The sequence below is a fragment of the Pongo abelii genome, chromosome 10, assembly GCF_028885655.2.
Source record: "Pongo abelii isolate AG06213 chromosome 10, NHGRI_mPonAbe1-v2.0_pri, whole genome shotgun sequence".
Taxonomy (NCBI): Eukaryota; Metazoa; Chordata; class Mammalia; order Primates; family Hominidae; genus Pongo; species Pongo abelii.
Genome location: NC_071995.2, coordinates 116,979,220 through 117,555,935, shown reverse-complemented (window position 1 = coordinate 117,555,935; position 576,716 = coordinate 116,979,220). Strand labels below are relative to the sequence as shown.

At 41.9% G+C, this 576,716-nt stretch overlaps 3 protein-coding genes and 4 long non-coding RNA genes across 9 annotated transcripts; 3 read left to right on the top strand and 4 right to left on the bottom strand.

Moving 5' to 3' along the window:
* The first annotated feature begins 58,093 nt into the window (after window positions 1-58,093).
* Window positions 58,094-64,098, top strand: LOC134759473 (uncharacterized). Its single transcript, XR_010135696.1, has 4 exons — window positions 58,094-60,297; window positions 60,827-60,906; window positions 62,777-62,881; window positions 63,242-64,098. It is a non-coding gene; the product is annotated as an uncharacterized LOC134759473 (long non-coding RNA).
* A 102,696-nt stretch (window positions 64,099-166,794) lies between these two features.
* On the bottom strand, window positions 166,795-173,208 carry LOC129049249 (uncharacterized). The gene is made up of 3 exons (XR_008512185.1): window positions 172,876-173,208; window positions 171,067-171,118; window positions 166,795-166,999 (listed from the first exon to the last, which is right to left on the bottom strand). It is a non-coding gene; the product is annotated as an uncharacterized LOC129049249 (long non-coding RNA).
* A 3,345-nt stretch (window positions 173,209-176,553) lies between these two features.
* LOC112135739 (uncharacterized) lies at window positions 176,554-178,911 on the top strand. Its single transcript, XR_002916969.3, has 4 exons — window positions 176,554-176,646; window positions 176,959-177,031; window positions 177,141-177,250; window positions 177,985-178,911. It is a non-coding gene; the product is annotated as an uncharacterized LOC112135739 (long non-coding RNA).
* A 115,687-nt stretch (window positions 178,912-294,598) lies between these two features.
* Window positions 294,599-335,838, bottom strand: SUDS3 (SDS3 homolog, SIN3A corepressor complex component). The gene is given in 12 exon segments (NM_001132069.1): window positions 294,599-297,983; window positions 301,152-301,236; window positions 308,753-308,858; window positions 310,259-310,280; window positions 310,444-310,505; window positions 311,511-311,606; window positions 321,054-321,210; window positions 322,406-322,425; window positions 326,196-326,267; window positions 328,328-328,383; window positions 332,152-332,221; window positions 335,562-335,838. Coding segments are annotated over 12 exon segments (987 nt in total). The 5' UTR covers window positions 335,704-335,838; the 3' UTR covers window positions 294,599-297,884.
* A 3,649-nt stretch (window positions 335,839-339,487) lies between these two features.
* On the top strand, window positions 339,488-562,688 carry TAOK3 (TAO kinase 3). 2 transcript variants are annotated; one of them, NM_001133509.2, is given in 21 exon segments: window positions 339,488-339,732; window positions 446,830-446,934; window positions 457,976-458,189; window positions 467,713-467,784; window positions 469,157-469,258; window positions 473,431-473,476; window positions 474,534-474,630; window positions 477,013-477,126; window positions 478,922-479,013; window positions 499,013-499,106; window positions 500,132-500,213; window positions 511,669-511,836; window positions 513,879-514,085; window positions 523,132-523,266; window positions 531,525-531,761; window positions 535,487-535,615; window positions 540,102-540,305; window positions 550,610-550,849; window positions 552,272-552,484; window positions 560,226-560,408; window positions 561,455-561,651. In NM_001133509.2, coding segments are annotated over 19 exon segments (2,697 nt in total). In that variant the 5' UTR covers window positions 339,488-339,732; window positions 446,830-446,934; window positions 457,976-458,069; the 3' UTR covers window positions 561,617-561,651.
* LOC129049248 (uncharacterized) lies at window positions 408,858-429,030 on the bottom strand. Of its 2 annotated transcripts, none has more exons than XR_008512183.2 (3): window positions 428,452-429,029; window positions 427,302-427,421; window positions 408,858-409,002 (listed from the first exon to the last, which is right to left on the bottom strand). It is a non-coding gene; the product is annotated as an uncharacterized LOC129049248 (long non-coding RNA). The 2 variants fall into 2 exon arrangements; XR_008512184.2 differs by lacking the exon at window positions 408,858-409,002 and adding an exon at window positions 412,707-413,941 and having other exon boundaries at window positions 428,452-429,030.
* Window positions 562,689-566,986: 4,298 nt separating the features above from the next.
* Window positions 566,987-576,485, bottom strand: PEBP1 (phosphatidylethanolamine binding protein 1). Its single transcript, NM_001133443.1, is given in 4 exon segments — window positions 566,987-567,980; window positions 572,999-573,099; window positions 574,398-574,507; window positions 576,195-576,485. Coding segments are annotated over 4 exon segments (564 nt in total). The 5' UTR covers window positions 576,330-576,485; the 3' UTR covers window positions 566,987-567,762.
* Window positions 576,486-576,716: the final 231 nt, after the last annotated feature.

The following is a 576,716-nucleotide window of genomic DNA, read 5'->3' as shown; positions in this document are numbered from 1 at the left end:
CAAAACCCTGGTCTAGGTTCTGATGGTCCCTGCCCTTGGGTAATTCACAGCTAGTGAGGAAGACAGACAGTGCACCAGACTGAGTACGGCAATAGGGACCATGTCTTTGTCAACTCTGCACCCTCTACAAGAGCAAGTAGATCTTTAGATCTTTTGATCTACAGGCAAGTATAGCAAGTAGATCTTCTCCACCTTTATTGTGCAGATCCCTGGGCCCTAGTCTCAGACAATCTAACTTGATAGTGCACGTGTGGGGACTGGGACTGCATTCTAACAAGGGCTCCTATTGATTCTGAAGCAGAAAGTTCTCCAAAAACACTCTTAAGAAACATTGTTTTTGGCTGGGCGCAGTGACTCAAGCCTGTAATCCCAGCACTTTGGGAGGTCGAGGCAGGTGGCTCACCTGAGGTCAGGAATTCAAGGCCAGCCTGGCCAACATGGTGAAACCCCTTCTCTACTAAAAATACAAAAATTAGCTGGGCGTGGTGGTGCACACCTGTAATTCCAGCTACTTGGGAGGCTGAGGCAGGAGAATCGCTTGACCCGGGAAGCGGAGGTTGCAGTGAGCTTAGATTGCATCACTGTACTCCAGCCTAGGCGACAGAGTAAGACTCCATCTCATTTAAAAAAAAAAAAAAAAAAAAAAGGGAAGAAAGAAAATAAAAGAAACACTTTTCTAGAATACTGCTCAGTACACAAGAGCTTTGTATAAAGTTGATGAGTGACTAGAATGGACTGAGTCATTGACAGGAAACAACCTATAATGTAATGAGATTAAATGCCATCCTAACAAGGCACATGGAAAGAACTACAGAAGTGCATGTAAAAATGTGATTGCAGACCTGGGAAGGCTCCCAGGAGGAAGTGACTTTCAAGTTGAGTCTTGTAGGCTGCAATGACATTTTTCAGGTGGACAGGTGAAAGAGAAGCCTCCAGGCAAAATACACAGCGCTGAACGATAAACAGCCAAAGGCCAAGACACACCTAGGGGAGCAGCTGTAAATGAAGCAGCAAGGCAGGCTCCCTTGGTCCAGAAGATGTGATCCATAGCAGACAGCCCCAGGGGGTTCATTTGGGCTTCATCAGTTCCTTGGTGATCCCTTACTCCAGGTGACCCCCATCCCTTGAATATGCACTAGAGCCCACTATAAGGAGCACCAAGCTCCTTCTTGCCTGCCCTACACTGGACTCACTGAGAAGGGAAGTGCCATGCTCAGTTGTCTTCCATTTAAACAGGTACTAAATGACAACTGCATAGCAGAACATCAGCAAAACAAAACAAAGTATCTGGGGGAAGACGGGAGAAGTTTCAGCTGTAGACACATGTAGAGCTAAAACTGTCACCTGCCCAAGGTTTGGGCCCCGGATGAATGGGGCTGTACACATGGTGAGGAGACACAGGGCGAACCTGAGATATGAAAAAAGGAGCAAAGGAAGGTGAGTCCTATCTCCTGCTGCAATGCCTACCACTATCACCATCACCATCACCACCACCATCACCATCACCACCACCACCATCACCATCACCACCACCACCACCATCACCATCACCATCACCACCACCACCACCACCACCACCACCACCATCACCATCACCACCACCACCACACCACCACCACCACCACCACCACCATCACCATCACCACCAGCATCGCCACCACCATCACCACCACCACCACCACCATCGCCACCACCATCACCACCACCACCACCATCACCACCACCACCATCACCATCACCATCACCACCACCATCACCATCACCGCTGCCATCACCATCACCATCACCATCACCACCACCATCACCATCATCATCACCATCACCACCATCACCATCACCATCACCACCACCACCATCGCCATCACCACCGTCATCGCCATCGCCATTGCCATCACCATCGCCGCCACCACCACCAACACCATCACCATCACCACTATCACCACCACCATCACCATCACCATCACTGCCACCATCACTATCACCATCACCATCACCACCATCACCACCACCATCACCATCACCACTGCCATCACCATCACCATCACTATCACCATCACTGCCACCATCACCATCACCACCACCACTACCATCACCATCACCATCACTGCCACCATCACCATCACCACCACCACCATCACCATCACCACCACCACCATGGCCATCGCCACCGCCATCGCCATCACCATCGCCACCACCACCACCATCACCACCATCAACACCATCACCATCACCACCATCACCATCACCATCAACATCACCATCCCCAAACTCTGCATTAGCCCTCAGAGGAGGTTGCATTTGAGCTAAGCTTTACATGACAAGGAAAGAGCCTTCCAACCAGAAGGAACAGCAAGTTTAAAGGTCCTGTGGCAGAAAGTCTGGGCAGGTCCTAGGCAGTGACAGAAGGCCAGAGGGACTGGTGCATAGCAAGGGAGAGAGGCAGGGGCCAGGTCATGCAGCGCTGGACAGGGTAGGTAAGGAGGCCAGGTTTGTTCTAAGGTTGATGGGAAGATAATGAAGGGTTTTAAGCATGGGAGAAACATGATCTGATTTATATAAAAGATGACTCTGGCTGGCATGTAAAGGATGATGTATAGACAAGGGAGGAAGCAGGGAGACCAGCTAGCAGGCTACTGCAATAATCCAAGCAAAAAATGCTCACAGCTTAGATTAGGGTGGTAGAATGAAGATGGAGAGAAGGGGACAGATTTAAGAGACATACTCTGAAGATAAAACAGTCAAGATTTTACCTTGTATTTGATGTTGAGCTGAGAGAAAGAAAGGATTTATTTCATGTGACTGCTGGATTTATGACCTTACTGCATTAGTCTTTTTGTTTTGCTTTATTTTTACAAGTGTGGAAGGATACCTAGAGAGATCATATAAGTCATGCAGAGTAAATTATCACACAGCTAGGACCAGTCTGACCCAGCCTTTGAATTCTAGTGGTTTGACCTGAGTGCTTGTGCTCTTAACCACCACCCCCAATGCTGCCACAATTAAACAAAGAGGACGTGGGAGTCAAGAAACCAGGTTGAAACTCTGCTCAGTCACTGTGTGACTCGGCCAAACCCATTTATGTCTGAGCCTCAGTTTGCTCAAGTGTATGATGGGAATAATAATAGTGTCCAGGAGAAGAATATAAGAACTATATGAAATTTATTTATTCATGCAATAAATATTTATGGAGCATCCACCATGTGCTAGGCACTGTTCTAGGCATGTGGGATATATCAATGAGCAAAAGAGTTCAAGATTCCTCCTCCTGAGTTGCTTACACACTAGGAAGGAGACAAACTACAATCCTAATAAATGAGTAGATTATCTAGGATTTACAAAGTGATAAATGTTACCAAAAACCAAAAACACAGATCAGGTTCTAGAGGGCCATGGGTGCCAGGGCAGAGCAGGGGAGGGGTGTGGGCTGAGGTTGCAGCAGGTTGGGTGATGAAGGTGGTTGGGATGGTCTTTCTTGCAATGGTGAGCTCTGAGCAAAGGCTTGAAGGAGGTGAGGGAATGTTCCAAGCAGATAGGTAGGGAAGGAACATTCTAGAAAACTGAAGCAAAGCCCTGGGCAGGAGTTGACCTGCAGTGTCCAAGGAACAGCAAGGAAGCCAGGGTGGCTGGAATGGAGTGATCCAACCAGAGAGTTGCAGGGAAGGAGATTAGAGGAACTCTAGTGGTTTGACCTGAGTGCTTGTGCTCTCACAGACCATGCGTGGCTGTGTGGGCTGCAGTAAGGACTGGTGTTTTCCTGAGTAAGCTGTTGCTTTTGAGCCATGGTGTGATACTACCAGGCTTATGTTTTAAAAACTAGGGTGTGGCAAGTGAGACACTTGCTTTGAGCTAAAAATCCCCCCAGTAATCAAGATAAATAATATTTTAATACAATCTTTTTTAAAATCTCAAAATTTATGCAAAAAAATCCATCAAGAACAAAATATCAACATTTTAAAATAAAATATAAGATTAGCATTCTGATTTTTCCTTTTGCCTCAGACTCCCATATAGCTTGGCATAGAACTGGGCAACTGTAATGAGAGGAGAGGGAAGACAAGGAAGGGTAGAAGCAGTTAGGAAACGGGTGGAATAATCAGGGTTCATAGTAACAGGGGGCAGGATCAAGCTGCTGGCAGCAAGGGTATGAGGATGCCATCCAGCTCTGGAAATGTTCTGCAGGTAGCACCAACAGAACCAACCACAGATTAGATGCAGAGGTCTGAAAAAGGAGAAACATCAAGGGTAGCTCCAAGGTTTTTGACTTGAGCAATTTAAAGGGAGATAAAATATAAAATACCTGAGAGCCAGCACATAGTAGGTGCTCAATAAATGTTGCATTGTCACTCCCTGTGTGGCTATATCCAAGGATCACATCTGTGTGTGAGAGAGAAACAGAGAGGGGGGAGGGAGGGAGGGAGAGAGGGGGTGGAGAGAGAGAGACAGAGAGACTAATCTTGATCTTGATAGCTTGTATCTGATTTAAATAAAAGTGCGTCTTGATTTTAAATAAGAATGCCCTTAGAAAGCACTCAGCATGGTTTCTCGTAGGTGCTCAGTAAAGACAGCCATTGCCGTTATCATAATTATTACATTTTGAGTAAATAATTGCTCTTTTTGACAGATCTCATATTTTTATGGCTTTCCTGGCTTGGGATAATAAATCTGTGCTTCCTTGGATGACTCAATAATGACAATAAGAGATTCTTCTCACCCACAGAAATGGCTTTCACTATGAAAAACAAAAGCAAAAGCAAAACAAAAACAATCTCCTGCTGCAAGCACTTGATAAGTGGAAATATGAGATGTGGCTAAATCGTTTCCACAATCAAGTTCCATAAAAGCCCTTGAGCCCTACAGTGTCCACAAGTTTCTTGTCCTAAAGCAAAAGCTCTCAATGGGGATGGTGTTGCCCCCTGAGGGAGACCTGGAACATCGTGGAGCTTGTCACCAGGACTGGGGATGTGCGATGCCTTCACATAAATATCCTCCCAAACATGTACATCTGTAAAAAACAAATGCATCATAATCGTCTGAGCCTAACTCTAACTCCCTTGTACATATAAACCCTCTTAAAAATTTCTGCATGGTTTAAGTAGACATTGAGTTGTAAAGGGATACAACTACTAGGTCAATTGATCAAGGGTTAATCTTTGTTTTAAGAGCTTTAATAAAAGTTGTGTGCTGTTTCAGAAAATCAGGTCATGGATAGCAGCCCTGTGCATGATAGGTGACACAACACATCTGTACAAGTTTGTGTTTATAGTTGTGGCTGTCTCAGAGATTATATATAGAAGTAATTATCTGGCTTTATCATTATGTTTTATGGTAGAGTCCTATGCAACACTGACATATTGAAATACTGTATATAGGTACTATCTTATTGTAAGTGTTTTCACTTTATTCTCTATTATAATACTGTTAGGACATAATACTGATTTTTTGAAGTTATATATATATAGATTATATTATCTGTGAAATTCATTTCCGGAGAGTAAAGAGGGTACTATAAAATTTTTCTATTATAAAAAGGGGCATTGAGTGTGACTAAGGCCTGACATCATCTAAATGCTACTATTGAGCTCTAGAAAGTAAAGCATGACCCGTGAACTTGGGAACAGCTGCCAAAACTCTTCATATTTCAAGAGAAACTGAGCATCCATATATGTATACACAAGCTTTTGATTTTTAAAGAAATGGAGAGTAGTTTCAAAATATATACTAACATGATTCAGACCAAATAATTACATATTTTGGATAGATGTAGCCAGACTGTGATGTCAGCTCTAAAACTAGGTGTGTTTGACAGAGCAACTAGGGGAGGTGTGCGACCTCTCTTTAATGTGTGTGTAATCATTCAAGTTGCCATTTATTAAGTGTATACAGTAAATTGTGGAGTTTATACCCATTATCCTGCTTTCATAAGAAGCCTTTAAGGTAAGTAGTGTCAATGTCACAGATGGGAAAACTGAGGCTTGAAGAGGTGAAGCCACTTAGCTTAGCAAGTGAAGCCAAGGTTGTCAACCAACTCTAGAGTATTATTATTAATCATAGTAATTACTGCCCCCCAAAACACATTTTAGTGCCCACTGTTTGCCTGACCCAATGCACAGTACATTACAAAAATTCTCTGTCCAATCATTACAATCACCATGTTTTGAGGCACATATTTTTATCCCCACTTCCTAGATATGAAGGTGAAGCTCAGAGAGAAGCACTTCCTCAGGTCTTACAGCCAGAAAGTGCCAGAGTGACCTCAGTCATCCCTGCCAGGTCTGGCTGATCCCAACACTCATATGATCAACCACAATTGCTATATTGCCCTCCAGGAGAAAAAAAAGCAATAATAATAGTGAGCAAACCCCTTCTATAACAAGTGCTTTTTTTCACTGTGTCTGCACCAGAGATCGTCAACTTTGATTACTCATCAGGATCACTTGGGTGATTAGACAATCTTGATGCCTGGGTTCACTCCCAGAAAGTCTCATTTCCTTGGTCTGAGATATGACCTGGGTACCAGGATTTGTAAAAGTTCCTCCTGGTGATTCTAATCATTGGCCTAACATCCCTCTCTCCCCACACCTCCAACTACCTGGGCCAGGTCAATGGTTCTCAACTCCAACAATGTGCTGGAAGCACCTGGGGGCATTTTTTTTTTTTCTGGTTACAGATGCCCAGGCCCCACCCAAAAGATTTATTTTCAGCTGGTATAGGAAGGGGCCTATTCATTGATGCAGATTAAAAAGCCTCCCCAGCGATTCTAGTATGCAGCCAAGTTTGCAAACCACTGAGCCAGGTATAAGCAATGTCCTATTTTGCTTATGAGGTAACTGAGGCTCATAGAGGTGAAGTGACTTTATCAAGGTCACATAGCTAGTAAACTGTGTCTTTAACTGCTATTTTAAGATATGTTGAAAACTGGAAAATGGCTTTCTCTTCCACTAAATGCAGGTTGCTGCTAGATCCTCCAAGTTCTTTACCTGATGGAAGTTCTGTTGCTGCTGTAACAAACAATCACAAACTTAGTGGCTTAAAAACACACATTTATTATCTTACTGTTGTGAAGTTTGTTTGTGCTAAATGGTCTCAGTGGGCTAAAATCAAGGTGTCTTGCAGAGCTGAATTCCATTCTGGAGACTTTACAGGAGAATCCATTTTCTTGCCTTTTCCTGCTTCCAGAGGCTGTTTTCCTTGGCTCATGGCCCCGTCCTCTGTCTTCCAAGCCGGCAATGGGGGTCAAGTATTTCTCATGCTGCATCACTCTGACACTGGCCCTTCTTCCTCTTTCTTCCACGTCCAAGGACCCTGTGATTATATTGGGCCCACCTGGCAATTCCAGTCTTAATGTCAGCTAATTAGCAAACGTAATTCTAACTGCTACCTTAATTCCTATTTGCCTTGTAAAATTACATATTCACGGGTTCTGGAAATTAGGATGTGGAAATCTTTGGGAGGCCATTATTCTGCCTGCCACACCTGCTTTCTCATCATGGAGGCTGTTTCACTCACAGCCAAGGAATCAGGCAACCCCAGGCCACAGGAGCAGTGTGTCTTGCTTTGACTGCGAGCATTCAAGGGAACAGCCCATTAAGTAGGGTGACAGTTTACAAAATTGTTTGGCATCACATGGATCTAATTTTCTTTCTCTCGCTCTTCTTGCTCTTTTTTTTTTTTTTTTTTTTTTTTTTTTTTTGAGACAGAGTCTGGCTGTTGCCCAGGCTGAAGTGCAGTGGTGCAATTTCGGTCACTGCAACCTCCACCTTCCGAGTTCAAGCAGTTCTCCTCCTTCAGCCTCCAGAGTAGCTGCGATTACAGGCATGTGCCACCATGCCCAGCTAATTTTTGTATTTTTAGTAGAGACAGGATTTCACCATGTTGGCCAGGCTGGTCTCAAACTCCTGACCTCAGGTGATCTACCCACTTTGGCCTCCCAAAGTGCTAGGATTACAGGCGTGAGCCACCGTGCTCAGCCATGGACCTAATTTTCCATATTTAGTCATCCATGTGGCATTATTGGCCAAGTCATGATGTTTAACACAGCTTAGTCAATCACCATCAGGTAGTCAAGCAACCGTATTCCAAGGAGAAGAAAACTAGATAACTTCCTGTCAAGCCAGAGAATGATAGGATCCCAGGGTAAGTATGGTCCTTCAAGGCTACCATAGTCCAGCCTATCATCTGATGCTAACCTTCCTCTCCAAATTGTTATCTTCCTTCTACTTGGTTCCTCCAGGGACAAGGAAAACATTAGCTCTTAAGCAGCCCATGACATCTTTGAACTGCCCTGACTCTTTAAAAGGGTTTTCTTCCTTACTACATGGCTGTTGAAAATTTTGAGATAGATCTGTTTGAACTGAAACAGAAAAATCTCCAAGATGCATTCTTAAGGGCGAAAAGCAAGTTGATGGACTATATGCCTAGTATGATCTAATTAGTATGCAAACCTTCTAAGTGCATAGGTAATTGCATAGGAAAAGAATCTGCAATCACAAATCAATAGCAATGGTCAACTTTACCAGGAAGAGGGAAATTCAGAGGGATTAAGTGCATATTTTTCTGAATTGTAATGATACATACCTCATAAGTTGTTGCAAGAGTGAGATGAAATAAAGCAAGTAAAATATTTAACATGGACGTCTTATGTTACACTAAATGCTCAATAAATGTTAACTAATTTTTTTAATTGTAGAAAAGTTTCAAAAAGATGTCAATGGTGATTATGGATTTTTTACTTGCTCATTTAAATTTTTTTCTAAAATGAGCATTAACTTTCAAGCAGAAAGAATAAGAAATCACTTCTATATTAGCTTGGATTGCATTTGGCTGCAAATAACAGAAAAACCTAACTAGCAGTGGCCTAGACAAAAACAAAAAAAAGGAAAGTTGAGGGGGTTGTTTTTATCTCTTAGAAAGATGTCCAGAAGTAGGTGGCTGTGGTCATTAGTTCAGTCATCAGGAACCCAGGGACATTTGTCATTCTTAGCACACTGATGTTCTTCCTCATCCTTGTCACTTCATGGCTTCAAGATGATCACTTCATCTGCAGACAAACTTTTTGAGCAGAAAAAGAGAGGAAAGATAGTGTCAGCTATCTTTTCCCCTTTCTTGGGAAACACCATTTTCCCAGAAGCACTCACACCATTTTCCCAGAAGCACTCACAACAGACTTCATTTAGTTCCCATTGGCCTGATTTGTGTCATTTCTAGCTGCAAGAGAGGCTGGCAATGTGAGGAACAGGTTTGTCATCATTGACTTTGACTAGTCAGGACTCATAGCCTAGGAATGGGTAAACCACTGCCTGTAACCAAAAACGGGGTTCTGCCATCAAGCAACAAGGGGGTTTAGATACTGAGTACACACATGTCTATCACAGCTTCCAATTATGGAGCCTAAATCTCCACCCCAAGCATCCACCATTTATCCTAGTTATTATCTACAACAATTTAGGCCTTATTAATAACTCCACTTATAAAGCTGCTTTCAGTCTGAAAATATCACTTATTTGAAATCTCACGGGGAACCCAGCAGGATCAGAACTGGGATTGACAGACTTCCACCTGTGGAGATGAGTAATGGTTCTTCCTCCAAGTATTTATATACATCCCAGTGAAACATAAGACAGAGGAAAAACCTTGAATCCTATCCACAGTTGCGATATATACATGTCTGAACATCTTCTAAGAGTTGATGGAGCAGGCAGTGGAAGCCCAGTTGCATGGAGGGATGGCTCAGGTCCTAAGGGAAATTTCATCATAAAATGAAAAGGAGACTGGCACTGAGGAGATCCAACTACAGAATCTGCAGGGAAGAGGGAAGTGGGAGGTCTAGGTTAAGATGCAACAGCTGGATCTTGACATAAGCCAAATGATGGGCTATGTGTGTGTGAGTATTTGTGTCCTGGGGAGAAAAGGGGTTCTAATAAATATTGAGGTGAGACCTCTTCAAATTAAATGTAGCAAGGACAGATAATGTATTTTCACACTTCACAACACAATACTGACCTACCATGGCACTGTGAGTATTGAAAGCCCGGAAAGCTGCTTAGAAAAGAGGTTGAGAGCACGGGTTCTAGAATCAATGTAGAATCTAGAATGGCAAATGTCCCTGGGTCCCTCATGACTGAACTAATGACAGCAGCCATGCACTTCTAGACATCTTGCTAAGAGATAAAAACAACCCCCATTTCCATTTTCTGTCTAAGCCACTGTTACATTTTCTCTTATTTGCAGCCAAAAGCAATCCAAGCCAATATAGAAGTGATTTCTTATTCTTTCTTCTTGACAATAAATGCTCATTTTAAAAATTTTTAGTGGGCAAGTAAAAAAGTCCATAAATAAGCGCCATTGACATCCTTTTGAACCTTTTCTATGATTTAAAATATATGAGCGCACATCCCACCTCTCTACCAGCTGCTAGCTGTACGACCTTGGGCAAATTGTTTGACTTCTCTTTCATGAGTTTCTTCCTCTGTAAAATGGAAATAATAATAATATATACCTTAAAATATTGTCATGAACATTAAATAGGATAACATCTAAAGAGCTTAGCACAGTGCCTGGTGCCTAGTAAGTTCTTGCTGTTTGCTAGCTATGAGTATTATTGTGCAAAAGCATCAAGACCACCACCAATTACAGTGTGATCTCAGAACAGTCAAGAACAGGAGTTACTAAAGCCAGAACTGATTCAAAAGTACACACATAACGTGAATCAAATTCAGGCTCCCATGTGGCCCAGTCTGGAACACTGTAGAATTTAAAGAAACTCAGCCCAGCAACCAAAAGTATGCTAGTCCAGTCTTTTGCATCTCTTGGTCAGCATTAAAGGGGGATCAAATTCACAATCTACAGAAACACTTCTTTAAAGGACCCCTTTCTTTCACCAACTCCCCCTACACCTCTTCAGCACATTCCTCACTCCCAACTCTCCCTCCAAACCTCCAAATCCCCCTACTCATGAATGTCTCATACAATCTCTCCCTCTCATATAATTCTGTTCTCTTTTTCTCCCTGACAAGTCAGTCCATGTGGTTTCAGAAGAAAATCCCACCTTCCCTCCCCTGGTTCTTCATCCACTGATGAGCATTTTCTGCTTTTGAGCCTGGGGTAAGTGAGAATGGAAATAATACTAAATGGACAACGCCAGAAATCATCACAAGAGAATGAGAAGTAGGCAAAATGTCACAGATAGGAATATACATTCATAAATTCTGACTGCTTTTTATGTAAGGCGCCTTTCTTTTGCTAACTTGATCACTCCACAAGTATTTATTTGTGCCGGGCACAATTCTCGGCACAGGGATATGGGGATGGTGATACATGGTCTCTGCTTTTAGGAGCTTGCCCTCATCTCCTTCGGCTTTATCCACCTCCTAGGATGCAGGATGCTCCAGATTATCCAGGACCCAGGCCAAGTGCAGATGCTCAATCCCCCCAAGAAAGTTCTCCTGAAGACCCCTGCTGGAGGGTGGGATTCCAATCTGGATGACTATTTCCAACCTCTCCTTAACGGTCTAGGGAAATGAAGACACTGAGTTGACAGTGGCCTTGGAAGATCCAGTGAGAGATTCCAACACATTTATCACCAGCCTGGGAGCCACTGTTCAGCCTCACTGACTTGTAAAATCCACACTAAACTCAGTGCTGACTCTTCAGCTTCTGCATTTGATTTAGACCCCAGTTAAGGCCCCCAAGGCCTGGTACTGACAAATCACCACTTCCCAGGACTGTTCTACTTAACATGGGGGTTTAAAGAGTGCCAGAAACCAGTGAAAGGAATCAGACTTGCTTCACCTACTAGGCACAGTCAAAAAGCCACAGGGGTCCCCAACCCCCAAATGCCTCCTCATCTTGGCACGTCTCCCTCCATAGTACTAATCACATTTAGGATTATTATACTAAAATCTGTCTTCTCTGATGGAATATTAGCTCTTGGAGGACAGGGGTCATATCTGACATATTCACGGCTCTATCCCCAGCATCAAACCCAGTATATGGCACATAGTAATTACTCAATAAATATATGTTAATTTCATCATACATGATATTGCTTGAGGAACAAAACAAAAAGTATGGTAATAATAATATTTAGTCAACCAATAGAGTGCTAAACGGCTTACATCCATTATCTTAAACAAAAAAAGTCAGAGAGGCAAGATTTATATCCTGACTTAGCCATTTCCCAAATTCCTACCTTTGGGCAAATGATTTAAGCTCTCTAAGCCTCAGTTTCCTAATTTGTAAGAGGTTAGCAATAATAATACCAAACTCATATCCATGTAAAGAGTGTAGCATAGGAGCAATGTTTTTAAAGAACCCAGTCCCCAGTACTTATCAAAATTTTAACTGCTCATGTCTACTAATCCAGCAATTTAATTTTTAGGAGCTTCTCCAATAGAAAAGTTTGTGCAGCCGTGAAAAGACAATGTGCAAGAATGTTCATTGCAACATGATTTGAAATGAAAAACTGACAGCAACCTAAGTGTCCAATAGGGGATGGCCACGTAAATTACGATATAGTGTATTAGCTCCTACAGCTGCTGTTACAAATTACCACCAACTGGGTGGTATCTGCAAACAGCAGATATTTATTCTCTCACAGTTCTAGAGAAGTCTGAAATCAATGTGTCAGCAGCGCCATGATGCCTCCAAGGGCTCTAGGGGAGAATCCATTCCTCTTCTCTTCCAGCTTCTGGAAGCTGTTGTCATCCTTGGCTTATGGCCACATCCCTCTGCTTTGTCTTCCTATGCACCTTCTCCTATGTGTGCTGTTGTCTGTGAGTAAAATCTCCCTCTGCATCCCTCCCGTAAGGATACATGTGATGACATTTAGGGCCCATGGAGTAATCCAGGATGATCTTTTCATCTCAAGATCTTTAATCACATCTGCAAGATCCTTTTTTAAATTAAAGTAACTTGTACAGGTTTGTTATGAACTGAATGTGTCCCCCAAAAACTCCTAAGTTGAAACCCTAAACCCCCAGTGTGATTGTATTTAGAAGTGAGGCCTTTGGGAGGTAATTAGGATTAGATGAGGTTATAAGGGTAGGGTTCTTATGACGGGATCACTGCCCTGATAGAAAGAGACACCATAGAGCTTGCTCTCTCTTTCACCCCCTCATGCACACAAAAGTCATGTAAGCACATAGTAAGACTGTAGCCACCTACAAGCCAAGAGAAGATTCCTCAGAATGAAACCTATCTTGTTAGCACCTTGATCTTGGACTTCTTAGCCTCTAGAACTGTGAGAAATAAGTTCCTGTTGTTTAAGCCAGCCTATCTATGACATTTTATTATGGCAGTCTGAGGAGGCTGAGACAGTGTTCCAGGGATTAGAACATGGACATATCTTTGGGGCAACCATTCAGCTCACTACATACTGTATGGGATGGAACACTATGCAGTCATCAAAAAGAATAAGGCTATTTCAGTGTCCAGGTGACCAATGGTAATAACTTGCACTAGGGTAGAGAAGGGAAGATGGAGATAGCGAGCAAATTCTAGATGTTTCTGACAGTGGAGCTGAGAAGACTTACTTATATTTTGAATGTGGAGGATGAAGGAAGGAGAAGAATCCTTCTCCCATTGCTGCAGCAGGGGAAAGAGAGCTAGATGATCATACAGGATGATTTCAGGGCTAGGCTTAGAATCTGGATATATACATATTTTATTTCTTATCGAAGAACAAAATACAGACAGGAAAATACACAAACCTTCAGTGTACAGCCCAATGAATTTTTAAAATAATTTTTACTGATACAAAATAGATGTACATATTTTGGGGGTACATGTGAAAATTTAATACATTCATATAATTTGTAAAGATTGTATCAGTGTAATTGAGATATCCATCATCTTAAATATTTGTCTTTTCTTTATGCTAGAAACATTTGAATTATTCTCTTCTAGCTATTTTGAAATATATTATAGATTATTGTAAATTACAGTCACCCTACTGATCTATCAAACACTAGGTCTTATTTCTTCTATCGAACTGCATATTTGTACCCATGAATCAACTTCTTTTAGTCAATAAATCTTTTCATTTGTATTTACCCATGTAACAACCACACAGAGCATCATTTATGTAACATTTTTAGCAGCCCACAAAATTCCTTTGGACTCCTTCTAAATCAAAACCACCCACCCATGCAGAGGTAACCAGTATTCTGACTTCTCTAAGTGTTAGATGTTCTTAAACTTCATATAAAAGTTCTTTTTTTTTTTTTTTTTTTTTTTTTTGAGGCAGAGTCTTGCTCCATTACCCAGGCTAGAGTGCAGTGGCATGATCTCAGCTCACTGCAAATTTTGCCTCCCAGGTTCAAGCAATTCTCCCATCTAAGCCTCCCAGGTAACTGAAATTACAGGTGTGCACCACCACGCCCAGCTAATTTTTGCATTTTTAGTAGAGACAGGGTCTCACCATGTTGGCCAGGCTGGTCTCGAACTTCTGGCCTCAGGTGATCTGCCCGCCTCGGCCTCCCAAAGTGCTGGGATTACAGGCGTGAGCCACTGCTCCTGGCTGATATAAAAGTTCTTTTGTACCTGATTTCTTTCACTCATCACTATGACTCTGAGATTCATTTATGTTGTTGCATGCATTTGTAGCCTATTCTTTTTTATTGCTGTCTCATGTTCTACTGTCTCCAGATGGAATCTACAGGATTTGCTAATTGGGTGTGAGGGAAAGAGAGGAATCAGGGTCTCTGTTTCAAGCCTCTGGAAGGATGGAGTTGCCATTAGCTGAGATGGTAGCATTGTGGGAGGAGTAGCTATGAGGTGGGTGGACAATAATGATCAGGAGCTCACTTTGGGATATGGTTAAGTTTGACTTGCTCTTTAGACATCCAAGTGTTGATGGTGAGTAGGCCGTTAAGTCATCAGGCAATAAGGGAGAGTAACAATGAGAGGGAGAGGTGACTGCAACAAGGTAGGGTAGTGGATGAGGGAGGGATAACAGGAAATTCAGAGCTGGGAGAGAGGAAGGATTGGGAAGTGGCTAGCAGGAGCAAGGAGAACACTGACCTCACTTCTGGGGCCAAGAGTATGAGGCATGTGCAAGAAAAAACATCCCCCAAGAGGGCTCTGGGGGAAGCCACATTACAGCAACAGGGAAAGAGGATATCCACAGAAGGGGCTGTAACGTGCCAAACTCACCAATTTTCCAGGAGCCTCTCACCCACTCACAAGCAGACATCCCAACACCCACCCACAGAGACGCATTGGCAGCCCCAATTTTGAAGTTTAAGGCTACTGCCGGCATTAGCCATCTGATCCGCTTTCACTGCTGTTTATCCTCTTGTTATTCTTAACATCTGCAAAGTATTCAATGGAATTATGACAGCATGCACCATGACCATTCCCCCTTGCTTGCCAAGCTAATTCACTCCTCAGTCTCCAGCACAACTTACAGCACAGCCTTGGCTGAACTCGGGAGACCTGAGTCCCAAACCCACCTCTGCCGCTGATGTAATATGTGACTTTCAGGATGACCCTGCCCTTCTCTGATCTCAGCACCTGGCTCTATAAAAGTGATGAGAAGAGTGCAGATGAAGAAAGTGTGGGCTTTGGAATCAAGCACACTTTATATAGAAAATGAACATATGTGGTTTGACGTGCCCAGAATCCATACACTCTTCTGATAAAAGTTCTCTGATTTTCTTTAAGAGACATCCCCCACTACACCACACACTTTCAGCCCTTAAGGTTCAGATGGAGTTGATGACTCACCCCCTAGACTGTCCAATCAGAATCACAGTAATTTGTTCTGGGATGTGCAGTGACCTAATTCATGTCCATGGGCAGCAACCATGGAACTTTTGTTCAAACCACTGGGAAAAGATTTTCCTTTTCACTGGTTGGATCAGCTAGTAGGCTTTAGGCTGTGGCTGCTTGGGGACATCTTGCTTCAGAAGATTTGGGTCAAATTGTAAAGAAGCGTTTATGTTATGCTAAGAAGTATGAAGGCTTTGCCCTGAAGTTGAGGGCAGGGAATGTCCAATATTTTTTTTTTTTTTGGCAGAGTATCTATAAACAGAAGAGAAGAACAAATTATGCAACTGTTCATTCTGAAGTGCTGAACTCATGACTCCAACTGCAAAATATCACCAACAACTCTTGTTGTCTCAGCTTCTATACACGCATGCATACTTTGATTACTTGTTTTAGGCTGGGCACAGTGGCTCACGCCTGTAATCCCAACACTTTGGGAGGCCAAGGCAGCTGGATCATCTAAGGTCAGGAGTTCAAGACCAGCCTGGTCAACATGGTGAAACCTCATCTCTACTGAAAAAATACAAAAATTAGCTGGGCATGGTGGCACGCATCTATAGTCCCAGCTACTTGGGAGGCTGAGGCAGAAGAATCGCTTGAACCTGGGAGGTGGAGGTTGCAGTAAGCCAAGATCACGCCACTGCACTCCAGACTGGGTGACAGACTGAGACTCCATCTCAAAAAAAAAAAAATGTTTTAATATTTAAAATATTCTGCCCTTTAAAAAAACTTAAAGTTATTAGTCCCAGGAAGTTCTCCCTGTTTCACCTGTGGCTTTCTGACTCTCCTAGTTTATTGTCATGTATCTTCAGGGCTATAGGTGCTCCACTTTGAGATATATGGCTTTAAATAAGAGGCAGACGTGGAAATTTGGGGCGGCGGGGAGCGTAAGGTAGCCTAATCTTAACTGTACATTGGAAGATAACTCTGGGCCTTGATATCTCATGTCCATAATTTCCAGGGTCAGGGTTGCAGCAGATGTTCCTACAATCCCACGTGAACCTTGACAAGAGGTCAAGCCTGTTACCTTGTTCTGGAATTTTCCAGTTGCTCCAGTCATTCATATCGAAAGGATCCTTCACACACAAAGTTGACTTTTCCCAAGGACACAAGAGTCCTTGCTGCTTGCATCAAATTTTATTTCCCCATGGGGCCACGTGCTGCTGGGAGATAGATTCCTGCTAAATTGCTTTGATAAAGTTGATTATGGGCCTTGGATCCCTGAGCTTTCCTGGAAGTTACGATAAAGCTTTTAACTGAAATCTGTCTTAGCACTGACCTAATCTCAGGAGGGTGAGTTTATACTTCTTCAAGGTCACCCTGAAATATTGTGGAATCCTTATAGTACAGAAAAGGGATCCATAACTGGTTGGGACAAGGGTCACAGACTCTTTTAGGAATCTGATGAAAGCTCTGGGCTCCTCTACGCACCCCCCCCCCAAAAAAAAAAAATGCCTCTTGCACAAAATGTTAGACACAATTTCAGGAGCATGGTAGACACTCCCAAAATTCTGAGATTAGGTTAAAATCCAGGGATAAGAATGTCAGAACTGGAGGAAATTGAAATTATCTGGCCTAGTTGGTCCACTGAATAATAATGATAATAATCATCATTATTAAAAACAATCACATATTATGTGTTTATTATGTACTAACCACTCTGCTGAGACTTTACATTCATCATGTCACTAAAATTTTACAATAACCCAGCCTATTACATACCATGTCATCCTCACTCTACAGATGAGACAACCGAGAATCCCAGAGTTTAAGTTCCTTACTTGTGGACAGCAAGCAACTGAGTGGCAGAAGGCAGCTGCCTCCTAGATCCATGCTCACATCCACTGTGCATTCATGCCTGGTTATTCATAGTTGCTGTTGTCACCCTTCCTACCAAGTAACAGGAACCCACTGATGCTACCTTCAGTACAAAAGGGGTTTATCATAAGGAAGGAGATTAGGGTGTACTACAGAATCTATAAGCAAGGAATTAGCTGAATTGGAGGAATCACCTGGGACTTAGACATTGGTTTGCCATAGGAACCAAAAACAAAAAGCAATTTCTCTGTTATGAACTAAATGTTTGTGTCTCCCCAAAATTCAAACATTGAAGGCCTAACCCCCACTGTGACTGTATTTGGAGATAGGGCCTGTGAAGAGGTGATAAAGGATAAATGAGGCCATAACTGTGAGGTTCTAATCTTACTACAGAGTTGCTACCTTTATAAAAAGTGGAAAAGACACAGACTTCTCTCTCCACCATGTGAAGACATAATGAGAAGGCAGCCATCTGCAAGCAAGGAAGAGTCCTCACCAGAAACTAAATCCTGCCAGCAACTTGACCTTAGATTTTCCAGCCTCCAGAGCTGTGAGAAAATAAATTTCTGTTGTTTACGCCAACAGTCTATGGTGTTTTGTTATGGCAGCTTAAGCAGGCTAAGACACCCTCTTTCTTTCCCTCCAGATGAAGAAAGAAAATCAACAAAGGGAAAACTTAGAAACTGTGTTTCCTTAGCATGAAGATTAGGTCCCCAGATGAAGATGACCTCTCAGAACCTCATATACCCCAAATGAATGAAACACTGAAATTGTAAAGTCGATGCCTCAAATGCCTAGAAGAGCCAGACAGGGAACAAAAGTGAGTGAAGTGTACTGGATGTGCACAAAAGGGGAGAGGTAGGGATTGCAAATATGCAAGCCACCACTCAGCAGCAGCCAGCCTTGCCATGTAGACTTTCACGTCAAGTGTTGGCAGATTGTGCCCTTTCATTTTTTTTTTTAAAAAGAAACTCATAATCTGCATTTTCATATGAAATTCCCAGATTTTTAAACATTGCAAACTTGTGTGGTCCAAACTAAACACATGTATGAGCTCCTTTCTAAACTGAGGGCAGCTAGTTTGTGAGCTATGTGTACAAAGTCCATTTAGAATCCAGATGTGGAGGACGCAGGGAGGGGAGAAGAAAGAGGATATGCAATGGAGTCATAGACCCAGATTCAAATCTTGGTCTTCCACTTCCTTACCGTGCTACCCTAAAGGTCACCTAACCTCTCTGATCACCCCGAGATAATCATTCTATTGTTTCCAATATTTTTCCAGTACAAATAATGCCACTGTAAAGATTGTTGCACAGATGTCACATGTATTGTATGCTTCTCTGCAGGATAAATTCCTAAAGAGGAAACTGCCAAGTGTCACGGATTGGATTCTCTAGAACAGATGCTGAGATGGAGTTTGGGTTGCAAAATGTTTATTAGGAACATATGTCATGCATGAACTTGTATATAAATGTTCATAGCAGCATTATTCATAATAATCAAAAAGAGTGGAAACAATCCAAATGTCCATCACTTATGAATGGGTGAATGAAATGTGATATTTTCATACAATTGAATACTATTCAACAATAAAAAGAAATTAACCACTGATACATGCAATAACATGGATGAACATGGAAAACACTAAGAAAAATAAGCCAGATGCAAAGGACCACATATTATATGATTCCATTTGTATGAAATGTCCAGAACAGGCAAATCTTTAGAGATGAAGGTAGATTAGTGGTTGCCTAGGACTGGGCATTTGAGGGAAATGAAAAGTGAATGCTAATGGGTATGGTGTTTCTTTAGGGGGTGATAAAAATGTTCTAAAATTGATTGTGATGACAGTTGCACAATTCTGTGAATACACTAAAAACTTAGTTAATTTTACACTATAAATGGATGACTTACATGGTGTATGCATTATGTTTCAATAAAAAGGAAGGGAGAGAAAGCAGAATTGGTCAGAGAAAAAAGTCAAAATGACAATGCAGGCCCAACGAAGCCAGCCAACCAGGCAGAACTGAAACAGTCAAGCCTTTATACCCCGTCTCATTCAGTTACTGCATGTCAACTGCCCCGGAAGGGCATGACCTTGGGGGAGGGAGCTCCCTGCAGCTGTCAAAGGGGCTGACAGCTGGAGGCCATCTGCTGACCACACTCCCCATGGCTGGGCAGCAAATCCTCCCTTAAAGGGGGATCTGAGAAGTGCATCTCCATGTCTACCTCACCAATTCTAAAAGGAAATTTAATTAATTTTGATAGATATGACCACACTACACTATTGTCCCTGTTATCATTGTCATTCAAGAATTCCTCACCCACCAATAACATTTTTATATCTGGCAGATGCGATCCCATTGAACAACAATAAGAGATAAATTTTAGAAGACCACACTGAGGAATACCTAAAACGCCATGGGAAAGACTTTTCGTTTTCTCTTGTAAGGATCAGGGGACCCCAGCATGGTTTTGTTGTTTTGCACAGAAAACTGACACAATGTAAAGCTACATACTAGAATACTTAACTCTAGGGACAGTATGCAAGATGGACCAGAAAGGGAAGACCCAGAAGACAGGCAGACTAATCAGTAGGTTATGGAAGCCACCTAGGCATGGGGTGGGGATAGTAGGTGCTTGCTACAGAACGGAAGGGAAGGCAAGGGAAGGGAAGGGAAGGCAAGGGAAGGGAAGGGAAGGGAAGGCAAGGGGAAGGGAAGGGAAGGGAAGGGAAGGGAAGGGAAGGGAAGGGAAGGGAAGGGAAGGGAAGGGAAGGGAAGGGAAGTTTTAGTGCATCTGGAGGTGAATTAGACCTGCATAAAAGGAGAAGGTGACTCATTTTGGGTCGAACACAAGGGTACATGCTCGGGCCCTATCCCACCATGATACTGACCTCCTAAAAATCCTCCACATTTATCCATATCCCTCCATTTCCACTAACACCAATGCCGTATTTTGCTCAGAAACTCCACCAGCCTTCACACTGATTTCAGAACATCCATTCTACCTTGCTATACTCTATTCTCCTTAGAGCAGGTGAAGGGATGTTTTTAAAACTTAAATCAGGTCCTGTCACTCTAAGGCTCGAATTCCTTCAATTACTTTTTATTGTCCTCAGTATAAAGTACTATGTCTACAAGGCTCTCCATTATCCACCACCTGGCCACTTCCCCAGCCTCACTTCTCACCACTCCTCCATCGTTTCCTTGCTGCTCTTCCTTCAATTCTCTGAAAGTTCCATGTTCCCTTTTGACTCTGGGACTTCACATATCCTGTTTCTCTGTGCTCAACAGTCCATGGTCTCTTGCCTATTCATATGTAAACTGCAGGTGTTGAGTTAGATGTTGCCTATTCCAGGAAGCCTTCCTTGGATGAGATGCCTGTGTTGGATTGTCTACAAAGATGGCACCAACAATTCTCCATCTCTGTATGCACCCATGCTGCTCTTCCCAACCAGAGATGGAGTGTGTTTCTTCATCCCTTGAATTGGGCTTACCATGTGACTTGCTTTGAGCAATAGAATGAGGCAGCAGTGATGTTCTGGGGCTTCAGAGTCCAGACCTTAACAGACTACAAAGCCTCTTCTGCTTTCATTCAGAGAGGAACACAGCCACTGTGTAAAGCAGCCTGGGCTGTCCATCACCATTTGTGATGTGCAAAATTGGAGGTGACATTGGAGAGCTCTCAACACAACTAAGCTTGGCTGAAACACCTGGAAGACCAGGTCCCCATTCATATGCCCGTAAACCACGCACATGTGGCAGAAGAAATCAGAATCCTTCTGTCCCCAGGGGCCTTGGAGACCCCATTTTTCTCCCAGGTCTGCCACTTAGTCATGAGATAAAGCAAGGACAGATTTTCACTAGCATGGGAGAAATGTGACTGCAATGAGTGCAAGCCAACCTCTGCCTCTAGGACAGGCTACACCTCTACTGTCTCTTGAGGAATCTACACCCTCAGAAGCCCACCCCCACCCAGCCCTCAAAGAATGTGGGATCCCTCTGGGTGAGTATTATATACAGTATCCTTTCATTTATGTACCTCAGAACCTAGCACTTCCTTAGCTCACATTAAATACCCAAGTAATGTGTTTATGATATAGAAAGAAAGGAATAAGAATGGGTTGGATAGAAAGGGAGGAAAGGAATGGCCATTTGGTATCAACTGTGTAGCCTTGGCAAGTTACCTACCTTCTCAAACCATCATTTACCTTCCTCGTCTGTAAGATGGACATAATGATAGTACTGTTATCTAACGTTTATTGCAGATGTAATTACTATATGCCAAGCACAGGTTCAAACCTAATATCTCATTTAATCCTCATAGCCTACAAAACCCCTACCATTACCACTCACATTTTATTCACTGATTTTTATTGTATATTTTTATGCTCCAAATCACTTTCACTTTGTTTTGTGTTGATCTCTGCAGTTTTTTGTTTGTTTGTTTGTTTTCTGAAACCACATTTCACAGATGAGGAAACCAAAGCACAAAGTAATTGAGTAACTTGCCCGAGATTACACAGTTTGTAAATGGTGGAGTCAGGATTCAACCCCGGTCATCTCAGGTACACAGGGTAATTCTAAGAGAACTAAGTGGAATTATGACTGTCAAGTGCTTGGCACGGGGCTCAGTATGTGTGGACTGTTCTTAGGAGTAAGGAAGGGAAGGAAGAAAAAGAGAGGCAACAGCAGACCTCACCTGTCTAGTTTCTTTCTTGTGACTGTTCCCTCTCCCCAGATACATAGAATTGGATCTATCATTACCTAATGATTGGCCCTTTTATTTTATTTATTGTACTTTTCAAATAATATAATGAACACCATGGATAGAACTGGAAGGCCATGATCTTAAGCGAAACAAGTCAGACACAGAAAGACAAATACTACATGTTCTCACTTATAAGTGGGAGCCAAATAATGTGTACACATGGATATAGAGTATAGAGTAATGAATAATAGACACTGATTGGGAGGGGTGATGGGGTGGGAGGAGGGTGGATGATGAGAAATTACTTAATGGGTATAATGTATGTTATTCAGTTGATGGATACCCTAATAAGTCTTGACTTTACCACTACGCAATCTATGCATGTAACAAAATTATTCTTGTACCCCATAAACGTATACAAATAAAAATAAAATAAATAGTATGATGAATACCATGAATACACTGTCCAAACCAAGAACCTAAATATTAACAATAATTTCATCTACCTATATGCTCCTCTCCTCCTGCTTCTTGCCTTTCTCTTCCTGATAGCCACAGTCCTAGATGTTGGATTGACCATTCCATTGACTTTTTTTTTTTTTTTAACATATGTATGCCTAACAAGAAATTGTTTCACCTTTCTTGTTTTTGACTTTATAATTTCTAAGTCTTTCCATTATAGGCTGTCACTTCTTTTGTTGGAGTTAAATTTTACAAGTTCACCCAGGCCATCACATTTTTGCTCTGTGGGTTCTTCAGTGCAAGAGGCTCCCCAACTGAGGGTGGCAGGGGTACTGAAATCCAGCCTGCAGCTCCTCTTGCCTTAAAGATGCCATTCTCCCATGAAGCAATTCACCTTGGAGGCTGCATCCACCTGGAGAGGAGGCCATTTGCTAATTTGCACAAAGGCACAGGAGAGGTTAATGGGGGCCTGAAAGCACCACCCCCGGACCATCAGCTAACCTTCTTGGCCCCATCATGTTCAAGAGCAAGGTTGAGCCCACTCGGGATGATAGGTAGGAAGTGGCCCACAGTGACAGCCCAAGAGACAGCTGCATCATGTGAATCATGGTTCCTGCTAGAAGCTCAATGGCCTCACTCCAGCAGTCTATCCCTAACCTATCAGGAGGGATTTCCTAATCAAGTTCCGGGAGCCTTAAGATTTATGTCAAGGGGCCTCAATTTATTGAATTAATACTGCTGAGCAGAACTGTAGCTGTTAAACAGTGTGGAGATCTGGATTTTACAGCAATGTAACTAACAAGGTTATTAACACAAACTGGGCCTGCCACTGACATTTATAACACCATAAATCTCTGTTCCCGCTGGAAGTATTTATGGTGCGGCAGGCACTCAGAGTCCACTGCCTTTTGCTGTGCTCTGCTTTTGAGACTCAGCGGGGAAGAAGTGTTGACCAATAAAGGGATACAGTCAGGAGGAAGGAGAAAGAGAATGGAGCCTAGGCTGATTCTCAGCTCCCACCCCCTCTATCAACTTGAAACACAGGCCATTGCCAAGGGTGGCTTTCGATTTTTCTGTTTTTATTATATAGTATGTATTTATTTCCCATTTAGGGAGCACTTACCATAGGCTAAACCCTTTGCCAATGTAGTAATTATTAATTTCCCAGCATCTTCTCAAGGGTGAAAACATATTAGCTTTGTGTGTGCATGTGTGTGTGTGTGTGTGCGTGTTCCCACTGAATTAAATTTCTGTCTTGAGTCTACCAAACTCTCTGAATCATAACAATTTAATCTTGTCACTTCCAGGTAAACTCAATTGCTTTAGTGATTTTTATTCTTCTCATTGACTTCAGGTTAAACCAAGTCAGATTTTAGATTTTTCTCACTCCTTTACTCTCCACAGGGAAGATACCAAGGAGTGTTCGGATCTCGCCATGCCATTAGTGGGGAGGGATGGCCAGGTCTGTGTTTTTACCCATTGATATGGTATGGCTGTGTCCCCATCCAAATCTCATCTTGAATTGTAGTTCCCATAATCCCCATGTGTTGTGAGAGGGACCCAGTGGAGATAATTGAATCATGGGGGTTGTGTCCCCCATCCTGTTATTGTGATAGTGAGTGAGTTCTCATGAGATCTGATGGTTTAAAGATGTGGCACTTCCCCCCTCACCCTCTCTCTCTTCTGCCACCATGTAAGACATGCCTTGCTTCCCCTTTGCCATGATTGCAAGCTTCCTGAGGCCTCCCTAGCCATGCAGAATGGTGAGTCAATTAAACCTCTTATCTTTAAAAATTGTCAAGTCTCAGGTAGTTCTTTATAGCAGTGTGAAAATGGACTAATACACCCATCCATGTCCTCTATTGGCATCCATGAAGATGTAGCCTGTACCATGATGCCCTCCCCAATATCAGCTGCCCTCTGGCATGGAACCCACCTTCTCTAATCCTCACATCCTTTGCTGCAGTCCCTACGTCTGGGCCACAAGAAAGCTTGTAGAACTCCTAGCCCACTCTCTCCCTTCCCCCTAATCTTCAAGTCCTATTTAGGGGCCAGGGACCATGACACTCCAGGGACACTGGAAAGGCACACATTCTCTCTCTCTCTCTCTCTCTCTACCTCTCTGGATTTCACATACCCGACCATACCACCCACCATGCCCATGCTCCCTCTACCTAGTGCACCACGTTGACATTAGTGTCCGCCCCAACAGGCCTGCAATCTCCCTTGGCCTTTTTTCACCCAACATACTGAGTCTTTTTTAGTCACCATTCTTAGCACTTTACAAGATGTGCTTCATTTATTTTCACCAACAACTCTCTACAGTAAGATCCATTATTATCCCCTATCACAGCTGGGAAAACTGAGGTTCAAAAACTTAAGTCCCCGGCCTAAGGTCACACAGTGTGATCATTGATTTTTATATGCCAACTTGACTGGGCTAAGGGATGCCCAGATAGCTGGTCAAATATTATTTCTGAGCATGTCTGTGAACATGTTTCTGAAAAAGATTAGCATTTGAATTGGTGAACTGAGTAAAGAAGAGCAGCCCTCACCAATGTAAGTGGCCATCATCCAATCTGTGAGGCCCTCAATAGAACAAGAGGGTGGAGGAAGGGCAAATTTGCTGTCTCTGCTTGAGCTGGGACATTCATCTTTTCCTACCCTCAGACATCAGAAGTCCAGGTTCTCAGGCCTTTGGACTTGGATGAATTAAACCACCTACTTTCCTGGTTCTCCAGCTTGTAGATAGCATTTTGTGGGACTTGTCCACTTTCATAATTGTGTGTCCCAATTCCCCTAATAAATCCCTTCTTCTATATCTATATTCTATTGGTTCTGTTTCTCTGGAGAACTCTGAATAATGCACACAGCCATTAACAGATGGAGCTGGAATTTGAACCCAGATAGCCAGGCCTCACCAGAGCAGTCAGACGCCCACAGAATCCAAAACTTAAAGTGGCCCTGCTCCCTAACACCTCTCCAGAGCTTTGCCCCAGAGAGGCACTGTTCAGAGTTCCACTTGAATCTAAGTGTTTAACTTTGAACTCTTCCTCCAGCCTGGAATTTAGGGAGTTTAGGGTAATAAATAATTCTTCAGAAAACCTTTCTAAGCTCTTGTTCCTGTCAAGAAGACCTCAGCCTTGTGGACTTCCACAGCTACAGATGTCATTGGAATCCTTTTTCCCTTAGGGTAGTAAAGGCCAAGTCTTGGGTTTGAATGGAGTCTAGGGTGACAAGCAAACCCGGATATTTCAGGATTCAAAAAACCCCACAGAGGTTGAAGCTTCACTCTTCATTCACAACCACATTATCACATTCAACCTCACAGCAACCCAGCTGAGAAAGACATAGGTAGTCTTTCCCTTTGTGCAAGAGAACCCAGCCTCCAAAACATTGAATGGCTTTTCCAGAGAAGGAAGGCTGAGAATTTTGGGAACCAGAATTTGGACTCAGGTCTGGGTTTCTGGAGGAATCACTAAACTTCATTTTCAAGGCTCTAACAAAATCCATTATATGTGTACACTACAGTTTACTTACCTAGACTCTAATTGTTAAATACTTAACTGGCTCAGTATTATAAAGAATGCTGCCATGAACATCTTAGCTGTCTCTTTGGACACATTTGTGATAATTTCCTTAGGATAAATTCCTAGATGTGAAATTATGGGATTAGGGGCTGTGCATATGTATAAGGCTTTTTGATTTATTTTACCAAATTCCTGTCTATAAAGTGTGTCTGAATTTGCCTTCCCATGCCACTGTATCAGAGTGTCTACTTCTTCCTGTTGGTACCCTCACTGGGTGCTCTCATTTTCTACATATCTTTCCATTTTAGAGGTGAGAAATGATGTCTCAAGGATAGTTTGATTTGCAATTTTTATTACAAGTGAGGTTAAATCAATCATCTATTGAGTAACTGCTCCAAGTTCAGCAAAGAGAAGAGGAGTTGGGAGGAGTAGTAACACAAAGCAAGTTATTTATCAACACAAGGACCACACAGCAGAAGAAGACAGCAGCCCAGGGACAGCATGACCTGATTCAGAACTAAGTGCCAGAGGAAGTCAAAACAGAGTTTAGCAGGAAAGATCTCAGTGCCTGTTTGTCCTGGAGCTGAAAGGGAGACTTCGAGGAGGAGAAGGCAGGACTGGAGCCCTGAACCACTGGAAAGTGCCACCCACACACTGTTTCTTTCAGTTCCCCAAGGGCTCCACCATTTTCTTACCTCCCAGCCTTTGCTGTTTCCTCTGTCTCTCTCCCCTTTGCTTTGCTAAGTTCTCCTCCTCACCTTTTTTAAATCTTAAGATCTTAAATCTTAAATCTCTCTTCCTCAAGAGAAGCCTCTCAGACCCCAGACCAGTTCACGTCCCTCTGTTACATGCTCTCACTGTGCCCTGTACTTCTGCTTTAAAATACATATCATAATAACAATTAATTGTGTTTGTAATTATTCATGTCATGTTCCAGGCTGGAATCTCTAAATAGACTGTGAGCTCTGAGAGCCTAGACTGTATCTATTTTGCTCACCTCTGGGTTCCAAAGACCTAATTTAGTACATAATAGGAAAAGATAATCTAGATTAAACCCAATACATAAACAGGTTTACTACTTTTTAATTCTTGTCTCTCAGCTCTAAATTCACCTTTTATTATTCTGCTTTGTGCTAGTGGTGCTACGTCTGCAAACTGCATTTCTGTTTTGCCAGCTGGATTTCTTTGTTGGTTTTGTCACTAGGGGGAGATGTGAAACCTGGAGGAGGGGGAAGGGATTTGCTCTTTCTACCTGTTTGCATCCTGTCCCTTTAAGCACCTCCCCAGCAAAGCAATTTTCCCAATCCTCTATTCCCTTCTACCCCAACCCTAATTTCTCCCTCCTCCCACCACCTCACTTAGGTAGGTATTTCCCATCTCCAGTTGCTTCCAGCACTCCTAGAATCAGCCTGTTTACGCCCTTTGATGGATACCGCTACAAACCAGGGGTGTCCCTTTATCAGAGGTTTAAGTCCAAGCTCCATGATCCCTCCTCCCAGTTTCTAGGTTTTGAGAAACACATGTCCTTCTCTTTGTTCCCCCACCTACAGGGGCAGTAGCTGCTTCCCTTGATTATTATATCTGGGCTATCTCATTGATCTGCCTTCACTTTTCCATCCTCCATAACCTGTCCTTCCAAATCCTGAAATTAAATTCTCTCTGTTGAAATACCTAATGTGGTTTCTGTCTTCTTCACTAGATTCTGATTATATAATTGACATTCAACTAAAATTTCATTAAAGCCATGGATGGGTTAGAAAATGGCATGAACAACTCACATCAACACTGGATGATTGAGCATCTACAATGTGACTGGCATCTACAGGCACATCAAGGGCATGAACAACTCACATTAACACTGGATAACTGAGCATCTGTGATGTGCTCAGTCCTGGAGACTGAGAGGTAAAACAGAAACAGAATGTCCCAGAAGTGCCCCAAATATTTTACTCTCAAAGACAGAGCAGAACCCCTTTTCTCCTACCTCCCTGACTAGATAAGAAGAAGAACCCCTTTTCTTCCACATCCGTGCCTTTTAAAAGGCAGCAGTTATCCCCCTGCTTTCTGTACTTTGCAATGGTATTCAATGGATCTCCAATGGCATAGGAGAACAACAATCCTTTGTTGTGCAGGACAGACTTTGCAAGAAGCTTGTCGTTTCTGGCCTTCTCAACTAAATAATAACAACCCTCCTCCAGTCATTTTGTCAGCCAAAAGTGCCCCCACAAATTGACAAATGCCCCTTTGGTGCGGTCCACCCTCCCTGATCACTATGAGGTCACCCACTGAGGAGATACCCTAGGGGAGGAGGAACTCGCTAATTATTTCTAGCATTATCAGCCCCAGCAGAGAAACCTTTAATAAATGTAGAAGATGGTGTAGTTCTGCATGAGATCTTCAAATTAACCAAGACAGCCAGCAGAATGCAATCCAACAGAGGGCGTGACAGGGCGGCAGGCCGGCAGGGGGTGGGTAGAGGAAGAAGGAAGCCGGAAACCTAATTAGCCAGGGCTGCTCATATCTGAGCCGCTCCACTCCCAGCTGCTTCCTGACTCATGACATGTTGAAAATGAAATCATTAGGAAGCACTCACACACAGCTCCTTGTTAGAGATGGGTCCCAAGTAGGCTTAATTGGAAGAGGAGAAATGGGGAGGAGGTGGAGCATGAAAGGAGAGGAAGAGAAATGGTGTGTGGCAGTTGACCGTGGGTCCCACACACACAAGATGGGGTACTTTTGAAAAAATGGAGGTTTTCTCCACTTCTTCCCCACCCCCTTCCGTCCACCCCACCCCACCCCTCACTGGTGACTTGTAGCACACCAGTTCTCAACAAGCTAGGTTGGCACTCTCTTATGTATGGAAATTGGTTATGAGAAGTGGGAAAAGTAACTACCCTGTGTTAAAAAGTAATCAAAACAGATTGAAAAATAACAAAGTCTGACAGTTTTCTCCCTTCCTTCTATACCTTTCTTCCATCCTTTAAAAAATATATAAATTAAAATAGATTCGGCCAGGCACAGTGGCTCATGCCTGCAATCCTAGCACTTTGGGAGGCCAAGGCAGAAGGATCACCTGAGGCGAGGAGTTCAACACCAGCCTGGCCAACATAGTGAAACCTCATCTCTACTAAAAATACAAGAATTAACCAGGCATGGTGGCATGTGCCTGTAATCCCAGCTACCCAGGAGGCTGAGGCAGGATAATCACTTGAACCGGGAGGGAGGCTGCAGTGAGCCAAGATCGCGCCACTGCTCTCCAGCCTGGGCGACAGAACAAGACTCCGTCTCAAAAATAAATAAATTAATTAATTAATTAACTAATTTAAAAAACAGATTCAAGGTGTCTTTAGTAATATCATTCTCTGGTACTTATATTCCAATATTCTGTCCTACATAGAGAAAAAATACAGGATTCCAGGTATGGTTTACAACCCCAACCAAACTCACCTTCCCAACTCAGTTATGATAAATGTTTGTTGTTTGTTCTTTATTTCTCATACCCATCCACCATGCCAACAGAAAAAAAGTTTTGACTTTTTAGATCAGCATAGCATAGCATGATAATGGAATTTGAAGTCAGATAGAACTGAGCTCCTGGCCAGGCGCAGTGGCTCATGCCTGTAATCCCAGCACTTTGGGAGGCCAAGGCGGGTGGATCACTTGAGGCCAGGAGTCCAAGACCAGACTGGCCAACATGGTAAACCCTCGTCTGTACTAAAAATACAAAAAATTAGCTGGGCATGGTGGCAGGTGCCTGTAATCCCAGCTACTTGGGAGGCTGAGGCATGAGAATTGCTTGAACCCAGGAGGCGGAGGTTGCCATGAGCCGAGATCATGCCATTGCACTCCAGCCTTGGCAACAGAGTGAGACTCTCTCAAAAAAAAAAAAAAAAAAAAAGCTGAATTCTAATCCTTCCTTAGATATTTAGTAGCTCTGAAACCAGTAGCAAGTGACTGAACCACTCAGAGCTCCCCACGTTTCCCCCCACTGGATACAGCCATTGGTATCTCAGTCTCCAAATCCTAGCTGCTGCTGAGAATCAGGGACCCTAATACCTATACTGCTAATCTCGCAGAGTTGTTGTGGGGATCTATACAGATAAAAGATACAAAGATCTTTTTAACATTAAATTATTATATATGCAGATATTGTTAGACCTTGGTTATTTGCAAACACATCTATACATTCCATTGATTATCTATAACTGTCTTCCAACTCTGCCTCTTTACAGATCTCAGATGGGAGATCTGGCCAAAGTGATTGGGTAGTGGGGTGGGCCTTCTCGGATGTATACCCAACATCCATTCACCCACCCCTTCCTTCTCTTCAACAGAACCTTAATTTTATTCACTCTCCCAACAGCTAAATGTTTGAAGTGAGCCTGTACCCCTTTCAACCCAAAGGGGAGGAGTGAGCCTTGACTGGTCAAAACCAATTCACAGTAATTCCATTGCTCTTGTCAGTAATGATTGAAGCATGGATGTGTGACATGATTCTAGCCAATGAATGTGATGGGAAATCTTCTGGAAGCTTCTGGGACATGCATTCCTTCCTCTTACAAAGTCAATGCCTTTGGATAAGACTGATGTCTTGATGCTTGGAGCTGTTGTAACCATCTCTGAGCTTGAAGCAAAAAGTATAAGGACAAAGGCTAGCCACTGGGACTTTGAGAGTCCCAGTGGCTTTGAGCCCCAGAACTAACCCTGGAGCTGCCCTGCCAAGAAGTGTCTTGATATGTAGGATAATTATGATAATTATACATTCTGGATTTCCTGGAACTCCCTCAGTTTACATTTGTGCCAGCATATGGTCTGATACAGTATTTGTCCTAAAAAAAAAATGTGCTGGTTTGGATAAGTTATACGGTCTCCCTACTGATAATAAATGTCCTTATTATTTAAGTCACTTTGAGTTCAGTTTATTCTATGTAGCTAAAATAGTGTAATTAATACAGAGCTAGAGAGTGGTACAAAGCACATATGTGTGTACATGTGTGTGCATATTTATACATGCACGTAAGCACATGCATGACTATGCCAAAGTTTAGGGTGAGTGCTCTAACCTCTACTTAAAATTGTCTATGCTTTCTCTTCTTTCCTCTTTAGTAAACATTATCTTTGGGCCCTTCAGGGACTTTTCATTCTGCTTATTCTCTTCCTGGGGTGCAGAAGGTGTACTCAGCAGGACCATTAAATTTTAAAGAGTTGTTGGCACATATACACCATGGAATACTATGCAGCCATAAAAAACGATGAGTTCATGTCCTTTGTAGGGACATGGATGAAGCTGGAAACCAACATTCTCAGCAAACTATCGCAAGGACAAAAAACCAAACACCGCATGTTCTCACTCGTAGGTGGGAATTGAACAATGAGAACACATGGACACAGGAAGGGGAACATCACACACCGGGGCCTGTTCTGGGGTGGGGGGAGGGGGAGGGATAGCATTAGGAGATATACCTAATGTTAAATGAAGAGTTAATGGATGCAGCACACCAACATGGCACATGTATACATATGTAAAAAACCTGCACATTGTGCACATGTACCCGAAAACTTAAAGTACTAAAAAAAAAAAAAAAAAGAGTTATTGCCAAAAGGGGCATCCTGAGACCTCAAGGCAAATTCTCATCTGGATGGTGAAGCATGCCACTCTCCACTCCGCCCTTGTCATTTCATTTCATTATTGTGGAAACGCAACGAACACGAAAGAGAAACAAATAGGGGCATCCTAATCTGAGAATTCATCCTCTCCCAAGTGTCTATGAATCTTTGAAGCAGTGTCCCCCTTTAAGGTGAGCCTCCCTTATCCCCATATACTGAATTTGCATTATTGTCTTAAGCAGCAAAACTCTGGTCCCTCTCAATGTATGTAGCTCTTTAACTCTCCCCAAAGTTATAAATCCACTGTCAGCAAATGCATCCACAAGTCCTTGTTCTCATTCTCTCCTTTATCTGTCCTTTCCCCAGTCATTCCATTAATGGCTTCAATCTGCCAGTTGCCCTCTCTGCTTACACTGTAATCAGGAGGGTGGGGCCGACCTGGCCATTGTCAGAGAGAAAACTGAGCAGTCTGCTGATGTAGTGTGTCGAACAAGTGCCCCATTAGTTTTTCTATCATCTAGCAAGCCTCATCTATTAACTTGGCTGATTTAAGACAAAGTTTCAAGATAAACCTAACAGGCAGACACATTCTAAGTGAAGACAAAAGCAACTTAGAGCACTCAGTGCCTGCCCAGCCTGGACATAGCCCTTGCAGAAAAACTCTCTGTTTTATTCCTCACCTGATACAAATCCATGTTTCTGAACTCAAGCGCTGACTACCCAAGGTCAGGATCACCCAGGGCTGGAGATTGGAATCAAGGAATTTAGAAGATGCTCACAGCCATTACTATCACTCTTCCAAACCAATGAAACAGGCACTCTTCTATTCTGACCACAGGAGTATAAAAATTTTTGAGAGGGTAGCGTTGATAGTGTGTATCAAAAGCCTTAGGAGTATTCATATAATTTTATTCAGCAATGCGCTCTCTATGAATTTATCCTAAAGAAACAAGAGGACAAATATATGTGTGTCCAATAATATTCACCACATCACCGTAATAGAAGAAAATAGAGATGCTCATTGGCAGGGGACTGATTAAATAATTTATGGTACATCTATGCAATGGAGGATGATGTCATTATTAAAACAAGTACTGGACAGTTTAATGGGTAAGAGTATAAACTGGCACAACCATTCTGGGACATAATCTGGCAATATGTATTAGAAGCCTTTAAAATGTTCACACCCTTTGAAATAGTCATGAATACTGTTCACCAAATAGCTCCAGCTTTCCATCTGCCAGGCATGTGGTAGAATTGAACTTCACAACCCCTAGATGTCCATGTCACTTGTTCTGTCCCATGAGTTGTAAGAGGGAATGATGAGTACTACTTCCAAGCCTGGGCATTGAATTGCCTATGTAACATCTATAGAACTCTTTGCTTCTTCTGTAGTGACTAGCCATGTTTGAAATGGTGGCAGTCCCACCAGCCTTGGTCCCAGAGTGAAAAGATTTAAATATAACCCGGATAGATGTGTGGGATGGGTGAGAAATAAGCCTTTGTTGTTTTGTTGTTTTAAGGGTTTTTTGTTTGTTTTTTGTTTTTGAGATGAAGTTTCACTCTTATCGCCCAGGCTGGAGGGCAATGGCACCATCTCAGCTCACTGCAAACTCTCAGCCTCCCAAAGTGCTGGGGTTACAGGCATGAACCACTGTGCCTGGCCTGTTTTAAGGATTTTAGAGTTGTTTGTTACTGCATCATATCCTACCTATTCTGCCTAATACATAAATAGATACAAGTTGAAGGATATTCATCACAAAATTGATAACATACACAAACAAAATACACAACAGTAAGACATACAGCACACCCATGGTGCCAAGATAGTCAGGTCAGAAGGCATTTCAGCATTGTCCATACACCATAACATTTCCTAAGGAGATCCAGGCCTTGATGTTGAGCCCAAGCCATCATCACAGCTTCTTCCATCCTTCTTTCATGACGAATTTGCCCTCAGAGTTCCCCGACATTAGTCAAGGTTTCATTTAATATTAAATTTTAAAAGGCAGGGGTTAAGACCTTGATCTCTTTTCTCCCGAGAATCTCTGAGATTCCTTAACAAATGTTTCCGGCTCCTCCCCATAAGTCATCAAGGTCCATAGAATAAGGAATTTAGGGAGAAAAAAATCTTTATCTATCCAAAAATATACATGCTGTATTTCTCCCCTGGAACAATGAGTACTAACTTGCTTTGCACCTTCATAATCCACACTCAAGCAAAGTCTCCACCTCTAGAAATAAAAGAGTTGGCACGTCTGTAAGCCCAGCACTTTGGGAGGCCGAGGTGGCTGGATCACCTGAGGTCAGGAGTTCAAGACCAGCCTGACCAACATAGTGAAATCCTGTCTCTACTAAAAATACAAAATTAGCTGGGCGTGGTGGCATATGCCTGTAATCTCAGCTACTTGGGAGGCTGAGGCAGAAGAACTGCTTGAACCCAGGAGGCGGAGGTTGTGATGAGCCAAGATCATGCCATTGCACTCCAGCCTCGGCAACAGAGTGAGATGCCATCTCAAAAAATAAACATAGTTGATCCAAGATGGCCAACTAGGAACAGCTCTGGTCTGCAGCTCCCAGCGTGATCGACGCAGAAGACGAGTGATTTCTGCATTTCCAACTGAGGTACCTGGTTCATCTCACTGAGATTGGTTAGACAGTGCAGCCCACAGAAGGCAAGCTGAAGCAGGGTGGGGCATCACCTCACCCGGGAAGCATGAGGGGTTGGGGGATTTCCCTTTCCTAGCCAAGGGAAACCATGACAGACTGTACCTGGAAAAACAGGACACTCCCACCTAAATACTGCACTTTTCCAATGGTCTTAGCAAATGGCACACCAGGAGATTATATCCCACACCTGGCTGGGCGGGTCCCATGCCCACGGAACCTTGCTCACTGCTAGCACAGCAGTGTGAGATTGACCTGTGAGGCAGCAGCCTGGCAGGGGGAGGGGCATCTGCCATTTCTGAGGCTTGAGTAGGTAAACAAAGCAGCCAGGGAAGCTCGAACTGGGCGGAGCCCACCACAGCTCAGCAAGGCCTGCTGCCTCTGTTGACTCCACCTCTGGGGGCAGGGCATAGCTGAACAAAAGGCAGCAGAAACTTCTGCAGACTTAAATGTCCCTGACAGCTCTGAAGAGAGCAGTGGTTCTCCCAGCATGGCATTTGAGCTCTGAGAATGGACAGACTGCCTCCTCAAGTAGGTCCCTGACCCCCATGTAGCCTAACTGGGAGACACCTCCCAGTAGGGGCCAACTAACACCTCATACAGGTGGACGCCCCTCTGGGACGAAGCTTCCAGAGGAAGTATCAGGCATCAATATTTGCTGTTCTGCAGCCTCCGCTGGTGACACCCAGGCAAACAGGGTCTGGAGTGGACCTTCAGCAAACTCCAACAGACCTGCAGCTGAGGGACCTGACTCTTAGAAGGAAAACTAACTAACAGAAAGGAATAGCATCAACATCAACAAAAAGGACATCCACAGCAAAACCCCATCTGTAGGTCATGAACATCAAAGACTAAAGTTAGATAAAACCACAAAGATGGCGAGAAACCAGAGCAGAAAAGCTGAAAATTCTAAAAACCAGAGTACCTCTTCTCCTCCAAAGGAACACAGCTCCTCACCAGCAATGGAACAAACCTGGACGGAGAATGACTTTGACGAGTTGACAGAAGTAGGCTTCAGAAGGTGGGTAATAACAAACTTCTCCGAGCTAAAGGAGGATGTTTGAACCCATTGCAAGGAAGCTAAAAACCTTGAAAAAAGATTAGATGAATGGCTAACTACAATAAACAGCGTAGAGAAGACCTTAAATGACCTGATGGAGCTGAAAACCATGGCACGAGAACTACGTTACGCATGCACAAGCTTCAGTAGCCGATTTGATCAAGTGTAAGAAAGGCTATCAGTGATTGAAGACCAAATTAATGAAATAAAGTGAGAAGAGAAGTTTAGAGAAAAAAGAATAAAAAGAAATGAACAAAGCCTCCAAGAAATATAGGACTATGTGAAAAGACCAAATCTACATTTTATTGGTGTACCTGAAAGTGATGGAGAGAATCAAACCAAGTTGGAAAACACTCTTTAGGATATTATCCAGGAGAACTTCCCCAACCTAGCAAGACAGGGCAACTTCGAATTCAGGAAATACAGAGAATGCCACAAAGATACTCCTCAAGAAGAACAACCCAAAGACACATAACTGTCAGATTCACCAAGGTTGAAATGAAGGAAAAAATGTTAAGGACAGCCAGAGAGAAAGGTTGGGTTACCCGCAAAGGGAAGCCCATCAGACAAACAGCTGATCTCTCGGCAGAAACTCCACAAGCCAGAAGAGAGTGGGGGCCAATATTCAACATTCTTAAAGAAAAGAATTTTCAACCCAGAATTTCATATCCAGCCAAACTAAGCTTCATAAGTGAAGGAGAAATAAAATACTTTACAGACAAGCAAATGCTGAGAGATTTTTGTCACCACCAGGTCTGCCTTACAAGAGCTCCTGAAGGAAGCGCTAAACATGGAAAGGAACAACTGATACTAGCCACTGCAAAAACATGCCAAATTGTAAAGACCATCAAGGCTAGGAAGAAACTGCATCAACTAACGAGCAAAATAGCCAGCTAACATCATGACAGGATCAAATTCACACATAACAATGTTAACCATAAATGTAAATGGGCTAAATGCCCCAATTAAAAGACACAGATGGGCAAATTGGATAAAAAGTCAAGACCCATCAGTGTGCTATATTCAGGAGACCCATCTCACATGCAGAGACACACATAGGCTCAAAATAAAGGGATGGAGGAAGATCTGCCAAGCAAATGGAAAGCAAAAAAAAAAAAAGCAGGGGTTGCAATCCTAGTCTCTGATAAAACAGATTTTAAACCAAACAAAGATCAAAAGAGACAAAGAAGGCCATTAAATAATGGTAAAGGGATCAACTCAACAAGAAGAGCTAACTAACCTAAATATATATGCACCCAATACAGGAGGACCCAGATTCATAAAGCAAGTCCTTAGAGACCTACAAAGAGACTTAGGCTTCCAAACAATAATAATGGGAGACTTTAGCACTGCACTGTCAATATTAGACAGATCAACGAGACAGAAGGTTAACAAGGATATCTAGGACTTGAAGTCAGCTCTGCACCAAGTGGACCTAACAGACATCTACAGAACTCTCCACCCCAAATCAACAGAATATACATTCTTCTCAGCACCACATCACTCTTATTCCAAAATTGACCACATAGTTGGAAGGAAAGCACTCCTCAGCAAATGTAAAAGAACAGAAATCACAACAAACTATCTCTCAGACCACAGTGCAGCCAAATTGGAACTCAGGATTAAGAGACACATTCAAAACTGCACAACTACATGGAAACTGAACAACCTGCTCCTGAATGACTATTGGGTAAATAAAGAACAACCTGCTGCTGAATGACTACTGGGTAAATAAAGAAATGAAGGCAGAAAAAGAGATGTTCTTTGAAACTCATGAGAACAAAGATACAACATACCAGAATCTCTGGGAAACATTTAAAGCAGTATGTAGAGGGAAATGTATAGGACTAAACGCCCACAAGAGAAAGCAGGAAAGATCTAAAATTGACACCCTAACATCACAATTAAAAGAACTAGAGAAGCAAGAGCAAACAAATTCAAAAGCTAGCAGAAGGCAAGAAATAACTAAGATCAGAGCAGAACTGAAGGAGATAGACACACAAAAACCCCTTCAAAAAATCAATGAATCCAGGAGCTGGTTTTTTGAAAAGATCAACAAAATTGATAGATCACTAGCAAGACTAATAAAGAAGAAAAGAGGGAAGAATCAAATAGACACAATAAAAAATGATAAAGGGGCTGTCACCACCGATCCCACAGAAATACAAATTACCATCAGAGAATACTATAAACATCTCTATGCAAATAAACTAGAAAATCTAGAAGAAATGGATAAATTCCTTGACACATACACTTCCCAAGACTAAACCAGGAAGAAGTTGAATCTCTGACTAGACCAATAACAGGCTCTCAAATTGAGGCAATAATTAATAGCCTACGAACCAAAAAAAAGTCCAGGACCAGACAGATTCACAGCCGAATTCTACCAGAGGTACAAAGAGGAGCTGATACCATTCCTTCTGAAACTATTCCAATCAATAGAAAAAGAGGGAATCCTCCCTAACTCATTTTATGAGGCCAACATCATCCTGATACCAAAGCCTGGCAGAGACACAACAAAAAAAGAAAATTTTAGATCATCCCTGATGATCATCAATGCGAAAATCCTTAATAAAATACTGGCAAACCAACTCCAGCAGCACATCAAAAAGCTTATCCACCACAATTAAGTCAGCTTCATCTCTGAAATGCAAGGCTGGCTCAACATATGCAAATCAATAAACGTAATCCACCACAAACAGAACCAATGACAAAAACCACATGATTATCTCAATAGTTGCAGAAAAGGCCTCCAACAATATTCAACAGCCCTTCGTGCTAAAAACTCTCAAAAAACTAGGTATTGATGAAATGCATCTCAAAACAATAAGAGCCATTTATGACAAACCCACAGCCAATATCATACTGAATGGGCAGAAACTGGAAGCATTCCCTTTGAAAACTGGCATAAGACAGGGATGCCCTCTCTCACCACTCCTATTCAACATAGTGTTGGAAGTTCTGGTCAGGGCAATCAGGCAAGAGAGAGAAATAAAGCGTATTCAAATAGGAAAAGAGGAAGTCAAATTGTGCCTGTTTGCAGATGATATGATTGTATATTTAGAAAACCCCATCATCTCAGCCCAAAATTTCCTTAAGCTGATAAGCAAGTTCAGCCAAGTCTCAGGATACAAAATCAAAGTGCAAAAATCACAAGCATTCCTATACACCAATAACAAACAAACAGAGAGCCAAATAATGAGTGATCTCCCATTCACAATTGCTTCAAAGAGAATAAAATACCTAGGAATACAACTTACAAGGGATGTGAAGGACCTCTTCAAGGAGAACTACAAACCACTGCTCAGCAAAATAAAGGAGGACACAAACAAATGGAAGAACATTCCATGCTCGTGGATGGGAAGAATCAATTCGTGAAAATGGCCATACTGCCCAAGGTAATTTATAGATTCAATGCCATCCCCATCAAGCTACCAATGACTTTCTTCACAGAAGTGGAAAAAATTAAAGTTCATATGGAACCAAAAAAGAGCCTGCATCGCCAAGTCAATCCTAAGCCAAAAGAACAAAGCTGGAGGCATCATGCTACCTGACTTCAAACTATACTACAAGGCTACAGTAAGGAAAACAGCATGGTACTTGTACCAAAACAGAGATATAGACCAATGGAACAGAACAGAGCCCTCAGAAATAACACCACACATCTACAACCATCTGATCTTTGACAAACCTGACAAAAACAAGAAATAGGGAAAGGATTCCCTATGTAATAAATGGTGCTGGGAAAACTGGCTAGCCATATGTAGAAAGCTGAAACTGGATTCCTTCTTTACACCTTATACAAAAATTAATTCAAGATGGATTAAAGACTTAAATGTTAAACCTAAAACCATAAAAACCCTTGAAGAAAACCTAGGCAATACCATTCAGGACGTAGGCATGGGCAAGGACTTCATGACTAAGACACCAAAAGCAATGGCAACAAAAGTCAAAATAGACAAATGGGATCTAATTAAACTAAAGAGCTTCTGCACAGCAAAAGAAACTACCATCAGAGTGAACAGGCAACCTACAGAATGGAAGAAAATTTTTGCAATCTACCCATCTGACAAAGGGCTAATATCTAGAATCTACAAAGAACTCAAACAAATTTACAAGAAAAAAACAACCCCACCAAAAAATGGGTAAAGTATATGAACAGGCACTTCTCAAAAGAAGACATTTATGCAGCTGACAGACACATGAAAAAATGCTCATCATTACTGGTCATCACAGAAATGCAAATCAAAACCACCAGATACCATCTCACATCAGTTAGAATGGCAATCATTAAAAAGTCAGGGAACAACAGGTGCTGGAGAGGATGTGGAGAAATAGGAATGCTTTTCCACTGTTGGTGGGAGTATAAACTAGTTCAACCATTGTGGAAGACAGTGTGGTGATTCCTCAAGGATCTAGAACTAGAAATACCATTTGACCCAGTGATCCCATTACTGGGTATATACCCAAAGGATTATAAATCATGCCACTATAAAGACACATGCACACGTATGTTTATTGTGGCACTATTCACAATAGCAAAGACTTGGAACCAACCCAATGTCCATCAATGATAGACTGGATTAAGAAAATGTGGCACATATATACTATGCAGCCATAAAAAAGGATGAGTTCATGTCCTTTGCAGGGGCATGGATGAAGTTGGAAACCATCATTCTGATCAAACTATCACAAGGATAGGAAACCAAACACCATATGTTCTCACTCATAGGTGAGAATTGAACAATGAGAACCCTTGGACACAGGGCAGGGAATATCACACACTGGGACCTGTCATGGAGTGGGGACCTGGGGGAGGGATAGCATTAGGATAAATACCTAATGTAAATGACAAGTTAATGGGTGCAGCAAACCAACATGGTACATGTATACCTATGTAACAAACCTTCATTTTGTGCACAGGTACCCTGGAACTTAAAGTACAATAAAAATAAATAAATAAAAATAAAAATAAAAGAGCTGGAAATGTAGCAACTTCTCTCAACATTAAGAGAAACAGTTTTTAAGTTTACGAATTTATTACACTACTATTAATAGGAATTATACTGACCATATGATAGTGATGAGATGTGAAATCTTAAGGGTAGAGTAGAGAGTAGCATGTTTCACCATCCAGATTAGAATTTGCCTTGGAGGTCTCAGGATGCCCCTTTCAGCAACAGCTCTTTAAAATTTAATGTTCCTCCTGAGTATACCTTCTGCACCTTAGGAAGTAGATCGTGAAAAGAATAAGCAGAATGAAAAGTCCCTGAAGGGTCCAAAGGGATGGCTTTTCATGAAGTAGCTAGTGGTGGCAGTTGTGATGGTGGTGGTAGGAGGGGTGATGGCATTGGTGGTAGTAAGTAAGCCTGGTAGTCCCACTCATTAGCCCAATCCTGACCCCTCAATTCACAAGCCTAAATTAATGTGACAGTGATAGTGATATTAATATTTACTAGCATCTAAAATTGTATGGCCAGTTGCTCACTGTAGCAATGGATTGGAAACAGAGAGGCCAGCTGTCATCAGAGAAAGCAAGAAACTCAAAGTAACAGGACAAGAAAAGGGAAGGAGCAGGAACAAGTCAGAGGGATGAGTGGAGCGGGGAGAAGAGCCAGTCCCTCAAGGAGAGCTGAGGATCTTGGGACATCTGCCCTAATAGGCTCTAAGCCTGTGGGACGCAGGTATCACCAGACCATCTGGTCAACTACCACCCCACCTCACCCCATCCCCACCCATTGCACTTCCTCCTAGAACATTCTGCCTCTGTTAGCACATCTCTCTTTCCTTCTGTGTGGGACAGGAAGGGAAGAGAACGTGCCTTTTTATACCTGGAAAGCCAATAGTAAGACTTCAGGTTGTGTCCAGGCCACCATTCAATGCCAGTACTAGGGTCTATTCACTGGCTGCCCTTGGAATACCTCCTTTCTGGCACTGGTTGAACAAGCTTAGAATCACAATTTTCCCCAAAGTGTAATTGAAGAAGTGGTCTGTAAGATGGACAGGTGGCTCTGTGAGGGCAGGGACAAGGTCTGTCTTGATCACCAGGGTTTCCCAAGAGCAGGAAAAATGCCTGCAACATGGTTAGGGTTCAACTTTATTTGTTAAATGTAAAATAAATAGATAGTACTATGGAATGTTGTATGTTTTTTAAGGCAGGGTCTCAATCTGTCATCCAAACTGGAGTGCAGTGGCACAATATAGCTCACTGCAGCTTCAAACTCCTGGGCTCAAGTGACCCTCCCACCTCAGTTTCCCAGGAAACTGGGGCTACAGACATGCACCACCACACCCAGCTAAATATTTTTTAGTAGATACAAGGTCATGCTATGTTGCCTAGCTGGTCTCCAACTCCTGGGCTCAAGCAATTCTCCCTCCTTGGCCTCCCAAAGTGCTGGACAGGCATGAGCCACCACACCCACCTAGATGTTATATTTTTCTTAAAGTTTCCATAGTCAAGAAATCTGGAGTCAGATAAACCAGGATTCATATATCAACTTCACCAACTTCCAGCTGGGTTACCTTAGGCAAGTAACTTAATCCCACCAAGCTTCAGTTTCCTCATCTATGAAGAATCTGGCATCATTGTCATTAGCTTCATGAAATCTCTCATGGTAGGCAAGATCTACAGTTACAGATCTCATATTAAACAAATTTAAGTTATAAAAGTTGCTATGATTCCATGCTCTAATTCTGAATTGTAACAATGTCTCCTTTATGTACCTCATGGGGGTGATTACAAGAATCTAACAAGATACTACACATGGAAAGTAGACCACTTGCCCATTGCAGTTGTTTGTTGCTGTTGCTAAAAGCCAGAAGCACACACACACACACACACACACACACACAAAAGCCAGACACGTGTCAAGTCAACATTGCCCAAAGCAATTTCTATTTCAGTTTCAGGTTCTGTTAAAGATGTGCCAAGGTCCAATCTTTGGGAGCTTCTTGGGCCTTAAAAATGAATTTCCAGATACGAATGAGCTTTATCGTAGAAAATTAATACCCAAATTAGTTTAAAGGCCACTTGAAACATTGTGGTAGACCTTGGTTATTCACAATTCCTTTATTTATCCCTTGCCACTTTCCAGTTTGAAGGCTAGAAAGTCAAACACTCAATTTCCAGACTCTCTTGCAGCTAGGGTGAATGATGGCCTATGGAATAAGGCCTTTGCAGACAGCTGCAAAGGAGACTTTGGGAAAATACTTTGATTTTCCAATTGAAAACAAGAGTCAGACTTTGTACATCATGGTGGCTGTAATTAATAATAATATGGTGTATATTTGAAACTTGCTAATGGAGTAGATTTTAAGTATTCTCACCACAAAAAGGAGTATATGAAGTAATCCATATGTTAAATAGTTTGATTTAGTAATTTCACAAGGTATACATCTATTGAGACATCATGTTGTACATCATAAATACATACAACTTTAACTTGTCAATTAAAATTTAAAAATTGGTTTAAAAATTTAAAAATAAAAAAGGCAGACAAGACTGGCACAACCTTCTCTCCATCATCTTCTTGAATTTGATTCAACTGTGAAGGCTGGAACAGCCACATCCATCTTGCAGTTTTAAGGCAAGATAGAAGAGAATTTTAGAGGTATTATTCTGGAATTACTGAGCCAATGCACCAGAGCCAGAAACCACCTTCCCTCAATTTCATGTTTTGTTTTATTTTTTGAATTTAAGCCACTGTACTTTGGCTTATGCTACTTGTACCTAAATAAAATCCTACATGATTAAAATAGTAAAAAGAAAGGTCTGATTACGACTTTATCTTGAAAAGCAATTTTTATACTTATGAAAATGTGTTTAGATCTCATATTAAAAAAATTTAAGTTATAATGAAGTTGCTATGATTCCATGCTCTAATTCTGAAGACCAAGAATGTATCATTGATTTATTTGGGACAGAATTTTTTTTTTTTTTTTTTTTTTTTTTGAGACAGAGTTTCACTCTTCTTGCCCAGGCTGGAGAGCAGTGGTGTGATTTCAGCTTACTGCAACCTCCACCTTCTGATTTTCAAGCAATTCTCCTGCCTCAGCCTCCCAAGTAGCTGGGATTACAGGCACCCACCATCACACCTGGCTAATTTTTGTATTTTTAGTAGAAACAAGGTTTCACCATGTTGGCCATGCTAGTCTTAAACTCCTGACCTCGTGATCTGCCCACCTCGGCCTCCCAAAGTGCTGGGATTACAGGCGTGAGCCACTGTGCCCAGCCAGACATAATGTTTCTAAGCAAATTCTATTTCAACATATTGTAGAGCTGCATCACCTCCTATTGACTTTTATAACAAGTTCATTAAGAAGGCGCTTCATCAATTTTCCCAAGAGTCTCTTTTCATCCTTTGTTATTCTCTTTGCTCCCCTTTGCAGCACCCATTGTAGGGTCAGCTTTGTGGATTTTTCTACTCTTTAATTGCCTGACTCTGCCAGCTGTTCAGTTGTTAATGGCTTTGCATGAGATTTGAGCAGTTCTCTGGCATCATTGTCATTAGTTTCATGAAATCTTGCATCATAGGCAAGATGTGCAGTTTCACGTTGCAGTCAATATGCACTATACCTCCTTAAGACTGCTGGATGTTCATGACATCTGATAATTGAAAGGGAGGCCGGCTGAGACGCTGACCAGATGGGTGAGGATAGACTAGTGTTCAGTGAAAAGACGTATTTGCATGGGGATTAATTTTTAAAGTAGATAATTCACTCATTAATATTTTCATGCATTGATGGCATCCAAGCTCTACAGTGGATGCTCATCTTGATGTAGCCAACAGATTAGGAGTCAGAAGACCTCTGTTCCAGCTCCACCTCTGTTCCTGATTTGCTGTTTAACATTGAGCAAGTCATTTCCTCTCACTAGAACTCAGCTTCCTCAACTGCAAACTGATGATACTGTACACATTCTAAGATCGTTCAACTTCTAAAAAGTCCACTATCCTGCAAACTATTGATAATAGGGGAGAGGGGTTGTCACTTGAGTCCCTCTTCACTAAGAACCTCTGAAGGGGATGACAGAAAACTCTAGACATGGTCCTTTGCTAAATCTGACTCTGGCTACACATTTTCATTTTGAGGATGCCCTCAATCTCTTAGCAGCCAAGAAACTAACTAGATTTAATAAGAGACAAGGCTGCTAAATGAAAGCACGTGAGAAATATCACAGTGCTAAAGATTAACACATGTTCTCGTCTGTCCTCATAATACAACCAGGGCCCTCATTTATCCCAGGATTTGTGACCTAGACAAAGAAAGAGGAATAAGGAGCTCATTCATCTAGAATGAGTAAGAATTTCATCCCAAAGGAAGAACAAGGAATATTGGCCCCATTTAGAAACAGACAATATATAAGTGTTAAAAAGTCAGTCTTACCCCATCACTACTCTAATTCTTAATGCCCATAAAGCTCCTAATGTTTGAAATGTGTCAATGGCTCCCTGCTACATTCAAGATATCCATCTATCAAGCATGGTGTTCAAAACCTTTCATGGGGGGTGGAGCCAAGATGGCCGAATAGGAACAGCTCCAGTCTACAGCTCCCAGCGTGAGCGACGCAGAAGACAGGTGATTTCTGCATTTCCAACTGAGGTACCGGGTTCATCTCACTGGATAGTGCCAGACAGTGGGTGCAGGACAGTGGGTGCAGCACACCGTGCGTGAGCCAAAGCAGGGCGAGGCATCACCTCACCCAGGAAGTGGAAGGGGTCAGGGAATTCCCTTTCCTAGTTGAAGAAAGGGGTGACAGACGGCACCTGGAAAATTCGGTCACTCCCACCCTAATACTGCATTTTTCCAACGGGCTAAACAAACGGCACACCAGGAGATTATATCCCGCACCTGGCTCAGAGGGTCCTACATCCACGGAGCCTCACTCATTGCTAGCACAGCAGTCTGAGATCAAACTGCAAGGTGGCAGTGAGGCTGGGGGAGGGGCGCCCACCATTGCAGATGCTTCAGTAGGTAAACAAAGCGGCTGAGAAGGTCGAACTGGGTGGAGCCCACCACAGCTCAAGGAGGCCTGCCTGCCTCTGTAGGCTCCACCTCTGGGGGCAGAGCACAGACAAACAAAAGGCAGCAGTAACTTCTGCAGACTTAAATGTCCCTGTCTGAAAGCTTTGAAGAGAGTAATGGTTCTCCCAGCACGCAACTTGAGATCTGAGAGCAGGCAGACTGCCTCCTCAAGTGGGTCCCTGACCACCAAGTAGCCTAACTGGGAGGCACCCCCAAGTAGGGGCAGACTGACACCTCCCATGGCCGGGTACTCCTCTGAGACAAAACTTCCAGAGGAATGATCAGGCAGCAGCATTTGTGGTTCACCAATATCTGCTGTTCTGCAGCCACCACTGCTGATACCCAGGCAAACAGGGTCTGGAGTGGACCTCCAGAAAACTCCAACAGAACTGCAGCTGGGGGTCCTGACTGTTAGAAGGAAAACTAACAAACAGAAAGGACATCCACACCAAAAACCCATCTCTTCGTCACCATCATCAAAGACCAAAGGTAGCTAAAACCACAAAGATGGGGAAAAAACCGAGCAGAAAAACTGGAAACTCTAAAAATCAGAGTGCCTATCCTCCTCCAAGGGAACGCAGCTCCTCACCAGCAACAGAACAAAGCTGGAAGGAGAATGACTTTGACAGGTTGAGAGAAGAAGGCTTCAGAAGATCAAACTACTCCGAGCTAAAGGAGGAAGTTCGAACCAATGGCAAAGAAGTTAAAAACCTTGAAAAAAAAATTAGATGAATGGCTAACTGGAATAACCAATGCAGAGAAGTCCCTAAAGGACCTGATGGAGCTGAAAACCACAACACGAGAACTATGTGACAAATGCACAAGCCTCAGTAGCTGATGCGATCAACTGGAAGTAAGGGTATCAGCGATGGAAGACAAAATGAATGAAATGAAGCGAGGAGAGAAGTTTAGAGAAAAAAGAATAAAAAGAAATGAACAAAGCCTCCAAGAAATATGGGACTGTGTGAAAAAACCAAATCTATGTCTGATTGGTGTACCTGAAAATGATGGGGAGAATGGAACCAGGTTGGAAAACACTCTGCAGGATATTATCCAGGAGAACTTCCCCAATCTAGCAAGGCAGGCCAACATTCAGATTCAGGAAATACAGAGAATGCCACAAAGATACTCCTCGAGAAGAGCAACTCCAAGACACATAATTGTCAGATTCACCAAAGTTGAAATGAAGGAAAAAATGTTAAGGACAGCCAGAGAGAAAGGTTGGGTTACCCACAAAGGGAAGCCCATCAGACTAACAGCTGATCTCTTGGCAGAAACTCTACAAGCCAGAAGAGAGTGGGGGCCAATATTCAACATTCTTAAAGAAAAGAATTTTCAACCCAGAATTTCATATCCAGCCAAACTAAGCTTCATAAGTGAAGGAGAAATAAAATCCTTTACAGACAAGCAAATGCTGAGGATTTTGTCACCACCAGGCCTGCCCTAAAAGAGCTCCTGAAGGAAGCACTAAACATGGAAAGGAACAACTGGTACCAGCCACTGCAAAAATGTGCCAAATTGTAAACACCATCAAGGCTAGGAAGAAACTGCATCAACTAATGAGCAAAATAACCAGCTAATATCATAATGACAGGATCAAATTCACACATAACAATATTAAACTTAAATGTAAATGGCCTCAATGCTCCAATTAAAAGACACAGACTGGCAAATTGGATAAACAGTCAAGACCCATCAGTGTGCTGTATTCAGGAAACCCATCTCATGTGCAGAGACACACATAGGCTCAAAATAAAAGGATGGAGGAAGATCTACCAAACAAATGGAAAGCAAAAAAAGGCAGTGGTTGCAATCCTAGTCTCGGATAAAACAGACTCTAAACCAACAAAGATCAAAAGAGACAAAGAAGGCCATTGCATAATGGTAACGGGATCAATTCAACAAGAAGAGCTAACTATCCTAAATATATATGCACCCAATACAGGAGCACCCAGATTCATAAAGCAAGTCCTTAGTGACCTACAAAAAGACTTAGACTCCCACACAATAATAATGGGAGACTTTAACACCCCACTGTCAACATTAGACAGATCAGTGAGACAGAAAGTTAAAAAGGATATCCAGGAATTGAACTCAGCTCTGCACCAAGTGGACCTAATAGACATCTACAGAACACTCCACCCTAAATCAACAGAATATACACTCTTTTCAGCACCACAGCACACCTATTCCAAAATTGACCACATAGTTGGAAGGAAAGCACTCCTCAGCAAATGGAAAACAACAGAAATTATAACAAACTGTCTCTCAGACCACAGTGCAATCAAACTAGAACTCAGGATTAAGAAACTCACTCAAAACTGCTCAACTACATGGAAACTGAACAACCTGCTCCTGAATGACTACTGGGTACATAACGAAATGAAGGCAGAAATAAAGATGTTCTTTGAAAACAATGAGAACAAAGACACAACATACCAGAATCTCTGGGACACATTCAAAGTGTAGAGGGAAATTTATAGCACTAAATGCCCACAAGAGAAAGCAGGAAAGATCTAAAATTGACACCCTAACATCACAATTAAAAGAACTAGAGAAGCAAGAGCAAACACATTCAAAAGCTAGCAGAAGGCAAGAAATAACTAAGATCAGAGCAGAACTGAAGGAAATAGAGACACAAAAAACCCTTCAAAAAATCAACAAATCCAGGAGCTGGTTTTTTGAAAGGATCAACAAAATTGATAGACTGCTAGCAAGCCTAATAAAGAAGAAAATAGAGAAGAATCAAACAGACGCAATAAAAAATGACGAAGGGGATATCACCACTGATCCCACAGAAATACAAACTACCATCAGAGAATACTATAAACACCTCTATGCAAATAAACTAGAAAATCTAGAAGAAATGGATAAATTCCTTGACACATACACTTCCCAAGACTAAACCAGGAAGAAGTTGAATCTCTGAATAGACCAATAACAGGCTCTGAAATTGAGGCAATAATTAATAGCTTACCAACCAAAAAAAGTCCAGGACCAGATGGATTCACAGCCGAATTCTACTAGAGGTACAAGGAGGAGCTGGTACCATTCCTTCTGAAACTATTCCAATCAACAGAAAAAGAGGGAATCCTCCCTAACTCATTTTATGAGGCCAGCATCATCCTGATACCAAAGCCTGGCAGAGACACAACAAAAAAAGAGAATTTTAGACCAATATCCTTGGAGAACATTGATGCAAAAATCCTCAATAAAATACTGGCAAACTGAATCCAGCAGCACATCAAAAAGCTTATCCACCATGATCAAGTGGGCTTCATCCCTGGGATGCAAAGCTGGTTCAACATAAGAAAATCAATAAACATAATCCAGCATATAAACAGAACCAAAGACAAAAACCACATGATTATCTCAATAGATGCAGAAAAGGCTTTAACAAAATTCAACAACCCTTCATGCTAAAAACTCTCAATAAATTAGGTATTGATGGGACGTATCTCAAAATAATAAGACCTATCTATGACAAACCCACAGCCAATATCATACTGAATGGACAAAAACTGGAAGCATTCCCTTTGAAAACGGGCACAAGACAGGGATGCCCTCTCTCACCACTCCTATTCAACATAGTGTTGGAAGTTCTGGCCAGGGCAATCAGGCAGGAGGAGGAAATAAAGGGCATTCAATTAGGAAAAGAGGAAGTCAAATTGTCCCTGTCTGCAGATGATATGACTGTATATCTAGAAAACCCCATCGTCTCAGCCCAAAATCTCCTTAAGCTGAAAAGCAACTTCAGCAAAGTCTCAGGATATAAAATCAATGTGCAAAAATCACAAGCATTCTTACACAACAATAACAGACAAACAGAGAGCCAAATCATGAGTGAACTCCCGTTCACAATTGCTTCAAAGAGAATAAAATACCTAGGAATACAACTTACAAGGGATGTGAAGGACCTCTTCAAGGAGAACTACAAACCACTGCTCAATGAAATAAAAAAGAATACAAACAAATGGAAGAACATTCCATGCTCATGGGTAGGAAGAATCAATATCATGAAAATGGCCATACTGCCCAAGGTAATTTATAGATTCAATGCCATCCCCATCAAGCTACCAATGACTTTCCTCACAGAATTGGAAAAAACTACTTTAAAGTTCATATGGAACCAAAAAAGAGCCCACATTGCCAAGTCAATCCTAAACCAAAAGAACAAAGCTGGAGGCATCATGCTACCTGACTTCAAACTATACTACAAGGCTACAGTAAGGAAAACAGCATGGTACTCGTACCAAAACAGAGATGTAGACCAATGGAACAGAACAGAGCCCTCAGAAATAATGCCACATATCTACAACTACCTGATCTTTGACAAACTTGACAAAAACAAGCAATGGGGAAAGGATTCCGTATGTAATAAATGGTGCTGGGAAAACTGGCTAGCCATATGTAGAAAGCTGAAACTGGATCCCTTCTTACACCTTATACAAAAATTAATTCAAGATGGATTAAAGACTTACATGTTAGACCTAAAACCATAAAAACCCTAGAAGAAAACCTAGGCAATACCATTCAGGACATAGGCATGGGCAAGGACTTCATGTCTAAAACACCAAAAGCAATGGCAACAAAAGCCAAAATTGACAAATGGGATCTAATTAAACTAAAGAGCTTCCACACAGCAAAAGAAACTACCATCAGAGTGAACAGGCAACATACAGAATGGGAGAAAATTTTTGCAACCTACTCATCTGACAAAGGGCTCATATCCAGAATCTACAATGAACTCAAACAAATTTACAAGAAAAAATCAACCCCATCAAAAAGTGGACAAAGGATATGAACAGACACTTCTCAAAAGAAGACATTTATGCAGCCAAAAAAACACATGAAAAAATGCTCATCATCACTGGCCATCAGAGAAATGCAAATCAAAACCACAATGAGATACCATCTCACACCAGTTAGAATGGCCATCATTAAAAAGTCAGGAAACAACAGGTGCTGGAGAGGATGTGGAGAAATAGGAACACTTTTACACTGTTGGTGGGACTGGAACCATTGTGGAAGTCAGTGTGGCGATTCCTCAGGGATCTAGAACTAGAAACACCATTTGACCCAGCCATCCCATTACTGGGTATATACCCCAAGGACTATAAATCATGCTGCTATAAAGACACATGCACACGTATGTTTACTGTGGCACTATTCACAATAGCAAAGACTTGGAACCAACCCAAATGTCCAACAATGATAGACTGGATTAAGAAAATGTGGTACATATACACCATGGAATACTATGCAGCCATAAAAAATGATGAGTTCATGTCCTTTGTAGGGACATGGGTGAAGCTGGAAACCATCATTCTCAGCAAACTATCACAAGGACAAAAAACCAAACACCGCATGTTCTCACTCATAGGTGGGAATTGAACAATGAGAACACATGGACACAGGAAGGGGAACATCACATACCGGGGACTGTTGGTGGGGGGAGGGGGGAGGGATAGCATAGGAGATATACCTAATGCTAAATGGCGAGTTAATGGGTGCAGCACACCAACATGGCACATGTATACATATGTAACAAACCTGCATGTTGTGCACATGTACCCTAAAACTTAAAGTATAATAATAATAAAATTTTTAAAAAAACTTTCATGATCTATTTCCTTTCAGTATCTTGTGCCTTGTCACTATTTCCTGCTTCTTACTTTGGCATCGAGGGATTTTTGAAGCATTGCTAAAGCTAATTGTTTGGGTCAATAAAGGAGAGGGCTTTGCCCAATGCAGTACTAAAACTATCCTCTAAATAAATGACATTTACATTGAGTGATTTCCCACTTCCATGGTTGGGTTTCTGCTGAACTTCTCAGAATTCTCCTTCCTACCTTCCACCCAATTCTGCAGCCCAACGATTTACAGTTCCTTGAGCATGCTTACTTGCTCCGGCTTCCTTGCTTTTGCAACTTCTGAGCCCTCCTCCAATAACACTTTATCAATTACAATGCATTTGACTGTAATTAACAGAATACCCAACTAAAAAATAGCTTAAATTATAAGGAACTTAAACTAGTTTGTTCAGCAGCTCAACAATGACATAAAGGACATTTCCACCTTTTCAATCCACTTGCTTCCCGTTGGCTTTTATCTTCAGGTGTTTCCACCCTTAGGGTGGCAAAATACTTGCCACAGCTCCAGGCATCACAACTCACACAACAGCATCCAAAGGCATTCAGAAGAGGACTTTCCCAGAAGCTCCTGCCCTCACCAGAATTTCTCTCAAATTTTTACTGACCAAAAAGTTCTCAAACTTCCCAGGAGTAAAATTTATCAAGCCTTGACCCTCTCTCTGCTCCATTCCTAAATGTCTCCAGACCTTCCCCTAGCCTTTACTCTGATTTTGTTTATTACTTTACCAACATTTCCTGAGTATGAATAAGCGCCAGGTACTCTGCTAAGCACTCTACAAACATTATCTTATTTAGCCCTTACAACAATTCTGTGAGATAAGCACTGTTATCCCCATTCTAGGGTTGAGAAAACCAAGCCTGGAAAGGTTAAGGGATACACACCTAGCAAGAGGCAGAGCCAAGATTCAAATCCAAGTCTGTCCAACTCGAAAACCCAAGCTTTCAAATGTTCTTGGTCCTCCTACTCCTGTCCCCTCTTGACACTTTTTGCCCCTCAATTTCTCCTCCTCTTTTATGCAGAATTATCCCTATCTGACAGATCCTTCCCCTCTGCTTAGCAACATGTTCAGATCTTCCTATGATTAAAGAAAAAAATGAGAGCCATTTCCCTTCACCCTGTTCTCTCCTCAATCTATCAAACCTCTCAAAAGTACCGTCTTCACACTTACAGATTCCACATCCTCGGCACACATGTACTTCCCTTAATCTAGCATCCTCCCCATCTCCCCACTGAAACTGCTCTGCCCAAAGCTATCAGCAACCTCATGATAGCCACTCAAATGGCTTCTCCCCATGCTCCTTCCTTCTGGACCTGATTAATTAGCAGGGCAGTCAGGCAGGTACCCAGGGCTCCAGTCTACATAGGACTCTAAAATATCACTGTAATACCACAAAAGGAAGAAAAATGTGTTTACCAGAACTCCTTCCAGGGATAGTACAGTGTGCTGTTGGAAAACAAATTTTGAAAAGCTACTTGGGGAAGGGCTGAGAGATCTCCCCAAAAGCACGCTTGAGTGCTGGCAAATGATTTCTAACTGCCCCCTTTGAGGGTTGGTCACTTTAACTGCAGGGCTTTGGTTTTGCTGAATATGGAATGCAATCTGGGAGCCACAGCTCATCGTCTGGGTCAAGAGGGGAGAGGCCTTTGCCCCATGCAGTGCTCAGGCTGTCCTCTAAATCAATGCCAAGTGAATATTTAAAGAACATCAGTATGAAGTGTGCAAAAGTATTAGCCTGCTCTGGGTCCCATATTTCTCAATTTCTCAGTCTGAATCTCTCTGCCGTATATAATTTAGCCAACATACTCTGTGGCCTGGTCTACTTCCTTCTGGGTTCTGGTACCCCACTGGTTATCCCTCTCTTTTCTTCTTCTTTCTCTCTCTAACTCTCTCATCTCTTCTGTGTTACTGGTTCCTCTGACTCTTCCTATCCCCACAATAAGGACATTTTCCCAAGCTCTAACTTCAGACTCCTCTCTCTACACTTTTTCTCTCCTGATCTCAGCCATTTCCATGTGTATTATTAGTTATCTACTGCTGCATAACAAAGTACCCCCAAAACTTGGTGGCTAAATAGAACAAACTTTTCTTAACTCACACTTTCTTTGGGTCAGGAATCCAGGAGTGGCTTCTCCAGGTGATTCTGGCTCAAGGTCCCTCATGAGGCAGCAATCAGGTGTCAACCAGGGCTGCAGTCATCTCAAGGCTTGACTGGGGGAGGACCCACTCCCAAGCTCGCTCATATTGCTGTTCGCAGGCCTCAGGTCCTTACCACATGTGGCTCTGCACAGGACTGCATTACAACATTGCAGTGGGCTTCCACAGAGTGAGCAATCGAAGAGAACACAAGATGGAAACCACAGTCTTTTTACAACCTAATATCAGCCTGACATCCTATCACTTCTGCTGTATTCTATACAATTAAAGTGAGTCAATAAGTCCAGCCCACACTCAAGGTTGGGGGGATTATACGAAGGCATGAAAACCAGGAGATGAGGACCACTGGGGCCTTGTTAAGGTCTGTGTACCACCCCACGGCTCTCCCATTTAAGAGGAGTCCCCACCTCTGTCATGACTTTTTTATCTCTCCCTTCTATGCATCCCAACCACCTGCTAAATGATTCCATGTGGACATGGGAAATTGCTGCCACCTCATATTCTTCCTACTTCAAACCAACTTTTTTGTGATCCCTTAAAGCAGCCCAAGTTGCCTTTTCTCTTTCACTGATGGCAATGCTGTTTTGTTCCTGAAGTGTTAGGCCTCTGAGTCATCCTTTATTCTTTAACAAATATCATCATTGTCACTGTTTATTGAGCCGAGCCCTGCTATGTGCCAAGCACTTTCATAAAAATTACACTATTTAATTTTGGCAGCACTATGAGATGGATATTACCACCCCCATTTTGCAGGTGAATGAACCCATTTTTCTTTCAAAGAGAAGTAGATCTGGAGTCAGGCCCTGTTCTGTGCGCTGAGACACAGCAATGAACAAAACAGGCACAGTCCCTCAGGGAGCTGATACCCAAACAGGAGAATTCTAGTGTACAAAGTAGTTCACAACTGAGATCACGTGTTGTATATAGTTGACAACAGGGCTTAGACCCAAACAGACTTGGGTTCAAGCCCCAGCTTACCCACTTATCAGATGTGTGACTTGGGATGAGTTATCAAATCTTTCCAGTCCTCCATTAAGATAATAGTACCCACCTCATGCAGCCATTTTCAGTAGTAAATAAGATACCACAAGTAATCCACTTAGCACAGAGTCTAGCACACCAAGGTTCCATAAAAGGAAGTTTGTAATGATGACAAATGATGATGGTAGTGATATTGCCCAACTCACAGCAACGACTATAATTGCTAACACTTATGGACAACTGCCATGTGCCAGACACTTTTCTAAGCCCATACATGCAAGAATTCACTTGATTCTCATATCATCTCTATTATCATCTCTGTTTTACAGATGAAGAAACCGAGGCACAGAGATGTTAAGTAACTATCCAAGGACACAAAGCCAGCAAGTAGAAGAAACAGAATTTGAACCCAGGCAGACTAGCTTCGGAGCCAGGAACTTGATAGAATTTTTGAAGACTCCCAAAAAACCCAGGGAATCCCAGTGGTATGTGTGTCTATGTGCATAATTGTGTATATATCTATTTGTGTGTGTAAGTGACTATGTAGGTGGGATTATGTGACTACACAAATGTATTAGACTGTGTATATGTACATGAAACCATGTGTGGGTCTATGTATGAGCACAATTATGTATGTGTGATTATGTGTATGTATTTGTACATATGACTACATATGTTCTATGTGTATGTGTCTTTGTATGTGACTATATGTCTATATGGATCTAGGTGTGTGACCGTGTATGTGGCTGTGTATGTGGCTCTGTGTGTTCTACAGGTGTGTCTGTGTGTGTGAGTGAGTATATGCATGTGTTAGACTGTATGTATTTTTGTGTATGTATATGTACTCACACTGTATTGGGAAGAGAGAAAGAAACTTACATTCTGGTAACATTATGCATTCTCTTTGCACTTGGGCATGTAGCTTTTGGTTATGAGAATTCTTGCTTATTTTTCTTAAGCCCTCTCCTTATTCTAAAGTATGATCCCCACTTGTGGTTCAGGAAATTTTGAAAAAGTCCCTACTGGCAACATAGAACCTGTCTCTTAAGGGCTTATAAAAAGAATTCAAAAATTCACTTAAACTGATAAATTATAGGGAGATTTTCTCAGTAAAGAAGACAAATAAATTATACAGTATTTCACTCCAATGTACTCTCCTCTTTCACTCTATATGTTTCTACAATATTACAGGAAGAACAGCTCTATGGAATGCAGGTTCTGCAGTCAGCCTGTTGGTGTCCTTCTGTCTCCAGCCCCAAACTTGATGTCTTCATCACAATGGCTTGACAATTTGCAAACTCCTTCCCCACTGAGGATGTCCCCACTTGGAAATGACCAGTTCAGGCATTAACAAAACCCACCTTCCACATTCCTCCGTCTTTTCTTCCTTTATATCTTACCTTAGGTTTTTCCCCTTCCCGATTTCCAACTCTCCCTCCCACCGCTGTTCCTTCCTTTTATTTCCCATCTTTGCCCATAAAATTAGCAAGCAGTAGTGGTTAACAGCTAGGGATTTGGTGTCTGACTCATCTCTACCATTTACTACCTGTGTGACCTTGAGTATTTTAATCTCTCAGAGCCTCAGGTCCTTCCTCTGAAAAATGAGGCTTATTGTGAGGATGAAATGAAATATGTAAGTATGGTGCTTAGAATTGTGCCTGGCACATGGTAAGCACTAAATTTCTATTAGAAGTGATTATTAAATTCACAATGAATCACCATGTGGACTCAATTTTCCTGAGTAAATGGTTTTACATCTGTTAAGAACAGGCCTCTAGTCAAGGGTGAATTTGGTCTGGCTTCATGCCATGGTTGAGAAGACAGACCCAGGTTGAAACATGACCTCCACAACATACTGACTTTGTGACCTTGAGTGACAGACTTAAACTCTCCAGGCATCAGTTTCTTCAGCTGTCAGATGGAAACAATAACAGTCCCCACCTGCAGATCATGAGGTCAAGAGATCAAGACCATCCTGGCCAACATGGTGAAACCCCATCTCTACTAAAAACACTAAAATTAGCTGGGCATGGTGGTGTACACCTGTAGTCCCAGCTACTCGGGAGGCTGAGGCAGGAGAATCACTTGAACCTGGGAGGCAGAGGTTGCAGTGAGCCGAGATCACGCCACTGCACTCAGAGTGAGACTCTGTCTCAAAAAAAAAAAAAAGTAGTCCCCACCTCTCAGGAATGTTCAGAATCTGGTGCATAGCAAGTTCTCAATCAGCAGTTATTATTAGAATTGGAGTAGACCCTTCTCTTTACAGCCCATAAACTCCCCTTGTACATTTTTAGCCCTTCTCCCTCTCTCTACTTAGTCTTGAACCCTCCTCACTTCCCATTGACAGACAGAACTAGGAAAGTTCACATGAGTGTTTATTCAATGCTGTATCTGCTATCTATTGCTGTCTCAAAAACCACTCCCCAAAATTCAGTGGCCTAAAACAACAACAATCATTTATTTTGATCATGAATCTGCAATTTGATCAGGACTTGGCAGGGATGACAATTCTCTGCTCCATGCAGCATTGAATGAGGCAGGTCAACTGGGAGCTGGATGTTCCACTTTCAAGATGGCTCAATAACATGGCTGGCCAGTTGGTGCAGACTTTAGGCTGGGAATTCAGCCAAAGCTGTAGTCTGGGGAGCTTGGTCCCTCTCCACATGGGCCTCTCCACAGGCTGCTTGGGCTTTTGCACAGCATGGGTGGCTGTGTCCCAAAAGTGAATATCCCAAGAGAACAAGGAGGAATTGCATAGCATTCTTATGAAATAGCCTGGGATGACATATAGCACCACTTCCATGGTATTCTATTGCTGAAGGTCATCTCAAAGGTCCACCCAGGTTCAAAGGGAAGGGACACAGACTCTTGATTGGGGAGTGCTAAGACTCCAGAAAAGCATGTGAGATTGGATATATTGTTATGGTCATCTTTAGAAAATACAGTCTGTCATACTTAGCTAATTACTCTCTCTCTCCCCTACCTCCCACCCTCCAAATAAAGCATTCTACATTAAGTAGCTACCTTCTCCAAACAGCCTTGATTAGGTTAGAGCTAAAGAAAGTCAAGCTAGCAGCCTCACAAGCCACTAAACTGACTCCATGTTCCTAGTTGGTTTAGATTTTCTGTGTGAATCCATTGGTTTGGGCAGCTTTGCCTCCATTTATCTGGTCATTTGCTAGAGATGATTCTGAGAAGGGTGGGTGGAGACAAGAAAATAATATCACAAATACTGTGGTCAAGCTCAACCCCTCAGTGAGGAATGTAAAAGTGGAGACCCAGGAAAGTGAACTGAAGTGAACCCAATCAGATGGGTTGGTGCCAGGACCTATAACCATCTCCTGATCCCAAAGTCAGTGCTCCTTGCCACTACTGCACTGCCTTGGGGCCTACGGAATTTTCATAACATGTTTATTTGCTGATAAGAACTAGCTAAAGTTTCAATGCAGGTGGCCATGCCCTGGCCAAGTCCCTTCTGACTGGGCAGCCTCAAGCAATCAGGTTTTATCCCATGCATGTGATGATGTGAGTTCACCCTGCCATGGGACAGCTGATTGGCTTAAGTTTAATCACCTGACCTAAAGGCAGCCAATCCAGAGGCTGAGTACATAAGATGGAGCTGAACCAATCAGATTCTCTCTCTCAGGAGTGTGGCTTAAATGAAAGAAGGCATCTGTCATGGAAGCTGAAGGAACAGAACAGAGCCAGCATGGTCGCCATGCCTGTAATCCCAGCACTTTGGGAGGCTGAAGCGGGCCGACCATGAGGTCAGAGTTTGAGACCAGCCTGGCCAACATGGTGAAATCCCGTCTCTACTAAAGATACAAAAAATTAGCTGGCACGAGCCTGTAATCCCAGCTACTCGGGAGGCTGAGGCAGGAGAATTGCTTGAACCCGGAAAGCAGAGGTTGCAGTGAGCCGAGATCGCGTCACTGCACGCCAGCCTGGGTGACAGGGCGAGAATCCGTCTCAAAAAAATAAAAAGAACAGAACAGAAACTGAACAGGAACAGAAGCTGAAAAGTCACGAGGCAGAGTGTGACGATTGGAGCCACCTCAAAAGTCTTATGCAAGCTGCTATTTAGATGAGCAGAAACGATGAGTTAGAGATGAAGCTGGTAGTTTGCAGAGAAGGGAGTGAAACAGTCCCAAAATAGACACAAGGTGTGACAAAAAAGAAGAGGGAGAAGACTGTCACTAGAGCTATGTCATATTCTGAGAACTTCCCATTCCAGTTCCAGAGACTTTACCATTAAACCCCTTTAATTTACACTGGCCTATGTCCTTTGCTGTCACTTCACTGCCTTACCTCTCTAAAACATGTAGATAGGATTCGCCCATTTCACAGATAGAGAAACTGAAACCCGGAAACATTAACTGGCTTACCCAAGATCACACAGCCATTGAGTGGCACAGCCGAGCCTGGTGTGCAGAGCATATAGGATGCCTGAGCCCTTTCTTTCATATCTTCTTTGAAAGGTTGTCCCTCTTTGATATGTCCCACTAATTAGCATCCTCACCACCATCCCTTCCAGGGACTTGTTTCTTGGAGGCTGCCACGAAGTTTGTTTTAGCGACAAACCTGTCCTTGACAGATGACTTTGCCTTGGGATGCCATCTCCCCGATGGAATTCTTTGATTCCACCCCTTCCCCAAGCTGAGTTAATTGCCAAGACTGTGGGGGAAATTACACCACCTCCTCGGTTCACCCAGCAGGACACCAATCCTTAACAAAGCAACTTTCTGACAAAGTATGTTAGATGCCCTCAGACAAAACTTTCCTAGCAGGGGATTGGAGAGGGAGAAAAATTAAAGGCAGAATAGAAAGTGGGGGGAGAGAGAGAGCGATTTCTTTCCATTGATTTCTTTGCCAATGAGAAGTCTTTAAAAATCACTTTTTAGCTGTAGCCCTCAGATGCATGAGCTGCTATGCTGACAGAAGAGGGGAAAAAATCAAACTCTGAATCAGATCAAACTGTGATCTTTCATTCTTCTGAACAGGCAGCCGTCTTGGCAAATGGAAAATTAGAAATTCAAACAAAAGGAAGAGGGAATATCTGAGGTAGAGTTGGCCTTGGGCAAAAATTGTGAGGTTGGTAAGTCTGACTTCAGAACTCCACAGTGCCCCATCCTCTCCCTGCTTCCCGCCCTGGGCAGATTCTACCTTGAGTTAGGTGAGGAAAAGAGAAACATAGCTTTGCCTCCCTCCCAGCTTCTCCTTCTAATTCCTGGTGGACCTTTTTTGACTTGTCTTATTCAGTCTTGGTGTTATATGTCCTATTACTGTTTTGTGCTGATAGCAACTGCCCAGAAGGGGCTAACTGATAGTTAAAGCAGTTAATTAAATAATAAATGAAATCTAAGCTGTAGATATACCCTCCTCACCAATCCATGGATATTTGAGATTTGAAAGAGAGAGCTCCAGAAGTGCCCAAATTCTTCAAGGCATAAAGACTGTATAAGGGAGGAATAGCAGATAGTGCAGTGATTGAGGGGTGTGGTGGATGCCACCTCACATGCTGCCAAGACCCCCCCTTAGAGATGAGAGACTTATTATCCTAACTTCTGGAGTACTTTTGGAAAAGTGTCCTCTGCAATCAGCCCCTTCTTGCTTCAGCTGAAGAGAGCTATCTCATCCAAGCTACCTCATCCAAGGTCATGCCCCCATCTCTGGGCAGCCTGCATCCAACTACTAATTAACAGAGGGTATACAGGCCCAGCCTGTTTGCTGAGACAACTTCAGTGACAAGTATGAAGCATCACCGCATCTTCAGAACTCCCCATAACTTTGGCTGAGGTTTCTGTTGAGACTATATTGCGGCTGATTTTCTTTTTTCAATCCTGCTTCCTTCCCTTCCCCCAGTAAGTACTGATCCCAAAAGCTCTCCTTAATAAACCTCTGGCCTGGCAATCCCCAACTCACAGTCTGCCTCCCAGGGGAATCCAACCTACAGCAGGGTAGTAGAAAAGCCTAATTGGCAGAGCCAACATTCTACTGTTTGGAAATGGTATTTCCTGGAGTTGGGCAATCCTGAAGCCCTGCTTCCTGTCAGTGCCTTAAATCATACCATTCATCCCATAAGCATAAATGAGTACCTGGCTATTTACTCTATGGACCTCTAAGATTAGGCTTTCCGGGTTCCTGATTCCTTCACTGTGGCCCATTATTTCCACTCCGGGTTTCCAATATGCTTTCTCTGCATCCCTATATGGCTTGCCAAGCTACTGCCCCACATCCTGATACTTCTCCCAATCTAGTCTTTAAAATGTGCATGTTCTATGTTTGCCACCATTGGGCAAGCCTTTACTTGGCCTCCATTTCCTCATCTATCATGTGACAGAGGCTGATGATCATTTACAAACATCTATTATCCTCTCCTTCCTTTCCCAGAGTATATGGTCAACCACCCAGATATTTCTCAACCTGCCTCCCAGTGGGGTGCCATGTAACTACATTCTGGCCAATGACATGTAAGTAGAAGAAACTACCTGGTGTATGTAACTTCTATATTGTGTACCTAAAAGCAAGCTGTTTTCCTTCCATATTTCTTTTCTTCTTTCTGCTGAATAAGAAATTGCAAGTGGAACAGCTGCTTTAGATCCATAAATGGAAGCCAGCTTCAGACCACCAAACTCTGCCAGTTAACAAGAGAGAAATAAGCTTCTATCCTGTTTAAGCCATTGTATTTGGAAGCCTCTTAGTGGTAGTATTTTTGCATGCTATTATGAACAATATGTGTAAAAAGGAGTTAATAACCCTTACAAGCTTCCTAACATCTAATTACCTTCAATGAGCATTTCTTTATCCTATTCCTAGTGAACTTCATCTCTAGAAATAGGGGTTTGAAAAGAAGGGATCTCAGGAGATACAGAATGACACAAGGAAAGATCCTGAGTTCGGTGCCCAGATAAACCTGAGTTCACCCTACACAAGCTCTGTAATCCAGGGCCAAGTAACTTAACCTTTCTTTGCCTTTGTTTTTTTATCTGTAAAATGTTGATAAGAATTGGAGGTACTTCATAGGATGGTTGTGAAAATCAGAAGAAAAAATGTATGTAATATGCTTATATAAATGCCTGTTATGTGACAGTTTCTAATTTTGTATAAACAGACTCTCATTCAAGCCTGGCTGTTATTATTAGACGGGCTGCTTTGCCTAAGTGACATGATTATGTGCTCTGGAACCAGGCAGTCTGGATTGGAATCCAAGATCCTCCACATGCAATACATATGAACTTAGGTAGGTTATTAAAGCGTTCTAGGTCTTAATTTCCACCAGAAATTATAATAGTATCTACTGCATAAGTTTTTCATAAGGATTGAAGGAGTTTGTCATTTTAAAGCCCTAGTAGAGTGACTAGTAGATGGTAAGATTTCAATGCATTCTATCTTTTGACTACGTTTATCAAAGACTCCCTACAGGGCTGACATACTAGGACTCTCCTCACAAAATTAAAAGGCAACAAAAGTCCTAACCAAAGGATACTGCACAGTACGATGCTCTATGAAAAGTTAGATTTGCCCTCCATAATGTGTCATTGGTTGAAATTCTCATTATTGGAGTCATACCTTTAAATTAAGGGTGTGTTTTCATTTAAAAAATTCTAGCCCCAAGCCAAAATACATTAAGAAAAAAAGAGGCTTCCTGACCTATTTGACAACTCAGCAGAAATCTTCTCAGCCATTTATTCATTTAAATACTTTCTAAGCAGCTATAAGCATAGCTCAAGCTTCTCAAGATTAAAAAAAGAAGAAAAACTTAAAAAAGGAGTTTCCCAAGACTATAAGCTCAGATTGTAAATAAAAAGGGCAATGGCAGACACTATTAATCAACTCATCAATACTTATTCTCCTTCTTTGTTGATAACAAAATCAAATTTTGTTTGGAAGAGTGAAGTGCCAACTCAAGGCGGTGGGTTGTGATTGGTCTTAGTTGATCATGACAATCTTGTTTATGATTCCCAGCTTCTCTTGCAGTTAGAGATGGTCATGTGACCCGGGTATAGCCAACAAACATAAGCAAAAGCCTACTAAGGGTGCAGTCCTCAGAAAACATCTGCATTTCTGAAAAGAGGAGACAGAAGCAGCTGGTGTGATGTCTCTGCCTTTTCCCTGTTCCTCTTCTTTCCATCTTGAACATATATGAGACATCTGACACTGAAGCAGCTATTGCATGACCTTGAGATAACAAGCATCAGAGAAAGGCTGAGGAAAAAAACAGCCTGACATTTCCAAGCCATTCACTGAACCAATAATAGCAACAATGCACCTCCTGAATTCTTGTTAGAAGCTACTATAGATGTGTTTTACTTGCAGCTCAATGTATTCCCAACTTTACAGATCCTTCCACAGAATTTGGAGCTGTAGCAGGCAGATCCAGATAGTAGGTTCCAAGGTCATATAGGAGGATCTTCTTGTATCCAAGTTGTGAGGATGATATGGAAGGTAAGATGAAGAGGGTGCTAAAGCAAAACCACTTCTATTTCATTATTATACTTGTTACCATCATTTAACTCAACCCAGTCTTGGGTGAATTTCCCTATTGTGGATCTAAGCGGCTTATTGATGATCCTATGGGGCACAATTCACCTAATAGCAGAGAGACTATGTGGTTTCTGCCCTCAAATAATAGCTCTGCTCTATTTGGACAGCCACTCCCCCAGCCCACAGCTTTTTCTTTCCTATCATTTCTGTTCTAGCACATAGCAATTCTGTCCCAAAGGCTTCCTGTGCATTTTCAACTCTGCAATCACCCAGCAGTTGGTAAGACCTATTAATATTTCAACTTGTTTTTTTCAATTGGAGGGCCATGACACTCATGGAACACAAACCATCTATTTGTCTACCACAAAATGCACCCAAGTGTCTCAAAATGCTCTTCTGGTTACAAAATGAGACACTGCTTCAGGACCTTGGAGAGCGCCCCTCCAGGTTAATACAGTCAGTATCTCCAGGACCTCCCTGAGATCCACGGGATGGCATTTTCTCTTCTTGACATTAGCCAGAAAAACAAAAACAAAAACAAAAATTAAGCAAACAACATGGGCTGGCATGAGAAAATAATTTATTTCACTTGAAATATGGCAATCTTCCTCAGAGGGAGTTTGGAGGAAAATGTTTATATTTAGCAAGATTAAGACAATAATAATTCACTAAGTACCTGCTATATGCCAGAAATGTAAGACGTTGTTGTCATTTTATGTATGCAAAAGCAGAGGATTAATAAGCTACTATATCATACACTTCCTAAATGCCAGACACTCTGCTAAGATACATATACAAATATATTCCATATCTACAAATGGAGTGCTACAATATATCTCTTCACCACAATCCTCTGATGTTACACTGACATACTTTGCTATGTGGATCTATTCAGTTCCTGATTTTAAATAAAAATGATTTAGATAGTGAAAGATACTTATATTATTGGCCCCATTTTGTGTAAATAAATTGAGGCAGGTAGTACATAGCTCTGAATAGCAGTAACAGAATTCACTTGAGGCAATCTGGTCATAACTAAGGTGACTATTTAATTTACTGTGCAAAAATGCCATTCTTCTAGACAACCCACAGATTAGGAGAAAATGTTCGCAAACTATCCATCTGACAAGGGATTAATAACCAGAATATATAAAGAGCTCAAATAATAGCAAAAAAAATCTGATTTTAAAATGGGTAAAAGATCTGCACAGACATTTCTCAAAAGAAGACATAGAAATGGCCAACAGGTATATGAAAAAAATGCTCAGTATCACTAATCATCAGGGAAATGTAAGTCGAAACTGCAATGAGACACCATCTCATCTCAATTAAAATCGCTTGTATCAAAAAGACAGGCAATAACAGATGCTGGCAAGGATGTGGAGAAAGGTGAACCCTCATACACTATTGGTGGGAATGTAAATTCATACAGCCGCTGTGGAAAACAGTATGGAAGTTTCTCAAAAAACTACAAATAGAACTACCATGTGTTCCAGTAATGTTACTACTGGGTATATATCCAAAAGAGAGGACATCAGTATATCAAAGAGATATCTGCACTCCTACATCTATTGCAGCACTATTCACAATAGCCAAGATGTGGAATCAAGCTAAGTGCCCATCAATGGATAAATGGGTAAAGAAAATACAGTGTCTATGCATAATGGGATATTATTCAGCCATAAAAAATGAAATTCTGTCACTTGCAGCAACATGGATGGAACTGGAGGTTATTATGTTAAGGGAAATTAGCAAAGCACAGAAAGACAAATTACCACGTGCTCTCACCCATATGTGGGAGCCATAAAAGTGGATTTCATTAAGAAGGAGAGTAAATTGGTGGTTACCAGGGGCTGAGAAAGAGAAGGGTAAGGGGAGGGGATGAAGGGGAAAAAACGAATATAAATATATTTATTACCACCGAACTGTACACTTAAAATGGTAAAGATGGTAAATGATATGTACATATTTTACTTCAATAAAAAGAAATTAAAATCAAAACAAAAGAAATAGCATTCTTCTGAATATGAAATGGGTGCTGTTAACGATAAGGCCAAAACAGCGATGTGAATTAGGACTGCCCCAGGTAAACCAGAAATATATAGGTCACTCTAGTTGTATATAATGAAATGAAATAATGTATTTAAGGCATTTGCCCTCAACCTTGAAACAGTATGTGCTCAACTTGTTTTTGCTGTTTTTATTACCCACCTCTCAGAGTCAGTGTGAGGCCCTCATGAGATTAAAGGTACAAACTGATCAAGGGATACATAGCATCACCAATGTTTTCTTAACATTGCTTCCTCCATTCTGTCCTCTTGCTTTCAAAGGAAGCATCAGCTCTGGCACATGACACCTGCCCCATCTGAGCTATGCAGAGCCAGAAGACCATAAGATGACTCAACGTCTGCCTGCCTCAGGTTGACTGATGGCAAACTAGTGAAGTGCCGAATTTGGCTCAAATGCCCATCTGCCACATGCCAGGAAAGAAGCATGGGTTTCTGGAGCAGCCATTGATGTCTGTCTGGCTGTCTGATATCAGCTAAATTCAGATTGGCAATCAATGAAGACTCCTCCAGAGACCTCATTTTTACAGGCTCTCTTAGCTCACCAGCATGTCATTTTGCAGTGGTGGGACCTTCATTCAGAGCTTCGGCTCCCGTTTACGAGCAACTGTCTGAAGTTTCCCCAGTTCTACTTCCACTCTCCTTCATGTCTTAAATCACTTCATCTTATAGACAAGGTAAACATGTTATCAATGACCACTTTTCTCAAGGTGGAACTAACAGATGTGAACTTGCGAAATTGTGGGAAATCTAGACAGAGCATGATAGCTTCAAAAGTCTCCAATCTGACACCCTGAATTTACAGATTAAGAAACCAAGACTCAGGAAGAGACTTGCCTAATGTCATGTGCAAATTATTTTTGTATTAGAATAGGGGTTGACAGTAGGACTCTGGAGTTAGGTTGTTTAGATTCAAATTCTATCTCCATTACATTCAAGTGACTTTATCTTTCTATGCCTCAGTTTTCTTAGCTAAAAAATGATATTAATAGCAGCACCTACCTCCGTATATTATGATGAGGATTAAATGAGAGAGTGAACATAAACTCCTTAGCACAGTTCCTGGGGTTCACAATAAGCATCGTATTAACAGTTGCTTTTTTCTTATTTTTTATTTTATTATTTCTTAAACTATGGTGACGGGATCTCACTCTATTGCCCAGGCTGGAATGCGCTGGTGTGATTATTGCTCACTGTGGCCTCAAACTCTGGGGATCAAGCAATCCTCCTCCCTCAGCCTCCTGAGTAGCTGGGATAATAGGTGTATACTACCATGCCTGGCTTGCTTTAAATTATTTTTAATATTAATGGAGCTGATACAAGATTTCAGGTCTCTTAGTAAGAAAAAAAATGTGAACTTTTCCAGGTCTCATTTCCTCATGTATTCTTAAGAAAGAGGGCATTAAAAAAAAAAAAAGAGGGAATTTTTTTAGGGCTTTAGATTTCAAAATGTTTTTCCTTTACAGCGTTTAATGCTCTCAATGTAATTAACTTGACCAGGATTTCTTAAACTGTATTTCTCAAAATAGTGGTTTCCTTCAAAGCTAAAAATTCCTTGAAATTCCTAGTTTGGTGGTCATACAAGTTTGAGAAATACTGGACCTTCTATCTCCCTTTCCTTTGGTGATCCATAATGCACATAAACATATTAAAGGTCTGAGAAGTCCCATAAGAAAGAAGTTTGCATGATGTTATTTAAACTAGCATTTCCCAAATATATTTGACCTTAAAATTATTTTGAGTACTCCTACTGACACTGGTATCCCAGGAACATGGTTTGAGAAGCTCTGAATTAAAGTTTCTTGAAGTCTTCCCCTAAAAGCAGAAGCCAAGTCATGTCATCTGACATTCCACAGCTTCTCAACTTGACAAAAAATTCGTTCCAGCCAATAACCCATATTTGACATCTTCTGCCCAACTTCAACCCCAGGCAGCACTGAGTCTTAACAACCACATTTGTCCAACTTTATTCTGTCCTGGCCCCTCAACCATGTACCCACAGCTTATTAGACCAGAGGTTTAGACCAGAGGTGTACAACTAACTGAGGATGAACCAATCAGTTTCTACCCCAAGAAAGTCTAGCTTAGGGAGGTATCTCTCCTCTAAAGTTAAAGTTCTTACTGCTGGAGACCCAGAAACTATTCTGCTTCTAACTTCTCAAACTCTCCCCATGTGTTGGTAAAGATAATTAACAACATCTCCAGGCCTACATTTGAGTCCTCACTTGCCAGGATTCCAAGAAAAGTCTGAGAATTGAGTCTTGGCCCTGATTGGCCCCACCTGGGTGACTTACTCATCCTGAACCAATCACAGAGGACAATAAATATGTGGCTCTGATTGGCTGGGCGTGAGTCACATGACCCTTCCTGGAGCCAGGATTGACCAAAAACACATCTGAATCTCACAGGATTGTAAGTATGGGAAGAGTTGTTCCTCCAAAGGACGATTGAGGTCCTGTGACCACAAGAAGGCAGAATACATTGTAGGTGGAAAAAATACAGCTATCTAGCACTCCCAAGTCCATATTATGATTGTTTTGGGTCTTGGGCACTTTTGCCTCCCTGGGTCCCTTCCTCCATTAAGAAAATTCTGGCATACAACTGTGTTGGTATGAAAATAAATATAATCCGGCTGGATTATATTCATATTTTACTTCCGATTTTAAAAGAAATTAAAACGTTTTTAAGGGCCCCTAAAAGTGTCATGGGCTCTAAGCAATGCACTTACTATCCCAATGGATAAATCAGCCCTGACCAAACCTGCTGTCAGAAGGAAACAATTGAAGCAGCTACCTATGTTAAGTGGTCAGCAAGTATTCTTCCTGTACCTGCCTTGTAGGTCATCGTCCAGCCTGTCCTGAGAGCTCATGAGGAGGGGCAGCCAATTCTCCTGCAGAATTGACTTAGAGAAAAGGGAGAGAGAGAGCAAGTAATTTAAGAGAGAAACCAAGTAAATTATGGGCTCCTTAATAAGCATAATCTTCCTGCTAAGGGGTTTATCTGCCATCTGCTTCCAAAGTTCATATGCATTAACTGCCCAGTCTCTTAAGGGTACAGACAGCCCCTTTCACAGATCTCTCACATGCTGTAAACCAACTTATATTCGTGGTTGTTACTTTTAGGATTACATGAAGTCAGTAACCTTTTTTTTTTTTTTTTTTTGAGACGGAGTTTTGCTCTTGTTGCCCAGGCTGGAGTGCAAATGACGTGATCTCAGCTCACTGCAACCTCCACCTCCCGGGTTCAAGCGATTCTCCTGCCTCAGCCTCCCGAGTAGCTAGTATTCCAGGCATGCACCACCACATCCGGCTAATTTTGTATTTTTAGTAGAGATGGAGTTTCATTCACCATGTTGGCCAGGCTGGTCTCGAACTCCTGACCTCAGTGATACACCCGCCTTGGCCTCCCAAGGTGCTGAGATTACAAGTGTGAGCCACCATGCCCAGCTACCTTTTACTTTCTTTTTCGAGAGTTTAAAGGGCAATGAACAAAGGTGATGTTTTTATGGAGAGCAAAACCAGAGAGTGAGACAAGCTGAAAAGGATTCTGACTGCTTTGGAGCCAGAAGCCTTAAAGGGACTTTCCAAAGTTAGCTGGGAAATCTATTGCCCCTAGCAATTTGCCCCAAACTGCTCTGGGCAGAGGGTCACCATTCAGTATGGTGTTGTGCACACATTTCCCATTTGCTTAACATGTTGATTATTTTTGCCATGTGTATGTAATCAACTGAACCATTATTTACTAAGCTTTTGTTTAATTTAAACCAACTCACGTTTATGCACCTAGCCTCATTCTGAGCAATATGATTTGAGATCAAAAGTTTAATGAACCAGTTGCATTTTTTCTGACACATTTAATTAAAAATTAACTAGTCAAATAGAAAACATTTGTAGGTGCACAGCTTAAAGCCTTCATAAGAACCCCCAATCATATGCACATTCCTGGTAGGATATCTGCTACTAATTCGCTGCATGATCTTAGCCAAGTCACTTAACCTTTCTGAGTTTCAGTTTCCTGGTCCACTTCCTGGTTAATAGGCTATGATTCTGAAATTCCAGAGATATGTTTAGGTAGTTGAACTTGGCAGGACTGTGTTCCATTTTTCCCCACTTTTCTACTTTTTAACTGAGTATTAATTTTAAAATGAGGGGGTACTGGGCATGGTGGCTCACACCTGTAATCTTAGCACTTTGGGAGGCCAAGATAGGTGCATCACTTGAAGTCAGGAATTCAAGACCAGTCTGGCTAACATGGCAAAAATCCATCTCTACTAAAAATAGAAAAAATTAGCCAGCCGTGGTGGCAGGCACCTGTAATCCCAGCTACTTGGGAGGCTGAGGCAGGAGAACCACTTGAACCCAGGAGGCAGAGGTTGCAGTGAGCTGAGATCACGCCACTGCACTCTAGCCTGGGCGATACAGCAAGACTCTATCTCAAAAATAAATAAATAAATAAATAAAATAAATAAGGGGAAACCTATATAAGCTTTGAAAATAGATATATCTTGAACCACTCTTTTTACCCGTATTCTCTGTACTCCAAATCTACTGATTTTCCCCAAGATTCCTGTCTACCCAAGTTCCTTGAAAAGCTCAGAGGCTTTGCACATGCTGTGCTTTCTGGATGCAACACTCTTCCTGTGATACTTAACACTTACTCATTCTCCACATCTCAGCTCAAATGTTCCTTGCTCAGGGAAGTCTTTCCAACCTCTTACCACTGTTTCTACATAGGCCAGGTCTTCCTACTAAATGCTTCCACATCATTCTGTATTCCAGCAGGTAAATTTTTTTTGTAAATTTCAGGTTTTCACTTCATGAATGCCTGGCCTCCTCAAGACTTTCAGGGCAGGGATATCATTTGCTTTCCTTGCCATTGTGTTACCTGGAATTTCTATAGTGTCTGGAACACAGTAGACACCCAATTTATTGAATAAATGAAATTTCCAGGAGAGAGTAATTGTAAAATTTAATATAAATACTTTTTTATCGGGGGTGGAGGGCAGTAACCTGTTCTAGAGTGTCTCAACCTTTCAGTCACAAGATTGATTTTAATGTTTTGCCTAAATTCTTTCTTACTCTTGGCAAAGAAAACACTTCACAAATAGAGTTATACCTGAATTCTGTAGTCTTTGAGAGCCAAGGAGAAGTTACAAGCGGCTTCTCTGATGGAGCTCTGGAATTTCCTCCCACTCCTTACACAAGGCAAACCCAAATGTTCTTGATGCCTGTTAATTGCAAATGAAGCCTACTGTTACCTGGTTCAAACCAATTATCTATAAAGCTGGCCAAAAACGTTCAGATGGTGGTGGTTTAAGAACAAAGAGGAAGAGAGAACATTATTTGAGCAGCAAGTAGCCAAGCAAAATCCATCATGGTTAATTATTTGCTCTTAATTGTCAGGAAATGAAGGATAGATGGAAGAGGGTTTAAACGGAATAATACTGAAAGTGTTCTACCCAAATGCTGTAGCCAAATTTGCAAGTGAGACTTTTCATAATCCACGGGTTGTTAATTATCTAAACACGGGTCCCTCAGAGCTGCCTGAGTGAAGATTAATTAGTTTTTTAAATAATAGCTAAATTGATGCAGGGAGGGAGTTCAGACTCCAAAATAATGGCTGAAAATTTGCCATCCTATTTCTTCATTTTTCTGTGCTGGGCTCCTAGAGGACATTTATCTCCGTTGCTTTTGCAGAAAAGGCTCATTAATCACACAGGCAGATGGCCCTTCCTAAATTTGTGACATGGAGTGAAAAAGTGGGGCCCTGAAAAGTACACAGGGGAAAAAAACGCTGGTGACTTGCTGCACAGACTTTCTTCCAAACTCAGTTACAGCCAGACGCTTTCTTCCCAACACATGCATGGCAAGGCACAAACCTCGAAACTCTATTCTTTTCTCCTGGACTGGAAAATGGGCCTGTGGATGGAAAGAGATTCTTATGAATCCATAATTCAGCCCAAAGACTGGACTTTTGACTCAGAGAATTTATACTAGTTTTGTAGGTAGAGTCCTCTGACATCATGGGAAACACACCTCAAAATGGTCTCACCGGAGACTGGGGCATTTGGGATAAATCCCCATTAGGGATTGGAATAAAACAATCATTTACCCAATAATTTCCCTTTCCTGAGTGGCTGAGTGTTGCCCACCTGGGCATTAACTCTGGGAACCCTTCTCCCTGGTGCCAGAGGAAGCTCTTGGGCAGAGAATACAAATGCAGGTGGAAATTGTCCATAGATGCAGGCAGTTTCAGACAGGCTGAGGAGGATACAGGATGACACACCAACAACATCTGCCACAGCAGCCATCCCCCAGAGCAGGTGAAATGGGTGTACAAGAAGTTTGGTATGACTGTCCAGACACACCATGATACATTATTAAATTGTAGACACAGGAAACACATAGCAGTTTCCACAGTGAGCCCCTAAATTGTAGTGAGAAGGATAGACCCTTCAGAATATATCACTAACTTGAAATTAAGCTGATTCCTATGAGCAACTCTGTGCAGTGTGCTTTAAAGAGGACACAGATGGGATTTATTTATGGAGTAATGATTAGAGATTCCAACAATGAAGTCTGGAGCATGGGGGCAGTTGGTACCTAATATGTGACCATATCCAAAGAAATATCCCCTGTCCTAATTATAGCCACTGGGCTCTGTCTTTTCCCTCCTACCCTAGAACTTGAGCTGAGCCTGCTTTGTTTTCCTACCTTATTCACAAGCTCTAGTATTAGCTTGGATTTGGTTTTCCCAGAAAAAGCCAGAGAGGGAGGATTCAAGTAGTTTATGTGATAGGTGATCCCAGGAAAGTGGATGTCATTGGTTGGGCTTTCTGGGAAGCAGACTAAAAAAGTTAGCATATGGGATATTTCTTAAAGAATGCACTTGGAATCAACACTCGTGGAAAAGAGCAGAAGGTAGTAGGGATGGGCAGAGACAGAAGGTGAGCCACAGTGCAGGCTGTGCAACCCTACAGGGAGCTCTGGAGCTAGAACAGACCTTCAGAGTTGTCCCAGATTTGACTGGGATGGCTAGGCCTTTATAGCCCTACCTCGACTAGTCAGTGGATGTGGGCTTCCCCAGAACACAATGGGTCCTTGAACAAAGCAGCTGTCTGTAGATGAGGCAATTCCAAAAGGGACAAACAGCTGAAGTTAATCCACTAGCAACACTCCCAGCAGCTGGGCAACAAGTTCATCAGTGATGGGGCATCTGGATGGTGCATCACAGTACCCAGCACATTAGGGATTGGGATAAAACAATGATAGGAAATAAGCCAATAAACAGTGTATTATTGAGCAGATTACCGCTGTGGGCAATCAGTTATCCCATCTGCGCTAGCAAGGGAGCTTGTGTATTTATCCACCAACTCTCATCAGGTATTGGTTGAGAACTAATTCGGAGGAGCATTAACTCTCTGGCATTTCCTGAGCACAGGGCCATTAGGTTCCTCCAGTCACTGGCAAAAGCCATCAGGCAGAAACACAGGCACTGGCCGTTGGAAGCCTTAGGCCAAGAGTGCACAGAATGGTGAAAGCCAAGGGCATATGGTTGGGCCATCAGGAATATCAACTAAAGCACAAGACTGTTAACCAAGAACAACCCTAAGAGAATTGTTTTTCTACCACACAAAGCAGCTCTGACTACTCTCTGCGCTGCCAAATTTATTACAGCACTCAGGGAACCATTCTTTGGTCAAACTGCAATTAGGAATGATCTACCTAAAGTACAAAACAGAACATGTCACTCCTGCTACTTAAAACCCCATCCTGCCTCCAACTGTAATACAAGAAGTGCAAGTTTCTGACTCTGGCTGAAAAGGCTTACCTGGTCCCTTCCCACCTCTAAACCATGATCTCTTCTCACCCTACCCAGTCTGACCCACCCAGTTATACTGAATTCATTTATGTCTTTCAGAGTCACCATGTTCTCTTTCTTCTTGGCCTTTGCATAGGCTGTTCCCCTTGCTTGTATTACTTTTTCCCCACTCTCCCACACTCCTATAGCTCTCTCAGGTCTCAGCTTAGTGGCTCTTCTTCCAGGAAGCCTTCTTTGTCCCATAAGTTGGGTGGATACCCCTTCTTTACAATCCCATAGCACCATGGACTTTCCCACTGGTAGTATTTATATAAGACATTGTATTTTCTTGTTGCTGACACATCTGTCTCCCCCAGCAGACTCTGGGCTTTGCAAGGGCAGAGACCATGACTTGCTCACCAATATGTTGTTAGTACCCAGCACAAACACCCAGCACATGGTAGTTAATAAATTGCAGTTGAATAAATGTGGGATAAAGGTTAGTGAACTTTGCCCCATACCCACATTATGTGATGCCCTAAACCCCTCCCAATTTGATCCAGTTCCAGTTCTGCCAATCACTTTGGTGTAATACAGACAATTTCACCGTGGACCATGGAGGAAGTCTTTGCTGTGTGGTGTAGCAATGGGATCATACTTTTCATACCTGTGTATCATGAGAGATCTGATATTTGGGATCTCAAGAGGAAAGACACAATGATTCAAGGAAAAAAAGGCTTTTAAAACAAAATCATGGAAGTGAAGTGTGTGGAGGGATAGATGTGCCAAAAAAAGAGAAGGTTTGATTAATCAAGAAGGAAGAATGTGAATTTAATGAGGTCTTTGTGGTGGCTGAGGTGCAGAACTCATCTTTTACAGCTGCCATCCCTAGAGAAATGGAAATGATAAATCAGAAATCTGGACTCATTACCAATCTGCAAAGATTCAGTCCACATACTGATTGACCTCCAGGAATGACAATGGAATTTTGGAATCCAAATGCATCCAGATGTCCAAGCAATCAATAATCCCCAAGGAATCCAGTCAAATTAGCTAGGGCCCAGCAGACTGTGGCATGGAAGAAATTGGACAAGGCCTAAAGGAAATCAATCCACAGGCCAGAATTGGAATGGAAATCAGAAAGCAAGGGTTGATACTGGTACAACAATTCTTCTTTCAATTAATGCTTCCTTTTCCATAAAGTATAAACTACATGAGGACAGGAATTCTGTCTATCCTTCTACAGATGTATCCTCAGGGCCTATCACAGTCCCAAATATGTAGCAAATCTCCATTAAGTGTTGGTCCAAAATGAAAAAATGAATCATTAAATGTTATAGTACTCTCAAAATCTTGCAATATCTTGTTGCTGTCAATTTCTCCAGTTTTGTCTCTCCCTTTTCTCCACCATGCTGTTGAGCCTGTAGGTGAGGTGAAGATATAGAGGAACTGGAGCTTTCATACATTGATGGTGGAAATGTAAATTTGTACAAGTACTTTGAAAAACTATCTGGAAGCTTGCTAAACTTTATAACTAAAGTTGAACATAAGCGTGGTGTATGTCTGCCATCCCAGCATTTTGGAGGCCTAGGTGGGAGGATTGTTTGAGCCCAGGAGTTTGAGACCAGCCTAAGCAACATGGCAAAACCCCATATCTACAAAAAATTAAAATATTAACCAGGTGTCGTGGTGTGCATCTGTAGTCCCAGCTACTCAGTAGGTTAAGGTGGGAGGATCACATGAGCCCGGAGTCAACTCTGCAGTGAGCCATAATTGCACCACTGCACTCCAGCCTTGGTGACAGAGACCCTGTCTCAAAAAGATAAATAAAGTTAAACATAGGCATACCTGATGACTCATTCCTAGGTATTTCCTTAATAGAAATACCTAATGTATGTCTAATATGCAAATACCTAATATTCATTTATGTTCACTATAAGACATGTGTAAGAATGTTCATAGCATCACTATTTACGATGACCCCAAATTGAAAATGACCAAGATGCCTAAGGTAGAATGGATAACATAGATAAATATATTGTGGCATTGTCTTATAATGGAATATGGTAATGAAAATAAACAAATAACTACAGGCAATCAAATGGATGAATACAACAAATATAATGTTGGGTGAAAGAAGCCAGACACAAGAGTACTCGTGTGTTATTCAATTTATATAAACCTCAAAACCAGGCAAAATATTCTGTTAGAAGACAGGGAGTGGATGCCCTTGGCGATGGTAGTGACCAAAAGGGGATATGGAGGATGTGGAGATGTTCTAGCAATGCTCCACTTCTGGATCTGAGTGTTGGTTACATGGATATGTTGTTCAGATTTCAAATATCTGCTGCACCACATGCACTTATGATCTGTGATTTTTGCTCTACCTTGGTTATACTTCATTTTAAATGTTTCAGAATTTAAAAATTATTCTGGGCAATGAGCTGTAAACCCAATGCCTTCAGAGGCCACTACATCTACTCGATGTAGGTGAGAGAAATGGGACACTGTGCCAGGTGTAAGAAAAAAAAAAAGTGGTAGGGGTCATGGTGAACTGAGAAGACAGGCCCTCTAAAAACATTTAAATTCAGATTCAGATCCTATAAGACTATCTACCCCACAAAGTATAAGCTCCAAGAGGACAGAAATTTCTGGGGTTTTAATTGGCTGAATCTTCAGCCCCAGGGACAGCGCTTTGCGCATAATGGATGCTTGACGTATGTGTTGAAAAATATTAACTATAGCTCTATGACCCCAGAACTATGCCCTTTATCCAAAAGGGTGTGGTTATAAAGCCCATAAACGAATATGCATGGACAATCGGTCCCCCATACTGAACCCAGAAGACTATACCGACAGATCTTTACTTGAGATTTGGGTGGTATATTCTAATCTTTACAGACTCCAAAGAGGATACAGGTCTTGGAATTGTTTTTTGTTCTATTATAACTCTATACCAATGCCTACAAGCCACTCCAGCGGATACAAGATTTTCTTCTTGATTCTCGGAAATGATATCCGTGACACACTATCCAACTTGGAAGCCTCTTCCACATGGACCCCCATTCTTAACTTTACCTCCCCTCCAGATCCTCTACTTATTCCAGTCATTGTTCATTCCTCATGTGTTCAGTTTCCAGGATGGCTTTTCAGCCATTTGGATCCTCCTTGTATTCTAGTGTTGGGTGAGAGATTGGAGAGTGGAAGGGAACCCAGATCCCTTGAGGGGAGAAGAAGAGATACTCACCCTGGCTCCCTTACGGTGGATTATCAAAAAAGCAATCAGCAAAATCACACTCCCAAGATTAACCTCCAGCTAGCTCATACATTACACATGATTATACTAAAAGAATATCTATCTCCTACTGCTACATAAGCCTTAATATATGCCACAAGAAGGAGTGGAAGAGGAAAAATATGTCCCTCCATTCCCCTATCACAATTATCATCACACTGTATTTTGATTAGCTTTATACAATCTGCTTCTCCTAGGAGACTGTGAGCTCCCTGAGAGCATAAACTATGTTTTATTTTTCTATATATCTAACTGCCCTCAAGACACTCACAGAGGGATGGAGGTGGGTGCCATATGTTGAAGTGCTCTTCTAGGTAGTAGTTGAAAGGAAAGCTGCTGCCACTGCCAAAAAAACGGGAGCATTTTAAATCAAATTCATGTTTGCCTCCAACAGATCACATCTGTACAAACTTCTGCACAGTCAATACTTAACACAAGACAAAAGACACCAGAAAAGAGTTAAGACAACTGAAAGCTTGAACCATTCCGAATGATGAGTTTGCATATAGTTCTCTCAACTGGAAACTCTGGGTGCCTGCCCTGCCTTTGGTGTTAGGAATACTACATTCAGAGTGGAGAATTTAAGATAATATAAATACATCCTCTGGACTGTAAGAACATCCACAGGGACCACTAGGCACCAGCATCATAAACAACCTAATTCCAGCCTATATTTTAAAATTAGATATATTAATACTTTTTGAGGTGAGGATGTGGAGAAATTGGAACCCTCATACACTGATGGTGAGAATGTGAAAATGTTTTTCCACAGCCACTGGGGAAAACAATTCGGAGGTTCTCCAAAATGTTAAACATAAGCTGGGTGCAGTGGCTCATGCCTGTAATGCTAGCACTTTGGGAGGCCAAGGCAGGGGCATTGCTTGAGCTCAGGAGCTCGAAATCAGGCTGGGCAACATAACAATACCCAGGCTCTATTTTAAAAAGTTTTAAAACATTAGCCAGCCATGGTGGTGTTTGCCTGTAGTCCCAGCTATTCAGAAGGCCTTTGAGGAGGGAAGATCATTTGAGCTCAGTTTAAACTCGCAGTGAGCTATGATCATGCTACTGCACTCCAGCCTGGGCAAGATCGTGAGACCTTGTCTCAAAAAAGAAAAAAATTTAAATGTAGAGTTACCATATGACCCAGCAATTCTACTCCTAAGTATATATCCAACAGGATTGAAAATAGGTACTCAAATTCTTGAGACTCAACAAGTTACAAATGCTCGTAGAAGCACTATTTACAATTGCCAAAAGGTGGAAACAATCCAAATGCCTATCAACAGAAGAATGGATAAACAAATTGTGCTATATCCATACAATAGAATATTATTCCACCAAAGAAAAGAATGAAGTACTGTTACATGCTTCAAAGTGGATCAGCCTGGAACACATTATGCTAAGTGAAAGAGGACAGACACAAAAAGTAGCATACTGTATGATTCTATTTATGTGAAATATCCAGAATAAAGTCACTGAAACAGAAAAAAAATAGCTTTTTTAAATTAATGCAAACATAATATATGCTAATTGTAGAAGACTTAGAAAATACAAGGAAGCAAAAATGATTTTTTAAAAAACATATGATACTAGTACCTAGAAATAAACACCATAACTCCTTCTAGGCTCTTTTTTTTTTTTTTTTTTGAGACAGAGTCTTGCTTTGTTGCCCAGGCTGGAATGCAGTGGCTCGATCTTGGTTCACTGCAACCTCTGCCTCCCAGGTTCGTGCAATTCTCCTGCCTCAGCCTCCCAAGCAGCTGGGATTACAGGTGCATGCCATGCCTTGCTAATTTTTGTATTTTTGGTAGAGATGGGGTTTCACCATGTGGGTCAGGCTGGTCTCAAACTCCTGGCCTCAAGTGATCCACCTGCCTCGGCCTCCCAAAGTGCTGGGATTACAGGCGTGAGCCACTGCTCCCGGCTCCTTCTAGACTCTTACATACCAGTCTTAGCACTGGCCTCAGAGAGTGCTTGGCTGTATCTTCATGGTAATTCTACTGTGCTCTGCCTGGTTTCTGCCACGCGTGGTCTTCTTCTTCTCAGTGCCTCTTTATACCCACAACTGTCTCCACTCCCTCCAGCCCTAGTGACTCTTACTTTAAGTAGACAATAAGCATTGTCTGCTGCTCCCTCTCTGTTCTCTTATATTTGCAGTTATGGCATAAACTCTGTGTCCTGTTCCTCTCAGCCCCTTCCTTTTGAATTGGCAAGAGCCTATTTTATAAGCCAAAAATTATAGTGTGTGGGGGTGTATTAATAGCTATATCTGTCATATATATGTTATATATTTTATTATAGATTTATAATATATATAGTTATTATAAATGTATCTGTTATACTGACAGTCCTTGATTACAATGGATTGACTTAAATTTTCAATTTTATGATGGTGTGAAAGTGACACACATTCAGTAGAAACCTACTTAAAATTTTGAGTTTTGGCTGGGCGCAGTGGCTCACGTCTGTAATCCCAGTAATTTGGGAGGCTGAGGTGGGCAGATCACTTGAGCTCAAGAGTTCGATATCAGCCTGGGCAATATGGTGAAATCCCATCTCTACAAAAAAAAAAAAAAATACAAAATATTAGCCAGGTGTGGTGGCATGCACCTGTAGTTCCAGCTACTTGGGAGGCTGAGATGGGAGGATCACCTGTGCCTGGGAGGTCGAGGCTGCAGTGATCCATGATCATGCCACTGCACTCCAGCCTGGGGAACAGAGTAAAATTTAGAAATTTCAACAGAGTAGAAAGTAGACATTTTCTACATTCAGAGTAGAAAATTTAAGATGATATAAATATGTTATCTGGACTGTAAGAGCATCCATAGAGACCACTAGGCACCAGCACCATAAACAACATAATCGCAGCCTATTTTTAAATTAGATAAAGCTTTTGAGGTGAGGATGTGGAGATACTGGAACCCTCAAACACTGATGATGGGAATGTGGAAATGTTTTTCCACAGCCACTGTGGAAAACAGTTTGGATGTTCTTCAAAATGTTAAACATAGGCTGGGCATGGGAAAAAAAAATTGAATTTCGATCTCTTCCTTCCTGGACTAGTAACATGTAGGTACCATACCCTTGTGCCACTGGGCAGCCGCAGCAGACCACAGCCCCCAGTCAGCCACATGATCACGAGGGTAAACAATGAATACTCTACAGTGTACTGTGTTGCCAGATGGTTTTTCTTAACGGTAGCCTAAGGTAGGTGTTCTGAACACATTTAAGGTGAGTGAGGCTAAGCTACGATGTTCGGTAGGTTAGGTATGTTAAATCCATTTTTTATTTACAATATTTTCAACTTACAATGAGTTTATCAGGAGGTAATTCCGCAGTAAGTTGAGGAGCATCTGTATATGCAGCTGTTATATGTGCATATATTTGTTATAACTGTACACATATTTATACTTATATCCCTGCTACATAGTCAAATTCTCAAAGCAAGATGACCAACTAGGGGAACATACATACAAGGAAATAGAGAAAAGCAAAGCTCCCGTTCAGCACACCCACACCCACATACACACACGTAAACATCTCTGCATTTCATCAAATCTAAGATGATAGCAATGGCAAGACACACCATTTAAAAAATTTTATTGAGGCATAACACATGTATAGACAAATGTATAAAACATAAGTGCACAACTCAATGAAAAGCAACACCTTAGTGAAAAGCAACACAAAGCAAACACCTGTGTGATCGTCCCCCAGGTCAAGAAATAGAACGGTGCCAGTCTCTCCAAAGCCCCGCCATGTTCCCTCCATCCCCTCAAAAGATAGCAACTGCCTTGACGTTTAAAACAATCCATCTTAGTTTTACTTGCTTTTTTGAACTTTATGAAAGCAGCATCATACATCCTATAATATTTTGTTTATGACTTCTATCAGTCAACATTATGTTTGAGAGATTCATCGTCAATTCCTTCCTATTTTATGTAGCCCTAAGAAAGAAAAAATCACTACCAATTAAACTATGGCACGAGGCTTTCTTGTCACTTATATTTTTTCTTTTATACCTAAAGAGCTCTTTTAGACTTATTCATTCACATTTTTATAACATTATTCTTACACACTCATTAAAAAAGGGGAAATAGAAACAAAACAAATTGGTATCATGTTCCTAAAACCCCTTTGTGTTCAGAATCTAATTCTAAATCACTTTTGACTCACATCTAAGGAGTTCCATGTTTGCTTTGGCTTTTTCTTTTTTTTTTTTTTTTGAGACAGAGTCTTGCTCTGTTGCCCAGGCCGGAGTGCAGTGGCGCGATCTCGGTTCACTGCAAGCTCCGCCTCCTGGGTTCACGCCATTCTCCGGCCTCAGCCTCCCGAGTAGCTGGGACTACAGGCGCCCGCCACCACGCCCGGCTAATGTTTTGTATTTTTAGTAGAGACGGGGTTTCATCGTGTTAGCCAGAATGGTCTCGATCTCCTGATCTCGTGATCCGCCCACCTCAGCCTCCCAAAGTGCTGGGATTACAGGCGTGAGCCACGGCGCCGGGCCTGGTTTTTTCACACCATGTCATCCATTGTACCATGGAATTGGTGATATCGCTTTTTCTTTATAGAGGGTCCCACTATCGTCAGCAGAGTTTTCCTCCATGCTTCTCGCCCCAGTCTGCAAGTTTTAATGCTGGCACTTTCTTAAACTTACCAGAAGTGTCAATGGGAGTTTTTCAGACAACAAGTGGAATTCATATTTCTTCCTCAAATGGTCCTTAACAGTTTGTTGACTGACACATTGTGGAGCTGAGTTGTCTGGTCAGACCACCTAGAATAAGAACAAAATTTGCAACTGGTCAGACAATGACAACCACATAAAAATGGCTGTGTAGCTGGTAGTGATTATAAGAGGCCATCAATAACATCACAACTATTAGATGACACAATGTTTAAATATGTATTTTAGAATAAATACAGTAACCTTTTTTATTTATTTATTTATTTTTTAGAGAGAGAGTCTCACTTTGTCACCCAGACTGGAGTGCAGTGGTATGATCCTAGCTTACCATAACCTCAAACTCCTGGGTTGAAGTGAACCTCCTTTTTCAGTCTCCCAAGTAGCTGGGACTTCAGGCATGCACCACCACCACCCCCCGCCCCACCCCCGTTCCTCTGGCTAAATTTTTTTATTGTTTGCAGAGACTGGGGTCTTGCTATGTTGCCCAGTCTTACATGGAACTCCTGGCCTCAAAGGATGCTCCTGCCTCAGGCTCCCAAAGTGCTGGGATTACAGGCACAAGCCACTGTGCATGGTCCTCAATCTAGTAATAATTTAATATACTTATTTTTGCTTTAGTATACAATAAGAAATGCAGAAATGGTCGTGAGGTGGGACTTTACTTCCCTAAGAAAGGAAGTGAGAAAATAAACCACCAGAGGGGAACAATTCAGTATATCAAGAACATATTTGCACCAAAGAAATCAAGAAGTTTATTTGAGTTTGATTATAAAATGACATATGAGATGGATTTGGCCTACTATATTTGGATTTTAGCCTTAAAAATTCTTTGATGCTTTGTTTTGTTTCTCTAATGATTTTACAGTATCTATGCTCACCATCACAGGGAACACTGCCACCACCCATCCACCCACCTGGCCACACCAGAAACTTGACCACCATATCTAATCCATGTCTAAACAAGGTATCTCCTCCCACCTAAAGATCTCACCCCTCTCTGCCCACACCTCTTTCTCTTCATCACAAACACCCTAGTTCAATCCACCATCATTGCTCACTTTGATGACTACAAAGGCATCTTTGTGGGTCTACCCTCTTCTCTTCTAGGCCCACTACATCCATGTTCTACCTAAAAAAAAAAAAAAAAAAAAAAAAAAGTTCTCTCTAAAATGTAAATCTAGTCATGCCACCTCTGTGGCTCTAACAAACAACATCCCAAACTTCTTACCATGGCTTATAAGTTTCTGCACTTTCTGGTTGAGAAATGCTACACATGGCCATGCTGGTGTATCTTGAAGAACTCTAGGGCACACCATTCTCTAGATTATGATGTGACTATCAAGCCATGGAGGTGTGCCGTGTACAATCTGCCTACCATACACAGCCATCCCACTCTGCTGACCTCTCCAGCCTCATCTGTACCACTTCCCCCCTTTGCTCCTCACATTGGACCTACATGGACCTTCTTCTAGGCCCCCAAACACACCAAACTCCCTCCCAATTTTGCCTATGCCATCCTGTCTTTTCAGATGCACTCGCCCTCAGTTCTCCTTCACCTAATTAACTCCTACCAATCCCCCACATCTCAGTCCGAATGACACTTCCTCAAGAAAGCATTCCCTGATTGTCTGAGGTTTCTGTGCGATCATTCATAAACCCAGCTACAGTTGTAATGGGTAGTTTCTCATGTGCTTTGTAGCTTAATATCTGCATTCTTGTCTTGCATGTAAGCTGCCTGAGGGAATATACTGTCTCTTCAGTAAGATACTCCCAATGCCCAGTATACTACCAGCACACAGCAGATGTTCAATAAGTAGGAAATAAATGAATAAATGAATGAACCCATAGAGGAAGGGAGGAAAAGAGGGAGGGAGGATGGAGGAATGAATAGATGGGTGGATGTAGGATGGATGGATAGGTAAACAACTGAATAAATGAATGAAACCCTATAAGACAAACTGAGGCAGCATTAATCCGTTTGTCAGACCTCATGAGAACTGCATGGTATCTTCATTCTTCTCTCCTTCCTCTTCCTAACCTGTCATCTACCTAATTTGGCCTGAGAATTGGGACCCTCCAATGGTTCCAATATTGCCTTTAACCTAAAGTTGCCAAATTTAATACATAAAAGCACAGGACACCCAGCAAAATGAGAATTTCAGATAAACAATGAATGAAATAAAATTTTTACATACTTACACTAAATTTTGTTTTGCTATCAGAAATTCTAATTTTACGTGGAAACCTGTATTTTACCTGGCAACTCTACTTCAACCCCTGTACCAAACCTGGACGGTGTTGCCCCTCAGCTCTATGCCCCGTCTTCCTCTCCTCAACTCTGTATAATGGAATACAGATGACCTCTGCATAATAGGATTAGGTGACCTCAGCAAACTGCATTTCCCAGAAGCCTTTGCTAACTGACTTTGGCTGGGTTTTGCTAATGGAAAGCCCAGGTGGGAGAAACAGTAAGAGAGAAGTCAATGTCATTTTCTCCCTTCTTCTTTGCCTCAGGCATTATCTCTAGTAGCAGCTGTGTCTCCTCTATAACTCTAGCTCCTGCCAGAAAGCTCTCTGTGGTTCCAGCTTCCAAAGGGTGACCTCAGCTCCTAGGCTCTGGTCACACCATCCCCTCTCTGTTCCTCTGGCCTAGAAGAGATAACAGCTTCCTGCCGTTACCCATCTCTGAGTTTTGCCTCATCACATTAGTTTGGCTTCTCCATTGTTTGCTCATCTGTGTAACCTATCCCCTGTATTAACTTCCTTTTGTATTAAAACCTCAGAAGGTTTCTGTTTTCAGCCCTGATTCTACACCCCAAGCCTCTGACTCCTTGTACAGCCTCCTGCCTTGTTGCTAGGAATAACTTTTCCAAGACCGTGGGCCAAGGATAGCATTCTCAGTACTGTGTCTGTTTTCAAGCCCTTTCTCCCATATTGTAGTAACAGCTTGCTTTACCTGGTCTGATGTTTGGGGAAATGGCCTAATTATTATTTTATGAGTAACAGTAATAGAGCTAATATTTATTGAGCAGCTACTACATGCAAAGTACTGCACATGCTTTATCTCAGTCACCTTTCAATGTAAACTTATGACTTGGTACTATTATCCCCATTCACCAAGTAACAACCTTAAGGCTTAGAGACTCAGGTGATGTACTTAGGAAGAGCAAACCCAGACACATCTGATTCCATGCTCTTAATCATCCTATTCTACTGCCTGGGAATCCAATCTCATCTTTCTCTCACACCATCCCTAGGCTTTGTTCTTAGAGCCAATGCTAATTCTCTCAGAAGATTTGGGTGTCTTTAGAAGCTAGTGTGCAGGGTTTTTCTTGAGGGGTCTTGGAGTTTTCAGCCAGTAGCCTGAACCTCAAGACTGCTTCAAGTGAACCAGTCTCAGTGGTATATGTGTGTATGTGGGGGAAGGGTAACAAAGAGGAGGTGACCTTGAAATTTGCAATAAAGTCGCTCTGTCCGCTATCACATGGTGAGAAGCCAGCCAGGCAGCTCTGCAGGAGACCCAGGGAGACATGAAAGGCATACAGAGCCAGGTTGAAGGTGTCATTAATCAGGCAGAGGTACCAAGGTAGTATCTGCTCAACAAAATACGGAGTGTCACCAAGCAGCACTGCGAGAAGGCCCCCAATGTATGTTACCTTAGAAAGACCCATTTTATAACCAAAGTAAATAATGAGATGAGGTTAACACCCATTCCTCCATCACTCTTTCCCATTCTTTGGAAAATTTCTGTTAATAGAGTCCTGTGTGACCCACAGAGTTGCCCCCAGAGGAATGCAGCTCCCATGGGGAAGCTCAAATGCGGAAGAGCTCAGCCCTGTTAGCCCTCAGCTGCCAGCCTTGCTCATATCCAGCTTTTTAACCTCTGCAAACCAATATCTATTGTACCCATGGCATAGGTGGCAGGGAGTGGGCAGAACACCAGGTAGGGATGAAGCTAGCACGATTTAATTTGGTCAAGTTCCCTGTTCTGGACAGTGGTGGAATAGAAAAGGCAGAATAAGGTCTGGTCAGACTGGGAAGCCAATGGGGCTTATATCTGGCAGTTTCCTTCCAGACACTCCCACATCAAGCACCCAATGCTCACAGATCATTGCTGTGCTGCCCCAGAAAGGCCACCTCCAAAGTCCCATTGATTCATTCAACATTTAACAAGTATTTACTGAGCACCTACTATATTCTACGCGTTGTGCTGAAGGTAATCCTAGACTCCCTACGTGAAGAAAGACTTTCCCCATCTTCCATCCCATTCCTTCTAGATCTTGCTTTCTGGTCATTTGTTTTATTGTGTTCAAGAAATGCTAATTAAGCAACAAGTCCATGCCAGGCACTGCAGTTGGATATACAATAGTGAACAAGACAGACCCAGTGAGTGGGACAAGTTGGAAAGAGTACCGGATATGGGGGTGAAACATGGACTTTGAGCAAGTTGGTTTAACCCCTCAAAATATGTGTTTTCCCACTGGCAAAATGAGAGTGATCTTGCCCAATTCACAAAGATTATAAATCTCAGATATGAAGGATGTGAGAATGCTGTGGAAAGTGCTTATCACTCATGGCCCTGGTTGGCATACTCAAAGAGTTAATTGAAGAATATTTAATGAAAGGACTATTTATAGAGGTAGGGGAATGATTGATAGAGAGCCACTCAGAGACTAACAGTAGCAGAGAAAGCTGTTACCACCAGGAAAGCACTAAGGGTTGAGGGGGAAGAGTGTGAGACCAGAACCTCACAAGAGCATACAACAGAAGCTGCGGCCACAGGTGGAAGAACATGGCTATTATCAAACCCCAGCCCAGCAGGGTGTTTTAAAATGCAGGTTTTATTATATTCAGGGATGGTGAAGACCAACTGCCATTAGAAAGATCGTTTGTTGGCCGGGTGCGGTGGCTCACGCCTGTAATCCCAGCACTTTGGGAGGCCAAGGCAGGCAGATCATGAGGTGAGGAGATCAAGACCATTCTGCCCAACATGGTGAAACCCCGTCTGTACTAAAAATACAAAAATTAGCTGGGCGTGGTGGCACACACCTGTAGTCCCAGCTACTCGGGAGGCTGAGGCAGGAGAATTGGTTGAACCCAGGAGGCGGAGGTTGCAGTGAGCCGAGATGCACCACTGCACTCCAGCCTTGGCAACAGAGCGAGATTCCGTCTCAAAAAAAAAAAAAAGAAAGATCTTTGTTACCCACAGATCCCAAGTGGAGGGAGCTTCCCACGCCATGCAGGGCCACATGGGGGCAGCACCATGGTCACCATGGTCGGTCAAGAGGCAGAGGGAGCAGGAAGAAAAAGTTAGAGCCTTTATTGTGATTTCTGAGGGAAGAAATGGGCGAGGCAGGGTAAGCAGGTGTAATATTAGCTCATTTGAGTAATTTCAGTAGGCTCTAGGGCATATAGGCTGTCTCTAGTTCTCTGGTACCAGGCCTGGGGTGATTAGGGCAGGTGGGTAGTGGCCCAGAGTATGGGAGGCTGATATGGGAAATGTGTAAGGGGATGGGTTTCTATCAGTTGATTTGCATATGGAAAGGTGTAGGGGGATGGGCTTCTATCAGTTGATTTGCATATGGAAAGATGTAGGGGGATGGGCTTCTAGCAGTTGATTTGCATATGGAAATATGTAGGGGCGGGGCTTCTATCAGTTGATTTGCATATGGAAGTTGCACTCCTGGAGTGAGCTGTTTGCTCTCTATAGGAATTGCCCAGCCCTGGGACGGGCATTTTGTTCAGGGTCAGCAAGGCCCCAAGATGTTGAAGTATCAGAATAAAAAGACATGCTTAATACACAAGAATGAAGTTGGCAACAGGTAGAGAGAATGCCTGATCCTTCTCTCCTCCTTTCCTTGAATCCCCTGCCACTCACCTCCTTATTGGCTGAATTCAGCAAGAAGCCAGAGGGCAAGGGAGCTTGGTTGATGCTGTCTGTACAGTTTAGCCTTCCAAGGAACAGAGTGGGAAGGAGAAAGAGAAAGTGAATATAGAGGGGCAAGTGGAGACTCCAGCATAAATGCTGTGGAGATGTGAAGTATTATTAAGTGGCATGCTTTATGGTATATTTGTTTCTAATGGGGCCTGTCATCCATACATCCTTTCAAAATAATAATAATATCCCATATATTGAGCATGTATTAATTGCCAGCACTGTATTAAATACTGTACATACCTTATTTAATCCTCATTACAAACAGGCATGATATTACTGTTCCCATTTTACAGATGAGGAAAAGAAGGTTTAAAGATATTCACTGACTTGCCTAAGATCATACAGCTGGATTGGTGTCCAGACCTGTCTGACCCCAACACTTATACTCGTGACTGCAATGTAGTCTTGGGGGCTGATTCGTTCTTTTTCTCCTTGCTACTGGTTTTTGAAGACTCTGTTCAGATCTCACCCCTTCCACGAAGAGTTGAAACATAACTTCAACCACCTCTTTTTTTTTCGAGACAGAGTTTCGCTCTTGTTGCCCAGGCTGGAGTGCAATGGCGCAATCTCAGCTCGCTGCAAACTCACCTCCCGGGTTCAAGCGATTCTCCTGCCTCAGTCTCCCGAGTAGCTGGGATTACAGGCGTGCACCACCACGCCTGGCTAATTTTGTATTTTTAGTAGAGATGGGGTTTCTCCATGTTGGTCAGGCTGGTCTCAAACTCCTGTTTATATAACCTCAGTTTATCTGCCCACTTCGGCCTCCCAAAGTGCTGAGATTATAGACATGAGACACCAGGCCCAGCCCCTCTTTTTAAATATCTAATCTTATATATGTAAATAACATTTTCTTATATTTTTATATTATCGGTGTATTAATTTCCTAGAACTGCTATAACCAATTAACACAAACTTGGTGGCTTAAAGCAACTAAAATTTGTTCTGTCATAATTCTGGAGGGGAGAATTTTGAAATCAAGGTGTTCACAGGGCCATGATCCCTCTGAATATTTTAGAGAAGAAGACTTCCATGACTCTTCTAGCTTCTGCTGTCCCCAAGTGTTCCTTGGTTTGTGGAAGCATCACTCCAATCTCTGCCTCCACCTTCAGATGACCCTCTTCTCTGTGTGTCTCTGTCTGTTCTCTACTCATCTTATAAGGACACCACTCATTGGATTTACGGCCCACCCTAATCCAGTATGAACTCATCTTAACTAATTATATCTGCAAAGACCCTGTTTCCAAATAAGGTCACGTTCTGAGGATCGGGTGGATGTAAATTTGGGGAGGACACTATTTAACCCACTACAATTGAACTTTGTTATCAACTGATTACTTTTTTTAAGATTTGACTATATGTGTATGTCTCTTATTACTCAACCACCCTATAAACTCCTTGAGATTAGGAGGCATGTGTAATGTTTTTCGGATCCCTCATTTTCATCAACACCTAAGTATCTGTTGAATGAATGAATGATTGAATGGGTGAACTAAGAGATAATAGAGAGGGTTGCAAACTCAAGAACCAGGCTGGTAACATAAATGTGGGCTGGAGTAGACTTGACAGGGCTTCAGGGGGAACTGGAGGGCATGTCCTAAGTGAGGGAACTGCTAGTCAACTCCAGACAACTCTTGCCATGTCAGAATCGAGTCCAGAGTTGACAAGAGAACTGATTTTTCAATAGAAGCATGGCTCTATTACATGAAGTGTCCTAAGTTTTAAATGTTGGCAATAAATTCAAACTTGTAAAACACAATACAGAACAGACAAAATGTACTGATGAGCTGGATTTGGGGTACAGGCTACCCCCTTGTAACCTCTACTTAAAACCCAAAAAGTGACTCTCAAGGCATAATTTCAGGCAGGCCAGTGATGAAGACATTTTTGACCCAGCTGGCCTTGTGGTGTCTCTCCTAGGATTATGTGTGGGGTCATTGTTTATGGAGCCCTGCAAAGATTTACAGGTAGAGGATTCATGTCCTGGTCAATTCATGCATTCAGTATTTATTGACGCTCCACTTTGTGTGATGCTGTGTGCTAGGCTGCGCATACCCATCAGACCAAAATAGACATAATTCCTGACCTCATGGAGCCTGTCTGGAAAGGGAGGAGACATTCAGCTGATGGTTATTTAAATAACTTTAATTACAATGACAGTGAACTGAAAAGAAGATAGCAATTTCTTCCTCTCTCAGTTTTTTGTGATGTTTGTTTAGTTTATCTGAGGATGAAATTTGTGGAGGGAACAACTATTATAACCTGGAGAATCAAAGTAGGAAGATAACATTCTTTTTAAAGTGATTGGAAAAGTCAATAACAACAGCTACCTATTTATTGAGCACCTACACTATAACCATCAATGCACCAGATATGTTTAAAATGCATTTTCTTTAACTTTCAAAGCAAGCCTACGGGGTAAATATTATTTTCTGGGTTTTTTTTGTTTTTTTTTGAGACAGAGTCAGCCAGGCTGGAGTGCAGTGGCATGATCTCGGCTCACTGCAATCTCCGTCTCCCAGGCTCAGTCAATTCTCCTGCCTCAGCCTCCTGAGTAGCTGGAATTACAGGTGTGTGCCACCACACCCGGCTAATTTTTGTATTTTTAGTAGAGACGGGGTTTCACCATGTTGGCCAGGATGATCTCGAACTCCTGACCTCAGGTAATCCACCCGCCTCGGCCTCCCAAAGTGATGGGATTACAGGCGTGAGCCACCGTGCCCAGACACTATTTTCATTTTCTAAAAGAAAAATGCTAAGGCTGAGGGATATTAAGGAACCTGCCCAAGACCAGGGAGTCAGGCGAATGACAGAGTCAAGCTTTTAACCCCTATCTGTCCAACTCTGCAGCCCATGATCTTTCTACTACATAACACTCTTTCTCAGGAAGTGCTACAACCAACCATTACCAAGTACAAACTCCCTGTCCAGGCTTCCAGCCACAGTAACAAACAGTCCCCAAAGGGTGCAATAGCACAAAAGCAATAGAAATTTACTTCTCACTCACATATTCCAAAGCAGGTGTTCTTGAATGGTGAGCAACATTCTCCAAACAATAACTCACAACCCCAGAAACTTTTCATCTCCTGGCTTCACCATCTTCAAAAATAAAAGGGCTTCCAAGGTTAACAGTGTGGGAATAGGACAGGAAGGATTTTGGATGGAGGTTATTATGGGCCAGGTGGTCCATATTATTAGTTTACATTTCACTGGTTAGAATTCAGTCACATGGGACACCTATTGCAAGGGAGGCTGGGAAATGTAGTCTGTCCGTGTTTCAAAGGGAACTAGTTCCATGATCAGCTAATACTCCTGCCACACCACTTTTCCATAATCCATTTATATGGGTTGTATCTTTTGAGTGCTTGCAAACATTCCCCTAAGCTTCCTTTCCCTTCTGGAGTGTCCAAGGAGCTTTTTTATTTATGTGCCTTACAGTTTTATATTTACATTGATAGCTATTTAAAGTGTGTATAACTGCTTGACACTATCATTATCCTGCATGATTTGCAGAAGTTAGAGTCTCAGGGAGAGAGATGCTTTCTTTTCCATGGATTAGAAATGAATACAGCCCCCTAAGCAATCTTGCCAAGGACTAAGAAAATGATATAAAGAATGAAAAGCTTTCAAAAGGAAGATATTATTCACATAGTCATCCAGGACTGGGTCTGCAAAGGAGATATGAAAATACCATAAGCCAATTTCAAGCAAATGTCATCCAAGACTCTTAAGAGGTTCCTTCTTGTCAAGTTTCCCTTTATCACACATTGAAAATTTTAGGGTATATCAATAAATCATGATTTGCCATTTCCTGCCAAAGCCCTCCCTGTTGTGAAATTCCACATAGCTAATCCCTAGAACAATATCTTCCAGGGGATTTTTACAGGGTAGGTCCTGGTTTATTTTATGTTGCCCTTCATGTAAAGAAAGAACTCTTGCCCTATTCACTACCAGCAGAGGATGCATGATAAAATGGATTTCCCGCCCTCTCCCCCACCCATTTGTGGAATACATTACACACAGCCTTCAATGCCTCCCCTACAAAAAAGAATTACTCGAACTGTGTTTCATGGAATACTCTTCCTGTGGATGCTAATAACTGTTTTGAAAGAAAATATGAGGCAAGGAAGGGACTCTGGAGGAAAAGTAAGCTGCATTAAAGAAAGGTAAAGAGGTTTCTTTTTTAAAAATATATATTTACTACACAGATGTAAAGAGATTTCTTTACTGTGGAACTTTTCAGAACCTTTGGTATGCTAATTATTGATTAAATATGAAAGAGAGGGCACATATTGACTTTGGAGACAGAAACAGCTGCCATCCTTTCAAATAGACATAAGGGGCTGTATTAGGGTTCTTGAGAGGGACAGGACTAATAGGATAGATGTATATATGAAAGGGAGTTTATTAAGGAGTATTGACTTACAGGATCACAAGGTGAAGTCCCACAATAGGCCATCTGCAAGATGAGGAGCAACAAAGCCAGTCCGAGTCCCAAAACCTCAAAAGTAGGGAAGCTGACAGTGCAGCTTCAGTCTGTGGCTGAAGGCCCCAGAGCCCCTGGCAAACCACTGGTGTAAGTCCAAGAGTCCAAAAGCTGAAGAACTTGGAGTCCAATGTCCAAGGGCAGGAAGCATCCAGCATGGGAGAAAGATGAAGGTCGGAAGACTCAGCCAGTCTAGTCTTTCCACATTCCTCTGCCTGCTTTTATCCTAGCCGTGCTGGCAGCTGATTAGATGGTGCCCACCCAGACTGAGGGTGGGTCTGGCTCTCCCAGTCCACTGACTCAAATGTTAATCTCCTTTGGCAACACCCTCACAGACACACCCAGGAACAATACTTTGCATCCTTCAATCCAATCAATTGACACTCAATATGAACCATCACAGATGCCAACAGGGAAAGAACATGCTTTCCATTTACCTCAATATCATTCTTCCAAGTTTGAAAATGAAGACCTATACTCAGCTCAAAATATTACTAGGTGGGATATTGGATACATTCCCTGGTCATCTCAATGTAAAGCAAGGATTTAAAAATAAAAACTTAGTTCAACTTAAAAGCAGAAACTTTGGGGTCAAAAACTGGATTCAAATTCTTGTTCCTTTGCTCACTGGCTGTGCAACCTTGGTTACGTTAACTAATCTCTCTGAGCATCATTTCTTTTTTTTTTTGAGACAGAGTCTCTCACTGTTACACAGGCTGGAGTGCAATGGTGCAATGGCATGATCTTAGCTACTACAACCTCCACCTCCCAGGTTCAAGTGATTCTCCTGCCTCAGCCTCCCCAGTAGCTGGGATTAGAGGCACCCACCACCACACTCAGCTAATTTTTGTATTTTCAGTAGAGACAGGGTTTGACCATGTTGGTCAGACCAGTCTCAAACTCCTTACCTCAGGTAATCCCCCTGCCTCGACCTCCCAAAGTGCTGGGATTACAGGCGTGAGCCACCACACCTGGCCTTATATCTTGATGTTCCATTTCTTCATATGTGAAGTAGGGATATTAACATTATCTGCCTCATTGGGATATTGAGAGAATTAAAAGAGACAAGCTCTGAAAAATACTTGATAGGCTTTCTGCACACAATGGCCACCTCTCCTCCAAAAATATTAGCCATAATCATTGTTATTATAGTATGTTATATAGCCTAAATGTATATGACATGGGAACTTTTTAACAAAACATTCATTATCATCTTAAGAAACACTGCAGAACTAAGTTTAGGAAATGCTAAGTAGGAAGACATGCTATAAGGCCAGACCACAGGCAAATTGCAGGACCCAGAAGGCGTGTACACCGGAGTTCAACATCATGTGGGTCATCTCTTTATCCATATCTCAAAATCCAGAATAATGTATCTGGAGATTGTGCCAGCAGCACCATTTCCCAGGTCCACCTGCAAATGTTTGGTGTCTGGGCCTCTGATCACCAATCTCAATTCCAGGCAGGACTGCAGAGTTTGGGGCTGACCTTTCCTAGTTCACAATCACGTTCTGTTGGCTGAACATGGGACCCCACCAATGACCATTACATCTACCACTTAAGGTCAATGCTTCCCTGTCTCCTCCTAGTGTTAATTTTGTTCCTGTTGGTAAAATGCCCCCTTGTCCTTTGAGTCTACTCCAATCTGTCTGCTCCAGGCTTTAGAAGAGAAGACCTGCCACCAAAATATGGTTGTAGCAATTCAAGTTTCAATGCATGTTGATAGTGAAATAATTATAGTTGCCTCACTCCTTAGCACTTACAATATTCCAGGCAGTGTACTAAGCACCTAATATGCACCACCTCGTCTAATCCTTGTAAGAACTCTATCAGGTAAGTCCTATGATGTGCCCATGATACAGATAAAGAGAGCAAGGTTCTAAGAGGTAAAATGACTCGCCCAAACTCTCATAGTAAGTTACCATCTGAACTTGGGCTAGGTTTCCTTAATTTCGCTTATCAACTTCACACTGTCTCCTCTTTTTCATAGATTCCCTCCCTCTCCTGCCTCTTCTCTGCTGTGAGCTCCAAGAAATAAAAAAACACTGAATAGATTTAGGCTTTAGGCAAGGAGGGACAATGTCAGTTTGACATATTGATTTTCAGAAAAAAATCGCTTTCAGTCTATTGATATTCAGCAAATTGGCTTGCTTCCAATATCAGAACTAGCAGTGGGTGGCTTATTCAAGAAGGCAAAGTGAAGAATCATAAAACATAATGCATTCATTTCTTAAATGTTTTCATTTAACCTAAAACAAAGCAATGTCATTTGTCCACCAATCTTTTGATGTAGGGAGAAGGTCTTATCCGGGAGCATAAGAGCCCTAATGGAATTCCCTTTCTCATTTTTGCATAAACCAAAATCATAATACATTACTTTTTATATCCAATTCCAATTTCTTTACAAGTAATTTCTTTACAATTACTTTAAAGGCACATGTAAAGTAACCTGAGTGTAGCACTCTTCCAGATTTGTAATTTTTTTTTTTTTTGGTTTTTTTGAGACGGAATCTTGCTCTTTCGCCCAGGCTGGACTGCAGTGGCGCTATCTCTGCTCACTGCAAGCTCCACCTCCTGGGTTCACGCCATTCTCCTGCCTCAGCCTCCCGATTAGCTGGGACTACGGGTGCCCACCCCCACGCCTGGCTAATTTGTTGTATTTTTAGTAGAGACGGGGTTTTACCTTATTAGCCAAGATGGTCTCGATCTCCTGACCTCGTGATCCTCCCGCCTTGACCTCCCAAAGTGCTGGGATTACAGGCGTGAGCCACCGTGCCCGGCCTGTAATTTTTTTTTTTACCTATTTCTCAGTTTTTGTCCCTTTATCTGATAGCATTTCTTTGCAACTCATCTTTTCAAATTTAAAGCATTTACCTTAGTGTTCACAGAAACAACTCCTCTAACTCTTGCATTTTTTATCTGTGATTTGTAATATTTGATTAATCTATGTACTTATAATAGAACAAAATATAAGAGCCGTACTCTACCTCCCAACATTGGCCTGGCTCACTCTCTTACCTCCTTCAGATTTTTGCTCAACTCCTACCTTCTCAGTAAGGTGATCTCTGCTTACTTTATTTAAAATTGCAACACTCCCTCTTCCCCTTCCCTGCTCACTTTTCTCTATAGCACTTATAACCATCTGACATAACGAACATTTTATTTCTTTTGTTTGTTGTTGTCTTACTCCATCATAATATGTCATGAAGACAAATTTAAAATCTGATATATTCCTAGTGCCCAGCACATTTGTAGGTTGTCAACAGATATACGTCAACTGAATGAACCAATGCCCCAGAATTGTGACTAGGGCCCAAAGCTGACACCAAAGATATCTTGAGTACCTCTGTGTTTTAAAAAGAGCCCACCCAACTTTGAGCTCAGACACCTATCTCAGAGGCTCACCAAGAGAAGTAAACCTGACCCTCCCACCCCCAGTTCTCATTCCGTGCTTCTGCCTTTTCCTAGACTATAAAAGAGGGCAGCCATAGCATAGTGAGTAAAGTTTCGTGGCGTCAGATGATTCCTAATCCTCCACGTAGGGTGAGTTGGTAGGGAGATAGTTTTCCCACTGTGAGGCCAAATAAGGAGAGCTTTTTCTCTTTGGTTTGCTTTTTTACAATTTTTCTAGAATGTGCCCAGGTATTGATTTCTTTCTTTTTTTCATTTTTGAGACAGAGACTTGCTCTGTCACCCAGGCTGGAGTGCAGTGGCATGATCTCAGCTCACTACAACCTCCACCTCCCAAGTTCAAGCAATTCTCCCTGCCTCAGCCTCCTGAGAAGCTAGGACTACAGAAGCGCACCACCACGCCCAACTAATTTTTGGGTTTTTTAGTAGAGACAGGGTTTCACCATGTTGGCCAGGTTGGTCTTGAACTCCTGACCTCAAGTGATCTTCCCACCTTGGCCTCCCAAAGTGCTGGGATTACAGGTGTGAGCCACTGCATCTGCCCTAATTTCCTTATATTTATCCTGTTTGGGGTTTGTGGACATCTTAAATCTATGGCTTGGTGTCTTTCATCAGCTTCAGAACATTTTTAGCTACTGTCTCTACAAATATCCCCTCTGCCACATTTCCTTCCTCTTCTAATGGGACTCCAGTTAGACCTCATTACATGCCCCAAGTCTCTTACTTCTCCTTTGAGTTTACCAACCTTTTGTGTCTTCATTCTGGATTTTACTATTTTCTTCTGACCCATCTTCCAATTCACCAAGTTCTCTTTGGACTCTGTCTAATCTGCTTTTAAGCCCATCTGCCAACTTCTTAAGTTGGTTTTTGTTTTTGGTTTGTTTTTTTTTTCATTTCTAGAACTTCCAGTTGCTTCATTTTATTATTTCTAGTTGTCTGCTGAAATTCTCAATTTTGTCTTTTATGTCCTTGAACATGGTAAGCAGAGTTATTTTAAAGTCTTTGTTTGATACCTCCAATATTTGGAGGCCTTAGGAGGTAGTCTCTGCCAGAGCTTGTCTACTTCCATTTCACCCTTACCTCTAGGGTACCACCCTTCAGGGTTCCAACTAAGAGTAAGGAGGTTTCACCAAGGCCTCTTTTCCTTGGCAAACCATGAGTTCCAACCCCTGTGCCTCTGGCCCTATGAGAGTGACAAAATTATCGCTCAACCTCTTAGCCTCTCATCACAACCAGATTTACCAGATACTAGTCTCATCTCCCTGGGCCTCTAGATTCTGGTGAATTTTTACTACTTGTTAGCTCTCTGATGTCTTGAAGTAGTGTGTGTGTGTATGTGTGTCTGTGCATCTGTGTGCATATATGTCTGTGTGTATGCGTGTATATACATACATATACTTGTATATGTATATATTTATACAAGTATGTGTGTGAATACACATACATATTTTTGTTTCTTTTTTTTCTTTTTTTGAGAACAGAGTCTCACCCTGTTGCCCAGGCTGGAGTGCAGTGGCATGATCTCAGCTCACTGCAACCTCCACCTCTGGGTTCAAGCGATTCTCATGCCTCAGCCTCCTGAGTAGCTGGGATTACAGGCACCCACCACCACAGGCAGCTAATTTTTGTATTTTTAATAAAGATGGGGTTTCACCATGTTGGCCAGGGTGGTCTCAAACTCCTGGCCTCAGGTGATCCCCCCGCCTTGGCCTCCCAAAGTGCTGGGATTACAAGCGTGAGCCACCGCACCCAGCTCTATATATATATATATATATATATATGTTATTATTATTATTATTCACTCTGTCTAGTGGGAGAATTGGTTCAAACTGCCTTGTCTGCTGTTATCAGAAGCAGAGGTCTCCGTCCTATCTGTGTCAGGGTTGGTCTAGGGTGAGATGAGTGAGGTATCTGGGACACAAAACTGAAGGCGCTGCTCCCTGCAGGTCTATAAAATGCAGGGCTGGCACCTGAGAATGAGCACATCCTTACATTTTTTGCCCTGGGCACTTCATTTGCCTCCCCTTTATGCCAGTCCTGACCCGTATATGTTTGCAGAAGCTTAAACACCTGGGCAGACACACAGCTGAGAGAACTCACATGTTAGAAAATGGAAAATGGGCTGGGAAATATAGACTTTCTTTCTTCATTTACTTCTAAATTGGTTCACTGTTCTTATCAAATCAGATATTATTGTTGACTATATGCTAAATGCCTGACACGCATTGTCTCATGTAATCCTCATAGCAGCCTTACTGAGTAGATTCCGTCCTTATCTCCACTTTGCACATGAGGAAATGAAAGCACACAGAGATTAAGTAACTTGTCCATGTTCCCAGAACTGATAGGGGATGGAGCCAGATTTCGAACCCAGGTAGCTGGGTTCCTAGGTCTTTGTGTCTAACCACACATGGCCATCCGTGATGGCTCGTGTTAAAAGCACTTTTGCAATTTAAAAAATGGTGCAAAATAACATCTAAAATAATATTTAATTAATAATACATATATGTATATTACATGTGGAAAACAAATATCAAATTTTCATACCCCAAAACAAAGGGCACTACTACTGTTGGTCAAAGCTGTTTCCACCCTGCAGCAAGGAGAAGCAAGTTTCCACCAGGCCCCTCCCTCCTTCCCCTTCCCAGCCCTTTCACGCTTCCAAGCACAAAGGAGAAATGACCTGGGGCCTATTCTCTGACATGTCCAGAGGCCAGACTACTGCCTGGGCCACATCCGTCTGCCTGTTGTTACCATGTCAACTCAGGCCTTTGTCCACGACATGGTGCCTGACTCCCATTACTCACTCTGTCCTTTCCTGTCCAGCTGTGCCACTAAAATGATTTTCAGCAGGAGCTTGGGACGAGCTGCCAGGTTTGGGGCAGAAAAAGGAGGCATGGGAACGATTTTACTAAATAAAGGCCCAGTCTCTAAAAAACACACTTTATAATCTCAAACACCCATCCTGGGAGCTCTGGATGTTGCATTCATTTATTCATTCATTCATTCAACAAGTATTTCCTGAGGACCTAGAGCTGGATTTGGCCTGTGGGAAATGGTGGTAAACAAAAGACAGAAAGCCTCTTCCCTCTTGGGGATTCCACACCTGAAGGAGAGGTAGACACATTACATGTTACTTACAGGCACTTCCAAGTAAGTAAGAGATGTAAGGCTAGAAGCAGGGCCCTCAACTAGTCCAGAGGGTGGAGAAGGACTCTCTGAGGAGGGGATTCTTGAGCTGTGATCTGAAGGCAGAAGAGTTAACTCCACCAAGATGGAAAGGGAAAGCATGCCAGGCAGAGGGTAGCTCACAGGCAAAGACCCTGGGGAGGGAAGAAAATTGGTGTCTGCAAGGAGCTGTAATAGGAAGTGTGACCAGGAAGCAGAGAGGGGCCAGGGAAAGAGAAAAGGGAAGAGGTTGCAGAGGTGAGCAGGTGAAGCTGTCCTCACAGGGCTAACAAGAATTCTGGACAGAAATGTAGTTATAATTAAGCATTAATCAGGCTGCACTCTGACCCACCTCCTCGTAACCAAAAGCCATATGTAGCACTACATACCGACCAATGCATCCCCATTGTTCCTATAGACAGAATCTCTGACATTAGGATCATCAGGCTTTTGTTTAAGGATCCCTTAAGATGTGATCCCTAATTCCAGCAACCAGTTTGAAGATTCTCAAGGGGGAACAGGATCAGCATGAGAATACAGCTGCTTCCTCTCCCTGACCCATGATTTTACCCGGCACTCTTCCACCAGCCCACAATCTACACACCAGCCCACACCAATACCCTTAAAAATGCCAGCCCCAAACTCCTCCTTGGATGCAGATTTGAGGTTTCCTCCCGTATCCTCATTTGGCAGCCCTATGATTAAACCTCTTTTTCTGCTGCCATTCAGTGTCTTGGTGTATTGATTTGCCACGCATGTCGGGTGAGGAACCTATTACGGTTACGCAGGGACCAGGTGATGCAGAGTGAGGCAGGCCAGTGTAAAGACATTGGTCCTTATCCAAAAGGACATGAGAAAAGTCACTGCAGGGTTGTCAATGGAGGCATCTCAGGATCCTGTGTGCATTTTAGAAAGACCGCTCAGAAAAGCAGATTAGAAAGAAACCTGTGTGGAATGAGAGAATTCACTTGGCAACCCAGTGCGGTGCATCTCAGACTATCTGTCAAGAAGGACTATTTTCCCCCCAATTCATCACATGCCTTACCTGTTACCTTACCTTTATCACATACCTATTACATTTTACTTTTGTAAAATAGAGCAAAATTCACTGGGATGTCGCAGCAATGTCAAATCACTACGAAAGTTTCCAAACACTCCCAATTACTTAGTCATTGTGGACCAGTAACAGTTTGCTGACTGTCACCATTTCGTCAATGACAGCTTGAGTAGCACAACCATAGCATATTCATGGCCCCAAGAGAGACTCGAGCATCCAAAAATAAAGCCAGCTTATTTTCTAGAACCTAGTTGAATTTCTGACACCTAGCCTGTGTTCATCCTGAAGGAGATAAATCTGCTGGTTACTACTCTGTCACATCTGGTGTAATTATTCTCCTTCACCTTCTTCATCCCCCTCTTTCTCCCTGCCCCACTCCAGGGAACTCATGCACACCCCAGCCCAATGTTCTGTGTTGGGAAGGGCTTCTCCTTTCACTCTTTATCTGCCTCTGCCTTGCCCTGCCCTGGATGCAGCATGTTCCTTCTGGTCTTCTGCAATACACTGATCTCCACGAGACAGAGTGGCATCTTCCTTTGGTCCTCATCTGTTTGGCTCATCTACACATCCTCTGCTACACAAGTGCCTTCGTCCTAGGACCAGCCTTCTCTCCCTCTCCCTCTCTCTCCATCCCTCTTTCCCTCCTTCCCCTCAACTGGTTCCTTTCCCATCCCCTCTGGGGCCACCTTCATTCTGCCCAACACTCCTCACAGCCATCTTGATCCGTAGCTCTGTCCCCATTGAAGAGAGCAAGGCTGCTGATGATCAGAGTATCAGAGGGGACCCAATAGACACAAGTGCCCCTAACCTTGGATCTCTATACTTCAAGTGGTGCTCCCAGTATTCAACTCAAGGAGGCGCAACAAGCACACTTAGGTAAAATGTTCTGTCTCCCTCTTCCTTCCTTCCTCTCTTTCTTTTTTTTTCTCCCTGCTCTTCCTTGTCTCCTTCTCTCCCCCTACCTCCTTTCTCTCCCTGCTACACCTTCCTTCATCTCTCCCTCTTTTCTTCTTTTTCTCCCTCTTTTTCCTTCTCATGCTCCTTTTTTTCCTTCCTTTCTGTCTTTCCTTCTTTCTTTCTTCTTCTCCCTCTGTCCTTCTCTCTCTTTTCCTTTCTCTCCTCTCTCTTTCCCTCTCTCCCCTCCTTTCCTCTTCCAGCTCTCTCCCTACCTTGCCTCTAGTTACTAGAGCTGGAGGAAGGGAAATTTGGTCTGGCTGATGTTGAGTTCTTGAATCTTTGTCTCATAGCTGGATCACTATTTTGAATTTAAAAGCTGATAAATCATCACCCATATTTTCAGCTTCTCTTCTGCCACCCACTCCCTGGGGGATGTAATTAGATATGAGTGCTGCTTGTTAATATTTTCTTTCCTGCTCTTTTGAATTAGACATGATCATATGACTTGCCATGGCCAATAAAATGTGAGCAGAAGAGACAGGTGTCACTTCCAGATTCTTTTCTCTCTTTTCTTGCCCTGCAGCAATTGGGAAAGCATGTATTTTTTTTTAAGACAGGGTCTTGCTCTGTTGCCCAGTTTGAAGTGTAGCAGCATGATCATAGCTCACTGCAGCCTCAAACTCATGAGCTCAAGCCATCCTTCCACCTTAGTCTCCTGAGTGGCTGGGACTACAGGTGCACCCCACCATGCCTGGCGAATTTTTAAATTTTTTGTAGAGACAGGGTCTTGTTATGTTACCCAGGATGGTCTCGAACTCCTGGACTCAAGTGATCCTCTCACCTCAGCCTCCCAAAATGCTGGGATTACGCACATGAGCCACTGCACCTGATGAAAGCATATATTCACATGGAGGAAGCCTAAGTTCAGAACAGCCTGGAACGCTGAGCTAATCACGGATGTCTACCCTAGGGCATCACTGAGACCTGTAGCTGACTTTGCATGAGTGTGCAATAAACTTGTTTTGAACCCACTGGTTGTCTGTTACAGCAGCATAGCATTGCCTATCCTGACTAGTACAGCACATTTCTGGCCCAAACAAAGGATGGTGAAAAGTGAAAAGAACAGTGCCTCCTAGCTAATATCTCAGCAGGTCATTCATCCAAGGGAGGCTGCGGCCGTTCTCTAGGCTTCAGATAATGGTGACCTTGTTTGTGAAAGTGGTGGTGGCAAAAATGACAAAAGTGCATAGATTGGATGCATGGCAAAAAGAAACGAGTCTTGGTGATGGATTAGACGAAAGGGATGAGGGGAGAGATGTGTCAGCTGATGCCTTGGTTTCTGCTTTAGGAAACTGGGAAAATGGTGGATCCATTAAAGAAGATATAGGAACACTGAGGAACCAGGTGACCACATGTTCCTGACCCAAGAGTTCTGAACATAGCAGGTCAAACAGTAAGGACAAATAGCGTATATTTGGGGTGCTCTCCTGATCTCAAATTAGATTGCAAGTTAGAGGAAGAGCTGTCTTAGTGACGTGGCAGGTGCTCAGTGAAACAGCCAACAGGACTTTCCTGTAATCGCTCCCATTTATAATCATCAAGAAAACACCAAACTACAAGAAAGAATGCTATACTCCAGAAACCACTGGTATTTGAGCACCCGATGGAGCTGCCAAGGCTGAGGGTTTGATCAATGGAGAAGGCTGAGGGGATTGTCTGATTTAATTGTTCATCGTATTAACTAATTACATGGCATTCATTCATCAACACAGGACGAGGAAAGGGAGACGTCAGCACAGGATGAGGAAAGGGAGACGTCAACCCAGGACGAGGAAAGGGAGACGTCAACCCAGGACGAGGAAAGGGAGACGTCAACCCAGGACGAGGAAAGGGAGACGTCAACCCAGGACGAGGAAAGGGAGACGTCAACCCAGGACGAGGAAAGGGAGACGTCAACCCAGGACGAGGAAAGGGAGACGTCAACCCAGGACGAGGAAAGGGAGACGTCAACCCAGGACGAGGAAAGGGAGACGTCAACCCAGGACGAGGAAAGGGAGACGTCAACCCAGGACGAGGAAAGGGAGACGTCAACCCAGGACGAGGAAAGGGAGACGTCAACCCAGGACGAGGAAAGGGAGACGTCAACCCAGGACGAGGAAAGGGAGACGTCAACCCAGGACGAGGAAAGGGAGACGTCAACCCAGGACGAGGAAAGGGAGACGTCAACCCAGGACGAGGAAAGGGAGACGTCAACCCAGGACGAGGAAAGGGAGACGTCAACCCAGGACGAGGAAAGGGAGACGTCAACCCAGGACGAGGAAAGGGAGACGTCAACACAGGACGAGGAAAGGGAGACGTCAACACAGGACGAGGAAAGGGAGACGTCAACCCAGGAAGAGGAAAGGGAGAAAGTTCTGAACTTGAGATCCAGAGACCTGGGTTCTCGGTTCCAATTCTGTCATCCATGACCCTAGGCAAGTCATTTTCCCTTTCTGGGTTTCCCTAGCCCTGCACCCTCAAATAATATGACACTACAGTGGTTCTTAACCTGGGTCCTGTGTACTCCTTGGAGATCCATAAACAGGCCTTAGGGATCCCCAGAAATTAAATCCAGAACATTGTTTGAATGTGCAGGTGACTACATATTGGAGAAGGTCTGCAGCTTTTATCAACTCCTCAAAGAAATCTGTGTCTTGGAAAAGATTAAAAACCACTGAGAGTGGTGTTGGCCACATCAGAGGGCTTTGGGGAATGAGACAGGAGAAGTTGGCAGGAGCCACATCGCAAAGGACTTTACAAGCCACGCTAAGGAGCTTGGCATCTACCCGAAATGATTGCAGGAATCCCTTCTGGTTCTCTTTTCCAACTGCATCTAGGCAAGCCAAGAGAACAAGTACCAGAATATTCAGGGACAGGGCAAAGAGAGAATAATTGAACCACTAATGCACTTATTCATCCAACAGACACTTGTTGAACACCTACTATGTGCCAGTACCTGAAACTGAAGGCTGCAGATATTGTGATTAAACAGACAGTAAATGAAACAAATGGGCAGAGGGGTGTGTGTCTGTAGGTTTCTGTGTGACTGTTTGTGTGTGTCTGTGTGTCTCTGTATCTGTGTATGTCTGTATGCATGTGTCTATGAGTCCTTCTGTGTGTATCTGTGTGTCTCTGTATGTTTCTGCCTGTGTTTGTCTCTGTGTGTGTCTCTGTGTGTCTGTGTATGTGTATGTGTCTGCATATGTATATGTGTGTCTGTGTATGTATGTTTGTAAGTTGTATATGTATGTGTATGTGTGTATCTGTGTGTGTGGCTGTATGTAGATACATGTGTGTCTGTGCATCTGTGTGTGTCTCTGTTTCTGTGTATGTTTTTATGTCTGTATGTGTATCTTTCTGTGTGTATCTGTGTCTATGTGTCTACGTATGCCTATGTGTGTGTCCTTCTCTATGTGTCTGTGTTTCTGTCTGTAGATGTATCTGTGTGTCTGTATGTCTGTGTATGTATATGTATCTTTGTATGCCTGTGTCTATGTGTATACATGTCTGTGTGTGTCTCTGTATGTCTGTCTGTATCTGTGCATGTTTATGTATGTATGTATGTATATACATGTGGGTCTGTGTCTGTGTGTGTGTCTGTATGTGTGCATGTGCATTTGTGCATGTGTTGGCCCCCAGGGCAGCTGTGGGTCTGGGAGCTCCACCACAGCCTGATTGTGATCCTGAGATCTTCACGGGATCACACACTTCACAATTAGGAAGAGCTGACAGTAAAGCTGCAAGGCAGAGAAGGAAGATCCCAGGGAGTAAAGGTCTGAGAACCAAGAAGGCGTGTTCCTACAACAGCAGAACTGGCTTCACAGGGACTGACTGTCCCAGGTATTCTCCAGGGACTCCTGTATCCACTATTGTTGCGCTGGTGCCAATGTTGCACTGCCAAGACAGAAAACCTTACTGAAAATGAATTTCTGGGATTTCTCCATTCCTGGCTAGAAAACCTACATCATCACCCAAAATCCACACTGCAGAAATTCAGAGTTCTTGGTACATCTACTTACTGCAAGCAGAAAGGGCTTTGGCTATTAGGTGTCTTTCCCCAGTAAAAAGCCACAAGACACTTTGCCTCTATTTGAAAGCTGCAAATTTGAAGCTGCACGGCATCGAAAGATGGCAGAAGGGAGTGGTTAGCAGCCAAGGGCTTTGGAGTCAGAATGTATGAGTGGGAACCAGTGGACAATGTGTGCCTAGGTTTCCTTATCTGTCAAATGGGAATCATGACAGCACCTACCTCCTAGAGTTATGGTTTGAATTAAATGACTGACTGTGTAGAAGGGCTTGCAATCGTGACTGGCACATAGTAAGCACTAAATAAATGTCTTCTGTTATTATCATTCATGAAAAATGGTTTCCTCATGCTCACTTGAATCTATACATTGCTAGAAGAGAGAGAGGAAAAAAAAAGAGGCAAGAAAATAAGATGTTACATATCTACCCATTAATGACACCAGGCAAGAGAAGAGCAAATCCATTTTCATGACACGGTAATACAAATATTTTATCATATTAGAACTAGCTTGAGTTATATCTTTTTCTCCAGTATAAGGCATTTCTTTTTCCTTTCTAAATTAATTATGCCATGTTTCACTTACAAGAAAAGAAGGCAGGGAAGAAGGAAAGGAGAAGCTTCGCAGAAATACATAATCACAAATGTGCCCTTGTATGTTCTGTGCAATGTCTTCCAGATTCCTGAGCATTTGCTTTTTCTGGCTGCATGCAAATAGCCCTGTGAAACAGATATTCTCAGCTCCATTTCACAAACAAGGGGACTGAGGCTGGTGAGGTTAAACAACCTGCCCCCAGTTCCTAGATCACGCCCCACCTCCTCTGATTCCCCATTGAGAAGCACTCCTCTCACTGTCTCTCAAAATTCTTCACTTATTCATCAACAAGTAGTACTCAGAGTCCTGCCTGATGTCCAGCCCTGCGGTGGGTGCTACAGATACAGAAATGAATAAGCTACTATGGTTTCATTGAGGCAAATCACTGTCTACTTAGAGGAGGTTTTGTTTTGGTTTGGGTTTTTTCCAAGACAAGGTCTCACTCTATCACCCAGGCTGGAGTGCAGTGGTGTGATCTCCGCTCACTGCAACCTCCAGCTCCCAGGTTCAAGTGATTCTCCCACCTCAGCCTCCTGAGTAGCTGGGACTACAGGCGTGCACCACCACGCCTGGCTAATTTTTGTATTTTCAGTAGAGATGGGGTTTCGCCATGCTCGTCAGGCTGGTTTCAAACTCCTGACCTCAAGTGATCCACCTGTCTTGGCCTCCCAAAGTGCTGGGATTACAGCTGTGAGCCACCACACCCAACCTAGAGGAGGTATTTTAAAAGGGCTTTCTCCTAGAGTGATCTTCTGGGACATAAGGAATCCAAAGGTTATAGGGTCACACAGTCCTGGGATCAAGTCTCAACTCCTCCACATATTGGTGTGTGATATTAAGCACCCAAATGACCTCCCCGAGGTCCAACTCTGCAGGTGTCAAATGATGATGATAATAACACCTACTTCATAGGGTTGCTGTGAGTCTTACATAAAAACAATTCCTGCAAAACAGCCTGTTCTGGGAGAGACTCCTTCTGAGAGGCCAACTTGATAGATTTTTCTCCCTGATGGATCTGAATATCTTGAAAGGAGATTTAGACAATTGGCAAAGATTTGAGGGTTGAGTGAGTAGAAAGTACATAGAAAATGAAGCCAAGGGAAAAACAAGGCAATTATTAACTTCAGAGAGAACAAAAGGTTTTGTAGGACGGAAAAGTCATCTGAGTTGACTGCAACATTCATAGCAAACATCATTTACAGTTAGAGTAATGTAAACACTGAATATTGATCCAACAGAAATTACAACAGATCTGTAGCTGTGGCTGGGGCAGGGGAGGTCTTATCTATAGGCAGGAACAGCTGGGGGCAGAGAAGGGAGAGCTAATTTCGCACTTTTCATAGTGAGAAGCCAATAGATCATGTCCAGGATGGAGTAATCAGGAAATCTCAAAAAAAAAAGCAGGCTATCTAGAGAAGTGTAGGTAAATAAAATAACCCACCAAGAAGGCAAAAGTGGTTGCTTTTAAGGAGAGGAAAGGGAGATAGAGGCTGAGAAATTGCTATTTTATGCAACATGCTTTGTAGAACTATTTGAATCTAAACTACGATTTCTCAACTTCGGCACCATTGAGATTCGGGACCAGATAATTTTGGGTTGTGTGATGCTGTCCTGGACCCTGTAGGATGCTGGCCTCCACCCACCAGATGCTGATAGCAACTCTCCCGACTCCTCAGCTGTGACAAGCAAAAATATCCCCACGCATTGTCCTCCTCCAACTCAGTTGAGAACCACTGGTCTAAATTGTCTGTATAATTTTAATTTTAAAAATACTTTTATAGAGTACTTAGTGCAGTGACTGGTGTATGGTTAGCGCTTAATAAATGGTAGCAAGGATTATTATTTCCCTGACCTTTCTGGGGATGCCTTCTCAATCCATCAATAGATATTTCCTGCATCACCACAGGAGACATGACAAGCCCCAGTGATCTCCTAATCCTTCATATTTGAAGACAACTCCACTACTATTATTACTATTAATAAAGATAACCATAACAGCCTACCACTTCTGGGCCTGACACAGTGGGGTTCACCCAGGAGGGTGAGAGCATTAACATTTGGCAATATCTTGTTGCCAGGCTCTTTTTCATAACCGGTGTTAATTTTGTCTTCATAACAGCCCTGAGGTTATCCTGCCTATTTCTTTTTTTTTTTTTTAGACGGAGTCTCACTCTGTCACCCAGGCTGCAGTGCAGTGGTGCGATCTTGGCTCACTGCAACCTCTGCCTCCCAGGTTCAAGCAATTGTCTCTACCTCAGCCTCCCAAGTAGCTGGGATTACAGGCCCCTGCCACCACACTCGGCTAATTTTTGTATTTTTTAGTAGATAGGGGGTTTCACCATGTTGGCCAGGCTGGTCTTGAACTCCTGACCTCAGGTGATCAACCTGCCTCGGCCTCCCAAAGTGCTGGGAATACAGTCATGAGCCACCGTGCCCGGCCCCGCCTGTCTTATTTCAAGGCTATTCTCCACCTATGCTGTGCAACCTTAGGCAGGTCACTTGACCTCTCTGAGCTTCATATTTCCCAAGTGAGATAGATCAACCCTGGATACTTCACATGAGAGGAAGATATTTTGAGGCCAAATAAGACAACATCTTTGAATGGGGCACTCATTCTTCAAAGAAACAGCATGTTACCAATGCCCATTCTCTAAGCAGGGAGTCCTGTTTTGTTTTTCACCCTGAATAGATGGTGGGATTCTAGCCCCTGGGGAAACCAACTGAATGAGGGGCTGGGAGGCAGGTAGGAACATCTGTAAAAGGAGATAAGGTTATCACCATCTCCAGTGACTGGAAGCTTATTAAGGAGGATAGTGGGAGAGATGCTGTCTCCACCCTGAAATATCAGCAAGTTTATCTCTGGCAGTGGCTCAGGCTGGTCAGGGGAGCAAAGGCAACAGAGGGATCAATTGCAACTCGTCCTCCTGTCCAAGGATGCTGGGAAATGCCACCAGTCCACACGTGTGAGGCTAAGCACCAGGTCAGATGTGGATGGGCAGTCCAGCTCCATGGGGAAATTAGGTCAGTTGTAAGTTTCAACTCTTTCAGGGTAGAATTTGTATCCAATTTAGAAAATGACAGAGGCAGGAGACGGAATCAGAGGGCCCAATTCTAGCACCTTCTGGCTACGTGAGCCTGGGAAAATCACTGCACTTCTCAGAACCTGTTTCTTGCTCAGTAAAAATAAAGGGTATTCCCACCTGATCCACCTTCTTGGGGCTGCTTGAAGGTTTTCCAAAGGGCACTATGTATTTTACATAATCCTGGTGGTATAAGACAAATCCAGATGGTACCTGAAAGGACATTTTTATTCTGACAGGTATGCATTGATTTCATGTGCATCCGAAAATTTATGTATATAGTTATTGTATTACCCTGTTGCCTTCATCTGCTCTATTTTACCTCACATCACATATCACCAACTGATACTGTATACATTTATTAATTCATTCATTGTGTGTCTCTCCTTACTCTATGATCAGAGGTTTTCTCTTCTGGTGCACTGAAGTACTCCCAGTACCTAAAACAGTGTCAGGTACATACTACGTGCTCAATAAATATTGGTTGAAAGAATATCAAACTATGAGTTCACTGATAATATTGCTTAGGATTGGCTCACATTTTTTGGTTTTCAGTTTTGGCTTTTAAGAGAGCAGATTTTTTAAAAGACATTAAAGGTGACATGCAAAAGCCTAAAATTCAGGGAGCTACAAGACAATAGGTGTGGAAATGCTGAAACCACTGTATAGCATGGCCAGAGTGTTGGCAGTTATTGGCAGCAGAAACAGCAGTGGGTTTCAGGGCCAAAGAGTGATGCAGGGCAAGTCTTGAATCCCCAGATCTCTCATCTGTAAAATAAAGGAGTCCCAGCCAGGCACAGTGGCCCACGCCTATAATCCCAGCACTTTGGGAGGCCAAGGCGGGCAGATCACTTGAGGTCAGGAGTTCAAGACCAGCCTGGCCAACATGGTGAAACTCCATCTCTACTAAAAATACAAAAATTAGCCAGGCATGGTGGCAGGTGCCTGTAATCCCAGCTACATGGGAGACTGAGGCAGGAGAATTGCTTGAACCTGGAAGGCAGAGGTTGCAGTGAGCCAAGATCATACCACTGGACTCCATCCTGGGTGAGAGAGACTCCATCTCATAAATAAATAAATATTAAAAATAAATAAAAGAGTCTGCATTGGCCCTCCCCGTTTTCCAGGTCTCCTGGGAGAGCCAAGTGAGTTAACCAAGTAGAACTGTTGTATAAACCTTTAAGAGCTACGGACATGGTAGTGGAATTCTATTATACAAACACTCAACAGGCCACCCAACCTGATCCGAGCAAGAATCTCAATTCATTCTCATATTGAGGCTTCCCACTGGCGTCTGCATGGGCTCTGGGGTCAGCCAGACCTGGGTTCAAGTCCTGGTGCTGCCACTGTTACCTGCGTGATATAAGCAGTCTCTGAACCTTCATTCAACCAATGTTTTCTTCCTCTATGTCTGTAAAATAGGGATAGTACAGCTGCCCTGAAAAATGGCTATTCTATAAACAACAAGAGTAGGTCTCAGATGCCTGCAATAATCTATGATCCCCATTGTACGAATGGGGAAAGTTAGGCATGAGGAGGTGGGATTATGATCAGACAGCTAGTAAGAGATGGGGAGTTACCTCACACTCAGACTGATTACTGAGCTCCAGGGTCATCTACACTAGGCCACACTATTTCCTTTAAAAAAAAATAAAAGGATCTGGATACCTATGTGATATGGTTGGCTCTGTGTCCCTAGCCAAATCTCATCTTGAATTGTAATCCCCATGTGTCAAGGGAGATAAGTAATTAGATCACAGGGGCAGTTTCCCCCATGCTGTTCTCATGATACTGAAGGAATTCTCATGAGAGATGACGGTTATATAAGCATCTGGCATTTCCCCTGGGCTCACTCACTCTCCTGCCACCTTGGTGCCTGCTTCCCCTTCTGCCATGATTCTAAGTTTCCTGAGGCCTCCCCAGCCATGTGGAATTTTGAGTCAATTAAGCCTCCTTTCTTTATAAAGTACCCAGTCTCAGGTATTTCTTTATAGCAGTGTGAAAATGGATGAATACAGTATGACTAATGTCTTCATTCAGCCATTGAACAAACAAACATTCACAAGCCAGACCCCAGACTAGTCACTGGGGTCACAGATGTAAGTTAAACAAGTGCGCTGCTCATAGTGAGGGAAGACAAGAGTATTCAAGGGTAGAAATGCTACCAAGAATGAATGACTTTGGGGGTTCTTTCTGATAGGCTGGTCAGGGAAGACCTTGCTAAAGATAAGACATAAGTGACCAGAAGGGATTAATCTTGGGGAAAGTTTAAGGAAGGGAATTCCAGGAAGATGGAGCAGCTAGTGCCAAGATGCATGCAGCGAACAGGCATAGCATATCCAAAGGACAGAAAGAGAGCCAGGGTGTCTGAGGCATGGTGAAGGGGAGAGAGCTTCAAGAAAAAACAAGAATGGCAGGCAGAGGCCAGAGTGTGCAGGGTTATTTTAGGCAGAGTAAAGAGTTTGGGGCTTGTCCTAAGGGCAACAGGAAGACTTTAGAGGCTTATGCAACTAACTCACACAATTTTATTTAAGATCACTCTGGGCCAGGTACAATGGCTCACACGTGTAATCTCAGCTACTCAGGAGGCTGATGTGGGAGGATCACTTGAGCCCAGGAGTTCAAGGTTACAGTGCGCTATGATTGCACCACTGCACTTTAGCCTGGATGAAAGAGCAAGACCCTGTCTTTAAAAAAAAATCACTCTGAAAGCTATGCACAAAGTAGATTAAAGGGGGAAAATATATTCGGGAAAAGACTATTGCAATTGCCCATGCAAGAAATGATAGTAGAAATAAAGGCTTATGTCCATCAACAGAAATGTCTACAGCAGCCTTATTCATAACAGCCACAAAGTAGAAACGATCCCTATGCCCATCAACATAAAATACATTTAAAAATTGCTGTCTATTCATACAGTGGAATGCTACACAGCAATGATAAAGGAAAAGCTACTGCTATCCCCAAGAATATGAATCAATCTCCCAGACATAATGTGGAGAAGCCAGACACAAAACAGTACATTCTATTTGATTCCATTTATAGAAAGTTCTAAATGGGCAGAATGAATCCATGGTGATGGATGCCAGGGAGTGGTTACCCTTGGGGTAATACCGACTGAGAGAGGACACAAGACAGCCTGCTGCGGTCTGAGAAATGCTCTATCTCTTGATCTGTGTGGTGGTCCTATGAGTGTGTTCATATGTGAAACTCATCCAGCTTGGCTTTATGGTAGTGTTACACCTAATTTTAAAAGGAGAAAAACATACAAAAAGAAAAAAAAATGGTGATAGAATGGGCCAGGCTAGCAGCAGTGGAAACAGAGAAAAGGGAATGAACTCAACAGGTCTGAGCCCTGGTTCCTCTCCGAGCAGCCTGGAAGAGAAATTGGCCTCCTGGTGCCACTGACAGCTCTGTCCCATAACTTATGAGCAGTGTGCTCCCTCTCACAGCCAAGGCTGTCACCACAAACCAGGGCTGACCCTGAGGCAGACACAGCTCCAAGAGACAGGAGTTTCCGAGAGTACAGGAAATCACTGGCAAGAGTTCCAGATGGTGAGGTCCAGACAGTGAGGTCCAGCTCCCCCACCCCAGCCACTCTAGCCAGCTGCACCAGGAGGGCCTGGATCTCAGCTGTGGGCAGGGTGTGAGTGGAAACGGTAGGAAGTGGAACTCTACTCCTTCCACTTCATCCCAGGAGCTGCCGGGAGCACTGCTTGGTTTAAAACTTCTTTTTTTTTTTTTTTTTTTTTTGAGACGGAGTCTTGCTCTGTCACCCAGGCTGGAGTGCAGTGGCACGATCTTGGCTCACTGCAACCTCCACCTCCTGAGTTCAAGCGATTCTCATGCGTCAGCCTCCCAGGTAGCTGGGATTACAGGCGCCCACCATCATGCCCAGCAAATTTTTTTTTTTTTTTTTTTTTTTAACCGCAACCTCTGCCTCCCAGTTTCAAGCAATTCTTCTGCCTCAGCCTCCCGAGTAGCTGGAATTACAGGCATTGCCACCATGCCTGGCTAATTTTTTTATTTTTAGTAGAGATGAGGTTTCTCCACATTGGCCAGGCTGGTCTCAAACTCCTGACCTCAGGTAATCCACCCGCCTCAGCCTCCCAAAGTGCCGGGATTACAGGCGTGAGCCACGGTGCCCAGCCTAATTTTTGTATTTTTAGTAGAGACGGGGTTTCACCACATTTGCCAGGCTGGTCTCAAGCTCCTGGCCTCAGGTGATCCACCCACCTCGACCTTCCAAAGTGCTGGTGAGAGGTGACAGCGTGCTGGCAGTCCTCACAGCCCTCGCCCGCTCTCGGCGCCTCCTCTGCCTGGGCTCCTACTTTGGTGGCACTTGAAGAGCCCTTCAGCCCACCGCTGCACTATGGGAGCCCCTTTCTGGGCTGGCCAAGGCCAGAGCCGGCTCCCTCAGCTGGCAGGAAGGTGTGGAGGGAGAGGCGCGAGCGGGAACCCGGGCTGCGTGCAGCGCTTGCGGGCCAGCTAGAGTTCCAGGTGGGCGTGGGCTTGGCGGGCCCCGCACTCGGAGCAGCCGGCCGGCCCTGCTGGCCCCGGGCAGTGAGGGACTTGGCACCCGGGCCAGCGGCTGCGGAGGGTGTACTGGGTCCCCCAGCAGTGCCGGCCCACCAGCGCTGTGCTGGATTTCTCGCCGGGCCTTAGCTGCCTTCCCGCGGGGCAGGCCTCAGGACTGCAGCCCGCCATGCCTGAGCCTTCCCCCGCCTCTGTGGGCTCCTGTGCAGCCCGAGCCTCCCCGACGAGCGCCGCCCCCTGCTCCACGGCGCCCAGTCCCATCGACCACCCAAGGGCTGAGGACTGCGAGCGCATGGCGCAGGACTGGCAGGCAGCTCCACCTGCAGCCCCGTGCAGGACCCACTGGGTGAAGCCAGCTGGGCTCCTGAGTCTGGTGGGGCCTTGGGGAATCTTTATGGCTAGCTCAGGGATTGTAAACACACCAATCAGCACCGTGTGTTTAGCTCAAGGTTTGTGAGTGCACCAATCGACACTCTGTATCTAGCTGCTCTGGTGGGGCCTTGGAGAACCTTTACCTCTAGCTCAGGGATTGTAAATACACCAATCGGCACTCTGTATCTAGCTCAAGGTTTGTAAACACACCAATCAGCACCCTGTGTTTGGCTCAGGGTTTGTGAGTGCACCAATGGACACTCTGTATCTAGCTGCTCTGGTGGGGCCTTGGAGAACCTTTATGTCTAGCTCAGAGATTGTAAATACACCAATTAGCACTGTATCTAGCTCAAGGTTTGTAAACACACCAATCAGCACCCTGTGTTTAGCTCAGGGTTTGTGAGTGCACCAGTCCACACTGTATCTAGCTGCTCTGGTAGGGCCTTGGAGAACCTTTGTGTGGATACTCTGTATCTAACTAATCTAGTAGGGACGTGGAGAACTTTTGTATCTAGCTCAAGGCTTGTAAACGCACCAATCAGCGCCCTGTCAAAACAGACCACTTGGCTCTACCAATCAGCAGGATGTAGATGAGGCCAGATAAGAGAATAAAAGCAGGCTGCCCCAGCCAGCAGCGGCAACTGGCTCAGGTCCCCTTCCACAGTGTGGAAGCTTTGTTCTTTTGCTCTAAATCTTGCTACTGCTCACTCTTTGGGTCCACACTGCTTTTATGAGCTGTAACACTCACCACAAAGATCTACAGCTTCACTCCGGAAGCCAGCGAGCCCACGAGCCCACCAGGAAGAACGAACAACTCCAGACGTGCTGCCTTAACAGCTGTAACACTCACCGTGAAAGTCTGCAGCTTCACTCCTGAGCCAGTGAGACCACGAACCCACCAGAAGGAACTCCGAACACATCCGAACATCAGAAGGAACAAACTCCAGACGCGCCACCTTAAGAGCTGTAACACTCCCCGCGAGGGTCCGCGGCTTCATTGTTGAAGTCAGTGAGACCAAGAACCCACCAATTCCGGACACACTGGGATTACAGGCGTGAGCCACCGCGTCCTGTCTGGTTTAAAACTTCTGATCTCTATTAACCGAAGTGCCTTGTCAGAACTGGAAAAACTGGGGCAGCCACTGACTGGAGTCTTTCTGCCTATTTTTAGATCACACACCCTGCACTGAGTTCCAACTCACATCAAAACTGCAGGTTGTAGCCCTCCTGCTCAGGGAAGCCTCAGAAAGGATCTCCTTGGCCAATGGAAAATGGAGCTTGGAGATGCTTTGTGCTCTTGCAGTGAGATGTATGTCTTCAAAGTATCTCTTTAGAAAAACAAAACATAAAGTACCCCCACCCTGATCACGCAATGCATTCTTGTTCCCTTCGAAATTTTAGGAAATTTTTTAAAATCACTAAGAAGAAAAATAAATTATATCTATATCTCCACCCATGAAAATGGGGTCCCTTCTCAACCTCCTTTTTTCACTTCATGATAAGTCTTGACTATCTTTCACTATCATTTAATAACCTCCAAGCACATCCATTTCATTAGCTCCATAAGAAATAATAATCAATAAAGCTACTATTCATGCACTACACATTGTTCTAAGTGCTTCTTGTATTTTTGTTTATTTCATCCCTACCTCAGCCCTGTAAGTTTCATTATGGTCATCTCCATCTTACACATGGGGAAACTGAGGCTTGCACGGGGTTTGCCTAAAGTCAGGTTTGCCTGACATCCAGGTCTGCCCTCACCCAACACACTTGACCGTTTGGTGATGGTGCTGTGGTGTCTAGAATCCACAGGCCCCTTGTCATGTATTCAGACTGATTCCATGATTTTCCGTTTGTTGTACAGGCGTATTGAAGAACATCCTTGTGAATAGACAGCTGGGAATCACCGTAAGTATTTCCTTAGGACAAAAGCATGGTTGTGGAATGGCTGGGTGAAAAGGTCAGCCCTTTGCCAAATTAATTGCCCTCTAGAGAGGCTCTGCTGTTTATTCCCCCACTAGCAGTGCAGAAATTGTCACGACCCTCCTGCTTTTTAAAACCTCATCCAGGAGTGACTCCCCATCCTCCCTCTCTCATTCCTCCCTTTGAACATACCTGATGTGTTATTTGAAGATGCCAACCTAAGAGAATAGGCACAGATTATTTATCCTCGCTGCTAGACCTCAACCTCACTTATCTTTACTTCCCTCAAAGTCCCAGGGGTAAGGCCAGGTGTCTCTATTGGGAAGAAGCCATCTCCTTAAAAAACAGATTCTCACCTCCCAGCCTTTGCTGGATCACTTGTGTTTCACTCTCACTCTTTCTTATCCCCACAGCTTCAGCTTTGACATCGTCCTACCACCACCACCCCCATGAAGCCTTCCCTGCTTCCCCAGACAGGCCTGGATGCCTCCCCAGCACCTCCACAGCCCCATCTTTACTCCAACATAACACTGACCACGTTACATTATACTGTATTTCGTCAAATCTAAGCCACCAACATTATTGTGTGTAACCCTAAAAAAGACTGACACATGCTTTTCTTTTTTAAAAATAGCATTATTGATGTGTAACCCACATACCATACAATTCACCCACTTAAAAGGTACAATTCAATGTGTTTTAGTATATTCACAGAGCTGAGAAACCATCACCGCAGTCAATGTTAGAACATTTTCATCAACTCTAAAACAAATCTTGTACCTACTGCTATCACCTATCACCTCCCACCCCTCCTGTACCCCTGACACCCAGCCGTAAGCAACCATTAATCTATATTCTGTCTCTACAGATTTTCCTATACTGGGTCCTCACATTAATGAAGTTATATAATATGTGGACTAATATTGCTGACTTCTTTCTCTTGGTTTTGGGCCATAAGATATAATCCCAAACACCATAATCCCAACACCATGTTGAAATCTGGAGAAATCAAAATCCTTAAGTCTAAAATCCCAAAAATCATAATCCCAAAGTATCAAAATCTTAAAAATATAGTTCTGAAAAAAAAAATTTTTAATTTCTCTAAAAGACATTTGTTGACATTTGTAAAGGGGATTTATCTGAGAAACACATAAAAACATGGCAGAACACTTGATAGGCCACACAACACAATAAAATAAGCCATAAGAACATATGTATTTTTGCAAGCATAAACACTCAAGTATACTAACGACAGTCACACCCGTATAAATGTTATGAGCAGCTATTTCTATATGTAACTTGCGACCATCTGAAATACCATGACGGGCAACCTAAGTCTATTGATGAGACCGATCAAAAACAGCGAAGCAAAGTCTGTCCCAGCTCTCAGAAGAGAGAGATCAATTCACCTTTTGTGTTTGTTCTCGCCAGATCCTCAGCCAATTGGATGGTGTCAACCATCATTGAGGGCAGATCATCCCCCCAGTCCACTCAGACTCACACATTAATCTCTTCTGGAAACACCCTCATGACACACCCAAAATAACACTTGGCCAGGTTAAGCTTGACCAAAGTAAGTCCACAAGTCCACCCTTGTCAACTTGGTACCCATACATATCACCTTAAAACATACTGAATTTCAAAAAAAAAAAAAAAAAGACAACAACTAGGTAACAGTTCCGCCTAACATGATGCAACTGACATGATACAGCTATCCTGCATGCAACCAAAAATGCAATAATTGTGATTTGGGGGGTTTTAGACTTTAGGGATTTTGATCTTTAGAAATTTTGATCTTTAAGGATTTCAACTTTCGAGATTACGGTGTTTGGGATTGTGTTTTTCAGGGTTATGATCAGCACTTTCACTTAGCATAACACTTTCAAGGCTTATCCATGTTGTAGCATGTATGCATACTTCATGACCTTTTATGGTCAAATAATATTCTGCCGTATGGATAAATCACATTTTGTTTATCCATTCATCAGTTGATGGATATTTGGGTTGTTTTCACATTTTTTGCTATTGTTATGAACATTCGTGCACATGTGTTTTATGCAGACATATGTCTTCAAGTCTCTTGGGTATACCTAGGAGTCACAATGCTTTCTTATCACTTAGAATTTTTGTTTGTATTATTTAAAAAGCACTTTTAGAGTTATTTAGACATCAATTTTAATCACATATCATATCACTCTGCACATACTTTTTTTTTGAAAAAAGAAAAGACAAGTAAAATACATTAATTAAGATATTCCAAAAATGTCTTCAGTACAAAGTCTGTATCTTCTAAATGATTTTTAAAATCATGGTTGCCAAAGTCCACGTTTTCCTACAAGACATTCTCCACTGTGCCATTAAGAACACTAAAGAGGCTGGGTGTGTTGGCTCATGCCTATAATCTCTTTGGGAGGCCAAGGAAATAGTATCACTTGAGGCCAGGAGTTCCAGACCAGCCAGGGCAACACAGGGAGACTGTCTCTACAAAAAAAAAAAAAAAAAAATTAAAATTAGCCAGGCATTGTAGCATGTGCACATAGTCCTAGCCACTCAGGAGGCTGAGATGGGAGGATCACATAAGCCCAGAAGATTGGGGCTACAGTGAGCTATGATTGCACCACTGCATTCCAGTCTGGGCAACCAAGCAAGACTATCTCAAAAAAACATACAAAAACAAAAAAAAAACGCTTGAAGATACAAGAATTCTTTTTTTTATTTTTTTTTTTTTTGAGATAGAGACACTCTGTCGCCCAGGCTAGAGTGCAGTGGTGTGATCTCGGCTCACTGCAACCTCTACCTCCCAGATTCAAGTGATACTCCTGCCTTAGCCTCCCGAGTAGCCAGGATTATAGGCGCCCGCCACCACGCCAGGCTAATTTTTGTATTCTTGGTAGAGTTGGGTTTTCACCATGTTGGCTGGTCTCAAACTCCTCACCTCAAGTGATCTGCTCACCTCGGCCTCCCAAAGTGCTGGGATTACAAGCGGAGCCACCATGTCTGGCCACAAGAATTCTTAAAAGACAGCTTCACTGTTCTCTCCCAGAAAGACCAACCTCATCCTGACCACTACTAGCCTACAGTGGTCTTACAACCCCTTCAATTGCAAAATGCATCCCAATTTCAAAGAAGTTAATAAGTGAAAAAAAAAGTACATTGTAGAATTCATGAAGTGTGGTCATTTCCTGTCTACTTGTTCATATCCCATGCAAGAAATCATAAGTGCTTTGAGAACTGGGACAAGCCTTGTCCCCCATTGTGTTCATTCATGCATTTAATCAACAAAAAAGAGTGAAGCACCTATACCACTTATAATATATTCTTAATAAAAGTATATCAAATGAATGAATGAATAAATGTATGAATGAATGTTCATCTACTTTGGAAAATGGAACGAACTCACCTCCTAATCAGGGGAACACCCTCAATTTATTTCATTTCTAGGAGGTGTTTCCTCATTTATGAGATGAAGGCAGTAGTGAGAATAAAAATGAGCTCATGTGCAATACTCCTAAGAAAGTACCTGACACATAGTAGGCTACCTAAAAATACCTATGGAATAAAAGAAAGAATAAGTGAATGATAATATAATTATTATTGCAGCTAAAATCTATTGTATACTTTTCTGGGGCCAGACACTGGTTCTATGCACTTCACTTGTGTTAATTCATTTTTTAATCCCTCATTTAATCCTCACAACAATCCTACAAGGTAGGTACTAACATTATCACCAGTTGACAAAGGAGAAAACTGAGGCATGGAGAGGTTGAATGAATGAATGAATGAATGAATGAATGAATACAGGAATGAATGAATGACTGTTGACCTGCCTCAGTTAAAATCCCAGGCATTCCATTTCTAGAGGGGTGAACCTGAGCAGCCCCTTCACCTCTCTGATCTTCATTTCCTTGTCTAGAAAATGAGAAATAAATCATCTGTACTTCCCTGGGTGGTACCAAAGAGGAAGTGAGTTCATGTGTGTTAAGCACCTGGCTCAGGAGCAAATGGGCAAATGGAGGCCAATCCATCTGATATGAAAATCCCATTACCTGCTTGGCTGGCTGGGTGACCTTGGGCAAGTCACTAACTTCTCTGATTCTCATTTCCTCATCAGTAAAATGGGGGTGCAAGTATCCAAGCTGGCAAGGAGGAAGCTTCAAATTACACTTGCAAAGCCCCTCACTCAGCTAGTGACTGCCTTAGAGAAAGCCTTGTACTGACAAGTGGCCCCTACCCAGCCAGGACTGTGTTCCAGGAAAGCTAAAGAGCCCAGACTGGCTCCTCCTTCTCAGGGCTAATCCAACATATGCCTGCAACACCAATCTTGTGAGCTGTCAGACAGGCTGGGCAGAACCCAGTGGGTGCACTCTGCTTCCCCTCTGCCAATGAATAAATCATTACAGGAGTATTATGCATCCCACCCGCATCCATAAGGATCTGAATTATATATAACAAGTCAGCAAAAGCAATTTATTCCAGGCATGTGCAAGTCATAAAATGGGAGTTCTTAGGTTCCTGAGACAATTTTCAGATATTGCAGTTTTTATCAAAGCAATAAGGCCCACCAATAGAGCCACCCTGCCCCACGGGTGTGGGGACACCTTAATTGGGTTTATTTATCATCAGAGGAGAAAAATCTAACTTTCCCTCCCAGCTCTGTCACCTCCCCCACTCACCACCCTGATGCAGCTCTCAGCTTAGGGGCTCCAGGATGTGGGGCTGAGCTGCCAAGAGCATCCACCTTTCTAGTGGGAACCATCTGCTGAGAGTCTGGGGGTGGGATCAGGTGTGCTCCAAATCTCTGCAGGGAGAGAGAAGACAGTTTGCAAGGAGAGAAAATAATATAGCAGCAAGAGCTCTAAATCAGAGCTCAGGAGTCCCACCTCTGCTGCTGACTACAGGTGGAGAAACTGAGGCACTGAAAGGTTAAGTAACCACCTGTCCAAGGTCACACAGAGAAGAAAGGAGCTGGAATGAGAACGCAGTTAGGTTCGGCAGACATTTATTGAGCACCTACCATATGCACTAGGGATACAAGGTGGAGATGCCCGTGTGTGTGACCTTCTGGCTGCCTTTTCATCCACATTCTAACAGTCAGCCCCCATCCCTGCACTTCAGCCCACCAGGCTGCCTTGCTGATGATGCTCAAATGTGCCAAGTACATTCCTATCTCAGGGCTTTGGGACTTGCTGTACCTTGTGCCTGGAACACAGTTCCTCCAGACCTTAGTACAGCTGACTCCCTCATCTCATGGTCTCTGCTCAAACATCACCTTCTCAAAGTGGCCTTCCCTGGCCATCTTATCCAAGATGCCAACCCTCCCCACAGGTCCCATGTAATCATGCTCCATTGCCTTCTAATAGATCAGGTTCTCCTGAAGCAAACAGAGATGGGGTGTGGGGTCTAAGAGGTTCTCTAGAAATCAGACCCTGTGAAAGCAAAAGGGGAAGAAGCAGGATTGGGCAGAGGGGGAGATACACCACTTTAGGCTCCACAAAGCAAGGAGCTCTGCAGAGAATGCTGTCCATCAATGTCCTGAGTCAGGCTAAAATGACTGTGCTTTTATATCCCCACCTCACTTAAGTCACAGGATATAGATTGCCCTGGGACAGACATAAGCTTGAGCAAGGTGGCTCTCCGCAGCCAAGGCAGACCCTGAAGGAGAAAACAGGTGGAGGCAGCTTGCTGACCACACTCCCTACAGCTGGACAGCAAGGCCTCCCTTGGAGAGGCTGTGGGTAACGCATCTCCGTGTCTACAACATTCCTTACCCTGCTTTATGTTTCTTCCTAGGACTTAGCACCACCTGACATTGTGTATATGTATATATCTATGTATTTCCCTGTTTACCATCTTTCTGCATCCTTGTGTGATTTTTCCAAGGATATAGGCTATGACTGTGTTGTTCTCATTGCCTACAACAGCATTTGGCATGCAGCAGGTGCCCAATAAATATTTGCTCAATGAGTGAATAAACAAATGAGTGCCTGCCTGCCATTGCTGCCAATTTAATAGAGGAGACTCACCAGTAAACAGGGAGTTGCATTTAAGCATGGTGAGCACTGCCAAAGGGAATACCCAGGGGCAATAGATGGTCTCTAACCCAGCCTGGGGTGTGGAGCGTCCAGGGAAGGCTGTCTGACTTCAAGTCCACTGCTAGTTCCACTGCAAGAGGACAGAACAATGGTGCTGAAGCAGGCTTCATTGTACTCCTGGGTACTCTGTCATCTTGATCTGCTGCGCTCGGTTACTTAACCATTTCATGTTTTTATATATTGACTGTCCAACCAAGTTATACCTTCCCTGAGCCCAGGGGGCATGTCTTACATTTCTTTTCTTTTATCCCCTTCAATGAAGAGTATAGTGTTTTGTGCATCATTGACATTCACTGAATAATTACAGAATGTATGAATAGGGCCTTTAAGGATGAAGACAGTGAGACTCTGGGTGACCAAGTTTTCTGATCTACAGTTTGAGACACAAGGTCTGCAAAAATATTTATTCATTTATTTATTTATTTATTTGTTATTGAGATGGAGTCTCGCTCTGTCACCCAGGCTGGAATGCAGTGGCATGATCTCGGCTCACTGCAACCTCCACCTCCTGGGTTCAAGTGATTCTCCTCCCTCAGCTTCCCAGTGGCTGGGACTACAGGCGTGCACCACCACGCCCAGCTAATTTTTTGTATTTTTAGTACAGATGGGGTTTCACCATGTTTCCCAGGCTGGTCTCGAACTCCTGAGCTCAGGTGATCCACCTGCCTTGGCCTCCCAAAGTGCTGGGATTACAGGGATGAGCCACTGCGCCCAGCCAAGGTCTGTAAAAATAAAAATAGCTTTCCCTTAGTGAGCACTAGCTCCAGCCAGATACTCTGCCAAGCACATTGCATACATCACAGCTATCAATCCTGACAGCAGCTTTGTAAGGTAGAGGTCTGAATATTGTCTCCATTTTTCAGATGAGGAAACTGAGGCTCAGAGAGGGGAAAACATTTGCCCAAGGTCACACAGTCAACATGGGGTAGAGCTGGGAGACAAGCCCAAGCTGATGTTCTTAGCCATGACACTGACCTCCTGAGGTTAATGGGCAGATTGTTCAAAATCAGAATAGAATTATAAGATCTGGGACATGAGGTCAAACATCTCCAAGATCCTAAAGTCATCAGAGTTTCTGTGTATTCAAGAGGGCAGGGAGCAGGACAAATGACTATTCAGCTCAATTAATTCTCATCTCTAGCAAATGCAGTGTTTTCTCTCGGCTGTCAGTTGTCTCCACCAAAAGAAAGAACCAGTAAGCTGTCTCCCAAAAAGATTCATATGACAGCATGAAGATTAGATGACTTTAACCAGATCATTACAAATATTAAGACTTGACTTTTTCAACACACTGAGAGTGGTATTAACTCAGAATTAGACTCACATTAGCCATACCTTAATACTGAAGTATAAACCAGATGGCAATCTATTCATTTATAAAGAGAAATGGCTAGGTGCAGCAGCTTATGCCTATAATCCCAACATTTTGGGAGGCTGAGGTGGGAGGATCTCTTTAGGCCAGGAGTTCAAGACTAGCCTAGGCAATACTCCCAGCCTAGCAAGACCCACATCTCTACAAAAAAAATTTAAAATTAGCTGGGCATTGTGGTGCATACCTATATCCCAGCTACTTGGGAGGCTGATGCAGGAGGATTGCTTGAGCCCAGGAGGTTGCAGTGAGCTGTAATTGTGCCCCTGCACTCCAGCTTGGGCAACAGAATGAGACTTTATCTCTTAAAAGGAGAGAGAGAGAGAAGGGAGGGGAGAGAGAGAAATGACTGTTGTAGAGATAGACTGGTTCAGAAAGTTCACACAACCAGCACTTTTTCTCCTAGTAAGAAGACCAACCTGGAGAAATAAATAATATGTGGATTTCTGATTAATAAAATTGGGATAAAGAGTGATGGATGCATTCATTGAATGTTTAGTGGCACTAGATTGAAATGGCTAGGAGCAAGCATCTGATGGAAAGGATAGTTCAAATGGGATAATAACTATCACAAGTCAGCCTGCATTTATCTTATGGCAGAGATTTTTGGTTGCTACCAAAACTAGAGACTTTTGGTTGCTACCAAAATGCCATTGCCAATCCCATTTCCCATGGCTGCTTCACACTATAGAGATTAGAAAAACTGACTCGCTTTCCCTGCTAAGAAGGATGGTCGCATCTGGCCAATGAGATATAATGTCAAATTATCCTAGGGGCTTCTGTAAAGATGTTCAGCTTTCTGATGAAGTGAACAGAGGCAAGAGAAGACCTCACTGGCACTACCCCTTTCCCTGTTTTCCGCTTTAAATATGGATGTGATGCCTGGAGATGCAGCAGCCTTTTTGCCACCATGACATGATATCATGAGGAGGATAAAAAGTCAGTGTGCTAACAATTGCAGAATGGAAAAGAAGAAAGAGTACTGACAATAAATGACATTTTTGATCTACTGCACCAAACCTGAATCTTCCAGCATCCAGGCTTCCAATTAAAGAAGACCATTAAATGTCTTTGTTGTTTAAGCCACTCTTATCTTAGTTATCTGTCACACTATTAAAGTCACCCGAAAACCCAGTGGTTTAAGCCATTTATTATCTCTCATTATTCTGTGAGTTGACTGGGCTCAGCTGGGTGGTTATTCTGTTCCACAGGGTGTTGACTGGGAGTCAACTGGAGGCTCAATGGAGCCAGAATGTCCAGAATATCCAAAATAGCTCACTCACATGTTTGGCAATTGGTGCTGACAGTTAGCTGAGAGCTCACTCTATACGGCTTAGGCTTCTCACAGCACAGCAGTTGGATTCCAAAAGAGAGTTTTCAAAGTGTGCAAAAGTGGAAGTTGCAAATCTTTTGCAGCTCAGCCTTGGAAATGATACAGCATTGCTTCTGCTTCTTTCTATTTTTAAAAGTAAGCCAGAGAGTAAGCCCAGATTCAAGGGGAAAGGAAGGAGACCACCTCACAATGGGAGGTGTGGCAAAGAAGTTTCAGCCACCTTTAATTGACTGCTGTTACCAATCCACTTTTATATGACTTGTAGCTGAAAGCATGTCTCTAGATCTAGTCTTGCCACTGGAACAAGAAATATTCAAAGACTGAGACTCCTCTATTGGACAAGCTGCCTTTGCAACTCTCTGTCCTCGAGGCTTCCATGGTGGACACAGTATCTCTTTAAATATGTTAGTACATTTGACTGCACGACAGCCAAGTCTTGCAAGCCTGGGAGCCATCTTGTCTCTTTAAGGTGACTGCATTACTCTGCTCTGATCTATATTAACTTCATGGTTTAACCCTCAGGTGGCAATCTTTACTCCTTGTGTTTTCCAAGTGCTTGAGAAAGCATCACTGTAGCTCCCTACATCTGGCAGTAATCTTCATCAAGATGATAACCCTTGCCCTGTCTGCATCACAATGTTGTGAAGAGAATCAGAGGGAAATATGGCTAAAAACATATCTTGGAATGGTTAAAAAGGATTATTATTATCATAATCAAATAAGCGTGTGGTGTTGGTTGTGACTCTTTTCATAACAAGCAACATAAAGCCCAATTCAAACCAGCTTAGGCAAAGAGAGAAATGTTGGCTGGAAGTCTGTGGCAGTAGCTGGTTTCAGGCATAGTTGGATCCAATAGGATTTATTTTCTACCTACCTCTTGGTCCTGATGTCCTCCAAGTTGCTTTATTTCTTAACAAATGACTGCTAGTAGTTTCAGATGTACATCTTTCTGGGTTCTCTTTCCCCAACAAATTTAAACAAAAGTCCTTCATCTGACTGTTACTGGCTTAAGTTAGGCAACGTGCTCGTTTCATAACTAATCATTATGGCTAAGGGCACATAATGAGCTGATTGTCCAGGACTAGGTCACATGATGATCCTAATCTAAGGATAAGATCGGTTCTACCATATTACATGGATGGAGAAAATTTGCAGTATTGTCACCAGGAGAAGAGTATCCAATGCATATGACACAGGAGAAGAGCATTGGGTGAGAACTCTAGGGCCAGATTAACATCTTGGTTCTGCTGGGTTACTCAGTTTTGCTCCTGAAGCTTGCTCTTGACCCAAAATGACAAGAGCATCGTTGTGTCATTTTACTAGCAGGGTCATCGTGGTATCTAGCTAACTTTGACCATGTTCTTTAGAGAGTCCTAAGAATTAGTCTGATTGGTTCAGTCTCATGTCCTTTTTATCAAGTCTAGTCCTTGGCCAGCCTATGGAATAGATGCTCTTGGGTCATGGCCCACCCCCAATCCAATAACCTATGGTTAGGGAGGGGCCAGCCATCATTATGGCTCATGAGTGAGCAGAGAGCATGGATGTAAAGAGGGAGGCAGAGAAATGGAGCCACCAAGGCAAAAAGCAGAAGGGGAAGACTTTGCAGCCCCTGGTGGAAGAAAGACATTTAAAGTGGCTCTTTAAAATGGAACACATGATCCATGGAAGAAAAAAAAGTTTTTAATTAAAAAAAAAGTTTTTAAATAAAATGACTCAATACTGAGCCCGAATTTTCATAGCAAACTGTAGAAGAGAGAAGGGACTTGATTGGAAAAGTGATCTTAAAAAAATAAAACTATATCCTATCAAAATAACAAAATCTAGGTGACCATTTCACCTATGCATGAATTCTTTAAAGAACAGAAAATGAATTAAGCAGTGATTTTTTTTTTTGTTGTAATTTTTCTGTCAAAATCCTTCACTTCAGGTTTGGCTTCCATAGCATATAACAAAAAGGTCATTTAAAAAAATATTCAAGGGCTTTACCAATTTTTCCTAAGGCTGTCTTGAATCTTTTGATATGTAAATATTTATCTTTTGAAGTGTTCACTGAGTTGTTTTCCTTGTCATTTTTTTTTCTTCAGCTGTTAACTTTTCTTGGGATGGTATTCAAAATATTGAATAACCAGTATGATATAGGCACTGAACAATTCTCAGAAGTCACCACGACAACCCACGTGACTGAACCTGCAGATTCAGGCTGAGTATCAGCACTGATTCTTCCAACGCTGCTGGATTCTCAGGGGTCATCTGTGATTGTGTCTGTTTTTTAAGCATGTTTTAGCATCACTTTCATCAGCTTTATGGAATCCTACATCTTCGACAGGATTTTCAATTACACATTTGCAGTTGGCTTATATTGTACATGCACCACAGGGTCAGACAGTTAGTGAGAGACTGATTCTCTTTGACAGGACTCATTGGTTGTAAGAAACAGCAATCCATGCAAGGACATGTGATGGGCATTCAAAATTTGGGGGGGCCTTTGAGAGATGAAGTCACGAGGAAATTGATTTGGTAGAAAAGGCTTCATGCTAGCAAAGTAACACAGGAACAGAAAACCGAACACCGCATGTTCTCACTCATAAGTGGGAGTTGAACAATGCAAAGACATGGACACAGGGAGGGGAGCAACACACACGGGGGCCTGTCAGCGGGTGGGGGGTGAGGGGAGGGAACAGGTCAATAGGTACAGCAAACCACCATGGCACATGTATACCTATGTAACAAACCTGCACGTTCTGTACATGTAACTCAGAACTTAAGGTAAAATTTAAAAAAAAAGAAAAGGAAAAGACTTCATGCTAATGTTAAGTAGGGAGGGTCATTTAATTATTAAAATTTTTCATAGTTCAAATTGTGTAATTATTGAAAAACATTTTATAACAACTTTTACCTTTTTTTTAATTTTATTTATTTTTTGAGATGAAGTCTCGCTTTTGTCGCCCAGGCTGGAGTACAGTGGCACGATCTCGGCTCACTGCAACCTCTGCTTCCCAAGTTAAAGTGATTCTCATGCCTTAGCCTCCCGAGTAGCTGGGATTACAAGCACCTGCCACCATGCCCGGCTAATTTTTGAATTTTTAGTAAAGACGGGGTTTCACCATGTTGGCCAGGCTGGTCTTGAACTCCTAAGCTCAGGTGATCTGCCCGCCTTGGCCTCCCAAAGTGCTGGGATTACAGGTGTGAGCCACTGTGCCCGGCCTTATTTTTTTTTAAGAAAGGGTCTCGCTCCATCATTCAGGCTGGAGTGGAGTGGCATGATCAGAGTTCACTGTAGCCTCGAACTCCTGGGCTCAAATAATCCTCTTCCCTCAGCCTCCCAAGTAGCAGGAACTACAGGCACATGCCAGCATGCCTGGCTGATGTTTCTTTCTTTCTTTTTTTTTTTTTGAGACAGAGTCCGCTGTCTCCCAGGCTGGAGTGCAGTGGCACGATCTCGGCTCACTGCAAGCTCCGCCTCCCGGGTTCACGACATTCTCCTGCCTCAGCCTCCGGAGTAGCTGGGACTACAGGCACCCACCACCATGCCCAGCTAATTTTTTGTATTTTTAGTAGAGATGGGGTTTCATCGTGTTAGCCAGGATGGTCTCGATCTCCTGACCTCGTGATCTGCCCACCTCGGCCTCCCAAAGTGCTGGGATCACAGGCGTGAGCCACCGCGCCCAGCCGATGTTTCTTTTTCATTTTTAAAGATGGGGTCATTCTATGTTGCCCAGGCTTATCTGGAACTCCTGGCCTCAAGCAATCCTCCCTCCTCGGCCTCTCAAAGTACTGGGATTGTCAGAGGCATTGGAACTAAATGAGGCTGAAGGCCTGCTGGGCTGCATTCCCAGGAGGTTAGGCATTCTTAGTTACAGGATGAGATAGGTGGTCAGCAGGAATGGTATCACAAGGTACAGGTCACAAAGACCCTGGTGATAAAACACGATGCAGTAAAGAACTAACCTGGTCAAAACCAAGACGCTAACAAAAATGACCTCTGGTCGTCTTCACTACTCATTATATACTAATTATAATACATTAGCATGCCAAAAGACACACCTACCAGCACCGTGATAGTTTACAAATGCCATCAAAGGCATTACCTCTAGAAGTTACAAAGGCAACAGCTAGAAGTTACCCTATATAGTCTAAAAGGAATAGGTGGATCACAAGGTCAGGAGTTGGAGACCAGCCTGACCAACATAGTGAAATCCCATCTCTACTGAAAATACAAAAATTAGCTAGGCGTGGTGGCGCGTGCCTGTAATCTCAACTACTCAGGATGCTGAGGCAGGAGAACTGCTTGAACCTGGGAGGCGGAGGTTGCGGTGAGCCAAGATAGCACCACTGAACTCCAGCCTGGGTGACCAAGCAAGACTCCATCTCAAAAAAAAAAAAAAAAAAGGAATAGGAACCCTCAATTCCAGGAAATCCCTGCCCCTTTCCTGGAAAACTCATGAATAATCCACTCCTTGTTTAGCATATGACCATAAAAATAACCAACCAGCAGCCCTCGGGTCTGCTCGGCCTAGGAAGAAGCCATTCTTTTATTTCTTTATTGCTTAATAAACTTGTTTTTATGTTTCTCTGTGGACTCCCCCGCAATTCTTTCTTGCATGAGAGCCAAGAACCCTCTGTTAGGGTCTGGATCTAGAACCATCTCTGGTAGCAGGATTCCAGGCATGAGCCACCACTCCTAGTCAACAACTTTTGCTTCTCTACACAACTTCACAGCTACAAGGACTCAGATGATAAGTACTCAATAACAAGAGCCCCTTAAATTTTGTTTTTGAACGAGCTTGCATAGATTGTCCTTTCTTGCAACCAACAAATCCTGCCAAAAACAATCAGGATTTACAAATAGGGTCACAAGATGGTTTCAAAAGAAATATCAGACCCACTTGGAAAAGTTCTGATGACCATGTATGGGTCTGATATTTTCTGAATTTGTTTCCCAAGCTTACATGCTTCCAGCTGGAAATCCTGTTTATAAAATTCAGGACAGGTCCTCTACTCAGTTGTAGACTTTAGCCCACTGATTCAGGAAGGTAGGAGGTTTGCCTTGGTAATCGTGTGACAGAAAACATAGTAAACACACAAGAGACAAAGTAATTGATGAATTTCTCCATCTTGTCTCCTAGCAGAGGATTTGAAGTTCTGAGCCTTAGACTTAGGAATCAGGGCTGGCGTGGTTACAAGTCACTGAGTATCTCCCCACCCCCGATTTTGAGGAACAACAGCTATTACTTCATGTTCTGCAATGCTAATTAACTCAAATCGGTCAAAGGCTTGCTTAGATCAGACACAGCTCCAAAACAAACTTGTGAATTCTGCAGACTGTGAATTTTCCTTAATTAACATGAAACACATCCTTCCCATGCCTCATGCCAGAGCTTTTTCAATCTTGGGGAAAAAAGAGCTATAGGATCCAAAGCTAACCATCATTGGCTCTCAAGAGTATAGCAATAAAAAGAGGAGGTTCTAGAGCCAGACAGGTGTGGATGTCAATTTGGCTCTGCTACTTACTGACCGCCTGACCTTTGGTAAGTCGCTTAACCTGTGTGTGCCTCAGTTTTCACACCTATTAAGTGAGGAAAATAATAGTATCGCCCTCATGGGGTTGTTGTATTAAGTATAAGGTGCTTTCAAGCCCAACAGATAATGGGTGTTCAATAATTATTATGACTCTAACCCAGCGGTGGACCCTGTCTTTTTTTTTCTACCAGCACCCATTATTCTTCCTTATGATAAGAGTCTCTTGGTTTTCCTTTAGGGAACCACTCCTCTTCTACTCATAGACTAGTTCAAGTGGGACCTAAATAAATCCACCCTCAGTTCCAGAGCTGGACCTGTGTATTAGATTGCTACGGTGGCCATAACAAGGTAACACAGATTGGGTGGTTTAAACAGCTGAAATGTAATTTTTTTTTTTTTTTAAGACAGTGTCTTGCTCTGTCGCCCAGGCTGAAGTGCAGTGGCACAATCTCTGCTCACTACAACCTCCATCTCTCAGGTTCAAGTGATTCTTGTGCCTCAGCCTCCTAAGTAGCTGGGATTACAGGGGTGCCTCACCACACCCGACTAATTTTTGTATCTTTAGTAGAGACAGGGTTTCACCATGTTGACCAGGCTGGTCTAGAACTCCTGGCCTCAAGTGATCCACCCACCTCAGCCTCCCAAAGTAAAGAAATTTATTTTCTCATAGTGCTGGAGCCTGGAAGTTGGAGATCAAGGTGTCAGCAGGGTTGGTTTCCTCTGAGGCTGAGGCCTCTCTCTTTGGCTTGTAGATGGCCGCCTTCTTCTTGTGTTTTCACTTGGTTTTTCCTCTATACTTGTCTATGTTCTAATCACCTCTTCTAATAATGACAGTCATAATGGATTAGGGCCCACTCTAATGACTTTGTTTTAACCTTAATCCCTCTTTAAAGACCCCATCTCCAAATACAGTCACATTCTGAAGTATTAGGGGTTAAGACTTCAACATATAAATTTTGAGGGGACACAATTCAGCCCTTGACAATCTGTGACCCAATATTTTCCTCCCCTTAGTCAAGGTGATTGATTCAATCTAAACTTTAAAAAGCAAAAACCACATATTTCAGTACAGAGAACTTCTTCATCTGTACAATTGGGTGCTGTGAAGACAATGTAAAATAAAGCTGCATGGGGTTACCATGTTGAAAAAGCTGAAACAGGAAAAAAAAAAAACAAAACATAAAAGAGAAATGAAAAGACAGAGATTGAGTCCTGATGTCATTATCTGAGCCCCTGGATCCAGTTGAGCCTGAAACAAGCCCTTCCCCCTTTGACAGTTTACTTGTGTAAGCCACTAAATATCCCTTTTTGTGGCTTGAGCCAGGTTGAGATGGGTTTCTGTCACTTGCAACTAAAAAAAGCTTTAACTAACATAGCCCCTATTTGATTATTAAGGAACTTGTAGATCCCAAGGAAATAGGAAGGAAAGGAGAAGATCAAAAACCAGAGCTGGAACATGGAAGGAATATTTACAAAACAAATTAGATAGGTAAATATGAGCATATAATACAGGAATCGGGATAGATTTAAGAACCAATGTGTCTCCCTTTAACCTATTCTAATATAAGGACTTTTTTACTCTACACTGTAATTAAAGCAAGGAATTCTTCACTAAACCGTGGGCTTCTTGGAGGTAGTAACAGTGTCTTTGTTCAGATGCAATGGATTTCCAGTGCCTAGCACAAATTAGGCATTCAAAAAATATTTGTGAACTTAAATGGGCTTATTAAAACTCTTTTGCATTTATGATTCAACATAGACATCCCTTAAATAATGAATTTGCCATAGTATTATATTTGCAAATTCCCAGTATGCTCATTGTTGAAGAGTTACATTGATAATCATATAGTAGCTGAGTATGAATTTTAATGAGGTCTAATAACTCAGAGAGGAAACTTTCAAGTGTATGCCCTCACCATTAGCTAACCCATAACTGGTCCTTTCTTTACCCATAAATTGCATTATAATTCTCTGTTGCACACACTGGGGCCTGTCATGGGGTGGGGTGGGGTGGGGTGGGGTGGGGGGAGATAGAGCATTAGGAAAAATAGTTAATGCATGCTGGGCTTAATACCTATGTGTTGGGTTGATAGGTGCAGCAAAACACCATGGCACACGTTTACCTATGTAACAAAACTGCACATCCTGCACATGTACCTCAGAACTTAAAATTTAAAAAAAAAAATATCTCTTGCAATCTGGAATTGCAGCCCCTTGTAAAAGGGGAAGGATGTATGTTCATGACGTTGGATAACAGCATGAAGTGAGAAGAAGCTGGCCTTGCCCTACTTGGATTATCAAAGGAAATAACAACTCTGGACAAGGAGAGATTGCTCTGCCTGGTGATAGCAGAGGAGTCTCAGAACCAGAGAAGGAGGTGGCACATGGCTTTATCCTGTGCACCTCTCCCTCACTTAACAACTTTCATTCTTCCTGAAAATGAAAGCCTGCCATATGCTTGCTGAGCTGTGGACTTTTCACGAGCCCAAGTGAAAAGCTGTTAAATGAAAACCTATCTTTTTTAAACATTTTTAGGGAATAAATTATGATGCTCTCTCTCCCAACTCAAGACACTCAAACAATCCTCACAGATAGAAAAATGTATCCATTGAACAATGAGAATGAGTTTATGTAAGTAATAACAATCGGAGAGTAAATAAATGCAGTTTGCTCATCAAGTGTAATGCAATGAGAGTTTATGTGGTCATCAAAGGAGGAAGAGAAGACTTGATGGCGGGTGGATGCTGATGGGAAAGACTGCAAGGGAGCCATTCTTTACAAGATGCATTCTTATTTCTGCATTATTTTCTTTACAAACGTTCCAATATTTTGGGGGTCGATGCTTATCCTATGCTCAAGCCGCATATAAAAATTAAAAGTTTTGGAATAGAGGTTGGCAAACTAAAGCTCCTGGGCCAAATATGACCTGCCCAGACATTTATGTATTGTCCATGGCTGCCTTTGCGCTACAACAGCAGAGCTGAATAATTGCAAAGAAATAGTATGGCCTGCAAAACCTGTAACATTTACTATCTGGCTCTTTACAGAAGAGAGCCAATCCCTGGCCTAAATAAATAAATATAAACAAATAAAAAAACACCTTCAGGGGTAAGTAAAGGAGAGCACTCCACTCCACAGCACATAGGAATAGCACATGCACCCAATCGTCTAAATGAGTTGCAGAAAATGTGACCTCTTTCTGTCTCTCATTTGTCCCATGTATGCAAACCAAAACGTTTTGGATTCATCTAAACATGCATACATTTCAAATTTGTTCCATGTATAATAATATTCTCTGACTAGAAACTGTTCCCGTGTACATCAGTGAGCATGTCTTTGCCTAAAATTGTATTGTCAAAATATTACTTCTTGTGCCATATTTATTTGGTGTTTGGGGATGAAGGTGTCATTCTTTTGACTCAAAGAAAGAAAAGTCATTCTCCAGAAAGGAGCATTACTTTCCATGAGCTATTATGATGAAAAATCATTTATGAACAGTCCTTAGGTGAGTTAAATCTGTGTTTCTTGACCACATTTCTTGACCTCAGTGCTATTGATATTTTGGGGGATAGATAATTCTTTGTGGTGGCAACTGCCCTGTTCATTGTAGGATTTTAGCAGCACCCCTGGTCTCTATCCACTAAACGCCAGTAGCACCCTCATTCCCAGCTGTGGCAACCAAAAATGCCCCCAGACACTGCCAAATGTCCTCACCCCCAGTTGACAAATACTGGTCTAAAGAGCATCCCCTGCCCTTCACCTCACCACATCCAACTGCCTATTCTCCCTCCCACCAATCCCATTTCCCCATATCCTCACCCTAGGCATATAATGTGCTATGTCAGAAAGGGGTAAAACTGGGCAAAGATCGCATAAGCTGGTGTCTAACATTTACATGGCACTTACCTACCAGAGGTAATACAGTGTCAGAAAACCGGAGCCAATCCTGAGTTCTAATCCTTTCTCTGCCACTTCTGAGCTGCCTGAGCAAGTCACTTGATCTCTCCAGACACTTCTTCCTCTATAAAATGGAGATAAGAATTTGTAAGAACAATCCTCGCCGGGCACAGTGGTTCACACCTGTAATCCCAGCACTTTGGGAGGCTGAGGCGGGCGGATCACTGAGGTCAGGAGTTTGAGATCAGCCTGGCCAACATGGTGAAACCCTGTCTCTACTAAAAATACAAAAAATTAGCCAGGTGTGGTGGCGTGCGTCTGTAATCCCAGGTACTCGGGAGACTGAGACACCAGAATTGCTTGAACCTGGGAGGCGGAGGTTGCAGTGAGCTGAGATCGCGCCACTGCACTCCAGCCTGGGAGACAGAGTGAGACCCTGTCTCAAAACAAAACAAAACAAAACAATCCTCACTGGGTTATTGTGAGGACTGAGTTCACACAAGCAAACCACTTATAAGGCTTTTGTTCATTAATTTACAGTGGAAAGGTAAACAACACACAACTGTGAGTTTTTCTTCTTACTATTATCAACCAGATTTGTGTTACCTTGACTTAAGTTGCTCCTCTATCACAAAGGGGCACAGTTACTAAAAAAGACATGAGGAGGTTAGGGGATGTGGTGGGGATGATTGGTACAGATACTCACATGCCCCTCTGTATTTCCCAGCCTCCCTTGCAGGTGGGGGCCATGTGACTAGGTTCTGGCAAATGGAAATGTTTGGCTGTAAGGATGCATCACCTCTAATCCAGGGTTCCTGAGGATCAGAGAGTCTCTCCCACCCTTTTTTCCTCTGCCATGCCAACCTGGAAGCTGTTGTTATGTCTGAAACTGTGAAGGGCCTGAGATTTTACCCTACTGCAAGCTACCAAATTAGCCTGCTAAAGTTTACACACACACACATACACCACACACCAAATACACATACACAAATATCACATACAAACACATCATACACACCACAAACACCACACACACACCACATACTAACCATACACAAACATACACACCACATACTAAGCATACACAAACATCACACACACAAAAAACAAACACCCATATCACACACACCACACACACACCACATACATATACACATACGTACCACACACTAAACACACACAAACATCACACATACACAAACCACACACACACAAACCAAACACACACACAACACACACACAATCATACCAAACATACATAAACATCACATGTACACATAAACCAAACACACATCCATATCATACACACTACATACACATCACATACATACACACACACCACACACTAAACACACACAAACATCACACATACACAAATCAAACACATACCACACACACATACAACCATACCAGACATATACAAACATCACCTGTGCACACAAACCACACACACTCATCCACAACACACACCATACACACATACACATCACACAGACCACACACACCATACTGAACACACACACACACAAACCAAACACACACATATCACACACACACAAACCAAACACACACATCACACACACCACATACATACACACCACACATACCAAACATACATAAACATCACACATACACACAAGCCAAACACACATATGTCTCATCTACCACACACACCATATACACATACACACCACACACACACATACATATCACACACTGAACATACACAAATATCACACACACAAACCAAACACATACATACTACACACACCCCAAACATACACAAACACCACACACACACCAAATACATACACACCACATACAACACACACATACACAAATATACCACACACTGCACATATGTATACCACATACACACACCCCTATACCACACACACACACCCACACACACTGACTAAAGATGACAACCGATCCCTAGGTTAGGGACACAGGCCATTTATTAATCACAACAAAAAAAGCAGTGAGAGCACCAACTTTCCATGCCCCAATCTTCTTGGGCAACATGATGTTCACCTGCACCACAGGATGCTAAACTTAGGAGCCTGTGAGCTTCAGTCAAGCTGGAGGTGACCTGCCTATCCTCCCTTATGGAGACATATGACTTCCTACCCTGTAAAATAAGCAAATATCTCTGGGGCATGGGGGAAGAAGTCTCTAGGCTTATTACCCTAGAATGTAAGCAAATATTCTCCCGGAAGAGGAGGGGACTTTATTATCTGGAATATCTCCAAGGAAGAAGAGGTCCCTATCTTCTGTTTGTTGTTCATTCATCCCTGAACAAAACTTGTCAATACCCTTAGCTGGAAAAGCCTGGACCAAACAAGAACACAAGAAATCCAGAGAGAATTATCTCCCAAGGTGGAACAGGATGGAAGGAATCTGGATCCCTGAGTCACCAGATGGAGGAGAGCCCTTGCTGACCTCCATCAGACTTTATTGAGCAAAAAATAAACTTTTGTGCTGTTCCACCACTGAGATTTCAGGTCTTTTTTGTGGCAGCTAGCATTAATTATCCTGACTAATAAAGATGACTTTAATGTGCATCAAATAAATTATACTTGCATGAGAATCAGAGAGCTAGACAATATGTAGTAAGCTCTAAATTATAATGATGGGGATGAGATTTGGGAGATGATAGAAGATTCTGAAGAAGTAATCACCTTAGTGGTGATAGAGCAAAATTAAATAGTATTTCAGAGACACACGACTGCCATCCTGGAACATAGCCCCCTGTTTCAGCACATCCGGATGTTATCAGGCCACCTGGTTCATGAACATCCACACTGGAGCCAAAGCTGTGAATGACTTTCACACCAGTTTAGACATTTCCAGATCATCTTAAGCTCAATTACAGCTAAACCAATAATATACCCCTAACATCATTATTGGAAAATCACCAACCAAGCTCGCTAACTGCATTTACCACTTCTTTATCCTATTAGCACAGCCATAAGTACAGCATACTCTTCCCAGGGGATAACCATTCACAAGGCCAATTTCCTTAGGATGAGACTTTCATATCACAGCAGTTTGGAACTAGTGTGTCTCGGGAAATAAACTGTCAGATCAATAACATTTGCAACCAGAAAATATTTGGAGCAAATAACAGAGTAGAGCCTGCAATTGAGACTGACACGACCCCTACCTGACACTTGGAAGCTATAGCAACTCAGAACTTGAGGTTTTCCAAGGGGCCGATTTGGAGATGCTATTCACATTCCCTGGCAAGACACAAAGAAGCCTCATTATATTACTTTGCAACTCTTTCCCAGAAGCTCACTATATTATTGCTAATCTGGAAAAAGCAAACAGCATTTATTAAATTCCTTCTGTGTTCCAGATTTCATAACTTAAGCAATGTATGTAGAAAAAAAATCTTTATGGCAGTTCCTAAGGTGGTTCAAATTCTGGATTTGAAACTTCTTAAGGCAAGTAACTTTATTTCTCTGAGGCTCAGTTTCCAAATTTGTACAAGGAAAATAATAATATCTACTCCCCAGAGGTGTTCAGCTGATTGAAGATAAGGTATATAACGTGCATGCTATAGATGAGGTATAGCTAAGCATACGGCACATGGGAGGTACTCAATACATCATAGTTATTGCTATGATTGTAAGTACCTCTTCATGATTGAAGTTAAGTCAATGTTGATTGAAGAAATTAATGTCCCTCCCCCCCACACTGGGCCATTTGAGGGAAACATGTTTAGATGCTAATCTAGTTTGATCCATACAATTCTTTCACTTCAAAATAAAAAGCGTGTCATTTTGTTTTTGAGACAATAGGAATGAGTGGTCAGCTTCTCTTCTTTATTATTTCTTTCAGGTAAATTACTTCATCTAACTGCTTTGAATATTTGTGCTTCCCAAAAATTCCTGTGTTGAAACCTAATCCTCAGTGTGATGGCACTAGTTGGTGGGGCCTTTGGGAAGTGATTAGGTCATGAGAGTGGGGTCCTCATAATGGAATTAGTGCCCTTATAGGGGCTGCAGATACCAGGGTTCTTCCCGTCCACCATGTGAGGACACATCTAGAAGGTGACATTTATGAAAGAGAGAGTGGGTCCTCACCAGACAACCAGACACCAAATCTGCCAGCAGTTTGACCTTGGACATCTCGGCCTCCAGAATGGTAAGAAATAAATTTCTGTTGTTTATAAGCCACACAGTTTGTGGTGTTTTGTTATAGCAGCTCGAATGGGCTAAGATACTAATTCAGCATTCTATGAGTATCACATAATGATTGAAAAGTCAATAAAGAAAGAAGGAAGGTATAAAAATCTCGGAAGAGAGAGAAGTGTTTAACAATTCATATAGTCAGGGTTACTTCTGAACCAAGTAGGCATGGGTTTAAATTCCAGACTTGACACTTACCAACTGTGTGATTTTGGGAAAATACTATAATTTCTCTGAGACATGGTTTACTCTATACAAATACCTCCCACCTCAAAGAGTTAAGATGAAAATTAAGATGATAAATAGTAAAATGTTAATGAATGTTTGTTCTCATTCCCTCCTTTTCAACTTCTATCATTATAAGGTTCAAATTAACTCAAAGGACTAGATTTCACAAAGGACTAAAAATAGAACTACCATTCAACCCAGCAATCCCATTTCTGGGTATATACCCAAGAGAAAATAAATTGTTTTACCAAAAAGACACACACATTCATACATTCATCACAGCACTATTCACAATAGCAGAGATATGGAACCAACCCAGATGCCCATCAATCGTCGATTGGATAAAGAAAATGAGGTACATATGTACCATGGAATGCTACACAGCCATAAAAAAGAATGAAAGTATGTCCTTTACAGCAACATGGATGCAGCTGGAAGCCATTATCCTAAGCAAATCAATGAAGGAAAAGAAAACTAGATACTCCATGTTCTCACTTATAACTGAGGAGCTAACATTGGGTACACATGGAGACAAGGATGGGAACGATGGTAACTGGGGTCTACGAGAGAAGGGAGGGAGGAAGGAGGAAAGAGTTGAAAAATTACCTATTGGGTACTGTGCTCAGTACATGGGTGACGGGTTCAATCATACCCCAAACCTCAGCATCACATAATATACCTATGTAACAAACCTGCACATATACCCTCTAAATCTAATATAAAAGTTGAATTTTTTAAATAAAAGGATAGTTTATGAAATAAAATGTTCTTAACAATAAAAAAAATTTAAGTCAATACATGTGTAGGAGAAACTGGTGGGCACTGGTGATGTAGTGGTAAAAAAGATTGACAAGGTCACTATCTTCACAGTCCAGCCCACCTTCTGAAGAGGAATAGATCAATTACCCAGCCGCTTTCACAAATCAAGAGGAAAGTTCACTTGCAGGAAAATCCACGGAGAAATAATGTGGAGGGTTCATGAGAGTTTACAAAGAGGACTTGGCTGAGGTGCAAAGAAAGACCTCCCTGAAGAATATCTCTGTGGCTCATTCTGAATTGTGAACATATTTCCCTAAGTGGCACCAAGACAGTTAGCAAGTGGCCAGATCATGCTGGGCCTTCCAGGGTGAGCCGCAGAAGTGCCACATTGTACAACCGTGGCGGACTCCAGCGACACTGTACACACAACCTGTGTCATGAAACCAGCAGCGCTGGTAGACGATGTGCAGAAAATAGAAACTGCAAGGAACCAGAAGTATAAACAAAATATGAAGCATGTAAGAGAAGGTATTCACAAGAAAGAATAAATTATAAAACTTTCAAGTGCAGGTACAATAGAGTAGTTCCAGGCAGACTGATGTTCCTACCAAGTATAACTAGAAAAGCAGGATAGAACACAAACACACAAAAAGTCTGAAAGGATCAGGGAACAATCAAGACCTGAGTCCTAGAAAGCAAGGGAGTTCAATGTGGTATGATAGACATTTTGTGCACCACATTCTCCCTTGGGGCACTGATGATTCTTAAATGCCATGGAATGAAAGGCTGAGAAGTGGAAGAGAGGGATACTGCTAAGAGGCAGAGAAGTCATCAGAATGAGAGGAAACCCCATGAGAATAGAGATGTGCTGAGACCAGCTCATTTGGGGAGACCCTAACCCAGCGGCACTAGAGGAATTAAAGACACACACAGAGAGAAATATAGAGTGTGCAGTGGGAAATCAGGGGTCTCACAGCCTTCAGAGCTGAGAGCCTCCAACAGAGATTTATCCACATATTTATTGACAGCAAGGCAGTGATAAGCATTGTTTCTATAGATTACAGATTAACCAAAAGTATTCCTTATGGGAAATAAAGGAATGGGCCAAAGTAGAGGGATGGGCTCTGGTTAGCTATCTGCAGCAGGAACATGTCCTTAAGGCACAGATCGCTCATGCTATCATCTGTGGTTCAAGAACACCTTTAAGCGGTTTTCCACCCTGGGTGGGCCAGGTGTTCCTTGTCCTCATTCTGGTAAATCCACAACCTTCCAGTGTGGGCATCATGGCCATCAAAAACATATCACAGTGCTGCAGAGACTTTTTTTTTTATGGCCAGACTTTGGGCCAGTTTATGGCCAGATTTGGGGGCCTATTCCCAACAGAGATGGAAATTAGCATTTTAGGGTGTCAAAACATCTAGGAGTTGAGAGTCCAAATATCTCCCACAAAAAGAAGGTAATGAGAAGTGATTCACAAACACTGCATCAATTTTTCCTGTATTAATGCAGTATAAGGCGAGTATTTTAGAATCAAAGCAAAAAGCAGTTGAAAAGATGAGTGGAGTTTTTAGGTGTTCTCCTAATACTGTGGCACAAAATTGGAGTCCAGGACCACCAATTAGGAGATGCCTTAGTAAGCACAGCTCTGGTTCTCATCTGGGAGCCCTAGTTCCAGAGAGGTGGGCGTGAATTGGAGGCAGGCTGAGCATTATGAAGATCACAACCTACCCCTTAGTCAGCTTACTCCCTAAGTAAATAGAGGTGATATGGCCCTCTATGTGGCTAGCTGCCAGCCAGAGGACAGGGAAGATACTCCCTGAAAAAGGTATCATCTAGAACCTGTACAAGTCTTATACCCAATGTCTATTATTCCACCAAAATTTACCGGGTATACTACAAGCCCAAGCCAAGAAAAAAAAAAAAAAACTAGCTAACAAGTGGGAAAAAACCTCTGATCCAGCTGATCCAGATATTGTAGTTATCTAAAATAACTATGGTTAACATAATCAAGAAAATAGATGACAAGATGGATATTTTGACCAGGGAGTTTAAATCTATAAAAACAGAACCAAGTAGAAATCCTAAAACCTGAAAATACAAATTTGAAATTAAGAATTTACTAGAATGTTCAGCAGTAGATTATAGACTAATTTAAAAACAAAGAAAAGAAAAAAGATTAGTGAAACAGGAGATAAGTCAGTAGAAAATATCCAGACTAAAGCTTAAGAAAAAAAAATGAGATGGAAAATCCAAAAAGAAAATCAGAAGCAAAAGAGACACAGTAAAAAGTTCTAACATATGTATAAATGGAGCCCCAGAATTAAAGAATACAGAGAATGTAGAAGCAATATTTGCAAAAAATCATAGCCAAGAAATTTCCAAAACTGAGTAAAAACATCAAGACATAGATTCAAGATGTTCAGAGAACTCCAAGCAGGATACATACAAAGAAAACCACAGCTAGACACATCACAATACAATGAAACCTAAAAACAAATGAAACTTAAAAACTTAAAATCACAAAGGAAAAAAAGACATTGATATCAAAGAGGCAACTACATGAGACCTGACTTCTCAGCAGAGATGATGGAGGCAAAAAGACAATCAGAGAAAGTATCATTCAGGATAGGATTCTATACATACTGAACGTATCATTAAACAGGAAGGTAAAGATATTTTGAATAAAATAAAACAGGGAATTTGTCACCGGCAGAGCCAACTAAAAACAAACACTTAAGGAGATTCTGCAGGTAAAGGAAAATGATCACAGACAGAAATACAGGAGGGATTGAAGAGCAACAGAAAGGGTATTAAATAGATCTGAATGAATACTGAAAACAACAGCAATAATTTCTTATGAGTTTCTAAATATACACAGGTTTAAATAAATAAAATTAAAAACACAAAAGGCAGGAGAAAGATAAATTAATTTATAGTGTTCATAGTCCTTAGTATTTACAAGTAATAAAGATACTTACAAGTAATAAAGATACGGATTTATATCAGACTCAAAAAAACAAAGAAGGTATGTCTTTATTTCTAGGGTAATTACTAAAAGAAGGTATAACTAACAGGTTAATAGAAGAAATACCCATTTAATTTTTTAATGGATTGGTCCGAATGAAAGAAAAAAGGAAAAAAACTCAAGTGGAAACAATAGAAAAAGTAATAGTAATATGGTAGATATAAAATCAAAAATATCAGTAATTACATTAAATGTAAATAGACTAAATATTCCAATTAAAAGATCTAGCTTGGCAGACTACATTAGAATAAAACAGTTAAATACTGTTTACATGAGATATGCTCTAAAAATAAGGGCACAGAAAGTTGAAAGTAAAAAGAGGGGAAAAGCAACAGTCAAAAGAAAACTGGTGTAGCTATACTACTATCAGGGCAAATAAACTTGAAGGCAAGATGCGTAAGTAGATACAAAGAGGACAAGTTCAATGGAAGGTTTAATCTGCCAGGAAAATAAAACAATTTTATACTTGCATGCACATAATAGCATACTTTCAAAATATATAAACCAAAAAAATTGATTAAAAAAGTAGATAAATCTATAACTTATTAAATATTTTAACAACCTCACTAAGTAAATAATAAAACAAGCAGACAAAAAAGTGGGAGCAGTAAAGAAGATCTAAACAGCACAATTAATGAATTTGACTTGTTTGACATTTATAGAATGTTACTAGGTAACTGAAATCTATAGAAAAGAACCAAATGTAAATCCTAGAACCTAAAAATACAATAACTGAAATTAAGAATTTAGTAGCATATTTAACAGTAGATTAGACACAGCTAAAAAAGGGGTTGGGTATTAGTAAAACAGAAGATAAATATCCACTGTACCCAACTGTAGCAAAATACATATTATTCCAGGTACACATTGAACATTTACCTAATTAATCAAACACTGAGTCATAAAGCAAATTTAAACAAATTTCAAAGGGTTAATATTATTCAGAATATATATTCTAAGCTGGTCATGGTGGTGCATGCCCATAGTCCCAGCTACTTGGGAGATGAGGCCAGAGGATTACTTGAGCTCAGAAGTTCAAGGTTGCAGTAAGCCACGATTGCACCACTGCACTTCAGCCTGGGTGACAGAGTGAGACCTTGTCTCGAAAAAATAAAATAAATATATACATACATACATACATATATACATACATACATAAGAATATATATTCTGACCACAATGCAATTATGATAGAAATCAATAATGATAAATAACTAAACACATTTTTTATTTTTAAATCTGCTTGGAAATTAATAAGAAATCACAAAGGAAATTAGGGAATATTTTGAACTGAATGATACTTTGGTTAGACAAAAACTTACAGCTTTAAATGGATAAATTAGGAAAGAAAAGAGGATGGAAATCAATGATATAAATAGCCATCTCAAGAAGTTAGAGAAAGTACAACAAATCAAACTCAAAGAAAGAAGAAAGAAAATAATAAAGATAAAAGCAGAAATCAATAAAATAGAAAGCAAACTTACAATAGAGAAAATCAACGAAGCCTAAAATTTGTTCTTTGAAAAGGCTAGTAAAATTGATAAATGCCAAGCAAGATTTTATGTGTGTTGAAAAGATAATAACAGAATGTTATAAACAACTTTATGCCAATAGAATTTGACAACTGAGATGAAGCATACAAACTAGGAAAACACACCTTGCGAAAACTGACACAAGAAAAAAACATCTGAATACTTCCATATCTTTTAAAGAAATTGAATCTGTAATTAACTTTCCCACTATCTCCAGGCCCAGATATCTTCACTGGTGAATTCTTTGAAGCTTTTATAAAAGAAATAGTGATGACCTTCCCCAACATCTAATAGGAAATAGAAAAAAATTAAACACTTCTCTATTTTTTTTTTTTTTTAAGTCAGCATAGCCTTGATACCTACACCCAGATATCAAAACCTGACAAGGAAATTGCATGGAAAAGAAAATCATAGGCCAATCTCGTTCATGGACCCAAATGCAAAAATCCTAAACAAAATATCATTGAATCAAATGCAGCAATACATAACAAGGATTCTGTATTATGACCAAGTTTGGTTTCTCCTAAGAGTACAAAATTGGTTTCACATTTGAAAAGAAATTAATATAATTCTCACATTAATTAAATAAAGGACAAAAAAGCATAGAATTATCTCAACAGATGAGAAAAAGCATGTGAAACATTCAATACTCATTTATGGATTAATCTTAGCAAACTAGAAGTAGTTTTTTGTTTTTGTTTTTGTTTTTTTGTTTTGAGATGGAGTCTCGCTCTGTCGCCCAGGCTGGAGTGCAGTGGCGTGATCTCAGCTCACTGCAAGCTCGGCCTCCCGGTTTCACGTTATTCTCCTGCCTCAGCCTCCCGAGTAGCTGGGACTACAGGCGCCCGCCACCACGCCCAGCTAATTTTTTTGTATTTTTTTAGTAGAGACGGGGTTTCACCATGTTAGCCAGGATGGTCTCGATCTCCTGATCTCGTGATCTGCCCGCCTCGGCCTCCCAAAGCGCTGGGATTACAGGCGTGAGCCACTGCGCCCGGCCAACTAGGAGTGGTTTTGATAAAGGCTAGCTACAAAAAAAAAAAAACACTAGAGCCAACAAAAACATTCACATAGTGGTGAAATATTGAAAGTTTCTCTCTGTGGTGGGGAATGAGTAAGGATGCGCATTATCACCTCTTTTACTCACTACATCAGAAATCCTACAGACCAGCATTTTGGCTCAGTTCCTTGGGCAACCTTCTCCATCATTCAATGGTAGGCCACTCCTATGGGTCAGCTGTGACCCACATCCTCCTATTTCTTCATCGCTGGTGATGGTAGCCGCACCTTCTCCAAAGAACTCACAGCCTTAGCAGTGAGAAGGGGGCCCTTTTAAGTTCTAAGTATCTTCACTTATTTACTATCCATGTGCCTTGGTGGCTGCTTTCTGCAGTTGCTCTTTTTGTGCCTCTTTGGGTCCTCCTCTCTCTTTTTAAGTACTTATCCACCTTTTTACTGGTTAGACTAGTTAACACATTTTTATATTAAATTTTCCCCGTTCAAATTACTAATCTGGTTTCTGTCTCCTCATTGGACCCTAACTGATATAAGACCTAATTAAACGCAGGAGTAAATAAGGAGTAGAAGCCTCAATATTGCAAAGAAGTCGTTCTCCCTAAATTGATCTGTGGATTTAATGAAACTCCAAGCAAAATATCAGCGGGTTTCTTTTTTGTCATAATTGATAAGCTGACTCTATAATGGAAACAAAGGGGTCCAAGAATATTCAAGACAATTTTGATAATTGTTTAAGCTACAAGATTTACCCTTCCAGATGTTAAGATTTATGATAAATCTATAGTAATTAAGATAGTGGTGGGTACTATTACAAGGATAGACAGAGAGTTCAGTAAAAGAATACAGAGTCCAGAAATAGGCCCACGATTATGGTTACTTAATTTATGACAAAGACACCATTGCACTGCAATAGGGAAAGACGGTGTTTTTAAAACCCAGTGGCTGGTCATTGGAAGTCCATATGGATATTAAAAAAGAGTCTTGCTTCATACTTTATACAAAAATAAATTCCAGGTGGATGGTATAATTAAATGCAAAGGTACAATAATCAAGCTTGTGAAACATAAACCTGGAATAGGCAAAGTTTTTTTCATCAGGACATAAAAAGCACAGACCAAGTAAAATGATTGATAAATTTGACTTCATTAAAATTAAGAACTTCTAGTCATCAAACAAATCAATGAAATATTGAGGAACTACCACACCGTTTTCTACAGTGGCTGTACCATTGTATATCCCTACCATCAGTGCATGCAAGTTCCAATATCTCTGTTTCTCCACATCCTCACCAACACTTGTTATTTTTCTTTTTATTATTGTTATGGCCTTCCTAGTGTGTGTGATGTAATATCTTGTGGTTTTCATTCGCAGTTCTCTACTGCAGTTCTTCCATAAAAGGGATGAAGTAGATACATGCTACGACATAGATAAACCTTAAAAACGTCATGCTAAGTGAAAGAAGACAGGCGCAAAAGCCATCTATTGTGTTATTCCATTTATATAAAATATCTAGAATAGGCAAATCTATACAAACAGAAGGCAGATTAGCGTTTGCCAGGGCCTGAATGGAGAAAGGAATGGGGAATAACTGCTTAACGGGTATGTTGTTTCCTCTTGGGGTGATTTAGAAGTTCTGGAACCATTTTTAGCAGAGACGGGGTTTCGCCTGTAGTCCCAGGTACTCGGGAGGCTGAGGCCGGAGAATGGCGTGAACCCGGGAGGCGGAGCTTGCAGTGAGCCGAGATTGCTCCACTGCACTCCAGCCTAGGGCGACAGAGCGAGACTCCTTCTCAAAAAAATAGTGGTGATGCTTGTACAACATCGTGAATATACTTAAAGCCACTGAATTGTACACTTTCAAATGGTTAAAATAATAAATTTATGTTTTTATTTCACCACAATTAAAAATTTATCAATAAGAGAGTGAAAGGGCAACCCCCAAAAGAAGAGATTTGTAATACACATTACTAACAAATGTCTCATATTTAGAATACACACATTCAAATATACAAATCAATAACAAAATACAGACAATCTATTTTTTAAATGGGTAAAAGGCTCAAGCAGACACTTCACACGGGATATGTAAATAATCAGGAAACATAAGGAAAGGTGTTCAATATCATTAGTCATTAGGAAGATGTAAACAAAAATTTCAGTAAGATACCACTGTACACCTGCCAAAGTAGCTCGATTCATTCACTCATTCATTCATTCACTCATTTATTGAGACAGGGTCTCACTCTGTCACCCAGGCTAGAGTGTAGTGGCACCATCATGGCTCACTGCAGCCTCAACCTCCTATGCTCAAGCAATCCTCCTGCCTCAGCCTCCCAAGTAGCTGGAACTACAGGCACACACAACCACACCTGGCTAATTATTTTTTTTTTTCTTGTAGAAACGAGGTCTTGTTATGTTGCCAGGTCTGGTCTCAAACTCCTGGCTTCAGCTAATGCTCGCATGTCAGCATCCCAAAGTGCTGGGACTACAGGCATAAGCAATTGCACCCAGCAATTAGCTTGATTCTTCTAAAATGACAACATCAAGTATTGTTAGCAATGTGGAGCAACTGAAATTCTCATATACTGTTGGTGCAGTGAAAATTGATACATTCACTTTAGAAAAATATTTGGCAGTATCTACTATAGCCAAACATACACACACCCTATCATCCGGCAATTCCGCTTCTCAAAATAGCCCAAAACTAGACACAATACAAATGTCCACTATTAGTAGCATAAATAAATACATTGTGACATATTTTTAAAAGATGAAATATAATTGAGCAATGAGACAGAATAAACTACTGCTACATGAAAAAAAAATCACAAATATACTGGCCAAAAGAAGTCAGGTTAAAATAATATGTTTTATATTATTTCATTTCTATAAAGTTCAAAAACAGGCCAAATTATCCTATGGTGATAGAAATAAGAATAAGAAGTAAGGTTACCTGTATGAGAGCACCCTGGCTGGACCATCTAGGGCACTGGCAGTGTTCAAGTTCTGAATCTGGGGGGTGATTACACAGGTTTGCTCACTTCGTGAAAATACGTCAATCTGTACACATACAATTTGAAGACATTCCAGTTGGCTGTTGCACCTCAATTAAAATTTTACTTTTAAAAAACTGGATGATGGCTGGGTGCAGTGGCTCACACTTGTAATCCCAGCACTTTGGGAGGCTGAGGCAGGCGGATCACCTGAGGTCGGAGTTCAAGACCAGCCCGACCAACATGGAGAAACCCCATCTCTACTAAAAATACAAAATTAGCTGGGCGTGGTGGCGCATGCCTGTAATTCCAGCTACTAGGGAGGCTGAGGCAGGAGAATCACTTGAACCTGAGAGGTGGAGGTTGCGGTGAGCCAAGATCACACCATTGCACTCCAGCCTGGGTAACAAGAAAAAAACTCCATCTCAAAAAAAAAAAAAAAAAAAAAAACTGGATGATGAGCAAATTGGCACATCCATGCAATTGGATACTACTCAGCAATAAAAAGGAAAAAACTATCATTGCATGCAGCAACTTGGATGAATGTCAATGGGTTCCATCTCTGAGTGAGATGTCAGTTTTAAAAGTTACGTATTGCATAATTCCACCTATATGATATTCTCAGGAAAAAAACTATACAATGAAGAATAATCAGTGGTTGCCAAAGGTTAGGGATGGGGAGGGCATGGCTATAAAGGAAGAACAGAGGAGAGTATTTGGGGGTTATGGAACAGTTCTTTATGTGATTTTGGTGGTGATTACACAAGTGTATATATGTGTGAAGATTCATAGAGCTGTATATTCTCCCCCGGCCCAGCAAAACTCAGTTTTATTATATGATAAATTTTTAATGAAAAATAAAGTGCAGGCTCTGAAACCAGACTTTCTGGGTTTGAATTGCTTACTAGCTATGTGTCCTGAGATAGGTTAATTAAGGTCCCTATTTCCCGATTTCCTCACAAGAACAAAGTGGGTAACAGGAGCCCTTCTCTCATAGGGTTGTTTGAGAACTAAATGAACTAAACATACAAAACATTGAGAACACCTAGTACATAATAAGTGCTCAACAAATATTAATGATTATTAGTAGCACACATACCTACCATATGGGATTTATGTTATAAGCTGCGTAGTTTTAAAAGACTAATACTTTTCAACAACCCAAATGTTCATCTGTTGATTAGTGGACCAACAAAATGTGGTCTATTGTGGAATATTACTCAGCCATAGAAATATGAAGTACTGATCCATGCCACAACATGAATGAACTTTGAAAGCATTGTGCTGAGTGACAGAAGCCAGACACAAAAGGCTACATATTGTAGAATTCCATTTATATGAAATGCCCGGAATAGGCAAATTTATGGAGACAGAAAGTAGATTCATGGTTGTCAGGGCCTGAGGAGAGGAGGAATTGGGACTTACTGCTAATAGGTATGGGATTCCGTCTTGAAGCAATGGAAATGATCTGGAACTAGATAATGATGATGGTTACACAACTGTAAATATACTAAAAATCACTGAATTGTATACTTTAAAAGGGTGAATTTTATGGTATGTGAATTATATCTCAATAAAGCTGTTATTAAGAAATATAGTAACGCTTAAATGTGAGCTCACTGTTCAGTCAACTTTTTCTACTTGCTCATCACCTTGTATTAATTGTCTATAGAACCCTTAAGTGTATTTTGCTTTTTAGCAAATTCTGTTTATTCTTCCATAATAAATCAGTTTGCAAATGACTAAGGAGTTTTTTTTTTAAGGCAAATTATCTTAACTTTAAAGGACTTATTTTAAGTGTCAGTGGGTGTAAAATGAGGCTTTAAATAATTGAAAATATTTTTAAACAATATTAACCAAAACGAGGTGTGATAAAACCATTTAATGGCTATTAATCTGGATAAATAGGTTTTAAATCATAAAGTGGCATTTAATTGACCTATAATAACTGGCTTGTTAAATCTAAATTAAATCATTATCTGAGAAACTTATAAAAAAAAAAAAGGAGAGTTCCTAAAGATTTGCAGAAAAAAATTAGTAAAACCCAAGAAATAGCAGAGATATTATAGTTGGATACTAAACCAATCATTGAAGTTCATGAACTATAAACTTTGCATTACTTACATGTCCAGCCTTATTTAATAAAAACTCACCGAGCACTTGCTATATGTCAGGTGTTGTGTTAGAGACTGAAGGTTCAGGGATAAAGCACGGAGCCAAGGTCTCTGCCCTCCTGGGCCTCACAGTCTAGCTATTGGCATTGTCCAATAGAAATTGAATGTGAGATACATCTTTTACCTTAAATTTTCTATTGGCCACATTAAAGAAGTAAAAATAAACTATTGCAATTCATTTTTTGATGTTTTTTTAGAGACGCAGTTTCATTGTGTTGCTCAGGCTGATCTCAAACTCCTAGACTCAAGGTATCCTCCCCACTCAGCCTCCCAAAGTGCTGGGATTACAGTCATGAGCCACCATGCCTGGCTCCAAAATTAATTTTAATAATACATTTTATGTAACCCAATATGTCCTAAATATAACATCAACCTGTGACATTATGAAGAATTATAAATGAGATAATTTACATCCTTTCATTCATACGAAGTCTTTGAAACCCAGTGTGTATTTTATACCTTGCGGCACATTTCAACTGAGATTAGACACATTCCAAATGCTCAGCAGCCACGTGGGACTAGTGGCCTCCATACTGGACAGCACGGCTCTAGCTGTATCACCATCTAGTGCTGGGGAATATCACTTGTCACTTGCACTGCCAGGGAACAGTGTATTCTAAACAGGCATAACTGCCATGACTCAATCTCTCTCTCTTTCATGAATCTCTATGAACTGACATGGAAAAATCTCTGAGACACTATTGTTAACTGAAAAGGGCTTGTTGTAAATCAATATGCATAGTAAGATCCCACTGAGGTTAAATACACACCAAGAAAACAAAACTATCTATGTATACTTAGTGTATGCAAGTTCAGAGAAAAATGAAAGGTCTGGAATGACAGGTGCACTGCTAAAGGTGTTCATTTCTGCAGCGGGGAAGAGAATTGAAATCGTGCTGAAGGAAGTCCTTCCCTCTAGACTCTGTATATATATGATTGTCTGACCACAAACACTTTATTTGGACTAAACAAATTGTTTTTTATCTGAGCTGGTTGTCGACATTTGGAAATCACAAGACTTTGCGTGAAAAATCTCTAGTTCTGGATTTTATTGTTTTTAAGAATTGCGAGGTCTGACAATGCTAGGTCCCTTCCCTTGTGGCAACATTGGGCCAGAGCTCAGGACAAAGCTCAGGTGCTCCAGGTCTTTGTCAGTGGCCAAAACTGGCTGCCTATTCTAGTAACCTCCTGCCTCTTGCTAACAGATTTTGTTCATCTATTGAGCAGCCACGTGCACTGGGTGTCCCTCCCCAACCCTGGGTGTCGGTGTGAATCTTGATTAGCCTAAGTCAATCATGGTGGGCACACATCCCTCTCTAGAGGCTCGCTTAGGCTTAGGCACGTGATAAAATCCTAACCAACGGGACTTGGGGGGTAAGAGGGCTGGTGGGTCCTCTGGGATATATCTCCCTCACTGAATAAAACTAGAAAAATCAACAGAGGAGAACACAGACTCAAATTCCTTCACTGGAATGCCAGTGTGGAAATACGGAAAAACTTTGAGTTCTTAGTGACCTAGCTGAGCTACTGAATTAGCCACTCTGGAATCATCTCCCTCCAGACTTCTTGTGATGCAAAATATTTCTTTCCTAATATTTGAACCCTTTCTGACAGAGCTTTCTTTTACTCATAGGCAAAAGCATCCTAACTAATACACACTTAGTCTCAATCATGCCTGGATCCCGTAGGCATATGACTCATTGGTCCCCAAATATGCCACCAACCCTCACATCTCCATGTCCTTCCTTTACCCTGAGCATCCTCCTTTCACACTCCCATCCTGAGATTCCTAGCTGGAAAATTCCTAGCCACCTCTAAAAGTCAAGGTTAAGTATTATTTTTTCTCCTAGAGCTTCTCCAATCCCTTGGCTGGCTCAGAGCTGTGTTAATTGTTCCCTCTTCTATACTCCCACAAAATGCTCCAAAAATCTCCATTTCAGCATTTTCTTTCCTGAACTTTATTTGTGAGTCTATTTCCCTGTCTGCATGCTCCCCAAGACATGAACTATGTCTTATTTATCTTGAACTCCCAGCACAGGCTTGCTAAATTGAATCAGTGTCTTGGTCAATGTCCCATGACCTCCAGACTCCCCATCTGTAAAAGGAGACCATCAAATCATGGATGACCTCTGAGCAGTATTAAGCCTAAAGACAGAGGGAAGGATTCAATGACCTTCTGAGCCTCCTAACTCTGTGACAATTTTAAGACTCCCAGATCAGGATGCTGACATCCAGTGCTAAGGAGCAGAAGAATAGGGAACTGTCAGTAGCTTGGATTTGATAAGGATCCAGGGAGCTACACTCACTCAGTGAATAAAATAAATTAAAATCTACTCTGTGCCAGGCATTGTGCTAGGCACTTGGGGTTTTCATGGGAAACAAGACAATCAGCCATGCTGTCATCGAGCTCAATTGTTGGCAGGAAAGAGACAAACGAAAATGTCATGTGATAAATTCTATAAAAGCTAGGGAGACCATGAGAACAAGGAATGCCCGCCTCAATCATGAGAAAACAGGAGATTCCTCCAAGAAAGGTGCTATGCAAGATAATACCTAAAGATTGAGTAAAAGGAGTTTGGACAGTATTCCAGGAAGAAGGAAGAGCATGTACTAAAACTCAGGAGTGGGAGAGCACACAAAAGCTTTAAAAAGTTCAGTTTAGCTGGAACACAGAGCAAAAGGGTATCTGGGAAAACAAGCAGAAGCCATATTATCAAGCGTATGGCAAAGCCATAGTAAAGCATTTGGTATTCATCCAGAAGGCAGTGGGGAGCCATTGAAGGTTTTACACAGGGGAGTGGCACAGTCAGATTCTTCCTATTAGCTCTCTCTGATTTGGTGTGGAGATATGCTTGCATTAGGCTAGAGGCAGGAATACAAGTTAGATGAAAGAAGATGGTGGCTTAATTTGGGGAAGTATTTGGAGGTGCAAAGAGCAAAAGCACATCTATCAGAATACAGAACACTGCACAACTGCAAGTCACTTCCCCAATGTAGGCCGACAAAGTCAGACACACACACACAAGATTTTAACATGCTAATACTGATGTTATTCAAGGAAAGTCTGCAGAATCTTACCGCATGTTCTGTGTGGCAAAGACAGACAATTGCTTGATCAAATAACTTTGGGAAGCACTAGGTTAGCCAATGTTAAGCAGATCTCCTCAATGCAGGACATCTCAGAACTTTAATATGCTACTGTGAATTTACTAAAAAGAAAATACAATAGGTGATGTTTTTCAGATTTACTTGTTTATGAACTGCGTCTCATTCAGTCTTTTCCATTATAGGAGATAATACTTCAGTCTATTCTGGCCGAAAAGGCAGGAGTCAACCTTGATTCCTCTCTTTTTCTCAATCAACACAGTAAATGAATCAGCAAGTTCTGCAAGCTCCCCATGCCAAGTACATCCACGTCTAGCCATTTCCATTGCTACCCCCTGGTTCAAACGGCCACCATCTCTCACCTGGACTGTTTCAGCACTTCCTAACTCAGCTCCAGGCTTCTACTCCTGTCCCCTCTATTCTCCCAACAGCAGCCAGAATGATCCTTCAAAAATAAGTTGGATTATGTCGCTTCCCTGCTTAAAATCATCCAATGGCTTCCTATGTCCTTCAGAGTAACATTCAAATGCCTTATGGTGACAGGGCATGGTGTGATCTGCCTCCTACCCACTTCTCTGACCCTCTCCCCACTTCAGCCTCTGTGAGCCACATTATGTCCTGCTGTTCCTTAACTCCCCCTACCCCCAAGCTCATTCCCATCTCAAGCTCTACACTGGCTGTTCCCTCTGCCTGGAACATTATTCCTCCAGATCTATACACGACTTGCTGCTTCTCATCATTCAGGTCACCCTAGATAAAGGGGCTTTGCCTCATTTTTTAATGTGTCCCCATCATCTACAATAGTGCCAGGCACCTGGCAGGAGCTCAAAAAATATTAAATGAATGAATTTATTTATTTTTATTTTAATTTTTATTTTTGAGATGGAGTCTTCTTCTGTCACCCAGGCTGGAGTGCAGTGGTGCGATCTCGGCTCATTGCAACCTCCGCCTCCCAGGTTCAAACAATTCTCCTGCCTCAGCCTCGAGAGTAGCGGGATTACAGGCGCCCACCACCACACCCGGCTAATTTTTGTAGTTTTAGTAGAGATGGGGTTTCACCATGTTAGCCAGGCTGGTCTCGAACTCCTGACCTCAAGTAATCTGCCTGCCTCAGTGTCCCAAAGTGCTGGGATTACAGGCGTGAGCCACCACACCCAGCTGAATGAATAAATTTATATTTGAATGGCATGGCACCAAACCACTCCACTTGGGAGCACATTTGGCTGGATGAACATGATAAAATTCCCTTCCTCTTGCCACCTCCCACATAAGAAGGGGAGAAAAGCCCTCCAAATAAATAAATAGCAGGCCAGGTGCGGTGGCTCACACCTGTAATCCCAGCACTTTAGGAGGCCGAGGCATGCAGATCACGAGGTCAAGAGATCAAGACCATCCTGGCCAACATGGTGAAACCCCGTCTCTATTAAAAATACAAAAATTAGCTGGGCATGGTGGCAGGCATCTGTAGTCCCAGCTACTCGGGAGACTGAGGCAGGAGAATTGCTTGAACCCGGGAGGCGGAGGTTGCAGTGAGCCGAGATCACGCCATTGCACCCCATCCTGGGCGACAGAGCGCGATGCCGTCTCAAAAAAAAAAAAAAAATTAAATAAATAAATAAATAAACAGTCACCATCCTTCCCTTCAGTGTGCAGAAACTGACTATTCCCTCACATCACCTTCAGTTCATTTTACAGGGAAAAAACAGCAGTGCCCGACTTCTGCAGGCTAACTCAAAACTCCAATCCAATATTGGCTGCCAAATGATGTATGCTACGTAATAGCCCTTGTCTGTCCTGTGTCTCTGGAACAGAGCTCGATAAATATTAGAAGGTGGGAGAGAACAGGCCCACCAAGTGAAAAAGTCTTACTCCTTATTGCCTGGAGCATCCACTCTTTGGCCCTAATTACTCCATGCCACCCATTAGTATTTTCTAGGTGCTTGCCAAGAACCCAGCTCTATGCTAAGCATGGAGAAACAAAACCTAGGATCCTCAAGAGATATCCAAGCTGGATCCTGCATAAGGTTTAAACAAAAATTCAAATCCCAACACAGTGTCATCCTCCTCCATGCAGTCTTTTCTCCCCTGTAGGTGGTCTCTTGCCAATTGGGAGAACTTGGGCAGATTATCTGCTTTTTGTGCCTCCATTTGGTCGTCTTTAAAAGCAATCTATTAATCTCTGACTGAAAGAGTCATTGTAAGAATTAAACACACAATGTGCTTAACACAGAATTTGGCGCATAAGAATGATCAGCTATGAACATTAATAATAATGAATTACTTTCTCCTAATTCTCTAAATCTCAGTTTCTACACCTTGAACATGGGTTGGAGAGCACTACTTCCTGGGTTTGTTATGAGGATGAAATAAGTAGTTCTCAGTTCTTTGCTGCACCTTGGAATCACCTGGAGAAGTTGTGAAGCTCCTGATGCTAAGGCTGCCCACACCCCCACAACAATCACACCATAATCTCTGAGCATGGGGCACAGGCATCAGTATTTTTTAGTTCCCTGGGTGATTCCAGAGTACAGCAAACTTGAGAACCAGTGGATTAACCAGTTTGCAATCACGTAGAAAGTTCTAATAAATGTCCTTTCCCCTATCCCTAAAATGGTTCTGGAGGAATGAGTACCTAGTATGAGCTGAGATCTTTGCCACTTCCATGATGATATAAACAGAAATGACAAAGCTTCTGGAAATCAAGTAATGTATAACCTCGCAGACCAAGACAGGGCACTCAAATAATATGCAAATTGCATGCAAATCTACAGTTAATTATGCTGATGCTCTTGTGGCCCTTCTAACAATTTCATAGGCCCAGATGAGGCCCCAGGAAGATTTTAAGCTAAAATGCCTGCCTTAAATGATAGATACAAAGAAAATCTCAGCTTACCTGAATACAAGGAAAACACAGCAGCCAAGCAAAGAGGAAAAAGGGCTTGTTTTTGCTCTACTCGAGAAGTAGATGATCTTTATCTAGGGTTTAATTATCTCAAAACTAGGTGCTACTTTTTCAAGAAGTACAAGAAACACATCTAAAAGACCCAGCACAGGGGTACAGTAAATTATTAATACCAATAGCGCAAGGCCTTTTTACCTTGCTTTTCATCTGTGGCTTTGAAGGCACTTTATATATATTAGTTAATTAAGCCACCCAACAGCCTTGCAAGGAATATATTATTATCTCCATCCTTCAGATGGATGAAATCACCCTTAATGGAAGACAGTGCTAATCCATTATCCCAGGACCAGCCCCTGGCAATTCTCACAGCTGAATCCACACCTCTGTTGGGAAGGCAGAACCCATTTGTTCTCTGGGTTCTTTTATTCATTCATTCAGCAGGTATTTCTTGTGGGCCTACTACAGGCTCCAGGCCTGGTGGGGAAATGCTAAACTCTAATGATAGCAATTGTGTCTTAGTTGTAACTGCATGCTTAGGGTCTAGAACTGTGCCTGGGATATAGTAAGTGCTCATTGTACCTTAGTTTAAAAATGAAGTGAAAAAGATGAATGAGATACTGTCCCCGATAAACACACATATCCTGTGAGGAGGGTAGGAGGGACGACAGCTTCAGGCCTCTCTCCTCCTCCCTTAATAATAATAAGTGCCAGTAACTCTGTGCTAGGCCCTATGATTTAGACTCACTCATTTAGTCCTAAGAACAACTATAAGAGGGGGGCCAGGTGCAGTAGCTCACGCCTGTAATCCCAGCACTTTGGGAGGCTGAGGCTGGTGGATCACCTGAGGTCAGGAATTCAAGAAGAGCCTGGCCAACATGGTGAAACCCCATCTCTACTAAAAATTCAAAAATTAGCCAAGCATGTTGGCGCACACCTGTAGTCCCAGGTACTAAGGAGGCTGAGGCAGGAGAATTGCTTGAATCCAGGAGGTGGAGGTTGCAGTGTGCTGAGATCGCACCACTGCACTCCGGACTGGGTGATAGAGCAAGACTCCATCTTAAAAAAAACAAAAAACTGTAAGAGCGAATGTAAGAGGGAAGGAGTGTTACTTCTATTGGAGAGAGAAGGAAACTGAGACTTAAGAGGTGTTGAGGGAAGACAAAGGAGAACAGTGATTTCAAAACATGGACTCTGGAATCCCACAGTCCCTGGTGGGAGCTCTAGCTCTGCCCCTCACTAGCTCATGATATGTGTGAAGCAGTTTCACTGTGTGCTAATTACCAGTTGCCTAAGTCTGGTGAGATACAACACTCACACCAACAAGTTGCATGAAGCAGGTTAATTACTTACAGATAGGCAGCAAGGGACAACAGAAGCTGAGGATTCATGGTGAGCCAGGCCCCTAAGGTTCAGGAACGCCACCCAGGGCCGATGGAATCTTGTCTGTGTATGCCCCATTTGCACCACAGTTGAAGGACCCCAGGAAGCAGCCTGCCCTGGGCTTTATACCCCGCAGGGAAAAGAATGCACTGCGCTAGAACATTGAAGGATATACTATTTCTAGAAGTCTGGAGCAGAGACTAAACTGTTGAGGCCAGTCCTGCCCTCTCTCAAGATGTTGCATTCCCAGTGCATTCTACAATTATTCTTTTTTTTTTTTTACTTTTATTTTAGGTTCGGGGTACATGTGAAGGTTTGTTACATAGTTAAACACATGTCACGGGGGTTTGTTGTACCTATTATTTCATCACCCAGGTATTAAGTGCAGTACCCAATAGTTATCTTTTCTGCTTCTCTTCCTCCTCCCGCCCTCAAGTAGACCCCAGAGTCTGCTGTTTCCTTCTTTTGTTCATAAGTTCTTATCATTTAGTTTCCACTTATAAGTGAGAACATGCAGTATTTGGTTTTCTTTTCCTGCATTAGTTTGCTAAAGATAATAGCCTCCATCTCCATCCACGTTCCCACAAAAGACATGATCTCATTCTTTTTTATGGCTGCACAGTATTCCATGGTGTATCTCCCAGTGAGAAATGGGTTGGTCTAAGACCACCTGGAGAATGGTCCTGCAATATGGGGCACATTTCTTAACCTCTCTTAAACCTTGGCATCCTCATTTGTAAAATGACTTACCCTAAGGGCATCCTCTGAGGATTAAATGAGATAATGTAGGGCTGGCACTTAAAGCAGGACTGGCACACATGAAGTGCACAAATGTCAAATACTGTTGTCTCTACAACATCTACCCAAGGCCATGCTGAGTGGTGAAACCAACATTCCAATGCAGGTCTGCCAAACACTGGGCCTTCCCATCATAGCTCACAACTCAGTGGATTCCCCTCTTGGTGAAAGGTCTCACAACCCAGGATCACCCATAATATCCCATCTTCAACAAGCAGCTCCTCCTAGACCCTCCCACCTTCTCTTCTAGCCCTCCCCCTTTTGCAGTTCTCATTCTTTCTAATCTAGTACCTCTCACTATGATGGTCTAGACATCAGCACCATTTTCCCCCAAGCACACGATGCGTTCACAGCTTGCCAAGCAGTCATCCCCCTATCCCTACCCAACTTGAAAACACTGATTTGGGTTCAAAACTTAACCCTTCTACTTATTTGCTGGAGATAATTATACCACCTATTTCTCAGAGCTTTTGCAAAAGGTAAATGCAGTAAGTCATGGACAGAACTTAGCATAGTTGTGGACACAGAGTAAGCAATTCAGGAATATGAATTTGTAATGATGGTTCTTAGCCAGTGATTCTAAACCAGGGGTAAATTTGCCCCCTAGCCAGGTTTGTCAGATTCAACGCAACAACAGGCTACCCAGTAAAAACAATGAATAATTTTTAATATAAGTATGTCCCATGCAATATTTGCAATATACTAAAAATTTTTTCATTGTTTATCTGAAATTCACATTTAACTGAGGATACTGTATTTTATCTTGGCCCTACCCCTGGGAGACATACGGTAATGTGTGGAGACATTTTTGGTTGCTACAACTGGTGGGCATGGGGGTGCAACTAGTATCTAATGGGTAGAGGTCACGGATGCTACTAAACATCCTTCAGGCACAGGAAAGCCCCCCATAACCAAGAATTATTCAACCCATAATGTCAACAGTGCCAAGGTTGAGAAATCCTGCATGAGCAAAAAATTCATAATAATATTGAGAGAAAAGAGTTGAAAGGACAGAGTTTTATACCCCTATAGTGGGTGGAATTTTGACCCCTGAAAACATATGTCTAACACCTAACCTGTAGTACCTGTGAATGTGAACATATTTGGAAATGGAGTCTTTGCAGATATAATTAAGTTAAGGATCTCCAGATGAGATCATACTGGATTTAGGGTGGAGCCTAAATCCAATGCTTGTTGTCCTTATAAGAGGAAGGAGAGGGAGATTGGAGACTCAGAGAGAAGGACATGTCAACATGGTGGCAGAGACTGGAGTTATGAATCTCCTCTCCAAGGAATGTTGAGCATTGCCAGTCACCAGAAGCTACAAGAGAAGCTTGCAATCAATTCTTCCTTGGCGCCTCCAGAGCCTCCAACCCTACCAATACACCTTGATTTCACACTTTTGGACATCAGAATGGTGAAATAACAAATTTCCAGTGTTTTAAGCCACTAAGTTTTTAGTAACGTATGCTAACTCTAGGAAACGAATACAATCCCCTACAGATTTAAACCCAAGAACTCCCGTTCTTTCGCTTTCTTTTTAAAATTGTAATTATTATGAAATGACTCATGCCTGCAAAAAAAAGGATAGGGGCTAATATAATGAGCACCATGAACTCATCAACCATCTTGGGAAATGTAGCTTTACAAATACTAATGAAGCCCCACGGCACCCCAATCCCGTTCCGCTCTCCCCACAAGAGGCAAACACTGTCCTGAATTTGGTGTTAATAATTCCCTTACGAGCTTTTATACCTTTACTACATATGTATGACTTCCTAAGTAACAAATAGAATTCTCTTACCTCTGTCTAAACTGTATATACGTGATGTCCTGTAACACATATGCTTTGCCAAAGGATCCTTTGAATTTTTACTTTACATCGTTTTCAAGATACACGCTGATTTGTGTGGTTCGAATTCATTCATTTTCACTATTCTACTGTGTGCATAGATCACAGATGTATTGATATACTCTCCTATGGATAGACATTTTGGGTTTTTGTTTTGTTTTTTTCCAATTCTTTTATTATTACAAACAATGCATCAGTGAAACTTCATGTCTCCTGGTCTGTACTTTATGAGAATTTCTCTAGGTTCTGTTTCTCAAATTGTGGCTTGAGACCCACTAGCGAATAATAAAATCATTCTGGTGGCTTTATGGTCAGCACTGCTTTGTTGTTTTTTGTTGAGGTTTTATTTTCAAAAGAGAAGATTAATATTAGAGCACATCATATACCAAGGGTTAGTATTGCTTCATAAAACTTCTGTTTCAATTATAGATAAGAATGTACTGGATTGCAATGTAGAATATATTTCTTACTGGCAGTCACAGCCAAAAGAAAAAGTTTAGAAAACAGTTCTCTAGGGCCTCACTATTTAAAGTGTGGTCAGAGAACTAGGGGCATCAGCCTCACCTGGGAGCTGGTTAGAAATACGGACTCTGTGGCCCCATCCCAGACCTCCTGAATCAGAATCTATATTTTAATAAGATCTCCAGTTTCTTCATCTCCGCATTGAAGTTTGAGAAGCAGTTCTCTAGGGATATACCAATGAGTGGAATTGCTAGGACATACGAAGTGCCCATGTTTCTTTAGCTTTATTAGGTGTTGCAAAAATGCTGTCCAAAATGATTGTGCCAGAGTTCCTTTAAAGATCTGCTTTTTGGCTGGGTGCTGTGGCTCACGCCTGTAATCCCAGCACTTTAGGAGGCCGAGGTGGGCAGATAACAAGGTCAGGAGTTCGAGACCAGCCTGCCCAACATGGTGAAACTACGTCTCTACTAAAAATACAAAAATTAGCTGGGCATGGTAGTGCGTGCCTATAATCCCAGCTGCTGGGGAGGCTGAGGCAGGAGAATGGCTTGAACCCAGGAGATGGAGGTTGCAGTTGAGCCAAGACCATGCTATTGCATTCCAGTTTGGGTCACAGAGCAAGACTCCATCTCAACAACAGCAAAAAAAGATCTGCTTTCTGTGTTAGAGTTTGTAATGAGATTTCATCTGATCAAAACATCCTGCAGCTACAATTTTTTTTTTTTTTTTTTTTTTTTTTTTTTGTTAGACAGGGTCTTGCTCTATCACCCAGCTGGAATGCAGTGGCTCCAACATAGCTCACTGCAGCCTCCAATTCCTGGGCTCAAGCAAACCTCCTGCCTTGACCTCCCAAAGTGTTGGCGTTACAGGCGTGAGCCACTGCACCTCGCCTTTATAAAATGTTAATCACAGTCCTTCTTTGCTGCTTTCATGCAACTCTCTTGACTTTCTCTGAGGAATGAAGAAGTCTGGAATAAACAAGACCTCTTCTCTAGGAGAAGAAAAGGGCTCCACCCAGAGACAGAAAAAGGGACGGCTGTTACCACATAGAACCACATGAGATGTTTAAACATCAAGTCTGAGACAGAGAACAGCCCTAGGAGAGCACAGCAGGCCTCCCTGGCAGCTCCTGGCTTTGCTGGGGCTGAGGGAGCACAGCAGACTTTCCCAGTCAGGCTGATGTTGTTTCCTGGCCTGGAGCAGCCCCACTCCTGAATGCAAAGTTTAATTTGATTTTTTCACTCGAGTAAACAAGGCATTTCTGACACATTGCTTTTCATGAGGTCCTGGCATTGCATTAGCTGAGCCATTTCCTCGGGCCTCGTCTCTCTGCTCTGGCTTTCTCTTCCTTTCCCTGGGGTCTCTACGCCTGGCATCTGACTCACTACCTTGCACCCACCTCCTTCTGCAGAGTCGATGTAATAATACACCTCTGTGCTGGCAGCCCCTGCTTACTGGTAGTCTATCTTGGGCCTCGGCTGTGTTGGAGACTCCCTCCATACCACAGATAGACACCATTATTCCAACTTTATGGCTGAGATCATCATCCCAAGTTGCAATCTGTTACATTTATTATATTGGTGTGGGTCTTGGAATCAATGACATCCCATCATCATGTAAATCAGATGGCGGTTGGGATGTAATAGATACCACCTGCGGAGAAGCAAACTTGATTGGTTTTCCTTATGGCCTGAGCAGACAACAGCACCATTTCAACACTGCAGTCAATCATGTCAGGACCACACGGGCAAGGACCATGAGTCCCAACTGTTGTTCAGAGAACCTTCTTTTGACACTTTCTGGTAAGATGAAGGAAGCACTGGCATTGAAACTTGCAGGCTGGGTGTCAGAGGCTAGAATGCAAGCCCTGTAGTCAATAGTAGGGACCATCTCTCAAGAAATGCTACATCACCAATGCTCTTGGTAACATGATCTGGTATATATTGCTGCATAACAAACCTCCCCCAAACAGTGGCTTAAAACAATAGCAATCACTTATTTCTCTCCTGACTCTGTGGGTTGACTAGGCCTAGATGGGCAGCTTTTGCTTGGGGTCTCGCTTGCAGTGACAATCATTGTAACTGAGACCTGGGTCATCTCAAAGGCCTCTTCATTCATATATCTGGTACCTGGGCTGGGATGATTCAGACAACTGAGTGCTGGAACAGACATGTCCAAAGAGCTGGGCCTCTTTGGACATCTCTTCTTTATCTGGCCTCTCTACATGGTCCCTTCAGGGTAGCATACTTTTTTTTTTTTTTAATACAGAGCCTCACTGTTGCCCAGGCTGGAGTGCAGTGGCATGATCTTGGCTCACTGCAAGCTCCACCTCCAGGGTTCAAGTAATTCTCCTGCCTCAGCCTCCTGAGTAGCTGAGATTACAGGCATGCACCACCACACCCAGCTAATTTTTGTATTTTTAGCAGAGCTGGGGTTTCACCATTTGGCCAGGCTGGTCTTGAACTCCTGGCCTCAAGTGATCCATCTGTCTCAACCTCCCACAGTGCTGAGATTACACGCGAGAGCTATCGTGCCCAGCCAAGGTAGCATACTTCTTACGTGGTGACTGAAGTTTCCCAGAGTAAGTGTCCCCAGGGAAGCTGGCAGATGCCGCCTTGGCTTTCTGTCCTAACCTAGTCTTGGAAATCACACAGTGTCACCTCCACTGCATTCTATTCATCAACATGGTCACAAGGGCCCACCCAGATGGAAGGACAGGAAATATAGACTTCATCTCTTGATCACAAGAGTGTGAAAGAATGTGTGGACATGTTTAAAACCACTGAGATTGCATGACTGCACTCCAGCCTGGGCAACGGAGTGAGACTCCATCTCTAAATAAATAAAGAGAGAAAGAATAAAACCACTTTAGTTTGCACTCATGGCACAAATCCTATATATTCAACCCACATGCAACAAACACTCACCTCCACCCCACAAGGACCCCTGTAAATATCATTTAGAATGGCATCAGGCTGTTCCAGGATCCCTTTGTCTAAATCAAGTTCAAGTATAGGTCAGGCTCTTCAACTGAAATTCCACAAGTACAGCTCCTTGAGTGCGCTTCTCTTGATCCAGAGACCTGTGAACTCAAGAAGCAAGGTATCCACCAGCCATTTAAACTTTGGAAAAATTAAATTAAAAAGAGGCAATATATCCCCCCCACCAACATACCCAACCTACAATGGTGAGGCAGGCATACTGTTAGACATTTTAAAAGGAGAGAAGTGGGAGGCACACAATGGTTCACAGCATTTCTGGAGCCCAGCTGGGCATATGTTGCCGGTGTCTCAATTAGAGCTCCATCCAACTGCCTGGGAATGATTCTTCGCGTCTCTTGGCTCTATACCCTTGGCTCTTGGCTCTGCCTTCTGAGCCATCCTCTTTTTTCCATAAGAAATGTCTAGTGTTTGCAACTGAGTAGTTTCTTTAGCCTGCTTCCTGCCTATAGTAGTCTAGGGATTCAAACACTTCTTTTTGCTTTATATGGTCTCTGACCCATTTAGTCTAAACTGATGGTGTTTCCATCAGTACAATTATCTTTAAAGTGTTGTGAGTTTCCTATTAGTCTTATTGGGGTTCACTCCATTAAACAAAATAACAACTACAAATATCTCCACGATAAATCTTTTATTTTCTGGCTCCCTGTGGGATCTCCGAGTAGCGATAACTTTAAGATTTTTAGACACACTGTTGTTTAAAAGAGAGGACTTACAAGTCATACTCTTTTTTTTTAAATACTTTAAGTTCTGGGGTACATGTGAATAACGTGCAGGTTTGTTACATAGGTATACATGTGCCATGGTGGTTTGCTGCACCCATCAACCCATTATCTACATTAGGTATTCTTCTAATGCTATCCGTCCCACAGCCCCCCACCTCCCAACAGGTCCCGGTGTGTGATGTTCCCCTCCCTGTGTCCATGTGTTCTCATCGTTTGACTCCCACTTAGGAGTAAGAACATGCAGTGTTTGGTTTTCTGTTCTTGTGTTAGTTTGCTGAGAATGATGGTTTCCAGCTTCATATATGTCCCTGCAAAGGACATGAACTCATCCTTTTTTATGGCTGCATAATATTCTATGGTGTATATGTGCCACATTTTCTTTATCCAGTCTATCATTGATGGATATTTGGGTTGGTTCCAAGTCTTTGCTATTGCAAACAGTGCCGCAATAAACATATGTGTGCATGTGTCTTTATAGTAGAATGATTTATAATCCTTTGGGTGTATACCCAGTAATGGGATTGCTGGGTCAAATGGTATTTCTAGTTCCAGTTCCTTGAGGAATCCCCACACTGTCTTTCACAACTTTTTAGACACCAGAGGGCCATCTGACTGTTCAGAAGGTACTCCAATCTTTCTAAGGTCTCAACAAAGGATCTTATAAGCCCACCTTGGGTTTGATCTTTGGCCTGAGGCTATTTTTAATTTGCGCGATCTTTGCCATCTGTAAACCCAGCAAGCCCTGGTTTCTTTGTATTTCCTCCAAATTTTTCTTGAAAATTAAACTATTCTTTTTAAAATCATGTATCTTATCTTTGTTCTTACCATATGTAGTTATAAGCCACCAGTTGACACTTTCAACATTCTCCTTAGCTAAATCCACTAGGCCATTAGGTTTATTTTCTGCTTTCCACATCACCATAGGCAATACTGGTGTTAAACTTTCCACCATTGCAGAACATGGGTCCCCTTTCCTCCAGCTTTTAATACCATTTCCTCGTTCTTCTCTAAGCCCTCACCAACAACCTCCTCCAAAGCCATCAGGCTTCTACTAACAGACTCTTCAAGACCTATCTTTTGTTTGTCATTCAGTCTCAAAACTATTGCCACATATTTTAGGCTTTGTTATGGCAGCACCCCACCTGGCACCAAAATATGTGTTGGTCTGTATTCAATCAGAAGAGCAGAACCACGAGGAGGGATGCAGAATAAGGGATTATTAAAGGGATTTTATCTCACGCAATTTCAGGAACTGGTTAAAGAGTTTACAGACAGCTTCGCTTCTGAATCTGGTGCTAGACTCTGGGACGGCAGAGCAGGTCATCCCTAAACAAAGATGGACATAAAACGGGAAAGAGCAAGGACAAACTGGGACCCATGGAGAGGCATAGGAACCCCTATCTGTCCCTCTCCACCTGCAAGCTTCCAACTTCAGTGACACAAGTGACCTCCAGAAGACTACGGGCACAGAGGATAATATTGTGTGGGGGGAAAAGGCATGGACATCCATGATACTAAGTCACAAATTATTCAAAAGAGCTGGGTCTAAATAAATGCACAATGGATTCGAGAATATCTTAACCAATTTGTTTTTTCTTATATTCTCCTTTTTTATGTATGTGCAGGAATAATACATAATAGCTATCTATAAGTCTAAATGAGCTCTTTCAATAAGTATAAAAAATAAATGTTACACATTTTAAGACAACACTGTTTCATAGTTTAATTGGCTACATACATTCTTTCCCTGAATGACTCAATATAATTGTACATCTTACAATTATCAACCGCATCTTAGATTCAATGAAACATGGAAAGATTAAGAGAAGTTAAACAATGTGTCCAAGGTAAATGCCTCACTTCCTTCAGCCCTTTGTTGAAATGTCCCCTTCACAGAGAGGCCTTCTCTGTCTACCCTATTTAAAAGGCAACCCACCCTCCACCACCGCCACCATCCATGCCTTCCCAGCACTCCCTGGTCCTTACATTGCTTTAATTTTCTCTTTAGGATCTATGATTATCCTGGCATAACTATACATTTTATTTATTTGTTTAGTTTATGTCCCCATAAGGAAGGGAGGAGATTTTATCCATTTCATTCACAACGGTATTCTCCAGTGGCTGTACTTCCATTGCACCCACCTCCTTCTGCAGAGTCGATGTAATAAATCCACTCTATAGTAGACATTCAATAAATATTAGTTGAATGAATGTATGAATAATAATTTATGCAGTTAAAGCTGGGACTAGAAATAAGAAGATTCACTGGCCATCCAAAGCCCAGGCACTTAACCACTTGACCGTACTACCTTTTAGCTTAGCAGAAGAATCCCTACCAAAACTGGCACATTCAGCCGGGCGTGGTGGCTCACGCCTGTAATCCCAGCAATTTGGGAGGCTGAGGCAGGCAGATCACCTGAGGTCAGGAGTTCGAGACCAGCCTGGCCAATATGGCAAAACCCTGGCTCTACTAAAAATATAAAAGATCAGCCAGGCGTGGGGGCAGGCACCTGTAATCCCAGCTACTTGGGAGGCTGAGGCAGGAGAATTGCTTGAACCCGGGAGGCAGAGGTTGCAGTGAGCTCAGATTGCGCCATTGTACTCCAGACTGGGCAACAAAGCAAGACTCTGTCAAAAAAAATAAAAAAAAATTGGGAGTGAGGGGAGGGCGGAGGGATAGCATTAGGAGATATACCTAATGTTAAATGACAAGTTAATGGGTGCAGCACACCAACATGGCACATGTATACATATGTAACAAACCTGCACATTGTGCACATGTACCCTAAAACTTAAAGTATTAAAAAAAAAAAAACCTGGTACATTCACCTCAATCAGTGATTCTCAATTAGGGGGAGGGGTGTGAAAGAAAGTATATATCCATGGGTAGGACAAAAGTCCCCACCTCATGGCAGAAGCCCACACTCCTCACCGTTAACTACAAGACCCTACATGATTTGACGCCAAACACAAGACCTGGGTCTCCTTCCTTTGCCGAGAGTACTCCTTCCCCATCTTTATTGAAACTGACAGAAAATCCAGCTCAAAGCAACTTAAACAAAAAAGACAATTTATTGGCACATAGAACAGAAAATACCATCATAGTACTAACTTCTGATATAATTGGACCCAGGAACTCAACCTATTTTACCAGGATTCTGTCCATCTTCACATCTCAGGCCTGTGATCCTTAGTAGGGAGTTCACTCTTGACAGGCTTCTCTAGTATGGTGACAAGATGGCCCCAGCAAGCCAGAGTTTACATTCCATAAGCTCAGAACTCTCCAGTGCAAAAGGAGCTTCTCTTTCCTAATAGCTTTAGATGAGTTGGCCAGGCTTAGATCACATATTCACTTCTGGAGCAATTACTGTAGAGCCCAAAGGAGGGAGGAGTGCTCCGATTAGTCAGACCTGAGTCACCATCCATCTGCTAGATCTGAATGGAGGGAGGATCAGCCCATTCAGAATGCCAAAGACTGAGAATGGGGACAGGTGGTTCACCCACAGAAACTAGAGGTTGTGCAGCCAGAGAAAGGGGGTATGGAAGTTGGGCAGGAATAATGTCAGATGTGCTTTACAACTTGTATGTTTTAGAATTTTTTAAATATTTACTAAAGAGAACACGCATCAAACCCAACTAAAAGATTGTCATTGATAAAGCAACCCACTCCCTTTTCCAGTGGGGAAGAGGTGAGTGGAGGAGGTTTAACACTCAAGTTCCCTCTTTGGTCCAGGCAGTAATTAAGAGCTTAGGTGCATAACTTTGGATGGTTATGTAATGTGTGCTGTGCCTCAGTTGTCTCATCTGTAATATGGGGCTGGTAACAGTGCATAGTTCACAGAAGTTGCTACAGGCAAAGAGCCCAGCACAGTGTCTTGCTTATAGTAAACACTCAATTCAATAAATGTTAGTCGTGATTATTTTACAGACGTAGAACATCTGAGCCTCAGTCATGTGCCTTCATCTGGAGCTGAAGGTGGAGTTAGCGTCACCTGAAACACATGGACTGGGGTTGGAGGAGTGGTGCTTCCCCAAAGGAAAAGAAATCTACATATTCTTTTCAGAAGAGGAGGATTGAATCATGAGAAGGAGGCCTAAAAGTCAAGAGGTCCACTAGGAGTTTGTGCTATTTACAGAAATACAGTAATACAAAACAAAATAAATGTAAATTTATTTACATTTACAGATGCAGATTGAGTCCCACTGAGGGGAAAACACTTGCGGAATGGTTACGCAATGAAGTGGCAGTGCCAGACTGGAATACACGATCCCTGACCCCCAAGTCGGTGTTCTTCCTGCTGTCCCCAACAGCCACAGTGGTACAGGTGATATCAAGTCCTGGACCTGGGCTGGCTGGATTCAAGAAAGCACTGATGTAAGAACATGCAATGTTTCAGGACAACTTTGCAAAATAGCCCTAGATCCTGGTTGAGGGATATGCCCAGCCAGGGACATGAGGCCCACTGAAGCTCCCAGCAACTCCATCCCCCAGAGCTGCTCAAGCCAGCAAGTCCCACCGGAAGCTTATCAGAGAGATCACCTTCCTGCCCAGTCTTGTCTGTTTGTTTGGTTTTTGCTTTTCAGGACCTGATTGATTGGCCTGAACATGCCCAGTCTTTTATTGATAACTTTGATTCTCTCCTGTCTCATTCCTGAAGTTTTAAATATATTTTTCCAAAACCCACATTATGATTTTTTTTCAGGTGTACCAGGAAGGTGGTTTGGTTAAAAGTAGTAAGAAGCAGAAGGCATGAGATCATGGAGAGCACCACCCACATTGAATTGGGTAGAGAATAGGAAGGTTCAGTTTAATAAAAATTTACCTGGTACATACTATGACCAGGCATCAGATGAATTAGCCAGGACATAGCACAATGACTACCACATAGCAGGTATTCAAAATCTTTATTGAAATAATGAATGAAGTCTCTCCATGGCCTCAAGAGAAAATAGACTCATAAATATATCATCGCAACAGCACAGAGGAGGGAGCATCTAACTCAACCTGGAGGAAATGTCATGCCAAACAAAAGGGACAGCAGACGCAGAGGCGTTTTCACATCCAATTAGCTACCCTGTGAGGTAGAGGGGATGCCATTCTATATACAGATGACGAAACTGAGCTTCAGAGTTCCATTTCTTGCCCAAGGTCACATATCTAACAGCTGGCAGCACGGAAGTAGAACCCATGACTCCAACTCCTGATCCAAGGTTCATTTCCAATAAATGGATCATTACTTATTGATACAGGCAATGCCACAGTACTTTGGAGACCCCAAGAATAGAACCACATCCTGTCTCATCAAAGCAGCACCTTGGAGGGGTGGCCAAGAGCTCAGACTCTGAAATCTGACTGAACTGCTATCCATTCACAACCTTGTCACTTATTAGATGTGTGATTTTTTTTTTCTTTTGAGACAGAGTCTTGCTCTGTCGCCCAGGCTGGAGTGCAGTGGCATGATCTCGGCTCACTGCAACCTCCGCCTCCTGAGTTCAAGCGATTATCCTACCTCAGCCTCTAGAGTAGCTGGAACCACAGGCGTGCACCATCACACCTGGCTAATTTTTGTATTTTTAATAGAGATGAGGTCTCACCGTGTTGGCCAGGCTGATCTTGAACTCCTGACCTGAAGTGATCCGCCTACCTTGGCCTCCCAAAGTGCTGGGATTAATGACGTAAGCCACCACACCAGGCCTAGATGTGTGATCTTAAGAAAAATATTTTATCTGTCTGAATCTCTGCTTTATACATCTTTTTAAAATGGAGAATAATAATAACACAAACGCCTAGTGAACCTCTCATCTTTTATGCCCCCTTCTCATCACTCAGTCCCCCTCTTCTGGTAAGACTATGTAGATTTTTTCCTTTGGGGAAGCACCACTCCTCCATCCCCAGTCCTTCTGTTTCAGATGATGCTAACTCCACCCCCAGTCCCAGATGTAGGCACATGACTGAGGCTTGGCCAGTCAGAATATTCTGTGTCCAAACACAGTGATTGGTTCAGAGATTAACAATGATGCAAGTTGGAGACCTAGTTATAGTATGAGCCTCTGGGAAGGAGAACCTGCCTTCCCAATGGGTTTGTTGAGCATGTCACTGGTACCCCATAACTGCTAGAGGCTAACTAGCTGTCACTGAAAAAAGGGGGACAGAGAAGCTGCTTGAGAGTGAAGTCAACCCAGAAGAAAACAGAATAGAAAGATGGAAAAAGACTGGCGACATTATTTTTTTTTTAATTGAGACAGTCTCATTCTATTATGCAGGTTGGAGTGCAGTTGCGTGATCTCGGCTCACTGCAACCTCCACCTCCTGGGTTCAAGCGATTCTCCTGCCTCAGCCTCCTGAGTAGCTGGGATTACAGGTGCATGCCACCACGCCTGGTTAATTTTTGTATTTTTAGTAGAGACAGCGTTTCTCCAAGTTGGCCAGGCTAGTCTCAAATTCCTGATCTCAAGTGATCCACTCACCTCGGCCTCCCAAAGTTCTGGGATTACAGGCGTGAGCCACCACGACTGGCCGGGCGACATAAACTCCTGGATCGAGTTGTGCCTCGTTCCCCTGGACTTGCGATTTCACGGACTAAAACATCTTTTCCCCCTGGAGCCATTTTGACATGGGATTCTATTATTTTTAACCAAAAGAGCCCTAGTATGCTGGTTCCTATGAAGGCTGGATAGGATAGCGTGAGTAACGCTTGTGGAGCACTTCGCACTGAGCAAGGGCTCAAAAAAAATGACTCTTGTTATTTTGTCTTCCCTGGCCTGAATCACCTCGTCACCCTCAAAATTATTAGCAGAGCAAGTGGCCATGACACTGAGGACAGAGCTGCTGACTTGGTCTGATGCATTCACTGACTTCCTTCTCACTTCCACTCAGCTCTCTCTGCAGAAACCTTCAATGCCAGATGGCTTGGGTAAAATGGGGACAGATGAAAGCTGGTGCAAGAAGGTGATAGCTGCTCCTGATAGATAGAGAAGCCACTGGAAGGGTGAGAGGTGGGTAGGGAGGAGGCAATTAGGGGCTAAATGAGCCCGAGGGACTGCTGAGCCTCCAGACCTCCAGCTGCTGGAGGGTCAGCCTTGGCATGGGCGGGTACCCGGAGCTCCCAGGGCCCTGCGACCTCATGCCAACCTCATCCATCTCACAGGGGGCTAAGCAGCCCCTTGCTTCCCTGATGCTTGTGCCGTTTGTTGAATCACCTCCTCACTTGTTTCTGCACAGTGAGGCCTCAACATGTTGCTGAGGACTGTAAGGGACACTGTGATGACGGGTATTGTTAGCAGTGGTGTGGTGGAGGGACAGGGAGGTAGGGGGCTGTGCTACACCTCTTGCTTTCTCCTCCTCAACCTGATAAGGATGAGAGACCATCTCATCTGCCCCATCTCCTCACTGGTTCCTCCACTCCTCCTTCATCTCCTTCCATTCCAGAGGGCTGTGATTTTCCCCATTGCAGAGACATTGCTAGAGCCCCATCCAGATCCTCTGGGATTCCTTTTACCACTTCTGTACACTCCAGAGCTTCTGTGTGCTTTGCTGCTAAAACTTCATACCTGTGACTTTCTTCAGAGCACTGTCCTTGACCAGTGAGCTGTATCCCCTATTCAGAGACCCAGAAGTCCCTGGGAATGTGTATATATAACCAGGGAAACCCATTGCCAATGACCAGTTCTTGGATACAAACAGCCAGTTTCCTTGCCTGGAGGTGGGACACACTCTGATGTGTGATTTACACATACTGCAAAGCTAAGGCTGGGACTTCACCTGAAATCATACCCTTACTTGGCTTCCTCCCCCTTATCCTTATCCTGCCTCCGCACTCCCAGTAGTTTCTTCCATATGCATATTTCTTCTTGTTTGCTTGCTTTTTTTTTTTTTTTTTTTCGTGAGACAAGGTCTCACTCTGTCACCCAGGTTGGATTGCAGTGGCATGATCATGGCTCACTGCAACCTCAAACTCCTGAACTCAAGTGAAGCAATCGTCCCACCTCAGCCTCCCAAAGTGCTGGAATTACAGGCATGAGCCACTATGCCTGGCCTGTATTTCTTAATAAATAAATTACTTGGACCAAAATCCTCATCTCTAGTCTGCCTCTGGAAGGACCCAGCCTAACACACCTGTCCAGCACCATTCCCTTTCTTCTAGTAACAGAACCTAGAAGAAGATTTTGTCTTTCCTTTGGAGAAACTGCCCTCTCCCACTCCTAGTCCCTATGGTTTGTTTAAAGCTGATAGTCCCATCCTTCAGCTTGAGGGATGGACACACCCCAGACCTGGTCAGTTTGTTTTGTTTACCCTTGACCTCAGTGATTTGTTCAAGGATGGGCACAAGACCCAAGTTGGTCCAATGGGACTCAAGTCTTTGAATTTCTCTATAACTAGAGGGAAAAATATCTTGTTCCACTGGGTTAGTGGGTAGTACCTGAGTCTTGAGCTGCTGAGGACAATCTTGCCACCAGGAGAAGAAGATCGTCCTGGGAATGAAGCCAATATGAATGAAAGCAGAGCTGAGAGGTATATAGAGACGACGTTATGACATCATATGAGCAGCTGCATCCAGCTATACCTGAAGACCTAACCCGTCCATTTCAAGGCTTTTTAATGCTTCAGAATCTCAGTCAGCACCGCATACAGCATAGCAATAATATCCATTGACTGGGCACCAGCAGGTGCCAGGCACTGTCCTAAGTGCTTTCTATATATCACTTCTAATCCTCACAAGAACCTGCAGACGTTTTTATTTCCCATTTACAGAAGCAAAAACTGAGGTCCAGAGAGGTGCAACAGCTGTTCCATCACACAGTTGTCATAGAGCTAGGACTGAAATCCAGGTATATCTGTCTCCATAGCCTCTCTACACCAAGTAAGTGCTCAACCAATGCTTTTTGATTTGAACCAACTCAACTCTCCAACCTCCCCAAGATAGTCAGTCTGTGAGACATGGATATTGTCCACCAGTTGGTCAGCTTAACAGTGGAGAGCATCACCTTCCTAAGCCTATGCCAAAACATTGAACTAGGCATATCCTGCCCAAAAACATCTCCCCATCTCTGCTCTCACTGCCTTCACCTCTGCTCTGGAAGTTGATCTATTCCCTCACTCTCAAATATTTTTGCTGCCCACACATCCTTAGCTCACAATGACCCTATGAAACAGGAACCATTATTATCCCCATTCTACAGATAAGGACACTGGGGATCAAAGAGGTGAAGGCACTTGTTTCAGGGGCTTTAGCAGCGCCCTGGACAAAATAAACTCTGAGTGGGACATTGTCTTCATCCCAGGCATGCCCACAGTACCTAGCACAAAAGGAAGCAGTAAATACTTGCCAAATGAATGAATGAATGAATGAATGAATAATAGGGATGGAAGGGAAAGCAAACAAGTAGTTTCTTACTTTCAATATTTTTTAAAAGGTGAGAGATGACTGATGATTGACAGATGATAAATAATCCTTTCAGTCTGTAATTTTCTCATGTAAAGATCTTTTTTTTTTTTTTTTTTTTGATGGATTCTCACTCTGTCACCAAGGCTGGAGTGCAATGGCACAATCTCGGCTCACTGCAACCTCTGCCTTCCGAGTTCAAGCGATTCTCCTGCCACAGCCTCCCAAGTAGCTGGGATTACAGGCACCTGCCATCATGCCTGGCTAATTTTTGTATTTTTGTAGAGATGGGGTTTCACCATGTTGGCCAGGCTGGTCTAGAACTCCTGACCTCAGGTGTTCCACCCGCCTTGGCCTCCCAAAGTATTGGGATTACAGGCGTGAGCCACCGCACCTGGCCTTGTAATTTTCTCATGTAAATTTCTCATGTCAAGATCTAAGGAAAGGAACAAGGGCTGGCTTGGCCTAGGAACCAAGAGAATGAAGGTCTGACTCTGCATCTATTTCTAGAACATCTCATGTAATGATACAAAAGAAAAACCAAAGACCTTGGCAGTGAATCCAAGGTCAAATCCACAGTTCATCACTTATGAGCTATGTGACTGTGAATAAGTCAGTCTCTCTGGACTTTCTTTCTCAGCCATAAAAATAAATAAATAAATAAATAAATAAATAAACAAACAAATATTTTTTTAAAAAAAAAGACAATTCACAGCTGCATGCCCCAGGGTGGGTAAGATAAGATGCACATAGTAGGCATTCCTGAAACACCAGCTCTCTTTAATACATCTCTCCACTCTGTCATGACTCCTCTCTTCTCATGTTTAAGACAGAGGTGACTCTAACCTTTTCCATTTGAAGAGAACTGAATAGTCCCGGAAACCCTTCTACATAATAGCCACCAGCTGCCTCCCTGGGGAACTGGAAGCTTAAATGGGACGTTGCATATGAAACGCTTTGAGGGCCTTGGAAGAAAAGAGGCAAGAGAATCCAGAGGGTTATTATTAGACATGGAAACGAGAGAGCAGGAGCCCACACACGCCTCTCGTATAATCAAACTGACATGGAGGTTTACAGTGCATTGAACATTGCGTTCCAGTCCAGAGAGCTAAAAATGGAAACCTGTGAAAACAGCTTCTGGGTTAAATCAGGCTCCTGCGGGCTCCTGTGGGCTGGAGAGCAGAAGGGACGCCAGGCCTTTGCCACCCAAGCTGAGGCAGCAGTGGGCTTTGGGCAGGCCGCGACATACACTCTACCTGCCCCAGCCCCCCATATGAGCCTTAGACCCTACAGCCTTGCAGGACTGAGAAACAGCCAAGTCAGGGGTACAGCCTGTCCTTGAGCAAGGTACTTCACCACTCTGGGCTTCAGTTTCCCCATCTGTAAAGGGAAGATGTAACAAGGGTTAATATGAGGCTTTAATTAGTTAATACGTGAAAGTGCTTAGCAGTGTGGTAGTAGGGCACTAGGATCAGCTCGCAGTAGATGTTAGCTGATACCACATGGGCCTCGTTTATCCTACCTCTTAGCCTTTGCGTAGGCTGCATTCCCCACCTGGATCTTCTCTCCACTACCCTCTAATCTCACTTATTTCTTCCTGAATTAATCCTGTTCATCCTTACAAATCTCAGCTCAAATTCCATCATCTGATAAAACCACACACGTGCTGTGAGATTCATTCATTTATTTGTTGGGCACCTACTATGTGCCAAGTGCTGTCCTAGCATAAGGTTTATAGTAGTGAACAAAATAGATAAAAGAAATCCCTACCCTCATGGAACTTCTATTTCAGTGCATAGTTATAATGTTGTTTTCCTCGTTGTATTCATATAACTAAAGAATGATTCACATTTTTAAAGTGTGTCCTTGTACCTCCTAAAGTCAGCTCCTGTGCAATGAGAGTCCCTGCACTGATGTTTCAAATATGCAAATCTTTCAGCACAGCAGGCCGTAGAACTGCTCCAGGGCAAAGAGGGCCCCTCCCTTCTCTCTGGAGCACCCAGCTGGTCACTTTAGTGGAGTTAAAAAAAAAAAAAAAATTGAAATCCAGCTGCCTTGAGTTGAGAAACCAGGCCACCTATTTCTCTCCCCACACCTATCCCCAAAACACCAGATTATGCTAAAAGAATCCTTTGTGCACGCCTACCCACATGTCCCCTGTGACTCTGCACCTCAGATGATATTTCAGCAGCCTGATCAGCCCTGTCCAGATCGCTCCCCCGAGGGCAAGAAGCTGTTTATGGAATCTGACAATGCCTTAGTATATGTCTTCGATGGAGCTGGCCTTGGGGACCCAAGGGCAGATGTTCTAAATGAACAGCACCTGACTGCTAATAATCATCTTGGCCTTTTCTAACACACAACCCCCACATCCCCGAGGAGAAAAGGGTTGCAGTAAGGCTCTCAGCTCTTGAAGGAGGGAAAGCCGAGAGGCCCAAGTTGTGCCGACGGATGCAGAGCGTGTCAAAGCCCGTGATCCTCAAGCCTCTGCAAGGGGACAATTTTTTGTCCTCCCAAGCAGCCTAACAGAAGTCATGCCATGAGCTGGGAGTCAGAAGATCAGATTTCCCATCTAGTACAGTGGCCACTGACCATGGGAAGTCATTAACCTCCCTGAACCTCACTCTCCCTGTAAAATGGGGACCAAAAAAACCCTCCTCATCTTGCAGATTGCCCTGATAGGAAATGAAATCCTGGTTATGGAAGTCTCTTGTAACTACCCTTTACTAACTGTGCGACCAATACTCTGTGTGCCTCAGTTCTTCATCTGCAACATGGGTTTGGGGTTTTTGTTGGTTTTTGTTTGGTTTTGCTTTGAGACAGGGTCTCACACTGTCACCCAGGCTGGAGTGCAGTGGCGCGATCATAGCTCCCTGCAGCCTCAAATTCCTGGCCTCAAGCGATCCTCCCCCTTCAGCCTCCCAGAGCACTAGGATTACAGGCACAAGCCACCGAGCCCAGCCAACAACACAGGTTTAACAGTAGAACTTTTCTCAGAGATATGTCATGAAATAAGCAAGTGAGGTCAAGATGAAATGTAAGTTTAGGGAGGGATTCAGTAGGGTAACCAACCATCCAGGTGTACCCACACCTGAGCTAAAGTCTTTAGGCAGAAAACCCCTAGCAAACCAGAATGATTTGGTCAGTCCAGGATTCAATGAGTTAATGTACTGCCTGGCACCTAGTAAGGTCCAACAGGCACTAATTAGCTCAGTGAGTAATACCGATACTCAACTCCCCTCTCAAACCAATGAGCTCAGAATCTCCAAGTTCCCAGATGATTCTGACATGCAGCCTGCAGCCAAGATTGAGAATCACACCTGGAGGGGTATAAAACCTCTCTAAGCCAAGGTTCTCAACTCTGCCTGCAAAACCTCGAATCATCCAGGGTGCTTTTAAAAACTCCCCATGCAGGGCTTCCATCCCAGAGTAATAGAATCAGAAACTGGTGTGGGGCCTGGCATCGTTACTTTTGTCAAGTTCCCTGTGTGAACCTAACAGGCAGGCAGGTGTGAGGACCCCCCTGCTCTAAAACAAAGGAGGCCCCCACCCGAGGGAAGAGAGTCCTTGCACACCTACAGGGTGACTTTCCAGGGGCCAGGCATTGAATCAGAGTTGTTGTACAGATTAACAGAGAGAAGCAACACCAAATAAGTAGCTCAAAAAATCATAGGCTTATTATTATTTATTTAGTCAGCCTAAAAGCTCATTAGGATCCCAACTCTGGACCTGATGCGGTGGCTCATGCCTGTAATCCCAGCACTTTGGGAGGCAGAGGCGGGCGGATTACTTGAGGTCAGGAGTTTGACACCAGCCTGGCCAATATGGTGAAACCCTGTCTCTACTAAAATACAAAAATCAGCTGGGCGTGGTGGTGTATGCCTGGAATTCCAGCTAGTCAGGAGGCTGAGGCACAAGAATCACTTGAACCCGGGAGGCAGAGGTTGCAGAGGTTGCAGTGAGCCAAGATCACGCCACTGCACTCCAGCCTGAATGACAGAGTGAGACTCCATCTCAAAAAAAAAAAAAAAAATCCCAACTCTGGGGCTCACTTACATTCCAATCCTAGCCCTGCACTTTTTTAGTGCGTGGATTTGAGAAGATGACCCACCCTTCTGTGCCTCAATGTTCTCATCTGTAGAATGGGGATGTTCACATCTGCCTCATAGAGTTGTTATGAGTGAAGTGGCATCATTGTCTGGGGTAAATACCCAAGGTTTGTTGTCTCATGCCAGGAAAACCAAAGATGCAGACACACACGAGAAGTGAGTTTTAGAGCAGAGGCTTAATAGGCGAAAGAAAGAGAAAAAGAGAATAGCTCTCTCTCCTGCAGAGAGAGAGAGGTGCCTGAGTGGGTCTTCCAGTTCCATGGTGAAGTGCATGGGGTTTTACAGACTGGCTTGAGGAGGTGGTACCTGATTTACATAGGGCCCAAAGATTGGTTGGACCAGATGTGTCATTTACATAGCATGCGAAGAAGCTGGCTGCCCCACTCTAATCTTCTATTATGTAGATGGGGTCTCTCCCTGGCTGGCACCATGTTGTCTGTTCCTTACTCTCCACGTGGTTGACAAAAGAGAAGATGGAGCCACCATGCTGAACATGCCTGGTCCCCAGGTAGCCTTTTCCTATTGGCACAGCTACCAGCATTCACCCGTGCAAGCTTTCAGCTTCCTTATCTGTGTCTGCAGCTTGATTTTACAGACTGCTTTTTGTTAGAAAAGAAATGATTTGGGGGCTGCTTTTTATTAAAAGGAAACCTTACTGAGGACTCTGTTACCCTCACTATTTGCCTAAATAATTTCTGTTTAACTCCTGTATCATGAGGATGAAAAGAAAGGGAGGTAGCTGGTCACCAAGTGAGAGCTGAATAATTGTAAGGCAAAGGCATATTATTCCTCATCACCCGTTATTGAACCCATTCTGCAGGTGAGAAAATGAGGCTTAAACAGCTTGTCCAACTTCACCCAGCTGCTTAAGGCTTGGGACCAGCAGCCATCAGGTCAGAAATCACTTGATTCTGTCACCCTGTCTCCACATTCCCCAACCCTGGCTGCCTCTTCTCACCCTGTCTGTCCCCCGTGTTCTTCCCATGACCTTCACAATTTCAGTTTTGGGGGCCTCTGGCCACAGGCAGACATGCAACAGGAATCACTGAAATGAGTTCTAAACCGAAGACAGAAACAAATACAGGGTCCCTGCAACCAGGTGAATTTTCCAGGTGAGAATCTCAGAGCCTGACAACCTCTCCACCTTCCCTTCTCCATAAAGAATCCAGACCCTTTGGATACCTGATGGCAGCAAATACCAGGCCTGGTCTAAGGGCTTCACATGTATTACTTCTTTGTGTTTGTTTTTGTTTGTTTTTGAGACGGAGTCTTGCTCTGTCACCCAGGCTGGAGTGAAGTGGCACGATCTCAGCTCACTGCAACCTCCACTTCCTAGGTTCAAGCGATTCTCCTGCCTCAGTCTCCCAAGTAGCTGGGATTACAGGCATGTGCCACCACACCCAGCTAATTTTTGTATTTTTAGTAGAGATGGGGTTTCACCATGTTGGCCAGGCTGGTCTTGAACTCCTAACCTCAGGTGATCTGCCCACCTTGGCCTCCCAAAGTGCTGGGATTATAGGTGTGAGCCACCTCACCTGGCCGTATTACTTGTTTAATCCCCACAGTAACACTGTGGGTAGGTACTATTGTTATTCCCATTTCACAGATGAGGAAACTGAGGCTCAGAGAAGATTAAGAAATTTGTCCAAGGAACCCAGGGGGTCTGGCTGCACAGCCATGGTCTTAACCTGATTTCTCCCTCTGAAGGCAGCCAAAGATCAGTTCTCAGTTGGGGGAGAAAGGGAGGACATGTCAAATTAGACAAAGAGTTGTCTGTATGGATTTTTGTTTGTTTTTGTTTTGCCTTGCTTGTTTGTTTTATGGGTTTGGTTTTGTTTTTCACTAGTTCCATAAAGAAAGTCTAGAGCCAAGAGTAAAGGACAAGAAGCAGTTTCAACACGACATAAAGAAGAGCTTTCCAACCATCAGAACTGCCCTTAAAAAGATTGCCTTTGCCATAATTCCAAAGCATGTTGGAATTAAGAGTGGTGAGCCCCAGGGAGGTGGTGATGGAGGGGGACGGAATAGCCCCAAACAGCCAGCTTGAAACCTCTAGATGCTTCGAGCTCTGAAAAGATTATATAATTCCATTTTAAAAAGTCAACCCAGAAAATAAGCATAAAGAATGCCAACAAATGCTTTCTTTGAAATACCGAATTCTTTCCCCCTACAAGAAAAACGTGAGTAGGGGAGGGAGAAGGAGGAGTTCCCTGCTTCTCCTCGTTTGACTTTTGTATGATGAGCATGTACTACTTTCCTAGACAAAATTATTTTTAAAATAAAAACTATTTGAAATGATTTGGAAGAGTATGATGGGGGAATATTCACGATGTCACGTTCAGTGAAGAATGACATTAAAAACATGTCACGATTTAACCTGTTTCTCTTTTACGTCTATTTTTATTCCAAAACATTAATAATAGCTGGCAGAGGATGGTACTGTGGGTGGTTTTTATTTTCTGCTTTATGCTTTTCTATATTTTTAAGCTTTTTTTCTATCATTCACATGAACCAGCTGTGCAATAAGAAAAACAAAAAAAGGTGTTCTTTAAAAAAAAGAGGATCTTTGCCAAGGACTGAGCTTCGTGGCTACAAAGATCCAAACAGAGGCAGAGAGTGAGTATGAGGGGATTCCAGCTTTGGAGAAAAGGTCAGAGATGTGAACTCAAAGAATCCTTGATGCTGGGATTCTGAGGTTTCTTTTTTTTTTCTTTTTTTAATATTATTATTATACTTTAAGTTTTAGGGTACATGTGCACAACTTGCAGGTTTGTTACATATGTATACATGTGCCATGTTGGTGTGCTACACCGATTAACTCATCATTTAGCATTAGGTATATCTCCTAATGCTATCCCTCCCCCCTCCCCCCACCCCACAACAGTCCCGGGTGTGTGATGTTCCCCTTCCTGTGTCCATGTGTTCTCATTGTTCAATTCCCACCTATGAGTGAGAACATGCGGTGTTTGGTTTTTTGTCCTTGCGATAGTTTGCTGAGAATGATGGTTTCCAGCTTCATCCATGTCCCTGCAAAGGACATGAACTCATCATTTTTTATGGCTGCATAGTATTCCATGGTGTATATGTGCCACCTTTTCTTAATCCAGTCTGTCATTGTTGGACATTTGGGTTGGTTCCAAGTCTTTGCTATTGTGAATAGTGCCGCAATAAACATACGTGTGCATGTGTCTTTATAGCAGCATGATTTATAATCTTTTGGGTATATACCCAGTAATGGGATCGCTGGGTCAAATGGTATTTCTGGTTCTAGATCTCTGAGGAATCGCCACACTGTCTTCCAGAAAGTTTGAACTAGTTTACACTCCCACCAACAGTGTAAAAGTATTCCTATTTCTCCACATCCTCTCCAGCACCTGTTGTTTCCTGACTTTTTAATGATCGCCATTCTAACTGGTGTGAGATGGTATCTCATTGTGGTTTTGATTTGCATTTCTCTGATGGCCAGTGATGATGAGTATTTTTTCATGTGTTTTTTGGCTGCATAAATGTCTTCTTTTGAGAAGTGTCGAGGTTTCTAAAACCCAAATAGCCAAGCTGATAAAGGATGTGCTGAGCAGAAATAGGGATGACTTGAAAAGGAATTTGGGGAAATAAAAAGATGGTGAGTTTGATATGATCTCTGACATATCCATAAAAGCGGAGGTTGTAAACCTGAGAACTCTGAAAAAAGGCAGAGTTGGAAAGTTAAATTTGGGGGTTTCCTGCTTAAAAACGATCAGCGAAGCTTAAAAGAGAGCAAAGATACTCAGGGAGAAAGCGTTGCCCAGCATTTCCCAACCCTAGTTGCCCCTCAAAATCCACCACAGGGCTTTTTAAAAGCCACTGATGCCCTGGCTTCACCCTGAGCAACTAAGTCACAATCTCTGGGGACAGCTTGGGCATCAGCAGTTTTTAATTAATAGTCTTTTTCTTCCTTCCTTTCTTTCCTTTTCCTTCCCTTCCTTCCCTTCTTTCTTTCCTTCCTCCCCCTCTCTCTTTCCTTCCTTCTTTTCTTTCTTTCCCTATTTCTTACTTTCTTTTCTTTCCTTCTTTCTTTTCTTTCTGATGAAGTCTTGCTATGTTGTCCAGGCTGGTCTCAAACTCCTGGGCTCAAGCAATCTTCCTTCCACCTCAGCCTCCCGAGTAGCTGGGACTACAAACACACACCACCACGCCCAGCTTCTTAGACTTTTTTTAAGAGCTATTTCAGGTTCACAGCAAAATTGAGCAAAAGTGTAGAGAGTTTCTATACATCCCCTATCCCCTGCAACACACAGCCTCCCACCAGGGTGGTACATTGGTACAGTCAATGAATCAACATTGACACATCATTATTTTTTTTTTTTTTTTTTTTTGAGACGGAGTCTCGCTCTGTCGCCCAGGCTGGAGTGCACTGGCACGATCTCGGCTCACTGCAAGCTCCACCTCCGGGGTGCAGGCCATTCTCCTGCCTCAGCCTCCCGAGTAGCTGGGACTACAGGCGCCTGCAACCACTCCTGGCTAATTTTTTGTATTTTTAGTAGAGACGGGGTTTCACTGTGTTAGCCAGGATGGTCTCGATCTCCTGACCTCGTGATCCACCCGCCTCGGCCTCCTCAAGTGCTGGGATTACAGGTGTGAGCCACCGCGCCCAGCCGACACATCATTATCACCCAAAGTCTCCTGGTTATGTTGTACCTTCTGTAACTTCAACAAGGGTATAATAACCTGTATCTACCATTATAGTGTCATAACAGAATAGTTTCCCTGTCCTCAAAATTCTCCGTGAGCTTCAGTAGTTTTTGAATACTCCAAGTGACCCTCAGGTACAGCCAAGCTTGAGAACCACCACTCTACCCAGCAAGAAGAGAGTTACAAGCATTAGACCTTGAAGAGCACTTGCTCTTGGAAGAAAGATGAAGTTTGGAAAAAATAACAAAGAAAGGTTGTAGAGGGAGAAGGACAGTGTCGTGAAAACTAGGGAAAGGAAGAATTTTGAAAAAGAGAAGATGGAACACACTGCAGAAGTGAAGAAAACTGAGAAATGAGGATGAGAAGAATGGAGAATTGTGAATGCCAGATCGTCAATGGCCTTTGAAAATTTAGATTCAACAGAACATGGGCATGGGAAGGGTAGGGAAGCAAACTTGTCTGGGTTAAGCTTGCCTAGGCAGTGAGATCGAGGCGGCAAATATTTGCTGAAGAAGAAAAAGAAGGGCCGGGCATGGTAGCTCATGACTGTAATCCCAGCACCTTGGGAGGCCAAGGCGGGTGGTTCACCTGAAGTCAGGAATTTGAGACCAGCCTGACCAACATGGTGAAACCCTGTCTTTACTAAAAATAAAAATAAAAAAATTAGGCCGGGCATAGTGGCTCAGGCCTGTAATCCCAGCACTTTGGGAGGCCGAGGTGGACGGATCACAAGGTCAGGAGATCAAGACCATCCTGGCTAACATGGTGAAACCCCATCTCTACTAAAAATACAAAAAATTAGCCGGGCATGGTGGCACATGCCTGTAGTCACAGCTGCTCGGGAGGCTGCGCAGGAGAATCGCTTGAACTCGGGAGGCAGACGTTGCAGTGAGCCGAGATGGCACCACTGCTCTCCAGCCTGGGCAACAGAGCAAGACTCCATCTCAAAAAAAATAAAATAATAACTAGCTGGGCATGGTGGCACATGCTTATAGTCCCAGCTACTCGGGAGGCTGAGGCAGGAGAATCACTTGAACCTGGGAGGCAGAGCTTGCAGTGAGCTGAGATTGCACCACTGCGCCCCAGCCTGGGTGACAAAGTGAGACTCTGTCTCAAAAAAAAAAAAAAAATAGGAACAAGGTAGCCAAAAAGGGGAGGAAGTTCAAGGAAAGAGTCTTCCTTTTCTACTTTTTCAGGGTATGTATAGATGAACAAGATTGTAGGCAAAGAAAGAACCTGTGAAGAGACAGAGATCAAAGATGGTTAGTTGGTTAGCTAGCCAGTTAGTTCGTTTTAGAACACTGTCTGGAACTTAATGTAACACACATTAGTTAGTTGACTGATTATTAGTTGGTTGATTGGTTAGTTAGCTAGTTAGTTTTAGTAAAATGCCTGATAGCATAATACATATTAGTTAACTGGTTGGTTAGTCAGTTTAAGAACAATGTCTGGAACTTAGTATAATACACATTAGTTAGTTGATTGGTTATTAGTTGGTTGGTTGGTTGGTTGATTAGTCAGTTTTAGTACAATGCCTGAAAGTATAATACATATTAGTTAATTGGTTGGTTAGTCAGTTTAAGAACAATGTCTGGAACTTAGTATAATACACATTAGTTAGTTGATTGGTTATTAGTTGGTTGGTTGGTTGGTTGATTAGTCAGTTTTAGTACAATGCCTGAAAGTATAATACATATTAGTTAATTGGTTGGTTAGTCAGTTTGAGAACAATGTCTGAAACTTAGCATAATACACATTAGTTAGTTTGTTGGTTAGTTTATTGGTTTTAGTCAGTCAGTCAGTTAGTTTTAAGAGGAGAGGATGTAATTTTTAAAAGTAATAGTCTTCATTAAAGCATTACTCAGCTGGGTGCTATGGCTCACACCTGTAATCCCAGCACTTTGGGAGGCCAAGATTGGAGGATCACTTGAGCTTAGGAGTTCAAGACCAGCCTGGGCAACATAGTGAGATTCTCTCTTTAAAAAAAAAAAAAAAAGGATGATTACCAAGGGATGGGGTCGGAAGAGATACCCACTTAAAGGTCTTACAAGATTAATTTCCTCATTCGTTCTGCTGCAGATTTTATCTTTACTAAAGAATTGAGGACCTGTGCCACATGACCTGCCTCTAATTTCAGCCTCATCTATGGGGAGAGTGTCCATGTCTGCTGGCAACTTCCTACATCAGATGTCCCCTAACTCTCTGGTTTTCTGCCTCAAAGCTTCCCCAAAGCTACAGGAACATCCTTCACAGGTCCATTCTATAAATGCAAAGGGGCTCAGACCCCAGGGGGTAACCCTCAAACAATGGGGCATAGAAGACAGTGGATACACAACTCACCTCCTGTCCTTCAGGGGGATCATTCTGAATGCATTCTTCTCAGTCCCACAGGGTGGACTTGCTCAACAATGCACTGTCTATTATCTCTTTGTCCTTCCCTGCCTTGTTCTCCCATTCTCTCGTTCTTCCTCTCTGGGCTCACCTCCTGAATTCACTACCTATATCCAAGTCCCTGCCTCAGGCCCTGCTTCGGAGTGAACTCAAACCAAGACACTCACTACACTGTGAGTTCCATGAGGGCTGTGTCGGACTCAGTGACACACCACCCAGGTCCTCCTTCGGGACCAAAGGACTCATTCCCCCAACTGTTGAGCGTGCTGCCCTCAGCCCCCAATCCCCTACAGGGATTGCCTCCGCTGAAGAGAGCTGTTTCACCCAAGGTTACTTCCCAGGGATCCCCACATTGAGTGACTGGTTGGTATGGTCTGTCCTAAAGGATGACTCAGTTTCAGAACTCCCTGGAGGGGTTAGCTGAGGCCCCCACTTAGATGACATCACAGCTCAACATTCCCCTCTGCCCAATTGTGATTCAGTCCCTCCCACCCACAGATGTCCAAGAGCGGTCCCTCATAAACCCACTGTGTGTGTCTCTGCCTCAGAGTCTGCTTCCCAGGGGAATACATAGTCCACCACTGCATTCTTTTGTTTGTTTGTTTGTTTGTTTGTTTGTTTGAGACAGAGTCTCACTCTGTCATCCAGGCTGGAGTGCAGTGGTGCAATCTCGGCTCACCACAGCCAATCTCGGCTCACCACAGCCTTCATCTCCTGGGTACAAGCAATTCTCCTGCCTCAGCCTCCCAAGTAGCTGGGACTACAGGCGCATGCCACCACACTCAGCTAATTTTTGTACTTTTAGTAGAGACGGGGTTTCACCATGTTGGCCAGGCTGGTGTCCAACTCCTGACCTCAAGTGATCCACCCTCCTTGGCCTCCCAAAGTGCTGGGATTACAGCCATGAGCCACTGCGCCTGGCCCAACCACTACATTCTCAATGCTTAGACAGCGCCTGGCTTGTAAACATTCAATTGATACTTGTTGAGTTAATCGATTATTTATTTAGGGAGTGGGGGAGCTTTCTATGGAAACTCTACCAGTCTCACGTGTGATCTCAAGCCAGGGGAAGTCCTCCTTCCAGGTGTTATCAGCATCTTTCTGCTATTTGGAGGTCTGAGCACATTGCCGCTAAAGGCTTACTGCTTGACAGGAATTTCCAGTGGCCTGGGTGTGGGTTGGTAAAACATTTCACAGTTCACCTCTCATGGGCTTTTCACCTTCCTCCCAGCCATAAAGTCAAGGCCACAAAAGCAAAAGCCAACCTAGTCCATGAACTTCTCAAGCCAGGAGAAATCCAGTGTGTTGCATTTGACCTCCTGCTCATGATTCAGATGGTGTTTAGAAGAGAGTCCAGGTGTGAGAACGGAAGATGAAACACAATTGCAAAATGTACCTGGGGCTGAAAGAAGTATTGAGCTGTAAATAAACCATTTTCCCCAGACCTAGGTTTCTCTGTATATGATTAATTGTTCAAGGTTGGAAACTAACTGTGTTTTGGTTCCTGTCTGTTAAGAAAGATTTGGCTCCAGCCGCCCCTTGGCCCAGCACCAGGAACCTGGCAGGGTAATGATGGGATTCAGTAGGCTGACCTTCGTAGCAACATCTGCTTGGGATAAGGCCACAGCCGGTCAGCATGGTGGGAACAGCAGCCAACAGCTATGTCTGAACCCTGAAAATTTTTCTGGCTCTGGGTAATACAATTACAATATTTTGTGTCTTCTTTTAGAAAGTATGCCTGGGGGTGAGCATCAAGACCTTCTAAATGGGCAGACCCTTTGACTAGCAAGGCCTCTTCTAAAAATGTATCTCAATGATTAATTAGCTGCAAGGATGTTCATCAAAGCACTTTAGAAAATAATGGTGAGGCCAGGTGCAGTGGCTCATGCCTGTAATCCCAGCACTTTGGGAGGCTGAGGCAGGCAGATCATGAGGTCAAGAGATCGAGACTACCCTGGCCAATGTAGTGAAACCCCATCTCTACTAAAAATACAAAAAATTAGCAGGGCATGGTGGTACAACCCTGTAGTCCCAGCTACTCCAGAGGTGGAGGCAGGAGAATCACTTGAATTCAGGAGGGAGAAGTTGCAGTGAGCCGAGATCACACCACTGTACTCCAGCCTGGTGACAGAGTGAGACTCCATCTCAAAAAAATAAATAAATAAAAATAAATGGTCAAAGACTGGAGGCAACCTAAATGTCCACCAGAAAGGGGATTATATATGTTATATAAATCCTGGTGTAACATGCCAGGACATACAGTCATTAAAAATAATGTAATGGGGTGCAGTGGCTCACACCTATAATCCCAAAGCTTTGGGAGGCCAAGGCAGGCAGATTGCTTGAGGCCAGGAGTTTGAAACCAGACTGGACAACCTAGCAAGACCATGTCACCACAACAAAATTTAAAAATTAACCAGGTGCAGTGGTGTATGTCTGTAGTCCCAGCTACTTGGAAAGCTGAGGTAGGAGGGTCGCTTGAGCCTAGGAATTCAAAACTGCAGTGAGCTGTGATTGCACCACTGCACTCCAGTCTGGAGTGACAGACGAAGAGACCCTGTCTCAAAAAAAAAAAATGATGTCATAATATACAATTACATTTGTTGGCATGCAATGACATGCCCCTAGTGTATTGTTAAATTTAAAAGGCACTATGTACAGTATACTTCCATTAGAAGGAAGGGAAGGAAGAGGAAGAGAAAAAAAGAAGGGGAAAGAGAAAGATGACAAGGAAAGAAGCAATGTGGTTCAGACCTGGAATCTCAAATTTCCCTGATGGAAAATAGCTGGAGACCTCCTGGAGCCCCAAAAGACAGAAGTTGATCTCAGGGAAATTTCTTCAAGAGATTATTTTTTTAAGGGTTCCAGAAGAGCAGCAAGAAGAAAGGAAGAGATGTGGCAAATTAAAGACCAGAGATTCCTGCTTTCTACTCTGAGATTTGACACCAAACGGCTTCTTAACCTGGGCCTGTTTCCCCCAGCAGGGAAGGAGTCAGCCTAAGTGATCGTGAAGGTTCCTTCCACAGGGCAAAAATGTTGACCATGATTGGTCTGGTTGGCAGGATTTAAGGTGATTGTCCTTCTTGATTCTTTTCTGTATTTTCCAGCATTTCCAAAATGAGTATCTATGATTTGGTAATTAGAAACAACCAACAAATGTTAAGAATTATATTAAATCCTGCTTACCAAAAGAAACAACAGAAGCACATTTGAAAAGGGCATAGTGACTTTTGTTTTTAGTATGTTTTAATTATATCTGTTTGCTCAATCGCTGATCTTCCAAACTCCATGAATATTCACACAGCAAGACCCCACACTCATAAGAGCCAGATCCGTTTGCTCTATTGCCTAATAAGCCTGGTTTTGTGCTCCACCTAGGTGCAGTCATTCTGTTCTCCCTGTCTCCTCCTTTCATATAGAGAATGCTGCATGTTGAACAGACAAGGATTCAGTAATTATTCCTGAAGAAATTTCAAGAGCAGTGGGGAGGTTTGTTCCTCTTCATTTTTAGGGCAGAAAATTGAGCTTCCTGAGGAAGCTCAGATGAAATTAAACATGGTGCAAAACTGCACCCTCCTTCCACACACATCAGTGTCCTATACCAGCCAGGATGGGTTCAGAGTCTGACTTTGCAGGAAGCACTGTTTGCAAGCTCGGGGTCTAAATGCCTTCCCAGCACCCTCTGGAAATAATGTCTTCTGAAGGCAGAAGAGCTAAGTGATGGTTTTAGAGCCATATACACTTGGATTTGCTTCAAGTCCTGCACCCACACACACATGCTTTCTACCTGTGTGACCTTGAGCCAGTGATACAGCCTCTCAGAGCCCCGGTCCCCTCATTTTTACTAAATGGACAGGACAGGCTCTACTCACAGGGCTGTTTAGAAAGTCCAATGAAATCAGAGAAGTAAAATGCTAAGCATAGTGGCTGGATATGGCGGCCCTCAATGAGGTGTAGCAACAACTGGTGATCTGGTCATTAGTAGGGACACAAGTGACTTGTGGTATAGGGTAGATTCTTGTCTCAAGGGCACATGAGTTTCCATTGCTCTTGTAACAAAGTCCCACAACTTGGTGGCTTTTAAAAACTCAAATTTAGCCAGGCATGGTGGTGTGCCCCTGTAGTCTCAGCTACGCTGGAGGCTGAGGTGGGAGGATTGCTTGACCCCAGAAGTTCAAGGCTGCAGTGAGCTGTGATCTCACCCCTGCACTCCAGCCTGGGCAACAGAGCAACACCCTGTCTCTAGAAATAATAATAATATAATTAAAAATTTTAAAAACTCAAATTTATGATCTTATAGTTCTAGAGGTCAGAAGTCCAAAATGAGTCTTACAGGACAAAATCAGGGTATCAGCAGAGCTCCGTTCCTTCTGGAGGTGCTAAGGAAAAATCCATTTTCTTGTCTTTTCCAGCTTCTGGAGGCAGTCCGCATTTTTTGTCTGGTAGGTTCCTTTCTCCATCTTCAAATCTAGCCTAACCTCCTCACATCTCTCTCTCTCAGCTCTGCCTCCATCATCATATCTCCTTCTCTGACTCACTTGTCCCACTTCTAAGGACCCTTAAAATTGCCTGGGGCCCACCAGATAATCCAGTATAATCCCCATAACTCAAGATCCTTAACTTTATCTTATCTTCAAAATCCTTTTTGTTGGCTGGGCGCAATGGCTCACACCTGTAATCCCAGCATTTCGGGAGGCCAAGGCAGGCAGATCACTTGAGGCCAGGAGTTTGAGAACAGCCTGGCCAACATGGTAAAACCCCATCTCTACTAAAAATACAAAATTTAGCCGGGCATGGTGGGGCACGCCTGTAATCCCAGCTACTTGGGAGGCTGAGGCACAAGAATCACTTGACACCAGGAGGCAGAGATTGCAGTGAACTGAGATTGTACCATTGCACTCCAGCCTGGGAAACTGAGCAAGACTCTGTCTCAAAAAAAAAAAAACAATTCCTTTTGCCATGAAAGGCAACATATTCACAGGTTTAAGGGATTAAAATGTGGACATGGCATCAGAGAAATGTAAATCAAAACCAGAATGAGATACCATCTCACACCAGTTGGAATGGTGATCATTAAAAAGTCAGGAAACAACAGATGCTGGAGAGGATGTGGAGAAATAGGAACGCTTTTACACTGTTGGTGGGAGTGTAAACTAGTTCAACCATTGTGGAAGACAGTGTGGCGATTCCTCAAGGATCTAGAATTAGAAATACCATTTGACCCAGCGATCCCATTACTGGGTATATACCCAAAGGATTATAAATCATGCCACTATAAAGATACATGCACACATATGTTTATTGTGGCACTATTCACAATAGCAAAGACTTGGAACCAACCCAAATGTCCATCAATGATAGATTGGATTAAGAAAATGTGGCACATATACACCATGGAATACTATGCAGCCATAAAAAAGGATGAGTTCATGTACTTTGCAGGGACATGGATGCAGCTGGAAACCATCATTCTAAGCAAACTATCGCAAGGACAGAAAACCAAACACCATATGTTCTCACTCATAGGTGGGAATTGAACAATGAGAACACTCGGACACAGGGCGGGGAACATCACACACCAGGGCCTGTTGTGGGTGGGGAGATGGGGGAGGGATAGCATTAGGAGAAATACCTAATGTAAATGACGAGGTGATGGGTGCAGCAAACCAACATGGCACATGTATACCTATGTATCAAACCTGTATGTTGTGCACATGTACCCTAGAACTTAAAGTATAATAAAAACAAATGTGGACATGGGGTGGGAACACTTTTCTACCTGCTGCAAAGGATATGAAAGGAGTCCAACGTTATCCTTAAATAGCCACAGCTAATCATAATACTGGTAACACAGCCTCCTTGGGGGATGAAAGTAACCTTAGCTGCTCCAGTGGTTTATTAAGCATTTAGGATATGCCAGGCTCCCCAGAGGGGCCCCAATACTGCTAAAGGCAGTGGTGAGGTTTGGTCCCCCTCGCCAGAGTACTAACCACTCCTTTCTGCTTTATATATTGCATTACATTTTTAAAACTATTCCACTACATTAAAACATTTTGAAAAGCTCTGATCTGCCAAATGCTCTCATTTTAATGATGAACTGAGGTCCAGGGAGATTCAGTTACTCACTAGCAAGGCAGAGAAAGATCAGCCTTAAAGCAAATGATCTTTCCCTTATACTCTGGTAGTCACTGAGCCCCTGAGCTAAGCCGTCCAGTCACTGAGCAACCACTCCAGAGGCAGTAGCACACAGCTGTAAAAAGCATGAACTTCAGGTGCTCACACAAGTTCCAGTCCTGCCCAGACACTTGCTGAGCAGTGGTTTCTAAGCCTGTTGTGAAATTGGATTAAATGAGATAGTGCACAGAAGGCACTGGCCACAGCACATGCTCAACCATATAAGCTGTCATTGTTGACTAACTGGCATTATTTCTATTTCTATACATTTCTTGTTTCTCAAACTCCACTGTAAGTTCTTTGAAAGTAGAACCTGCGACCAGGCACGGTGGCTCACGCCTGTAATCCCAGCACTTTAGGAGGCTGAGGCGGGGGGTTCACAAGGTCAAGAGATTGAGACCATCCTGGCCAATATGGTGAAACCCTGTCTCTACTAACAGGGCATGGTGGCGCACACCTGTAGTCCCAACTACTTGGGAGGCTGAGGAAGGAGAATCGCTTGAACTCGGGAGGCAGAGGTTACAGTGAGCCGAGATCGCGCGACTGCACTCCAGCCTGGTGACAGAGTGAGACTCCATCTCAAAAAAATAAAAAATAAAAATAAAAATAAAGAAAGTAGAACCCGCTGTGATCTGTCTTTGTGAGACAGCCGGGTGCCTTGTTCCCTCTGTTTACCTGACTGGCCCCTATGCATCCCTTCAGGTCTCTTCTGAAATAACCCTTCCCTAAGGAGGCCATCCCAGACCATGCAGAAGGCATTGTGTCTCCTGGTTTACACTCTCATAAGACCCTGAATTCTCTTTTGTAGACTTTGCTCCAATTATTATTTAATAATTACTTATGTAATAATTTATTTGATCCCCGCCTTCTACAGTGCAAGCTACAATGCAAGCTCTCCAAGGACAGCAGTTAATTGGGGCCATGTGATTAATTCATGGGCTGATACGTGTCACTTTGGGGCTGAAGCACAGAAAAGTTGGCATGGTAACTCACCAATTATCAGTTCCCCTGCTGCAGTGACAGACGTTTTATCAGCCTGGGTCCCTGAGTGACCCTGAGCTCTGTTGTTCTACACTGGATGCATAGCATAAATGAGAAAACAACAACAGCAACAAAAAACAAGCAAACAAACAAAACCTTTGTTGTACTAAATGTCTAGGATTTTTAAAGTTAACTTGTTCCTGTATCCCTATCCCAGCCAATCCTGACCAACACATCACTATATTCCCAGTACCCAGCACAGTGTTGGGTACACAGAAAGTGCTCCATAGAAATTTGCTGAATGAATGAATTGGCTTCTGAAACCACAGGTAAAAGTCAGAATACATAATATTTCCTAATTCAGTAGGGGACAAATTTCCACTACCAAAAAAATATTTTAAAAAGACTGGGCCATGAGTTAGTTTCAAAAGTGAAATGTCAGGGTCCCTATTTCCCTCTACAGAAGCTAGAAATGTAGGCTCTTTGACCTTGAAGCTGCTAGACTCTGAGTCACCGTCATGTTGCTGGAGGTCACAGAAACACTCAGTGAGGCTGAGGACAATTAGCTACTTAACAAAGTGATAAAATCCATTACAATCAGAGCCATTAGTCACAGGGCATTATTTAGAAATTGTTGCAATTTATAATATTTATGAATTGATCTGTAGGAACCCATAAACATCGTGTGTCAATATAACTAATTGGCTTTATGAGTTTGTTTGGTTGGCTGATACATTCAAGCTGATGTCGTCGTGATGTCATTTAAAAAAAAAAGGAACCCATGCGTGCTGGGCCTTTGGCTAGGCTGTTAGTGTTCTGACAATTCCACTGCACTGGACAAGGAATTGGGTGAAAGTGGTATATTTAAAAAGTGAAGGCTGGGCACGGTGGCTCACGCCTGTAATCCCAGCACTTTGGGAGGCCGAGCCAGGCAGATCACCTGAGGTCAGGAGTTTGAGACCAGCCTGGCCAACATGGTGAAACCGTGTCTCTACTAAAAATACAAAAGTTAGCTGGGTGTGGTGGCACGTGCCTGTAATCCCAGCTACTTGAGAGGCTGAGGCAGGAGAATTGCTTGAACCTGGCAGACAGAGGTGGCAGCAAGCCAAGATTGTGCCACTGCACTCCAGCCTGGGCAACAGAGTGAGACTGTCTCAAAAAAAAAAAAAAATGTGGAGAAAACACCAGCAGAGAGGTAGATAACACATAGCAAATAAAGGGCATACTACCAAGCAAGCTACCACAGACATTAATCCCTTGAGGAAACTCTGGGGAAAAGGAAAAGACATACATGTTCCCTCCTCCTAATCCCTCAGGTCTCAGCTGAAATAACCCATCTAATAATCTAGTGAGGGAGCTGGGGTATTTATACACCAACTTCCAAAAGTCACTGGTGAAGGGGGGCTTCTGAAGCAGAGGGTGTTAATTCTTTGACACTCTGGCCTGCTACTCATGAGCTGATTGATTTTTGGAAGTTCTGGCACAGACACCGATACTAGTAACTGGAAGTCAGCCGGAGCCCACTGAAAGTTAAGAAGGCTTGGGTATGGCACTACAGTGTCAGCTGCGCCCACTTTACCTCCTTCAATCTAAGCAAAGAAACTCACCTAAGCCCATGGTTGGGGGCAGCACCTTCCATGTGCCAGGCACTGGGCAGGGGGATGGGGATACAGCCTTGAGCATGACAAGCATGATCCCTGTCACTGTAGATGCGTGGAACCTGTAATCTAGAGGAGACTCAGTCAATCCCAGTAGAGTGATGTAGCTATCACAGGGGCTTTGGGAACACAGTGGAGAGGCTTCTTACTGAGTCTGGCTGGAAGGGCATGGCAGGAAAGACTTCCCAGAGGACTCGAAGTCCACCTCCATCATGAAAATGAGTCCAAGTTGATCATTTCTAGAAGGTGGTTATAAGAAGAGTGCTTAGACAGGGGGAACAGTATGGGTAAAGGTACAGAGGTTTGAGGGTACATCCAGTGATCAAGGAACTGCAAGTCATTCAGGGAGGCTGCAGGATAGGATATGTTTGGAAACCATGGGAGAGGTAGCTGGAGAGGTGAGGAAAATGTGAGAGATGCCCAATCTGAAAGGTTTGATCTTATTGGTTTATCAGGAAGATAATTTTCCAAGGCAACGTGACTAAATTAGCACATAAACTACCAGGCAGCCAAATGTCTGGGGGTGGGGGATTTTAAAAAACAAACACAGGTTCTAGAACCAGGAGATTTAAGCAACTACTCACGTGCACTTGAGCAGACCCTTCCCCTCCCTGGGCCTCAGTTTCTCATCCGTCATGTAAAGAGATTTATGTAGATGACCTACGAGGTCCAGTGTTTTCATTCATTCATTTATTCAACAGATATTTGCTGAGCTCCTAATACGTACCAAGCATCATGCCAAGCACAAAGGATACAGCAGTGGAAAAGTCCCAACTATCATCGAGTTTACCTCCTAGGAGGAAAAACCAAAAGACAAACACATAAGTGAAACGGCATCACTGATACAATTTGGATCTGTGTCCCCACCCAAATCTAATGTTCAGTCAGATTAATGTTAATCCCCAGTGTTGGAGGTGGGAGCCTGGTAGGAGGTGATTGGATTATAGGGGTAGAGTTCTCATGAATGGTTTAGCACCATCCCCCCTTGGTTCTGTGTAGTGAGTGAGTTCTCACAAGATCTGGTTGTTTAGAAGTATGTAGCAAACCCCGCCCCCAACCTGCAACCCCCTTCTTCCTGCTTGGGCCATGTAAGGCACGCCTGCTTCCCCTTCACCTTCCACCATGATTTTAAGTCTCCTAAGGCCTCTCCAGAACAGAAGCCACTATGCTTCCTGTACAGCCTGCAGAACTGTGAGCCAATTACATCTCTTTGCTTTATAAATTACCCAGTCTCAGGTATTTCTTTAGAGCAATGTGAGACTAATACAGTCACTTATGGAAAACTCAATGAAGAATAAGATAGCAAGATCAGGAATGAGCAAGGAGGGGACCCCTTTGAGGAGGTGATATTTGATTAGAGATGTTAGAGAAGTGAGGAAGAGAATTCTGGGAATATCTGGAAATGAGCACTCCAAGGTAGAACAAAGAGGCCTCTGTAGCTTGAGAAGAGGGAGCCAGAGATAAAGAGTGAGTGGGAAGGGGACTGGTCATAGAGGGAGGCAGGAGCCAGGTCAGGTGAGGCCTCCCAGACCATGGTAAGAGCTTGTGATTTTCTTCTAAGCTTAGAAAATATGGGAGCATTTGAGCACAGGAGTGACATACTTTGACCTGCTATCTAAAATGTTCACAGTGGCCCTATTCGTAATAGCCAAAAAGTGGAAACAATGCAGATGTTTATCAACTGATGAATAGATCAACAAAATGTGATCTGTCCACTATTTATACAGTGGAATATTACTCAGTCATAAAAAAAGAATGAAGTATTGATACGTGCTGCAATATGTATGAACCTTGAGAACATGATACTCAGTGAAAGAAACCAGAAAAAAATTTCACAAAATGTCACATGATATATGATTCCATTTATATTAAATAATCAGAATAGGCAAATCTGCAAACACAGAAAGTAGATTGGTGGTTGCCAGGGGCTGGGGTGGGGGTGCTGCAGTAGGGAGAGGAGAGTGACTGCTACTGTGCCCAGGCTTGATTTTAGGGTAATAAAAATGTCCTAAAATTAGATAATGTTTGCATAACTCTTCTGAACATATTTAAAACTATTAAGTTGTACACTCTAAATGGGTGAACTGCATGGTAAATTATATCTCAATAAAGTTGCTTAAAAAAATTAAAGGAGGCTGAAGGTGGTAGCTCACTCCTGTAATCCCGGCACTTTGTGAGGCCAAGGTGGATAGATTGCTTGAGCCCAGGAATTTGAGACCAGCCTGGGCAACAAAGCAAGACCCCGTTTCTACAAAAAATTAAAAAAATTAGTTGGGTATGGTGGCACATATCTGTAGTCCCAGCTATCCAGGAGGCTGAGGTGGAAGGATTGCTTGAGCTGGGGAGGTCGAGGCTGCAGTGAGCCGTGATCAAGCCACCGCACTCCTGCCTGGGTGATAGAGCAAGACCTTGCCTCAACTTAAAAAAAAAGGACATTCAAATCACATATACACACACAGAGACAAGTAACTCTCTGGCTGCTTCGTGGGAATAGATTGTAGGGAGGCCAGGGCAGAGGCAAGGCGACTAGTCAGGAGGCTGCTGTGGAAGTCCAGGCAAGAGGCAGCAGTGACATGGACTAGGGTGGGAACAGTAAGGATAGTGATAACTGGTGGGATGTGAGATCTCTCGAAGCCAGAGCAGAGAGGATTTGCTAATAAACTGGATGTGTGTCATGAGTCAAGGCGAGAAGTCAAGAACCGGCATGAGCAATTGTGTGAGGAGTGGTGCCATTTACAGAGATGACGAGCACTTGAGGAAGTGCAAGTGAAGGGTAGATTAAGAATTTGGTTCAGGTCATGCAACGTGTGAGATGCCCATTAGACATCCAAGAAGAGATGCTGAATAGGTCACCGGGTGCATAAGCCCTGAGACTAGGGGAGAAGTTCTGGCTAGATTTATCAGTGGGGTGTCAGTCATCAGCCTAGGGATGGAATTAGAGCTGCAGGGATAGATGGGACCCACTAGGGAGTAAATGTAGGTAGAGAAGAGGAGGAAACCCACAACTGGCCCTGGCCACTTAGATGATAGGAAGAGAAACAGAAACATCACGCTTCCGAAAATGTAGACACTTTGGGGGTTCTAAGAGTTCTCTGAATGTTTAAGATTAGCCCATTAATTTAATCGAGCTTCTTCCAGCCCCCCCCCACTTTTTTTTTTTTTTTGAGACAGAGTCTCACTCTGTTGCCCAGGCTGGAGTGCAGTGGTACCATCTCAGCTCACTGCAATCTCGACCTCACGGGTTCAAGTGATTCTCCTGTCTCAGCCTCCCGAGTAGCTGAGATTACAGGTGCTCACCACCATCAGCTAATTTTTGTATGTTTAATAGAGATGGGGTTTCACTATGTTGGCCAGGCTTGTCTCAAACTCCTGACCTCCAGTAATCCACCTGCCTTGGCCTCCCAAAGTGCTGGGATTACAGGCATGAGCTACTGCACCTAGCCTTCCAGCCTTCATTTTAAAAATTATCATTGACCACTGGGTCTACACTTCCCAGGGGGTACCCGCTGCAGGGAGAATCCGTAAACACCAAAAGAATTTCTAAGATCAGGAATTGAGACAAACTTTCTCTTTAGCCCTTCAAAGAATTCTAAAGTGTTGGCCGTCTGTGAAAAGAGACCTTTCTTTTTGTCCTTCATCCATATAAAAGACACTCATCTTGACCAAGCATAAGCAAGAAGGGCAGATTTATTCTAAGAATACTGAAGTGTTTCAGCCAGGCTCATGCCTGTAACCCCAGCACTTTGGGAGGCCGAGACGGGCGGATCATGAGGTCAGGAGTTTGAGACCAGGCTGGCCAATGTAGTGAAATCCCATCTCTAATAAAAATACAAAAATTAGACAGGTGTGGTGGCACGTGCCTGTAGTCCCAGCTACTGGGGAGGCTGAGGCGGGAGAATCACTTGAACCTAGGAGGCGGAGGTTGCAGTGAGCCAAGACCATGCCATTGCACTCCAGCCTGGGTGACAGAGTGAGACTCCTTCTCAAAAAAAAAGAATATTGAAGTGTTTCATGGAATTGAAAGAATAAAAAATAGTATATTTAAAAATCACCAGAAGATTTAAAATGTTCCCAACATACAGAAATGATAAATGTTTGAGGTCATGGATATCCCCCAATTACTCAGATTTGACTGTTACACGTTGTGTGCTTATATTAAAATATCACATGTACCTCATAAACATATACAACAATTATGTATCAATAAAAAGAGTAGAAAACAGCTGAGCCTTAGGAAAAATCTCTATGTCTTTCCTGTTCCTCCTTCTCCTTTTTTTATTTCTCTCTCTCTCTCTCTCTCCTTCTCTCTCTCTTTCCTCAGTCTTAATGGGAGAAAAACAGCTACTCACCATTGTCTATATGTTACAATTTCAGACACTAGAAACTACTGAAGTTTTCTCTCAGCTCTAAGTCCAGACTCCCAGGGAAGCATTCTAATTGGTCCATCTTGGGTCTGCAAGTGCATTTCTGGACCAATCATCTAAGGCCAAAGGTGGCATCTCTTGGAGGTAACAACAGCTCTCTTGGCATCCCTGGGATCAGAGTACCATTTGGGGGTGGGCTTTACTCAGAAAAGGAATTTTCCAATTTGCCAGAGATAATTATTTGTTGGATAATCCTTCAATTATTTATTTATTTATTTATTTGTTTATTTTGGAGAGAGAGAGAGTCTCCCTGTGCTGCCCAGGCTGTAGTGCAGTGGTGCAATCTCAGCTCACTGCAAGCTCCGCTTCCCTGGCTCAAGCCATTCTCCTGCCTCAGCCTCCAGAGTAGCTGGGACTACAGGTGCATGCCACAGCAATGGCTGTATTTTTGGTAGAGATGGGGTTTCACCAGGTTGGCCAGGCTGGTCTCAAACTCCTGACATCAAGTGATCCACCCACCTTGGCCTCCCAAAGTGCTGGGATTACAGGCATGAGCCACTGCGCCTGGCCTAATCCCTTCAGATTCTGACAATCTTAAGATCTAAATGCCAGATAAAATGTTTATGCTTGAAAATGGCTAATAGCATGACTTTCAACAACAATGATATGCTTAGCAAGGGCTAGCACCATTCTGCAGGTACAAAGCCCCACATGGTAGCATTCTGTGCCCATCAAGGCTTAGCAGAGGAATAGATTTGAGGATAAAGCAGACCTCCACACCCCTCACCACCAGCCTCTCATCTCCAGACTTGCCCTCCCAGCCCCACTGTCGAAGAACACAGTGACCCTGTGGGACATACATATGAGACTACAGATGACTTTTCCATTGCCAGCTCAGCTGAAGCGCATTTCTCTGCATCACACAGAGATGGCCCTGGCTCTATCAGCACAGCTCTCACTTGAGCCACAGATGGCAAATGGAATGCTCATCCCCGCCCCTTGCTCCCTGGCCCGGCTGCTTGCACATTCCTTGACAATAATGCTGGTTCAGAAGCTGGCACTTGGAGCCAACCCTTGCTAGGCACAGCAGGGTGGGCAAGGCAGAAGGAAAGCTGGCAAGGAGGGAAGTAGGGGCTATTTATTTTATGCTGGCCCCAGCAGCCTGGAAGGTACCATGAAGAGTGGGCAGCGAGATTGCAGCAGATGACGGAGCTTTATCAGGTAAGGGGTGGCAGCGGGGCGCACAGGAAAATTACAGCACCACTTGCCAAGTCTCAGGGACACCTGCATCTAATTTAACATAAGGAAGACATTATGGAAAAGGGTTGCTACCTCCCCCAGATGCAGACTCCTACTAAATCTAGTCTATTCCATCTCCTAAACCTCTCTCCAACTTATTCCCTTCCCTCCATCCCCACCCTACCTGCTCTAAGCCACCACCATCTCTTGCCTGGAGAGCTGCAATTGCTTCCCAAATGCTCCATCAGTATTCACTCTGGCCAGAACTGTTCATCCTCTATCCGGTGACCAGAGTGATCTTTCTAAGTTGCAGGTCTGATGACACCTCACTTCTGCTTTGGCTCCCCAAGGGATAGAGTTCAAAATCTTTCACACCAGCTCATAACAGCCTTCACAAACCGATCTTGGCCCACTCCAACAGCTTTAAGCATCAAAGATGGTAGGGGTGTGTAGCAGATGCATTGGTGCCCCGCTTGATCCCCTTGCCTTTATCACACTGGCCCAACTTCCAATGGCCGGCACCTGCTTTCATTTGTCTGATGGCTTTCAGTGGCAATTGGAGCCCACTTTGTTACGCATGGCAGGATGGAAGTGCCAGGGAATCAACACCCCCTGGGAGCAGGCCTCAAACAATGATTGATGGAAGAGGGAGTATAAACACCCCAGCTCCCTCGCCCTTTGGGTGGGATAACAGGTGCATGTTGACACTGGCTCCCAGAATTACCCAGTTGCCCGCAGTCATTGATAAACTCACCCTTTCCTGGCTCCTTCTTGTCTCTGTCTCATTCTCTTATTCCTCAACTGCTATTCAGGATCACTTCTTAGATAAAACTCTTGATGGCCAGGTGTGGTGGCTCACCACTGTAATCTTAGCACTTTGAGAGGCCAAGGCAGGCACATTGCTTGAGCCTAGGAGCTCAAGACCAGCCTGGACAACATGGCAAAACCCCAGCCATACAAAAATTTTAAAAATTAACCGGGCATGGTGGTGCACACCTGTAGTCCCAGCTACTTGGGAGGATGAGGTGGGAGGATTGCTTGAGCCCAGGAGATTGAGGCTGCAGTGAGCTGTGATTCCACCACTGCACTCCAGCCTGGGTGACAGAAAGAGACCCTATCTCAAAACAGACAAACTCTTGCATTCAAATCCTTACCTCAGGGTCTTCTTTGGAAAGATCCCTGAAAAAGCAAGTATTTTCCAAAACCAGGTTATCCAGCTATGTATGTACTTATACATATTAGTGATAAATATGCCATGATATCTGCCATGATATCATGATCACACATCATGATATGTATGTATTTATACATATTAGCAATAAATATGCCATGATATCTGCAGCCTCTGGACTTGTATACAAGTTTCCTCTATGTAGCATGACCTCCCCCTGCCATCCCATCTTCTGGATGGATCTTACTCTACCTTTAGCTCTATCTGTAGCTTAGATTTACACTCTTCGGTAGAACTTCTCTCACCTTACCCACACCTCTCCAGCATGACCCCACCACACACACAAGTTCTGTTTCCCTTGGAATTTGCTCCCTTCACACTCCAGTTTTCTTTTTCTTTTTTTTTTTTTTTTTTTTTTTTTTTTGAGATGGAGTCTCACTCTGTCACCCAGGCTGGAGTGCAGTGGCACAATCTCGGCTCACTGCAACCTCAGCCTCCCAGGTTCAAGCGATTCTCCTGCCTCAGCCTCCCGAGTAGGTGGAATTACAGGCATGCGCTACCACGCCTGGCTAAGTTTTGTATTTTTAGTAGAGACAGGGTTTTGACATGTTGGCCAGGCTAGTCTTGAACTCCTGACCTCAGATGATTCGCCCATCTTGGCCTCCCAAAGTGCTGGGATTACAGGCGTGAGACACTGCACCCAGCCTAGTTCTCTTTCATTGTGCTTATTGCACCTGTAATTATGTGTTCAGAGCCTGTGTTCCCCATCAAAATGTAAGCCCTATGACAATAGGGATTGTGTTTGTGGGCTCATTTCTGTATCCCCAGAGTGGAGTACAATACAGATGTTCAACAGAGAGTTGAATAAATGGTGCTTTAACTTCAAAAAAAGTAGAAGAAAAGAAAAGGTGTAATATCACGCAGACATGGAAATGTTCAACACATGCTAATTGAATAATCACAGCCACCATCACTCAGCACACCCAGTGGGCCAGGCATCCTGCCAAGGGTTTCACAAGCATCACCTCAATTAACCCTCATAGGCTGATACTGATGTTAACCCTGTTTGACAAAGGAGGAATCAGAGTGAAAGAGAGGTTAAATCCCTTACTAAAGGGCACACAGTAGCAACGGGCAGAGCTGGGATTTGAACCCAGAGAGTCTGGCACACAGTGCACATATTTACCTGCAAGTTTCTCCTACCTCTTTCCCCACTGGAATGATGCTCCAGTTGTAGAGCTCTTCACAGCACCTGGATGAAGCCTTCTCCCCCTCCAAGGGCATGAAGTGAAGAATCACTGGGGATTTCACGAACCTGACGGCATTCATTCATTCAACCAGTTATTTCTAAAGCACCTACTATGTGCAAGGCACAAGGAAAGAGGGGTAAATAAGCCAGACACTGTTCCTGCCCTCCCCAAGCTTACAATCTAGTGAAAGAGACAGACACTGAATGAACAAACATGCAAATAGGCATATAACGGGCAGTTGTAAACACTATGAAGACAATGGGGATGGGAGGTACCTGACTTAAATAGGTCAGAGACAATTTTAAGTGAAGACCTGAAAAATGAGAATTCGACCACTTTGGAGGGAGCGGGGCAGAACATTTCCCATCAGACAGTAGCAAATGTTGGATGGTATTCTAGATCCAGTGGGAAGCCACTGGCGGCGGTGGGGGTGATATGTTTTAGCTGTGTCCCCACCCAAATTTCATCTTGAATTGTAGCTTCCATAATCCCCACATGTCATGGGAAGTACCCAGTGGGAGGAAATTGAATCGTGGCAGCAGGTTTTCCCATGCCACTCTCATGATAGTGAATAAGTCTCATGAGATCTGATGGTTATAATGGGCAGTTCCCCTGCACACGCTCTCTTACCTGCTGCCATGTAAGACGTGACTTTGCTCCTCCTTGGCCTTCTGCCATGATTGTGAGGCCTCCCCAGCCATGTGGAATTGTGAGTCCATTAAACTGCCAGCAGTTGCCCATGAGACAGGAAAGCGCCTACAGGAGTCCCTGACCACCTGGCTCTGAGACTGCTGCCTAGAGCCATATGTCTTCACCAATATCCAGCAAATGCTGCCGTTCTGTACATCCAGTTCATCTGGTTCATCTCAGCCTGGACTAAGGAAACCTCAACCACAACCAAAAAACATCCAGCATAGAAAAGGAATTAGGATGTCATCAGGCACCACCAAAAGTGACAGGGAGAAGAATGCAGGCCTGAAATATCCACTGAGAACAACCTTGTTCTGTTTAAGCGGCTCTCCTCTCATTCTCTGCCTCATTTAACTCTTTCACATACGTTATCTCATTCTGTCTTCAAGAGGATGCAGGTAGGTGCATATCATTCTACCCATTCCCACAGATGGGTAAACTGAGGCTTAGCAAAGTGAAGTGAACTGCCAGCTCAGAGCCAGGTTCTGAAGACAGGGTCCTCTCAGCCCAAGTCCAACAGCACTTCTATCACCACTCAATGGCTTGCTGTGAAAACCTTCTTAGAAGCTTGTTTTTGTTGGTTTTGTTCTATGTGCATTTTTACCATCTCAGTATCAGCCAAGAGCTGGTGGGGGAGGAAGGTGAAGGAGAGTGGGAAGAGCAAGAAGGCTTAAATGCATCAAGGGCATGATCCTAAGAAACTGATTTGAATTGAATAGAAATTGGTTTCCCGTTATCCTTGCAGCTACAACATTTGCAGTTTAGGTCCTGACACCAAACACTGCCACTGTTTTTCTGGTCAAATCTCCTTCCTAGGAAGATAACCATTTAAAAAATTCTCTGTAACCTATCAGGCAGACTAAGTTCCTCTAAAAGACACACACTGCTGCCCAAGTCCACACAAAATTCCAACCCCAGTATGCAAAGCACCACCACATTTACATGGGGCCAGGAAGTAAGATAAATTCACAAAGCCTTGTATGGAGACAAAAAGAAACAGAAAGGTACTGAGACCCGAATCCGTGCCTCCCTACTCATACCCTTGCTGAGGGACTCTGCCCCTAATCACAGCCCCTGCTGTCCTGTTTGCCTTAAGAATGATATTCAGCCATTACAAATACAACCATTCTTCAGGCTCAAATACTGAAATCCTTCTTTGAACATATTGATATATTCCCTCCCTGAGTGTCCTTAAGAAGCTCCATCAAAAACAATAAAATGTGTCATCTCACCCACCAAAGCCCGTATGCAAAGAGAGTTTCAGATCCAGTTGATTCGGCTGCTCCAAAGGACCCAGGTTGTTTGTTTGTTTGTTTGTTTGCTTGCTTGCTTGCTTGTTTTGAGAGAGTCTTACTCTGTCACCCAGGCTGGAGTATGGTAGCATGATCTTGGCTCACTGCAACCTCCATCTCCTGAGTTCAAATGATTCTCATGCCTCAGCCTCCAGAGTAGATGGGATTTTACAGGCACGTGCCCCGACGCCCAGCTAATTTTTGTATTTTGATTAGAGATGGGGGTTTTGCCATGTTGGCCAGGCTGGTCTCAAACTCCTGACCTCAGGTGATCCACCTGCCTCAGCCTCCAAAAGTGCTGGGATTACAGGCATGAGCCACCGCGCCCAGTCAGAACCCAGGTTCTTGCTGTTCCTCTGCTCTGCCATCCACGGTGCAGACTTCACTCTGAGTCTGATTTTCCACATGGTCGTATGGATGTCAGAGGCACTTGCTGCTAATGCTTTCCTATTTCAATCTAAGTCTAAGAGAACCTCTCCCGAAATAACAGACACTAAGTCCTTTCCATTAGTCTATTTAAACCAGCTAGAGTCTTGTCACTATGTCTGAATCATTAACAGTCACCAGGGAGATGCCCTACCTGGGACAGTTAGCAATGCCTGGAGACATTTTTGGTTGTAGCAACTTGGAGAGAAGGGAGTGGGCGCTACTGGCATCGAGTGCGGAGAGGCCAGGGGTGCTGTTAAATATCCTGCAATGCACAGGACAGCCCCACCATGAAGAATTATCCTGTCCAAAATGTAATACTGAGCTTGAGAAACCTTGGCTTAGATTAACCTACATTGGGGTTAGCAAACTACAATCCACAGACCAGATGTACCCCACTGGCCTGTTTTTGTAAATAAAGTGTCACCAGAACGCAGCCACACACTCATTTGCAAGTTGTCTATGACTGCTTTCATTGTGATACAGACCATTTGCCTTCACTCCTAAAGCTTAAAATATTTACTCTCTGGCCTTTTTCTGAAAAAGTTTGCTGACCCCTGGCCTAGGTCTACCCTTGAAGCTGAGGTTGGAGAGAATATGTGAACAAAATTAGGGTTCTGTTAGGAAAGAGGGAAAAAATTGGTGTTGGGAAGTAACAAACAGTAAACACGACCAAGAGAAAGTCTATTTCTAAAGACCTCACTGTATCCCATAGCTCTCAGCAGGGACCTTATCAATGAAACTTTACTTCTACTTAAAGGACTTGTACAAAAATTAGGCAGCTAGATAGGAAAAATAAGTTCTAGTATTCTTTATCACCGTAGGATGACTATAGTTGACAATAAAATATTAATAGTTTCAAAATAGCTAGAAGAAGGATATTGACTGTTCCCACACAAAGAAATAATAAATGTTTGAGATGATGGATATGCTAATTACCCTAATCTTATCACTATGTGTTATATGTATCAAAACATCACTAGGTACCCTATGAATATGTACAATTATCATTTGTCCATTTAAAAATTAAAATAAAGTTTAATTAAAAGATGGGAAAAATAAACTAGGAATTTAGGCCTTACACAACTTTTAAGTTGCTAGGAGGTGTGAAGCCCCCAAACTCTCACCCAATAATTAAGATTTTTGATTCTTACTACAAAGAGACAGAAATGATTATCAGAGCAGTGGGTCCTGAGCCCATAAAAGTCAGGCCCAGTGTTGGCTCTACTGAAGGCCAAAGCCACACTGAAATCAAGGGAGAGAAAAAAGAAAGAGTAGCAAGGAAGTTACTTAGCAGAGAAAATCACAGGATGGAAGGAGAGAGGCACAAAAACCAAGCATCCCAGAGGGATGAAGAAACATGGCTGCTTGCAATGATTAATCCCATGATGTTTTGCAGTTCCATGAGATTTCACAACACCTTTTCAGTAAGTTCTTTTCCTGAACAAGTCCAAATGGGTTTCTGTTCCTTGGAATCAAAAGATCCCCGAGGAAGATGAGACCCACTGAATCATTGAACACCCTCTGTGTTAGTCCATTCTCATACATTCTCATATTGCTGTAAAGAAGTGCTTGAGAATGGGTAATTTATAAAGAAAAGAGGTTTACTTGGCTCATGGTTCCACAGGATGTACAGGAAGCATGGCTGAGGAGGTCTCAGGGAACTTACAATCATGGCAGAAGGCGAAGGGGAAGCAGGCACATCTTCACATGGCCAGAGCAGAAGGGAGAGAGAGGGAGAGGTGCTGCACACATTTAAACAACCAGATCTCATGAGAATTCTACTGTGAGAACAGCATGAAGGGGAAATTTGCCCCCATGATCTAATCATCTCTCACCAAGCCCCACCTCCAACATTGCAGATTACAATTTGACGTGAGATTTGGGCAGGGACACACATGCAAACCGTATCACTCTCTCTCAGGGGCAAGGCAAATATTTGCCCAAAAGGTTGACTGGCTTCTTCTCTCTCCTTTGATCCTAGTCACCCAGGGATTCCCAGTCCACTTGGCAGGAGGTTGGGCAGACCCAAAGACCTGACAAAACATTTAAGACTTAAAAACTAAAAAAACCTAAGTGGGAAAATAGTACCTGGTTTTTGTAGATGCTTTAAAGGTTCCTTTTAATAGTAAATATAAATGGTTACCAGACTTGTCAAATATAAGTCAAAATCAACTCTCAAAAAGGACTAAGAAGGGAAAAAAATTTAAGTGGAAAAAAAATTCATGGCCATTTCTTTTCAATTTGTGATGTTACTTTGATCTTCTGTTCACTCAGCCTGGTTTAAGTTATCAGAAGCCCACCACTAAATGCCCTGTTGCTATTATTTCTTTATTTGATATTATAATTGAATGAGAACTGTTATATCCTGGCCAATGTTCCCCATCTGCTGCTTCTCTGGGTTGGGAGGGGGTTGTTTTGTTTTGTTTTTTTCCTGGGAGCACCTGAGGCAACATTTAGGAACAAAATCTTCTTCTGACTTCCTCTGGAATAGATTCTCTTTGTTAAAGCCAGAACCATTCTCCTCCTGGAGACAAATCTGTCCTGTAGGTATTTCTCTGGAGGCCACCATCCAGATTTCCAAGTTGCCCATAAAGGATGGAGGATGGTAGTGCTGAGCTTCTGCCTCTGCTATTGGCAATCCACCTTCCTCATCCTGCAGCCTTTGGAAAAGGGGCCACCTCTATTTATACCACAGCTAAGAAGACAGGATCAATCAAATGATGATTCTGAGCTAAACAAACTGATTTCTTCCCAGCCTCATTGTGCAGAGAGAAAACTGCTAGATGAAGCAAGATCACAGTAAAGCCAAACACTTCATGTGAACATATTCAGGGAACACGCTGCAACTTTGTGCTGGGGCCTACAGACAGAGACAGAGAAGGTACAGTCCACACCCTTAAGGAAGGCACAGTCTTGAGCAAGCCTGTCCAATAGAAATATAACACAAGCCACATTTGTAATTTGAAAGGTTTTAGTAACAACATTAAAATAAGTAAAAAGAAACAGGTCAAGATAATTTAATAATGCTTTATTTAACCCAAAATGTCATCATTTCCACATGTAATCAATACCAAAAAATTATTAATGAGGCATTTTACATTATTTTTCCTATTAAGCCTTTGAAATCCAGGATGTACTTTATGCTTACAGCCATCTTCATTCAGACCAGTCACATTTCAAGTGTTCATTAGTCATATGTAGCTAGTGGCTACTGTACTGGGCAGCACAGCTTTAGAAGTGGAACAGATGTATACACAATTATAAAACAACATGAAGATACCCCTACTATGTACTCACAAAAAATAAGTTAGAAAAAAATAAAACAGAGCCAGCCATGGTGGCTCACATCTATAATCCCAGCACTTTGGGAGGCCAAGGCAGGCCGATCACTTGAGTACAGGAGTTCAAGACCAGCCTAGGCAATATGGCAAAACCCTATCTCTACAAAAACAAAAAAATAGCCAAGTGTGGTGGCATGCGCCTGTAGTCCCAGCTGCTTGGGATGCTGAGGTAGGAGGATAGTTTGAACCTGGAAGGCTGAAGTTGCAGTGAGCCATGATTATGCCACTGCACTCCAGCCTGGGTGACACAGTGAGACCCTGTCCCCCCAAAAAAATAAAAATTAAACAACATGAAGGAAGAAGACAGCAATAAATGGAAAGATGTCCCATGTTCATGGATTGGAAGACTTAACATTGTTAAGAAATAAATATCACTTAAAGTGATCTACAGATTCACTACAACCCCTATCAAAATTCCAAGAGTGTTTTTTGCAGATATAGAAATATTCATAATAAAAAATCATATGAAATCTTAAGGAACCCTGAAAAGTCAAAACAATCTTATAAAAGAACAGAGTTTAAGGTCTCACATTTCCTAATTTCAAAACTTAGTCCAAAGCTACAGCAATCAAGACAGCATGGCACTGTCATAAAACAATGAAATTGAATGGAAAGCCAAGAAATCCACCCTTGTATACATGGCCAAGTGACTTTTGAGAAGGGTTCCACGACTCTTCAATGGGGAAAAGATAGTCTGGACCCTTACTTTGTATAGGATCTTTTCCTTAAATCATATAAAAAATTAATTCAAAATGAATCAACAACCTAAACATAAGAGTTAAAACTACAAAACTCTTAGAAGAAAACACAGGGGGAAGCTTCATGACATTGGATTTAGCAATGATTTCTTGGATATGGCAACAAAAGAAAAAATAGACAAATTGAACTATATCAAATTTAAAACTATGCATCAAAGGACACAACAGAATGAAAAGGCAACTCACAGAAGGGAAGAAACTATTTGCAAATTATATAGCTGAGAAGGGGTTAATATCCAGAGTATAGGCCAGGCATGGTGGCTCACGCCTGTAATCCCAGTACTTTGGGAGGCCGAGGCGGATGGATCACAAGGTCAGAAGTTCAAGACCAGCCTGACCAACACGGTGAAACCCCGTCTCTACTAAAAATACAAAAATTAGCTGGGTGTGGTGGCGTGCACCTGTAATCCCAGCACTTTTAGAGGCCAAGGCAGATGGATCACAAGGTCAGAAGTTCAAGACCAGCCCAACTGACATGGTGAAAACTCGTCTCTACTAAAAATACAAAAATTAGCTGGGTGTGGTGGCACGCACCTGTAATCCCAGCTACTCAGGAGGCTGAGGCATGAGAATCACTTGAACCCGGGAGGCAGAGGTTGCAGTGAGCCGGGATCATGACACTGCACTCCAGCCTGGGTGACAGAGCGAGACTCCATCTCAAAAAAAAAAAAAAAAAAAAAAAAATCAAGAGTATATAAAGAACTCCTACAACTCAATAACAACAACAAAACCAGTTTTAAAAGGGGCAGAAGACTTGAAAACACATTTCTCCAAAGAAGATAAACAAATGGCCAAAAAGCACATGAAAAGATGCTGAACATCACTAATCATTAGGGAAATGCAAATTAAAAGCACAATGAAATACCACTTCGTTACACAATGAGATGCCATATGAGATACTACCTCATACACATACACGTAATAGTCATTATCCAAAAGGGGGAAAACAGATAATAACAAGTGCTGAGAAGGATGTAGAAAATTGGAGTCCTCAGGCACTGTTGTTGGGAATGTAAAATTGTGCAGCAAGCACTTTAGAAAACAATATGGGAGTTCCCCAAAAAGATTCAAAGTATAATTATCATCTCCAGCAATTCTTCTGGGTATATGTCTAAAAGAATTAAAAGTATAGACTCAAATAGATATTTGTACACATATATTCATAGCAGCATTATTCACAACAGATAAAAAGTGGAAGCAACCCGAGGGTCCACCAACAGATGAATGGATAGGCCGGGTGTGGTGGCTCATGCCTGTAATCCCAGCACTTTGGGAGGCTGAGGCGGGTGGATCACGAGGTCAGGATATCGAGACCATCCTGGCTAACATGGTGAAACCCCATCTCTACTAAAAAATACAAAAAAAAATTAGCTGGGAGGCCAGGCATGGTGGCTCAAGCCTGTAACCCCAGCACTTTGGGAGGCCGAGGCGGGCGGATCACCTGAGGTCAGGAGTTCGAGACCAGCCCGGCCAACATGGTGAAACCCCATTTCTACTAAAAATACAAAAAATTAGCCTGGCGTGGTGGGAGGCGCCTGTAGTCCCAGCTACTTGGGAAGATGAGGCAGGAGAATGGCATGAACCTGGGAGGCGGAGCTTGCAGTGAGCCAAGATCATGCCACCGCGCTCCAGCCTGGGTGACAGAGCGAGACTCCTCCGTCTCAAAAAAAACAAAAAACAAAAAACAAAAAAAAACAGATGAATGGATAAACAAAATGTAGCATGTCCATACAATGGAATATTATTCATCCCTAAAAAGGAAGGAAATTCTGATATATACTACAACATGGAATAACCTTATGGGCATTAAGCTAAGCGAAATAAGCCAGACACAAATGGATAAATCCTGTCTGTTTCCACTTATGTGAGGTACCTGGAGTAGTGAAGACCATAGAGACACAGAGAAGGCTGAATGAGTCGGGCACGGTGGCTCACGCCTGTAATCCCAGCACTTTGGGAAGCCGAGGCAGGCAGATCATCTGAGGTCAGGAGTTCGAGACCACCTGACCAACATGGAGAAACCCCGTCTCTACTAAAAATACAAAAAAAAATTAGCCAGGTGTTGTGGCGCATGCCTGTAATCCCAGCTACTCATGAGGCTGACGCAGGAGAATCACTTGAACCCGGGAGGCGGAGGTTGCAGTGAGCCGAGATAGTGCCATTGCACTCCAGCCTGGGCAACAAGAGTGAAACCCTGTCTCAGAAAAAAAAAAAAAAAGAATGGTGGTTGCCAGGGGGTGGAGGGAGGAGGAAATGGAGAGTCAGTGCTTAATGGATATAGAGTTTCAGTTTTGCAAGATGAAAAGTGTTCTGGAGATAAATGGTAGAGATGATTGCACAAGATGAATATACTTAATGCCAATGAGCTGTACACTTAAAAATTGTTAAGATGGTAAATTTTATGTGTACATTACCACAATAAAAAAAGAATAATTATAAAGCAATAGAAAAAATAACACCAAGAAGGGCCATAACCCAGAGAGGAAGTTGTAGAGACACCAAACATCTGTGGAAGACTTAGAGTGTCATAATTAAGAGTTTAAGTTTCAGCGACAAAGAGGCTTTCATCCTATACAGCCACTTGGAAAAAACATTCTCTCTCCAAGCTTTGCTCTCCTCATCTGCGAAATGCAAGTATTTAAAGGGCCACCCTCCTAGCTTCCTGGTAAAGAATGAGTATGTGATAAAGTCAGCACAGTGCCTGGCACAAAGAAACCTCTTCTGAAATGTCAGCTGGTATCGTTATTGTTATTAATATAACAAGCAAGAGGAAAGGGGCACATGTCAAAGAAGGCTTCTTAGATAAGGGGACACCTGAGAGGAGTCTTTTATTTTTTGAGACCGGGTCTTGCTCTGTTGCCCAGGCCAAAACACAGTGGCATGATCACAGATTACGCAGCCTCGACCTCCCAGGCTCCAGTGATCCTCCCTCCTCAGCCTCCTGAGTAGCTGAGACTGGTCACATACCACCATACCCAGCTACATTTTTTTTGTAGAGACAGGGTCTCACTATGTTGCCCAGGCTGGTCTTGAATTCCTGGGCTCAAGCAATCCTCCAACACTGGCCTTCCAAAGTGCTGGGACTATAGGCATGAGCCACCATACTCAGCCTCTGAGATGGGTCTTAAAGATGAATGAGAATTAACTCCACAAATAGGGAGGGTGGGAAGAAATTTCCAAGCAGAGGGACAACTGGTGAAGACAAACAATGTAGGAAAGAGGTATATTATGTGCTTTTTCAAACATATACATCTATATATTCTTTCACACACACACACAAACGGGAACATGCTATTCTGTGCCTTGCTTTTTTTTCACTTATTAATAGATCAGTTCTTATGGTGACAAAAAAATGTTCTACAGTAGTGATGATGGTTGTGCAATTTTGTGAATATTCTAAAAACCACTTTAAAAGGGTGACTTTTGGTCGGGTGCAGTGGCTCACACCTGTAATCCCAGCACTTTGGGCAGCCAAGGCGGGTGGATCATCTGAGGTCAGGAGTTCAAGACCAGCCTGACTAACATGGTGAAACCCTGTCTCTACTAAAAATACAAAAATTAGCTGAGTGCAGTGGTGGGCATCTGTAGTCCCAGCTACTCTGGAGGCTGAGGTAGGAGAACTGCTTGAACCCGGGAGGCGGAGGTTGCAGTGAGCTGAGATCGCACCATTGCACTCCAGCCTGGGCAACAAAGTGAGACTCTGTCTCAAAATAAAAAAATTTTAAAAGGGTGACTTTTATGATATGTGAATTATATCTCAATTTTAAAAGAAAAGGAAATAGTGTTTATAGGGAAATCTGGTTGTCCCCCAAAACTCAAACTCTGGTAGTGATATTGCAGATATAAAAAGTGAATATAATGTATATAATACTATAGTATGTGACCCCAATCACATACAATTCCACTTCTGGGTATATGTCTAAAAGAACTGAAAGCATACACTCCAGTAGAAATTTGATCTATTGGATCCCGATTACACACTATAGTACTATATACATTATATTCACATCCAATATCTGCAATATCACTAACTAGAGTTATTTGAGTTTTGGGGGAAAACCCAATTTCTGTATAAACACACTATAGTATGTGATCCCCCGGTCCCCACCAGAATATATTATATTCTCAGTGTGGCTGAGACCACACTGTGCAGGCAGCCATCCAGCTTACGTCTGCCAAAGACTGCGTCCGTTAGAAGTGATGGTGCCCCGCCTCCCACAGCATAGCAGCAGCTTGTGTGTTGATGACAGACTTAAGAGATACACAGAAATGCATTGTTGTTGGGACCTACTGATATCAGAGGGTTTTGGGCCTGAAGGCTGAGTACCAGAGGAACTCAAGACACTGACAGCTTTTTACTAGCTCTCTGTCCTCGGACTGAATTTTTTCATGCAAATATCCTCCTAATTCATCAGCAAAGACTCACTGCTTATGTGCCTAGCACTCTGCAAACAACAGGGTAGAACAGGGTTTCAGGTCACCTGGTTCAGCTCAGATAGAACTTTTGTTTGAGAACCTGAATTGGAATGTGTATGTTCTACTCATTCTTTGTGTGTGTGTGTGAATTCTATTACTGATCACATGAAAGGTGCCACGCACTGACCCAGGTGTTGGGTATCCCTCTGCAATCAAGGATCTCTGCCCTCAGGGTGCTTATAGAACTAGAGGGATAGCAGAAAATAAGACAAGTGCCAATGATAAAGTATGGTGGGAATCGTGGTGCAGGACGGGCGGTGAGAGCCTGGCCCAGAGAGACTGACACCTCTCTGGCATTGATCTTGAAGGCTGAGTGTGAGCCAGAAAAGTGGAGAACAAGAGGGAGAAAAGGAGGGTATTTCAGGCATAGGGAGCAACGTGGACACAGACAGGGAGGCAGGAAGGGCAGGACTTAGCAACTTAGAAATGAAAAAATTCAGCTGGGCGCGGTGGCTCACGCCTGTAATCCCAGCACTTTGGGAGGCCTAGGTGGGCAGATCACCTGAGGTCGGGAGTTTGAGACCAGCCTGGCCAACATGGCAAAACCCCTCTCTACTAAAAATACAAAAATTAGCCGGGCATGATGGCACGCACCTGTAATCCCAGCTACCCAAGAGGCTGAGGCAGGAGAACTGATTGAACCTGGGAGGTGGAGGAGGCAGTGAGCTGAGATCACGCCATTGCACTCCAGCCTGGGCAACAGAGCAAGATTCCATCAAGAAAAGAAGGAGAGGAAGGAAGGAGAGGGAAGAGAAGGGAAGGAGAGAGGAGGGGAGGGGAGGGCAGGGCAGGGCAGGGCAGGAGAGGGGAGGGGAGAGGAAGGGAGGGGAGGGGAGAGATGAGGTTGTTCTTTAAGACTGTAGACCATCCCATTCCATAAGCACTTAAGGAATGTTCCATGTATGCCAGGGTCTGGGCTAAGCACTGAGGACTTCACAGCAATCAAGACACCCCTGACAATTGCCGGGCCCCAAAGATAAAGAGTACTGTTATCGACTGAATTGTATCTCTCCAAAATTCATATTGCCCAATGCAACTGCATTTTGAGATAGAGTCTCTTTTTTTTTTCCTTTTTTTTTTTTTTTTGAGATGGAGTCTTGCTCTCTTGCCCAGGCTGGGGTGCATTGGCATGATCTCAGCTCACTGCAACCTCTGCCTCCCAGGTTCAAGAGATTATCCTGCCTCAGCCTCCTGAGTAGCTGGGACTATTGGGACTATAGGCATGTGCCACCACACCTGGCTAATTTTTTTTTTTTTTTTGTATTTTTAGTAGAGACGGGGTTTCACTGTGTTGGCCAGGCTGGTCTTGATCTTCTGACCTCAGGTAATCCGCCTGCCTCAGCCTCCTATACTGCTGGGATTACAGGTGTGAGCCACGGTGCCCGGCCTGAGATAGAGTCTTGAAGGAGGTAATTGAGATTAAATGAGATCCTGGGCATGGGAGGGCTAATTCAACAGGACAGGTGTCCTTACAAGAGGAAGAAGAGACCCCGGGGATGTGCACACACGGAGAAAAGCCATGTGAGGATGGAGTGAGAAGGCAGCCACCTACCAGCCAAGGAGAGAAGCCTCAGGAGAATCCAGCTCTGCCAGCACCTGCATCTTAGCCTCCAGAACTGTGTGAAAGTTCATTTCTGTTTAAGCTTCCCAGTCTGTGGTATTTTGCTATGGCAACCCTATCTGACAAATACCAGTATGAACAGAAGTTCCAGCTCTCTGCCTCCCCTTCCTGCCCATGAGAGGCCCTGCATATATGTGTAGATCCCAGCCCATGCATCCAAGTTCTCTGCTCATATGCCAGCAACAACCATCTCTTGGCCCCCAGAAGGCCTGGCAGGTACACACACAAGTGGTGTCACCCACCCTTGGGAAGACAGGCACAGGGAGCAGGTTTGGGCAGTCCTTGGAAATGGGCTCAGAGCTGTTTGCGCAGGGAATTTGGAGGTCCAGGGTACCTTAAGTGTGATCTGGAAGGGGAGCACCTATTCCAGATGGGATATAGGACCCAATCCATTGGACCCGTGGATTCCTGTCCCTGTGAGGAAGAGTGTGGCCAGAGGGGAGCCAGAGTGGGGCCATCTGAAGCTCAAAGATCAAACAGGGGCCCTGGTTGTCTGGGTCAAGGGCATTGCTGGAGGCAGGAGCAATGCAAGAGGGAGGCTGTTCCAGGAGAAAATCAGCACATACAAAGGATAGAATGGCTGAGCGCAGTGGCTCGTGCCTGTAATTACAGCACTTTGGGAGGCCAAGACAGGCAGATCACTTGAGGTCAGGAGTTCAAGACCAGCCTGGGCAACATGGTGAAACTCTGTCTCTACTAAAAAAAAAAAAAAATTGCTGGGTGTGGTGGCAGGTGCCTGTAATCCCAGCTATTCAGGAGGCTGAGGCAGAAGGATCGGTTGAACCCAGGAGGTGAAGGCTGCAGTGAGCTGAGATCGTACCACTACACTCCAGCTTCAGTGACAGAGTGAGATTCCATCTCAAAAAATAAATAAATAAAAGGCTAGAGGGAGGAAACCTGGGAAATACAAGTTTCCCAGGGGTCCTCCTGGCTGGAAGTTGAAGTAAGGAGAAGTAAGAGATGAGACTAAGGACTCAACAGAGGCTGGACCAAGCGGGGCTTGTATGTCTCACCAAGGGAGCACGTTCTTGTGGGTGCAGTGGGAGCCACCTGCTCAGCTGGCTGCAGTGTGGGGAGATGGATTGGAGGCCTATCAAGTTTTAAATTCAGTTTAGGGCCGTTCTAGGATCCTTAGCCTGGCTTAGAGATAGACATCTACCAACCCTGAGAAGCACATCTCCTTTCAAATTAAACTTCTCCCCAGCCAACTAGCTTATCACTTTTCACCAAGATCAAACCCATGACAAATTTGCTTTTGGAAAGAGAACAACGGGACCCAGCTTGCCTTACTACTTGACTCTTCCCACCTAGCGCTCCATGTTAGCTAACCAGATATATAATTATTTTTATCATGTTTCCCTTTTCACCTGGGCCACCAGGATTCTCTCTCTTTTTTTTTTTTTTTTTTTTTTGAGACAGAGTCTTGCTCTGTTGCCCAGGCTGGAGTGTAGTGGCATGATCTTGGCTCACTGCAACCCCCACCTCTGGGGCTCAAGCAATTCTCCTGCCTCAGCCTCCCATTTAGCTGGGACTACAGGCACGTGCCACTACACCTGGCTAATTTTTGTATTTTTAGTAAAGATGGGGTTTCACCATGTCGGTCAGGCTGGTCTCCAACTCCTGACTTCAGGTGACCTACCTGCCCTGGCCTCCCAAAGGGTTGGAATTACAGGTGTGAGCCACCGCACCTGGCCTTTTTTTTTTTTTTTTTTTCCTTTTATTTAGCTTCTGATTCTCTGGTTGAATGGATGTTCTCTCTTGATGGTCTCAAAAGGTGAATATAAAGCAAAATTTGTTAACAATTAAAATCATTTTTCACCGGGCACAGTGGCTCACGCCTGTAATCCCAGCACTTTGGGAAGCTGAGGCAGGCGGATCACATGAGGTCAGGACTTCAAGACCAGCCTGGCCAACATGGTTGAAACCCCATTTCTACTAAAAATACAAAAATTTGCCAGGTGTGGTGGCAGGCGCCTGTAATCTCAGCTACTTGGGAGGCTGAGGTGGGAGAATCACTTGAACCTGGGAAGTGGAAGTCGCAGTGAGCCAAGATCGCGCCACTACACTCCAGGCTGGGCAACAGAATGAGACTCCGTCTCAAAAAAAAAAAAAAAAAAAAAAAAAAATGGAAGAAAGAAAGAAAAAGAAAAAAGAAAAGAAAAATGGAGTTTAAGTCCCCATGTAGTGGCTTATGCGTGTAATCCCAGCACTTTGGGAGACTGAGGTGGGCAGATCATTTGAGGTCAGGAGTTCAAGACCAGCCTGACCAATATGGTGAAACTAAAAAAACAAAAAATTAGCCAGGCATGGTGGCACACCCATGTAATCCCAGCTACATGGGAGGCCGAGGCAGGAGAATTTCTTGAACCCACAAGGCAGAGGTTGCAGTGAGCCGAGATCATGCCACTGCTCTCCAGCCTAGGCGTCAGGGCAAGACCCAATCTAAAAAAAAAAAAAAAAAAGAAAGAAAGAAAAAGAAAAACAGGGGTAAAAAGGCAACAGACAGAGAGGTCAGCAAGACATGAGGCCAGAGAGACACGCAGAACCAAATCACGAAAAGCCTGAGTAAGGAGTTTGGACATTTCCTGGAAGACAATGAGGGATTATGCCTCAGCATCCACAGCTAAAGTGGGGGAAAATGATCATACCCACCTCATAGGGTTGTTGTGAGATTAAACTGCTTAGCATAATGATTGGTTCATATTAAGTGTTCAATAAATGCTCAATATTTATAATTATCATTGAAAGATTTTAGGGAGACTAATAACATGGTAATATAAATCACTGTTAATATGACAACTACCATTAGTTAAACATCTGTATGTGCCAGGCACAGTGCTAAGCACTTCACGTACATCACTGTTTTTCTCCTAAGCATTATTACTGCTTGAAATTGCATCACATATTTGATTATGCAGTTACTGCCTGTCTCTCTCACTAGAATGAAAGTTCCATAAGAGAGACGGAGACCTGTCTGTCTTGTTTGCGGCTGTCTACCCAGTGCCTAAAATGGAGACTGACTCCTGCAGTAGGAGCTCAATAAGTAATTTCTGGATGAAGAGAAAAATGACCCCATTTACAATAATCCAGAGAAATAAATTGTATTGCCTTGATTATTTTAAATGAAGAAACTGAAGTGTAGAAAGATCATTCATTCAGGCTCCATTGCGGACAAAAAAAAAAAAATGTGAGATGGGAAAGGCCGGGGGCAAGAAGGCAAGTGAGGAAACCATTGTAGACATGCAATAAAGAAAACTGGATGGGCCTGGCACAGTGGCTCAAGCCTGTTATCCCAGCACTTTGGGAGGCCGAGGCGGGCGGATCAGTTGAGTCCAGGAATTCGAGACCAGCCTCGGCAACATGGCAAAACTCTGTCTCTAAAAAAAATACCAAAAAAAAAGCAAAAAAATGAGTGAGGCATGGTGGCACATGAGTGTGGTCCCAACTACTCAAGAGGCTGAGATGGGAGGATCACTTGAATCCAGGAGGCAGAGGTTGCAGTGAGATGAGATCAGAGCATTGCACTCCAGCCTGGACAACAGAGTGAGTCATTGTCTCCAAAAAAAAAAAAAAAAAGTAAAGAAAAGAAAAAGAAAACTGGATGGAGAGAAGTTACCATATTGGAGAGATTTTAAGAAGGTGGGTGGGGTAGGTGGGAGATGGATGAGTGGATGAATTGATGGATGAATGAATGAATATGTGGGTTGATGGGTGGGTTAGCAGAGGGGTGGATGTGTAGATGTGTGGCTATGTGAGTAGATGAATGATTCCTACCCAGTGGGGTTCAAACAGACACCCAATCATAATGGATGGGAGGACAGATGAGTGGATGAATAGGTGAGTGGATGGATGAATGGATATGTGGGTGGATGGGTAGATGATGAGCGAATATGTGGGTGGATAGATGGATGGATGAATAGATCTTCAGAGACACCTAGTGCCCTTGCATGGTGCATTTTATGCAGAGAATAAAATTTTTCAGACATAGTAACCAGAATAGATATAAAAATATTGTCCAGGTATAAAGGACAGAGTCTGTAACATCATGAGATTCAGGGAATATAACAATCCTCTCCAAGATGCCTTCATACTGATTTTTTCCAAGACCCATGTGCTCAATTATTCTTCCCTTTACCCCTCCAAGTCAAATAAAGCATAAATCAGCCTTTAACCTGTCATTCCTCCAGCTATTTTCCAAATCCAGGGTGCTGAGGCTTTAAATTATTCTGTACTTAACTTGGTTAAGCAGTACCTGAGCCTAGCTAGGATGATCTTATTGTCAGGGAAAAAGAGTTGGCCTGACCTGCGAAACCTCCTGCCAATGCTGTTGCTATTCTGGAGAGAGTGTTAAAGGCTTTGAAAGATGATCCCTGTCCAGTGGAGTTCAAACGGATACCCAGTCATAAAAAAATCCCAGGTGGGTTATTCTTCCTAATTAAAGACACCACATAGGTGTGATCTGTTCTTTCTCTTTCATCAGCCCCTTCTCCCTGCCTTTTCCCTGTGTCTTGAAAACACACATGCACACAAATACTCACTGCCATGTTCAGGGCTAGAGTAGGTAAAATATATTAATATTTCAAAAAAAGCCTCATCTCAAAGCAGTATCTTCCCAATCGTTTCTTGAAATCCCCCTTTATCAATACATTCCTTTGTGTTAACCACTGCCCTTTTGTGCCTGATGGTCTCTTTTTAAATAATATTTACAAACTCCAGCTGGGCATGGTGGCTCATGCCCATAATCTCAGGGCTTAAGGGTGTCAAAGCAGGAGGATCACTTGAGGCCAGGAGTTCAAGACCAGCCTGGGCAACATAGCAAAACCCCACCTCTCCAAATATACTTTAAAAAATTAGTCGGGCATGCTGATGCACATCTGTAGCCCTAGCTACTCAGGAAGCTGAGGCGGGAGGATCGCTTGGGCCCAAGAGTTCGAGGATGCAGTGAGTCATGATTGTGCCACTGCACTTCAGCCTGGGTGACACAACAAGACCCTGTCTCAAAAAAAAAAAAAAAAAAAAAAAAAAAAAGAATTTCATTCCTTAAGGCTGAATAATATTCCTTGTATAAATATACCAAATTTGTTTATCCCTTCATCTGTTGATGAACATTTGGGTTGTATCTACCATTTGACTTTTGTGAATAATGCTGCTGTAAACATTGGTATACAAGTATCTGAGTCTCTGCTTTTAATTCCAGAGGAAATTTTAACAGCTTCATGTAGAGCCTGTGTCATCAAACTCCACTCCCCTTTTCTTCAGCTTGACTTTATTGCATGGTTTTTAAAGCTGTTCCCTGTGCCACTGGGTTTTGGTCAGTAACCCCACAAATCCCTCCCACTGGATATCTCTAACTATCAATTTGGGAGATCAGAGGTTTGTGTATTAGTTTCTACTCTCCCAGGAAGCCCCAGAACCCTTATCCAAACTGATCCCTCCTTTTGCCTCTAATGGGCTTTGCACACCAAGCAACTGAGGAGGCAATCCTGATAAATCCCAAAAAATTTCCTAAAACACTAATCGCAGGGCAAAGGCCAGATTGCACCCTACATTTGCCCAACAAAGAACTAAGATTAGTCACTCTCAGTTAAAAACAAAAACAGGCGCGGCGGCTCACGCCTGTAATCCCAGCACATTGGGAGGCCGAGGTGGAGCAGATCATCTGAGGTCAGGAGTTTGAGACAAGCCTGGCCAACATGGTGTAACTCCGTCTCTACTAAAAACACAAAAATTAGCTGGGCATAGTGGTGCATGTCTGTAATCCCAGCTACTTGGGAGGCTGATCCAGGAGAATGGCTTGAACCTGGGAGGCAGAGGTTGCAGTGAGCTGAGATTGCTTGCCTGCACTCCAGCCAGGGCGACGGAGCAAGATTCCATCTCAAAAAATAAATGAATAAATAAATACAAAAACAATGCTAATCCTGTACAAGTTAGCCACCAAACAAATATTTATTGAACGGCTAAAGAACAGGATATTGAAATAATTTCCTTTCTTGAAGTTGGGCCAACACCCTCACATCCTAAACTAAGGTACTACGCCACCTGTACAGGACATGCCAAGGTTTTGTTAAACTGGATTGGCAAGGCATTAGCCAATCTCACATCTCTGGGCTACAAAAATGAGACTGGGGTTAGAGGTGGGTAGAGTGAGAATTTTGTGATGAGTATTTGTTGCGGGGCTGTGCTCCCTGTACTTCATCACAGTGGGGAAGGAAGTACGTCCTCTCGCATCAAGCCAAGCTGAAGAGGTACACACATCCTGGAGTCTGATGAACTCAAAGTGGTGTTGGAACCTCAACAGAAGTGGTGTGTTGTCCAGCAGGACAAGAGGCTGTGTGCATCTGGAGTTTTCCGTGCTTGGGAACAGAGTGAAGAGAGGACTAGGACTGCTTTGGGAACAAGTTGCCCCTCTATCAGAGGCATGTGAGCCAGAGCAACTCCATCTTGAATAGGATCTAGGTAAACTAAGACTGAGACCTACTGGGCTGCATTCCTAGATGTTAAGGCATTTTAAGTCACAGGATGAGACAGGAGGTCGGCACAAGATACAGGTCATAAAGACCTTGCTGATAAAACAGGTTGCAGTAAAGAAGCCGGTTAAAACCCACCAAAACCAAGATGATGACGAGAGTGACCTGTGGTCGTCCTCACTGCTACACTCCCACCAGCACCATGAGAGTTTACAAATGCCATGGCAACATCAGGAAGTTACCCTATATGGTCTAAAAAGAGGAGGTATGAATAATCCACCCCCTTGTTTAGCATATCATCAAGAAATAACCATAAAATGGGCAACCAGCAGCCCTCGGGGCTGCTCTGTCTATGGAGTAGCCATTGTTTTATTCCCTTACTTTCTTAATAAACTTGCTTTCACTTTACTCTATGGACTCACCCTGAATTCTTTCTCGAGTGAGATACGAGAACCCTCATGGGGTCTGGATCGGGGCCTCTTTCATGTAACAGCTCCACTAATGAGGGTTGGGGGGATGAAGGAATGAGTCTCCTGGACTCTCATATGGTTCCTATAGAAGGGAGCTGGCTGGTATCATCTTAAAGGCATCCTGTCCAAGAGTATCACTTGGAGATGTGAAGGGATCATGGTGCAGCAAGGGGTCAGGGCTGAAAGTGGAAAGAGCTCTGTAGTCACATACCCGAGTGGGAGGCTCTCCTGAAAACCCACACCAGTATCCCCTGGGAGAGAGTCAGCTTTGACTTCCACCCCGCCCAGAGGATAGAAATCTCACATGGCTACTGCACCTGCTGCAGAACAGCTTCACCACCACTACCTCCCATCCCTACCCCAGTCTCTCCCTTCCACCCACCCTCATCCAACCCTGAGGTGTCAAACACTGCAGCCTGCAATGAAGAAAGAAAGAGTGAAAAAATCTGCCCATGCTCCCTCCTCCAGCTCCTTCCAAGAGAGGAGGAGGAGATTTAAAAGAGATAACAGACCCAGCTTTGTGGTTGCTAAAAGGAGCCAATCTTTGTAACTTGAATGGTTCTCAGAAGCTATGGGACCTGTCAGAGATTTCTTCCAAGAACAGGACACAAAAAGTCCACAAACAGTAGACTTCTGTCCTCACTGTACCCCATCAAGGAAAACCTATCCAATAAACTATTAATAGTTATACCTATCACATGCCCTCTGCAAGGCACTGGGGCTCAAAACTAAAGAGACATAAAGTCTTGCCTCAAGGAAATTGCTATTTAATTCTTAACTTATTACAGGCAAGTATCCCTCATTCCAAAATCCAAAATCCAAAATCCAAATTACCCCAATTAGCATTTTTTGGGGGCAGGCATCATGTCAGTACTTAAAAGGTTTTGCATTTTGGACCATTTCAGATTTCAGATTTTCAGATTAGGGATGATCAACCAGTAAGTATAATGCACATATTCCAAAACCTGAAAATACCCAATATCTGAAACACTTCTGGCCCCAAGCATTTTGGATGAAAGATACTCCACCTGTATTGTAGAATTCTGTTTCTCTCAGAACTAAACTCTGTGAAAAAGAAAGGATTGGGTACCTACTAGAGAAAGAAAGACCACACATAAAGGAAAACTCAGCTTCTGGAAAGGTGATGAAGGCAGTTCTAGGCTTGCCCCAATTCTCCCCATAAAAACAGAGAGAATAACTAAGAGAGCATCATAGATGGTATTGGATGCTATTGATGCCCCCAGATGCTCTGTAGTAACCAAGCAATCAACCCCCACACTAATGGCTCACACCTGCCCCATCTCCAGAGACTTGCTCTCAGTTAAATGGGAGTCCTGTAACCACCCAATGGGTTCACCTTGTCTGCTACCTAGACAGAGCCAATTTCTTTTTCTTTTCTTTTCTTTTTTTTTTTTTTTTGAGACGGAGTCTCACTCTGTCACCCAGGCTGGAGTACAATGGCACGATCTTGGCTCACTGCAACCTCTGCCTCCTGGGTTCAAGCAATTCTCCTGCCTCAGCCTCCAGAGCAGCTAGGATTATAGGCATCCACCACCACACCCGGCTAATATTTTTGTTTTGTATTTTTAGTAGAGATGGGGTTTTACCATGTTGGCCAGGCTGGTCTTGAACTCCTGACCTCAAGTGATCTGCCCACCTTGGCCTCCCAAAGTGCTGGGATTACAGGCATGAGCCACTGTGCCTGGCCCAGAGCCGATTTCTTAAAGCAGGAGAATTGCAATAGAGAAAGGGTAATTCATGCAGAGCTGGCTGTGTGGGAGACCAGAGTTTTATTATTACTCAAATCAGTCTCCCCATCACCCTAGCATTCAGGGAGCAGAGTTTTTAAGGATAATTTGGTGGGCAGGGGAAGGCCAGTGAGCCAGGAGTGGTGATTGGTTGAGTCAGAGATGAAATCATGGGAAGTTGAAGCTGTCCTCTTGTGCTGAGTCAGTTCGTGGGTTGGGGGTAGGGGGGCTACAAGATCAAATGAGCCAGTTTACCATTCTGTGTGGTGCCAGTTGATCTATCAAGTGCAGGGTCTGCAAAATATCTCAAGCACTGAGCTTAGGAGTGACAGAGCAGGAGCATCACCATCTTGGACAAACACAACCATTTTAAGTTCCCCTTGATTAAAAGCCACCTAAATCCAGCCCAAAAACATCAGCCTAATGGCTAATGTCAGCATGACCACAAACCACAAGTGACACCTCTGACCAGAAACATTCCAACCCTGAGATAAACCCCCTCTTTGACCAGAAACATGCCAACCCCAAGATAACCTCCCCTCTGACCAGAAATATGCCAGCCCCAAGATAACCTCCCCTCGGACCAGAAGACATTTCAACCCCACTATAAAACTCTCCTCCACACAGAAACATTCTGAGCCTGTGATAAGCTCTCCCTCCCTGAACTCTTAATTACCCTTAGTCTGTAAAAGAGAATGCTCCTGACCAAAATTGGCCAGAAGCCCATCTCAGGTTTATTCTCCAAAATAAACTTGTCTTTGACTGTTGAGCTGCTTTCTGTGTTTCTTTCTTCTCTCTTTAACTCTTACATTTGGTGCCAAAACCTGGGCCAGGTGTTGGGGGCAGAAGTTCTCTTGCAACCCAGAAAGCAGTGGGCAGTAGCAGCTCGTCCTGGGCTAACTCCTGGATCCTGAGGGTCTCTGGCCACCCACCATTTCACTCTTCTCTCATTTCACTTTTTGAGCCATTTGCATGAAGAGGACAACTAATCTGAAGGGAACTGCAAGGCTTGGGCTGGGGCTACTCCCCAGTGGGCTCTCAAAACCCTCAGATCTCAGGAATCCACCTCTGACTGCCTGCAATGGGTATTTCGCTCTCTGACCCTTGTCCTCTCTCTCCTCTCTCCCCTCTCTCTCTTTCTCTCTTCCTCAAACAGCTCCAGTCCAGGAGGCCCTTTGCCAATTCCAACCAGAACAACCAACATTGGACACTAATCCAGCCACGTGGTAAGATGCCTTCCCCTGGCTTTCTTGTGGTACCCGGGAAAGTCAGGTCTCCCATCCCAGTCTTCGAAGGACCAGTGGGACTAAGCTAGAAGAAATCTTGGGGATGCCCAGTTTCTTCTCAGCTTAACCGTTCTTTTTAGAAAGAGGATGCTGGATCTCTGTCTTTTGTCTGGGGATGCCTAGAACAAAAACAGACACCCTTGGCCTCCTCTTACCAGTCTGCATGGGTGCCAAACAATCCCACATTCCTACATCCTGCCCACTGGGCTGTCTCCTTTGCAACCTCTCCAAACTTGGCTTATGAGGGAGCCTAAAGCCAAGCATTTAGTTTTTTATTGCAACATGGCCTGGCCCCAATACAAATTACAAAATGATAGCTGATGGCCCAAAAATGGCACCTTAGACTTTGAAATTCTCAGGGACTTTGACAACTTTATAACCAGGAATGGCAAATGGCAAGAGATTCCCTATATTCAGGCTTTCTTCTACCTTAAATCCCAACCATCCCTATGTCAAGCTTGCATCCCTCATGAAATCCTTCTTCTTAATGAAAATCCTCTCCGGGTCTTTCCTTCCTCTGAAACCCCTTTTGACCCTGCAGATGACCCCCTCTGTATTCGCAACCCCCTGCATCTGCTCCTTGCCCATCTGAACCCTCCTCCCTGTTGGCCCCTCTTGCCCTCAAGCCTCAGGCCCCAACCCCCACCTCCTTCTCCACCTGTTACCCATTCAGAAACTATTCCAGCTGGTCAAACCACCTCTGTCATTCCCCCTCTCCAGGAAGTGGCTGAGGTTGAAGGCATTGCTTGCATTCATGGCCCTTTCTCCATGTCTGATTTGTTGCAGATTGAACAATGCCTCAGATCTTTCTCTGAAAATCCCTCTCATTATCACAGGGAATTTCTACACATAACCCAATCCTTTAACTTAACTTGGTATGACATTTATATAATTCTAACCTCTACCTTCACTCCTGATGAAAAAGAGTGCATCTGGCATTCAGCTGAAACACATGCAGATGAACTCCATAATCAAGCCCCTATACAAAATCCAGTGTCCAATGATGCTGTCCCCTGTAGAGACCCAAATTGGACTTACCAACAGGGAGACAATGGCATCAGCCAAAGAGACCACATGGTTACCTGTCTGCTCGCGGTCATGGACAAAAGTGCTCATAAGGCAGTTACCTATGAAAAACTTAGAGAAATTACACAAGAGCCCCAGGAAAATCTCGCCCTTTTCTTATCATGCCTCACTGACGCTATGTTAAAATATACCAATTTGTACCCAGAATCTAAAGAAGATCAAACTTTTCTCCACCTTCAATTTATTTCAATCTGCCCCAGAAATCTGGAAAAAAATTACAAAACTTAGGCCAGGTGCAGTGGTTCATGCCTGTAATGCCAGCACTTTGGGAGGCTGAGGTGGGCGGATTGACTGAGTTCAGGAGTTCGCAACTAGCCTGGGCAACACAGTGAAACCCTGTCACTACTAAAATACAAAAATTAGCCAGGCATGGTGGTGTGTGCCTGTAGTCCCAGCTACTTGAGAGTCTGAGGCAAGAGAATTTCTTGAACCCAGGAGGCGGAGGTTGCAGTGAGCCAAGATCACACCACTGCACCGCAGCCTGGGTGACAGAGAAAGACTCCATCTCAAAAAAAAAAAATTACCAAAATTAGAGGAGGGTCCCAAGACATCTCAGTGGGCCTTCTAAACACAGCCTTCCATGTCTTTAATAACAGAGATGAGGAACAAAAAATTCAAAAAGACAAACATCTCCATTTAAAATACCAGATGCTTGCCTCTGCTGTCTGAAAGTCAGTTACACAAAAGCCCCCCAGTAACCCAAAAGGAAGCTCCCCCACCTCTCCGGAAATGTTTCTGATGTGACAACCCTGGACGCTGGGCAAAGTCTTGTACTAACCCCTGGTCCCCCACCAAACCATGCCCAACTTGCCTTTGGGGACAATGGAAAATGGACTGCCCCCAACAGTGACACCTTCCCCATTCAGATGTGTCTCATAATGAAGCCCCCTGACCATCACAGGAGGAAATCTCTTCACTGTTGGTGTTGACAATGGAAGACTGAGGGTGCCCGGGATTCTTCACTCCTACATCTAGTGAGTCCATGGAACCCAGGGTAATTGGGATGGTATCCAGTCAGATTATTTCCTTTCTTTTGGATACTGGGGTGAGCCTATCAGTATTAACTGAATATCAAGGCCCATTAGAACATTCTTCCATTTCTGTTCTTGACGTGAAGGGCATACAAGAAACCCCATACAAAACACCACCTCTATACTGCCCATTTCAGGGAGTCACCTTCACTCACTCTTTCTTGGTAATTCCTCATTGCCCTACTCCTTTACTAGGAAGGGACATCCTACACAAACTGGGAGAAATCATTCATTTATCGGTCCTATACCAAAGGCACCGTTATTTATTATTATGTCAAGAACAGGACCCTTCCTCAAACACTTAACATCAAACAAACTTAAGTCCCAAATTCCTCAGCCAAGTAAATCCCATAGTATGGAACACCGACTGCTCTATGGTAGCTACCAACCATTCTCCAATTCAAATTTCACTGAAAGATCCTAAACGCTATATAGAGGTCCCACAATATCCCCTCAACCGTAATGGATTACGGGGATCCAAGCCCATCATCTCCCAACTTTTGGCTGCCAGTATTTTAATCCCCACGCATTCTCCCCACAATACTCCTATTTTCCCAATTAAAAAACCAGATGGCTCCTATAGACTGGTTCAGGATTTGTGACAAATCAGCTCCGCTATTGTTCTTGTTTGTCCTGTTGTCCCAAACCCTTACACCCTCCTATCGTGAATTCCTCCCAACCCCAGCCATTTCTCTGTATTAAACCTCAAAGATGCCTTTTTTTCTTTTCCTTTAAAGATGTCTTTTTTACTACCCCGTACATCCCTCTTCTCAAAACCTTTTTGCTTTCACTTGGACTGACCCTGACACAGGCTACTCCCAACATCTCACCTGGACTGCCCTCTCCCAGGGGTTTAGGAACAGCCCTCACTATTTTGGTCAGGCACTTCTATTGGACATTTCCCAACTACCTCTACAACCTAACATTGTGCTTCGATATGTGGATGATTTACTCCTTTGTAGCCCCTCTCCAGAACATTGTATTCAACATATCACCAAGCTTTTAAATTTTTTGGCTGAATGTGGGTACTGGGTATCCAAAAGGAAGGCCCAATTAACCTCTCCAAAAGTCTCATACTTAGGATTAATCATAACTCCAAATACTCAAGAAATTCCACTGGCAAGAAAGCAAGGCATTCAACAAATCCCATTTCCCAAGAGAAAAAGAGACTGACTTTCTTTCCTCGGATTAGTGGGATATTTCCAATTATGGATAGCAAATTTTGCCATTATCACTAAACCCCTTTATGAACACACAAAAGGAACCCTTGACCAACCACTCACTCCCACCCCAGACCTTTATCATGCTTTCTCTCACCTAAAATGTGCCTTATTACAGGCCCCTGCTTTAGGCCTTCCAAACCCCCTAAGACCTTTTCATCTATATTCACATAGTTCTCATAATCCGGCCCTTGAACTATTAGCCCAACCCGTGGGAGATTCCCTCCAACCAGTGGCATATTTTTCAAAACTACTAGACCCCATTTACAAAAGCTGGCCCCTTTGCTTAAAAATTTTGGCCACAGCCTCTCTAATTATCCCTGAGACACAAAAACTCATGTTCTATGAACCCCTTCAGGTATTTTCTTCTCACAGTCTACAAAATATGCTCATCCATAAGGCGCTAACCTCCATCTCATCCTCTCACATGCAAGCCCTACATTCAACTCTCCTTCAGCCCTCTATCTCTCTTCACAGATGCCCCCCTGCCAATCCTGCCACTCTTTTACCTTCAACACCAATTTTGGACCCTGATCAACACTCATGCTCTGATCTAATTGAAAGTTCTCTCACCATGTTTCACCACCTTAGTTCCACTCACATAAACGGAGCCCCAGATTGATTTATAGACAGCAATGCAGCAAAACACCCTCCCCTCCAAGCAGGATATGCCATTATTGAGGGATATCATGATGATACCCACTCTCTCCCACCTAGAAGAGTTGTAGAAACTGCACCCTTGCCTTTAGGCACATCTTCCCAACAACCAGAATGAATTGCCCTAATAAGAGCACTAATACTAGAAAAAAAAAAAAACACACAAGTTAATATATACACCAATTCTAAATATGCCTATAACATCATCCATTCCAATGCCCAAATTTGGAGTGAGTGGGGCTATCTCACAGCTAAGGGAACTGCTATCATTAATGGAAAACCAATCCATCATCTACTAAAGGCAGCTTTACTTCCAGAAAAGGTTGCAGTTATCCATTGCAAAGGACATCAATCAGATAAAAGCCACGTTTCTTTAGGAAACCGTGAGGCTGACTATTGGGCAAAACATGCCTCAACCAATCAATCACCCAATTCCCCAGTACCTATTTCCCCTCATACAACATATGCCCTCCTTTTATCCAGAACACCAAATACAACAACTAATCACGGTGGGGGCACAATTCAAACCCTCATACTGGTTTATACAAAACAAATTATTCCTACCTGACCCTAAAAAATATATATATTTTAGGAGACATTCACAACCTCTTCCACGCTAGCCATTCCCCTCTACAACATTTCTTAAGTTCCCATATACACATAACCCCAGATATAAAAAAATAGTTGAAAGCCATTTCCCATCAATGCTCTATTTGCCAGAAAGCTTCACCCCACTCCAACACAAGACCCTCTTCTTTCCCAACCCACCAAACTAGGGGATATCTTCCAGGACAGGATTGGCAGATTGATTTTACCCATATGCCCCCAGTAAAACACGTTCAATTTCTTTTAGTTCTGGTTGATACCTTTTCAGGATGGTTCAAGGCTTTTCCCACAACCAACAAATGAGCTTCCGCTGTCACCACCAAATTAATAACAGAAATCATCCCCACGCTTGGGGTACCTCTTTCTTTTCAATCTGATAATAGTCCCAAATTCATTTCTCAAATTACTCAAACACTTGCATAAGCCCTACAAATCACCTAGAAGCTACACATCCTCTCTCGACCTCAATCTTCAGGAAAGGTTGAGAAAATGAATGGCATTCTAAAAAACACCCTCACCAGGTCTCACGCCAAATACATAAAGACTGGGTTACACTTTTACCTTTGGCCCTTCTAAAAATTCGGGTGCTCCCATGTAAACCTTTAATGCTCGGCCCCCCATTTTTTTTTTTGAGATGGAGTCTCGCTCTGTCGCCCAAGCTGAAGTGCAGTGGCACGATCTTGGCTCACTGCAACCTCCACCTCCTGGGTTCAAGCTATTCTCCTATCTCAGCCTCTCAAGTAGCTGAGACTACAGGTGCATGCCACCACGCTCAGCTAATTTTTTGTATTTTTAGTAGGGGCAGGGTTTCATGGTGTTAGCCAGGCTGGTCTCAATCTCCTGAACTCGTGATCTGCCCGCTGTGGCCTCCCAAAGTTCTGGGATCACGGGCATGGGCCACTGTGTCCGGCCAATGCTCAGTCCCTTTGAACTCATGTATGGGAGACCACTTGCCCCTTTTGTTCCACCTCAGGGTCAAGTCCCACCTCTACCAACCCTTCTTATTTCCCCTCTTCTACATACCATCCACCATTTCACTTGGGAATGTGCTGACAAATACCTGCCACAACCTGTCACTGACTCCTCTAATCCCTTCCTACAGCCAGGAGACTGGGTTCTGGTAAGAGATCCCAGTCCTAGCCCAAATTCCCCCCTCACACCTAAATGGAAGGGACCTTACCAAATCATCCTTACCACACCCATGGCAGCAGAACTCCAGGGGACCTCCCAACCAGTTTCATTACACTTCTCACAAGAAAACAAACTTGCATTCACCACATACCCAAACAACCAAATATAAGACCCCTTCAGCCTTCGCCTGTGTCTCCACTTCCCTTCGCTTCACCTGAATCCTGGAGGAAAAGGAAGACAAATTCACATAAGCCACTTATGTCTCTTTCTCTCCCAAACCTTCATCGCTTCCTAACCAACCTTGTTACAGACCTCCAGTGGTACCCTTATGAAACTCCCATTACACATCCTGATCAGCTCCTTACTGTTCTACGGGACCTATGGCTTCAAGGAATTTTCCAGGACTTGAAGTTACCCAAGTAACTTTTTTCTCTTTTTGCTTGTTTCTTTCAACATAAATTTCCTAATTATGTTAACCTCATCAATACAACCACCCCTCACTGCACTCCAACGAGAATGCTCTATAAACCTTACACGATCCCTCTTGCTGCAAACTAACTCTTCCTTTGCTCCAAAATGCTGGATGTGCTTATTGTTGTCTTCCTCAGCTTACACAGTTCTTCCTACACCCCTTCATGTCCTTTTAATCAGAAACATAACCCTAATTTATAAACTCCGAAAAGGAGTTTCCTTTTGTAAAAGAGTTGACACCCTAGTTGGTGATTATCCCACTTCCAGGGCCAATCAGGCCAACAAATTATTTCAGACCTATTAAAACTCCCTACAACACCTCGAGCCCCAAGGCCCTCCCACAGAAGGGACCATAACTAAACATAGCCCCCTTTTACAACAAGCCTCACTTTCCTTTTCAGCCTCTGAGGGAAATCTCCCTGTAAGGTCCTTAGCACCTAGCCAATGCAACCGCACTACACCCCTCTGACCATCAGACTAACCGGGTTGACCACCAAGTATCACCTGAAGCAAACAGAGCGTTTCTGCAACTGGCTCGTTTTATGGCCTCTCCCTCAACCAATGCCTCCAGCCTAACTTGTGCTGTCCCTGGTGCCCACGTTTATCCATGGCTCAATATCAATGGTGCAATATCCTGATCGCATTCGATGTGTAAAAAATAACTCTTCCTGTATCTCTACTATAGTGGGTGTCTCCCTGGCCTCCTCCTTGTCCACCTGGAGTAATGGCCACAGGAAAGAAAAAACACCTCATCTTTAATTCACTTGTTTTCTTTCCGTATCTCTGTCTGTATTTATGAAAAAGGCTTGTTCTTTTTGTGTGGCACCAACACATATCTTTGTCTCCCCACCAACTGGACCATAACTTATACCCTAGTTTATCTTTCTCCCTCCATTGGACTAGTTCCTCCTAATCAACCTTTGCCTATTCCATCCATCCAATATGTTAGAAAAATGAGGGCCATCCATGTCATTCCTTTGATGGCCGCCTTAGGTATAACCTCCGGACTTGGATTAGCCACCTCTTTAACATACTTTAAAGTGCTTTCAGCAGAACTATAGGGTTCTTTAGAAGATATAGCCTAAAGCCTTATAAGAGTCCAAGACCAACTAGACTCCTTCGCTAGAATAGTCCTCCAAAATAGATTGGGACTAGATCTTATAACGGCTGAAAAACGAGGACTGTTGCTTCTATCTCAACCAATTGGGCCTAGTAACAGACACTGCTTAAAAACTTAAAGAAAGGGCTAAAAAGCTAAGGGAATACCAAAACGACCAAATAGATTCTTGTTTGGAAACAAAATCATAACACGGGTCATCGTATTTCTGGGCCCTCTCCTAATAATATGCCTAGGACTAATGTTCTCACCCTGACTAACCTTTTTCAAAGATTTTTAACCAACAGGATCATGGCCATCTCACAAACAACTACCCAGAAACATCTACAGGTGGCGTTACTCCTACAGTCAATTCAAAGCCAAAAACTCTCTGCCCTTCCCCTCAGCAGGAAGTAGCCTGAAAGAACACACCACCCCTCATCCTTTTATGACTATAGGGTCTGGAGTGACAGAGCAGGAGCATCACCATCTTGGACAAACACCATCATTTTAAGTTCCCCTTGATTAAAAACCACCTAAATCCAGCCCCAAAACATCAGCCTAATGGCTAATGTCAGCATGACCATAAAGCACAAGTGACACCTCTGACCAGAACATTCCAACGCTGAGACAAACCCCCAGCACAAACAGAAATATGCCAAACCCAAGATAACCTCCCCTCCAAACAGAAGACATTCCAATCCCAGAATAAAACTCCCCTCCACACAGAAACATTCTGAGCCTGTGATAAGCCCTCCCTCCCTGAACCCTTAAATACCCTTAGTCCATAAAAGAGAATGCTCCTGACCAAAATCATCCGGAAGCCCCTCACAGGTTTATTCTCCAAAATAAACCCGTCTTTGACTGTTGAGCCACTTTTTGTGTTTCTTTCTTCTTTCTTTACCCCTTACAAGGAGCAGTTTACGGGAGGTCAGAATCTTGTAGCCTCCAGCTGCATGACTCCTAAATCATAATTTCTAATCTTGTGGCTAATTTCTCAGTCCTACAAAGGCAGTCTAGTCTCCAGGCAAGAAGGTTTGTTTTGGGAAAGGGCTGTTATCGTCTTTGTTTTAAACTATAAACTAAGTTCCTCTCAAAGTTAGTTCAGCCTATGCCCAGGAAGGAACAAGGACAGCTTAAAGGTTAGAAGCAAGATGGAGTTGGTTATGTTAAATCTCTTTCACTGTCTCAGTCATAATTTTGCAAAGACTGTTTCAGTCTCTTGTCCAGGACATTACACCTCTCAGGAGCAGCCAATAGTCAATGACTGAGGGACATGGGATAAAAAGTCCACCCCTCTTATCTAAGGTAGGACAAGTCTGCAGTGCAGCTCACATACCAGAGCCCTTCCTGAAGCCACGCCGATGCTCTTCTCCAGCTGAGACCACTTCTCTGCTTAGCTCTTTCCTCTGCTCTCTCCTGCATCCCTCCTTCTTCTCCTAAGAACACTCCTCCAGTTAACCACACACAAGGGGCTGGGTGTGGTGGCTCACACCTGTAATCCCAGCACTTTGGGAGGCCAAGGTGGGTGGATCACCTGGGGTCAGGAGTGCAAGACCAACCTGGGCAACATGGTGAAATCCCATCGCTACTAAAAATACAAAAATTAGCCGGGAGTGGTGATGTGCGCCTGTGGTCCCAGCTACTTGGGAGGCTGAGGCAAGAGAATCACTTGAACCTGGGAGGCAGAGGTTGCAGTGAGCCAAAATCACAACACTGCACTCCAGCCTGGGTGACATTACAAGACTCTGCTCAAAAAAAAAAAAAAAAATCACACACAAGTCCTCATCTCAGACTCCTCTTCCAGGGAACTTGACCAAAAACAGAGTGCAAAACCAGAACTTCACAGACACCATCTACAACAAAACTGGGTGACGAAGTGTCCGCATAAATCCCAAAATATGTGTATGGGGACAAATCATCTGCAGCTATTGGACCCACATGGTATTGTCAGAGGTATTTGAACCAGAGCAACTCCATCTTGAATAGGGGCTGGGTAAAATAAGGCTAAGACCTGCTGGGCTGCATTCCCAGTAAGTTAAGGCGTTCTTAATCACAGAATGAGATAGGAGGTTGGCACAAGATAAAGATCATAAAGACCCCGCTGATAAAACAGGTTGCAGTAAAGAAGCCGGACAAAACCCAACAAAGCCAAGATGGTGACGAGAGTGACCTCTGGTCATCCTCACTGCTACACTCCCACCAGCTCCATGACAGTTTACAAATGCCATGGCAACGTCAGGAAGTTACCCTATATGGTCTACAAAGGGGAAGCATGAATAACCCACCCCTTATTTAGCATATCATCAAGAAATAACCATAAACATGGGCAACTGTAGCCCTCAGGGCTGCTCTGTCTATGGAGTAGTCATTGTTTTTTTCCTCTACTTTCTTAATGAACTTGCTTTCACTTTCTAGACTTGCCCTGAATTCTTTATTGTGCGAGATCCAGGAACCCTCTCTTGGGGTCTGGATTAGGACACCTTTCTAATAACAGTATCAGCATCTTTGCAAGACGAAATGGGGAGTAGAAAAAAGGGCTCCCCTGAGATCACCAAACCACCAGCTGATGCTCATAAGAAAACAAGGCAGGCCAACCTGAGAGTATCAGCTGAAACGGGGAGAGGGGGTCTGCAGATTGCAGCTCACAGGTGAGTGCAAGTGGTCCACCGGGAGATAAGGTCTGAGTGCCTGATGGTCTCACCTTTCATTTTCTCCAGTCTAGCAAATCAAAGCTCCCTTCTAGGGAAAAGGCCTGCACTGAGGAGAAACTGTGAAGAGAAGAATTCAAACAGGACAAGGACAGTGGGGCAGAGGAAAGAGAAGGTCCGGACACAAGCAGAAGAGGGGAGTAGAGAAAGAACACATCTGAAAGTATTAGGCCATATTTTTGATTACTTAGTGAAAACAACTGAAGATGAATCTCTAGAGACAGGAAGTTTGAAAAGTTATCCTAGTATGATTTCTCCACAGAAAAGTATAGGAAATCTCACTTCACTACAAAACAAGTCAAAAAGTGTCACTGTCAAATCTCACCCAAAATTCTAAGAAATCAGAGAATTTACAGACGATAAAAGCATGAAAGAAATACATGCCCATGAAAGAGGGAAGAAAGGAGAAAGACAACTATAACCTAACATTTCAAAACAGCCTAAAAGAAATCAAGAAAATGATAGGTATAGGATATTTATACAAGTCCCTAAAGAAGAAATTCAGAACAATGAAACAGAACAAAGACTAAGGACTATAATTCAAAAAAAAAAAAAAAAAAAAAAGAAAAGAAAATGAACCCAGAATGGCTAACACTGAAACATTCTTTTAGAAAAAATCTTTAAATAATAATACTTTGAGCACCGAACCAAAAAGACTAAGTCACTTATAAGGAAAATGAAATCAGATTGTTGTTAGACTTTGTTAAAGCAGCACTGCTAAAGGCAATGAAGTGTCTTATTTAAGATCCTCAAAGCATAAATACTCCACTGCAATCTTCCAGTTGCCCAAATCAGAAGCTAAACAATATATTTCCAAAGCTCACAGTTATTTCCAACCATCATCCATTCATTCATCTATTACTTTGGTTACTTTTTTTTTTTTTGAGATGGAGTCTTATTCTGTCGCCCAGGCTGGAGTGTAGTGGTACAATCTTGGCTCATTGCAACCTCTGCCTCCCAGGTTCAAGTGATTCTCTTGCCTCAGCCTCCCGAGAAGCTGGGATTACAAGCGCCCACGACCATGCCTGGCTAATTTTTGTAGTTTTAGTAGAGACGGGGTTTCACCATGTTGGACAGACTGGTCTTGAACTCCTGACCTCAAGTGATCCTCCCACCTTGGTCTCCCAAAGTGCTAGGATTACAGGCATGAGCCACTGCGCCTGGCCCGTTATTAGCTCTTTCTACTGAAAATTCCTAAAAACAATCACCAATCCAATGTCCTGGCATGGTGTCTAGCACAAGACTGGCAGTCTGGAAATATCTGTGGAAGGAAGGAATGTAGAAAGGGGGAGAAGGGGGAAGGAAAAAGAAAGGAAGAAAGGAAGGGAGGGAAGGAGAGAAGGAGGGAGAAGAGGAAGGGAGAGGAGAAAGAAAGGGAGGAAGGCAGGAGAGGAGGAAGGGAGGTTTGTGTGTATACACAGATGTATGCACACATAGAAAAGAGTCCGGGCTGGGGGTGGTGGCTCACGTCTGTAATCCCAACACTTTGGGAGGCACAGGCAGCCAGATCACTTGAGGCCGGGAGTTTGAGACCAGCCCAGACAATATGATGAAACCCTGTCTCTACTAAAATACAAAAAATAGCCAGGCGTGGTAGAGCATGCCTGTAATCCCAGCTACTTGGGAGGCTGAGGTGGGAGGATCGCTTGAACCTGGTTGGCAGAGGTTGCAGTGAGCTGACATTGCGCTACTGCACTCCAGCCTGGGTGACAGCGAGACTCCATCTCAAAAAAAAAAAAAAAAAAAAGGGTCTGACAGAACATACTAGTAATTAGCAGGAATGACTAGGCTCTTTCACTATTTATATAATACTCCCTTGTAACTTTAGAATATTTTAAACAATATATAAGGACGTTTTAATAAAAATACACTTTAAAGTTTTCATACAAACTGGGGATATGTATTACACACTTTAAAAATATGCTGCAGAGAAATTAATAGAGCTGTGTTTGTGCATATGGATGTTTGTCTCAATATTATTTAAAATATGGGAAATTTTCAGACATCCAATAATAGGGCATTGGTTAAGTGAATTATGCTACATACATACATCGGAACACTATAAAGTCATTAAAACTCCTATTTTTCCAAAACCATTTAATGAATAGGAAAATACCTATGATATACTAAGCAGACAAATAAAAACAAATGTAAAGAGCATTGTCAGGCATAGTAGCTCATGCCTGTAATCTTAACTACTCTGGAGGCTAAGGCAGGATAATCACTTGAGCCCAGGAGTTCAAGGCTGCGGTGAACTATGCTCATGCCACTGCTCTTAAGCCAGGGCAGCAGAGAAACACCTAATCTCATTAAAAAAAAATAGAAATGTTTTTAAAAATAATTTATATACAAGATCCAAAACTTTGCTTTAAAATATATGTGTATGCATGTGCATTATATACAACTAATACATTTACATGGATAGAAAAATGTCAGAATGACCATAAAACAAAATATTAAAGGGTTCCCTCTGAGGTATAAAATTATAGGTCATTTTAATGTTTATTCCTCAAATAACCTCATAATTATTGTGCACCTACCAAGCATTTTCTGCATTTCCCTTTTTATGAACATGTTTTATTTTTGTAAGTATAAAAGAGCAGTAAGTGTTTATTTTAAAGGAATAAAAAAGGATCTCTGTGAATGAAATGGAATACCAGCTTCCCTCCACTTCCCCTAAGTCTGAACTGTTGTTTGCACTTGACCTGAGCACCTGAACGTGGGATCTGATCACTACAGGAGCCTCAAAGGAAAGAGAGGGTAAGTGGGGAGCCAAGTATTGTTTCTGCCCAGAACCATAACCCCCATCACCCAAAGTGGCTATACACCATCATCCACGTGGCCATCCCCCAGATGTACAAAGCCCACTCACTTCTCCCCTTTCCTACCTAGTTCTCCTCTTTCCTGCACAAGTCTTTGAATTTTCCTCACCACTGCTCAGGGTCATGTTCCTAGAAGGACCAAGGTGTTGGATGTCTTGTTTATTTGTTTGTTTGTTTTCTTTGGGTATTGGACATCTGTAGTGTTTGCCAACCTGCATCCATTCACCCTCTTCCTGGCAAATGTCCTGAATTAGATGGTATTCCTACCACCTATCGGTGGGCCTCCATCCCTAGCCCAGGATAAAATCCTGTGATTGGCTCAAGCCAATCAACACTCAATTTTTCTGATCAAAACCACTGGTTCAGGAATAATTATTAGAGTCCATGAGATGCAATGAGACTTTTACTGAGAATGTTGGGACAGACTATCTTACTCCTTCCTTTTGGATGTAGATCTAAAAGGATGTATTCTTGGGAATTGATAGAAGCCATTGTAAGACTATAAAGAGAAAATTTTTCTGTCAATGGAGTTAACTCATAAAAGGCAGAACAAAGAGGTGAAGATGAAGAGGCAGAGACAATGCATCTTGACAATGTCACTTAGGCCATTGGATCCAGCCATGCCTGAAAACTGTCCTAACTCTGACTTTTCAGCTACCGGAGCCAAAAAAAGTCCCTCTTTTGCTTAAGCTAATTTGAGTTGTGTTCCTTCTGACTTCCAACCAAACACTACCAATTGACATACCTGTTTTGTTTTCTTTTCTTTCCTTTTCTTTTCTTTTCTTTTTGTGAGATGGAGTTTTGCTCTTGTTGCCCAGGCTGGAGTGCAATGGCATGATCCTGGCTTACCGCAACCTCCGCCTCCCAGGTTCAAGCAATTCTCCTGCCTCAGCCTCCTGAGTAGCTGGGATTATAGGCATGTGCCACCACACCGGGCTAATTTTGTATTTTAAGTAGAGATGGGGTTTCTCCATGTTGGTCAGGCTGGTCTCGAACTCCTGACCTCAGGTGATCTGCCCACCTCAGCCCCCCAAAGTGCTGGAATAACAGGCATGAGCCACCATGCCCAGCCCGACATACCTGTTTTCTTATAATTGCCCAGGAAAAGGACATCTTGCAGTTACATGCACTGAGGGGTGGCTTTAGGAGATGGCATAGGTATAATAAACAGAAACCTAGAATCACAAGACCTGGGTTTGAATTCTTCTACTACCTATTAGCGGTGTGACCTTGAGCCTGTCACCCTTTGTGAACTTCAGTTTCTTCATCTGTAAAATAAAGATATGAATACCTACCTCACAGCCTTGTTGTTAGAATCAAATATTAAGAGTCTTGATTTTTAGCTCAAGAAAAATGGGAAGCCCTTGACAGACGTGAATGAGAAGAGTTATTCAACTTATGTTTTGAAAATATCACTTTGGCTGCTGTGTGGAGAGTGGGTTGGAGGAGGGCAGGAATCAAAGCAGAAAGACCTCGTAGGAGGAGGCTTTAGAAGTCCAGGCAGATGATGATGGCTTGAACCAGGACAACATTTACCCAGTGTCAATTACCAAATGACAGGTGCAAAATGGTAATCATCAGATTCACCAAATGTCAAACTCCCATCCCATCTCTGACTTGTTGCTGCACTATTCTTACATAAGTGATTTTTGTGCTTAAATAAATTCTACCTCACCCTAAGCAATAATATCCATGACATCTCAGGTTTGAGTTACAAGATATATATATAGAGATAGATAGATAGATAGATAGATAGATATAGATACAGATATAGATATTTCTAATGCATATAAGTACATAACTATTAATTTTTTAATAGTTATGTACAGATCATTTAAACCCATCTTTGCTCTCCTACTACCAATAGGAGTCAATACACCAGGATCATGGGTGGCAGAGGGGACAGAAAAATGTGTTTCTTGTTATTCAGAGAAAAAGTGCACCTGGCATCAAGTAAGGTGGTTTAAGAAGGATAATAGGGGCCAGGCATGGTGGCTCATGCCTGTAATCCCAGCATTCTGGGAGGCCAAGGTAAGAGGACCCTTGAGCCCAAGAGTTTGAGACCAGCCTTGGAAATACAGCAAGACCCCATCTCTACAAAAAATTTAAAAATTAGCTGGGCATGGTGGCACACACCTGTGATCCCAGTTACTTAAGAGGATGAGATAGGAGGATCACTTGAGCCTGGGAGGTTGAGGCTACAGTGAGCTGTGGTCATGCCACTGCACTCTAGCTTGGGCAACACAGCAAGACCTTGTCTCAAAAAAAAAGGCTAATAGGGAAGGGAATGTTTTACCTGTAGACGGACCTTACTTTAAGAAAGAATTCAGTTTCCATGGGGAAAAAAACTCAGCCAAGCAGAGAAATTAGAGGGTGATTATTTGAATGACATTCTTCCCTTTTACAAAATGGCTCACCATGGAGACCCTTTACACTGAGAGCTCCCCTACTGAATAAGTGCCTGGTACAATCATTAACTACTTGACAGAGAGCTTGGGGGCAGCTGGAGGAGGAACAAGGAGGTGGAGAGGAATCTTAAAGCCAAGCCCTGGCCCATTTAAGACCAATTTGAAATAAAGATTTCAGAAAGTCTGAAAGTAAAATTTAAGTGAATGGGCTAAGTAGGCTTCTACGAATAACCCTTCCACTTAGGCGATATTCTCAGAAACACCCTACTCTGCAGCCATTAACAAGTATGTGTTAGGGGAATATTTAATGACATTGGAAACATCTTAAAAGCAGGTGGCAAATCAGCATGTACAGCATGATTTCAATTTCAGGTTTTAAAAGGAAATTCTATACATGGGTTAAAAAAACGACTAAGAATCTACATAAAAATGTTAACGGGGTTATATTTACATGATGGGATTAGATGGGCAATTTTTATTTTTCTCTTTATTCTCGTCTCTATTTACCCAAGTTTCTGATTATTTTTTAAGTAGGAAAGGACAATTAAATGGTGTTTTAAAAAATAAGAATTCATTGATGGTCAATAGCAAATTGTAGCTATTACTTATTGACTGAAAACATAAAGTAGGAAATCTCTTACTAAACAGGTCAAATGTCTTATTTCAAATATGATGATATAATGATAGTTAACATTTTGTAACCACTCATTATGTGCCAGACACTTTGCTCAGTACCATACATATAATCATGCCATTGACTCCTCACAACCACTCTGAGATGAGTAGTTTTACTACTCCCTCCCCCAAACGATTTTCCAAATGAAGAAACTGGGGCTCAAAGCAGTGATGTAACCTGTTCAAGGTTACTAGCTGGCAGGTGGCAGAGAATTCAGGTGTCCTGATTTCTAATTTGGGTCTCTCTCTCCCCCATAGCATTGGGCTTCTACAGATGCCCCTAGTTTATGGGCTGAAAATATCCCATAATTACCCCATAAATAAGCCACTGAACTTATTTATTCCTTGCATTTAACTTATTATTTATCACTTAAAGGACACATTACATTGAGGGAGAATCATCAATCTTTCATGTTAACGCGCCAGTTAATAATTTGGTAATCATCATCCACAGTCACAAAGCTGAATGCACTTGTCATTTCCATGGGGCCAGATCCCCTTTTAAGGAAGATAACTCGTCAATTATCTCTGACCTGCCTGCTCTGTGAATTTACAACCTCCCAAACCACCAAAACTCACCCTGGTGGTCGGAGGGTTCAATGGTAATTGCAGAGCCCCTAAACCTAAGGATTTGAAAGCCACGTATCTATAATCTACTTTAACACAGTATCAGGATATCATTTAGCCATTCCATATGCTAACCAAAGAAATTATTTATAAAGCATTATAAAGCACTCACTCAGAGTGTGCCAAGACTTAAGCGCTTTGCTTACAGAAGGAATAGCAAAACATAGTGCTTATCAAGTCTATCAGATCCAATAAGCCTTCGTATCAGTCAGTTTCTGGTGTGTAACAATCTCAATACTTCAATGACTTACAAGAATGAATATTTATTTTCTTACTCATGAGTCTGTGGTTGGCTATGGTTTTGCTGAGCTCATCTGGGATCCCATGGGCTTGACACCAGGTTTCAGGGTGGGTTTTGGTCTGTTCCAAGGGTCTTCCCGTTCTCCTCAGACCAACAGCCTTCCAAAGCAATTTTTTCTCATAGCAAATAGCAGGAATGCAAGAGGACTGATGGAAAGACATGATGCCTCTTAAGGGCCGGGCTCAAGCCTGTCACATTTCCACTTAGCCCTCATTCCACTGGCTAAAGCCAAGTCTCATGGCCAAGCCCAAAATCAATGAGGCAGAGAAATAGTCTCCACCAACTCTAGTGGGAGGTACTACGAAGTCACACAGCAAAGGGTGTTGATGTGTATTAATAATTCCATTAAGGGAGAGAATGAAGAATTGGAAGCAATGATCCATTTTACCTGCCCTTTTATAACATATATTGTAATGTGCCTTTTAGTATGCTGAAATGAAATTCAGGGATAATATAACCTGCAAATATATATACATATAACATTTTCTTTTTTTTTTTTTTTTTTTTTTTTTTTTTAGATGGAGTCTTGCTCTGTCACCCAGGCTGGAGTAGAATGGCACAATCTCAGCTCACTACAACCTTCGCCTCCCGGGTTCAAGCGATTCTCCTGCCTCAGCCTCCTGAGTAGCTGGGATTGCAGGTGCACGCCACCATGCCTGGCTAATTTTTGTATTTTTAGTAGAGACGGGGTTTCACCCTGTTGGCCAGGCTGATCTCGAACTCCTGACCTCATGATCCGCCCACCCCACCTCCCAAAGTGCTGGGATTACAGGCGTGAGCCACCGTGCCCAGCCAACATTTTCAAAAATCAATTTTATATGTAAATGCTAAAAGACACTGGGATTATCTTATGTTAGCACCTGTATTAGTTTGTTCTCACACTGATATAAGAAGTACCTGAGACTGGGTAATTTGCAGAGAAAAGAGATTTAATTGGCTCATGGTTCTGCAGGCTGTATAGGAAGCATGATGACATCTGCTTCTGGGGAAGCCTCAGGGAGTTTTTACTCATGGCAGAAGGCAGAGTGGGAACAGGCACTTCACATGTCGAAAGCAAACACAAGAGAGTGTGGGGGAGGTGCTACACACTTTTAAACAACCACATCTCGAGGACTCAGTCATTATCGTGAGGACAGCAACAAGGGGATGGTGCTAAACCATTCATAAGAAACCCAGCCCCGTGATCCAATCACCTCCCACCAGGCCCCACCTTAAACATCGGGGATTCCAACTCAACATGAGATTTGGGTGGGACACAGACCCAAACCATATCAGCACCTAAACAAACACCACTGTGTGCATAACAGTTACAAAATGCAAGCCAATTCAGGGGTGTGGTATAGGCTTCTCAACTAGCTTGAACAGCATTTGCTATTGATAATGTCACTCTTCTGAAATGGTGTCTAACTGTGGATAAAGTGTGCAACAAAGTAAACTACAATCATTCTCCATGTACATTGAAAGTTGCATTCTAATAAAAGCAGAGTATGCTAAAACTATGCAAATATACCCTATGTTTATATGCAGAATGGCTCAGATGATTATAAACAGATTTCTCACCTATGTGAATGTCTGATAGGACACTGGGAAGGCAAGCAGGACACAGGACAGATCTTCCCTGGACATTGCTATATGTCAAGCTCTCTTGGTCCCCTAAAGCAAATCATGCCAATATCACACCTTCCCCATCATTGTAACTACCAAAATAGTCCCCAAACATCTCTGAAAGGAGTCCTTGGGGGCAGCCTTACTTCTATAAGAACCACTGGTGTTGGCCGGGCATGGTGGCTCAGGCCTGTAATCCCAGCGCTTTGAGAGGCCGAGGTGGTGGATCACCTGAGGTTGGGAGTTCAAGACCAGCCTGACCACCATGGAGACACAGCGTCTCTACTAAAGATACAAAAAATTAGCCAGATGTGGTAGCGCACGCCTGTAATCCCAGCTACTCGGGAGGCTGAGGCAGGAGAATTGCTTGAATCCGGGAGGCGGAGGTTGTGGCGAGCTGAGATCGTGCCACTGCACTCCAGCGTGGGCGACAGAACGAGGCTCCATCTCAAAAAAAAAAAAGAAAAGAAAAAGAAAAAAGGTTGTGGGATTGATCAAGTCCATGGGGAAAGTGGGGGATCTGGATTCAGATTTCAGGCTGGGATACACAGCGGCATTATTATGAAGAAAGCACCCTCCATTCACATGTCTATCGGTGTCACCACCCAGCACACTCAAGAGTGGCAGCGCAAACTCACCCCACAGTGCTCCACAGGAGGGTGTCGCCTTCAACAGTGATGCCAGGAGAGGTTCAGGAGAGGATTTTTCCATGGAAGACAAATTCTGGATCCAGCTGCCAGGATTCCAGTCTCAGCTCTATCACCTAATATTCATGCATTCCTGTGATCTCCTTGTGCCTCGGTTTCCTCATGTGTAAAAGGGGGTAATAACGCTACATACCTCATAGGGTTTTTGTGAAGACTAAATGAATTAATACGTGTAAAGCATTTAGAACAGTATCGGCATCTAATAACAGTATCGGCATCTAATAAGCTTTATGTAATTGTGTGCCATTATCATGATTGATGAGGCAGAATGATTGGTGTCCACCCATGGGTTTAGTGTAGTCATACAGAGCCTGACCCATAGGGAAGAATAAAAAGTAACCAACAGGGCCGAGCATGGTGGCTCATGCCTGTAATCCCAGCACTTCAGGAGGCTGAGGTGGGCAGATCACCTGAGGTCAGGAGTTCAAGACCAGCCTAGCCAACATGGTGAAAACCCGTCTCTACTAAAAATACAAAAATTAGCCAGGTGTGGTGGTGCACGCCTGTAATCCCAGCTACACAGGAGGCTGAGGCAAGAGAATCACTTGAACCTGGGAGGCAGAGGTTGCAGTGAACCAAGATTGTACCACTACACTCCAGCCTGGGCGACAGAACAAGACTCCATCTCAAAAAAAAAAAAAAAATTTACCAAAGGAATAGACGAATGAATGGAATGATGGTTGGAAATAACTGTGAGCTTTGGAAATATATTGTTTAGCTTCTGATTTGGGCAACTGAAAAATTGCAGTGGAGTATTTATGCTTATATACTCAGCCCCCATGATGGGACTGGTGGCTTTATGAGAAGAGGAGGAGAGGGCTGAGATAACCCGCATACTCCTGCCCTCTCACCATGTGATGCCCTCTGCCATGTTATGAGGCAACAAGAAGGTTCTCACCAGATAACAACCCCTCAACCTTGGACTTCCCAGCCTTCAGAACTGTAAGAAATAGATTTCTTTTCTTTATAAATTAACCAGTCTGTGGTATTGTTATAATACTGCCAAATGGACTCAGACACCATGTTTCCCACGTTAGGCAAATTATTAATATCTCAAACTCTGGTGAAAGCTCTGCCACTTACTACCTATGTGGCCTGGAGCAAGTCATTTTGTTTCCTTGAGCCTTGTTTTCTCATACGTGGTCCCTAAGAATCTGCACAGAGCCAACATTTAATACTATTAATGGTTTATGTGGATGAGTGTAGGCTCAGATTTATACATTATAGCCTGTGCCCAATTTGTTAGCTTGGTTCATTCTAACCCCCTTATCATTATTGCTACATAGCGTGTTATTGTATATTGGTGACTCATTATTGCTACAGAGTACTCAAGAATTTGTGAAATATTGTAATACCATGGCCATAATTCATTTAACACTTACTAAAAGTGCTGTGACCTTTCTTATAGGTCCTCACAACTCAGTAAGTATTGCTAATCCTGTATTAGTCATATATTGCCCCCAATAATGCTGCAAAACAACCACAAAATCATCAGGGTACAGCACAATATACATTTACATGGGTTTCAGCTGATCTGGGCTGGGCTTATCTGATCTTGCTGCCTTGTTCACATATCTGTGGTTAACTGCAGGCTCTCTAGGCAGCTCTGCTGATCTTGATTGAATCACTCACGTGTCTGGTGGTTGTCTAGCTGTTGGCTGATCTAGGATGGCCCTAGCTTGGATCATGACTGGGACAACTTGGCTCCACAAGACTGGCCTCTCATCCTCTGACATGCTAGCCTGGTAATTTTCCCATGGCAATTGCAGAGGAACTAGAGTGAAAGTAGAAATTTACAAGCACTTTTTCAGGCTTCTGTTTGCACCACCTCTGCTGATATCCCATTGGCCAAGGCAAGTCACAAGTCCAACACAAATTCAAAGGATGGGGAAATCGACTCCACCTCTTTTATGAAAGGAACTGCAAAGGATCTGGAGATAGGAGAGGTGTTATGGGTTGAACTGTGTCCCTCCCAAAATTCATAGGTTGAAGTCCTAACCCCCGGAATCTCAGAATGTGAAAGTATTTGGAGATAAGGTTTTTACAAAAGTAACCAAGTTAAGATAAGGTCATTAGAGTGGGCCCCTAATCCAGTGTGACTGGTGTCCTTATAAGAAAAAGAAATTTGGGGCCGGATGCAGTGACTCACGCCTGTAATCCCAGAACTTTGGGAGGCCAAGGTGGGTGGATCACCTGAGGTCAGGAGTTCCAGACCATCCTGGCCAACATGGTGAATCCCCGTCTCTACTAAAAATACAAAATTTGCCAGGTGTGGAGACACACACCATAATCCCAGCTACTCGGCAGGCTGAGACAGGAGAATAGCTTAAATCCAGGAGGTGGAGGCTGGAGTAAGCCGAGATTTCACCACTGCACTCCAGCCTGGGCAAGACAGAGAGACTCCATCTCAAAAAAAAAAAAAATTTGGACACAGACATACATAGAAGGAAAATGATATGAAAACACAGGAGAAAACAACCATCTACAAGCCCAAGGAGAAAGGCCTGGAACAGATCCTTCCTGTAGGGCCTCCAGAAGGAACCAACCCTGCTGATATCTTGATCTCCTATTTCCAGCCTCCAGAACACTAATATAATAAGTTTCTGTTGTTTAAGCCACCAGGCCTATGGTACTTTGTTATGTCAGCCTAGCAAACTAATACAAAGGGTAAATAATTAAGGCATTGCAATCAGTTTTTTGTTTGTTTTTTTTTTTTATATCAAATCTCACTCTGTTGTCCAGGGTGGAGTGCAGTGGTGCAATCTCGGCTCACTGCAACCTCCGCCTCCCAGGTTCAAACGATTCTCATGCCTCATGAGCAGCTGGGACTACAGGTGTGGGCCTCCATGCCTGGCTAATTTTGTTAGTTTGTTTTTTGAGACGGAGTCTCGCTCTGTCGCCTAGGCTGGTACAGTGGCGCAATCTCAGCTCACTGCAACCTCCGCCTCCCGGGTTCAAGCAATTCTGCTGCCTCAGCCTCCCGAGTAGCTGGGATTACAGGCGCCTGCCACCACGCCTGGCTAAGTTTTGTATTTGTTTGGTAAAGACAGGGTTTTACCATGTTGGCCAGGCTGGTCTCAAACTCCTGACCTTGTGATCCGCCTGCCTCGGCCTCCCAAAGTGCTGGGATTACAGGTGTGAGCCACTGCGCCTGGCCAATTTTGGTATTTTTAGTAGAGACGGGGTTTCACCATGTTGGCCAGGCTGGTCTCGAACTCCTGACTTCAGGTGATCCACCCACCTCAGCCTCCCAAAGTGCTGGGATTACAGGCATGAGCCACCTCGCCCAGCCAGCAATCAGTTCTCAATACCCTATTTTACAGGTGAGGAAATTGAGGCCCAGAGAGTACAGATTAACATATCGCCCAAGGGGGCAACAGGTAAAGGGTGTTAGAATTGTGAATAGAACCTAGCATTATCAGATTTCCTCGTTCCTGCCACAGTCCTTTGTCTTTTCCCAGGTGGCTTCCAGCAGGGAGGTGCTGCCATGTGTAGGACACTGTTCATGCCTAACTAAGCAATTCCACACATGTTGCTTCAAAGCCTCTGTTTTACAGTCCTTAATGAGCTAGTAATTGTGTTTATGTGCTTTCCAATGAAGTGTGCAGGGCTCTGATAGCTGTCACTGGTTTCTTGAGGGCCTTTATTTGATCTGAGACTCTGCAGAGCTTCCAATAAGATAAAAGGGTATGTGAGGCAAAGCGGAGAAAATTTGGGTCAAATCTTACTTTTCAAAATGGTTTTCAGCTAACTTCTCTACACGTCTAAGCCTCTGCCACTAACTACATTTGCACTGAATATACCCAATTATTTGACTCTAAAGCCACTGGAATGATTTCTTGAACAGAATTAAATGAATGGAAAAGAATTAGGTCATTAACCCACATATTAGAGTTCTCCAGAGAAACAGAATGAATAGAATACATACACACACTTTTATGTTTCTGTATATCTATGTATAATCTATATACAGATCCATATATGTATGTAGATATGTAAATATACATATTTATATAGACATAGACATAGGTAGATGTCGACACAGATACAGATGCAGATATATAGGAAGAGATTTATTTATTTTTTTATTTTTTATTTTTTTGAGATGGAGTCTCCCTCTGTTGCCCAGGCTGGAGTGCAGTGGCACTATCTCAGCTCACAGCAACCTCCGCTTCCCGGGTTCAAGCAATTCTCCTGCCTCAGCCTCCTAAGTAGCTGAGATTACAGGTGCATATCCACCATGCTCAGCTAATTTTTGTATTTTTAGTAGAGATGGGGTTTCACCATGTTAGTCAGGCTGGTCTCGAACTCCTGACCTCATGATCCACCCGCCTCCGCCTCCCAAAGTGCTGGGATTACAGGCATGAGCCACCGCACCCGGCCCAAAAGAGATTTATTATAGGGTATTGACTCCTGCAATCATAGAGGCTGAGAAATCCCATGGGCTGCCATCTGCAAACTAGAGACCCCGGAAAGCTGATGGTGTAGTTGAGAGCTAGAGAGCTAGTGATACCCATTTCAGTAGATCTGAAGGTCTAAGAACCAGGAGCATGGATGTTACAAGATTAATGTCCCAACTCAAGCCATCAGGCAGACTTAATTCAACCTTCCTGTGTCTCCTTGTTCTATTCAGGCCCTCATGGATTAGAGGATGCCTATCCACTTTGAGGAAGGCCATCTGCTTTACTCAGTCGACCAATTCAGCCCAAATGCCCACCAGTCAACAAGTAGATAAAGATAATGTTGTATATACATACAATGGAATACTACTCAGCCATAAAAAGAAATGAAATAATGGCATTTGTAGCAACCTGCATGGAATTGGAGACCATTATTCTAAGTGAAGCAATGCAGGAATGGAAAAATAAACATCATATGTTCTCACTTATAAGTGGGAGCTAAGCTATGAGGACACAAAGGCATAAGAATGATACAATGGACTCTGGGGATGCAGGGGGAAGGGTCGGATGAGGGGATAAGGGATAAAAGACTACACATGGGGTACAATGTACACCACTTGGGTGATGAGTACACCAACATCTCAGAAATCACCACTGAAGAACTTACCCATGTAACTAAACACCACCTGTTTCCCAAGAACCTATTGAAATAAAAAGTAATTAAAAACTGCCATAATTTCATAACTAAAAACAAATGCTAATCTCTTCCAGAAACAACCTCACAGACATACCCAGAAGTAATGTTTAACCAGCTATATGGGCATCTTGTGGTCCAGTCAAGTTGATCCATAAAATTACCCATCACAACCCATTGTGCAAATATTTATTCAGCACCTACTATATGCCGAGCACTGTGATAGTCCCTCGAGTACAGACATAAATGGGCACAATAAGTGAACACAAGAAGCTCACTGTCTTGTGTTCATTCGATATTCCCTCATCAAATTCTAATTTTGAGCATCAACCTGGTGTTCATTGCTGTGTGAGTCACTGAGAATACTGAAATGAAAAAGATGGACACACTCCCTCCTCTACTGGAGTTTACACGTGAGCTGATGAGACAGGTGTTAGATGACTCATTGCACAATTAAGCAATGACAATTGTGATGAGTGCTGCAAAGAAGCAGCAGAAGTTGTTAAGGGCTGTATAACAAGAAGACTTGGCCTATTTATTTGGGTTGGGAGGAGGGTGGATCAGGAAAGACTGTCCTTAGGAAATGAGGCTAAAGCTGAAGTATGATGGATCAGTAGGGACTAGCCAGTTAAAGATAGTGGAAACTACCCTGAAAGAGATAAGCCACCTTGACATCCAGGAACTGACCTGGTTCTGTCAGCTTGTCTTTGGTGTTGCTATGAGCTGATCTACTGACAGTCCTAGCCTGGGTTTGGTGCTCTTCTGTTGAACATAAACAATTTCATGGAACATCAGCATTTGGGCTGGGCATGGTGGCTTACACCTATAATCCCAGCACTTTGGGAGGCTGAGGAGGGAGAATTGCTTGAGCCTAGGAGTTTAAAACCAGCCTGGACGACATAGCGAGACCCTATCTCTACAAAAAAAAAAAAAAAGAAAAAAAGAAATTAGCCTGAAATGGTGGCACATAACTGTATTCTCAGCTACTTGGGAGGATGAGGTGAGAGGATCACCTGAGCCCAGGTGGTTGAGGCTGCAGCAAGGTAATTATGCCACGGTAGTCTAGCCTGGGCAATAGAATGAGACCCTGTCTCAAAAAGGCATAAACTTTTTTAAAAATTAGACAAGGCCACTCTGAGACCATGATGGAGCAAGACATAAAGAAGCACATCTGGACACAGACAAAACATGAATGCCGTCCAAATCACAAAAATGACCAAATATTGCCTATCCTGCCTAATATGTGTGGCTGCTGCTTCTTTACTGATTACACACTGAGGCTTGCTCTAATCTTTTCTCCCTTTAGATAAGATTTATTAAGAAGCCCAATCATAGAATTCCTCCCACTTCCTATCGGTATCCAATTCTGAGGAAAGCCCCAGTTCTTTTTTTTTTTTTTTTTTTGAGATGGAGTTTCACTCTTGTCACCCAGGCTAGAGCGCAATGGCACGATCTTAGCTCACTGCAATCTCCGCCTCCCAGGTTCAAGCAATTCTCCTGCCTCAGCCTCCTGAGTAGCTGGGATTACAGGCACACACCACCATGCCCAGCTAATTTTTGTATTTTTAGCAGAAATGGGGTTTCACCATGTTGGCCAGGCTGGTCTCGAACTCCTGACCTCAGGTGATCCACCCACGTCAGCCTCCCAAAGTGCTGGGATTACAGGCATGAGCCACTGTGCCCGGCCAAAGCCCTAGTTCTTTAACTCCTCACCCAGATTCCCCAATCAAAGTCCAAATTTTGTGGCCAGGCACAGTGGCTCATGCCCGTAATACCAACATTTCGGGAGGCTGAGGTGGGCAGATCACCTGAGGTCAGGAGTTCGAGAGAAGCCTGGGCAACATGGTGAGACCCTATCTCCACTAAAAATACAAAAATTAGCTGAGTGTAGTGGTGCGCACCTGTAATCCTAGCTACTTGGGAGGCTGAGGCAGAAGAATCGCTTGAACCCAGGAGGCAGAGGTTGCAGTGAGCTGAGATCATGACATGGTACCCCAACCTGGGCAACAGAGCAAGACTCCATCTCAAAAAAAAAAAGTCCAAACTTGGTAATAAATCCTTCCTCACTCCCTCCTACCAAGATGTCCTACAGGTCCCATGGCACCAGTTCTCCCTCACTGCAAGGAGTAATGACCCCAACATGTTCAGCTGCCAGTGTGCACCTAGTGGTCTTTAGCTGAAGGGCACTGACACCTGTAAATGCTTTTAAGAAATCTAAGGAATTCAAATCATCCTCCAAAAGCACTTCCAAATTTAAAGAAGCAAAAAAGATTACTATATGAATGTGTAATTAATATTTATCATAGCTAATGTATTAATTTTATGGTAAATTTGAGATGGGATTGTGTTTTTATGTGTTGTATATACACTTTCACAGTACATTGAGAACGTTTTATAATTAATGTGTCTAGTTTAGCTGTATTTACATTTGAAGCATAGTTTATTATCTTAAATCATTATGAGCTTTAGGGTTCTCATACCTCTGATTCTTGCACCTCTCCAGTTGTTTCTTCTCTTCAGAGTTGCAACCTGTGTTACTAATTGATTTGGGGGCATTCATGATGACCTTAGGCCTTTGGCACCTGGACCTTACTTGACCGAAACAGAACTCATTACCCTATCCTAAAAATCTGGCCTTCTGGCAATTTAGAAGAACTTATCAAAATTTTAAATGTGTTTAGCCTTTGACCCAGCAACGCTACTCTAAAAGTTTTACCCTTATAAATTGACTAGCACTAAAAAGCCAAAGATATACAAAGTCGTTTCTTACTTTGTTGACAATAACAGAAAGAAAAAAAAATGAAAAACAACCCAAAGTTCTATCAATTGCCAGCTACATGAATCTTCATACATCCACACAGTAGAATACTATACAGCCATTTATACTGTTATAAATTTATATGAATTGGTTTGGAAAGATGCATACAATACATTGTAGTTAAAAAGAAGGCACACGACAACATGATCCAAGATTAATACACACACATTTTTGTAAAAGCATATTTTTATGTCTTTGATAAAAGTGGGTTTCTTCTAGGGATCCTAATTCCCAGAATTGGAGATTTTACTCCATATGATCATGTTCAAAAGATAAGTTGTATTGTTTTTATTTTTTTATTACAATTGTAATTAGTGTCCTTTGCATTATTCCTTTCCCAGATTCACCAACCACCTAGTGCCCCAACTAGAATCTTACCTTCACTTTCACCTCCTTTCTCTTTCTTATCCCTAAATCCAGGCACTTCCTGAGTCAAACCTTTCCACGTCTGAAATGTTTCTCAAATCCTTCCCATACTCTTCCCTCTGACAATGTCAGTGTCATCTGGCCAGTCTCCCTGCTCCACTTCCTTCCTGTCCCCATGTGTGCTCTGCACTGTCTCAGGGAGCTCTTTCTAACATACATAATATAATCTCTTCATCCTTCTGCTCAAAAAACTTAGGCTCTTCTAAACCAATAGAATAAACCAAAAGAATAAACTTTCTAGATCTAGATCCCTGAGGAATCGCCACACTGACTTCCACAAGGATTGAACTAGTTTACAGTCCCACCAACAGTGTAAAAGTGTTCCTATTTCTCCACATCCTCTCCAGCACCTGTTGTTTCCTGACTTTTTAATGATTGCCATTCTAACTGGTGTGAGATGGTATCGTCCTTTGTAGGGACATGGATGAAATTGGAAATCATCATTCTCAGTAAACTATCGCAAGAACAAAAAACCAAACACTGCATATTCTCACTCATAGGTGGGAATTGAACAATGAGAACACATGGACACAGGAAGGGGAACATCACACTTCGGGGACTGTTGTGGGGTGGGGGGAGGGGGGAGGGATAGCACTGGGAGATATACCTAATGCTAGATGACGAGTTGGTGGGTGCAGCGCACCAGCATGGCACATGTATACATATGTAACTTACCTGCACATTGCGCACATGTACCATAGAGCCTAAAGTATAATAATAATAATAATAAAAAGAAAAAAAAAAAAAAAAAAAAGAATAAACTTTTACCTTGAATGTTGTCTTGGTCCACTTTTGTTGCTATGACAAAATACCCGAGACTGGGTAATTTGTAAAGAATAGAGGTTTATTTCCTCATAGTTCTGGAGACTGGGAAGTCCAAGAGCAAGGCACTGGCAGCTTCAGTGTTTGGTGAGGGCTGCTGTGTGTTTCCAACATGGCACCTTGTTGCTGCACCCTCACATCATGGAAGAAGCAAATGGTGTGTTCTCACATGGCAGAAGAGACAGAAGAAAGGGTCAGCTCTCTGATGCTTCTCTTTATAAAGATGTTAATCTCATTCACAAAAATGACTCCCTAATGGACTAATCATCTCCCAGAGGCCCCATTTTTCTTTTTTCTTTTTTTTTTTTTTAAGACAAGATCTGGCTCTATCACCCAGGCTGAAGTGCAGTGATATGATCTCCGCTCACTGCAACCTCCACCTCCCAGGCTCAAGTGATCCTCCCACCTCAGCCTCCCGAGTAACTGGGACTACAGGCATACGCCATCACATCTGGCTAATTTTTGTATTTTGTGTAGAGATGGGGTTTTGCCATGTTGCCCACGGTGGTCTCAAACTTGTGAGCTCAAGTGATTGGCCTGCCTCAGCCTACCAAAATGCTGGGATTACAGGCATGAGCCATCGCGCCCAGCCTGAGAGGCCCCCATCTTCTAATACCATCACCTTGGTGGTGAGGTTTCAACACGGGAATTTTGGAGGGACATACACATTCAAACCATAGCAGATTTCAGCATTCACTTTAGCTCCATTTTGCCATTTTAGGCTGAAGCCAAACATCCAAGGCCTCCATACCCCAAACCCCATCCCAGATACAGCCACATTCATGGACCTCCTGATCTGGAATCTGAATCTTCATACCTTTAAATCTATGTTCACGCTGGTTTTCTCTTTTCCCACATCCCTTCTTTTAATTCCCACCTTTTAAAACACAAGGACCTTGACTTAACATTCAACACTATAAATGTTTCTTCTCACTCTACTGAGAGGTAGCCTAGCATGATGGGAAAAATACACAGACATTGAACCAGATCATCTGGAATAAAATCTCAACTGCCATTGACAAGCTCTGTGACATTGAGCAAGCTACTTGACTACTTACACCTTGTTTTCCTCATCTGTTAAATGGGGATAATAGGCTGGGTGCAGTGGCTCACACCTATAATCCCAGGACTTTGGGGGGCCAAATTGGGTGGATCAACTGAGGTCAGGAGTTCAAGACCAGCCTGGCCAACATGGCAAAACCTCGTCTCTACTAAAAATACAAAGATTAGCTGGGCGTGGTAATGAGCACCTGTAATCCCAGCTACTTGAGAGGCTGAAGCAGGAGAATTGCTTGAACCCAGGGGGCAGAGGTTGCAGTGAGCTGAGATCGCACCATTGCACTCCAGCCTGGGTGACAAAGGGATACTCAATCTCAGAAAAAAAGCGGGGGTGGGGGTGTTAATAAAGTCAGACTCATAGGCCAATATTTATAAAGCATAGAAGTATTAGACACAGTAAACACTTGAAAATATTAATTATTGTTATTATGGTTACTGGACTCTAAAATAGTATTCTCTTCTGTTGCTATTGAAGTGTGCAAGGTTTTCGCTCCTAAACTAAATGCTCCCCTCCCAAAGCTACTGGGTCTTTTGGGCTGTGCTGCTTCTTATAGTTTCTTGGCTTTAGTCCCTACACATAATGGTTAAGAGCTTATGCTCTGTAGTCAGATTTTCTGGATCCATGACCTCGAGTCCTGTCTTGGGCAATTTAACTCAGTCTCTAAGCCTCAGTGTCTCTATCTATAAAATGACCTAACAATAACTCCTGCCTCCTGAGGTTGGTTTTAAAGGTTAAATATGATAACCCCTGTAAAGTGCTTAACATGTTGCTAGCATGTGGACCTCATAATTATTTGATGTGGGGGCTGTTCTATGCATTGTAGGATGTTTAAGCAGCATCCTGGTCTCTACCCACTGGATGCAAATAAGCATCCCTCCTGACCAGTTGTGACAATCAAAAATATCTCCAGACATCTCCAAATGTCCCCTTGGTGGGTGTGGGGGAGGACAAAATAGCTTCCTGTTGAGAACCACCGGGCTACCCTGTTGGGGCCCAGAAAGACGTTGACCCATTCTATCCTCTTGGCTCCTTTTTACTTCTTAAATTGTTCTGCAAATTGCTTTCTCTATCAATTTCACCCTTTCTGCCCCCCCATAACTTAAGTCTATCCAGCCTTTAGCTTGACATGATACCAACCCTGACCCTCATACATGTCCTTGCCCTTAATAGCTCCAGCATCCAAATGGCTAACTTATATTTCTCTTTATGCATTGCATAAAGACTCTGATTGGCTAAACTAGGATCAAGTATCAACCTCTAGTCCAATAAGCTGTGACCAGCAGAGAAGCAGCATTTGGAATGAACATAAAATCGTGGGATCCCACCCTTTCAGCAGGTGACCTGGGGTACTTTCAAGAAAGAAGTGTGGTCACATCAGGTATCCCCGAACCCATTTCTATGGCATCTGTCTTCTCTCTCTCCCTCAAGTAGTCATTGAACATGTCTCCCACTGCCAAGGATCCTGTCCCCACCTGCTTCTAACAATTTTTTGCTTCTCATCAGTCACAGGCTTTTGAATACTGCTTTCAAAGAATGAACAGGCTCCAAAGATGAATCCCAGGTAATGTCAAAACATTTCTTTTTTTTCTTAAGAGAACTTTCTTAACTCCCCTGGATTCTCAGGATTGATTCAAATAATTAAGATGGCAAATTGGTGAAGTATTAAAAGGGATCGTAATATGCCAACCCAAAATATGCCATTTTGGCATAAGGATTGTTTGAAGCTAAAAGGAATTAAGAAGCAGCAAATTCAGAAAGAGCTCTTTAACCCCCCACTCCGTGCCTAAAAGCAGGACATAAATTTCCCTTTGTGAAGATCTTCCCTCTCCCTTCTCCCATACCAGAAAGAGGAAAAACAGCCATTATCACTGGAGGCATAAAATTGATACAGAGATGGGTCTATGCAAATAAACCTTAAAAAATTAATGCTTATTTTCCATTCATTTTTCCCATTTATCTTCTCACAATTTACCACACCTAGAAGCCCAAATTCTTTCTCCTTTTTCTTGTCACTGCTCCACAAATTTATCATCTTTTGTTAAAATGGTATATAAAATCCCAGGTTTAACCACCTATTTGGATCTTCATCTCTTTGCTATGAAGTCCTCTATGTATGTAAAAAACATAAAGGATAAAAATAAAAATATTAAAATCTGATAAAACTTGCTTGCCTTTTCTCCTGTTAATCTGTCTTTTGTCAGTCTAACTCATGGGTCCCAGCTATAGAACCTAAGAGAGTAGAGGAAAAGCTTTTTCTCTTCCCTACCGTGTTATAAGCACACTAGGCCAATGTGTTTTCTTAGTTTTACTTGGAACACAACCCTTTGGAAGGCAATACATATTTTTAAGTTGCATACAATTTCAGGGCAGTTCATTGCCCTTATCCTAATGCCATGCCATGTATCCTGTAAGATCTTACACATATGTAGAAATATAATATATATAAATCAATTAAACATATATTATATCCAGGGTGTCGGCAACACACCCACATTTACCTTATGAATTTGATTATGAAAAAGCAAAAAATTCATCCTGCATCTCTTAAAACCAGTCACACTAGAATTTGACCCCAATGTCTCAGGAAAAGGAAGGTCACAATCAAAATGCAAAAAGAAACAAGTTAATTCTTGCCTTTTGATCTTGTAAAGACCCAGGACAATTTAAGAGAATTTTGGCCACACAAAATTTTTGCCTTAAGCACTAACATTTAACCTCCTATTCAAGATATAACCCCACATACTTTCCATACCAATGGTTTTCAAACAGGACTCTACCTTGTATAGTCATGAAATCAATTTAGTGGGTCATGATCAGCATTTTTTTAAAGAATGAGACAGAACAGAAAAAGAAAATATCAGAGTGCATGATTCATAGTATAATTATTTTTTCATACAACTTTTGCTTTTTTGTGTGTATGTGTGTGTACTGAGTTGTGATTAAACATATATTTCTGACTTAGGTCAAAGATGCTTGAAAGTCATCATTCTGTATTCTGTACTGTTCAACACAGTAGCAACTAGCTACATGTGGATACTGAACACTTGAAATATGGTTGATCAGAATTGACATGTGCTGTGAGTATAAAATACACACTGGGTTTCAAAGACTAACTATGGGGAAAAAGTGGGCCAGATTTGGTGGTTCACGCCTTTCTTACAACACTTTGGGAGGCTGAGGCAGGTGGATCACTTGAGCCCAGGAGTTCAAGACCAGCCTGGGCTGAACAACATAACAAGACCCAGTCTCTACAAAAAAATACAAAAATTAGCCAGGTGTGGTGGCACATGCCTGTAGCCCCAGCTATTTAGGAGGCTGAGGTCAGAAGATCACCTGAGCCTGGATGGCAGAGGTTGCAGTGAGCCAAGATAGTGCCACTGCATTCCAGCCTGGGCAACAGAGTGAGACCCTGTCTCAAAAAAAAAAAAAAATGTAGACCATATCATTAATAATTTTTTAGGCTGGATGCGATGGCTCACACCTGTAATCCCAGCACTTTGGGAGGCTGAGGCAGGCGGATCACGAGGTCAGGAGTTCGAGACCAGTCTGGCCAACATAGTGAAATCCCGTCTCTACTAAAAATACAAAAAATTAGCCGGGTGTGGTGGTGTGCACCAGTAATCCCAGCTACTAGGGAGGCTGAGGCAGGAGAATCACATGAACCTGGGAGGCAGAGGTTGCAGTGAGCAGAGATCTCGCCACTGCACTCCAGCCTAAGTGACAGTACGAGACCCCATCTAAAAATAATAATAATAATAATAATTTTTTAGATTGAGTGCATGTTGAAATGATAACATTTTATTTTGGATACACTGAGTTAAAGAAAACATTATTAAAATTAATTTCACATGCTCCTTTTAACTTTTTTATAATGTGGCTACTAGAAAATTTAAAATAACATATGTGGTGGTCATTATATGCCTGTTGGACAGTGGTGTTCTATATGTCTTAGTAAAGTATTGTGCAATATATATATATATATATACACACACACGTACATATATATACACATATAACACCCTAACATACATATATACATGTTACATATACATATATATACATGTGTGTACACATAATATATTTATAACTGGTTTATAATACAGCATCTTTAAATAGTATCTATCACCATATTATTACAAACACTTGGGAAAATTTGTTCAGTGTCAAAATGGCTGCCAGCTTTTTAATGTCAACTAAAATGGCTGCCCCTGTCATCTGAAGCCCCTACTTCCAATGCAGAGAGTACCTTTAGACTCAGCCTAGGTGTACACATTCACCTAACTTAGTCTGATGTTGCAGGGTCTTGGCAGAGATGACAAACTCGATGGAATGTTCTTATATTTTCTCTTTACCTTATTAATTCAGAAAGGATTATGGCCATGCTGCTAATGCTTATGCACTCCAAATGACCAGACATCCTGAATCACACAGGAAATGGCTGCATATCTATTTCCTATGTTCCTTTTAAATCTCTTCATGCATCAGCTTTACCATTCAGTCTCATTCTCTGTGTTCTCCTTTCCTCTCTTAGCTGAGGGAAAGTAATATTACCTATCATTCATAATATTGATATTTCTACTGTCCAAGAAATGCTATAATGACTCCCCCACTAGGTGCACACACACATATACACCTGCTACTCCTGATTGATTCTAGCCTCTCTGGGAGCCACTCACATATTCCCCTGGCTTGACTCCTTCTATATCCAACACATCTAATTATATTGATCTTAGGAATTCTTTTCCCTCTGGTAAATAAAATGGTAATAATAATAGTACAATAGCTGCCTTTTATAGAGTACTTATCTTCCGGACATTATGCTGAGCACTTTCTGTCATGAAAGCATTACAACAATTTTGTGATGTGGATACATATCCCATTTTAGAAATAAGGAAACTGGCCAGGTGCAGTGGCTCACGTCTGTAATCCCAACACTTTGGGAGGCCGAGGTGGGCAGATCGCTTGTGGTCAGGGGTTTGACACCAGCCTGGCCAACATGGTGAAACCCGTCTCTACTAAAAGTACAAAAATTAGCCGGGCACGGTGGCACGCACCTATAATCTCAGCTACTTGGGAGGCTGAGAGTCAAGAATTGCTTGAACTTGGGAGGCAGAGGTTGCAGTGAGCTGAGATCATGCCACTGCACTCCAGCCTGGGTGACATCTTTAAAAAAATAATAATCACTGCAAGAGAAAAAATGACATACATGTAGCTACAATGAAAAGATTTCTGGCAAATAGAGATAATAAGACATGGTCACACACACACAAAAATCATTATAAAAGAGAAAGAAAGAAAGACAGAGAGAGGGAGGGAGGGAGGGAGGATGGAAGGAAGAAGGAAGGAAGGAAGGAAAAAGAAAGAAACTTTGTTTTATGAAATGACCTAAATTGTAAGATTCATGATGTCTTGTTCAACATACAACCAAGATATACAAAGAGTATCTGGCACATATGTGTAAGTGCTCAATAAACATTGGTTGCATAGATAAGTGAATGAATGAATGATAGAATATACCACTTTCTACTTTTATTTATAACTGTGTCTATGTGTCTTCCACCTTTCAAGTAAAGCTGAGTTCCTTGAGCGTCGGATTTATCTTTGCATTTCCTGTAATTAGGACAATTCCTGCCACAGAGTGGACACTCAAAGATATGTTTAATAAATCAATAAAATAATAGATGATTAAATAAATGTCACTTTTCCCTACTTGAGATACAACATTCTCTTGCTAAGAATCATTCAATGCCTCCCTATTACTCTTAGGCTAAAGTCCAGACTATTCTCCACAGCCTACAAAGATTTAGCACTCAAGCCACATCTCTTTTACTTGGAATTCCAGCTACACTAAACTTGGAGCTCCTCAAATTCATTGTTAGGGTAAAGATCAGAGTCCCTACTTCCCCACTCAGGGCCCTTCACCTGGTCCATCATCACCTGCTCCCAATCCCACTGCTATTCCTTCATCTAGCTAAGTCCTTCTTGTCTCCCGGTGAAGCCTTTCCTGACCCATCTCTAGCTTAATACCCTTCATATAGCTCTCATTGTATCCTGTACCACTGCTTTGCAGTGTTTGTCACAAGAATAAATTATTATTTTTGTGTTTCATTTTTCTTTCTTTCTTTTTTTTTTTGAGACAGAGTCTTGCTCTGTCGCCCAGGCTGGAGTGCAGTGGCGCCATTTCACTGCAACCTCCACCTCCCAGGTTCAAGAGAGTCTCCTGCCTCAGCCTCCCGAGTAGCTGGGATTACAGGCACACACCACCGCACCTGGATGATTTTTGTATTTTTAGTAAAGACGGGGTTTCACCATGTTGGCCAGGCTGGTCTCAAACTCCTGACCTCAGGTGATCCACCCACCTCGGCCTCCCAAAGTGCTGGGATTATAGGCATGAGCCACCACACCCAGCCAATTTTTGTGTTTCCTTTATCTAGTATTTATTTCCTCCATTCAGCTATAAGTTCCATGAGATAAGGAGTGTGTCTGTTTTGGTTTTTCACCATGTTATCTAGTACCTAGGACAGAGGTAGGAAACCAGTGGCCCATACATTTTTTTTTTGACCTGCCCTCCAGATGTTTTTTTCCTACAATTTGAATTCATTATAAAACTTTATATATATATATATATATATATATATATATATATATATATATATTTTACAAAAAAAATCTGAATTTTTGGGTTCTCTTGAAAAAAAAGAATCCAAAGATCTGAAATGACTGCACAACTGTCAGGATAGGTGAGCAATGCTGCAGTAACAATCTCAAAAACTCAGATGGATTTCTCACTCACACTCCATGTCCACTGTAGGAGGCCGGGGCTCTGCTCCCATTGCCTGAGTTCTAACTGGAGCATCAACTGTCACTGTGGCTGAAGGGAAATGAGACCCAAGCAAACCATGTCCAGTCTTTTTTTTTTTTTTTTTGAGATGGAGTCTTGTTCTGTCACCCAGGCTGGAGTGCAATGGTACAATCTGAGCTCACTGCAAGCTCCACCTCCCAGGTTCAAGTGATTCTCATGTTTTAGCCTCCCGAGTAGCTGGGACTACAGGCGCCCACCACCATGCCCGGCTAATTTTTGTATTTTTAGTAAAGATAGGATTTTGCCATATTGGCCAGGCTGGTCTCAAACTCCTGACCTCAAGTGATCCGCCTGCCTTAGCTTCCCAAAGTGCTAGGATTACAGACATAAGCCACCGTGCCCAGCCCACCCATGTTTCACTGGCCAAATCAGTCGGTGGGATGGGGATGTAATGGGATGTAATCCCTCTGCAGGAGGGGAAACAGCACATCTGGAATGCAGTAATACAAATCTATCCCAGAGAAACAATTGTCTCAACTTGAAAAGCAGCTGTCTTCTTTAGAGGGGACGTTTACTCTCCAGTTTGACACACACTTCTCTTCATTCATTACTCTTCGTATATTACACCAACTCCTTGCAGGAATTTAACTTTACAACCCCTTTTAGTAGGGATTGTAGAAAGAATCAATACATGAATAAATGAATAAGCCCTTCTGTTTATTATGGCATGGGTGAAAACCGGCTTCTTGAGATGCATCCCCTCACACCAAGCCCTGGCTGGTCACTCACTGCCTTTTTCAGGACACCCCTGCCTGGACTAGCTCCACCCGCAGGGACCACTGCATTAGCTGAACAGGGCAGAAAACACCCCTACGCAGATGCCCCGCAATTACAGCACAAATGAAGTGACTGAGCAGCTATGACTCAGGACAGGTCGGTCATCATTTATGAAACAGGTGGGGCTCTGTAGGAATGAGGAGGCAGCATCCGTGGTAGGTAAGGGACACTGATAGGTGAAAAAACGTGCTGGGTGAAGCCTCATTATTTTTTGTAATGGCCTTGGGATCAAATATTCATCTCAAATGTCTTGTCTCCCACAGTGGCATGAAAGAGGAGTCTCTTCGCTCTGTTGATGGACTCAGGGGCATGGAGGGTTGTTTCCTTTGTGTTGTAAAGGTATAGCTTTTTTCTGAACCTTTATTTCTAAGAAACCTAGGTTGTGAATTATTTGTAAAATAATCTCCTGTCCCAATCAGCATTGGTTCTGCTACCTCCCTTCCACCAGGCTACTAGATTTTTAAATGATCTCCTCCTATACCAGTGTTCCTATTTGGAAACTTGAGATGACACCATTCTAATTTTAACCATGTTCCAAATCTTCGCCTTTTTCTGATTCTCATCTGTTCACTCTCTCATATGTATCTCTGTGTGTATATACTTACATACACATAGATGTACATGAATGTCTATATCAATGTCATTATTTCTTCCAATGAACATTTATTACAATGTTAGACATTTGGGGTCAAATGAAGAGCAAGATAAGAATGGGTGCTGGCCCTCTGGAGCCCGGAGTCCTAACAGGAAGGCATAGCAATAATACGAAATTGTTGGGATAAATTCTACAATAAAAGGAGTTCAGAGAGCATAGGAAGCCTGAACCCAGACCTGGAAGGTTCAGCGAAAACTTCTCAGAAGAGATGGCATTTAAACTAAAATCCAGAGATCAATAGCAATTAGTGAGGCAACTCCAGGCAGTGGGAACAACCGTGAGAGGATCCAGAATACAAAAAAAGCATGGAATCTGTAAGGAGCAAACAAGTCTCTTTCGGCTAGAACACCAGTAGGAAGAGCAGGGTTCAAAGCACGTGGAGGAAATAGAGAAGAAGCTAATGAGGAAAGCAAGGGCCAGATCTTGTAACGTTTTACATGCTCTGTGAAGCAGCTGGAACTTAATTCTGAGTGAAGCAGGAAGTCAATGATGGATTTTAAGCAGGAGGGTGATATGATCCAATTTACAGTTGCTCCATGGGGCTATTCAAAACACTTAGCAGCCCAGAAATCTTGGCACTGACCCATCAGAAGAGATGTAGACAGGGTCCTGAAGGCATCTGTTTCTTCTAGGCATTCACCCATTGGTTGCTGGAGATCTGAAGTGTCCCAGGGAAGAGGTAGGGCTGTCTAGAGGCCAGGGGGCCCGGGACAGTGTACTTTATGCTAATCATTTACCAATGCATGGATTATGTCTAAAAATATACATATGAGAAAGATGAAGGAATGCTACACAAGCAAAAGTTGCCTTTTTTGGATGACAAAATTCATGCTCTTGTTGAGAAGTAATGTTTTGACAACCAGTATGACTGTCCTGGGGCATAACAGCTAAGCGTGTGTCCTAATGTCTGCACAGAACATATAAGCCAGGATAATATTTTGAAAAGTGAACCAATGTCCTTTCCTCTCATTATCATATGTTATCCCATGACCCTTCTCTGTTTGAATGGTCAGACCACAGGGAGTTGAAAGCAGAAGAAGGGCTTTTAAATTTCAAAACCCTGTGAACCCTGAAGGGTCTTGGGCCTCAAGAAAACAAACATGAGTCAGGCCAGGGTTTCTTGCCTTCAAGACTCCATAAAAGGGAAAGGGAGGAGGGGGAGAGCTTGGGCATTGGGGATAGCTGCCTCCTACCCCATTCGAAGCCACAGAAACTCCAGAGAGGAATCAGAGCTGGGAATCTGAGCTCTGTTTTGAGTGTTCACCCAAGAAGCCATGAAGGAACCCAGGGGATAAATAGCTACAATCCAGTCACAGGAAACAATATCTCCCCACTTACCCCCCAATACTTTACTATTATTAAGCATTATTTAAGCCCCCGGAACTTAAAAAAGAAAAAGTCGAGCTCTAAAACCCCAGTTATAAAAGGCATTCTTGGGATAATTGGCGGATTTTGACTATAAGCTAGATTTTAGATGATATTATGAAAATTATTGCTAATTTTCTTAACCATGGTAATGGCAATGTGATTATGTAGAAGAAAATTCTTTTTCTTAGGAAAATGCATGCTGAAGTACTAAGAGGTAAAGTGTCATAATTTCTGGCAAATTATTTTCAAAGAGAGAAAACAAATATAGCAAAATGTTAACAATTGATCTAAGAGGGGTATGTGGATGCTTATTGTATTATTTCTGTAACTTCTACATATTTTAACTTTTAAAATATACAAACTTTTATAATACATTTTTATAATAAAGCTAATAATTGTAATTATAAATACCAGAAGGCATGAGAAAAAAACATTGATGCAATAATAAGTTAAAATGTTTTAAGTAGGATAAAGAATGGTTTGCATTGAGTATATTCATAAATTTGTAAAAACACACATGAAAAAGATGAAGAAGATACAAGTAAATAGTTATTTAATTAGAATGGTGGGGTTATCTCTAGCATTTTCCTCTATTTTTCATCTGTTCTGTACTTGATGATATTAAACAATTACTTTAAAATGTTACCTTTAAAAAAGGGGAATGGCGATTCCTCAGAGACCTAGAACTGAAATACCATCTGACCCAGCAATCCCATTACTGGGTATATACCCAAAGGAATATAAATCATTCTATTATAAAGATACATACACATATATGTTCATTGCAGCACTATTCACAATAGCAAAGACATGGAATCAATCCAAATGCCCATCAATGATAGGCCAGATAAAGAAAATGTGGTATGTATAACACATGGAATACTATGCAGCCATAAAAAGGAATGAGATCACATCCTTTGCAGGGACATGGATAGAGCTGAAAGCCATTATCCTCAGCAAACTAATGCAGGAACAGAAAACCATATACCACATATTCTCATTTATAAGTGGGAGCTGAACAATGAGAACACATGGACACAGAAAGGGAAACAACACACGCTGGGGCCTGTTGTGGGGGAAGTGGGGAGGGAGAGCATCAGGATAAGTAGCTAATGAATGCAGGGCTTAATACCTAGATGATGGGTTGATCTTTGCAGCAAACCACCATGGCACACATTTACCTATGCAACAAACCTGCACATACTGCACGTGTATGCTAGGACTTAAAATTAAATTAAAATTTTTTTTAAAAAAGAGAGGGAAGTGGAGAGAAGAGATTCCGAACTGACTGAGATCAAGTAACAACCACCCCACATGATGGGAGCTCAGAATAAAATTTTAATTGAATGATGGAAAAGTAAGAAAGTGGCTTTATGTTATTCCTGGGTTAGTAGACCAAGAGTTTACATGCGCCAGTTTTCCTAGATGCAAGCTATAGAAATCAACTCTGGCTCCTGTAAGCCTTCTGGGGATGATGGGGAGCTCATAGAATGACCAGAAAGGCTGGAGAGCCAAGCCTGGCAAGTGAATAGGCAAAAAGCAAGACTGGCCAGCAGCCAGGACCTCCACCAGATTCAGGCAGTAAGAGCAGTTCAAGGAAGACAAGACTGCAGCAATCCCCGAGCTGAGGGCACTGCAGTTTAGACCTCGGCGCCTGCTAGCCCTGGGCACTGAGCGCTGCCACTGGCACTATTATTGCCCTCCAGAAACCCCCTGCTGCTCCTGCCACCTCCATAACTGATCCTCCATTGCCCCTATTCTGCATGACACTGATTCCATTTCAAAGTCTCACACAAGTGCATCTGACTGGCCAACTCCATGTCACATGATCACACCTGAGCTGCAAAGGATCCTGGGAAGGCAAATACCTCATCATCAGAGCTTCTCTTGTGAGAGGAGCGTTCTCTCATATGACGGGAAATTTTCCAAATATAGAATGAAGATTCTAACACTGGGCAGCCAAAAAATGACAAATGTCACCACACAGCTGTTCCTGCCACAACAATTGCACCAGGCACTGGATAGGAAAAAATAAGACCAAGATTTGGCCTCTGCTCTCAAGATGCAATTTCGAGAGTGGAGGCTGTATCTTATGCTTCTTTGCTAATCCATGGTGCTTGGCAGAGAGTAAACTCTCAATAAGTGTTTGCTAAATAAATAAAAATAAATGAACAATCTTGCTTGGATAAATCAAATGACCCCTTTGCAGGCAGGGGACTACACAAAATAAGTCTGCAGGACCTTCTAGCAAGAAGATTCTTGGGATGTATGACCTTGCCTGAAATGGCTGAGACTCACAGTGATCTTTCAGAAACTGTCTATGAACCAGAAGCTAGAGTGAAACTGCACAGATGCACCAAGCCTCAGCACAACCCAAATATTACATTTTGAAATGGATCCATCTAGAAATCCAGTTCAAATTGATTCTAAATCTAAACATCATCTAAAACAATTGAACAAGAATGAAATTTGTTCTGTCCCTGCTTACGGTTGAATTTTCTTATCTTTTAAACAAAAGGCCCAATGCTGTTAGTTTTGGTCATAAACTGGCCTGTGGTGCTATACTGGGCTGCTATGTCACAGCACACACCAGCAATGATTTTATAAATGTGTTCTTCCCAGCTTCCTACCTCTGAGCTTGCATCGATTTCTAGTCACACCTTGCACATTTCGTGCCAAATGGCTGCAGTGAGGGGTACTAAGGGTTGGTGTGAAATCACTTGTTCTGCAGATCTTTAAACATAAGTAAGAATCACCTCTCTTTTCAGTGGTTTTGGCCTCAGTTCAACTAGATGCAAAGTTCCTAGATTCTGTTCAGTCTCTGGACTTTTCATTAATTTGTTCATTCAACAAATTTATATCGACTGCCTACTATGGGTCAGGAACTGTGCTAATCCTGGGGATATAGCAGTGATCAGAAAAGAGATGGTCCTTGAATTCATGACACTTAACATTCTAGATAGAGACCCATAAATGAATGTGCAAAATGGAATAGGTTTGGGGGGAATGGGGTGCTATATATGAAAATAATGGGAAATCTAATTTGGATTGGGTAAGGTGGAGGAAAAGAAAGCCTTCCCAAGGACATTTAAGCTGCATTCTAAATGATGAGAAGAGTTGCTGTGGGCTGAATCATGTCCTTTCCCCACCCCTACCACCCACTACCGAAATTCACATGTTGAAGTCCTAACTCCTAGTACCTCAGAGTGTGACTGTATTTGGAAACGAGTTCTTGAAAGAGGTAATTAAATCAAAATGAGATGATTATGGTGGGTCCTAATCTGACTGTTGTCCTCATAAAAAGAGGAAATTTAGACCCAGACACAGAGGGAAGAACATGTGAAGACATGGGGAGAAGGTGGCCATCTACAAGCTTCCCATTCATTGTCCACCATGATTGTAAGTTTCCTGAGGCCTCCTGGCCATGCTTCCTGTTAAGCCTGTCAGACTGTGAGTCAATTAAACCTCTTTTCTTCATAAATTACCCAGTCTCAGGTATGACTTTATAGCAGTGTGAGAACAGACTAATACAGATGGTACATCAGCTTCTGGCTTGAATACCTGGGAGCACTTAATATAACACATTTTCTTTTGTGTAGAGAGACTTTTGGAAGAGAGTGTGGGTCCCACTCTGCCATCTGCTGGCTGAGACACCAGACAAGAGGTTGAACCTCTTTCTGGCAAAAGTCAAGGTGCTCAGCTTGGCAAACAAGGTTCTAAATTTACCCCCTCCCTGCCTCTTCAGCTGCCCCTTTCGTGGCCCACCCACAGACATCTCAGGCTCTGGATGGACCAAATTTCTCGCCTTTTGCAAACACCCTTCCCTTCCTTAAGTGTCGTCCTTGTTCCCTCGGTGTAGAACATTCACATTCTACCTCCCTGGAAACCCCTGTCTGTTATGACATATCCTGCCCAGATGTAACAACTTCTTCAAAACCTCCCATGACTCCCCAGGTTTCTACCTTGACCCTACCTCTCCCTATAGTAGCTAATTTTCATGATCCACTCTCTTTACCCAAGCCTCCTGAAGGAGGTGTCTACGCTCTGTTCTCACATCCTCACTTCCCTCTCAGTCCACTGCAGTCAGCTCCTGCACTCCACTGGAACTGGTTTGCCCAACGCACTAATTACATCCATGTCATTCTCTCATCTATCTATACAGCTTCCTGTTCTTTCCTCCCAATCCCTATTCCAATTTGTAATTGTATATTCATTTATGGATTTCTTTCTAGAATGTAAGTGCAGTAAATTCAAGGCTAAACCCATGTTGCTGAATTCAAAGGATACTTTTCTTTTTTGAGACAGGATCTTGCTCTGTCACCCAGGCTGGAGTGTAGTGGTGCAATCACTGCTCACTGCAGCCCCAACCTCCTGGGTTCAAGCAGTCCTCCCACCTTAGCCTCTCAAGTAGCTGGAACCACAGGTACATGTCACCATGCCTAGCTAATTTTTGTAGAGACAGGGTCTCCTTACATTGCCCAGGCTGGTATTGAACTCCTGACCTAAAGCAATCCTCCTGCCTCAGGCTCCCAAAGTGCTAAGATTTCAGGCATGATCCACCATGCCTGGCCCAATGGAGACTTTGGACCATTGGTTTTTCTCCCCGCTCCACAAAATTTGATAGGGTATATGCATTCCTTTACAAAAAATATTTTACGTTGAAATGTTTCAAGTCTATAAAAAAGTTGTAAGAATAGTACGGTGAACACTGATGTATCTTTACCCAGATTTACCAAATAATATTTTGCCTCATTTGCCTTATGTATCTATTTATCCTTTTTATTTTTTCAGAACCATGGAAGGTGCTTAATCTGTTTGGGCTACTACAACAAAATACTATAACCTAGACGGTTTATAAGCAACATAATTTCCCCGTTCTAGAGGCTGGGAAGTCCAAGACCAAGTTGCCAGGCATTCAGTATCTGATGAGAGCCGGCTGTTCTCTCACTGTAACCTCTGACATGAATGGGAGATTAGGGCCCTCATGACCTATCACCTCTGAAGGTCCCATCTCCAAATTTTCACACATTAGGGATTAGGCTTCAACATATGAATTTTGGAAGGACACAAACATTCAGATCATAGCAGAAGGGTAAATGGCAGACATCCCAAACTTTCACCTCAAAATATTTCAGCACATATTTCCTAAGAACAAAGGTATTCTATTATACAATCACAACACAATTATCAAATTTAGGAAAAATAACATTGATGTAATACTATTATCTAGTCAGCAGCCCATTTTAAAATTTTGTCAGTTGTCTTTATAATGTCTTTCATAACTTTTTTCTTTTCTGATGCAAGATCAAATATAGAGCCACATTTACTTGTTATGGCTCTTTAGTCTCCTTTTATTATATCTGGAGGCCTTAGTATTTCTTTTTCTTTTTTGTTTTTTTTTTGTTTGTTTTGTTTGTTTTGTTTTTTTTTGAGATGGAGTGATGGAGTTTTGCTCTTGTCGCCCAAGCTGGAGTGCAATGGCATGATCTCGGATCACTGCAACCTCCGCCTCCCGGGTTCAAGCGATTGTCCTGCCTCAGATTCCCGAGTAGCTGGGATTACAAGTGCGCACCACCATGTCTGGCTAATTTTTGTATTTTTAGTAGAGACAAGGTTTCGCCATGTTGACCAGGCTGGTCTCAAACTCCTGACCTCAGGTGATCTGCCTGCCTCAGCTTCCCAAAGTGCTGGGATTACAGGTGTGAGCCACTGTGCCCGGCCAGGAAGCTTACTATTATTTCTTAGTCTTTCAAGATACAAAAAAAAAAAATTGAAAAGTACAGCCCAGTAGTTTTGTATAATATCCCTCGATTTGGGTTTGTCTGTGTTTTCTCATGATTAGATTCTGGACATGCATGTTTTGAAGGATATTACAGAAGACATGTTGTGTCCACCTCAGTGCATCACATCAAGAGGCACATATGACAGTGGCTTATCCCATCATCAGTGATGAACCTCTTCTTCATTGAAGTGTTCTCATCCCGTGGCTTCTGTGGCTTTCCTCCTACCTCTCTTGTGAGTTTTTCTTAGTCATTTTCACTGGACTCCTCTTCTTCTGAAAACCTGTAATTTCTGGCCAGGCAGGTTCCTATTTTAGGAGCCTATTCAAGGATCTTCATACTTTAAACTCTTCTAACCAACTTCATTCTCCTCTGTATTCTGAATCGAATCTTTTATAACTCCAATTACCACCTGTGTAGTAACAGCTTTCAAACTCTCAGCTCTCCTCACCTTGGATCTCTCTCCTAAACTCCAGACCCTGACCTGCTTACTAGACAGCTACACCAGGATGTCATCTACAACGTCTAAGACTAAATACATCATCCTCCACTACCCTAAGCCTGTTTCTCTTCCTCCTACGATGAATGGAAACACCCAGAGCTGAAGCTTTTCACCCATTTAACAAACATCCATTGAGCACCCAGAGCCATTCAAATTTAATTATCTAGAGCTTTGTTTCCTGGATTGTCAATTTCTTGAAATGAGAACTACATCTGTCTTGTTTGCTATTGTATCCCTAGAAATGCCTGACACTTGAAAATGGTAGCTATTTTCAACCAAACTCTCAATTTCTTCATCTATAATGTAGAAATAATAATGGATTCCTCACAGGGCTTAGGTAAGGATCAAATGATATCATAGATGAGCAAGTTGTTTATAAACACTGTATCTTATCTCCTGGCTACTTGAAATGTCTACAGCACAGCAGCAACAACATCACCTGGGAGTTGCTTAGAAATGTGAATCTCAGCCAGGCACAGTGGCTCACGCCTGTAATCCCAGCACTGCAGGAGGCCAAGGTGGGTAGATCCCTTGAGCTCAGGAGTTCGAGACCAGCCTGGCCAACATGGTGAAACCCCATCCCTACTAAAAATATAAAAATTAGCTGGACATGGTAGTGCACGCCTATAGTCCCAGCTACTCTAGAGGCTGAGGCAGGAGCATCGCTTGAACCCCGGTGGTGGAGGTTGCAGTGAGCCGAGATCATGCCACTGCACTCCAGCCTGGGCAACAGAGTGAGACTCAGTCTCAAAAAAAAAGAAATGTGAATCTCAGGCTCCTCCCCAAACCTGCTGAATCAGGATCTGCATTTTATTTATTTATTTATTTTGCAGACAGGGTCTCACTCTGTTGCCCAGGCTGGTCTCAAACTCTGGCCTCAAGTGATCCTCCAACCTTGGCCTCCCAAAGCACTGGGATTACAGGCATGAGCCACTACACCCAGCCAGGAATCAGGTGATGTGTATACACAATAAAGTTTGAAAAGGATGGCTTAATCCTAAACCAATTACACTCAGACTATAATATCTCTCCCATCTACTTATGTGTCATTTTTTCAACATCTATTGATGGTCCTTCTCCCACAGGAAGTCTTCCCTAATCAAATCAGAAAATGCAAGGTTCACAGGAGTTGGCATAGCATTGTCAAAACAGTGACCTTTCAAATCTTGACTCTTGATGCTTGCTGTCTACTTACCTTGGGCGAGTTGCTTCATCTCTGTAAACCTCTTCAGTTTCCCCATCTGTAAAATGCGTTTGAGAGTTCCAACTTCCCCAAGTTGCTGTGATGACTAATGAAGGTGATGCATGTTAAGGATCGTATACAGAACATGGCATGATGTGGTGAACAGTCAACAAACGGTGCTTACTTGTTTCTAAATAAAGAAACTCACATTTATACGGTTTCTCGCTTGCCATAAATGAGTACTCTCTGAGTATGTCTATTTTCCTTAGCTTGTTTATTTTTTCTTCTCTTAGGTTATAAGAGAAGAAAGGAAATCTGTTTGTTCTATGCCTGGAACAAATTACCATTTCTCAGAGATCTGGATGGCTGCAACTTTCTAAACTACTGTTTATTTAATTCGTACTATGTGCCAGACACAAGTTGATTAAGTGGAAGTGTCTGGTCTTTACATTCCCCAGGTTGCAGGCCTGTAGCACATAAGGTGGGCAGACGCTCGCACAGTAGAGGAGGACTGGAAGAAAGTGAGAGAGAGAGACAGTTGAAGGAGCAGACTGGGATGCTTGGGCTTGTTTTGCCAAAGTTTATTTCAACCTGGCTTGGTGTTTTCAAGCTTCCAACTTAACAAGCTCAAAATAACAATTCCCATTGCTGCTCTCTGCCCCAGTTCCTTACCAAATAAAGGTCCTTCTTAAATATTGAGAGTCTTATACCTAAGGTAATTGTGGCTCCCAAAACTTCAGACTGACATTCTCCAAAACCCCACGGAGATTTTGATGAACATGACACCACACACCCTCCAGGAAAATAATCACACCATAGACACAACATGTTGCATACAATTTGGGCAAGGAGTGGGGACTGCATTTCCCTAAAGGAGACTCACAAACTTTCCACTAAAAATTCCTTCATTTTAGGCCTGTTTGCTTCACTTCACACAGACCCTAGTGTACCAACACACACGCATGCATGCGTGCACACAAGTGCACATACACACACCGCATCTTCAATCACTTCATTTACCTCTCTGGCTCCAGAAGAATAAATTAACATTTTCCTGGCAGCAAAGTGGAGACATGTTTTGTCTAGAGATTACACAGATTAAATCATCAAGTGCCATAATCCACCCCCCAATAAGGCAGAAAGAGACAACAACATTCAGATCCAGCCATCTAAGCCCCAGCAGGGAACTGTAAATTTGCCCCTGAGGAGCATCCTGGGCCTCAGGAAAGCCCAAGTGCTTCGGCTGTCCTCCTGGGAAAAGCACTCCTCTGATCTAATTGACACTGTTCAGAGGCAAACACATCTTCTGTGCAATGTGATTTTTTTTTTTTAACTGCAAAGTCAGAAAGACAGGAGTTGCTTGGGATCTACTAACAACTCCATTTCTCCCTTATTACTGTTTAACTATGTAAATTCTCAAAATAGGTTTTCTTTAAACCAAAGTTAAGCATTTTGGCTCCAACCTTGAGCAAAAAACCAAGTCCAATAGTTAAATACGTGGGACCTGTATGGAATCAAACTACTTGGATTTCTTTGAATGCTGACTCCACTTTTCTCTGAGCCTGGTTACCCGCATGTATAATGGCGTAATATTAACACCTACTTTGTGGGGCTCTTTTAGAGTTGTTGAGGTGGTTTGTGTAAAGACCTTAACATAGTGCCTTGTACATGGCAAGAACTCAGCAAAACCCATGTATTAGTCCATTTTCCTATTGCAATGAAGAAATACCTGAGACTGGGTAATTTATAAAGAAAAAGAGGTTTAATGGACTGACAGTTCCACATGGCTGCAGAGGCCTCACAATCATGGTGGAAGACAAACGAGGGGCAAAGGCATGTCTTACATGGTGGCAAGCAAGAGAGCATGTGCAGGGGAACGGCTCTTTATAGAACCACCAGATCTCATGAGACTTATTCACTATCATGAGAACAGCATCGGAAAAATGTCCCCCCATGATTCAATTACCTCCCACTCGGCCCCTCCCATGACACATGGGGATTATGGGAGCCACAACTTAAGATGAGATTTGGATATCAACCGATAACTAAAACATTGGTGTCTTAGAGCTCAGCAGACTCTAATCTTAATAGCCAGAAAACAGAATAATGAAATCCCACCTACTCCTTCCCCTCAAATGTTCTTTCATATGCTATGGCATCTAGGTAATGCATTGCACCAAACACTCTAGGACTGGCAAAAGTTCATTACTTTAACTCATTTGGAGTTTGGAGAGGATTTTTTTATGGTAAAATATATATAACATGAAACTTGCTATTTTAAGCATTATTACGTGCAAAAGTCAGCAACATTAATTACATTCACAATGTTGTGCACCCATCACCACTATCTAGTTCTAAAATTTGTCATCACCCCAAACAGAAATTCTGTACCCACTAAGCAATAACTCCCCATTCTCCCCTCTCCTAGCCCCTGATAACTTCTACTTTACTTTCTGTCTCTGTGAATTTGTCTCTTCCAGATATTTCCTATGGAATCATAATATTTGTTCTTTTGTGACTGGCTATTTCACTTAGCACAATGCTTTCAAGGTGCATCCATACTGTAGCATGTTTTAGAATTTCATTCGAAGCTGATTAATATTTTATTATATGTGTGTATTACATCTTGCTTACCCATTCATCCACCCATGGACACTTGGATTCCTTCCATCTTTTGGTTACTGTGAATAATGCTATTATTAATATTCAGGTATTCTGGGTGCAGTGGCTCACGCTTGTAATCCCAGCAGTTTGGGAGGCTGAGGTGGGCAGATCACCTGAGGTCAGGAGTTTTGAGACCAACCTGGCCAATATGGTGAAATCCCATCTCTACTAAAACTACAAAAAAAGTTAGCTAGGCGTGGTGGTACATGCCTGTAATCCCAGCTACTTGGGAGGTTAAGGCAGGAGAATCACTTGAACCTGGGAGGTGGAGGTTGCAGTGAGCCAAGATCATGCCACTGCACTCCAGCCTGGGTGACAGAATGAGACTCTGTCTTAAAAAAAAAAAAAAAAAAAAAAAAAATCCAGGTGCAAATATCTGTTAGAGTATCTGTTTTCAATTCTTTTGGACATATACCTAGGAGTAGAATTGCCGAACCCTATGGTAATTTTATATTTAACTTTCTGAAGAGCCATCAATCTGTTTTCCACAAAGGCTACACCATCTTACATTCCCACCAGCAATGCAGGGTTCCAATTTCTCTGCATTCTCTCCAACACTTGTTATTTTTGGTAACTCATTTGTTTTTAATGACACCTCAAGACTGTCTCAACAATATATGTATTAATCAGGATTCTCCAGAGAAACAGAACCAAGAGGATTGATTGACTGATCGATCAATTATAGGAATTGGTCACGTGATTATAGAGGCCAAGAAGTCCCACAATCTGCCATGTGCAAAGCAAAGAACTAGGAAAGCCGGTGTGTAATTCAGACCCAGACTGAAGGCCCAAAAATTAGGAGTGTCAGTATCTGAGGGCAGGAGAAGACAGATATTCCAGATAAAACTGAGCAAATTCAACCTTCTTTCGCCTCTTTGTTTATTTGCACCCTCAATGGATTAGACAGTGCTCACCCACGTTGGGAGGACAATCTTCTTTACTCGGTCTACAGATTCAAATGCTAACCTCTTCTAGAAACACCCTTACAGACATACACAGAAATAATGTTTTGCCAACTATCTGGGCCTCCCTTAGTCCACTTAACACATAAAATTAACCATCACAATATAGTAAACTTATTTTTCTAAAATAGTTGGGAAGTAAGTAATTCTAGTTTAGTGGTTTTCAACTAGGGACAATTTTGCCCCCATGCCCCAACCCAGGGGACATTTGCAATGTCTGGAGGCATTTTTAGTTTTCACAGTTGGGGGCAGGGTGCTACTGGCATCAACTGGGTAGAGGCCAGGGATGCTTCTAAATTTCTACATGCATGTGACAGCCTCCCACCACAAAGAATTATGGCCCAAAATATCAATAGTGCCAAGGTTAAAAAACCTTTTTTGTGTTTGCTTGTTTTTTTAAGACAGGGTCCCACTCTGTCACCCAGGCTGGAGTGCAGTGACACGATCACAGCTCACTGCAGCCTCCACTTTCTGGGCTCAAGCCATCCTCTCACCTCAGCCTCCCGAGTAGCTGGGACTACAGGGATGTGCCACCATGCCCAGCTAATTTTTGTACATTTTGTAGAGAAACGTTTTTGCCATGTTGCCCAAGCTGGTTCCAAACGCCTGGGATCAATGGATCCACCCAGCTTAGCCTCCCAAAGTGCTGGGATTACAGTTGCAAGCCAGTGTGCCCAGCCGGAAAAAAAAAAAAAAAAAAAAGGTTTTATAGTTAAAAAGTTAGCCTAGAGGCTGGGCTGGTCTTCAAACTAGACATAATAGAGTTACAAGATTCCAGAGGAAATTTGCAAGTAATAGAATCCCAAATTGAAACTGACTAAAAAATCATGGCACCTCAAATTTTTTAAAGCCCAGAAATCATGGAAGTTTAGCAGTTCAATGATGCCATCAAAGATGCAGGCTTTTCCATCTCCTGGCTTTACCACCCAGGCATGCTGGCTCTTAGCCTCAAACTTGACTCCTCATGGTCTCAAACTGATTGCTGCAGATCCAGGCATCACATCATCATAAAGCCATGTACACAAACAGAAAAGGGCAGTTTTTCCTCTTGGGTATGAAGAAGAAAACCTATTCCAGAACCTGTGCAGCACCTTTCATCTCGGTCTCATTCACAAGATTTGCATCACATGTTCATGGGTAAAACAATCACTGATAAAGAGAATAAAATCGTGATATTAGGTTTAGGTTAATCAAAGTTTACCCCCTCAGGCTAAAGAGGGACCATTTCCCCTGAGCTTATGGAACAGTGAACATCCAAATGACAGGGGATGTTGAAAGAACCAAACTAACCTGAAGGTTGTTTCAATGGTGCTTCCAAGCTAGCTGGCATTTGATTTCAGATGCAAATGATAAATTCCTAATTGGTTTTTTTATTAAGAGAGGACATTATCCACTCACATAACTAAAAATTTCAGGGATAGACACTGGCTTCAGATACACATGGATATTGGGGTCGGATGCCATCACCCAAACTTGCCCTTGCTCTTTCTAGCCCTTAGTTCTGCTTTCCTCTGTATCGGCTTCATTCTCAGGCTGGCTCTGTTGTTGACAACATGACCCAAAAGTCCCAAGAACTGAGTCTCATTGTCTTTGACCAGTCTGACTTGAATTGCATGTCAATCATTGAACAAATCACCATGACTAGGGGAATGAAATGCTCTGATTGGCTGTAATTGGATCATATGCTTCCTCCCCCTAGTGTAGGAGAGGGATGCACTATAAGCAGGAAGGGTAATAGATGCTGGATTTGCAAAAACAACAAATGCTCACGACATGATACAGGAAAAAAATTATATAGTTTTGGCCTCTTGGTAACCTGAATGTCATAAAAATGCATAAACTCATTCCATAAACATTCGTTGAATGCTAACTATGTGCCAGATATAATGCACTGGGGAGGCAGACATAGTCTCTTCCACAGAGGAGGCTGGTCCTCTCCCACTAACCCACTATATGGCCCTCAGTGAGCTTCCTGACCTCTGATTCTTCAACTCATCATCTGGAACAGGAAATGCTTGGGATGATTTCTGAGTTGCTTTCCAATTCTGTATTCAATTAATTCTATGACTTCCTTTCCACAAACTGCTCTGATTTTTTTTCTAGATGCTATCAATCACACCAATTTGATTTTACTTGCATGACTTGTCACTCACCACAGAAGAATAAATGAAACCAGAGTGAAGTCAACTCAGAGCCCCTTTCTGACTGCATGACTGAACTTGGGCATCCAGAATTCATTGACTCTCACAGCCCAGACACCTTGTGGGTGACTGTGGTAAGGAAGCCGAGTAGAGATAGAGGGGCTCAGGCAGGCGCAATGGGGAAGGCTCCCATTGGGCAGAATGCTCTGGATCACATATACTGCTTTCACCTAGATCCCAGCTCCAGCCTGGGAGAGACACTTTCAAGCCATGTCTGTAAGAGTGCTTGGCAAAAAGACTCATTGATACCCTTCGTAGATTGCAAGCTAAAATTAGCAGCGGGCGTGAAGCTAACTCCTTCAGAGTGATTGCGGGCCCTGGAGGTGCTGGCTTCTGCTGATTACTCATGATGCTGGCTTTGCAGGGAAATGGTGGCAGGTGCTTAAAATTTTTAGTGACCCTTAAAAGACAGAATATTGTAGTTAAGCCCAAGTGAATATGTCTGTTCTATCAATCCTTTACTCTTTCCCCAAAGTGATGAGCTTTGTAATAGTCGAAGGGTAAGAGGAGTTGTGTAGGTCGGGCACTGTGTAACTTTAGGGGTGCCACGCATATGGCAGTCTAAGAAGTCTAGGTGAGTGGTGCCCCCTAGAGTTACATAGTGCTCAGCCTGCACAACCATGTATGGCAGTCTTTAATGCTGAGTCCAAAACTAAGGTGAAAAGGCTGCCATGGCAGGAATCCAGACGTTTTTCAACCAACCAACACATAATTATTTAAGATTATAGCAGAAGTCAGGTGCCGTGGCTCACGCCTGTAATCCCAGCAATTTGGGAGGCCAAGCTGGGTGGATCACCTAAGGTCAGAAGTTTGAGACCAGCCTGGCCAACATGGCCATCCCCCATCTCTATTAAAAATATAAAAATTAGCCAGGTGTGGTGGTGGACACATGTAATCTCATCTTCCCAGCTTCTTGGGAAGCTGAGGCACAAGAATCACTTGAATCCGGGAGGCAGAGATTGCAATGAGCTGAGATCGTGCCACTGCACTCTAGCCTGGGCAACAGCGAGACCCAGGTTGTGGCTAGTGACAACTCTGTGGAACAGAACAGCTCTAAGGGACACTAGAAAAATAGCACAGAGTTGTCTCAGAATGGGGAATGTATTCATTGGCCAATACCCGTTCATAATTGGTTGAGTGTCACTCTTGGGAACGTTATCTCCTGGGCACTTCTAGTTCACCCTGTGGCAGAAAACATCCTCAGGTAGAGAGACACAGGAGGCCATAACCACGGACAGGAAATGTCTACAGGTGACCTGGTGTATTAGTCCATTTTCACGCTGCTGATAAAGACATACCTGAGACTGAGTAATTTATAAAGAAAAAGATTTAATGGACTCACAGTTCCACATGGCTGGGGAGGCCTCACAATCATGGTGCAAGGTGAAAGGCAGGTCTTACACGGTGGCAGGCAAGAGCATGAGAGCCGAGCAAAAGGGGAAACCCCTTATAAAACCATCAGATCTCATGAGACTTATTCACTAAAAAAAAAAAAAAAAAAAAAAAAAGATTATAAAAGATTACAGCAGAAACTGTAGGAGCTCTGCCCATATCCCAGGTGATATGGTTTGTTTGGCTGTGTTCCCACCCAAATCTCATCTTGAATTGTAGCTCCCATAATTCTGACATGTTGTGTTGTAGGAGGGACCCAGTGGGAGATAACTGAGTCATGGGGTGGTCTCCTCTCTAATGTTCTTGTGGTAGTGAATAAGTCTCATGAGATCTGATGGTTTTATAAGGGGTTTCCCCTTTTGCTCGGCTCTCATTCTCTTGCCTGCCACCACGTAAGACCTGCCTTTCACCTTGCACCATGATTGTGAGGCCTCCCCAGCCATGTGGAACTGTGAGTCCATTAAATCTTTTTCTTTATAAATTACTCAGTCTCAGGTATGTCTTTATCAGCAGCGTGAAAATGGACTAATACACCAGGTCACCTGTAGACATTTCCTGTCCGTGGTTATGGCCTCCTGTGTCTCTCTACCTGAGGATGTTTTCTGCCACAGGGTGAACTAGAAGTGCCCAGGAGATAACGTTCCCAAGAGTGACACTCAACCAATTATGAACGGGTATTGGCCAATGAATACATTCCCCATTCTGAGACAACTCTGTGCTATTTTTCTAGTGTCCCTTAGAGCTGTTCTGTTCCACAGAGTTTTCACTAGCCACAAGGGGCTATTGAGCACTTGAAATGTGCCTAGTCCAAATTGACAAGAATAAAATAAAAATACACCAGATCTCAGAGACTTGGTATGAAAAAGAAATGTAAAATATCTCATTTATATTTTTATATTGATTACATGCTGAAGTGATGTTTTGGATATATTAGGCTAAATAAAATATATAATTTCATCTATTTCATTTTACTTTTTAAATGTGGCCACTACAAAGTTTAGAAGTAGGCTGGGTGCAGTGGTTCATGCCTGCAATCCCAGGACTTTGGGAGGCCGAGGCAGGCGGATCACTTGAGGTCAGGAGTTCAAGAACAGCCTGGCCAACATGGTGAAACCCTATCTCTACTAAAAATACAAAAATTAGCTGGGCATGGTGGTGGGTGCCTGTAATCCCAGCTACTTGGGAGGCTGAGGCAGGAGAATTGCTTGAACCCGAGAGGCAGAGGTTGCAGTGAGCTGAGATCGCACCATTGCACTCCAGCCTTGGCAACAAGAGCGAAACTCCGTCTCAAAAAAAAGAAAAATTTAGAATTACACATGTGGCTTGCATTTGTGGCTTGCATTCTATAGTCATACACTGCATAACAACATAATATACCGACAGCCTGCATATACAACAGTGCTTACATAAGGTTATGATACTGTATCTTTACCGTACTTTTTGTAAGCTTAGATATGTTTAGATATATAAATCTTCACCATTATAATTGCCTACAGTGATCAGTACGGTAACATGCTGTACAGGTTTGTAGCCTAGGAGCAAGAGGCTACTTCATATAGCTTAGGTGTATAGTAGGCTGAACCCTCTAGGTTTGTGAGTGCAATGATGTTCATGCAATGACAAAACCATCTAACAATGCATTTTTTAAATTATTTATTATTATTATTTTTGGAGACAGAGTCTCACTCTGTCACCCAGGCTGGAGTGCAGTGGCACAATCCCGGCTCACTGCAACCTTCACCTCCCAGGTACGAGTGATTCTCCTGACTCAGCCTCCCCAGTAGCTGAGATTACAGGCATGCGCCACCATACTCAGCTAATTTTTTTGTATTTTTAGTAGGGGTTTCACCATGTTGGTCAGCCTGGTCTCAAATTCCTGACCTCAAATGATCTACCCATCTCTGCCTCCCAAAGTGCTGGGATTACAGGCGTGAGCCCCTGCACGCAGCCTAACAATGCATTTCTCATACCGTACCATCATGAAGCGGTGCATGACTATATTTCTGTTGGACAGAGCTGTCTGAAAGGGTCCCCCGCAGAACTGTGCCCCGTTGCCCACAGGAGGTAACTCACTTTCTGTCACATTCTTTTCTGTCCTTCCTTTGCCTGTCTCACTTTCCTACTTCTTCACCAACTTAATGTGGTATCACCCCCCAAATCAATTAATAGACACCAAACCTTGTCTTGAGGCATACTTTTTAGGGTAACCTGAACTAAGGAACAGATTTACTACGTACAGGAAATCATGTTAATATCTACCTTTATATTCAGTTTGCTATGATCCTGTAGGGAGATAAAGACACTAACAGAGAAGAGGTTAAATACCAGATTTAAATAACAAAACAAGAGATGTGCATGATTACCTCTCAAGTGAGTAGTACAGAGAGCAAGTGCTAAGAGTTCAAAGGAGAAATGATATTAATATGGAATGGTATGGTTGGGGAAGGAGATTTCTGCTTGGCCCCACAAGATCTAACTGCTGTTTGCTTTGCTGCCAAAGGACGGTTGTGAAATGTAAAGCCTGGGCAAGGTCCTAGACTCAAGGAATGACTGGTGCCTAACATGAGCTGTGTGTTTTGTGGGAAGTACACTTCAAACTGCAGTGTGCGTGTGTGTGTGTGTGTGTGTGTCTTGAGAGTAGGGGGGGATGCCAGACCTGATTCTCTTATTTCACTCATCCTGCTTATAAACAAAGCTGACAGTTTTGGGAAACTGTCAGGGAAGTAGATGCAGCCTACTTCAGAGAACTCAAACAAAACACACTTTCTAGAAAGGGATCAAACATTCTACTCCTTTCCCATCAGGACCATGCTCTTTGTGACTGAGATGAGCAACTGTAACTATTAGCATAGGAAAGCAGGCATGCATTCTTTGAGCATTACTGACCACTCACGATGGTCAGGCATTGTTAATAGCAGTGTAGAAAGCACACAGCAAATGCATTGTAGCTTTCAGGAAGAAGAAATAAACGCGTGCACCACCAGTCCTTGAAAATAGGCAGTCAATAAACCAAAAAAGGGCATAAAGGAAATAAAATGTCCAGAAGAAATGACATTTTGGCAGAATTATCCATTCTTTTCAATCTCACCCCCCACCTTTTTTTTTGAGACGGAGTCTCGCTCTGTCGCCCAGGCTGGAGTGCACTGGCGCGATGTCGGCTCACTGCAAGCTCCGCCTCCCGGGTTCACGCCATTCTCCCGCCTCAGCCTCCCGAGGAGCTAGGGCTACAGGCGCCGGCCACCACGCCCGGCTAATTTTGTTTTTGTATTTTTTAATAGAGACGGGGTTTCACAGTGTTAGCCAGGATGGTCTCGTTCTCCTGACCTCGTGATCCGCCGGCCTCGGCCTGCCAAAGTGCTGGGATTACAGGCGTGAGCCACCGCGCCCGGCCTCTAGTCCCTTTTATAGTCCCCTTTATAAGAGAGACAATTGTTTTAAAAATTAGAGTCCGGAGTTAGTTGGACTTTAAGAGAGTATACCAAATAAAGTATTTCTCCTGCAGGAGAGCAAACTCGGAAAAGAACTGGTGATGGTGGTGCGCTGTCCAAGGTATCCAGGGGCTTCTCAGTGAGACCAGCTGGAATTTGTATGTAATTCCTTAGCAGCCTAATAGAGTTAACATTTTGCCCCCAATAAGCAGGTGGGCATCACAGTCTATACTGACGTATGTGCATGTTAAAAACAGCTTTTCTTGCATTTATTTTTATTTAAAATGTCCTATTCTGATTTAAAGTTAAGTTCCTTTAAAATACATAAAATCAGCTGGGCATGGTGGCTCACGCCTGTAATCCCAGCACTTTGGGAGGCTGAGGCAGGTGGATCACATGAGATCACAAGTTCAGGACAAGCCTGGCCAACATGGCAAAACCTTGTCTCTATTAAAAATACAAAAATTAGCCGGACATGGTGGGTGGCATGTGCCTGTAGTCCCAGCTACTCGGGAGGCTGAGGCATGAGAATCGCTTGAACCCTGCAGGCAGATGTTGCATTAAGCTGAGCTTGCACCACTGCATGCCAGCCTGGGTGACACAGCGAGATTCTGTCTGAAAAAAAAAAATTACATAGAATCAAGGAATTAAGGTTTTTCCATCCATTCAGTTCAAATGGTTGTAAAGCACATTTATTTCATCCTGTTGATGAGGTTCCTTCTTATGTCCAGCTGAAATCTCTCCTGATTGAATGTTCAAATTCAAATGTCTACAAAGACCAGACAGTAGAGCAAATGACTAAAATGGGACATTTAAAACAGTAAGCGACATGGCTTCAATGTGGGGAAGACAACAGGCATGATGGAGATGGGTAACAGGAGAGTGTGTGCTCTGTCTAAAGAAAGAAGCTTCCTCTAGTCCATTGTGCCCACGTGGGACAAGCCCAGTCTTGCAAGGTTATCTAATTACTCAAGAAAAGTTCAAAAATATCTCCATTTTAAGCTTTTTAAATTAATTCAATTTCTTAAAATTCACTGCGTAAGCCCAAAAATCTCTGGGTTGGATCCTACCCACAGATTGCCACTGTGCTACCTCTGTTTAATGTAAACCCTCTTGTTCAAGGTTTCCTAAACATAGAGAATGAGAAGATGTGAAAACAGGTATTATCCTTCCCACTTCACAGGTGGGGAAATTGAGGTGCAAAACAGGTAGGATTTGAAATTCATTAGAAGGGTTGATAACGTAACCCAAAACATCTGTTACCAAATACACTAAATGAAAAAACAAACATTAGATAATTAGACAGTTTGTGAACACTTAGGAAAGGAATTCACTAACAATAGCCCCCCTTATCCAAGGAGGATACATTCCAAGACCCCCAGTGGACGCCTGAAACCTTGTATGGTGCCAAACCCTGTATGTACTATGTTTTTTCATATATACATATTATAGTTTAATTAGGCACAGTAAGACATTAACAATAATAAAATAAAACAATTATAGCAATATGCCAGCATTACTACTCTTGCATTTTGGGGTCATTATTAAAAGTAAAATAACGAATACCACCACTGCGATACCTCGACAGTCAATCTGATAACCAAGGTAGCTACCAAATTATTAATGGGTGGGTAGTGTCTACAGTGTAGAGATGCTGGACAAAGAGATGATTCACTTCCTGGGCTGGAAGAACAGGACAACTCAAGACTTCATCATGCTACTCAGCACAGTGCACAATTTAAAACTTATGAATGGTTTATTTCTGGAATTTTCCATGTAATATTTTTGGACCATGGCTAATACTGGATAACTGAAAACATAGAAGGCAAAACTGCAGATAAGGGGGGATTACTACAGAAAAAAATACAGCATGGATTGAGCACAGGAGTTGGTATAGGGTAGTTACTCTATAAATGTATACTGTAAAAACTGCTGAATGAATGTCAGTTCAGCCACATATCGTGGTTCTTTATCATAGCAGTGTGGTATAAAGTATTTTAAATCATACAAACTTTGAATTATACCAGCAAACAGCTTATTAACTGTATGACATTCTCTCAGCCTCAGTTTCTTCATCTATAAAACAGGAACAATATCTAACCTGGCCATTTTTAAAGGAAGATCTGAGATAATGCACTGTACCACACATATATACAACTGTTACAATAGGTAGCTGGTCAGGTATGAGCAGGGCAAGAGAGGGCTCCCCCAACCCACCAGGAATGTCAGACGACCATCAGGTGATGGCTTGGCAGTTTCCTGATTGTCCAGCAGTTGTCACATGAAAATGATAATTGGTCACAGCAGGCACCAGCGATTCCGAATAGATAAAAACACCTGAAATTGGTAATTGGCAGCTTTCAGGATTAAGCAAGTGGGCTCAAGCACTTGCATTAAGAGGCAAAATGGTGAAATATGACCTTCCAGGGGCATCTCACAAGAAAAGGGAAGAAAGCCTCAGGTAAGCATGCATGCAACTGCTTAAACACACTGCGCATGCTCACCTCCCAAGTGCAAGGAGGGCACCGCGCATGCCAGAAGAATGAAAGGAAAGGGGTGAGAGGTGCTGGAAGTAGGCCAGCCTATAAAGTCCTGGGATCAAGGTTAAACAGGCACTTGACCTCCAAAGTGCCCACTTGGGTGTCTTCCAAGTGTACTTTACTTTCTTTCCTACTCTAGAGTTTTTTAATAAACTTCCACTCCTGCTCTGAAATTTGCCTCAGACTCTTTTTCTGCCTCATCCCCCTCAGTCGACTTCTTTCTTCTGTGGAGGCAAGAATTGAGGTTGCTGCAGACCCATACAGATTCACCACCAGTAACTTGGATATTTGCCATCCCTAACACAACTACATATGTTGTACACTTATATAATTACTTATTTATATCATCATTATCATAATTATTTGACAGATTACTAGACTGGTAAGCCTGGAAAATATGGCAGAAAAAGACAATAAGGTTTAACAGAAAGGTCACAAGTCTTACAACCAGTCCAAATTGAGTTGGAATGTAGTTCTATCACTTAGCAGCTCAGCTACCCTGGGTAAGTTACTTAAACTCTTTATTTAGTAATACCTAACCTTTCCTAGAGCTGTTGTAAAAAGTAAAGATAATAATTGAGTATTTACCATATGCCAGGCATTATGCCAAGCAATTTACTTACATTTTTGCTCACTTAATTTATGTAGGGTGCTTAGTACTGCCTGGACCATAATAAGTGCTCAACAAATAGGAGTGTTATTACTAGTATATCTGAATGGCAACAGGGTATTTAACATTGCTTGGGAGAATCAGTGAACAAAATGGAGAAAGGCAGGCTGGAAAGAAGTATAATTAAGTGGGTTAGTAAATAAGTTTAATGTACATGGAGAAAATATTGGGTAAAGTTGACGACCAAAAGAGGCTTAAGTGATAACTTAGAACCACATTAGGAAACTTTTTCTGTAAAGGGTCAGATAGTAAATATTTTCGGTTTTGTGAGCCAATCTCTGTTGCAACTACTCAACTCTGCCCTTGTAGTGCAAAAGCAGACATAAATAATGCACAAAGTAAGGGAAGTGGCTGTGTTCCAATAAAACTTTATTTACAAAAACAGATGGTGAGCTAGATTTGGCCTATGGGTCATAATTTGCTGACCTCTTGCTTAGAATAAAAAGACAATGACATGCAATAGAATAAACGTAAAGTGTGCTGTTCAGTTCAAGACGCCAACAGCACAAGCACTTAAACTCAGCATTTAAATAAAAAATCAGGACAACCAGGGGGTGTGGGTTGTCCTAAGTTACCAAAACAAAAACAAAATTACTAAGGTTATTTTCGTCACAAAAAAAAAACAAAACAAAATTCTACCCTAATGTGTTCTGAAAAGACTGTGCATAAATCAGTTTTGGCTAAAACGATGTGAACTGAAGCCTGTTCAACTGAGGCTGGGGATAAAAGACCCAACCAGAAATGGCATGTATGTTTCATTTGGTGTGCTCCCCACTTCCCAGTCAATTCTCAGTGGCTTCCAGGAACATGCATGGAAAAGGATTCTGAGATCTCACATCTGAGCCTAGAGGAAATGAGGGCCATGATTAATTACTAATGTCTGCCATGGGTACAAGGGGGAAGAGTAGTGGCAAGTGTGCCACATAATTGCCATCCTTAAAAATCATATCACATGAAGGATAAGCAGTAAGCAAATGAAATTTGTTGCCCCACATAAGTTGTATAATTCAAAATACAATTATCTTTAAGACAGGAAGACACTTTCTAAATATTAATCTAATCTCACTAATGGACATGGCAAATCCAAAATAGCTTTTATTACAGTGGCAGCAGGGGGTCTGACTCGGTCACCTCCGAATATTCTTCCCAGCACTGCACGAGACTGTGATTTTTCAGAAGGCCTCATTGTGCTATCACAGCTGTGTTCCAGGTGGCTTAGTCTTCCCAACAGCTTTGCTTTGAAGACGTCATGAATATTTAAATATACTTTAGGCTACACATTTTTCACACTTCTCAATTCACCCACAGTCCAAAGGTGGGTTTTGTTTGGCAAGAGGCTTATTCTTGAGATGTGTGTATTCCACATATATGCATATAAACCCACAGGCATTGTGTTATATATACACATTCAGACCTTCAAGGTGAATGTATGTAAATTCCTTTTCTTAAATCTTGACACTCAGCTCTGAAATCAAAGTCTGCAGTTAAAGGCCACTGACGTAACTTCAGGCACAAGTCAGCAGCTTTGCAATAAGTAAGGATGTACTGATTATTTGGAAATGACCTACTATGTTCCCACTGTAGTTATTCAGGACCATGACCTCAGAACCACAGTGACTATGAGATAGTCAATGAATCACAGAAAGTCTCAAAGAGAGGTGGGAGCAGGTGTGGCATGAAGAGCTGAGGTAAAAAGTGTTGGTTAAGCCAGGCATGGTGGCTCACGCCTGTAATCCCAGCACTTTAGGAGGCTGAGGTGGGCAGATCACTTGAGGTCAGGAATCCAAGACCGGCCTGGCCAACATGGTGAAACCCCGTCTCTACTAAAAATACAAAAATTAGCCAGGTGTGGTGGTGGGCACCTGTAATCCCAGCTACTTGAGAGGCTGAGGCAGGAGAATTGCTTGAACCTGGGAGGTGGAGGGTGCAGTGAGCCGAGACTGCACCACTGCACTCCAGCCTGGGCAACCAAGAGCGAAACTCCATCTCAAAAAAAAAAAAAAAACAGTGTTGGTTAAATATACATATCTGTTTTCCCCTTTTCCATGAAATCCCACAAAAAAAAGGTTGTTTGTTTGTTTAGAATTAAACCCACTAGAATAAAGAAATTAGAGAGAAAAAAATTGTAGAAGATGAATGTAAATTTAAAAAACACAGCTGAATCTTAAGCTGACAGTGGAGAAAACTGAGAATCATAGATTAGCAGCACCAGGGACCTCTATTCATGGAAGGGGAAGCAAAGGGGCTGGTTGAAATTCAGTTTAAGAGGCTCTCAGGTCCCTAGTTCCCCACTTCACACAGCAAAATTGCCTGGATCCTAACCTGGCAAAATACTGGAGGTTTCTTCTGTAGAGAGAGTAAAATAAAGAGTCTCTGGATTAAAGAACTCTAGAATAGGATACTATTGTTTAAAAAGAAAGAGGGGATAAAAATCAGGTAACAAAAATAGCTCTTAGAAAAAAATTGTAAATGCAAGAATAAAGGTAAAACTCAGTAGAAGGGTTAGAAAATAAAATTTAGAAAATCTCCCAGAATGTAGAGTAAAAAGACAAAGAGATGGAAATAACAGATAAAAGAAAATATGAAGACTGTTATAGGAAGTATAAAATCCAAGTAACAGAAATTTCTGAATGTAAGAACAGAGAAAATGTAATTATCCATTACATTAGTTACCCAGTGCTGCATAGCAAATTGGCCCAATTACTCAGCAGCTTATAATAACAATTTTTTTTATCTTACCCAATTTCTGAGGGTCAGGAATCTGGGAGCAGCCTAATAGGATAGTCCTGGCTCAGGGTCTCCCGTGAAGTTGTAGTCACGTTGTTGGCAAGGGCTGCAGTTTCATCTGAAGGCTTGACTGGAGCTAGAGAATCCACTTTCAAAGTGACTCACTCACAGGGCTTCAAGAAGCCTCAGTTACCAACTGGATATTGGCAGGAGTCCTCAGTTTCTTGCCAGACGGGCCTCCCATAAGGCTGGTCAACATGGTCACTGGCATTTCCCAAAGCAAGTGATCCAAGACTGCACTATCTTTCATACCCCAATCTCGGAAGTGACATACTATCATTTCTGCCGTAGGCTATTGGTCACAGAGATCAACCCTGGTCCAATACAAGGGTAAACTGCACAAGGGTGTGACTACCAGAGACAGGATCACTGGAAGCCATTTGGAGCTGGCTATCACATTATATATATATTTCTCCCCCAGAAATACAAGGGCATACATTTTCAGAATTGAAAAACCCTCATAAGCACTGATTCTCCCCAGATGATAAAAAGAAAGAAAGACCTCCTAACTGCTTAACATAGTGGGCCCACACCAAGGCCCATCATCATGAAACTTCAAAACACTGAGAATGCTATAGGCTTCCAGAGATGTTAAGAAGTCATCTAGAAGAATCAATAATCAGAATAATTCCGACCTCTCAAGGGCAACATTGGAAGCTTAAAAGCAATAAAACAATGTCTTCAAAATCTTGAAGAAAAATGTCCAGACTAGAATTAAACCCATCAAAATAAAGGGCATTGCAGAAGAAACAACCAAATTCTAGTGGATGGAAAGTAGATTAAACACAGACATGCAAACATCTGCGTCTTAAGACTGACAGTGGAGAATGCTGACAATAATGAATGAACAGCACGAGGAAATGAAATGAAAATGAAGGAAAGGGTGGGGTGGTTAAAATATAGTTTAAGTGCCAAGTACTTAGAAGAACAGAATGAAAGTCTTTTCAATCCTGCTTGGGAAGTGGCTGGAAATGTACTTTAACAAAATGGGCGAGTAAAGTAGAGAAACAGCAAGACAAACAAAAAATGAAAGATTCAAACCCAAAGAAGGGATAAGGGAGCTCCAGCATGGTGGTGCAGGAACTCCAGAGTGACAGCTGTGTGCCACGCCAGGAGGAACCAGTCCAGTGCAGAGCAAGTTGGGGTCCTCAAGGAGGAAGCTTTTTCAAGGTAACAAAACTGATGGAACACCTGGTGCATCAGAATGCCTTAGGGGGAGAATTTGGGCACTTGATAAAGAGTTTAAGGTCGAATTAGTAATAAGTACATAGAAAACTAAGCAAACAACAAAAAGAAAAAAAAGACAGTTATTAACTCCTGGGGGGAAAAGCTGTCAAGGCAAGATAAAGCAATCATAGTGTACAACACGGCTCAGCTGCAACTAGCATTTACATACATAGTCATAATAACATAAACATTGATTACTGACCTAATCAAAATCCTGAAATAACTACACTGGGAGAGCAAAGGATGACCCCACAGTGGGAATTTAGTAGATAACGCCTGGAACTGAAATATCTAGCTTTAATAATAAGCAGACTATTTAGAAATAGATACTAGATACCAAAATAATCAGCTAAAAGAGATAAAATAATCAGCCAAAAGAGATAAAATAATCTCTGGGAAGGGGAAATAAAACAGAGGGCAGGGGGCTACTCTGTTTTGTGGCCAACTCTGTGGAACCTTTTGGCTTTCTGGATAGCCTTCATATTACTATGATTTTAGAAAGATATTGATGTCCTGCAATGAGAAGTAGGAGGCAGTAGCTAACCATTCCTCCATTCAGCAAGCACTCAATGGGCACCTACAATGTACTCGTGTTGGGAGATTTGGAGGAAAAACAAAAAGACCCAGTCCCTGTCTTCTCTGGCTCACAATCCAGTAGGTATTCCCACACACCCAGAGAGGCAGCAATTCAAACTCTTCGGGCACCTACAATGTACTCGTGTTGGGAGATTTGGAGGAAAAACAAAAAGACCCAGTCCCTGTCCTCTCTGGCTCACAATCCAGTAGGTATTCCCACACACCCAGAGAGGCAGCAATTCAAACTCTTCTCTAGTGAAAAGGTTAACAAGATGAAAACAGATGCCTGGAGATCTACTTGTCTTGAACTAGTCAAGCCACTTGACTAGTGGCTTCTGTTGGCCTTCCCTGGATGGCGTACCCTGGGAAGTTCATGATGGGCTTATCCTTGAGGCACAATGGGACCTGCCTGAGCACGTAGGGCAGGAGTTGGGGTAGGCAATCCCTGCGACAACCATGCCCACCCGGCACGGGCATGGTGTGGGCTACATTTTCTGTTTGTTTGGTTTTTGGGATGGGGTCTCACTGTGTCTCCCAAGCTGGAGTGCAGTGGTGCGATCATGGCTCACTGCAGCCTCGACCTCCCAGGCTCAAGCAATCCTCCCACCCCAGGCCCTGAGTAGCTAGGACTACAGGCACACACCACCATGCCTGGTTAATTTTCGTAGATACAGCATTTCATCATGTTGCCCAGCCTGGTCTCAAACTCCTGGGCTCAAGTGATCCTCCCACCTCAGCCTCTCAAAGTGCTGGGGATACAGGTGTGAGCCACCACACCTGGCCAGGTTATATTTTCTAAGGCACTCAAGTGACCTACAGAGTTTGTTTGAAGCACAATAGTTATTGTATTGTTTTGCTTGCATGACTTCATTTAATCTTGACGATAAACCTATTATTAGTCCCACTTTCTAGATGAGGAAACTGGAGCCCCGAGAGGATATGTGATTTGCCTAAGTTCACACAGCTTGTAAGCAGCAGAGTTCAATCCAAATTCAAACCTGTCTCAAGCCCCTGCCTCTGAGTCTTACAACTGGATTTCTTTTCTCCATTTAGATTGCTGAATTGAGAGTGGCAAGAACCGAGTTCTAGCTTCTGCTCTACCCTTAATCAGCTGTGTGATCTCAGGCAAGTTCCTTCCCTTCTTGGCGTCTGTTTCCAGAAGCGAAAAATGGAAGGAGTTGGCTAGGATGAAAATTAAGGGTCCTTTATGCTTTGGCCATCTACATTAGGATGAGGGAAGCCAAAGGGGAAAGGAAATGTGTGAACGTGGTGCAGAGGTGAACACTTCCCTCCTCACGCCTCACTTTCATCATATGTAAAACGGAAATCACACAGACACACATCACAGGGCAGTTTGGTATATTAAATACAATAATGTATAAAAAGTACTTAGCCCTAACCCAAACACATCATAAGTGCTCAATAAATTTGAGCCCTTATTCCTTCCTAATATGCCTGCAGGGCTCCACCAAGCTTGAATTCCCAAAAGCTTTCACTTCTGGGAAGGTCAAAGGACCATGTTTGAGAGAAGAGGACTGATCAAAGTAGGAGAAAGGGAGTCAGGCAAAATTACTGTCTAACAGGAATGTGTGCCGTTGCCCTTTATTGGTTTTACATACGAGTTAGTTTATGAATACTTTCAGGAGCATGTTAAGTGTGAAATTGGAAAGCGTCACTGCAGGTCAGCCACGAGCCACCGCACTGGTGACAGAAAGAGGAAGAAGAGCAAGCAGGGCGGGCACAGTGGGGAGAAGAAAGGAGAGAGGCAGAAAGGAAAGGAAGGCGAGTCCTTGATGGGAAAGGGCAAAAAGATAACCAAACAGGGAGCAAACTGGTTTTAAAGTTCAAGGCTTGTGGCCAGGCACGGTGGCTCATGCCTGTAATCCCAGCACTTTGGGAGACTGAGGTGGGTGGATCATGAGGTCAGGAATTCAAGACCAGCCTGTCCAACACGGTGAAACCCCGTCTCTACTAAAAATACAAACATCAGCTGGGCGTGGTGGCAGGCACCTGTAATCCCAGCTACTCAGGAGGCTGAGGCAGGAGAATCGCTTGAACCTGGGAGAGGGGGAGGTTGCAGTGAGCCAAGATTGTGCCACTGCACTCCAGCCTGGGCGACAGAGCAAGACTCTGTCTCAAAAAAAAAAAAAAAGAAAGAAAAAAAGTTCAAGGCTTGTGATGTATGGTAAACACACGCTGCTATTTGACTTTAAACATGCCTCATATCCACTTGTCTTTTTGCTCAAGCCATTTCCTCTGTATGGAATTCCCATTCCTGGTAGTAGACACTGCTCAAGGCCTGCCTAGCTTTCTCTGAATCCCCCAAAAGAGCCTAGAACACTACCTAATATGCAGTAAAATTCAATAAATGGTTTTTGAATTGAATGCAATGACGAATGTGTTCCTCAAGCTTACGATTATTTACTATTTCAAGCAGATGAAGAAACACTCCAAACAACTGGCTGCAGGTGACCAACAGATGATCATAGCAAAGTTCCCTGTCTTGTTTGGGATAAGAGTGAAGGTCTCCAGGGATCCGTTCTGTGGTGGAAACACTTTGTTCCAATCATAATGAAAACAAGAATAACAAGGAAAAATAAATATGTATTGCCTTTAGTCCCAGCTACTTGGGAGGCTGAGGCAGGAGGATTGCCTGAGGCCAGGAGTTTGAGGCTACAGTGAGCCATGATGGTGCCTGTGAATAGCCACTGTACTCCAGCCTGGGCAACACAGTGAGACTTCATCTCTAAAAATGTGTGTATGTACATGTGTGTGTATATATATGTGTGCATATGTGTAATATATATTACACACACATATATGTACATATGTATATATACACAGAGAGAGAGAGAGAAAAGACTATGTCCCAAACACTACTTCTAAGTACTTTATCAATAACAAATTACTTAACCCTCAAATCAAATCTGTGAAACAATAGCAGTTGTCACCCCCATTTTACAGTGGAAACTGAGTAGGGTGACCACCCATCCCAGCTTGCCCCAGTCTGATGGGGCTCCTGGGATACAAGACTTTCAGTACTAAAACCAGAAAGTCCCAGGCACACTGGGATGGGAATACCCTAACACTGAGGCACACAGAGACTAAGAAAATGTCCCAAGGTTAATGAGTGGCTAGGCCAGGATTATGAACTCAGGGCCTTCATCACCTCCGCTGGGCAGGTACAGACAGAGGCAAAAATGAACCCATAGAACCATGGCAGTGTTAGGGTATTTCCATCCCAGTGTGCCTGGGACTTTCTGGTCTTAGTCCTGAAAGTCTCACATCCCAGGAACTGTCCACTATGCTTTCCAGCACCCAGCCTGGCATAAAGAGGTCCTCAAATGATTGTCCCAACCATATTCCAGCTGTAGTACTGACTATAGCCCTAAGACCACGAGAAAGTCATTTAACATCACTGGGCTGCAGCTGTTTTCATCTTCAAATGAAGGGCTCAAACTAAATCAGGAACACTAAATGGACTCCCTTGCTCACAGCAGAAAAAATGGATTGGGCAACTGTTTCTTGCTATACTGGAACTTGGGCCTCAGAGTCCTTCTCACCTCTGCACCTGGGGCAGTCCCCACCCATTTGTAGGAGGTGATGCTGAGCATGGTCTCTAAAGCCAGCAGCTTTACCTTCGTAGTCTGCTGTTAGCTGAAGTAGCTTTTCTGAAATTGTTCTGACCGCTTAGGATCTGGTAGTCAGACTAGCATCCAAAGACAGAAGTATACAAATGGCCACAGCATCTGCAATGGTAGGGACAGTCTCCGTAGACTGGCAGTAACCATGTCCAACCCTGTGTTATGTACTCCTCACAGTACAGCATGGTGAATGAGGGCAGGGACTCTGGAAAGACTGCTTGGGCTCAGAATCCCGGCTTGCCATTTACTGGCTGTGTGACCTTGAGCAAGTTACTTAACCTCTCTGTTTCTCGATTTCCTCAATTACAAAACGAGGACTATAATTGAAGCTACCTCATAGAGTTGTTACGAGGATTCAGTGAGTTAACAAAATACTTAGCACAGTAGGTGCTACGTTTTAAATATTTTTTAAAATTTTACTCTTACCAGAAGGTAATTGGGGCTGTGTTAATATTATTAGAATCCTCAAAAACGTATCTGAAGTAGATATGATTTAGCAAATGAGGAAACTGAGGTTCAAAGAAATTAAGTTGCCCAAGGTCACACCTAGCCAGCTTAACAGTAAAGCCAGATTCAAATCCTGATTCCAAAGCTTTTGTTCTTAGCCATGCCACCCTGCATCTCAGTAAACACTCAAACACTTACGAAAATAATCGGTGGTGAAATAAAGGGGATTCCTGGTTATCTGCAGGGGCTTGCTAACCTGTACTGTACTCCCGCGTTCAGTATCTGCTTGTTCCGTACCAGTGTTGCTGACTCCCAGGACCTGGGGCATTGTTTTCCTGACTGGCTCTGGGAATGCCACCTACTGTACCCACTGCCTGTCCACACCACTGGCAGAGAGAGGTGATGCCAACAGATTTGAGCATCAGCCTACGGAAAAACACAACACACCGCTAAGTCTCCGACTTCTGAAAAATATGAAAGAATCTTTAAGATTCGGGTTATTGGTCTTTTCGTATCAGTAAAGTGAATATTTTATAGATCTGTATCTTTCAGGGAATCGAGTTAACACAGATTAGAGAAAATGAGTAAAGGGATTAAGCATCTCGGTACCTATGCTGTCTCTTATCTACCTCTCTCCTCTAGGGATCCTCCTAAATCTACCTTTTTGTCTTAATAATCAGTTATTCACAAAAATATCTATTCTGGTAAACACCAAAGTTCCTAAAGCAAATGTATTCCTCACCATATTATGTCCAAAGGGAGTGAAATGATGTTTCTAGTCCATTCCATCTGGTGCTTTTTAAAAGCAGGAAAAGTGCTTAGCCTTCCCAAGGATGGGGCTTAGAGTTCCTCAAATGATAGTCAAAGAGGCCAGAAATTGGTTCTACTCCTGCCTCTGCCCAAAGACTGCACACTCCTGGTTTGGTTGGTAAGCAGGTCGCCAATGAGAACTGAGCAGTTTCGGGGCAGGTGACATGGAGCTGAGGTATTCTTCTGTTACAGTGCCTCTACAGGAGGGCACGCCATGGAAAGGTCCAGTGACATCAGAGCATCAAGATGCAGAAGTCCCAACTCCACACTGACATTTTTAGAAACCAATTCAATGGCTCCAACTCCAGAGACGATAAGGCAGGGAGGGAGGAAGTGATCTGAAAAAATACTGATACATGTTTTTGCCCAAAGGCTCTCTTGTAGCTTATTGGATAAAGCAGTTCTCATCACGACCAATGAGCTGTTTCCATTCCTTTTTAGGATGGTTATACTCATGCAGGATCAACAGAAAGCAACATCTTGGCTGGTCACCGTGACTCTCAACTATATTGCCGAGAGAGAAACCCAGAGTTATCAGGCAGGGGAAAGGGTCCTGGCAAATAATAGTGTTTGCACTTCTAGCATTTTCCTCTGGGAGCATGTGCATATAGGAGGTGAAAGCAGCTTATATACTTAAAAAAAAAAAAAAAAAAATCTCCCAGGGAAACCCTGAAGAAAGGCAGAAATGTTGAATGCAATTTTAACAGATTAAGATGGGGAAGGACTGCAAAGTGTAGTGGTTAGGGGAAACCTGGCTTGAAACTTTAAATCCAGACTGTTATGTACTGTGTGACCTTGGAGAATCACCTCCTCTAATTCAAGGAGTCTGTTTCCTTCTTTAAAAACTGGTGAGATGCTTGCTTCATGGGTGACCAAAATAATAATTAAATACTGGCGAGAGCAGCAGTGTGCTCTCCTTAATTTATTATGAGGCTTAAATGAGGTAACACAAGGGAAGGGGCCAGCACCCAGAACATGCACTATTACTCACCAGTTTGCCATGGCACATCATACCCTAGTATCATTTGCTAACATTTACAGAGTATTTACGTATGAGGCACAGTGCTGAGCTCTGGGTTTCTAGAATTAAGTCAAGGCTTAGACTGAGCCAGCCTTAAATTTGGGAGTTTACTAGTACTCTTTCAGAGATTGTGAAGATTAGTGAGAAAGTGCCTCCCATGAGGGGTTTAGTACAGTGCCTGGCATATACAAAGTACTCAGGAAAAGGCAGACTATAACATCAAGGGCAAGCCCCACTTGCCTTGGGAACAATGCCGAGGGTGAGCAGGTTGACCTGAATCTGTTTCTCCCCTCCCCATTTAGTCATATCCTTTGTTGCCAGCTCTTTGCATTTCTGGTCAATCCCTAGCCTATACCAGGTACCTGGCTCTTCTAGAACAACCATGGAAGGAAGCAGCTCAAGAGCTTGAAGGTTAAAGTACTTAAAATAGAGAAAACTAGTTGGGAGGAGTAGCTGAAAGTCTAAGGGGCTTGTGGGTTCTGGGAATATTTCTTGATCTGGATGCTATAATAGTTACATGGATGAATTAACTTTGAGAGATTTCAACAACTTCTACAATTAAAACTTGTGCACATTTCTGTTATAATTCAAACATTTTAAAAACAGGAGCCACCCCTCTCCATCATCTAAAGCATAAAGCAGTCTTTCCCAAAGGGATGCCATAACTGGGTCACAGGTCGGTCACCTGTGGCAGCATGCAGGCTTGTTGGCTGACCCCAGGAGCAGTACAAATACCATCACTGTTTGGTTAAGATTGGTAGGCACTACCTCAAAAGCCAGGAACAATATCCTCCTTAATCATGCACCAAATGAACAATATCCTCAATCACAAGTTTATTTCAAGGTTGTTTTTCCACCCAAGATCCATTTTATTCACTTGATTTTTAATTACTTTTATCTGCAACAAGAAGAGAGTGCACATTTAAGGGTCAACACCCCTAGATCGCTCTTTACAAAACTGAGTATTAGCCTGACATCATTCTCACTGAGAATTAAATGTCCAGAATATCCCTTCCTCTGCCCTAACTTCCTTTCCCCATAAGCAATGGATCAAAAACCTAAAATAAATTTCTATCACTTATCAAGTCAATGGATACGATACAGACTTCATGCTGGTTTTCTCTTTGAAAGTTTATTGTTTTCTTTAAAAAAAAAAAACCCTATACCTTTTATATTTTACATTCACCTCTCACAATATTTAATGGTACCCGTTAACGATGTTATAAAAAAGACCACCACCTGCTTGAAATGGCTGCAAATTTACCATGTTCTGGCATTAAAGTGATTTCAACTCTTTGGACAAATTGGTGTAACAGTAAGCACCGAGATTTCAAATTCCCAGATGAGAAAAAAAAATTTAATCAGGAAGAAATTTATTTAGTTAAAATTCAAGGCTAAAGAAATGTTAGAAGGAAGCCAAACCCAAAAAACTGTAAAAAATACAATCTTCTCTCCAGAATTAGGTTAAAAAATACAGTCAACCCCATTCTAAACCCCATATTTCTTAGAAAAGCCACCCAGTCCTGAACACAGGGTCTCATACACAAATACATGTAGCTTGATTTGCAGATCAGCCTCTGGGATCGATCTTACACTGGCCCCAATTAGAAGTTCAAAAACAAAAATTAAGTTAGGTAGTCAGACATCTATAAATACTAGTATCCGCATGAATGAAAACACCCTGGCTTTGGTATGGCTACAGAAATCCATCTGGAAATTATTCAAAAGGACATGGTTCAGGGAAAAGGGGGTAGGCAGGGCATGGGGGGAGGGGAACACACAAAACCCCCAAGCAGAGGTAAAATGAATATTGGAACACACCCACAGCAAACACTGTACATAGACTTGCGGCAGATGCCTCTAACACAACACATACACAGGTTCTTGATCAGAATGGTCTGGACCAACCTTTTTCAAAGTAATCACTTGCAGGAAAGAGTTTAAACTTGGAAATTCATCTGGTGCCCTGGGGTCTAGTGAGAGACAAAGACCTTTTGGAATAATGGCCACCCAGGCTAGAAGCTAGCCTCCTTCTCATCTAGAAACCTCAAAGTCTGTCTTCCCCTTTAGTTAGGCTTCTGCCCACCACATAAGTACCCCCATCTACTAACAGGAAGGCTGCTTCTGTTCCTGGTCACCACTGAGGCCTGTCAGAAGGCTTCAACTGCTGATTTTTCACCTCTGGGGTGACAAAAGAAAATATTAAGTCCTCTGGGATTAGAAATGTAATTTACTATGCTGATTCTCAAAATGGACTTCTCACCTGCCCCCATTTTCACTAGGCCCAATTAAGAGTTGTGAGGACGCCAAGGAGAAGGCAATGGTAGAGTCGAGACTATGACTAAGGGTGCCCTCAATACCCTCAAAAGTCAGAGAGGAGAGAAGGCAAAAGTGCCCATACCCTGGGTCTTCAAATAAATAGTTGCTTCACAAAAGCACAGAGGTCCCACCAGAGAAGGCCAGAAAAAGAGGCAATTTGTTGCTGCTTCAATGCAGAACCCCGGTGGTTATCAATACAATCCTCAACAATAAAAACAAACTTTGGTATACTGTTTAGGAGGACAAAAAACATGATCATTGAAAAACTCCACCTTCAATGGAAAAATACATAAAATATATCTAATTTCCATCACAGGGCACTACATGAAAACCAACAGCTGCACAATATGTGATGTGACACACACATCGTATGTGTAACAGTTCAAGGGAGGGAAGTCCTGCCTCACAGCCAAGGCTAACAAACAAGAACAGGTGAAGCCTGTGTTTACCATGAGCTGGGTTCACTGTAGTAAACATCATAGCAGTCAGGGGTTGGAGGGCAGAGAAGAAACACAGAACCCCAGGCAACTTTTGATAACAGCGTCATTTATCCTGTTTTCTAAATAAGACTCCAACACCAGGAAAAAAAAAAAAGGAAAAAACGGATTGTAAGTTAAAACAAAAATCTATCTGTATAAGTCTTTACTCGTACAAGTCTGTACAAGTCAGTAAGGTTTGGTCTCTGCAGAGCCAGAACTTCAGAGAAGGTGATTTAATTGTCATCACAGTCCCCCCAACTTGCTTGGGGGTATGTACATCAAGAGACAACATGAAGAGAATCACTTGAGACCAAAAGAATTACTTACAAAGAAAGATTTCCTAGAATATGTAAGTTCTACTGATTGCTCATAGAGACGCTAACAGTTGCTCTAACCTCAAATTTTTTAAACATCTCAAGATGGCAACATGAGTATAGAAAACCGCAACACTCATCACCCAATGAATCATTTCTCCAATCATGGGAGTGAGGGAAGGATGTAGGAAAGGCTGTTTCATCAGGACTCATTAGGGAGGGTGTCAGTCCAGAGGCAGCCACGGCAGAGCTTTCCTTGTCTTCAACCTGGGCCAAATGAAGCTGTGAGTGCTCAGGGCCTGACAACAAAGTTCTCCACAGGTTTGGAATGGCCAATGTGCAATAATGGCATCAGCCACAAGAGTGAAACTGGAATCGTGCATGAGGGTCTATAGATCACTGATTATTGCACTATCAATCTCACCTCCCACCCGTAAGAGATTACCCAGATAATCAGCCTGTGGCACATACTTACTACTACCTACTTGGGAACAAGGGAGAGGAAGGAATTACAAACGAAAACTTCTGAAATGACCACTGCTTATTCCAGCTTAAGCTAGAACAAATGTTTGAATAAATCACCTGCATTAAATAACATTTAAAATACGGTACCTTCAGCACATTATAAATATGAAATGTCCCCAACCCCATTTACTTCAGTGCACATAGTCTTCCAGGCAAGCTTTTCCATCGCTCAGCCAGTGGAATGGATGGTGTGCGCCAGATGTTACACAAAGCATTTATTTCTCCGAGAAGGCCAGGAGCCACGAGAATTCATCTCCTTCTGCTAGGACCTCTGCCCCAAGCTTCTGGGGAAATAGTGAATTGGACTCGACAGGGAAAGTAGCTACGTGATCCACTAATCAGATTCAAAACATGAAAATGCACTGGAAAGTGTATCCCTTCCTGCTCTTCTCCATGGTAGAGAGACTTAAAGATAATTAATAAAAATAGCTGTCCCTTCAAACTCAGAGGAGGTTTTCAAAAACAGGTATAAGCAAAAAATAAAGAAATAAAAGGAAAGTAAATCAAACCCCCCAATATGCCTGAAAGTACAACAGTCTCATGGTGACTGATGTCTGGAAGAAGTTGAGGCAGAAAAGACTGACAAAGTTGGAAGTGTCCGGCCACAAAAGTGCCTTAAAGAATTCACGACAGTGCTCTCCATTTCCAAGGCTGAGTAGCTATTCCCAGTAAGTTAACATTTTTCTGTTAAGGAGAAAACAAAACAAAACAAAAATAAAACCCACTCCAGAAAAAGGGTCAAGAGAAGAGCACTGCAGAAAGTCAAGCAGCCGAGCGCCGGCGGATCACGAAGAGCCCGCGCTGAAGCTGGCCCAGGTAGATCCTCATCTTGGTGCTGTCACTTGTCTTCCTCACCCAGATCTGCAGGGGAGAGGAAAGGGAACAAGATGAAAAGTTAAATACAGAAGAGCAAATCTCCCACACCATCAAAATATCTGCACCAGTGAGATGCAAGGAGAAAGCTGGTAGCCTCTTGCTGGAATAAACTGTCTCAACTTGTGACGGCTTCATAAGCACCTCTGACCTCGGGCCACCTAAAGGCATGCCACTGGAAACAGGCATCAGCCTTGAACTCATTTCTCAGCCATCTCTCTCACACCTGTGATTACGAAAATGGAAAGCACAGCAATCTTGGGTTCCATTTCTGCCTTGATCTTAAAGATGCTTTTAAATTTGGTTTGATTACTACGTTATCAACACTCAAGAGACATCTATTCATAAACACAAACTTTCAAATTTGGAAGTATTTTCCTTGCCCCAAGGGATTTCCATATTATATAATCTTTCAATACTTTGGTTTCCTGGCAATGCAGGCTAATGGTTGTGCAGAAAAACAGGGAAAAAATATCGACAATAGAAAAATGCCCACTAATGAGCTAAGGCCCAATTAGGATCATGAGAAGGTTGAAGCACTTTCGAGAGTCCTTCCCTCCTCACCATATCCCTCTCCCACAGACAGTATCAGATTACAGTGCATTTTATAGGGCAGATGCATTCTTCCATTGAATTGCGAATGAACTCTTGCAACAGGGGACTGCCAGGTGCACTCAATAAGGGGCATCCTAAAGCTATGGGTGAGAAGGGGAGCTGCTGCCAGTCACCTGACCCCCTGAGCCAGGGTTACTGAGCTCTGTGTGCCAGACACCATGCTGATCAGGCTGAGCTTTTTCACCCACAAGACAACCCTATGAAATAACTACTATCTTTGGCCCCATTTTAAAGAAGAGGAAACCAAAGCTCAGCAAGGCTGAGTCACTTATCACGATGTGAATTCTGGTGTCTGACATCAAAGCCCCCGGCTCTTTTCTACTAAAGCAGTCTCTGTCTTCTTCTTGCCTGTTTTTCTGTAACATGCAATTAAATGGAGCCAAAAGCACAGTTTTTTGAAAGGTCTGCATCTCACCCAAATATACAAGTTTACAGATTTATCTCCTCCTTCCTGGACTCAGTTTTCAGGTTTTAAAAAAGCTTATTCTCAGTTTCATCTCAATTTCTTTAATGTGATTATTTAGCAGTAGAGAGACTTTAAAGTCAAATACACTGGCTTAAAAATTTAAAAAGTTAAAGACCTCACATGAAGTTAAGCCTCCAAGGGACCTTGCAGAATCATTTTAAACGAAAAACTGATCCCAAGAAAAGCTAAGTCAGGGAGTCATCCACACACTCGGAGCTACCCACCAAACCTGCTTGGAGTCAAGCTATGCTAAAGCCAAGTAGCTCCAGTGTCACCTAGAATTTGATCTGAAAAATGAGCTGGAACACTTCCAAGAAATGAGAACGGTTTCCCCATTGCCAGAGTTGCACGTCTTCAGTGCACTGAAGCTTTTCCCCTCCAAGAGACATGTTTCAGTGTCACCATTTCTTTGTCAGATCTCACAGACACTCTATTATGTCAAGACGTGACAATATTCAGCAGAGAGAGAGAAAAACAATCTAACTTGCATTTATATTTTTCTGAAAAATCTTGAGGTACCATAGAGGAGAACAATGCACTGGTTCTGAAGTTAGGGTCAGGTACTAGAAGGCCACATGTGCTTATGGAACAACCCAGACAGCCACGTGCAAATGATTACCATGAAATCGTGACACCTCTTGGCTGAGGAACAGGTCGCTCTATTAGCTTCCCTGTTCTGGTTCTGACTTGGCTTGAGGGGACTCACATGGATCCTCAGCCCAGAGAAGAATGGCATTCATTTATCTAGAAGGCTCTCCCTAACTTCTAAGTAAACAATCATTTTGCAAACTAGTCACATTTCAGGGCATTTTCCATTCAGGAAGCTGGAAAAATAGAAGAGGCTTAAGTTATTTCATAATCCAGTTTCATTAGATTTACTGTGCACTGGCACGAATAAGTTACAGAGGGCAGACACATAGAAATCAATTTCTTTGCAGACATTTGTGGACTGATAAAAGATCAAGCCAATCCAGCTATTAAAGTTTTTAACTTTAACTAACAATATAAGTTACACATTGCTTACATACTCCTCATGAAGGGCCACTTGGAGAACTCAGAGGGTAGTCATATCATCCTCAGGTGTAACCCTCTGAGCTGACTTTAAAACCAGACCCCATCCATCCTAAAGGAGTGTCTCGAGGAGACCAAAAACCAAGGGCATAAGCCTGGCAACTTGTTTTGAGGCACAATAGGACATCTCAGCTAGGAAAGACGGCAGGCAAGTGGCGTGTGGGTCATTTCAGGCCAGCACTCACTTAGTGAGCACTTACTGGGTGCTAGACCCTGTGCCAGGTACCTCATTCAATCCTCACAGCAAGAAACAAATCTACTGGTATGTGTGAAAGTTCTAGAGAAACAAAACCAAGACGGAGTATGCTCCACAGGCAAGCTCCATTCTCAGTAGATCGTTACCTTAAAAAGAAAAAGGAGTTGGCCAGGCGTGGTGGCTCACGCCTGTAATCCCAGTACTTTGGGAGGCCGAGCTGGGTAGACCACGGGGTCAGGAGTTCAAGACCAGCCTGACCAATACGGTGAAACACCATCTCTACTTAAAAAAAAATACAAAAATTAGCCGGGCATGGTGGTGGGCGCCTGTAATCCCAGCTACTCAGGAGGCTGAGGCAGGAGAATCACTTGAACCTGGGAGGTGGAAGTTGCAGTGAGCCAAGATAGCGCCACTGTACTCCAGCCTGGGCAACAGAGTGAGACTCTGTCTCAAAAAAAATAAAAATAAAAAAAAAGGAGCAGGAGTTGAATGTACAGACACCACACAGACTTGCTTTTGTTCTTTCCTGGAATCTAGCTCCGTGGTTCCCAAATCAGTGGCTGTACGGGGAGTTCACAAATACCCCATGGACTAGACAAATCCGCATATGTTGTAGTCAGGCAAATGTAAGGGCTTTTCAAGGATGATTTTGACAATGTGCAATTTCTGCCTGACTCTAGAATCTAACCCACATAGAAGACATGACTCCACTGTACTTCCTTGGTGGCACTTTCATTTCAGGTTTGTCCTACCAACACTTTGCAGTACACATTTTGCTTCCCTAAAGGTAAGGGAGTGTGGTTCCCACCTCATTGGCTCCTACAGAACTGATCACGCAGCTCAGTTTCTGGTTGTCCTTTGACTCCAGATAGATGGCCTGGCTCTTGTGGTACCTGACAAAAACAAGGCACACATTTTTAAAAAAGGAGGGACAGAGACAGGAAGTAAAAACCAAACAAAATGAAAACACCATCACAACAAAAATTATAATTAAAGAAGTCTTAATAATTCACATTTGAGGAATAGCCTGGATTTCCAATTTAGCTTAATTTAAAGGCTTCCATCCTGAGGCCGGGCGCGGTGGCTCAAGCCTGTAATCCCAGCACTTTGGGAGGCCGAGGCAGGCAGATCACAAGGTCAGGAGATCAAGACCACCCTGGCTAACACGGTAAAACCCCGTCTCTACTAAAAATACAAAAAAAGTAGCCGGGCATGGTGGCGGGTGCCTATAGTCCCAGCTACTTGGGAGGCTGAGGCAGGAGAATGGTGTGAACCCGGGAGGCGCAGCTTGCAGTGAGCCAAGATCGCGCCACTGCACTCCAGCCTGGGCGACAGAGCAAGACTCCGTCTTAAAAAATAAATAAATAAATAAAGGCTTCCAACCTTAGATTAGAAGACCACCTAATCTTCTTTGGGATCTAAAGCTTATATTCCTTGGTCCCTCTACAGAGGGGAAAAGAAAGGCTGAGAAAAGGGTTGGAAAACTATATATTTTTCCCTTTTTTTGGACTATATGACCCAGTTCAAAAAGTAAATTAAAAATTGTTAAATAAAAATTCTGTTCCCCCTTTCTGACCCCACTCCAGAACACTGAAGAAGGTTGGAGAGACAAAATAAATAGGCTTAAACAACTGTTATTTATTTTCTATTTGTCCAAGTCAGTCACCAACAAGAAGGAAGGCTGACTTTTACCCTTTAGTCAGTCATTCAAAAATACTCATTAAGCACTTACTGTGTACCATGGACTATGCTGAAGGTTGGGGACAGACAGTGAGAAAGGCCACAAGGTCTCCACTATCACAGAGATTCAAATACACTGGGGATAAAGAACATTAAATAACCACACCTGGTAAGAGCTAATCAGGCAAAGTTCCAAGTGTTGTGACGTATACCAAAGGGTATCTAATTTGGCCTGGACAGTTGGGAAAGCTGCTTTGAATACAGTAGATAAGACAGACACTCCCCTTTCAACTCCTGCATCTACTCTCGACCTATAGTGTAGGGCCACTTCTTATTTCTACAAGTTCAGAGACAAGGCCAAGGATGAAAGTGAAGTTGCTGGGGGCCAAAGCCCAAATGGGACAACAGCAGCTGCCACAGGATGAAGGAGCCCCTGCTGGATTACAAGAGTTGGAAGTATCAGCAGAGCTGCAGCTAGCAACCCCGGCCTGGGCCAGCCCCACGTCGGTTAATAACATAAACTTTGGTTCATTTTGGCTGCAAAGATCTGGCTAACCAGACCCATAAACTCGTGTAAATTCAGCAAAACACATCTCTTAGCAAAGCATGATGGCTTATTCTGTTTTGCTGGTATAACAAAATAACCTACTGCCAAGATATCACAGTAAAGGATGCACTTCACTCCCATAATAAGCTTTTTCCAGTCTAGGATCTCAATTCTCTTTAACCTGCTACTTATGAACTGAAAACTCAGGTTTCCAAGTCAATGTACTTTCTGAAAATGCTGTTAAAAGAAACAGAATTTTAGGCCGGGCACGGTGGCTCACGCCTGTAATCCCAGCACTCTGGGAGGCCAAGCTGGGCAGATCACAAGGTCAGGAGATCGAGACCAGCCTGGCCAACATAGTGAAACCCCACCTCTACTAAAAACACAAAAATTAGCCGGGAGTGGTGGCAGGCGCCTGTAATCCCAGCTACTCGGAAGGCTGAAGCAGGAGAACTGCTTGACCCCGGAGGCGGAGGCTGCAGTGAGCCAAGATCATGCCACTGCACTCCAGCCTGAGCAACAGAGCAAGACTCCATCTTAAAAAAAAAAAAAAAAAAAAGAATTTTAAATTCAATTAGAACAGCGAGAATGGTTTAAATGCAAGTTTTAAAGTTGCTTTTGATCCTATATTAGTTGGTAAACTGGCAGGGGACCTTCATTATGCTAAACATGTACTATCACAAGGGCCGAACTGTACAATGCATAAGAAAAGGCTAAGTTCATACTAACACTCTAACACTTCCTCTTGTTTCTCTCTCACATCTGAGCCGGCTCTCCTATGTAAATAGTCATGTCTTGAGTAATGGTTAAAATAAAAATACAGAGGGAGAATACTCACAGTTGTTCTAAAGGGACTGTAAGTTATTAAAGAGATAGAGACACAAAACAAAATGCAACTACCCTCAAGTCATTCTGATACAACTTTCTAAACACTTTAATAAAGAGAGGTCACGGATGCAGTGTAGAATATTACGAGTGTGGAAACATGCTCCATATACCGCTAGGTAAAAAAAAAAAAAAACTATGTCCACTATATTCCTGTGTTTATGATAAAACATACACGTTACAGCTGGGTGCAGTGGCTCATGCCTGTAATCCCAGCACTTTGGGATGCCGAGGTGGGTGGATCACTTGAGGTCAGGAGTTCAAGACCAGCCTGACCAACATGGTGAAACCGCCATCTCTACTAAAATTACAAAAATTAGCCAGCATGGTGGTGTGCGCTTGTAATCCCAGGTACTCGGGAGGCCGAAGCACAAGAATTGCTTGAACCCAGGAGGCAAGGACTGCAGTGAGCGAGATTATACCACTGCACTCCAGCCTGGCTGAAAGAACGAGACTCTGTCTCAAAAAAAAACAAAACTGGCCAGCTATGGTGGCTCATGCTTGTAATCCTAGCACTTTGGGAGGCCAAGGTGGATTGCCTGAGCTCAGGGGTTCGACACCAGCCTGGGCAACAAGGTGAAACCCCGTCTCTACTAAAATACAAAAAATTGGCCAGGCGCAGTGGCTTACGCCTGTAATCCCAGCACTTTGGCAGACCGAGGCGGGTATATCACGAGGTCAGGAGATAGAGGCCATCCTGGTGAACACGGTGAAACTCCATCTGAACTAAAAATAGAAAAATTAGCTGGGCATGGTGGCGGGGGCCTATAGTCCCAGCTACTTGGGAGGCTGAGGGAGAGAATAGCTTGAACCCAGGACGCAGAGGTTGCAGTGAGCTGAGATGGCGCCACTGCCCTCCAGCCTGGGCGACAGAGCGAGACTCTGTCTCAAAAAAATATAAATAAATAAATAAAATACAAAAAATTAGCCAGGCATATTGGCGTGTGCCTGTAGTCCCAGCTACTCAGGAGGCTGAGGTAGGAGAATCGCTTAAACCCGGGAGGCGGAGGCTGGAGTGAGCCAAGATTGCGCCACTGCACTCCAGCCTGGGCGACAGAGCAAGACTCTGTCTCAAAAAAAAAAAAAAAACCCAAAAACAACACATATACATGTTACATGTGTATCCATGTATCATATCCTCACAAAGGTCTTTTAAAGAAAACAGCTGACTCTGGAAGGCTATTCCAACAATTCTCATGAGATGCATTGTATTTTCCTTCAGTTGTACTTAGAATCCAAACCCAACACATTCAACTGACTTAAAAGCGAACACCCGGAGTAAACAATGCAAGCTGGTCTATTACCTCTGGGAAGTGGTCTGGAACTTGGGAATGTGGCCACCTCCCAGATTCGCCTCCTTTGGAATCACTGAATGGTGGTGGTCTGAATGTCCACCATTGGTCCCCATTTGCTCCGAAGTAGAGGTAGCCAACATGCTTCCCAAAGCAGCCAACTTCCAAACCAACTGATCCCCAGGTCCCTCCTGAACCACAGTCTCTGCGACCTTCAAGGGATCCTCATGCACTACACGATGTCTTGGGGAACCATTATCCCTAGATATCAAATCTATTAAATTATTTGAATTCTCTGAAAAGATAAGTCCTTAGATATTAAAGTGTTCAGGGCTCATACCTATAATCCCAGCACTTTGGGAGGCTGAGGCAGGAGGGTCACTTCAGCTCAGGAGTTTGAGGACAGCCTGGGCAACATAGCAAGACCTCATCTCTACTAAAAATCAAAAAAACATTAGCCAGGCATGGTAATGGAGGACTGTAGTCCCAGCTACTCGGGAGGCCAAAGCAGGAAGATCGCTTGAGCCAGGGGGATCAAGGCTCCAGTGAGCTATGATCACACCACTGCACGCCAGCCTGGGGGACAGTGAGATCCTATCTCAAAAAAATAAAAAATAAAGTGTTCATATGGGGGGACGGGGGCGGTTAAAGATGAAACCAAGAAGTATGCGACAACCTTAACATACGAATTTACTTTTTAATTTCTAAAGAAAAATCAAAGGGGGGGAAGAAATTTAAAAATATGTTTAGATACAAAATGTGCTATGAAGCAACATCAATAGGGTAGTAAAAATGTGCGGTTTTTTTTTTTTTTTGGCCAATTAACCTGTTTTACAAGCTGCAACTCAGCTGCTGAAAAAAGATATTTAAATAGCCTCAAAAACTAAGCCCCAAATGTCAAACTGACTTTATTACTTTGTAACTAATGGAAATTCTGACCTGGGAATCTCTACAATTAAGTTCTTAAAGCTTTGAACCTCTACTATTAAACCCAACAAAACCAGAAATTACCACTACTGTACCATTTTCGAAAAGCAATTTCTTAAGAAGGTGGACATAAAAGTGCGGCAAGGAGGTAGGAAAATTAATTTAATTTTGTATCCTACTGAGAATCCTGGTATTAACACTTTATTTCCCCAATAAGTGAGTCCACGTTATAGTTACAGAACCTCAAGGAGTCCCAATTCTACTGATAAATATTCACTGTTTTAAGTCTTTTCTGTCGACCGAAGGCTGAAGGGGAAAATGCACTTGAGTAAGTGGGTGGCTTCGTTTCTGACTCACAGGCAGCCCCAGATTTAAAACGAGGAGAGAAAAACAGAAGTCCACCCGTACCATCAATTAGTTATTTTCAAATATCAGCTACTTTTTCACAGTATTTTTTGAGAGATCATTAGTCTAAATCAAAATGTGAGGCAAATTTATATAGCATGATATACAATGCCTTAAAAGCAGTATAAGACCAAGGCAAAGGGAAGATCCTTATCTTTCAAAATGAAAGGGAGCTTGGCAAATATTCACACCAAGATGCAATGCCTGAATCCCATTTGTTTTGCTGAAGTCATTTAAAACTCAGCAAGACATCTTCTGCCAAAAATACGGGTGCACCAAAATACTCCATACCCCCTGGAAAGAGCATAAAGCAATGTAGCTGACCTCTCAGCCACAGGCCACGTCTGCCAAAGAAAGAAAAACGAAACCTCCAAACTGATACAAAAGCCAAGCATGAGCCTGGTGAGATGGGAGAGGCTGGCTCTGCACCAGTGAACACCTCAGCCAGTATTCCCAGGAACACTTTTCAATTGTCACTGGGGAAGAGGGAGACCCACCTTCAACAACTGCATTATAATCTCTAACTGCCAAGGCCAAAAATGAAAAGTATACAGAACAGAGAAAAACACAACATTCTCAAAGTATATTTAACAAGAGAATAAGCAATTTCAATTTCACTGAAAAAGTAAAATGCATCCAGTGACATTATTTTCTAAATTTCTGCTGCTAACGTAAGAAAGATGGTGAAAATTCCTTCAAAATGCTTAGGAGTTCTAACACATCAAATCTGATCATTTTGTTTACATTAGGAAACACTAGACATTGTGGATCTTTTCTTTAAAAAAACAAGAATTTTATTTTACTGCATTTTCACCCTCCGGACATGTCTCATAAAGTCTGAGGATTAAGCTTAGAAAGAGGAAGATTCAAAGCAACACAATTACAAAATGAACATCATTGGAAATATCACATGGCTTTAAGACTCATAGATCCATAAAAATGTTAGTGATGAATCTCATCATTTTCAAAGATGGTTCTTATGTGTGGGCTTGATCTTTAAAGGTTATTTGGTTTTCATTATTAGAAACATTTTTCATCTCATTTTGCCCTTCTCAGTGTTAAGCTGTTAGAGCCTGCCACCTAGTGGCGATGTGTTCTGAGACATAATGTTAAGATATAACACAAACCAACCTTTCTGAAGAATGCCAAAGAAAACCAACTCAGAGGGGAAGAAGTCATCAAGATCAGCCTTGATGATAAAGTGAGCCTCCAGCATCTACTGGGTAATTAACTCACTGCAACTTAATAGGTGGAAATGATTTACTTCGGGCATGACTAGAACCCTAAGCATTTTTGACAAGTACAATATTATCAAGTAACCAACTTAACACGATGCTGGGTTTTTTTAAGAATTCAAAATAAATAATCATTACCCCAATTTTGGAACTTTTGGTTAGATACTGAAACTCAAAGGGTCATTACATAGCCATTATAAATGATAATTACAGACACCTTACAGTAACCCAGAAAAACATTCTCAATATAACCAAACGGAAAGGCAAAGCAAACCATATGTCCACTATGCCTTAGAATGAATAGAGTATGCCTGCATATGGACAAAGAATAAAAAGAAATATATCAGAATGAAAAGACCTGAGAAATGATGGCAGTATCCATTTCATACCTAGCAGAAAGCGTAATACAGAACAGAAGAAATGTTTGTTGAATGAACAAAAGCATGAGCTCTTAAGGTTCTTTCATACTGTTTTGCCATTACCTTTCCAATGAAAAATGCTAGGTGGTCTGAAGGTTTCAAAGAGTCTTCAATGTAAACCAGGAATGCAGCAGGACACAGTGGTTCACGCCTGTAATCCCAGCACTTTGGGAGGCCAAGGCAGTCATATCATGTGACGTCAGGAGTTCGAGACCAACCTGGCCAACATGGCGAAACCTCATCTCTACTAAAAATACAAAAATTAGCTGGGCGTGGTGGCGGGCGCCTGCAATCCCAGCTACTCGGGAGGTTGAGGCAGGAGAATCGCTTGAACCTGGAAGGTGGAGGTTGCAGTGAGCCGAGATCACGCCACTGCACTCCAGCCTGGCGACAGAGCAAGACTCCATCTCAAAAAACAAAAAACAAACTAGGAATGTTTTAGGATACAGTTCCCCGAAGCAAGTGTCCTTGACCACTTTTGCAGCAGGATCATGTAAGAAAAAAGGGTATGTGGCATCAAAAAACATCTAATAACATCTTAGAAATTCACAGTGTACGTTAGCATATCACAGGACCCAAAGGGTACTACAAGGGAAAAACCCACTTAATTAACATGATCATCCCCCAAACTGATTTGACCACAAAATCCTTTAATCCGAAGAGCACCTATTAACTTTAGCACACAGAAGCAGAGTTAAGAGGGGTCAGAGGGGGACATACACCCCAGCCCCAGTTGGCAGGGGTACCACACAAGATACCAGCCAGCAAATTCTAGTACAGAGACAGCAGAATGGAGAAGGAAGGGGAGCAGAACATGGTTTTGGGAAATGCTGCTTTCAAAGATCTACCGGAAGTATTGATTAAATGACTGCTAATACATTTTTTAATGGGTTTCTACTTTTAGTACTATGTAAGTTTAGTAGCAGCCATGCTCTGAAATAACTACAATAGCCCCAGCCCTCTTTCCAAGTGGTTCGTATGAAACTCTTACAAGTAGTCCAGGTTTTCCCATAACATACCATCTTTTGTCATAGTACAGTTTGCCATCTTCTATCCGAGCTTCAAACCTCTGGGCTGGAGATTCCGCGGGTGTCGCAGGCAAGTGCTCAGGAGAGGATGGAGATGCTGGAGGAAACCAATACTTACGTTGACTAAGAATGTAACAAACACATGCGAGTCTACCAGTTAACATGCTTTAATTGAAACACTATCAGAATGTGGTAATAATCATCATTGAGCCCTTACAGTGATAATGCATGGGATTTCAGCAAAATTCTTGTATATTCCATCTAAACTTGATCATCAAAGCAACCCTGGGAAGCAGGCAAGGCAGATTAGCCTCATCAAATGGAAGAGACACCTGGGTTTCAGGAAGATTAAGGTCAAATGTGCAACTACATAAGATCACTTAGAGTAGGACTAAAGCCCTGGTGATCAAAGGGTAAGTATTATGAAAATCTCTTTAAAATGCAATCATTTTCGGCAGGGTGCAGTGGCGCACACCTGTAATTCCAGCATTTTGGGAGGCCGAGGCAGGCGGATCACAGGGTCAACAGATGAGACCATCCTGGCCAACATGGTGAAACCCCATCTCTAGTAAAAATACAAAAGTTAGCTGGGCATGGTGGCACACGCCTGTAGTCCTAGCTACTTGGGAGGCTGAGGCAGGAGAATCACTTGAACCTGGGAGTCGGAGGTCACAGTGAGCCAAGTTCACGCCACTGCACTCCAGCCTGGCAACAGAGCGAGACTCCGTAATCCAAAAAAAAAAAAAAGGAATCACTTCAAGAACTACTAAATTTACACTCATACAACTCCCTCATCCCCTCCCCATTATGCCTCAGAAGGTCAAGATGTCTCTGTGGACCACAGTGGCCCCCAGGAAGATATTACCTAGAAAAAGAAGACTCTTGTTTTCCTTCCACAAGACCCAGTAAGTAGAGGGATGTGTGAGTAATCATGGTGCTTTAAACAAAAAAAAAAAATGTCACCAATTCAGAATTCTAGTTGGCAACTAGCACTGATGATCTCAAGTGCTGTTCTGGAAGGAACAACTATGAATACTGAGCTGGTTGGTCTCTTCTATGAACTGCGAGTCAGAGCAGCCTTCGAATGCCTTACCAGAGTCAGGCCATGAAAAGCCACTGGAGCAGAACTGCCTAGGACTTGGCTTTAGAAAGCCAGTAATACTTAAAAATCCTTCTGGTTTCATTTTCAAAAATGGATGTGTACTTAAATCTTATGCCTGATGCCTACACAGAAGGAAATCAATCAATCAATCAAATGTCTCTTTTATGATAAATTCTAAGAAAAAAATAACAACAAAGCAGGGGTTACGAAAAAAAAAGAAAGAAATCAGGGAGGGGTGTAGTTAAGGTCCCCTTCAGTTTTCGTGATGACTACTCTTAGGCAAATGATGAACATTTCATTTTTGAAAATTGCAACAATTTCCTGACAGGTATTCACATGCTTTTCCAACAACATGATAAAAAGGTTGCACAAATGCCAACACATCATGGACTCACCTGGTCTCTTGGGTGACTTAAGCTGTAGGAAGAACAACAACAAAAAATCTTAGAGAAAATCATTTCAGGTGCAACTTCAGGTGTCAAAGGTATCATAATGATTTAACAAGTAACATGTTAACAAAGGAAAGTAGAAAACCACATAAGCCTGAGTTTTCAAATAAATCAAAAAAGTCAAACCGTACCTTATTTAATGTTCTCAGATCCTCCATGATCTGTTCATCTGTTAACAAATAGTTTAGTTGGGGTGTTGAGAGTTAAAGGACTGTATGTGAAAAGTACAGTTTCCAAGCAAAGAGTAATCAACAAAATGGTACCAGTATTTTAGAATTTACAAAGTGTGATTTTGTTAAATGATGTTTCTACAGTAACAGTTTGCTTCTTAGAAATTTATGATCCTCCTACTAAATGTCACGGTACTTCAATACATAAAAGAATTCACATCCCCCACTGCTAGGATGAGAAGGTGGAATGAGCTTCATTAGGCATCTACAATAACACAGCAAAGGAAACAGTAAAATAAGAATTTCATCATGAATGTATAAAGCGCCTTTGTTCCAAAGATCTAAAGACTTCCACACACACCCACCCAAGGTAAGGCTAATCTTCCCTCAGTAACTTAACTCCTGTTGTGAAGGAGAAGCAACCTGAAGTTATGTCCTTTCCTGATGGCACACAAACGACTAAGCCATTTTGGGCAGAGAGCTATTCACCATCTCCTCGAAAGGAACAGAAACAACGCTTCTCCATCTTTCCTGTTTCCGTTACCATTTTTAGGATTAAAGGGCTGCTTTATGTCTGACTGAAATCTCATTTGCTTTAATTTAAAAACAGTTTGCAATCCACTATATTACAGACATAGATAACAGATCTACATAAAGGTAGAGATATTACTGCCTTCATTTTACAGCTGGAAGGTGGAAAATTACAGGTGAAAAAATTAAGGCACATCAAGTTTTCAGATGCCCCTGAATCTTGATGTTAGCGTTAAAACCAGGCTGAACTTTGCATGCAAAGCACCTTTCCAAATCACGACTCTATACATCTCTCCCACCAAAAGCAGCAGCAAATGAGGACTCCCATGATAAAATGAGCAACCCCTAACCCGTGGACAAACATTTAACACATGCTTTCCAGTTAAATATTACTATTTTCTGTAGGACAACGGCCATGTATACCCTAGCAAATGGATAAACATAGGATTCCACAGTCTCAAGAAAGAAAGGCGGTAAGGCTTGATGTAAATGGATATCTGGAGCAGGTTTCCTCCTCTTGTCTGGGATGGGGACAGGATCATTTGGTCGCCTCCGCAACTTTCTGGTCATGATAGGTTTCACCTCCATAGAATCTGTGGCAAGAATGGAATGGGTAAATCTATCCAACTCCCATTTGAAGTCAGTAAGAATTTCTGTAGTATAAGAATATCTGCCCCCCAGCCACCCAATCAGAACTGTTTTATTGGGGGTGTTTGTTCTACACATGGTCGTAGCCAGACACCCCATTAGATTTTAGAAAACGTTTATGCTTGTAAGGTTCAGACCAGCTGCCCTAAGTGCACACCCCTCTCAGAAATGCAGCCCTACCATGAAGCATTACAGCCACTGTGGGCATCTCTCCAGCACCCTCAAAACCTAGGGGATATTCCTCCTCTCCCTCAAATTAAGAAGCCCGGAGTCACAGGCTCTCGGGATAGGAAGGAACCTGAAGGTCATCTCAACTGACTAATTTCTGCAGTTCCCACAGAGGGTGGGTGTGCCGAAGCCCACTGGTATGAAAGGCTCTTTTAGAGGCCACTGGCCTCATGGCCAACATTTTTATACGAAGGTTTCATTTACAAACTCGGACTTTTTTTCTTTATAACCTTTTGTGGATACTTGACTATCAAGATAACACAATGAGGGCTCACAATAAAAGCCTCTTTCCCTTCTTCTTCACTCCTCTCTGTGGTCTCACACTGCTGCTGACTCCCCACACCTTCAAATAGCTCCTCCCAAGCCGTGGTGCACAAGGAGGTGAACCTGCCTCCTCGGGGTCCTTTTTCGCTTGTCTGCTCCCTGAATACTGATGATCTTTGGGGTCCAGTCAGTTCCTTTTGGACTGTATCCCAACCAATCTGCAATCACCAATTCCAGCTCCACACATCCCTCTGAATGGCAATAGATACCTGACACCACACGTTCTCCACGCCCCACAAAAACTCAGTTCTCCTCGTTTCCTCTCCCAAGGTTGCCTCTTTTCCTGTGTCTCAGGGGCATCCAAGCTATCCCTCCTTCCATGCGAGAACAAATCTGTCATCTGTGACTTGTCTTCCTTCATCCAGGCATGAGGTTCACCAACTAATGTTGGTTCCGCCTCCACTCCACCCCTTCATCCTTTCGCTGGCTACCTCCATGGCCTTCAGTGGTCTTTCCCATGCCCCATCCATCCTCCCCTCCCCCAAAGTGATCTTCCTGAGACACAAATCAGATCGTTTTGCGTATCACTCTTGTTACTAAATATTTCTTTTTTTATTTTTTTGAGACAGGGCCTCACTCTCTCACCCAGGCTGGAGTGCAGTAGCACGATCTTCATTCACTGCAACCTCCGCCTCCCAGGTTCAAACGAGTCTCATGACTCAGCCTCCCAAGTAGCTGGGACTACAGGCATGCGCCACCACACCCGGCTAATTTTTTGTATTTTTAGTAGAATCAGGGTTTCACCATATTGACCAGGCTGGTCTCAAACTCCTGACCTCAAGTGATCCGCCCTCCTCAGCCTCTCAAAGTGCTGGGATTACAGGCGTGAGTCACCACACCCAGCCATCTTCTTACTAAATATTTCAATGGCTCACCACTCTCCACAGGATAAAAGCCAAGCCTCATTTCTGGTCTTCCTCCCTTCTTCTTCATTCACGCTTACACTGTGTGCAAGCCTTTAGCTATCTTGTTACCCAAGGGCACCAGACTTTACACCTTTAAGCCTTTGCATGGCTGTCCTCTGTCTAGCTTCCTCTTTTCTGCCCAGCAAACTCCTACATAATACCCCTTGAAAGTCAGTTCAATACTCTCTCCCTTCTGTGACAGCTTTCAAAGGCAGAGACTCATTCCATCCTCCAAGTAACCAGAGCATCTATACAAACCTCAAGTAGACCAAGTGCCACGGTGTACAGGTCATTACCTGCCCCTTCGGATGTCAGAATTCCACCCCAACACCTAGCAATAGTCTGGCACAGTAGGGGTGCATAATGTTTCGTGCAGAACGGGTAGATGAGGTCAAGTTTGATCATGGGATGAAGTTAATTTGTGATTATGCACAAAATCAGCAGAGCAGGCAGGGCAGCTTCAGGGAATTCTACCAAGCAGTGTGCAGGATCTTAGAGCATGTCATACATGTGCCACAGAAAATTTAAATAAAAAAAAAAAAAAAAAAAGCTTCTGCATGTTGCTCTTAAGAGAAATGGGCAGTATTAAATTTTTTTTCCCTATGAATGGAATAGAGGTAAAGTAAGAACCAAAGACCTAATTAACGAATATTTATAAAAGTGTACTGGGAAATATAAACACACACACACACACACACACACACACACACCAGAAACAAGTGGTGAAGGCTTCTCCCTAAAAGAAATCTCCTATCTTATGCTGAGGTGCCACCCTTCTCCAGTTAGTTACTGGCCAGTGACACAGCACCATGGTTAAGAGCTGGAGTGTCACACAAACGTGCGTCTGAATCCCTGTAACGGCTGTGTGACCTAACACAGGTTTGTAAGTGCTGTATGTCTCACGTGCCCTCGTCTAGAGAATAGAAGTATCAATAATGCCTCCCCCACAGTGCGTCATGAGGGTTACATGTGATGATACGTGTGAAATCTTAGCACAGTGCCTGGCATAACGGGTGTTCTATCAATGCTAGTTTTTATTTATATTTTCAGGCAGGAAAAAACTATACAAAGATCCTTTTTAAAACTCAAGGCACAAAGAGTTGAAAAAAAGAAGTTACATAGTCGAAAGCAGCTGATGTCAACTGTGAGGCTGTGCAACACTGACACCTAATTTGGAAAATAAAGTGTAAAGGGAGCTCACGCAACCCAAGAGAGCACCAAAGAAAAAGCACATAGCCCGTGAACATTATGGAATGCTCTGTCCGCCAAAGAGAGTGGCTGAGTGTGCTCTGCTCCACAGGCTGCCAAGACTGGGGAGTGGGGAGTGTGGACAATGCATGATGGATGTAAGCCAAGTAAAGGCCAATCACGCCCACCGAACTCTGAAAATCATAACTGTATCACTTATAAACCAAAAAATATATTCAAATTCTTATGAAATGGTAAAAAAAAAAAAAAAAAAATCTATTTTATTAGCCTGGTCACAGCAACAATCCGATTAATTTTATCCAAAAGACTACTTTGCAGAAGGAAGAGACTCTGGAGAAGCCCGTAAAACTTATCAGCATGTCTCCATCTCCATCTAGGAAAGAGGAGACAGAAAGGAGCAGTCCTGGCCAATGGCCCAGGTGGAAGACATGATTTGAGGACATGATCAACGTGTATCACAGCCCCAACAGACATAGTAAGATTATCCACTTAAGTCACCTTGCTCCAATGCCAGGTTGACCTAGTTGGCTTCTACGGTGGATTTTTCATAGAAGGATGGAATCTGACAACCCGGGTCTGAGTGTGCCTGGAAGTTTTATTTCTCACTGTAAGCAACGAGCGGGTATCCTGAGTTTTACCATCAATCTCCTATGATTGGGACTCTAAGAGTCCCAAGACGCTCAGTCTGGCTACACTGACAAAAATCAAACTTCCAGAACTGAAGCTCAGACCCTGGAGTGTGACAACCCCAGAGAAGACACCTGAGCAGGGATTCAGTCAGTCTTCCTCTCTGACATCATGCACCAACCATAAAAAAACTCGAACTGGCTGAAATTAGAAACCCTCTCTGATCCAGAGGTCTCCTCATACGTTTGCTTCAGTGGAGATACTATTTTATCATTAAACATCAAGCATTTAAAGCAGACTTGGGAGAGCGTACGTGAGAAAAAACATCAAACAAGCAACAAGACTAGGCATATAACTCCTCTCCAAACCACCCTGCAATATGACCTTTAATAGTGCATATCCTCCTGTTCTACTCACTAGGAAACCTGATGGATACAGACACCCCCCCACCCCTCACCACAGGGAGCACAGATTCCGACATGTAAAAAATGGGAGCTCAGGTTGAAGCAATGCTAGGTGGTAGAGTCATTACAGCACAGTCCCTCTGGAGAGATATTCTTGATAAATTAATTACCTGCAATTTACATACAATTACCAGTTTACTGGCTGGCCTTTTGTTCTGCACTTCTCTAGGCCTATTCATTCATTTCCAACAGCATACCTGCCTATAGTGTACAACAGCAGTAAAAGCTTCAATGCAACATATTTTAACTATTAAAACAAGCTCATATTTATCTATTGGGAAAAATATTAGTTGCAGTGATTCAAAGGGGAATCCTTAAAAAACGGGATATAAGGCTGGGTGCAATGGCTGACGCCTGTAATCCCAGCACTTTGGAGGGCCAAGGAGGCTGGATCGCTTGCGCCCAGGAGTTCAAGACCAGCCTGGGCAATAGCGCAAAACCCCATCTCTACAGAAAAACACAAAAAACTAGCTGGGCTAGGTAGCAGGTGCCTGTAGGCCCAGCTACTTGGGAGGCTGAGGTGGATCATTTGAGCACAGGAGGCAGAGGTTGCAGTGAGCCAAGATCGTGCCACTGCACTCCAACCTGGGTGACAGAGCAAGACCCTGTCTCAAAAAATTAAATGTACATTAAATTTAAAAAGGAAATTTTCTTTAAAAAGAAATGGGATATAAGTGGCAGAAAGAAAATCCACTGCAGAGTAAACATTATAGCAGATTGGCAATTACCTCCAAACCAGGGCAGGGTCCCATAGGCTAGACTAGCAGCCCAGAGCAATCCTAGCACACATCATGCCCTTCTCTAGCAGGGTGGAGGGCGCCATCAATGTTGACGCAAATTAAATGCTGCAGTGGTAACAGAAGAGCACCTAAGGGTTGTGGGGGAGGGGAACAAGAATGAATGTTACGGCTGGGCACGGTGGTTCATGTCTGTAATCCCAGCACTTTGGGAGGCTGAGGCAGGCCGATCACCTGAGGTCAGGAGTTCAAGACCAGCCTGGCCAACATGGCAAAACCCCGTCTCTACTAAAAAGTACAAAAATGAGTCAGACGTGGTGGCACACACCTGTAGTCCCAGCTACTCGGGAGGCTGAGGCAGGAGAATTGCTTGAACCCGGGAGGCAGAGGGTGCAGTGAGCCGAGACCGTGCCACTGCACTTCAGCCTGGGTGACAGAGCTAGACTCCGTCTCAAAAAATCAATCAATCAATCAATCAATCAGTCAATCCACAAGAATCAATGTTAGGTCTTTGGAGGCCAAATCAAGAGTAGGAATAAAGGGACCAATCTCTTTAAAGCCAAAGTTGGCCATTATGAAGAGAAGGCAATAAACAGCGAGCCAGTCGAGCCTTCCTCTCTGCACCCTCAAGCACATTAAAAGACCTGATTCTGGCCGGGCGTGGTGGCTCACACCTGTAATCCCAGCACTTTGGGAGGCTGAGGCAGGCGGATCACGAGGTCAGGAGATCGAGACCATCCTGGCTAACACAGTGAAACCCCATCTCTACTAAATATACAAAAAAATCAGCCGGGTGTGGTGGTGGGCGCCTGCAGTCCCAGCTACTCATGAGGCTGAGGCAGGAGAATGGCATGAACCTGGGAGGCAGAGCTTGCAATGAGCCGAGATTACGCCACTGCACTCCAGCCTGGGGGACAAAGTGAGACTCCATCTTAAAAAAAAAAAAAAAAAAAAAACCCTGATTCCACAATGCCAGCACCAGGAAAGAACATCTTGAGGAAAGGCCCACTCTGCCCAAAATCCAGGTCACCTCTTCCATTCTCCCTCTCCAGATATTTGTGTGGGGCCTCTTCCTCTTGTCTTCACACCCAAGTAGCTACTCATTAGCATCTATTGCATACACGTGACACTTACTGCTCCTATAGTAGTACAACCACATATATCTTACGGTTTTAAAATGAGTAAAAAAGCCAGATGTGGTAGCTCACTCCTGTAATCCCAGCACTTTGGGAGACCAAGGCGGACAGATTGCTTGAGCCCAGGAATTCAAGACCAGCTAGGCAACATGGCAAAACCCTATCTCTACAAAAAATACAAAAATGAGCCAGGTAAGGTGGCACATGCCTGTAGTCCCAGCTACTCAGGAGGCTGACGTGGGAGAATCACCTGAGCCTGGGAAGTCGAGCTACAGTGAGCCGTGATGGCACCACTGCACTCCACCCTTGGCAACTGGAGTGAGACTCTGTCTTTAAATAAATCAATGAGTCAAAAACGAGCCTGTCAAATTGTTACCTTTATTTAAGGGCCCTCCATCTCAACACATTACCTTGGGGAAGTCAAGGAAGCTGTGTCAGCTTTCTAACTACCAGAAAATAGCCTCCTAGAAGACACAGACTTTATCCATTAGCCTGATTTTTGTGAGTCACTTAGTGCCACCACATGTATCTATGGTATCTGCAGAGAGTCAGTAGTAGTGGTGGTGAAGAGAATATGCTTGGAGTGAGACAGACACTGGCTTAACCACTATCTATCTCACTGAGGGACTGTGAGCAAACGGCTCCACTTCTCTGAGCCACCTCTGCCATTTATAAAATCAGAAGCGATACCCCCAAGGTCAAAGGGAGCTGCAGGAACTCAGTGAGGTTAAAACTTCCCAATCCCTGAGTGTTCACTCCGTAAACCAGCTACTTTGTGAAGCAACTTATAGGCATTATCTCATCTCACGTCACATCTACCCTCTGCAGTAGGTTGTATCATCCCCTTGCCAAATGAGAAAACCCTACCTCAGAATTAAATCTGTGACAGTGCCAGGATTCAGCCCTGGACCATCAGGCTGCAAAGTTACCTCTAATATATTTATGTAATGCTTGGTTCAGTGTAAGTGCTTGGGAAACAGACTTCTATTTTGACATTGTAATGACTCGTGGTATCAGCTATCAACCAGCAGGATCAGCGACCCCTGGGGAAGGTGGTTAGAAATGCAGGATCTCAGCCGGGCGCGGCGGCTAACACCTACAATCCCAGCACTTTGGGAGGCTGAGGCAGGCGGATCACCTGAGGTCAGGAGTTCAAGACCAGCCTGGCAAACATGGTGAAACCCTCCTGTCTCTACTAAAAATACAAAAATTAGCCGGGTTTGGTGGTGCATGCCTGTAATCCCAGCTACTTGGGAGGCTGAGGCAGGAGAATCGCTTGAACGCGGGAGGCGGAGGTTGCAGTGAGCCGAGACTGCACCACTGCACTCCAGCCTGGGTGACAGAGCGAGACTTGGTCTCAAAAAAAAAGAAATTAAATTAAAAAAAAAAAAAAAGAAAGAAATGCAGGATCTCAGCCTCCACTCCAAAGCCCCTGAAACAGAATCTGCATTTTATCAAGACCCCGCTGACCTAACACATTGAAGTTGGGATGCACTGACCTATAATTCATCCTAGCTTCTCTATGTAGTTACTCACTTCTACCTGAACAACCCAGTCTTCCTAAGCTTTTCACAAGAGGTTTGGGCAGTGAACAGTATATCCTGCCAGTTCCTACGGACGTTTGTAAACGCTTTAAGCCGTGGTGGGAAAGAGCAGGTCACCAACTACACCCGTTTCCAGTGGGCTATTTAGTCTAAGCTTCTCGTCAGCCTCTTATCCTACTTTGCTTTTCAAGAGATGTTCATGTTGAACCAAAAAAGGAGACTTTAAAAAGTATATTTCAGGGCAGAGCTGGGCAACAATGATACTGGGCATCAATCCACAAAGGTGAACTAAGTCACTCAATTAGAGGAATGAAATCAAGCCTTTAATCCAATACCATAGCAGCGCCACCTGTGGAAATGCTAATTACCCTTCTAGCTTCAGTGCCTTGTCTTCCAAAACTCCATCATCACCTTGGCAGTGATTTCCATACCAAGGGTACCAAATGGCTTGAGGAAGGACATCCATACCTTTAATGCCCATGGCTAGCTTTAAACACTTCTGTAATCTATTTTATTGCATTACAAATGATTTCCCTGCATTTGTCTTTTCTACCCTGGCAGGCTCAGCCTCAAGTCACTGAGGATGCCTCCTGTCCCAGTTAAGATTCTGGCTGTAAAACTGCCTGGCCAAACAATGTCTGTCGCTCGTCAATAATTAGGATGCCAAATCACAGGTAAGGTGATGATACCCTTTCCCCACAGATGGAAAGGGAGCAGCTACAACAGATAATATTTCCTACTAGCCTAATGAAGGCTCCCAAACATCTGGTGGCTCTAGCAGAGAGCGATGAGGCATCAATGCCAATCACAGCCACTATCAAAGAAAATGGTGTGCAGGTCCAAAAGCCAGCAGGCAGACTGGTACCAGACAAGGTACCACGGTGCTACTGGTCTCATTAAATAAGCACTTCCACAAGAACAAGACTATACTGCCTGAAGCTGCTGTTAGCTGCTGTTTTGGCATCCATTCTCACAAAAAAAAAATTTCTGAGCTGCTTTCAGAGGACTTCATGGAGCTCACTTCTTTTGCCAAGTCTTTCTATGAGGAAGCTAACAGAGGAGAGATTTTTCAAAAGTCAGACCCCACCTCAGGCACAACCACATTCTCTTAAGTGTATCATGAGGATTGGAGCCAGAAGTCTGTGTCAGTCAGAAGGCCAAGCTGGTTCACAGCACCGGGAATATACAGAGGGGAACAAAGATCTTAACTGGCTACTTTTAATTTCAAAGCCCTGAGAACGTCCACAAAAACACTGCATGCATTTCCTATGGAACCCTGCTAAAATCAGACACGCCAGAGCCCCAGCACTTTCCGAATTGTAAGAGTTAAATTTGGGGATGTACAGAAAGGCATGCCACCTCCATATCCAAGTGACAAACTCACCACTGACTTGCCTTGCAGTATTTGCCAAGTTCCCAAAATAGCTAGTTCAAGCCAATTCCCGGTAACCTTCTAGGAATCATCAGTCTACATATGGCAACAGAAGAGTTGGCCCATATTATTTCTCCCTGAAACCTGCCTACAACCTGCTGAGTTCCCATATGTGGATTACTAAATTCTAGAAGGTTAGAAAGGGATTGGCTCTGAGTCTCATGTAACTTTCCTACCTTTATGGGAAAATAGTTCAGTTTGGCTATCCTGTTGGAATCATATCAAATCTTTCTGAAATGTTCAGTAACACCTGGCAGGAGAGATCTAATGGCACAGAGGATATAGCCAAAAGCCTTTGTTCTTACATCTAGGTCAAAGGAAGACAATACCTTTTCTGTAATTAAGGCAGACTGGAAAAAAACAAAGCAGAGGGATTCCCATCACCACAGAGGGACTTGCGTAAGCAATTTGGGAACATAACCAAGATACAAATGGCAGCGGACCCAGGAATCAAGTAGAGTCTAAGCCAGAGCTTGCAATTACTATTAAAGGTCTAGCAACTATTGAACATCTGTTATGCACAGGACACTGTACTAGGCACTCATATATCTAACCACAATCCTGTGAGAGGGTATGATCAGCCCCATTTCACAGAGGAGAAAACAGAAGTTAAGCAGCTTGACTAAGGTCACACAGCCAATAGAAGGTGGAGGAACTCTGATCTATGAGGTCAAAACCCACTCTCCACCTTGCTCTGCTCTTGAAATGTAAGACAAAAGTAACTGGAACAGCCCTTCACACCCCCCCTCAGGGCCCCCAGGATCCCACCCCATAGGGCTTTCCTACCTCCAGTCAGTTCCATTGTCAGCTTTTCGTTTTCAATCATTTTCTTCTTTTCTTCTAGCTCAGCAATCAGGTTCTCTTTCAGTTCAACCTTCTTGTCTTCAAATTCTTTCACTGCTGCCTTCTTTTCTTTAATGTAATTTCGTTCCACTTGTTCAGTCTGAGCAAAAGAGAAACACAGGCTGGGAGTACACGGCCCTGGGAGCTAGAGCTCCAACTCAAAGTCTAGCCTTGTCCTCAACAGCAAAGAAAACACCTTTGCTAGAAACATGACAAATACAGTTTCCCCCTCACACACACTTGTATTAACAGCGTGTCTGAGAGCAAGCTTTCCAGCGAGGGTATAAAATCAGACCCACGTGACTTTTGCTTATTTTTGAGTATACCTCACTTGCTACTCAGATATTTTTTCGCTTCCACATCCTATATTTTATACTAAAACACATTTCTCAAAGGTAGTCAATAATCGCTCATAAAGTTACAGCTTCAAAGGGAAATAGATTCTACATAAATTGTGTATATTCAAAAAGTTACTATTATTTTTGATACAGCAAGACAAAAGAATGGAACATCATTTGGTAAGTGCCTGAACCCCAAAGTACACATACATTGATATTATACTAACACAAAAATTGTATATGCCTCTGCTTTTCAAATCTCGCCATTGTGGTGACATCAGGGCCTACGGTGGACTAGGGATGTGAGTACCTCACTTGAGTGCACCTTCAGGCTGATCACATGATTCGTCCGGCTGAGTGACTATGGGCACCAAACTGATTTAAGGAAAGCGGGTTCCAATAATGTGGCTCTGAAAAACCATGACTTTCTCAAAAAGTAACCCCCACACACATGCCAGCCACTCTGGGAGCAGTACATCCTTCAAGATTCAGGCCCTCATCTCTGTATCACAGCAGAGTCTGACACAGAACCAGCACTCAGGTGTCCATGGAATGAAAGGAAAAATTAGAAATCTGTCTTTTTTTACTGGCCCAGAGAGTTTCAGCTGTAAAACAGAACTGCTGAGCCAATTCAGAGATTGAACTGCTTCAAGGACCAATATCAAACTATTAGGCCGTTATAACTCAGAGACTTCCAAACAGCTCTAATGCGGGATAAAAGTCAATAAGCAGTGAGGGGTGAGTACTCCTTATTCCCCTGTGATAAGCAGAGGCTGTGCAACAACAATGACCAGACAGGATGTCTGAGCTGAGACCAAATGTCCTTTAGTCAAACACAACAGTGGTGAAGCCTTCCCAACTATCTACTTGGTGATAGAAGGAAAAGCCACCAGATCAGGACTGCAAGATTCCAGTCTCAGACAGGGCCTGCAAACCCAGAAGATCCGTGGTACTTACTTCCAGCTGGAGGAAGAGTTCTGCAAGAGATAAAAAGTGCAATTAGATTTGCTAGGCTGTGCCACCTTTCTAGACAGTCATGTTAGCATTCATTTAGAAGCAGTAATTGCTTTCTGAAAGCATGTTACAAAGCAAATGTTTTCATCAGTGAAATGTTGATATACACGAAGGGAAAGGACGCGAGAAGTACTCAGGTCTAGTTAAAATGTGGCCCTACCAGCCTGCCAACATGGCGAAACCCCGTCTCTACTAAAAATACAAAAATTAGCCAGGCATGGTGGCAGGCGCCTGTAATCCCAACTACTCGAGAGGCTGAGGCAGATAGGAGACTCACTTGAACCTGAGAGGCAGAGGTTGCAGTAAGCCGAGATTGTGCCACTGTACTACAGCCTGGGTGACAGAGTGAAACCTGGTCTTTATTTTAAAAAAAAAAAAAAAAAAGTGGCCCTGAACATATCGGCTGTGGCAGTTCTGCCTGAGGGCAAAAAACGTGCAGCAGGAACCAAACTCCCTTGGCAAAATAAACTCATCCCATCTTTCACTCAGTCCACCCGCCAACAGCCCCCACAGTGGCAGGATGGGTCAAGAATAAATAATGCAATTACTCCAGAAACAGAGTGGACGTGATGTTTTAAAGCAGTGGTCTCCAACCTTTTCGGCACCAGGGACCAGTTTGGTGGAAGACAATTCTCCCACGGGCTGGGGCAGGGTAGCGGGGCAGGCGGCGGGTGGGGGAAAGCAGCCCAGTGGTCCACAGCCTGGAGGATGGAGACCCCTGGTTTTCTGGGGGGTTCTGGTTTTTTTGAGACAGAGTCTCGCTCTGTCACCCAGACTGGAGTGCAGTGGCACGATCTCGACTCACAGCAACCTCCACCTCCTGGGTTCAAGCAGTTCTACTGCTTCAGCCTCCCAAGTAGCTAGGATTAAAGGCACGAACCACCACACCTGGCTGATTTTTGTATTTTTAGTAGAGACGGGGTTTCATCATGTTGGCCAGGCTGGTCTTGAAATCTTGACCTCAGGTGATCCACCAGCCTCAGCCTCCCAGAGTGCTGGGATTACAGGTGTGAGCCACTGCCTACGGCCAGGACCCCCTTTTTAAAGCACTATATGAAGGGCTATGTGTGGTAAGGAAGGACCTTCACAGATAATCCATAGGACAGAGGCTCCAGGCACACCTGAGGCTTCACTGTTAGGCCGCCAAGCTCTGCTCATGCTGTCTGTCCCCGCAATGCCCTCTGATCTCCTATTCACATTCCCAAGTTCCTGACTGAATGCAGCCCCCTCCTGAGGCCTTTCCTGCTGACTCTTCACACATCATGCCCTTCAGATGCCTTAAAGCAACCATCTAACAGCACTCAACAACTTAGCTAGCACCTACCAAGTGCCGGATGATTAGTAACTGTTACCTAGCAGCTCCCCTCACCACTAGATTTATAATAGAGCACAAACCTGTCTACAAACCCGCAACTTGAAGCAAAATTGCTCCATAGCTTCTACTCTTTCCTGGGTGACAGGGGGCTGCGCATACAGTCCACAAAGATTCTCCAGGGGGTGCTATTCTCAGTCTACCAGGGGCCCCTTTGCAAACCTGGCAAATGCTATGGACCCCTTCCCCAGAACAAAGCACATATACAAACTCCACAGAATTCTGACAGTTCCAGGAACCCCAGATTAAAAGCCCAGATGTTGATTAACAGTTGTTGACAGAGAAAATTAACTGAGAAAAGGGACAAGCCACTCATTATTTGTTTAGCCCCCAGAAGTCCTACCCACTTTGGCACTGGGAATTGCTGGGCATAGGAACCCAGGCACACCCAACCCAATGTGATCATTCCTATAACAGCTTCAGATCTGTACCATGCACAAGTGGGCCAGACAGCTGGAGTCCTGTGCCATTTCGAGAAATCACGCCTTGCACCAATATGTCAAAATGACAATTAGCACTTAGAGGTGGCAGTTGTTTCAGTTAAAGCAGCCAGACACCACTAAAGCAGGTGATCATCTCTGCAAAGAATGTGCTTTTTAAAGCTCAAGTCGTGACTGATTTAGGAGCTCTTCTGCATTTTTACCTAGGAGAGAGAAATGCGAAAGAAGACATGAGGGCCAAGAATGTTGGCTCACACCTGTAACCCCAGCACTTTGGGAGGCCAAGGTGAGCTGGGCGGATCACCTGAGGTCAGGAGTTTGAGAGCAGCCTGGCCAACATGGTGAAAACCTATCTCTACTAAAAATACAAAATTAGCCAGGTGTGGTGGCAGGTGCCTGTAATTCCAGCTACTCGGGAGGCTGAGGCACGAGAATCACTTGAACCCAGGAGGCGGAGGTTGCAGTGAGATGAGATAGCGCCACCACACTCCAGCCTGGGCAACAGAGTGAGACTCTGTCTCAAAAAAAAAAGAACACATGAGGACATGATTGAGAGTCTGAGCAGAATGAAGAAAAACAACTCAATACTCATTCTGCTATTCTAACTTCAGAAATATGACTCACATCCTTTTTCTTTCCTTACTTCCATCTTATGCCAATTCCATGAGGTATTAATATTTCCCCTCTACAGAGGGAGAAATTGAGGTTTCGAGAGCAAATATTCTGCTTAAAGGATCAGATCTAAAGTGAGGAAGCAGGATCTGAACCTAAGACCACCTCCTTCCACAAATGCCACCTCCTTTATCTGCTAAAGGGGAAGTCTAGGAAGAGCAACCGGTTGAGGATTTTCAAGACATCTCAAGGAGGTGCTTCAGGAACTCAGAGTAGAATGGGGGTAACAGCAGGGAGAGGTAGAAGGTGGAAAGGCAGACAACTAATAGCTGGGGCTCCACTTTCTCAGCGCCCACCCACACTTCAGCCCCTTTTCTCTCTGTTGGTATGCACTGGGCAGCTTCTCACTGAGGAGACAGAGTGAAGCGTTGGAGTCACTGGCCCAGAATGAAAGATGACAGCAGCATGAGGAGTGGCACCCAACCCTCATTTTAAAACCCATCATTACTTCTACCATCGCAGGAACAAGGACTCTGCTGGCACCCAAACTGCTGGCTGATGATGAGCGTTAAAAATTCAACACATACATGCGATTTCCTGTAACCTCAGGAATCCATGTTTACACACTTTAAACAGTTGTCACATCTTACTTTCTACATGGCTCTTTAACTCAGTGTTCCTTAACTTTACACATGCTATACATGTGGTATCTTTTGTCAATGAAACACCAAGGGTCCTAAAGTCAAAGCAATGTGTTGCACGACTTTATATTGCTCGCAGTGCTTAGATGGAGCAGGTGCTCAATTCATTTTTGTTGAATGAATACATTTACTGTACACAACTAATCAAGTGTGCCTTTTCTCTAAATTCTTATAAAAACAATACTTGGGGAAAATAACAAGAGGACCCTCCCCAATCCTAGCACAAAATACCAAAAAAAAACCACTTAAAACGGGACGAAAACAACCTATAATCCTTTTCCTCATCCGCACTTCTGACTGTACATCAGGCCAGCTATGCAGACATGAGCAAGAGGGTGCAAGACTACTCTTGGGGTACCAGGGAGAACAACCTAACTGCAAGGAGCCTCCTCAGACACCCTCCACTACTGGGCCATTCCTTAGCAACAGAAGCAAAAGATGAAACCACTTTCCATAACCACAGCTTGGAAGTCTCTTTTCTGAAAACTCTCCCTGACAGAGTATCTGGGATACGTTTTGGAGAATAGCTCTTAGGGCTGCATTACACCAACAATCGGCAAATGGTCAAACATTTAAAGATGATTCATTTCCATCTAAAGGAGCCTTACCTGCATTCCGTATCCTCTCTTTGTACTGCTGATCTAGTTTTTTCATTCTCTTCTGATATTCCTGTAATGTACCTAATTTTGAACATTTAAAAAATAAAATTATTGTGAATATAAATCTGCTCTACATTTTGCTTCCTAAAATTATTCTCTAGCATCTACACTGACTGTTTCAGTAACACCAAAGGAAGACACACCTCAGCAAAGTTAACTCTGGTTCTTAACCAAGGCACACAGCAGAAACCACTAGGGGCCTATTCAAAGTCCACCCAACCCAGTGGATCAAGGGTCTGTAGTGAGTGAGGAGGAGTGGAAAAGTGCCAACATCTCCACACTATTCTGATCAGTTGCTGCAATAGTCTGAATCAACGGGCCTTCCTTTACTGGAAAAGGTTCATTCTCCTTCAGTAAGGTCTAGGTCAATGCTCTCCAGTAGAACCTTCTGCAATGGTGTGTTTTACATTTGCAATGTCCAACATGGCAGCCACTAACCATTTGTGGCTATTTTAGCACTTGAAATGTAGCTAGTGGAACTGAAGAACTAAATTATTAATTAAATTTAAACAGCCACATATGGCTAGTGACAACATTAAACAAATCAAGTATAGATTCTAACCAAATTGCTATTCATTTCATTGCTCTTCCCACAAAACAGTTAATTATGAGGGGCCCATCTTGTGGGGGGAAGTGTTTCCTGATTATAATGCCCGACCATGGGCTAGTCCAAGGGCGTGGATCACTCACCAGCAATAAAAGCACATAGTAGAAACAGCAGTTTCAGGCCGGGCATGGTGGCTCATGCCTGTGATCCCAGCACTTTGGGAGGCTGAGGTGGGCAGATCACCTGAGTTCAAGAGTTCAAGACCAGCCTGGCCAATGTGGTAAAATCCCGTTTCTACTAAAAATACAAAAATTAGCTGGGCCTGGTGGCGGGCATCTGTAATCCCAGCTACTAGGGAGGCTGACGCAGGAGAATCGCTTGAACCCAGGAGGTGAAGGTTGCAGTGAGCTGAGATCGTGCCACTGCACTCCACCTGGGAGACAAAAGCGGAACTCAACCTCGGACAAAAAAAAAAAAAAGAAAAGAAAAAGCAAAAACAGTTTTCACTGACAAGGGGACTCCACAATATGAAACCGAAGAGCTCACTGCCACAGCTAACTGTCCCCAGGACCCTGCAGTGTGCACACTGCTGTGCTAGACGCTCCTCGTGCATAATCACATCTACTCTTACTTTCTTCATTTTGCAGATCAGAAAACAGATTAAACAAGAGAAACTGGCGTGCCCAAGGTCACATTACTAGAAGCAGGGAAACTGGGATTCCAACCCCTTACAAAACTCCAGAGCCTGCACTTTTTTTTTTTTTTTTTTTGAGACAGAGTCTCGCTTTGTCGCCCATGCCGGAGTTCAGTGGCGCAATCTCGGCTCACTGCAAGCTCCGCCTCCCAGGTTCATGCTATTCTCCTGCCTCAGTCTCCAGAGTAGCTGGGACTACAGGTGCCCACCACAACGCCCGGCTAATTTTTTGCATTTTTTCGTAGAGACAGGGTTTCACCGTGTTAGCCAGGATGGTCTCGATCTCCTGACCTCGTGATCCACCCGCCTCGGCCTCCCAAAGTGCTGGGATTACAGGCGTAAGCCACCGTGCCCGGCCTCAGAGCCTGCACTCTTAACTCTGATGCTGCACTGCCTTTAGCAGCCAGCGGCATTTGACAAAATACAATCTACTTTTAATGTAACAAGCAAAAAGGAGAGAACACAGTGTGAATAATGCACAAGGTCATTAACATTTGGTTTAGAAAAAACAGTAAAACTTTATTCTTTGATAACAACGTCTCTCCTAAAAATATCTAGCTTTATGCACAGTGGCGTTCAATTCGTGCTCCATTGAAAGTCCCAAGTGAGATTTCATTTGAAGAAAGAATCTCACACATACTGGAAATAAATGTTTCAAAATCATGGAGTTGGAAAATCACCACTTTACTGACAGCAAAAGATAGCAAAATGTACTGGATAGCTAAGATCAGCCAGACCACATTTTAAATAACTCCCACAGAGAAGTGAAATACACAGATTTCAAGGGTTTGTAATATTAAGAAGCATATTTAAAAATGCAGGATTCAATCACACACCAACCTTCTTGCAGTTGTTGCAACTGCCTCTTGAGAGAAGCCAGTTTGTCCTGATACATCCTATAAAAAAAGAAGTCACACTAACAGATAAAAACATTCAGTACTCAATTCCAAAATAACCTACTCACAGAAATTAGCTGGGCTGTTATGGGAAGGTCATTAATGTCCTTCAGGGAAGAGAGGAAAGTCAAGTCTGCTTGCTGGCTTAAAATGCACCAGCAGCCACAGGGATCAGAAAGGAACAAGAAAGAACCCTGTGTTCCTCAATCTTATTCTAATTTTGTAGATTCTCCCATGTTATCCCATCTTTAGAGAATCCGTCTAAAACTTGCACGATAGCAGATTTTAATAAATAAGTGACAATGATAAACAGGCAAGCACACAATGTAGAAATGGCATTAAACACAACTCTTACATCGACTCTACAATTAGATTGTAAGTTACAAAAGAGTAAGATTATGCCTTCAGCATGTTTTTCTATGCAGATAGGCTTAGCAATGTGAGAACTAAGTCAATAAACCTTCACATCATTTTTTAAAGTACTACTCTTTTAGGATCAGAGAAAAAATAGTAATTCAGAAAGAAAAGTTAAAAGGCAGAATTTACTTGCAGCCCCAGCTGGATGGGAATACACAGCACACACGAAGCAAAAGCATTTGGCATGTTAGTTTTTTCCTCTCACACCTAATGCATTATAGGTAGTCATAACTTCAGCAAGTCGATTTGAAGGTGGGTTCCACATATAAATCACATTTCAGCGAATATTTTTGCTTCTACCTGAAAAACACCCCCAATTTAACAGTGATAAAAACAAGATTTGTGATCTGAAAGAACACTGTCCAACATATAACATGCACAATAACCTTTTGGTATATGTGCTGCTGAAGTGAGCACATAGGCGTTATAACCTTTTCAGTGCTCAAATAAGGGCTGCAAATACAACCCAACCCTCTGTAAGGGGAGGAGAGTAGGCAGAATTTGAGACTCACACATGTCTGACCCTTTTAGGGCAAATTCTGATGCACTTTCGATTTCACCTTGAATTATACAAGGTATTCCATTTTAACTGAAATTATTTTCTACATCATCAAATACTAAGGCAGGCCAGGCGAGGTGGCTCACACCTGTAATCCCAGCACTTTAGGAGGCTGAGGCGGGTGGATCACTTGAGGTCAGGAGTTCGAGACCAACCTGGCCAACATGGTGAAACCCTGTCTCTACTTAAAAAAAAAAAAAAAAAAACAAAAATTAGCTAGACGTGGTGGTGGGAGCCTGTAATCCCAGCTACTTGGGAGGCTGAGGCAGAACAATAGCTTGAACCCAGGGGTTGGAGGTTGCAGTGAGCCAAGATCATGCCACTGCACTCCAGCCTGGGCGACAGAGCAAGACCCAGTCTCAAAAAAAAAAAAAAAAAAAAAACGGCTGGGCATGTTGGCTCATTCTTGTAATCCTAGCACTCCAGGAGGCCGAAACAGGAGGAATGCTTGAGCTCAGGCATTCGAGACCAGCCTGGGCAACACAGTGAGACCTTGTTTCTACTAAAAATTTTAAAAATCAGCTGGGCGTGGTGGCATGTGCTGATTGGAAGGCTTGTCCCAGCTACTTGGAAGGCTGAGGTGGGAGGATCAATGGATTGAGCCCCAGAGGTTGAGACTGCAGTGAGCTGCTATCACGCCACTGCACTCCAGCCCAGGCAACAAAACAAGATACTGTCTCAAAAAAAAGTGGCCCAGCACGATGGCTCAGGCCTGTAATCTCAACACGATGGGAGGCTGAGGCAGACAGATCACCTGAGGTCAGGAGTTCCAGCCTGCCCAACATGGTAAAACCCTGTCTCTACTAAAAATTAAAAATAAAAAAAAAATTCAGCCAGGCGTGGTGGCACATGCCTGTAGTCCCAGCTACTCAGGAGGCTTAGCCACGACAATCACTTGAACTCAGGAGGTGGAGGTTGCAGCGAGCCAAGATCATGCCATTGCACTCCGGCCTGGGTGACAGAGTGAGACTCTGTTTCAAAAAAAAAAAAAAAAGCAATCCGTCTTTATTCAGCACTGGTTAGACCTAGCTGAATTACCCCTTTGAGTTCCAAAGCACAAAAACAATGCGAGAATCCAGAGGATGGCCACAAAACATTTGCAAAAAGGACCTAAAGGGAAAGGAATGTGATCATCTTGTTAAAAGGTAAAGAACTTTAAAAACCTAACACATTCAACAAATATATATATTAAATATACCTTATACCGTTTTCCATCTGGGTGTATGCTAAAAGTGAGTGAGGTTTTCATTTCTCTGAATCTGTTTGGCTGTGGCTCTGTCTGAAGACAATGAGAAGGCTTGGGTGAGAGCACGTGCAAACGTGGACAGAGCACTGGCCTGAGAGTCAGCATGAGGCCAGGCAGGGTTGCTCATGCCTGTAATCCCAGCACTTTGGGAGACCAAAGCGGGTGGATCACCTGAGGTCAAGAGTTTTGACACCAGCCTGGCCAACATGGAGAAACCCTGTCTCTATTAAAAATATGAAAATTATTAGCCAGGCGTGGTGGCATGTGCCTGTAGTCCTTGCTACTCGGGAGGCTGAGGCAGAATTGCTTAAGCCCAGGAGGCAGAGGCTGCAGTGAGCCGAGATCACGCCACTGCACTCCAGCCTGGGCAACAAAGCGACACTCCGTCTCCACAAAAAATAAATAAATAAATACAAAAATTAGCCGGGCGTGGTGGTGCATGCCTGTAATCCCAGCTACTTGGGAGGCTGAGGCAGAAGAATAACTTGAACCTGGGAGGTGGAGGTTGCGGTGAGCCAAGACTGCACCACTGCACTCCAGCCTAGGCGACTGAACGAGACTCCGTCTCAAAAAAAATTAAATAAAAATAAATAAATAAATAAATAAGAGTCAGCAGCCTGCTTTTCAATCGTGGCTTCTCTGAGCTCTCCAGGCCTCTGGCACCTTGTTTAGCACATTAGTGCAGTGAGTTCACACTCACCTGAGAACCCAGTTGCTTCAAGACACCAATTACCCTCTCTGTGCATTAGTTTGCCCATTAAAAAAGAAAAAGAAAAAAAAAAAAGGCCAGGCGCAGTGGCTCACGCCTGTAATCCCAGCACTTTAGGAGGCCAAGGTGGGCAGATCACGAGCTCAGGAGTTCGAGACCAGCCTGGCCAACACGGTGAAACCCCGTCTCTACTAAAAATACAAAAATTAGCTGAGCATGGTGGTGTGAGCCTGTAATCCCAGCTACTCAGGAGAATCATTTGAACCCAGGAGGCGGAGGTTGCAGTGAGCCAAGATCCTGCCACTGCACTCCAGTCTGGGCAACAGAGCAAGGCCCTGTCTCAAGGAAAAAAAAGAGTAAGTGGTAAAAGGTCCTCTCCTGTTGTACAGCATCATTCCCTCCCCTGTGTCCATTGCCCTCAAGACTCTTTCTAGAGAGTACTCAACAGAGTCTTATAACGGGAAGACTGATTAAATGTAATTAATTTAAAGTGGAGAAATTGCAAACATACATGGTCTGTGGAAGCGCTATGGTCAAAATCATACGCACAGGTCACTACAGATTAAGTATCCCTTATCTGAAATGCTTGGGATCAGAAGTGTTTTGGATTTTTTCAAATTTTAGATTATTTGCAATATACTTACCAGCTGAGCATCCCAAATCCAAAAATCTGAAATCTGAAATAGTGCAATGAGCATTTCCTTTGAGCATCATGCTGGCACTCAGGAAGTTTTAGATTTTGGAGCATTTGAGATTTCAGATTTGGGATGCTTAATATATATAAAGATGTTGTTGTCAATTCTATGTGCCAAAAAGACATAGGCAAATCATACTCACTGTTCCTTCATTTCTACATAGTCTTCTTCATCATGCTTTGCCAGGTCAGTTTCACTAGCATCCTCAGTGTCTGAATAAATTTAGGAAAGAGGGGCTAGTTAAAATCATAATTCAGAGTTGGCGTCACCTGACACAGAATAGGCACTCAATAAACTCCTGTAAAATCAATTTCTATTCAATGCAGGCTTGCACAAAGCCATCAGTGAAAAACATTACACACAGTTAGTAGGCCACCCCTATCTGCAAACATGAAACCTGTGGACATGGAAGGCCAATGCAAAGAATTTGAGTATTCTCAGGTTGTGGTATCCATGAAGTTCTAGAACCAGTCCCCCATGGATACCGAGGGACAGCCAGCCGCACTTCAGAAAAGAAAAGGCCATTTCCAACTCATGGTCAGATTTATGCAAAAAGCTTGCCTTTACCTGAAATGCAGCCACAGAATAGGGTGTCTCAAGCACAGGCAGTTATGGTGAAGGCTGCTACTTCTGCAGAAACAACAATGCTGGCAACTCAAGAAAGGAGATGCAGGTGTAAGACTAGACACTGCGGGCAGTCAAGCCTCACTCACTGCTCCAGAAAAAAACTAGTATGTACATTCTCTCCTGATACATACCCAGTTGGAACCCTTCGCACATTTTACATCAGGATACACAGTTGTCCCTCAGTATCCATGGCAGAATGGTTCCTGCACCTCCCTTGGATACCAAAATCCTCAGCTGCTCAAGTCTCTGACAAAATGACATAGTATTTGCATATAACCTACGCACATCTTCCAGTATACTTTTTTTTTAATGAGACACAGTCTCACTCTGTCGCCCAGGCTGGAGTGCAGTGGCACAATCTCGGCTAACTGCAACCTCCACCTCCTGGGTTCAAGCGAGTCTCCTGCCTCAGCTTCCCAAATAGCTGGGATTACAGGGGTGCACCACCACACCCGGCTACTTTTTGTATTTTTAGTAGAGATGGGGTTTCGCCACTCTGGCCAGGCTGGTTTCGAACTCCTGGCCTCAAGTGAACCATCTACTTTGGCCTCCCAAAGTGCTGGGATTACAGGCATGAGCCACTGCGCCAGGCCAACAGTACACTTTAAATCATCTCTAGATTACTTAGCATATCCAGGCCAGGCATGGCAGCTCATGTCTGTAATCCCAGCACTTTGGAAGGCCAAAGCAGGAGAATCACCAGAGGACAAGAGTTCCAGACCAGCCTGGCCAACGTGGTGAAACCCCATCTCTACAAAAAACACAAAAATTAGGGCCAGGTGCAGTGGCTCACGCCTGTAATCCCAGCACTTTGGGAGGCCAAGGCAGGTAGGTGGCTCACCTGAGGTCGGAAGTTCGAGACCAGACTGACCAGCATGGAGAAACCCTGTCTCTACTAAAAATACAAAATTAGCTGGGGGTGGCAGTGCATGCCTGTAATCCCAGCTACTCGGGAGGCTGAGGCAGGAGAATCGCTTGAACTCGGGAGGCAGAGGTTGCGGTGAGCCGAGATCACGCCATTGCACTCCACCCTGGGCAACAAGAGCAAAACTCCGTCTCAAAAAAAAATAAAATAAACAAAACAATAAATAAAACCACAAAAATTAGCCGGGCATGGTGGCAGGTGCCTACAATCCCAACTACTCTGGAGGCTGAGGCAGGAGAACTGCTTGAACCCAGGAGATGGAAGTTACAGTCAGCTGAGATCGCGACACTGCACACCAGCCTGGGTGAGAGAGTGAGACTCCATCTTAAAAAAAAAAAAAAAAAAAAGATCACTTACAATATCCAATAAAACGTAAATACTATGTAAGTAGTTGTTACCCTATACTGTTTAGGAATAACAAAAAAAAAGTCTGCACATGTTCAGTACAGATCCAATTTTTTTCCTGAATATTTTTGAGCTGCGCTTGGTTGAATTCACAGATGCAGAACCCACAGATATGCAGAGCCAACTGTATACAATAAAAAAGGGGAATCTGACACAAATAATTAAATATTTTCCAAGTTACAACTAAAGGGAACAAGGAGGAGGCCAGATGATCAAACGAAAACTGTTTCAGAACATCTTAAACATTGTTCTTAGAACAAGCTAATGGCTGGGGTGTCTACAAAATTTTAATAGCCCCTATACTGGAAGGAAAAAAAACTCAATTTTGGTTCCACAGCGCCCCCTCGTGGGTATGAGATGCAGTGCAAGTGCTTCACATTCAAAATCTCTGGTTAAGCCGTGTCTTCTCATGGAGCTAAACCGAATGCAGTCCTTCAACTTTCTATGTCATGCATACGCAGCTGTCTTTTGTAAGGCTGTTGCAGATTCAATTCCCCACAGACCCTTCTCCCCTCCTTCAGCCAAGAGGCCTTCCCTGAGTTCCTGTCATGGTCAGCCACATTACTTGGCACTCGGGAAACTCAGATGAATAAAACGTAGGCCCCATTCCAAACAGTTGGTCTAGCTTTTGCTCCACGGCCCGATTTTGTCCCAGAATATTCCACTCATATATCGGTCTCTCTTTATTTCCTATTTCTCCTCCCTTTATCTCTCACATTTCATCACCTTCCTCCTCCTCCATCCCTCCAAAATAGCGTTCCTCACACTTGCCAAATTATAAAGCCCAGTTTGAAAAGCAAGGCTCTGAGACGCTGTCATGACAGTGTAAAGAGCATGGGACTGAAAACACAACACCTGGGGACCATTAGGCAAATCCTTCCCTCTCTTACCTGTTTCCGGGAGGGGGGCGGGTGGGGAGAACATTTACGGAGTATTTACAGTAGCAGGCCAAGTACTTTATGCGCATGTCATTTAATCCCTATACCGACCCTAGGAAGTGCTTTCTAGGGCAGGTGTGGGAATTAAACAGCTCCATTACAGTTGGGTAAATCGAGGCTGGAAAACTTAAGTTTACAAAGCTGAGTTAAGTGACAAAGCCAAATTTAAACCTGTATCTGGCTGGTTCTAGGTCCCTTTCCTTTAACCAACCTGAGTTCTCAATAGCGTACTACCTCAAGTATAGCTGACTAATGCATTTCGGGGGTGGGGAGGGGCAACTTTGGACTCTGATGCTCTCAGACACAAAAAAGGGGCGAACTACACTCGGTGTATTCAGTAAATGAGTTTCTAATTCCTGCTAGTGAAGATGTGAGGTTCAATCAGAAACAGCTGGGGAGGACGGGGTCTTAAAGGGACCCCCAGCATGACAACATCTAAGTCCGCTGTCCCCATCACAGTCGAGTGTAACGCACCCAGGGCTTCCCCGCTACTCCAGCATGGACGGGGATAACTTCCCCGAGCCCCGCAACTCCCGGCGGCTCCTCCACGCAGCCCCAGGCCCCGGAGGCCGCCCCGCCCCTCTCCCGAACAGCCCCACCCCCTCCCCCAGCGGTCCCACCTCCGCTCCGGGCGACCGGGCGAGCGGCAGGACTCACCTTCGTCTGACTCGCGGCCCCGACAGCTGCGCTCGTCCTCCTCGGCGCTCTCCAGCTCTTCGTCCTCCTCGGGGTAGTACTCGGGGGCCGGCGGCGCTCCAGCCTGGGCTGGGGCCGGGGCCAGCAGCCCCGCGGCACTCATGTCGCCACTGACCGCAGCTGAGCGTGACCCACGGACACCGCGGCCACCCGCGCTCGGTACTCGCCGTCTGCCTAGCAGTGTCCGTGGCAGCCCCCAACTCGAGGAGCGGCAGCCACGGCGACCCCTTCCCCGTCTCCGCCGAGCTCCGCCCCCCGCGCCCGCGCTCGGCAACGGGGGCCTCGCGCCGCGAGCGACTTCCGGGTCGAGAGCTGCCCGACAACGGCCTGATTCCGCCATCCTTGGGGGAGTGGAGATGCCGCTGGACGCCCCCGTCGCCACAGCCTCAGCCCTTTCATCGCCGTCTTAAAAACCTCAACGTACAGTGGGGGAGGGGCGGAGCCAGGTTCGCTAGAGTCAGGCAAATCTACGGGCAGGCCCAGCAGCGGTCAGGACCCCGAGGCTCGCAGGCGACTTCCGGAGACAGCCGCCAGGCGGCGCCTGGAGCTAGAACTAAAGCGGTGATCGTTAGCGACCTAGGGGCGGAGGGTTTGAAGGGCCCTTGGCAGGTGGAGGTGGTCTCTAATTTAAGCAGGGGAACGACGCGACCTGCCCCCTTATTAGGTCGGAAAACCTAGACATCCAGAGTGTGCGTGATCATGCAGCCTGGCTCCTCCTGTGACTAGTTAGAGCTTTATTAAGAGCTAAAAGACAAGGATGCTGATATTCCATCCTGGGGACAGCAAAATAGTATTTTCCCAGCCCTTAGGAATCCTTTCTGTTTGTGTAAGGTTTATTCGGTAAGATGTTCCCCCGGTTTTACAAATGAGAAACGAGCTGTCGTTTGCCTAAAAAAAAATAGTAACGTCCAGTCTGATGTTTTAGACTCCGAGACCCAGGCCCTCCGCGGTACAGCTGCCTTGAATATTAATTTTTTAAAAGGTGCTTTTGCTTAATCCAACAGCTTGCTCTGAGCTCTCAACTGAAGAAGGGGAGAATTTGCCTACCAGAAGTTATTTGGCCAAGGCCCACGAGGAAGCTTAAAAAACAGGAGAGCTGAGTATCTGCAAGAATTAATTTGTGCGATTCCCTCTGAGTAGAAGAGGGACACGGTGCTGTAAGGTTTGCTGAACGAATAGATTTAAGGTGACCCTTTAGCTAAGAGCAGTGTGGTCTAGTTGTGTGTAGCGAGAAAAAAGGGTAAGGTTTTTAATGGTTTATCCAAAGTAGCCCCACTTTTATGTTCCACCCGAGTCTCCGTAGGAAACGCAACCAGTAGTGAAAATGAACACAGATGTGAAAACCAGGGTGGAACCGAATATTCCCATTCTCAGACCTTTTGTGATCAAATTTATCTCTGAATTGGCCCCTATGGACTCTTCTAAAAATGAAACGTTATTCTCATCCCACTTATTTTGACATTTATTTACTACCTTGTTTTAATTAAAATCTTGGCTCTATTTGTAAGGGATTTTTTCTCCCAACAAAACTAAAGAATTTCCAGAATGGAATGCTAAGATGTCTTTCCAGGAGTTCCGAGATCTTTTGAAGTGCCTTCTAAATAAGAATCATTCTCAGATCGCACCGTAGGTCTGCCATCTATATTTAAACTAGGATTTCAGAACTGTCTCTTGTCCAAAAGATGAAGTCATTTTCTTTATTTGTGCTGTTGGAGAACATCTAAATTACTTGCAATCAACTATATTGAGTAACTTGCGTTCCTGTCAGTAGCGATAATCGTAGTGCAGAAAAAGCAAAGATTTTAGAAATCAAGAGTTCATTGATACAATTAATTTTTATTTCGTTGCTAAATGGTTTCCTTTCAAGACGCTGAGATTTTTATCCTGCTTATGTTTTACTGCTATCTTCTTGACTGCAAACAGCATCTGTTAATGGTCATGCATTTCTTTTTTATATGTAATGAATAGACACAACTGAGCACTTGGGTTATGAAAACTTACCCCATTGTTTTCTGTCCAGATTGCCAGCTGCAGAACTAAAAAATGCTCTTTAGTGAAGGTGGACTTACTCAAAAAAATTCTCTTATGGCTTTAGTCTTACCCAACCTTTAGATTTATTTAATATGATTTTGGACAGTCGCTATACTCCTGTAAAAATCAAGTTCCCTCAAAACCAAGTTTTACCACCTTGAAATCTTTTTCTGTATCCCTTCTCAAAATGGTACTCAGCCACACCGCTCAGGAACTCGACTTGACTTGAAATGAAGTCCTGCCAGCCCCATGTCCACTTCTTTGCTTCCAAGCCTTCTCTGCCTACCCTAACACCCAAACTGAAACTTTAAAGGGGGACATCACAATTGGAATGGAGTATGATTCTTTTTTTTTCTTTCTTTTTTTGAGACGGAGTTTTGCTCTTTCACCCAGGCTGGAGAGAAGTGGTGCGATCTCGACTCACTGCAACCTCCGCCTCCGGGTTCAAGCGATTCTCCTGCCTCAGCCTTTCGAGTAGCTGGGATTACAGGTGCGTGCCACCACGCCCGGATAATTTTTGTATTTTTCGTACAGACAGGATTTCACCATGTTGGCCAGGCAGGTCTGGAACTCTTGACCTCAGGTGATGAATGGAGTATGATTCTTAAAACACTAGAAGAAACATGTATACTGTTTAGAACACAAACACATTTTGTCAGCTGGAGTTAAAAAGTTAACAATCGAGGGTTCTCTGAGAACTAAGGCCTGTATACATCTGACAAAACTTAGGATCAAAATGTGTTCCTGAAACGAAACAATTTATTCATAAAATGCTAAATTCTAAAGTCCACAAACTTACTTTTGGGGTTAAGAGTAAGGAAAGCAGTTTTCTGTTTCCGGTGTTGATTTGATCAGCATATCCAGTTTCACAAAAATAACACAAATGGGTCTTAGTGATGCACTTTCACCCCTGGCAGGCACTATCCTTTAGCGTGGATCAAGAGGAGTGTCTGATTATCACATGTCAAACTTGAGTCAAAGCTCGTTATCCTTTGGCCACACGTTCACATAGAATCATTAAAACCTGTGGCCCTGGAAAAAGGTTATATTGAATAGGTTTGCTGAACCCTTGTTAAGCTAATAATAGGGTTCCCCAACTACAGTCTTCCTACTGTCATAAAAACCTACAAACTGAAAATTTCTAAAGCTTTGTCCTTGCACCTATCAAAATGTGCCCCGCATTGAACGCTTAGTTGGGCAAAGTATGCACCTAGTACTGTATATGGATTTTTTTTTCCCCAACGGTATCAAACTGACGGCTGCTGAACTCAATTCAAGGAGAAGCAACTCCCTTGCAAGAGATTTTAAAAAGAAATGGTTTAAATCCAGGAAATTTTTACAAATCCTGGGCAAATAAATGCTGTATTAGTTCATGGCAGAATTACTAAGAAAGCTGTGCAAGGTCTAGCGAGAGACTGGGGTCCTCCCCAAAGGCTCTAACATGGTGGTCCCTGGGAATCTCCCAAGAAAAGTAAAGGCGTGGGGAGAAGTGCCATGAACTTTGACCGGAGAGCAGCACAAACAAGACTGACCGCACCCCAGGCGGGCCCGTGGGTTACTAAAGTTGCAAGGTCTTCCGCGTCTGAGGAGACCCCGCCCTGCCCTGTCCCGCCCACCGACAACTCCGCCAATCCTCGGGCTCCATCGACCGCTCGGCTTCCCAGGCTCCATAAATCAAATACCTATATACGGCCCCGGCCCTGTGCCCCGCGATCAGGGAAGGTCAGTAGAGAGCCTATTGGAGCCGAGCTTGGGGCGTGGTCCGGGGCAGGGGGCGGGCGGACTGAGACGGTGGGGCGGGGCGTGCTCGGCGCAGTCGGGTGCGATTGGCCACCCCTGGCAGGAGCCGCACCTCGGACAGCAGCAGCGGCGGCGGCCGCGGGAGGGTCCTTGTGGCGCCGGGCGGCGGGGTCCTGCGTGGAGAGTGGGACGCAACGCGGAGACCGCGAGCAGAGGCTGCGCACAGCCGGATCCGGCACTCAGCGACCGGACCCAAGGATCCGCCGGGGAACAAGCCACAGGAGAGCGACTCAGGAACAAGTGTGGGAGAGGAAGCGGCGGCGGCGGCGCCGGGCCCGGGGGTGGTGACAGCAGGTCTGAGGTGAGAGCACCGGGGCGCGGGGCGTGACAGTGGGAGCCGAGGCGGCGGGACCCCAGGCGGAGTGAGGGGAGTTGCGGGAGCGGGCTCGACAGTGCAGACTGTAGAGAGGAGACCCCGGGAGGGACCGGGACAGCGGGTGAGGAGAGGGGACTCCGAGAGGGACCGAGACTGAAAGTCTGAGGGGAGGGGTCTCCAAGAGGGGCCGGGACAGTGCGCATGAAAGGAAGGGACCCGGAGAGGGGCTGGGGTAGTGGGGTGAGGGGTGGGTGCCTCATGAGGCACTAGGATAGGGGGATAAGGGGAGGGGTCCCCTGAGGGACCAGGTCCCAGAAAAGATCCGGGACAGCGGGGAGAGGGGAAGGGTCCCCGAGAGGGGCCGGCACTGAGAGTTTGAGAGATGGGGACCCCGAGAGGGGCTGGGACAGCACCCGAGGTGAGGGGAGGGGACCCAGAGACGATCCGGGACAGAGTAAAGAGAGGGGACCGGTCAGGGGATGTGAAGACAGGGGACCCCCAGAGGGCTTAGAACAGAGTGTGAGAAGACCCCAGGAAGGGCCAGGACAGCGGGAGAAGAGGAGGGGTCCCGGAAGGGAGCTGGGCTGAGACAGCGGAGCTGAAAGCAGGACACCTAGAGAGAGGCCGGGACAGCGGGTGGGAGCAGGGTGACCCCGAGAGGGGCCAGGACAGCGGGGTGAGAGGAGGGGACCCCCAGAGGGCTCGGGACAGCGCATGCGAGCGTGGGACTCCGAGAGGGGCTTTGAGCATCGGGTGCAGGCGCGGAGCCCGAGGGAGGAGCGGTGCTCCATGGGTGCGGGTCGGGCCCTCAGTCACATAGCGGGGGCCCGGCGTGAGCAGCGAGGGAGCGGGCGGGGGGTCGCGCACGCTGAGTTGCGGGAGCCCCCCCAAGAACGGCTGCGGCGGGGAGCCTGGGTCGCGGTCGCGGCGTCGGACAGATAGGAACCGGCGGCAGCGCAGATGAGTGGAGCGGGGAGGTGGTCCCAGGGTCTGGCATCAGCGACCTCCCTGAGGGTGGAGTGTGAGCCCCCAGGACTCCGGGGGGACTCCGGAGTCGGATTATGTAATGAAACATCTCCGAAGTGAAACGCACGGGCTGGAGGAGCTGGAGGGGCTGGTGGGGCTGGCCGCAGGACAAAGATCTTGGAATGATCAAGAGACCTGCGCGGCCCGACCTCTTCTCACTGGCCCGCTGGCTTCGCATTCGTTCCTTAGAGTCTGATGTGGATGTCTTGAAAGCGAGGGGCTTCCTGATCTTAATGAAAAGGTCAGGTGAAAAGTTGGAAGGGGCTTCTTCAAACCTCCCCCACTTCCCCCTCCACAAGAAGTTGAAAGGGACAGGGATCCTTTTGGAGACCCGTGTTTTAGATTAATAAGAATATTTCTTTGATAGACCCTTGTGTTTTCTTGGACTACTGGTTTTTCATTTTACCTCAAGGAGCTAAGAAACTTTTTCAGATTTGGCAGCATATCAGTATCAATGTTTACAATGCAGATTTAAAGGAACTATACCAGGTTTGGAATCTGGACTGTTTAACTTTTGATCTGTTGGAGATAGTTGGAAGGTCAAACTAAATTTTCAAAAGAGGTTTTGGAGTCGCATAACTAAGAGCTCTTTCCAATTAGATTTCTTATCCTAAAAGCTGCCAGGATTGAGCTTTAGGCGTAATTCCAGGACAAGCTAAGGAGAGAGATAAACCTATTTAAACCAGACACTGTGTATCCTGGTGGGACGCAAGTGTGTCTATTAAAAGGTTGAAACAAATAGTGGGAAGCAATAGGGGGTGGGAGTTGGGGGACAGCCTCCTACTCTGAGGGATGTGAAAATTAAACTAATGATCAGGCTAGTGGTTCATAGTACTTAGGATATGTTAATACTGCTCTACCTACTTTTCAAACTCGAATGCACATGCTTTGTTATGGTTGTACCCAGCAGTTTTGTATTTGAATTTTTAAAACCTCCTTTTCAATGTTTATAGGTTGTGTCTCCTCACCTCTTCTCTTGGACTGGTTTCTTTTTTTTATAGAAGCAGACATCGAAAATGATGGTTTTAGGAAAATAGTGAGGAATGTAATTACTACGTAATGTCGGTTATTTAGATATCGCCTTTGTTTCAGGTTTAGAATGTGTTTTATTAGAAGTCTTTTGCCAGTGTTTAATATAGGCAGTTTCAACTAAGAGGAATAAAGGAATGTTGTATTATTTCCTAAAGATATAATGTAGATGCCTTACATATAACTGCTATGTAAATCCAAGACAGAAATTACTGAAGTTATTTTTATCAGGGTAATAATAAGTAGAGGAGAAGCACTGTTTAGGGATTTTATTTGACATTACCTGATATAGAGCAGTTCTTATATGGCTTCAGAGAGTGTGGAGCTTGATGTGGTTATGAAAATTCCACTCACATGCCGGGCGCGGTGGCTCACACCTGTAATCCCAGCACTTTGGGAGGCCGAGGCAGGTGGATCATGAGGTCAGGAGATGGAGACCATCCTGGCCAACATGATGAAACCCCGTCTCTACTAGAATACAAAAAATTAGATGGCCGTGGTGGTGTGTGCCTGTACTCCCAGCTACTCAGGGGGCTGAGGCAGAGGAATCGCTTGAACCCAGGAGTCAGAGGTTGCAGTGAGCCAAGATCGTGCCACTGCACTCCAGCCTGGCGACAGAGCAAGACTCCGTCTCAAAAAGAAAAAAAGAAAATTCCGCTAACTAGAAGTCCTCTCCTGAGACATAGAAATTATACAGATGAGAGAAACAACAACAGCAAATACAGATTTAAAATATGAGACACTATATTATTTTAAGATATATTGAGTGTAATTTTTTTACATTAAATTTATTTTTCCAGAATGCTAGGTCGAATTCAAGTAAAAATAAGGTCAGTTAACTCAAAAAGGTATTTAGAACAGGCATATATTCATTTCGCAATGCATATAATGTATGAAATGGCCTGTGGAAGGATTGAGAATCTCAATACCAATAATTCTACAAAGTAATAGGAATATTTGAGCAGATACGCTTTCACCATATTTGTTAGCTCATTTCTGACTGGTACAAATGGTCGTTTTTTAAGACAAAACATTAAATTTATTTCCTTGTAAGAAAAGGAAGTGCTCTGATACTCCCCTAAGTGATTACTAAAGCAGTCATTTCAACCACATTATGTTATGGTATTGATCCAGAGACGTTAAAGAGAGATTCTTTGCAGTAGAATTTTTAGTGATAGTAAAGACCTGTAATAACTTCATTCCCTGGGGGGTTAGGAGAGTAGGGATTCTGTGAAAATTTTTTTCATTTGTTTCAAAAAACTAAAACTATACTACGAGAAGCTATGAATATATGAAATCATTATACCTTGACTTGCTTATTTATTTATTTAATTTATTTGAGACAGGGTGTAGCTCTGTCACCCAGGTTGGAGTGCAGTGGCGGGATATTCTCTCACTGCAGCCTCTGCCTCCCAAGATCAAGCGATCCTCTTGCCTCAGCCTCCTGGGTAGCTGGGACCACAGGCAAATACCATCACGCCTGGCTTTTTCTTCTTCTTCTTCTTCTTTTTTTTTTTTTTTAAATTTGTATTTTTAGTAGAGATGGGGTTTCACAACATTGCCCAGGCTAGTCTCAATCTTCTGAGCTCAAGTGATCCATCCGCCTCCACCTGCCAAAGTGCTGGGATTACAGGCATAAACCCACCATGCTCAGCCCCTTTGTTCATTTAAACTTTTTATTTTTTTACTTTACTTTTATTTTTATTTATTATTATTTTTTTTGAGACAGAGTCTCGCTCTGTCGCCCAGGCTGGAGTGCAGGGGCACGATTTCGGCTCACTGCAACCTCCGCCTCCCTGGTTCGAGCAATTCTCCTGCCTCAGCCTCCCGGGTAGCTGGGATTACAGGTGCACGCCACCACACCTGGCTAATTTTTGTATTTTTATTAGAAGCGGGTTTTCACCATGGTGGCCAGGCTGATCTAGAACTCCTGACCTCAAATGATCCACCCACCTCAGCTTCTCAAAGTGCTGGGATCACAGGCGTGAGCCACCGCGCCCAGCCTATTTTCTATTAAAAAAATAACCAGGCTGGGCGCGGTGGCTCACGCCTGTGATCCCTGCACTTTGGGAGGCCAAGGCGGGTGAATCACCTGAAGTCAGGAATTCGAGACCAGCCTAACCAACGTGGTGAAAACCCGTCTCTACTAAAAATACAAACATTAGCCGGGCGTGGTGGCAGGCGCCTGTAATTCCAGCTACCCAGGAGGCTGAGACAGAATCGCTTGAATCCGGGAGGCGGAGCTTGCAGTGAGCTGAAATAGCGCCGTCACACTCCAGCCTGGGCGACAGAGCGGGACTCCGTCTGAAAAAATAATAATAATAACCAAAAGACGTTAAGATGGAGCCTTACAGTTCCATATGAAGGCTTACAGCAACCACACATTGCAAGGTCTTTTTGGTTCTCAAACTGTTTTCAGTCTTTGTTTAGCAGGATGCAAATACTTCCCAGTATATACGATAGCACATTTTACACTTTCTATTCTACTGGACTCATATACAGGCAAACTATTGTAATCTTAGAGACTACCTTGATATCTAATTTGGTGTAATGTTTAAGCCAACCTGAATAAACATTTTCATTGCCTACCAGTATTCATATTTGTTGATATTAGTAGCATAGGCGAATAGATGAAAACTGTTGGTACTTTTTTAAAAAATAGTCTTAATTAAGTGCCCCTTTTTTAAAAATAATTTTTCCCTAGTTTTCATTTCTTCCCTCGCTCCCCCCATCCCTCGCCAAAAAAAAAAACAGAAGGGAGAGAGGGAGGGAGGATTCTGTGACTCTACGAAAAAAGATGACTTTTCAGTAATGGATAGTTTTTGAATTCATAGTTTTAAGTTGTGGGATATTATAAGATTGCATATCAGCATAGGGAATTTAATTTGTGACAATTTAGCTTTATCACCCATTTAATTGGTTGCTTTATTATTTGTAAGCTATATTAAAAGTTTTTTTTTTACTGTTTCTTAGGCTCAGCTAAGTAAAAGAAACATAAGTGATATTTATCTATACACCTATATTATAGATTAGTTATGTTGAATTTATGGGCCAAAATGTGATCTCCCTCATTTCCAAGCTACAAGCACCAAATTAAAAAAAAAAAAAAAAAAACTATTTCAAATTTATGTAATAACTGATAGAATTAAATTGATAAATTTTGTTCCAGACATATGTTATTAAAGTTACCTGCTTTATAAATCAACTTAATATATTTTTTTCCTGTCTGACTTGAGATTTGTTAGGGATATTGAATTATATTTAAGATCTTTCTAAGTTATTTCTACTTTGCAAGTTAAAGGGCTAATTCCCTGGCAACAGAATGACTTAGGGGCCAATTTCTTTGTTATCAGAGATTAGTCTCCTAACCATTTGTCAGCTGTCTCACAAATAAACATTTTTAATCCCTACAATGTGTGAGAAAAGGAAGATGGCCTGGAATAAACATTTTGTTGTTGTTGTTTTCGAGACAGCCTCACTCTGTTGCCCAGGCTAGACTTCAGTGGCGCCATCTCAGCTTACTGCAACCTCCACCTCTCTCATAGCTGGGATTACAGGCACCCACCACCTCGCCCAGCTAATTTTGGTAATTTTAGTAGAGACGGGGTTTCACCGTGTTGGTGAGGCTGGTCTCGAACTGCTGGCCTCAAGTGATCTGTCCACCTCAGCCTCCCAGAGTGCTGGGACTACAAGTGTGAGCCACCATGCCTGGCCTGGAGTAAACATTTTATACCTAGAAAAACCTAGTTAGTCCCATTAAACAAAGAGGTGTGGTCCACATGACTTTAACTCCTAGCAATAGGAATTTACATGCTGGAGTCTAGTGTTCTGGGCCCTTTCACTTCACCTCTGGCCTCAGTGAAATGATGGGTAGTGAAATCAACCTCTCACTGTATACTTTATATTAATATTGTAGTCAGTTATCAAAGTACTCATTGAAGGGATCAATTTTACTTTCTTCCACTATTTTTGAGTGTCAATAAGAGAACCTTTTATTTCCACTCAAACAGGGACTCTGTGCAGTATACATTTAATTTTATGTGTTTCACTTTCTAATGATATTGGCTTATGTCCATGGCAATCAAGGCTATGACAATTCAAATATGTTTTATTTACCCATTACAATAGATGGCACTAATCAAGACAGAATGCTTTCTTAAATACATTAATAACTTAATTAGTCTTGGCAGTAGACACACTAAACAGAATCATAGTTCATAGCCAATTTTCTTTATTTTTTATTTTTTATTTATTTATTTTTTGAGATCGAGTCTCGCTCTTTCACTCAGGCTGGAGTGCAGTGGTGCTATCTTGGCTAACTGTAACCTCCACCTCCTGGGTTCAAGCGATTCTCCTGCCTCAGCCTCCAGAGTAGCTGGGATTATAGGCACCAACCACCACGCCTGGCTAATTTTTGTATTTTTAGTAGAGACGGGGTTTCGCCATATTGGCTAGGCTGGCTCCTGACCTCAGGTGATTGCCTGCTTCAGCCTCCCAAAGTGCTGGGATTACAGGTGTGAGCCACTGTGCCCAGCCCATGGCCAATTTTCTATTCTGTTCTGAACATTAGCTTTTAGTTTCAGGGTGTGTATGTGTAAATACACAAATACTTTCAAAACCGTATACATACAGTTTTTAAATGACCTAGGTCAAGATTTAATAGCAGAGATTTAAATTTATAGTAATATGCCTCCATCATCTCTTGGCAAAATTCTCTTCTGTTGTTTTATAGCAGTTTCCTGTTTACACGTGTTATTTACTAGCTTGTGAGGACAGAGATGAGTTTTATTCATCTTTGCATCCCCCATGGTAAGTATAGGACGAAGCACAGAGTATGAAGATGCTCAGTAAATGGGAATTGAGTGAATTAATGAATGATCAGCAAACTAGTAGATTATATTTATGTCCACACTTTGTTTCTTATCCTCATTGAGTGCTTTTTAAAATACATATATCTAAAAGGTATTAAAGAGACAATGGGCACACCTGTAATCCCAGCACTTTGGGAGGCCAATGTGGGAGGAGGGAGGATTGCTTGAGCCCAGGAGTTCAAGACCAGGCTGGGCAACACGGTGAAACACCACCCCCACCCCCGCCCATCTTTACAAAAAATACAAAAATTAGCTGGGTGTGGTTTTGCACACCTCTAATCCCAGCTCCTCAGGAGGCTAAGGTGGGAGGATCACTTGAACCTGGGAGATGGAGGTTGCATGAGCAATGATCACGCCACTGCATTCCAGCACAGCTGATAGAGCAAGACCCTGTCTAAAAATAAAAAATAAAAAGAGAGAGAGAGATAGTGATTTCTTTGGAATGTAAGAATAAATGTTAGCATTATTCATCTGCTACATAAAAAACAGCAAGATACAGTGGAAGGAGAGAGGGCCTTAGACTGGGAAAGATCTAGGCACCTATTTTGGCTCCATTACTATGTCTGCTGCCTGACCCTGGGCAGTTACTAAAGTCTTGATTAAAGCTCTCAATTCTCTCAACTGTAAAATAAGAATCCATACCTCTTGGGATCTGTGAAAGGAATAAGTGAAGTGATTTTTTTAAAGTGCCAAGCACAGTGACACATAGGAAGTGCTTAATGGTAGCTGTTTATTACGTTTTTGAAATAGAGTCTTGCTCTGTCACCCAGGCTGGAGTGCAGTGGTGCGATCTTGGCTCACTGCAACATCCGCCTCCCAGATTCAAGCAATTCTCCTGCCTCAGCCTCTGGAGTACCTGCGATTACAGGCACCCGCCACCACGCCCAGCTAATTTTTGTATTTTTAGTAGGGGGATTTCACCATGTTGGCCAGGCTGGTCTCAAACTCCTGGGCTAAAGCAATCCTCCTGCCTTGGCCTCTCAAAGTGCTGGGATTAAAGGCATGAGCCACTGTGCCTGGCCTCTTTATTATTTTAATCACTTGAAACAATTTCATATTGTGTGTGTGTTCTACTCCTAGTATCTAATCATTTGCTGAATCTCATAGCTGGCTCCTGACTTTTTCCAAAAAGAGTAATTAATAGATTCATACACAGGGAAATTGAAACTCAGAGAGGATAAATGACTTCCAAAGGTCCCAGAGACCATGGTAAACCAGACTGCTATGACCTAGATCTGGTTTTTCAACTCAGAACATCTTCCACTTTATACCTCTCAGTGGTCGAAGGATCTTATGAGGGCCTTAATAAGGCGCAAGGGAAGGACAGCCATGACAATTTTCCAGTCTCCTTTTCGTTTTCATTCTTCCTAGATACACTGTTAATCTCTTATTCTCACTAAAGTATGGCTCTGATTTTGACACTCACATGTTCAAAACCTTCAGTAATTCCCCATGACCTACCAAACTCAGTACAGATTTATAAACCTGTTTTGTTTGTTTGTTTGTTTTTTGAGATGGAGTTTTGCTCTTGTTGCCTATGCTGGAGTGCAATGGTGCGATCTCCACTCACTGCAACCTCTGCCTCCCAGGTTCAAGCAATTCTCCTGCCTCAGCCTCCCGAGTAACTGGGATTACAGGCGTAACTGGGATTACAGGCATGCGTCACCACGCCCGGCTAATTTTGTATTTTTAGTAGAGTCAGGGTTTCTCCATGTTGGTCAGGCTGGTCTCAAACTCGCAAACTCAGGTGATCCGCCCACCTCAGCCTCCCAAAGTGTTGGGATTACAGGCATGAGCCCCCGCGCCCGGCCTATAAACCTGTTTTTAGGCTCCTATCAGCCTGTTTCTGTGTGTCTGTATGTCTGTGTGTCTCTCTGTCTCTCTCTCTCTCTCTCTCTCTCACACACACACACACACACACACAGCACCTTGACCAGACTGCTCTTCTTACTAGCCAAGCGCTTAGTCATGTGCCCCATTCAGTGTTTTGTTCCATTTCTTTTACCTAGTATGCCTTCTGTTCCTCATTTTCCAGAACTACTTCTAATGCCATCTTTCATGAGTCCTTCTCTGATTATCCTCCTTGCTGCTCGCTGCTTTGAATTCCCTAAGTACTTGATTTGTACTTTTTATTCTTATATAATACTCTCTAATATTAAATTTTAGGATTTGTACTTACCTTATCCTTCTTAGATGTCCATATTCTTAATTTTAAAAGGACGGTGTCTTATACATCTAACCTAGTGTCTTGCAACTAGTATCTTAATTGTCAAATTGTATGGAAATTTAAATACTTTAGGTTCAAAATAATATTTAAATATAATTATACATACAATTCTGTGTGCAATTGTAAGATATAATTATTGCTGCTGGTGAAGATAATGTGCATTCCTAAGAGAAGAATTCACTTGTGACCCTGACAGCTGGTAAATTTGATGCCAGTGGTAGCAAGTATATGGATACTTGTATGTTCGTTTTTAACATTGATAATATTCTCTAAAGTGGCCTTTGACTCAGTGTTTCGTATTTGTTATTTTATTTCCTTAAGTGGTATTTTTATCAGATTGGTATTTGGAAGTTTGTTTTCCTGTCTCTTTCTTTTTTTTTTTTTTTTTGATACGGAGTCTTTCTCTGTTTTCCAGGCTGGAGTGCAGTGGCGCAATTCCGGCTCGCTGCCACCTCCGCCCCCCAGGTTCAAGCATTCTCCTGCCTCAGCCTCCCAAGTAGCTGGGATTACAGGCGCATGCCACTACACCCAGCTAGTGTTTTGTATTTTTAGTAGAGACGGGGTTTTGCCATGTTGGGCAGGCTGGTCTCGAACTTCTGACCTCAGGCTATCCATCCACCTTGGCCTTCCAAAGTTCTGGGATTACAGACGTGAGCTGCTGCACACCTGGCCTGTTTTCCTTTCTCTAGCTATTAGCAACAATTGAAATAAGACTGGCATTTTCAACAGAAGGTAGATGTTCACTTGAGTCAGAGGTAGAGCCTGGGAGAGGGAGGCTTAGCACTCTGGTCTTCCAAAGCAATTTTTCTTAGTGTGTGATCTAGGCAATTTGCGACTGTGAACAAATAAACTTACTGTTCCATCTTTCCTACCGTATCCTTCTCCATAGCACTTACCACCTCACATGCCGAATATTTTGCTTGTTTGTCTTATATTCCTATGTGCAAACTTGTCCAACCCATAGCCCGCAGGCTGCATGCACCCCAGGATGGCTTTGAGTGTGGCACAACACAAATTTGTAAACTTTCTTAAAACATTATGAGATTTATGTGAGATTTATGCATGGACCTTTTTTTTTTTTTTTTTTTAAGCCCATCAGCTATTGTTAGTGTTGGTGTATTTTATTTGTGGCCCAAGACAATTCTTCGTCTTTCATTGTGGCCCAGGGAAGCCAAAAGATTGGACACCCCTAAATTTTAGGGTCTATGAAAGCAAAGATTTTTGTTTTATTAATTGCTATATCTCCAACTCATAGAACAGTGCCTAGCAGTTAGTAGTTGCACAATAAATATTTCTCGACTGACTAAATAGAGAAATTTGGCTTTGAGAGTTCCTCCAATTTGTTGGCTAAAAAGGTTTCATTATTTTAAAAATAAGGAAGTCTCCAGTCTGCTTTCCACAGTGGCTGGACTAATTTACTTTCGCACCATCAGTGTATAAGCAGTCCCTTTTCTCTGAAGCCTCACCAGCATGTTTTTTAATTATTATTATTTTTTTTTATTAATAGTTTGACTATGCTCACTACCTGGGTGATGGGATCCATACCCCAAACCTCAACATTGTGCAATATTCCCATGTAACAAACCTGTACATGTACCCCCGTATCTAAAATAAAAGTTGAAATTTAAAAAACAATAAGGAAATAAAATCCTAGCCAGGCGTAGTGGCTCACACCTGTAATCCCACCACTTTGGGAGGCTGAGGCAGGTGGATCACTTGAGGTCAGGAGTTCAAGACCAGCCTGGCCAACATGGTGAAACCCCCGTCTCTATTAAAAATACAAAAATTAGCTGGATGTGGTGGTGCATGCCTGTAATCCCAGCTACTTGGAGGCTGAGGCATGAGAATCGCTTGAACCCAGGAGGTGGAGGTTGCAGTGATCCAAGATCATGCCACTGCACTCCGGCCTGGGTGACAGAGTGAGACTCCATCTCAAAAAAAAAAAAAAAAAAAAAAAAAGAAAAGAAAAAAAAATCCTAAGGAAGTAAATGATAGTTTGGAAGAGTAGTATTCGTCTGCAAATTCTACTCTCGGGGTTTTACGTTTTTCTTGGAGCAGCCTCGAATTTACTATATTTTTATTTCATTGAATGCAAATGAAAGGCATTACTATATTTTTATTTCATTGAATGCAAATGAAAGGCATTCCTACCACCACACCATACATCCAAGATGGCTGTATCTCATTCTGGCTAAAACCTAAGAAAACTCTGTTCACTGTAACGAAGTCTAATGGAAGCTTGATGACGTGGCTTTTAGGCATTAAAGTCTAATAAGACCAAAATAATAATAAAATTCAGTATGGGGGCATTATCCCTTGATAAAAAATTTCACTTGTTTTGCTTCGATGCTGATATTGACCCTGAAAATTGGTCAAATCAAGCTTCCGATGTTAATTTAGGGTTGTTATCAGTTTTCTGCATGTACAAGTAATTGGGTTTGAAATGTGTTTTAAGCCTGAATTAAAATAACTTAGTCACTGATGACTCATAGTGAGAAGTTTTTCCTTTTCCCTGCTGGAACATATGCCTTTACCTCCAACATGGCCTTTTAAAAACAATTAAAACATAAAGAACACTACTTTTGTGTGACAGTTTCTGGAAAAGTTCTGTTTAGGTTTAAAGTGGTGACCACTTATTACAATGCTTCTTAGTAACTACACTAACTACAATTGAGTTTCCAAATTTCCATACAAATTTCTTAGTCTCTGCCTTTATGGAAGTTTCCTCATTATATATGAAATGCTCAAAAGTCCACTAAATAGTATATGAATGACCACAGGGACTTTATTTTGTTCATTATTGTATTCCTAGTGCCTAGAACAGTGCCCTGCACATAGAAGCCAATTAGTAAGTATTTGTTGAATGAAATCACATTTTTTTTTGAGACGGAGTCTCGCTCTGTCGCCCAGGCTGGAGTCCAGTGGCGCGATCTCGGCTCACTGCAAGCTCCGCCTCCTGGGTTCAGGCCATTCTCCTGCCTCAGCCTCCCGAGTAGCTGGGACTACAGGTGCCCGCCACCACGCCCGGCTAATTTTTTTGTATTTTTAGTAGAGATGAGGTTTCACCATGTTAGCCAGGATGGTCTCGATCTCCTGACCTCGTGATCCGCCCACCTCGGCCTCCCAAAGTGCTGGGATTAGAGGCGCGAGCCACCGCGCCCGGCCATACTTTTTTTTTTTTTTTTTTTTTTGAGACAGAGTCTCACTCTGTCGCCCAGGCTGGAGTGCAGTGGTGCAGTCTTGGCTCACTGCAGCCTCTGCCTCCCGGGTTCAAGTGATTCTCCTGCCTCAGCCTCCCGAGTACCTGGGATTACGGCCTCCTGCCACCATGCCCAGCCATTTTTGTATTTTTAGTAGAGACTGGGTTTCACCATGTTGGCCAGGCTGGTCTTGAACTCCTAACCTCAAGTGATCCGCCTGCCTCGGCCTCCCAAAGTGCTGGGATTACAGGTGTGAGCCACCACACCTGATCACATACATTCTTAATAATCGTGCATCTTAGAAAAATAATGAAAGTATTGAAATAAATTTTCTCCAGCTTTTTTGAATTAGGTAATCATCAATTCAAAATCATCCTAGTTTGGTTGTCTCTCAGTATTAGCACCAAGGTAGTTCTGTTCGAATAGTTCCTAGCATTGCTTGTGCCAATCTTAAATCTCCTTTAGTGGATCTCTTACAAAAGGAAGGGTGAGTTGCCACCACCCATAGGCACTTGCGCCTGTGGGAACCAATGGGCGTTGTAACAGGAAATACTTCAGCTTGCAATACTGATAGTAATGTGTGGCACCCAGGTCACGCTGTTTTTATCTGCAGTTCCTTTTTAGTATTGTACAAAGTTTCTTGAAGATTTTTAAATACTAAGTTTAAAAGAGAATTAACTTTCAATTTGCAAATTAAAATGAGAATGGTTGCCTTTTCTTCATTATCAAGAGATGTTGAGTTGTCCTCTTGTAAGTAAATTGGTTCTTTTCTTTCTAATATTGTGTTCCATGAAACCTTACTCTAGTATTCAGGGAGAGTGGAGGATGCCTAAGTGTAAAATAACTAAAACTTAAGCTGATATAATTATCAATAATAGTAACCAGTTCTGATATCTACTTGATACCTTAACGGTGAGCATTGATAGACTTTCACAGATTTTTACATAAGATTAGCTTGAGCAAGTTTTCCTGTTTTGTAGGTACTGGGGGGAGAATTCTGGAAAACTTTTTAGAGAGTTCTTTCTAAAATGTCGAAATGCAAAGCTGTATAAATTGCTGTTGACGTTAGCTGTCTGACCAGGAAATACTCTCTTTAAGCCTCACTTATAAAACTAAGTGTCTGTAATAACTTCCTTTCTCGGGATGAAGGTGCTGATAGCCTGGGGTGTTCTTATAACTTAAGTTCACTTTTTTCTTTCCTGTGAGGAAGAGGCAGTTTTTTAAATGAAGCCATCTCTGGGGAAATCGTATTGATTGTTGTAGCTAAATACGGAATTTTTAAAGTCTTTAGTATGTTGAACTGGAAATATAGGACATGCATTTGAGATCTACTGTGAGTAAGTGTCATTGGTATTTTATTTTACATTTAATGTTTTATTATAAATATGGTTTGTGTCTAAACACTGTTAAAAAAAATGAGTAAACTCTGTTGAATTTCATGTGAAATATTTATGGCCTTAGCTCAAAGTCCAGCTGAGAGTAATCAACCTCAAAAGTCATAGGATTCATGTGCTCTATTTAATTTAATTTGTAGTTTGATATTCTACAAATAAAAGTGGCAATTGTTCAAAAAATTTTAATTTTTTTCTTTCTCCTGAGTAACTAAGGTAAATGCTGAGCATCAAATACAATACCAAAATTTTGTCAGAAGAGTCATTTAAACAAAAGACTTGAAATATACTGAAGGTCATCTTAAATGGATGCAGTTTATGCTAATGGACGATATTACTTTAAAACAATATTTCACAATCAAGCTACTCAAAGTGGCACACTATTCATCCTAGAGATCTTTAAAAGTAACAAGCCTGCCTCCTATTTTTCTTCATTCACAGAAAGGAAAAACAGTATAGAAAGCAGAGCTGTTTCTTGAATGTAATACCAAATTTAGAGACAGAAAAGTCAGAGGGTTTGGTCACATTTATTTTGTTTTGTAACTTTTTAAATCAATTTAATACATAGAGTTAGCTACTTATTAAAGTATAAAAATAAAACATGTTGGCCATTAGGTTATTAACAATTTATATGACTACTATAGTCCATAAAATGAATTTAGTTAAAGTAGGAAAACAGATACTTTTTTTTTGACATGTCATCATTTGTATGTTAAAAAGTTAATGCAAAATATGTTATAAATCAGGAAAGCTACCTTAATAATTTCTTTACCAACTTCACTAGTCTCTTGGAATGAGGTTTAAATGAAGTGCATAGGCTAACATGTGACTGTCATATCCAAACTCACAATATTGTGCAGGTTAAATGTGTAAATGAAGTCTTATAATTATGCATAGGATGTTTTCATTTAAGAAGCATTGCAGTGGATATTACTAATGGGGGTGCTATTCTTTCTAATGTATGAAAAAGGAAATTTTAAGTGTCAAATAATCTTTAAAATGTGATGTCATATAGCACATGCTTTTTCCTTAAGATTTATGCATGTTTAAAACTTAAAAGTACAAATTATATAAATTTCAGCTTTCATTGAGAGGCCTTTTATGATTGTCTGAATGTTATATTAGCAGTCCAGAAATATCCCAGTCATAGCTGGGATGGGGGTGAAGCAGAGGAAGTGGGTGGTGCTTCGTGATGACAGATTATTGCAGATTATATGGCTGCCTGCCAAAATGACACTCGTTGAAGGGAAAAGTAGAAGTTACAAACTCCATCCTATTAATTTGTACATGTTTATTTAACCACTTATAACTGTTTTCTTGTTTTATACATAGATGACAAGTTTTAAACTCCTGAATTGCTTAAAATGTGCTTAACCTTCTATAGTTTGTTGTGGCCATATTCCTTATCTCTGATCTGCAAAGATCACAGTGACCCTTTTGTGGAAAGCCACGTGTTAGCAGAAAAAAGATGGGGGAAGGATGACAGAATTTAAACTACAGCTGCTTTGTTTTCCAGTTAAAAATAGTTCTGAGGTAAAAACGTAAGGATGTCCCATCACATGTGGACAATTTATATAAAATATAGCATACTAATACAAATAATCATGTCTTATGAAAAAGTTTATAGTTCTAGATTGTTCTGGTTTCGCTTGAAATTGAGATTCTTACTGTTGCAACATAAAAGGAAGCTTTGTGAAGGAAATATGACATCTCTGCCCAGATGCATAAGGAGGGAATTACAGTGGGGAGTTATTTTTAGAAGTATCTTATGAATACATTTCATGTACTAAGAACATTTTTTAAAGGTTAGTTTCACTGGTAGGAGTTATGCAAGTTGCTTGGGTCACTGGATATTCTATTAAGAAATCATTTTTATGTCACCAACCAACCTAGTTAGTCTTAAACTGGCTGATCTAAGTAGTAGCTTGCTTATTTATTTATTTATTTATTTAGAGACAGAGTCTCACCCTGTTACCCAGGTTGGTGTGCAGTGGCACAGTCATAGCTCACTGCAGCCTTGAACTCCTCAGCTCAAGTGATCCTCCTGCCTCAGCCTCCCCAGTAGCCAAGACTACAGGCATGTGCCACCATGCCTGGCTAATTTTTTAAAGTTTCTTTTTTTTTGTAGAGAGAGTCTTGCTGTGTTGCCTAGGCTAGTCTCAAAATCCTGGCCTCAAGAGATCCTCCTGCCTCTGCCTCCCAAAGCTCTGGGATTACAGGTGTGAGCCACTGCACATGGCCATATCATTTTTTTAATGTGACCAAATTGAGGCCGGGCATGGTTGCTGACGCCTGTAATCCCAGCCCTTTGGGAAGCCGAGGTTGGAATATCACTTGAGGCCAGGAATTTGAGACCACCCTGGCCAACATGGTGAAGCCCCATCTCTACTGAAAATACAAAAATTAGCTGGGCGTGGTGGTGTAAGTCTGTAATCCCAGTTATTCGGAAGGCTGAGGCATGAGAATCACTTGAACCTGGGAGGTGGAGGTTGCAGTGAGCCAAGATTGCGCCACTGCACTCCAACCTCGGCGACAGAGCGGGACTCCATCTCAAAAAAAAAATAAAAAAGTGACCAAATTGAGAAGATACTGAGATCCTGTCAATACCATCAAATAGTAATGCAAGTTATCCTACTAAAAGAGGGGAGGGGAAAGTTACATTCCCGGTGCATAGTAGTGTCCCATTCTCCTTCAGGAATGGAATGCCATGTTTTCAGTTCAAGGAAACGTTGGAAGTGAGTCAAGGAATCTATCATTTGTATCACACAATTCTTAGAATTGATGCCCTTCCCTAATTCTTTTACACGATCAGCAGCATATCCAGGTTTCTGGTATTTCTTACTTTCAGTTTCTGTCACATGGGTTTGGGATTGGCAGGATAGTTTAATGTTTAATAAGAGTGTGGCAGATAAACATGTCTGCCACCTACTAGCTTTGTGACTTTGCACAAATCCCTTAACCTCCCCGAAACCTCAGTTTCTTCTTCTTTAAAATTGATATAATTATAATACCTACTTCACAGGATTGTTGTGAGGATTAAATGAAATAATGTATGAAAAGCATAATTTTGACCACACACTGTAAAGGAAGAGCTCAGTGTGCAAGAATAGTTATGCTTATTTTTGCCATTTTTGGATATTTCAGTTCTCATTCATAGCTTCACCAGAAAATGATCATGGAAAGAGATATAACAATACATGGCATTATGTATAGATAATAAAATCAGCATTATAATAATAGAAGTATTTAGAAAGTACCAGGGAACACAGGGACGAAATCCACCGATCTTATTTATGCCCTTCCTCTTACCACATTGTGTACTACCCATTACAAGGGGATGGGAAGAAGGAGACAGGGATTGACTGTAGATTTAATAATTATTCATCAAAATGATTACATAATCTGACAAATTTCACTTTAGTAACATTTTTCATTTTGTTTCAATTGAGATCATTTCCTCCCAATTTGATGGAACAGCTCGGGAAACAACATGGTGAAGTGTTGATTTCTTAAAATGTTATTTTCTCAGTAGAGTGTGTTTGTTTTCTTCTGAGTGCACCACTCAGATAAAGTTAGGACTATGTCTTAAGATTTTAGATCAGCTAAAAAAAATTTTTTTGTTTTGGTGACAATAGAACATAGATATTTACATGTATATTTGAATACAATAGTCCCCTCTTATCCTCAGTCTTGCTTTCTGTGGTTTTAATTACTCACGGTGAACTGTGGTCTAAAAATACTAAAGTGGAAAATTGCAGAAATAAACCATTCATGAGTTTTATTTTATTTATTTATTTTGGGACAGAATCTCACTTTGCCACCTAGGCTGGAGCACAGTGGTGCGATCATAGCTCACCACAACCTCAACCTCAAACTCCTAGACTCAAGGGACCCTCCTGCATTGGCCTTCCAGATAGCTAATTAAAAAAAAAAAAATTGTAGAGACAGGATGTATTAGTCTGTTTTCACACTGCTAATAAAGACATATCTGAGGCTGGGTAATTTATACAGGAAAGAGGTTTAATGGACTCACAGTTCCACATGGCTCGGGAGGCCTCACAATCATGGCGGAAGGCAAGGAGGAGCAAGTCACATCTTACATGGATGGCAGCAGGCAAAAAAGAGAGCTTGTGTGGAGAAACTCCCCCTGATAAAACCATCAGATCTCATGAGACTTATTCACTATCACGAGAACAGCACGGGAAGACCCACCCCCATGATTCACTCACCTCCCACCGAGTTCCTTCCACAACACTTGGGAATTGTGGGAGCTACAATTCAAGATGAGATTTGGGTGGGGACATAGCCAAATCTGGTCTGGCCTCAAGTGATCCTCTGGCCTTGGCCTCCCAAAGTGCTGGGATTACAGGCATGAGCCACTGTGCCTGGCCCCATTCATGAGTTTTAAATTGCTTACCCTTTTGAGTAGTGCGATGAAATCTCCTGCTGACCTACTCCTTCTAGCCAGGGAAATGAATTATCCCTTTGTCCAGCCTATCCACATTGTAGATGCTACCTGCCTATTCGTCACTTAGTAGCTGGTTGTCTTGGTTATCAGATTGACTGTTGTGGTACCTCAGTGCTTGTGTCCAAGTAACCCTGATTTTACTTAATAATGGCCCCAAAGTGCAAGAGTATTGTGGCTAATTTATAAATTAAGCTTCATTGTAGTTATGTATGTATAGGAAAGGAAATAGTATATATAGAGTTCCATACTATCTATGGTTTCATAAATCCACTGGATGTTCTAGAACATATTCCCCATACATAAGGACAACTACTGCATAAAGAATGTTTTCTGTTCTCACCATCTGAGACTCTAGGGTTCATATCTTGTATTGGATCAGTTAACTTTGTTGATGTATTAAAAATATTAAAACTAATTCTTAAATAAGCAGATTTTCATAGGGATGTGTTAGCAAAACAGATGTGAAATTTAGGGGACACTCGCAGTCAATTCACTAAACCAAACAAGGAAACTCCTTATAGGATACTTGAAAAAAAAATGTTTAGCCGTTGTGAATATACTTCTAGTGTTTAAAATTTAAGGGTGTTAATCTGTAATGTAACCCCTTTGTCTCCTAGCCAGCTCCTGGCTTAGTCCATGTTTTTCCTTGTTTCTGAGAATTCCTAACATAATAGTCTCAAGGCTCATTATGTCACCGGTGAAATACACTGTACCTCGTGCACCTTTCCTATTCAGACCCTTATTGCCTCGTTCCTGGACTACCACAGTGGCCTGCCTTCATTTCAGTCTCTTTTTTCCAACTCATCATGATGAATCTTCTTTAAATGCTACTTCTAGCATGTCACTCCCTTTTCAAAGAGCTTCAGTGGTTCCCTGTTTTCCATTATGTTAAATCTAACTTCTTCTGCTTGACTTTCAACACCCTTTCTGATTTGCATGTACACTATTTATCCAGCTTCATTTCCTATGATCTTGGGCCTGTTCTTTCTGTTCTGTTAAAGTCAGTCTCTCAAACTCATTCAAGTCTCTGCCTTTTACTTCACCCAAAAAGCCCTTGCTTGGAGCTTCTCGCTGCCTACTCAGATTTTACCATTCCCTTCAAGATCCTGTGTAAAGTGTACTTCCTGTTGGATGCTTTTCCTACTGCTACTATTTTCCTGCAAATTCTCAGGTGATTTTTAATTTAGCAAACCAATGAACAAAAATGTGTGTAGTGTCTTCTATCACACACTCTTGTATCTTCACTAATGTAAACATTTTGAATACAAACACCGTATCTTTTAGCTAAATCTTTCACAGTTCCTAGCGTAATGCGGAGGAAACTGATTTTGAAGAGAAAGAAAAAATAGTAAATGTGTTTCATCATGCTTATCTAAAGTCAACTCAGGCCGGGCACAGTGGCTTACTCCTGTAATCCCAACACTTTGGGAGGTCGAGGTAAATGGATCACCTGAGGTCAGGAGTTCGAGACCAGCCTGACCAACATAGTGAAACCTTGTCTCTACTAAAAATACAAAACTAGCCAGGCATGGTGGCACACACCTGTAATCCCAGCTACTTGGGAGGCTGAGGCAGGAGAATTGCTTGAACCCCAGTGGTGGAAGTTGCAGTGAGCCGAGATTGTGCCACAGCACTTTAGCCTGGGCAACAGAGTGAGACTCTGTCTCAAAAAATAAATAAAATAAAATCAGTAACCCTGGTAATACAGTAATGATGAAGGGACCTGAGTATTTTTCCTATTTGGGTCCAGTCTGTCACCTCATTTACAGAAAAATGTGAGACAAATGAAGACAGTTTTGTAATTGGTTACAGATTGATATGTTTGCTTTTCTTTATGAGAAACTGTATATGTGTGTATATATATGTGTATATATATGTGTGTATAAAAAATCATATACAAATATGTGTGTATGTGTACAGATACACATACACACATAATATTTGTATATATGACTTTTTTTTTTTTTTGATACAGAGTCTCGCTGTGTCGCCCAGGCTAGAGTGCAGTGGCACAATCTTGGCTCACTGCAACCTCTGCCTCCCAGTTTCAAGCGATTCTCCCTGCCTCAGCCTCCTGAGTAGCTGGGATTACAGGCACATGCCACCATGCCCGGCTAATTTTTGTATTTTTAGTAGAGACGGGGTTTCACCATGTTGGTCAGGCTGGTGTCGAACACCTGACCTCGTGATCCACCCGCCTTGGCCTCCCAAAGTGCTGGTATTAAAATGATATAGCCAGCTGCCATTGGAGAGATATAGTTTTGATAATAACAGCTTTCCATCCTATAGAACTATAGATTAGGCCGGGCGCGGTGGCTCACGCCTGTAATCCCAGCATTTTGGGAGGCTGAGGCGGGCGGATCATGAGGTCAGGAGATCGAGACCATCTTGGCTAACACGGTGAAACCCCATCTCTACTAAAAATACAAAAAATTAGCCGGGCGCGGTGGCGGGCACCTGTAATCCCAGCTACTCGGCAGGCTGAGGCAGGAAAATGGCATGAACCCGGGAGGCAGAGCTTGCAGTGAGCTGAGATAGCACCACTGCAGTCTGGCCTGGGCGAAAGAGCAAGACTCCGTCTCTAAAAAAAAAAAAAAAGAAAAAAGAACTATAGATGAAATATAATCATTTAATTTTACACAACCAAGAAGCATTTTTACCCAATTATTTAAGTAACCTAAGTACAATTAAGTGCCTACTGTGTTACAAGGTTAGGCTCTGTGAAAGTGTGCCCTGCAAAAACTATTAGGGAATTCCGTTAGGCAAGACAAAGTATATATTCAGATGCTTAAAGATAGGAATACTTATTACTTCAATTGGGTGTTATAATCGGTCTCCTATCTTTTTAAATAATATATACTTTCCTTTTTATTGATGCCAAGGAGCTTATAGGACACCTAAATGAAAACTTTTAAAATGCAAAATGTTTTCTATATGTAAGAGTATGGATATTTGAAAATGTCTAGTTAATGTTTTGAGTTTGTTTTGATGCTTGGCTATAGATGCAGCCAGTAACACCATACTCTTTGTCCATTTATGTACTCAATAAACATTTACTGAGCATCTACTCGGGTCAGGCCTTGGACTAGTGCTGAATAGGACTATGTTTCTTCCTTAACTAATAAGGAAACAATTAAACTATTTAGGTACAGCAATGCTGCAGAGACCCATATGATGCTAGAAAAACACATAGGAAGGGCACTGAATCATCCCCTGTTCTAGTTACCTAAACAAGTATACAAACTACTTCTCTATTCCTAGTTATGCCTCAGATTTCTTTTTTTTTTTTTTTTTTTTTCTTTTCTTGAGATAGAGTTTTACTCTGTCACCTAGGCTGGAGTGCAGTGGTGCGATCTCAGTTCACTGCAGCCTCCAATTCCTGGGTTCAAGTGATTCTCGTGCCTCAGCCTCCCAAGTAGCTGGGATTACAGGCATGCACCACCACGCCCGGCCAATTTTTGTATTTTTAGTAGAGACGGGATTTCACCATGTTGGCCAGGGTGGTCTCGAACTCCTGACCTCAAGTGATCCGCCTGCCTCAGCCTCCCAAAGTGCTGGGATTACAGGCATGAACCACCGCACCTGGCTTTTTTTTTTTTCTTTTTCTTTTTTTTTTTTTTTCTTTTTTTGAGATGGAGTTTTGGTCTTGTTGCCCAGGCTGGAGTACAATGGCACGATCTTGGCTCACTGCAACCTCCACCTCCCAGGTTCAAGCAATTATCCTGCCTCAGCCTCCCAAGTAGCTGGGATTACAGGTGCCCACCACCATACCCAGCTAATTTTTTGTATTTTTAGTAGAGACAGAGTTTCACCATGTTGGCCAAGCTGGTCTCGAACTCCTGACCTAAGGTGATCCACCCGCCTCAGCCTCCCAAAGTGCTGGGATTACAGGCGTGAGTCACCATGCCTGGCCTCAAATTTGTCTTGTAGCTGAAGACCAGTCATTTAAACTTGTTACTCCACAGTATGGACAATAACAATAATAATTGCTGAATGAGTGCTTGTTAGGTGCTAGGTATTACAATATATGCTTTATATAATGAGTATCTCAATGAACCTCTATAATGGGTATTTGTGTAGATTCACACACATATTCTTACATAGACTTTACAGGGGTGTATACTGATGTTCAGAGAGGTTAGGTGGTTTGTTCAAGATCTGTGGTAGAACCTGGACTTAAACTCAGTTCTACGCGTGTGTTTATAACTGTTGTGCCATGTACCCCTCATTGTGAAGATTAGAATTAAATAACTCTGTACTGTTCTATTAGTGCTTACAGGATAAGTGCTACGTGGCCCCAAGATGTCATTCATATATGACAATACGAAAGCTGGTTAGATAACATGGCAACAATAAAGAGTTGTGGACTATTCGGTGAAGTTGTGGGCTATTCAATACAGTTTAGGATTTTTAAAAAATCATTTTAGGCATACAAGATAACTATCAGATTTTATTCATTTGAAATAAAAATTTTATGTTATATTGTGAGTCTCACAGTGACTTTGTAAGGCATTATATCCTCACTTTGTAGATGAGGTTATGAAGGCTTAGAGAAGTTTAGCCGCATCCTAAAGATGCCACAGTTAAGTAAGAGAGTGAAGTGACTTGGCTCAAACCTAGATTTGCTGATTGAAAGGTCAGAGCTCTTTTCCTTTATACCACAAATTGAAGCTGTCATTTAGGGGATGAAACTAATAACTGTTTTTTGTTTTTTTTTAATTTAGATAAAATTTTATGATATAAAACTTACCTTTTTAAATTATAAAATTCAGGTTTTTAGTATATTTGTGATGTTGTTACAACCCTCACCACTATCTAACTCTAGAACATTTTCATTACACCAAAAAGAATTTTGTACCTGTTAGCAGCCACTCTCAATTATCCCCAACCCCTGGTAAGCACTAATTTACTTTCTGTCTCTATGGATTTGCCTACTCTGGACATTTTGTATAAATGGAACAAGACAATGTGTCTTTTTGTGTCTGACATCTTCACTTAGCATAATGTTTCAAGATTCATCCACATTGTAGCGTACATCAGTGACGATTCCTTTTTATAGCCAAATAATATTTCATTATATCTATGTGCCACATTCTGATTATTCAAGAGTTGATGGATATTTTGGTTGCTTCTACTTTTTGGCTATTAATAATGCTTCTGTGACTGTAAATATACAAGTTTTTAAATGAACTTATTTTTCCATTCTCTTGGGTATATACCTAGAGTGGAATTGCTCATAATTACTTTTTGTAAAATAATTAAAATGAAAATACTTTGAAATGATTTGAATCAGCCAGCGCGGTGGCTCATGCCTATAATCCCAGCACTTTGGGAGGCCAAGGTGGGTGGTCACCTGAGGTCAGGAGTTTGAGACCAGCCTGGGCAACATGGTGAAACCCCAACTCTACTAAAAATACAAAAATTAGCTGGGTGTGGTGGCAAGCACCTGTAATCCCAGCTACTCAAGAGCCTGAGGCAGGAGAATTGCTTGAACCTGGGAGGCGGAGGTTGCAGTGGGCCAAGAACGCACCACTGCACTCCAGCCTGGGCAACAAGAATGAGACCCGTTCTCAAAAATAAATAAATAAATAAATAAATAAATAATTTGAGTCATAAGTGCTGTATACAGCACTTATCCCTCCCCCCCTTCACAAAAACACACATAATATTGTGTATTTAGCTAATTCTTATCCCATATCTTTTCTTCAGAAATAAGGCAGAGGCCGGGCACAGTGGCTCACGCCTGTAATCCCAGCACTTTGGGAGGCCGAGACGGGTGGATCACGAGGTCAGGAGATCGAGACCATCCTGGCTAACATGGTGAAACCCTGTCTCTACTAAAAATACAAAAAATTAGCCGGGCGTGGTGGCGGGTGCCTGTAGTCCCAGCTACTCGGGTGGCTGAGGCAGGAGAATGGCGTGAACCGGGGAGGCGGAGCTTGCAGTGAGCCGAGATTGTGCCACCGCACTCCAGCCTGGGTGACAGAGCGAGACTCCATCTCAAAAAAAAAAAGAAAGAAAGAAGACAGAAGCAGACTTTAGCTCAGATGCTGGACAAGTAGTCTTTAATTCCAGATGAATAGTCTGTGTTTAACACTGCCTTCTCCATTGAAGGCACTATGGAAAGCAAATAAGAGTCCTGATGCAAGTCATATTCAATTAATGGAATTAAGAAAGGTCCATGTCCTTTAAAAGCAAGATACAATGACATCAAGGTCAACAAGAAGCTGTCAAGTACTTTCTATACATGAAGAAGGAAGAGATTACTTCCGTACTAGGGAGATGGGGTAACATGGAGATGGAGTTTGAACTGAGTCTTGAATTGTGGATACCTTTTCAGCAGGTGTGGTGGACATAATCAATGTATTTTTTGGCCTACAGACGTAGTGAACAAAATGTAGGATATTCAGGGATAGTGGCAAATCAAAAGCCTTAGAGCCACATAACAAGAGGTTTGAACTTTGAAAAGTAGATAGTGAGGAACCATTTAAGATATTTGAATAGAAAAGACTGATGCAATCAGAGCCTTTGAAAGATTATCAATAGTTTGTAGAATGACTTAAAGGAAGAAAGAAATTGAGAATGAGAACTTGGACTAGTAGTGAGGTTCTGGAACTAGGACAGCCTCAATGGAAAAGGAGAAAAGCAGCTTGTGAGAGATTTATTGAGGGCATTAACGGCTTGGCATAGAGAGCTAAAAGAATAGGAGTGAATCAGATAAATGAGAGAAAGTGCAGGGTAGAGAGAGGAAGCTCAGCACAGAATTTTGTGTTAAGATGTTGAGAGAAGTAGGATAAGCCAGAAGAGGTGGGTTGGAAAGAAACTCCTAGAGGACAGTGCCACACAAACCAAGAAACAACCTTGTAAGGAGATGCGACTTAGAGGTTATGGAAGGATATGACCTGAGAGGACTCCTGTTGGACTTGGAAATGAGGAGGCTGGAGCTAGTGAGTTGCCAGAGCATCTTCCTGTCAGGAAAAGCTCCCCCTCCTCCCCTCAATAAATGATACCTTGAGCATGCTGTAGGCCAAAAGGAGGAGTTGGGAGAGAGGAAGCAACTGCAGATTGAAGACAAATGAGAGGGGTGCATTAATGAAGTGAGAAGGTAGTAGGATAAAGAAATAAGAGGTCATTTGGGCTGGGCCTTGTGGCTCACACCTGTAATCCCAGCACTTGGGGAGGCCTAAGTAGGAGGATTGCCAGAGCCCAGGAGTTCAAGCCTAGCCTGGGCAATAAAGTGAGATCTCATCTCTACAAATGATATTTTTTTTTAAAAATATTAGCTGGGTGTGGTGACACGTGTCTGTGGTCCCAGCTACTCAGGAGGCTGAGGTGGAGGATCACTTGAGCATGGGCAGTCAAGGCTTCAGTGAGCCAGGATCATGATCATGCCACTGCACTCTAGCGTGGGTGACAGAGCAAGACCTGGTCTAAAAAAAGAAAAAAGGCCTGTTGTTGGAGAGAAGCGCTTGGCCTGATAAAGGAAAACTGAAGGAGGAAGACGAATGCATATACAGAGAAATTTTTAAATTGAGAAAGATTACATAATGGCTTCACTGTAAAATTTATACTATTATTGCTTATTAGTAGTACCTGCAGATAGAATAGTAACTACAGATAGACAAGTTAGATTTAGAAAATACCTTGAGTTATCTCAGGCACATGTAGAAAGATTAAACTTTCTGTTCTGTATAAATGTTTCATTCTTTTAGCTATGCCTTGAACATATCTTTGCCTATGCTTTTAAATGCATTTGCCTGCCAAAACATAGCTATGTGATGTAATTATATAGACTACCAGTTAGGCCTGTTGAGTCCACATTTCTGCTAATTATTCAAGCTGTGTATTTTGAGTGCTAATAATAGTGAGAACTCAAGTACAGTATTTTGTTTAAAAATTAGTTTATAACCTTCAGTTTGAAATTTTTGTATAAATGTTTTATTCTTTCTAAAAGATGCCCAAAAACAATATTTTGTATTTTCTATAGAATAGAAATTTATTAGTAATATGTTCTATAGCTTAGCAGGCACACTGTACAATTATTCATTTCATTGAAAGTAATGACAAATATATGTCACTTTGAAATTATAATTTCCCTGTTTTAAGATGCTGCCAAATCAGTTCTTTACCAGTCCTGATGTTGGGAGTTTCCAACTAGAAGACTTGTTAGTAAATGAGTAGATATGGAAGCTAAGACCTCCTTCATTACCCTTAACCCTTTCTCCTCTTCCCAACAAAGTGGTGAGAAGTCCCTGACCCAAGATAGTTCTTTTCATATATTTTTAATAGCTATACAAGTAATACATGCTTTTTGCTTTAATAAATAAAAAATACATGTGAGTAGTTAGAACAAAATAAAATTTATATTCTATACCTAGATATATTTTGACAGACTTTCAGAATTTTTTTTAGGTAACGTATTTTTAGAAATAGTAATTAGGACAGTTATAGTACATATATTGTTTTGTATGCTGCTTTATTTCTTTTACTTTAACAGTATATCATTACCGTATCAATATTTATCTGTCTCTAAATATACTTCCACTTCATTTTCAAGCCTGCATGCATTGTTGCATGGATTTTTCAAAGTGGATTTTTTTCTTAGTCTTTATTCTTACAAAGTGTTCTAAGTTGCTCCTTAATCAATATCTCTGTCCCCAATACAACTCTTGGTTTCTTTCCAGCTATAAGGAGATTCTACAGCAGGTAGACCATAAGAACTTGGTTTCCAGTAGCATGAGTTCATTTTTTTTTTTTTTCAAGCAGGATGGGTGAGCAGCATTATATTATATTGTATGTCCTGACAAAGGCACTCATGGCTTGAGAACTGTCTGTTTTTTTCTCCACCCACCAGAACACAAGCCAGTGTCTGACATTTCTTTTGAGCAGCCAGGGCTTGAAAGCATGCACTTATCTTCCCAAACATATGGCTTTTTCCTTGGTCTTCATCTGCTCTACAGGAGCTCCTGCTACAAGTCTTCTCTTAGACTATCACCAGCCTTCCTTCCTCTTCTATTCCTGCCTATTCAAGATTTGTTTATTTTGTTCATTTTGCATTCAAACTTCTTGGTTATGAACCCTTTTGAGATCATCCTTAAGAAACGAGAAATGTTGAATTTGTCCAAAGTAACCAGTTATTACAGGCATTTAATTAATGAATATTTCTTGTCCATTCTGAAGACTATATTTCAGCCTCCTTAATTTAATCTATTCTACTTTGTATTATTTTTTAAGTTTCTATCCTGATTGGCCTTAAAAAATAGACGTTTCATTCCCATCTTAGTAAAAGTCTTACTTCAAATTTATGTCACTACACTAAATATAAATACAATTTTAGTGGAAGCTGCTTCCAGAAAGTGGATATGGTTCAGTAAGATTGGTTTTTTAACACTTTGCTTAATAAGTAAGTGATTCAGTAGACTAACCTCATGAAATTTGCTAGTGATCCTTTAACTGGCTAACACCTTGGAAAAACAGATTAAGGTTCTAATTAGCATTGACAAGGTGAAGAGGGGCATGGGTATTAACAAGAGGAAGTTAACCAAAGACATGCTGGGTGATTCAATAAAGGACTAAAGAAATAAAGTGTAAATATAACAGGGGGCACCATACTTTGAAAAAGCATGAGAAAAATAAAAATAAATGTTATTAATTATCAGAAAATAAAGCACTATTATTTTTAAAGCCATAACACTGTTAATAGTATTTTTAACAGTGATATTATTAATTGGTCATGATTTATTTTGCAGTTAAGAGGAAGCCTTATTATTATTATTTTTTTACTTTTGCAAAATTTTTCCCATTCGTTTCAAATGTGAATTGAGACAGTGGAGAGAGAGGCAAATGCAAATGATTAAAAAACAGGACTGTGAAATCAAAAAGTTCCAATTGCCATGTATTTTTTGCATTATTGAATATGCTGTAAAGTAGTATTGTTGATACCACATTTCATAGGTGGGATTTCCATCATTCTCAAAATATGAATAGGTATTGTTGATGTGAACACTGCTTCTCCCCTGTGAGCCAGGCAAGATGAATGGATGTGTTACAATGTGGTCTTCTGTTTTGTATATTAACAGAGATTTAAGCCTGCATTTTTATATAGTAACTGAACAAATCAACTCTGTAATTGCCTTACCTGAATCAGGTGGAATGTATCTACTATGACACATGCTTTTGTCTTGTTTTAAAATAATCAGGAGCTTGAATCTTTGTATTTTGGTAAATCAGGAAAAAAAAATCAGACTGCATACAAGATAAAGGACTCTTAGTACATTAGGGGCTCTGGGAGAAAATGAATGAAGTCAATCTAAACAATAAAAGAAACAGGATTGAAGTCAGACCATTGTCAATGTTCTAAATTTGTAAAATCCACACAGGACTTTGTTTCTTTTCTTAATCTTGTAGAGCTTGGAACAAATAAATTCTAGAGAATTTTTTTTTTTTTTAAGACAGTCTCGCTCTGTCGCCCAGGCTGGAGTGCAGTGGCGCCATCTCAGCTCACTGCAAGCTCCACCTCCCAGGTTCACGCCATTCTCCTGCCTCAGCCTCCTGAGTAGCTGGGACTACAGGCGCCTGCCACCATGCCTGGCTAATTTTTTGTGTTTTTAGTAGAGACAGAGTTTCACCGTGTTAGCCAGGATGGTCTCGATCTCCTGACCTCGTGATCCACCTGCCTCGGCCTCCCAAAGTGCTGGGATTACAGGTGTGAGCCACCGCGCCCAGCCTCTAGTGGATTTTTTATAAGACTCATAGAGTTAACAAAAATTAAATCTCAAAAATTCTCATATTTAAATTACTGACTTTAAGTACTTCCTTTAAACTAAATGTATTAATGATTTAATTTGGTATCATTCTGATACTTTATTCTGCAGTTTGCAGATGCACCCCATACAGTTCCCTGCACATATCAAACGCTCAACTAGTATCTTAAATTGTTTTACTGGGCATTCTGATTCCTAGGTTTAATGTAAAGGGTCACTTACATAGAGTGCACTGAGACTCATGAATTTCTTTTTTTCTTTCTTTTTTTTTTTTTTTGAGGCAGAGTCTCACTCTGTCGCCTAGGCTGGAGTGCAATGGCGCAATCTGAGCTCACTGTAACCTCCACCTCCTGGGTTCAAGCGATTCTCCCACCCCACCCTCCTGAGTAGCTGGGATTACAGGCACCTGCCATCATGCCTAGGTAATTTTTGTAGAGACAGGATTTCACCATGTTGGCCAGGCTGGTCTTGAACTCCTGACCTCAGGTGATCTGCCCATCTCAGCCTCCCAAAGTGCTGGGATTACAGGCATGAGCCACCGCACCTGGCCATGAATGTCTATTAAAAATTTATGTTTTGATTAATAAATTTACTCCACAATGAAATGCTATCTAGAATTTGCTGATAGATGTAGCAGGAACCACTGATAGTTTTTTTTTTAAGCCTAAGAAACACTATCTGAAGTTGATATGCAAATATTGCAAGACTTCTTAATTTCTCTCTCTCTTTTTTGGGGGAGACAGAGACTTACCCTGTGGCCCAGGCTGGAATGCAATGGCAGGATCGCCACTCACTATAGCCTTGACCTCCCAGATGCAAGTGATCCTCCTGCCTCAGCCTCCCCAGTACCTGGGACTACAGGCACGTGCTACCTTGCCTGGCTAATTTTTGTATTTTTGGTAAAGACAGGGTTTCTCCATGTTGCCCTGGCTGGTCTTGAACTCCTGAGCTCAAGCAATCTGCTTGCCTCAGCCGGGAAAATTGCTGGGATTTCAGGCGTGAGCCATAGAGCCCAGATGACTTTTTAATTTCTAACTGGGGTTTCAAATGTCCCAAAACAGAGTACCATGAGATATTTTATACTGCATGTTTTATTTATTGATAGTACACAATTTTATATTATCTTGTCATGGCATAGTAAAAAGTCTGGCTTTAACTATGTTGATTTCTGCATGCTTCTGTGGATGACACGTTTCTAACCTTTATTGTTTCAAATTTTAAATGAAATGTACTACTTTATTACTTGTATAACAAGGTATTTTCAACATGTCAAAGGAAATATTAGCTTTACCAACCTTTATGAAAGGATCAAAGTCAAGGCTATTTCATGTTGTGCTAATAAAACTTTTCCTGATCATACTTACATAGTAGTATCTGTTAACAAATTAGAACACAGTCTGTAGCTGTGAGCAGATTGCTTCCTCGTGGTAGCTTTCTCACTGGAAACACCAATATTGTAGTAATACCAAAGCTGCCTACTCTGAGATGAGCAAGCCACATAATTGCTCCCAACTCTGAAATCCTATGATTTAAGTTAATTTCAATGAAGGAGAAAGTATTTGGTCAAAGTAAAATAGTGAAAATGTTAAAAAAAAAAAAAAAAAAAAAGAGAGAGATCACAGAAGGTTTTGATTTTTTGGTTTGTTTTTTGTTTTTTTGAGACACAGTCTCACTCTGTTGTCCAGGCAGTAGTGCAGTGGTACAATCATAGCTCACTGCAACCTTGACCTCCTGGGCTCAAGCAATCCTCCTGCCTCAGCCTCCCAAGTAGCTGGGACTACAAGGTGTGCCACCACACCTGGTTAATTTTTTAATTTTTTGTAGACATTAGATCTCGCTATATTGCCCAGGCTGCTCTCCAACTCCAGGGCTCAGGCAGTCCACCTGCCTGGGCCTCCCAAAGTGCTGGGATTATTACAGGCATTAGCCACCACACCTAGCCAACACAGAAGGGTTTTGTTAGCATGGTTTAGTGGAATTCCTTGATAAAAATCATATTAAAACTTGTGAATGAAGGAAGTGTTTTGATAAAAGGCAAAAATGAAGTCAACTCTCCCCTCCTTTTCTCCTAAGTGCTTAACTTGATCATGTGTCCATACATTTGTAGTACACATTCAGCGTTGCCCTGCTAGGGCAACTTAATCTGGTTTTTATATTAGATTTAATTATTTAAATTTATTAAAACTTCTAAGTTTAATTTTTAAAATACATTGCATTATTGCCATTAAAACAAAATTTGGACAGATGGACCTAATTTTGACTCATATAGAAAAAAAATGGAACAAAAGAAATTTATGGGACCATTTAGGAAATTTGAAAATTTGACCTTGTATTTTATGGCATTACAAAATTATTGTTAAATTTTTAGGTTAAAAAAAAAATTTAGGCTGATGCTGTGGCTCACTCCTGTAATCCCAGCACTTTGGGAAGCCAAGGCAGGCAGATCACTTGAGGTCAGATGTTTGAAACCAGTCTAGCCAACATGGCGAAACCCTGTCTCTACTAAAAATACAAAAATTAGCCAGGCGTGGTGGCAGGTGCCTGTACTCCCAGCTACTCGGGAGGCTGAGGATGACACAAGAATAACTTGAACCTGGGGCAGGGCAGCAGAGGTTGCAGTCAGCTGAGATGGTGCCACTGCACTCCAGCCTGGGCAACAGAGTGAGACTCTGTCTCAAAAAAAAAAAAAATTAGGTATACTAATGGTAGAGTTAATGTTTTTTGTTTCTTTTTGTTCTTTTGAGACAGGGTCTCACTTGCTGCCCAGGCTGTCGTGCAGTGGTGTGATCGTGGCTCACTGCAGCCTTGACTACCTGTGCTCAAGCAGTCCTCCTTTCCTTGGCCTCCCAAAGCACTGGGATTACAGGCATGAGCCACCATGGGCGGCCGATGTTTATTTTTTTTTTTATGGTTCTTATCTTTTAGACATACATTCTGAATATTTATAGATGAAATGATTTATTTAGGATTTGTTTCAAAATAACAGAGTGCTGTGGGAAGTAGGTGGGCCATGAATTGATAACTGTTAAAGCTGGGTATGAGGCAGTTTATTATATTCTTCTGTTACTTTCTTATTTAACGTTTTCTATAATTTGAAAGTCCAAAAAATAATATTTAATAACCATCTATGAGGTTTATAAAAACCATTTAGATGTCTTTATTTGTTGTAAAATGACATAAAAGCATTACCTACAATAAATTCCACCCCATTTTCTTTTCATAAAAAATTTTTCTTTTCATAATCCATATTCCTTATTCTCTGCTGTGAGAAAAGAGCTCTTAAAATTGTCACATGATGTCAAAAGAAAACAAGGGGTAGAAGGAGTCACTTTACTGTGCCTACAATGAATTTTATATAACACCTTTACTTTTCTTTCCTTTCCAACCTGATTAAAAATTTGTTTGCTCTTAGGAGGGAAGGTGGGGTGTCCACAGGCAAGTTATTGTTACATTATAGTTAACATTCAACTGTATCTGCATCTTATCACAAACAAATACATGTATATATACACAGAAATATATGGAAAGTACTTAGTTACTCTCTATATTTCAAACATATGGTTTATTCTCTCCAGAGATCAATATCTTAGTTACTGAAGCTGTATCTAACTTTTTGCTAAAATAGTTATTTTGTGTTTTAAGAGAAATAAGTGTAATTCCTCAGTGGCAGGAATGGTATGTGGAAGTGATCGTTTTTTGGTGGTTAAGATACTAATAATTTGACAGCAACATGCAAGATTTTGGGAAATATGAATAGTAGTTTATTATTTCAAACTTTTAAAAGTTGGGAAAAGAGGAATTTCAAATTAAAATCTATAAAGTATTGGAAGACTCTAGAAAAGAGCAACTAAAGCCGGGCACGGTGGCTCACTTCTGTAATCCCAGCGCTTTGGGAAGCCGAGGCGGAACTATCCTGGCCAACATGGTGAAACCCCATCTCTACTAAAAATACAAAAATTAGCTGGGCATGGTGGCGCGCCTGTAGTCCCAGCTACTCGGGAGGCTGAGGCAGAATCGCTTGAATCCGGGAGGTGGAGGTTGCAGTGAGCCGAGATCGCACCGCTGCATTCCAGCCTGGGCGACAGAGTAAGACCCCGTCTCAAAAAAAAAAAAAGAGCAACTAAAATGCTTAATAAATATCTCTCTTTCACAGCCCTCTGATATGATTCATTAACAGATTTAAAGATAACAATGTTATAAACCGTTCAGGAGAGTAGTTTTGAAGACTTAACTTCCATTAACGCAGTATATTTGAGAATTGAGTTTTCCGGAAAATTGAGGCTGAGGCAGGAGAATCGCCTGAACCCGGGAGGCGGAGGTTGCGGTGAGCCAAGATCGCGCCATTGCACTCCAGCCTGGGTAACAAGAGCGAAACTCCATCTCAAAAAAAAAAAAAAAAAAAAAAAAAAGTATGATGAAGAACTGAGAATTTTCATTTACTTCCAACTCTTGTGTTGGTTTCTCAGCTTGTCTCTTCTCCCTGCTGTGAATCCTATCACTGCCTTTAGAGTTAACTTACTAAGTGACAAATCTGATTATCATTCACTGGCTTCAAAACTCTAGTGTCACCACGTTGTTCATGTGAAAGTCCAAATCTCTTTCCTGTAGCATCCACAGTCTGACTTCTAGCTTCATCCTTTGCCTCTCTCAGTAAAGAACTATAAACTCAAGCAGCACACCAAACTCTTTGCTGGTCCCAGGGTACGCAATGCTTTTCTTATCACATTGTGCATTTGAATGTTCTATTCTCTTTGCTTGGAGTGGTTTTTCTCCATTTCCCATCTCCTATCTTCTAAGACACAACTAAAAGATCACATCTTTGAAGCCTCCCCAGTTCTCTCCAACAGGGCTAGTTATTCACTTGCTCTGTTTTCTCTTTTTTTTTTTTTGAGACGGAGTCTCTCTCTGTCGACCACGCTGGAGTGCAGTGGCACGATCTCGGCTCACTGCAACCTCTGCCTCCCAGGTTCAAGTGATTCTCCTGCCTCAGCCTCCTGAGTAGCTGGGACTACAGGCACGTGGCCACCACGCCCAGCTAATTTTTGTATTTTTAGTAGAGACAGGGTTTCACCACATTGGCCAGGCTGGTCTCGAACTCCTGACCTTGTGATCTGCCCACCTCGGCCTCCCAAAGTGCTGGGATTACAGGCCTGAGCCACCAAGCCCAGCCCACTTCCACTGTTTTCATAAACACCTTTTGTACTGTATTGTAAACATTTGGTGGTAATCATCCCTTCTATTGATTGATGCAATCATTCATTCATTTGGAGGTATTAATCTAAAAGGTACTATGTTCCAGACACTGTTTGGTACTGGAAATAGAGTTATTAAAACAGTCACTGTCTCTTCCCTCTGTTAGTGGAGGACACATATGTTAAAGAATCACAAAAACATCCATATAATCACAATTGTGACATCTGTGAAGGTGGGGTCTCTGTTCAGTATCTCTTTGTATATTGCCCACCTTCCATCTTCCCACCCCCATCCCACCAGCACATAAGCTAATGCTTCACACAAAAGAGCAAGTCAATAAATGCTTAAAGAAGTGAATGATGAATATATAACTGTACATGAGCTACATGGATTTCTTTTAAACTTTTTATTTTGAAATAATTGTAGATTCACACGCACTTGTAAGAAATAATACTGAGAGGTCGGGTGTACCCTTTACCTAATTTCCCTTAACAATAAGATCATACAAATCTATAAGATGGTATCACAGCCAGAATATTGATATTGATACAGTTCCCCATCCTTGTTCAGATTTCCTCAGTTTTACATGTGTGTGTATTTAGGTCTATGAAATTTTCCCATGTCGGTTTATATATCCACCACAATGGTCAAGATTAAAGAAGTGTTATCATGAGGCTACATTATCACACCTACTTCCCTCCCATCCCCCTTCCACCACCCTCTATCCGAAATCCCTGGCAACCACTAATCTGTTCTTCATATCTATAATTTTGTCATTTCGAGAATGTTATACAAATGAAATCATTCAGTATGTAACCTTTGTGGATTTTTTTTTCCACCCAGTGTAATTCTTTGACGATTTAACTGAGTTGTGTATGTCAATAGTTAATACCTTTTTGTTGTTGAGTAATTTTCCATGGTATGGATGTATTATAGTTTGTTTAATCCTTTATCCATTAAAGAATATCTGGGTTGTTTCCAGCGTTTGGCGATTAGGAATAAAGCTGCTATGAACATTCTCGTACAAGTTTTTATGTAAACATAATTCTCCATTTCCCTGGGACAAATGCCCAGGAATGCAACTGCTGCGTTGTATGGTAATTATGTGTTTGGTTTTATAAGAAACTGTCACACTATTTTCCAGAGTGGCTGTACCATTTTACATGTAAGAAGTAGTTGGGCACTGAAAAATCCAGTTTCTCCATATCCTCACCAGCATTTGGTGTTGTCATTATTTTTTATTTTAATCATTCTGATAGGTAAGTAGTAATATTTTCTTGTGGCTTTAATTTACATTTCCCTAATAGTTAACAAAATTGAACATCTTTTCATATGTTTATTTGCCATTTCCATTTGTAAATCCTCTTTAGTGAAATTCCTGTTTATTGTCTTTTGCCCATTTTCTTTTTTCTTTATTTTTTGAGACAGAGTCTCCTTCTGTTGCCCAGGCTGGAGTGCAGTGGTGCGATCTTAGCTCACTGCAACCTCTGCCTCCCAGGTTGAAGTGATTCTCATGCCTCCGCCTCCCCAGTAGTTGTGATTACAGGTGGGCAGCTAATTTTTATATCTTTAGTAGAGACAGGGTTTCGCCATGTTGGCCAGGCTGGTCACGAACTCCTGGCCTCAAGTGATCCTCCTGCCTTGGCTTCCCAAAGTGCTGGTATTATAGGTGTGAGCCACTGCCCCCGGCCTCTTTGCCCTTTTTGTAATTGGAGTTTTTTGCTGTAATTTACTGTTGGGTTTTGAGTTTTTGATATTTTTTACATACTAGTCCTTTGTCAGATATGTGGTTTGCAACTACTTTCTGTCTGTAGCTTGCATTTTCATCTTTTTAACAGGTCTTTTGCAGAGCAGTGGTTTTAAATTTTGATTAGGTACAATTTATTGATTTTTTTTTTCTTTCCCTGAGTCATGCTTTTGGTGTCTCAGAATTCTTTGCCTATTCCTAGATCCCCCAAATTTTCTCCTATACTTTTTTCCTAAATATTTTATAGTTTTATGTTTACATTTAAATCTGTCATTCATTTTGAGTTAATTTTTGTATAAGATTAAGAGGTTTAGGTCATGGTTTATTTTTTTGCCTATGTTCATCCCATTCCTCCAGCACCATTTGTTGAAAAGGAATTTTTTCTCCGTTGAATCACTTTGTAAATAATCATCTTTGTAAATAAATCAGATGGACATATCTGTGTATGTCTATTTCTGGGTTCTTTCTTTATTCTGTTCAGTAGACCTGTATTTTTATATCTCTACCAGCACAAACTACCTTGATTACTGTAGCTACATAGGAAGACTTAATATTGAGTAAAGTGATTCCTCATATTCTTCCTTTTCAAGATTGTTTAGTCATTCTAGCTCTTTTGCCTTTCCATGTAAACGTCAGATTAAGCTTGCCTATGTCTACAAAAATCTGTGCTGGGATTTTGATAGGAATTGTATTAAAACTATATACAATTTGGGGAGAATTGACGACTTTTCTATGTTGAGTCTTTCCACCTGTGAATATGGTATGTCTTCATTTACTTAGATTTCTTTAATCAACATTTTGGAATTATCAGCATGAATATTTATAGACATGTTTTTAAAGTTTATATCTAAGCCTTTTATTTTGCTTAAAGTAATTATAAGTGATAGCTTTTGTTGTATTTTTGAGATAAAGTCTCACTCTGTCGCCCAGACTGGAGTGCGGTGGCACCATCTCCGCTCACTGCAGCCTCTGCCTCTTGGGTCCAAGTAATTCTGCCTCAGCCTCCCAAGTAGCTAGGATTACAGGTGCCCGCCACCACGCCCGGGTAATTTTTTGTATTTTTAGTAGACACAGGGTTTCACCATGTTGACCAGGCTAGTGTTGAACTCCTGACCTCAAGTTGATCCGCCCAGCTCAGCCTCCCAAAGTGCTGGGATTACAGGCGTGAGACACCATGCCTGGCTGTGTTAATTCTTTAATATTTGGTAAAAATTTTCAAGGAAGCCAGCTGGGCTTGGGAAATTCTTTTCCAGGAGGCTTTTCATTACAAAGGCAATGTCTTTCATGGTTAAAGAACTACTCAAGATATCAGTTTGTGGTTTTAGAGAAATTGAGAAATTGGCCAATTTCTTCTAAGTTGTCAAATTTGTGAGCATAAAGTTGTTCATAGTATTCCCTTACTATCCTTTTAATAGCTGCAAGATCTATATTACCTCCTGTCTCACTTCTGATATTAGTGATTTATCTCTTCTTTTTTTATGTTATTATGGTAAGAACATTTAACATGTGATTTACTCTTGCAACAGATTTTTTTTTTTTTTTGAGACATAGTTTTGCTCTTGTTGCCCAGGCTGAAGTGGGGTGGCGCAACCTTGGCTCACTGAAACCTCCACTCCCAGGTTCAAGTGATTCTCCTGCCTCAGCCTGCCAAGTAGCAGGATTATAGGCATATACCACCACACCACGCCTGGCAACTTTTTTGTATTTTTAGTAGAGATGGAGTTTCACCATGTTGGCCAGGCTGGTCTCAAACTCCTGACCTCAGGTGATCCACCCGTCTCAGCCTCCCAAAGTGCTGGGATTACAGGCATGAGCCACTGAGCCCGGCCTTTTAAACAGATTTCAATCTCTGCTCACCACAACCTCTGCCTCCTGGGTTCAAGTGATTCTCCTGCCTCAGCCTCCCTAATAGTTGGGGTTACAGGCTCGTGCCACCACGCCCAGCTAATTTTTTGTATGTTTAGTAGAGACGAGAGTTTCACCATGTTGGCCAGGCTGGTCTCAAACTTCTGACCTCATGATCTGCCCACCTCAGCCTCCCAAAGTGCTGGGATTGCAGGTGTGAGCCACCACACCCGGCCTCTGAAACAGATTTTTCAGTATCCAATACAGTATTGTTATCTATAGGTACAGTGTTGTACAGCAAATCTCTAGAACTTACTCATATTACAAAGCTGAAATTTTATACTGGTTGATTAGCAACTCCCCATTTCTCCCTACCCCTTGGCCCCGGCAACCTTTGCTTCTATGAGTTAGATTATGTTAGATAGCTCACATAAGTTGAGTCATCTGATATTTGTCCTTGTGTGACCAGCTTATTTCACTTAGTATAATGCTGTCAAAGTTCATCATGTCACATGTTGCAAGATTTCTTTTTTTAAAGTTGGATAATATTTCATTGTATACTACATATATATACGACAATTTTAAAAAAGTATTTGTTCATCCATTGATGGACATTAGATTAATTTCACATCTTGGCAATGCTAGTATCCCTTCAATATCATTATTTCTTTTTTTTTTTTTTTTTTTTTTTGGAGATGGAAGTTTTGCTCTTTTTGCCCAGGCTGGAGTGCAGTGGTGTGATCTCGGCTCACCGCAACCTCTGCCTTCTGGGTTCAAGCAATTCTCCTGCCTCAGCCTCCTGAGTAGCTGGGATTACAGGCATGCACCACCACGCCTGGCTAATTTTGTATTTTTAATAGAGACGGGGTTTCTCCATGTTGGTCAGGCTGGTCTCGAACTCCCAACCTCAGGTGGTCTGCCCGCCTCGGCCTCCCAAAGTGCTGGGATTACAGGCGTGAGCCACCGCGCCCAGCCTCAGTTTTTTTTTGTTTTTTTTTTTTTTGATAAAATACCCAGAACCGGACTGCTGAATCATATGGTAGTTCTATTTTTAATTTTTTGAGGAAAAAAAAATTACCTTTGTCTTTATTTTTGTCAGTCTTGCTGAAGGTTTACAAATTTTATTGATTTTTTTTCAAATAACTAGTTTTGATTTAATTGATTTTTCTCATGTTTTCTCCTGTTTTCAATTTAATAGATTTCTGTTCTTTATTTTTTCTTTCTTTCTGCTTACTTTGGGTTATGTTGCTCTTCCTGTTCTAGGATTCTTATGGTAGAAACTTAGATTATTAATTTGAGGCCATTTCTCTCTCCTAATGTAAGCATTTAATAGTATGCATTTCCCTCTTGGCATTGCTTTAGTTGCATTGCACAAATTTTGATATGCTGTATTTTCACTTCCATTCAGATCTATGCATCGTTCTTATTTCCTTTGAAACTTCTTTTTTAACTCATGCATTGTTTAGAAATGTGTTAATTTCCAAATGTTTGAAGATTTTCCTGTTGTCTTTCTGTTATTGATTTCTAGTTTGATTTCATTATGATCAGAAGACATATTCAGTATGATTTTTAGTTGTTTTAGATTTGTTGGAGTTACTTTTCTGACCCAGGATCTGCTTTATTTTGGGGAATATTCCATGGCACTTGAGAAGAATGTATATTCTACTGTTGTTGGAAGGAGTGTTTATTAAATATCATTTAGATCCTGTTGGTTGATAGCACTGTTCAATTCTTTTGTCTTTGTTAATTTTCTGTCTAGTAATTCTATCAATTGCTGAGAGTGGAGTGTTCAAGCCCCCAAGCATAACTATAGATTTGTCTATTTTCTCTTTCAGCTCTATCTGTGTGTGTGTGTGTGTGTGTGTGTGTGTGTGTGTGTGTGTGTGTGTGTGTGTGTGTTGAAACTGTTGTTTGGTGCATGTACATTTAAAATTACTATGTCATCTTGGTAGATTGGTTCTTTTATCACTATGTGATGTCTCTTTTTCTTGCTGGTAATTTTCTTTTCTCTGAAGTCCACTTTATCTGATATTAATATAGCTACTCGAGTATCTATATTTTTAAGAGATAAGGTCTCACATGGTTTCAAATGGTTAATTTAAATAAAGGAACTGCTTTAAGTTGATTATGTGATCTACTTCTACACCACCAACCCACACCATTGTGTAAGAGACTGTTTATGGAAAATTATGTCATCCCGCAGTCGGGAATGGCTAATTGACTTAATGAACAGCAGGACAGTAACATGGCTTCTTTCTGTGTATCCTAAGGAAAGAATGCAGCAAAATAAAGATTTAATCTTCTTTATTTATTTTTATCTAACTATAGCCTCATAATAAAAAAGAAGTACAAGATATAGGTGCTATGGAGATGTCCATTGGCCTGCAAAAATAAGAAAAAGATTTCTGTAGTTGTACTTTTAGAAAACGGTGAATTCTTTAAAAAAATAAAAGACTGAGAAAAGAGAGAAGCTTCAGGATAGGCTTATTAATGAAAAACAAAAGTGGAACAAGAGAAGAGTATCTGAGAAAAGATAGCTTTATATTTAAGTACAAAAAAATAATGTAATGGAAACTGAAGGCTGGAAAGTGGATGTGGGTGGGGATTGGGGGAAGAGTGGAGGTGGATAAGAAGAAAATACATAAAGACTATCTGTCTTTCTTAAGAAAGAAACAATTAGTATAAACTCTAGAAATACTTCCTAATTTTCTGTCCTATTCATAGGTACCATAGGTGTTAAAAACAAATTCGTATCTGGGCGTGGTGGCTCACACCTGTAATCCCAGCACCGTGGGAGGCCAAGGTGGAAGGATCACCTGAGGTCAGGCGGTCGAGACCAACCTTGCCAATATGGCGAAACCCCTCCTTCACTAAAAAAACAAAAATTAGTAGGGCATGGTGATGCACGCCTGTAATCCCAGCTACTCAGGGGACTGAGGCAGGAGAATTGCTTGAACCCAGGAGGCGGAGGTTGCAGTGAGCTGAGATCGTGCCATTGCACTCGAGCCTGGGTGACAGAGCAAGACTCCATCTCAAAAAAAAAAAAAAAAAAAAAAAAAAAAATCATATATTTGTAATGTGATAATCATACTTTACCTTCATAGGTTTCAAAATGCTTTTATTTATTAGTACTAATAATATATTTATAGCCATTTATAAAGCACTTTTACATGCATTTTTAAATTTCATCCTTAAGACTACTGTAAAGTCAGATATTGTTGTTTTTTGTTTTTTGTTTTTTTTTCCAAACAAGAGTCTCGTTCTCTTGCCCAGGCTGGAGTGCAGTGGTATGTTCTCGGATCACTGCAGCCTCCACCTCCCCAGTCCAAATGATTCTTCTGCCTCAGCCCCCCAAGTAGCTGGGATTATAGGCGTGTGCCACCATGCCCGGCTAATTTTTGTATTTTTAGTAGAAACGGGGTTTCACCATGTTGGCCAGGCTGGTCTCGAACTTCTGGCCTCAAGCAATCTACCCACCTCGGCCTCCCAAAGTGCTGGGATTACAGGTGTGAGCCACCATGCCTGGCCATTATTCTCATTTTAGAGTAAGCAGTGGGCCCAAAGTCACAGGGTTGGCAAATGGTGCAGCTGGGGGCAGAACCTAGCTCCTAACTTCTTAATTCAGCCTGGTGTTAGCATTTTCTGGGACTCCATGCTGTATGCCTCTTACATTCATTCCCTCTCTAAGTCAATTCAGTAATCAAAGGTTAAGCATTATAGACCTTGTTCTAGAGGAAATGGAATTGAATTCCAAATTACATTTATTTTCTCTAGTAATTAGTCACTGTTTAAAAATACTAATCACATGTAGTATATGTTGTTCTAGAATTTCTGCCTTCTAGTATAAAACGAGAGTGCAGACCTGTGTATGCCATAATCTAGAGTTTTGTGTTACTTGTTTTTCTTTTGATTGTTTTTGGTAGGCGGCAGTTGGGCATAGATGAGATAAATTCCATATTCTTGTTCTTCATACCAAAGGAAACAGATGTCTCACATTTTCACACAGTTTATGGCAGTTTCAGACTTATGAACCTCATAAAGATAAATGGGTTCTGTCAAACCAAAGGATCATCGTTCACTGAGATTGCCTTTGTAACCTTCTGCCCCTTTCTGGCTCTTTCTACCTTTTTTTTTTTTTTTTTTTTTTGTCCTCCTCTTCTTTCCTTCTTTCTTTTTCTTTTCCCTTTCCTCTTTACCTCTTTTTTTGAATTATTTTTTTTTCTTGGTTTCTTTTTCTTCTCTTTTTTATCAATCAACACATTTAAAGTTTTATTAGCAGCTATCTTCTCTTGTAACCTAAAGGAGCTGCCATTCAGTATACTTCCTCTTTGTGATAGTTTCCTCTTTGCCCAACTATCAACTGCAGCCAGACACACACACACACTTACACCATATCTTAACCATCTGGAGAGTGCCTGAGGCCTGAGTTATGATAATGTAGTTTGGGTCAGGAATCTGAACACTATCTAAAAATACACAAAGCTGCTCTGGCATATTTTAAAACTCGCTTAGAAATGGGACTTTTGTTTCTACCACCAATAGATATATTTATATTGGCATATATAAAAACACAACTATTCTTACAGACAAAAGATGTAAAGACCTATCAGACCTCACTATTCTAATATAACTTAAGCAAACAACTTTGAAACAATTTTATTTATAGACTTGAATGTAATCTTAACTTTTATTTTCTTATCTGTCACTTTGACTTTTTATAGTGAGGGTTCTATTTTGTTTCTCATCCTCACATCTCTAGATATAAATAAATTGTGAAAAAAGAAGACAGGAAATGAGAGTTCAGATTTTAGGACTTCTGTGATTATTTTCTAGAAAGCATGCATCATTGAACCCCTGATATATTTTTCCTCCAAAATATTGAAGATATCCACATATTTTTTGGGGTTGTTGTTGATACAGAGTTCTGACTGAATGGAAAGATTGATGGTATATTATCATTCTCTTGTCATTATTTTTGAAACTTAAAAGGCAAATAACCAATGCTCTACCTTATGTTTTTGGTTATACCAGAGTTTCATTTCTGAGTCCTGGTGGAAGTGGCTATATACAAATCTTTATGCAAAACTTAAGTTTTTACCACTATTATATCAGAAGTTATCATGGATCTATATATGAAATAATCAGAATTAAGGGAGTATTTGTGTTCTATGTCCCTTGTTTTTATTTAGCTTTGCAGTAGTTAATTGAACATTACTTTCCATTTTAAGAAGAGGGCAGAGAGAATGACCTTCCTGGAAAAAACCAAAGTCATAGAATATAACAAGCTTTATATTTTGATATAAAAATCTTGCTCTTCCAACCCCCCCATAAGTATGGGACATATGGAAGATAACTCTTGATACAGAATATAGTCCTTTTTCTGATGATGGTTTTGACAGATGTTTAATATTAATTTTAATAAATTATTCCTTTTCTCCATTTTATCTTTTCTAATTAGACTCTGAAATAAATATAATATTTTTGACATTTTCCTGGATTTTAAAAGTTTGATAATCAGTTTGAATTGCTTTGCAATTCGTATCCTTCAGGACACAAATCCTGGCGTGTTCTCATGTTAATTCTGGAGAAAATAATCCAAACTCTAGCAACCAAGTCACCATTCCTAGTAAAATGGGCTATCATGCCTTTTCTTTCAGGAAACATCATGTAGAGTTTAAAGCAAGTTTAAAGGTCCAAACATCTATATTCTCTTATCCAGTCTGTCAGTTGTGTTTATTAGTCATGAACTGTGGCTCTAGCCTTTTGCATTAACTGCCCCCCTTCCTCAAATATCTTTTGGCTTCTCTAGTAGTTCTTTACTTCCTTTCCCTAAGGGACTGGGTTAAATACCCTTTAAGTGTGCTACATTATTCTGTTATTGCATGTATTTCAGGCTTGATTTCTCACTAGATGCAATCTCTTTGAGGACAGAGACCTTAACATGTTCAAGATAATATCTTTGCTACCTGTCATGAAGCCTGGCACATAATAGATTTGCCGAATGAATGAATAGAATTACATGCAAAATAGTTACTTACTTTCATATTTCTTGCAGATTTAAAAGCCATTATAAATCCCTCATGCCAAAATATCCACTTATTATCTTGATTAACACTGCACTTCTTTATACAAGTGGAAAGTTTCAATTATTTGGTTAGATTTTAAATTTGGGATTGGCAAAATGAATTCTTTAGTAAGAGATCCCACTTCCACTTGAAGAAAAATTGTAACTCATATCCCGGAGGAAATAATTAGCATAAAATGTTACCATTACTGTGAATTTCTGAAATAACTGTGGTTTTTGTTTTTTTAATAGTAGAATACAGTTTGCTATACTCTAGTTGTAGAGTTTTGAGCTTGAGAGGGCAGTAAGATTATGTTCTCCATCACCATGTAAGTTGGGGTAGAGGATTAAATTAATTAAATGTACGTTTCTTCAATACATTTGTTTTATAGACTGCAAGCTCCCTGAAAGTAGCATTTGTATTAGTCATATTTCTGTCTACTACCTAGCACAAACTCTGGTCATTTTAAGAACTCAATAAGTATTTGTTAGGCCAGGTGCAGTGGCTCATGCCTGTAATCCCAACACTTTGGGAGGCCAAGGATCACTAGAGGTCAGGAGTTCGAGACCAGCCTGGCCAACGTGGTGAAATCCCATCTCTACTAAAAATACAAAAATTAGCCAGGCGTGGTGGCGGGTGGCTGTAATCCCAGCTACTCAGGAGGCTGAGGTAGGAGAATCACTTGAACCCAGGAGGCAGAGGTTGCAGGTTGCAGTGAGCCAAAATCGCACCACTGCACTCCAGCCTGGGCAACAGAGTGAGATTCTGTCTCCAAAAAAAAAAAAAAAAGTATCTGTTGAATAAACTCGTGAAAGGGGAAACACGGTGGAGATCTTAGTTCTGCATATGAACACTATGTGGAACAATACATTTATGACTGATTCAGTAAGTGGAAGTTACTGTCTAAACATACGCTTTCTGAAAATAAGAAAAAGAGTGCTGTTGGGATTCAGAAGATTATAACTTCATAGTCAGTTTTATATAATAGTGTCACTCTTTCAGTCAAAATGGGTCTAAAATTAATTGATACAGAGCAAGTGGACCTTTCAAATTTTATTTAGCAATAGGAATTAAGAAGGATCATGTTTGTGGTCTGTACGTAGATCTTTTTCAGGAAGACATAAAATGGAAACTCTACATGCCAATAATCCTAAGGCTTATTTATGAACATCATATTTTAGGATTTTTATAGAAGTTTTTCTTCTGCCAGAAAGGAAACTTGAGTTTGAGAACCAGTCTCCAAGGACTTGATATTGAATGAACTTAACTCTGTCTAACACAGATTGATTTTAGTATTTCTGGCGAAAGATCAAAATAGCTTACACATAGCATTTGTAAGAATGTTTAAACATTTTCCTTCACTATTATTATTTCTTAATATGTTTTTCTTTCAAAGTGAATATACTTACATTATATAAATAAGTGTTTCAAACTTGTTTCAACTTTAGCTTTCATGCTATGATTAGAAAGTTAAGAAATTGAACTTTCACTAGTTCTAGTTCTTAACATTTTCAGAACTTCAGCTTCTTCATCTGTAAAAGTAGGATAATAGTGCCTACATCTTGGGATTCTTGTGGGAATTACTTGATATAATATACATAAAGCCTCCAGCACAAAGTAAGCATATTGTAGATGGTGGTGATAGGGTGGAGTTAGTAGTGGCTTTTATTATTAAAACCAGATGCAGGGATTAACTTTGTTATTTTGCTTCCTTGCTTATTTTTTATCACTGAGATCCCAAATTAGCCCAAATGTGTCTTTTAAATAAGAACATTAAGAGATGTTTTGCAATAATCATGTAGTTATTTAGACTGATATGTGCAGATGTATGTCCGCAAGTTGCAAATTGGTATTAAAGTGTGACTCCATTTGGGTAATAAAAAGGGAATGATCATTATACATACTTACAGAAAAATTTCTGAAGAATACACAATAGTTTCTTAGGAGTAATTACCTTTGAAGAGTCAGAATGGGGAGTCTAAGTACAGAAGAAAATTTTCTATCTCTACCCCTTTGTATCGCTGGAATGTTGTTGAACATGTATTACCTTTATAATAAAAAAACCAGAGCACTGAATGTTTTACCAGCAACTGATATGGTGACAACTGTAAGTAGAACTAATAAACTGCCTAATGTGCTGGTAAAATTCAAGAGGAAGTTATTTTTTATTATTACCAATGAGTAGAATTATATCCATGATTACAAAAATTAAGTAATGTATAATTAATCCTAAGTGCCTGACAATGCTAGATACATTAAAAATGTATCTTTGATAGTTTTTAATTCAGAGTCATTTCTTTTCTATAAAAAATGCAAACAATTTATATGGAGCCACTAAAGATCCAGAATAGCGAAAGCCATCCTGAGCAAAAAGAAGAAAACTGGAGGAATTACATTACCTGACTTCAAATTATACTACAGAACTATAGTAACCAAAACAGCATGGTATTGCCATAAAAATAGACACATAGACCAGTAGAACCCAGAAATACATTCACATATCCACAGTCAACTTATTTTCAACAAAGGTGGCAAGAAAATACATTGGAGAAAGGATAATCTCTTCAATAAATGGGAAAACTGGATATCCATATGCAGAAGAATGAAACTAGACCCTTATCTCTCAACCATATACAAAAAATAAAATCAACATAAATGAAAGATTTAAATCTAAGACCTGAAACTATGAAACTACTAAAAGAAAACATTGGGGAAACTCTGAGTCTAGGACATTGGTCTGGCAGAAGTACAGGCAACCAAAGCAAAAATGGACAAATGGGATCACATCAAGCTAAACAGCTTCTGCAGAGCAAAAGAAACAATCAACAAAGTGAAGAGACAGGCTGGGTGCGGTGGCTCATGCCTGTAGTCCCAGCATTTTGGGAGGCCAAGGCCTGCAGATCACTTGAAGTCAGGAGTTCAAGACCAGCCTGGCCAACACAGTGAAACCCCTGCCTCTACTAAAAATACAAAAATTAGCTGACATGGTGGTGGGCACCTGTAGTCCCAGCTACTTGGGAGGCTGAGGCAGGAGAATTGCTTGAACCTGGGAGGCAGAGGTTGCAGTGAGCCGAGATCATGTCACTGCACTCCAGCCTGGGTGAGACAGCGAGACTCCATCTCAAAATAAATAAATAAATAAATAAATACAGAGACAACCCACAGAATGGGAGAAAATATTGGCAAACTACCTATCTGACAAGGATTAATACCCAGAATATATAAGGAGCTCAAAAAACTCAAGAGAAAAAATCTGATTTCAAAATGGGCAAAAGATCTGAATAGACATTTCTCAAAAGAAGACATAAAAATGGCCAACAGGTATATGAAAAAATGCCCAGCATCATTAATCAATCATCAGAGAAATGCAGATCAAAACTACAATGAGATATTATCTCATCCCAGTTAAAATGACTTTCACCCAAAAGACAGGCAATAATGAATGCTGGCAAGAATTTAAAGAAAGGAGAACCCTCGTACACTGTTGACGGAAATGTAAATTAGTACAGCCACTATGGAGAATAGTATGGAGGTTCCTTCAAACAACTAAAAGCAGAACAACCATACGATCCAGAAATCCCACTCCTAGTTATAGTCCAAAAGAAAGGAAATCAGTAATCAGAGAGATATTTGCACTCCCATGCCTATTGCAGCACTATTCACAATAGCCAGGATTTGGAAGCAATGTTAAGTGTCTATCAGCAGATGAACGGATAAAGAAAATGCGGCACATAAACACAGTGGATTATTATTGAGCCATAAAAAAGAATGAAATTCTGTCCTTTGCAACAACATGGATGAGACTGGAGAACATTAATGTTAAGTGAAATAAGCCAGGCACAGAAAGACAAATTTTGCATGTTCTCACTCATGTGGGAACTAAAAATTGTAACAATTGAACTCATGCAGATAGAAACTAGAATGATGGTTACCAGAGGCTGGGAAGGATAGCAGGGAAGACAGATGAAGGAGGAAGAAGGCATGGTTGGTTAATAGGTACAAAAGTATAGTTACACGGAATGAATAAGATCTAGTATTTGATAGCACAAGAGAGTGATTCCAGTCAAGAATAACCACTGGATATTTTAAAATAATTAAAAGAGAGTGGAATTGGAATGTTCCTAACACAAATGATAGATGCTTGATATGTATCTATATTGTATATTTCTACAGTTTAAAAAGTCAACATTTTCAAGTCTTATAATGAAAAAGACTGTCTCCTGCCTCATATCTATACTCCCGCACCCAATTCCTGCTTCTCAGAGGCAATCACTTTAAAGTTATCCAGGTGTTTTTCTGATTTTTTTTCTCCACATTTCTAAACACCATATTTATACTGCTATCTGAATATTTCCACTTTTGATGAAAGATGAGAAATTGGCTTTCTTACATATATACATTTCACCTCCATCTTCCAGATAGAGTTATATCATAATTTTTAGTTCAGCAGACAGTGCTTACATTATTATGACTGTATTATTCACAGCTGTGATTTTTAGTGGACTATGATTAAATGTACTTCCTTCGTATAGCATTTTGTTTTCCCCAGGGTAAACAATTGCTTCATTTCTTTTATTAATTTGTATTAGCTCATTCCCATATGTTATTCCTCTTAATTTGTTCAGATATATCAGGTAGTCTATTAATTTCATCTTTTTCATGAAGACCTCCCTACAAGATCCCTGTGTTCTCCTGCTCCAGACCACAGTGAAATGCTGCATCACCTACATAAACCTATATACGATTATATGCATGTCATTTCTTAAATAAAAATGAGATTTTATGACATATACTGTTCGGCAACATGCTTTTTCCACTTAATATATTTATATAAGATCAGTACATATATACCTATCCTATTCTATTTGAGTACTAAATTGTTGTTCTCTGCACCTCTGCTGAAGCTATCATCTTATTTCCCCCCAACATCATCCTAGAGGTTTACATTTTTGTATAGCAAAATTAATAAGTGTTTCTTTGAGTTTCTGCATTTTGTGTTATACTTAAAATATGAAATTCTAAAAATATTCCCCCATATTTTTAGTGGCTTAATGGTTTTATTTTTTTCCTATGTAAAAATCTAAATTATTTTGGTGTGGAGAATGAGTGTACATTTTTTCACTTTGACTACTCACCTGTCCTTATGTCATTTTATTGAATAAGTAATTTATCCTTACCCTGATTTTAGAGGCAACATATATATTAAATATCTATGTGTATTTGGTTCTGTTTTTGAGACCCTCTTCTGTTTCATTGATCTTTCTATTTCATTGCCAGATCTCAATATTAGATATATTGTTGGTTTACAATTTGTTTTATTACACAATAGGACAAGCCCTTCTTCATGACACTTTTTTTTCTTTTTACCTGAGTTTACCTAGCTGTTTATGGGATGTTTATTCTTCCAGATCAGGAGTTGGCAAACTATAATCTGCAGACCAAATCTGTTGTGCTGCCTGTTTTAGTATAACCTGGATGCTTAAAATGGGTTTTAAGTCCAGGCGGGGTGACTCATGTCTGTAATCCCAGCACTTTGGGAGGCTGAGGCAGGTGGATCATCTGAGGTCAAGAGTTCGAGACCAGCCTGGCCAACATGGTGAAACCCCGTCTCTACTAAAAATACAAAAATGGTGCACACCTGTAATCCCAGCTACTTGGGAGGCTGAGGCAGGAGAGTTGCTTGAACCTGGGAGGCAGAGGTTGCAGTTAGCTGAGATTGTGCCACTGCACTCCAGCCTGGGCAACAGAGCGAGACTCCATCTCAAAAAAAAAAAAAAAAAAGATTTTTCAATTTTTTAATGTTTGGGGGAAAAAAATCACAAGAATGATAGTTCTTGACATGGGAAAATTATACAAAATTCAAATTTCAATGTTCATAAGTAACGTTTTATTGGAACACACGCTCATTTATTATTATTACCTATGGCTGCTCTCACTACAACACAGAGTTGAATAGTTATATCAGAGACCATGTGGCCCACAAAGCCTAAAAGATTACAGGAGCTTTATAGAAAAGTTTGCTGACCTCTGTTCTGTATCAAATTTTAAGCAGTTTAAAAGGAAATCTATTGGAATTTCATATAATATATAGATTAATTTGAGGAGAAATAATTATTTAATATTGAGTAATCATCAAAGAACAAAAGCAGTGTCTTTCTTCCATTTTTTTTTTTTTTTTTTTTTTTTTGAGACAGAGTCTCACTCTGCTGCCCAGGCTGGAGTGTAGTGGCGTGATCTCAGCTCATTGCAACCTCTGCCTCCCAGGTTCAAGTAATTGTCCTGCCTCAGCCTCTAGAGTAGCTGGGATTATAGACATGGGCCACCACACCCAGCTAATTTTTGTACTTTTAGTAGAGAAGTGGTTTCGCCATGTTGGCTGGGCTGGTCTCTAACTCCTGGCCTCAAGTGATCTGCCTGCCTCGGCCTCCCAAAGTGCTGGGATTACAGGCTTGAGCCACCGCACCGGCCCAAATTTTCTATTATATCTTTTGTGACATTTTATAATTTTCTTCCATCCCAGTTCTTTTAAATTTACTCCTGGATTTTTTGGGTTGGTTGTTGTTAATGCAATTGTTAATGGGATCTTTTCCACCACCATATATGTGTGTGTGTCTGAGTGTGTGTATTTTTTTCTTTTTTAAAACTTACGGCCTGCCAGGCATGGTGGCTCACGCCTGTAATCCCAGCACTTTGGGAGGCCGAGGCAGGCGGATCATAAGGTCAGGAGCTCAAGACTGTCCTGGCTAACACGGTGATACCTCGTCTCTACTAAAAGTACAAAAAATTAGCCTGGCGTGGTGGCGGGCGCCTGTAGTCCCAGCTACTCGGGAGGCTGAGGCAGGAGAATGGCGTGAACCCGGGAGGCGGAGCTTGCAGTGAGCCCAGATGGCGCCACTGCACTACAGCCTGAGAGACAGTGAGACTCCGTCTCAAAAAAAAAAAAAAAAAAAAAAACTTGCAAAAATAAAATATACTCACAAAAATACCGATGACATAGGTCCTTTTGTAGCAACATTGCCATCTCAGATAAGTGAAACAACAAAGGAAATGGAAATTATGTACTTGGTAGAAATACAGGTGATGGTAGAAAAATTATTTTTCTGAAATTTTAGATTCTCTTTTTTTGAAATGTCTTGTAATCTAACTTGATTGCTGAAGCATACATTTTAATTATGAGTCGAAGGCAAAATGACTAGTTTTCTTGTTTGAACTTTTTTATGAAAAACATACTTGCAGCCAGGCGCGGTGGCTGTAGTCCCAGCACTTTGGGAAACCCAGGTAGGAGGATTGCTTGAGCCCAGTAGTTCAAGACCAGCCTGGGCAACATGGCAAAACTTCATTCTACAAAAAATATGAAAACTAGCCAGATGTGGTGGCGTGCACCAGTAGCCCCAGCTTCTCAGAGGGCTGAGGTGGGAGGATAGCTTGAGCCTGGCAGGTCGAGGTTGCAGTGAGCCGTGATTGTGCCACTGCACTCCAGCCTCGGCGACAGAGTGAGACCCTGTCTCAAAAAAAATGTGTGTGTGTATGTTTGTGTGTGTGTGTATTTGCATGTATACATTGTTAAACAACAACAGTGTTAAACAATATAGTAATATACAACATAGAAAGTAGATGCCCCCAAACAAATATAAAAGTTACAAACCATAGCAACTTTTTCCCTAACATATAGCCACTATAAGCAGTTTGGGCATATTCTTCTAGATTTTTCCATTATCTTTTTTAATGTTGTTTATATTATTAACATTATTTTAAAATATAATCACATTATGCATATACGTATGCACATTACATATTACTTAACAGTACTTTAGTAGGACTTCCTTCCTATAGATCTGCTTCTCGTTATATTAGCTACACATTAGTAAAGTGTGTAATTGTACCAATTCCTTTTTGATGGGCATTTGGGTTGTTTCCTAATGTTTTCTATTACAAACCATGCTGTAATTATCATTATAAATAGCAGTGTGATTCATTTTCAATTATTCTACTCTGACTCTAAAATATTCAGCTTGGGGACCCTCTTTTTTCACAAACTTCTAGCAGTGTAAAGGCTCTTTTAGTTTAAACAGCATTGTTTAAGCAGTTGTATAAAGCAGTGTGCTAACTGGAAGTCCTTTTTGTTTTCTGTTTCTTTAATAATAAAATAGCCCTGGTCTCAATAGCTTATGGTCTAGTGTGACTGGCCAGTATGTGTCCAATCAATCATAACTATTACTAATTATTTTGTTTGTAAAATGTTAGCAGTGACTATAAACTGATACACTTATTTGCCTTGGGCTTTCAGCAAATTACCCAGAGATGGGTTGATAATCAAGTATGTTAGAGTATTGTTCAGTATCTTATTATATACTTTTTTTTTTTTTAAGAAATGAGGTCTTGCTACATTGTCCAGGCTAGGGCTCAAGCGATCCTCCCAACTCAGCCTCCCAAAATGCTAGAGTTACAGGCAAGAGCCACCATACCCGGCTACTCATAGAAACTTGTCATAAGGAAATAATTATGGGAACATCACTATCTATTTCCAGAACTTTTTCATCATCCCAAGCAGAAATTCTGTACCTATTAAGCACTTACTCCCCATTTCCTCCTCTCTGCCTAGCCCCTTATCTATTTTCTGTCTATATGAATTTTACCTATTCTAAATATTTCATACAAGTGGAATCATATAATATTTGTCCTGTTTTGTCTGGCTTTTTTCACTTAGCACAATGGTTCATCCATGTTGTAACATCTATCAGTACTTCATTCCTTTTTATGGCTAAGTAATATTTTGCTGTATCTATATCCCACGTTTTATTCATCTGTGTATCTGTCTGCTGATGGACACTTCACGTTGTTTCCACCTTTTGGCTATTGTGAATAATACTGGTATGAACATTGGCATACAAGTATCTGTTTGAGTCCCTGTTTTCAATTCTTTGGGGTATATAACTGGGAGTAGAGTTGCTGAGTGATGGTAATTCTATGTATAACTTTTTGAGGAGCTGTTCAACTGTTTTCCATAGAGGCTGCATCATTTTATATTCCCACCAGCAGTGTGCGAAAGGGTTCCAGTGTCTTCATATCCTCACCAACACTTGTTGTTTTCTGGTTTTTTTTTTAATTATAGTCATCTTAATGAGTATAAAATAATATCTCATCGTGGTTTTGCATTTCCCTAATAATTAATGATAAGCATTTTTTCATGTATTTATTGGCCATTTGTACATCTTCTTTGAGTAAATGTCTATTCAAGTCCTTGACAATATTAAGTTTTCTAGTTCTCATTTCAAAATTGGGTCGTTTGTCTTTTTGTTGTTAAGTTATAGAAGTTCGTTACATGTTCTAGATTATTATCAGGTTTCTAATAAAACAATTTTAGATTATTATCTAAATTCTTATCAGGTTTATGATTTGCAAATATTTTCTGTCACTCTTGATAGCGTCCTTTGATACACTAAGTTCTTAATTTTAGTAAAGTCCAATTTATTTTTCTTTTGTTTCCTGTAAAAGCTTTTGGTGTCATTTTATTGTTGAGGGATTTTTTGCTTTTAAAACATTTATTTTATAATTGACAAATGAAAAATTATATTTATGGTATACAATGTGATATTTTGATATATGCATACATTGTAGAATGAATACATCAAGCTAGTTAACATATCCATCACCAGATTTCAGCTGATAATTTGTATCTTCTGACCAATATTTCTCCAATTCCTCACCTCTCCAGCACCTGGAAAGCACCATTGTATTCTCTGCTTCTGAGTTCTGTTTTTTTTTAGATACCACACATAAATGAGATCATACAATTTCTGTCTTTCTGTGCCTGCCTTATTTCGTTGAGTGTAATGTTCCCTATGTTCATCCATGTTGTTGCAAATGACAGGATTTCCTTCTTTTTGAAGGCTGAATAGTATTCTATTGTGTACACATGCCACATTTTCCATTCACCCACTGACGGACACTTGGGTTGATTCCTTAGCTGTTGTGAATAATGTTGCAATGAACATGAAAAGTAGATATCTCTTTCACATATTCATTTCATTTCCTTTGGATGTGTATCATTAGTGGGATTGCCAGGTCATATCGTAGTTCTAATTTTAATTTTTTGAGAAACCTCCATACTGATTCCATAATGGCTGCGCTAATTTACATTCCCACTAACAGTGTACAAGGGTTCCCTTTTCTCTACATGCTCACCAATGCTCAATCTTTTGTCTTTTTGATAAAAACTATTCTTACAGGTGTGAGGTTGTATCTCCTTGTGGCTTTAATTAAGAAATCATTGCCAAATCCATGGTCATGCAGATTTGTCCCTATATTTAAGAGTTTTGGCCAGGCACAGTGGCTCACACCTGTAATCCCAGCACTTTGGGAGGCTGAGGCTGGCAGAGCACAAGGTCTAGAGATCGAGACCATCCTGGCCAACATGGTGAAACGCTGTCTCCACTAAAAATACAAAAATTAGCTGGGCGTGGTGGCGCGTGCCTGTAGTCCCAGCTACTTGGGAGGCTGAGGCAGGAGAATCGCTTGAACCCAGGAGGCGGAGGTTGCAGTGAGCCAAGATCGCGTCATTGCACTCCAGCCTGGTGACAGAGCCAGACTCCATCTAAAAAAAAAAAAAAAGTTTTATAGCTGTATCTCTTATTTAGGTCTCTGATCTATTTTGAGTTATTTTTTGTATATAGTATAAAGTAAGGGCCCAACTTCATATTTTTTGCTTATGGATATCCAGTTATCCCAGTACCATTTGGTGAAAAGACTGACCTTTCCCTGTTGTCTTGGCACCCTTGTTGAAAATCAATTTGCTGTAGATATGAATGTTTATTTCTGGGCTGTCAGTTCTATTCCATTGGTCTATATATGTCTGTCCTTAGGCCAGTACTGCAGTGTTTTGATTACTGAGCTTTGTAGTAAGCTGCAGGAAATGTGAGTCCTCCAACTGGTTTTTGTTTTTTGTTTGTTTGTTTTCTTTTTAGATTATTTTTGCTATTCTGGGTCCTTTGAAATCATATGGATTTTAGGAGAGGTTTTTCCATTTCTGTACAAAACACCATTGGGATTTTGATACAAATTGTATTGGATCTGTATATTGTTTGGAGTCGTATTGTCACCTTGACAATATTAAGTTTTCTAGTTCCTGAACACATAATGTCTTTCTATTTATTTAGGTCTTTAAAAAATTTCTGGCTGGGTGCGGTAATCCAACACCTGTAATCCTAGCACTTTGGGAGGCCGAGGCGGGTGGATCACGAGGTCAGGAGATCGAGACCATCTTGGCTAACACGGTGAAACCCGTCTCTACTAAAAATACAAAAAATTAGCTTGGCGTGGTGGCAGGTACCTGTAGTCCCAGCTACTCTGGAGGCTGAGGCAGGAGAATGGCGTGAACCCAGAAGGCAGAGCTGGTAGTGAGCCAAGATCGCGCCACTGCACTCTGGCCTGGGCAACAGAGCGAGACTCTGTCTAAAAAAAAAAAAAAAAAAATTCTCCCAGCGATTTTTTTTTTTTTTTTGAGACAAACTTTCACTTCGTTGCCCAGGCCAGAGTGCAGTGGCACAATAATCTTGGCTCACTGCAACTTCTGCCTCACAGTTTCAAGCAATTCTCCTGCCTCAGCCTCCCAAGTAGCTGGAATTACAGGCGTGCACCACCACACCCAGCTAATTTTTGTATTTTTAATAGAGACGGAGCTTGAGCTCCTGAGCTCAAGCGATCCACCCACCTCGGCCTCCCAAATGCTGAGATTACAGGCGTGATCCACCGCGCCCGGCCCCAGCAATGTTTTGTAGTTTTCATTGTTCATGTTTTTATGCTTCCTTGGTTAAATTTATTCCAGGGAGGAATAATTAAAGTATTCTTTTTGCTCTTATTATAGATTGTTTTCTTAATTTCCTTTTCAGATTGTTCATTGCCAGTATATAGAAATACAACTGATTTTGTTATTTTTATACCCTGGAACTTCGCTAAATTTATTTAATAGCTCCAGCAGTTTGTATGTATGAGTTATTTAGGGTTTTCTGGATATAAGATCATGTCATTGGCTAGCCACAATGGCTCATGCCTGTAATCCCAGCACTTTGGGAGGCCGAACCAGGAGGATTGCTTGAGCCAGAAGTTCGAGACCAGCCTGGACAACATTGTAAGAGCTTGTCTTTACTAACAATCAAAAAAAAAAAAAAAGAAAATCTAGCCAGGCAGGGTGGTACACGACTGTGGTCCCAGCTACTCAGGAGGCTGAGGGTAGGAGGCTGCAGTGATCCGAGATTGCACAACTGCACTCCAGCCTGGATGACAGAGCAAGACCCCATCTCTAAGAGAGAGTAAAAAAAATGATGTCCTTGAGGCAAAATATTTTTTTACCATCCTATCTTTTATGACTCAGACCAAAGAAAATAATGTATGCCAAATGAGTAGGAGCTCTTTCAGTAGGATAGTATGTAAACTAGTATATTTAACCAGACTCTTATGAGTAGCAGGTATGCTGTGGTTAAAGGGAAGTTAAAAGGTAAGATTTACATTAACAAATCCATGATCATTAGGCCATTTTTTAGATTCCTTTTCTTGAACATTTTTAAATCAGACACTGCACATAAATTTATTTAAGAAGGCAGAATCACCCATTATTAGGAATAAATTGAAGGGAGATGTAAGAAATCAAATAATTAGAGGCAGTCTCTAAGTCACATGTGCATGATGTCTCATTACATTCCCCTTGGGATCTTGGCATCAGTACCTCCTAATAACCTCCCTACTCCTTTTCCCATTGTAAAAATATACCAGCAGCAACCAAGCTGTCTTGAGTCAATACCATTACCTCATAGTGAGCCTGGAAAACTATCTGATCCAAAATTCACAATCTCCTTTATTTACTATCTGTTTGAATTTTCCTTTGTCATTTATACTTGCATTTGCCTCCTTTTACCCTAACCAATTTTTTTCTCTCATGTGCATATATGTATTCCCTCTTTCCCAACACTGTCATAATTACTTCAAATAATTGTTCAATCCTATCGCTTTCATTTTTAGATTTTCCTTTTTGGGGGGAGGAGGATTATTTTCTTTTTAAAAATATTAACAAAATATTTCAAACTTGCAGAATATAACAAATATCCATGATCCTATCTCTCAGAATTAATTTTTTAAAGAAATAAAAACATGTACTTGGAGTCTCCTTTGTACTTCTTTCCAATCCCATTCTTTTCCATCCATCCCAAATGCATCTACTCTCCTGAAGGTGATGCATATTATTCTTTTTACCATTTGTACTCTTATTTATGTGTGCTACAAACAATACATTTTTGTGGGTGTGTAAAATTTGCATAAATTTGAATATATCCTGCATGTGATTCTTCAACTTGGTTTTTCCTTTATTGTGTTTTTGAAATGTGTCTATATTGATAAATTTAGATTTAGCTCATTGATTTAAACTACAACATGGCATTACATCATATGATTATATCGGTTATCCTTTCCCCCATTGATGGATGTTTAATACATTACTCATTTTTTACCATTATGAAAAAACTTCTGCTGGGCGTGGTGGCTCATGCCTGTAATCCCAGCACTTTGGGAGGCCAAGGTGGGCGGATCACTTGAGGTCAGGAGTTCAATACCAGCCTGACCAACATGGTGAAACTCCATCTCTACTAAAAGTGTAAAAATTAGCCGGGGGTGGTGGCACATGCCTGTAATTGCAGCTACTCGGGAGGGTGAGGCAGGAGAATTGCTTATATCTGGGAGGCGGAGGTTGCAGCCAGCTTAGATCTTGCCACTGCACTCCAGCCGGGGCCATAGAGTGAGACTACATCTTAAAAAAAAGAAAAAAAAGAAGAAAAAACTCCTTCATGTGCCCATGCAATAGTCATGCACCTCTTCAACTTCACTAGATATTGCTAAATTATGCTGATAAAATGGTTGTAGTAATTTTTTTCACCTTATTCTGAGCAAAAACCTGGTCTTGATAATAATTGATAAGCATTGTTATGGTGGAAAAGACACAGGATGGGATTTCAGCTCCAAAATTAATTAGTTGGATAACTTATGTCAGGTTATTCCATCCATATGAGTCTCAATTTCTCCATCTCCAAATTAAGGTCAGACTGAATATGATCTCTGAGGTCTTTTCCAACCTTGGATGTTCTGTGGTTTTAGTGCTAATGATGTATTGTATTTCAAGAGAAATAAGAGTCACACGTTTTAAAATCAAATTAGATCTAATGATCTAAAATCAAATAAAGAATCTAAAATCAAATAAAGAACTAATGTCACTAGTTCGCAAAATCCTCAAGTAATCCAAAAGTTAAGTTCAGGATATCCTCAAGTCTCCATTTACCATGTCATTTTTATGCACTCCATCTTAATTCACGATATTGTTTTAGAGTTATTACTCAATATTTTTTGATTTGCATAATTAGTTGTATCTCAATAGTATTTTTAAAAGATATTTTAAAATGCAAAATAAGATATTGAATTTGCTTTAGGGACAAACCCTTTGTGGACAAACCTGAAAACCTAAATTCCATATGAAACATTGATTTTGGATAAAAACATATTCAGAGTTACAGATACTTAGCTTAGAAGTGAACTTTTGGGACCCAACTCTTTTGCAAGTTGGAGGCTTCCTGTAACGTTAATTTCAGGAACTCCTAGGCAAATATGCAGTTTTACTGCTCTAGAAGATACATAGGTATTGTGTACTGTGATGGAAATTAAAATGTCACTGTTAAAAGGTTTGCATTTTGTGGGCTTGGAAGGGCCTAGAACTTCCTTCTTAGGCTTTCTCTTCACTAGTGGGCTCTTGCATTATATTACTTCCAGAGAAAGGCAGGCAGGATTAGAGGCATGGCAAGGAGAACAATTTGAGAAATACTATACTGTGCAAAAGAGCAAAGACGACTTCAGTGGCAATGAGTATAAATTAACTTCTTTGACTCAGTCGCCAAATAAGATAAATCCATAATTACTTATTCCAGTTTGATTTTTACATAAGAAGTTCTTCTGGATATTCTTTAATATAGATTTGATTTTCTTTTCCCTAAATTTTAGCCTTAGATTACTGGACAGTTTAGTCATTTCTGTAATGTAAAAGCTTACTGTTGAAGTGTCTGATACAACCTTACCATGAGGTTACCTTTGACAAAATAAAACCCTTTTAAATATTAGAGGGTCCCAGTCTTAGGTGAAGTTATAGGAAACAGCCTTTCTCAGCCTATGCTGTGGCTATGCCTGTAATCCCAGCACTTTGGGAGGCTGAAGCGGGTGGATCACCTGAGGTCAAGAGTTTGAGACCAGCCTGGCCAACGTGGTGAAACCTCATTTCTACTAAAAATACAAAAATTAGCCAAGCGTGGTGGCAGACGCCTGTAATCCCAGCTACTTGGGAGGCTGAGGCAGGAGAATCACTTGAACCCAGGAGGCAGAGGTTGCAGTGAGCCAAGATCATGCCATTGCACTCCAGCCTGGGCAACAGAGCAAAAACTCCATCTCAAAAAATAAAATAAAATAAAATAAAAAATAAAAAAGAAGAGAAAAGAAAAGAAACAGCCATTCTCTTTCCTTGTAATAGAGCTGAAAATGTCTGTCTTCTGTAATGCCTTGCCTGACTGTCCTACTAGGATCTAGCATTATGTCTAGTTGGATGGCTGTCTCTTTATATATGATTTTAAAATTTTCAGTTTTTAAAGATTTCATTTTGTTTGCTTTTAACTCTTTTAAAATAGCTATTTAGCCTCTTTTCTGCATTTTTCCCTCTTTAGTGTTAGGGATTTTGGGTTCAGTTTTATTTTCACTCCAGATTTTAATACAGGGCTCAGCAGAATAGAACCTCAGCAGCAGATAAGCATTTTTGATTGATGGAATTCACATCTGTTGTGTTTCCCCAAATTTATTTTTTTCTCCACAGTCTTTCAACACTCATTATAGTTTTGTTGTGTTAGATCATGATACTACAGGCCTCTGGTTAAGATTGGTGTTACTCAGTAGCCAAAAATAATGTCAGAGTGCAAGGTTGTGACAAAAGCTGTTAAAGACAAACAAAAAATTGTACTAGAAGTGATACTCTCCTGTTTCTGATGATTCAACATACAACTGTGAACAATTAATTTCCTTTAGCTTTGCTTTCATTTCTTCATGTGTAAAATCAGGCTAACATAAGCTGTTTTGTGGATTTTGTGAATAATTCTATTATAAAACATTTGTAGGTTGTGATGCTTATTGAATTAGATATGAGTAATAAGCCTTTAATAAATAATTTCAAGAAACATCCCTTGCTACCGTCTACTTCCCCAGACCAAGAAAAATCTCAATTTATTTTAATTGTCCAAGGTATGGTTAGTTGTAGGTTATAGGAACATTATGGGTAACTATTATCTAAAATCTTAGCATTGTTTGTTTTCAAAATTACACTTATATAATTTAGCCATATTTTTTCTATAGGCTTTAAAGTAGTCTTAAATTAAGGGACTAGTTTTTTTTTTAATGTTAACCCCTTATTTTAAATCTTTGGAATTTAGTAACTTAATAAAGCTATGTCTCAATGTTTAATTATTCTGTGCCTATTTCCCCTGGGTTCTGTGTGCCTTTTCAGTCCGTAGCTTCAAGTTTATTTTCATTTGTAGAAAGTTTTTTAAAATTATAGATTTAAAATTATATTTCTATTTTTCAAGGATACTGATTTTGAAGATATTCATCTTTCAAATCTATAATTTACTCTAGTTTTTAAAAACTTTATTCAAGGTGCTATTGTTTTGCTACTTTCCTCAATTCTCCACCCATGTCCTTTACCATGTCCTCACCATTGCCAGTTCTTTGTGCTGCTTCTTGCCAGCTTCATTTCATTAGTGGTTTTATTTTTCTCCCCACATCTCTCTTGACTTCTGCCAAATCATGTTTTATTCCCTGTTTTGGCTCATGATATCTTCCATTAACTCTTACATCCCTGCTGTGAGCTCCTGTTTTATATAACAGTAACTTCATTGAGTTCCTTTTTTCTTAAAGTTTATTGGCAGTATGTTCTGACACAGCATCCATTGCTATATGACAACTTTTATTCTCTGAAAAGGGTTCTTCACCTGCCATTTCTTTTTCCCATTTCTTAGTTTTGTTTGGTTTTTAAATACTATCTTTACATAGATCTAATGCTGTTTTTTAAAAATAAAATTATTATTATTCAACTCTAAATGAGATTTATTCTTTGTCTCTTGGGATTCCTATGAGGAAGGGCCGAAGGCCATGTTTCAGGCTAATAAGAGTTTTCCCTGTCTCATGGTGAAAATCCTTAGAACAAACTTATTTGTGAGTTCTTTCTTTTTTTTCTTTTTTTCTGAGACAGAGTCTCTCTCTGTCACCCAGGCTGGAGTGCAATGGCACAACCTTGGCTTACTGCAACCTCTGCCTCCCAAGTTCAAGCGATTCTCCTGCCTCAGCCTCCCGAGTAGCTGGGATTACAGGTGCCCACTACCACACCCAGCTAATTTTTGTATTTTTAGTAAAGACGGGTTTCACCATGTTTGTTAGGCTGGTCTCAAACTCCTGACCTCAGGTGATCCACCTGCCTCCGTCTCCCAAGGTGCTAGGATTACAGGCATGAGCCACCGTGCCCGGCCCCTATTTGTGAGTTCTTTATGCCTTTATTTTTACTGAGACAACAATGTACAGTTTTATTGCATTAATTTTGAAGGAAAGGCCAGTATAAACCTTTGCTGGACACAGTTCATTAATTGTACTTTAAAAGTACTATATGAATACCTATGAAACACTGTAGGGCCATAGAATCTGTAGATATCTATACAAACTTTGTAGATATAGCCAGTAACTATTATTTGTGGATATAGATTAAAATAACTATTATTTGTGGGGGAATAATGTAGTTGCAAAATGTCTTATGAATGTGATTAGTTTTCCCACTGCCCTAAAACTCTTAAGTCCAGAATATATTAAGGCTATCTATACTACACGGTTTACACATTCTTGACTCCATTTGACCTCCTGTACTTTAAATCCTTCCTCCATATTCTCCCTTATAACAGAAGAAAAAAGCTACCAACATCACCAAGCAGATGTGGTAAACCTATTTATATAATAGAGGGATGATTACAAACATTTAATAAATTATATCAAATAGATATTATATATTAAATGGGCAGATAATAGAAATCTGTCCAAGCAAAACTCTGGATAATTTTTATGTTGCCTTGTTTTTTGTTTTCTGTGAACTCCAAGAAAAATGAGATACCAGTTTGGAACAGATGTAATATTGCTGATTTAACAGTTTAGGGATACTCCCCAAGTTCAATAATTTTGCCAAGATACAAATTTAAATGGAACCTTTTGTGAAGCTTCATAGTGTGTGAAGAACTTACTTTATTTATATGTTTGAAGACGTACATATTTCACATTTCAGAAGAGTCTATACATAGCTCACCAAATATCAAAACCACCTTGTTAGAAAACATTAAGGTCTGTCTTATTTATTTATTTATTTATTTATGAGACACAGTCTCACTCTGTAATCTCACTCTGTTGCAGAGGTTGAGTGCAGTGGCACGATCACGGCTCACTGCAACCTCCACCTCCCTGACTCAAGGAATCCTCCCACCTCAGCCTTCCAAGCAGCAGGGACCACAGGTGCATGCCACTATGCCCAGCTAATTTTTATATTTTATTGTAGAAATTGAGTTTTGCCATGTTACTCAGACTGATCTTGTGGCCTCAAACTCCTGGGCTCAAGCGATCTGCCTGCCTCAGCCTCCCAAAATGCTGTGATTACAGGTGTGAGCCACCTCACCCAGCCAACATTAAGGTCTTAAGCTAATTATGAGAAGGGAGGGAGTTGCCCATGGGGGGAAAGAATAAGAAAATGGTAAAAGAAGAGAAACAGGAAAACTCAGGTTTTTGAGCTACAATAATAATTGTGGATAATCTGCTACCCAGCACATAGCCAGGAGGAAGATAAAGAAAACCACCATGTGGCCGGGCGCGGTGACTCAGGCCTGTAATCTCAGCACTTTGGGAGGCCGAGGCAGGCGGATCACCTGAGGTCAGGAGTTTGAGACCAGCCTGGCCAACATGGTGAAACCCCATCTCTACTAAAAATAGAAAAATTAGCCAGGCGTGGTGGCAGGCGCCTGTAATCCCAGCTACTCGGGAGGGTGAGGCAGGAGAATCTCTTGAACCCGGAAGGCGGAGGTTGCAGTGAGCCAAGATCGTGCCATTGCACTCCAGCCTGGGCGACAAGAGCAAGACTTCATCTGAAAAGAAAAAGGGAACAAAACCACCATTTGAGCCAAGAAGGGAGGGTAGATTGGCAGGGAGGAGGGCAGTTGTTTCAAGGAATAAAATTGAAGAGATGCAACTTAGAGCTATAACTCATTTGTATATCTGAGAACTTAGGAAGTTCATAATTTGGTTTTTACAAAATCTACCCTAGAAGCTTGGCTTTTTTTTTTTTTTTTTTTTTTTTTGAGGCACTCTCACTCTGTTGCCCAGGCTGGAATGCAGTGGCCCGAGCTCGGCTCATTGCAACCTCTACCTTTGGGTTCAAGCAATTCTCCCCGCCTCAGCCTCCCGAGTAGCTGGGATTACAGACATGCACCACCACGCCCAGCTTATTTTTGTATTTGTAGTAGAGATGGGGTTTCGCCATGTTGGCCAGGCTGGTCTCGAACTCCTGACCTCAGGCGACCCGCCCACTTTGGCCTCCCAAAGTGCTGAGATTACAGGCATGAGCCACTGCGCCCAGTGATATTTAAAATAATATAATTCAAAGAGGGGAAAGAAAATGTTTTAGGAATTAAATTTGGTGCTCAATTAATTACAACCATACAGGCTTTTTTGTTTTTTTTTTTTGGAGACGGAGTTTCGCTGTTGTTCCCCAGGCTGGAGTGCAGTGGCGCGATCTCAGGTCACTGCAACCTCCGCCTCCTGGGTTCAAACGAGTCTCCTGCCTCAGCCTCCCAAGTAGCTGGGATTACAGGCATGCGCCACCACGCCTGGCTAATTTTTGTATTTTTAGTAGAGACGGGGTTTTACCATGTTAGTCAGGCTGGTCTCAAACTCCTGACCTCAGGTAATCCACCTGCCTCAGCCTCCCAAAATGCTGCCATTACAGGTGTGAGCCACCACGCCCAGCCAAATTACAGACTTTTCTACACTGTCTACACTGTCTACATTTATGGGTGGCACCCTTGCCAGGTAGAAGTACTGGTATACTGGGAAACATGCTGCTATCCTAGGAGTCAGATGGCACTCATAAAAAATCAGAATAATAATAACTGATTTTCCTGCCTTACTGGGTTGTTAAAATAATTGAATTTGGTTAGGTATGTGAAAGTACTTTATACAAATGTAAATTTTTTTTTTTTTTAAGTGAAAGCAAGTTTATTAAGAAAGTAAAGGAATAAAAGAATGGCTACTCCACAGACAGAGCAGCCCCGGGGGTTGCTGGTTGCCCAGTTTTATGGTTATTTCTTGATGATATGCTAAACAAAGGGTCTATTATTCATGCTTCCCCTTTTTAGACCATATAGGGTAACTTTCTGATGTTGCCATGGCATCTGTAAACTGTCATGGCATTGGTGGGAGTGTAGCAGTGAGGATGACCAGAGGTCATTCTCATTGCCATCTTGGTTTTGGTGGGTTTTAACTGGCTTCTTTACTGCAACCTGTTTTATCAGCAAGGTCTTTATGACCTGTATCTTGTGCCTACCTCCTATCCCATCCTGTGACTTAGAATGCCTTAACCTTCTTACATTTACAAATATAAGTATTTAATGTTGTTATTTTTTAAATGTAAAAAAAAAAAGCAGTCAAACTTGCCAACAGCTTATTTTAAGCAGCTATTGGGAACAAGTACCAGTAACTATCATGTAGTGTCAAACCCTTTTTCACTATGGCCAGTACAGATGGTAACAAGTCTACAAACTACTCATTGGAGCAGTATGCAGCTTAACATTTTTAGTGTTTTAGTAATAAGATACCATTTCCGTGGTGAGAGAGTCAGCATTCAGAACTTTTGTTTTTTAAGGAAAGAACTTCCGGAACTTCATTAACAGTTCATAGAGGATACCGAGACCTCTAGCTGGCTAGCTAGTGGTAGAACTCTACTATCAAATGCTTGGAAATTTGTCTAGCAGTGGAAGGAAACAAGGGGTAGCTGCAGCTGCTATCCTAAACCCTGCAAAAACACTTACACATACACAGTCTCTTTTTTCCTATTGCAACCTAATAACTGAATGTAACAGTTTCTGTTTCCAGTTATGGTTCTCTTTCATTCCTGTTTAAAACAAAGGCAGCAGGTCAAGAAACTAACTAAATGTGACTAGTTAGAGGAGAAGATGTGAGGGTGGGAGGGGCAGTCAGGGAGGAAGGAGGACACAGAGATAGCAAATCCATCATCCCTTAGAGGTTAGGCCAACAAAAATAATTGAATTCCCGTGGGAGCCTAAGGTCAGAGTTAGACTACTGGTTAGATCTGAGAGCTTTGCTTTCTGTTTTACAAATGATTTTAAAGAGAAAACTATGAGGACTCCAGAGATGGGGGGGAAGAGGAGGCAGGAAGGTTGATTCATAAAGTGGTAAAAAACCGTGCTCAAAACCTCATTGCTTCTTGCACAATTAGTCAAGAGATGTGTCAGCAAATCCTGAGGCAATGATATAACCTGTATAGTTTAGTTATGAGAATCATTATTATTCTATTTCCACATAATTACTGATGTTTTTTGAACTATCTAGAACTGTGTTGTCCAACATGGTAGTTTCTAGCCAAAGAGCTATTTAAATGAAAATTAATTAAAATTAAACACTTAAAAATTCAGTTCTTCTGTTGCACTAGCCACATTTCAAGTGCCTAATAGCCACATGTTGTTAATGGCTACCATTATTGGATAGTGCAAATGAAGTGATAGACTATTTTCTTCATTATGGAGCATTCTATTTGAATGCACTGATGAAGTAGAACAAACTCTGAGAGCAAAAGTTTGATGTTACTACTTTACAATTGAATGATTAGTTTAAGTACAAAGTACAATGTATAAAATTATCTTTTAACTATGGAAACCTACCATTGTGGCTTAGTTACTCTAAGTATCAATAAGATTTCTTCAGTGAACATTAAGGTCCACTAAATAAAAGTATGGACAGATCTATGTTAATTTTAGACTCAAGAACTTGAGGGAAACATGTATGGATTTTTATAAAAATTATGAAACGTTTCACATCCATTTATAATCATGAAGAATATAAGTCAAAAAGAAAAATTTAGACCAAGTGTTGGAATAATTAAAGTTATCAGCTGGGTGAGGAGGCTCACCCCTGTAATCCCAGTATTTTGGGAGGCCAAGACAGGAGGATCACTTGAGCCCAGGAGTTCGACACTAGCCTGGGCAACATAGTAAGACCCTATCTAAATTCTAAAAAAATTAAATAAAAACGTAAAAAATAAAGTTAGCAGTAAATAGGAATAGAATAAGAAAACTCCAAATGGAGGGAGAGGATCAGAAAAAATAACTATCAGGTACTATACTTAGTTCCTGGGTGACAAAATAATCTATACACCAAAACCCCATGATACCAGTTTACCTATATAATAAACTTGTACGTGTGCCCCAAACCTAAAATAAAAGTTAAAAAACAAAAACCAGCAGTGGTCAAGCTTTAAGAGAAAATAAATTACTCTGAGTATCCAGAAAAAATGGCACAGAATCCTTTCTACATTCTTTATTATTTTATGAAACATGGTGTCCTCTTGTAAATATCTGAAAAGTGATTTCTATCCTATGACAGAAGACTAACCTCTCCAAAGCAGCAGAGGAGAAAATCGAATGGCAATTGAGCCAACTTTTTTTTTTTTTTTTTTTTTTTTGAGACGGAGTCTTGTTTGCTGTTGCCCAGGCTGGAGTGCAGTGGCGTGATCTCAGCTCATGCAAACTCTGCCTCCCGGGTTCAAGCAACGCTCCTTCCTCAGCCTCCCAAATAGCTGGGATTACAGGCACCCACCACCACGCCCTGCTAATTTTTGTATTTTTAGTAGAGATGGGGTTTCACCATATTGATCAGGCTAGTCTGAATTCCTGACCTCAAGTGATCTGCCCACCTCTGCCTCCTAAAGTGCTCAGATTACAGGCATGAGCCACCACGCCTGGCTGCCAACTTTTTGAGAGGCATAAAATAGTAAAAAATTAACAGTTAAATACTTAACAATTGGTATATGTGTTCTCTATAGAATATCACATTTAATTATGTCATTTGTTAGTAGTAGTGGATTAAGTTTATTTTTATTATTTTTTTGTTTTTTGAGACAGAGTCTTGCTTTGTCGCCCAGGCTGGAGTGCAGTGGCACAGTCTCTGCTCACTGCAACCTCTGCCTCCCGGGTTAAAGGGATTCTCCTGCTTCAGCCTCCCTAGTAGCTAGAATAACAGATGCATGCCACTGCGCCCAGCTAATTTTTGTATTTTTAGTAGAGACAGGGTTTCACCACGTTGATCAGGCTGGTCTTGAACTCCTGACCTCAAATGATCCTCCCGCCTCAGCCTCCGAAAGTGTTGGGATTACAGGCATAAACCACCAAGCCCGGCGGGTTAAGTTTATTGAATGCTTATTCTATGCATGCCAACTTGTTTAACACATTACATACACTGTCTTATTAAATCCTGACAATAAACAATCCTGTGTTCGATGTATTTATTATATTATGTCCTTTGTACAGATGAGGAAACTGAACCTTAGATTTGAAACCTGCCATATGGTTAGTTAGGATTAGATCTGGAATTTGAACTCAGTTCTACTTTAATCATAACCCATGTTCTTAACCATGGTTGCTTTTCCAGGTAGCAGGCTGAAGACTACACTCTTAAGCAAAGGATTTAAACATAAATCTTTTTCACTCCAGGTGTCGTGTTGTTTCTCTTTGCCATTTGCCTTTCATAGCAACGGAAAATGAGGGAATAACTGTAATTTTATAATGTCTAATGAAATTATTGGCGTCCCTATAAGCACAATCAATTTTCGTAAGTTTAGTTCATATCAAGATTTAGGAACATTATCTGAACAAATTGCTAAAAACATCACAAATTAGGACAAACTGAAATACAAGTTCTACACATATAACATTCAAAAAGCAAAAGCCTTAAAGCATTGTAGATAATATCTATCAGCGGCTTCTTATTTCAGATTACATTTTTTTTTAGAGAACATTGTAACCATGCAAACTTGTTGAAGAATATTTAGGGATTTCCTTAGTGTAAGCATAAATTATGGTAATTTTTCTAAACTGGGGTATGAAGAAATAATCAAATATCATACGAAGAAGTCTAGGAAGAGGTAATTAATAATTCAGCACCAATTGGTGAAGGCTTCTTTTTGGTTAATATTATATATTTTGTAGTTGGCCTAGTTCAAACAGCCTGTGTCTCTTCCCTGAGACCTTTGAGGGTTCTAGTTCTCGGTATGAGAAATATCACTAAATGAGAAATTTCTAGAGAGTCAAAATTAAAGGGGGAAGTATGTGCTCTTTAGTTTTCTTTAGTGGAATTTACCTCTAAGTGAATGAAATGTAATTCAGCCCGTCGAATCACTGAGCTATTTTATTGCACTGGAACTCATAAAAGAATTTCTTCTGAAAAACACTGCTTGCCTTTTCAACAACTTAAAACCACAGTCTATTCATTCACTTCATAACCAAGTAGTATAGATAATGACTTCACTGAAACAGTGCCAGACTCTCTTCAGCAAAGTGTTTTTGGCATGAGGGAGGCAAAAGGAAGGGCAAGACCAGGAGTGTAAAGAGAGAAGTTACCTGAACTTTATTTATTAGTATTTAAAATGTGGGACCAGGCATGGTGGCTCACGCCTGTAATCCCAACACTTTGGGAGGCCAAGGCAGGTGGATCACCTGAGGTCAGGAGTTAAAGACCAGCCTGGCCAACATGGTGAAACCCCATCTCTACTAAAAATACAAAAATTAGCTGGGTATGGTGGCTGGTGCCTGTAATCCCAGCTACTCAGGAAGCTGAGGCAGGAGAATTGCTTGAACCCGGGAGGTGGAGGTTGCAGTGAGCTGAGATCATGCCATTGCACTCCAGCCTGGGTGACAAGAGCAAAACTCCATCTCTAAAAAATAAAATATGAGAGCAGTAAAGGAAAAATTAAAAAGTAATATGCAGTGCTCCCCTTCAAGAAAGTTATGGCCTAGAGAGAAACCAATTCTTAGAACATAATATGAAGTTTGTAAATGGACATTAACATGGCGAAAACAGTGCACAGATAAAAGTCAATGCAAAAGAAATGTCTCATAGCATTGTTCTATTGTAATGGAGTTGATTAATTTATTCAGACTTTTGGCAAGTGTTCTTTGCGTACGTACATTCTGCCAAACTTTGTTTCAAGCATTGAAGATGCAACAGTGAACAAAATAGACTGAAAATCCTGTCCTCGTAGAGGTTACATGCTAGAAAGGAGAGAGAGAAAATATGCAAATTAAGTGAAATACCTATTTTATTAAAAGGTGGCAAATGCTGTGAAGCAAAAAAACAGAGAAGGAGGATAAGGAATGGGGGCTGATTTCAATTTTAAGAAGAGTAAGTAGGGTTTATAATACATCTTTTATTAAAATCATATTAATCTATGGAAGCTGAAGTTGAAATAGGGCCAAGCTGAAATAGGGCCACTTATTTCTCTAGTGACAGAATAAGTGAAAGGAATTCAGTAAAGGAATGAGAGTGGTGTCAGGTACTTTGTTTATCCATTTCCTGGTCTGGATATTTTGATTGTTTGGGTGGGTGTTTAGTAGTATATTTGGCTTTTTGGTAGAGTCAAAATGGAGTGGTGGTACTGAAGATAGAACAGTGCACGGTTCCACTCATCTTCCCCTGAGATCTGTGTGCATTTATGAAGTTTACAAAATGGTAGTTGTGATATTGGAATTTTCACTTGTAGAAAAAAAATGCTCTGTTTTCCAAATATTTTGAGAGGTCATCATAGTTAAGGAAAATCTGTCTGTCCCCATATCTCTTTTTAATACCAAGTTTATCAGTTATTAGCATTGAATATTTGTTCTTCCATTTTTTATTCATTTATCCAACATGCCTTGAGTGACTAACATTCTGCACTAATATGTGCAGAAGATTTTTTTTAAACATATCTAAATATTTTTTGCTTTGCCACAATTAAAAAATTAGCTGTCCTGTCTCTTTCTTACCTTTGACCTCTTACCTCTCTCCAGCAAAGATCTCTTCTTTATAAAAACTTGTACCTGACCCTGCTATTCTCACTTTATTTTATTTTCCGTATTATACCCATAAGAAAACTGAGGCTTAGAGAGTTTAAGTTACGTGACCAATACCACAAGTCAGAGGCAGAAACAAAATTCAAACACAGATAATCTTGCATCTGAGTAATGTTCTTACCTAGCACTCTAGACTGCCTTCAGCAGTGGGCAAGAGAGATGAGGCGGTGCCAAAACCCTCCAGGCTATACTGTCGTTCATTCTGAGAACCTGGGGCTCTTGACCTAATTTTCCCTCTTGCCAGCATTTTTGCTCTGCCTCCTGTCACTGCCAACAGAGTATGGATGTGGTCAGTAAGGTGTGGATAGTACAGGTCACCCTGATTTCCTTCCTTGATCTGTGCAGAAATGCATGCTGTACTTTCTCCACTTAAAGATGAGTGGGTAGGAACAGAGAATGACAAAAAAAAACAAAACAGACTAAAAGCCCCACCATACTGGACAAGTATCTGAAAGCATACAAATATTCTAAAAGAGGCATTTTGAATTTAAATTTTCCTCACAATTAATGCAATTCTGCAAAAGTTAAAGAGGAATAGCCTGAGGAGAAAAAATATGATCATAATATAACCCCCAGCCTTTCTTACTTTTGATGCACTTAACCCTTATTGTGCTTTGAGGTTTGAATTTTTTTTTTTTTTTTTTTTTGAGATGGAGTCTCACTCTGTTGCCCAGGCTGGAGTGCAGTGGCACAATCTCAGCTCACTGTAACCTCCGCCTCCCAGGTTCAAGCGATCCTCCCGCCTCAGCCTCCTGAGTAGTTGGGACTACAAGCAAGTGCTACCATGCCTGGCTAATTTTTGTATTTAGTAGAGACGGCGTTTCTCCATGTTGGTCAGGCTGGTCTTGAACTCCTGACCTCATGATCCGCCCACCTCGGCCTCCCAAAGGGCTGGGATTATAGGACTGAGCCACTGTGCCTGGCTGAGGTTTGAATATTTTGACCATTACTTCAGGCTTTAATGACTGCAAATGGAAATGGAAAAAAAGGAAGTATCTTTGCTGGATCATCATTCATGAATTCTAGTTTGGGGAGGAAGGTAGCTACAAAATACAGGATTCCTTGAGAAAGGTCCTTAAAATTTCAACAAACACTTAAGCAAACTTTTATTATCAAGTTCCCTGTATACCAGGAACTGTGCTAAGTGCTAGAGTTTTTGGTTTTGTTTTTAGCCTCCCTTAACTATTTTGCTTGATGTTTCCACCTCTTTGCAGCTTTAATGGAGCTTTGCTTGACAGTGACATTTGCAGCTGTTTATAGCATTACACTATCTAACATTTATTAAGCACCAAGGAAACCCTGGCAGGTGTGTGTCGAGAAGGCAAAAATTGTAGAACTAAACCATCACTATTTGAAAGCCAACCGAATTTGATGCTTCTGGCTGTATGATGGAGGTAAAAATTTTAAAAATAGGCAGGATGCAGTGGCTCAAGCCTGTAATCCCAGCACTTTGGGTGGCTGAGACAGGCAGATCATTTGAGGTCAGGAGTTTGAGATCAGCCTGGCCAACATGGTGAAACCCCGTCTCTACTAAAAATACAAAAATTAGCCGGGCGTGGTGGCACATGCCTATAGTCCCAGTTACTTGAGAGGCCGAGGCAGGAGAATCGCTTGAACCCAGGAGGCAGAGGTGGTAGTGACCCAAGATTGTGCCATTGCACTCCAGCCTGGACAATAGAGCAAGACTCCGTCTCAAAAAAATAAATAAAATTAAAATTAAATAAAAGGGAAGGTCCTAAGAAAGGAGAGAGGTGAGCAAAGAATAAGGAAATAATTAGGTGATAGACACATACAACTGTTGAGGAACAGAAAGAACAATAGAATCAGGAAGAAAAGAGCACTTTGCAAAATATCCTTCAGTATACTAAAGAGTGTGAGTGTGTGTGTGCGCGCGCGTGTGTGTGCGCTATAGTGAGATTGTTTAGAAAACTTGCCCTGAGTTCATTTTCACTTAGGGTTGGTTTTAGATTTGTGAGCTTTCTTGACTATGCTAATCCTCGCCTCTTTGGTACTCAGCACCCAATCCTCCCACACAAACAGAGTCTGTCAGAATTATCTCTTTTATCGCTTGATATTCAGCTCACATTTACTTTCTCAGACTTTTGGAAGTTACCACTCAGACAGATGCAAATTCAGTGCGATGCCTGCCAAAGTGCTGAGCAGAAAAGAGACTTTCTTTTACACCTTCCATCTTTTGAGCTTTTGGTCCTAGTCTTTCAATTTTTGCTAAATAGTAAATGGGGATATTGTTGTTTTTCAGATGAACACGCGAGTACATTTGCATTACTGAGCTTGCTGTCTCTAGTTCTAAAGAGATTTTTTACAATTTCCGTATCAGCAAAGGAATCGCCTTGATTTCCTTTGATGATGTTTCCCTGCTGATATTCTAGACCTAGCACAGAAGCAGTTCGTACCCTCATGAAAATGGCTCTTGCCCAGTAATTCTGCTTTATTTGTACATATTCAGCTTTAATTACAGGGGTAAGGGGGTGGATGGAGAAGAAAGCCAAAAATACCCACTGCCCCCGAGTGGAAGAACAAGAAGAAGCTTGACTCCCTCAACTTGCAGGAGTACAATTATATTGTGACTGAGGTTGTTTTCCTAGATGTCAGCCAGAAAGGTAAACACTCAAAGTTTAAAAAAAAATAAATAACCTTTAGTGGCTGGGCGTGGTGGCTCACACTTGTAATCCCAGGAGTTTGAGAGGCCAAGGTGGGTGGATCACTTGTAGTCAAGAGTTTGAGACAGCCTGGCCAACATGGTGAAACCCTGTGTCTACTAAAAATACAAAAATTAGCTGGATGTGGTGGCGCATGCCTGTAATTCCACCTGCTTGGGAGGCTGAGGCAGGAGAAGTGCTTGAACCTGGGAGGCAGAGGTTGCAGTGAGCCAAGATGGAGCCACTGCACTCCATCCTGGGTGATAGAGTGAGACTCCGTCTCAAAAAAATAAATAAAATAACCTTTAGTAATTTAAACAGACCACAAATAGAACTCTGTTAATAATCCACAAAATTATCAGAAACCTTAAGTACCATAGACCCATAAAAAACATATCAAAACACATTTTATGCCTTCAAAGGGTATAATTTATTGATTATTTTTTAAAGTACTATATTTGAACTCAAGATAGCTATAAATGGCAAAAGGTTATATGAGTTTGTTGAATGTTTTTTGCGAAATTGAGAGAAGTTTATATAGGGAAGAAAAACTGTTGAAACAAGTGAATATTATTCAAAAGTTTGGAAGATTTTAATATTTTGTGTATTTGAGGAATCCTAAATTTTGTTTAACTTTTTTGTATAATTATCTTTTCAATTTAATCTTGTATTTTTAACTAACTGGTCTTAAAGAGTTTAGGACCAGTGTAACTTATGAATTTATCATTGCATAGTATCATGCAAGTGCAAGAGGAACACAGGAACCATGGAAGGAACTTGCCAGCTTAGGTAACAAAGAGAAATATGAAATACAAATGGCTTTCTAACAAATATGAAAGCCAGGGAAGTAGTACCTTCTGGGATATAGATTATGGGCTCTGGCACAGATTTAGGTTAGAACAACAAAGCGCATCTGTAAAGTTTATTAGCCACCTTGAATATACCAACTTCTGGAAATGTAAATGAAAAAGTCAAATATCTATATGGAATATTTAATATGTTGGTTTATATCCAAGTTTATAGTAACAATTTAGAAACATTGCATGTTTCATTCTAATTTTATTTTCTTCATAGGTATCTTCAGTATTGGTATCTTTGTCTTCATTATTGTTACTTTTTTCCCCCATAATATATCATCTTCACTTCTATCCAACTCTTTTTGAACCTGTATATAATGCTGTCACAGAAATTTTTATCTCAAAACACAAGAATCCATTCTCATAACATTAGGACAGGTGTGGGGTTTTATTTGTTAGTTTTTTGTCTATATGAGTGTTTATTTGTGATCTTGACAATATAACACTTACTGTTTTGCTCTCACTGATTTTCTAAAGGTTATTTACAGCTTCATCTTGAGCCCTGCAATTCAGTATAGTCCGTGGACCAGCAGCAATGGCATTACCTGGGAGCTTGTTAGGAATGCAGGATCTCTGGTCTCAGACCTATTGAAACGAAGAATCTACATTTTAACAAGATACTTAGGTGATGCATATACCTTAAAGTCTGAGAACTTCTGATTTGTTACTTACAATTTGGAGTTGATACTCTCCAGATTAATTAAAATCTCCCCTTTGTTTTTAGTGACCTCTATAAGCATCCAAAAGCAAAATCAACTAGGTCATTTCAGACTAATATGTCTTCTCCAATTGTTAACTTATTGTTCAAAAGAAATTGTGGCTAGGCATGATGGCTCATGCCTATAATCCTAGTGGTTTGGGAGGCCAAGACAGAAGGATCACTTGAAGTCAAGAGTTTGAGACCAGCCTGGGCAACATAGTGAGAGCCCATCTCTACAAAAAATTTAAAAATTCGCTGGTTGTGGTGGTGCACGCCTATAGTCTTCATTATTGTTACTATTTTTCCCCCATAACATATCGGAAGGATCGCTTCAGCCTCCTGAGCAACTGGGAGTACTACTAATATTCAGTGTAATATTATTATCTGAATAGATACTAGTTCTTTTGGATTCTTAGTAAGACTTTGCAGATTACTTCTTACCATGTAATTGATTTTAGTACAGAAACATAATTTGGATATCTCCTTTTATTCTTTTAACAAATATTTGTGATTTCCTATGATGTATGAAATATGAGGGGATATAGCAATGAATAGGACAGACAGGAGAGAAACAATAAACATGTAAGGAACATATGAATAAAATAATTTCAGATAATTTCAGGTGCTATGATGAAAACAGTCTGGTGCTGGTCACTACAAGGGAGAAAAGGCACTCTAGATAAGGGTAGTCCCGAAAGGCCTCTCTGACGTGGTGACATTCAAACAGAAATCTGCAAGTAAAGTAGCCAGCCCTGTGAAGCTCTGAGGAATGAAAAGAAAGCCAGTGTGGCTGAAGTATGACAAAAAGTAGCAGAGAATGACATAGAAAGCAGTCGAGAAATTAAGTAAGGAAGGTCCAGAGTACATAAAGTTTAACACTGTAACATTTGACTAATAGTTGTCATAGTATATCTCTGTACTTGGCTATTGACTGGTATCTGGGGTTTCAAAACCTCTTTGTTTAAGCCCTTAAGCCCTTCATCTTGCATTCTATTCTCTTTTATTTATTTATTTGTTTGTTTGTTTGTTTGTTTTTTGCATTCTAATTCTCAGGGCAACTTTTACCTTGATCTCTTCTGATATGACTGAGTCCTATATCCATCCTTTAAAAAATTCTTATTAATCATGAGAAAGAAGAAATTTTTCCAGGAGCAGCAAACTCAGGACCGGAGAGATAAGATAAAGATATAAAGCTTCAGGGTATGAAGTCATACACGTAGTAGAAACTGAGGCAAAGGAAAGAGTTCATGTCCCGCCTGAAGGCAGTCAAATCAGGTAGTTGTTTATCTATTTTCTAAAACACTGTAGTAGCCAGTGGCTCTATTTGTTGGTAAGTTTTGCCTCTTAAATTATGGTTGTTTAAAATCCATATACCTATACAATGACCCAGTTCCTCCTACCTATGTTATGTAAAGTTCATTGCAGCTGCTCAATAGCTAGATGTAGCAAGCTAAATGTGATTTGAAATATTCTTTTTTAAAATTTTAGGTGAAGATACTTTGGCTTTTGTAAAAGTTTGAGAATGCACATATATCAATTAAATGTCATGTATCTTAACTGTTAAGACACTGAAAATATCACCCATGCTACAGGAAAATAAAATGAGGTACAGAGGTTACATGGACAGCCTAGGTGTTACATTGTCAGTCAAAATTAAACTATTTTATTAAAGAGAGGTGACTGCCAGTCTCCCCTGTCCCATTCTTTTTTCCCAAAACTTATAGAAGTTATAAGAATAATTCAGAAAAGTTGTGTTCATATTGTTCTGTGCATTAGAAAAAAATCAGGCCAGGCATGGTGGCTCACGCCTGTAATCTCAGCATTTTGGGAGGCCCAGGTGGGTGGATCACCTGAGGTCAGGAGTTGGAGACCAGCCTAGCCAATATGGTGAAACCCTGTCTCTACGAAAAATACAAAAAAAATTAGCTGGGCGTGGTGGTGCATGCCTGTAATCCCAGCTATTCAGGAGACTGAGTCAAGAGAATCACTTGAATCCTGGAGATGGAGGTTGCAGTGAGCCAAGATCGCACCATTGCACAAAGAAAAGAAAAAAATCAGAAAAGTCCCACATACGTTTTACCTTTATTGACCAAATTTTAAATGTTTGCCACATTTAATGTTTTATTTCTTCCCCACTCCCTGGATCTAACTCACTCAGATACACACGTATGCATACACATACACACAGGTGATCTAGTCATTTGTCAGTGTATCATCCTAGGACTTTCTAAGGGATTTGAATCAATTGGCACATGAATATTTTGTATTGGCTACTGCCTGCTCTAACCATATCTTGCCCATTCTTCCTATTTTTTATACTAGAACAATGATTTCTAATGCCTAGTAAATGCAATGTTTTACTCAGAATGGATGTGGGTGAGATATTTTGAAACTTTAAATCATTTATAAAGAGAAGATTTTTATATTTATCAGAAATGGGCACAGATTTTTTAAAAGATAGACAAACAGGACTAGAACCTAGAGACTGGACAGAATTATTCACATTTTTGACAATTTGTAGAGGTTTCTTCCAGTATTATTGAAACAAATTCATAGAGTATTTATTGAGAAACTGTTTCAGTCAAGAACCTTGTGCTAAAGAGCATAAGGCCAAAAGACCATTTCTGCCTTCAAGAAGTTTATAATCGAGAAAGAAAACATGTACATTTTTAACTATTACACGAAATGAAATGTGGTTACTTTCATTTTAAGAGTTATAAATAAAGAGAGGAAAGAGAGGGCAGCTAACATATAATGAGTATACCGACCAAGGTCAGACACGTTTTCTTGTTTCATCCTCTCTGAAACACATTTTCAATCTTCATTGTCAAACAAGGAAACCAAGGCTTAAAGGGATGTAATAAAAAGCTAGTAGAGGCCAGGCACAGTGACTCATGCCTGTAATCCCAGCACTTTGGGAGGCTGGGGCAGACAGATCACGAGGTCCAGAGATTGAGACCATCCTGACCAATATGGTAAGACCCCATCTCTACTAAAAATACAAAAATTAGCTGGGCGGGGTGGTGCACACCTGTAACCCCAGCTACTCGGGAGGCTGAGGCAGGAGAATCGCTTGAACCCAGGAGGCAGAGGTTGCAGTGAGCCAAGATTGCACCACTGCATTCCAGCCTGGCAACAGAGCGAGACTCCCTCTCAAAAAAAAAAAAAAAAAAAATGCAAGTAGATAACTTTCTATGCCTCCTTCGATAGCTAATCCTTTATTGGTACACTGGCTCCCACCCTCTCAGGTCCATTCAAGGACATTGCTTCAGCAATTCTGCCTTCTCTCCTACACCAATTTTTCTTCCTCCTGGATCACTCCTATCAGCCTACAAACATGTTCTTATTTTTCCCATCTTAAAAACAAGCTAAAATCTTCTCTTAACTCTTCTTTTCCTCCCAGCTACATCTCCCTTTCTTTGCTCCCCTTTACAGGTAAACTCACCAAACTATACTTGCTGCCTCCAATTTCTTTTCTGCCAGTGGCTCGTTAACGTAGCCAAGAAAGCATGTGTCCCTGCCATTTCACCAGATTTACTTTTATCAAGGTCACCAGTGACCCTCATGTTGCTAAATTAAATGGTCAACTTTTATCTCCAATTTGACCTATCAGCAGCATTTGATGCAGTTACCACACCTCTTCCTTGAGACTTTACACTTGACTTTCAGGATACTGCAATGTCTTCATTTTCCTTTTATCTTACTAGAGGTTTTTTATTGGCCTCCTTTGGTTCTTCCTCTTATCCCCAATCTCTTAAAGTTGGAGTGTTTCAGAGATTGGACCTTGGTCTTCTCTTTTGACCACGTGTCCTTGGTGATCTCATTCAGTACTGTGCCTTTAATAGCATTAACAATATGCTTGGCCTAGAGTGGTGGCTCAAGCCTGTAATCCCAGCACTTTGGGAGGCCGAGGGGGCAGACCACCTGAGGTTGGGAGTTCAAGACCAGCCTGACTAACATGGAGAAACCCCATCTCTACTAAAAATACAAAATTAGCCAGGCATGGTGGCACATGCCTGTAATCCCAGCTACTCAGGAGGCTGAAGCAGGAGAATCGCTTGAACCCGGTAGGCAGAGGTTGCGCCACTGCACTCCAGCCTGGGCAACAAGAGCAAAACTCCATCTCAAAAAAAAAAATGCTGACCATTCCCAAATTCATATTTCCAGTCTACACCTCACTTCTGAACTCCATATTTATATCTAGCATACAACTCAGTGCGTCCACTTGGATCCTCAATATATCAAAAGCTTAATTCCTAATCTTTCCCCAGCCTCTTTACTTGGATCATTCTCTATCTCACTTGATGTTAGTTCCATTTTTCCAGTCATTCTGACCAAAAGCCTTGAGGAATCATCCTCAGTTGCATTTTTTCAAACTCTAAATCTAGTCCATCCACAAATCCAGTATCTATCGTACAACAATGTATATGAATCTCAGAATCTTAATACTGAATGACAAAAAGCCAGATACAAAAAGTTTATATAGTGTATGCTGTGTAATTGTATTCATATGAAATTCTAGGTTGGGTGCAGTGTCTCACGCCTGTAATCCCAACACTTTGGGAGGCCGAGGCAGGCAGATCACCTGAGGTCAGGAGTTCAAGACCAGCCTGGTCAACATGGTGAAACCCCATCTCTACTAAAAATACAAAAATTAGCTGGGCATGGTGGTGCACACCTGTAGTCCGAGCTACTAGGGAGACTGAGGCTGGAGGGTCACCTGAACCCAGGAGGCAGAGGTTGGAGTGAGCCAAGATTGCAGCACTGCACTCCAGTCTGGGCCACAGAGCGAGACTCTGTATCAAAAAAAGAAAAAAAAAAAAAAGAAAAGAAATTCTGGAAAATGTAAGCTAATCTATAGTGAAAGAGAGTGGATCAGTGTTTGCCTAGGAAATAGATTTGGAGAGACACGTTTACTGACTGCAGAGGAGCAAAAGGGAAGTTTGCGGGGGAAGAAAATATTCCTTTGATTGTGTTGATGGTTTCATGAGTAGATACATCTGACAAAACTCATCAGGTTGTACATTTTATATGGATATAGTTTATTATGTAAATTATACCTCAATAAAATTGATACACATACACATATATAAATATACATACATAAAATAGATTGTCTCCACCTCCACTGCTGTCTACTTGGGTCATGACACCACCTCAGTTATTGTAACAGCCTTTTTTTTTTTTTTTTTTTTGAGATGGAGTTTCACTCTTGTTGCCTAGGCTGGAGTGCAACGGCATGATCTCGGCTCACTGCAACCTCTGCCTCCTGGGTTCAAGCGATTCTCCTACTTCAGCCTCCTGAGTAGCTGGGATTACAGGCATGCGCCACCATGCCCAGCTAATTTTTTGTATTTTTAGTAGAGACAGGGTTTCTCCATGTGGGTAAGGGTGGTCTCGAACTCCCAACCTCAGGTGATTTGCCTGCCTCAGCCTCCCAAAGTGCTGGGATTACAGGCATGAGCCACCGCGCCCTTCAGAAGAATCACTTTTGTATCATTATTTGCTTATGTGGCTCATAATGTGTGGCTCCTTTTTTTTTGAGACGGAGTCTCGCTCTGTCACCCAGGCTGGAGTGCAATGGTGTGATCTCGGCTCACTGCAACCTCTGCCTTCTGGGTTCAAGCGATTCTCCTGCCTCAGCTTCCTGAGTAGTTGGGATTACAAGTGCATGCCACCACGCCCAGCTAATTTTTGTATTTGTATTAGAAACGGGGTTTCTAATGTTGATCGGGGCTGGACTCGAACTCCTGACCTTGTGATCCATTCGCCTCAGCCTCCCAAAGTGCTGGGATTACAGGCGTGAGCCACCACACCCAGCCAAGTGGCTCGTCTCTCCTTCTATGTAATAAACACCTTAAGCATAAAACTTGACTGTGTATCGCTAACATTCGTCTGCATATTAATTAAGCTCCGTACCTTTTACACTTTAACCCCTCAAAGTCAAGTTAAGAACATAGAGGCATCCCAAGTCAGTTGTTATAGAACTGTTTACTTTTTAAAAGCAATTAAATATTGATTTTCCATGTTGACTTGTATATTAGCTAGAATAGATACAGTCTCATATACTTCTGAAAAAGGCAGTTTCTCCAGTTCCTGTGAGAGAATTGCTGAAGCAGTGTGAAGCAACTTTCAACAGGAGTAAACTGCTCTAACATGCATTGTGTCAGCATGTATGGATGCTTGCCATATCTGCTAGTGGCAAAGCAAAATTAAAAGTGAGTAAGAATGCTGAATTTCCTTTCAACATTAGAAATTAGGCAAGAGTTTCAAGTTTTAAATGCTTTCTAGGGTATAAAGGCATCCCCGAAAGTCCCATTACAGGATTACTTGAAAAGATTTTGGAATAAATACTTAGGCTTCCCTTGTCTTGAATTGGTACACCCCTCTTTACTGAACAGAAATTCCCAATGATGACATTGCCTTTTATTAAAGCACAAAATGAAAAGAAAATTTTAGATGGAGGGGCTTAGTATTCAGCAGTCTTGTTCTTTATAATTTATCAAGCCACTAATTCTGAAATCCTTCATGTCCTGATTTAACTGAAAGCTATACCATAGTTGTTAAAAAGACTGGGCTTGAGATTAGACAGTTTAGATTTGCATCTAGCTCTACTGTACACGTTCTGTGAAGGTGGGCCTCAGATTTTTATCTGTAATAAGAGATCAGGAATAGTAACTCTTTCATAGTGTTAAGGGTAAAATGAGATAATGTACAGTGCCTGGCTCAGAGTGAACATTCAGTAAATGTTAGTGTGGTGATGATGATGATGCTGATTACATTAAACTAGGCTCAACCAAGAAAAGTAACTCTTACTTCTTTCTGTCTTCAGTGCCTGTAATAGTCTAAGATAAAGGCTTATGGATTTTCCCTTTTCTATTCCAAGATTAGTTCATTTACCAAAGGCAACAATGAGTGAATGTTCAAAAAAATCCTAATAAAAGACTGAATGAAGCCATATAAATCAATATAAGTGATATTTTAGACTTGTCGATTGAAGGCAGGCCCAAGTAATGGGTTCTAAACTACTTAGTGCAAAGCCACCATGTATTATGACTATCCACGGGGAAAAAATACTGTATAGCAGGATTAAATTTTCATTTCATGGGGCTGGGCGCAGTGGCTCACGCCTGTTATCCCAGCACTTTGGGAGGCCAAGGCCAGCAGATCACGAGGTCAGGAGATCGAGATCATCCTCATGGTGAAACCCCGTCTTCACTAAAAATACAAAAAATCAGCCAGGTGTGTTGGCACACACCTGTAGTCCCAGCTACTCGGGAGGCTGAGGCAGGAGAATCGCTTGAACCCGGAGGTGGAGCTTGCAGTGAGCCGAGATCATGCCACCGCACTCCAGCCTGGGCAACAGAGTGAGACTCCGTCTCAAAAAAAATTTTTTTTCATTTCATATGTAGTATACATTTTATTTCAATTTTAAAAAATAGCATAGACTAGACTCCGACTGCAAGGGGGTTTATAAATGTTTAAATCGAATGATCTCAAATGCCAGTTCCTTAAGACGTCCATTAAAATAGATTATTGAACAAATTAAGAGTGCTGATAATTCTGAAATTATTGGCATTTGGATACCATGTAGTTTAATAAAGTAATGAACTTCCAGAATAAAGGTCAAGTTAGTTTTAAGTAAAACAGTGTATGGAAATAGTAATTCAAAAAAGCACATGAAGTAGTAATGGTTACTTGCTTTACAAAAATATTTACTATAATTCCTTTAAAAAAGTAAAAACCCCACTGGGCACGGTGGCTCACACCTGTAATCCCAGCACTTTGGGAGGCCGAGGCGGGCGAATCACTTAAGGTCAGGAGTTCAAGACCAGCCTGGCCAACATGGTAAAACCCTGTCTCTGCTAAAACTACAAAAAAAAATTAGCTGGGCATGGTGGCAGACGCCTGTTATCCCAGCTACTCGGGAGGCTGAGGCAGGGGAATTGCTTGAACCCAGGAGGCAGAGGGTACAGTAAGCTGAGATCTCACCATTGCACTCCAGCCTGGGAGACAAGAGCAAAACTCCATCTCAAAAAAAAGTAAAAACCCGGCCGGGCACGGTGGCTCATTCCTGTAATCCCAGCACTTTCGGACGCTGAGGCAGACAGATCACCTGAGGTCAGGAGCTCAAGACCAGCCTGGCCAACATGGCAAAACCCCATCTCTACTAAAAATACAAAAATCAGCTGGGCATGGTGGCAGGCGCCTGTAATCCCAGTTACTCGAGAGGCGGAGGTTGCAGTGAGCCGAGATCACGCCACTGCACTCCAGCCTGGGCAACAGACTCCGTCTCAGGAAAAAAAAAAAAAAAGTGAACGCCCTAATACTTTTGACATATGACGGTATAGTTCAACAAGCATTTTTTAGCCACAGGCAGTGTATCAGCCGCTGTGTTAAGTAGTGGTGATATAAATAGGATTCCTCCAGCCTGGCCAACATGGCAAAAACCCATCTCTACTAAAAATACAAAAATTAGCCAGGCGTGGTGTAACACCCCTGTAGTCCCAGCTACTTGGGAGGCTGAGGCAGGAAAATCGCTCGAACCCAGGAGGTAGAGGTTGTAGTGAGCTGAGATCTAGCCACTGTACTCTAGCCTGGGTGGCAGAAATAAATAAATAAATAAATAAATAAGATTCCTAACCTTAAGCAGCTTATGGTCCTAATGGAAAGATACTTAACCTAAAATAACCTAAATCTTGTGTGGTGAAGTTCTGTGTCTGAAATAAATGTTGACAGTACATTTCTACAGAAGCATAAAGGAAAAAAACCTACCCTAGCTTAGGGGACAGTCAGGAAGATTTCCCTGAAGGAAAGCAGATTCTTGAACAGATTCTGGTTAGCTAGGAAGGCAGATAACTTTTCTTGCTTTCTTGCCAACGGGTGTTACTTGATATCTCAGGGAAGTAGTCTGAGATAGCTGAGGCATCCAGTGTGAGGCCTTGGAGTTACTAAGGACAAGATCCAAGAGTAGACAAGGAGCAGATCGCGGAGGATTTCATATGCCCTCTACAAGGAGTTTGGGTCTTACATCCTGTACATGATGAGGATTAAAGGGTTTTAAGTTAGAGAGTGGCATGGTCAGATTTTACTTTCAGGTTGATAACACTGGCAGTAGTATAGAGGATGGGTTCCGTTAACAGCTTTAAAGAGTATTTAAAATCAGATGGTATATAAGGACTGATAGGATTCATTCTATTTCTTTCTTTCTTTCTTTCTTTTTTTTTTTTTTTTTTTTTGCAATGGAGTTTAACTGTTTTTGCCCAGGCTGGAGTGCAATGGTGTGATCTCGGCTCACTGCAACCTACATTCCCGGTTTCAAGCGATTCTCCTACCTCAGCTTCCCAAGGAGCTAGGATTACAGGTGCCCACCACCACGCCCAGCTTATTTTGTACTTTTAGTAGAGATGGGGTTTCACCATGTTTGCCAGGCTGGTCTCAAACTCCAGACCTCAGGTGATCCGCCTGCCTCGGCCTCCCAAAATGCTGGGATTATAGGTGTGAGCCACCGTGCCCGGCCAGGTTCATTCTGTTTCTAAATTTTAAATAAATCTTTGAAGGATAAAGAAACTGCTTTAAATATCTAAACAGGGAAGTACTTGTAATTACTCATATCTTGAGGAATGTAAACATCTGTGTTCGTATTTAGAGACAGTATTGTTGAAAGATCAAATAAATTTAAAGAGTCTTTGGAAACATATTTTAGGTCAAGATTTTGTACTTAAGAAGGATGTATACTCTATATTTTTTTTAAGTTCTTGGGTATAGACAAATATAATTGTAAACTTTTCCCTCTATTTCAAAGAATAATTTTTACCCAATTCTTGGAATTATCAGGATGTATTTTTGGAAGGAAAAGGATCATCAAAAGATCAGTTATTCTAAATACGTGAAGAAGAATAACACTTTTTTCTTCTTCTTTTTTTTTTTTTTTTTTTTTGAGACAGTCTTGGTGTGTCACCCAGGCTTGAGTGCAGTGGCGCAGTCTCAGATCACTGCAGCCTCAACCTCCTGGATTCAAGATTTTCCTGCCTCAGCCTCCTGAGTATCTGGGATTATAGGCGCATGCCACCACACCCAGCTAATTTTTGTATTTTTAGTAGAGACAGGGTTTCACCATGTTGGCCAAGCTGTTTCTTGAACTCCTGACCTCAAGTGATCCACCTGCCTTGGCCTTCCAAAGTGCTGGGATTACAGGTGTGAGCCACCATGCCCAGCCGAATTTTGACTTCTAAATTAGTAGCCATATGAAAATTGTCCAAATAGTTCCTAAGCATGCTATCTTTCTTTTTCTTTCTTTTTTTTTTTTTTTTTTTGAGATGGAGTCTTGCTCTGTTGCCCAGGCTAGAGTGCAACGGTGTAATCTTGGCTCACTACAACCTCCACTTCCCGGATTCAACCTGTTCTCCTGTATGAGCCTCCCAAGTAGCTGGGATTACAGGTGCATGCTGCCACACCTAGATAATTTTTTTGTATTTTAGTAGAGACAGGGTTTCACTGTGTTGCCCAGGCTGGGCTTGAATGCCCGAGCTCAGGAAATCCACCCACCTCAGCCTTCCAAAGTGCTGGGATTATAGGCGTGAGCCACCGTGCCTGGCTTAAGTACGTTATCTTAGTCTGCTTGGGCTACTCTAACAAAATACCACAGGTTGAATGGCATACAGTTCTGTGGTGAAATAAAATTTACTTTCTCACAGTTTTGGAGGTTGGGGAGTCTAAGATCAAGGCACCAGCCAATTCAGCTTCTGGTGTGGGCTCTCTTCCTGGCTTACAGATCTTCACCTTCCCACTGTGAGCCCATATGGGCATTTTTTATCACTGTCTAGTCCTCTACTTACAAGGCCACCCACCCATATGACCTCATTTAACCTTAATTATGTCCTAAAGGCCCTATCTCCAAATACGGTCACATTGGAGTGTTCCAGTTTCTACATATGATTTGGGGGAGGGAGGGAGGGAGATACAATTCAGTCCATAGCAGAAGCCAAGCAGACCTTTTCCCAGAGAAGTAAATATAAGTTTATAAATTTAAGTATATACATTATAATTTTGAAGTTTTTGAGTCTCTAAATCTGATAATACTTAAGGGAAACTTTTCAGGGCAACAAAGTAGAAATAGGGGAGAAACAGTCCCAACCAAAAAAATAACTTGCTAATAGCTGTGACATTGTAGAAAAATTGCACACTAGATAATCCTTCATTAGCTGTAAGAAGGTTTATTTTCTAAGCTTTTTTTCTGCATGTTCTATTATCTCCAGTGCCTGGCATTGTAATCCCGTAGGAGGGAGTCAAAAGTTATAAATACGGAGCTCTCACAGTGCCGTTGTGTATTTGGTGATCAGTGGCAGGTAAAATTTGCAGAGGCTAAAGGTGTTTACATCTTGGATTTTTCTTTTATTTGGCTTTGGAACAATTAAGAATGCTGGGAATTTTACTTATATATTGAACTCAGGGTATATTGTGTGTCTGTGTGTATGTGTGTATCTGAATAAAAGATTTTTAAACTGAGCAACATGGCAAAATCATAGACTTTTAGAGTTGAAATGAAACTTAGAAATTGTCTTGACCAACTCCAAGACCAGGAAAACTGAGGCTTAGAGAAGTTGAACAACTTGATCAATACCACAGAGCCACTCAGAGCTGCTGTGAGACTAGGACCTAAGACTTCTGTTTTCCAGTTTAGGGTTATTTCCACTATGTCATGATGCTACCCAACTGGCAAGTGTTTTTTGATCAGAAATTCAGTTCATGACCAGCCTAGCCAACATGGTGAAATCCTATCTCTACTAAAAATACAAAAATTAGCCGGGCATGGTGGTGTGCATCTGTAATCCCAGCTACTTGGAGGCTGAGGCAGGAGAATTGCCTGAACCTGGAAGGTGGAGGCTGCAGTGAGCAGAGATCGCACCACTGCACTCCAGCCTGAGCAACAGAGTGAGACTCCATTTCAGAAAAAAAAAAAAGGAATTCAACTTAGGTTCTTTTTTTTTTAATTTCCATAGGTTATTGGGAACAGGTGGTGTTTGGTGACATGAGTAAGTTCTTTAGTGGTGATTCGTGAGATTTTGGTGCACCCATCACCCAAGCAGTATACACTGCACACAATTTGTAGTCTTTTATCCCTCACCCCCTTCCCATCCTTTCCCCGAGTCCCCAAAGTCCATTGTGTCATTCTTATGCTTTTGCATCCTCTTAGCTTACCTCCCACTTATGAGTGAGAACATACTATATTCAGTTTTCCATTCCTGAGTTACTTCACTTAGAATAACAGTCTCCAGTCTCATCCAGGTCACTGCAAATGCCATTAATTAATTCCTTTTTATGGCTGAGAGTATCCCATTAAATATATATACCACAGTTTCTTTATCCACTCATTGATTGATGGGCATTTGGATTGGTTCCACGTTTTTGCAGTTGCAAATTGTGCTGCTATAAACATGCATGTGCAAATATCTTTTTGTATAATGACTTCTTTTCCTCTGGGTAGATAACCAGTACCAGGATTTCTGGATCAAACGGTAGTTCTACTTTTAGTTCTTTAAGGAATCTTCACACTGTTTTCCACAGTGGTTGTACTAGTTTACATTCCCACCAGCAGTCCAGAAGTGTTCCCTATTCACTGGATCCATGCCAACATCTATTTTTTTTTATTATGGCCATTCTTGCAGGAGTAGGGTGATAATTGCATCGTGGTTTTGATTTGCTTTTCCCTGATCATTAGTGATGTTGAGCATTTTTTCATATGTTTCTTGGCCATTTGTATATCTTTTGAGAATTGTCCATTCATGTCCTTAGCCCACTTTTTGAGGGAATTGTTTGTTTTTTTCTTGCTAATTTGTTTGAGTTTGTTGTAGGTTCTCTATATTAGTCCTTTGTCAGATGTATAGATTGTGAAGATTTTCTCCCACTCTGCGGGTAGGAATTAGACCTAGGTTCTAATGGCACAAGTACTAAGTCATTACTATTAAACTACTTTGAAGCAACTTAACCTCCTTGAGCCTCTCTTAGATTCATTCTAAATCTGAAATTTGGATTATAAAGAGTGTGAAAGGAAAATAAATCTTGGAGCCCCCAAATCACTAAGCTAAAGGGCAAAGTCAAGCTGGGAACTCCTTAGGGCCAATCTGCCTCCCATTCTATTCAGGGTCACCCCTCTGCTCACTGAGGTAAATGCATATCTGATTCCCTTCTTTGGACAGACTAATCAGAAACTCGAAAGAATGCAACCATTAGTCTCTTACCTACCTGTGACTTGGAAGCCACCTTCCCGCTTGGAGTCCTTCCGCCTTTTGCCTCGAGTTGTCCCACCTTTCCAGGCCAAACCAATGTTCATCTTGCATATGTTGATTGATGTCTCATTTCTCCCTAGAATGTACAAAACCAAACTGTGCTCTGACCGCCTTGGGCACATGTTGTCATGACCTGTGCACGTCCTCAACCTTGGAAAAATAAACTTTCTAAATTAACTGAAACCTGTCTCAGATTTTCGGGGTTCACAAGAGAATATTTAAAAATTATATAGCATGTATAGATTATGGCTGGTCATGGTGGCTCACACCTGTAATCCCAGCACTTTGGGAGGCCAAGGCGGGTGGATCACCTGAGGTCAGGAGTTCGAGACTAGCCTGGCCAACATGGTGAAAACCCGTCTCTACTAAAAATAGAAAAATTAGTTGGGCGTGGTGGCAGGCGCCTGTAATCCCAGCTACTTGGGAGGCTGAGGCAGGAGAATCACTTGAACCCAGGAGGTGGAGGTTGCAGTGAGCCGAGATCACGCCATTGCACTCCAGCCTGGGGGACAAGAGCAAGACTTGGTCTCAAAAAATAAAATAAAATAAATAGATTAGGCCTGGCACAGTGGCTCACGCCTGTAATCCCAGCATTTTGGGAGGCTGAGGCGGGCAGACCACTTGAGGTCAGGAGTTCGTGACCAGCCTGGAAAATATGGAGAAACCCCGTCTCTACAAAAAATATAAAAATTAGCCGGGTGTGGTGGCATGCACCTGTAATCCCAGCTACTCAGGAGGCTGAGGCAAGAGATATATAGATATATATAGATTAATTCAGCAATTAAAAGGTTAGTTTGTTCATTTTATTTTACTATACTTCACAGAATTCCCTTTTAAAAATATATATTCCCATAGACAAAAAGACAAGGGGCTTGATTTTTTTTTTTTTTTTTTTACAATGAAGCAAAAGCCAGAGTAATCTTTAAAAAATATAATAATCTAAATTTTATTTCTGGTAATAATCTTTTGACTACTCATCTCAATTTGTTGCTATTAAAGAAGTCATTTTAACCTTTTGACTATATATTTAATAGGTGAATGCCTAATTACAGAATTATAAAATTATACTTAGCATTCATCTGACATTCGCTAAGAATTCAACTTACCCTCAAAGTTGAATTCGTAGTTTTGTTCTTAGCCTTCTCTTTTGTCTGCAGTCTTCGCCTGAGTTACCATAGCTGCTTCTTAAGCTTCCTGTCTACCTTATACAAATGACTCCCAGATCTGACCTTGTGCCAACATTTCCCCTGCACACCAATCTCCATTTCTTTCTATTTTCTGTATATCTCTACCTGTATGTCTATCACCTTCAATTCAGTTTTACTAGAAAACAGTCATTATCTTTCTCCCATTGAACTTGTTTCTTCTACTAAATTTCCCATTTTTATTCAGAGAACAAACATCTTCCTGTCTCTTGTTCTTAGGGCCTCAGAGCTAATACTCCCATGTCTTTTCTAGGCTCTGTAGCCAATCAACTGCTGACTCTTCACTGTGTTACTACCGTGTTTCTCTTGACCTCCACACTCATAGAACCACGGTATGGTAACTGCCTTCTGCTTTCAATTTTATTGCCAACATTCTAGAATAAGATTATCATTCTTTGTTGTTTGGTAGCCCTAACCTGACCTCCCTGCTCTAGTCTCCTTCTATTCCAATTCAGTCTTTAAAAAATATTTTTAATTTATTTTTTCATTACAAAAGTGATACATGTTCAATGTAGAAAATATCAAAAACAAAGAAAGATAAACAGAAAATATCTTTATACCCAAAGATAATCATTATTAACATTTTGGTTTATATTCTTTCAGTTCTTTTTCTGTGATGTATGCACAATATTTTTAAACAAAATATTCTTTGTCCAGCCTGTATATTACTCCAGGCAACTACAGTATTATTCTTAAAGCCTGCATCTAATTGAAAATGTTTTCATCAGTAGAAAAAAAGATTAAAAACCTTTACATGGTATTCAAGCTCCTTGACAATCTAGACCCAATAGACTGTTCCAGCTTTGTTTCCAATGAATGATTTCCCAAATCTGCAGAACAGACATTTAAGTAACATGCCATTTCCTAATACGCTGCAACCTCCAATCCTTTGTGCCCACCATTTCCTATAAAAAATTCTGTCTGGTTTGTTTGTTGTTGTTGTTGTTGTTGTTTGTTTTTTTTGTTTTTTTTGTTTTTTTTTTGATGGAGTCTTGCTCTGTCACCAGGCTGGAGTGCAGTGGCATGATCTTGGCTGACTGCAACCTCTGCCTCCCAGGTTCAAGCAATTCTCCTGCCTCAGCCTCCTGAGGAGCTGGGACTACAGGTGCGTGCCACCATGCCCAGCTAATTTTTGTATTTTTAGGAGAGACAGAGTTTCACCATGTTGGTCAGGATGGTCTCGATCTCTTAACCTTGTGATCCGCCCGCCTCGGCCTCCCAAAGTGTTGGGATTACAGGCATAAGCCACTGTGCTCGGCCAATTGTGCCTGTTCTTTACAGAACAATCAAAATACTGACTCTTCCATTAAAGCATTAAGCACCTACCCATCTCCATCCCCTGCTTCTTAGAGAGTGAGAAATGCTCCCTATTTTGAACTTGCATAGTACTTGCAACATTCACTGGTTCTAGGTAATGAGTTTCTGGTGAACACATATCTGTGTACATATTTTATGTGTTATATATCTTTCAGCACCTAACACAATATCTTAAGCATAGCAGGTATCCAATAAATGTTGAAAGAATGAATGAATACTTGAGCACTGCTTCAGCTACTATACCTCTTATAAAACTCATGAGAAGAATAATATTTTGTAGATATGGAAGAAGCTTAAACAGGTTGTAAAACTTACTCAGCTACAGGGAATTAAGGAGACAGAATTAGAAACTGGAACACTCTAAATCCAAGTTTGTCACTTATCCTTTGAGTTGTGCTGTGGCTCTTGATCATTAATAAGTTATTTATAGTGTGATTGCCTATTGCTTGAACACTATCCTATTTTGGATAGGTGGAAGCCAGTGTTCTTCCTTCTGTTATGGATACAGCGAAAGGAGTACAGGTCGATATTCCATCTTCAGTTGACTGGCAGCTTGCAGGCAGGCATGTGACTTTGGTCAGTCAGATACTCCCACCCAGAACTTTGAATCTTGCAAGCTCAGGGCACAGCAGAGATGACTGTGGCAGTTATGAAGATGACAAGAGTCCAGTAGAGCAGAATCGAATGATGATGGCATCAACAGCATCCTAAGCAAATGACATGATCTTGATTGTGTCTTTCCTCCCTAGGGGCCTACCCATTTTTTGAGCTTCCCAATTCATTCTATGAGATATCTTACGAATACATGTATTTTCTGCCTAAGTTAGCCAGAGTTGGTTTCTATTATTTGCAACTAAAAACCCTAACAATGATGATTTTCATTAGTACTTACAGTGGAACAGCCTCATCAATACATTTCAATGAACTTCCACAACGTAAGATGAAATGCTATAGTAAGGGAACTACCAATGCCAAAAGGCATAGGAGTAATAGCTGTTCAGTGGAATCACAGTGGGAAATGCCAAGGTAATTCTCTATAACTTTTTAAATAACAATGTGATCAAGTAAGATTAGATTCACATCTAGCAGACCTTTTATTCTGTACCTACTACATACTTGGAGTATATTATTTCAATCCTCACAACATTTTATGAATTTCTACCAAAAGAGATTATGAGGTTTGGTAGAAAACAGAACACAATAAACTCTACACATAAGAAGAACTTTTAGAATTCCTCACCAATACCCATTTATACCGGTTATCTGAAAGAGTGAGTGGTTTGTATGCCCAGGTTTCTGTAGATCAAGGAATCTGTTAGAAAACACTCCATTTTTGTTTTTACTAAACTCTAACTGAAATTTACCATTTTCTATAATTATAAATGTTGGCCACAAACCGCAAGAGTATTAGCAATACCTGTGACTTTTTCACCAATAAAAATAACAAATATTTTATATCACATTAGTTGTTACATGTACGTCAAAATATTTTTTATGCTCATCACTTGTTGAAATTATTGTAGTTATTAGACTCCTGTCTCTCTCTTACTGCTAAATGCATTAATAAAGAAGCACATATATTACTACGTGACAAATTTGCTTTTTAATTTTTAATTTTTTTTCTTTTTTTTTTCCTGAGGCAGAGTCTCACTCTTGTTGCCCAGGCTGGAGTACAATGGTGCAATCTTGGCTCACTGCAGCCTCAGCCTCTTGAGTGTCTGGGATTACACGTACCCACCACCACACCCGGCTATTTTTGTACTTTTAGTAGAGACAGGGTTTTGCCATGTTGGCCAGGCTGGTCTCAAACTCCTGACTTCAGGTGATTCGCCTGCCTCAGCCTCCCAAAGTGCTGGGATTAGAGGCATGAGCCACCACACCTGGACGCTTTTTAATATTTTTATAACTTCATTTCAGTATAACTAGTTTCCTTCATAATTCTAAGTGGTTAATTTTTTTCATGTAAAACATTATTCTGAGAAAGTGTCCATAGGCATCCTTGAACTGCCAAAGAGGTCAGTGTCACATAAAAGGTGACAAATCCCTTTTATAGGGCCATCTATGACAAACCCACAACCAACATCATACTGAATAGGTAAAAGCCAAAGCGTTCCCCTTGAAAACCAGAACAAGACCCTATCACCACTCCTGTTCAACATAGCACTGGAAGTCCTGACCAGGGAAGTCAGGCAAAAGAAAGAAATAAAAGGTATCCAAATAGGAAGAGAGAAAGTCAAACTTTCCCTGTTTGCAGGTAACATGATTCTATACCTAGAAAACTGCATAGTCTCTGCCCAAATGCTCTTTGATCTAATAAACAACTTCAGCAGTTTCGGGATACAAAATCAATGTAGAAAAATCAGTAGCATTCCTATATATGAAGAGCTTCCAAGCCGAGAGTCAAATCAAGAATGCAGTCCCATTCAAAATAGCCACAAAAAGAATAAAATACCTAGGAATACAGCTAACCAGGGAGGTGAAAGATCTCTACAATGAGAACTACTAAACACTGCTTAAAGAAATCAGAGATGACAAAAACAAATGGAAAAACATTTCATACTCATGGATAGGAAGACTTAATATTGTTAAAATGGCCATACTTTCCCAAAGCAATTTACAGATTCAGTGCTGTTCCTATCAAACTGCCAATGACATTCTTCACAGAATTAGAAACTGCTATTTTAAAATTCATATGCAACCAAACGAGACCTTGAAAAGCCAAAGTAATTCTAAGCAAAAAGAACAAAACTAGAAGCATCACGTTACCTGTTACCAGACTTCAAACTATACTACAGTGATATAGTAACCAAGAGAGCATGGTACTGGTACAAAAACAGACACATAGACCAGTGGAACAGAATAGAGAGCCCAGAAATAATGCCACACACCTACAACCATCTGATTTTTGACCAAGTCGACAGAAACAAGCAATGGGGGATGGACTTCCTGTTTAATAAATAGTACCGGGATAAATGGCTAGCCATATGCAGAAGATTGAAACTGGACCCCTTCTTTACACCGTTTACAAAAATCACACCGGGTGCAGTGGTTCACGCCTGTAATCCCAGCACTTTGGGAGGCTGAGGCAGGTGGGTCACTTGAAGTCAGGAGTTCTAGACCAGCATGGCCACTGTGGCAAAACGCTGTCTCTACTAAAAATACAAAAATTAGCTGGGCGTAGTGGCGCACGCCTGTAGTCCCAGCTACTTGGAGGCTGAGGCAGGAGAGTCACTTGAACCCGGGAGGTGGAGGTTGCAATGAGCCAAGATGGCGCCACTGCACCCCAGGCTGTCGACAGAGCGAGACTCCAGCTCAAAAAAAAAAAAAAAAGGTCGGGCGTGGTGGCTCACGCGTGTAATCCCAGCACTTTGGGAGGCTAAGGCGGGCGGATCACGAGGTCAGGAGTTCAAGACCAGCTTGGCCAACATAGTGAAACCCCATCTCTACTAAAAATGCAAAAAATTAGCTGGACGTGGTGGCGGGTGCCTATAATCCCAGCTACTCAGGAGGCTGAGGCAGGAAAATCACTTGAACCCAGGAGACAGAGATTGTAGTAAGCGGAGATCAAAGCCACTGCACTCCAGCCTGGTTGACAGTGAGAAACTCTGTCTCAAAAAAAAGACAACAGTAAAAACAAAAATTAGCCGGGCATGGTGTTGCATGCCTGTAACCCCAGCTACTTAGGAGGCTGAGGCAGGAGAATCGCTTCAATCCCAGAGGCAGAGGTTGCAGTGAGCCAGGATTGTACCACTGCACTCCAGCCTGGGTGACAGAGTGAGACTCTCTCTCTCAAAAAAAAAAAAAAAAAAAAAAAATCAACTCAAGATGGATTAAAGACTTACATGTAAAACCTAAAACTATAAAAACACTGGAAGGTAACCTAGGAAATACCATTCTGGACATAGGACCTGGCAAAGATTACATGATGAAGACACTGAAAGCAATTGCAACAAAAATAAAAATTAACAAATGAGAATTAAAGAGCTTCTGTACAGCAAAAGAAACTATCAACAGAATAAACATCCTACAGAATGGGAGAAAATGTTTGCAAACTATGCATCCAACAAAGATCTATTAATAATATCCAGAATCTATAAGGAACTCAAATCAACAAGCAAAAAACAATCCCATTAAAAAGTGGGCAAAGGGCCGGGCGCGGTGGCTCACGCCTGTAATCCCAGCACTTTGGGAGGCAGAGGTGGGTGGATCACGAGGTCAGGAGATCGAGACCATCCTGGCTAACACAGTGAAACCCCGTCTCTACTAAAAATACAAAAAATTAGCCGGGTGTGGTGGCTGGCACCTGTGGTCCCAGCTACTCGGGAGGCTGAGGCAGGAGAATGGCCTGAACCCGGGAGGCGGGGCTTGCAGTGAGCAGAGATTGTGCCACTGCACTCCAGCCTGGGCGACAGAGCGACACTCCGTCTCAAAAAAAAAGAAAAAAAAAAGTGGGCAAAGGACATGAACAGACACTTTTCAAAAGAAGACATGTACACAACCAACAAGCATATGAAAAAATGCTCACCATCACTAATCATTAGAGAAATACAAATCAAAACCACAATGAGATACCATATCACACCAATCAGAATGGCTATTGGTGGCTCACACCTGTAATCCTAGCACTCTGAGAGGACAAGGCAGGCAGATCACCTGTGGTGATCGAGAGGTCAGGAGTTTGAAACCAACCTGGCTAACATGGTGAAACCCTGTCTCTACTAAAAATGTAAAAGTTAGCTGGGTGTGGTGGCGCATGCCTGTAATCCCAGCTACTCAGGAGGCTGAGGCAGGAAAATCGCTTGAACCCGGGAGGCAGAGGTTGTGGTGAGCCAAGACCACACCACTGCACTCCAGCCTGGGCGATAGAGCAAGACTCCGTCTCAAAAAATGAAAATAAAAATAAAAAATAACAGATGCTGTCAAGGTTGCAGAAAAAATGGAACATTTATACACTGCTGCTGGGAATGTAAATTAGTTCAGTCATTGTGGAAAGCAGTTTGGCAATTTCTCAACTCAAAGCAGAATTACCATTTGACTCAGCAATCCCATTATTGGTTATTTACCTAAAGGAATATAAATCATTCTACTATAAAGACTCATGTATCCATATGCTCACTGCAGCACTCTTCACAATAACAAAGACATGGAATCAACCTAAATGCCCATCAGCAGTGGACTGGATAAAGAAAATGTGGTATATATACACCATGGAATACTATGCAGCCATGAAAAAAGAATGAGATCATGTCCTTTACAGCAACATGGGTGGAGCTGGAAGCCATTTAGTAAATGAACACAGGAACAGGAAACCAAATACTGCATGTTCTCACTTATAAGTGAGAGCTAAATACTGAGTACATATGGATACAAAGAAGGGAATCACAGACACCAGGACCTACTTGAGGGTGGAAAGAAGGAGGAGGGCGAGGATCAAAAAATTACCATATTGGGTACTATGCTTATTACCTGGGTGGTGAAGTAATCTGTACACCAAACCCCCGTGCAATGTACCTATATAACAAACCTGCACATGTACCCCTGAACCTAAAGTAAATGTTAAAAAATAAATTCAAATTCTACTTTTTTATTGCTAGGTGCAACAAAAAAATGCCTTTTATAAATAGGCTTTTGGGGTGGGGGCAGGTTTGACTTGCTCAGTGGTTCCCAAACTTGACTGTGTGTGAAAATTACTTTAAAGAGTTTTGTAAACAAAACCACAAACACTGGAATTTTCAAGGGTAATTAGAGCTGTATGCAGTTTTGGCCTTAGGTGTTGACCTTTGTACCCAACCACCTTGGGTAAGATAAGATTATATTCCCTAGTGTTTTCAAGTAAATCTATAGACCCCTGGGAACTTAAAGATATGAAAATAGGTCTAAAAGTTCTCCACAACTTTTTTAATATTGTGTTTTCATTTTGATGATGATCTTTTAAAAAATACATGGTGGGCCCAGGCACGGTGGCTCATGCCTGTAATCCCAGCACTTTGGGAGATCGGGGTGGGTGGATCACGAAATCAGGAGTTTGAGACCAGCCTGGCCAGTATGGTGACACCTTGTCTCTACTAAAAATTCAAAAATTAGCCAGGCGTGGTGGTGCGCACCTGTACTCCCAGCTACTCGGGAGGCTGAGGCAGAAGAATTGCTTGAACCCAGGAGGCAGAGGTTGCAGTGAGCCGAGATCATGCCACTGCACTCCAACCTGGGTGACGGAGCAAGACTCCATCTTAAAAAAAAAAAAATACATGGTGGATCATTTGGATGACCACATTATCACTAAAGAGTCCTATGGGTTGTTGAGATTTCAGGGCCTGTGTTTGTGTTTACCATAATGCCAAGTGGTACCACTTGAATTGTCTTAGACGAATGAGAAAAAAATAGAAATGGAAGTGGAATTAATGTGTAACTGTTAAACTCACACCTTCTGAAGGCCAGATGATATCAAGCCAGGTTATACAAATGAAGTATTCCTAGGAGTACAGGTAGAGAAAAGTGGTCTAATGGTGAATGAGCATGCCATACTGAAAAATAAGAAACACAGTAGAATGGGCCATATTTGTTTTGGAAGTTATTGTATCAACAAAATAATAATGTCTGTACTGTCAAAGCAATTGTTGAGTTTGATTTGGAGAGACGTTGTGAATTTGTTTCATATAAGTTGTATAAAAGCCATAAGAGGTTTATTACAGTTTTGTTTGTTTGAGACCGAGTCTCTCTCTCTGTTGCCCAGGCTGGAGTACAGTGGCGTGATCTCAGCTCACTGCAACCTCTGTCTCCTGGGTTTAAGTGTCTCCTGCCTCAGTCTCCTGAGTAGCTGGGACTATAGGCGTGTGCCACCATGCCTAGCTAATTTTTGTATTTTTAGTAGACACAGGGTTTTACCATGTTGGCCAGGTTGGTCTCGAACTCCTGACCTCAGGTGATCCACCCGCCTTGGCCTCCCAAAGTGCTGGGATTACAGACATGAGCCACTGCGCCCAGCCTATTACAGTTTTTTTTGTTTATTGTTTTTTGTTTTTTGTTTTTTGAGACGGAGTCTCGCTGTGTTGCCCAGGCTGGAGTGCAGTGGCACAGTCTCTGCTCACTGCAAGCTCCGCCCCCCCGGTTCATGCCATTCTCCTCCCTCAGCCTCCAGAGTAGCTGGGACTACAGGTGCCTGCCACCACACCCAGCTAATTTTTTTGTATTTTTAGTAAAGACAGGGTTTCACAGTGTTCGCCAGGTTGGTCTTGATCTCCTGACCTCGTGATCCGCCCGCCTCGGCCTCCCAAAGTGCTGGGATTACAGGCATGAGCCACCGTGCCCGGCCATATTACAGTTTTATAAATGGGCAATTTCATCTTTCGGTAGCTCAGGCCCTAAGGCTTGGAGTCATCTTTGACTCCTCTCTTTCTTTCATATTCCAATCAAAGCAGCAAAGCCCATTTGGTTGTTCCTTCTCAATTATTCTGGAATTCAACCAATTCTTATTACCTCTACCACCAGCACCTTGGTGCTGGCTGTCATCATTTCTTTCTTAGACTTTTGCAATGGCTTCTTTCAGGTCTCAGTGTTTTTAACCTTGCTTCTACACAATCTATTTCCCACAGAATAGTCAGAGTGATCCTTTTAAACACAGAAGTGGCATCTCTCATGAAATGCTTCGGTGGCTTCCCATCTCACTTATAATAAAATCCAAAATCTTCATCACATTATGAAAGGCCCTATCTCTTCTACTACATCCCCATTGTTCACTTTCCCTTACCCACGCTGGCCTTCTGGCATTTTCTGGAGTACACAAAACAATCTTGCTATTCCCTCACCTGTACCACTCTTCCTTGCCAGGACCTTTAGGGCTTGCTCCTTCACTTCCTTCATCCTTCAGGTCTCTGCTCAACTGTTACCTTATCAGAGAGATCTATCCTGCCCACTGGCCGTGTTTCATTTTATATTTCTCTTTATATTTATTAATAGTTCATGTATAAATATTTCTATATCTCTCTACTAGAATATAAGCTGTATGAGAACAGGAAAGAACCTAAAGCCTTGTTCAGTGCCAGACGAATATTAGGTACTTAATAAATATTTGCCAAATAGTAAATGAGTAAAGTAAATGACTAAAAGTAATTTAAGAAAATGTTAGGGATCTGTGAGAATTTTTAAAATAAGAGGTATGAATGATTATTAATCATGTTTGAGAAATCCTAAGAGCAAATTATTGTGTATTACAGTTACATAAAGTTTTCATATTATATATTCTTTACATAACAGAATATTGGGGTATAAGACTGAATAATGGGGCAGCCAGGCACAATGGCTCATGCCTGTAATCCCAGCACTTTGGAAGGCTGAGTCAGGAGGATTGCTTGACCCAGGAGTTGGAGACCAGTCTGGGCAACATAGCAAGACCCTATCTCTACAAAAAATAAGTTAGCTGGGCATGGTGGCACACGCCTGTAGTCCCAGCTAATTGGGAGGCTGAGACAAGAGGGCTGCTTGAATCCCAGAGGTTGAGGCTACAGTGAACTGTGATCACACTACTGCACTCCAGCTTGGGTGACAGAGTAATATAATACCCTGTCTCTCTAAAAAATAAGACATTTTTTTAAATGAAAAAAAAAAGTTACAGTACAAAATGAAGACTTCAAAAACCTGGTCAGATATTTTAGAATAATTTGGGATTTATGTAGACACATCACCACCATTTTTATACTGGTCTTAATTTTCAGACTCATGTGAGGTGCCATTTTTTTCTGAAGTAGATGCATAATTGATTTCAAGTTGCTGGCCTCATATCAAAGTATCAGACAGGACAAAGATATTCAGTGTTGCTGGACGTGGTGGCTCACGCCTGTAATCCCAGCACTTTGGGAGGCCAGGAGTTTGAGACCAGCCTGGCCAACATGGTGAAACCCCGTCTCTACTTAAAAAAAAAAAAAAAAATTAACAGAGTGTGGTCACACGTGCCTGTAGTCCCAGCTACTTGGGATGTTGAGGCACGAGAATCTCTGGAACCTGAGAGGCAGAGGTTGCAGTGAGCTGAGATGGTGTCACTGTACTCCATCCTGGGCAACAGAGCGAGACTGTCTTTAAAAAAAAAAGATATTCAGTGTTAAATTTAAGAGATCCAATGGGGCCTCTACTTTCCCATCTGTCTCTTATCCTAAACCTCTTTTTATTAAGGAAGAAAATAATACTCCATAAGAAATCAAAATAATTGATATTTTTGCTTTTGAGCCTACATAGATAAAGTCTTAAAGAGTGACTAGAAGAATCTTCATATAATTTAATGTCAGTTGACCCAGGAGTAGTCTAAAGGTTATCATTGTTAGGATCCTCAAAACCCCAGCTACTTCTGCATTATTTGCCAAGTAGAAATTAGATGATCACTAAGGTCCTTTTTCAGCTCTTAAATGTGAGGATATATGTTCACAGTTGGGCTATAGAATCATAGTGGCATAAAAAGCAGCTATCATCTAGTTTCATTTTCAGCGTGAAAGTACCTTAAAAGCAGTTTTCTTACCTCAAGATAATAGTTAAATATTGGTGGCAAACAGGAACAGCAACTAAAACAAAATTTGCCAGTTTTTTTTTTTGGTTTTTTGTTTGTTTGTTTGTTTTAGACAATTCTCTTCAAGTCTTATGGGAAGTCGTGTGGAAGGAAGCGGGGGAAGAAACCAAATACTTGACTAGTCCTAACTATGTGACTTCGAAAAAGATATTACATATTTATACTTCATTTTTCACTGCTGTAAAGTTAAGATTTTACCTGCCTCAGTCAACCCTCTGGGAGCAAGATAATGAACGAAATATTAGGAATTTTCAAAGGCTGGTTTACTGTGAAGCATGTTTCAGAGCTTCTTTGACCAGCTTCATCTAAGGCTCTATACGTAATTTTAAGTGAGAATTTGTTTATTTATTTAGAGACAAAGTCTTGCTCTGTCGCCCAGGCTGGAGTGCAATGGCACGATCTCGGCTCACTGCAACCTCTACCTCCTGGATTCAAGCTATTCTCCTGTCTCAGCCTCCTGAGTAGCTGGAATTACAGGCATGCGCCACCACGCCCAGCTAATTTTTTGTATTTTCAGTAGAGACGGGTTTTACCATGTTGGCCAGGCTGGTCTTGAACTGCTGATGTCAAGTGATCTACCTGCCTCAGCCTCCCAAAGGGCTGAGATTATAGGCATGAGCCACCATGCCTGACTTATTTTTTTCTTTTTCTTTTCTTTTTTTTTTTTTTGAGACGGAGTCTCGCTCTGTTGCCCAGGCTGGAGTGCAGTGGCACTGATCTCGGTTCACTGTAACCTCTGCCTCCTGGGTTCAAGCGATTCTCCTGCCTCAGCCTCCCGAATAGCTGGGACTACAGGCGCGTGCCACCACACCTGGCTAATTTTTGTGTTTTTAGTGGAGATGGGGTTTCACCATGTTAGCGAGGATGGTCTGGATCTCCTGACCTCGTGATCTGCTTGCCTCAGCCTCCCAAAGTGCTGGGATTACAGGCATGAGCCACCATGCTGGCCCTATTTTTTTCTTAAAGAGGCCTCAAATTTGTTTGCTCTGCAGTCTTCATAAGAACTGAATCTAGCACCATATATTTGAGTGTTCTGAGATCCTTGGGAGGAATAATAACAGAAGTTCAATCTTACATTAAATTTAAAATTTTCTTGATTACCCTCCAAAATAGTAAACTATGACTTAGGGCAGCATGGTTCAGGAGAATGTTTTCTGTAATGAAAAATCAGAAGTCCTGGATTCTTTTTTTTCCCAGACAGGTTCTTACTTTGTCACCCAGGTTGGAGTGCAGTGGCACAATCTCGGCTCACTGTAGCCTCAGCTTCCTGGGCTCAAGCAATCCTCCCACCTCAGCCCCCAAGTAGCTGGGACTACAGGCACGTGCTAACATGCCCAGCTAATTTTTTTGTATTTTATTTCATAGAGACGGGGGTCTCACTGTGTTACCCAGGCTGTTCTCGAACTCCTGGACTCAAGCAGCCCTCCCACCTCGGCCTCCCAAAGTGCTAGGATTACAGGCGCGAGCCACTGCACTTGGCCAGAAGTCCAGGATTTTAATTTGGGGATAATGCTGCCACAGAGGTGTGATGTGATGCTTAACTTTTCTGAGATGGAGTATAAAAAGAAAAAAAGGAGTTGAAATGGTGTATCTTTAATATTCTTTCCAGTGTGAAACATTCTAATTCTTATTTACTTTATTAATACTGAAATATTATGGAGTTTTCAAATTCACTGGCTCCAGGATAGTGCTGCTAGAGAAAAACATTGTTGAGAAGAACGTTATTGTTGAAAAAAACATTGAAACACAACTAAGGTCTTCAGTGAATCATCTTTCTTGAAGTTTCTGGGAAAGGGAAAATTATTTAAAATATATATATTTCTACTCTCTATCAAATGTTCTTTCTTTCTTTTTTTTTTTTTTTTTTGAAATGGAGTCTTGCTCTGTCTCCCAGGCTGGAGTGCAGTGGCGTGACTCGGCTCACTGCAACCTCTGCCTCCTGGGCTTAAATGATTCTCATGTCACAGCCTCCCAAGTAGCTGGGACTACAGGCATGCGCCACCAGTGTTCTTTCTTATACTAAGTTAGAATGTCTGTGAGAAATAATTTACTTGATTACCATTGTTAGAAGGTTTCCATTTCTTAGAATAAAGAAGTGTTTGTGAAGAAAATTATTTCAATTGCACATCTCTGATGAAATCTTCTACTCCATGCTAGTTGGACTGTTTATTTGGCCCAAGGCCCTAAAACCTGAAATACTACATTCTTGGCGCAGTTCTACATTCTCACTATAAATGTAATACCTGAGGTTGCAGGAGGTCAAGGTCAATGTAATACCTGAGGTTGCAGGAGGTCAAGGAAGAGGGAAAAACTTATTTTATGCCTGTTATTTCATCTTATCCTCTTAGAAGAAAAAGTATTCTCGTTTATCTTTTGGGGAAAGGAAAGATTGAAATGGAACAGGGAAGGTGATTTCATCAGATTTTTATGGAATATCTGCTACTTAAAGAAGCTGTAGGGCCCAGCATTTCCACTCATAGGTATACGCTCAAGAAAATGAAAACATATATCCGCATAAAAACTTATACATGAATAATTCTAGTAGCACTATCCGTAATGGCCAAAAGGTAAAGCAGTCCAAATGTCCATCACCTGATAAATGGATAAAATGTGACATATCCATACAATGGAGTATTATTTGGCAATAAAAAGAAATACTGATTCATGCTATGCATTGGATTTGAAAACATGCTGAGTGAAAAAAGCCAGTCATGAAAGACCACATATTGTATGATTCTGTTTATATGAAATTCCCAGAACAAGGAAATACATGAAAATGAAAGTATGTTAGTAAATTGCTTAGGAATGGAGGGAATGGGGCGGGGCGGGGCGAGGCTGGGGTAATAGCTAAAGGGTATGGTTTTGTGTGTGTATGTATGGTGATGAAAATGTTCTAAAAATAACTGTGGTTAGTAATGGTTGTACATATCTGTGAATATACTAAAAACCATTGAATTGTACACTTTAAATGGGCAGAGTGTATGAGAGGTGAATTATATCTCAATAACACTGTTTTTATTTTTAAAAATATCAGGGGTTACAATGATTAATCCAAATGTGGACTTAGACAATTATCCTTCTCTGAAAAAGCACTTGCCATCCAGTTTTAAAGTACTAACTATGTGTGTTGAAAACTGAAGCAAAGGGAGAAAATAGTAGGTTTTATAGAAGTGACATTTAGCCGGGCGCAGTGGCTCATGCCTGTAATCCCAGCACTTTGGGAGGCCGAGGCAGGCGGATCACGAGATCAGAAGATCGAGACCATCCTGGCTAACATGGTGAAACCCCGTCTCTACTAAAAATACAAAAAAAAATTAGCCAGGTGTGGTGGCGGGCGCCTGTAGTCCCAGCTACTGGGGAGGCTGAGGCAGGAGAATGGCATGAACCTGGGAGGCAGAGCTTGCAGTGAGCCAAGATTGGAGCCACTGCACTCCAGCCTGGGAGACAGAGCGAGACTTCGTCTCAAAAAAAAAAAAAAAAGAAGGAAGTGACATTTAGCTGGACTGTGAGAATAGTTGGGATTTTGGCCTTATAAGCAGAGGAGACAACTTAGACAAAGACAAAGTGAGAAATGAAATACAAAATATACATACAAATGTAACTGAATGGAATTTATTTTTTCCTGATTATAGAGTTTAAGAATTTAGGTTAGACTAGTGGTTTGAAGCCAGCTTTGAATGTTCGTTAGGTAAAGTTATTATTATTATTATTGTTATTCTTTATCCCATAGGAAGTAGTGAGATTTTGAAAGATTTTGAGCAGAGCTGTGATATTATCTGAACCATGCTTTAGAAAGATGATTATGGTAATAGTGTTTTTCGAATTCCAGAAAAGATAGAGGCTGTAAGAGGAGAAGAAAAGGAGAGAGCATATGAATGCCAGAGAAATGGAAAAACAGGTCAAAAGAAATATTTGAAGCAGAAATTGGGGATTAATTGAATGTAAGGGACAGGGAAATAGAACAAAGTTAATGAGAGGTGTATGTGAGCCATTTAGGGGAGAAGCCAAATAGATATTTGAAAATATGGGACTGGGGCTTGGAATAATGGTCAGTACTGTCTAGTGACACAGTATTACTTAAAATCATTAAATGGGCAGAAATTAAGATAGCAGCTTGCAGTCACACAGAGGACTTGGGGAAATCCTTAGAGGAACACATTCATTTAGGCATCAGAGAGAAGAGGAAGTATAATCAGAATAATTTGGAAAAACAGAAGACATTTTCATGGGATCCAAGAGACATTTATGAAGAAGGAAGTGGGGGTAGTAAAATGGAAGATAATCGAAAATATCCTTTAGGTTTAATGGACAATAGCAATGCAATATTGTAGCAGAAAAGCAAACAAAGAAAAGATAAAACTGAGAAGGCTTAATTCCTAGAAGTCTTAGAGAGATAATTTTAGAACATATATAGAGCTTGGCAACCAAAGATGAAGAGAGTATACATGCATTTTAAGAAAATTATGTAAAAGTGGGCCGGGCGCAGTGGCTCACGCCTGTAATCCCAGCACTTTGGGAGGCCAAGGCAGGTGGATCATCGCAAGTCAGGAGTTTGAGACCAGCCTGGCCAATATAACGAAACCCCATCTCTACTAAAAATACAAAATTAGCCAGGCATAGTGGCGCATGCCTGTAATCCCAGCTACTTGGAAGGCTGAGGCAGGAGAATCGCTTGAACCCAGATGGCAGAGGTTGCAGTGAGCCGATACTGCATCACTGCACTCCAGCCTGAGTCTCAAAAAAAAGAAAAAAGAAAAAAGAGAGAGATAGAGAAAGAAAATTAATTATGTAACTATTTAGAGAGAGGATAATTAGCCCAGCATGGTGGCACGAGCCTGTCGTCCCAGCTACTCAGGAGGCTGAGGCATGAGAATCGTTTGAACCTGGGAGGTGGAGGTTGCAGTGAGCTGAAATCTCACCACCGCACTCCAGCCTGGGCAACAGAGCCAGACTCTGTCTCAAAAAATAAAAAAAGAAAGAAAGAAAGAGAGAGAGAGAGAAGAAAGAAAGAAAGAGAGAGAAAACTATTTTTTAGGAATGAATGTTTCCTGATTTGTAAGATGCCTTATTTGAAACTCTCTTTCTTTTCTTTATTTTCTTTTGTTCTTTTCTTTTTTTTCTTTTCTTTTCTTTCTTTTCTTTTTTCTGAGACAGTTTTGCTCTTGTTGCCAGGCTGGAGTGCAATGGCATGATCTCGGCTCACCACATCTTCCGCCTCCCAGGTTCAAGCGATTCTCCTGCCTCAGCTGCCCGAGTAGCTGGGATTACAGGCATACACCACCACACCCGGCTAATTTTGTATTTTTAGTAGAGACGGGGTTTCTCCATGTTGGTTAGGCTGGTCTCAAACTCCTGACCTCAAGTGATCCACCCGCCTTGGCCTCCCAAAGTGCTGGGATTACAGGCGTGATTCACTGCGCCCGGCTGAAACTACTTTCTTAGAAATTTAGCAACTAGTGTTCATATGATGTCATAAGGAATATTTTAGTTTATTGGAGCTATAGTCAGACTACATTAGCAGAGTAGACATGCAAACATTGCAGTTATTGATTGGTTAGTGGTTAGGTAAAATGTGATGCTGAATTCAGGCAAGTTTTAGCTACCACTTAATCTAAAGCATTCCACAGCCACAGACAGAATCGGAAGGAGTTACAAAAATAATGAAAACGTTCAGTTTATAAGTATAGGCACGAGACAAGAGTGGGATATTCTCAGCAAGAAAAATGTGAAAATGGAAGTCCATAGTTTTTTTCTAGTTTTTTCCTGTAAGGCCTTCATCTACAATGCTATTAAAGCATCTAAAAATTATTCCAATGTATGTAGGTTTTAAATTGTTATATTCTTTGACCCAATAATTCTACTTCTAGAAAGCCATTCTCAAGAAAGCCTCCAAAATGTAGATAAGTATTAGGCACCAAGATCTTCCAGACACAATAATTTTCAATAGTTCAACAAAAAGTTGAATACAGCCTTGGTTTCTGATTGTGGAGAAATGGTTGTGAATGAATTGCAGCTCTTCCATAAGACAGACATTAAGCAGTCATTAAAATGACCTTTGTGAACAGTATTTGGTGACATGGCAAAATAGTCATAGAGTTAGATAAAAGAGGTGAACTATAGAATTACACATATAATGTGATCTCATCTGCATTTTAAAAATGCAGGCAGAAATAAATACGTGCATGGAGAAAAGTATGCCAGATTGTTAATGGAGTTTTGCCTGGACAGGATTATGGATTTTTTTCTTTCCTTCTTTTTTTTTTTTTTGTTTTTTGTTTTTTGAGATGGAGTCTCACTCTGTCACCCAGGCTGGAGAGCAGTGGAGCAGTCTCGGCTCACTGCAACATCTGCCTCCTGGGTTCAAGCGATTCTCCTGCCTCAGCCTCCTGAGTAGCTGGGATTACAGGTGCACGCCACCAGGCCCGGCTAATTTTTTTATTTTCAGTAGAGACGGAGTTTCACCATGTTTGTCAGGCTGGTCTTGAACTCCTGACCTCGTGATCCGCCCGCCTTGGCCTCCCAAAGTGCTGGGATTACAGGTGTGAGCCACTGCATCTGGCCGGATTTTTTTCTTAATAGTGTGTATTTCCCAGGTTTTCTACATTGGGCATGTACTTCTTTAATAGATAATTTTAAAATAATCATCACCCCAGCCGGGCGCGGTGGCTCACGCCTGTAATCCCAGCACTTTGGGAGGCCAAGGTGGGCGGATCACTTGAGGTCAGGAGTTTGAGACCAGCCTGGCCAACGTGGTGAAACTCCATCTCTACTGAAAATACAAACATTAGCCGGGCGTAGTGGCAGACGCCTATAATCCCGGTACTCGGGAGGCTGAGGCAGGAGAATTGCTTGAACCTGGGAGGTAGAGGTTGCAGTGAGCCGAGATCATGCCACTGCACTCCAGCCTGGGCAACAGAGCGAGACTCCATCTCAAAAAATAAATAAATAAATAAATAATAATCACCACCCTGAAAATGTGGAAGATTGGTTATAGGAGAGCCTAGGAAAGGAAAGGTAGAGTAATCAATGCAAATCATCATGTCTATTGGAAAAGCAATTCAAAATAGAAGCCTTACTGACAGAGAATCAGTAGCATTACCGCGTGCTGTCAGATTAGTGCTGTCTACTGGTAACCTCCATTAAGTTACCTGGACACAAGCAAACCAGTGGAAGCTTCAGTATAGATTCTTAAATCTAACGACACATTTGTTTCTCAGATATTGCCTGTGAAAGAGTAGCTTGCATCTTTGTTTTGAGCATCTTATCTTTTAAATTTGCCATCCACAAACAGATGAAGGTAAAATTTTAACTCTGTAATATTGCATTTGTAAATATGTAAAACTACCACATGAGCAATTATTGATTCTTTAATTTTGCTGATAATTATGTATTTTGTTCTTCTTTTTCCATAGGTTGCATCATAAATACAAAGGACTGAAGTAATAAAAGAGAAAAAATAAGATTGCTGCTAAAATGAATCTGAGCAATATGGAATATTTTGTGCCACACACAAAAAGGTATTGTCCATACAACTTAGCTTTCTCCTAAGAAATGGAAAAAAATAATATTTTCTGGGTTTTTGGATGAATTTTTATCTTTGAAACAAAAATAAAAGGGAAAGTAAAAATATTAATAAAATTGGGATAAAATATTCTTTTATAAAAATCTTTGGCTGGGCACGGTGGCTCACGCCTGTAATCCCAGCACTTTGGGAGGCCGAGGCAGGTGGATCACCTGAGGTCAGGAGTTCGAGACCAGCCTGATCAAAATGGAGAAACCATGTCTCTACCAAAAATGCAAAAAAAAAAAAATTAGCCGGGCGTGGTGGCACATGTCTGTAGTCCCAGCTACTGGGGAGGCTGAGGCAGGAGAATCGGTTGAACTCAGGAGGCGGAGGTTGCGGTGAGCCAAGATCGTGCATTGCACTCCAGCTTGGGCAACAAGAGCGAAACTCTGTCTCAAAAAAATAAAATAAAATAAAAATAAAAATCTTTGAGTTTCTATTTATTTCCTAAAAATTTTTTTCTTCTCAGTTATAGTTTACAATATGGAGAATTATTTGGGTAAAAGAAATGAGCTTACTTAAACTTTCTTGATTCCTATTGTCAAATTATTTTCTGGAAATATATATATTGCCATTTTTTTTGTTGCAGTAGTTTATAGTTAGATTTGAAATTACCTAAAAGGTTTCGTATCACTTTTCTTCTGATTACAGAAGTAATAGACTTTGCAAAATATAATTTTAGAAAATACATAGAAACAAAAAGAAGGAAATAAAAATTTACCCAAAATTTCAACACCTAACTTCAGATAAAACACAAGCTACAAAGAATCCCAGACTTACAGGTCAAAGAAGTCACGTTTCCCACATGCACCATCGTATTCCTTCTGTGCTTTCCCTAATTATGCCTCGCCTCTTTTGCTAAAACAAAACAAACTGCCTTGTATGAATTCCCAAAAGTGTATTAGTAGGTCAAAGAGCATACCCATCCTATTCTTCAAGCAATGTATGAAACTATTTCCTTATACCCTTACCCAAAAAAAAGTATCTTTTTTCCTCTTATTTTGCCAATTTGGTGGGTGAAATGAGGTGTTATATTATTCCCGTTTTTACTTCTTTGATCATTAGTGAAATTACATGTTTCATATTTTAAATGGACACTACTCTTTTTTTTTTTTTAATTTTCCTACCTCTTTTGAGTTTGTAGGTAAGTGTATGTGTGTGTGTGTTCACCTCTCTGATATTCAGAATAGCTTTTTTTTTTTTTTCTTCCTGTGACAGTGTTTTACTCTGTCACCCAGGCTGGAGTGGAGTGGCACGATCTCAGCTCACTACAACCTCCACCTCCTGGGTTCAAGCAGTTCCCTGCCTCAGCCTCCTGAGTAGCTAGGATTACAGGCAAGCGCCACCATGCCCAGCTAGTTTTTGTATTTTTAGTAGAGACGGGGTTTCACCATGTTGGCCAGTCTGGTCTCGAACTCCTGACCTCGTGATCCGCCCTCCTCGGCCTCCCAAAGTGTTGGGATTTCAGATGTGAGCCACCGCGCCCGGCCCAGAATAGCTTTTAACTGGCAAATATTTTGCAAAAATTTTCTCTACTTGATTTAATTTATTTTTTTTTTCTTTTGAGATGGAGTCTCGCTCTGTTGTCCAGGCCAGAGTGAAGTGGCACAATGTCTGCTCACTGCAACCTCTGCCTCCCAGATTAAAAGAATTCTCTCACTTTAGTCTCCCAAGTAGCTGGGATTACAGGCGTGTGCCACCACACCCAGCTGATTTTTGTGTTTTCGGTAGAGACAGTGTTTCGCCATGTTGGCAAGGCTGGTCTCGAACTCCTGACCTCAAATGATCCGCCTGCTTCTGCCTCCCAAAGTGCTGGGATTACAAGCATAAGCTACCACACCCAGACTTATTTCAATTTGGTACATTACATCTTTCTACAACAATAATGTGAACGTATTTAAAGAGCATAATTTGTTTTAACAGGTATATATCTGTGAAACCACCATCATAGTGGAAATAAACATATCCACTATCACTCCCAAAAAGCTTCATCGTGCCCCTTTTTAGCCCCTCCTACCTATTCCTTTTTACCTGCCATTGCCACCCCCATCCCCCAGGTAACCACTGATATGATTTCTATCTCTTTAAATTAGTTTGCATTTTCTGGAATTCCATATAAATGAAATCATAAAGTATGTACTATTTTTTGTCTGACTTCTTTTACACAGCATATTTTGAGATTCATTCATATTGTAGTGTATATCTGTAGTTTATTTTATTGCTGAGTTACAGTCCATTGTATTTATCACAGATTATCCATTCATTTGTTGGTATACATTTGAATTGTTTCCAATTTTGGCTATTAAAGCTACTGTGAACATTTGTATACAGGGCTTTGTATTGACATATGCTTTCATTTTTCTTGGGTAAATACTTGAGTATAATGGCTACATCGTATGATAGGTGTATGTTTAACTTTTTAAGAAACTGCCCAATGTTTTCCAAAGTGTTTTACCATTTTACATTCCCACCAGCAGTGTATGAAAGATACAGTCACTCCATATGTTAATGGCTAACATTAAAAAGACTGAGTTTTGAGACAGAGTTTCACTCTTGTTGCCCAGGCTGGAGTGCAATGGCACAATCTTGGCTCACTGCAACCTCCACCTCCTGGGTTCAAGCACTTCTCCTACCTCAGCCTCCCGAGTAGCTGGGATTACAGGCGCTCACCACAACCCATGGCTAATTTATGTATTATTAGTAGAGATGAGGTTTCACCATGTTGGCCAGCTGGTCTTGAACTCCTGACCTCAGGTGATCCACCCACCTCGGCCTCCCAAAGTGCTGGGATTACAGGTGTGAGCCACCGTGCCGGGCCTCTCATGGGTTTTAATTTGCATCTCCTTAATGAATAGTGATAGTATGCATCTTTCTTTTGCCATTCATCCATCTCACTTGGTAGAGTGCTTGTGTTCAAATCTTTTGTCCATTAAAAAAATTGGGTTTTCTTATTTTCTTATTATTAAGTTTTGACAATTATTTATGTTTTCTGGATCCAGGGGTCCCATTATGAGACATAATTTGCAAAGATTTTCTCCCAATATGTTGCTTGTCTTTTGATTTTCTCAAGTATCTTTCAAAAAGCAGACATTTTTAATCCTGATGAAGTCTAATTTATGAATTTTTCCTTTGATGGATTGTGCTTTGGGTTATTAACTAAGAAATTTTTAACTAACCCGGGATCACAAATATTTTCTCCTGTACCTTCTTCTAGAAATTTTATTATTGTAGATTTACATTTAGTTCTGTAACCTATTTGGAGTCAGTTTTTACACAGGTTGTTAGTATGGACCAAATATCTGTTTTCTTGCATATTTGGATGCAATTGTTCCAGTACCATTCATTGAAGACAATTATTTCTTCATTGGATTGCCTTTGTACTTCTACCAAATCTCAGTTGTCCATAAATATGTGGGTCTACTTCTGGGCTTCCTATTCCACTGCACTGATTAATTTGTCTATCTCTGTGCCAGTATTTCATGATCTTGATAACTGTAGCTTTATAATAAAGTTTGAAATTATTTTATGCTAGCTCTCCAACTTTGTCCTCCTTTTTCAAAGTTGCTTTGGTTATTCTGGGTCCTTTGAATTCTCATATGAATTTTAGATTAAACTTCTCAGAGTTTAAAAAATGTTGAGTCTTCTGATTTATAAACACTGTATATCCCTTCATTATGTCTTTATGTCATTATTATTTTGTCATTTTCAGTGTACAGGTCTTATATATCATATATCTTTTGTCGGATTTATCCCTAAGTATGTCACTGTTTTTTGTTTTTTTTTTGAGACAGAGTCTTGCTCTGTCACCCAGGCTGGAGTGCAGTGACACGATCTCAGCTCACTACAACCTCTGCTTCCCGGTTTCAAGCGATTCTCCTGCCTCAGCCTCCCAAGTAGCTGGGATTACAGCTGTGTGACACCACACCTGGCTAATTTTTGTATTTTTAGTAGAGACGGGGTTTCACCGTGTTGGCCAGGCTGGTCTCGAACTCCTCACCTCAAGTGATCCACCCACCTCAGCCTCCCAAAGTACTGGGATTATAGGCGTGAGCTACCGCGCCCGGCCATATTTCACATTTTTTATGCTACTATGATATTTTTAAATTTGATTTTCTTTTTCTTTCTCTTTGAGACGGAGTCTTGCCCTGTCGCCCCGGCTGGAGTGCAGTAGCGCGATCTCAGCTCACTGCAACCTCCACCTCCCAGGTTCAAGCAGTTGTGTGCCTCAGCCTCCTGAGTAGCTGGGACTACAGGTACCCGCCACCACGCCCGGCTAATTATTTGTACTTTTAATAGAGACGGGATTTCATCATCTTGGCCAGGCTGGTCTTGAACTCCTGACCTTGTGATCCACCTGCCTCAGCCACCCAAAGCGCTAGGATTACAGACATGAGCCACCGTGCCCGGCCTTGATTTTCATTTATTCATACATAGAGACATAATCATTTCAGGCCAGGCACAGTGGCTCACACCTGTCATCCCGGCACTTTGGGAGGCTGAGGTGTGTGGATCACTTGAAGCCAGGAATTTGAGACCAGCCTGGCCAATGTGACAAAACCCCGTCTTTACTGAAAATACAAAAATTAGCCAGACATAGTGGTGCATGCCTGTAATCTTAGCTACTTGGGTGACTGAGGCACAAGAATTGCTAGAACCTGGGAGGCAGAGGTTCCAGTGAGCCAAGATCGTGCCACTGCACTCCAGCCCAGGTGACAGAGGGCAGAGTAAGACTGTGTCTCAAAAAAAAAAAAGAAATGTAATCATTTTATGCATTGATCTTCTGTACTCTTTAATAAACTAATAAGTTCTAGTAGCTTTTGTAGATCCCATTGAATTTTTTGACAATGATTATGTTGTTTGACAATAGAAGGTCTTACTTCTTCCTTTTCAGTCTTGATGCTTTTTTGTTTCTTTTTTTCTTATTTACTGCACCTGTACAGCATCTGGCACAATGTTTTTGTTTGGTTTGGTTTGGTGTTGTAAAGAGAGAGGATCTTGCTATATTTGCCAGGCTGGTCTCAAACTCCTGGTCTCAAGTCATCCTCTCACCTTGGCCTCCCAAAGCGTTAGGATTACAGACATGAGACATCACACCCAGCCCCAGCACAATGTTGAATGTAAGTGTTGCGAGTAAACATCCTTGCCTCCTTCCTGATTCTGTATTTAACATGCTTTTTTCCTCTGGATACTTTTATGATTTTCTCTTTATCACAAGTTTTGAGCAATTTATTATGATGTGCCTTGGTATAATTTTCTTCGTATTTCTTGTGCTTGAGGTTCATGGACCTTCTTGGATCTGTGGGTTTATACTTTTCATCAAATTCATAATTTTCTCCACTATTGCTTCCTCAAATAATTTTTTCTTTCCTAATATCTGTCCTCCCCTTCAGGGACTCCACTTAGACGTACAGTAGGCTACGTGAAGATGTTCCACAGCTCACTGATGCTCTGGGTCGCGGGTTTGGTTTTTGTTTTGTTAGTCTTTTTTCTGTTTTATTTTGGATAGTTTCTGTTGTTGTGTCTTCAAGTTCGGTAGCCCCTTTTTCGGCAAAGTCTCCTCTGCTGTGCATCCCGTACAGAGGATTTTTAAATCTCAGACATTGTAGCTTTCACCTCTAAAGGTCTGATCTGAGGGCCAGGTGTGGTGGCTCACACTTGTAATCCCAGGAGTTTGGGAGGCTGAGGCGGGTGGATCACTTGTGGTCAAGAGTTTGAGACCAGCCTGGCCAACATGGTGAAACCCTGTCTCTACTAAAAACACAAAAATTAGCTGGATGTGGTGGCACATGCCTGTAATTCCAGCTGCTTGGGAGGCTGAGGCAGGTGAAGTGCTTGAACCTGGGAGGCAGAGGTTGCAGTGAGCTGAGATTGCACCACTGCACTTTAGCCTGGGCAACAGAACGAGACTCCATCTCAAAATGACATACATATATGCATAAAATAAAGGTTTACTTTGAATCTGTTTGTATTTTGTCTGTCTCTGCTTTACATGTTCGAAATTTTCTCCACTCTTTTCAATATATGGAATACAACTATATTAAATGTTTTAATGTCCTTGACCACTAATTTTAACATATATCATCTATATCAATTATGGTTTGGTTTCAATTATTTTTCTCCTCATTATGAATTATATTTGCCTGCTTTTCTGCATGCCTGGTAATTTTTTATGGAGTGTTAGATATTGTGAATTTTACCTTTTTAGATACTGGATATTTTTATATTCCTTTAAGTATTCTTGGACTTTGTTCTGGAACACAGTTAAGTTACTTGGAAATAATTTCATCCTTTTAGGTCTTGCTTTTAAAATTTGTTAGAGCCAGGCACAGTTGGTCATGCCTGTAATCCCAGCACTTTGGGAGGCAGAGCCGGGAGGATCACTTGAGTCCTGGAGGTTGAGGCTGCAATGAGCCATGATTGTACCCTTGCATTCCAGCCTGGGCAACAGAGCAAGAGTCTCACAAATAAAAAATAGATAAAATAAAAATTGTTAGGTATCACAGACCAGCATTTAGTCTAAGGTCCCTACTATGAAGGCAAGACTCTTCTGAGTAACCTCCAGAATGCCCTGTGAATTATGAGATTTCTTATCCTGGCTAGGGGGAATGAGTACTATTCACAGCCCTTTTTGAGCTATAGGTACTGTAGTCTCTATTCCTTTCAGATCGTTTTTTACCCTGGTCTAAGGTAGTTTTCTCATATGCATGCACGAATCAGTGCTCAGCTGAAGACTTGAGGGGAACCCTTTGCAAATCTCCATATCCTGTTTCTGTGCTGCTCTCTTCTATTTGGCACTCTGCCCTGCCAACTCTACCCACCTTGGTCAACCTGGACTGTCATCTTTGTCTGCTCAACTCAGGGAGTTCACCAGGCTCTAACTGGATTTCCCCTCTCTGCACCATGGCCTAGAAATTTTCCCAGGGCATTAAGCTCAGACATTTAATGGCTTACATCATTTGCTTGTCTTCTGTCAGGGATCATTGTCTTTCTTTGCCTGATATCCATTGTCTTCAAATACCATCATTTATATGTTCTATCCAGTGTTTTTTTGTTTGTTTGATTTTTGAGATAGGGTCTTACTTTGTTGCCTGGGCTAGAGTGCAGTGGCATGATTTTGACTCACTGCAACCTCGACCTCCGGGCTCCAGTGGTCCTTCCACCTCAGCATCCTGAGTAGCTGGGACTACAGGCATACACCACCATACCCAGCTAAGTTTTTGTATCTTTTGTAGAGATACAGCCTGTTGCCCAGGCTGGTCTCAAACTCCTGGGCTCAAACCACTTACCCACCTCGGCCTTCCAAAGTGCTAGGATTACAGACATGAGCCACTGTGCCTGGCCTTGTCCAGTGTTTTCATTATTCCTGGTGGCAGATAATAGATCCAGCCCCTTTTACTCCATATTGGCTAGAAGCAGAAGTCCCTTCATTACATGTTTAAGATAAAGAAGTTATTAATTATATATAGTAAAACTTATTGATTTTCATTTTATGGCTTTGCCTCTGGTATCTTGCTAAGTAATTAAATATTCACTTGTAATTTATTCTAGAATTTTTTATGGTCTCATTTTTACATTTAAATACTTATTTCTTCATAAAATGATTTTAGTCTATAATCCATGTTTTCTCCCCAAATCCATAGCACTTAGCTTTATTCACATGGAAGCCAAAATATTCTAAAATTTATAATGTGTTTTGGTGATTGAAAATATTTTAATCATCATAAGTTTAGTTCATAGGTCTTTTTGATTTTCTTAAAGACAGTCTCATAATTTGCCTTTTACATATAGTCTCCAAAAAGGTATATCTTTGATTTAATCCATTGATTCTTTTTTTTGTTGTTCTCAGACATAAGCAATAAAATCAAAACGCTTTTTGAGCTTTTCTTTTTTTTTGAGATGGAGTCTCGCTCTGTCGTCACCAGGCTTGAGTGCAGTGGCACGATCTCGGCTCACTGCAACCTCCGCCTCCTGAGTTCAAGCAATTCTCCTGCCTCAGCCTCCCTAGTAGCTGGGACTACAGGAGCACCACCACACCCAGCTAATTTTTGAATTTTTTTAGTAGAGATGGGGTTTTACCATGTTGGCCAGGATGGTCTTGATCTCTTGACCTCGTGATCTGCCTGCCTTGGCCTCCCAAAGTGCTGGGATTATAGGCGTGAGCCACTGCGCCCGGCCACTTTTTGAGCTCTTATTTTGTGCTTTCATTTACCTGACTGACAAATAGCTGGATTTAAGTTACTTTCCCAGTAGTATTGATATAGTAACTTTATAGTTGATTATTGGCATCCATGGATTGGCAGGATGACTGCCTAGGATTATAGGTGCATTGTAGGATTATAGGTGCATTGTTGGTGGAGGGATCCTTTTTCCCATATAAACCTTCAGTGGTTCCCCTTTCCCTCAAGTTAAAGTCTAAACTTCTTAATATGGTTTAAAGGGTCTTTTGCAATTTTCCTTGGCTCAACACCAGCTTCATGTTTTCTCCTTCCAACTCTCCCATACAATTCATATTGAATGAACTAATTTTATTTTCCCTAAAAAGGCATGCTTTTTCACATCTAAGTCAAAAACAGACTGAGTCATCCTATAATATCCATGTATTAAAAAATATTTATTTTCCCCTCATAATCCAATCAGTTAAAACCATTTTATCATTTGTGTCTTTATAATTTAAATGTCTATAAGTCCATTTGACTCCTAAGCCCTTTAAGGATAGGGACCACATCCCATTCTACCTCCAAAACTCAGTACAGGGTATGGCAAATAGTGAGCATTCAACAATATTTGTTGAATGAAAGAATGAGTTGGGTAAGTGGATGGATCCTTAGGTTGATGACCTATGTATACTAGTGAACTAAGTAGACTATGAAGTAATGTATGTTGTCACCTATGGCTGCTATGTCTCAAGAAAAAAATACCTCTTAGCACTATCAGTTTTACTTAATTAATTACTTTCTTTTTTTCTTCTCCTAGCATGAGACCCATTGGCCCATGTTTTGAAAAATAGTTTTATTGGCCAATAACCAAATTTCTATCTTGGTTATCTAGTTGGTCAAGGAAGAAACACCAACTATCCTGTGATAAGTGTAAACGTTGGCATAAATAAATGATTATCTGGGTATGAGGGCAGCGGTTATTTAAAATGAAAAATATAGATGATTGATAACATTTCTATATTTTTCAAAAAATAAAAAAGAATCTACATCAAATAAATGTATGTAACTATAATGGCAGATCAATATATGAGCATGTCAAAATGATGTCCTTTTATTAATAGAAACTTTGATTTCAGAATGTTTTATGTAGCAGCAGAATAACTTGCCTCTTTACATGGGCATTTAACCTAGCCTCCAAGTGACAGTAATTTCTTCTAGTAGTCAGTAAAGAATTGTTTAATTGCCTATATTTCTATATGAATATACCACATGTCAATCAAGAGCATGGGCTTTGCTGTTAGATCTGAGTTTTAATTGCGGTCCTGACAAATACTGGCTTTCTGACCATGTGGAAGTAGTTTGGCCCATCAAAGTCTTAGTTGGTTCTATAAAATTAAGATAGTAAAGTCATTATATTATGAAGCTATTGTAGGGATTAAAGGAGATAATATATATATAAGGTTTTAGTGCTGCCTGGCACATAGTATTGATTAATACATACCAACCGTTATTATTTCAACATTAATTACACCAAAATGAATTTTTATAATATCTCTACAATATAATTTACATTCTATACCCTTTACTCACTTAAAATGTATAATTGAATGATTTTTGGTATAGTCACAGCTATGCAGTCATCACCACAGTCAATTTTAGGACATTTTCATCACCCTGAAAAGAAAGCCTGTATCTTTTAGCTATCACCCTCCAAACCCCCCATCTCTAAGTAACCAATAATCTACTTTCTGTCTTTATAGATTTGCCTGTTCTGGAAATTACACGTATATGTGTATGTGTATATATGGAATCATACAGTATGTGGTCTTTTGCGACTGGTGTCTTTTATTTGGCATAATTTTTACAAGGTTCATTCGTGTTGCAGCCAATACTTCATTCTTTTTACTGCTGAATAATATTTCATTATATGGATATACCACATTTTGTTTATTCTTTCACCAGTTAAAGGATATTTGGGTTTTTCCATCTTCCAGTTATTATGAATAATGGTGCTATGAACATTTGTGCACAAGTTTTTGTGTAAACACATGTTTTCATTTCTCTTGGGTGTATGTATGTACTTAGAAGTGGAAACTCTGGGTCAAATGGTAACTCAGTATTTAAGTTTGTTATGAACTGCAGGGCTGTTTTCTAAAATGGCACAGCCACCAGCAGTGTTGGAGGGTTCTAGTTTCTCAGCATTTTCACAAACACTTATCTTACTTTTTGACTATCACTATCCTAGTGAGTATGCAATGCTATCTCACTGTGGTTTTAATTTTCATTTCTCTAATAACTAATGATGTTTGAGGATCTTCTCATATGTTAATGGTCATTTGTATATCTTTTTGGAGAAATGTGTATTCAAATCCTATGTCTGTTCTTTTTTTTTTTCTTTTCTTTTTTTTGAGACAGAGTTTCCCTCTCGTTGCCCAGGCTAGAGTGCAATGGCGCAATCTCAGCTCACCGCAACCTCAGCCTCCCAGGTTCAAGCGATTCTCCTGCCTCAGCCTCCCTAGTAGCTGAGATTACAGGCATGTGCCACCATGCCCGGCTAATTTTTCGTATTTTTAGTAGAGACAGGGTTTCTCCATGTTGGTCAGGCTGGTCTTGAACTCCCGACCTCAGGTGATCCACTCATCTCAGCCTCCCAAAGTGCTGGGATTACAGGCATGAGCCACCGCGCCTGGCCATATGTCCATTCTTTATTTGGGTTTTTTTATCCTTTTGTTATTGAGTTGTGAGACCAAGAGGCTTTTTAATATTTGTATGTATTTGTATTACCACCAAGTAAAATGTGTTAGAAATAATTTAATGGCAAACCTTATTTTTCTACAGGTACTGAAGATTTACCCCCCCCCCCAAAAAAATTGTCAATGAGAAATAAAGCTAACTGTGATATCAGAAAGCAGAGCCTGCTCTACTGGCCATCATGCGTAAAGGGGTGCTGAAGGACCCAGAGATTGCCGATCTATTCTACAAAGATGATCCTGAGGAACTGTTTATTGGTTTGCATGAAATTGGACATGGAAGTTTTGGAGCAGTGTATTTTGTAAGTACATAAAAGAGTCTTTTAGATAGATCAGATTAAGAAAGGCTGGACTCTAGGCCTGGCACAGTGACTCACGCCTGGAATCCCAGCACTTTGCGAGGCCGAGGTGGGAGGAAGGACCAGCCTAGGCAATATGACAAGACCCTGTCTCTACAAAACACTAAAATAAAATACAGTTTGAACTCTACATGTTCTCTACACATAGCTATTGCTCATAAAATAAGCCTGGTTTCAGTGATTTTTCTATAAATTAAATGATATCTACCGTAGAGGCAAATAGTCATTGCTGAAAAGCCCATTCCAGAATCCTAGGCTTTATTCAATTCAGTGGTATTTGTATCAACTGACTCACTTATTAAAGTAGTATAAGAAAGTTAAGAGCTTCGGCCGGGCACGGTGGCTCACGCCTGTAATCCCAGCACTTTGGGAGGCCGAGGCGGGCAGATCACGAGGTCAGGAGATCGAGACCATCCTGGCTAACACGGTGAAACCCCGTCTCTACTAAAAATACAAAAAAAAAAAATTAGCCGGGCGTGGTGGCAGGCACCTGTAGTCCCAGCTGCTCGGGAGGCTGAGGCAGGAGAATGGCATGAACCTGGGAGGTGGAGCTTGCAGTGAGCCAAGATCGTGCCACTGCACTCCAGCCTGGGCAACAGAGTGAGACTCCGTCTCAAAAAAAAAAAAAAAAAGTTAAGAGCTTGAACTTGAGCTTTGTGCATTTCCACTGTATGCTAAGCTCTTTCCTGCCTCAGAGCCTTATATGTGCTATTCTCCCACCTAGAAAACTCTGCACATTACATCCCCATCCCTGTCTGTTCATCCTACAGGTTTTACATTAAGTATTACTTTTGCAAGATACCCTTTACTGTTCAAGACTCCACCCCTAAATCAATACTTTATGATTTCATAACATCTTGTTCTTATATTTTGTTGCATTTATCGCCGTTGTAATAAAACAATTACGTATACGATTTTTTGCTTTATATGTCTTTTTCCCTAAATAACAAGTGTCATGAGGACGGGGTTACGTCTATCTTGTTCATCGTTATATTCTCAAGAACTAGTATATGTCTGACAGTAGTAGGAATTTGATAAATACTGGATGGATGGATGGATGGATGGATGGTGGATAGACAGATAAACAGATGAACAGACAACTATTCAGAGAAAGGGACTGACTGATTTTTAGTGGCAATCATGTCAAGTCAGTATTTTCGGTTAAGGGGTACAAGAATGTACCCCTGGAATCAGTTTTAGTTCCAAGAATGTGACTATCTCCTGATGAGAAAAACAAATAGCCAAAATTTTAACACAGCTTATTCACCTGAAATTCATTACATAAAATACAGTTTGTTTGTTCTTTTATTTGTTTTTTGAGACAGAGCCTCGCTCTGTAGCCCAGGCTGGAGTACAGTGGCACAATCTTGGCTCACTGCATCCTCCGCCTCCTGGATCCCAGTTCAAGCAATTCTCCTGCCTCAGCCTTCCACGTAGCTGGGATTACAGGCAAGTGCCACCACGCCCAGCTAATTTTTATATTTTTAGTAGAGACCGGGTTTCACCATGTTGGCCAGGCTGGTCTTGAACTGACCTCATGATCTGCCCACCTCGGCCTCCCAAAGTGGTGGGATTACAGGCGTGAGCCACTGCGCCGGGCCCTGTTTTGTTTTTGTTTTTGTTTTTTTTAAAGACAGAGTCTTGCTCTGTCGCCCAGGCTGGAGTGCAGTGGCACAATCTCGGCTCACTACAACCTCCACCTCCCGGGTTCAAGCAATTCTCCTGCCTCAGCCTCCTGAGTAGCTGGGATTACAGACACCCGCCATCATGCCAGGCTAATTTTTGTATTTTTGTAGAGATGAGGTTTTACTATGTTGGCCAGGCTGGTCTTAAACTCCTGACCTCAGGTGTTCTACCCATCTCGGCCTCCCCAAAGTGCTGGGATTACAGGCGTGAGCCACTGTGCCAGGCCAAAATATAGTTATTTAATTTAACAAATACTTCCTTAAGCATAATAGTCCATTAAAGCAAATAATAAATTAAGTACTAATTATTACCTACTTCTCCAAACTTGTAATCAAATAATTTCTTTGTAATCAAATATTACTGACTCTTCCTTTTTAAGTGGTTCTTTATGTTCTGCCATCTGGATAGGGCTTATCTTTAGTTGTCCTTCCAAATGAGATTTTATGAATTGCATCTTTACTTTGTCCTTTTGCTTCTAGCCAAAACTTCAGCCTGGATTTTCTCTAAACTGTTTCTCAACCATTGGGTCTATGCTCAGCCTTACCATTACTTCTGCCTCCCTCACTACCATCAATAACTTGGCTCCTACTGAAGTATATTTTGTCATTAAATATGATAAAAGATTTTTCTGGCTGAAAAGGGTGCTAATTTCGGCTGGGTGCGGTGGCTCACGCCTGTAATCCCAGCACTTTAGGAGGCTGAGGTGGGCGGATCACGAGGTCAAGAGTTCGAGACTATCCTGGCTAACATGGTGAAACCCCGTCTCTACTGAAAAATAGAAAAACTTAGCCGGGCATGGTGGCGGGCGCCTGTAGTCCCAGCTACTCGGGAGGCTGAGGCAGGAGAATGGCGTGAACCCGGGAGGCAGAGCTTGCAGTGAGCCAAGATTGTGCCACTGCACTCCAGCCTGGGGGACAGAGTGAGACTCCATCTCAAAAAAAAAAGAAAAGAAAAGAAAAGAAAAAAGGGTGCTAATTTCTTAGTTAACACTCCCTTGTTAGTGTGTAGTCAGAATAGCATTTAAGGCCCAAAGTTCTGTCTTCTTTAGTCTCAGATCCTCTTGTTAACAAAGCGTTTTTATTATAAGTATACATAAAGAAGTATATACAATATACATATATTTTTTAATATAGAACTTCAGAAAGAATTAGAAGGTAAATCTCTGTGTAAAAACACCACCCAGATCAAGAAATAGAATACTGCCAGCATCCCAAAAGCCCCTCTTTATGTCTTCCTCAGTCAGAAGCCTCTCCTTCCCCTTAAGAGTATCCACCATTCTGATTTTTATGGTGATTATTTTCTTACTTTTCTTTATAGTTATAACCCACTTAATCTGTACTCCTAAAAATGTAAATTGGTTTTGCTTAGTTTTGAACTTTTTAAAAATGGAAACATCTGTATATATTCATTTGTGACCTGTTTGTTTTGCTTACAGATGTATTCTTCTGTCATCTTTGCTTTCTTTTCTATTACTTTAAATCTAATTCATCTTCTCAGAATCTCTCCTGGCAAGAATCAGTCTCTATATGACTCTTCTCATTTAAAAAGCAGCCAAGGCCGGGCGCAGCGGCTCATGCCTGTAATCCCAGCACTTTGGGAGGCCGAGGCGGGCGGATCACGAGGTCAGGAGATCGAGACCATCCTGGCTAACATGGTGAAACCTCGTCTCTACTAAAAATACAAAAAATTAGCCAGGCATGGTGGCGTGTGCCTGTAGTCCCAGCTACTGGGGAGGCTGAGGCAGGAGAATGGCGGGAACCCGGGAGGCGGAGCTTGCAGTGAACTGAGATTGTGCCACTGCACTCCAGCCTGGGGGACAGAGTGAGACTCTGTCACAAAAAAAAAAAAAAAGCAGCCAAACCCTTCTTAAAGTGCTAATGTTTCAGAATGACTACAATAAACCAAGCATGCTTTGAAACTTACTAAAAGCCATTTATAATAGTGGCAAAATGTGACCTACATTGTACTAGGCTGCAGAAGACCTAGTGGTTTATTTGCTTTTTGGGCTAAGCCCTGTCTATTTAGCTAGAGTGTGCGCGTTTTTGAAGATGAGGACTATTTCTAATATTTGTTTACAACTCTAAAGGCTGGCACGATCTCATTTACAGTAGGCACTAAATATATATTATTTGTTGCTGATGATAGACTAGAGAAATGATACAGGTACCAGAGTGGCATTGATAAACGTAATCATTCACTCTATAGGGCCTGTATATAAATGTGAAAAGTACAGGCCTATGTACACCCATAAAGCACTAAAAAACAGATTAAAAGGGAATTAACTGACACTGTACTATAGAACTTATGAAAAGCTTTAACCTTTTATCTGTAGTGGTCACATCGGCAGTACCTTAAAAATGGATTTTCCTGTTGGCCAAAGTAGTATTTATATATGTTGCGTCTTACTCCGTGCTAATAGATTTTTCCTTTTGTTACTTGTACCATTATTACCAGGAAGACTCTGCTATCTCTTATTTGGACAACTATGATTGCCTGCTTTGGTCTCTCTTCAGTCTGTTGTGCATACCTCAATGAGCTTGAAAAAATAAATGTAAATCTCATCCCATCCCTTTTCCCTATAAAGCCTTTAGGGGCTCTCCCTCATTCTTAGGCCAAGATCAAAATCCCTACTATAGCCAGCCCACAAGGTCCTTCATGGTCCCTATCTCTACTTGAGCTATCTTCTCTCTCATTGTCAGTGCTATAGCTCTGATTCCTTTCTTCTGATCATCCTTCCTGGAATCTTGCGTAAACTGTTCTCTCTTGAATATTTCTCCCTTCTATTTTCACTGTCTTAACTCCTGTTCATCATTTAGCTCTCAGCCTAAACCTCATTTCTTCAGGGAAGGCTTTCCTGACCTCCCTAAGTCACATCCACCATTGTTGGTTCTCAAAGTAATAAATACCCTTCTTTGTGGCACATATCAGAATTGCAGTTTTATATTTTGTCTTTCATCGTTTTATTTTTGTTATTGTCTATCCTCCTAGAGGAGAGATAGGTACTGGGCATATTAACTCACTGTCTTATCCCTAGCACTTAGCCCAATTCCTGATAAATTGTGGGCAGCTAATAAGTATTTGTTGAATGAATGAATGATGAAGAACTCTGAGAACTTGGTACTGCTAATTAGAACTTTTCATAAGTCATAGTCATGCTGGCAAGCCATAAAGACCAGAGTCTGGCAGCTAGTATTTTTATACCTAAACACTATAATTCTGTTAGCCTCTGTAGGTCACAGCTTTTACACTGAATGCTGCCAGGGAATAAACTTAGTGTGAATTGTAAGCTGGAACAGCTCTTGTAAAATCAGTCAGCTGAGAGTATATGTTATGTTCAATAGAAATTATTAACTTGATGAAATATTTCTGTGTGTTTGGATTTACATAAGTAATTTTGAAATTTGCGTCATTGGCTGGGCGTGGTGGCTCACACATGTAATCCCAGCACTTTGGGAGGCCGAGGTGGGAGAATCACTTTAGCCCGGGAGTTCAAGACCAGCCTGGGCAACATAGTGGGAATCCGTCTCTAAAAAAAAAATTTTTAAAATAAAAAATAAACTAGCAGCATTAACAAATGAGGTAGTAAGAAACTGTACTAAAGGAAAACAAACAAAAAAAGGACCGAGCATGTTCATTTTTGTGTTCACCTAAACACAACTCTAAAGTTTGTAGGTTTCTAGATCACCTTTGTTGAACTCAGTATATTATCCATAACCCACCTAAAACAAATAGTTTAATTCTATCTTTTTGGATATAATTACCTTTTAGTTGGGGTTCAAAAAATAGGGCAAAAAGAAAAGCTTTTTCACTTTTTAAATTTTTATTTATTCATTTATTTAGAGACAGGGTCTCTCTGTCACCCAGGCTGGAGTACAGTTGTGTGATCATAGCTCACTGTAACCTTGAACCCTTGGACTCAAGCAATCCTACTGCCTCTGACTCCTGAGTAGGTAGCTACGACTACAAGCATGTGCCACCATACCCAGCTAATTTTGGTTTTAATTTTTTGTAGATACAGGGTTTTCTATGTTGCCCAGGCTGGTTCCAAACTCCTGGGCTCAAGTGATCCTCCTGCCTCAGCCTCCTATTTTTTTTTTTTTTTTTAAGATAAAGTCTCACTCTGTCACCTAGGCTGTAGTGCAGTGGTGCAATCTTGGCTCACTGCAACCTCCGCCTCCTGGGTACAAGCAGTTCTCCTGCCTCAGCCTCCCAAGTAGCTGGGATTACAGACGTGTGCCACCACGCCCTGCTAATTTTTATATTTTTAGTAGAGACAGGCTTTCACCATGTTGGCCAGACTGGTCTCAAACTCCTGACCTCAGGTGATCTACCCACATTGGCCTCCCAAAGTGCTGGGATTACAGGAGTGAGCCACTGTGCCTGGCCTGCCTCCTAAATTAACATAATTTTTAATATTTGTCTATAAAATAGCAAAAGGTATAGCTGTAAAATGTTTAAAAATATAAACACATAATAGTAAGTTCTTAATAAGTATTTCTTGAATCAATGATCTTGGTAATAGTTACTGAGACCATTGAGACTATTGGAAGTATTAAGCATGAATGTAAGTTTCAAGAATAAAACTTGAAATGATAGAGGCTGTAGTCATTCATGGTACTGTATGCACTAGAAAGCTGAGACCCCATTGATACTTTCCTTTTTCTGTACTAAAACATTGATTTTTTTTTTAAGTTTCAATCTAGCATGTTTTGACTTTTAGCCAGTATAAAAATTCACATCTATAGCATAATCAACATTTGCACTAAAAAGTTCACATCTATAGAATAATCAACATGGAAATGTTTTACAAATTTCAAGTCTCTGCCTATACATTAGGATGCGTGAGTGAGTGGAAGCATTAAGTTCTAATCAGTGATTATCCTATAAATGTAAGAAATATATTTTTATTTTGGGGTGGTTATTTTTTCATGTTTTTAGGTCCAAATATAGCATTAATTATAAATAACCTTAATAAACAATTAAATAATAATACTATCTGATTTTATTTCTGTGGGCTTTTCTTTTTTTTTAGTAATGGTTAATTATTTTTTAAAACCTCACAACAAGTTAAAATTTCTCATTGCCTGAATATTTCCTAAATCTTTCTCAGGCTCCTTAAACTGCACTATATATATTGATGCCTCAAATATCTACTTTTCAGATATAGTCCCTCTAACCTTTATTGTAATACCGAATTTACATCAGTTTTTATTTATGATTGCCATATAAGCACAGTTTAGTATTAGAGTTTAAAAGCCAGAACAGTGTGAGAGATTTTTGTTTTTAACAAAAGTCAGTCTGTACTTTCTAAATCAATAAAATATCTAAAATATGCTTTTGTGGAGTTCTGCAGATTGGAAAATTATGACTAGTGGATAACTCATTAATATATAATAGGTACTTTTACCTTAATGCTTTAAAAAAAAAACTCCTGTGGTACGTTATTGTGGGTTTTTTTTTTTTTTTCATTTTGACATTCCATAAGAATCTGTGGTCAAATTATTTTTACATACTACATTATTGTTTATTGTTTGAATTAACCGTTTTTAAAAATCATAAACCACTGTTGTATCTGAAGAGGTTCATTTTAAATTAGTTGTATTTAAGAAAATGATTATGAATTTTTCTCTAAAATTGTTAACCTGACTTTATCAGTGAATGAATTCCAATCTTTTACTTCAGAACCACTGCGATAGCTTTATTGGTCCACAATGATGATAATATCACAGAAGCAAAATAGCTTATTTACATTAGGGGTATGGCACTGATGCAGAGGTAATCTTTTAATGTCTTATATTTATTTTTATGAAAATTTTAAGAAAACTAATAGTTTTAAATACTTTAAATAAGTTGAGGCTGGGAGCAGTAGCTCACGCCTATAATTCCAGTACTTTGGGAGGCTAATGCGGGCGGATTACTTGAGGCCAGGAGTTCAAGACCAGCCTGGCCAATATGATGAAACCCTGTCTCTACTACATATATAAAAATTAGCCAGGCGTGGTGGTGGGCGCCTGTAATCCCAGCTACTCAAGAGGCTGTGGTGGGAAGATCACTTGAGCCTGGGAGGCAGAGGTTGCAGTGAGCTGAGATTGTACCACTGCACTCCAGCCTGGATGACAGAGCAAGATCCTGTCTTAAAAAAAAAAAAAAAGTATGTACGTATGTATGTGTGTGTATGTATGTATGTGTGTGTGTGTGTGTATATATATATGTATATCTTGAGTAAGTTGAGAGGAAAAGACTATTACTTGAATTATTAATGGTTTTCATATGTACTTTCAATGAACTGTTATATTTGGAGTATGGAGAAGACAAGTAGACATAATTATGAGACAAGGCAACCTCTATAGATAAAAAATACACATATATACATACATAAATGTAGGCATGTATATATGTAATACAGTCTTATTATAAAATATAAGTAATCCTGAAAATGAAAGTCCCCCTTAGGATTAATCTTACTTTCTGCTGTACTATTCAATACAATAGCAAGTAGGCACATTAACCATTCAAATTTAAGTTAATTAAAATTAAATAAAATTTAAAATTTATTTTCTCAGTCACACTAGCCACATTTCACATGTTACTCTTTTGTACAACCTAGAAATAGAACTGTCCCATCATCATAGAAAGTTCTGTCAGATAGCACTGCTCCAGGGATTATCATTGATACATATTCTGGTATAAATTCTTTTATAATTTTTTCTACACATATACTCACATTATTACTATTTTGCAAAAATTGGATTCTACTTTATAGCTTGTTTTTTAATAAAACATTTTTAACATCTTTTCATATTGCATTGCACATAGATTACCTCATTCCTTAAGTGGTTATTTTATTATATGGTAATATCATATTTATTTATTTAACTGGTTCTCCATTGATGGTCAGTCTACAAGGTGAAGCCAGTATGGATCATTTGAGAATATGACATTTTTTGTTTGGTTTGAGATATTAAACCCTAATCATTTTTTATATTATAATCTTTACATGTATCCAGAAAAGGATACAGAGAAACTATACATTAAAATGGGAGTGGAAATGTCTATTTAGCCTATCAAAAATTGAAGCATCTTTGAACTGTGATACTGCAGTATGGAGATACTATTTTAAATATAATATCAGGCCAGGCACGGTAGCTAACGTCTGTAATCCCAGCACTTTGAGAGGCTGAGGCGGGCAGATCACGTGAGGTCGGGAGTTTGAGACCAGCCTGGCCAAAATGGTGAAACCCCATCGCTACTAAAAATACAAAAATTAGCCAGATGTGGTGATGGGTGCCTGTAATCCCAGCTACTTGAGAGGCTGAAGCAGGAGAATAGCTTGAACCCAGGAGGCGGAGGCTACAGTGAGCCGAGATCGTGCCAGTGCACTCCAGCATGAGCAACACAGCTAGACTCCTTCTCCAAAAATAAAATAAAACACCTGTAATCCCAGCACTTTGGGAGGCTGAGGCGGGCAGATCATTTGAGGTCAGGAGTTCAAGACCAGCCTGGTCAACATGGTGAAACCCTGTTTCTACTAAAAATACAAAAAACATTAGCGTGGCATGGTGGTGCGTGCCTGTAATCCCTGCTGCTTGGGAGGCTGAAACAGGAGAATCACTTGAACCCAAGAGGTAGAGGTTGCAGTGAGCTGCACTCCAGCCTGAGCGACAGAATGAGACTGTCAATAAATAAATATATAAATAAATAGTCTCTAGTCAAATATTTAAGTTAAATTGGCTGAAACATCACTAATTCTTTTTCTTTTTCTTCTACCCTCTTAACACAGGCTACAAATGCTCACACCAATGAGGTGGTGGCAATTAAGAAGATGTCCTATAGTGGGAAGCAGACCCATGAGGTGAGATAGAGACAGTCGTATACCTAAACTGAAATAAACAAGTTAGTATGAAATTAACAAAATTCTGGCCAGGCGCGGTGGCTCACGCCTGTAATCCCAGCACTTTGCAAGGCCGAGGCGGGCGGATCACGAGGTCAGGAGATCGAGACCATCCTGGCTAACACGGTGAAACCCCATCTCTACTAAAAATACAAAAATTAGCTGGGCATGGTGGTGGGCGCCTGTAGTCCCAGCTACTCAGGAGGCTGAGGCAGGCGTGAACCCGGGAGGCAGAGCTTGTAGTGAGCCGAGATCGCACCACTGCACTCCAGCCTGGGTGACAGAGCGAGACTGTCTCAAAAAAAAAAAAAAAAAGAAAAGAAATTAACAAAATTCTTTAAACTTTTTTTTAGAACATTTTTTTTTCCTTCTTGTGGAGCATATAATAAAAGTCCCTGGAGTTTTTCATACAAATGTGTGAACATTCATAATTATTTTTATAAAGGCTAATGTTCTAGCTCAATTAACTATTTTGCAGGCTGGATGAGGTGGTTTAGGCCTGTAATCCCAGCACTTTGGGAAGCCAAGGCTGGAGGATCGCTTGAGTCCAGGAGCTCAAGACAAGCCTGGGCAATATGGTGAGACCCACCTCTACAAAACATCAAAAAAACTAGCTGGGTGTTGTGGTGTGTGCCTGTAGTCCAGCCACTCGGGAGGCTGAAGTGGGAGGATTGCTTGAGCCTGGGATGTGGAGGCTTCAGTGAGCCGTGATTGCAACGCTGTACTCTATCCTGGGTGCCTGAAAAGGAAAAAACTATTTTGCAGACCAGAACATGGGTATGTGTAATGGCTTTTTTGTAATGTATTTGGTGATAGATTTGTGTTTACATGATTCAAACTAAAGAAATAGCATGTTTAGGCAGGGCACAGTGTCTCACGCCTGTGATCCCAGCACTTTGGGAGGCTGAGGTGGGTGGATCACCTGAGGTCAGGAGTTCGAGACCAGCCTGGCCAACATGGAGAAACCTTGTCTGTACTAAAAATACAAAAAAATTAGTTTGGTCTGGTGGTGCACGCCTGTAGTCCCAGCGACTTGGGAGGCGCGAGAATCACTTGAACCTTGAACCAGGCAGCAGAGGTTGCAGTGAGCCGAGATCGCGCCACTGCACTCCAGCCTGGGCAGTAGAGCAAGACTCTGTCCCAATTAAAAAAAAAAAAGAGAGAGAGAGAGAGAGAGAGAAAGAAATAGCATGTTTAAATAGCTTCTTCATTTATTAAACATTTACTTTATGTCCATTTACAATAATATAAATAATATATACATATACTTGATAGGAAATACTATTTTCCTATCAAAAATTAAATTAAAATGTTTCCTTTCTGACTTCAATAGAAATGGCAAGATATTCTTAAGGAAGTTAAATTTTTACGACAATTGAAGCATCCTAATACTATTGAGTACAAAGGCTGTTACTTGAAAGAGCACACTGCTTGGGTAAGTCAAAGGACCTCTATTATCTTTCTTTTACTATTACATTTTTTTCTTTTTCTTTTTTTTCTATTATCTATTTGATCTGTAAAATTATTAATTTCATTTCTGTTCCATTTAACTTTTGTTATCAGTATTTAACATTTGTTAATACTTTGGTGTGTCATATGGTATATATTCTGTAAGATTAAATGATATCTAGCCTATTAGAAATCTCATTCTATAAACACTCAAAAAGAGATGGTGAAAAGTTGACATCATTTTATAATTATTTGTTTGTAAAAGTAAAAGGCACAGCCTTATATTCTCATCCTAGAATTTTTATCTTTGTCATTTCTCATCCTCCACTCCAGTTCCCCCCATATTTGGAATTGTCCTTGATGTTTTAATTGCTATGTGATTTTTACCAAACAGGGGCCACCATATGATTAAAATAAGAGACTTTTGTTCCACTCTGTCATCTTATTGTGATATATATATATATAAATATATATACACATGCACACACACACACATAGACATACACACACACACACATACACACACACACTTATATATATATATATATTTTTTTTTTGAGACAGATTCACTCTTGTTGCCCAGGCTGGAGTACAGTGGTGTGATCTCAGCTGACTACAACCTCTGCCTCCTGGGTTCAAGTGATTCTTGAACCTCAGCCTCCCGAGTAGCTGGGACTACAGGCACACGCCACCACACCCAGCTAATTTTTTGTATTTTTGGTAGAGACAGGGTTCACCATGTTGGCCAGGCTGGTCTCAAACTCCTGACCTCAGGTGATCCACTTGCCTTAGCCTCCCAAAGTGCTGGGATTACAGGCATGAGCCGTTGTGCTCAGCCCTTAGTATATTTTTATATGATTGTATTTCTGGTTTTAGGTTGGCGCATTAGGCACATTTAGGACGTGAAAATGTTATGCTTTCTACTTTTTCAAATTGCACATTCCTACTTAAACTCCAATTTAACTAGCATTTATTGTTTACCATGTACCAACTCCTTTCCTGTATGTGATCTCTAATTAGGGAATGGAATTTTGTTCCTAAATAGACTATCAAACAGTATACTAAACATACACATTTCTGTTCAAGCAACTCTTATGTAGAGCTATTGCTTCCATTCTGAAAATAAGAAATTAATCAAAGACGTATCTCATTATCTAGAAATCAGTTATCTGGCAATCTCAGCTGTCTTGAAGGAGTCAAGAAAGGGATTTCAAGCAGGCAGAATAAATGTTACAAAATCCAAGTGCTAAAATCTCATGTATTTCAAGTCTTCAGAAAATCCTCCACACTGTTACTTGAAGCTCGTTTTTTCTTTTTTCTTTTTTTTTTTTTTGAGACAGAGTTTTGCTCTTATTGCCCAGGCTGGAGTGCAATGGTGTGATCTTGGCTGACCGCAACCTCCACCTCCCGGGTTCAAGTGATTCTCCTGTCTCAGCCAGCCGAGTACCACACCCGGCTAATTTTGTATTTTTAGTAGAGAGGGGGTTTCTCCATATTGGTCAGGCTGGTCTCAAACTCCCGACCTCAGGTAATCCGCCCACCTCGGCCTCCCAAAGTGCTGGAATTACAGGCGTGAGCCACTGCATCTGGCCACCCGTTTATTCTTAGATTATATAGACTGCTAATAAGCTTGGCTACCTGGTTTCTGTCTACAATTGATTTGATAGACCAATCAGAAAGAGCTCTAAGGAACTGAGCTGTTAGATACATGCATACAAACAGGCACAAGAATAATTTGACTATACGGAAAAAGTCAGGAGAGCTAGAAAGCAGACCTAATAGTTTAAAGGCAGAGCAGCCAGAGCTGTTTAGTGTCAGGAGCAAACAACCGTCTCAGGTGCCTTTGTGTTATAGAATAATAGGGGAAAAAAAATTGTGACAAAAATGCTGAGTTTTTAAACATGTAATTTAAAACATTTAATGCAACTAGAAACATATTCATTCTATTCAGTTTTAAAGTTCTATATTTACATTTCATATGCTCGGTTTAAGGAGCTTATGTATGCATATTCTGTTACTTTTAAAAATTAGAAAATTATGTAATAAAATTTAGAAATGCTTCCATCAAAATTGATTAAAGAAAAAGTAGGGCACATAAAGGCTAGTGTTCGTTGTAACATTTACTTATGTGGAATCTTCCATTTTATAATAAGAAATAAGATTAATGTTTCTGAATCTGTTTTTAATGTCAAGCAGAAAACTATAGTATGGTTTCTAAATTTTAAACTTCTAAACCTCTCATTGTTCTAATTATTCCAGAAATGCAAGGTACATACTACATAAATATATAACTGTAAAACTATAACATATAAGACATAATCATATGTAATATATAAATAGTATTATAAGTATATCTAATTTAATTGCATTCTATATAATATAGACACAGTATACTTATATTTATAATATGTTCATATTATATATTGATATTGATATATTGATATTTATAATATATAACTATAAAAGTATAATGATTTCTAAATTTTAAACTTCTAGATGTCGCATATTCTAAATTATCTCAGTAATGCAAGGTACATAATATAAATATATTTTCACATTAATTTTTTTAATGAAAGGAACTAATATGTTGATATTGGTTATGTCTAGTTTATTATAGGAAATTTATATTTCATAATGAGCATCTACTATTCTTTTAAATAACAAAGTAATAATTTGTAGGAGTGTGAATGCTTGCATGTGTGTGTGGAGATTGGTTGCTGAGCCCTGATAGTTTTGACCTTGGCTACAAATCAGTAGTCTTGGACACCTAAAAATCTAGGATAAGAAGGGCCAGGCACGGTGGCTTACGCCTGTAATCCCAGCACTTTGGGAGGCCTAGGTGGGTGGATCACGAGGTCAGGAGATCAAGACCAGCCTGGCCAACATGGTGAAACCCCGTCTCTACTAAAAATACAAAAAAAAAAAAAAAAAATCTAGGATAAGAGTACAGAAAGAGGCCGGGTGCTGTGGCTCACACCTGTAATCCCAACACTTTGGGAGGCTGAGGCGGGCGGGTCACCTGAGGTCAGGAGTTTGAGACCAGCCTGACCAACATGGAGAAACCCCGTCTCTACTAAAAATACAAAATTAGCCGGGCGTGGTGGCGCATGCATGTAATCCCAGCTACTCGGGAGGCTGAGGCAGGAGAAGCGCTTGAACCCAGGAGGTAGAGGTTGCAGTGAGCCGAGATCATGCCATCGCACTCCAGCCTGGGCAACAAGAGTGAACTCCATCTCAAAAAAAAAAAAAAAAAAGAGGAAAGAAAGAGGTTTCTCACTTTTGCTTTTAGAAAGCCTCTGCAGATTGCAAACCCAATAACTATCGATAGCGTCCACCTCTCAAGTTCCAGCGATTCTCCAGCCTTAGCCTCCCAAGTAGCTGGGACTACAGGTGGAAGCCACCATGCCAAGCTAATTTTTTGTATTTTTAGTAGAGATGGGGTTTCACCATGTTGACTAGGCTGGTCTTGAACTCCTGGCCTCAGGTGATCCGCCTGCCTCAGCCTCCCAAAGTACTGGGATTATAGGCGTGAGCCGCTGCACCCAGCCTATCAATAGTATTATAATAATATTATTCTGGAAATATTTTAAGATCTAAATGTAAATAACATATATCTCAGGGATTCAAGATAACGTAATGATACATAGCAGGCTACATCTTCAGATTCAGTTCAAAACAATATCTGTTTTTTGTTTAAAAGTTTTTAAAGTGTGAAAAAAAGGAATTTACTACTTACTGGTTTATTTTATTTAACTGATATAACCCCAATATAGATTTTACTGGCTCATGTATTTGTTTGCCGCTTTCTGAGTTACAAATTTATAGTACAACATAGTCACCTGAATCCTTTTTGAAATAAGGTAGTGAAGGAGTTAATAAATAAATTGGCAATCTTGGCTTCACCATTTATAGTAAATATTTCTATATCTAGTCCCCCAATAATCTTTAGGCCAATTTCAAGCAAGAAATAATAAAAACTGAGATGATGAAAATTACAAAAATCAATTAGTGCCAGATGACAAAAATTCAGTCCAAGTTCGGGTAGATCAGAATATTTATTCACCTAGTATTCTTAGTTCCTTGATTGGTTGTTTAGTTGGTTTCAGCAGTTTATTAATTAACTTTGATTATTCTGAACATTATTTTAATCTCTTATAGTTGGTGATGGAATATTGCTTAGGCTCAGCCTCTGATTTATTAGAAGGTAAGAAAGAAGGAATTAAACTCTCCTTTCTGTTTTACTTTGATCAGAATGTTATCTACCGCCATACTAAAGTGTAGTTTGGGCAGTCTAACTGAATGATGGCTTGAGCTTTAGGGTTGTGTGGATAAGCCATGCACACTTCCTCTCTTCAATGCCACTGAAAGTGTCTGAGTGATGTTAGCAGTCTTCCTGCTGTTTTAGTTCATGGCCCATCCAGGGCAGGTACTACCAAAATCTCTGGCTAATGTGATATGGTATGTGTAGCCAAAAACATCATATTCATGGGTATATGTGAAAGAGAGGTAGATAGTCTCACATTATATTGATATTAAACCCTTTCAGAAACCTTGACTGACCCAGTTCCTCTCTGCAGATGCTGCTATAACCAGAGGCTGTGTTAAAAATTTACTTTAAAAAAAATATCTTGAGCCAGGCACAGAGGCTAACACCTGTAATACCAGCTACTTAGGAGTCTGAGACAGGAGGATCACTTGAGCCCAGGATGTCAAGGCTGCAGTGAGCTTTGACTGAAACACGGCACTCCACCCTGGGTAACAGAGTGAGACCCCTGTCTCAAAAAAAAAAAAAAAAAAAAATTAAATCACTGTTGATCTCTGAATAGAAATTCCTTATTAGCTGCTTTCACAAATAATGAAAACCTGTAGTTTGAAGGGGTAATTAAAGATGGCTTTGTGGCAGGGGAGAATAATGTAACCTAGAACACTCTAGACATTAAAATGTTGGAAGGGACTGGTTAATTTGGGCCTGGTTAGTTGGAATCAGTGTGGCTTGGCTTGCAACTGATAAGTAAATTAACAATGCATCATTTAAGGAATATCAGGCTTTCTTTGTTTTATTTTTGTTTTGAAGGGTCATTTGTGTTTATGCACTTGGGTTTCCTGTTGTCTGATCACTTATTCTCTTCTAGAGAAGATCTAGGTGAATGTGTTCCCAAATTGTCATGTGAGAAACTATGTAACTCAGTCTGGTATAGCTGTATAAAATAATAAAATGAATGAAACTGATCATCTGCTGACTTTTTTTTTTCCTTCCTCAGTTCATAAAAAACCACTTCAGGAAGTGGAGATCGCTGCCATTACTCATGGAGCCTTGCATGGACTAGCCTACCTACATTCTCATGCATTGATTCATAGGTAAGATTAGAGACCAGTTATGTTTCTTTTCAGTTACAGGACTGTCTATTCCAGGAACCTTAAAAATTAGTGCATGCTCCAATTTTTAGGTTGCCTAAGCAGTCATGGGAAGCAAACAGATTGCTGCTTCTGGATATAAAGGATAAAGTTGCCAGAATTTAGCTTCTATCTCTTATTCTCTCCTATGTATCCACAATTATATCATCTTTGTTCAGTAGGTAACTGTTCTCCAGGCTAAGTGTTGCACGGAAATTTGAAAAAGGGCCCACCAATCTTTAGATACTGTGTCACGAAGAAGAGAAAAGAAAATTAACCTTCCTTGCATATATTTATCTCTTAGCAGTTATTGTCCCTTTCCTATTACAAATAACAGGCTAGTCTTATATAAATATATGCTGTTTTGTAACTTTAAAATATTTCGCATTTCTGTAGTTCATATGGATACTTAGGAAGATATGATCTTTACTGTATTTTGGCAGATGAAGAGACCAGGGCTCAGAAAGACTTAACTTGCCCAGAGTTTCACAGAATTTAAGTAATATATTAAGGATTGAAACTCAAGTTTCTTGACTCCTATTGTAGGGCTTTTCTCTGCCTTGTATTTTCTCTACCACAACCACGCTCTCCTCCCTGCAACCTCCCTCCCTCTATTAACTTCTAGAGAAAGATGCTACCAATCTTTCCTTCTTTCAATAATGAACTTTTAGTACAGTTATATTAATGAATGAGGGGAGGAGGAGTGAAATATTAGGTATAAAGAATCTGAGATGGCTCACAAATGAAAGAAAACAACTGGCATTTACTAGGAAGAAGTGAAACTGTTGGGTTATGGTTCCTCTTTTGCTTCTGTTTTAATCACCCCAGTGTAGCCATGACCACTTACTGGTACCAAAAAAGCAGAACTTCCAAAGATAGGCAGACCGAAATCCTGCTGGAAATTAAGGACAAAGAGTGAACCTAATCATGTTAATAAATACTGATTAAATAAAATTATCATAATGTCTATGGATCTGACAACTTTTTGTAAATATATGTCTTTGATACTGAGGTGTTAATACTACTGCCAACTTGCTTGTGATTATTTTGCCTGCTCTCATTTAAAGCTACAGTTCAGTTTTTTGTGCCATTATTACCTTAATCTGCACATTAACTTAATGTTTTAGTCTGTATTATACTTTATCTTCTTTAGTATGTAAAATAATTTGTTGAAGAGTCAAAATACTTATAAAGAATGTTTTTTAAATTTAAAAGTAAATACTATGTCTCAGATTTTTATTGTTTTGATTTTAAAGGCAATTCAATCTCCTAATTAAAGATAAGTAGAGAAAATATATTTTTCTGTTGTGAAGAAAAATAAATAATGCATTTTTTTTTAGTTCTGTCTGCCAATGCCTAATGTCACCATGAGGAAGGAAACTGAATTTTCAAGGGAAGTTTTTATAAAAGTTATTTTGAAGCATTTGAACCTTATCATTTTCAGCTTGACATAAATTTTCATCATCTTCTCTGTTTTATCTTTTCACTGACCATCAACTTCCAATTCATGGTTTCTAGTGCTCATTACACCTCATGCCTTTTTTAAAAAGAATAAGGAGTACATCCACCCCTTCTCATTCTAAATTACCATACTGAAAAATGAATTTTTTTAATTATATTTTTAAAACTTTTTGCTATATAATACCTCTATTAGCTTTAGTAGTAACCACGTGCAATTCTTTGTAGTAATACAATAGAAATGTAATTTCCTAACCCCTAATCCTTGTTTGTTTTGATCTTTCAGGGTCTTCTTTTTACTGTACAGAGTTATTTTTAAAATATCACCTTCTATATAACATGTACCTCAAATGCCTTAGAGTTGCAGTTACAATTAAAGACAGAGAGAAAGGGTCACAGGCAAGAAAGAAAAGGTATGTGTGTAGTTGAGGTTTATTGGTAGGTGGTCAATACGGAATCATTGCAGGTTTGTTTAGGCTCCAAAAATGTCACATAATTTGGAAAAGCAGAAAAAGCAGTTAAAATTGGCACCAATTTTCTCAGCACAGGGAATACTATTGATAACTGGATTTAGCCTTTAAGAATATGCCTTTGTAAGTGTAGCAGCTGAATAGGTTTTCTTGTTCGCCATGTCTGCCTTTTTCCTCATTGTATTCCCTCCCTCTGAAGAAAGCTCTACCTTTAAGTAATTACTATGACCTACCTGCAAGTACACCCAGGAATCTGGGCCCCCTTACAACATGCAGTAATTACTAAATCTCCTTCTGGCTATCTGAGCAAGATTTTTTTTTTTTAAATAAACTTTTTGTCTTATTAATTGCATGCTCTGACCTATTCCATAATCAAAATTGAAAAGTAATTTTCTAACCCTTTTATTTTTTCCTGTAGGGATATTAAAGCAGGAAATATTCTTCTAACAGAGCCAGGTCAGGTAAAACTAGCTGATTTTGGATCTGCCTCAGTGGCTTCTCCTGCCAACTCCTTCGTGGGCACACCTTACTGGTATGTAGAATTAGGCTATATGACATAGTTTTAAAATCTGCATACATGAACTCAACTCATGGTACTGGTTTGGCTTGGTTTTGTGACAGTGTCTTACCAATGTGCCTCAAAATGAGGTTTCATTTGAGAAGGATAGAAAGCCCACTGGCATAAAAAGAAACACTCTGGCTTAGTATAAAATTTACAGTGACTTTAAATTGTGTAGTTAAGGTTGGTGTCACTGTGTGTAAACTGAGCAGGATTATCAATTCGCTGACCAACTTCAGGTTTTCGATTTCATTTGCAGTTTCTTTTGAACTTTTCTCTTGAGGCAAAGCCTCCAGGTAAGGACAGGGCAGCTTCTTTCACCTTCCCTGACTAGCCAGCAAGCAGAGATGGTACCTTTCAGTGAAAGAAATCCAAGTTCTTGTCTTTGTTGAGTTCTCTGATAGGTTACCTAGCTTGTCAGTCTGGCTCAGAGTTTTTCACCCTATTCTTTTCCAGATTATTTTCCTTCCTTTCCTAGACACATTGGAATTTCATTATGCCTTACAGAATGACTTAGATCTCTGCAAAATTACTTGTCTACTAAAAAAAAAAATCAGCTAGTCTTTGAAATTTTTTTCTATCACCAAATAACATTTACCAAGCAACTGCTTACACATCATAATAGAGTACAGTTCTGTTCAAAGCGTATCAAACAGATAGGGCCCCTGCCCTCCTAATGAAGATGCATTATGGACAAACAAGTAAAGTAACATCCATTACTACAACCTGAGGTTTTTGTAGGTTTTAGTATCTTTGGAACAGCTGATTATATTGCTTTATATGGCTCCATAAAGTATTTTTCATGTTGTTTAATTATTTTAAAAGAATATGGCCAGGCGTGGTGGCCTATGCCTGTAATCCCAGCTACTCGGGAGGCTGAGGCACGAGAATCGCTTGAACCCAGGAGGCAGAGGCTGCAGTAAGCCAAGATGGCGCCACTGCACCCCAACCTGGGCTACAAAGTGAGACTCTCAACAACAACAACAAAAAAAGATGCCAGGCGCAGTGGCTCATGCCAGTAATCCCAGCACTTTGGGAGTCGGAGGCGGGTGGATCACAAGGTCAGGAGATCGAGACCATCCCGGCTAACATGGTGAAACCGCGTCTCTACTAAAAATACAAAAAATTAGCCAGGCATGGTGGCAGGCACCTGTAGTCCCAGCTACTTGTAGTCCCAGCTACTCGGGAGTCTGAGACAAGAGAATGGCATGAACCTGGGAGGCGGAGCTTGCAGTGAGCTGAGATCGCACCACTGCACTGCAGCCTGGGCGACAGAGCCAGACTCCGTCTCAAAAAAAAAAAAAAAAAAAAAAAAAGAATATTTCCTGCTTTATTTAATTACTTTAAACAATATGAAAAATACTTTATGGAACTATATAAAGCAATATAATCAGATGTTCCAAAGTAATTATTTAAGTATTTTATGTATATTCATCTTTTACAAATCTCTGTAAAGTTGCTATGAGAATTATCTCCATTTTACAGATGAAGAAACTGATGTACAGATAGGTTAAGTGACTTGCCTAAGATCAAACTGATAGTAAGAGGTGGAGCCAGTCTTTATTGAAAATAATGCATTGTGTCATGTAAATCACCAAGTAGATTATATTTTGAATAGTGTTTTTCAAAATTATTTGTATAAGGAAATAATATCTATATCAGATAAAATTTCAGAATACCCTTAAGAACAGCTATTTCATTGAATCACTTTCCTGGAGAAATTTTGTTTTTAATCTACAACTTGAGTTTTGAACCTTATGTTTGGTAGGATGGCTCCAGAGGTGATCTTAGCTATGGATGAAGGACAGTATGATGGGAAAGTTGATGTTTGGTCACTTGGCATCACTTGTATTGAATTGGGTGAGTAAAGAGTTATTTGTTTTCATTGTATTTTTTAAAATTCTATTTTGCAGATGAATTTTCATTGTATTTTTAAGAATCATAATGATTAGGAGTTATTCATCTGGCTATTACTTAATGAGTTACTGTTATATGTGTGCTAGGCAATGCGAATTTATTAGATTTTTTTATACTGTTATAACACAGAAGATTGCTTTCTCTCTGCTACATTTTCATGTTATTATTTTTATTTATTTATTTATTTTTATTTTTTTTGGGACAGAGTCTTACTCTGTTACCCAGGCTGGAGTGTAGTGGCGCAATCTCAGCTCATTGCAACCTCCATCTCCTAATTTCAAGCAATTCTCCTGCTTTAGCCTCCTGGGTGCCTGGGATTATAGGCACCTGCCACCAAGCCTGGCTAATTTTTGTATTTTAGTAGAGACAGGGTTTTGCTGTGTTGGCCAGGCTGGTCTCAAACTCCTAACCTCAAGTGATCTGCCTGCCTCAAGGTCCCAAGGCACTGGGATTATAGATGTGAGACACCACGCCCAGTCTCATGTTATTAATTTAATTGAAGGAGTTGAAGCAGATATGTTAGTTAACAAATGAAATACAAAATAGTACATAGTAATATATGAAAAATATCCATTCTCCATACTATGAATGATAATATATGTCCTACCTTTATGGGAGTTTCCATTACCTTAATTTATACTCCAACTTGTATTAGGGAAATCTGAAAAAGTAATAGAAAGCTTATCAGGGATCTGACTCTAAAACTGTATTGACCCATGTAGAGCACAACTGTGAAGAAAACTTTTGTGTTAGAAGATAAACTTCAGCCATGAAGTTATTCCCCAAATATTGTTACAGTTATCTAAAATTGTCTAAAGTGCCACAGAATCTCTCCTTTGGTTGTATACTTTGAACTTTAATGTATCTTAAACTTACTTCTATCCAGTGGTATACTGGTAAATTTAACAAATGAATCTCTTGTGCAGAGGGGAAAAGGCCTTGATTTGTAGCTTTGCCAATTTCCGTGGTGTAAATACTCTTACTATAGGCAATGCTATTCACTAAATATGAAACTGGGGAAAGATGTGCACAGTGGGCCTTCCAAAGCCAGTATGTGCTAGCTACAGCATAATACTGCCTTTATCTACATATTTTAATAAATTTTAAATCAAAAATGTTAAACTTTTTAAAAAATCCATTTTTAAAAAATTCTTTTTTTTCTTCTATTCTTTTTTTTTTTTTTTTTTTTTTGAGACACAGTGTTGCTCTGTTACCCAGGCTGGATTGCAGTGGTGCAATCTTGGCTCACTACAGCCTCTCTCTCCTGGGTTCAAGCGATTCTCCTGCCTCAGCCACCTAAGTAGCTGGGATTACAGGCATGTGCCACCACGCCTGGCTAATTTTGTATTTTTAGTAGAGATGGGGTTTTGCCATGTTGGCCAGGCTGGTCTCGAACTCCTGACTTCAGATGATCCACCCGCCTCGGCCTCCCAAAGTGCTGGGATTACAGGCATGAGCCACTGTGCCTGGCCTAAAAAAATTCTTTGTCTAATTTTTTAAGATATTAATTTCATGTAATTCTATTCAGGTTTCCAAATTGATCCTATAAGAATTTCTGAGTTCTAGTTTGATTCACAGACTATGGTTTTCTCTTTTCCTAAAATGTTACGCCAACTTGGAATACTTTATATTACATTGCCAATGTTTCATTGACTCCTTCCAACAAAACAACATATGATAAAGATGCACAATTTATCTGGATTTTTTTTTTTACATTAAAGAAGTATTAATTAAAAAAAAAAAAAGAATTCCCGGAGGAAAATTTGAATATTTACTTATTTTTTTAATTAGGTAGCAGAATCGCAAGATTTGTAAATCAGAAAACATAAAAAAACATACAGTGAAAGATCTTCCACCCCTGCCCTATCTACACAGTTCCTACCTCACCCCTGCCAACACACACAGGGAACCACTTTATTAATTTGTGTGTCCTTCCAGATCTTCTTGGTAAATATACAAACAAACATGAATATACACTTCCTATATTCATTTTCACACCCAAGGTAATGTATATATATGGTTCTGTACTTTGGTTTTTCACTTAATAATATCTTGGAGATCTGTTTTATATGACTAACTTAGACATGTTTTTCATAATTTTAATGGCATCATATTATTCCATTACATGATATACCATAGTTTATTTAACTGGTCTTGTATTGATGGATATTGAGTTGATGAATTTCTTTTTTAGGTTATAATATGGTACTACTCTTTATTTCACTCCAAAGGAAATTGATCAAAGTTGTTCATACAGATTTTGGGGGCCACTCAGCAGAAATATTTGCATGTTTTAAAAAGGGCTTATAACGAACTTCCCACAATACTATGTAAAAGTTCACAAGGTAGGCTGGGCATGGTGGCTCACGCCTATAATCTCAGCACTTTGGGAGGCCGAGGCGGGCGGATCACGAGGTCAGGAGATTGAGACCATCCTGGCTAACACGGTGAAACCCCGTCTCTACTAAAAATACAAAAAAATTAGCCAGGCGTGGTGGCGGGTGTCTGTAGTCCCAGCTACTCGGGAGGCTGAGGCAGGAGAATGGTGTGAACCCAGGAGGCGGAGCTTGCAGTGAGAGATCGCGCCACTGCACTCCAGCCTGGCCGACAGAGCAAGACTCTGTCTCAAAAAAAAAAAAAAAAAACACTTCACAGGGTAATCCCAGAAGTCATAGGACCAAAATTAGCTAAAACAACTTTGAAGAAATAGAATTTGAACAGAAGAATCACTGCCCCAAAATCCATACCATAATAATTAAATCCATATGGTATTGGTGCAGGGAAAGACTAGTATCCAGTAGAACAGACTAGGAAACTCTAGTATGAGTCAGATTTTGGTATAAGACACAAAAGCCATTACAGATCAATGGGAAAATGATGGCTCATTTGGTAAATAATACTGAGAAATTTGTTAATTATATGATAAAACTAAAACTGGATTCCTAGCTATGTCATACACAAAAATAAATTTTAGATTGGTTAAATGCCCAAAAGTAAAACTTTAAAACATTTAGAAGGAGCCCCCCAATGCCTCAGTTTCCTCATCTGTAAAATAGAAATAATGATAGTGCCCACTTTGTGGGGTTGTTATGAAGATTAATTAATATCTATTATATGCTTAGAACATGGCCTGGCATGTAATAAGCACTATGTAAGTGTTATTATTATTATTATTTTTTTAAGGCGGAGTCTCGCTCTGTCTCCCAGGCTAGAGCGCAGTGGCGTGCTCTTAGCTCACTGCAACCTCCGCCTTCCAGGTTCAAGTGATTCTCCTGCCTCAGCCTCCCTAGTAGCTGGGACTACAGGTGCTTGCTGCCACACCTGGCTAATTTTTTGTATTTTTAGTAGAGACGGGGTTTCATCGTGTTAGCCAGGATGGTCTCAATCTCCTGACCTTGTGATCCACCCGCCTCAGCCTCCCAAAGTGCTGGGATTACAGGCGTGAGCCACTGCGCCCGGCCTAGTGTTATTATTATTACTCTAAAATACCTTTACAAGTATAATGAAGAACTTTTCTAATCAATGTTTTTTCAAACATAATGATAAATATGATAACTTTTACTACTTTAAAATATAAAACCATGTAAAGCACAAACATTAAAAGACAAGCCATGGACTGGGAGAAGGTAGTTGAAATACATTTAACCAACAAAGTATTGGTCCAAAATTTATAAAGAACTCCTACAATTTCTTTCTGAAAAAGAAAAAGCTGGCCAGATGCGGTGGCTCATGCCTGTAATCCCAGCACTTTGGGCGGCCAAGGTGGGCAGATCACCTGAGGTCAAGAGTTTGAGACCAGCCTGGCCAACATGGTGAAACCCCATCTCTCCTAAAATTACAAAATTAGCTGTGTGTGGTGATGCACGCCTATAATCCCAGCTACTAGGGAGGCTGAGGCAGGAGAATCATTTGAACCCGGGAGGCGGAGGTTGCAGTGAGCCGAGATTGCGCCACTGCACTCCAGCCTGGGCCACAAGAGCGAAACTCTGTCTCAAAAAAAAAAAAAGGAAAAAAAAGAAGAAGCCAAACAACCAGTAGAGAAATGGGTAAGGAATATGATTAAGTGAAGCTGAGGTAGGAGAATCACCTGAACCCAGGAAGTCAAGGCTGCAGTGAGCCATGATCACGCCACTGCACTGTAGCCTGGGTGATGGGAGTAAGACCCTATCTCAAATAAAAATAAAAAGGAATATGATTAAGCAATTCATTGAAGAGGAAACCTAAATGGACAACAAACATCAGAAGACACTAAGCCTCATTAGTAATCAGAGAAATGCAATTTGAAACAATTTCACATTTATGAGATTGGCAAGAGTTTCAAGTCCTCAAATAATAAATTTGGAGAAGCTGCTAAGGAAGCAAGAACTCCGTATGCATACACACTGGAAAATGTGTACAAGGGTGCAACTGTTTTTATAGTAGCCAGAAACGGCAGAACTAGCCTAAATTCTTATCCAAAAGAGAATGTATAAATAAATTATGGAATACTGTATCATAGTTAAGAATGAACTGGATCTACATGTATCATCATGGATAAATCTCAAAATCATAACATTGAATATTTGGTGAACAAATAAAATTGCAAAAGTACAGGTATGGTTTGATGCCAGTTATCAAAATTTTATAAGTTCTTTTATATATTGTTAAAACTATATATATACTGGCCAGGCGCAGTGGCTCACGCTTGTAATCCCAGCACTTTGGGAGGCCAAGGCAATTGGATCACCTGAGGTCAGGAGTTTGAGACCAGCCTGACCAACATGACGAAACCCCATCTCTACTAAAAATACAAAAATTAGCTGGGCATGGTGGTGCATGCCTGTAATCCCAGCTACTTGGGAAACTGAGACAGGAGAATTGCTTGAACCCAGAAGGCGGAGGTTGCAGTGAGCCAAGACCGTACCATTGCACTCCAGCTGGGTGACAAGAGCAAAACTTCATCTCAAAAAAAAAAAAAAAAAAGGAATATATACTAATAAAACATAAGAATACAGTTGTAAAGATATAATTCTAGGACAGTAAACACTGGAGAAAGGAAGGCAAATAGAGCTGTATCTACTTTCTTATTTTTTTAGAAGAAAAAGGACCTGAAACAAATATGACAAGATTGTAATAAATCTAAGTGATAGGTGTCTGTTATAATATTCTACAAAATTTTACATATTTTAAATATTGAATAATTGAACTTTTCAAAAATTAGAAATAAATATATATTCCTCTGGGGGAACAAACCTACTCTGTGCATAGCATAGAGTTAGCAGTATGGAGTAAGTTTGAGAATTAGACACCCTGGATGTGAATCTTGGCTTTACCGGCACTTAGCTGGCAGGACCACCATGTGGCTGTAACATAATGCCATGAGGCATTCACATAGTCTAGGATGCAAATCATCCCTCCTGGGGCTGTGTAACATGTTGATTCTGGCTGTGTGATCATGGATCATTTTGTTAACTTCCCTAATCCCCAGTTTCTCATCTAAGTAAAAATAACAATGGGTATATCATAGATATTTACAGGCTTCAATAAGATAACTTAGGTAAAGTATTTAACATAGTGCCTGGCATATAGCAAGTGCTCAGTAACAGCTAATTGTATTCCTATATAGGATTATTTTTTGGTTTTTGTAATTTATATTTTAGGCCATATAAAATTATGCTACTTTTAGAGGTCATAGTACCTTTAGAGGTCATAGTACCTCCAAAGGGTCATAACTGAGGAGTTGCTACGATGGTCTTAGTGTTATAAGTAAAATATAAAATAAGTAATATTTTATAAAAATAAACCAAAATTTTACTTATAACACTGAGACCATCGTAGCAACACCTCAGTTATGACCCTTTAAAAGAATGTGCCATCTGTGTTGAACTTTACAGTTAGTTAGTGCCTACCCATAGTTTTAACAAGTTTCCCCCCCCCCCCCGTTTTTTTTTTTTTATTAAGTATTTATTGATCATTCTTGGGTGTTTCTCGGAGAGGGGGATATGGCAGGGTCATAGGATAATAGTGGAGAGAAGGTCAGCAGATAAACACATGAACAAAGGTCTCTGGTTTTCCTAGGCAGAGCTCCCTGCGGCCTTCCGCAATGTTTGTGTCCCTGGGTACTTGAGATTAGGGAGTGGTGATGACTCTTAAAGAGCATGCTGCCTTCAAGCATCTGTTTAACAAAGCACATTTTGCAGCGCCCTTAATCCATTTAACCCTGAATTGACACAGCACATGTTTCAGAGAGCATGGGGCTGGGGGCAAGGCCATAGATCAACACCATCCCAAGGCAGAAGAATTTCTCCTAGTACAGAACAAAATGGAGTCTCCTATGCCTACTTCTTTCTACACAGACACAGTAACAATCTGAGCTCTCTTTCTTTTCCCCACATTTCCCCCTTTTCTTTTCAACAAAACCGCCATCGTCATCATGGCCCGTTCTCGATGGTCGCTTTCACTTCGGAGCTGTTGGGTACACCTCCCAGACGGGGCGGCCAGGCAGAGGCGCTCCTCACTTCCCAGACGGGGTGGCCGGGCAGAGGCGCTTCTCACTTCCCAGACGGGGCAGCCGGGCAGAGGCGCTCCTCACATCCCAGACGGGGCGGCCGGTCAGAGGCGGTCCTCACATCCCAGACGATGGGCAGCCGGGCAGAGGCACTCCTCACTTCCCAGATGGGGCGGCCGGGCAGAGGCGCTCCTCCCCTCCCAGACGGGGCGGCCAGGCAGAGACGCTCCTCACCTCTCAGACGGGGCGGCCGAGCAGAGGCGCTCCTCACTTCCTCCTAGACGGGGTGGCAGCCAGGCAGAGGCGCTCCTCACCTCCCAGACGGGGCGGCCGGGCAGAGGCGCTCCTCACTTCCTCCCAGACGTTGGGCGGCCGGGCAGAGACGCTCCTCACTTCCTAGGCGGGGTTGCGGCGGGGCAGAGGCTGTAATCTTAGCACTTTGGGAGGCCAAGGCAGGCGGCTGGGAGGTGGAGGTTGTAGCGAGCCAAGATCACGCCACTGCACTCCAGCCTGGGCAACATTGAGCACTGAGTGAGCGAGACTCCGTCTGCAATCCCAGCACCTCGGGAGGCCAAGGCGGGCAGATCACTCGAGGCCAGGAGCTGGAGACCAGCCCGGTCAACAGGGCGAAACCCCGTCTCCACCAAAAATACAAAAACCAGTCAGGCGTGGCGGCGCGCGCCTGCAATCCCAGGCACTCGGCAGGCTGAGGCAGGAGAATCACAGGAGCCCGAGGCAGGGAGGTTGCTGCGAGCTGAGATCAGGGCAGTACAGTCCAGCTTCGGCAACAGAGGGAGGCGGAAGAAAGAAGGAGAGGGAGACTGAAGAGGGGGAGGGGGAGGGGTTTTTTTCCTTACCAAAATCTTTCTGAAATTTGACATAGATTCTTCCCTTTCCAATCTTCTTCAATGGAACAAACTACATATACCCTTTTATGATGTTTAAAGATCATCATATCAGATTTTGTACCTTGTAGATGTAAATGACTAAAATGTCAGCAGTAATTGACATTGGACACAAGTACAGATCCCAAGAGATACCTTAGTACTTCCTCTCTTAAGATAGCCCCTTATATGTGCTTTCTGATTTTACCTTCTTATAAAAATGAATTGGAATATGGATAACTACATGCTCTCTATATCAGCCTAACGTTGATCACATTTTATAAAATGATTTACTGAATTAAAGGACGAAGTAGCCTTCTCCCAAATTGTGTAATCCTCTATGACAGCTATTTCTGCAAATTGATAAGTGATAGTATCAAACTGTGCTAAAGAGCATAGACTCTGCAGTCAGATAAACTTCAGTTCTTATTCTGCCATTTTGTAGTTGTCTAACTTCGGTCAAATTATCTCAAGTCTGTTAATTTTTTTTTTTTTTTTTTTTTGAGACGGAGTCTCACTCTGTCACCAGGCTGGAGTGCAGTGGCACGATCTCAACTCACTGCAACCTCTGGTTCCCAGGTTCAAGCGATTCTCCTGCCTCAGCCTCCCGAGTAGCTGGGACTACAGGCGCCCGCCACCACGCCCAGCAAATTTTTTTTTTTTTTTTTGAGATGGAGTCTTGCTCTGTCACCCTGGCTGGAGTGCAGTGGCGCGATCTTGGCTCACTGCAAGCTCTGCCTCCCAGGTTCATGCCATTCTCCTGCCTCAGCCTCCCGAGTAGCTGGGACTACAGGCACCCGCCACCACGCCCAGCTAATTTTTTGTATTTTTAGTAAAGGTGGGGTTTCACCGTGTTAGCCAGGATGGTCTCGATCTCCTGACCTTGTGATCCGCCCGCCTCGGCCTCCCAAAGTGCTTGGATTATAGGCGTGAGCCATCGTGCCTGGCCTAATTTTTGTATTTTTAGTAGAGACGGAGTTTCACCTTGTTGGCCAGGCTGGTCTCAAACTCCTGATCTCAAATGATACACCCACCTCGGCCTTCCAGAGTTCTGGGATTATAGGCATGAGCCATCGTGCCCGGCCCATTTTAACATCCCTTTAACACTAGGAGGCAACATGGTGAAATGCTTTGAAAGTTGAAATTGCTGAGAGAGTAAATTATGTTAAATGTTCTTACAACAAAAAAAATTTAGTAAGTATATGAGGCGATGGACATATTAATTGTGATTAATCAATGTATATGAACAATAAAACATCACATTTTACACCTTAAATATATACAATTTTGTCAAAAACAAGGAAATAAATTTTTTAAAGTAGGAGGTATTTTATAGGCAACAGCCTCTTATAGTTGGCAGCATTCTTTCTGTTATAAAATAGGGGTGAATATTAAATAATAGTACACCTTACAGTCAATGACATCTCAGACTCAAAGAAATGTGATAGTAGCTGCTCAGTAAATATTCACAAAATAAAATTATTACCAAGAACATTTAATTTCTCAGCAATTACTTGAAAATTATTATATCAGTAATGTAATAAGTCATACAAGTATCTCTTTGACAGCTTTACCATACATTTTCATCTCCCTAGGATTAATTTTGCTAATGGACATGTAAAAGAAGGGTTTTGTTTTTTTTTTTTACATGCAAGACGAACATTAAACTGTTTCAGATATTCCCTAAGCAATGATTTTGCTATTTTCTGTATGTTTGCGGCATAATAATGAAATTCTAAGTGTTAATACAAATAGCATATTTTTAAGTTGTATCTTTTTTTTTTTTTTTTGAGACGGAGTCTCGCACTTGTCGCCCAGGCTAGAGTGCAATGGCGCAATCTCGGCCCACTGCAACCTCCACCCCCCCAGACTCAAGAGATTCTCCTGCCTCAGCCTCCCAAGTAGCTGGGATTACAGGCACCCACCATCACGCCCGGCTAATTTTTGCATTTTTAGTAGCGACAGAATTTCACCGTGTTGCCCACGCTAGTCTCAACCTTCTGACATCAGGTGATCCACCCGCCTCAGCCTCTCAAAGTGCTGGGATTACAGGCATGAGCCACCTCACCCGGCCCAAGTTGTACTTTTAACATCGAAATGACATGGAAAGTTGTGGATAGTCCTGTCCCCTTTTGTTCTGATATCTATCTCTTACATAATACCTTGTTATCCCCTTTCATTATGGTGTCTATCTCTTCTATAATAGTATATATTTTTTAAAAAAACACCCTAATTTAGAAGTTGAATTGCTGGGATGGCATCAAAAAGCAGGATGATGATTATGTTACTGGCACTGTTGATTCCTAAAGATCAAACTTTACAGCTCCTAAGTGTTTAATTCTGTTTTATAAATTATCTTTAGGTAAATTGATCTCCTGTTGAAAGAACTAGTTAAAACTCTTGGAGGTTGAAATTGTCCAGTCACCTGATATTTGATTTTTCAGGATTATATTCAGGAGAAGTTAATCTTGGTTCTCTTCTTTTTAAACTACAGGCATTTAGTTCACCAACAAAGGTCATGGGAGAAACTGGCAAATAGTCTGTCAGCACTGTCAGGGAATGGACTGTGTCCAGAAATAAGTTCTCCAGGAAAGAACAAAACACAAACATAAATGTTATAGATTCTCTGCCTGGAATTTTCTTCTTATACATTAGCCCCTTATAGTTTATCTGTTAATAAATGAATACCGTGATCGTTGTTGGGGAGAAGGGATTATATTTAGTCTTCTAAAGTTTTTCTTTTCATTTTGAAATACTAGTGCTATCTACCTTAAAATGTACAGAGTTATTGAAGAGATACCATGGCCTAGTAAAAAGAACACAGGCCTTGGAGTCTCATAGGATTGGGTTGAAATTTCAGTGTAAACACTATGTGATTTGGTTTCGTTATTTAGCCTAGCTGAACCTCAGTTTCTTCAGTTGGGAAATTGGAAAAATAATACCTATCTTGCCAAGCTATTTTGAGAATTATGAATAACATATGTAACACGCCTAAGGCAGTGAGTGCCTGGCATATAGTAGGAATTCAGTAAATGGTAGCGATTATTTTGTTATCATTAGTTATTATGGTTGTCAACCATATTTGTTCATAAGAAACCTTATGGGCTGGGCACGGCGGCTCATGCCTGTAATTCCAGCACTATGGGAGGCCAAAGTGGGCAGATCACTTGAGGTCAGGAGTTCTGGAGCAGCCTGGCCAACATGGCAAAACCCTGTCTCTATTAAAAATGCAAAAATTAGTCAGGTGTGGTGGCACACATCTGCAGTCCCAGCTACTTGGGAAGCTGACGTGTGGGAATTACTTGAACCCAGGAGGCCCAGGTTGCAGTGAGCCAAGATTGTACGACTACACTCCAGCCTGGGAGACAAAGCAAGACTCTGTCTCAAAAAAAAAAAAAAAAAAAATGCTGGGCGCGTGTAATCTCAACACTTTGGGAGGCCGAGGTGGGCGAATCACGAGGTCAGGAGATCGAGACCATCCTGGCTAACACGGTGAAACCCTGTCTCTACTAAAAATACAAAAAATTAGCCAGTCTTGGTGGCGGGCGCCTGTAGTCCCAGCTACTTGGGAGGCTGAGGCAGGAGAATATTGTGAACCCGGGAGGCAGAGCTTGCAGGGAGCCGAGATCGCGCCACTGCACTCCAGCCTGGGCAACAGAGCAAGATTCTATCTCAAAAACAAAGAAAAAGAAAGGAACCCTTATGCCTTTTCAAGTAGTGTTTATCCGAAGATAGGCATACTCTTTGATTTTTCTCAGTAAAATTAAGCCCAGTAGACGCTCTGATTTATTTTATTTTGTTTTTTAAATTTTTTTTATTTCAATAGCTTTTGTAGTACAGGTGTTTTTTGGTTACATGGATGAATATAGTGGTGAATTCTGAGATTTTAGTGCACTTGTCACCTGAGTAGTGTACATTGTACCCACTACGTAGTCTTTTATCCCACACCCCCTCCTACCCTTCCTCTTCTGAGTCTCCAAAGTCCATTATATTACTCTGTATGCCTTTGCGTATTCATAGCTTAGCACCCATTTATAAGTGAGAATATAATGGTGTTCGGTTTTCCAATCCTGAGTTACTTCTCTTAGAATAATTGCCTCTAGCTCCATTCAAGTTACTGTGAAAGACATTATTTCATTACTTTTTTTGTCTGAGTAGTACTCCATGGTGTATATATACCACATTTTCTTTCTTTCTTTTTTTTTTTTTTTTCAAGAGGAAGTCTCGCTCGGTCGCCAGGTTGGAGTACAGTGGCGTGATCTTAGCTCACTGCAACCGCCGCCTCCCGGGTTCAAGCAATTCTCCTGCCTCAGCCTCCCGAGTAGCTGGGACTACAGGCACGTGCCACCACACCCAGCTAATTTTTTTATTTTTAGTAGAGACGGGGTTTCACCCTGTTGGCAAGGATGATCTCAATCTCTTGACCTCATAATCCTCCCGCCTGGGCCTCCCAAAATGCTGGGATTATAGGCGTGAGCCACCATGCCTGGCCACCACATTTTCTTTATTTACTCCTTGGTCAGTGGACACTTAGGTTCATTCCATATCTTTCTGATTGTAAATTGGGCTGCAATAAACATACATGTAGGCACTCTAATTTAGTTTAATCTTTACCAAGCAGAGCAGTATCCAGAAACTTGATTAAACTGACCTTCCTGAACCTTGATCTTACATAACAGAGATTGATCATACACAAAAACTTGATCAGTGTCTCTAAGTTAAAAGGAAACTACTGTTTTTTCTTTTAATGTAGCTAGCTCAGCATTTTTATGCTTCTACCTTTTTCCTTTCATTTAAGAATATATGTATTCCACCGGGCGCAGTGGCTCACGCCTGTAATCCAGCACCTTAGGAGGCCGAGGCGGGCAGATGATGAGGTCAGGAGATCAAGACCGTCTTGGCTAACACAGTGAAACCCCGTCTCTACTAACAATACAAAAAATTAGCCAGGCGTGGTGGTGGGAACCTGTAGTCCCAGCTACTCAGGAGGCTGAGGCAGGAGAATGGCGTGAACCTGGGAGGCAGAGCTTGCAGTGAGCTGAGATCACGCCACTGCACTCCAGCCTGGACGACAGAGCAAGACTCTGTCTCAAAAAAAAAAAAAAAAAAAAAAAAAAAAAAAAAAAAAAAATTGTATGTATTCTGTATCACAAGGTGACTTCAGAAGCGTTCCCAATTCCTATTCTGCTGCATATGTAGAAGAAGCTCTATTCAAACTACTATATTTCGCCGGGGACAGTGGCTCATGCCTGTAATCTCAGCACTTTGCACTTTGGGAGGCCGAGGCAGGTGGTTCACCTGAGGTCAGGATTTTGAGACCAGCCACCTGGCCAACATGGAGAAACCCCGTCTCTACTAAAAATACAAAAATTAGCCGGGCATGGCGGCACATGCCTGTAATCCCAGCTACTCGGGAGGCTGAGGCAGGAGAATCTCTTGAGCCTGGGAGGTGGAGGTTGCAGTGAGCCCAGATCATGCCTCTTAACTCCAGCCTTGGTGACAGAGCGAGACTCTGTCTCAAAAAAAAAAGAAAAGAAAAAAGCAAACTACTATATTCTACAATAAGTATTGACAAACTTTCTCTGATGGACCAGATAATAAGCATTTTAGGCTTTGGAGGCTATTCAATGTCTATCATAACTACTCAACTTTGCCGCTGGAGGATGAAAGCAGTCATAGACAATACATTAATGAACAGGCATGGCTGTGTTCCAATAAACTTAGAAAAGCAGGCTGATAGCTGAATTTGGCCCATGGGCCATCGTTTGCCAGCCCTTGCTCTGTAGTATTCTGGCTCAGGAGTGAGCCTTGTCACCATTGCTCAGAGGATTTATTTATTACATCTAGCAAAGACTTGAACATAGATGAGATCACTTGAAGCTAATTCTCAGAGAATGCTTCCCAGACTATAGAGCTGTTAGAGTACCTTTAGTCATGTGCTTCTCTATTAGAATTATTTCTTCTACCATCACATGGTCAGCCATCTTTTCTGCTTGTTCCTGGGCAGAATGCTTGCGACTTTTAGGCCTTCTCTTTGCTGCTTCAAGTCCAAGCCACTGCCTTTTATTGAACTGAATTTTGTTTGTGTTTTTGTTCTTTCATCCTTTTCTTTTCAAATTTGTTTTTCTCTTGCTTCAGTCTCCTTTCCCTTCTGTTTCACTATTTCTCCTATGCAACTCAGTGTTCTGAGAAGCTGGGATTGTTTTTTTTTTTAACTTTTTGCCAGTAAGTGGGAGGGTTCCGGTCCTTCTAATAGTGAATGAAGCCATCAAATAGTATCTGTCATGAGCCCCGAGACTTAGTGTCTTCTCAGTCATTTTTGTAATTTTGTAATTACTTACTGAGCAAAGATTCTTTTTTTGTTGGCAGAGTTTATTCTGTGCTTTAATTTGCCTCACCTTCATTTATTTATTTAAAAGTTTTAGGGGCCACCTGCTGTGTACCAGGTACTGTTCTCAGCACTGAGAATGCAGAGATGAACATAATAGATGTTGTTCCTGCCCTCATGAAGTTTAGCAAAGAAGACACACATTAAATAAAGAATTAGGCTAGGCACAGTGGCTCATGCCTCTAATCTCAGCACTTTGGGAGGCTAAGGTGGGAGGATCGCCTGAGCCTGCGAGTTTGAGACAAGCTTGGGCAATATAATGAGATCTCATCTCTACAAAAACCTTAAAAAAATTAGCCAAGCATGGTGACGTGTGCCTGTAGCTGGGGCTACTAGGGAGGGTGCGGTAGAAGGATGGTTTGAGTGAGAAAGAGAGAGGGAGGAAAGGAAGGGAGGGGGGAGGGATGGAGGAAGGAAGGAAGGAAGGAAGAAAATAATTATGCAAATAGTCCAGGCATGGTCACTCATGCCTATAATCCCGCACTTTGGGAGGCTGGGGCGGGCAAATCGCTTGAGCCCAGGAGTTTGAGACCAGCCTAGGCAACATGGCAAAACCCCATCTCTACAAAAAAAAAAAAAAAAAAAAAAAAACGCAAAATAAGTAGCTGGACTTGATGGCACATGCCGATAATCCCAGCTACTCAGGAGGCAGAAATGGGAGCATCACCTGAGCCCAGGAGGTCAAGGCCGCAGTGAGCCGAGATGCACTCCCTCCAGCCTGGGTGACAGAGTAAGACCCTGTCTCAAAAAAATTGCACAAATAATTAGGGCTGTGATATATGGAAGAAAGCAAAAAATACAATTTGCAATGACAAAATCTAATAGGAGACCTAGTCTGAGAGGTCAGGGAAGGTTTCCCTGAGGAAGTGATTATAAACACATAATGAATCCTGAATACATACTTGTTAAATTCATATAGAAATGAAGTTATATTTGAGATGAAACCTGAAAGGATTGTCGAGAATTAGCCTGTAATACCAGCACTTTGGAAGGCTAAGGGAGGAGGATCACTTGAGCCCAGGAGTTTGAGGTTACAATGAGCTGATCACGCCATTGCACTCCAGCCCGGGCAACAGAGCAAGACCCTGACACACACACACATACACAAAAAGATGTACCCAGATAAAGTTTAGGCAGCAAGAGGGAGAGGGGTGTCCGGACCAAGAAAACAGCGTTTGTGAAAAAAACCCAGCTTGCTTCTTTGAGTGAAGCACGTGTAAAGCATGAGAGAGGGAAAAATAGGGTACTTCTCAGAATCGGGCTCTGGAGGTAGCCAGACCCATGATAATGAAGTCCAAGAGACTATGTTTAAGGATTTGGACTTTGTCCTAAGAATGATGGGAAGCCATTGGTGGTTACGTGATCTAGTTCCACGTGATTTTATTTATTTATTTATTTATTAATGAGACAAGGTCTCACTCTGTCATCCAGGCTGGAGTGCAGTGGTGTGATCTTGGCTCACTGCAACCTCCACCTCCCAGGTTCAAGTGATTCTCCTGCCTCAGCCTCCCGAGTAGCTGGGATTACAGGCAAAAGCCACCACACCTGGCTAATTTTGTATTTTTAGTAGAGACGGGGTTTCACTATGTTGGCCAGGCTTCCACGTGGTTTTAAATACGGTTGGTCCTCCAAATCTGTGGGTTCCACATCCGTGAATTCCATCAGCCACAGATTAGAAATATTCAGGAAAAAAAAAAAAGGAGGGTTGAGTCTTTATAGGAAATTGTTTAGGAAATAATGACAAGAAAAAGTCTATACAAGTCTGAACATGTAGACTTTTTTTCTTCTCATTATTTTCTAAACAATGTGGTATAACTATTTACATAGCATTTACATTATACTAGATATCATAGCTAATCTAGAGATGATTTAAAGTATACAGACAGAAGGATGTGTGCAGGTTACATGCAAATACTATGCCGTTCTATATAAGAAACTTGAGATCCATGGATTTTGCTATATGCAGGGGAGAATGGGAACCAGTCACCCACAGATACCTAGGGATGACTGAACTTGAAGTTGCCAGAAAGCAAGCTCTACAAACTTTCTAAAATCTGCCCCCTGAAAAGTAAACCCAAACCAGATTTTTTTAATCTTTTGCATTTGAAACAGATACAAATCCATTTGTCCACACAGCAACTTCCAAATTTCCACTTGTTAACAGTTTATATCACTGTAATACCAATATCTGTTTCATAAGTATAAAGTATCCTATTGAGAGGTCAATAAAAAATACTTGGGAGGCCAAGGTGGGTGGATCACGAGGTCAGGAAATCGAGACCATCCTGGCTAATATGGTGAAACCCCGTATCTACTAAAAATACAAAAAAATTAGCTGGGCGTGGTGGCATGCGCCTGTAGTCCCAGCTACTCGGGAGGCTGAGGCAGGAGAATCACTTGAACCTGGAGGCAGAGGTTGCAGTGAGCCTAGATCGTGCCACTGCACTCCAGCCTGGTGACAGAGCGAGACTCTGTCTCAAAAAAAAACAAAAGTGTATATATATATACACATATATATACACACACACACACACACATAAATATACATATATACATAAAATATATATATACATAAAATTAACTGTCTATATATAAAGAGAGACTACTATATTTCATTTTTTATTTATTTATTTTTTATTTTTGAGACAGAGTCTCACTCCATCACTCAGGCTGGAGTGCAGTGGCATGATCTCAGCTCATTGCAACCTCCGCCTCCCGGGTTCAAGTGATTCCCCTCTCAGCCTCCCAAGTAGCTGGGATTACAGGCGCATGCCACCAGGCCTAGCTAACTTTTGTATTTTTAGTAGAGACAGGGTTTTACCATGATGGCCAGGCTGGTCTTGAACTCCTGACCTCAGGTGATCTGCCCGCTTAGTCTCCCAAAGTTCTGGGATTATAGGCATGAGCCACCATGCCTGGCCTAGACTACTGTTATTTCAGAGGTACAGAAATCACTTAATCAAGACTATAAGTTGCCCCTCCAAAATACAGCAAATGAATAGGTATAGTTGTCATCTGCTTAAGTGCTGCTAAATGACTTAAAGTTTACTACTTTTCAACCTTGTCCATTCTGGTTTCTTGTTTTGTTTTTTAACTACTCTGGCTGTGTACAAATTTTTCCTTCTGTGAGTGAAAATGTCTTTTCTGTAACTTCACCTCTTAGCCTTGTTCTGTTTTTGGAACTGCATAGAATAAGCCCAATTTGTCATTTTAGAAGTAGTTAATAGAAGAAGAGCCTTTACTTAAAAACTAAGGTGCTCTAATGAAACTAGAGATCAGAATATGAATTAGAAAGTGAGACTATATAAAAAATCCATTAGGGTAAGCACAGTAGAAAGAGATAGTGATTTTTCTTCTTCTCTTCCTTTTTTTTTTTTGAGATGGAGTCTCACTCTGTTGCCCAGGCTGGAGTGCAGTGGTGTGATCTCGGCTCACTGCAAGCTCCGCCTTCTGGATTCACGCCATTCTCCTGCCTCAGCCTCCCAAGTAGCTGGAACTACAGGTGCCTGCCACCACGCCTGGCTAATTTTTTTGTATTTTTAGTAGAGACAGGGTTTCACCTTGTTAGCCAGGATGGTCTCGATCTCCTGACCTCGTGATCCACCCAAAGTGCTGGATTCCCAAAGTGCTGGAATTACAGGCGTGAGCCACCGTGCCCGGCCTGATAGTGATTTATCTTCTATTCCATAACAACTAATAAATAGCATAAAATTAACTGTACTCGGAACTAGAGCCTTGTTTCTTTCCTTTGATCCACAAATGGAACCCCTAATATGTGAATCACATTTTATTACAAATTCTGGGGGAATAAGTAAAAGAAAAAGAATATTCAGGTTATAAGATCTTGTGCTCTTAGAGCTTGTGATTTCTTTTGAGAGAAAAGATTTGTATGATGATGTAGATGTAATAGGTGAGCACATGCCAAATGACCAGTATGCCAAGGGAGAGTTGGAAGAGTTCCAATAAAGAGATCATGGTGGGCTGGGGAGGAGTAAATCCTCTACCAGGAAATACCTAGCCAGATACAGTGCATCATGCCTGTAATCCCAGCACTTTGGGAGGCTGAGGCAGGAGGTTAGCTTGAGCCCACAAGTTCAAGACCAGCCTGGTTTAAGACGGGGTCTCACTCTGTTACCCAGGCTGGAGTGCAGGGGCGTGATCTCAGCCCACTGCAACCTCCACCTCCTGGTTTCAAGTGATTCTCCTGCCTCAACCTCCCAAGTAGCTGGGATTACAGGCTTGTGCCAACATGCCCGGTTAATTTTGTATTTTTAGTAGAGACAAGTTTCACCATGTTGCCCAGGCTGGTCTCAAACTCCTGGCCTCAGGTGATCCGCCGGCCTCAGCCTCCCAAAGTGTTGGGATTATAGGTGTGAGCCAACGCACCCAGCCTCTATACAAAAAAAAAAAAATTATTTAAATTAGTCCAGCGTGGTGGCACACACCCATAGTCTCAGCTACTCAAGAGGTTGAGGATCTCATGAGCCTGAAAGGTCAAGGCTATTGTGAGCCATGATGTGCCACTGCACTCCAGCCTGGGCAACAGAGCAAGTCCTCATCTCAAAAAATCAATAATTAAAAAATAAATGCCTGACTCACTGAGTTTCTGTTTAGAGTGGGATGGACCAGACTTTATTTATAATTTATAGTCCCCTTCCTCCTTTCCATTTCTCTCTCTACTGTCACCCCTAGCAATTATTTGGCCTGAATCAGGCATCAGACGGTATTTACTGAATATAATTGGTTTATCTCCCATGCTGTAAGTGATTTTTGTTGTTCTTTTGAGACAGAGTCTCACTCTGTCGCCCAGGCTTGGGCACAGTGGCGCGATCTCGGCTTACTGCAAGCTCCGCCTCTCGGGTTCATGCCATTCTCCTGCCTCAGCCTCCCGAGTAGTTGGGACTACAGGTGCCTGCCACCATGCCCAGCTAATTTTTTTGTATTTCTTTTTTTTTTTTTTTTTTTTTTGTTTGTTTGTAGAGACGGGGTTTCACCGTGTTAGCCAGGATGGTCTCGATCTCCTGACCTCGTGGTCCACCTACCTCGGCCTCCCAAAGTGCTGGGATTACAGGCATGAGCCACCGCGCCCGGCCATTCTGTTAGTGATGTTTAAGATGTTTCATTCTGGGACTGGGCGCAGTGGCTGACGCCTGTAATCCCAGCACTTTGGGAGGCCAAGGCGGGTAGATCACGAGGTCAGGAGTTCAAGACCAGCCTGGCCAATATGAGGAAACCCCCTCTCTACTAAAAACACAAAAATTAGGCCGGGCACAGTGGCTCACGCCTGTAATCCCAGCACTTTGGGAGGCTGAGGTGGGTGGATCACCTGAGGCTGGGAGTTCAAGACCAGCCTGACCAATGTGGAGAAAACCCATCTCTACTAAAAAATACAAAATTAGCCAGGCGTGGTGGCTCATGCCTGTAATCCCAGCTACTCAGGAGGCTGAGGCAGGAGAATTGCTTGAACCTGGGAGGCGGAGGTTGTAGTGAGCTGGGATCGCTCCATTGCACTCCAGCCTGGGCAACAAGAGTGAAACTCCATCTCAAAAAAAAAAGAAAGAAAGAAAGAAATTAGCCAGGCACGATGTCAGGCGCCTGTAGTCCCAGCTACTTGGGAGGCTGAGGCAGGAGAATCACTTGAACCCAGGAGGCAGAGGTTGCAGATCGTGCCACTGCACTCCAGCCTGGGCGACAGAGCAAGACTCCGTCACAAAAAAAATAAGTTGCATTTTATAGTAATCTTTTTTCCTTATTCTGTGTTTCTTTGCTTTCTGAATTTTTTAAGTGAATATGAATTTTTTTCTTTTTCACCAAATACCCAGACTTCAAGAAGAGAATATATATTTTCAAGCTAAAACGCACATGCAAAGATCTTCACACCTATTGTGGGAAAATATGCAAAAGCCAATTTTTTGAAGCTATGTGAAAAAAAGAAAAAACTTTTCTTTCACTCTTTTGAAATGAGTTCTGTTAGGAGCTTTGCCAATGTACATTTAATGTCCGGCAGCTTCTTCTGAATGGCTATCTTGGGCCAACCTTAGAGATTAAAATAAGTGGATTATGTGGCATGATGACAGTAATGAGCTATTGATTTAGCAGCAAAGCTTTGCTTATAGTTTCTTATTTCTCTGTCTGCCTGGTTTCCTTCAAGAACTACTTTATTGTGTTTCTTTCCTCTTCCAGCGGAACGGAAGCCCCCCCTTTTCAACATGAATGCAATGAGTGCCTTATATCACATTGCCCAGAATGACTCCCCAACGTTACAGTCTAATGAATGGTAAGACTCTGCTATCATTTTAAATCTCTAAGAAAATCACCATATGTATTTGACATTTTTATTACATTACGTTTTGAATATCTGACCTAGAAAGCATTTCTTTCCTTCACTGTATGTTGTTACAAGTGACACTGATGCCTCGCAAGCATCAACTGTCTACACATGCACACATGCATAGATTTACTTATTTTTGCCTTCACCGTGGCTTGCACTGTGTTCTTAATGTGTCTAGTAACTGAAATCCTGCAGGGAACATGCCTTGCTACCCTCCTAACAACTGTATTGTCCCAGGTCATGATGGTCTTGTATTGATCATCTCAGCTGATATCACTTCTCAGCAGAGATAAGGGGCCCTCTATGATGTCACTATTTCTCCAGTTGTCTTTTTTTTTTAAACTATATATACGCTTAAATGTGTTGAGACAGAGCATACATTATCTATTCAGATACAGTGTTCCTTGCTGAAAAGTATGACATTTTTATAACTATTTGGGCCACAAGAATTATTTTAAAAGGCACAATATTAAAGAAGAATGGATAAAATGGAACTTTTAAGATAGGAAGAATTTTTATTCAGGAAGCCTACTCCTGGGTTCTCCATCCCTCATGCTTCAAATTTTACTACTTTGTTATAGATTGTGGGTGGTAGAGGAATTAACAACTGGTAATTAAGAATATAGAGTTGAGACTATGAGAATTGTTGTCTTTGGAGAGAAAAATGTATATAAAACTATTTTATTTAAACATAGTATTTTTGTTTTCTGATGTATATTATGATTTGACCTTCCTTATATATTAAGATGTATCAGTATGTTGACTAACTTGAAACTTGTCCTCACTCATTATCCAAAAGAATTTTAGATATCATAACTTGAAAATGCTCCAGTTCTCCTGATATTCCAAAGCATTTTATTTTTTTAAATCTCCTTAAATGCAAAATTTTCCCTTGAATGAAAATTGTTTTAAGTAATCAGTGTGCTCTACAGACCCTGAGTTTATTTTCTTTTGTGTATTTGCACACACAGGACAGACTCCTTTAGGAGATTTGTTGATTACTGCTTGCAGAAAATACCTCAGGAAAGGCCAACATCAGCAGAACTATTAAGGGTAATTTTTCAAATTTATATTTGAGGAGGGGGATTTAAAGTCATGTTATAGTGGAATATAATAAATCATTCCAGTGGCAGCTCATCATGACAAAGTGGTTTAGAATGTGCTACCTTGTCATTTATCCTGAGATAAGTAGCTAGGCATAGAAATAGCAAGATTATTGCAACATATGTGCTATGTATTCCCTGTGGATAGTTTTTTCCCTATCTTTTCTATTTTTTCCCCTCCCTCCCTGTTCCTTTTTTGCCTTATAACAAATAATATTTCTCCTCCTTGCACTAGTCATCATTGTGATGTTCCTGGGCCTAACAACTGCATAAACATTAATCCAGTGGTCTCAGGACAGAGCTGGCCGGTGGTTCAAACACCAACTCTGGGATTTTCAGTTAGGTTGTTGCCAAATCCTCAGGCAGTGAAGGTAGATGATAACTATATAGAGTAGACATTTACGTAGTATTATGACATGTTAGTGATAAGAGTATCGTGTTAACCACATTTATCTGATTTAACTATCACCAAGCATCTCTCTTCATGTAATATTTTACTGTAGACTTTATACATAGGCAGTGTGTTGCATCAATATCAGTGTAGTATGTGGAAATCTTTTACAGTAGAAGTGTTTTATTTGGCGCACAATAGTCCAAATTTCTTTAATCCTTTTTTTTGCATGTTTGTTTTTCAACCCTTTCTGTTTCTTCCATCTCTAGAATGGCTGGCTTTTATTGTATAGCAGTTCTGTTTGTTTGTTTTTAAGAAAAACTCAGAAGAATTGTATTGCCTCAATTTGTAAAGCTTAAAAATGTTTGCCTTTATAATTTAAGAACACCTTGGCTAGGTGACAAGTAAGTTTTTACTTCTTGTGAGCAGTAGGCCACAGGAGTATGGTAAGAGAAGCAACAGGACAAAGGGCTTGATCTTGTTCTCCTTTGTTGTGGAGCCCTTACATGTTTTAAACATGAACTACTTAGCAACAATTCCATGTTTCTTTAGGTGAAAATAGCAACCAGAACAAAACACCAGAAACACACAATAATATCTTTATTACCTTGAAGTACACAAAGATCTTAAAAACAAACAAACAAAAAACCAAGACATAAGAATTACTACCATAAAAGGGGAAAAAATGTGGAGCTGGGTATGGTGGCTCACGCCTATAATCCCAGCATCTCAGGACGCTGAGGCAGGAGGATCACATGAGCCCAGGATTTTGAGGTTATAGTGAGGTATGATTGTGCCACTGCACTCCAGCCTGGGCAAGAGAGTGAAAATACCATCTCTAAAAAAAAAAAAAAGGAAAATATGAATAAATTTGGGGTATGTTAAAGTTAAGGGTTACAGACAACAAAAGGATATAAAAAGCAAATGGGCAGAGGTAAAGAAAAAAACGAAAGAGAAAAAACATAACAGTTTAAAAAATCACATTATAAGCAATGAACATGTAGTAAACCAACCCATTTAGGATGTTTCCAATGGTGAATAGGCTTAAGGAAATAAAATAGAATTAAGTACAAAAAATAAAAGTTCTAAAGATGAGTATAAAGAAAACGATACATTTGGAAGACAAAGGAGATCTAATATATGCCAACCTATTATTCCTGAAAAAGAAAACAAAACACATGGAGGAGAAGATATTTAAAGATATCCTTGAAGAACACTTTTCTGGAAATGTTTGGATCTTCCTTTGATTTGATTCCATCTTGATTTGATGGACCAAATCAAATGGGCCAACTATTTATTCAACAAATATTTACTGATTGTCTGCTGGGTGTCAAGTACTATTCTAAGCACAGAGAATACAGTAGTACACAATAAAAACATAGTGCCTGCCCTTGTGAAACTTACAAGAAGGAGTAAGAAATAAATAAGTAGGCCAGGCGTGGTGGCTCACGCCTGTAATCCCAGCACTTTGGGAGGCCAAGGTGGGAGGATCAGGAGGTCACCAGTTCAAGACCAGCCTGGCCAACATGGTGAAACCCCGTCTCTACTAAAAATACAAAAATTAGCCGGGCGTGGTAGCAAGCCCCTATATTCCCAGCTACTCAGGAGGCTGAGGCAGGAGAATCACTTGAAACCGGAAGGCGGAGATTACAGTGAGCCAAGGTAGCACCACTGCTCTCCAGCCGGGGCAACAGAGCGACACTAGGTCTCAAAAAAAAAAAAGAAAAAAGAAAAGAAATAAATATATGTTATAGTGCCAGATGATGTTAAGTGTTGTACAGAAAAATAAATTAGACAAGCATCAAGATTGACAGGTGCTGCTATTTTAGGTAAGGAGAAGGCCATTCAAGGAGGTGACATTTAAGCAGATCCATGCATGAAGAGGGGGACCATGTAACTGATCTTCATTGATCAATAAATCATGTCCTGGTGAAGTCCCTGAACTCTAGGAATAAAGAAAGATTCATACAAGCAGACTGAAAAAGTTTATTTTGGGGTGGAAAAACCAACTGGCTCCAGACCTACCGCTTCAGGAACAGTCAAAGCCAGAAAACAATAGAACAACGTTTGCAGAGTTCTAAGGGAAATAAAATATAAGCCAGGAATTGTGAGCCAGCCAAGATGTTCTTAAATTATAAAGGCAGCTGACATCTTCGAGCCCCACACATTTAGGCAATGCAACCTTTCAGCGCTTTCCTTTTAAAAATTGCTCAATAACAGAATCTAGCCAATATAGAGATGAAGCAAAAAGAAGAAAAAGAGGGAGGAAGGCAGGCAGGAAGAATGAATGAGGGACTGGAGAAACTGGTAAAAGGGCTGATGGTAAATATTGAATTTAAAGAGGCCCTTCCCCAAATACTTATTTATTTATTTTGCATGGCTAAAGAAGCTGTATGTTCTTCATTTTAAATAGGTCTCACAAATTTCCAAAAGGAAAAATACAGTAGAAGACAGAACATGGGGCTGGGCACAGTGCCTTACACCTGTAATCCCAGCACTTTGGAATGCTGAGGCAGGCAGATCACTTGAACCTAGGTGTTCAAGACCAGCCTGGACATGACGAAACCCCATCTCTATAAAAATTAGCCAGGTGCAGTGGCATGCGCCTGTAGTCCCAGCTGCTTTGGAGGCTCAAGCAGGAGAATCACTTGAGCCTGGGAGGCAGAGGTTGCAGTGAGCCGAGATCCTGCCATTGCACTTCAGCCTGGGTGATGGGAGTGAAACCCTGTCTCAAAAAAAAGAAGAAGAAGAAGAGCTGGGTGCAGTGGCTCACACCTATAATCCCAGCACTTTAGGAGGCCAAAGCGGGCAGATCACCTGAGGCCAGAAGTTCAAGACCAGCCTGGCCAACATGCAGAAACCCCATTTCTACTAAAAATATAAGTATTAGCCAGGCATGGTGGTTCACATCTGTAGTCCCAGCTAATCGAGTGGCTGAGGCAGGAGAATCGCTTGATCAACTAGGAGGTTGCAGTGAGCCGAGATCGTGCCTCTGCATTCCAGCCTGGGTAACAGCAAGACTCTGTCTCAAAAAATAATAAGAGAAGGTAGAACATGAAAAAGAAATCTCCCTCCCATTTCAGGCCCCCTCACTAGCAACCACTGCACCTATTTTGTACCTCTCCTTCTAGTGATATTTTATGCATATAAAAGTAAATATTGTTTTTATTTTTGCACAGATGACAGCAAACCATAAAAACTGTTCCACCCTGATTTTTCTTTTTACTTTACAGTGTGCTTAGGATATTGTTTTGTATTACTACATGCAAAGCTACCTCATTCTTTTTAATGGCTCCATAATATTCTCAGATGGACCATAATTTGTTTAACCAACGCATTTAGGATGTTTCCAATCTTTTGCTATTACAAACTGTGCTGCAATGAATATCTTTGTGTATATGGCATTTTGTCCCTGTAAAAGAATATCTAAAGAATAAATTCTGGCCGGGCATGGTGGTTCACACCTGTAATCCCAGCACTTTGTGGGGCCAAGGTGGGCGGATCACAAGGTCAGGAGTTCAAGACCAGCCTGGCCAAAATAGTGAAACCCCATCTCTACTAAAAATACAAAAATTAGCTGGGCATGGTGGCATGCGTCGATAATCCCAGCTACTCAGGAAGCTGAGGCAGGAGAATCACTTGAACCTGGAAGGCGAAGGTTGCAGTGAGCTGAGATCGTGCCACTGCACTCCAGCCAGGGCAACAGAGCAAGACTCCATCTCAAAAAAATAAAGAAAGAAATAAAAATAAAATAAAGAAATTCCTAGAAGTGGGATTGCTCATCAATGTGGATTTTAAATTTAGATAGATATTGCCCATTTGTCCTTCAAAGCAGTTGCACCAATTTATAGTCCCACTGTGAAAGTATGAAGATTGATACTTTTTGAACTTTGTCAGATCAGTGAAAACTTTTCTCACTGTAGTTTTAATGGTATTTCACATTATGGGAGATGTTGAACATCTCTCTCATATGTTGAAAAGCCATTTGTATTTCCTTTTTAATTTATTGTATATCTTGGATTTTTTTTCCTATTTCTCTTTTGAGATTCTTTATGCGGATGTTTTGCGGAAAGGAGGTGGGGAGAGTTATGCAAAAATTTGTTACAAGGAGTGAGGTAAAAATCTACCTTTTTTTTCCCCCAGTTAAGCTATCTACTTACTCCGAGATATTTTTCAATAATCCATCTTTTCCACACCTTTTTGCCCTGACAGTAAAACATCACTTTCACACTTAATCCATTTAAATAAACAACTGAGGTAAAATTATTGAAATGGTGAAAGGACAGATGTAAGTGTTATAAACATTTGCAATGTAAAAATAATGTAATTAGAAAAATCTAAGGGCAAGAAAAACATATGCATACTAATTTCCTTATCTTTCAGAGTAGATGGACAATAATATTTCTTAAAATATATAGGACAAAAGAACTAAAGTAACTTCAATCTTGCAAAGCCTTTAATAATTTTTTTTTAACTTTAGAGGATCTTTTAGGAACAGATAACTCTTTTGGTGAAAAAATTACAACTAAAGTTAAGCAACTGTTTTATTTTATTTTTTTATTTGTGTGTGTGTGTGTGTGTGTGTGTGTGTGTGTGTATGTGTGAGTGACAGAGTCTCACGCCATTGCCCAGACTGGAGTGCAGTGGCGTGATCTTGGCTCACTGCAACCTTCACCTCCCGAGATTCTCCCGAGCAATTCTCCTGCGTCAGCCTCCTGAGCAGCTGGGATTATAGGCACACGCCACCATGTCTGGCTAGTTTTTCTAGTTTTAGTGGACACAGGGTTTCACCCTGTTGGCCGGGCTGGTCTGAAACTCCTGACCTCAAGTAATGCACCCGCCTCAGCCTCCCAAAGTGCTGGGATTACAAGCATGAGCCACCGCACACAGCCTATGCAATCGTTTTAATTCAGTCTCTTCTAATCCTGTTAAATTCAAGTATACCTTAATTAAATCGATTATACATAAAATTAGCTTGTATAATAAGATTCCCATGTAAAATGATTTCTAGTTATTCATTGTTCTGAGAGAAAGAGAGGGGCATGTCTAAAATGATATTCTGTAACTTAATATTTATGTATTTATTTCAAGATGGTAGAATTTCGGGTGATTTTCTTTCTTTCTTTTTTTTTTTTTTTTTTGAGACGGAGTTTCGCTCTTGTTGCCCAGGCTGGAGTGCAATGGCACGATCTCGGCTCATAGCAACCTCTGCCTCCCTGGTTCAAGCGATTCTCCTGCCTCACCCTCCCTAGTAGCTGGGATTACAGGCATGTGCCACCACACCTGGCTAATTTTATATTTTTAGTAGAGACAGGGTTTCTCCATGTTGGTCAGGCTGGTCTCGAACTCCTGACCTCAGACGATCCACCCTCCTCGGCCTCCCAAAGTGCTGGGATTACAGGCATGAGCCACCGTGCCTGGCCGATTTTCTTTTTTTATGCATTTTTCTGTGTTATTTGAATGTTGAAAGTAAACATATTTTTGAGAACAATAAAAATTGTCCTTTTAAAAGAGTCTGAGGGCATTCCAGTTGTAGGGGTTTGGAGAACAGTGGGCTTTTAAAAATAATGAGGAGGCCAGGTGCAGTGGCTCACGCCTGTAATCCCAGCACTTTTGGAGGCCGAGGCGGGCAGATCACGAGGTCAGGAGATTGAGACCATCTTGGCCAACATGGTGAAACCCCGTCTCTACTAAAATACAAAAAAATAGCTGGGCGTGATGGTGCATGCCTGTAATCCCAGCTACTTGGGAGGCTGAAACAGGGGAATTGCTTGAACCCGGGAGGTGGAGGTTGTGGTGAGCTGAGATCGCGCCACTGCACGCCAGCCTGGCGACACAGCAAGACTCTGTCCCAAAAAATAAAAATAAAAATAACAATGAGGAGATGGGATTGCAGGCAGAGAGAACATAGAGATGTGAAGGCAAAGGCCTAGAAGTGTGAAAGGTATGCATGGGTTTAGAATTACCCAGAATGTACTCTTGTGTAGGAAGGAGGAGTAGCAATGACTAGATTTAAACCTAGAAATACAAGCAGGAACCTGGCTGTAAAAGGCTACACTTCATCTAAGAGACAGTGAGATATTAAGATGTAGAGTGTATCTGTTTGTAAAAGGCTTAAACAGGTAAGAGTTTATCTCATGTAATAGGAAGTCCAGGACATTGGAAAAGGAAGTGGAGTAAGCAGTCCAAAGCTCTAAGCAGTTCAACAATGTCCTCATCGACCCAAGCTCTTTCTCCCTTTCTACTTCACTATCCTTAGCATGTAGCTTTTATTGTCTTTGTCATAAAATGGCTGCTACATTGCCATGACTCAAGTTTTCATTCCAGGCAGGAAGAAGGAGAGAGAAAAAAGGGTAAAACACGTTCTCCTCATGTGTCTTGCCTTTTTATTCTAGAAAATAAAACCTTCCTCGAAAACTTCTGCCTACCTCTCACTGGCCAGAACTTAGTCACTTTGTGATCTGTAACCACAAAGAAGGCTTGGGTTCAGTTCCTTTACTTCCTAGTGCTTAAAGTAAAGCAAAAAAAAAAAAAAAGAGAGAGAGAGAGAGAGATTGGGGCTGAAAACTGTGGCTCACACCTGTAATCCCAGCACTTTGGGAGGCCGAGGTGGGTGGATCACCTAAGGTCAGGAGTTTGAGACCAGCCTGGCCAACATAGTGAAACCCCATCTCTACTAAAAATACAAAAAGTAGCTGGGCGTAGTGGTGCACGCCTGTAATCCCAGCTACTGGGGAGGCTGAGGCACAAGAATCGCTTGAACCCGGGAGGTGGAGGTTGCAGCGAGCCGAGATTGCGCCACTGCACTCTAGCCTGGGTGATAGAGTAAGACTTTGTCTCAAAAAAAAAAAAGAGGTTGGAATAGGGGATTAGTGGCATGTAGTATCTGTTGCAATGAATGATCATACCTGTATTTTAGAAAGATAATTATGGTAGTAGGACACCAGAAAATAACCACCACCACCCACACCCCCGGCAGAAAAAAATTTTTAAAGCCTGAGTTGCAGCCGTAGCTCTTCTACTAATTAGCTGTGGAAATCACCTAACTTCTCAGGGCCCAAATTTTCTCACTTTGAAAAAGAAAAATTTTCTTTCTTTTTTTTTTTTTTTTTTTTTTGAGACAGAGTCTTTCTGTGTCACCCAGGCTGGAGTGCAGTGGCCTGATCTCGGCTCACTGCAAGATCTGCCTCCCAGACTCAATTGATTCTCGTGCCTCAGCCTCCCGAGTACCTGGGACTATAGGCGGGCACTACCACGCCTGGCTAATTTTGGTATTTTTTATTTTTACTCATTATTTATTATTTTTATTTTTTTTAAACAGAGTCTCACTCTATCACCTAGGCTGGAGTGCAGTGGCGTGATCTCGGCTCACTTCGGCCTCCTTCTCCCAAGTTCAAGCAATTCTCCTGCCTCATCCTCCCGAGTAGCTGGGACTATAGGCATGTGCCAACATGCCCCGCTAATTTTTGTATTTTTAATAGAGACGGAGTTTCATCATGTTGGCCAGGCTGGTCTTGAACTCCTGACCTCATGTGATCCCCCTGCCTCGGCCTCCCCAAGTGCTGGGATTACTGCTGTGAGCCACCATGCCCATCCCTAATTTTGGTGTTTCTAGTAGAGATGGGGTTTTGCCATGTTGGCCAGGCAGCTCTTGAACTCTTAGCTTCAGGTGATCTGCCCACCTTGGCCTCCCAAAGTTCTGGGATTACTGGCATGAGCCACCATGCCCAGCCTTGAAACAGAAAATTTTCTAAGAGGCATTCCCATTCTAGAATTCAATGATGTTAAGTCATAGCTTTAAGTTTACTAAAAACCAATTAGCTCTTTATAATTGTAAGCACTAGAGGAGGAAAATGATAATACTTTCTTCCTTTCTTTCTCATCCTTGAAATGTGCAGGCTACACTTGCTTCTGGGAATGATGTTTTTTATTCAAAAAGGACTCTGCCTAGGAAGAGGTATTTTATAAAAGCAACAGCAAAAACCACAATTCCTCTAAGAGAGTCAGAATGCAGAACCACAAGACATATAGATTGTTTTCTCACAAGGGCCCTATTATTTTTTATCTGTTTAAATTATAAAGAAATTAAATTCATTTCATCAGCTAAGGCCCACTACATTATATCTCATTTTCCCAATGTCTTCAAATTACAATTTTACATAAGCAAATTTTCCACATAACTGAACTTTTGCCTTTAAAAAATAAAGTCATTTTTTTTTCCACTCTGTCACCCAGGCTAGAGTGCTGTGGTGCAATCTCGGCTCACCGCAACCTCTGCCTCCCAGATTCAAGCGATTCTCCTGCCTCAGCCTCCTGGGTTGCTGAGATTACAGGCATGCATCACAATGCCCAGCTAATTTTTTGTATTTTTAATAGAGACGGGGTTTCACCATGTTGGCCAGGCTAGTCTCAAACTCCTGACCTCAAGTGATCAGCCTGCCTCGGCCTCCCAAAGTGCTGGGATTACAGACGTGAGCCACCATGCCCAGCCTAATGTCACTTCTTGAGGGCTCAGAAATAGTGTTTCATGAACTCTTGAGGCATAAAAGGGGCTATATAAGGGGCATTTGCCCTTTTGCAAAATAGCCCACAAACCTCCATTTTATTATTATTTGTTTGTTTGGTTGATAGGTCTGTTAGTCATGAAATTTCTCTCTTTCTCTACTCTCAAGCTGTCAGAGAACTTACAAAAGCTACTTCTTTTTACAACAGGTGGTAACCCTACCTTTCCCAGTCCTCAATCCTTTACTCCTCACTCTTTTTTTTTTTTTTTTTTTTTTTTTGAGATGGAGTTTCACTCTTTTTGCCCAGGCTGGAGTGCAATGGTGTGATCTCAGCTCACTGTAACTTCTGCCTCCCAGGTTCAATCAATTTTGCTGCCTCAGCCTCCCAAGTAGCTGGGATTACAGATGCAAGCCACCATGCCCAGTTAATTTTGTATTTTTAGTAGAGACAGGGTTTCACCATGTTGGCCAGGCTGGTCTTGAACTCCTGATCTCCAGTAATCCACCCGCCTCAGCCTCCCAAAGTGTTGGATTATAGGTGTGAGCCACCACACCAGGCCTACTTCTCCACTCTTATTCTCCGTCTAACCTGCTATGGGCTGAGAAACTAGGAAACCAGATTATGTAACAATCATTAATAATACTGAAAGTGAGGGATGTTTATATCAAGATTAATTTATGGACTTTAGGGCAGTTGTTTTCACTCCTCAGAGACCCTTTTTTTTGGGGGGCAAATGAAGTTGCCAGAATTTTGACCTCTGGATAAATTGAACAACTGGCATATTTTTAAGCATACACTATATGACCACAGAAATAGAGAACAAAATATTCGCGAGTCTGTGTTTCAAGGGATAGTGTGTATGGGGGTGAGGATTGAGGCAAGTTATAATAAGAGTAGAACAAAGTGCGGTGCAATGGCTCACGCTTGTAATCCCAACACTTTGGGAGGCTGAGGCAGGTGGATCACTTGAGCTCAGGAGTTTAAGACTAGCCGGGGCAACATGGTGAAACCTTGTCTCTACTAAAAATACAAAAATTAGCCAGGCATGGTGGCGCATGCTTGTAATTCCAGCTACTCAGGAGGCTGAGTCAGAGAATTACCCGAACCCAGGAGGTGGAGGTTGCAGTGAGCCAAGATCGCACCACTGCACTCCAGTTTGGGTGACAGCGCGAGACTCCATCTCAAAAAAAACACAAAAAGAATAGACTATACTATGCATTGCTTCTGCTTATTATATAGTTTCAGATTTAAAAGGTACAAGCCTACCTGCTACTTCTTAAAGTTCTAGTGATTTTTTATTACTTATATGATAAAGTAAACCTCAAGAATTCTCATATGAAAAGATACTCAACATTCACTAATTATTGGAAATGGAAATGAAAACCACAATGAGGTATCACCTCACACCTGTTAGAATAGCTGTTATCAAAAAAGATAAGCGATAATAAGTGGCAAGGGTTTAGAGAAATGGGAATCCTTATATACTATTGGTGAGAATGTAGATTGGGGTTGCCATTATGGAAAACAGTATGGAGATTCCTCCAAAACCCAAAAAACAAAATGTTAATTCATTCCAATAATCCCCCTGCTGGTTATATACCTGAAGAAAATGAAGTCAGCACCTCATAAAAATACCTGTGCCCCCATGTTCATCACAGCATTTTTCTCTATAGCCAAAATAAGGAAACATCCTATGTGTTCATCAGTGGATGAAAGGATAAAAGAAATTATGGTATATGTGATACAGATATTTAAGACTCAATAATATATATGACTGAATATTTTATTATATATATTTATTATATATGTATTTATTTATAATATTTGTTATATATATAGTCTTAAGAAAGTAGCCCTGCCATTTGCAGCAATACATGTGAACCCAGAAGACATTAGGCTAAGTGAGATAAACCAGACACACAAAAAAATAGTGTATGATCTCACTTACATGTGGAAACTAAACAAAAGAATAAAACACAAAATGAAAGGTGGTTGAAAGGGATGGAGAATGGAAAGATGAAAGTCAAATGGTATGAAGTTTTAGTTATGTGGGATAAATAAGTGTAGAGATCCAGCGTACAGCATGAGGACTATAGTTGATAATATTGTATTATATCTGGGAAATTTGCTAAGACTAAAGATTTTCAGTACTTTGCCACCAAAAAGTAACTATATGAGATAATAGATATGTTAATTTGCTTAACTGTAGAAATCATTTCACTATATATATGTGTATCAAAACATGTTGCCATATACTTTAAATATATACAATTTTTAAAAAGAATTCTCACATCCGCAAAATGGGGCTTAAGGAAGAAGAAAAAAGCGTAGCTATCTCTTTATGAGATTTACAAAATATGGAAGGACACATGACATGAAAATCATATTTTGTTATTTCTGTAATATCCATAGAACTATTTTATGATTCTCTATTTCCTTTTATATCTGTACCTTGCACCTAAGGACGTTTCTTCATTATCAGTTTATTTTTTTCTCCTCCCTCAATCAGCATGACTTTGTTCGGCGAGACCGGCCACTGCGTGTCCTCATTGACCTCATACAGAGGACAAAAGATGCAGTTCGTGAGCTAGATAACCTACAGTACCGAAAAATGAAAAAAATACTTTTCCAAGAGACACGGAATGGACCCTTGAATGAGTCACAGGAGGATGAGGAAGTAGGTTCAATTTATTTTAGCAGGTGCTTATAGAATGCCCACTATGTGAAAAAGTTCTAGACTGGGCACTATGAAAAACTTTTGAAGATAAAAGTTAATTGATGCTGTCCACCTTAAGAGACGTGAAGGGTTGTACAAGAGACATTCATAAAATAACACTTATATAAGGCAAAATATGAAAAGTGCTACAGAGGTGTAGCCCGGTTGCAGGGGTCCATCATGGGGAGAAAATAAGTCTGCTGGTGGGATTAGTGAAGGTTTCCTGGAGGACATGATGTGGGTAGTTTCTGACAAATGGGCATAGGGTATTCTAGACTCAGAAAGGTGTTGTGCTTTAGGAAGATTATCCTAGCAACAGAGTGTAACATGGATTTGAGTGGGCAACATCCTGGCTAATAGTCCATGCAAGAGGTAATAAGGTCAGTGTCGATGCAAATGGGGAAAAGGGAACACTTTTGAGAAACATCGTAGAGGTAGATTTCATAATCCATGGCTTCTCATTGACAATAACAGATGAGGAGGAGTTTAAGGTGACTCTGAGCATTTGAGCCTGGGTGGCTAGGAGTATGTCAATACCAAGAACAGAGAAAAAGAACCAGGGAGAAAGAGTAGATTTAGGATGATTTCAGTTTCGTGCCTTTTGAGTTTAAGGTCCTGGCATTATATACTCTTGCCAGTATACAGATAGAAGTTTTCTGTTAGAGAATCCTTGATGACCTTAGTAAAAGCAGTTTTACAGTACTAGGTAGAATGAATAGTAGATTACTGAGGTTGCATAATTCATGGGAGTTGATAAGGGGGAGACAGCAAAAAAAGTAATTACGTTAAGATTCAGAAATTGGGTTAAGAAGGAAAAGTAAGAGTGGGCAGCATGTGGAGAGATCCATAAATATAAGGCAGGCTTCTTCGTCTTTAAATGCAGTAGAGATGGAGCCAGGGCAGAGTCAGAGGCACTGAAGATGGAAGAAAGGGATGTAGTTAAAGAGGCAGGATTTCAGAACGTAGACAGAACAAGAGCAAGAGTATTTTAGCTTTTTAACAGAAAATAAAATAAACATAAAAGTATTTTATCAATAATTCTAAAAATGAAGCTCAGAAAGTTGCATTGAACTATAAAATTTCTTGATTGCATATATAGAAATGATCCCCTTTAATTGGGAAAATAAGTCTGTTAAAAATATAATGTATTATCTTCCATTTTATATTACCCAGTAATTTTTTATATTGCCATGGCTAAGTAACAGTTTATTAAAGTTATATGTGTACCATATGGTTTTTTGAGAACAAGGTTTATTTGTAGCTAAATGGATTTAATTATATTATTCAATCTTATATCAAAAGATATCCCACTGTGATGGATAAATTATATGTTCTGATTATTTTACCACTTTTCAAATAGTAGTCTTCGGGCCAGTAGTGATGAATGCCAGTATTATTTAACAGATATATTTAATAAGATTACAGAGATAAGCATGATAGAATTGCTTGAGGGAGGCAGACTTTAATTACCTGTCCAGGAAAGTAGAATTAATATTTCTGCTTAGATATGAAGTTACTCAATAATGACTTGCAGAGGGAGCATATTACTTGTCAAATATCTGAAAACTCTTTCCACTCTACTTTTTCAAGTGACCACTACTGTATTTGCAGATATCCTAGAGCTCACCTGTTTAGTGGCCAGCAGTCTTCCCCTAGCTCCTTGATGTTCCAGAAGGCCCCTTACAAACCTGGCTTGATTTTGCTTACTGAATAGCAACATGATAATATGATAGTGTGTATGACAGGGGAAAGCCCAGGGATGGAAGCATTTGGAGCCTTATGACACATGTCCAGAATGGCCCCTGGGGAACGCATAGGAAGCAAATTTGAGATGTATGAAAATGGTGGAGGAGTAGTGGAGCCAGTACATAAAAAGTTCATCTTTGCAGATTGGCAGAAAAGCAACTTGACACTGCAAAACTGAGTGTGCTTGATACTTTAGTCAATGGATTGACTCTTTATCTTCAGTCTTTTTTTCTAACCTCAATGCCCCATTTTTATAGGACAGTGAACATGGAACCAGCCTGAACAGGGAAATGGATAGCCTGGGCAGCAACCATTCCATTCCAAGCATGTCCGTGAGCACAGGCAGCCAGAGCAGCAGTGTGAATAGCATGCAGGAAGTCATGGACGAGAGCAGTTCTGAACTTGTCATGATGCACGATGATGAAAGCACAATCAATTCCAGCTCCTCCGTCGTGCATAAGAAGGTAGGTTTCTTGGTACCCTCCACAGAGGTGGGCTTTGTCAATCATAGTGAATCCAGTTCAAGTCACTTAGCTTCCAGATGTTTCAGTTACCTTTTTGCAACTGCAGTGTGGGACTAAACCTGGCATGTGACAGTTTTCTTACAGTCAAAAATAACAAAGGACTACACAGGCTACTGTGCCTATTTCTTCATCTCCCTCTCTCATTACTCTGATGTCCGTCATCATCAATAAATAAGTTGAAGAATTTGATAAGTCCTTCTCTAAACCAATAATCTTAATACTGTAGAACTTCAAGTCTTCCTGAGTGTAACCTGTTGGTTGTGCCCTTTTAGAAGTATGCTCTTTCAAAAATATGTTTCTTGGCTGGGTGTGGTGGCTCACATCTGTAATCCCAGCCCTTTGGGAGGCCTAGGCAGGTGGATCACTTGAGGTCAGGAGTTTGGGACCAGCCTGGCCAACATGGCAAAACCCTGTCTTTACTAAAAATACAAAAAATAGCCGGGCCTGGTGACATGTGCCTGTAATCCCAGCTACTCGAGAGGCTGAGGCAGGAGAATTGCTTGAACCCAGGAGGCGGAGGTTGCAGTGAGCTGAGATCACGCCATTGCACTCCAGCCTGGGCAACAGAGCGAGACTCCGTCTCAAAAAAAAAAAGAAGAAGAAGAAGAAGAAGAAGAAAGAAACTTGCTTCAGGTAAAAGGAGGACTTACTCTAGCAGGGAGTAAGGAAAGCCTACCTGATGAGGTGACATTTAAGCAGAAATTCAAAAACAAATAGAAGCTAGCTAGCTGGGGTAAGAGATGGGGATGAGTCAGAAAGCAACAAGTACAAGAGCACTGAGACAGAGAGAGCTTTGTATGTTCAAGGAAAAGGGGAAGGCCGTAGAAGCTATGGCTGGTGTGCTATGTGGACAGTGCCTGAGGACCAGAGAGACAGCAAAGGACCCAGATTATCAGGAAGACGTGGAAGCAATTTGAGGAAAGCAAAGATGTCAGACAGATGCAGAAATCTACCAAGAGATCAGCATTGCCAGCTGGTGTCCTTTCAACATGGGCAAGTGATCATGTATTTGAAGAGTAAAAAAGAAGGTTTTGAGGCCAGGCGCAATGGCTCATACCTGTAATCCCAGCACTTTGGGAGGCCGAGTTGGGCGAATCACGAGGTCAGGAGATCGAGGCCATCCTGGCTAACATGGTGAAATCCTGTCTCTACTAAAAACACAAAAAATTAGCCGGGCGTGGTGGCGGGCGCCTGTAGTCCCAGCTACTCAGGAGGCTGAGGCAGGAGAATGGCGTGAACCTGGGAGGCAGAGCTTGCAGTGAGCCGAGATGGCGCCACTGCACTCCAGCTTGGGCAACACAGTGAGACTCCATCTCAAAAAAAAAAAAAAAAAAAAAGAAGGTTTTGCTGGGCTGTCTTTTCGGAGGGAGTTATCATGAATGCTGACAGGTCTGGCACTTTCCTTTCTATTACCCCTGGGGCTCTATGAGTATAGGGGGCAAAAGAGAGGAATTCAGTTGGATCTTTTTGCTCCAGGACTTCTCACATAGGCAACCAGAATTAGAAGAAAGACACTACTGGCATAATCAACAAGAAAGAAAACCCTGGTCTATAACTCATGGGATTTTTAATTTTATTTTTGCATGCTGTCATAGACCTACCTTGTGATAATATGAGTGTTTCAATACTTTTCTCTCCCTGATGTGATGACTTAAGTAGAACAGATAAAATTTATATTCTGAAGTAGAAGATAATTGTATTTGATCCACAAAAAATATATAGGTCAGGAAGAATTTAAGTTACATATTTCTATTTTATCATGAAATATATAGAGGAAATATGATGGAAGAAAATCAAAACACATTTGCAAATAAAACTTTGGATGAGTTACCTTTAAAACATAAGTGAGCTCAAAAAATAGAATATATATGAAAACTTAATGTTAAATATGGTATCTTTTCATGAAATCCATTTAGTTCTTATACCTGAGCTTTAAAATATGTTATCTTTAAAAACAATAGAAATAAAAATTATTCATAAAGTCTATATTGGGTGGTTTACTCAAATTCCTAACACTTTTTCACTTGGGAACATAAATAGGATTTTTAACTCTCAACAGAAAATTTTGTATATTAAACTTAGGAATGAGGAAACTAATTTGTAGTTCTATCTGCCTCTGTTAGTTTTATTTTACTTTGGACAAGTAACAAATCCAATACCTAGAATAGTGCCTGGCACAGTATAGACACTCAGTAAATAACTGTGGAAAGAATGAATAGACCAACAAAACCAAAAAGAAGGCAGGGAATAAATTAATTACCAAATATTAAATATCATACTCTACCAGTTCATTGAACATAATGGATCAAAAGGGTTAAATAATCTTAGCTATCTTTACATTTTGATAAAGTTAAATGATAGTTAAATGAAAATTAAATGAGTACCCAACACAATAAGAACGTGCTTAATAAATACCAAAATATATGAATATGGGGGAAGGAATCTTTTGTCCCTTGATTGTTATAATCAAGTAGACATATCTTTTCTTTTCTTTTTTTAATTTTTGGAGACAGAGTCTCACTGTGTTGCCCAGGCCGGAGTGTAGTCGTGCAATCTCGGCTCACAAGCAGACATATCTTAAATTAGTCAAATTAATTTGACTAATAATAGTCAAAACAGATCTGAAACAGATTACCATTTTAGATAGGAAATAAATTTGCTTTTTCAAAGAAGGACCTTAAAAAAATAAATAAAATTAAATCCATGAGTAGCTAGTGAGAGCATGACTTGCGCTTAACTGCTCTGCTTCCAGAATAAAGATGCCCTGATTTTAGCAGGACAGTTCTATCACAGATCAAGTCCCCAAAATGTAAAGTAGGACACTGAAAATTTTCCTTTGACATCAGAATTCCAGGTTACTTACTCTCCAGTCCTTGCCTCTGTTCTGGTCTTTCCCAGGCCCTGAGGGGATCCTAATCCAAACTTCCTTTTTATTTATTTATTTATTTTCTTTTTTGAGATGGAGTCTCGCTCTGTTGCCCAGGCTGGAGTGCAGTGGCGTGATCTCAGCTCACTGCAAGCTCCACCTCCTGCGTTCACGCCATTCTCTTGCCTCAGCCTCCCGAGTAGCTGGGACTACAGGCGCCCGCCACCACGCCTGGCTAATTTTTTGTATTTTTAGTAGAGACAGGGTTTCACCGTGTTAGCTGGGATGGTCTGGATCTCCTGACCTTGTGATCCACCCTCCTCGGCCTCCCAAAGTGCTGGGATTACAGGCATGAGGCACTGCGCCTGGCCCAATCCAGTCTTCTTTTTGAGCAAGAATGATTTGATAAGGCTAAAAGCATATTCTGACAAAATAAACTTTAGGTACTTATTTTTCCCCCGGCTAGTGTTGCCACACTACTTTTTTCAGTAACAAGAACATCACCACATCTCTAGACTGGTAGTTCTTTAGGAACCTTTTTTTTCACCTACCACATAGCACAATGTCTGTTACATAGTAAGCGCTCAATAAATGTTCTGTGAACTAAATTGAAGATGGCCAAGGACACGACTCCACACCTCAATTCTTGATTATTCACAAGTGACTCCGGTACAAATTTTTAATCCAGATTGTTTCCTTGTCATCTAGCCTGCTTCTGAGCCTTCATCCTACTCCTTAAAATCATTGTGTATAGAGCCATAGCAAATAGATTTTAATATTATCCTAAGCAGCAAAGTCTATCTTTTGAATTTGTTAATCAAAAAGTGTATTTTTATTTTACTAAAGTATAAAATTAATTCCCTTTGCCTGTTGCTGCCTTCTATTAGTATATATCATAAGACTTTAATATATTAAAAGCATTGTTCTTGAATCAGTGTTATTTTAGGTATGCTTATTGAACGCCAGTCATAAGGGTCCCTTTCTAGGGATTATTTAGAGAACATTTTTTTCTTTTTTCTTTTTTCCTTTTTTTTTTAATGGGGCAACACTTTATGCTATAAAATAGAATAAGTGTTCCAGAAACTATTGTTTAAAAAAGTCATTCTACTGGCCAGGCACGGTGGCTCACACCTTTAATCTCAGCACTTTGGGAGGCCAAGGCGGGTGGATCAAGAGTTCAGGAGTTCGAGACGAGCCTGGCCAATATGGTGAAAACCTGTCTCTACTAAAAATACAAAAATTAGCTGGGCGTGGTGGCGCACGCCTGTAATCTCAGCTACTCCGGAGGCTAAGGCAGGAGAATTGCTTAAACCCGGGGAGGACAGAGGTTGCGGTGAGCCAAGATGGTGCCAGTGCACTTCAGCCTGGCCGACAGAGCAAGACTCCGTCTGGTGGAGGGGGGAGAAAAGCCATTCTACCCTGACTCCTAAAGCTTTATTTGACCCTTCCTATTAGTCAGTGTTAGTTCTTTCCCTCCCCTCTTTAAAAAAGAACAGCTTTCACCACCTTTGCGGGATTAAAAAAAAAAAGAAATGTCCTTGAGGGAATAGGATGTTCTAGTTGAATTTTCACTTGCTTCAGTGGCCTTTCCTATTATTTTTGCTGAAAAGAGGGGTGCGTGCTTTGCCTCTTCAACTCACATTTGGCAAAGTAAAAGTAAATTAACATATGAAGGTAATGTTTCTTAAACAGAGCAGTCATACAACACTTCTCTGTAGTAACGTCTTTCTCCTCAGCCTTCTACTAGTCATCTCTTCTCTCCAACTATCCTTCCAAGTTAAGATATGCTTTTTCATCTTCTCCTCCCCTTCCTCCAGCCCCAGCTTTTGATAGCTACACCTGCTTCGACAATAATTTAATAATTTTGAAATGAACAAAACAAAGTAGTGTGGTGGGTCTGCTGATCCCTTCTCTACAGCGTAGAAAGTGTGGGAGTCTATAGAAAGGTTTCTCATCACCGGATAAGAGCCATTTTTAGATACATCCCCCCGCACCCCACTGTGTAAAGGTGTGCTTATGTGTGTGTCACTATTTTACAACTTCCTTAGCGTACAGAGTGGCAGGTTTTTATGAAATACAAATTTGAATTCTGTTAAATAATCCAAAAGAAAATGTCATTTTCTCAAAATCTCCTCAGACCTATATTCTTGTGTTTGTTTATTCAGCAAACATTTACTGAATGCCTACTAAGTATCAAGCACTATGCCAGGTGCTAGGAAGACTGAGATTTTTCAAACGACATTTACTCTGCCTTCAAAAAGCCCACAGCCTTATGCAGAGGCAGACAAGTAAGTGTGATGAGTACTGTGATAAAAGTAAACCCAAAGCACAACTGAGTCCAGAGGAGTGACTTCCTAGGTTAAAGTCAAGTTCATTTAGAAACTATAAGCAAGTAGCCAGGCGCGGTGGCTCACGCCTGTAATTCCAGCACTTTGGGAGGCCGGGGCGGGTGGATTGCTTGAGCCCAGGAGTTCAAGACCAGCCTGGGCAACATAGTGAGACTCCAGCTCTATTAGGGAAGAAAATATATTTAGAAAAAGAAACTGTAGGCAAGTGCCTACACCACGAACCTTCATTTCAGAAGTGTAATGGTCAGACACTTAAAGGAAAGACTTCCAAATAAAAGGAAAGCCCCTTGTCTAAGGTATAATAGTAAAGTTTGTGTGCCTCATGCTTCACATATTTCACTCTTGTATAGAAATTCAATTCTTTTTACCGAAGATTTTGAACAAACATTATGACAGCTTCCTTTTTAATCTGAAGACATTTATTTTTTATGATGAAACGATGTCGTGGACTGGGCGTGGTGGCAACGCCTGTAATCCTAGCACTTTGAGAGGCTAAGGCAGGCAGATTGCCTGAGCTCAGGAGTTTGAGACCAGCCTGGGCAACATGCTGAGGCACGAGAATTACTTGAACCCAGAAGGTGGAGAGGTAGCAGTGAGCCAAGATAGTGCCACTACACTCCAGCCTGGGCAACAGAGCGAGACTGTCTCAAAAAAAAAACAAAAAAACAATGTGGTAAGTTTACCAGGTTAATGTAGGTTTACTTAAAACTGGTATTTCAAGGAGTTATTTTTGTTTGTTCCTGGATGATAATGTTTTAAAGATAAATTATAACCATGCCATATATTTTGCCTTGGCAAAGTAGAATAGATTTATTATTCTTAATCTTCTAAAATCATTCTTTGAAGATTTCAGCCTTATCATTTGTAAATAATCTGTATCTAGTGAATAACTGCATAAAAATAGAAATTAACCCTTTCCATTGTTAATCTTAAGATGTGTGCAGTTCAGAAACTCTGGGAGCCAGGTATAGTGGTGTTTTACAAAGGCACTGTTACTTAAAGGGGCAGTATAACCAACAGAAAATATTTCCAATAAAGTTGATACTTTAATTTCTTTGAGCTTACTTCTCAAGTTACATTCTCCCATTTTTAAATAGCTTCATATGCTGTCTTTGGAGTTTTGAACCTGTTTTATGCAGTGGAATTGAATATTTTAAAATTCATTTCCTAATGCACTTGAAATGAATATCCACTATTAGACTAAAATTTTGTTCCATTTTGTGGTCTCTTGTATAATATTTGAAGACTTTTAGTGATGGTGATCTCTGTTGTGAAAATGATCTGGAAAACTAAGAATGATTTTATAAAAGGAAAAAAATATAGGGGGAAGCAAAGAATTATACTATTAGCATTATTATATTTAAAGTGGGTTAAAATTTTGAACCTATTCTTTGGACTATAAAAATAGCATTATTTTAAAAATATACTTGAGTTACTTAATTACATATGTGTCAACTAAAATCAATGTCATTTCAAGTTTTAATTTTTCTGGTGTACTTCAACTTCCTCAAGTTTAGTAAACTTAGAAAATACATTGTGGCTTTTAATTGGAGAAGCAGAGCCCTAAACCATGTTTCTAAGGAGTTAATTTTTATCAGAGATAAACTAAATAAAATTGCACATATCTGTACATGAATAAATTTTGTTTTGGTCTGTCCTGTGGAGAATGTGGATTCTTGTGTCATTGGTTATCCTTATAAATCAAGTTATTACAATGTGAAACTGAGCTGTTGCCCACGTATTTGAGGTCTCCCCCTAAATCAATGTACTTGGTAAGTTAGCCAATTAATGTTCACCAAAACTATGACTTGTTAAGTAAGGCCTCCTATAAAATCACAGGCCTCTACCTAGCATATCTCTTCCGATTACTGGCATTTAAGAGCTGCTTGCTTTTCTGGCACTGTAATATTGAGTTGAATTTTGTACATAAATTTATTAGCAAATATGCGTAATGTAAATGGTAGCAGGTCCCAGTGCCTTCCTCTTTAGAACCTTAAGCCTAGTGCATGAATCCCAATTACACACATTCTCGCTCTTCCCTGTAAAATAGGAGTTCAAATTTCGCGAGAAATCATGTAGAATAATTTTAACTGACCCTTCAAATATTTTCTTATAAATTTTAAAAACTTACAAGTTTTATAAGCCACCAGTATGGCACCACTAACTATGGCTACTAAGTGCTTGAAACATAGCCATTATGACTTAGGAACTCAATTTTGCACTTAATTTTGTTTTAATTAATTTTAATTGAATTTAATTTTTAATTAAAATAGTCATATGTGGCTGGTCACTAACTTGTTGGACAGCGCGGCTGCAGAATATACTTGAATTTGATATATATGCCCTCAATGGCAAGTTTATCAAAGATCCCTTCATTATTTGAGCTATAATACATAAATTTAAAAAAATTCTCCATATAGGTGTAATGATAGATACCTTCCCAATACATCAAAGCATTTTAAATGTATAAAAGGAAAAAGAAAATCAGCCCAATTTAATCTTGGGTCTTGGCTTTTACATAAAAATCTGGATGTAAAATTTAATTTCTCCCAAAATTTTAGACTATAATAACATTTCGTATTTTCTAAACCTCTTTAATTTTTGTTTCCTGATGAAGAAAAAAGCCATTATAAAAAATTTCAAGCGGTCATGGATAAAATGCAATACTGACTTCTCACAAATGGTTTTCCTAAAACCCTAGGGAAATAAGGAATTAATTTCTCCTTTTCCACTCTGAACATGTACTATTTTAAAATCCCCCATGGTTGTACATGTTTTTGAGGTACAAATTACTATAGCGTCCTTTTTTCTGAAGGGTTATAGCCACTTAATGACTGACCACTACTTCATCTTTATAGAGAGGAACATCATCCTTTGAAAGCATTTTCCCCTTTAAAAGTCATTTCAGTTACACTTAAGAAACATCCATTATTATCCTTCCAGGGAATGCTATTTTTTCACTGGGCGTTAGAACAAGATTAATTATCTTTGCCTATCAAGAAGCATGGGCTTGATTAAATCAGTCAAGGACATTAAATTCCAGCTTTACTCACTCTGGTGACCATACCGATGCTGAGTTGAAGAAGAATTTGTGAAAGTTATCATTTGGTTAAAATTGTACGCCTGTCGCTTTAAATCTAAAAAAAAATCCTTTCAGAAGCTGTAGAGAGAAGGTGCTAGAACTGTGTACGATCATGACTGGAAAGCAGGATCCCTCAGTGACTGCCGAATCTTCCCAGCACAAGATAGAGAGGCAGTTCAGCACAAGCCTACATTGGTTCTAGGCAGAACGATGATCCTACCGAACAGATCTCAAATAAAATTAAATTGAGAAAGCAGATCTTTCAAGGGAATGAGGCGGAGGCTCGCTTTTATGTTAAAAGCCACCAGCATCCTCCTTGCTAGACATGGACATGACATTTTTAAAGGAATTATCTGGTTACAGCGTTTTAAGCAAACTGTTCTGAGGAGTCTGTACATTGCATTATTTTTTCTATTCTTTTTTTCTTTTGCATATATGTAATTCTGGAGGTAAAGCAAAAGCCTGCCAGGGATTCAGAAGGCATCCCACTAGCGATCAGCTGACATTCCTAACTGAAGGCTGCAATGTGTTGCTTATTCATTTTGTACCGTGGGAGCTGCGGGGACTAGCAGAGAGCTAAACTATGCATTTCAAACAGCAGTGCTTGTGCAGAAAGAGGGGTGAGAGAGAGGCAGCCGGCGAGGAAAGAGCACAGCTGGACTTTCTCCTTGTTTTTATCCATTTCTGCAGGATCATGTATTCATAAGGGATGAGGCGGGCCACGGCGATCCCAGGCCTGAGCCGCGGCCTACCCAGTCAGTTCAGAGCCAGGCCCTCCACTACCGGAACAGAGAGCGCTTTGCCACGATCAAATCAGCATCTTTGGTAAGCAAACACCCCTCTACCCACCTTCCCTTCCTTCCCCTCCTCCCCATCTGGCAGCCTCTCGCCCTCCCTGAGCCTCTCTCGGCTTCATGGATGGGAGGAAAGGAGTCAAGAATGTTTTCTCTCTCCTAATAATTTTATTCGTTTTAGGAAAAAAAATCTGTTGGCATAGCAACCTGATTTCAGATATTTTAGCATTGTGTATGGCATGGAAAAAAAAAAAACCTTTGTGTGTTTGTGTGTGTGTGTGTGTCTGTGTGTGTGTGTTTGTATATGCTGTATGTGCAAAATGTAAGGCCTTTGAGATGAAGTTGCTTGCCTGTCCAATTTTTTAAAAGCTATTTGTCTTTTCATTGAAATAAATAATGCTAAATTTTTTTAAAGGTATTGATGTATATGTATTCACGGCACTGTGCTTCTTTTTGTATAGATGCATATGTGTCTATAATCTATACACATACATCAAAAGATAAAATATAATTTTAAAAAATATATGGTTGCTGGATAATGTATATAATTGTAGAAAATAAGATACTTGCTTCCCAGGGACGGATTGCTGGTTCGTTCTGGTTCATTCATTTATTTATTGCAACAATGGTAGTGGCTGCACTTCCCCATTTAACCCCTGAAGAATTTCCTGGCACCAATAAAGCAAGGGCTTTGTAGGAGAGGATAGGGCTGATTGTGGAAGAAAAGAGACTGTAGGATTCTTCAGCATTTTTACTATTGCAAATGTGATTGCTGGATGCCCTTGTAGTAGCAAAAGGGGTGTGTGCTGGAAGAGTTAGTTTTCATGCCTCCTCCCCTCGGCCCCCCACGCGTGCGCGTGCGCGCTCACACTCACACACACACACACTCACATCGTTTCATCCTTGGCACTCTAAACTCTCTTTAATCTTTTGCTTCTGAATCTCACTTCTAAGCCAAAAAATTGTTGAAATATTAGTTGTTTTGCCCAAATTGATGTTAGAGGTCACATGGGCAGGAAGAGTTAGTGTACACTGCTTGGCTATTACATTTAGAACCTATGATGACATCATCCAAGGCCGACCCAGAAATGATCATTTTTCTTGTCCTATTTTTTAAACCTGATTTCTACTTTTATTTCTCAAGTCTTTTAAAGGCTTCGATTATCTTTGAAATTTATAATGGATTATAACCTTTAAAAACCCAAATGCAAGGAAAAATGGAAGTTAAAGCACCTACATATTGCTATGCCTGCTGCTGTCTAAAAGCAAGCAATTTAATTTAAACTGCCTATAAATAAGCCCACTTTTAAGTTCCTTTATGTAGAAGTTTCTTGTGATCTCTTTGATGAGCAATTTTTCATTTTAAAGGAATGCTACACTATGTAATGGAGATCTTAAAATGTCCACTATGTATTTGCTAATGATTGTTAAGCACCTCAAAATATGCTTTTGAGTCTAGATAAAGCATCGTTAAGATTACCAGATAATCATTGTCTTCATGCCATGATATCTGACAAAGAAGAAATACGGTGCTTTAGAGAACTATGACTACTTACCATCGACTCTTGTGAGACTTGGACCTTTATCCAGACCCATTCATGTTGAAATGAGTGGAGAAATGATAACAAGCTCTGAGCAACCGAGCACCATCAGTGGTTTTACATGTGAAGCAGACATTATACCAAGTGGCTTTCCCCCTCTGGGACAGGTTCTCTTTTCTCTCTTGCCACACCCTCATTCCCACATCATATATTCATGACCTCTCCCACCTCCCAGCAGGAGATTACTACAGCCGTGCCAGAGTAATGTCACGCTCGCATCTGTGAACTCACCCAGGGCTACTCTGTGTGTGTATCTGTGTATGATTCTTCTCTGTGGATGATAAAAGCTGCTTCCCTACTATGCCACCTCAGGGCTATGGGCAGTGTCCTCAGGAACCCTCTGAATCCTACAGGCTTCCTAGTGCCCATCCAGAGAACAGCTGCAACCAGTCTCTCTAATGAAGTTTTGATTTGCTAAAAGGCCCCTGCTCCTATATTAAGTTACAAACAGAGTAACTGATATGCTGTTGCTTTAGCCACAAAATAAGTTGTTTTTTGTGGGGCGCCCTCTCTAAACGTAGTGCTTTGGGAGTCACGGTTGGGATTGATGGAAGTTTACCAGAGTTCAGTGGTATTTGTATCTAGTGGCTTTTAGGGAGGGGAAAAAAATGGAAGGGAAAAGGTATGGTGTTGTATGGTTCCATGTCCCATTTTGAACAATCTAACTATGGGTATGGATTTTTTAATGTATACTACCAAGTACTACAATTCTACCCACTATATTATTTTAAAGCATAATGCCAATAGTAGTGTATAAATCAGGACACTGGAATATCATAAAATATTTAATTTTAAAAAATATATTATGAATTCTGTTGTGTTTTATGGACCCAAGCTCAAATGAAAATGACTAAAATGACGTAAAAGTAAGAGCAAGATCATGGGAAAGTGAAAGTCCAGTATAATAAAAAATCAAGTCATTGTTGAAACTTTGCCTTCTCATAGTTTGTGGCAATACTGTATTTATTTATTCATTTATTTTGGTTTTACTATTTCTTTAACATCTTCTAGTAGAGGTGCTAACAGGTCACAAAGAGGTCCAAAGGTGAACAGGAAAAAGGAACTTAGAAATTAGTTTTTCAATAACTAGATAAATAAATGATGAAATGCATATTTTAAATTTACTTGCAAACTGACAAAGATATAGTCTTCCTAAAATTTGTTTATCAGCCTACTTCTTCAACATAAGCCTAAAAGAGGCCTGGCTTTGTGCTTTTCCCCCTTAGTATTACTTTCAACATTGTGCTTTTGAATGAGGTTACTGACAAGTGTATGAAGAAGCCCATGGGCTTTGGGCCTGTATTGCTACATGCCTTTATTATTTTGGCACCTTATAACTGAGATTTTTGTGTTGTGCACTGCTGCGCAGTTGCATTTGTAACAAAGGATAAGGAAGGACTATAAACTTTGATACCAGATGAAATCCTGAGAAAACTTTAGCATTGTAACTTTTTATTACAATTGTATAATTTTTATTATAATTTTCTAAGGGCAGAGATTATTGCCCTTATTTTGAATAATTAGGAAAAGGAAGGGTATTTCATGGCATCTTTCTTTTAACCTTTCTTTTCCTTCTTCTGTAAGGAAGTTCATATTGGGCTCATGTGTTATCTGGAAAAAGGAGTTGTTTATATAGTTCTGCAGGATCACTAATCTGACTTCTTGGGCCTTTGAGATGTGCCTTCCTTGAGTTTTTATGGAGAGCCTCATATTTTAATTATATTAGTGATTCATGAGGGTGTTTTCAGCTGTTGCTACATCTGATGTCATTTCTTCTGAAAACTTTGTAGTGTCCGGGGCTCTTGGCCATTTCCATGATAGAGATATTAGTATAAAGAGCACCGTATCTATCAGAGTTCAGCTTTTGGCTTTGTGAAGGAATTCTCACGGCCCCTCTTCCTAATATGTGTTCTAACACAAATTCACCTGTGGCTGCATTACACAGGCGAATTTATGTTAGAACACATGTCAGGGAGAAGGGCATGAGAGGGGAATTCCCAAGGAGGCATGTAGGAGAAAAGTATTATTGTTCTGTTCATGCAAATATAGATTCTTTTACTTCGCTTTGCCAGATTTGATAGAAAAACTCATAAAAAGAGAGTCTTCATATGGAGTTTTTAAAATGCACCCTAATAATTCAGCTAATTGTGAAATTGGATACCTGAATGAATTTGATACATAAGAATAAAAATATGAGAGCCTCAGCAGTAAATGCTACTGTTTCAGCTCTCATGAGCCCAGTCCTGTTTCTAAATGCTTGAAAATGTGTTCTCTTCCTGGACAGTATACCAGAGGATGCTTATCAAAATATTGCATATGTCTTTACTTATTCTTGGCTTCTTAACTCGCTAAGGTCATTGCTGATACCATTTCTCACTTATGCTGTCCAATCTACATGCCCAACCCATATGGTCAAAGTCTGTCAATAAATGTGTGTTGAATAAATGAATGAACGAATGAATGAGGTCACCTCCAGCCCTGCTGGAGAAATCCACATGAGAATTTGGATTTATAAGTTTGCATTTCAGAATTCTTCATAACATATTCTTTTATAAATGCAGAATTGCCTGTTATCAGTCATTACTTTTAGCAAAAACTTAAAAACAGTTTTTCCTTAGGTATTCTAAAGAATAGAATGTTAAGTTTCTAATGCCAAAATGTGACTCACTGTATTCTTTTTAAGAACTTGCTATAAATTTCATTTGTTCTAAGTGCTGAGGTGGCCACTTTTATCATATGCATCATTTTGATTCTTACATATTATTAATCTTGTAAGTTGGCTTTGATCTCTTAAGAGGGTAACATTATCAGCCACCATGCTCTTGTTTTATGTTCAGGAAGTTGCTTATTACCCTTCTAGTGCACTGTTTTGTACACGATAGGGACATTCTGCACTTCAGATGAAGTGGTTTGTTTTAGGGCCGAATTTTGCTGGAATTAAATAAAGTAGCATTGAACAGCTGTAGGAACCTTTAAAAAAAAAAGTTTTGGTCTTCCTTTTCATGGTACATTATTTATTATTTGTTTATTTTTCATATTCTAGATACATGAAATGAGTAATAATTCAGATTCAGAAATTATACATAATTTTATAATCCACAATCTGGATACAGATACAGTTGTTTTTTTTTTTTTTTTTTCTTAAATGTGCCCTTTCTTCTGGATCCACTTCTTCTGATCTATGTCTCCATCACCAGAAATACTAAGTAGAGGGCAAAGGGACATGCTTCGCAGAGCCTGGCATCAGAAGGAAGGAAACCAGCACACATTGAGCATTTCCTAGGAGTCAGACACCCTGCTAGGCACTTTCACATGAGAAAGTCCTCCGACCCTGAGGAAGATAGTAGTAGTTCCTCTCTCTTTACACATTAAGAAACTGAGAGACTTTAAGAGGTTAAGTAATTTGCCCAAGGTCAGTTATATAGTAAGAGATAGATGAGGTTTTTCTCCACGCAATCCACTGGGTAGAGCAAGGTGGTACTGCCCACTTTTAGTTGATCACATTTTTGAGACTGCCATTGTAAAAACTACAGTCACTACATCTTTATAACTTTCTCCTGTTTCAGACTTACTCAATTTGTAATTTAGACTTACCATTCTCTCTAGCTTTGACTTTTTTGGGTGTTGATTCCCTCTATTACTTTATAAGAGAAAATAGTCACTCTTTTTCTGCCTTGGTGATATGAATTTCCTCAGGCAATTCAAGAACCATAGGAATCCAAGGCCTTCTAAAAATTAAAGAGGTAAATTATATGTGAAAGCACTTTTTAAACCATATGCATGAAAAAGTTATGGGCTATTATTTTTTATTTTATTGACCAAAAGGTGTATTCTTAAAACTCATAGTGTACACTTAAGACACACAGGCACACATAACTGTAAATATCATATTTTTTGTATATTTCATGTTAGACTTTACAACTGAAATATCTGGTTATACTTTTATTTAAATTCATCTATCCAGCTTGAGCATGGAATTATAAAGCTTAGTGTCTCTATATATATACCCAAAAAGACAATTTGAAACTTGGAAAGTTTAGTTGTGACAAATGAAAGGTGATATTAGGAGTTTAAGAAGGTAATTATCCACATTATGGGAAGCATTCAAAAGCAAAATGTCTCTCCTGGAATTCAGTGATGTACAATGATAGCAGATTGAGCTCTGTAAATTTTCTTTGCCACATCCTTGTACCAGGTGTGATCTGGTACAAGTAGAAAGCCACCCTCTTTACAGAGACCCACCCACCAATTGAAATAGAAAATTTTCTTGACACAACTCATTTCTCTTTTATCTTTAGGCCTCCTGGTTTAGGGAAATGACCATACTGAGAATATTTTATTGGCTGTAAGCCAATGCTTATGGCAAGTTTTAAATGTGTCATAATAGCTTAGAGTGTGCCATGCCTCAGCTTTGGGAATCTGATTAAAGAAGGAATGCTAAAATAAGAAAAAGTTTCTAGCTAAAACATATCTAAAATTCATTACCCTAACCCTGATACTTTACTGCCATATTTTTCTGAAAAATAGTTGAATTCAGAAAGGACTAAATGGTATCCTTTCTATTGATTAGAATTGTTTCTTCCTTAAAGTTGTACTTCAGAAACATATAAGCGTGAAGAAGTAAAATTGATACATATATTTCAAACTACTTCTTTTCCTCCTTTTATCTTGAAATATGTCCATTAAAAAACACATTTTCTGATGATAAAATAGATCATTTATTTTCTTTAGAGAGTTAGGTGCCTTTTGGGGGATGCTATCCTTTTTTGGTCTTAAAATATCCTCTGCTCTTATTCTTAATACTTTAAAGAGTATTATCCTTCAGAAAAGAGAAATGAATATAAAACCCAGTGTTAGTTTCAGCTGGAAAGGTTTCAAAGTTTGGCTAATGTTTAATGGTGTACTTTGATAATACTATCTAGTTACAGAACAGCACTCTCTTGTTAGTAAGGACTCAATTTAGTATGCAGGGCCACCTTCTAAAAAGAGCAGAGAAACAAACTCTTCTTTGTATAAAATGTATTTTAACCCTTAAACTGAAAATAGTACAGAAAATTAATAGCAGCATGAAAATTTCCTGTAAAGCTTGGTTGGGTGTTAGGCTGGGGAGATGGGCCTTACAGTAGATAGGAGTGACCAAATCACTTAGTGAAGAACAAGACTAAAGTTACAATCCTGGAATTAAGATTTTTTTCTAAAATAGGAAAAATAGGGAGGAAGTGATCAGGACAATAAAGAGAGAAGATAAATTGAAGGAAGGACTGGAAAATCACAAAAGATTTAATAGAAAGGAGCAAGAGGTACTGAAGTGTACATTTACAAGCTTTAATTTGTTGGATGTTCACTTGAAAATGAGTTAAGGAAAAGTTACTAAGAAAAGTAGCCTTCCAAAAATCATAGCAGTGCTTTATCCTCTTTAGGAGAGTGAGTGAATGTATTATAATTTGGTAACATTTCTTTTTTAGAGAAGGGGATGGGGGAGACATGATTTAAGAGATCTCTTGATCTCATACTCACCTCTTCATATTAGGAATAGGAAATAAATCATGTTCAGACTAGTTTAAAAGGTCTATGACTGTTAGAGACGTGATCTTTAAAAAAAACATATATATATGTTTTTTGTGTATATATATATAAAGTATACATATATATTTTATATAATATGGTTTTTTGTATATATGTATACACACACACACACACACACACATATATATAAAACAAACCAGTGTAGTAGTTCTCAACTAGAGGAATTTTGTTCCCAAGGGAACATTTGGCAATATCTGGAGATACTTTTCATTGTCATGTCATGGGAAGTGCTACTAGCATCTAGTAGGTAGAGGCCAGGGATGCTGCTAAACATCCTGCAATGCACAGGATGGCCTCCACAACAGATCATTATCTAGCTCATTGTCAGTAGTGTTGGTGAGAAATCTTGGTATAGTAGAAATAACATGGCTCTGGAATTATATAGAGATGGGCCTGATTCCCAATCCAGTCCTTATTAGCTGTGTTACTGTGAACATGTAATATGTGTGATGGTATATCAAAAATATGTAAACATATTTTGACTGAATGAATAAATAATTTCTTTTATTTATTTATTTATTTATTTTTTGAGACAGAGTCTCTGTCGCCCAGGCTGGAGTGCAGTGGAGTGATCTTAGCTCACTGCAGCCTCCGCCTCTCGGGTTCCAGCAATTCTCCTGCCTCAACCTCCCAAGTAACTAGGATTACAGGTGCCCACCACCATGCCTGGCTAATTTTTGTATTTTTAGTAGAGACAGGGTTTTACCATGTTGGCCAGGCTGGTCTCCAACTCCTGACCTCAAGTGGTCTGCCCGCCTCAGCCTCCCAAAGTACTGGGATTACAGGCGTGAGCCACCGCGCCCGGCCTGAATAAAGAGTTTCTTTCAAGACTCAATTTCTTCAACTATAAAACTAAGATGTTATCACCTACCTCATGAATGAAATGAATGAGTGAATGAGATGGTTTTGAGGACTAGGGATAAAATACATAAAGAATATCTATCTAGCACAGTGCCCCCTAAGGGTGAGCGTTCACTAAACAGTAGGTAAATTGATGGTGAAGGTGATGGATAAAATTATGCCACAGGGTGTTTCAGCTTTGCCTGAAAGCTTGTCTCCCATGAACCTGGTTACCTGAGTTCTGTTTCCTAACCCAATTCAGGTTACACGACAGATCCATGAGCATGAGCAGGAGAACGAGTTGCGGGAACAGATGTCAGGTTATAAGCGGATGCGGCGCCAGCACCAGAAGCAGCTGATCGCCCTGGAGAACAAGCTGAAGGCTGAGATGGACGAGCACCGCCTCAAGCTACAGAAGGAGGTGGAGACGCATGCCAACAACTCGTCCATCGAGCTGGAGAAGCTGGCCAAGAAGCAAGTGGCTATCATAGAAAAGGAGGTCAGTTTGTGCACACACGCCTTCATGCCCAACCAAGCCCAGCCTGTTGGGGTCAGTGGCAGGGTGTTAGCAAGAGGCAGGAGTGGGGGATGGAGGAAAATTGCTGTATCGGGGTGGCAAAATTGGGTTTCTAGATTTTATGGGGCTATGTAAAATTGTCGTTCAGAGCTAAAATAGCAACTGAAAATGTATGTTACATTCTTGTCCATTCAAATATATTCTGAGGCCAGGCGTGGTGGCTCACGCCTGTAATCCCAGCACTTTGGGAGGCCGAGGCAGGCAGATCACCTGAGGTCAGGAGTTCGAGACCAGCCTGGCCAACATGGTGAAACTCCATCTCTACTAAAAATACAAAAATTAGCCGGGCGTGATGGCACATGCCTGTAGTCCCAGCTACTTGGGAGGCTGAGGCGGGAGAATCGCTTGAACCTGGAAGGCAGAGGTTCCAGTGAGCCAAGATCATGCCATTGCACTCCAGCCTGGGCAACAGAGCAAGTCTCTTCTCAAAAAAAAAAAAATATATATATATATATATATATTCTGAGTATCAGTCCCTTGATGGTGGCCTGGATACAAGTAAAGGGAAACAAGTTGCTGCCATCTTCTGAGAACGTGCACAACAAAAGTCTGTTACTGTATCTGCCATACCCACAGTCCTCTTCAAAAGAAAACTGCTCTACAAATAGTCTCTTATAATAGTGATAATCCCTGTCTACAGCTCATGGGCCCCTGAGCAAAGGGAGCAAATAATGAGTCCGGCAATTATTTGAGTTTTCTAGGGAACATCTCTCATCCCCATCCACGTTCTAAACTAATTTTAAAAGCAGACAAGGCCAGATGTGGTGGCTTACACCTATAATCCCAGCACTTTGGGAGGCCAAGGTGGGTGGATCTCTTGAGCCCAGGAGTTCAAGACCAGCCTGGACAATGTAGCAAAACCCCATCTCTACAAAAAATACAAAAGTTAGCTGGGTGTGGTGGCACGTGCCTGTAGTCCCAGCTAACTGGGAGGCTGAGGCAGGAGGATTGCTTGAGCCTAGAAGGCAGAGGTTGCAGTAAGCCAAGATTGTGTCACTGCACTCTAGCCTGGGTGACAGAGCGAGACCCTGTCTCAAAAAAAAAAAAAAAAAAAAGACCAGGCGCAGTGGCTCATGCCTGTAATCCCAGCACTTTGGAAGGCCGAGGCGGGTGAATCTCCTGAGGTCAAGAGTTTGAGACCAGCCTGGCCAACATGGTAAAACCCTATCTCTACTAAAAATACAAAAAATTAGCTGGGTGTGGTGACAGGTGCCTGTAATCCCAGCTACTCGGGAGGCTGAGACAAGAGAATCACTTGAACCCGGGAGGTGGAGATTGCAGTGAGCTGAGGTCACGCCATTGCATTCCAGTCTGGGCAATAAGAACGAGACTCCGACTGAAAAAAAAAAAAAAAAAAAAAGTAAGGCAGATAGTCATAATATCATCTTTTTTTAATTATTATTATGCTTTAAGTTCTAGGGTACATGTGCACAACGTGCAGGTTTGTTACATATGTATACATGTGCCATGTTGGTGTGCTGCACCCATTAACTTGTCGTTTACATTAGGTATATCTCCTAATGCTATCCCTCCTCCCTCCCCATAATATCATCTTTATTACTGATACATGTTAGGTACAAGAGGTGATTTATGTCTGCAGGAAAACAAAATTAAGCAGACTTGCCTGCTCAGGCAGTGCTAAAACCGAGTCACCTTTCCTGCCACCCCCATGAGACTTCCATAGTGTTGAAAAATGTGGTGGACATGTGCTCCCTGGGCATGCAGTGACTGGGAACACAGTTCCAGGGTGTTTCCATAATTGAGCTCGCTCTCTGTCTCTCTTGGTCTCTCTGTCTCTCTCTGTCTCCACATGGAAGGAACAATCAGGTTGTAGAAGAAAGATTTCCCCCAACAGCCATCAATCTGTGAGGGAGTCTGGCATGAAAACCTCTCCCCAAACAAGGATGATGTTGATTAAATAAATCAGTCAGATTATTTCTTGGGATTTGACTTGGTAAATATGTTGTGAGAATTGTTCATAATGGAAGAATTGTCCATAATGGAAGTTGCAGGTGAAAAAGATACATAAAAAGAGCCATGAGCCATGAAGCGTAATTCCCTCTCTATCTCCCAAGTCGCTCATCTTACGTATATCCTTCACCCAGTGGTTACCAGAAACAGATTTGGTCACTTTCAGGAGCCAGTATTTATTGGATGACCTTCTATATAGTATGTGTTTTATTCATTTAGGACCCCCAAAAATGTCATGATGTGTGACTGTTGTGGATTGCAGCAAGTGTCTAAGAGAATAAAATGGCTCATGCCTGTAATCCCAGTACTTTGGGAGGCCGAGGCAGGTGGATCATTTGAGTTCAAGAATTCGAGACCAGCCTGGCCAACATGGTGGAACCCTGTCTCTACTAAAAATACAAAAATTAGGTGGATGTGGTGGCTTGTGCCTGTAATCCCAGCTATTGGGGAGGCTGAGGCATGAGAATCACATGAACGCAGGAGGTGGAGGTTGCAGTGAGCCGAGATCATGCCACCACACTCCAGCCTGTGTGGCAAAGGGAGACTGTCTCAGAAAAAAAAAAAGAAAACAAAATGCCATTAACTTTCCAATTACACTTGAGTTGATACCCCTGGAAAATCTGATAGTTGGAATAATTAATCAGTTAGAGTTTGATTCTTGGAATAAAACTGGCCAGGCGTGGTTATTTGTACATTTTTACAACTTAACCTTTGGGCTATCAACAATATGATTTAAAAACCTTTATTATAATCCTTAGTTCTGACCAGGCATGGTGGCTCATGCCTGTAGTCTCAGCACTTTGGGAAGCTGAGGAGAGAGGATAGCTTGAGGCCAAGCATTTGAGATGACCCGAGGCAACATAGTGGGACCCAGTCTCTACGATCATTTTTTAAAAATACTTAGCCGGGACTGGTGCTGCACACCTGTGGTCCCAGCAGCTCAGGAGGCTGAGGCAGGAGGATCACTGGATCCTGGGATTTTTAGGCTGCGGTGAGCTATGCTTGAGCCACTGCACTCCAGCCTGAGCGACAGAGCGAGACCCCATCTAAAAAAAAAAATGTTTTTCTTAGGTCTCCTTTCATCCCATGAATGTTTTTGTGTTCAGTAAAGCATGTTTATGGTTCACCTTCATATTTTTCCCATAATTCAGAATGTATTTTTCTTTTTCTTTTTTTTTTCTTTTTTTGAGGCGGAGTTCTGCTCTTGTTGCCCAGGCTGGAGTGCAGTGGTGTGACCTCAGCTCACTGCAACCTCTGCCTCCTAGGTTCAAGCGATTCTCCTGCCTCAGCCTCCAGAGTAGCTGGGATTACAGGCATGCACGACCACACCCGGCTAATTTTGTACTTTTAGTCGAGACTGGGTTTCACCGTGTTGGTCAAGCTGGTCTCAAACTCCCGACCTCAGGTGATCTGCCTGCCTCGACCTCCCAAAGTGCTGGGATTACAGGTGTGAGCCACTGCACCCAACCCAGAATGTATTTATCAATGGTGAAAATTTCTGGGTTTTTTGTTTATTTAAGAACAAGAAAATCAGAAAAACAATTATTTTTTATTATTTGTTCAGAAATGTCACATTATTAGCACTTATGGACTCTCTTACTGCACTGGAGAATATAGACCACTGAATTCTGTGTAAAGAACAGATTCATCCTACATTGTATTTGTTATTTTATCAGGCAAAGGTAGCTGCAGCAGATGAGAAGAAGTTCCAGCAACAGATCTTGGCCCAGCAGAAGAAAGATTTGACAACTTTCTTAGAAAGTCAGAAGAAGCAGTATAAGATTTGTAAGGAAAAAATAAAAGAGGTAAGGATACCAATGTTTGTTCTCACCAAGTTGCCATTAGAATGGTTGGAACTTAACATTCACTCATTTTGCATTGTGATCAATATTCTAGTCCAGTGAGTCTCAAACTTTACATTAGAATAACCTAAAATGCTTTCCGGGCACAGTGACTCACGCCTATAATCCCAGCACTTTGGGAGGCCAAAGGCAGGCAGATCACCTGAGATCAGGAGTTGGAGACCAGCCTGGCCAACATGGTGAAACCTCGTCTCTACTAAAAATACAAAAATTAGCTGGGCGTGGTGACGCATGCTTGTAATCCCAGCTACTCAGGAGGCTGAGGCAGGAGAATCACCTGAACCCAAGAGGCAGAGGTTGCGGTGAGCTGAGATCGCACCACTGCATTCCAATCTGGGCGACAAGAGCAAAACTCTGTCTCAAAAAAAAAAAAAAAAATTACCTAAAATGCTATTAAAACAGATTGCTAACCCACCCCCAGATTTTCAGATTTTAAAAATCTATCCCTAGATTTTCTGGGGTAGAGTTTGAAAATGTGTGTTTCTAACAAGCTTCCAGATGACGCTGCTGCTGCTGCTTCAGATACCACATTTCAAGAACCATTGATATAACTCTAAACCATTATTGTCTTTTTCCTATGTATTTTCTACCCATCAGTCAAAGTGATCTTTTCAAACCATAAATCTAGTCATTCTACTGCATAGTTTCGAAATCCATTGTCTTCCAATTGCTTTTAGGACAAGTCAAAATCCTAGAAGTCCCTACACGGTCTCCTCCTAGCCTACTCGTTCAGTGACATCTCACACTAATACTGCCCCTACCCTCAACCCACTCTTCGCTGCACCAGCCACCGTGGTCACCTTTCAGTTCCTCAAATTTATCAAGCTCCACCCTTCCCCAAGGTCTTTCCACATACTGTTTCTTCCGCCAAGATGTTCTACCTACCCCCAAGCCCTCCCTGACCACAATTCTGCTCGGTTAATTCCTACTTCTCCTCCTTGTACGACGCGGGATTGGTTATTAGGATTTTAACATAAATATCACTTCCCTAAGGAAGCCTTTTCTAACTGCCTCAACCAAGACAGATGTCTCTGGTTTCCTAACACTACAGCCTTTAATTATACATTTGTTTAATGATTATTTGAGCTACTTACTCTACTAACTGGTAAGCATCATAAGAGCACAGACCACGTTTTTGTTTGCTCACAACTGTATCCCTGTGCCCTGTACACGTGAATATTTGGTAAATGAATGATTGATTCTGGAATATCTGGTTGAAGACCACTAGTGGACTTAGGAGTTCTTCCCAAAGAACTGCACTTTGATCTGAAAGCTCAAATTTCTTCAGTTCTCCTTTTACCAGTACTTACAGGTGAATCGTCTGCAGCTCCATGGACTTTTCTTCTCATAAACCTTAGTATTTCTTATTTGTAGACTTACTAAGTGTATTAAGGTTTAATAAAATTCAATATGGGGCATTGTTTTAGTCTATATAAAATCATGTGTTTGAGCTCATATTCTTTTTTTTTTTTTCTTTTGAGATGAAGTTTCGCTCTTGTTGCCCAAGCTGGAGTGCAATGTCATAGTCTCGGCTCATGGCAACCTCCACCTCCCGGGTTCAAGCAACTCTCCTGCTTCAGCCTCCCAAGTAGCCGGGATTACAGGCGTGCGCCACCATGCCCAGCTAATTTTTTGTATTTTTAGTAGAAACAGGGTTTCACCATGTTAGCCAGGCTGGTCTTGAACTCCTGACCTCAGGTAATCCTTCACCTCAGCCTCCCAAAGTGCTGAGATTACAGGCGTGAGCCACCACACCTGGCCTGAGCTCATATTCTGATTTGTAGGTTAGCGATAGAGGACTTAACAAGGTTCGCCTCCAATTCTTTTTTAGTTAGGAAATGAAACCAAGGGGGTTGGGGTGGGCCTAGAGATTTTTTGCCCTGCCCAGGTAAGCCACTGGTAATTGTTAGACCTAACAGAAAATTGTATTTGATTTACACAGGCTGAATGGGTAGAATCTCTGACACCATAAGGTCTAGAAAGCCCGGGTGTAGAGAGATTAGCCCAACTCAGAAGGTTCACATTCTTTCCATTTTCTCTTAGTTATTGGCTTGAGCTTAATTTTTATATCATAATATAATGTTGCTGGATCAGAGATAGCCTAAGAAATTTTGAGGTTTTTCTCCACTCTTGGCTGGGCACGGTGGCTCATGCCTGTAATCCCAGCACTTTGGGAGGCCAAGGTGGGTGGATCAACTGAGGTCAGGAGTTCAAGACCAGCCTGGCCAACATGGTGAAGTGCCGTCTCTATAAAAATACAAAATTAGCTGAGCCTGGTGGCGGGCACCTGCAATCCCAGCTACTCAGGAGGTTGAGGCAGGACAAATTGCTTGAATACGGGAGGCAGAGGTTGCAGTAAGCCGAGATCACACCACTGCACTCCAGCCTGGGTGACAGAGTGAGACTCCGTCTCAAAAAAAAAATCATAAAATAAAATAAATAGATACCTTCCTTATGTCTAACTCTATGCGTCCACTCATCCACTGGAGGCCATACTTTATGACTATGGCCACCATTTTGAGTTTTTGTCACATTGAGATATTTGGAGATTTCATGAACTCTACCTTCTAGAAGATTTTCCCACAGAACAGCATTTAAGAGTCCCCACTCAGTCCTCAAGCATACGTCAATTTTTGGCTCACCATACTCAGACTTATGAGTGCCAAAGGCCACAGGCCTAAACTTCTGTCTTTGAACATGCTCATGAAAAAAAAAAGCCAGAAGCCAATTTGAGATAACCCCACTAGACCATTCTATGCAAAAGCTAATATTACTTTTTCTGAAGTAAAGCTTAGTTCGGACTATTTAAAGTGGCATATATATTTAGATATTGATATACTTACAGATATTGTCCTTGGAATGACAAAAAAAAATTTTCATTATCCCCACTTTTGATAGAAACAGGAGTATCCATTACAGAATGATAGATGATCCAGAAATAATTTATTCTTGATTTTGGAGTAAATTTTTGTGATTATATTTGAATTGGGGTCTGCAGTCTAGTGGTTAATGGCCAACCAAGTAGTGACATCACGGCATGAAGAGATGAATGACCCAGGCTTCTTCTTGTGATCCCAGCTTACTCCACCTTACTCTGAAAACAACACTTTCTCTTGTTGATTCTAAGATTTCACTTACAGCTTCACTGGAAAAGGATAGTTGAAAGTTGATTTACAGAAACTTCTTGGCTAAGAGATAAAATAGTCTATGATATCTGCATCACAAAACATTAAGTAAAATAGGTGTTAGCAATTAAAGGAGATTTTAGCTGAGTGAGTAGCTAACCAAATGAAGAAAGAAGAGTATACTGTACTTTCTTAACAAGTAGTCTTCTTTTCACCATAGTTTAACATCTTAACTGTCCTGATTCACTGCTTTGTTTCCTTTGCTCAGATGTTCTGGAAAAATTGTGAATTTTGTCCTTTGGAAAATATAGATGGTTTGTTTACTCTGTAATCCCAAGTGAAGAATGTTTTTTCCTAAAATTCAAACTAGTGACATTTGCATAGTCACCTTTTCTCTTTGGAATCTGTCTACTTCTCTCAGTCTTGTCACTACTTCCTTTGTCCAAGCTACTACCATCTCTCTTGCCTGGACCTTTCCAGTAGCCTCCCAGCTATCTTCATATGTTCTTGCCTCCTTCATTCTGTTCTCCCCATGGCAGCCAAGTAATCATTTTGAAATGCATCTCATTATGACACTGTCACATACATGAAATCCATTTCTCCTATACTAAAGATCAGCGTCCTTATAATGGCCTATAAAGCCTCAATGGTCCTGCCTACCTGGCCAGACTTATCTCATATTACATTACACCAGCCCCTCTGACCTTCTTTCAGCCCTTGATGGCACCATGTTTCCTCTCCAACCCCCAGGGTTTTGCACATGCTGTTTTCTCTACTGAGAGTATTCTTCCCTTTCCTTTTCCACTGGTTAACTCCGACTAATTTTTCTTAGTTATTACCAAGATTAAATATTTTCTATTAAATTCTTATAGGACCAAGTACGTCCTCTTCAAAGCAGTGATCACAGTAATTTTTAGTTCATTTCTGCAGTTCTTTAATTTTTGATTCTATAATAAAGGCACATGGTGGCAGATATCATGGCCTTTTACTAACCTTTGTGTCCTGTATCTTGCACACTGCCTGTCACATGATAGGAGCTTATTAAGTTTGTGTTGAGTGAATGAGTGAACAAATAATTTCTGTTAGTGAGAAGCCAAAGATACGGAAACTCACAAGTGTCCCTCTCACTTAATACTCAATTAATGGGCAAATAAAAAAAAATTGGGGGAAGGATGTACAACACCAAGCTTTTCTGTGCTTACATTTGCATTGGCTTTCCAAATAACTTAATCTTCAGTTGCAATAAACTGTGACAGTCCCTTTCATTTAGTGAGACCGGCTTGGTTTTTGTCTCTTCTTTTTAGGAAATGAATGAGGACCATAGCACACCCAAGAAAGAGAAGCAAGAGCGGATCTCCAAACATAAAGAGAACTTGCAGCACACGCAGGCCGAAGAGGAAGCCCACCTTCTCACTCAACAGAGACTGTACTACGACAAAAATTGTCGTTTCTTCAAGCGGAAAATAATGATCAAGCGGCACGAGGTGGAGCAGCAGAACATTCGGGAGGTATTTATTACGCTCATAACTATTGCCATTGACATAGGAGACAATAAGCTATGTGAGGCTTGTGACCACGTCTGCCTGGTCCATTCCTATATCCCTAGCCTTTATAGCCTTTTAGCACAGTGGCTAGCACAGAGTAGGTATACAAAAAAAGTCAGGGAATTAACTTACTATTGATAGGAGGAAGCCCACTCACAGAACAAGGAATCAACTCCATCTAAATACATGTAATAGAATTTTATTGAACTCCTGTTATAAGCCATATCACACAATGAAGAATCAAAAGAAGTAGAATCGAGAATTTTTGTTTTCAGCCTACTTGTCAAGGACTTGTATTTTTGTGACTCCGCATAAGACATTTAAGTAACATTATGATGCTCTATAATTAAGTGCATTTATTCCGTCATCCAGGACTCTCAGAGTGAGTGCTAGACACCAGGGATACCAAGGAGCTGTACTCCCTGCCTTCAAATGGCTGTGAGTCTAAGAGCAGAAAAAAACATGTAACAGACTAATTACAATACAGTATGTTAGGTGACATATTAGACATAGAAATAAAGTATCATTGGCATACAATCATGAGAGGGCTTAGATGACTCTGCTATTGATGAAAAGATGAGTGTGACGAGAGTTCTGTGTATATAGAGTGGCAGGCAGAACAATATTAGTTGGAAGCAGAATGTAGAGACCCTTGTTTAAGGCAAGGCATTTGACCTTTAGCCTGAAGGCAGTGGCCATGAGAGATTTTTAAGCAGGGTAATGACACGATGAGACATTTCTTTATTTTGAAGAATTAGTGCATCAGCCAGGCATGGTGACTCATGCCTGTAATCCCAGCACTTTGGGAGGCCAAGGCAGAAGGATCACTTGAGGTCACGAGTTTGAGACTAAACTGGCCAACATGGTGAAACTCCGTCTCTACTAAAAATACAAAAATTACCTGGGCATGGTGGTGCACACCTATAATCCCAGCTACTCAGGAGGCTGAGGCAGGAGAATCACTTGAGCCTAGGAGGCAGAGGTTACAGTGAGCCAGGATCGTGCCACTGCACTCCAGCCTGGGTGATAGAGTGAGAATTATCTAAAAAAAAAAAAAAAAAAAAAAAGAATTAGTGCTTCAGTATGATAGAGAGATGGAAGTCATGAAAAGCAAAGTGCAGTGAGATCAGCCAGGATGCTCTTTCTCCAGTTCTAGCCTGGAAGAGGCTGTGGGGATAGAGGCAATTAGATCTAAGTGACATTTCTTACTTAGAGCTGATAGTTAATCCTGACCAAATAGATATGGGAATTTCAGAAGAGGAAGTCAAAAGTGACTTCCAAGTTTCTAATTTGGGAGGTTAGATGGATATGCTGGCATTCACTGAGATGAGGAATACAGAATACTGTGTTCAACAGAAAATCATTGTGACCTGGAGTAAGCAGAGAAAACTTTATAAATGATCTAGCACAGTGGTAACAGTATCAAAGTCTGAGAAAAGCCCAGTGTTAGCCTACATGAGGGAAACAAGCACTTCCGGCACAGTTAATACAAAAGTGAATTGATAGAACCTTGTTAGAGAGCTGCATTGAAATGAAAAGGAAAAAGGGTGAAGCAAACTAAAATGTATTGAACACATGTAGGCCAGGCTCAGGCTCTTTATGCATGCTATCTTATTGGAAGAGGGAGAGCTGTGAGCTGCTGAACATTTTTTTGTGAAGACAGAGTCTCGCTCTGTTGCCCAGGCTGGAGTACAGTGGCGCAATCTCAGCTCTCTGCAACCTCCACCTCCCAGGTTCAAGCGATCCTCCCACTTCAGCTCCCCAGGTAGCTGGGATTACAGGCACACACCACCACGCCCAGTTAATTTTTGTATTTTTAGTAGAGGTGGGGGTTTTACCATGTTGTCCAAGTTGGTCTCAAACTCCTGAGCTCAAGTGACCTGCTTGCCTCAGCCTCCCAAAGTGTGGGGATTATAGGCATGAGCCACCACATCCAGCCTGCTGAACATTTTTGAGAAGGGCAGTGATATGGCTAAAATTGTACTTTAAAGAGATTAGCCCAGGTTGACAGTAATACACAGAATGATTTGAACATAGATTCTCAATGGGGGTGATAACGCCCCCAGTGGGTGAAAGTGGGTTCCTGTTGGGGTGGGGTGACTTAGATATTATTACAGCTTCAAAGGACCACAGTGCATAAACAGATACACAGTCTACCTGTGGTATTAATATTTCAGTGATGGGGATAATTAAGGGAGAAAAAGCCTAGAAAGGCTCCTTATAGGGGCAATGATGAAAAAAAAAACTGCTTGAGAAACACAGGATTAGAGAGAAGAGACTAGAAGCAGGAAACAGGGTATGGACAAGGCTGGTGGTAGTGGCTGTCAGAGCAGTAGATTCAAAACACAATTTGAAGTTTAAAGTAAACAGGACTTGACATATACTAAGATATGAGAGAGGCCGGGCGCGGTGGCTCACGCCTGTAATCCCAGCACTTTGGGAGGCTGAGGCGGGCGGATCACGAGGTCAGGAGATCGAGACCATCCTGGCTAACATGGTGCAACCCCGTCTCTACTAAAAATACAAAAAATTAGCCGGGCCCGGTGGCAGGCGCCTATAGTCCCAGCTACTCAGGAGGCTGAGGCAGGAGAATGGCGTGAACCCGGGAGGCGGAGCTTGCAGTGAGCAGAGATCGCGCCACTGCACTCCAGCCTGGGTGACAGAGGGAGACTCCGTCTCAAAAAAAAGATATGAGAGAAAAGATGATGGAATCAAAATTATTTCTAGGGCTTAACACTAGGGGTAATGAAGATGTGGTAGAAACAGAGAAGAGATTAGAGAGAGGTTTTGGTAAGAAGCTGACTCAGGCCGGGCATGCTGGCTTATACCTATAATCCCAAAACTTTGAGAGGCTGAGGCAGGCGGATCACTTGAGGTCAGGAGTTCGAGACCGGCCTGGCCAACATGGTGAAACCCCCATCTCTACTACAAAAATTAGCCAGGTGTGGTGGTGGGAGGCTGAGGTGGGAGGATGGCTTGAACCCAGGAGGCAGAGCTTGCAGTAAGCTGAGATCATGCCATTGCGTTCCAACCTGGGCGACAGAGTGAGACTGTCTTTAAAATAAAGGGGGGTGGGGGGGTGGGTGTGGTGGCTCACGCCTGTAATCCCAGCACTTTGGGAGGCCAAGGCAGGTGGATCACCTGAGGTCAGGAGTTCGAGACCAGCCTGGCCAACATGGTGAAACCCTGTCTCTACTAAAAATGCAAAAATTAACCGAGTGTGGTGGTGGGTGCTTGTAATCCCAGCTACTTGGGAAGCTGAGGAGGGAGAATCACTTGAACCTGGGAGGCAGAGGTTGCAGTGAGCTGAGATCACGCCATTGCACTCCAGCCTGGGCAACAAGAGTGAAACTCTGTCTCAAAAAAATATAAATAAATAAAAAAATAAAGAAGCTGATTAAGTACTGCACATTTTGAGTTTGTCAGAAGTCATAAAATCAAAATGAAAAAGGCTAATGGCCAGTTGGAAATAAGTCATTTGGGAGTCTTTTCATGTAACATTTATTGTTATTCTAATAATAGATATTTGGAGGAAGTCTGAGGCTAAGGGGACATCATGTCAATAAAAGTTACAGAAGATAATTACTCCCCAAAAATGATAGAAACTATATTGATGACTTCATTAGTATTAGGTTCTAGCCAGTTGCGCAAAAAATAACTCTGTAAGAGTATTTTTCTTAAAAATCTAGATTTTCTTTTGTTTAGTCTTATTCCAGAGCCCACCTTCATGAAAATGTTCAAAGCTTTTTTATTTACAAAAGTAACTCAAGAACATTGAAAATAGACAAAAACAGAAAAACATAAAGCTAAGTAGTGAAAGTTCTTTTTAACAGCTTTATTGAGATATCAACATATAAAAATTGTATGTATTTAAGGTATACAATTTGATGTTTTGATATATGTATACATTGTGAAATAATCACCACATGAAAGCTAACTAACATATCTGTTACCTCCACATAGTTACATTTGTGTGCATGTGTGCATGGTGTTGAGTAGTGAGATTTAATTTAGGAATTGTCCTCTTAGCAAATTACAAGCATGCAATACAACATTGTTAACTATCATCACCATGCAGTGAGTGCATTAGAGCTCCAGTAATTATTCATCTTGCATAACTGGAACTTTCTACCATTTGACCAGCATCAGCCCATTTTCACCTTTTCGATAATCCCATTCCACCCAATCTCTACCCTCAAACAGTCTCCATTAATTTGGCATATATATTTCTAGATTTTTTTCTATATACATATGTACAGCTGTATTATATATGACTTCATGAAAATGAGATTACTTTTGTATCAGTAGGGTTATTTGATTTGCAAGCAATAGAAATAAACTCTGGCTGACTTAAGCCTGGAAGGGAATTTATTGGAAGGATATGAGGTAGGTACAGAGCTGAAGAACCGAGCTGGAAAACATGAAGAGCCACGCTGGTAAAGCAACTTCCATGACACAGAGAGCAAGGGCTCATGTGCAATTCTCCAGGCACTGCCATTTCGATGTACCTCCTCCAACCACTTTTTGTCTTTGTATCGTTTCTGTTCAAGATTAAAATTCCTAGGAGAGATAGAACTTGATTGGGTCATGTGCTTACGCCTTATTCAACACTCTCTCTGATTCCAGATAAGGGGGAGTCATTTTGCAAAAAAAGGAAAAAAAAAAAAAAAGCCTATAAAGAGAAGCAGGAAAAATGGATGCTGAGCTTACAAAAAGTAACAGATGTCCACTCCACTGTTTTGTAACTCTTTTTTCCATTTACCTTCCAGCACGTACAGCTCTGCTTCATTCTTTTTCATTTAATAGTATTTTGTTGTATGGCCTCAATATCATTTATTTAATGAGACACTTCTCAGTGGACATTTTGTTGAAGTTTTACAGTATTATTAATAATATAAGAACATTGTTGTACATAGATATTTTTACATGTAAACAAGTATTTTGGGGGATATATTTTCAGAAGTGGAATTCCTGGGTCAAAGAATGCATATATCTAAATTTTTAAAATAAATATCACCAAATTGCTCTGTAAAGGAGTTTATACTCCCACCAACAAAGCATAAGAATGCCTGGTTTCCTGTGTCTTTGCCTAAAGGATTGAGTATTAGCAATCCTTTTAATTAGTGAAAACACTTAAGAGGATCACTGAAACTGGGTTGAGCCTCTTTCTCTATCACCAACACACACAGACACTCAGCATTTTCTGACCAGTGTTGAAACTAAGAACTGAAACTAAGAAGGCATTAAATATCATAGGCTGACAGCATCTCTATTTAAAAGTTAGAATTCTCGTTTTTACTCAACCTCAGTGAACCTGAGCATAAAAATTTGGCATGAGTGAAATCAGCTGCTTTTAAAGAAGTCAATACTACTTCCATTAGAAGTTAGAATGCTTGAAACACACTGGACATTGACCGAGGGAAAGGAAGCTGCATGTATCTTATCTCACACTCCCTCCAGGGCCTATACGTGTGTGTGTGTGTGTGTGTGTATGTGTATATATACACATACACACACACATACATTGAGTACATGGGCGGGCAGAGTGACCTGTACCATTAAAATTGATTTTTTAATTTTTGCTCAGCTCATTTTGTTAAATTTGTATAAGCTAAAGGTGCACATGATGTGGCTCTAGTGTGTATATTGTGTCATTTGTACAAATAAAGTAACCATTGTATCATGTCTAGCTAGAGCAGAATTCTTCAAAATATTTTATCACAGACTAAAAAAGTATAAAACAGGAAAGTATGCCATTTATTAGAACTTTTTTTTTTTGAGATGGAGTTTCGCTCTTGTTGCCCAGGCTGGAATGCAATGGCACAGTCTCAGCTCACTGCAACCTCCGCCTCCCAAGTTTAAGTGATTCTCCTGCCTCAGCATCCCAAGTAGCTGGGATTACAGGCATGTGCCACCACACCTGGCTAATTTTGTATTTTTAGTAGAGACAGGGTTTAACCATGTTGGCCAGGCTGATCTTGAACTCCTGACCTCAGCTGATCCACCTGCCTCAGCCTCCCAAAGTGCTGGGATTATAGGCATGAGCCACCGTGCCTGGCCTCATTTATTGGAACATTTCTAATGGAAAATGCTGAGAAGCTAAATACCTGAGTTTTAGCCTCAGTTCTCTTTATAGAAGTTGTATAACTTTATGTTAGTCCTTCAACTCCCAAATGCCTACTAACACATATAAAAGGGGGAAATCCTTACAGTCTTACCACCTCATAGGGTGGCAATTTGGATTGAATGAGATGTATGGAATAACTTTTAAAAATGGAAAGCACATTATACATTATTATGTAGGCATAGCACTGGCCTCATAATAAGGTGAATAATTTTTCCCCCATGTCTCAAATATTAAAGGTAGCTTACCATCTTACACCTCAGCAACTCAGATGTACAAATTAAAGGTGAAGGGAACAATTTATAACAGAAAAGCCATTTCAGTATCATGTTTTTCTTATTCTAATAATAGTTTGTGAAAACTAGATTTAAGATATTATATGCCACATATTCCCTTCTGAATAGAGAAAAATAATGACATATTTATGTATTCTGAAACACTTTCTTATGGTCTTTCATTTTATCTTAACAACTGCGATAGTTCACAATGTGTACTGCTATCCTCATTTTACACCTGAAATACAGATTAAGAGACTTGCCCCAAGCCATACGTAAGACTTATAGAGGAGCTGAAACTGACTCAACCTTAGCACTTTTCCATTGATTCTCAAACTTTCATATATATCAGAATTAGCTGTATAGCTTGTTATACAGACCAGTCCCTTGTAACGCAGGTAATTCGGATGTAGGTATTCTGTGGACAATATCGTGAAGCATTTCATTAAGCATGAAGAGAAGCACTTGATTTCTTCTGAAGGTGTTTGCTTGCTTTGTGTCTTTTGCTTTGTGTCAAGAGCCCATGAGTTTCAGGGCTCTTAGCAACTCAGACTCAGTTTGCATTTCTCAATTTAGGAAAGCGTGGGATGAATAAATGCCCGGTATTGGGACTCCTGGACCTCAATTAAAGTCCTCATTTAAAGGGCTTTCCTTGGCCTAGGAGAGCTGTCATCTGTGGGAAGGGCTCTCCATCCTTTGGTGCCACCTAGGGGCCAGTTACTGCTTTGTAAAAAAGAAATTTGATGGTCTAGGTAAAGAGGAAAAATAAAACAAAGGAAAACACAGGAGGAGATGAGAGAGATAACTCTAGGGGCTTATTTTTTATTCCTTAAAACAAATTTAAATTGTATTTATACTTTGAGTTTTTTCTTCTTATAAGGTCCCTGAGGGGGTGTACATGTTCACTGTTCTATCTCTAGTTCCTACAACAGTGCCCAGCACATAGTAGGTGCTTATTCATTCAACTACTTGTTGAATGAGTAAGTGAATGATTAGTGACTGTGCTCTAGTACTAGATGCTGTGCTATTAAAAGGATTTCTCTTCAATCAATAGGGAACCCAAGTGTGCAAGATATTTCCAACCACGCTAGTATAAAAATGTTATCGATGTATCTATTCAAATAAATAATTTGCATTTTCTCCTATAGTGGATGCCATCAGAGAAGAGAGGCCCTCTATTGTTCTAATTTAAAGTACAGCTGAGGCTGGGGCATGGTGGCTCACGCCTGTAGTCCCAGCACTTTGAGAGGCCGAGGCGGGTGGATCACCTGCGGTCAGGAGTTTGAGAACAGCCTGGCCAACATGGTGAAACCCTGTCTATACTAAAAATACAAAAATTAGCCGGGCGTGGTGGTGGGCATCTGTAATCCCAGCTACTCAGGAGGCTGAGGCAGGAGAATTGCTTGAACCCTGGAGGCGGAGGTTGCAGTGAGCCAAGATCTCACCATTGCACTCCAGCCTGGGCAACAAAGTAGAAACTCCGTCTCAAAAATTTAATAAATAAATATAAATAAAGTACAGCTCAAAAGCTTTCTCCTTTCCTTGACCTTCTTTTTTTTGTTTTGTTGTTTTTTTGTTTTTTTTTTTGAGATGGAGTCTCGCTCTGTCCCCCAGGCTGGAGTGCAGTGGCGCGATCTCAGCTCCCTGCAAGCTCTGCCTCCCAAGTTCACGCCATTCTCCTGCCTCAGCCTCCTGAGTAGCTGGGACTACAGGCGCCCGCCACCAGGCCCGGCTAATTTTTTTTTTTGTATTTTTAAGTGGAGACGGGGTTTCACCATGTTAGCCAGGATGGTCTCGATCTCCTGACCTCGTGATCCACCCTCCTCGGCCTCCCAGAGTGCTGGGATTACAGGTGTGAGCCACCGCGCCCGGCTCCTTGACCTTCTTAATAGTAATACTGCTAGGTCGGGCACGGTGGCTCACGCCTGTAATCCTAGCACTTTGAGAGGCCGAGGCAGGCGGATCACCTGAGGTCGGGAGTTCGAGACCAGCCTGACCAACATGGAGAAACTCCATCTCTACTAAAAATACAAAAGTTAGCCGGGCGTGGTGGCATGTGCCTGTAGTCCAAGCTACTCTGGAGGTTGAGGCAGGAGAATTGCTTGAACCTGGGAGGCAGAGGTTGCTGTGAGCCGAAGTCACACCATTGCACTCCAGCCTGGGCAACAAGAGCAAAACTCTGTCTCAAAAAAAAAATAATAATAATACCACCCTTTTCAGAAATCTTACAGCATAAAATCTTTACCCCTTTTATAGCATTCATCACTTATCCAACCTTGCTCTCCCTCTTTTTTTTTTAATTTGCACATAAAACTTATTTCCTGGCTGGGCATGGTGGGGTGGCTCATGCCTATAATCCCAACATTTTGGGAGGTTGAGATGGGAGGATCACTTGAGTCCAGGAGTTCGAGACCAACCTGGGCAACATAGTGAGACCCCATCTCTACCCCCACACCCCCCCAAAAAAAAAGTGTGTCCCTGTATTAATTAAGATTTTTTTGTTTGCATGTTAACTGAAATTTATTTGAGCTAGCTTAAGCCAAAACCAGGGGAATTACTATAGAAATATGGGACTGTCTTATAAAATCGAATAGCAGTAATACAGCTAGACCTACTAGAGGGCTCAGAAGCAGTAAGTAACTTAGGCATCAGTATATTCCCTGCACTTCTTTCTTTTCCTTTCTTCTTGGTCAGCCCAGCTTTCTCTAATCCTCAGCCCTCATAGCAGCAGATGACTACCACATATGTGGTTTTTATATGCCTTAATTCCAGCCACACATAGAGATTAACTGGTTCTGAATATCAATTCCAAATTCCGAGTAGAGAAAATAAATTGACCCAGGTTGGGCCACGTATCTAAATCTGATTCAGTGAGCTTTGAGCAGAGCATATACTTCAATAAATGTCTAGTGCACTTCCCTATTGGAGTGTCAGTGAGATGAGGACAGAAGTCATGGTTTAGTAAATATTTTTATGTACTGAGAGCACATTGTTCAGATCTTCATTTATAGTGCTATTTAGGAAATATTCTTCAATTGAGGAATGAAAAGATTTCACCAAACTTCCCCTTTTTTTCTAGTTTGCTTTCCTTTCCTCCTTCAACACCAAAGAAAGAAAAGGAAGAAAGAAAGACATGAGTAGAACGGAAAAGAACAGAGTGATTAGATCTATAAATGATCAAACAGACTGTAATGCAGAAAATGAAAGGGGGGAGATCTCATCTTTTTTTTTTTCCCCAACATGCCTTGAACTCTGAGATTTTAAAAAATAGATAATTGGCCTACTTCTGATTCGTACAAAAACAGAGTATTTCCCAGAAAGCTAAGAACATTGCAGATATTATCAGTTTAATTCTCAATCTTGATTGCTTATTGGCACCACCTGGAGAACTCTTCCCAATACTGACATCAGGCTCCCATCCCAGACAGTTATAAGAATTTCACCCTGTGAGATTCAAGCATCTTATGTTTGAAAAGTTTCCTCACATGATTTTTATGGGCAGTCAGGGTGTAGGACCACTAGCTTCACTGAAACATTTATGTAGACCTATGCATAGCACATCACCTAACTAAGGTTCACAGCAGCTCTGTGAGGTAAGAGGGAGTCAGGTAGAATTAATCCCATTTTACAGATAGTGCAGTAGTGATTGCTGTGAAGTTGCCCATTTTGTAAGTGGTGGACCCAGGAACAGAACCTAAACCTGAAGAGATTGTTAATTTAATCTCATTAAGTCCTGCTGCCAAACACTAATGAGTTTAATTAAGAGATGGTTAGTAGTGCCATTCCTTGCCCTTCCTCACTTAGTTGTGCATTCCTTCCAGTTCATCTCCATTCACCTCTCTCCGTTTATCTTTTGTTCCTGGATGCAGGAACTAAATAAAAAGAGGACCCAGAAGGAGATGGAGCATGCCATGCTAATCCGGCACGACGAGTCCACTCGAGAGCTAGAGTACAGGCAGCTGCACACGTTACAGAAGCTACGCATGGATCTGATCCGTTTACAGCACCAGACTGAACTGGAAAACCAGCTGGAGTACAATAAGAGGCGAGAAAGGGAACTGCACAGAAAGCATGTCATGGAACTTCGGCAACAGCCAAAAAACTTAAAGGTAAGATCTGTGCTTCTGGACAGTGTTGGACCAGATCAGTGGTTTCTCTACCTGAAGTGTCAGAGTCACCTGAGCAACTTTTCAGAATCGCAAATTTCTGTGCCCCACACCTATTGTATCAGAATCTCCAGTTGTAAAGCACAGAGTCTATATTTAAGCTCCTGAAAAGGAGATGTTGGGCAAGCTGGTTTGGAAACTATTATTATACTACATTATCTATCAATTTGTCATCATATCCATTATGGAATTTCTCTGAGCACTTCATGCCGTCTTCAAAACTGGACTAATAGCAGTTTATGGTTCTAATCCCAGGAAATAAGGAAGTTCTATTGGTGTTAGGTACTATGAGCACTGCTGTATTGAGAAAGACTCTAAAGCCACATCCAAGCTTAGGAGGAAAGAGGGTTATTTATTAGTGATGTCTGTCATGGTCATCAGGAATGAATCTACAAGTGCCAGGTATTTACCACTTCTGCACTAGAGATGCAGAGATGTGGAGGAACTCCTGTGGCCCTCATTGCCTCCAGCTAATTTTAGCTGACTGCTAATTAACAAGCTCTATGTACTAAGCTATTGCTATATATCCGGGAAGACGTTGTCAGTGTTGCCACAGATATGAGGCCAACCTCGATCACACTGGCTGTGCGTCTCTTCAGTCAAATCCTAAGCTAAGCAGTGATTTCTATCACCATAAGTCCTCAGAGTGTTTGTGAAGTGCACACATGACTATGGGGCAACCTGATGGAATGCCTTCTGGGCTTAAAATAATATACTCTACCTTCTCTTTGCCCAAATGCATATTTGATATTGCTACATGCAGGCACAACCTCTTAATGGGGGAAAAAATTCTAAATCACTTTTCTCTTTCAGTTTACGCTGAAATCCAGTAGAAATGGGTTAGGATTTGAGGTACTATCCATATGCTCTCCTTTATGGAGTTGATAAGAAATTGCTGTAAACCAGAGCAGTGAGAGCTGGCTTATATAATGCTATCCCCTGTCTCACTTGGAAACAGGGTGAAACACAAAAACAAAAAAAAGGGAAAAAACAATGAACAATGGAAGACACCGAAGTATCTGACTAGGAAAGCATGAAAAGAGTTGCCACTCTTTCAACAAGCTAAGCTTCATAATATCGCTCAATCTGCGTAGAGTTGTCATCCCCTTGTAACAGTCCATATTTTCTTTGAAGCCATTTGTAAATTCAAAATTACTTATAGTCATTCAATATAAAACCAAAAGTACAGGTAGAGTTAACTTTTTGTCTGTGTCATACACACTGCTTGATTTTTATTGATTAGCAACGTGAGTCACTGCACCAAAAAACAGATGCTCTCAGCACTTTTATTATATCATTATGATAGAAGGCTTTCTGTATTTACTGATCTGCCTTTATTTTTCCTTTGTCACTTTTTCTACCCAGGCCATGGAAATGCAAATTAAAAAACAGTTTCAGGACACTTGCAAAGTACAGACCAAACAGTATAAAGCACTCAAGAATCACCAGTTGGAAGTTACTCCAAAGAATGAGCACAAAACAATCTTAAAGACACTGAAAGATGAGCAGACAAGAAAACTTGCCATTTTGGCAGAGCAGTATGAACAGAGTATAAATGAAATGATGGCCTCTCAAGCGGTAAGTGGTTAGGTTTGGTGCCACGGCTTCGAGAGCTTTGGGAATCAAGAAAATCCAAGATCCAGCCTGTTGTTCCCAAGATGATTCTTGCACAAATTTAGGATATTGATGTTTTTCTGCCCAAAGGACTGAGGAAAGGACGACGCTGAATAAAGCCAAGCCAATGTGGATACTTACTGGAGTGTCTTATAAGATGGAACTCAAGGAGTGACAAGCCACATCAGACCTGTGGCACATAGGGACTTTGAGGGCAAATGTGATAGATACCACATATGATACCATGTGTTCATTTATCAAAGATTTTACTGACTGCCCTCCCCCCAACTAATATCAGGCACAAATGAATAAGACAGTCCCTGCCCTTAGGGAGCCCACAGTCAAGTGAGGAAGACAGATACACAGACACACTCATGCAATAAACTTTTATTAATCATTAGTGTTCAGCACTCTGCTGGACTCATAGATGGAGGATGAGCTAGACAGACAATTTGTCAGTCAAGCCAGGTGGTCAGATAGTTAAGCAGTAATAGTAAAACATGGTAAGTGGGGGCGGGCGTAGTGGCTCACGCCTGTAATCCCAGCATTTTGGGAGGCCGAGGCAGGTGGATCACAAGGTCAGGAGTTCGAAACCAGGCTGACCAACATGGTGAAACCCCATCTCTACAAAAAATACAAAAATTAGCCGGGTGTGGTGGCAGGCACCTGTAGTCCCAGCTACTCAGGAGGCTGAGGCAGGAGAATCACTTGAATCCAGGAGGCGGAGGTTGCAGTGAGCCGAGATCGCACCACTGCACTCTAGCCTGGGTGACAGAGTGAGACTCTGTCTCAAAAAAAAAAAAAAAAAAAAAAGAAGTGATTTGAAATGGGAGGTACTGGGGGTTAGGGGAGAACAAGTAGGACTAACTAAGCTCATCTAGGGAGATCTTCCCAGAGGGAGCCAAGAAACTTTAAGGAATTCATTGACATAAACCAATTCCTTGAAACTGGGACCTACTTAGGCAAAGGTTCAAACAGAGGAAAGTATATGGAGACAGAAAGAACTTTGGTGTGAGCCCAAAGTTCAAGGAGGAAGATTGCAGGAACCCAGAATGGAGAGGTCATAAAGGGAGCTTGGGATGGGAGCTTGCCTGGTAATTCGGTGAAGATTTCCCAAGGAGATGAGTCTTAAAGAGTAATAGTTTACCAGATAGGCATAAGAGAAAAAGTTATTCCTGACAGAGGACACAGTATATGCAAAGACTCAGAGGCCTGAAAGAGGATGGCACATTTGAGAAACAATGAGTAATTGCTATGGCAAGAGTATAGGATGCTTGTTGAGGTAAAGCAGGAGGATAGTCAGGGTCAGAGCCTCAGAAGCCAGGAGTTTGGATGTTATTTTGTAAGCAATGGAGAGCTGTAGAACCCTGTTTTAAGAAGGAAAGCATAACTGGATCAGATTTGTGTTACAGAAAGATATTAGCAGAAATGTGGCAAATATAGGTAAAGAGACCTGTTAGGAAGCCATTATAATAGTTCAGGAAAAAGATGATGAGAGAACATGCTAATGGAGATGGAGAGGAGTGGGGAAGGTTTTAAGAAATATTTTGGAGGCAAGAATAGAAATAACTTAGTGACCAATTTGAGAGGTCTGACAACAGAGTAGAATAGGTCATTATCTTACCAAGCTAGAACAATAGAAGAGTGAGTTTGGATGCCTGCAAGGATAATTGACTAAGTTGTAGACATGGTATCTGAGTTTTGTGGGTGACCAGGTAGAGAGGTACAGATAATGGAAACCTGCAGTTTAGGAGGGATGTCAAGATTAAAGGCAGAAAGCTAGACTTCATTGTTATATGGGTGCACTTGTGGCTGGTAGGAATGGATGAGATCTGCTGGGGATGGGAGGTATTCTTAGGAAAGAACTAAGGACAGAGTCTGGTAGACGTCAACATTTGAGGGCTGAGTAGAAGTAGAACAAAAATGAATAATCAGAGACACAGGAAGGGAACCTGAAGAGAGCATGTCACAGGAGCCAGAGCAGGAGTTTCTAACTGACAGCGTCACATGTTGCAGAGATCAATTAGAAGAATAAACTTTGAGGTGTTCATTGGACCTAGCACTGGCTTCGTCCATTGCTTGTCTTGGACAATCAGTGGAGTGGTGGGACTAGGAGACATTATAGAGCATTGAATGAGGGATCATAAAGTGAAATCCAAATGGTAAGTGAGACTGCTTTTCCCAGATCCTCATCAATGAAGGAAAAGAGAACAAGAGCTGTAGCAAAAGGAGAGATAGTTGAAGGAAGACTTCTGTTAGTCGGGAGATGCCTAAGCATACATGTTCTTAGGCCGAGGATGGGAGCTAGTGCATTCATCTGTTCATCCATCCAGCAAGTATTCATTGAGTGCCTACATGATGTACCAGGCATCTGGAGATACTGTGGTGGATAAGACAGTCATGGATTATGTCTTCATGGAGTTTATGGAAGCATGGAGGAAACGGACATTGGAAAAGTCTACTCCGTGTAATCGCAGAGCAAGAGCAAGGTGCCAACAGAGTACAAAACAGGAGAGCTGGCCTGGTCTGGAGAGTCAGGAGAGGCCTCCCTGGCACAATGGCTATGTAGGCTGAGGAACCTACACAGGAGGAACACATGTGTGAACGTGGGGAAGGCAGTGGCACTTCGGAAGAATTCACAGAAATCTATTATGTTTGGGATGTAGGGAACTAGGAGAGGACTAACATGAGAACAAGACTGGAGGGGTAAACAGGCTGGGTCACGTAGGGGCTTTCAGGCTTTGTTAAGAATTTTTATCTTTATCCGAAACAATGAAAAGCCACTGGAGGGTATTAAGCAAGGTGTGACATCAGATTTGTGTTTTTGAACCATCACTCTGGTGACATGGAGAATGGCCTGGGAGATGGGAAGAATGGATATTAGGAGATGATTTGTGAAGTTACTTTTACCCGGGGTATGAGGGAGTGGTAGCCAGACTAGAAAAGGGGCAGTCGGGATGAAGGGGGAAGTTACTAAATTTGGTGGGAGGTAGAGTTGAGAGTACTTAATGACAGGTTGAATGTGGAGAGTCCAGTGTTCAGGATGACTTCCAGTCTCTGGTTTGAACAAAACAGTAGATGATGGGCCAGGCATGGTGGTTCATGCCTGTAATCCTAGCACTTTGGGAGGCCGAGGCGGGCAGATCACCTGAGGTCAGGAGTTTGAGACCAGCCTGGCCAATGTGGTGAAACTCTGTCTCTACTAAATACAAAAATTAGTCGGGCTTGGTGGCACACACTTGTGTAATCCCAGCTACTTGGGACATTGAGGCAGGAGAATCACTTGGACCCAGGAGGCAGAGGTTGCGGTGAGCCAAGATCATGCCACTGCACTCCAGCCTGGGCGACAGAGTGAGACTCTGTCTCAAAAAAAAAAACAAAAACAAAACAGTAGATGATGGTCTACCTATATTTACCTATATGGTAAAAAAGGAAGTGAAACAGATTGGGGTGTGGGAAGGAAAAGGTGATGTGTTGGCTGTGTGGAGCCTGAGAGCCTGGGAAACATCCAGAGGAGGATGTCTCTGGTAGACTAGAGGAGCTCGTCTGGACCTCAGAAGGAAAGTCTGAAATAGAGGTTTAGTGTGGGAGTCATTTGCACATATGTAGATGGTAATTGAGGCTTTTGAAATAGATGAGATTCTTAGGAAGAGTGGTTAGAGGAAGAAGAGGGCCCAGGACAAAGCCCTTAGGAACACCCACATTTAAGGGCCAGGTAGGTAAGGACTACTGGAAAGGGAGTAGTCAGAGAGGGAAGACAAAAACCAAGAAGTTGTGATATCTCAGAAGACAAATATTTCAAGAAGGAAGGGGCAGTCGGCAATACCAAATGCTGCTGGAAGATGAGGTAATGGGCCACTTCCAGACCATCATGGGTCACCTTAATGTGAGCGGTAGAAGTAGACGGTTAGGATCAGAATGAGTGCGAGGAAAGGAGTGCAGAGGGAGATGAAAGGCAAAGAGAAGGAAGAAGTTGATAGACACATAGAGGTTGATAGGGTTTTTGTCTTGTTAATCTTTATATGCTCAGTATCTGCAACAATGCGTGGCATACAGCAAGCGTTCAATGAATGTTTGTTGTATAAAATGGGAGAGACCAGGCGCAGTGGCCCACGCCTGTAATCCCAGCACTTTGTGGGAAGGGTCACTTGAGGCCAAGAATTCTTGACCAGCCTAGGCAACATAGCAAGACCCTATCTTTACAAAAAATACAAAAATTAGCCAGACATGGTGGCACATGCCTGTAGTCCCAGTGACTTGGGAGGCTGAAGCAGGAGGATCACTCAAGCCCAGGAGTTCAAGGCTGCAGTGAGCTATAATCACACCACTGCACTCCAGCCTGGGCAACAAAACAAGACTGGGACTCTTAAAAAAAATAAATAAGATGAGAGAGAACAGGATCAGAAATACAGGTCAATGATTACCCTTGAATAAAAGGAGAGAAATGCCCTTTCTTCTGAGACAGGGAGAAGATAAGTGTGTGATCATTACAGTATCCTTTACTGACCACTTACCATGTGGCAAGTACAATGTTAAATATCTCATAAGTGTTATCTCATTTCATTTTTGTGAAACACCTTTGAAGTAGTTACTGTTTTGACCCTAATTTACCTGTGAGGAAACTGAAGTTCACTGAAGTAAAGCTACTTGCTTAGGACAGGAGTTGGCAAACTTTGTCTGCAAAGGGACAGATAGTAATTAGCTTTGTGGACCACAGGGTCTCTGTCACAGCTACTCAGCTTTGCCATTGTAGCACAAATGCAGCCATAGACAAAACATAAATTAATGAGTATTATCAGTGTCCAGTGAAACTTTATTTATGGCTGGGCGAAGTGGCTCATGCCTGTAATCCCAGCACTTTGGGAGGTCGAGGCGGATGGATCACCTGAGGTCAGGAGTTCAAGACCAGCCTGGCCAACCTGGTGAAACCTCATCTCTGCTAAAAATACAAAAATTAGCTAGGCATGGTGGCGCGTGCCTGTAATCCCAGCTACTCAGGAGGCTGAGGCAGGAGAATCGCTTCAACCAGGGAGTTGGAGGTTGCAGTGAGCCGAGATCGCACCACAGCACTCCAGCCTGGTGACAGAGCGAGACTCCATCTCAAAATATACATATATTTACAAAACCAGGCACCAGGCTGGATCTGGCCCATGGGCTGTAGTGTGCCAACCCCTGGCTTGGGGATAAGGGGGAAGGTCACATAGCTAATTAGTGGTGGAGCTAGGATTTGAACCCATCTTGGGGGGAATCCTGTGCGCCTATATGCTTGGCTGCTACTACATTATATTGCCTCTTATCATATCTTTTTCTTCAGTGTAAGCCACTGTAAAGAACAGACATTTACCTATACTCTTATAAAACTTTTTAATGGAGCTGGGCACGGTGGCTCACACCTATAATCCCAGTATTTTGGGAGGCCAAGGCAGGAGGATCACCTGAGTTCAAGAGTTCGAGACCAGCCTGGCCAACATGGTGAAACGCCATCTCTATTAAAAATACAAAAAATTAGCTGGGCCTGGTGGCACTTACCTGTAATCCCAGCTACTCGGGAGGATGAGGCAGGAGAAGGAGGTTGCAGTGAACCTGGGAGAAGGAGGTTGCAGTGAGCTGAGATCACACCACTGCACTTAGCCTGGGCAACTGAGTGAGACTGTCTCAAAAACCACGAAAAAACAACTTTTTAATGGATTTGATGTGTGTAACCTTGGGTGATAAAAACTAAATGCTGGAATATCCTCTGATTTCTAGCACTGGGCCGTCAGAGTCAGAGCTGGTACAGAACAATGGTACCAGTTACTGATAATAATAATAGCATGCCAGAAATAAAAGGAAATGGAGATGTTCTAAATGTTTAAAGATGTTTAGATGTTTGGATGGTCTAAATTGACCATAGAATGAACCTCTCACCCACTTAGCTGGTGCCTACAGCAACTAATGCAGACAAGTAGAAAAGAACAGGACTTTCACTGCCTTTGCTGATAAGCAACCTCCCATATCAAGAGGGAATCAATAACAACCCTCATTGGGAGCCAGTAAATCCTGTGGCATTTACCTGTGAGTCTGTTCCTGCCAAAGACTATGTATTGTGTCTAGTGTCTCTTATCCCTTCATTTCTTACTGGGAAAATGAGAACTGTCTATCCTCTTTAAGGGTTTTAATGAAACCTGGTTAGGATTAATTTTTAGAAGGTACCTTGGAAATATGATTACATAATTTATTTTATGTTCCTTTAATCTCTATAGTATGTTTCTCCAGAAGTACTAAAAGAAGATACATGCAAATAACTAAAACTATTTTAATATAACATTTCAAAAAGTAATTTTTCAATCCAGATATGTATATTGTCACAAATTGTACATAAGGTGGAGAATAAGTATCTTGGTAAAGTGGTCAATATGGAAACACAGATAAGTTCAGGGTAGATGGACGGATTCAAGGGTTCTCATCTCATAGTTCACAGCCAAACTGAGGGCCTGCCAAAACTGGACCAAAGCAAGCCTGCAACCTGGGGTCATGATTCCTAAACACTGTCCTGCTGATGGTCCAAAACCTTCCACTCTGCTTTGAGAAGTTGGCGCTTCTACTTGGTTCATTCTCCATGCAGGATCTGGGTATCTTGTATAAGACAAAGTTCAGGCACTGCTTCAAAGCAGTTATGCCTCTTAAAATTATCAAGCCTACCTACCCTCTGTGGGGAAGAGATTTTTTTTTATGAGACAAAGTCTCTGTCTCCCAAGCTGAAGTGCAGTGGTGTGATCATAGCCCACTGCAGCCTCGAACTCCTGGGTTGAAGAGATTCTTCTGCCTCAGCCTCCCAAAGTAGCTGGGACTACAGGCATATGCCACCATGCCTGCTAATTTTTTAAAAAATCTTTGTATAAATGGGGGTCTCACAATATTTCCTAGGCTAGTATTGAACGCCAGGCCTCAAGCAATCCTCACGCCCTGGCCTCCCAAAGCGCTGAGATAACAGGTGAGCCACCAGCCAGGGAAGAGATTTTGAACCACTTGGAGTTTTGGATTGGCTGGCTAGCAATGTAACTTTTATAGCCAACAATAGGTGTCAACATTACTACTTGGAGCATAACAGTACTGTGGTATATTCCTCAAGTTTAGGAAATTGGAATCAATTTTTTAGAGCTAAGCATATCTAAATGATTTTAGGGTTAAAGATCTTGAAATAAGGACATGATCAGTTGAAACCAAAATAATGATAACCACTACTATTTATTGAACACTTGTAATGCATTGAGTACTGTGCCTAGGATTTTATATGAATTCTTTCATTTAATCCTCCCACCAGTCTCAGGCAATAGAAACTATTCTTGTTATTTTCTTGAGGATGAAACACATGAGATCTAGAGAGGTAGGTAATGTGCCAAAGTGTAACACACACAAGTGGATGGTGTAGCTATCATTCAAGCCCAGGAGCCTACCTCCAAAGCCCACAGGTGTAGCCTTCCTGACGCCTGCTGGTGTGGTTTCAGATCATACTGAAAAGAATGTGTTTGGTATTGTAGCCCATTGGGCAGACTTGACTGTTTTTGATTCCTAACTCTGAATGTACCCAGAGCATCTGTGTTTTTGAGGGGGCAACCAATTTCAATCCAAATGAGGAAACCTCTTCCAGTAGTCACCAAGGGCTGTAGGCCAGCAAGGGCTGTAGGCAAGGGTGCATGACCGTGTGTGTCTTCTGTGCCCGCAGTTACGGCTAGATGAGGCTCAAGAAGCAGAATGCCAGGCCTTGAGGCTACAGCTCCAGCAGGAAATGGAGCTGCTCAACGCCTACCAGAGCAAAATCAAGATGCAAACAGAGGCACAACATGAACGTGAGCTCCAGAAGCTAGAGCAGAGAGTGTCTCTGCGCAGAGCACATCTTGAGCAGAAGGTATGAGAGCATTACCGGGGGTCCCGTGCCACTGGGTGGAAGGGGGCGTGGCTGAGGGAACTGCATATATGCAGCCTTCCTTAGTTGGAGATTAAACTGGGCACTTTTCACTTATCTGCTTTATGCTGCTGGTACCCTTGTGAGGTAGACATTGTCCCCATTCTACAGGCTGAAACACCAAGGCACGCATGTCTGACCCCACATCTTAAGTCTTTCTGCCACTCTGCTAGGAAACCCTCAATGTTCCCAGCCAGAGGAATGATGTGGGTTGCTGGGGGGGTTGATGTGACACCTGAAAGGTACTGTGAGCTGACAGCAGGGCTGCCAAATGGCACGAGGAAGCCAAATGTATAATAGATTTGACTTTTCAGCTATTTTTAAACCAAGAGAAATCACCAGCAGGGGTCTTTAAAAAAAAATTAAAATGATGATAGGCTGATATTGCCATGCATAATAAATGTTATCCCAACTGAAATATTCATTGCTTTAGATATTCTGAGGAATATGAAGTAGAAAAGATTTCATAAGGCATCTCAAAGCTGTTAAGCATTTATTTGCTTAACCAGTTATTTGCACTTTCTTCCAGTAGTTCCCTGAGACCAACGTAACAGACTATTTTCCCAGCTCCTGTTCTAGAACTAAATTACTAATGACCCAGGAGGCATTTGGCTCTCTGTGGGAAAGCAGCACAATCCAATTGTGCTTGAGTGTCTTTTAGCTTCTCCGGAGCCATCCCCTAACACAGGACACTGACCTAGATCCGCCCAGCTGCTGGGCTTGCTAGAATGGCATTGCCAGCCCCAGATGGATCCCAAACATTTATATTCTTGTGAGCAAGTTTTAAATATAATGATTTAGATGCATTGATCACAGGACTCGGCCAGCCTTCCTCGGTCCTCCCTTAGTTCCTGTGTGTGTGTGTGTGCACTTCGTGTGTGTGCCTGTGTGTGTGCGCATGTCATATGTGTGCCTATGGGTGTATTGCGTGCATGTGGGTGCCTGTCAGGAGATGCTTTCCATTAAGAACTGCACTGTGCTTGTTTCAGATTGAAGAGGAGCTGGCTGCCCTTCAGAAGGAACGCAGCGAGAGAATAAAGAACCTATTGGAAAGGCAAGAGCGAGAGATTGAAACTTTTGACATGGAGAGCCTCAGAATGGGATTTGGGAATTTGGTTACATTAGATTTTCCTAAGGAGGACTATAGATGAGATTAAATTTTTTGCCATTTACAAAAAAAAAAAAAGAAAACAGAAAAAAATTCAGACCCTGCAAAACCACATTCCCCATTTTAACGGGCGTTGCTCTCACTCTCTCTCTCTCTTACTCTTACTGACATCGTGTCGGACTAGTGCCTGTTTATTCTTACTCCATCAGGGGCCCCTTCCTCCCCCCGTGTCAACTTTCAGTGCTGGCCAAAACCCGGCCGTCTCTTCTATTCATAGTACACGTCACAGTATTGATGTGATTCAAAATGTTTCAGTGAAAACTTTGGAGACAGTTTTAACAAAACCAATAAACCAACAACAAAAAAAGTGGATGTATATTGCTTTAAGCAATCACTCATTACCACCAATCTGTGAAAGTAAAGCAAAAAAAAAAATAATAAATGCCAAGGGGGAGAGAGACACAATATCCGCAGCCTTACACCTTAACTAGCTGCTGCATTATTTTATTTTATTTTATTTTTTTGGTATTTATTCATCAGGAATAAAAAAAACAAAGTTTTATTAAAGATTGAAAATTTGATACATTTTACAGAAACTAATTGTGATGTACATATCAGTGGTGACATATTATTACTTTTTTGGGGATGGGGGGTGGGTGGGGTGAAGAGATCTTGTGATTTTTAAGAACCTGCTGGCAAGAGTTTAACTTGTCTTCAGCATATTCTGATTGTATCATAATCATTTTCTGCTGTTGCAGAGGATGTGAATACACTTAAGGAGCTCACAGAATCCCAGTAGCACAAATTGGGCTTTGGCAAATCGTGTATTTTGTGTATAGAAGGAATTTAAGGAGAGGTATTACTTATTTTCATATTGTATTTTAACTGTTTCTCTGATCAAATTTTTTTACTTCCTCCTGTTCCTCCCCACCTCCCTCCTTTTCCAATTCAGTATTTGGAGTTCAACACTGTCTCTCAATCAGATCATCTTGATCTTTTTCTTTATCTCCCTTCCCCTTCCTAAGTCCCATTTCTTGGTCATAAATATTGCATTATTCACACTTTCAAACTGTGTATTTTCTTACAATAAAAAATGATGAAAAAAAAAAAGGCTTTACTTCTTTTGCATGCACTTTAAAAACAAAACAAAACATTTTTCAGGTTCCAAGGAAGAGCATGATAACTGTCAGAGCTTTTAATTATATTTGTAAATAAAAGTGTTCATCACATCGCCTTGCTGTGTTATTGTAGCAGGAGGTTTCCCTTCTAGGTTCACCAGTTCACAATTCAGAGGGACAGCCACCCTCCTGAAACTGTCTCCATAGCCTCGGTCGCTCCAAGAAAAGCCATTCAAGACTTTCAGGTAAAGCTCTGTCTTCCAAGTTCTTCTATGGGGCTGAAGATAGCGTTGCACCATTTGATGTGGGCACGTGGTCAACTGCACCTTTCTGTCCTAAAGAATAGAAGGCATGCGCGCACACGCACACACACACACAAAACCCCCCACGTGCCAGTCGTGCATAGAAGCATGCATTGCTGAAGAGAGAAATTGGGCACCCTTAAAGAAAAGCAGGCTGTGGAGAAGGCACTATAACCAAATATTTGAAATGATCCCACTGTAATATTAGATCCCTCTCCCCTCATATTCTGCTTTTATTAGAATAATTTTACATGTAAAACAATGAGATAGCAAAAAATATAAAATTTCGGGGATATGATTTGGGAGTCAGGACAATCTCAGTAAGTTCCCATATGCTTAAGCCTCTATCAGGCTTGTCCAACCCACCTTATTTTGTTGTTACTCTGTTTTGTTTTGTTTTAGGCTTTTGGCAGCCTGAAGCTCTGGTTTTTGGTTTCTATGTCTAGTGATAAATGGAAAAGGGGGACGAGGAAGGGGCTTTACTGGCCCAACCAGAAACAGAAACTAAGAACCCATGACTGTTCTCTCCCTTGGACACTCCTGGAAATTGCTCTTTAGAATATGATGACCTGGGGTGGGCCCAGCACTTTGGGAGGCTGAGGCGGGTGGATCACCTGAGGTCAGGAGTTCAAGACCAGCCTGGCCAACATGGTGAAACGCCGCCTCTATTAAAAATACAAAAATAAGCTGGGCATGGTGGCAGATGCCTGTAATCCCAGCTACTCGGGAGGCTGAGGCAGGACAATCGCTTGAACGTGGGAGGTGGAGGTTGCAGTGAGCCAAGATTGCGCCATTGCACTCCAGCCTGGGCAACAACAGTGAGACTCTGTTTCAAAAAAAAAAAATATGATGACCTAAAGATCATTCTTGTTTCCTACAGGATGTTCATGTGTCAGAGACAAATGTGACCAGTCATGTTCATTCTGATAGGCTAAAGCAGAAAGGTATACTCATAAAATTAAAAAATAATTATCAACATGGGTTAATCCCAACCACAAAACCTTTTGTAACATCACACTCAGTGATAATTGTGTTTCCTAAGTACCTCTGTTCATTGGAGTTTCTATATTAGGTACATCTGAAAATAATACTGGAAAGGGTTAGAGAAACAGGTAACGTCGATGGCGTGCTTATGCTTGCCACGTGATGGAACACTAGGATTTCACAAATGAAGAAATAAGCTCACTCCAGACTAAGTGGCAGGGTGGGGTCTGAATCGAGACCTGTCTGATCTATACCCAAAGGGGTATTCCATCTTCAGTAGGGTAGAAAAGCTTCCTGTAGCCTCTTTCATCCATTTCTCACCGTGGTGAGAAATGTCTAGCTAGTCTGGGAAAGGGCCCTATGTCTGAGATTGTAGGTGCTATCTTTAGAAAAGGTCTTGGTGGCTCACAGCTGTAATCCCAGCACTTTGGGAGACCGAGGTGGGTGGATCACCTGAGGTCAGGAGTTTGAGACCAGCCTGGCCAACATGGTGAAACCCCATCTCTACTAAAAATACAAAAATCAGACGGGCGTGGTGGTGGGCGCCTGTAATCCCAGCTACTCGGGAGGCTGAGACAGGAGAATCGCTTGAACCCGGAAGGCGGAGACTGCAGTGAGCCAAGATTGCACCACTGCACTCCAGCCTGAGCAACAGAATGAGACTCGGTCTCAAAAAAAAAGTCCCACTGCGCAAGTTTGTCATGGATGTGTCCCAGGGCAGTTACCAGGAAACAGGGATGTGGGTCCCTGCTCCTAACACCTGCTATGGACAGAGTTGTCCAACTCCTCCTAGTACCTGCCTGAGGAGGCAATAAGGAAGGCAGGGGGACTAGGCTGAGGCAGGAGAATCGCTTGAACCCAGGAGGCAGAGGCTGCAGTGAGGAAACAGGCCTGAGGAAACTGGACTTTTGTTCTTTGTTCTTATATGACAATCAGGCCAAGTTTAGTCACTTACATACATTAACTATTAATCCCAACAAAAGATGATTTTGTCCTCCAACAACCCTGTGAGGTAAATAAGGCAGGCTGACAACCCCCTGCAACCCTGATGTTTTTTCAAATGAGGAAGCTGGAATTTGTGACCCAGTGGGCCCGGTGGTTATGAGCGGGACCTTGAGGCCAGAGTTGAGTTCAGAATGGGTGTCACCCACTTCCTAGCCACCCTTGGGCAAGTTCACATCACATACCAGTTGAAGAAGGCATCACCCTTCTTTCTAAGATGACTACTGCCATCTCATATATATGTATTTTTTTTCTCTTTAGTTCCATGTTAGTATTAATATTTTTTTTCTTTTTTTTTAGATGGAGTCTCGCTCTGTCACCCAGGTTGGAGTGCAGTGGCGTGATCTCGGCTCACTGCATCCTCCACCTCCCAGGTTTAAGCAATTCTTCTGCCTCCACCTCCCGAGTAGCTGGAATTACTGCAGCCTTGACCTCCTGACCCCAAGTGATCCTCCCACCTCAGCCTCCCTAGTAGCTGGGACTACATGAACGAGTCCACACGTCGGGCTAATTTTTGCATTTTTTTAGAGAGATAGGGGTTTTGCCATGTTGCCCAGGCTGGTGATCTTGCCCCACCTTGGCCTCACAAAGTGCTGGGATTACAGGTATAAGCCTCCATGCCCAGCCTTTACATTTATTTTCAAGGTCAACAGGACAGTTTTGTTTTGTTTTGTTTTTGAGACAGAGTTTCACTCTTTTCACCCAGGCTCAAGTGCAATGGTGTGATCACAGCTCAGTGCAACCTCACCTCCCAGGCTCAAGCGATTCTCCTGCCTTAGCCTCCCTAGTAGCTGGGATTACAAGCGCCCACCACCATGTCCGGCTAATTTTTGTATTTTTAGTAGAGACAGTGTTTTACCATGTTGGCCAGGCTGGTCTTAAACTCCTGACCTCAGTTCATCCACCCACCTCGGCCTCCCAAAGTGCTGGGATTACAGGCGTGAGCCACGGCACCCAGCTGACAGTTGTTTTCTTTATAACTTGTGTTCAACAACATCTTATTACGTAGAAAAACGAATTTTAAAACTCTAAAGTCAAAAAAAAAAAAAGAAAATTTCCAGGCTTGGCATGGTGGCTCAAGCCTGTAATCCCAGCACTTTGGGAGGCCAAAGCAGGTCAGGAGGTCAGGAGTTTGAGAGCCACCTGGCCAACATGGCAAACCCCTTTTCTACTAAAAATACAAAATTAGCTGGGCATAGTGGTGCATGACTGTAATCCTAGCTACTCAGGAGGCTGAGGCAGGAGAATCACTTGAACCCACCCAGGAGGTGGAGGTTGTGGTGAGCCGAGATTATTCCACTGCGTTCCAGCCTGGGTGACAGGGTGAGACTCCATCTCAAAAAAATAAAAAAAAGAAAAAAAGAAAACTTACATCTATCTTACGTGCTTCCAGCAAGGCAGCATTTCCAAGTTTTTTCAGAGAAAAAAGTACTGCAGTGAAAGATGGGGAAGGGCCAGTCATTAGCACCTGTCAGGCCTGATTCAGGATGCAGAGACCAAATCACAGTGATTTGCACCTTCAAACACCTCCTTTCCTTTCTTTTGGTACATCAGATGGCATGAGACCGTGACCTTCTCACCCTCCTACCCTGCGCACCTCTTTGGTACTGATACTCTGTGGATAACACATCAGAACCCAAAGTGCAGGCTACTTCTTAGGCATTGTTACGGTGTCCGCGCCAGACTTCACCAAGGGGGAAGGTTTTCAGCCAGCTTCTTTAGAACATCCTTCTCGGGTCAAAAGGACCACTTGAAGCAAAGGTGCTTTTTGGGCAATAAGACTCGGCCTCATGTTTTATGATTTTTTTTTTTAGAAACCTCAAATCTCAACTGTTTGCTCCTGCTGTGGGTTAATGGCACATGTAGAGGCACGGACCCTCCGTATGGCCCCTGGAACAAGTCCCAGCTGTTACTTGCTGGTCATGGAGACGACTCACCCTGAGACTTGACTTCTCACACTTATGAAACCCATACCCAATAGAACAAAACATCTGGGGACTCGGTTCCTTCATTCAGGTTTCTGTTTTTATTCAACTATAAGCAAACAGCACAATTAACACAACGTTCAGCAACTCCAGACCAGCTTTTCTTACCCCCATGAAGAACGATCAATTTAACAAACACAGATCTAAGGTTTCTCCCAAGCTGTCAGCGAGCACTGCTGCCGGTCTAGATGGCCATGTCCCAACAACAGCAAAGCCACCCTCCCTCCAGCTTCTTCCAGGATTGCTCTTTAAAGGGACCAGAGTGACATACTGATGCCTATTGAGGCATCTGAGATGCACTGTGTTGGGGGTTAGCCTCAATGCCAGCCTCTGGTTGTCTAGGTGAGTGACATCACCATAAAAACACATTGTGTACCATTCTGGACTCAGGATCACAAAGGCAGAGGCAACTAATCTTTTTTTTTTTTTTTTTAAACCTCTCTTTAAGATTCTTTGATGCTTTGCTCTATCACTGTAGACCTGGTCTTTTTCCCCCCAATTTTTTCTTTTTTACATTCTGGGTTGTGATTTTCAGATTAACAATTTGATGACCCCAACACAGTACCAAAATACCCCCCAAAATGAAGTTCAAATTTGATCAAAACATAAATCAGAGTGAGTGAGTAAAATTATAAAGGCCAGGCAGCAGGAAAAGTCACCCTCAATTACCATCTGACTGGTCAGGTCTCACCCGTGCCAAGCAGGGCAGGAAGAGGAGAAATCTATTATACATGCAACACTGAACTGGGGAACATGGCTTGGGGCCTCCAGGTAAGTTCAGGTCCCCAAGCTAACCCCCTATTTCCCAGACAGCTGCTCGTACAGTTTGGGCACATAGTCGTCCCACTCGGCCTGGTAACATGTGCCGGCCACCGGGGCCCTGAGCTCATACTTTTTACGGAAAGACGCCACCTTGAATTTGCCACGGTGGTCTCCAGATCGGTTGCTGAGGATGGGCTCGTCACACTTCAGCGGCCTGTCCTGCTCGTAAACCAGCCAGACATAGCGGTGGAGGCCTGTGGGGAGAGGCAGAGGGAAGATGTGCACACAGCCCAGCACTTGAAATGGGGACATCATCCATTTTTATTGAATGTTTCAACATGGAGGCACCCAGACCACACCATTTACAAGGAGGATACCGAGGGTCCAGACAAGTATTTGGTGCAAATTAACATTTAATGGCAATTAACATATTAATGGCAAAAACCGCAATTACTTTTGCATCAACCTAATAGAATGTGTTAGGCCCCTGCTGTAACTGGTGTCAAGCCCAAGCCCTTAGTTCCAGCCTCTCCTGGCCTGTGGGATCATGCCTCTGCACCCCCTTATCCTTGCCTCCCACGAGGCTCTGTGTTCTTCATTCATCCCACTTCAGGCTCCTGGACCTTCTCAAGTCACCACCCGCCACCTCCCATCAGAACACCCATTTCACTTCTATCAGGTAGGACAAACCAATTAAGGACAAAACAAATCAATGACCAGGGCCCACCATACCACAATCGAGCCTCCAGGATAAAGGAGAACATTTTCTTTCTACCTCCAAAACTTACTTCCTTAGAAAACTGGAGGCCTCCTTCGAAGTGACCCAACCTCACTTTAACTAAGCAGCTTTCTACAAGCTTCAATGATGTACTGGATGCAAATAGGTACCATGAGCTTTTATTTTTTTAAAAAGTGGGGTTTTTTTTTTTGTTTTTTTTTTTGAGATAGAGTCTCACTCTGTTGCCTAGGCGTGGAGTGCAGTGGCGTGATCTCGGCTCACTGCAACCTCAGCCTCCCAGGTTCAAGCAATTCTCCTGCCTCAGCCTCCTGAGTAGCTGGGATTACAGGTACGTGCCACCACGCCCAGTTTTGTTTTGTTTTTGTATTTTTAGTAGAGACCAGGTTTCGCCATGTTGGCGAAACGCCTGACCTCAAGTGACCCACCCATCTCGCCCTCCCAAAGTGCTGGGATTACAGCATGAGCCACTGTGCCCGGCCAGAAACAAAGTTATTTTTTAAAAAGTTGTTTAAATATTTGCACGCCCATGTGCGATGCAGCAGTATTCACAATAGCCAAGAAACAGAGGCAACCCAACTGTCCACTGATGGATGAAAAGATGATCAGAATGTGGTTTATACACACAACAGAATAGTATCCAGCCTTTTATTTTTTCTTTACTCCTCTGTGCTACTCTAGGACTATTCAGCCTTAAAAAGAAATTCAGACACATGCTACACCAGAGAACCTTGAGAACATTACATTAGTGAAATTAGCCAGTTGCAAGACAAATACTGTACAATTCCACGAGGTATCTAAAGTAGACAAACACTGCAACAGAAAGTGGCATGGTGGCTGCCAGGGCTAGGGGAAGGGAAATGGGGAGCTGTTGTTGAACGGGGACAGGGTTTCTGTTGGGGAAGATGACAAATCTAGAGATCTGTTTCACAACAATGTGAGTGTAGTGACCGCGCATGGTAGCTCACACCTATAATCCCAGGACTCTGGGAGGCCAAGGTGGGAGGGTCGCCTGAGCCCAGGAGGAATTTGAGACCAGCCTGGGCAATATGGCGAAACCCCGTCTCTACTAGAAATACAAAAATTTGCTGGATGTGGTAGCCTGTGCCTGTAGTCCCAGCTTCTCGGGAGCCTGAGGTAGGAGGGTTGCTTGAGCCCAGGAGGTGAGCTGAGCCCTGCAGTGAGCTGAAAATGTGCCACTGTGCTCCAGCCTAGGGGACAGAGTAAGACCCTATCTAAAAAAAAAAAAAAACCCAAAGTGAATGTAGTTAACACTACTGTAGTGTACACTTAAAAATGGTTAAGATGGAGGCAGCGCAGTGGCTCACACCTGTAATCCCAGCACTTTGAGAGGCTAAGGCAGGTGGATCACTTGAAGTCAGGAGTTCGAGACCAGCTTGGCCAAGATGGTGAAACCCCGTCTCTACTAAAAATACAAAAATTAGCCAGGCATGGTGGCACGTGTCTGTAATCCCAGCTACCCAGGAGGCAGAGGTGGGAGGATCACTTGAACCCGGGAGGTGGAGGCTGAAGTGAGCTGAGATCACACCACTGCACTCCAGCCTCAAAAAAAGGGTTAAGATGGTAAATTTTGCCGGGCATGGTGGCCCTTGCCTGTAATCCCAGCACTTTGGGAGGCTAAGGTGGGCAGATCATCTAAGCTCAGGAGTTCAAGACCAGCCTGCCCAACATGGAGAAACCCCGTCTCTACTAAAAATAAAAAAATTAGCCGGGTGTGATGGTGGACACCTGTATCCCAGCTACTCGGGAGGCTGAGGCAGGAGAATCGCTTAAACCTGGGAGGTGGAGGTTGCAGTGAGCCGAGATCGCGCCATTGCACTCCAGCCTGGGTGACAGAGCAAGACTCTGTCTGAAGAAAAAAAAAAAAAAATTAAAAAAAAAAAAAAGAATGTATGTCAGCCAGTCCCTTTGTTTCAGTGAGCTTGGCTACTTTAGATATCTCATAGAATTGTACAGTATTTGTCTTTGTGTGACTGGCTCATTTCACTAACATAATGTTCCTCAGGGTTCATCCTGGCGTAGCATGTGTCCAAATTTCTTTTCAAAGCTAAATAGTCATAGAATAATACACAGAAGTTTAAACAAAAAAAGACTGGATAATATTTGGATATTTATTCATAAAATCCAAATACTGGAAACATCCCAAATGCCCATCAATGGAGAATGGCTAAACGAACTGGCCTGTTCACCAACGGGAATATTACTGAGCAATAAAAAGGGGCAACTATTGATACAATCTATGGACCAATCTCACAGATATTATCTGGAATGAAGTAGACCAGTCATCCAAATTTTTTTAAATACACATTGCATGATACTTTTTTTTTTGGAGGCAGAGTCTTGCTCTATCGCCCAGGCTAGAGTGCAATGGCACAATCTCAGCTCACTGCAACCTCCCCCTCCCAGGTTCAAGCCATCCTCCGACCTCAGCCCCACAGGTGGCTGGGACTACAGACGTACGCCACCATGCCTGGATAGTTTTTGTATTTTTGGTAGAGACAGAGTTTTACCATGTTGGCCAGGCCGGTCTTGAACTCCTGGCTTCCAGTGATCCAACTGCCTCCGCCTGCCAACATGCTGGGATTATAGGCGTGAACCACTGTGCCTGGTCCACGATACCATTACATGAACACAAGAACAGCAAAAGTGGCTGGACGCAGCGGCTCACGCCTGTAATCCCAGCACTTTGGGAGGCCAAGGCGGGCGGGTCACAAGGTCAGACGTTCGAGACCAGCCTGGCCAACATGGTGAAACCTTGTCTCTACTAAAAATACAAAAATTAGCTAGGCATGGTGGTGGGCGCCTGTCATCCCAGCTACTCAGGAGGCTGAGGCAGGAGAATCGTTTGAACACAGGAGATGGAGGTTGTAGTGAGCGGAGATCGTGCCATTGCACTCCAGCCCGGGAGGCAGAGCAAGACTCCATCTCAGAAAAAAAAAAAAGAAAAAAGAATAGTGAAAGTGATTTATGGAGACAGGAGTCAGAATATGGTTAGCTCTGGGGGAATTTAAGTAAAAAGGTCACATGAGAACGTCGTTGGGCGATGGAAATGTCATCTATCTTTCCAATGGCTGCTACCTTCCATTGATCACATTTGCTGACTGAACCCTTCCGATCTGTGCATTTTGTTACATGTAAAGTATACCATACAACAAGAATATGGAAAAAACAAGAAAATGAGCTACTGAGGCTTTTTTAAAAATGAGAACACAGCTCTGCCAGGCGCAGTGGCTCACGCCTGTAATCCCAACACTTTGGGAGGCTGAGGCAGGTGGATCACAAGGTCAGGAGATCGAGACCATCCTGGCTAACACAGTGAAACCCCGTCTCTACTAAAAATACAAAAAATTAGCCGGGCGTGGTGGCGAACGCCTGTAGTCCCAGCTATTCAGGAGGCTGAGGCAGGAGAATGGCGTGAACCCGGGAGGTGGGGCTTGCAGTGAGCCGAGATCGCGCCACTGCACTCCAGCCTGGGAGACAGCAAGACTCCAACTCAAAGAAAAAAAAAAAAAAAAAATGAGAACACAGCTCTTACTTGAGAGAACTGCTTTATTCTCACAGGTAAGCTTCCCATAATTAAGCTGCCTAATTTTATAAATGCCCTAGAGAACTTACTAGGTCCCTGGGAAATCTGTCCTTTTACCATCTACTATGCATGCGTGAGAGGGTTTAAAGGCATCTGAAGCTTCCGGGTCTACAGAGAAACCATGAGCCCGTGACCAACTGTCCATGTCAGAGATGTTCTTGTACCTCTTCATGTTAACTCCTGGCTGGATAAGCTGTACAAAAGCTAGGATTGTGACAGTTCCACCAAATGGAAACATCCTGAACTGAACACCAGGCAATAAGAATGCATCTCTCACCATCAGCTTAGGCGGCACTTACCCAACCTGTAAAGTTTCAGTACGGTGGGCTTTCTCTATCTCTAGATATCTACATGTATTTTATATATAACAGCTATAACACGATACAACACAATACAATGTGTGTGTGTGTGTGTGTGTGCGCCTTCAATATAGTTCTACTGAAGCCTTCCAAATCTTTTTTCAATATACCAAGCTAGACCTTTTCAGAAACAAATACAGAAGGCAACCTTATATAGTTAATTTGGAAACTATGATCATTTCTGAAATTTTTTATAGAAACTCAAAGATCACCCCGGGCAAAGGCTTGAGATAGTTTAACTGTGTATTCCACTCACTGCAGCCCCTAAAGGCCATGCTAAGCTTTCTGCAACAGTGCTTCCCTCTTGCCAACTTCCCTGCTTGCTAAAGGGATAGGGGTGCAGAGACAGTTCTACACAGAGGGTCCGTCTGTCCAGAACCCAAGGCTCTAGCCACTTGACACTCCTGCAGGTCTGAATGTGTGCCCTGAAGGCAGCTGCCCTAGGGGTGAGCTGAGATGCTATTTCCAGCAGGGTTAAGGGCTCTCAAAAGAAAAGAAAAGTGCTGGGCCAATCCTAATGTGCCCCCGAGCTCCCTCCTCAACCTCCCACCAAAAACAACCTTTACTAACCTGTGCCCTTGGGAGGCCCCGAGCCCACATAATCGGAGAGGACTGTGCCACTGCTGATGTCATTGCCCTTCATGTTGACCACCAGGAAATGATGCCATTCTCTGCATGAAGAAACACGGGATGTCAGCACCACCGGAGATCAGGGAACATTCACTGCACAGCCAGCAGCTGGGCATCAAGAACATGCTGGGTGCCAGAACACAGCCATGAACAATGGTCCTTTCTTTTTTTTTTTTTTTTTGAGACAGAGTCTCGCTGTGTCGCCCAGGCTGGAATGCAGTGGCACGATCGGCTCACTGCAAGCTCCATCTCCTGGGCTCAAGCAATTCTCTGCCTCAGGCTCCAGAGTAGCTGGGATTACAGCCGCCTGCCATCACGCCCGGCTAATTTTCGTATTTTTAGTAGAGACAGGGTTTCACCATGTTGGCCAGACTGGTCTTAAACTCCTGACCTCGTGATCCACCCGACTCGGCCTCCCAAAGTGCTGGGATTACAGGCATAAGCCACCGCGCCCGGCCCAGTCCTCACTTTCTTAGAGGCCAGCACAAACCTCATATGTTTGCAGAAGAGCAGACCCAGCCCCTCCCACCCTCTGAGATTTTCTAGAGCAAAGGTCAGCAAACTTTCCATTAAAAGGCCAGAGAATAAATGTGTTAAGCTTTGGGGGCCACAGTCTCTGTTGCAACTATTCAACTTGGCCTCGGCAGCATGAAAGCAGCCACAGATGACACATAGCCGTGCTCCAATAAAACGTTAACTGATGGACACTGACAGGTAAATTCTGTGTAATTTCCACATCACAAAGTACTATTCTTCTTTCAATTTTTCACCAATCATTTAAAAATGTAAAAACCAGGCTGGGCATGGTGGCTCACACCTGTAATCCCAGCACTTTTGGGAGACTGAGGCAGGCAGATCACCTGAGGTCAAGAGTTCGAGAGCAGCCTGGACAAGGTGAAACCCCATCTCTACTAAAAATACAAAAGTTAGCCAGGCATGGTGGTGGGCGCTTGTAATTCCAGCTACTCGGGAAGCTGAGGCATGAGAATCACTTGAACCCGGGAGGTGGAGGTTGCAGTGAGCCAAGATCATGCCACTGCACTCCAGCCTGGGTGACTGAGACTCTGTCTCAAAAAAATAAAAAATAAATAACTAAATAAAAATGTAAAAACCATTCTTAGCTCATGGGGCTGTATAAAAACAGGCCACAGGTGGATATGGCTCTCGGCTGTGAGTTACAGACACCTGCTGTAGGGGGCAAAAGGGCAGGAAAGGCACTCTCCGGCTTAAGCATGGGTGGGGGCATCCCAAACCAGGTCTTCTTCTCCGTGTCCAGCAAGGGACTTACACCCGATAAGTCATCTCTGCATGACTTGCTCTTGTCTTTCCCTCCTCTCACCTGTATTTGGGATCCTTCCTGCTGGGGGCATCCGGATCTGTCAGGACCAAGGTGTAGAGCTTCCCTGAATCAAGACCCTCCCACGAAATGCTGGTGGGTCTATTCTTAACCTGTATGAAGGAACCAGTTTGGAGTAAAAAAGTCAGAAATGCTGAAGAAACTGGCTGGGTGTGGTGGCTCACGCCTGTAATCCCAGCACTTTGGGAGGCCTAGGAGAGAGGATCACTTGAGGTCAGGGGTTTGAGACCAGCCTGGCCAACATGGTGAAACCTGCCTCTACTGAAACTACAAAAATTAGCTGGGCATGGTGGCGGGAACCTGTAATCCCAGCCACTCAGGAGGCTGAGGTGGGAGGATCACTTGAGCTGGGGAGGCAGAGGCTGCAGTGAGCCAAGATCACCCCACTGCACTCCAGCCTGGGCGACAGAGTGAGACTGTCCCAAAAACAAGAAATGCTGAAGAAACCAATACTTTTTCTTTGATCTCAGACTCTCCAAAGACAAAACAGAATAGATTTTTAATAAAATCAATGACCCTGTATTGACTCTAAGAGCCAGGAGCTGGAGTTTTATATACGTTATTTATTTTAGAGACCAGGTCTCCTTCTGTCACTCAGGCCAGAGTGTAGTGACGCTATCAAGGCTCACTGTAGCCTCAACCTCCAGCGCTCAATAGATCGATCCTCCCACCTCAGCCTCCTGAGCAGCTGGGAACTACATGCTTACACCATCACACCTGGCCAATTTTTTTTTGTAGAGTTGGGGTCTTGTTATGTTGCCCAGGCTGTATATTATTTCAGTCCCAACAACACCATGGGGCTAGTATCCCAGCACACTATTAACAGAAACAGATGAGGCTGGGATTCCAACCCTGGCACTGAGGCCCCTCTCAACGACACCCTTACATTGTCTGTCCGGAATCACAGCGTTTCTGGATTTGGTGATCAGGAGGTTATCTGTAGCCTGCTAAAGTGAAATCTGCATTAACTGTACGTTTCAAAGTGCAAAGAAAAGGAGAAAGCCAAGGTGATGAGAGGCGGGCAGGGAGCAGGGAAAGGGAGGCTGTGTTAGATGGGCACTACATATTTAAATATCCAAAAAAATTAAATTCTGTGAACATCCAAAACAATGTAAGGTCGGGGCAGTTTATTTTACGCTGTTGCCCGGAGCTTCATAACCAACTACCAGTGGCGTCTGCAAATCTAGTTTCTTCACTTTCGGCAGCCCCAGTCGTGGGCGTGGGAGGTCAAACAGCAAAATTAACCGTTGCCCTCCAGCGTTCTGGCTGCACGCCCTTGACCGATTTAACAAAGGAGAAATCGGCCGGCGCGCTCATCGCCAGTTACATAATGCGTCACAGGCTCTCGGGTGGGGCTTCAGCCCTCCAAAACGAGGCCTAAAATGCTGAGGCCCTAGGGGAAGCTCTGGGGGCGTCCGGGCGGCCACAGCCTACTCTGTCCCGGCGACGTCCCTCTCCAGCGCCCTGCCCTGTGGGGGGAGAGGGGGATCCGGCCTGTTTCCGAACCTAGGTCCCTCTTGGGCCTGAAGCCCGGGAAAAGTGAATGAATTTCTGCCGCAGGCCGAACCTGCCTGGCCACGCCACAGGCCGGGTTCCCGGTGGTCAGGGTGGCCCCCAGGCATGGGACATGGACCCCGGGACCTCTGGCCTGGGGGGCCTCGACACACGCAGGCTGAACCTCCCCACCGCCCCCGGCCCTGTCTCCGCTGGGTCCCACCCAGGCGGCCGGTACAGGCCTCCGCGCCGGGCAGCTCGCTGCACGCCCGCCGCCGGGTGTACCTGGGTGGGCGTCAGCACTTTGCCCAGCTCGTCCACCGCCGCCCCGGCGTAGGTGACATGCAGCGGGTGCTGCGGCCGCTCGTCCACTTCTTGCAGGCTCAAGGGCCCGGACCACTTGCTGAGGTCCACCGGCATGGCGAAGCCAAGCAGAGGGTGCAGCCGGGAGTGCCGCGGTAGGCCAGGCGCGGGCGGCAGCGACGACACGGAGAGCTCAGCACACTGGCCAGGGAAGACGCAGACCCAGCGACCACGCGAGAGAGCACGCGCCTCAGCCCCCGCCCAGCCCCGCGCACCGCCCCACGCCACGCCCACCGCTCCCTGGCCTCTGATTGGCCGAAGCTGGCAGAGCCGGGCCGCTGGCGCTCCTGGGTCCATGCAACCTGCTCTGGGTGGCAGCCGAGTTCTCGGGAACCGCGGCTCGGCCTGCAAGGCTGTTGTTTCAAGAAATGAAAATGAAGGGCGCCCTGGAATAGGTTCGCCTAAGAGAGAGGTTCGTGTCTTAGAAAGTGTCGCTGGGAAAAA

Coding starts and splice junctions, on each gene's coding strand:
- TAOK3 (XM_009248295.4), top strand. CDS start 458,070: ATGCGTAAAGGGGTGCTGAAGGACCCAGAGATTGCCGATCTATTCTAC. Junction 479,014..499,012: donor CATCACTTGTATTGAATTGG/GTGAGTAAAGAG, acceptor TTCCTCTTCCAG/CGGAACGGAAGCCCCCCCTT. Junction 514,113..523,131: donor TCTTGGTACCCTCCACAGAG/GTGGGCTTTGTC, acceptor CCATTTCTGCAG/GATCATGTATTCATAAGGGA.